Here is a 565,629-nt window from a genome sequence, read left to right as displayed (position 1 = left end):
AGCCAGTGAGCCACGGGTTTCAGAAAAGCCTGAGGCTAGATTATTTAATAAGGGCTGGGCTGAGGAATTTTTTTTTCTTGGAACCTACAAGGCATATCCTTTATGAATAAATCTGATTTCTAAAAAACTTGACTATCCAGAGGATCACAAGATCCCAACATGCTAGTAGTCGGCATCCCCAAGGTCAAAAGACCATGGTGACCAGCAAAGTAGCAAGAAAAGTATTTACTGTGTTATATAGTGCTTCACAGTTTTCTAAGCTCTTCCACCTATTACAAACCAAATGTGTAATATGGCCCTCAACATTTCAGAGGTGGCAACAAAAAGGAAGGAAGGAAATATCAGGAGTTAAACCACTTATATATCTTTAAGCAAAACTTATATATCTTAAAACAAACAACAGTTTAATGTAAGTTCTTTTTTTTTTTAATTAAATCTTTATTGTTCAGATTATTACATTTGTTCCTCTTTTTTTCCCCCCCATAACTCCCCTCCTCCCAGCTCCCGCCCCACCCTCCGCCCTCACTCCCCACCCACTGTCCTCTTCCATAGGTGCACGATTTTTGTCCAGTCTCTTCCCGCATCTCCCACACCCCTTTCCCCCCCAAGAATAGTCAGTCCATTCCCTTTCTATGTCCCTGATTCTATTATGATCACCAGATTATTTATTCACTTGATTCTTAGATTCACTTGTTGATAGATGCATATTTGTTGTTCATAATTTGTATCTTTACCTTTTTTTTTTCTTCTTCCTCTTCTTAAAGGATACCTTTCAGCATTTCATATAATACTGGTTTGGTGGTGATAAACTCCTTTAGCTTTTCCTTATCTGTGAAGCTCTTTATCTGACCTTCCGTTCTGAATGATAGCTTTGCTGGATAAAGTAATCTTGGTTGTAGGTTCTTGGTATTCATCACTTTGAATATTTCTTGCCATTCCCTTCTGGCCTGCAAAGTTTCTGTTGAGAAATCAGCTGACAGTCGTATGGGTATTCCCTTGTAGGTAACTGGGTTTCTTTCTCTTGCTGCTTTTAAGATTCTCTCTTTGTCTTTTGCTCTTGGCATTTTAATTATGATGTGTCTTGGTGTGGTCCTCTTTGGATTCCTTTTGTTTGGGGTTCTCTGCGCTTCCTGGACCTGTAGGTCTATTTCTTTCACCAGGTGGGGGAAGTTTTCTGCCATTATTTCTTTAAATAGGTTTTCAATATCTTGCTCTCTCTCATCCTCTGGCACCCCTATAATTCTGATGTTGGTGCGCTTGAAGCTGTCCCAGAGGCTCCTTACACTATCTTCATATTTTCGGATTCTTTTTTCATTTTGCTTTTCCGGTTGGGTGTTTTTTGCTTCTTCGCATTTCGAATCTTTGACTTGATTCTTGCGCTCCTCTGGTCTGCTGTTGGGTGTCTGTATAATATTCTTTATTTCAGTCAGTGTATGCTTAATTTCTAGTTGGTTCTTTATCACAACATCGAGGGTCTCATTAGATTTCTTGAGGATCTCACTACATTTATCGGCGGTCTCACCAGTCTTTTCGAGGGCCTTACTAAGTTTATCGGCAGCTTCTAGACAGTTCTTAAGAGACCTTAAAAGTGTGGTTCTGAACTCAATATCCTCCATTGACAGTTTTGTCCTGTTTCTTTGTCTCCGCATTTTTTATGCTTTCTTGGTGCACCCCCTAGTGGTCTTTGTCCGCAGTCTTGTTGCCTTTAAGCCTTGATTGATGTCGGCAATACCGGGGTGATTTGACCTCCAGGCTAACTGGCTATGAGAGTCGGCTGTGTCTGTAGTGGGAGGGCTTCTGTGCTGGATCTCTAGGGCGGTGCTAATCTAGCGTTTGCCTGAGGCTATCCGGCAAATGGTTCTGTGCAGGGCTTGGGCGGGGCGGGTCCCGGTGATCTGAGTATTTCACTTCAGCACTGCGCCTCCTCTGAGTCTGGGTATGATATTCTCTTTCCTCCTAGTTGTAGAATTTCCACTCAGCCAGCCTTCCCGTGGTTCTGGGTGATGTCTGTTCTGTCCTTTAGTTATATCTCTGAAGTGGTTGTTTGAGGCAGCGATCTCCGGCGTTAACCTATGCCGCCATCTTGGTTTCTCCCCCATGATCTAATGTAAGTTCTTAACTCATCTTCAAAGAATAATGCTTTGGCCCAGCCAGCATGACTCAGTGGTTGAGTGTTGACCTATGAACCAAGAGGGCGAAGTTGGATTCCTGGTCAGGGTGAGATCCTCAGTGGGGGGTGTACAGGTGGCAGCTGATCAATGATTCTCTCTCATCATTGATGTTTCTATCTCTCTCTCCCTCTCCCTTCCTCTCTGAAATAAATAAAAATAATGTAAAGTACACAGATGTATATCAAAATGAGCTATAACAATAATATCCATCATCACATAAAGCTATGCCATTTATACAATGAAATGGAGATTTGTGCCCATGCAGTATTCACCCCTCCCCCGATTTCTAGTTGTCTGTAGGAAAATATCACTCATTCTAGCATCCATGTACTTTGGGTGGTATTGACCTCATGCTTTGGTCTTGTGGTCAGCCCTATGTGTCTGGATAATCCTGACCTTTGTTGTTATTCCTAAGTGAATAAAACTTAGAACTTTTGTTTGGAGGTTATTAGAAGCATCTTTCTTCCTAGGATGGGAACTAGCCCAGCATCTTGCTGACGATCATCTTAAGACTAAGAATGAAGCCAATCTGATAATAAATGCATCCAATTGGAAGAGCAGAGTAGAGGTGTGTAGTGAAAAGAGGTGAAGCCTAATCCATCTCAGGGGTTTACAGTTAGGAAAGCCAAGACCTATAGTGCTTAAGCTACTTTGAAATTGATTTTCTTTTCTGGCCACACAATTCATTCTAAATGATATATTTACAACATAAAGTACTTTTGCATCATATGTTACATAATTGGACACACACAATAACTCAGTGGAGTGGGTGTTAAGTGTCATCTCCATTTTACAGAAGAGGAAAGAAGTCTCATAGGTTCATGACCTGCCTAAGGTCCATACCAGGTAAGAGTTGGAGCCAGAAATACAATCAGGTGTTCTAGTCTCAAACAATTGCTTCCTATCTATCATGTCATGCCAAATTTGACATGCCAAATTAAGTGCAGATTTTTAAACTTTCATAACCTAGGCAACATATAAGCTTTTGCAACTATTAATGTTAAGACATGATAGGCACATATTACAAAATTTAGAATCTCACTTTGTGGTTTTCAGCAGTGGTTGGATTCCTTAAATTTTTTCATCTTTCAGCCATATGGGCTCTAACCTGTGGTGTGGGTATGCTTTAACTTTCACTGAGTGTATTACAGTTCTTACTCTGTACTATACGACAAGGCAAAAATATGGATCTTGAGTTATATGAAAGTTGGGTTATACACATCTCATGGTTAGTGCTACTAGTACTAATGTTAAGAGTGCCCAGTGGAAATATTTGAATTGCTCTCAATTTCAAAGCATTATTTTTATTTTTTATTGATTTCAGAGAGGAAGGGAGAGGGAGAGAGAAATAGAAACATCAATGATGAGAGAGAATCATTGATCAGCTGCCTCCTGCACACCCCCCACTGAGGATCGAGCCCTGACCAGGAATTCAACTGCGCCCTCTTGTTTCATAGGTCAACACTCAACCACTGAGTCATGCTGGTTGGGCCAAAGCATTATTCTTTGAAGATGAGTTAAGATCCTACATTAAACTGTTGTTTGTTTTAACAATGTTTCCCTAAAAAGCCCATTCTTCAATGTCATTGGTATGGGGTCTTATTGTAATAGAAAGGTTCAATTGATATGCATTCATTTGTTTGGCAAAAATTTATTGAGGACAAACTATATCAGAAACTACTAGAACTCAGTTACATCTATGAATAAAACTATAGTTTATTCTACCCTTGGGTTACCTGTTCATTTATTTTAATTCAGTCAGCCAATTAGCAATTACTGAGTGAGCATTGGGACTCTGAGGGATTTAAGATGTGGCCTTTGTCTTTGATGAGCTCACAGTAGAGTTGGAGAAAAAAATGGAAATACTGAAACATTAAACTATTTAAGAACAATTAAATTATATGTCTGTAGCACTGAATCTGTTTACAATTGGTAGCCACACAATGAATATCACTGTGGGCCCAATTTTCAGGAAAGACTTCAGAAAGCTAGTGGAATATGAACCCAGTAAGAATAGGGGCAAAAATTCTTATTTTCCCTAAAAAAGGGTTCTATTAGACCTACCTCCAAGAACCTGACTCTAAAATATGCTTGATTTAAGCAAGGAGTCCAGCTCCTTTTAGTTGGTGTCAGAATCCACAAAATAGTAATAAAACTAAAACCTTGTTCATGGGTGGTTATGATTATTCAGTCATATGACATATGAGATGAAAAGTATTTTTATATCTGTTAGAATGCTTTCTGTTTTAAATAACAGAAAATCAATTTTAATTTTGTTTTAAATCAAGGGTGGTGAACCTTTTTTTCTGCCAACGGCCATTTGGATATTTATAAAATCATTCGAGAGCCATACAAAATTATTAACCTAAAAATTAGCCTGCTATATTTGGTCAAATATTTAATTAATTTACTCCTAATGCCTTGGCGGGGCCAGACCAACTGATTTTGCGGCCCTTAGAAGTCCCAGCCTAAGGGCCGGATGTTCCCCACCTTGGTTTAAGTAATACAAGGAATGTATTCTCTTTCTTAAATTCATAGCTTCAGGCACATCTTGATTAGGGCTCTACTTTGTTTCTCTCTGAATTTCTCTAATATCTCCTTCTGTGGATAATGGTTTTATCTTCAGACTGGCTTCCAGCATTTTTCAGAGGATGGCTCTGAGACCACCCTCATCAGAACAGTCTATTCCAGATTTTCCAGTCACAGCCTGTAATGATTACAGGGCTTTAGCTAACTACTTAGTAGAGCCCAAGTCTGTTTGTTCTTATTCCAAAGGCACCTGGAGGGAAATCGAAGTCTGAGACTCTGTGATGTTTATCTCAGGTCTCTTTTGCCTGTGTCCTTCCCTTCAGACATTTAACACATACACCATAGTCTTCACAGGGGAATCTATAGAGGGAGAAGCAGATGGAAAGTGAACTTGCAGACAGTATCATCAGGATTTTTATTGCAGCAACATAACTGGCTCTGGCTTTGTTAGAAAAAGAAAAGAAGTTCATAAGATAGATATGTGGTACTCACAGAATTGACAGGCGGCTGCAGGACCAGGTCAGGAGACAGTCAAGGAAGCATGGGAGACCTGGAGGGTTAAGCATCAGGAACCAACCCACAGGTCTGGCCACAGCAACAGTCTAGTCCAAAGTCTGTTCTGCAATGCAGATGACTTCCAACTCTCCTGAATGCTTGCACTATTTACTCAAGATTTAAAGCCCCTGGGAGATGTTGCCTGATCAAATGGAAGTCACATGTCTGTTCTGTTGTACATGGGATGGAGAGGGAAATCTGGTACTTTGGGCTTCTGGGATAAGAGTTAGTTACTACCGCCTAACAAGACTACACACAAAAGGGAAGTGTCCAGGAAAGAAATAAGAAGTAGAACTATAATTCAATAGCAATCAATCAATCAATCAATCAATCGGTAAATAGGCAAAGAGCTTGAATAGACAGACATTTCTCCAAAGAAGACATATGAATGGCCACCAGGTACATGAAAAGGTGCTCAACATCTCTAATCATAAGAAAATGCAATCAAATCCACAATGTGGTGTCAACTCACACCAGTTAGGATGGCTATTATTAAAAAAAACACACAAAAAATAGTAAGTGTTAGCAAGGATATGGAGAAATTGGAACCCTTATATCATATTGGTAGGAATGTAAAATGGTGCAGCTTCTATGGAAAACAATATGGAGGTTTCTCAAAAAAATTAAAAATAGAACTACTCTATGATCTAGCAAGTCCACTTCTGGGTATATTCAAAAAAATTGAAATTATGATCTGGAAGAGATATCTGTACTCCCATGTACAATGCAGTATTATTTACAATATCCAAGATATGGAAACAGTCCAAATGTCCACCAGCACACCCCCTACTGGGGATCGAGCTTGCAACCCAGGCCTGTGCCCTGACTGGGAATCTAACTGGTGATCTCTTGGTGCATGGTCCGATGCTCAACCAACTGAGCCACACCCACTGGACTTTATACTATTTTTGATCATTTGACCCTTTACTCTATCTCCAGCACTATGGTAGGTGCTGAGAATACAGCAGCGAACAAGACAAACATGCTCTGTGTCCTCGTGGGACTTACAGCCTGATGGACTTAGGGCCAAGGGCCATATGGTGATTACATTTTTTTTTAGTCCATTTTTACTGAATGTTCTTTCTGTGCCAGGCCTGTGCTAGGAATATGAGGATTGAAAAACAAAAACAACAACTCATCCTTGCTTGCAGAGCACTCACAGACACATAGACAAGCAGGTAGAATGATGCGTTAAAACTGCTAGCACCCAACATGCCCTTATAGAACTACAGGGCCCAGATAAAGCTGCTACTACTTCTCACCGGGAAGGGGGAAGTCAGAGAAAGCCACAAGGAGACACTGACATACACTGAGCTTGAAGGACAGAGTGGACTTCCCCAGATGGATCTGTGAATGCTGGGTTGAGACTTACTCCTTGTGCTTAACATTGGACCATTTATGGTATGTAGTTTTAGAAAATACTCAAATAGAAACAACTGCAGCAAAGTAGGTTTAGGCTTAATTTGGTTCATTTACAAGCATATCTATTTAAAAATTAGCTTTCCTCCTGATTTTGCTAAATGTCCCCAGTGAGACCCAGTCATCAGTTATGTACCACTCTACACAGAAGGTGTTTGTTGACAAGTTGGCATACAGAATATCCCACTTATTCCCTGATTTTAACTTTATCTCTCCTAAACACTGTTTACCAATACTGCTTACCAATAAGCAATGACAGAGTGAAAGAAAAAAAGAGAGAAAGTGGGGGCAGAAGGGGGGCAATGGGAGAGGAGAAAGAGAGAGAGAGAAAGAAGGAAAGTGGGAAGAAGAGAGGGAGGGAGGGAGAGAGGGAAAGAAGAAAGAAGGATTGAGATTGATTCCAGGGGCACAGTTAGAGCAACGGTTCTCAACCTGTGGGTCGCGACCCCTTTGGGGGTTGAACGACCCTTTCACAGGGGTCGCCTAAGACCATCAGAAAACACATATATAATTACATATTGTTTTGTGATTAATCACTATGCTTTAATTATGTTCAATTTGTAACAATGAAAATACATCCTGCATATCAGATATTTACATGACGATTCATAACAGTAGCAAAATTACAGTTATGAAGTAGCAACGAAAATAATTTTATGGTTGGGGGTCACCACAACATGAGGAACTGTATTAAAGGGTCGTGGCATTAGGAAGGTTGAGAACCACTGACTTAGAGACTAGAATCCAGTATAGAAGAGACACTAGTTAAAAACACACACACAAAAAACAAACAAACAAAAAAACAAACCAGCATGGCTCTGCATCCAATAAGGTGTGAGAGGAGCATTTTGAAAGTCAAAAGAATAACAACCAAATAAACTGAGAGGAATAAGTGAGAACAGAAAGGTGATGGAGCAGCACTCGGCAGAGAAGACCTAATTCCAAAACCAGGCAGAGACTAGGCTGTTACTCTACTTAACAGGAAAAAGGGTGAAAACCTTTATCCCTGTGCACACAATCACCTGAAAATAAAGATTGCTTCAGCTGAGGGAAATTAGTCAAAATGGGCAGTTTGCAGAGAAAGAAAATGCAATTTCATATCCTGTGTTGTGAGCAGGCTGAAGCTGTCTCCCCAGAGCCAGCTGAGACTGTGTGCTGAGGGTTGTCGGCTTTAAAGGCGACCATGGCAGGTGGTTTCCTGGCCCTCGATCAAGCCTTTGGCCAGAACTATTTCCCACTTTGTTAGTAATTCCTATTTGTCACTGGCTCTGGTTCCACTAAAACAACCTTTTCCAGCTCTTTGCAAGAGAGCAGTCGGAATAGACTCCTGGGAAAGATGACGAGGCCATCCTATTTCTTTCTTGCGTTTTAAAAATTTTTTATTTAATCCTCACTCAAGGATATTTTTTCCATCAATCTTTAGAGAGAGAGAGTGGAAGGAAGAGAAGAGGGGGAGAGAGAAAGAAACATTGATGTGACACTGCTGGTGGGATTGCAGACTGGTGCAGGCCCTGTGGAGAACAGTATGGAGTTTCCTCAAAAAACTAAAAATGGAACTCCCATTTGACCCAGTGATCCCACTTCTAGAAATATATCCCAAGAAATCGGAAACACCAATCAGAAAGGATATATGCACCCCTATGTTCATAGCAGCACAATTTACTAGAGCGAAGATTTGGAAACAGCCTAAGTGCCCATCAGCAGAAGAGTGGATTAAAAAACTGTGGTACATCTACACAATGGAATACTACGCTGCTGTAAAAAGGAAGGAACTCCTACCATTTGCAACAGCATGGATGGAGCTGGAGAGCATTATGCTAAGGGAAATAAGCCAGTCACATGATCTCACTCATTTGTGAATATAACGAACAACATAAACTGATGAACAAAAACAGATCCAGAGTCAGAGAAGCATCGATCAGACCATCAAACCTCGGAGGGAAGGCAGGGGAGGGTCGGGAGAAGGGAGAGAGATCAACCAAAGGACTTGTATGCATGCATATAAGCCTGACCAATGGACACAGACACTAGGGGGAGTGAGGGCACGAACGGGGGGGTGGGGTGGGAGTGCAATGGAGGGAATAAGGACACATGTAATACCTTAATCAATAAAGAAAAAAAATATTTTTTAAAAAGAAACATTGATGTGAGTGACACATCGACTGGTTGCCTCCCTTGAGCCCCGACAGGATTGAACCCGTAACTGAGGTATATGTGCCCTTGACTGGGAATCGAACCTGAGACACTTTGGTCCACAGACTTTCACTCTATTCACTGAGAAAAACTGGCCAGGGCAAGGCCATCCTACTTCTGCTTGCTATGGCTGACTCCTAGAAAGTTCCATTCCTTGAAATGTCCGGGTCTCAGGCAGCTGCACGGGACTTGATTTTCAAATAGAGTCCTGGGACCATCAGTTCCCCGGGGGTTTGCCTTTTAAGCTGCAGAGTGACAGGCATCAAATGATACCCACCCTGACACTGGGAGCCCTTGGAGAATTTTTACGTTTCACAGCTGAACCAAACTTCACAATGTGCCAGGGAAGAATTGGCAAAAGGTTAAGCTAGAGCGATGGTCTTGAAATTGGAATACTAATGATGACCTCTAATGAAGCCTGACAGTACAATCTGTTTCTCATTGTGGCTTAAGTGCCGGCTCCCAAGCACACCCCAGCTTTCAAGGAAGGGACAGACTGGGATAAATGGGCCCTGCTGGTGAGCAGGCCTGAGCACAGCTGATCTTTCAGCCTGGATTAAATTAATTAGAATGATTCTCTTGGCCAAAGAATTAGGCTTTTTATCTGTCGTTATTGTATTGTTTATTAATCTCCAATGAAGGCTAATTGGTATCTGGGCTTTTGGGGGGCGAGGGATCTTGGAGTGATAGGAATGAAACGGTCCTGATTTGGAATGGGAAGAACAGGAAGGGTTGTTTTAGTACTAGATGTGAAATGAGCTTGTTAATTTATTAAAAGGCGACAACAGCCCAAGGCAAGAACAGTAAGGCAAAATGAACCTAGATGGAGCAAGGTTTAGCTGGGCTGGCTTTGCCCCACATTAGTAATCGATGGAATAGTCGCTAAGCATGGCATTGTGCCAGGGCATTAGAGGGGCCCATTCATATGCCATGGTCCTCAAATAGGTACACTTTAATGAATGAAATGCTGAGTCCTGTTCCCCAGACGAATCTGGAAAAATCTTGGATACTCATCTAGTTTGAACTCTTATTTTAACACTTAACAAAGAAATCACAGTCAGTAGTGATGAGGTTTATCAAAGCTACGCTATTTCTAAGACTGAGAGAAAGGTGCCAGGCCAGGCTGGGAATGTTACAATGTCAGTTGGGTTCAAAGATAATTTGATCTTTTTGTTCTCTGCTTTCAGTTTTACTCTTAGGGCCAGGATGAACTCGGAAGGATGACCCTTGGGGCTGGGAATATATGAGAGGAATATCTATCTACAAACGGCATCTTGAGACAGCACAGCCAGCGAAAGAGAGAGCCAATGTTCTGTTTGTATTGGTAAAGGCTTTTCAGCTTGCAAGTGACAGAAACCCCATTGTCCTTTGCCTTCATGGCCACTCCAGAGAGATATATTTGAGGGGACATTCCTATTCTGAAAGCTATACTGCTTTAGCAGTTCTCTCCTACTGGTTTGAGTTCTGGCATCCACAGATTACAAAACAAGCTGATCAATTTCAAGACATTATTTTGCAAGCTCAGGATGTCTCTGGCTGTTACTCTGTTAGTATTCTGCCTGTGACTAAGTGGACTAAGGCCCAAAGTCAGAAATCTTGTCTGTGATCCTTGCATGTAGACACCACCTTTGTGGTGTCCGTCTCTTTGCAATAGTCTTGCCACTCTATTTCCCACTCTGATCATTAGGTGGCACCTTGGCCTCTGCTATGCAAAATAATAGCCTGAGGTGGGAAAGAGTTGATGCTCTTTTGCCTCCAGGCTGCATCCAGTGGATGGCTGTTCACAACAGAGCCAGAGAGGGGGTGCACAGGACTAGAGAGGTCAGGCTCCCCTGTTCCGTGGTTACACCCAGATCCCTATATTGTTTTCTATTCTGTATTCTGTCTCCTTCTTTCATTTGTACTATCTATAGGGTGGATAAAGGTTTCAGCTTTCTCCACTTTGGTCATGGCAGGAAGAGTATCTCAGTACTGCTCGTGGTCCCGGGTGCCTACAGCTGCGGCCTGGGCGAAGCCGCCCGCCCATGGTCCCCTGCAGCTGCGGCCAGCCCAGGCAAAGCTGGCCCGGGTCCTGGGTGCCTGCGGCCAGACAGAGGGAGGGTAGCCTGGGTCCCGGGTGCCTGTGACCAGCCGGAGGAGGGAATCCTGGGTCCTGGGTGTGAGGCAAGGCAGAGGCAGTTAGGGGCGATCAGGCCAGCAGGGGAGCAGTTAGAGGTGATCAGGCCAGTAGGAGAGCAGTTAGGGGTGATCAGGCAGGCAGGCAGAGGTGGTTAAGATAGATCAGGCAAGCCTTTGTTGCTGATACTCACCTGGTGGATGTCAGAAACTCACAAGGGCTCAGCCCTGGAGTGGCCACCTTCACCCTGCCAGTGTTGGAGGCAGGAGGCCCCTTCATTGCTGAAGCTCATCTGGCATCTGGTGGGGAGAATCCCAAGAATTTCATCCTATAGGGGCCACTTCCACCACTGCTGCCGCCCGTGATGGGGAGGGGAGGTCGGCTGTTACCTTGCTGGAATGGGTCAGGGGAAGTTAGAAGACCCCTGTCCCATAGGATTCCCCCCTTCAAATCCTCTAGATATAAAGCATGAGTTTTTCTCAAAGCCTTTTTCTTACTGTAACCAACTGTAGTTCTAGGTTTCAGGCTGCCCTAGAGCCTGACAAGGATATGGAGGAAGGAAAAGGAGAAGCAATCCAGGAGATTCACTGCTGGGGTGTCACTCAAGTCCTGGGCTTCCTACCCAGTCCTCCTGCTCCTGTCCCCCTCCTGGAGTCCCTGATGGTCACTTTACACATTCTATCTTGGTTTTTACTTGTAGCCAGAGGGCGTGACAGAGTATAGTATACTTAATTAAGTTGACCAAAACTAAAATTCTTCCAAGCCTTTAAAATTTTTTTTTCTCTTTTTTTTTTCTTTATTGATTAAGGTATTACATATGTGTCCTTATCCCCCCATTGCTTCCCAACCCCCCACTCATGCCCTCACCCCCCTGGTGTCTGTGTTCATTGGTTAGGCTTATGTGCATGCATATAAGTCCTTTGGTTGATCTCTCCCCTTTACCCACACCCTCCCCTACCTTCCCTCTGAGGTTTGAGTCTGATCAATGCTTCTCTGTCTCTGGATCTGTTTTTGTGCATCAGTTTATGTTGTTCATTATATTCCACAAATGAGTGAGATCATGTGATATTTATCTTTCTCTCACTGGCTTATTTCACTTAGCATAATGCTCTCTAGGTCCATCCATGCTGTTGCAAATGGTAAGAATTCCTTCTTTTTTACCTCAGTGTAGTATTCCATTGTGTAGATGTACCACAGATTTTTTTAATCCACTCTTCTGCTGATGGGCACTTAGGCTGTTTCCAAATCTTAGCTATGGTGAATTGTGCTGCTATGAACATAGGGGTGCATATATCCTTTCTGATTGGTGTTTATGGTTTCTTGGGATATATTCCTAGTCTTATTAACATGTTTCCAATTCGCTTTGAACATATTCTTACTTATTGTTTCAACAAAAATATTCCAGGCTCGCCCTAGCTGGTTTGGCTCAGTGGCTAGAGCGTCAGCCTGCGGACTGAAGGGTCCCAGGTTTGATTTTGGTCAAGGGCACATGCCTAGGTTGCGGGCTTGATCCTCAGTAGGTGATGTGCAGGAGGCAGCCAATCAATGATTCTCTCTCATCATTGATGTTTCTATCTCTCTTTCCCTCGCCCTTCCTCTCTGAAATCAATAAAGATTTATTTTTTAAAAATGTTCCAGGCTTATCTTCTATTTTCCTTGTCCCAACCCTTGAATCAGTCATTTCTCAAAAGAGTGCTAGTTCCTTTTTAGCAAAGAATGGTATTTAGGAACCAAGATCTGGGCTCTAGATGGCTATTTGCTATTGCTAAGCTTTGGGGGTTTCCAGGCCATTTCACTGCTGTCAGGTGCTTTCAGTGGTTAGACCTTAAAAGAAATAGCCATGATGCCACAGAGAATAGTGCTACCTGGTTATTTAAATTTAAAATGAATAAAATTTAAAATTCAGTACTTTAGTTGCACTAGCCACATTTCAAGCGCTCAACAGCCACGAGTGACTAGAGGCAGTCACATGGGACACTGAAAAAAATGTGTGAATATCTCTATTGCTTTGCTTGTGAAAATAAAGCATAAAGCCCAGATAAATTGTCTTTGCAATGTCTACTTACAAAATTAAATATACAATACCAATAAAAGGCATGTGCTTTAGAGGATGGTCAATGTCTTTAAACAATCAAATTGTTTTCCAGGCTATCTCTTTATCTGCATCAGTCAGTTTTAGCTGTCTCAGGGGACCAGACATTATAACTCAGAAACTGCTCAAGAATTCAGTCCAAGATATAGTACCATCTAAAATGAGATATTACTCTTTATTTTCATTCCCCAGGTGTGTATTTTTCCACTGAGCCACAGAGGGAAAGAAGGAGGCTAAGTAAACACATTGTTGATTATGAAAGGCATATCCTGGCAGTACAATTCATAAGGTTCTTCCTCTCTAGAGGGCCATTATGGAGCCTTGGGTGTTATAAGTCACAGTCTGCTGACAGTGATTGGCTATAGAAAGACAGAGGGGGGAAATGTTCTCAAAACTGTGTGATAGAATAAAAAATGAGAAAAATATACTAGGCATTATATATATTATTATAATATATGATATAATATTATTATCCTATATAATAAAGAGCTAATATGCAAATGGTCATCATGCCCTCATGCTGTCACATCATAATGGCTCAGACACTCAACACTGGGGAGAGAGGAATGGGGGCCAGCCAGGCACAAATGAGCTCATGAGAGAGGAATGGAGACCAGCCAGGCACAAATAAGCTAGCAAGAAAGGAATGGGACCAGTCAGGCACAAATGAGCTCACGAGAAAGGAATGGGGACCAGCCAGGCTGCTCCCTGGGAGAGGAACAAGCTGCCCACCCCATGGTCCTGGGTGCCTACAGTTGCGGCCTGGGCGAAGCCGCCACCCATGGTCCCCTGCAGCTGCGGCCAGCCCGGGCAAAGTTGGCCTGGGTCCTGGGTGCCTGCGGCCAGACAGAGGGAGGATAGCCTGGGTCCCGGGTGCCTGCAACCAGCTGGAGGAGGGAATCCTGGGTCCTGGGTGTGGGGCAAGGCAGAGGCAGTTAGGGGCGATCAGGCCAGCAGGGGAGCAGTTAGAGGTGATCAGGCCAGTAGGAGAGCAGTTAGGGGTGATCAGGCAGGCAGGCAGAGGTGGTTAAGATAGATCAGGCAAGCAGAGGGATTAGGGGCAATCAAGCAGGCAGGCAGGTGAGCGGTTAGGAGCCAGTGGTCCCAGATTATGAGAGGCAGTTGGACATCCCCCAAGGCGTCCCAGATTGGAGAGGGTGCAGGCCAGGCTGAGGGACACCCCCCCCCTCCATGCATGAATTTCATGCACTGGGCCTCTAGTAATGATATAATTGATAGGATGCACACACAGAGCTTAGTATAAGATTTAGCACAAATAATTACATTTTAGCAATCCTTTTGATTCTTTTTGTTTTTTTAAATAGAAGTTAAGTTTCTGAGTACAAGTATACTTCTCTTCCTCCCTCTTCTCCTATGCTGACTAATAGTAATTCCACATCACCCCCTGTTGGTAAGCACTCGGCATATATAAGCTCATTTAAGCCTCAAAACAAACCAGTGAGTTGGGTACCATTATTATTCCAAGTTCCAGAAAGACAAAGTAACTTGCCCAAGATAACATTTCTTGCAAGGAGTAGAAGAGAAATTTTGTGCATGACTCTTAATTCCTGAGTAAGAAATACCAAAACCAATCGCAAAATTCTTTTACACCAATTTATTCTGTGGAAAGGTTCAGAAAATATTGATCCAAAACTATGAAGCCCTTTACATCATAAGACACATATCTAGTATTCTAATACCTAGTGAAAAAAAGAGTTGAGGATATAAATTTAGGAACAATGACAATGATGAAGATGAGAGCAAACACATATAGCCCTTACTTTGTATCAGATACTGTTCCAAGCACTTTATATATGCTAACTCCTTCAATTTCCACAATAATTTTTTGCCAGATAGGTCCTATTATTATTCCCATTTTTCAGAAGAAGAAATGGGGCAGAGAGGTTTAGTGACTCATCCAACATTCTACACAACTTGTAAGTTTTGGGCATGAGATTGAAACTCAGGTAGTCTGACTCTGAGTCCAGTCCCCCTACCCACCATACTACATTGTCCTGAATGGTGCTAACACATAGCTGGTAATGTTGACTACTGAAAAATTCATCCAACTTCATAACCATTGCATGACAAACTAAAACTTCCCAAAAATTGAGGCTACACAGTCTTTAGCCTTATCTTAAGAGAAATATATATATATATTTAAGATGGTAAATCCAGTTGCTGTGCATATCCTATTCCCATTGGCTAATGAATTCTTATTCTCTACCACCCCACTCACATATTTTCTTCTTGTTTTTTTTATCATTCACATACACACCTTCTTTAGAAAAACTCAACCACTATGTTGGTCTTTCTGAATTATTCTAACTCTTCACACTTGAAACTTGTAGCTCTTTGAGCTGCAATGTGCCTGAAACAAAAGACAAGATCGGTTGAAAACCATGAGTGGATTTTCTTAGAAAATGGCATGCTTCCATCACAGGGCTGCTGTGAGGATCAAAGCAAGAACATGCATGATCTCAGTTTGAAAATTCTCAGGACCTTCAGAAACATAAGGGATCATTGCTGTCGCCATACTAAAAACAAAAGCCAAGCTCTTTCCCAAAACAATTGTCCCAAACACAGAATCAATGGGAAGGCAGGGCTTGTGGCTCACAGTCTTTATATAGTGTTGGACTTGGAGTTTTTATGTTGTTGTTAATATTTATTTCACTGGGTTGCACAAGACTTGCACAAGCTCGTGAAGACTGTGCAGTTAGATTCATTTATGGATTGGCCAACAGATGACACATTTTTTTCCAGGGGAATTTGCATTTGCCATTGCAATCATTGAATTCACTGCTCATCACATGAATCAATTCCTCAAAGAAGTCTCTGTGTTGTGATTCGGATTAAGAGTATTTCTTTCTGTCAAAGCCAGGCAAATTCTGTCTGAAATGGGTTTCTTTTTGTGGCACACTCACACACAAAATAGTTGGTAAAAAGATGCTAAGATAATCCTTTGGATATCATGACCACACTTGAAACCAATGTGCCCTTTGGCCTGAGTAAAGCCACCAAATTTTCTCTGGACATCAGTTTTCCTAGCTACAAAATGGGGAGGGTGGACTAGGATTGTGTGATCCGTTTAGACTCTAATAGTTTATGTTTCTGTAATTATTCCCTTCCAAGGTGCTCAAAAAATTAAATAGAAGTGCACGTAGGCCCTAACAGTGGGTAAACCTTAATGCTCCAAAAGGAGATGTGAAGCTTCATTGTAACCAAAAACATATACCTCTTGCCCAGTCAGTGTGGCCTGGATTGCGGACTTAATCTCCAGTGGGGGTCATGCAGGAGGCAGCCAATTGATGATTCTCTCTCATCATTGATGTTTCTATCTCTCCCTCACCCTTCCTCTCTCTGAAATCAATGAAAAACATATTTTAAAAAATATGAACCTCTCACTTCATAGTGAACAGTATTTTCAGATATTTTATTTCATTTGCTCCCTATCATAAGCCTTTGAAGTAGCCTTTTTCATTTTATTTCAGTTCCACGATGGAACTGAAACTCAGAGTGAGTAGGAAATGTTTCTTCCAAAATTCCACATTAATGAGTGGCAGTGAACTCAAATTGTAAGTTTGGAGTATTGTAATCTCCATTATGCCTGGCAATTTAATAGGGTATTTTTACTCTCTCCATATGGTTTGCAAATGTTGGCACTGAAAATTATGCCATTGACCCATATATTCTCTCATGAAAGAATAAGAAACGGATTGAATACAAAAGTTTGAAATCTTACTGGGCCTATTTCATAAGCATTGTGAAGACAAAAGTCCCATGACAAAACTGAATGCTGTATCTCAACTTTCACTCACTCATTCATTCATTCTTTCATGAATTCAACACATATTTGTCATTTTTAGGCATGGTGTTGGGAGATACAGCACTGAAGAAGGCCAAGTTCCCACTCTCATAAAATGTATAACAGATGAGAATTGCTGTGAGTGCTCTGAATGCTACAGGAGCACAGAGAACAAGCTCACGAGTGCCGGCTTCCCAGAGGACATAGGGTCTAAACTGAGAACTGGGGAAAGGGGAGGCGATCACTGGCTGTGTAAAATAATTTTACATAACCTTTCCACATGGGAGATGTTCCATGTAGAAAGAAGACCATGTGCAAAGGCAATCTTGCTTTGACTTTTGTAAAGATATTGCCTCTTTAAAATGTTTCCAAGATTTAACATTTTTTCTTTTTCTTTTTCAATTATAATTGACATACAATATTATATTAGTTTCAGGTGTGTGACATAGTGATTAGACATTTCTATAATTTACGGAGAGATCTCCTGAATAAGGTTAGTACCTTCCTGACACCATACATGGTTATTACCATATTATATATTGACTATATTTCTGATGCTATACTTTACATCCCCATGACTGTTTTTATCTCTAACAATTTGTACTTAAAATAATCTTTATGGTTGAAAGTATTACATATGTCCCTTCCCCCCCCCCAATTGACCCCTTTTAGCCCACAATTTGTACTTCTTAATCCTTCCTCCTTTCACCTATCCTCCCAACCCCCTCACCTGTGGCAACCATTAATTTGTTCTTTGTATCTATGAGTTTGTTTCTGTTTGTTTACTTATTTTGTTTTTTTTTTATATTCCATATGTAAGTGAAATTATATAGTATTTGTCTTTCTCTGTCTGACTTTATTTAACTTAGTTTAACACCTCTAGGTTCATCCATGTTGTCCCAAGTGGCAAGATTTCATTCTTTTTTATGGCTGAGTAATATTTCATTTTACCACATCTTTATCCATGCTAAGATTTTTAAAGTACAAAAATGAATGAGTTCTGTCATATTAAATAATTTAAAGGTCTACAAAAATAAGTTAATATTCTCTTTATCTCCATTCTCATTCCATTTCTATCCAAACAATATGAATTATTTTTGTATACAGTCTTCCTTCCTATCATATTGTTATGATGTAGCTAATTTGTTTTAATATGCTTGGATCCAGACAGTGTGCTATTATGTATGCATTAGTTGGTTTAAATTACAAACCAAGAATAGTCAGTGGCCCTAATCCAGATGTGGCTACTAAAACTGCTTCAGCAATCTTCATCTTTGATTGACACAAGGACACTTTGTTGATTTGTACAGTAAATGTCAGAAGTGGACTTTTCACAAGTGAAGTTAGTAGCTTGTTAGCCTGATATATGTTAGAAATGGGCTCTCACTGATGAAATTGGTGGTCTCCAATTTACATGGCTTATCTAAACTCTTTTAGAGATACTCCACTGCCCTGCATGGATGGAGTTTAAGACTCATTCAGTTTATAGCCTACTCCCTTTGGGATGGTATCTGAGACTTTATCCTAAAGCGTTCTGGTCCTATTTGTTTTGAGGGATTTCCAATGCCCTGATATAGATCATAAGGGAAATAGAACCCTGCCCCTATAGTAGTGTCACATCTGGCTCAAGGGAACCTGTCATGTGAGATAGTGATGAGTAAAGCAATGAAAAAACAGAGCTGGACTTAATTGTGCTTCCAGAATTGGTGATATGACCTGTTTGTGCTTGTTGCTAATACATGTTCATATATGCAGCAAAATAGAGACTTATTTTTATTGTAGCCCAGTAGTGAGATTGCTGGGAAATGGCTACCTAAAACTTTTAAGAGTTTAATATTATTTACCAACATGACCCTAAGAGGGGTCATGACTAAAATGGCCTAGAAAAGGTCACAGTACACACACACACACACACACACACACACACACACACACACACTTGTAAAGTTTAAGAAAGTAAAAATGTATCATATCAGATTCATTTCTCTATTTTTTAACAAATATGTCATGGTCTATCTGGGTTAAGAGACAAAGAAATAACTTTGTTTAGATGCTGAAAAATATTCTGTAGAGTAAATACACTAATTCATTTTATCACTTACTATATACCACTATTAGTGAATCATTTCAGTTTTGTTTTATTTTTGTTTTTATAAGCATTGCTATAATAAGTGCCCTTGGACTTAGAACCTTATTATTGATGTTTTCATTTCTATTGAATATATTTTCTAAAGTACTATTGCTAGGCTAAATGGAAGTTTAATACATTAAAACAAAATCTATTTCAATATATATTACCAGATGACTTTCCAAAAGTTTCTAGTAATTGACAAATTCCCACATCTTATTAGTTTATGGGAATGCCAGCTTTCTAGCATCCTCTTCAATTCACAACAGTATTGCTCATTTTATGTTTTGCCAATTTGATGGGTCAAAGTGGTACATAGTCGTTACTATATTTGGCATCTTCCTGACTCCTGAGATTAAGCCATTTTTTTTTCTTGTGTTTTAGGACTTTTAGGTATCTTCTTATGCTTTTTAATTTTCTCATGGTGTATGTTTCCATGTTAAAAAAAAACATGGCTTTTCCTTCATGGCTCTGGGTATCCAGATTAGGAAGGTCTCCTACATAACTGGTTTCTACAATATATTTTTCTACATTTTCTAAATTTCCAATTTTATTTTAAAACATTGAAATATTTAGTGCATCTTTAAACATCCTTTTTCCATAAGATGTGAGTTAAAGGGCCTTTTTCTTGCAAGAGGACAGCCAATACTATATATAAAGTGAACCATTTATTTTTACTGATATAGTATGCCACATCTTATATTTTAAGTTCTCAAATGCACCAGATCTTTTTAAAGATTTTCTATTTGGCTCCAATGCTTTGTTTTTCTTTTATTTTTCTATACTCTTGGCAATCCTATACTGTGAGAACAGCGGACTTACGGTGAGCCTCACCTTCCTTAGTTCTTTATTGTTTATTAATAAAAGTGAATTAATCAAGTGAAAAAAAACCAAATTATTTAAATTTTAGAAGCTTATTATTCAGGTGAAAAAAAAACACAAAACCCACAAGTAAAAACAGGCAATAAACCAGCTTTGCCTAACTGAGCAACTTTGAAAATCTCCTTTAATTCCCTCAACTTCAGTTTGTTCATCTGTAAAACGGACATTTATAATTGGCACCTACTTCATAGGTTAATTGGAAGGAGCTAAGGAAATTAGACATAGAAAATAGCTTATAGAGTCTAAAGGGTGTTACCAATGTCAGTTATTATTATTCACATAAGTTAATATGCGGGAGCCTATTTCTTAATGGCATATGTCTGAATATGTAAGCATGAGGACATAAAGTGTCATGAGCCTGTTCTTGTTTCTCCCACTCGGAACAGAGGAACAGTTGACAAGCATTAAAATCGCACGCATTTTCAAAGCCCTGGAAACTAATTGGGAGGAACTATAGAAAACAAATGGTGATGATGAACAATGCAGAGTGGCAAAGCTGCCTCCCCAAATCCCCATGTTAAATAGACTTAAGCATCCCACATTGTGGCCTCGCCTGCGGAGGATTCTAAGAGGATCATTCCCCCATGGCAGGCTGGGTAAAAGGTGAAGGGTTAACAGGCCAATCCCAAGACAAGGTGTTGGCCCAAATTAGGTGTTTAGAACATTTGCTGAAGGACTTAGTCTGCTGGGTTTTTATTTCCAACAGCAAAAGTATTTAGGGAACAAAAAAAGACTTTTGTGTGGAAGAATTCAAGAAATTTAGTTGGGTCCCCTCTTCTTTATAGGAACCAAAAAGGTAAAAAAATATCTCCCTATTTAAGGAGACAATTACAGATAAAACACACTAAAGCTCATTTTGTATCCTGAGAACCAACATCATATTGGTATGACTTCCTGTTCAATACTCTTCATTGAAATGACTCTTTCATTGAGACCAAGCAGAACCACCAAGAAGTGCATATAGTTGCCCGGTACTCTAGCATCTAAATACGTCCAATATATGTTTTCTTTTTAGGGCAATAATTCTCCAATGAAATCTAGGCTTGAAGCAAGGGCAGGTAAAGGAAGACAAATTTAGAGTTTGACGAAGGAAATATAATTGTACACCTGCCTCCGCCCCTAATCCCACATATTCCAAGGCCAGAAAAATGTCTTCAGCTATCCTGCAAAATACTTAAGCATTGGCTTTGGCTATGTTGTTATCCAAAGAGGGACTTCTATAGCAATGAGATCATACATCTGGAAAACAGCATTTTTGAAGGAAGAGAAAAACATTTCCTGAGACATTTGTTTAACATACTCTGAAAAGGCTCCTGGTCACTCTAATCTAGCACCAGACTGCTCACATCACTTTTCCGAATTCCGAAGATGTTGGCATTGATGGAATGTAATGGATTCACATTAGCAAATTCATATGAAACTGGCACCAATTAAATGTGTTTACCTTAATTTTGCAAGGATAGGCCCAGACACTTTTAAATGCCACTCGCATTTTAAAAACCAAACTACTGCACATGAAACTAACTTCAAATGCTATAAACTACAAAATTTAGAAAATTAAGTGTATGAATCCAGATAAAAAGTCATTGGAGGATGGGGGGGGGGGGAGTAATGGTGGCATTATTTAATCTACAGAAGGAACTGCCAATAGAATTCTTTTGGATAGCAAGATGACTAATGCATTTAAATAATAATGGCATACAGAAAACAAAAATGTGAGTCACACACCTTCTGCAGGAGATAAAATAAAATGCCACAAAAGCAACGACAAGCCTGAAACCCCAATCACATGAAATTCTTCTCATGTGAATCAACACAGTTTGTCTATCAGTTGCTCTGTCAAGTAAAAAGGGCATTTCATGAAAAAGCAGCTAGTTCAGCTCAGTGACTGTGACTTGAACCTTACCTTGAGGTAACCATCATGCTTTGGTAGGAAGAAGTGTTTTCTATGTACTTCCCAGGGTATCGCACAGAATATTAAAAAGTCATGTATTCAGGGTCAAGAGTCAATAAAATTAATAATTTTTACTGCTTCATCAAGGATATTTATGAGTGCCTGAAATTTTTTATTTCCTGCAAGTGTGCGGTGGCACAGAACACAGAGGTTGTGCTAGGGTGTCACACCTTGATTTGTGCTACGCTGCCAGATCACCAACGTTGCTTTTGCAGCATCGGTGCAAATGTCAGCATGGTGGGGAAAAGGAAGTAGCATTTTAGTATAAAGGGGAAATAGTTTTGACCATACAGACCCACTCTGAGAACCACGGAGCCTGACTGTAAGTTACATGAGGACAAGACCTGTGCAGTGGTACGCTGGAGTGGCTAGTATTGGCTTGCAAGAGCTAATTGTTAACTTTTAAGGTTGCATGGCAGCTAATGTTACATTGGCTGTTTGATACCAGCCTTGGCAGGAGTGTTTACTCTATGGCAATCAGCAGGCATTACAAATCAGGGTCTTCTCCCTTTCCTCCCCCCTCCCTCTGCCCCTGCTGCTAGTTAAACATCTACCAACGCACCACGGTCTGTGTCCCTGCTTCTGTGTGAATCGGCATCTCCCACGGTGCCTGCCACGTTTACCTATTCAATGAAAATTTGTTAAATAAATAACAGTAAAGAAGTAAGTCCACTAATGCTTGATTGCCTCTGGGCTAAGCGATTATTCAGTTCCTTAATTCCTTTTCTAAACCCTTGGGCCAGATATGTTTCCTGATTCAGATTTTTTTTTAAAAAAAATCTGAGAATGATAATATCAAACATATAGCCCACATTTACATAAAACCCGCAGCAGTGTCGACAACAGCATCTCAATGAGATGAAAAGGTTATATAAAGTCTCACATCAGTTCATGCCAGGTTTTTCTGCCAGATAAGTTAGGGAACACAAAACAAAACCCTTTGGTTTTCTGAGCTTGGAGGATTTCAAAATTGCAGAAAAAGAGTGTGGACCTCTCTCAGGCTTTGAGCTGACAATGCCGGGAATTCGGCCCTGTCTGGATGGAAACCGCCCAGTGGAAGCCCATTTCCACAGATAGGCTGTACAGGGTTCATGCTCTATAGGTGGGAAACCAGGTTATAGCTTGGGCCACATAAAAACAAAAAAAGATGGGCTTGGGGACATCTGTAATACTTTCAACAAAAATTTTAAAAAAAAATTAAAAAGGTGGGGGGAAAACACACACAAACGATGGGCTAGGTGGGACTCCCAGAGGGCGTTGGCCGGACGGAGTGTGGAAAGGCGGCAGTAGGTGGAGACTGACACTGACTGCAATTCCCCCTCCCCGTCCCACTGCATCTTCTCAGGCCCTCTCCCTGCGGGGGGGGGGGGGGGGGGGGGAAGCAAGCCCCTCTCGCGGTCCTGTGTCTGCCTAAACGGCCAACGGCCGGATTTATTAACTTCATATCTTAGCGAGGTCTTCACGCCAGACCCACCACAGGCCTGAGGGTGGCTCCCGCTGGGCCCCCAGGATGAGGACAAACGGTGGGGCTAAGAGTGCAGTGGTGGGGCATGAATAGGGCCTGAAACAGGCCGGGCCTAATAACGCGTTTACTAACACCTGTATGAGTCCTCCATCACTAGGGGTGAACTGCTGTCGGACAAGCCATAATCCCGTAAGCTTTTCATTTGCATCTCCCTCATTAGCTGATTAAAACTCGAGGCAGGCAGGTTTCTGCAGCTGCTGGGCCCATTCCTTCACACCGCCTGCCTGGGTGGTTTTGGTAATGAAGTCATGTGGGTGGATGTGAGGTTCATATGTATGGAAGGGATTAAGAGTCTTAGAATTTGTGTGAGCCGATGTTGCCATATTCTCTCTACTGGAGCCCAGTAATTGGATGGGAGGAGAAATGGCAGACCCATTAGTGTGTCTGTTTACTCAGGAGCGGGGTGCTAGAGATTCAATTTTGCTTTCTTTGGCTCCCTCGCCTTTGTGAGGCGGGCCTGCTTTGTCTCCTCGGGCCCTGAGCACCTCCAAACCCCAGCCCCGCTAAGGCGATTCTGTCACAAAGGAGGGACAGTGGTGACTAGGGGCCTGGAGAGAAGAAATGCAGGCCCGGCTCAAGTACTACTTGAAGGCAGCCCCATCCCGCGTAGTCCAATCCTGGGCTAGAGAGCAAGAGATAATTGAAATTTATCAACACTTCTGGGTCTTTTCTTATTATTATTTTATTAGTTCTCCACATTTGGGATTAACCATCCTCAGGATCAAAGGGTCCGCAGGCTCCTTATTTGGGAAGTGAGCGGTTAGACATTTCAGAGGCTTCACAAAGCAATTGTTGTACTTGCCCGGTTTGCATAATTTTAATAGAGGAAAAATAACACGAAGAAAAAATCCATTTCCTGTGCTGTTTGTTCAGCTGGAGACAGAGCTCCTTGTGCCTGATGATGTAAGAGATGCTCCATTGTCTCGCCCCTCACCCCGACAATGAGGGCCCACTAATGTCGTTAACAAAACCGGACCAGGCAATTCTGAACACTTTGAAGCTGAACATTGTCTCCAAAGTGTATGGGGCGCCGCAGACAGAACGATGTTTATTCATCAGCAGACCCGGGGTTTGCAAAGCCCAGAGACTAGGACTCGCACCAGCAAAGAGTGAAAAACAGAAATGTGGACTGATCACCAGGCCAGGAGCTTGAAGCTGGAGAATATAGGGGGGGAAGTGTGAATTTGGGAATTTTCGTTTTCTTTCTTAAAAATATTGGAGATGTAGAGGAAAATATTTCAACTCGAATTTTGTGAAAGTTTATCTTATATTTTTAACTTTTTTACATTAAAAGCCACAGCACCGTTCTATTCGGGTGGCTCTGATGGTTGGAGCATCGTTCCATACACCAAAAGGTTGTGGGTTTGATTCCTGGTCAGGGCACATAGGGGAGGCAACTGATTGATATTTATCTCTCACATTGGTGTTTCTCTCTCTCTCTCTCACCCCTCCTTCTTTCCCTCCCTCCCTCCTTCTCTCTCTACAAATCAATAAAAATACGTCCTCAGGTGAGGATTTAAAAAAAAGCCACAGCCACAACCCCATTCACAAATTCTAATGTGAAACTTACTGTGCCAGTCGTCGTACCACTTGTTGAAATATTCCATTTCAATTGCGTTTATGTTTTTAATGTCTTTACTGAAGGAACAAATTAAATGCAATCAAATGCAAGACTGAATGTCTGAGTTAGGTCATTTGCAGGGATTTTAGTGGAATCTTTTAGTGAGATTAAGGGATTCAAATTGAGACCCTGATAGGCAATAGCAGAGAAACACAATACTAGTCATTACCAAAGTTTCCCACGGTAAAATCAAATTTTTTTTAAAAAAATGAACAAAATACAGCAAGCCAGAAAACCAAATAAATAAATGAAACACTACAATAAACATCCTATGCGTATGCTTATGTTGGTAAAACAAAAGTTTTCCATTTCTATCCCCCTCTGTCTTTATTATTTTAATCATTTTTCCCACTCCTGGTAACAATGTCAGTAAAGTGACTGGATCCCCTGTGCTTGGTGCTGATTCAGCTAACATTTTGGAGCCCCTCCTCTCCGCTGTGTTTAATTTAGAGTTAGAAAGAGCTAACCCAATAAAATACACCAGATTTTAACTACAACCCAGCATTGACCGTCAGGATTAAAGGAAATCTGGTTAGAAAGATAGTGAGGAAGAGAAAATAGGGGAAAGTTTTATCCTGGCTCAAATAATGATCTTGAAGCCAGAGATTCATTGGATCTGAAGAGTAGAATGATCCTTAAAGATCCTCAAATCCAACGATGCAATCAACATTCTAAGTCAAGCAGGTCAAACTGCGGCCACAGGCCGCATTCGGCCCACAGTGAATATTTCTGTGGCCCAGCCAACATAATGGTATGTAAGATACGTTTTAATAAAAATTTCTTAACTTAATTTTTGCAATATCCTGTTATACATAATTATTAATAACGAACTACAATGTTCGCTAATGACTGATTAACTATAATCGTGTTGCATTCATTTCCCTTCCATGCTTTCTGCACAGGCGCACCATTTTTCTCCACTAATACTAGCAGTGAATATTTTAGCAGCCCATTGCCACATCATTAGTCTTGGACTGACTTGTTTGGTGTGCGCAACAGGAAATATTTCGCTTTTGGAGAACAAGAAAAATAGGTTTATTTGCGTTATGCTTATTAATTTGTGCAGTTATTCAGTGTCTGGTAAATTAATGTTCAAGAAAAAAATATTCATTTCTGTTAAAACGTTCTATTACTTTATGTTAATGATTACTCATTTATTTCAGCCCTTTGTATTCAGCATGTCTCTATCAAAATAAACCTATATTTCTATGAAAATTGAAGCTTTTGGTTTTTTGTGGCCCACATAAACTTAAACCTTGTTTATTTGGCCTGTGTTAGCCTTTGAGTTTGACATGTTGCTCTAAGTCCTCTCTTAGCAAAAATTCGATGTAACACTCTAACTTGTTCCAAACATTTATGACCCATCACATTCTGAAAGTTTGTAATCCTGATCTACAAGCTGATCTTCTGGCCACTTTGCATCCCTCTCAAACTTTACATAATCTTTACATAATATATTCCTCAGGGGAAGGAAATTAACCTTTTTGAGCACCTTCTTACTAGATAGCAAGTGCCATATAGCTTAGTATGCTAAGTGGGAATAATGATTCTCATTTATATAAGGAAATGGAGGCTCAGGGAGGTTGAACAGCTTACCCAAGGACACCCAGCCTCTAAGCAGATGAGCCACCCTGGTCTGACCTCTTGCTCCATAACAAACCACTCCAAACTATGAGGTTTAAAACAACCACCATTTCATTATTTCTCACGAGCCTGTGGTTTGGTTGGAGGTGTTGCTGGACTGGGCTGGTGTGGCTGGAGCTAGGTGGTCACGGATGGCCTCACCCAGGTTTGGCCTCAGCTGGGATGGCTGGGACAGCTGCCCTGCCTCTGCATCATCCTTAAAGAGGCTAATGCATATGGCGGCAGTCTTTCAAGAGAGGGGGAGCAGAAGCTGCAAGGCCTACTGAGATCTAGGCTCTGAACTCGGAGTGACTTCCCATCATTCTAGTGACCAAAAGAAGTCACAAGGCCAGCCAAGGCTCAATGGGTGGGGAAATAGATTCTGCCTCTTGATGGGAGGAGCTGTAGAGAATGTTTGGCCATTTGCAATTGAACACATGGCCTCTCGTCTATGCTTTCAACTCTGGAGTCAGTCCATGTTCAAACCTTGATTTTACCAGGCATTAGCTGTGATGCCTTCAGAAAGTGAACTTACCTCTTCCTGACTATTTCCCAACCTGTTAAACAAAGATAATGACAGGACCCTCTTCTAAGGGTAGTTATGAGGATTAAGTGATTATAAATTTTTCACTTAGAATACTGCTGGTATAAAGTCTGCACAATACTGTAAGTATTAGTGACCATTATTATTGTTATTATTCTGTTGTTGTTAACTGATATAGTGTACTATCTACCTCAATATTTATTAATGTTATGTGCTATGACCTGGGGACATGAAATAAAGGAGTTGGGTGGGAAATATTTGATATTTATTTACCACCTGTTTATGTAGGCTCTACGCTAGGTGCTTCACATGGAGTATTTAATTCTTACAAGAATCCAATACCATAGGTGTTATTCTCCCTGGTTACAGGTAAACTAAGGTGAATAAGATATGGTCTCTTATTTTTCAAAATGCTCATACATTAGTGTGGAAAACATTACTCAAAAAATGACATCTGTTTTGTTCTTTTACAACACACTCATGCATATTATTAACTCACTAGAATTCAACATTTTTGTTACCCCTAGTAAGTAACTGAAGATACTGATGTGCAGAGAAATTAAGCATCAGAGAGATCCAAAGCTAGTATGGAGAAGTGCCTGGATTAGGTCTGGTGTCTTCAGCCACTTTGCTGTGGGCTCCTCCATGATGCCCAATGTCTCACTTATTTAAATCAGAAAATGTCATATGAGGAGGAAAAATGTCTCCAGAAATTGTTAAGAAACACTTGACTACGTGAAGGCAGAACATTCAAAAGAAGCGCAAGATGGCTGTCCCTGATACATTCCGCACCCTGTCATAAGGCTTCCAGGTATTTACTGACATCAGTTTTGGATGTGGTATGCTTATTAAGCAGATATGGCAACACTAATGCACCATGTCCTTCTCAGGACTAGATTTATAGAGCCCAGTTCATAGCAGGAAACAGTTCCACAGCCGGCTTGGTTTGTAATCAGTTCACAGATGCAAAACATGAATCGAAGTCCAGGATGGCCAAAACTAGAATAGCTTTAGAAAACTGGGACCCTCCACTTAGTTGACAATTACCTCAGATCTCAGTCAAGGCTAGATTAGCACAGGTGGCTCCTTTGCATATTGGAGAGGACCAATATAAACCATCAGAAAGAGCAGGGGCTGGAGCCAGACAGACCTAGCTTTTGATCCACACCCCAGGCAAGTCCTTCACTCTATGAATCTTGGTTTTCTCATCAATAATAAAAACACTTTTAGAGAAGTGTAGTGTGGACTGTGTGAGGTCCTACACATAAAATTCTGACCACAGTGCCTGGTACATGGTAACCTCTTCTAACTGGTAAAAGATGAATTCATAGTACCCAAGTGAGGAACCCAAGACATGCTCAAATCCTGCCCTGTAATCACCCCTTCTTTGGAGGGGGTTACACACATGAGGAGCAGAAGTGGAATGGAAATCAAAGTTGAATTTTGGCATCAGCTGCTTGCACACCCTTGTCCCGAGTTCTGGGAAAGCTATACATGGTTTTAGTTTGAGGATGAGGCAGAGCCTTTGGACTCTCCTCCCAAATTTAAATTTCAGAATTGTCTACCCTCTGGTGGATTCATGGAGGAATAAGGTCAAAGAAAAGAGGAAGAAAACGTTGGTCAGGTTTGGAAAGAGAAAAAGTAAAAAAGGAGACAGAGGAAGAAGATGCAGAAGGAGGAGGGTGCAGAGAGAAGAAGAAGATGAATAGTTGAGCCCATCTAAATGTGCTGGGCCCTGTCTGGATCTGCTCTTCACACAGAGGTAGGAGGAAATGGTAGGGGTTTAGTAACACAGTGACCCTGTCTATTGGTAACCATGTCCTATTCAATGTTTTAGATTCTCATCATTCAGATTAGCAGCTCTTCATCCCTTGACAGTGGCCATGGAAGAAGGTGAGTGAAGGTAGACCCAGCATTGAGACACCCGGTATTGGAAGACTCACCTACTCTACAGCACATAATTGTAATGACTGTCATTGATGTTGTTGCTGTGGTTATATTCCTGTGATTCAGTGTCCCCACTATTAGAGAAGAGGAAACTGAATAGCGAGGACTATGGTTTCTTTCAGCTCTGAATTAATAACAGTAATATTTTAGAAAAACTATACAGAAATAAAAACCTATAAATCAAAATTTACTTTATTATGCTAATAATGCATTGAGAGATAGTGTGGCATAAAAAGAGCGCAAAGGGTCATACTTGGGCATATTATTTAACCCTTCTGAGTCTTAGTTTCCCCATCTGTAAATAAAATTAATGATATCTCACACCTGCCAGAATGGCTATCATCAACAAATCAACAAATGACAAGTGCTGGAGAGGATGCGGAGAAAAAGGAACCCTCTTGCACTACCAGTGGGACTGCAGACTGGTGCAGCCACTTTGGAAGACAGTATGGAGTTTCCTCAAAAAACTAAAAATGGAACTCCCATTTGACCCAGTGATCCCACTTCTAGGAACATATCCCCAGAAACCAGAAACACCAATCAGAAAGGATATATGCACCCCTATGTTCATAGCAGCACAATTCACCATAGCTAAGATTTGGAAACAGCCTAAGTGCCCATCAGCAGATGAGTGGATTAAAAAACTGTGGTACATCTGCACAATGGAATACTATGCTGCTGTAAAAAAGAAGGAACTCTTACCATTTGCAACAGCATGGATGGAACTGGAGAGCATTATGCTAAGGGAAATAAGCCAGTCAGAGAAAGATAAATATCACATGATCTCACTCGTTTATGGATAATAAAGACCATTATAAACTGATGAACAAAAATAGATACAGAGGCAGAGCAGCATGGAACAGACTGTCAAACTACAGCAGGAAGGCCGGGGAGGGTTGGGGGGGGGGGGAGGGCAGGGTAAGAGATCAACCGAAGGACTTGTATGCATGCATATAAGCATAACCAATGTGCACAAGACACTGCGGGGTAGGGGAGGCCAGGGGAAGGTCAAGGGGGGAAAAAAAAGGAGACATATGTAATACTCTTTGTAATACTTTAAGCAATAAAACAAAATTAAAAAAAAAAACACACACAAAAAAAACCTAATGATAACTACCTCCCAAATTAGGGAGTTTTAATGAGCTAATCTATACTAATAAAAGGGTAATATGCTAATGAGAGTGGAGAGACCGGACATCTTCCAGACATCCTTCCAGATGTCCTTTTGGACAAAGGCACAGTGGCTGTAAGGGCCGAGGAGGGCCAGCGGCTAGCAGTGGCAGCAGCAGCGGGGTGATGGGGGTAGCACCTTCCTCTGATTGCCCGCCTGGTCGCCTCCCACAGAGAGAGGCCATGGGTGGTGGCAGCAGTGGGGCAATTTGGGGTGGGGCTGGCCGCTCACTGTCCCCAGATCTGCCCATTGGGGTTGCCTCCTGCAGAGGGAGGCCACCGGCTGTGGTGGTGCAATGGGGGACAGGGCTGGCAACTCGCCACCCACGCTGTCCCCTGATTGGCCTGCCTGCCAGTCGTCTCCCACAGAGGGAGGCCAGACTGTGGCTTAGGCCCGCTCCCCATGGGAAGCGGGCCTAAGCCATCAGTAGGACATCCCCTGAGGGCTCCCAGACTATGAGAGGGGGCAGGCCGGGCTGAGGGACCCCCCCCCCCATGCATAAATTTTCATGCACCAGGCCTCTAGTATGAAATAAAGTCTTGCATGTGGTCAAAGTTCAAGAAATGTAGTTATTTTTATTACTGAAAATATGATATAAGATTATTTTATCAATTCTGATCTTTATTATGCTATTCAATGTACTGCCATTTTTTCAGCTTTAAATTTGTCATTCCTTATCCACCACCTCCCATCATCATTCTGTTCACCCACAGACCATGCCCAGTTGGAGCCCTGTAATAGAAGTAGCTTCAGATTCAGATTCAGGAAGAACTAGAATTTAATTGAGGCTCTATAATTTTAAAATTTTATGACTTGGGGCCTATAATTTACTTTCTCTGAACTGTCTTTTTACTTAGTTAATAATTCTGTGGCAAAATTTCTAGTTGCTGACCCCAGTATCCATTCTCTTCCTTTTTATCTAGGCATACTGCTGCCTAGGTATAAGACTACATTTCCCATCTTCCTTTGCAGCTAGTTGTGGTCACATGTCTAAATTTTGGCCAGTGAGATATAATTAGGAGTGTCATATAGCCCTCCTTTAATTGTTCTTATTTCTTGGAACAAAGGTATGATGGCTGGAACTCAACAAACTTCTTGGCCCCTGGGGATGACTTAACAGAGAGCTAAAGGAACCTAATTCCTGAGATAATAGGGTTCCCATTCCAGCCCAGTAATGTCTGCCTCTGAACATCTCATGAATGATTTAAAATAATTATCCTTGTTTAAACTAATCTTATTTTGAGTTTTCTGTCACCTGCAGTCAAACCTACATAAGATAACGAATGTTGAAGTTATTGGCATATTATAGGCACTCAATAATTTTAGTCTCTCTCATCTTTCCATCAAATCCATTCCTCTTATTATAGTGAGAGAGCCTTTCTTAAATTCAAATATCAAACAAGAAATTCCACAGAGGTGCTCACATTATCCCCATTTCAAAATCATAGTTGGGGTTATGAGGAAGATCAAATGAAATAATTCTGTAAAAATATGTGTAAAACTCTATCTAAATGGGAAGCATCAAGATCTTTCTTGCTAAGGCCACACCCTTCTGACTACCCTTATTCTTGCTCTCTTCTGCGGAATCCCAACCCCTCCTCGCACATACCTCATTTTCCAGTGACACAAAACTGAACACCTGCTACCCAAGTCCCAAACTTTTCTACTGATGGCAGAGAAGAATAAGCACAGGCGCCAGGGATATCTGAAAACAAAGCCTGAGCAGCCTTACGGAAACACCCCAAATTTCTTGGAAGCATTAGATCTTATCTCCAAAAATTAATTTGGCTTTTAAATATCCTCCTGTGTACATTGATAAGAATATCCTGTTTCAATCCCTCGACTTTGAGTAGCCTATGGCTTTGAGAACTCCCCAGATCCAGATCTGGACAGGAAGCCCAAATTTTCCATATCTTTGTGCTGTTTCTTCTGCCTGAAGTGCCTTTCCTTGAACTTGACCCTCATAACCTCCTCTGTAAAAGTGCTCATGATTCCTTTAGGCCAGTGGTTCTCAACCTTCCTAATGCCGCGACCCTTTAATACAGTTCCTCATGTTGTGGTGACCCCCAATTTCATTGTTACAAATTGAACATAATTAAAGCATAGTGATTAATCACAAAAACAATATGTAATTATATATGTGTTTTCCGATGGTCTTAGGTGATCCCTGTGAAAGGTTAGTTCGACCCCCAAAGGGGTCTCGACCCACAGGTTGAGAACCGCTGCTTTAGGCAGACCTAGTCACTCTAACATGTTGTACATCCCTCCACTGTAGTACTTAAGAGATTATTTCTAAACTGGTTTTGTGGGTGGGGACATTCAGAGTGAGATGGGCTTTCTTTTTCATTAATCTACAATATCCTCCAGGGAAAGGACTGCAATTTTGTACCATCATCACTACTACAATTACCATATCCCCCTCCCCATTAGAGCCTAGCACTATGCCTACTCCATAATAGATGCTCATTAAAGTTGAGATAGAATGGATAAATGAATGAATGTTCAACAAATAACTCAAAATTAAGAAGCAACTTTGTGGACCTTAACCTCAAATTTCACCCACATGCACTGTCTAGTTTGACTTGGGTCAATGCCAGCAGTGACCTCTTCCATGTATGTGGCTTACCACACTTCTAAATTGGGCCCTGAATCCTTCTACATGGACAATGCAAAGATAAAGGCAACTACCTCTAACTCAAGTCACCCCAGCCAGGAAAATCCACTGCCAATGTCCCAATGGTCTCCGAAATGTCAATACTACGAAGGTTGACGCTAAGCTCCGCACACCCCACATTATCAAATGCCCGTTTGCTTCATGTTTTGTCTGGACTGTCAGCACCATTTAATGCTGAGTGGGTCCCTTATCTTTATTGATCACTTAATTTATCTTTTCTTAACTTCCCTTGCACCGTCTGGTGCCGTGTGTCCGTCTGTTGAGGCTGTCATGACTGGTTTGCTCTTGAAATAATAGGGGCAGCAGGTGGTGTGACTAAGTCGACCCTTCGCAGAATGGGGGACCATTCCCAGTCCCTGTCTCAACCTGCCAGTGTGTCTACACCCTCCCAGCTGTTCCACATTAAAGCAGTCAACTGTGACTTTACAGTCCGAGTTTTACACAACTGTTTTACAAACCGGGAAGAAGGTCTTTTGTGGCAAATCCTTTGTCAGGAAGTACAAGGGAGGTGGGGGGAGAGAAAGCCAGTTCCAGACTGGGTGCATTTTAATAACTATGCAGATAGATGCAGACTTCTTTACTTTGGTGAGAAAGGGCTATGGATGGGAGTGGGAGGCTGACTGGCAGGAGAGAGAGAGCAGGCTGACTACTTGCTCTTGGGATGATTTAGTAAGAAGAGCAACTGCTCTTTGAACACTAGCTTCAGCTTCAAATGGACTGTATACTCCATGAAAGCCTTCATTCCTCTTGTAGAGTGAAAATAAGGGCAGTTCGTTAGAGCCCTGTGTCCTGGGGTCAGTACTCTGGGGACAGGTATTATGCAATTGAGAAAATAGCAAGAAAATGATGCCTTTGGGACTCAAAAGCCAAGTTTAAAATTTGGGGCTTGTAATCACATGTGAAAAGAAATGAGACCAAGTGAAAAGAGCACAGAGTTTTGATTCAGACAGATCCAGGCTCCAAAGTTAAGTAACTTTGACATGGTCAGTGTTAATATGGAATATTAAAATCTCTATTTCTTAAAACAGAACTCTTTCAGCCTTGCTGATCAAGGAAAAAAGAGGGAAGACACAAATTACCAAAATTAGGAATGAAAGAGAAAGCACTAATATATACCCTATAGAAAATAAAAGGATAATAAGATAATATTATAAACATCTTGTGCCAAAAATGTTGATAGCTTGAATGCAATGGACAAATTCCTTGAAAGACATAAACTACTCAAGAAGAAATAGATGATTTGAATTGTCCTGTATTAAAGTAATTACATTTATTATCAAAAACTTTTCCACAAATAATACATCAGGCCTAGATGGGTTCACTGGTGATTTCTACCAAATAGTTAAGAGAGAAATATGACAATTTTATACAAACTCGTACATAAGATAAAAGAGGAAAAAACATTTTCCAAGTCATTTTTTGAGGCCAGCATTACCCTGATAGTGAACCAAGAGGAAGACATTATAGGAAAAGAAAACAATAAGCTAATATCCCTCATGACACAAAAATTCTTAATAAAATTTTATCAGAATCCATCAATATATGAAAATTATATATCATGAGAAAACAGAATTTATCCCCAAAATTCAAGGTTGATTCAACATTTAAAAGTTAATCAATCTAACCAATCAGGTAAATGAACTACAAACAAAATGCCCTATGGCCATATTAATAGATACAAAAATAAATTGACAAGATCCAGTATCTATTCATGATGACATTTTCGGCAAGAGAGGAATAGAAGGGCACAACCTCAACTTTAAAAAGGCCATTTATAACCCTCTATTAAAAAACTATAGTTAACATTATATAAAAATTTTAAAAAATCAAAACTATAGGAACAAGGTCAGGGTTGTCAGGGGCTACCATGAGGTAGGATTTTGGGGATAATTGGAATATTTTATATCTTGGTTGGTTGTTGGTTACATGACTGCATATACAGTAAAACTCACTGAACTGTACATCTAAAAAGGGTGAATTTTCCTGGTTGGTGTGGCTCAATGGTTGAGTGTCAACCCATGAATCAGTCCACTGGTTCAATTCCCGGTTAGGGCACATGCCCAAGTTTTGGGCTCTATTCCCAGTAGGGGGCATGCAGGAGGGAGCCAATCCATGTCTCTCATGGATGTTTCTATCTCCACCTTCTCCTGTCTCTAAAAGCAATAAAAAACACATTTAAAAAATAAAAAAATAATGAATTTTATTCTATATAAGTTGTATCCCAACCAACCTGCTTTATTTTTTTAAAGTATGATGGCTGATGCCTCCTATAAAAAGCTTTGAAACAAAACTAATGTACAAGTGAGTTAAGGCCACCTTTTAAGGAATAAGTATGCTTATGCATTTATACTGTTACAGAGAACAGAAAAAACATGAAGAGTTTCCCAATGTTACATGAAAATAGCCCAAAACTGATAGGTCAACTTCACAAAGATAGCAGTTAAAAAAAACTCCAGTATTGTAATTATAGATGGAAATATATAAAATATTAGCAAACCTACTTGAGCAATATTTGAAAAAAATAATACATTAGAGCCAAATAGGATTTATTCCAAAATTGCAAAAAAATGTTTCAATATAAGGTAATCAGTGTATTTACATTGATTCCTAATTTTGGAAGAAAACCTCAATAAACAAAAGGTAATTATGCAACTAAAATAGAACATTATAAAGAATTATTTGAAATTATCTGAAATACCAGAAGAAATAAAATATAAAGTAATAAAAGTGGAGATAAAGTTACAATTAATACAGATTATATAACTGTCCAGCTGGAACCCTCCCCCCCCCCCAAAAAAAATGCAAAGAAATCCTATCATATGCTACCACAAGGATGAACCTTGAGAACATTATACTAAATTAAATAAGCCAATTACAAAGAGATAAGTACTGCCTCACTCTTATATGAGGTATCTGAAGTAGTCAAACTCACAGAAAGAGAAAGTAGAATGTACTTACCAGGGTCTGTGGGGAGGAGGGAATGGGAAGTTGCTCCATGGACACAGAGTTTCAGTTTTGCAAGATGAGAAAGTTCTAGAGATCTGGTGCACAACAATGTGCATTTAGTTAACACTGCTTCACCGTACACTTAAAATGGTTTAAGCTAGTAAATTTCATATTATGTGTTTTTACAATAAAAATACTATTGGAACTACTTAGAATTTTTTCTTTTAAAAATAATAATCTATGATTGGAATGCTATAGAAAATTAGCAACCAGTTAGAAAATATAATGGAAAGACAGTGCCAAAATGACAAAACCAACAATATAATACCTTGAATAAACCAAAGCTTGCAGAACCTAAATAAAATAATCATAGGCCCTAGCTGGTTTGGTTCAGTGGATAGAGCATCAGACTGTGAACTGAAGGGTCCCAGGTCCAATTCTGGTCAGGGACACATACCCGGGTTGTAGGCTCGATCCCCAGTTGGGGGCGTGCAGGAGGCAGCCAGTCAGTGGTTCTTTCTCATCATTGATGTTTCTCTCTCTCTCTCCCTTCCTTTATGAATTCAATAAAAATATAAAAAGAAAAAAAGAGAGTGTGTTGTTAATATTGAAAAAAAATCATAAAACTTTACTGAGGAACTAAAACAAAAAACTTGAATAAATGGTGAGACCTAGCATGTCCTTCAATGATAAGGCTGATTATTATAAAGCTGTAAATTCTTCTCAGAAGTAAATGATATTTCAATAAAAATTCCAAAGAAAAAATAAAAATTTCAATTAGATATTTTAAAAGTACATCCAGAATGTTAAGCTCTGAGAACAGTCTAGAGCACTTTAGAAAAGTATCATAATTAATCAGTGTGAAGGGCACAGGGTTAGTTATGCTAGATATTAGATATTAGAACATATTATAAAACTACCATAATTAAAACAGTATGTCATGGTGTACTTTCATTTTCAGAAAAGACAGGAAACTTTTCTGAATTAAAAGGTGAAAACCATACTTAAGCATATAATAAATTTAATACATGATAAAGGTGACTTCAAAATAGTAAGGAAAAGGTCTAAGGTCCATTATTCAATAAATGAAGCTGGGACAACAGGTTCATCACTTGGAGGAAAAAGTTACATATATGTTTATTCCTTATTATATATCCAAATACATTTCAAATGCTTTAACTATTTAAATGTGATGGGTACATATTCAAATAATCATAGAGTGGAAAAGGATAATTTTCCAGAAGAGCCCTACTGGCAATCTGTGACTAATTCTCAACTCTTTCTGAAATTGATGTAGAAAGAATATAATTGGCCACATCAAACCCCAATATGAAGATCCTTCAGGTTTTAAAAGTCTAAGATTCTGTCAGGAGTTCATTTAAAACAAACTAGCAATGCTCAGGTTGGTTGGTTGTCAGGGTCAATGCACAGAGAAGTCTCCTTACCCTAGTCCTTTTCCCCTTCAACTCATCAATTGCCGGGAGCCAGTCCATCCTTGCTGTTTCAAGGGACCTGGCATATATGGCATACTGTTCTTAATATGTTTGCTCACCTTCTTGGCACTATGTGTTTTAACCAAGGTCACCTCTCTGAGAAAGGTTGTTTCCCCAGGTAGGGATTTTCCCCTGAAGTTAGGGAGGGAATAAAACCCCTTAACTAAGTGCCAGGCGGGTAATTAATCACTTTAACTACGAACAATCATGCTTAAGCTACATAATCTTTACTCCCTGGAATGGAGATAAGAAACGCCCTAACCTTTGGAATAGAGATTGATAGGATTGGAATCAACTGGTATAAATACAGATGTAACAAGACAGAACCTAGACACAGAACCTAGAGACAGAACCTAGCGAGAGAACATGGCAAAAGATCTTGGACAGAACCTGGCTAGAGAACCTACAGAACCTGGCAATAGAACCAGGCAAGAGAACCCAACCATGCTGATCAACTGAACGCTGCCTCTGTGTCATTCCTTCTTCACCGACTCCATCCACACCTTTGGGGACCCCTGGACTTGCTGGGGTTGGACCCCAGCAATCAATGATTTCAGATACCTACTTTCTATATAGCCCCTCCTCAGCTCTATAATAGGGAAAATAAACAACATAGAGTCTGTGCCCTCAAAGGATTTATAGCTTGTCTTATAATAAGAATTGCTCTTCAAAATGATCATCCCAAAGATAGTGAGATCCAGAATTATCAGGAAAGGTTCAACTGTGTTTCCTTCCTTGGCAACAAAGTGGTGCCAAAGCTGAGAGACCATCTCCATAGAAATCTATGACCTTCTAGAGGGCAGAGCCCAGCCTTATCCATTGCTGTATCCCCCCACAGCGCCCAACTTGGTGGATCTCCCAACAGTCCCTCCACAAATGTTACATGGAATGACAGAGGAACTTGACATGTCATCTTAAATGCCAATAAGCCCTTTTGACTAGTTTCAAAGAAAGCCCAATTTGTATTAAAAAAGATTTTATACTTAAACAATAGTCAAAATTAGATACTGCAATAACCTTGATTTTGTTATACTAGTATCTCTGTTTTCACTTTTTGGTCTTAGCTCTTTTGCTTAAAAATTTTCTGCATTTATTTGCATACTTATTTATAGGTTTTTCAGTTGAGATAATAGATATAGCATTCAATTCCTCTGGTGTGTTGATATTTTAAAGTAGTGGGATGCAACGTTTATATAACATTCCTAATTTCCAGGTTTTTTTCTGTGCTCAAATGTGAAGGCCAGGCCCTTAAGAGATAATGATCTAAATAATTTTCACTTTGAGACTAAGTTTAAAACTCAACCATCTATAAAAAACTCCTTACAGATTTTTTTTTCCAGGAAAAAATCTGACTCTCCTGATAAACTTGCACACATCCATTTATTATAAAATGGGAGTTGTGCAATTTATCCTATTTCTTTTTGGTTTAAGCTAAATAACTTTGTCTCTGGTTCACAATTGCTTTCTCTATGTAATTTTTTTTAACCTCTCATTTTTGAATGTCTTACAATTTTATTTAAATTGCCTCAGAACTTCTCTGGAAATTAGCAGGTATAGAGTACTAAAAAGTAAACTGATTAAATTAATAATGGCAGTTTAAGGATAGAGTCTGTTAGGTCCTTCCTCCATTTTCTCTCCTATTTTGTTTAATTACTTAGATCTTGAAGTCTTTCAAGAGCTTTGATTGATTTCTTTTGAAACCCATGTAGTGATATAATCAGATTGGATGCTATTTATTCTTTCTCTCATAATGAAATCAGAAATGACTTCTTTGGTGCCCAAAAAAGAATTTTTATAACAAAAATAAAAAATTTAATAAGCAACCAAAGTCAAGTAGCAGGCAATAGTATTGTCCAAGAAAATACTAGTATGAAAATCTGAAATTCTCCTCGAAGAACAAACATTCAAAATGATATACAAGACAAAATATTGGCACAACCCAAATAATAAGCAACATGTTTTCTTACAGACAGTATCACAAGCTTTAACCAATAATCAAAATCTGGGGTTCAGGCGTACCCCTGAAGACGAATGTCATCAAGCATGATCACATTTCCAATACACCCCTGCATCAGAAATAAAACAATGTGAGAGAGCCGCTGAAATGCCTACCATCACATTGTGGAAGTTGGACTTTCTCTAAACATCTTCAGTTAAAAGTTCTCCAGTTGGCATTATTTACTGTGGGCCGGGCAACCACATAGCGGGACCCGTCACCTCAAGGACCCAGGGTGTAAATTAGAAAGAGTGCACTAGTGAACAGAGTTTGGTGGCTGTTTGAGACCCTGATGGACATTTGTCTACCTCACAAAAGCCTCCGTACAATTGGACACAATTCGTCACAACTGACAGTTTTTCCTCTGAGGAGGCCCAGATCTAGAATGGCACAGATGTCCTAGTTTTTCTCCTTTCTCATTTTGGATCACAGGGACAAAATTCACCCAGCAGATTCAATAATTCCAAAGCAGTTGCTCTTTTTCCCTATCTCTCTGATGTTCTGAACAGTTTCCTTAGCTTGAGAGAAGCAGCCCCTCGGCCATTGCCAGACCCAACCAGCAGGAGGAGACCTACAGGGACACAATCATTTTATGAACCATTATAAAGGCTCTAAAAACCACAAGCTGAGAGACCATCTCCATAGAAATCTATGACCTTCTAGAGGGCAGAGCCCAGCCTTATCCATTGCTGTATCCCCCCACAGCGCCCAACTTGATCTCCCAACAGTCCCTTCACAATGACAGAGGAGCTTGACATGTCATCTTAAATGCCAATAAGCCCTTTTGACTCAAGTCTCCCTTACACTAGTTTCAAAGAAAGCCCAATTTGTAGCCAGACTCTACAGCAGGGTCATAAGAAGGTACAACTGCAATAAATCCTTGTGGCAAGCATCATCAAACTCTTGTGCTTTTTTTTTTTATTATTCCCAGAAAAATGACAGAGGAAAACAAAAAAATTGTTGTGTAGGCACCTTGCAGGGAGTACAGTTTCTATATAATTGTCTTAAGAGTCATTGAAGCTGTCCTTTAACAACTCACAAATTATCTCCTGACAACTTGAAATAATAGATCTTTTTGTTAAAAGGAGAAAGGTTACGGAGACCAAAGGTTAAACAGGTCTTTTCATCATGATAAATCACTGGTTAATGAGGTCACTATTGTTGGGTATTATAACCATTCCCTTTAATGCCATTACCTCCTGGTTGTAAAGCTGACACTACTAATGGCCTGCATACTTTGAACTTTTCCACAATATTGACTGGCTTTTCTGAGCAGATGTTCCTTGGATGTGATTGCAAAAAGGTCTACAATTCTTAGTCATGGAAAGAACTTCAAGAAAGCGTATGGAATCCGGCAGTCTAGGCATTTGCAGAGAGGCAGTAAGAGGCAGCATAAAGACAAGAACAAGCTTTAATGCTGTGATAACCACATCCATTTGCTGTAAGTACCTGAGGAGACACAGTGTGGCAACTAGCACTGGAGAACTTAATGAATGGTCATTAGTTAGAAAGAAGGTGATGGGTGCAATTAATATTTGGGTTACTCCTTATGCATTGCAATAAAATACATCTCACTTGATCCTTAAAAAAACTCTCTAGCCCTACTCGGTTTGGCTCAGTGGCTAGAGCGTCGGCCTGCAGACTGAAGGGTCCTGGGTTCGATTCTGGTGAAGGGCACATGCCCGGGGTTTCAGGTCCATCCCCAGTAGAGGGCGTGCAGGAGGCAGCCAATCAATGATTCTCTCTCATCATTGATGTTTCTCTCTCCCTTTCTCTTCCTCTCTTAAATCAATTAAATATATATATATATATTTAAAAAGTGATCACTAGTCTATTAAAACAAAACAAAGCTCTAAGTTCCATATCTGATTATCCCTTTTAGATGGGGGGACTGAGAACCTGTGGAGAAATCGTTTTCCTAGGTCCTGCAGATATTAGATGATGAGGAAACGCTACCTCCAAACCTTGTGCTCTTTCACACAGTCATTACCACCAGGAGAAGTAAGTAACGAATTCTGCATCAGACTCTGTAGTAAGCATCAGTGGCCACAGATATTTCTTTTACAAATGACAATTCCATGACCGAGTAGTTCTCCATTGTACTTGATGACTGAACAGAAATAGAACTATATTAGTTCACAACAGAAAAATTTTAGAGATCAGTTACATAGGGAACAGAGGCCCCGAGGCAGGCAACTAAGAAACACTCCAAAGTAGAAAATGAATGAATTATAATCAATATCATATTTTTCATTCTTAGGGCAGAATGGCTTCCAGGGCCCATTTTCAATTTTTAAATCACAAAATCTCTCTTCCTTTGTTTTGTTGTTGTAGCATTGTTTTTGTTTTTATGTGGATCAAAAATGAAAAACTGGATTAGTAATCCAGATATATAGCTAATATGAAATCAAATATGCACAATGCCCCCCAGATATACACAATTAGTATTGTGCAGACAGGACATCCAGGTATTTTAGCATGAATCATACATCCCATTCAACATCTGATGTCCACTGCCCTTGTGAAAGAAGAAAACAGTGGAACAATGCAATTGCAGTCATGAGAGAGCTGATAAGCACTCAATAAATATGAGTGAATTAAACTGAAAAATGTGTATAGGTTTATACTGTGCTTGTTTCATAAAAAAATTGAAGCATTGAAATAATTGAAATGTTTTACTTTTTGAATTGTAGAACTTTCCTCATAGGGAAATGCAAGAGAATTGTTTATGTCAAGTATACTTGTCACTCATGAAGGGCAATGACTAGTTTTATGTACTTTTCTGCCTGTCAGATAGTAGGCATTCAATACATGTTTATTGAAGAAATACATAAAGATACAAATTATGAATGAAAACTTTACAATACACATTATAGGTAATGGCTGAGTACTTTCAAGTTCCCTTTTCAAAGCTGGTTCACTTCAAACACTTAAATTGTCATTACAACTCCCATGGGTCATTTAAGTAGGGAACGATTTTGTCTATTTTGTCAGATGGGAAAATAGATTCACAGAGCAGACTGCAAACTGCCTAAAAAGGAAATATTGATGTCAAAAGGAAATCATTTTTTTAAAAAATTGCAAAATTTTACTGTCCAAAGTAAAATTGATAAAGTTAATGCAAGAAAAGGCAGTCTTAGTTGTGTACATTCCTGCAAAAAAGGAAAGAGATTTCCATCCTTGGAAAAAGAGTCTTCCTTTTTGCACCACAAAGGGTAAAACATGGTGTTGAAACATTAAGTTAATCTCCCAAGTGCTTTGTTCTGAATCACCAAAGACTCTGAAATAGGAGGAACTCTGGATGTCTGCAATCTCATATCAAAGCCTTAATAATTAGCTGTTTTCCACCTTTTTTTTTTTTTTTTTAAGAACACAGCCCTGGATTCACAGGGGGGATTAGGCAAATGTTAATTAGTAGGGCTTAATTTCCAAACCAAAGCTCAAACCAGGCCTATTCAACATTGAGATGAAATGTGAAAAAAATCAGAAACACTTCAGGATGTTTTGAAATACAGTATATGGATATTAAGTCCTGTATTGGTGAAGCAAAAATTCTGCTTAATTTTATTTTCACCACATTCAGGTATCACAGAGAGTATGAATTGAAGATTAAACCTATTCTCTCACTTTCAGGGTTTATAGAGCCCCAATTATTAAATTAACTTGAATAGGTGATTTCAAGAACTTGGGCACAGGTCAACAGACAGACATAAACAGAGGATGGCAATTTCCATTTCACTTGAACTTGTTAGCGTTGGCTGGTATCATTATTTCCATTTTAGCCGAAAAAACAGGATCTGAGAAGTGAAATTAGAGGCTAGTATATAAACCTAATAGGTAAAGACTCCTGCCTCTCTGCTTCCATGATTCTGGAACTTTTCCTGCTGGCAGCTCAGGTTAGTGGTCAGCAGTATGGGATTATAATGTCTGCAGTGCTTTAAAATGCTTTAGTATAATTGTGTGATAGTATGGATGGGCCAGGTAACTTAACTGTTACTCCAGGGGTGGTCAGTTCACAGGTTGTCAAGAATACACTCTCCAGGAGCCGTCATTTTAATACTATCTCAGAAATGATGTACTCTAGTGAGGGGCAAGGCATTCTTGATCAATAGCTCACACTACTGCTAAATTGCATACATGGTGTCAAAGGGGGATATTATTAGTGAAACTAGTATCCTGTTAAATAGTGCAAATGCAGCTAGAAAATGGGCTCTCATGGGTGGAATGAGAGGCATTCAAGAATAAAGATGGCTAAAATAGTTTAGGGACCCTTCCCATGAATAAGGTATAAGAATCCACTGCTGCCGAAACTGGTTTGGCTCAGTGGGTAGAGCGTCGGCCTGCGGACTGAAGGGTCCCGGGTTCGATTCCGGTCAAGGGCATGTACCTTGGTTGCGGGCATATCCCCAGTGGGAGATGTGCAGGAGGCAGCTGATCGATGTTTCTCTCTCATCGATGTTTCTAACTCTCTATCTCTCTCCCTTCCTCTCTGTAAAAAATCAATAAAATATATATATATATATTTTTAAAAAAGAATCCACTGCTTCTATATTTTGAACTCTTTAGGAATGGCACCACAGGGGCAAAGGGGAAGAGATCCAAAGACCCTGAGAAGCTTGCTTTCAAGGAGGGGTAGAAGACAAGTACATAATCCATCAGACCCTCCTGACTCACCACTGTTATCATTTAGTACCTATGTTGGCCATAACTTTGTCCCAGTCGATAGGATAAATTCTTTTTTTTAAAAAAAAATATGTTTTTATTGACTTTAAAGCAAGAGGAAGGTAGAGGGATATATAGAGAGAAACATTGTTGTCAGAGAGAAAAATCAATTAGTTATCTACTGCGCACCACCTACGGAGGACTACGCACGTGCCTGGACTGGGAATGGAACCGGCAACCTTTTCGTGCATGGGACGACACGCAACCAACTGAGCCACACTGGCCAGGGCAAGAGAATACATTCTGACCTTCAATTTCTCAATCAAAGGAATCCAGGGCACCTTAGTCTAAAGTTTAGGGTTAGAGCATCATCTCCATCCTGCTTATCTAGTCCTGACCTTGGGCTGTCGAAGTTTGATAACTTGGCTTCTGCCTTCTTCCCTGGGACTTGGTAAGTTGGATGCCTGGATGAGTATCTTCTTCAACTGTCATACCAAACTCAGGGTTTGTGTCCTGCTCTTGAAACACAGCCCAGTGGGTGAGGTCCACTAGGATAGTACAATCTTCATCAGTTTGCTCAAGACAGTCTCAATTTACGCCTATTGATACAGTGTAATTCTTAATAGCATTCACTCTAAAAATGTCCTGGTATGCATCAGAAATTATCTGGGCACTCTACGTGTGAGAGAAGATAACCTCTTCTTCAGCAGTACATTCCCAGTAGTTAGCAAAAGGTCTGGCAGAGAGATGGGGTTCATTATGTGTTTGCTGAAAGAATGAATGAGTAAATGACAGAATATGTCACAGTGTGTCACCTGGGACCAATCTTCCTTGATATTATTTCTGCTGATTTAATTTGCAAACATCCCTTTCCTTGCCTTTCAAATACATTATTACATTTTCTGCAGCCTTTTAAATTAGGCAATGGGTTGAACACATTAAGTATGATTAAAACCATAATTCAAAGTGATAAAATATTCTAAAACAAAACTTCATTTGCAATCTTTGGAAGATCCTAGGGAAACAACTCATTAGTATAAAAACTGGTAAATAAAGAAAAAGAATTAAGCACTGATCCTGCCTTTCTTATAAGACTGACTGTATCTCACCTTAAGCCATCAGGCACAAGAACTCTAAGATAGTGCCACTGGGGTGAATGTTAAATTAATTAAACAAGGAGGCCATTAGACTGCAGTGGCTCTAAGGCCATGGCAGTCTATATCAGCAAACCAAATCTAAGCCTATACATGCCTCAAGATTATAAAATCAAAACCCAAGGACAACCAATCAGAAACAGCCATCTCAGCTTTAAGCTATAGCCAATCAAATAACTAACTCGCTGGTCATCTGCCTCTCCTTTACAAAGGCCTTTCCTCTAGTTCCTGTGGGCAGAGTACTCCTAGCCACTTCAGGTTCAAATGGATTTTTGCTCAAATAAACGCTTAAAGTTTTTAATATGCCTCAGTTTATCTTTTAACAGGAGGGAAAGACCACGTTCCTCCTGACATAAGAAGTCAGGACAGGCTGCATGGAGGAGGAGGGGGCATTTGAATCAGAACATGAAGAGAATGCAGAAGGTTGTGACAGATGGAAAGGCAGACGATAAAGTAGATGAACAGGCAACCAGTGATAGAAGCTACATGGGCAGGGGCAAAGGCGTGGAATCAGGTGAGCTCACAGCCTGGGAAGCTTGAAGGAGATCTAGGAGGTTGACTGAGGGCAAAGAGAGCTCACCACAGCTTGTGTAAGTGTTTTGTTTTTTTCAAAGAACATGCCGTATCCAGAACTTGCCTTATCAATTAATGTATCATTGGCTTGTATAGATCTGGCTAATGCAGGCTCTTTTCTACTCTTCCTTCCTCTTGACAGAGAGATAATACCTATCAGCTCCCAATATAGACCATCCTCGCCTCAAATCGGGGGGCGGGGGGGGGGGGCGGATATTAGTTTCCACGAAGACAGCCATTGTAATATTCCCCCAAATGTATAGGACCCCAAGTTTAAGGTCAGACTAAAGAGATTGCAAGGCCAGGTGCATTCTGCCAAGTTCCCCCAGCCTGCAGGCATTCCTGACCAAGGCCGCACCAGCTGCGAGCCTCTTCTGAGGAGTGAGGCTGCTCAGGCTCCCCTCATTTATCAGGTTTCCAAGTGAAAGAAGTAAAATTTGTAAAAAATGCTCGTTTCATGTACACTGATTAGCATAAAATTGCTCCTTTGTCTCAGCGGCTAGGGAAGACAATGGTGCTGAGAGTTCTGGCTGGGGAGACTGCCCCTCTCCCTCCACCCTGAGCTCAGCAAGCCACACCCAGGGAACCAGCATCAGCCACACTTCCAAGTGGAAAGGCTAAAGGCTGGGTGGGGGGCTGAGTGGAGGGTGGGGTGGGGTGGGGGGTGGGGGACTCTGGCCCAAACTCTTTCATCTTTGGGTAAAAATATAAAACAGGACCTGGAGAACTTGGATGGGACCAAAAATATTCCTCCCCAAAGTGTGGTTTCTGCATTCCTTTGGGAGTAGTTTAAAATATCAGACACTTCATTCACTCATTTATTCTTTTCTATTTATGCAGTGGCTGCTATGCCCCAGCGCAGAACCCTGGCATCTGAGAAGGAGATGAGAAACAGCAAACTGAGTGATTGCTTTTTCCAAGGAGAACTTGGGGAAATTCATTGGCCCTATGATGCTGAGATCGAAGTACATATATTTGATTCTAAAATGCACAATTTTCTACATTTTAATCTCTCTCAAATGGGGATAAGTTCTATAATGAATAGCACCCTAAAGTTAAAAATGGCAGGAATTTTCTTTCTTGGTGCCACATAAAATAATGATGTCTCTAATAATTGAGGGAATCTTGGATTGGATAAAAGTTTTACAGTGAAAGTCAATGAAAGAATGTTTGAAATCGATAAACAAAAAAGTCTTGTATTGACAAGCTCCGGTCTCTTAAAGGAATTTTCTTCCCCATCCCAACCTTCCACAGGAATATTTTCCAGGAGGCAGAATTGTATCTTATCAATCTGAGATAATATACATATTATCTTTGAGAAATGAGATTGTATATTTAAAATTCCCTAGGTGTTCCTGGTCCCTAACAAAACAGCCTAGAAACAGAATCAATCTTAGGCAAACAGACTTGGTTCTAAATTGCATTTCTAGTACTTATTATACCCCCTTCCCCTCCCTCCTTTTTTTTTTGAAGCTTCACTTAACCTGATCTGTAAAAGGCAGATACATGTTCCTAAGGTTATTGGGAATTAAGTGAGATAAAGCATGGCATGTAGAACATGCTCAATGAATGTTGCTTCCCTCTTTATACTGGAAATATAGCTCAAAAAAATCCCATTCAATCTACAAAACTTGCCCATCAGATCTGAGGAACTGATAGATAACTTGAGCAAGGTCACGCTGCTGGTGAAAGAGACAGAGCTGGGATTTCTGAACAATCTAGTGCCCTATTTTCTATATAACAGCCACCTCCATGAAAATCCTCCTCACAGGCCTCAAGCCCTGGTCTCTGGCTCCTGAAGAACCACGATCCATTCAAAAAACGAAGCTCAGAATAAACAAATCCAGCGACTGGCGTTAAAATGACTAGGCTATTTGTAAGACATTGATTGAATCTAGCGAACATCTGTGTGAGTTATTGTGTTAAAAACACAGGGGTCATAATTAGCTCTGATATGATCCAATGCCTGTGACCCTCTCCCCTTGACATCCTCTGGGGGCCACCAGTTCTGGCCTGACACAGCTGCTCTGCTACCCCAGTTTGCAGCTATATTGACACAGCCATTTTCATGGTAGGCCTGTTGTAAATTTGTTGTTACATGGTGCGTCTGCCCCAAATTGCACGGTGTACGTAAATTTTTGTGTGTGTGGTGGGGCTGGCACGGGGGTTGGGGGGGTACCGGGGCTGAATGGAGCGTGTGATGGGGCAACCCGCAGGAGACCTAACCCTGATAAATTGTTTACTTGTTAGTGATGGGGCTCAAGAGCGGGCCAGAGGCTGCAGGCGCAGCGGGACAGACGTAGAAGGTGGACCCACGCCAATTACCAGCCATTGTGGTGTCCCATCCCATGATTGACACCAATGTCTCCCCTCTCACCATGGGTCCTTTTACTATCCCAGACCCAACACAAGCCCCACTGTGCTAATACCACGGTGTCTTCAATTTCCTCGGCAGCCAGCAAAAATTAGCCTAGGCCTCCAGCCTGGAGAAGACCCAAGGCCTTTATTTTATTATGCATTTTCCCCCCGTTTTTCAAGGATGAGCTAAAAAATAGAGGTTGCTAAGGCCAGTTGGGCAACAAAGGAAGCAAAGGGACAAACATTATCTTTGGATGACTGACTTCAAAGTTAATGATCTTCCCCACTGAATCGTGCCCTCCGCTCCTCAATGAGGTCTTTTCCATCAGATAAAGAAGCGCCTCTTTAATCCACTAACACTTCTTTGTCCCTTTGTGGCGAAATGATCATTTCATCAGTTTCGGGGGACTCTCTGGCCGGAGAGTTTTTTTAGCCTGAGTGATTCAGAGGAGGAGAGACAGAGAAGGGTATTTCTCTACTTCATTTTTCCTCAAGTGACGGCTGAATAACTATGCAAAAAAATTAAGGCATAATGACCCAGCAACAGTGACAAAACCTAATTAGTCACGGAGGCCACTGGGTAATGAGCCGCAAAACCTGGCTCTTGAGTGTGTAATAACTGTATTTTTCTCCATTTCTTCCCCTTTAGTCACAGCCTTGTGTGGCATTTTTAACAAACTAAAATGGCACCAGATGCAACAGGGTTCAGACATTTTAACTTGAATTAAGAAACCATATGTTCCGATGAGTCATGGTCTCTTCTTTCCCACAGACCAGGTCTTCCATCTGTGAGGTAGCACTGCGGTGGTAAGGCAGTGGTGACCACGGGGACAGTCACCCCGCCAAGATGGCAAGGTGTTGGGGTTGGGAGTGGGGCCTCCAGAACCCTCCCTCAACGGAGGTTCAGTTCCCGCGGGTGTCCTGGAAATTCCAGATGTGAGGCTCAGATTCCTGCCCTAAGCATGGTGAGAATGAGAAGCTAAAGGAGGAAGAGCCAGCAGGAGGGGTCAGAGGTGGGAAGGACTCTGTGTCCAAATAGTAGAGTCTGGGATGCTGAAAACTGCCTTTAACCATTTCTGAGGAGGTATCACTCTCAAGAGGTTTAAGACACACATCAGCCAAGTGAGGCTTCCAAAAACCTTGGGGTGTAGGGCACGTTACCTCCATCTTTCTGAGACGAATACTCAAGGATCAGAGGTTAGGGAAATGCAGGAATCAAGATTGGAAGCCACACCTGTGATCATTATCCCAGTGTATTTCCTATGGTTTGCTGTCATGATTATTATTGTTAATAGTAATTTCTCACCCTTAAAATTAGAAAAATTTAAAGGGTGAGAAGTTAATATAGCCTAGTTTGGCATGATATCTCTCCTCAACCCTAAGGTCCAAAGTCAGTGAGGAAAAATGTCCTTAATACATCATTTTTATTTTGAGCAGGGCATTGTCCAAAAGTGTTAGCTTTTACAGTGTTTCTCTTCTACTTCCATGAATATCATTTTAATTCGAGCCATCACCAACTTTGGGTCTGGGATTGGGCTTATGAAACAACAGGCATTCCATACAGTCTTTGTTCTCTGAGAGATGAGAAGGCCGGCTTTTCTTTTGTCCCTCTCCAAACCCAGCAGACCAAGACAAAGTCTCCCCAAATGAATCCAGGTCCCCGTAGACCTCAACAAGGACCTCATTTCCTCCTGAGCCTCTGGCCACGGAATCCCATAAGGAATCTTGAATGAGGAATCCCGTGTGGAATATGGAGTACAGGATTAATCAGAGAACACAGACACAGGTTTGGACAAAGACTGTGTTACCTCCTTGTGGAAATGTTAAAGTAGCATGCAGCACTAGTCAGTTTGGCTCAGTGGATAGAGTGTTGGCCCACAGACTGAAGGGTCACAGGTTCAATTCTGGGCAAGGGCATGTGCCTCAGTTGCAGGCTCGATCCCTGGCCCCGGTCAGGGTGCATGCGGAAGGCAACCAATAGATGTGACTCTCTCACATCGATGTTTCTCTCTTTCTCTACTGCTCCCTTCCACTTTCTCTAAAAATCAATAAAGTGCATGCATTTAAAATAAAAAAATTCAACATGAATTCTGTCCCTATAACAGAAACAATATTTGAAATAAAAACACAAGCAAGAAAAAAAGCACAAATAAACAAACAAAAAAGACCAGGACTGGCTATATAATTTAGGAGTTTATATAACATAAATTATGTTTTTAACTCCCCATAGAATTGTGGCACAGCAAAGTCCTGGTGCCTGGGACTGCATAACGTGACAGCTCTTTGTCTCTCTAATCCAGGACCAGCTGCATAATTTGCTGGGCCCTGTGCAAAATGAGAATGAGGGATCCTTTGTTAAAAAAAAAAAATTAGCCCTAACCGGTTTGGCTCAGTGGATAGAGTGTCAGCCTGCGGACTCAAGGGTCCCTGGTTCGATCCCGGTCAAGGGCATGTACCTTGGTTGCGGGTACATACCCAGTAGGGAGTGTGCAGGAGGCAGCTGATCGATGTTTCTCTCTCATGGATGTTTCTAACTCTCTATCCCTCTCCCTTCCTCTCTGTAAAAACTCAATAAAATATATTTAAAAAAATTAAGAATTAAGAATAATTCTTAAGAATTTCAACATGGCTACCGCAAAGCATTAAAACAAGTGCAGAGCCCTTCTAAGCACGGGGTCCTTTGTGACTGCCCAGGTCACACATCATGAAGCCAACCCCACCAGGAAAGCCCATGCACCGGCGCCTGGGGGTAAAGGCAGGCACCCGACCCTGCGAACAGTCCAGCCGAGGAGGCCGCCTCGCAGCATTATCCCAACTTCTCACTCATAACTCTTCAAAGTTGCCTCTTTCTTCTCTAAACTTTGAACTTCAGAAAGTCTACTTCACTGTCTCAGAATACTGCATGTAAACTGGGGAGTTTCTCGAGGCAGACAATGCCATTTCTTCTTGACTCTTCTCCAAACTTTCATCTATTCTAGTGCAGGCAAGCTTGGCTGCTCTGCTCATTGGGCCTTTTCCTGTGCTCAAGTCAAGTCATTATCCTCTTTTTATATACTGCACTTCGTGCCCTTGTGAACCTGTTGAAAAATAGTGAAAGAGAGTTGAAAAGTACCACTGGCTCCTAAAAATAGTGCTGACTACGAGGCAGAAAGGGGGAACTCCGGTTTTATTCAGTGCTAAAGATAACACCACCAGAATGATAGACTCCTTCGAATTGTTTGTCCCCACTGGCCATTGTCCCTTGGGCACTGAATGAGCCTCTTAGCAGCTCTTGAGCGCCTGTCACAGGTAGGCACCCAACAGAGATAATTCCCAGCCTATGCTTGACTGCCCCTTTATAGACCCTCACTCATGGTTCTGAAAGGCCTCAGACACTGTTGAATAAACTCCTACTCGCTTCCATAAACTTTTTCTCCCACTGAATTTTCCGGCGATGTGAGCAGCTTCCCAGCCTCACCAGAGGATGCTTCTGAATGCACTCCTGTTCTGAATCAAAGCCTGACAGCCAAGCTTCTTTCCAAAGCAAGAGAGAAAAAGAAAAACGGGGCCATTGGTCCCCAGGAGAATCTCTGGGCTTTCTCCTGCAGGTGAAGGCCAACTCCCGGCAGCTCTGGCCTTCATCCTGCTCTTCTCCTGGGTTTATTTATTTGGGTTGCAGGTGACTTTTTTTTTTTTTTTTTTTAAATGAAAGAAAAAAAGTCTCTATCTGTTGCCCAAGCCCTGACTCTTTTGGTTTTGAAAAAGAAGGAATTCCCTTTAGGACATAGAGACTATGGGGCACGCTCGTCTTCAGAAGTCCTAGAAGAGCATGGCTTTAGAGCTGTGCCAAGCTGCACTGGAATCCAAACTCTGTTGCTTACTGATTGTGGGGCCTTGGGCAAGTCACTTGCCTTTCTGAGCCACGTTTTCTCAACTAAAAAATAGGGCTAATAACAACCTATCTCACAGGCTCTTTTCTTTCAAAGATTAAAACAGGTCATGTATGTCAGGTACTTAGCATGATGCTCAGGAGGAAACAGAGCTCAATAAAATGTAGAATTGATTCCCATCTGATGAATCTCTTTTTCTTACATTATTCCTCTCATTTACTGGATTCCAAATAGCCCTTTTAGGCCAGTCCTTTGCTTCTGAAGGACATTTTCCCACCTTCCATTCAGATCTTCCTCCTCAATACTTACAACCCAGCTCTTGAAGATGTCCCAGGTAAACACATTTGGTTATATTTCCTCATTCAAATAGTGGAATGGGAATGAATGTGACCTCAAGGACTGTTTGAAGGTCATTGAAGCAATGGGCATGAGAATGCTTGGGAGGAAAAAGAACTTTTAATTATTGTTCTTTTAATTCAGTACGCTTTGCTCACCATTTATTTCACTCTGTGAAATAAGCAAAGTGAACATTTTGTCCCCCTATTCCAGAAAGATTGAGAGATCCTTTTAGCCAGAAAGAGGAAAATGAGTCCCAGAGTAGGGCAGCCTTCTCCTCCTTCCCTGTCCCTCCAGCATTTCCACTGAAACATCATCGATAGAATAGTTTTGAAATATCAAGCACCAGCAACACTTCCTCCGTGAAACCACATGGGATTTGATCAGCATGCTGATGAAGTATGGATCTTCAAAAATCAGCAGGATTGGAGGTTAGAGAGGAGCACATTCTTTCTCTTAACAAGAATAAATGCATTTGTGCACAATTCTGGTTGTCTCCCCCCTTTTAGGATTAGCACAAAGCTCCCCAATGAGGCAAAGTACTAGGAAAAACTGTTCAAAAGAAATCCTGCCCCACTTCTAACCCACCACCAGAAAGAATCCATTACTCTGAAACATTTTTCCTTCAGTTTCTGAAAGCAGGACTGCTTTTCAGTAATCACTTACTCATTCCGCAACCATTTATTGAACATCTACTCTGTGTCTAGTCCCGTTCAACATGTGGGGCTATAGAAATGAGTCAGGAACAAATCCCCATGGCCAAGGACTCACTGTCAAGGTAGGACAATGCGACTATAGGCAAAGAACTCTAAGACATAATTTTTTAAAAACCACTATGGCCCAAAAGAGGCGCATGTAAAATAACATGGAAGGTCAGAAGAAAGGGAGATTAGTTCAATTTTGAAGAGTAGGGAGGAAAGAGGAGAGGATTGGGAAAATTACCTTGAATTGTGTCATAAAAGATATAAAGTTGGATTTGTCCTTGAGGAGATTGTCTGGGAAGGAGACAAGCTTTCAGTGAAGAAACAGTCAAAACTCGGAAGTGTGAGATCAAGGGGCAAGTTCAGGAACCAGAGACATGTCCATCCAATGTTCAAACAGGACTGAACTCTGATAGACAGGGACCTTCTGTACACATAGCTAGTGGGCTTGTTTGGAGCCACTTTCCTGCTTTTGGTTAGATTCTACAAATGCTCACCTCCTTTCAAATTACATAGAACTCCACCAGGAAGTGTGGGAAGCCAAATCAGGGTGAGACTTGGTCCCTGTCCCCCCCCCCCCCCCAGGGGTCAGAGCTCTACTTCTAGGTCTGCTCCTCCCCCCAAACCAGTGTTAAAATCCTCTTTACTGAATTGAAATTATCTATAGATATTATCATACATGAGATAGTCTACTTGCACATATAATTTCAAAAAAGCAATGTATGCTCTATCAGTGATATGAAGGAGAAATAAAAGGGAAATAATTTATAATAAAACAGCATGCGTTTCAATATGTAAATGCTTGAGGAGACTTAGACCAGTAATCTAAGTGGATCAGAAATGCTCATTCCCATATAGAAGTGGTGTACATGCAATAGGTATAAAAGCAGACTGGCACAGCTATGTTTTGTTAGACTCAAATGCTACACTCATTGTTGCCATCAGTGGATGGAATTTTCTGAAATGGTGACAAACTCTTGGCCAAAGGGTTTTCATTTTCTTAACAATGGTTGTTGCATTCCTGGTTAAAAATGTAAAAGATTATTTGGTGTCTATATGTAAAACATAATTAGGTTTGAGCTTTGGATAATTATAAACAAGTTTCTAACCTTGAATGTCTAGTGGAACATGACAAAATCTTGTGGGTGATAGGGTAATTACTCATTGTCTGGGACTACACGGTGCATTGCCCCATGCACAGGAAACAATAATGTTCCTCTCCAATCCATGTGATGACCAGTCCTCATATATGTAAACAGGAAATGACAGGGGTCCTCTCCAATCAATGTGATAACAGTCCCCACATATGTAAATTCCAAAAATGTCTCCTAGGGGCAGTGCCATCCCACTGAGGATCACTGGTGTAGAGTTTAGTTGAGGAGCGAAGGTTCACACTCCAAAAGACAGTCAATATGATAAGTAATTATCTATTAAATGTCAAATCAGTCATTCAGAACAGACATCAAATACTATTCAAAGGAGAGCAAGAAAACTGTGGGTTCAAGTCACCAAGACATTCTTCACAACTAACCATGTCAGAAAAATTCTAGACTTCGAAGTCAGACAGACCCTCTCCAGAATCTCAACTTTGACTCTTATTCCCTGCGTGAATTTGGGTAAGTAATTCAACTTCTCCAAGTCTGCTTTTGCCTACCTGTAGGATGGGAGTAATGATACCTACTTGAAAGGCCAGTAGAACCTGGCTGGTGTGGCTCAGTGGTTGAATGTTGACCCATGAGCCAAGAGGTCATCTATTCCTGGTCAGGGCACATGCCAGGTTGTTGGCTTGCTCCTCAGTAGGGGGTGTGCAGAAGGCAGCCAATCGATATTTCTCTCTCATCAATGTATCTATCTCTCCATCTACCTTCCTCTGGCTAAAATCAATAAAAACATATTTTTTAAAAAGACAAGTAGGATTAAATGAGATTGTATGTGTAAAGTAGTTAGAATACCTAAATCATGGGTGATGCTCAACTTTGAGTCTATTATTCTTTTATTTCATAAAATAAAGCAATCATCTTTTCCTGTGCTTAGACACATACATATCCCCCTTCTCTTTCTTTCTCACTCTAAATATGATTTTTCAGAAGATTGTCACTTTCATTGATTTTATCACAGAACTATTGCTTCACTGTAAGTCTGTCTCCTCTCTAATTTGGCAATTTCTGTTTTTATCTGCATTATTTCTGTCGGTATCACTTAGTATTCTACCAGGAAAGTAGAAACTACAACAGTTATGTGAACAAAGAACATTTAACTTAAGGATTTAAAGTATTCAAAGACTCAAAGGGCAAATTGGACTCTAAGACGGCACAAAACTAATAAACACAGGAAGTATATCCCCTCTTCCTCCTCGGGCTTCCCAGACCCCCTCTAATCCCTCCCAATGGGTTTATCCAAAGAGAAAAGTGGATTGCAGAATCTCCACCCCAGCGTCACAAAGCAGGTATCGAAGGATGGGCTGGGAGCTGGAGAGCTTAGTAGCCAGCACACCTTCCTGTGCTCTCCTGTTCGGTTTTCCTTTCCTTTTTTTTTTTTTTTTTTTTTTTGCATAATTTTTATTGAGATATAATTCACATGCCATAAAATTCATACTCCTAAAATATACAATTCAGTACTTTTCCATATATTCACAATGTTGTGCAACCATTACCACTGTCTAATCCCTGAACATTTTCATCACTCCAAAAGGGATCCCATGCTGTTAGCAGTCACTTCTCATTCCTCAATGCTCCAAGCCCCTGGCAATCACTAATCTACTATCTGTCTCTGCGGATTTGCCTTTCGTGTCTGGCTTCTTTCACTATGCATAATGTTTTCAAGGTTCATCCATGTTGTAGCCATGTATTAGTACTTCATTCTTTTCATGGCTAATTAATACTCCATTATATGAATATACCACATTTATTTATCCACTCATCAGTTGATGGTAGAGGTGGTGAGGAGAAAGCAAAAGACAGACAGACATAATCTAAAATTCCTCAGGAGGGTATCCCCTGCCTTTTCATTCATTACTAGCATTGTGTTCCCAAAGGCTGGTACAATGTCGTCTACATAGTAGGTGCTCAATAAATGTTTTAAAGAAATAAATGGAAATTCACCCAGTGTGTGTGGCTCAGTGGTTGAGCGTTGACCTATGAACCAGGAGGTCAGGTCATATGCGCAGGTTGCTGGCTTGATCCCCACTGTGGGACATGCAGGAGGCAGCTGATCAATGATTCCCTCTCATCACTGGTGTTTCTTTCTCTCTCTCCCTCCCTCCCTCTCCTTCCTCTCTGAAATCAATAAAAATTAAAAAAAAAAAAAAGAAATACCATGGTGTCCTAGTCAAAATATGTGCCTGTAAAGAACAGAGACTCTAGTAACCCATTTAAGTAAAAGTGAGTTTAATGTGAGGATAAAGGCAACTTTCCCATAACCTAATTGCGGAATGTGCAGCAGGGTCTCATGAGAACAGAAAAATTAACCTCTTTTCCCCTGGAGCCATGTGTATCTCTCACTTGGGCTCCTTTGTTCATGTGTAATCTATTCTTCCTCATTATAGATTAATTTCTCCTGCCACGTTTTAAATTTCTATTCTCCCAAAATTCCACTCTGGGTAGCTATGTTGGCTACCTACCTGCCCACAGCTCCAACTACCCACATTGCCAATTGACTCAGTCTCTGCCTAAATTTCAAACTCCTGGGAAAGAGGCTCTAATTGGCTAAACTTGGGCTAGGTGTCCACACTGGTTTAAGCAGCTGTGACTGGGCTGTACTTGTGCTGTATTTGTGCAGTTCTTTGCGCTCTCTCTTCTAGACTGTGAGTGAGACGGGTTTTCTAAGGTGAGGCACTGTTTGGGGGAGGAGATGGTGATGCTATGTATGTCATGGCTAAGTACAAAGTGAAGGAAATTGCTTTTCACCCTTTGAAACTTTAGGCTATCATCCAGGGTCCTAGGCAAATGCCTTTAGGGTATAAAACACCACTATAAGCACAGAAATATCAGCAGTAAGATGCTCTGGTGATGCACTGCTTTTCAAGCCAATATTTCATATGCATCTAGCCTCCAGGAAGGAGATTAGGCTATAAGGTTAACCACTTAGTTCTGGCATATACTGTACAGCATCCCCAGTGCTTCTAATAATTGGTATCTCCTCTCCACTACCCATGGGCACTCTCAGACTAACCATTTGGGCCCATGATCAGGCCCATGATCAAGCCAATGATCAAGATCAGAGTGCTTCCCTGACGGAGAAGTACAAATAGCCATCTCCTTTCTGAACTTCTCCAGGACTCCAACTTCTAGGCACATGCACAGAAGCACATAGGAACCAGTGTGTTAATTTGAATTAATTAGCTGTGCTGAGGCAGGAAAGGAAATGGTAGCTTTCTGTAGAATACCCACCTGAAGCTGATGGTCTGGAATGGTCTTCAGACTCTTCAAAGCTCCCCTAGTGGCCTGAAGGGGACAAAGCTACCTCCCATGCCTCATCTTATTTTCACAACAGAAGATAATCTGGTGTTTTTTGTTTTTTTTTACCATTTGGGCCACATGAAAAAGTTTAACACATGTCAAGTTACAAAATTAGACCTAGAAAAAAAATAACCTAAATATAGTACATTTTAATACTTGTTTGTATGTATCATTCTGATAACAGTGGATCAAAATTCAAGTTGACTAGTTTAAAAAACACACACTTGCATTTCCTTCATTGTGGCATTCTGTCCTTTTTGCTTAATATGATGATAGAACCCTCAAAAACCATAATGTGAATAAAGTTTTACAAAATGATATATTAGTGAAAGCCTCTAATGCCAAGTTTATATCATATTCATCCCCAAAATGTCTATAACCTGTTGTTTAGTTTCTAAAAACTTAGTCTGTCTGGAATGGAATTTAATCCTGAAAAAAACAACAATAAAAAGACAGATAAAGTCCAGTTCTTTCCTCAAAACACTTTTTAAAAATTCTTTTTTAAATCTTTAAAGGTTCAGCCTGTTGGTTAACTAAGAGAGTGCCCGGGTTGATTGACAGTATCTGTCAGAGGCAATGAACTCCACTTGGACGTTGCCTTTATGCTGGTGTGTCAAGTTGTTCAACTGTGACCCTTCCATCTGTTCCAGCTAATCTGAAAGTCATTTAGACCCAGTTCCCCATTCATTTGAAACACAGCACATTCTCCTGTTAACACACATATGCAAAGTTGTCTGCTGTCAGCAACCTATGGGTTTTCTTGAAAAGTCTCGCTTACAACATCTGTATAAACATTTACACAACAGAAAATCCATTTATTGACCATTACTGCCTCCCTAACTTAATTTTTTCAGACATTTCTAAGTATAGAGTCATTTTTGAACAGACATTAAAAAGTTTACCTCCCCAAATTAACTTTCAAGGAGGAACAGTCAACTGATTTTGACATTTCCAAAAAGAAATCATTGTGTTGTGTCTTAAGACTACTTGAGAATTCATTATCTTATTTTCAAGGATTTGGGTAAACATGAAAATGTTTGCATACCTTTTAAAAGCAACTTTGGGAGGAAATAGTCAAGTTCATCAGATCTACTGAGTCAGAATTTCTGGAAATAGGGCTGGGAATCTGTATACTCAGAAATCCCTCTATGTGATTCTGAGAATCAACCAGGTTCAGAAACAACTGGTCTAATTTACTTACACTTTATAGAGAAGCATTGCATTACTCTACTTTCGTATTTGTATGACTCATATGACTCTATTAAATAAATTACTTAGCTTAAAAAAAGAGTATATGAATGAAGAAAACAGGAAAGGTATTTGAGTGATTTACACAGATGTTTCTTTGCATTATGTGTAAACTGAAATTGCATTTGGATGTAACACAATAGGAACACTCATATTATGCTAAATGCATTAAGACTTCCTTTGGTCCGAAACTTTTTAAAAAATTGCTTTGCTTTATTTCAGTCTGGTTTCTTCTCTGAACTCTGTCCAGGTCTACCCTGTATATCTCAGGTCTGGCCTCAACCCTGACATTGAATCTCTGTGTGACCTTGAATGAGCCACTTCTCTTCTCTAAGACTTAGTTTGCATGAGGAAGTTAGAGGAGATAATCTCTAAAGACCCTTCTAGCTCTGACATTCTCTGCACATCTAAAACAAGTTCTATATGCATTTAAAACAAGTTCTATAGATCCTTTCCTCTCTGATAAAAATCACATCTAGCCTAGAATATTATCTCCAACCATACACAATTGGGGGCCCACAAAGGTACAAACTTCTCAAGGTATTTTAAGAAAGTATTTCTAAGCTTTAAGAGCTTAAGGAACACCCTTTGTGAAATGTCCCTAGAATTTAAATTTGCATCACTAGCTCCAAAAGTTTTTTCATTGATCTGTTTACAAAATATGCCACTCTCTTGTTTGAGGTTATACTTCTAATATTCAAAGGCTCTTTTTGTTACATTCATGAACAAATCATTTAATCTCCTCAAGCTTTAGTTTTTTAAAAAATCTGTAGTGTGGAAATGAATCTGCTTAAGCACAAAAGAAGAGAATTCTTAAGTACAAAAGGAGATAAGGAGGAGATAAACACTTTGTAAACTGTAAGTTCCACAGCTGCCATTATTATTTTTATTATAATTATTACTACTGCTGCTGCTGCTCATAAGTTGGTCCTCTTCTGTATCACTATTGTGAATAAAGTACCATCCGATAAATTACTGTTTTTGGACACCTATGGAGAAAAATGGAAGGGAATTGCAGACATGTGTCAAAAGTTTTTAAAACATTCATAACGTTGGGCACAATAATTTGACTTCTAAGGAGGTGTCAAATTATGTATCCTATCTTTGCATAAAGACGTTCGTCAAACTACCATTTTATAATGGCCCATATCAAAACCAATGTGATGTCCATGAGTAAATCATCATCCAGGCAACATTGAAATATGTAGCCATTCAAAATGGTGTTTTGGAAAAATATTTAATGACTTAGAAAAAGCTCATGTTACGTAGTAAGGAGTAAAATAAAGCAAGATGAAAACTTGTTTTAAATATTATTGCAATTTTGTGGCAAAATATATTGTCTAAATGTATCTTAACGAAAAAAGATATATGGAAGTATTTTTCAGTGACAAGAATTGGAGTATAGATAACATCTGTCTTTTATTTGTTTCTGTGTTTTCTAAATTTTCTTTTAAACATGTATTGTTTATCTTTCTACAAACTGCAGCACCTCCTTCTCTCCCAAATTTCGAATCACATATTCATTCACCCAACAAAAGCATATTGAGTATCTACTGGGTGTCTCCATCCGCTGCTAGGCAAGGTGGAAATGCAGAGGTATATAGGGCATGGTTATAGGCTTTAAAGAGCTTGCAGTCTAGAAGGAGAAAGTGTTCCTTAGAACAGTACAAATGAATTGCCAAAGAAGAGAGAAAGTTCCGGTTGTTATTTAATAAACAACCAATAAGTTCTGTATTCAATCCCACAAGAATTGCTATTGAAGTAATAAGGAGTTGATAGAGGTATTTTAATCTGATTAGCATCTGCATAAACTCATCAGAAAATGGAGAGTATTTTAATTTCATTTTTACTTACTGGAATGCTCTTTTCAAATAGGTTGGGGTTAGAATCTTCCATTTAGGTGTGCACTTCTAGAGCATGGGTCATGAACTGCAGTTGCTTATACTGGCCAGGCAGATTATGTAGATATATCTGTGGACATTTCTGATTGTCACAACTGGCATCTAGTGGGCAGAAGCTGGGGATGCTGCTAAACATCCCAAAATGTTCAGGACAGCCCCCACAACTAAGAACAACAATAGTGTGAAATATGAAGTGAGAGGGCTATTGAGATTGATTGCTGAGAAATAAATCTGAGAGATGACACTTGTCATTGATCCAGAGAAAATCTTCCCCAGGAAGATCTGGGGGCAGAATGGGCCAAGCAGGGGAAAGAGCAGAAGCAAAGGCTCTGGGTGGGAACAAACTTGGTATAGTTGAGACACAGAAATCAGGTTAGTCCTGCTGCCCCTTGCCTAGTTCATGATGGAACTTGCTGGATAATCTACATGAACTGAAACAAAGAAATTTTAAAATGCTAATAGGGTCTTAATCCTCTGGTCTAACCCTCATTTTACAAATGGGGAAACTGAGGCCGCAGGAGTTAAAGTAAGTGGCAGAGAACTTAGATCTGGCTCTCAGTTTTGTTCTCTTCTTGGGCATTCTGGTTTAACCATCACTGATTTTCTTTTCTATCCTAAAAGTCTGATCTAATTGTCCTTCTAAATAAAATTTACCATATACTAGTAAGTACTTCACGTATGCTATTTTATTTTTTAAATATATTTTTATTGATTTCAGAGAGGAAGGGAGAGGGAGAGAAAGATGCTCGGGTCAAGCCCCAGCAGGTCCAGGGGTTCCCCATAGGTGAGGACGGAGTCGGCGAAGAAGGAATGACACGGAGACAGCATTCAGTTGATCAGCAGCCTAGCCAGGATCTCTAGCCAAGTTCTGGTCAGGATCTCCAGCCAAGTTCTGGTTAGGATCTCCAGCCAGGTTCTGTGTCCATGTTCTCTTGCTAGGTTCTCCAGGTTCTCCAGCCAGGTTCTGTAGCCATGTTCCCTCGCTAGGTTCTCCAGCCAGGTTCTGTCCAGGTTCTCCAGCCAGGTTCAGTCACCAGGTTCTAGTCAGGTTCTCTTGCCAATTTCTGTAGTCAGGTTCAGTCCAGGATCTTTTGCCATGTTCTCTCGCTAGGTTCTGTCTCTAGGTTCTGAGGCCAGTTTCTGTCCAGGATCTTTTGCCATGTTCTCTCCAGCGAAGTTCTTCTGTCTCTAGAGAACGTTCTGTGTAGGTTCTGTATTTCCTGGTTCTGTCTTCTTCTGTTCTGTGTTCTAAGCTCTGTATTCTAAGTTCTGAGTCTTGCTGTCTTGTTGCATCTGTATTTATACCAGTTGATTCAATCCTATCAATCTCTATTACAAAGGTTAGGGCGTTTCTTATCTTCATTCCAGGGAGTAAAGATTATGTAGCTTAAGCAAGATTGTTCGTAGTTAAAGTGATTAATTACCCGCCTGGCACTTAGTTAAGAGGTTTTATTCCCTCCCTAACTTCAGGGGAAAATCCCTACCTGGGGAAACAACCTTTCTCAGAGACCTTGGTTAAAACACATAGTGCCAAGAAGGTGAGAAAACATATTAAGAACAGTATGCCATATATGCCGGGTCCCTTGAAACAGCAAGGATGGACCGGCTCCCGGCAGAAAGATAGAAACATCAATGATGAGAGAGAATCATTGATCAGCTGCCTCCTGCATCCCCCCTACTGGGGATCAAACCCGCAACCCAGACATGTGCCCTGACTGGAATCAAACTCAGGACCCTTCAGTCCGAAGGCCAACGGTTTACCCACTGAGCCAAAGCAGCTCGGGCATGCATGTTATTTTAAAAGTGTTCCCTATAAAAGTGTCCTGCATGATCTATTCATCACCATGATACTCTATAAGGAGTGTAAGATCCCTGCTTTACAGATGGTAACTTGGAGATTCAGAACACAAATCTAGCCTGTGTTCATGGATTGGAAGAATTAGTATTGTCCATACTACCCAAAGTGATCTACAGATTCAATGCAATTCCTATCAATATTCCAATGGCATTTTTTACAGAGATAGAAAAGATTCTCAAATTCTATTAGAACCACAAAGGACCCCAAATAGTCACAGTGATCTTGAGAAAGAAAAACAAAGATGGGGCCATTACACTTCCAGATTTCAAACTATATCACAAGGCTATAGTAATTAAGAGTATGGTACTGGCATAAAAACAGATACACAGACCAATAGAGAGGTCAGAAATAAACCCATGCATATGCAGTCAACTAATCTGTGACAAGGGCACCAAAAATACTCAATGGGGGAAAGATAGTCTCTTTAGTAAGTGATACTGTAGTGAAGAAAGTGGGGTATGTTCTTAAGAGCCAGGGAGGGACTCTGCCTCAAACTCACCATCTACTTACTCATGCTTTGCATTCCTTAGCCTGAGTCAGTCTCATATTTCAGAATGAAAGAGCAGGCTGCAAGTTTAAGTCTCTGAGATTGGCAAAACCGAGCTTTTTTTTTTAAATTTTGTTTTATTGCTTAAAATATTACAAAGAGTGGTACATAGTCTCTTTTTTTCCCCTTGACCTTGCCCGGTCTCCCCTACCCCCCAGTGTCTTGTGTCCATTGGTTATACTTATGTGCATGCATACAAGTCCTTTGGTTGATCTCTTACCACAACACCCCCGCCCCCTGCCCCGCAGGATGTGTACTCCTCTGCCAGCAAAAGGGGAGGAGGGAGGGAGTGCGGAGGGTGGGAGAAAGGGAGGGAGAGAGAGTGAGAGAGAGCATAGAGCTGCTAAAGCTGGAATAAATACCAGGACATCCCAAATTGACACCTTTTCCCCTTTTTATCCCAGAGTCAGCACAAAAAGGCTCTGTCAATACTGGTAGAGTTGAGTGAAATTGCATTTGGTTGTTTCACAGCAGGATAATTACATGTCCTAGAGTGTCTGGGACAATGCTAGTTTATGCCCATTGTCCCAACGTACGTATTCCACTCTCACAATTGTCCCAGGTTGGATAATGCATTCTTTGCTCAGGAGCTCTAGGGTCCATAGGCCATAAGAGCAGGGCATCGCCAGGTGCTATCTGGATGAATCTCAGCCTCTTTCTAGCTAGACTCTGTCTAGGGGGCAATGACCAGACAGAACAACACACCAGCAATTGGCCAAGTAAAGGAAAGATTCTACTCACTATTTGCCACCAGATCAATAATACAGCCATCGGGGACATTTATTGCTTTTACCCATCTATTATTCATACTACACCTTTTAGTCTCTCTTTCATTCTTCTACCTTCTGGGAAATCTCCCTGACTGTGCTTAGGAAATCTCACTCCCATTACTATTAGCCAGGGGGCTTCAGGGATGGGCATGTGACCCACACTGGTCAATCACAGCATTTTAAGTCTTTGGTCACAGGTTCAGGAATAGGCATGTGACCTAAGCCTGATGGATGAGAGTTCAACACTGGATTGCCCACATGTGAAAAGCTTCTCTGCTACAGGATGACTGATAATCTTGAAAATCAACTTAAGGATATTTTAGAACCTGGTTGGATTGCAGAGCAGTTAGGAGAGAGCCTGGTCTCACGGGTGTCTTTCCACTCTGAGAAGAAAGCCTGTCTGAGAATGGAATCAACACAGAAGAAAGGCAGAATAGAGAGCTGGAGAGGAAAAAAATGCATCCTAAGAACATTGTTTGATTTTCTCTACCCAAAGAGGCCCCAAACTAGGATTTCCCTTAACATTTAGTTGGGAGTGATAAACTATTAAAAAATTAGTAATTCCATTAAAAAACTAGTAATTCCATTGTGACTATTTGGGGTCTTTTGTATTGATTTTTAGAAAAAGAGGAAGGGAGAGGGAGAGAAAGAGAAACGTTGATGTGAGTGAAAATGGATATGAGCAAAATATCAATTGGTTGCTTCCCGCACACCTCCTACCAGGGATCGAGCCCTCAACCCTGTCATGTGCACTGACCTGTAATCGAACCAGTGACCTCTTGGTGCATGGAACAATGTCCAACCAACTGAGCCACACTGGCCAGGGCAATAATTTAATTTTTAAAATCCAGTTTAAGTTGAGTTACTATCTCTTAAAGACAACAATGAGAACAGTTCTATCTAATAGAGCACAAGTAAATTATATCTCTCAACCATAAGCCATCAGTAATATAAAAGATCTGGATCAAGCCCTCCACATATACAGTCTTGTAACTGCTAAAATGTAAACCAAACTAGGGACTGTCTATGTCATTGTCAGAGTAGGACACTGGTCTGACAACAGGAATTACCACAGGGGGCTTCCTGGTTCAGAAAGAAAGTTCTGAAATACTGGGTTGAAAATATTTGAAAAATTTTCTCTCCCACAGGACTTCTCAGAGCCTGTAATATGCTAATGACACTGTGAACCTCCAAGTAGGGATGTGGTCTTCAGTGTTTACCAAGCTTATTTGATTGTAATCAACCTCCGCTCCAGCCCCCTATCTCAAAACTTCTAAGTGTCACGGTTGTTAGCTAGTTACGTGCAGCATAAGGACAAGTGTTGCAAGATGTCTAACCCAACTACCTCATTGTCCTATCTAATAAAAGAGAAACATGGTAATTGGCGTACAACTGCTACCCTTCCCATTGGCTAATCAGGGCGATATGCAAATTAACTGCCAGCCAAGATGGCGGCCGGCAGCCAGGCAGCTTGAAACTAACATGAGGTTTGCTTGCTTCAGTGACGGAGGACTCCAACGTTCCCCGCCTGCCGCTGCAGGCCTCTGAGGTGGCAGTTTGAAACATAGTTATAAAAATAGAAGCTAAACAAAACCCCAGAAACCAGCTTTCAGCTAGCCGGGATCTCAGACCTGGAGTTGATACAGAGTTTCGATTGTAGAACCTAAACAAACCAGATACCTGCTTTCAGGAGCAGAGGCCTAAGAGCTGGAGCCTCAGAGCTAAAGCTGGCTCAGAATAAAAAATAAAAGAAAAAAAAAAAAAGAAAGAAAAAAAGGAGCAGTTGGGAGCTTCAGTCCCAGCCTGAAAACAGCCCTCAGCCCCTCACCCAGACTGGCCAGGCACCCCAGTGGGGACCCCCACCCTGAAGGGTGTGTGACCAGCTACAAACAGCCATCATCCCCTCATCCAGGCTGGCCAGGTACCCCAGTGGGGACCCCCACCCTGATCCGGGACACCCTTCAGGGCAAACCAGCCAGCCCCCACCCATGCACCAGGCCTCTATTCTATATAGTAAAAGGGTAATATGCCTCCCAGCACCGGGATCAGCGGAGCCGTGAGGTCAGCATGACAGGGGGCAGCGCCCAAACCTCCTGATCGCCCTGTGGCTCTGTGTGTGACAGGGGGCGGGGCCACAACCTCCCTATCGGCCCTGCTCTGTTCCTGATAGGGGAAGGCGCCCCAACCCCCTGATCGGCCCTACTCTGTGCCTGATAGGGGGGAGCTCCCCAACCTCCTGATCACCCTGCGGCTCTGTGTGTGACAGGGTGCGGCGCCCCAACCCCCCCACCCCATGGGCCCTGCTCTGTGTGTGACGGGGTAGAGCCATAACCGCCCCATCGGCCCTGCCCTGAGTGTGACAGTGGCGGCGCCCCAACCCCCTGATTGGCCCTGCTCTGTGGGTGATAGAGGGCGGCGCCCCAACCTCCTGATCCGCCCTGCTCTGTGTGTGACAAGGGGGAGCTCCCCAACCCCCTGATCGGCCCTGCTCTGTGCGTGACAGGGGGTGGTGCCGCAACCTCCCCATCGACCCTGCCTTGAGTGTGACAGGGGGCGGTGCCCCAACCCCCCAATCGGCCCTACCCTGAGCATGACTGAGGGTGGCATCGCAACCTCCCAATCTGCCCTGCTCTGTGCATGACAGGGGGAGGCGCCCCAATTCCCCAGTCGGCCCTGCTCTGAGCCCAACCAAGGGCTGCACCTAGGGATTGGGCCTGCCCTCTGCCACCCGGGAGCAGGCCTAAGCCAGCAGGTTGTTATCTCCTGAGGGGTCCCAGACTGCGAGAGGGCACAGGCTGGGCTGAGGGACCCCCTCTCCCCCCTGAGTGCACAAATTTTTGTGCACCGGGCCTCTAGTACTGATTATAATAGTGAAATCCAGAGAAGTTGTTTTGCCAAAATCCCATCACTAGTAGTGGCATAATGAGAGCCATAACCCAGGCCCCCTAACATTCTGTCCAGGGTCCCTTCTACTAAGGGATGTGTTAAACATCTAAAAAGAAAACACTAAATGTCATCTTTAAAATAAAGGGAGGAAGTTTCTCCGAAGATGACTTTATTGAAGAGAAACATTTGCAGCTTATAGAACACAGCAATGAGAGATGCGGGAAGGTAGACTTTTCTTGTCTTTTGTTATTGGCATTGACCTGGAGGCCCTCAGTTCTCCTCATAAGCTTAAGGGGCTTAGATCAAGGGCAGATTTTGAAATTGAATTTATTCAGATTAAACAAAACCTTCAGTGAGAGGATTTACTCCCCACAAGCTGTTGCCAAGTTGGGGCTGTCCAGGCCAGGCCCATTTTCCTGAGCTACAATCAATTTGTTCCCAAGTTCCTGGCAGTACCCGGGCAGCCAGTTTCCAGGGACATTCAACATTCAGAGCTTTCTCAGCCTCTTGGATCCTTTTCTATTTCTCCAACATTGTTAGACAGGCTCACAGTAGGCTGCAGATTTTCTATCATTGTACAAGGAGGTGATCTTAGAAAACACAGCCAGAGATGCAGAGTCTAGAAACAAGTTTCTTTCTCGGTTAGCATTTGACGAGTCACAATGAGATTGAGCCTGGCAAACAGGCCCTGTTGTCCTAATAAACAATCCAGATGACAGGGCAGATGAGAATCCCGGGTTACAAGTAGTTGTGTTTTGGGGATTTTCCTTTTAACACCATATCCCTCTGTTTGCTAAATGCTAATTTCATTCTCTAAGTCGGAAAAGTTGGCAGTGATGTTCAGAGGTCTGGATGTGGCAGAGATAACAGTCACAGGTATGTTTCTCAAAGCGGGTGCTCTGCCTTCAGGATACATTACCCACCCTCTATGTCAAACGTGCTCAGCCTTTAAGTCTGAGGTTCTCCAAGCATTGGGAGGGGCTCAAGCCTCAAGTTTCTACTTCATGTTTATATTTTTAAATGAGCTTTTATTGCTTGTTTTCTTATTATAAAAAGAAATACATAAGTCTTTTAGAAATACTGGAAATATAAGGCAGAAAGAAGGAAACAAAATGATCTGTAATCTCACCACAAAGAGATAAAAGGCATTAACATATTAGGCTCCAAGTCTTTTCATGTTTAAGTACCTTAACCGAATACTGGTGAGAACAAACTTTGAGTTTAGTTCGTAGCCTGTGTGGTTCAGCTTTGCATCAACCTCAAAGAAAATACCTATAATTTATTGAGCTACGATTTAAAAATTTTTTTTTTAGTTTTTCAAGCTGGATAGGGTCTGAGAAACCCATTGAACAGATGAGGAAACTGAGCACCAAAGTGTAACTGACTTCCTCATATCAACCCGGCAGCTCAGTGGTAGAGCAGGGATCAAGAAAATCTTCTGGTTCTCAATTTGGCATATTCTTTTCTTCACTGTACCAGCTGTTTCAATGTAGAAAAAATTGTGGTTATAAAATTCAGTTTGAGTAAGAACATTTAGCTATGTTGACCTCAAAGCATTGAGGAACGTGTATGCACTAATTATTTGGCATTATGGAGAAGGAAATAATCTCTACATACATACAAATTTCCAAACTATGAAAGGTCAGCTTTTTTAAGCACAAAGACTTTTATCTGAATAATAGCCAATTTCAGGGGAAATTATTCTAAATATGCCCTTTTAAAGATAGTCACATTTAACAACACTTAATCTCATCTTGATGACCCAAAGCTATAATTATGAGCACCCGTTTTTATTCTGTGCTATAATACAGTGAGACCTTCTGGGATTGGTAAATTGTAAAACCCTGAATGGCTCCAGACTGCTAAGCTTTTATAGTTTTATGTTTGCTTTATATGGATTTTCTGTCTCCCCCTTTACAATCAAGCTGTCAGCTATTATTCTTGTTGCTCCCCGTATGTCTGAGATCCTCTCCCCATTTGTTCCCCATCTGCTATGCTGCTTCAATCACTTATGTGCTGCGGAGGCTGATATTCATGTTTGTTAGAAGTGTCTGTAACGTATAAGAAAATAGGCTCTGGGTGAGTAGGGAGGGGATCCCTTAGCTATAAAGTTAGTGAGCAGACTTAGGGACATCTATTTTAATTGCTCAGAAGCTATTTTAAGTTTGTTTTCTCTTTAGATTGGCAAATAAATAATGTCCATATAAATGATACAGTATAGTATTTAAAAGCAGATATAAGCAGGCACGAAGAGTTCAGACATCCCTTGCTCATTTATGCGCATCAGTCTTTCCTTGGGAAGAGATCAAAATCTCTAGGCAACACCGTGGGTCTTGGGGATGTTTTCTCCATTTCTTTTAAATTTCTGAAACCACTTTCCAACATAACATTGGTCTTTTCTTAAACTGAAGTGGAGAGCAAATGGGAACACAGCAGAGGCATCCCTCTGGGCCTGACAGGTACAGAGCACAGGCCCCTGGCCCCAGGGCCTCCCTCCCCAGGCCTGGTACCTGGCACCAGGGCTGTCTTTCCCCAGGCAGGTCCCTCATCAGGGCTGTCCTTCCCCAGGCCTGGTCCCTGGCGCCAGGGCTGTCCTTCCCCAGGCAGGTCCCTGACCCCAGGGCTGTCTTTCCCCAGGCAGGTCCCTCATCAGGGCTGTCCTTCCCCAGGCAGGTCCCTCATCAGGGCTGTCCTTCCCCAGGCCTGGTCCCTGGCACCAGGGCTGTCTTTCCCCAGGCAGGTCCCTCATCAGGGCTGTCCTTCCCCAGGCAGGTCCCTCATCAGGGCTGTCCTTCCCCAGGCAGGTCCCTCATCAGGGCTGTCCTTCCCCAGGCCTGGTCCCTGGCATCAGGGCTGTCCTTGCCCAGGCAGGTCCCTCATCAGGGCTGTCCTTCCCCAGGCCTGGTCCCTGGCACCAGGGCTGTCTTTCCCCAGGCAGGTCCCTCATCAGGGCTGTCCTTCCCCAGGCAGGTCCCTGACCCCAGGGCTGTCCTTCCCCAGGCATGTCCCTGACCCCAGGGCTGTCTTTCCCCAGGCAGGTCCCTGGCACCAGGGCTGTCCTTCCCCAGGAGCTCCTATCCCTTCCCCTGAAATACAACCTCTGCCCATGTTCCACTTGTCCACTGGTTGCTCCTGTCTCTTTAAAAAGATTAACTTTTCACAGGTAACTCTGATCTTGCAAGTTAAAACAGATTTCCCTTCATCCAAATTCTAAAATTCTCTCAAATGATCCGTAAGACTGATTGTCCTACTCTATTACTACATTTTCTCCCAGATTCTAAATTCCTCAAAATACACTCAGCAAGAGTAGACGAGCAAAGGAGACAGACTAGTAACAGCTAACCTCCGAGCTCACGTGATGCTGAGATCATTTTAAAAGCCACCATTGGAGATGGTGCTGTGGGAGCAGCACGGGCTGTAAAAGCCAAGCGATTTGCAAAATTATGCCAAGACAAGGAGTTACTCAATGCAAACACCTGCTCCGGAGTGATTATCAAATTATCCGCCGCGTAACTATGACCCTGCCAGTTGACTTCCCTTCTCCCCCACTCACCCCCGCCCCCCACCTCCACGGTCATTTGTATTTACCAGTAAACACCCGCAAACCCACGGCACTCTGCGAAACCCAAAGGCCAAATTAAAGGACGAAGACTGGAGTTAATGAGGGGTTGTGATAACAACGGCCCGGCAACATCCGAAGGCGCATTAACAAGCGGCCAAGGACTTCCGCGCGCAGGATCTCACTTACAGTTTGAAATCCCTGCACGCTAAGGCTGTTCCCTGGGAAAGTCGCCACCGATGAGTTTCCCCAAACAATGTGTAAAGCTGGAAAAGAAAAACTGAGGTTAAAATATCACCCTAAGCTTTCCTTCTACTTCGCCTTCCCCTCCCCACCCAACCTCCTCCAGCCACCACCACTACCACCTTTCTTTCCAGCTGTCAGTTTTTAAAGTGTATGTTTTAATTTTTCACGGTTGAGCACATCCAAAGCTGTCTTAAGGGGCATGGGATTCTATTCTTCTCTAAAGTCTACATGCAACCCTGGATTACCACAGCTGGCTCTGCTAACGTTTGCAAAGTCTAACTTACTATCTGAGACTATTTCCAAGGCCATTGTGAGCTCTGTTTCGGGCACGAAATCCTCTCCTTGTAATGTAGACCATCTTAAATGGTCCTTTTGTGACCGTGGTCTCCACCCTTAAACAAATGCAGGGCATATTTTCCCTGATGGGTGTCCCAAGGAGAGCTTGGGAAGAAATCGTTTTTATCTAGGCGGTTCACCCAGACACACAGACTTGCTTGTTACCGTATTTAAAGAAAGTGGCCACAAAGAAATAGTCATTGGATTTACAATAGGGGAAACCTAGTATGCATTTCCAAGGGATCACATTTTGGGGAGAATTACAGAATAATTACACATATGCTTAGATCACGAGCATTCAATGAAGCGGACGGCATTTTGAGGATTTAAGATGTTGGGGCTGTGGTCCTCTCTAAGAAACCGGGATAATTCAGACATTCAAATGCAAAACCGCACCATTTGGAGAATGTAATGCGGTCTGTTCTGGTCACTGTTACAAATTCGGAAAGGATCCCCTGGCTGCAGACATTAGAGGCACTTAATACTTAAATCTGTTTCCAAATGTAAAGCATAGAACAAAAGTGCTGGGCATTAATGAAACGTATCCTAACACTGGTGTGCTGACACATTTCATTAAAGTGTCACTTGGGGAGAGTAAAAAATAATGACAAGAGCTTTGCTGTAACTTGATAAGGTCCTCAGATGAAATATCACTAACTATAACACATTAAACATCCATTTTAACACTATCAGGGTTTTCAGATGGGGCTGGAATTAATTTCATGCTTAGCGTGTTATCTATAAGCAATTACTATAAATGAATCTCTTTTAGAGGTCTGCATGCTGATTGGTTATTCATGTTAGTTTTATTTTAACCATCAGGAAATCAAATATTGCTGGAAGTTACTGCAATTATCTTAAGAAAAATACTGTAGATACCAAATCTCTTGTTTATTTATAAGGCCAGCCATTAGTTAATTCCTGAAAGAATGTATTGTCTGTATTTTTAAAAATATACACGTTTAACATTTTTGTTGGGTGACTGGACTGGAAAAATAGTTTTCTACTGAACTCCAAAAAATTAAAGTGTTCTTCCAAGCTCAAAATGCCTTTTATAATTAGAAAATGGATAACAATAAGAATTCGACAAATGTAGACCAAAAACTCAGCATTTTATGGCTTCAAAAAAGCCTTCCAATTTAATGTTCTAATTTAATTCTAAGTAGTTTTCTATTTTGGAAAAATGTCCCTGTGTAAATACATGTAATTTGTATTTTCAGTAAATTTTTAAAACTTCTCCTAAGATCTTGTGTCCAAAATCTCAAAATCAGAACTTTGCAACTTTGGCAGCCACCTTAATACTCTTAACAAATGGATTTATGTAAGGTGTTTTTCAACATTAATAGATTTGTTTGACTTTTGTAGACCAGTCCTCTACAATGTGGTGAGGCAAGGAATTCTCCCAAGCAGAAATCGAGTTGCAAAGTCACACAAAACAGCAGAGATAAAACAGAGAAATTAGTCTGAAGCAAAACAAGAGAACAGCACAAGAAACTCGGAGCTGGCAATCTCGCAATGTGAAAGGTTAATCACAAGATTTAAAATCTAATCTTGCTTTCAAAGGCAGCTCATGTAATTGCATACATTGTCAAGGGACATGAGAACAGTGGGAACAGGAAAAAAAAATTTTTTTTTAAACAAGCGGGCTTGATATAAGCCGTAAATTTAATATGGAGAAAGGCAAAAAATTAGCAAGAGCAGTCTCAGACTTCAGTAAAGGGTCAGCGCGGGAACCGAGACAGTAGAAATGGCCACAAAGAACCACTTCTACAGAAAAGGGAACCTTTAATTTTGGATAAATACGTATTCCAATGGGATAGTCCCCAAAGACCTTTGTGATTCCATTCCATTCATTCATGTTGCCTGACAAATATTTATAGGGGGGTCTATCGTGTGCTGATATGTGGGAATACAAAGATAAATCCGACACCAGAGGAAGGAAGTCCTAGCTCCATAAGGCACAAAGCAGAAAGAACCAAGCGAGAGTTAAGAGATGAGAGAAGCCAAAACCGGTTTGGCTCAGTGGATAGAGCGTCGGCTTGCGGACTGAAAGGTCCCAGGTTCGATTCCGGTCAAGGGCATGTACCTGGGTTGCGGGCACATCCCCAGTAGGAGATGTGCAGGAGGCAGCTGATCGATGTTTCTCTCTCATCGATGTTTCTAACTCTCTATCTCTCTCCCTTCCTCTCTGTAAAAAATCAATAAAATATATTAAAAAAAAAAGAGAGATGAGAGAAATAATTCCACAGAGGGGATGGCACTTAAACTATGCCTAGAAAAAATGGGCAGGAGTTGGCCATAAGCAGGCGAGAATGGCAAGGCACAAATGAGACGGGAAAGCACGGAGTACGTGCAGAAGGCATTGACGACGTCAGGCTGAGTGGAAGCTCATTCCAAACCCAGGAGCAGTGTGAGCTGGAAAGAGAGATGGCATTGATGTATGGGGCCTGGAGGAGTCTGACCTGATTCTATGGAAAGTGGGAACTCACTGGAGTTTTGGGATCCCAGGAACAGTATGATGCTGCGGGTGTTGGAGAAGGTGAATCTGTGTGGGGCAACTGAGAAGAGGAAGAAGAAAGCAATCTCAGCAGAATTTATTTCAGGACAGTAAAAATGTAGACCTTTGTGTTCTTGGGCTAGAAAGTACCGAAGACATATCTATGAGTTATGTGTTTCTAAATTTCAAGACTGCCACTTCTTGCTAATTGGAAAAGCAGTAAAAGGTGCCACTGAGAAACATGTAGTTTATCAAGGAAGGATGGAAGACCCCAGCCAGTGGGTGTTACTCAGACCAAATTCACCCGTTTCCCAGGAGAGAGGCGTGCGATCTTTGGGTGCGTATTAAATGCCAGGGACGGAAGAGATAATAACTACCCCTGAGGATGTATGGAATTCCCAATCACAGCAGGAATATGGGTACATCTCAGGCCTAACCACGACATACAACTGCCAGCCACCCCATGAGCAGCCCCTGTTGCCCGGAAGTGTGCTAACCAGGACAAAACAACCTCCTCATTAACACAGGGAAACAGGCCTCACCGTGTCAGCAAACACATTCAGGGGTTCTCGGTCATAACTGTATGGTGTTAGAGTTTGGGGGAGACATTACTAAAGGGGATAATGTACTAGTGAGTAAAAAAAAATTCTGGTTTGTTTTTGTAGTTTCTTTATCTGTCATATTTCTATCGTATTTTATACTTTTTAAGGTGATTTTAAATATGATATTTTTTCATTTCTCCCAATAACCCCATTATTTTGTTTTACAGAAAGAATTACAGACGCCCAGAGAGGATGGGTGGCTTTGGCTCAAACCTCACAGAGGAATGAGCACCCAGAATCCAGTTTCTAGATTCCCCCTCCACTTCATCATCTGGCCTCCTCCTACTTGTAATCAAGAAATGTTCATTCAGCATTTCTTCCACAGAAGGCATGTTTCTAAAGCCTCAGGTTTTTCTGGCAGTTTTAACAAAAAAAATCCCAGCAGGGTTTTAAAGGCGGAATGAAACCTAGCTCGTCTTTCCTACACAGAGCCCCCTGGTGGCAGGTAAAGTAACAGTTTTGAGTTAGGATGTCCTGAGGTTTTAGGATCTGACTTTATGGAAAGATGAGAATACTGAAACATAGAAAATAAATTGTAGAAGGGTTCATCTAATCCAGTGCTCTTACCTGGCATCGTATTAAGAAACTGATGTTCAGAGAGGTCAAGCAATAAGCTCATGGCAGCACAGCAACCTGAGCTAGTGCTTCTTTCCAGGAAGAAAGGCACCCCTTAGCATCTTCCTCATTCCCCTTTCTCTTGTGGGTTAACAGTCATGCCCCTAGGCAGTGTCTCCTTAGAGAGCATAAGCTCCTTAGATTTGCATAAATAATTGTACAGATGGACACCTCCTGGCTCCTGCTCTTACTAGTTATGGAACCCATGTGACTTCATCCCCCTTACCCCCTCTGAACCTCAGTTTCCTCATTTATAAACTAGGAATAGAAATCCTTTCCCCCTCAGTGGGGTGTTTTTTAAGGGTTAAATGAAATACTGCAATGACACACTTTGCACAAGCCTGGCACGTAGTAAAATCTTGATATGTGGCAGTTGTTTCTATGCTTAATCTGCCTTGGTGCATCCAGAGCCCTTAGCCCTAAAGTTTTCCTCCTTAGATCCGGAAAAATAATTTTCAGAGGACGTGAGTGCTTTTAAAGATGGTTCCTTCTTCAAGATGAAAATGGCTATCACATAACCTCTGAGACAGCATCTCAGTGTGCCCAGGGAGCCTGGTTCTTCTTCCAGGGTTACCGAGACTGGTGTTTCTCATGGCAGAGCCAAAGGAATTTACTTCCAGCCTCTTCTGAATTCACCTCAGCTCCATGGGGACCAGGGGAGAGGAACAGCGACATTTTCCATAGCCCTCTATCCCTCCCCAGCGGGGGCCCCGTCTAAGTTTCTCAGTTAAGAGGCATTGTCAGCCCCTGTTATCTTCAGTTGTCAATGGAAATGAATAAGGATACCTGCTCCCTCCTCCTCCACATAGTTGTTCTGAGGATCCACTTTCAGTATGTGAAAGTGCCCTGAAAACAATGATTATCAGCAACATTGCTGTTAAGTCACCATTTGCTATTTCAACTGATTTATTGGGTACTTAGTATGTGTGAATATGAGAAACAGGATGGGCGTGGTCCCTGCTCACTTGTAGTTTACAGTCTGTGTTTCTTTAGTTTACTATTATTTTTATTGTTGATTAAAGTAAGAATAACTATAACTTGTACATAAGAATAAAATAACAATTATCAGTAGAATGCCTATTGTGGATTAGATGTTTAATTTATAAACAATAATAGCTCCTTCATTTGAATACCCAGGTAGCATGCAAACATCATGTAATTAACTCACAAGAAACCAATAGGTAGGTATTTATAGAGAAACCCTTTGAAGCTGAAATAGTGTAATTTGCTAAAGGCCTTATTTCAAATAACTTTCAAAACACAGTTCCAGAAGCTAAATCGAGCATTATTTTCATTGTGCCACCAATAACTATGCCATTAAGATTTTTGTTTGCCTTTATATCATGTGGGGATGTTGTGTGGAGCAATCCTGAATGTTACACATGAAACATTTATCATAACATCACCTGATTGGCACTTCACTCAGTCAGTAATTTTGTATACCTTCAAAGACTCATGTTTTTTGAAATACACCAGAGATGACAAAATAACAAAAGTTTAGGATACTTTCAAGATTATTTAGAGAATTAAATCAAAGAAAGTGCTGGACATTTGTTTTTATAATAAATATGTTGGCCCAAACTTCTCTTCTGCACCCAGAAGTTAATGGAGCTCATCTGGACAGCATGCATTTAAAAGAATGTTTGTTATATCTGTGCTCAGAATCTCAGATGTCTGTGGTACCTACCACAGAATATGACCTCTTGTGTCCATGTAATTTTTTTTAAGGTACTATTTTTTAATTATTATTATTAGTTAAGGTATTACAAATGTGTCCTCATCCCCCCATTAACCCCAACCTCCCGCCCCTCCCCGCCCCGCCCCGCATACTCATGCTCCCATCCCCCTGTTGTCCATGTCCATTGGTTTGGCTTATATACATGTATACAAGTCCTTCGGTTGATCTCTTCCCCTTACCCCCGCCCTCCCCTACTTTCCTTCTGGGGATTGATAGCCTGATCGCTGTTTCTCAGTCTTTGGGTCTGTCCCTTTTCATCAGTCTATGTTGTTCTCTATAATCCACAAATGAGTGAGATCATGTGGTATTTATCTTTCTCTGACTGGCTTATTTCACTTAGCATAATGCTCTCCAGTTCCATCCATGCTGTTGCAAAAGGCAAGAGCTCCTTTTTTTTTTTTTTTACCGCAGCAGAGTATTCCATTGTGTATATGTACCACAGTTTTCTAATCCATTCATCTGCTGATGGGCACTTAGGCTGTTTCCAAATCTTAGCTATGGTGAATTGTGCTGCTATGAACATAGGGGTGCATATATCCTTTCTGATTGGCGTTTCTGGTTTCTTGGGATATATTCCTAGTAGTGGGATCACTGGGTCAAATGGGAGTTCCATTTTTAGTTTTTTGAAGTAGCTCCATACTATTCTCCACAGTGGCTGCACCAGTCTGCATTCCCACCAGCAGTGCAGAAGGGTTCCTTTTTCTCCACATCCTCTCCAACACTTGTTGTTTGTTGATTTGTTGATGATAGCCATTCTGACAGGTGTGAGATGATAACACATTGTCGTTTTGATTTGCATCTCTCGTATAATTAGTGACTTTGAGCATGTTTTCATATGTCTTTCGGACTTCTGTATTGTCCTCTTTCGAAAAGTGTCTATCTAGGTCCGTTGCCCATTTTTTTATTGGATTGTTTATCTTCCTTTTGTGAAGTTTCATGAGATCCCTGTAAATGTTGGAAATTAAACCCTTATCGGTGGTATCATTGGCAAATATGTTCTCCCATGTAGTGGGTCTTCTTGTTGTTTTGTTGATGGTTTCCTTTGCTGTGCAAAAGCTTTTTATTTTGATGTAGTCCCATTTGTTTATTTTCTCTTTAGTTTCCATTGCCCTAGGAGCATTATCAGAGAAGAAATTCCTTCGGCATTTGTTTGCGATTTCGCTGCCTGTGGATTCCTCTAGTATTTTTATGGTTTCCTGTCTTACGTTTAAGTCTTTTATCCATTTTGAGTTTATTTTTGTGTATGGTGTGAGTTGGTGGTCTAGTTTCATCTTTTTGCATGTATCTGTCCAACTTTCCCAATACCATTTATTGAAGAGACTGTCTTGACTCCATTGTATGCTCTTGCCTCCTTTGTCGAATATTAATTGGGCATAGTGGTTTGGGTCGATTTCCGGGGTCTCTATTCTATTCCATTGATCTATATGTCTGTTCTTGTGCCAGTACCAAGCTGTTTTAAGAACAGTGGCTTTGTAATACAGTTTGATATCTGGTATTGAGATCCCACCTACTTTGTTCTTTCTCAGGATTGCTGCAGCTATTTGGGGTCATTTTTTATTTCAGATGAATTTTTGGAATGTTCGTTCTAGATTTGTGAAATATGCCGTTGGTAATTTAATGGGGATTGCACTGAATCTATAAATTGCTTTGGGTAGTATGGGCATTTTGATGATGCTGATTCTACCGATCCATGAACACGGTATATTCTTCCATCTGTTTATGTCTTCCTCTATCTCTTTTTTCAGTGTCCTGTAGTTTTTGGCATATAAGTCTTTTACCTCCTTAGTTAAGTTTATTCCTAGGTATTTTAATTTTTTTGGTGCAATGGTAAATGGGATTGCTTCTGTAGTTTCACTTTCTGTAAGTTCACTATTGGTGTAAAGAAATGCCATGGATTTCTTAGCATTAATTTTGTATCCTGCTACATTGCCGAATTCATTTATTAAGTCTAATAATTTTTTGATGGAGTCTTTAGGGTTCTGTATGTACAGTATCATGTCATCTGCAAATAAGGACAGTTTTACTTCTTCTTTTCCAATCTGGATGCCTTTTATTTCTTCTTCTTGTCTGATCGCAACGGCTAGTACTTCCAGTACTACGTTGAACAGGAGTGGTGAGAGTGGGCATCCCTGTCTTGTTCCTGTTTTTAGGGGGAATGGTTTTAGTTTTTGCCCATTGAGTATGATGTTGGCTGAGGGTTTGTCATATATGGCTTTTATTATGTTGAGGTATGATCCCTCAATTCCTATCTTGCTGAGAGTTTTTATCAAGAAAGGGTGTTGGATTTTGTCAAATGCTTTTTCCGCATCAATTGATATGACTATGTGGTTTTTTTCTCTCAATTTGTTTATGTGATGTATCACATTTATTGATTTGCAGATATTGTACCATCCTTGCATCCCTGGGATAAATCCTACTTGGTCATGGTGTATGATCTTTTTGATGTACTGCTGGATCCAATTTGCTAGGATTTTGTTGAGGATTTTGGCATCTATGTTCATGAGGGATATTGGCCTATAATTCTCTTTCATTGTATTGTCTTTATCTGGTTTTGGGATTAGGGTGATGTTGGTTTCATAGAATGAGCTGGGAAGTGTTCCTTCCTCTTGGATCTTTTGACATAGTCTGAGGAGGATAGGTTTTAGGTCTTCCTTGAATGTTTGGTAAAACTCCCCTGTGAAGCCATCTGGCCCCGGGCTTTTGTTTGCTGGAAGCTTTTTGATTACTGCTTTGATTTCCTCCATAGTTATTGGCCTATTGAGATTTTTAGATTCTTCCTGGTTAAGTTTTGGAAGGTTGTATTTTTCTAGGAATATGTCCATTTCCTCCAGGTTGTCTAGTGTGTTGGAGTAGAGTTGTTCATAGTATTTTCTAACAATCCTTTGTATTTCTATGGGGTCTGTTGTTATTTCTCCTCTTTCATTTCTGATTTTGTTTATTTGGGTCCTCTCTCTTTGTTTCTTGGTGAGCCTGGCTAGAGGTGTATCAATCTTGTTTATCCTTTCAAAGAACCAGCTCTTGGTTTTGTTGATCTTTTGTATTGTTTTTTTGGTCTCTATGTCGTTTATCTCCACTCTGATCTTTGTTATTTCCTTCCTTCTGCTTACTGTGGGATTTTTATGTTGCTCTCTTTCCAACTCTTTGAGTTGTAGAGTTAGGTCATTTATTCTCATTGTTTCTTGTTTCTTGCAGTAGGCTTGTAGAGCTATGAACTTCCCTCTCAAGACTGCTTTTGCTGTGTCCCATAGGTTTTGGATTGTTGTGTTTTCATTGTCATTTGTTGCCATGATGTTTTTTATTTCTTCTTTGATCTTGCTGGTTACCCAGTCGTTGTTTAATAGCATGCTATTTAGTCTCCATGTGTTTGATTTTTCTGGATTGTTTTTGTTGTAGTTGATTTCCAGTTTTATGCCTTTGTGGTCTGAGAAGATGCTTGATATGATTTCAATTTTCTTGAATTTGAAGAGGCTTTGTCTGTGACCCAATATATGGTCTATCTTTGAAGATGACAAATGTGCACTTGAGGAGAATGTATATTCTGTGGCTTTGGGGTGAAATGTTCTGAAGATGTCAATTAATTCCATCTGATCTAGTGAGTCATTTAGGATTGATGTTTTTTTGCTGAGTTTCTGTTTAGAGGATTTGTCTACCACAGAATATGACCTCTTGTGTCCATGTAATTTTTAAGAGCACTCTCTTTTACTCTCAAAATAGTCCAGGTTGGGACAATAAATTATACAACCATCGTACCAATAAATCATGGCAGTAAAGAAAATGTCCCATCTTCTTTGAAATTAAAAAATAGAAGTAGAATATTGGACTAACCCTCTTATTATCATAAACTACCCTGAAAACTGGACAGAATATATGAAATAATTACTTTTATACACTGGACAGCAGTCAGCTCAGGAATGTGAGATAAGCGCTGTGACTGTCCCAGATTTCTTTCCATAGGCATTTTTGAAACCTCAGGGCAGATATGGAAAATCCAAGTAGAGTGAAGTAGTCTCACTGACCACAGGAGATAGAGGTCATATTTAAGAGAGGATGAGACAACTAGAATTTGTGGGAGGAAATACTGGAAAGAAGAAAGCTAGACAGTGAAAGAGCTCTAGAAATTTGCACAGGGCCCCATGAGTCTTTGGCTGAATATTGAGCTGCACATGCAGGGAGCAAGGCTCCACAGTCTAGGCAAAGCACTGCTGATGTGTTATAAGCTGAATAGCCATAGGAGCTAGGCAGGGGACAACAGGTTCTCTAGAGTGGTGAGACCTGACAGATTGCCAAGGACATTTAAGAGACTCCAGTAAGATAACGCCTTAAAAGTAATGCTCAATTATCCTAAGGGTAAAAGGTTTTTCTAGTCTCACACTAAAATAGCCTTAAAAAAAAAAAGCCTACATCATCACAAACAGGTGCATAACATATTGTGCAACAGGAATTTTTCAGCTCCATTATAATCTTATGGGACCACCATGGTGTTTGTGGTCCGCTGTTGACAGAAACGTCATTGTGTGGCACATGACTGTGATGTCTGCCACTGATAGCAACATAAAGGAAGGAGAAAGCAAAAAAGAAGTTCCACCCAGAGACCTGTGCAAGCCAACATGAGTGACACGATATATTTGATGAGCTCTTTGCACCTTTCTTGTCTTCAAGTGAAAACTGGAGCCATGAAATTCCCATTTGGTTAACATTTAGATATGGCCATGCCAAGCTTTCAGGACCATAAGCATGGAAATTGATGAAATTACAGTCTGTTCAGGGAAATAATATGGTGATGAGAGAAAAAGCCTGTGTCACGATCCTGGTGGCAGCTTGTTAAAACAGGTGAACCTTTTCTTCCTTCTCTACTGGAAAACATCCCTTAGTACAATATGCCAAGTAGATGCTCAGGGAGAGAGATCAAGGGGGGGGGAAAAAGGATGACCAAATAATTGAGATATTTTTAAGGGCATGTAAGTCAGTGAACATTTCATTAGTATCATTTCAGCAATTTTCTGCTCTCACAGAAGTAGCCAAATTGAAATCACATCCTTCTACTTAATAAGCAAAAGAATGTGATTATGTTGCCATAACATTTAAGATTTGAGATGGTCGTGTGACAGGCATGAAGGAAGTCAGATTTAAAGAATCTAAGTAAAATTAACATGGCCCTTTCCCATGAATGCTTTTCAGCAGAATACATTAAAAAAATAATCACTTCTTTATGAGCTACGAACAGCCACAACTTAATTTTCAGAGGAATGCATTTCTAGCATATGCTATATTGAAGTGATTGAAAAAGGCGTTGCTATAGCTCATCATGGAGCACTCAACTTTCATCTTAAGTACCACCTTCCAAGGTGAAGACTACAGAGTTGTATCAGTTAGTTATTGCTGTTTAACAAATAAGCCCCAAACCTTGTGGCTTAAACAACAACCCTTTATTCATTTTCATGAGTTACACTGATCTGGATGAGATTTAGCTGATCTTGACCAGGCTCAGTCCTGGGATGACCAGCCTCAGTCAGCTGGGATGTTGACTGTGGGCTGATTGGTCCAGCATGGCTTTGCCGGGAGTGACTTAGCTCTGCTCTCACATGGTAGCTCGCCCTCCAGCAGGATAGCCCAGTTTATTTTCTTGGCAATGGCAAATTCCAAGACAAAGAGTAGAAGCAATCAAGGCCTATTGAGGTCTAGGCTCAGAACTGGCATGTGGTCTCTTTACCACATTCTTTTGGCTCAATATAAGACATTCAAAGGGTGGGGAAACAGTCCATCTCTATCTAGATGGATGGACCTGCAAAGCAACATTGCCAAGGGGTAGAATAGATGCCTCTATAATTATCTAATTGAAAATGAATTGCTCCCAATTTACAAACAGATTGGTATCCAAAAGCATACTTATACCCCATTGTTTAACTCTAGGGACACATATTAGTAAGGTAACAAATGTTAGATTCCCAAGTTAATCAACCTATTATTCCATAAGATTAAAGAAACAACTATGCACTGGTGATATAATCTAAAAATAAATGATGTCATTGCTAGGAAAATACCAAATAAAGAGGAAATAAACAGCATTAAATCAGAAATTACTTTTTATTTCTTAGATAAAAGTGCCTTAAAGAAGCAAGTTTTGTTACAGGAGGATGATGATAGAAGTATTTGGACTCACCAAGACAGTAAGGGACCTGTGAGAAAATTAGGAGTGCCCGGTCCCCAAGCCCTTCTTTACTATCTACCACTCCCACCATCCCCTACCCACCAAGCACCTAGGGTGGGTTCTAAGCTCCCACCCTGCTAAATCTCATTCCAGTACTTACTACTGGGACAAACAGCTGGAGCAATGTTTAAACTGGAAGCTTTGATTCCAATGAAGATATTTTTGTGACAATGCTAAAAAGAACTTCAATTCACTTTCAAGTGCTTAGAACTTAATTCCATTTGTTCCTTTCCTTGAAATTTATTTATTTTTATTTTTTAAATATATTTTTATTGATTTCAGAGAGGAAGGGAGAGGTAGAGAGAGCTAGAAACATTGATGATGAGAGAGAATCATTGATTGGCTGCCTCCTGCATGCCCCACATTGGGGATGGAGCCCACAACCTGGGCATGTGCCCTGACCAAGAATTAAACTGTGTCCTTCTGGTTCATAGGGTGATGCTCAACCACTGAACCATGCCAGCTGGGCTGAAATTCATTTTTTATGATGTTTCAAACATACAAAAAAATACAGAGAATCACATAACAAACCCTTCTGTATCTACTGTTCAGCCCTCTCCCTTCCTCAGAGGACTCATGCGGACTCAGCTCCACACAGTCATTTCTAGAGAAGTTAGTAATAGTTTGAGATTATTCAGTCAGGTATAGCGCATGTCTCTTCCCCCTGTAATACTATATACTCCTGCAGTTAGGCAGTAGATTAAACATAAACAATGACAGCACAGTGACTGTAAAAATGACAACATCAAACTTCAATTATTTTAATCCTGTCGTTTTATGAGAACATTTGGAGTTTTTATGTCTTTAACACAGTGAAACTTCGTATTAAGTGTAACATATAATTCATACTTCAATATTTTACTAAATTTGAATACCTTTACAATTAAAAGTATTCTTTTTAATTGTTACTTTGAAGCTAAAGAATTAACCAAATTTAAAAAAATAGTTTCAATTATTATATGACTGTTATGAAAACTATTTTGTCATATAAAGAAAGAAGTATTAAAAAATGATCCATTCTGGGTGTCAAGCACAGTAAGTGCCACCACTTGAAATACTGAACTATGTACGTACTTCTGCATTTTTGTCTCTAGTCTAGATCTCGCTTAACAGCTCCAAATTGATATATTAGAGTGGCTGCTTGATAGCTCTACTTGGGTATCCTACAGACAACTCAAAATGAGTCATCTAAATGGACATATTGATTTTTCCCCAGCCTGTACCTCTTTCTAGCTTTTCAGTAAATGACACCACCATTATATATCCAGTTATTAAAGCTAAATCCCAGGAAACACTGGGATTGATACTTCCCCTTCCCTCACTTTCCATATTCAAATAATCCCCAAGGGATTTCCACTAGTATCACCTTAGCGCAAACAATCTAGAGCCAAAAGCTTCCAGCCTCCCAGCATTTGCACCCATCTCTTCAATCCATGCCTCCCATGAAGCCCCTGGACCAGGTGATGTTGGCTCCTCAGAATCTTTCAGTGACTTCCCATTGCTGAGCATCATTACCTGGGTCTGCAGGCCTGAGTTTCTTGCCCAACATCATTTCAGCACCCTTTCATCCCCAGTCACTCTCCGCTATCTACAGAGGGCTTGTTTCTGATTCTCAACCCCCACCCCAATCCTTTCCCCAATTCAGAACCTTTTCACTTGCCCTCTCCTTGTCTAGAGAAGCCTGGAAGACTTTTACCCCAGGTCTTGCAAGGGCTCATTCACTGTCATCCTTCAACTTATAGTTTAAATGTCACTTCTTCAGAGCAGCCTTCCTTGATCCCATTTATACCCATTATCAACTTCATAATTATAGTATTTATTTGGATCCTGGTTAATGGTTTACCTCCCTCATTATAATGTAAGCTCTAAGAGAACAGGTTTGCTTGCTCACCACTGTATCTTCAGTGTCCAATGCAGTGTGGACACACATTGGGTACATAGGAAGTAAATCCTTGCTGAGAGCTGAGAGTGAATCAATGAACTCTCCCTCCCTGCTCTGCATCTATAAGATTGCTGCAGAAGCTGCCATGCTCTTCTGAGACATGTCCCCACTGGTTCAGGACAGTACATCTGGCTCACACTGAAGCACCAAGCCTCTGCCTGTGGATTTTGGAACTGGGGTTGAGAGAGAAAGAGAGCTAGCTATCTGATCCCCTCAGGTAGATAAAGATCCACCATAAAAGCTCAGGGGCCACCAGTGACTATGTTTTCTACCATGTGAGTCAGAAAAACAAAGACAACAAACTGGCAGGGAGACAAATAAAGCAGAGGAGCATAGAGCAGACAGTCAAGAGACGAGAGCACCCTGACGGTGTCACTGTGCCTGGTCCCAGGTGTCCTGGGGCTCCACTGCTGCCTTGTCCTTGGTGTCCACTGGACATGGCAAAATTCACATGGGACATTTGAATGAAATTACCAAACAAATGGATTAAATTATTCTAAAATACAGTACATAGAATGTTGTAACTTGAAAGACCATATGAGACTTTGAGACCATCTGTGATTTTGAGACCGTCTGTGTTTGTTACACAAGTCTTTCCCCTAAAAATTTCCTCCAATCCTCAAATGTTTGAAGTTCTTCCTCAGAAACTCAAAATCACAGATAGAAAGTTGAGGGTACCTCCACAACACGTGGAGAGAGCAAAACCAATGGATTGTGCCAATTAACACTGACAAAGGAATCTGGTTTCTCCTACCAAATCCTTTCCTCACCAATGCCTTCCTGCCTTGGACAGGAACATTTTGCAGAAATGTCAGCACCCCCAGGCTCTACAAGGAAGGATTTAAATTATATAATAAGTCAGTAAAGCAACTTTTAGTTTTTTTTTTTTTAATATATTTTTTATTGATTAAGATATTACATATGTGTCCTTGTCCCCACGTTACCCTCTACCCCCCCCCCCCCCCGCTCATGCCCTCACCCCCCCGTTGTCCATGTCCATTGATTAGGCCTATATGCTTGCATATAAGTCCTTTGGTTGATCTTTCCCCCTTACCCCCACCCTCCCCTACCTTCCCTCCAAGTCCCGACAGTCATCAGCTTACGTTGTTCATTATATTCCACAAATGAGTGAGATCATGTGGTATTTATCCGCTCTCCAGTTCCATCCATGCTGTGGCAAATGGTCAGAGTTCCTTTTTCTTCTTCCTCTTCTTAAAGAATACCTTTCAGCATTTCATATAATGCTGGTTTGGTGGTGATGAACTCCTTTAGCTTTTTCTTATCCGTGAAGCTCTTTATCTGACCTTCTATTCTGAATGATAGCTTTGCTGGATAAAGTAATCTTGGTTGCAGGTTCTTGCTATTCATCACTTTGAATATTTCTTGCCACTCTCTTCTGGCCTGCATGGTTTCTGTTGAGAAATCAGCTGACAGTCGTATGGGTACGCCCTTGTAGGTAACTGACTGTCTTTCTCTTGCTGCTTTTAAGATTCTCTCTTTATCTTTTGCTCTTGGCATTTTAATTATGATGTGTCTTGGTGTGGTCCTCTTTGGATTCCTTTTGTTTGGGGTTCTCTGTGCTTCCTGGACTTGTAAGTTCATTTCTTTCACCAGGTGGGGGAAGTTTTCTGTCATTATTTCTTCAAAAAGGTTTTCAATATCTTGCCCTCTCTCTCCTTCTGGTACCCCTATAATTCTGACGTTGGTACGCTTGAAGTTGTCCCAGAGGTTCCTTACACTATCTTCATATTTTTGGAATCTCTTTTCTTTTTTCTTTTTCGGTTGGGTATTTTTTGTTTCTTTGTATTTCAAATCTTTGACTTGATTCTTGGGATCCTCTTGTCTGCTGCTGGATCTCTGTAAATTATTCTTTATTTCAGTCAGTGTATGCTTAATTTCTAGTTGGTCCTTTTTCATGTCCTCCATGGTCTCACTATACTTATTGAGGGATTCATTAAATTTATCGGCGGTTTCCATAAAATTCTTGAAAAACCTTATAAACGTGGCCTTGAACTCTATATCCAATCGTTTGCTTTCCTCCATTTCTGCCATTTGTGACCTGTTTTTTTGTCTCCGCATTTTGGCAGCTTCCCTGTGTTGATAGAGTGGCCCTGCGCGCCAGGTGTCCTGTAGGGCCCAGTAGCTCAGCCTCCCCAGTTACCTGGGGTGGACACTCTTGGTGCACTCTTGGTGCCTTGGTTGTTGTAGAATCACTGGGAGGAATTGACCTCCAGGCCAATTGGCTGTGAGAATCAGCTGTGTCTAAAGTGGGAGAACTTCTGTGCTGAAGACACCCTTCTGGGGCAAGACTTGCTTCAGTGGGGCTTTGGTGCTCACTGAGTCTGCTCCCTGAGTGTGTCCCTTATGGATCTGAGGAGTTGCAATCTGGATGGTCCCCCTCTGACCACTGGGTACAGTGGCTCCTGGATCTAAGGAGGTGCTAATTCAGCCTCTGCCTGAGGCCACACAGCAGGAGCCACGAAGAGGCTCAGCTGTGAAGTAATGCAAGCCGCTGCGGGGCCTTGGGCCTTCTCTTGGAAGTTCCGGGTCTGCCTGGCTGGGCTGCAGTTAGGTACATTCACATGCAAAAGCCTCTGCCGCAGCCTGGGTGGGGCGGGGTCTCAGGGAATCAAAGGGCGGATCAGGGAGCTATGGCTGATTCTCCGCCCGGAGTCGCGGGTCTCAGTGACCCGCTAATTGCTGCAAGCACCTCTGAGGGAAAGCCGCCTTCAAGTTCGCCTGCTGCCGGACAGACCAGCTTCTCCCCGTATGAGACCTGGGTCCCCAGAGACTTCCCGGAACCGGAGTTCAGAGCAGTCGGGAGTTTGTGATTCAAAAAGACAGCCGCATCCTCAGGTGCCACCCCCTTTCCTCGCGCGCACGAGCCGCCGTACCTCTGCACTTGTACTTCTGCACTTCACCTCCGCAGCGCCTCTGGCTCTCAGCGTGCTTCTCTTTCCTTCTAGTTGTAGAATTTACACTCAGCCAGCCTTTCTGTTGTTCTGGATGATGTTTGCTCAGTCCTTTGCGGTAATTTTCAATTGTTGTGGGAGGCGACAATTTCCCGGTGTTTACCTATGCCGCCATCTTAGTTTCTCAACTTTTAGTTTTTCATCTACTCATTTGAAGTCAAAACATTCCCAAACAGCCCTAGCCAGTTTTGCTCAGTGGATAGAGCATCAGCCTGTGGACTGAAGGGTCCCGGGTTCGATTCCAGTCAAGGGCACATGCCCGGGTTGCAGGCTCAATCCCTAGTAAGGGGCGTGCAGGAGGTAGCTGATCGATGATTCTCTCTCATCATTGATGTTTCTATCTCTCTCTCTCTCCCTTCCTCTCTGAAATCAATAAAAATGTATTTAAACAAAACATTCCCAAACATAAAGTAGAAATGTTAGCAGAGAGTGATTAAAAATCACTTTCCACATTTTGGATTTAAAATTAAATGAGAATGATAAGATAAGATACACTGAGAACTAGTTTCTCTCATGACCTCTACCACACACTCTGTGTCATACACTCTGTGGTTTCCTAAAATTTAGCATGCTTCCTTAACTAGTCCCCCCGGCCCCTCGCCTCTTGCCCCCGCCAACTCCCCCACCCCCAGCACCCCGGCTGCTGTGCACACACACACCACTGATACACTGATACTGGGACTGAACTTCAGCAAAGAAACAATTTGTCACAGCAACAGCTGAAACAAGAAGTGTCAGCAAGATAGATTAGACTTATTACAGGCTCCAGCACTCATTAGAAACATGATGACTGTGCCCTCATCTTACAGCATGGGCTGGGGAGCCAGAACCAGCCAGAACCTGATGGCCATGCAAGCCCACAGCACTCACTCTCGCCTGGGCCATTGGAGACAGCCCAGGCCCACCGATGGCACCTCTCTCGGGCATGACCACCCTGCCCATTTTGCCCTGTTACCAGCCTCATCAGACTCTCTTGATCCCTGTACAATCCAAACATCGCACAGCAGCACCATCATAATTAAGGAGACCTACCAAGGAACAGTTTTGCTCGAAGAATTGTTTTTTCAATTCCTTGTTGCACCCTCATCAAGGAGGACCTAGAGCCCTGAAGAGTGTGCCCACTTTTCTCATCTTTAATTGGCTGAGATTTAGAGAGAAAAGAAACCAGGGGAGGAGAATGGGAAAAGTAGAGTGGAAAGTACATAAGCTTGGGATCACTTATCACAGACGCTCTGCTACTGATGAGCTATAACCACAGGCAAGATGTTCAACATTCTGATTCCTGAGTCCCTGGTTTCTGAGCCAGAGTCTGCATGCAATCCTTCTTCTCCTCATTATTCAATCACGCCCATTTCCAACTACATCTTTAACATCTGCTTCAGTTGAAGCCTCTGTTTATGTCCCTCTCTGACTTAAAAATCACTCATTGACTTCGCAGTGATTATAGCATAAAGACCCACCTCCATAGTCAGCATACAGCCATTTAGGATTTTGTCCCTAGAACTGGAATAGGAAAATGATTGCAAAACCAGCTGGACTTAGCATTGATCCCTCTGGATTACCCCACATCTGGCTCCATGGCCTCAGGGTGCCATGGCCCACCTGCACAGCTGGATCACGCCCATCTCTCAGTACCAAAATGCCCGCACATACTGTTCCCCTGTTGGCCTCAGGATCCCTTTATAATCTTAAAATTATTGAGAACTTCAAAGAGATTTTGTTTATGTACATTATATCTGCCAGTTATTACTCTATTAGAAATTAAAACTAGGATATTTTTTAATTACTTGTTAATTCAATATTCTAAAAACTGTGACTTATTAACATAAATAACAGTTGGGTGAAAATAACTATATTTCCAAAATAAAAAAATAAAGGAGAAGAGTAACATTGCTTGGCATTTTTGCTAATCTCTCTTAATGCCTGGCTCAACAGAAGACAGCTGGATTTTCATAGCTACTTCTGCACTGAATCTCTGGCAATATCGCATGTCATGCAGCCTCTGGAAAACTCTACTATACACTCGTGAGAGAATAAGAGTGAACGAATCAAATAGTATTATTAAAAAAATAATTTTGAGCTTCTGAAAGACTCTTAGAAGCCCCCAAAAGTTTTGAGATCACATTTTGAGAACGCCTGATCTAGTCTGTGTGGGATGAGTTCAACTTGTCAAGATCAAGGACCATGGGAAACGGTGGAGCTGAGGACACAGCTATTGAGTCAGGCCGACTTGAATTTGAATCTCAGCTCTGCCACTTAGAAGTGTAACCCCAGGTTGCTCACTTCTAAGATGGGAATAATGCCATCTATTCCATGGGGTTGTTGTAAAAATAAAATAGGGTATATCTGTGCTTGCCACCATGCCTAGTACATGATAATTACTGGGGAGTGGGGAGACAGGGATAGGAAGAGGGATAGAGAGAGTCACTAAATAGCTTTACAAAGTTATGTGCTGTCCTGACACACTTTGGCTTTTAATATCTAGTTTGAAAGAAAGGTAAAAACATAGATAGCATAATATAGCATGGTATGGCATGGTATCCTATCATATTCTTTCCTATCCTATCCTATTGTGGAAGCTCCTGCAGCCAGGCTGGTAGTTGGTCAGCCACTTGTCCTTAAGTAAAGGAGATTACCCTTGATGATAAGGGTGGGTCTCATCCAGTCAGGTGAAGGTCCTAAGAGCAAAAACAGAATTTTCAAAGAACAAATTCTGTCTTAAGGCTGCAGCATCAGTTCCTGCCTGAGTGTCCACCCTACAGATTTCAGACTTGCCAGCCCCCACAAACACATGAACCAATTCTTTTTTGTTAATCCTCACCCAAGGATATGTTCTTCATTTCAAAACTGGCAACAGTCTAATTGAAGGCACACAAATACTGAACAAAATGATTCTTGATGGTTGCAATTCCATTGCTTCATGCCATGAGCAGAGCCTGGACCAGAACAGTCATCGGTTTGAAAACAGACATTGACAAAACAACTATTCATTTCTGTGGATTCTTTTGAAGTTTGAAAATGAACTGTATGTTAATAAACACTGACTTTATTCTCATGACCAGCTCTTCCTTCCCATCTCAGAAAGAAGCACGAAAAGTAAGTCAAGGCTTTGATTCAACTTCTGCAGGGCTTAAAATCGCTAATCATATCTTCAGGTTGGCTACTTTTCTGACCTTCTGTCCGTTTCCCACATTATCAGTCATAAAACTGTTCAAGGTCCAAGTGTCACAGCTAGTTTCCCAAGTAGCATAAAAAGGGCAGTGCAGCAGGGTGCACCCTACTCTCTAGCTGCACTTAGCAAGGGGAGAACCCCAAAGGGGAGAGTTGGGGACATGATCTAAAGTCCCAGAGCAGGCTGAGTCCCCAAATCCATGACAAGGGGAAACAAAGTACACAAGAAGGCAAATCCCAAGTGAGGTTCTAGGGCTCAACAGCAGAAAGGTCACTGATGTCTCCCATTTCCCAAGAGTCCTTGGTTTCCAGCATGGTTAGGGGGTGTATAGGATCATATGAATTCTGGACATCGCCTCTCTCTCCTGCACTGACTTATAGGATATACAGCATCCAGCAGCAAAAAGCTACAAACAAGGCTGACAGGTGTGCCCACGACAAATGTAAGCTTTCCCAGGCAGTCATCCTAAGAAAGCATTTATCAGTCAGAGCCAAAGGGACAACTCCAGCAGGTGATCCTTTCATTTCCCACTAATTCAATTTGTATAGAAATAAGCATAGCTCATTCCCTAAATCTGCCTTTCTCTGGAGGGTAACTTGATATGGCCTGAAATTGCTAACTTAATTCCCATCTCCGGTTACAATCAGGAAGCTATATTTTTACTTGATTAAAATGCAGAAATCTGAGATCTGGAAAGGACCTTAGAATATAGCAAGTTTAGCCTCTTCGTTTGATGGGGAGGAGCTGGAAGGCCACAGAGAAATACGCACATAAAACAGCTCAGCTAATGAATTAGTGGGGATCAGAAACGACACGGTGAGATCAATCCAGGATGCTCTAGCAGGCTGTCCACAATGTGTGGGGTCAGGCGAAGGTGAGGATGGATGTTAGAGGGTGACAGGGTGTTGCTCCCATAGAAATGGCACCGGTGATCTGATCCAACCACTTCCAGGAAGCCCTGGCAGCATTTCAACCTTTGCCTATATACTTGCACTGATTGGAGTCTCATCATTTCATTAAGGAGACCCCAAAGAAAAGTTATTTTTTTCTTCTTCTTCTCATAGAACTAAATCTGTTTTCTTAAAACTTCTACACATTACCCAATGGGCTCTCACCTTGGCTAATCATTTGGCTCACCTGTGGAACTTCTACAAGGTCCTGATCACCAGGCTATATACCAGGCCAAACAAAATAGAATTTCTGAGGGTAGAAACCAGGCCTTGGTAGTGTCTAAAGCCCCTCAGGTGGTCCCAATAAGGAGCCAAATTTGAAAACCCCTGCATTTGGCTCAGCTAGGAATGCCAGGACAAAGTAGTACAGACTGGGAGGCTTAAGCCACAGAAATTAATTTTCTCACTGTTCTAAAGGCTGGAAGTCCAAGATCAAGGTGTCAGCCGGTGTGGTTTGTCCTAGGCCTCTCTCCTGGGCTTGTAGATTATTGCCTTCTTGCTGTGTCCTCCTTACACGGCCTTTCCTCTGTGCATGCACAACCTGATCTCTCTCTCTCTCTCTCTCTCTCTCTCTCTCTCTCTCTCTCTCTCTCTCTCTCTCTTCTTACCAGTAATATCAGATTAGGGCCTCACCCTTATGCTCTCACCTTTATGTCCATAAAGGTCCTATCTTCAAACACAGTCACACTGGGGATTAGGGCTTCACAGATTAATTTGGAGGTGGGGTGGGGTATGGTGGGATCAGGAAGACACAATTCTGTTCATAATCGTCCTGCTCATTGACTAGAACTGGTTGAGTTAGAGCCCTTTACCTGAAGTGCCATAGCACCCACGTGTGCCATGAGATGTCAGATTGTTAGGGTGGACAGTTGGATTCCAGGGCCATTAGAGGCCCTGAGACAGCTGCCTCTGGCTCTAAGCATGCTTTGAAACCAGCACCACTGAGCAGGGCCAGATGCAAGCAATCTCATGAGCCCCAAAATCAGCCAACAAAATGAGCTATGTCTAGCCTTCATTGATCCATCTGATGAACTGAACCTGGCCAAGACTCTCTCCTATGGCAGACAGCTACCTCACAAAATTCAGTGCCTAAGGAGCACACAGCACAAACCAAAGAGACAGGGGCTGGAGGCCACAAGGTGCAGCTCCCGGGGTTGGCCTCTACCCTCCCTTTACATATATCAGACGGCCTGTTGTAACAGATGAGCTGTAAAGGAGACAGAGAAGCAGCAGTCAGTGGCCTAGTGGCCTAGAGAACAATCAGGAGATCTGGGGGCCTTGGAAGCTCTCTGAGACGCTTGTTAAAAACATACATTTTTGCCGAAACCGGTTTGGCTCGGTGGATAGAGCGTCGGCTTGCGGACTGAAAGGTCCCAGGTTCGATTCCAGTCAAGGGCATGTACCTGGGTTGCGGGCACATCCCCAGTAGATGTGCAGGAGGCAGCTGATCGATGTTCCTCTCTCATCGATGTTTCTAACTCTCTATCTCTCTCCCTTCCTCTCTGTAAAAAATCAATAAAATATATTTAAAAAAAAACATACATTTTCAAAACTATCTGCTGGAGTTTTCAGTATGAACATAGACACCCCAAAATTGTTTATTTTTTAAAACAAGCACTCCTAGTCTTGTTAATATCAGAGAAGCCAGGGAAACATTGCGCTAGAACTTGGCCCTTTTAAACATGCAAGCATACCTCAGAGATTCGGCAGTTCGGTTCCAGAAGACTGTAAAAAAGCGAGTATTGCCATAGAGCGAGTCGTAATTTTTCTGCTGGTGGAGGGACTTGCCTTTATTAAAAATAAAACAAAACACAACACCCATGGAGCGCAAGAAAACGCGTGATGCCTGTGTCCTTTCCAGGGCCCTCGCCGCCAAATACCCTGAATCTGAATCCCCAAGGGACTTAGCATTTGGAAGTTCATCATCCAAACTTCTTGTTTGTTCTTGGGACCTGTTCTAAAACAACCCACAGTTTCGGCTTTGGGCCAATGAACCAGCTCTCTCTTCATTCTCAAAGGCTGAGCATGTCTATCATCTCTTAAACTGGAGGTGCATCCACTAAAACCATGTGGAATTTATTTTAGCACATGTGTGCTACATCAGGGTCTTGGCAAAGAGTTTGAGCTGGAATGAAAACCAACTAACAACCCAGTGGGCATCCTCAAGGGCAGACATAACAGTAACACTACTAGCGAGAGCTCGCCACCCAACTTTCTTAGCTGATTTAGCTCCCAAAGCACATGGGTCATTTTCCCTGAGTCTCAGGAACCCAAAGGGTTCTGATGCTGGCGATGTCAAGATGGCACTTCCCCTGTGGCTGGGTGTCCTCGAGGCTGCCTCTCCCAACCCAACCTGCTCCATCTGACTTTTCAAACTCTGTGTTCAGAGGCTCTTCCTAGATTTCCTTACTAAATGTTAAAAACTTTCCCCATCCATTGGATCAAAACGGGAAACTTTTTGCCCTCTCTGACACAAATCATTTTAGGTTTTGACCACCTGATGGGTATTTGGGGTTAATTAGAAAATCCCCATCAAGAGTTCAGAGGCCAGTATCAGCTGTCAAAATCCCACATTCCCCCCTCACCCCTCTTTCAAGTGCAAAACAACCTGTGTCTGAAGATGTGCGGGAGATAAAAGGGCACACAGCAGCTCTGGGGGCTTTGACTCAGTCCCATTCAGGGCCCCACCGCCATGAATACGGCAAAACCTCAAATGAAAGTTTTAATCTCCCCACTGCATTCAGCCTAAGGAGAAAAGGGCTTCCTTTTAACAATTTCCCCCTTAAGCCTTTTGTGTTGCAATGCTCCTGAAAAGAAGCAGAGATCTCACTCCGACCGGCGAGGGCTTTACGCCAAAGAAAGCAATGCACCTCAAACCCTTTGTGCTGAAATTAGAAGAAGGGCTCGCCGGCCCCAAGCAACCGGCGCAAAAGCAGCAACCCGTGGGGACTCAGCGCGCGGGGGGCAGAGGGTGCCCGCGTCCCTGCAGGCGCCCGACTCTGGGCCTAATGGCAAGAGTGTGAACACACCGTGGGCCCCACTGCTCCTCAGAACTGAGGAGTCTGGGGTGGGAGTATGACAAGGATGGTTGATTTCCCAGCCGGGACACCGGTCTGAAACGCACCAACATCTGCTTGTGTTTACACTGCGCCCAAGAGAAGGAGAAAGAACAACTCCAATCCTCTCTAAGTCACCTTTTGGGGAGAACCTCGGACCGGGGTTCACAGGACCCTGGCTGATGGCTGGGAAGCAGATCCCGGCTGCCTCAACGTGCCTACTTTTTTTTTTTTTTTTTTAAAGCTTACTTATTAGAGAGAGGATTAGAGAAATAGAAACATCGATGAGAAACATTGATTGGCTGCCTCCTGCATGCCCCCTACTGGGGATCGAGCGGGCAACCAAGGGCCCTTCAGTCCGAGGGCCCGCGCTCTATCTACTGAGCCAAACCGCCTAGGGCTCGGCGTGCCTACCTTTGGGCGCAGACTTGGGGCCACTGCCAGAGCGGGGCGCCTCCCTCTGCAAACGTCTTTGCGCCAGCGCTCCTCCCCGGCACCCCGCCTTCCCGCGAGGACCCGAGCGAGCTTGCGTCTTTGCCTGCCTGGCTATTAACCCCTTCGCACGCAATTAACGCTACCCGGGTGCGGGTCACAAGAAACGGAACCCCTCAGCTCTTCTGTCATTAAGAAAACAAAAAGTTTAAAGAGTATAACGTTCCCTTCTTTATTCTTCCAATGGGCTACCCTAAATGTTTGAAATTGGCACCTGATACTAATTTAAAACGTGGGGATTAACACCGGAGACGCAGTTCTGAGCCCAGCACGGTTTTATTGGCGCCTTAATTTGGTGTCGCTGAATTCTGACAGCCCAGTGAATGCCACCTTTTCAAAAGAGTGGTTTGTTGTTGTTGTTTTTTTGTCCAAAGACGCGAGTTCAAAAGGTCCTAAGAGAGCAGAGCGCCCGGCTTTCCGCGCGAGTCGCGCACGGGGCGGACGGAGCCGGCCCTACGGCAGCCCCGGCCTGGCCCCCCCCTCCCGCCTCCAGAGCGGGGAACGCGCCCCTTCCCTCCGCCATTCTGTCTCCTCCCTTGGACAGTCTGCATCGCCAGCCTTTTCACCATTTCTGAACATCAATTTTATTGAGGGGCACAGCCGTGGAGCCGTTGCCACTGTCCATGGCCAAATTGTCTTTGATTTTATATTTTTCTTTTAAAAATCTGTTGTGAAACGCCTTCCTTCCCCCCCCCCCCACCGTTCTTTTAGGTGGGGTGACTTGGAGTGCAGTCTTCTGGACAGTGAGAGGAGGGGGGTGGGGGTGTTTCAAAAGATGTCTCCAACTCAGACGTTTGCAGAAACAGCGCTGAAAACGCGATAGGGGGTGAATCAGAGCCAAATAGTATTTCGTGATTACATATATCTGTGTTAAATGGCGTCTATCACTTTTTTTATATATAAAAAAGCACATAGGAACACTTTAAGATTCCTTCCTTTTCATTTGCCACTTGCCGAACCAAGGGCTGTAGAAAATGCTCTGTTGATCATTTTAAGTTGTGAAGTTTTAGCCAACTTCTCACTCCAGACACAAGCACACATACATACACACTTCCAAAATGAGAGCAGGGATAATGATGGTGATCAGCTCCTCTACATCTATGTTCTAGCTGCAAGCTCAATGTTTTAAAAAACAAACAAACAAAAACAAATCGACACGGCTTTATTAAAGCGTTTCTAAGTTCCCTTCCACTTCTAATGCTCTAGAAATAGCGTTCTCAATTTCTGGGTAGTTGAAGTGAAAGCATGTCTTTAAAAAAACACACACCATAATTAGCTGGATGATTAGATGAATGCAATACAATTTAAGTACTAATTTTAATACTAATAAGCACACACTATGGAAATATTTTTATACAAAATGATATTTCAAATGCACGAAGATTGCTGCTTTTAAAATAACCCTCATGCAAATTTTCTGTAGAGTGAAGACTTTCTAATAGGAATAAACACCCCCTTATTAATCTACTTGTGTGTCTGAGTTTTCTTAAGCCAGATTTCTTTAGAAACCAGGCATAGATTTCTCATGCACAAGGTATGGCTATATTAACAGTGCACTAAAATTTACAATTTTCTAGAACCAAATACAAACTGAATAGGTTGGATGGCATTTCTTTTGTAAATGAGAAAAAAAGGGAGCTCTAAATGTCATTTTTATAACTATGTCTTAGAATTTAAAATCATGTATGTTTTTTTAAAGACAAATTACACCTCTTCTCATTAGGGAAAATTGGAAGAGATGTAAAACCTAGAGATATCTCTTGAGCAGTGAAAAAAGTCACCCAGAGAAGATAAAACTATTTTTAACTCCACTAAATAAACGGGTGTCAAATTTACATTGTTATGAAGAAGAAATAATCACATTAAGATATTCTACATTTTAGCTGAATTATGAGTAATGTCTCTTTTGTGTGGGTCAATTTATGTGGCTCTTTGAGGGAAAGTTTTCATTTGATTTTGATGCTTTCCGTTAAGTTTGAAATTTCAGTTAAGCTAAGGTAGAAGAGGAACACAATTGTAGGATATGGTGATATTTGAGTTTTTGTTTTTCTAACATTAAAATCTCCTTCAGAAATCAGCGATTTGAAAATTAATTTGTGAGCCTTGTTACAAACTGTCATGCTATTTCTCACAAAAATATTTTCTTGCTTGTCTTAAAGCAAAGAGACAACCTGGTATAAACCACCTGTTGTGCTATCCACCTACTCCAATTAGACAAGTCTCTTGCCTCTGTGGGAATAATGACCACATGAATCACTACTTTCAGACTAACTGAATCTCAACACCACAGTCAGGGTAGTCTTTTCATGCTCACAAAGTCAGCAGGCATCTTGCCTCTCATAAAGCCTCAAATCTATCAAGCACATGCAGAATAATTCACATCACTGCCCCTGAAACCCTTTGAAGCAAATAACCAGAAAAGAAAAAAAGAAGATTTGATCTCAATTTAAACATGTTAACAGTAACCCTATATTATTCCAGATTTTATCCAGCTGTTTTGGATCTTTAATGAATTTAAACAAGAGAGCAACCCTGTTTTAAGGATTAGAGGATATAAAGGTTCAAAAGGAGTCAAACCCTCTTCTGAACTATGTATCTTCTACCCTGGCTTCTTGCTTGGCAGACTTTTAAGATTCAATGCCATTGATTTCTTTCTCACTTTTCTTTCGCTGCAATGATCTGACTTCCTTATAAATACTTTCCAAACCAGATCTCTCATATTCTTAACTATAAACATTATAGGTCACACAGGGTGGACTCAAAATCATTTGTCTCACAGGGCACTGGGATTTACTTCTGAAGCCATCCATAATCATCTATGTCAGGTTCAATGAAAGAGGGCTTATTTAGTTTTATTCTTTTTTAAGGAAGACATGAGAAAGAAAAAAAAATAACCTAAATATGACCACATTTAGGGTTAAGTTGCAACCACTTAATCAAATAATTACATCCCTAAAATGTGTGAATGTGCTTAGTTTTCCCAGAACTACAGAGAAAAAGACATTCTCATGGATAAGAAAGCTTAATGTCCAATAGGAGCTGATTCTGCAGATTAAGTTCAAATGAAGAGCCGGAGGGAGATATAGAGGTGCAACAGCCAAAAAAAAGAGGTTTGCAGGTGAATGTATAGAAGTGAGCTGTTGGTACATAGCAGTCCTCACTCTAACTCAGCGGTTCTCAACCTGTGGGTCGCGATCCCTTTGGGGGTCGAACGACCCTTTCATAGGGGTCACCTAAGACCATCGGAAAACACATATATGATTACATATTGTTTTGTGATTAATCACTATGCTTTAATTATGTTCAATTTGTAACAATGAAATTGGGGGTCATCACAACCTGAGGAACTGTATTAAAGGATCACGGCATTAGGAAGGTTGAGAGCCACTGCTCTAACTGCTGATTAGAAGGGAGTCTGTCATCATAGTGGGATGAACCAGACCCCCCAGAAGATACTGCTGGGGCTACAATGAAGGGTCATGGTAGAGTGTCCTTAATTTTGCAGTTAAAGTGTTTGGAAAGATACACTTCTTTTGTCATGGGGAGGGAGAAATGAGGGTTTGGGGGTAGCAGTGGAGGGAAATATTTATTGAACAGTGCATTATACAGGTAAGCATCACATGAACTCTCTCTGATTCCCATTTTTACAGATGAGTAAAAGAGTTTGGAGAATTGAAGTTTCTTTTACAAGGAGACAGCAACTGCTTGGTGGGGCTGACATTCTGATTCAAGCCACTGTTTCCAAAATATCATGCTGCCTCTCTACTCAAGAGTAGGAAGGCATGTTTTAAGTGTTCATAGAAAGTTTCCATATATATATATATATGAAAATAGGTGTTAAGGCCTCTGTCTTTTCCTATTATCTGTTCTTGCATCATTCAGTTCAACAAGTTAATACATTTTTCATTAAGCATCTTTTACTTTACATCACTCCAAACTATATTTAGTACAGGTTAAATGCTTTAGTTAAGGTCTCACAGAAATAGGCAATTAGACTGGAGTTCATGCTCTTAATTAAGCACCATTCTTGACTACTTCTGCTGTCATCTTGCAAAATAGGTGATCTGGCCAAAAGGAGGAGAGAATATTGCATAAAGATGATCTGACAAGAGGATGTGTATCTCCTAACTTAATAGGAAATATAGTATTTGGACAAGATTCTAGAGGAGCAAGAATAAATCACCAATGGGAAGAGAGCAACAAAGATGGAGACATCCAAGAAAATGGGATTGACTTTCTACAAAACAAAACAATGACATCCATACTTATCTGTTAGATACTTATATGTTAGATTAAGAATAAGTGGGACATTACAATACCGAAAAATAACATTCATTGTTAATATAGAAAATATGAAAAAATAGAAAATAAAATAATCCATACTAGTAGTCCCATCACCCAGAGATAGTCACTATTTTTGTAATATAAATTTATATCTACTATATAACATACATGTATAGGAACATTTTAAATAGAATTATTATCTTAATATAATTTTTTTAAAAAAATTATTCCTAATTAAAAAAAAAATACTTTATTGATTTTTTACAGAGAGGAAGGGAGAGGGATAGAGAGTTAGAAACATCGATGAGAGAGAAACATCGATTCAGCTGCCTCCTGCACACTCCCCATTGGGGATGTGCCTGCAACCAAGGTACATGCCCTTGACCGGAATCGAACCTGGGACCCTTTAGTCCCCAGGCCGACCCTCTATCCACTGAGCCAAACCGGTTAGGGCTCTTAATATAATTTTCAATCTTGTTTTTAAATCACTATTATTATGACAAGTACATTTTCCATGCCATTATAAAGTCTTTGAAAACACTCTTCTTAATATTACATATCATAATTTATTAAACCAATTCCCTATAGTTAGGCATCTAGTAATTTTATTTTTGCCACTATAAGTGCTTTAAAAAAGTCTCTGTGGACATTTCTGATGATTTTATCAAGATTAAACAACACTTTCAGGTTCTTGATACATACTGCCATTTTGTTTCCAAAATGGTGGTTGTCATTTACCCTCCATGAATAAGATGTAAAAACAATCTTTTCACTGCTGGGTAATAATATTAAAATTTTTTTTCTACCAATGAATGGAAAGGGAAAGAATGTTATTATTTTATGTTCCTTCATTATTAGGTTGAATATTTTGACATGTCTTTTGATATTTTTATCTTTTATAAATTATCTTTTATGTCCTTTGGGGTTTTTTGTTTGTTTGTTTGTTTGTTTGCTATTGATATGCTTGAGTGGTTGATTTTAAAGAGTTCTTTACATATTAACAATAGTAAATGATTGTGTGAAACTATATTTGGACCTTGTTTTTCAAAGTCCAGGCCAAATTATGCATCTTTCATTATGGCTTTCCTGACTCCTTTCACCCTAACTCAAGTCTCCTGATTCTAAAGTTCTAACATAATATTCCTTCCATACTAAATTATGCACTGTTTGCAGTCCTTTGGAGTTTTTCCTTTTGTCTTCTAGGTAACTTTCCTTAGGAGAGTTCATATCTTTTAACAACTACAAAGATGACCAAGTTGGCACTTGAGTTTTCAGTGTCTTTAGCTCTGACACAGTTGTATGTATCCCCATTTAACGGTGATAGAACTAGGGTTCAGCCCAGATTCCTCAGCTACTATGTGTTTATCCTAAGCACTCAACCAGCCTTTCCACTCCTCCTGTAGTGCTCCTTCTAGTGTTCACGTTAGCATGTTTACATTGAAATAAAACCTTTATCTTACTTTAACATTTTCTCTCAGTGTATTTTAAACATCTGAGACACAACTCAAAGAGCTCACGAAGGAGACTGATAAGAAATAGAAGCAAGTCTGATATTTTGGATTTTTTGTAAGAAAAATAAACTCTTTTTTCTTTCTAAACATATGACTGTAATGATCCTTCACCTTTACAGTAAAGAATATAAAATTTCACCTCAACTTGATTTTATGGGATATACAGATATACTAGTGTGTGTGTGTGTGTGTGTGTGTGTGTGTATGTATGTGTGTGTGTGTGTGTGTGTGTATGTGTGTATATATATATATATATATATATATATATATAATTTCCAGGAGTTATTCTAAAATCACAGCACAAGTCAACATCAACAGAAAGGAAATTAAACAGCCTATGGCTTTCAACATCGTGTTTCTCTCAAATTTTGCTCCAGAATTCAGGTCTTTACAAATCACATGGATGTTCTGAATAAATGGCTTTATTTTTCTTTTCAATAGAATGGGAACTTATTCAGCACTCACTCATAAAAAGCTTTTATTATAAAATAAAATCTCTGAAATGGAAAGGACCCAGGGATGGCCTAGAATCTGATGGAGAGAAGCCTGATCCACAGTGTATTACTTTCTGTGCTATCCACTATGAATGGCTGGGAAAGGGACAAACAAGGAGGAGGAAAAGGTCCTATGGAAAGGTGAAATTCATGCCTCCTCTCTGGAATTGGGCAGGTATGGAATCTAGAGAGGCCTTCAAACTTCTGAAGAAAAGACCTGATTTGGATGTCATTAACATGGCTGGACTTCCAGGCCTTCTAAAATGGTCTTTTATTTCCATGCGAATATTGGAAAATGCCCTTCCTAAGGAGGTGGGAGCATGCAGGGGGAACAGACCTCTTTGCCTACATCTCAGCTCATTTACATGCTCTCCAATGGAGGTCATATCGATAGGAGACCCCACCTCTGTCAGCTTTGCGGGTCCCTTAACCTGAGAACCTTGAGGCCCATTGAGAGCTATTCATACTTGGCAGATTGATTTCTTCAGTCATTTTGTCATAGTAACTGACAATTCACTGCCATCCAAGTGTATCTGGGAGCACAATGCCCACATAAATATTGTTGGCAATTCTCAGCATATCCCTTTGTGGAAATGGTAGGTTAATTTACTTCTGCCGCTTGACTTTCTATAGCTACGTGGCAGAAGATCATTTCCTCTGCAACCATAGAGGGAACAGACCCAGTTGGGCTTGATTCAAAGAAGCAGAGAGTTCAGAATCCGCCATCAACGCAGAATGAAGTGAATCAAAACTTCAAACACAGGTTATTCTCGGGGGGCGCTGAGGAGGGGGAGAGACATGAAAACCTTGATGGGAAACAGGTGCAGCCAAAGTCCTAAAATTATTCTAGAGAGTTTAGGGCATGGAAATACTAGGCTATATGATTGGGGAAATATCTTTTTTTAAATAATATATTTAAAAATATATATTTTTTATTGATTTTTTACAGAGAGGAAGGGGGAGGGATAGTTAGAAACATCAATAAGAGAGAAACATCGATCAGCTGCCTCTTGCACACCCCCACTGGGTATGTGCCTGCAACCAAGGTACATGCCCTTGCTGGAATCGAACCCAGGACCCTTCAGTCCGCAGGCCGACGCTCTATCCACTGGGCCAAACCAGTTAGGACATATCTTGTTTTTTTTGTGTGTGTGTGTGTGTGTGTGTGTTTTGTTGTTGTTTTTTTAATCACATGAGAGACAAAGGACATTGAATCCTTAATCACACCAGCTAATTTAAAAGGTACTTTCTGAACTCTGCTGATTCACAGAGCAGATAGAGGACTTCCTGAATGCAGTGTAGAAAGCTCTGGAGTGCTTCCTGAACAGAGAATTTTCTTGTTGCTTCCCCAGCTGTAATCCAACCATCACTGAATGGGGAGGCAGCCATATAGCTGTGGCAAGGCAAAAAGAATGAGGGCTTAGGCAGTAGACATTTCTGGATTTGATACCTGGCTCCACTGCTTAGTCATGGTGACCTAAGTCCCTTAACCTTTCTGAATTCAGTTTCACCATATATATAGTGGGATTACAAAGGTACCCACTTTACAGAATGGTTTCAAGGATTGAATGAGATCATTGGTTTATTCAGCAATCTCTTCTGAGTACCTGCTCTGCATTAGGCACAGTATCTAGGATTGGGAAATGAAAATATTTGAGGGAAGAGGTCTCTACCTTTGATTTTAGTGCATCCAATTAGAATGGAAAATAAAACTGCTTCAGTGCAAAATTTGACTCTGTGACTTGGCTTGGAAGAGTCAGGGAAGGCTGCTCAGAGAAGGCATCTCTCAAGATTTGAAGGAGAGGAAGTTTGGCAGGCATACTAGCAGAGAGGAGACATCCCAGGTGACAGGAAGGCCAGAGGGGTAGGTGATAGCACTCATATTGTTGCTGGAATATAAAATGTCCAAGGAGCATGTGGCAGAAGACATCGATGAGCAGAGAGAGAACCAAAGCACAAAGAGCTTTGTGCATGCCCAATGACGAGGAGTTCAGATTTTAACACAAGGGGCCTTTGAAATACACCTGTCCCAATGAAGCATTTACTATGTACCATATGCTGTGCTCAATGATTGTGATATTCTTTGTCTAGTCAGGGGTAATCAAAGACGATGTCACTGTGGAGTTGATTTTCCACTTAGTTCCTTGTGATAAATAGTGAACCAAGTGTATGTATGGTGAGGGGGGTGGAGGATAAACCTTTTGAAAAATTCTACCATGTCTGGAGTCAAAAGACATGGATCCTCTTCCACATGGTTTCTTTATCTGTCTAAACCTACCTCCTTCTCTCTGGTGCATGTGTGTAAATATCATCTGCCAAGTCTCAGTGTAGAACTTTATGACACAAGGGATGGTTAATACCTTAAAGAAATGAAGTGCTATCTAAAGCTGTAATCTGCTCCGTTTTTCTCCTTTCTGTCTTTGGAGTATGTGACCAGGAAACTTAAATATCTGAAGGAGCCCAAGCTCTAACAGAAGGGAGCCCCAAGCCTCCCAATCCAACACCCCCTATTTCTGAGGCCCATGTAAAGGAGAGTCAGGACTTTGGGGGAACTTTGAAGACAAATTCTAGAAATCCAGATACTTGGGCTTTACCTTGGGGGAAGTTACTTGATCCTTGTGAGCTTCAGTTCCCTCATCTCAAAAGTGAGGATAAATGGAGTCTGGTCAAGATGGTGGGGTAGGTAAACACAGCACTTGGAACCTCACATGATCACATTAAAATTACAACTAAGTAACATAGGCATCATTCAGAATACCTGAAATCTAGCTGAACGACGTCCTATCATAAGGATATGAAGAAGAAGCCACTTTGATACATGTAGGAAGGGTGTAGACACAAAATAGTCAGGCAGTTAAAAATCAGGAGGGCAAAAATAAAATAAAAAAATCAGTAGGGCTATCTTGGTTGCAGAAGTCCTCCCTGAGGAGCAAGGTGTCCTAGCCCCACACCAGAACCTGCAGCCCAGGGTTCCAATGCTGGGAAGAGAAATCCCCGTAACATCTGGCTGTGAAAACCTGCTGTACTGTGGCTGAGTGAGACAGAGGGCTGATGGAGTTCCAGGCAGTTTGCCTTAAAGGGACTGCATATGGACTCACTCTCTCTGAGTTCCAGCACTCTGCAGCATGGATATATGGGGAGGAACTGAATTGTCCGGATTCAAAATGAGGGCTGAAGGGGAAACTGTCTCCCAGGCAGAAGTGCTACAAAAGGCCATTGTTCCTTTGCTGAGCACTTGCCCTACAAACCAGAAGGCACCATATCTGAGTCTCCATCATCCTGGCTCATACTGTTCACCCAGCCCTGGTGATTCTCTGAGATCCCATCCCACTCAATTTACAGGCCCTCCCAAGCTTTTCTAGTGGCTTTTCTATACAAAGAACTTTCTTGGCTCATGCTTTGGACTTTCCTAAAATCTTCCAAACAAGCAGCATATGGCTTCTGCACACCCCATACCTCTTGCTAAGTGGTCCAAGGCCTGGTCTAGCAACAGCAGCTTTTGGTTCACAGTGTGGCCTCTCCCAGACACCTCTAAGCCCAGCCCAAGTAGCAACCATTTTCAGATTGCTCTGTAGCTCATGCTGGGTGGCCCATAGCAGGGCACAGATGGTGGCTGACCTTAGCCTGCACCTCCTGGGAGGCCCCAGAGCCAGTGAATCCAGTAGACAGCTTCAAACCCCAGAATATTACAACCCAACCATCTCCCCAAGTGACATACTCGAGGAGTGGAGTCAAGCTGACACCAAAGCCCCACTGAAGCAAGTCCTGCTTAGTAAGGGCAGTCCCTGCATAGCAGCTCCTCCTATATAGTCCCAACCTGTCCTCAAAACCAGTTGGCCTGGGGGTGAATCCTTCCCAGTGACGTGCCAATAGCAATCAAGGCTCAACTACAACAGGACAGTGTACCCTGCCCACATAGGGGAAGTACCTGGAGCACCCAGCTCTGGTGACTGGGGAGGCCAAAATGAGGAGACAAAGAAACATGCTACCAAACGAAAGAACAGGAAATATCTCCAGAAAAAGAACTAAATGAAAGAGAGGCAAGGAAACTATCAGATATAGAGTTCAAAACAATGGTTATAAGGGTGCTCAAGGAACTTAGCGAGGATTTCAACAGCATAGAAGAGGACATGAAACCATAAAAAAAACGTCAGGAATGAAGGATACACTCACAGAAATGAAGAATAAATTACAGGAAATCAACAGTAGAGTAGATGAAGCAGAGAATCAAATCAGCAATTTGGAATATAAGGAATCAGAAAACACACAATCAGAACAGCAAAAAGAAAAACAATCCAAAAAATGAGGATAGTCTAAGGAGCTCTGGGAGAACTTCGATTGTATAGTCAGAGGGATACCTTCCAACCATCTCAAACTGATCATAATATAGGTTAGAGTAAGCCACATGCCTCCCTACTCCAGTGACAGGCTCTTGAAGAGCTCTGTCTTCTTCCTCTATGATTTATCTCTGTATAATATCAAAGCATGGAGCATCAGCAGGTGCTGAATAAGTGCTGTTACTTAGCAAATGATTCTCAGTCTGACAGTGAATACTGCAAACTCCTTCATATCAGACCCCAAAAAGGCAGGCACCCAGGCACTGAGTTAAGAACAAGGAGGCTCCCTGGGATCTGGATGGCACTTCAGTGCGTGGAATGAGAAAGCTGGACCTTTTCAAAGTATGAATGTTCCCTTCTGTGAAATGGGGAAAATTCTACCCAATTACTTCCTGTCTAATTTGTTAAAAATTAATTGCACCAAATCTGAAGTAATCAGCTCCATTAAGCACCCTGTACAAGGACAATATTTGTTGTTGGTTTCGTAAAGGGACCAGTAAGGTGAGGAGGGTAGGATGGCAGGGCTCCAAGGAGAGAAAATCTCAGTGCTGAGATGTACAGTCAGAAAAGAGTGTTTGCAGATAGAAAACTGTTTGTTACAGAGTGCGCTTCCCAGCAGCCTTCTGGCTGGCTCGCTAGCCAGAGGCTAGAACTGTTTCCAAACGAGTTCTGCATAGGCTTTTGAAAGAAAACAACGTGGGCTCTCTGCTGGCAGCTGTTCAGGCTACTGGTATCTTGGAAGTACATTTTTTTTCTCTTTCTTTTTAGCGAAAGACACATTTCTGGGTCCCCAGACACTAGGAGAAGAATGTTTTTTGGTGTTTTTTTTTGTTTGTTTTTTTTGTTTTTGTTTTTTGCAGGTGGGCATTAAGTAAAAGTATCCAAATTCACACTATCATTCACAATTTTCAGGCCTGTTTCATTGTGGTGTCAACTAATAGAAAGATTAAACCATGATCCTCTACATAAATCTCTTCCCATGTGTTTATTCATAATAATTTTTAAAAACTCAAATGACAAGACTTGCTCACCAAAGCACAGGAAAGCATTACAGAGTTAAAAAGGAAGGACACCCACTTTCTCGACCCATTTCAGCAAATGGCTCACTTTCATAGTAATTCAGCCACTCTAGCAACAAGCGCTGTTTTCAACTGAACTATTATTGATGAGCTACACCTGGCATTTCCATTCACTCATAAGTATTATAATCACACCACAAATTTTTCATCTGACATAAAGCTTGGTGAAATGATTCTTAACCCAGAAACCATCAAAATAGCCACTGAGATGTGAGTAGGCTGGAAACAGGAAGGCAGTTGCAAAGAGAAACTCAGACTCGGGAATGTTTCCCTGAAAATGGAAAACTGTGCCATCAAGCCAGGACTCCCCATTTCTCAGAATCCTCACTGTGAGGTGATAGGCAGAACACAGAGAGATTTTAGGGCAGTGAAAATACTCTGCATGATATTATAATGATGAATATATGTCATTATACATTTGTCCAAACACACAGAATGTGCAACACCAAGAATGAACCCTAAGATAAACTATGGGCTTTGGATGATCATGATGGGTCAATATAGGTTCATCCTTCATTTTTTAAAAAAAGTACCATTATGATGATGGGGGAGGCTATGCATGTGGTGGGAGCAGGGAAATCTCTGTATCTTCCTGTTAATTTTGTTCTGAGCCTAAAATTGCTCAATAAAAATAAAATATTAAAAAAAAACAAAGCTATTGGAGGCTCCCCCTTGTTAATAGGAAATGGGAGAATATAGACTCCAAAGAAAGGGGGTCCTAGGCTGAGTGGAACCCCGAATGCAGCTGAATTGCATAGAACAGCCTTTTCCCTTTCTGCTGTATTTGGCTCTTGTTCCCTGATATTCCTAACTAACAGGCCATTTTCTAATTGTCATCTTGGTCATATTCAACTGAAGGGAAAGTGAACATAACATTTGTTGAGCACCTTCCATAGGTATTTCTCTTATAGCAGGATGTTTTCTGATAATATTTGGAATTAACCATGTAATCATATAGGAGTCCTCAAACTACAGCCCGCAGGCCACATGGGGCCCGCCGAAAACATTTATCTGCCCCCCCGGGTGTTTTTGCTGCCGCTGCCTGTCCTGTTTAGCAGCCGACTGGTCCCGGGCCCACAGTGCGCATGTGTGGAATGTCTGAGGGACAGTGACCTGGCCCCCTGTTTAAAAAGTTTGAGGACCTCTTAGAACATAGGATTTGTTCTGCTATTGTTTTTAATGTATCCCCACCTGTAACTTGTAGAAATAGAAGCATTTTGAGCCAACATGGCAGCTTCATTTGGATGGTACTGGTGCTTTCTTTATCACAACAATGGATGACGAGGGAATAAAGGTGATAAGAATAAGTAAGAAATACCAAAAATAGTATCTCTGACTCTATGAAAAGAAAGTGCTTTATTCTTGATCAAAAGCTGGATATAATCAAAGCTGGATTTGCTAAGTAATGTTTACTGCAATATTTAAAATTTCCTTTCTCTTAGTGAAATTTCCTTAGGAAAAATAGCTTTGAGATTGAATATCTGAGACTCATGGCCCCTGAGCCCCTTTCTTCCATCCTATTACTGTTTTTATCATGTGCTTTCTTAAAATAACCTGATCCCCCCAACATCACATACTGCACTGTGCTCGGCAGGTGCTTTTTAAATAAATAAGTACTCTGAGTCAAAATAGGTCACAGACGGCATGACGTTTAAAAACCAAGTTACTTTGTTTCTCTATGGAACGGCAAATAGACCTGAAATTCTTTTGAGAAACACCAGTGAACCAGAGTAAATCAGAACTGAGCCTATATACTTCCTGAAACGATGATGTCCTTTGACCAGAACCTGAACCGAGGGGGTGATTTCCCTCGAGGCAGACTGCCTGTGCCTCCTCTGAACCCGCTACAGCCATCTGGGCCGAGAGCTAAGCTCCCGAAAGCAAACACCAGGAAAGGGCCCCCGAAGAAGGTGGTCTTTCCTGGGAAGAGTTAAACGGGCCTTCGCTCAACTCCAACCCTTCTCACTCCAGAGAGCAGCTCTGGGAGTCCCCGAGGGGGCCTTTGCTGCTCTGACTTCTCACACACTCGTCTTTCAAATGAATTTAAATCTTTTCTTGTCCAAATCCCTACAGAAGAAGAAGAAGAAAAAAAGCAACCACTCTGCAGTTTTTCTACTATTATGCAAATAGATTAATCAGGCAATGCTCCTGTGAGAATTAATTTATACTGAACCCAACGAGGCCTGGACGCTTGCTGACTGAACCCCCAGGCCAAAGCCTTAGCTAGGTAGCACCTCATATTATTCCTTTGACGAAATGTGAACTGACATAAATACTAAGGCTCCCTTTCAATCCGATTACCCCGTTACCTCACATCAATGCTACCCCAGCCATCAGATTCTGGCGTCTTTCCTTTCACCGGCTCCAGGGACAACAGACAACTCCTGCTCGATAAACAAGCACCCACGCTGCCACCTCAGACCCCCACTCTTAACCCATCATCCTCGCTCAATGGGCCCTATTCGACAAGGTATTTTATTCTGTTTGTAGGAATCAAGGACTGAAACACAGTTCAAAATCAGGCCTGGCTGTGGCTGTTCATTCAAAGCTGCCCTTTCACACAGTCAGTTACTAAGAGCCCCTGGAAATAACACCCCTGAAGTATCCACCCTTTAATAGACGTCATCCCCTAGGGACGCTCCCCCATCCCCTCCGCTGGGCTCCCTCCCTTACAGCTCATGAACTCTTTTTAAAACACACACAAAACAAATAGCAGCACAGGTTCCCTGGGCTTGCGCGACCTGAGGCTCAGTCTAAATGAACCTACATTTTAAACCATACCTTTGTACTAAACTCATGTTGACAACCACTAAATTCTTTCCATTGCTCTGCATAGAAACTTTTAAAAAAGTTTATTTCTCCCCCATCTCTCCCCCCACCCCCAAACTCTGCCCATTTATAAAGCTTGGCTAAACAATCCACCAGGTGGGGGGAAAGCTTTTCTATGTGGGCAGCTCGGTTTCTGGAAGCCCTACCTTGGTAATTAGATTAACAGGCAATATGTGAATAGCAGGGACCACAACAGACCCCACTCCCTTCATGCTTTATGCCATTTATTGCACATAATTGGTAGCAAAATATCTTGACTGATGGCAGAAAAAACTATGGATTTGTGAGCAACTCGCTGTTGAAAATGGAAATGAGGGAGAAAGAAAACAAAGCAGGCTTTATTTGTCCAAAGCAACCTCAACGCATTGTAGTACTTGGTTTTTTGAGAGAGGGGCAGAAGTTACATGTGATCATAAACTGGGGCTGTTGGTATGTTTGTTAGTCTTGTAGTTAGTTAGTTTAAATATTTCTGTGCCTCCTTTGAGCACTATGTATATACAATAGAGGACAGTGACCTTAGCGGCAATGCATGTCTTTCTGAATCGAGGAAGGCAGAGGTACCTCTGTAACCGCTGTCCCTCTGAATTTGAGAAGCCCTTTGAAACATATCCTAACTATGCATATGAAGAAACTATTCATGCTGGAGAAATAAGAGAAAGCAAAGTAAGTAGTACGGTTGAAACACACACTCAGCTACCTATGGAGAAAGTTAAGGTTTTACCAAATACCATTCATATTTTTTGTGTGAGGCAATTTGCTTTCTGTCATGCCAGAGGGGGCCATCTCTGTTTTGATATAAAGTAAACTTACATTTAAAAGTAGAAGAGGCATTGAGCAAACATATTAGAATTTGTGAATTAATTTTCATTAAAAGTGACACCCTCTTCCTTTCACCCTAACGTTGGTGCCTTTGCCCAAATGTCTAAAATTGGCTGCTTAGCCCTAGCTGGTTTGGCTCAGTGGATAGAGTGCCAGCCTGCGGACTGAAGGGTCCCAGGTTCGATTCTAGTCAAGGGCACATTCCTGGGTTTTGGGCTCTGTCCCCAGTAGGGGGCATGCAAGATACTCTCTCATCATTGATGTTTCTTTTTAAAAAAATATATTTCTTTATTGATTTCAGAGAGGAAGGGAGAGGGGGAGAGAGAGAAACATCAATGATGAGAGGGACTCATTGTTGGGCTGCCTCCTGCACGCCCCCTACTAGGGATGGAGCCCGCAACCCAAGCATGTGCCCTTGGCCGGAATCGAACCTGGGACCCTTCAGTCCACAGGCTGACCCTCTATCCACTGAGCCAAGCCGGCTAGGGCCAACATTGATGTTTCTCTCTCTCTCTCCCTTCCTCTCTGAAATCAAAAATATATACAAAAAATAAAATTAAAATAAAATTGGCTGCTTAATGTCCTCCAAGTGCAGGTTTAGTGGCTATTCAGGAATATTTTTTTAAAAATTATTGATTGATTTTGAGAGAGAGAAACATCGATTTGTTTATGCATTCATTGGCCATGACCAGAGCTTGAACCCACGACCTTGGCATATTGGGAGGACTCTCTAACCTACTGAGCTACCCACCAGGGCTTTAGGAATGTTTTCATACCATATTTTCACTCAAAAATAAGGGCAACGGCTTTATTCCTTCCCCTTGGCCTGGTTGTTCACTGTTCATTCAACAAACATTCATTCAGTATCCACGGATTGCTAGGTGTCTGCAGTGGCAGCTCTCAGTGGCATTCGGGATGACCAGTGTGATTAAAATCCTCACTCCACGCCCTTCCTTTACCTACAGAAATCTTCTGCAAGCTCAGCTCTACTTGGAGTCCTGTCCCTCAACAGGGAACACCTAGGAAAACTAAATTCATGAGCCTAGGGGACGCAGCCTCTAGTCACTCTCATTGTTGCTGCCTTTTTTCTGGGTGACAAAGGTTCCCAGGCTACCCTGATTGACCCTTTCCCCCTAAGTTCCCGTTGTGACCCTTTGTTTCCTTGTCCTTTAGTCCCTTCACAGATCACCTGCCTGCCCAGAACCAGAATTACTCCAAACATGGGGTCTTCTTTACTCTAACCCAGCGATTTTTCAACCTTTTTCATCTCACGGTGCACATAAACTAATTTCTAAAATTCTGTGCACACACACAAAAAAAATAGTTATAATTTTGATTCATTCACACTGGATGGCTATTGTTGTGTTGGCTGTTATCATTTTTTTCCTTTGACAAGCTAAGGGAAAAGAGGTCAGTGCCCCTGACTAAATAGTCAGGTATTGCATGCTTTAAAAATTCTTGCAGCACACTGGTTGAAAATTGCTGCTCTAACCCAGTGGTTCTCAACCAGGGGCAATTTGGGCCCCCATGGGGGACATTTAGCATTATCTGTAGGGTGGAAATAGAATGTTTGATTTTTATAAACTAAGGAAAACTTTATCAGTTGCTAAATGCCCTCTGGATGTCAGTTTGGCCTTCATGTAGAATGATCTCTTGATCCCTGCAGTGCTTCACAGCAGAAGAGGGCCCCAGACCTGGAATTTAAAACACAGACTAGTCTTGTCAACCTTCAAAATCCCGACTTTCTTCAGAGGATGGTTCTGAGTCAGTACAGAATAGTGGCCATAGGTTCTAGGGTCAGACTGAGTTCCAGGCCTCAGCTCTGGCATTTATCTGTGTCAGGATTAAATCAGCAGAACAGATAGGTGACATTATATATGTGTATACATATGTCATATGTATACATTACATGCATACTCTACACAGTAAGTCCTCACTTAACATCATCAATAAGTTCTGCAACTTTAAGAGAAATGACATATAATGAAACCTATGTAACCATAGGCTAATTGATATAAACAATAGTGAAATTCCTAGGGCATCCCATCAATGCTATAATGAAATGTTTTTCGATAACCTGCTGTTTGTATGAAGAGAGGCTGGAACCCACAAACACAGTCTGGAAGCTCACAAGAACAGACTGAAATCCATGACAGTCCGCACAGCCTCTTACCTGTCGTTGTAGATGTCCTCCTGCGTCAGGGAGGTGAGCACACAAACCTGGTCCAGGAGTCAGAGGAGCTGGGACAGTGGACACCTGCTGCCCAGCGGCTGCCTCACACCAGGTAGGTGAGCCCGCTCATCAGCCACAAAGTGGCCACTGCTTCCCTCCCACGCTCTAAAGCCCTCAAGTCTATTTTGTACCCACCTTACCTGGAATCACGTTGGGGAGAAAATTCTGAAAAATGGACTTCAGCGTAGGCAGGCTGACACAATGCAAAGCCAACATAGTTACATTATTAAATTTCTCTAAGTTTCTCTGTCTTCTCTAGATAAGTGGAAATAGTAATAGTATCTACCCAAAGGGGCTGTTTTGAGGATTATTTTAAATAATACATGGAAAATATTTAACTCAGTACCAGGCATACAGTAAGTTCTCCATAAAGCTATCACTATCATTGCTGTTATCGGTTTACATGCTGACATCTAAGAGGAAATCAGGTGTAGGCTTACCTCAGAGATATTACGGGGTTGGTTCCACACCACCACAATAAAGCAAGTATGACAATAAAGCAAGTGGTCATCTTTTTGCCTGTGGAGGGTTTTGCGTTCGATTCGTAAAAAGTGCAACACCTATGGAGCACAATAAAGCAAAGAGCAATAAAGTGAGGTGTGCCTGTATAGGACTAAGATTTTAGCTTCTTGAAGGGAAAGGGCACTACATATCCTCTGTATCTAAATATATCTAGTCACTGGCCCTGGCTGGTATGGCTCAGTTAGTTGGGCATTGTCCTGTGCACTGAAAGGTAGTTGGTTGGATTCCCAGTCAGGGCACATGCCCATGTGGCAGGCTCAATCCCCAGTAGGAGTCGTGCAGGAGGCAGCTGATCTATGTTTTGCTCACATTGGTGTATCTCTCTCCTCCCATCCCCTCTCTCTAAAAATCAATAACAAACAAGCAAATAAATCCACTGTTCTAGATACACACACACACACACACACACACACACACACACACACACACGAAGCAAGCAGAGAGAAAAGTATATGCAGAGGTAAGAAAGAGCCTGCCATCTTAGAGGAGGAGAGAAGAGATCAGGGAGACAGTAACGCTGTAGAAAGGTGGGGGGCTGGCAGGGGCCTGTTCCTTTTTTATCTTAAATGCAATGGGAAGATCCAGGATGGCACAAACTGTCAATCTTGTTAATTCCAAATGTTCCCAGACCTGGAACAGTGCCTGCTAGCACATGGCAGAACCTCAGTAAGTATTTGTTGATTGAAGGAGAGAGTGGGGTGATAAGATCTGATCTATGTTTCTAAATCTCTCTAGCTGCTGTAAAGTATAGCCCCAGACTCTCTTTGATTCTTTTAGTAACATGAAACTTGCTATTTATTTTCTTTCTTTTGGCAGCCCTTCCAGTATTTGAATATGGCAGTCACATCACATCCCTCTAGGTTTCCATTTCCCCAGGCCAACAGCCTCAGCTTTTCGGCAAAAGAACTTCTGGGATGATAGAAGTGTTCTATGTCTGTGCTGTCCAATAGAGTAGCCACTAGTTTCATATGGCTTTTGAGCACTTGAATGTGGCTAATGTGACTGAGAAACTAGATTTTAAATTTTATTTTTTAATTTAAATTTTCTAACGAATATGAACTTGCCAGACAATATAGTCCCACATATATACATTTATACACATAGTCCCTGTCTAAGAACCTAAGTGAGGGTTGGGTAGGGATTGCCAGTGCATTAATCAAGTACATTGTAAAAACTAAACGTTCGCTTTATTTAATGCTGTGAGGCCAGGTGTTAATACATACATGGTAAGCTGAGCTTGGTTCCCAAGCTATGGAATTTGACTCTCTATTAAACATATTTAGTCTACTACCATATTTGCTAGTAATATCCACTAATGGCCAACAATAACAACAGAAATCACCACCTAATCATTCAAATCAGCAAAGAGGACTGGCTCAGGGAATATAAATGAAGATTAGACAGTCTTCTGACAAAATCTTGGAGCTTTCCCATCTGGTTACATTCTAGAGAATCAAACAGCATAAAATGAAGAGCTAATACTGATAAAACTTTAGTGTGACTGTGGAGGGTTTTGCTTTTAAAGAAGAGATTAGAAGGGAGACCTGGGAGTAAATACACTGAATTTTAGAGCAGGAAGGGTCCTTTTAGATGAGGCAGGAGAGTGCTCCCAGAACCTGAAGGGTTTACACTCCACACAGTCCCAGAATGCACGCCTTGTGCCAGGCATCAGGACACAGAGTCCACGGATACAGTGGTTCCCCTCAAGGAGTTCATGGTCTACAGGAAAAACAAACATGTCAACTATTTCAATAGGTACAGTTGCCAGAGTTAGCAAATAAAAATACAGACTATCCAGTTAAATTTAAATTTTCAATAAGCAATGAATACTTTTTTAGTGTAAGTATACCCCATGCAAGAATTGAGACACAGTTATACTATGAACAATATTTGTTGGTTTAAAATTCAAATGTAATCGTGAATCCAGTATTTTGTCTGGCAACTCTAAATATAGGGTAATAGATGCAATGAGTGTTAAGTACTTCAAGAAAATATCTAAGAGACAGACCTCAGAGCACATGTCAGAGAAGGATCACAGAGGAGGTGAGGCTGAAGCCAAATCTTTTCCAAATCTTTTCCATCTTTACAATAGATGTTAGCCAGGTAAAGAGAGGACTTAAGGATTTGGCATGCACAAAGACACTGGGATTTGGGAGGGAATACTTGGGGACATGCAAGTAGCTCAACAGGGATAGAATAAGTAATAGGTAGAATTTTTATAACTGTCTGGGAGAAGAGCCAAAGTCAGAACCCAGAATAGCATTATTATCTAAGTGATAAAGAGAGTAAAGAGAAATCGTGAAGAGAATAGAAAAGAGCAGTCTGAGAAGGAAAAAGAAAACCATGAAGCCAGGAAGGAGGGAGAAGTCCACAGTAACAAATGCTGCAGGCAGGCCAAGTAAGATAAGAGAAATTCATTGACTTCTGACTGGTGTGGCTCAGTGATTGAGCGTCAACCTGTGAGCCAGGAGGTCACAGTTCGATTCCTGGTCAGGGCACATACCTGGGTTGCAGGCTCAATCCCCAGTGGTGGTGGTGGGGGAGGGGTGGGGCGTGCAGGAGGTAGCCAATCAATGATTCTCTTTCATCAGTGACATTTTTATCTCTCTCTCTCTCTCTCTCTCTCTCTCTCTCTCTCTCTCTCTCTCTCTCTCTCCCTCCCTCCCTCCCTCTCTGAAATCAAGAAAAAATATGTGTTTTTTTTTAAAAAAAGAGAAGTTCATTGACTATGCCAACATGGACAGCATCAGTGATGTTGACAAAAGCCATTTCAGTGGAGTGTGATGGCAGCAGGTTTAGAAAAGTCATGGTGAGAATTGAAGGAAGCAAAGGTAGGAATTGCTTCCAAAAAGTTTGGTTGTGGAAGAAGTACCATGCTTAGACCTGGACAAATAGGGAACTAACCTGGGCCCTGAACTGTAGAGAGGCTGGCTCTTCTCTAGCTCCTCCCATGTCCAAGGGCCCACGGGGACAGGCTCACCTAGAGACCATACACTCCCTTTAAGATCCTGGAATTCTTTGTTCAAATGGAACCAAGCCTGTTTCCAAAGACTGTGTAAGCCTCTTCCTAGGTCTCTCTTTCTGAGGGTGGACCATGTCACTAGTGTGCCCATCTCTAAACCTGAGGCATGGACAAGGCATGGCTATTTGGAGGGGACTGGGGGGTGAATGGATCTTGAGCATGTAGACCAGGTGTCCACATCTTGGATATATAGCCCTTTATGATGTGGGATAGAGTCAAGGTGGGAAGTAAAGTAGGGTGCACCACAGGCTTCCATCTATAGTCTGACTCAAGTCTCACAAAAGTCAGAGGAAATCTGTTAAGAAGATGTAGTTAGAGATGGACATAAAGTCAAGAGAGGGTCCTTGGAAAATGAGCACACTTTTAAAGAATCTTGGTAAAGGGCATATCAAAACTATAGACAGAATAATGGAAAACAAGGCCCCTGTAATCAATCAGGAGTTCAGCAGCAAATATTTCCAATGGAGAGACCACTTGGAGAAGTGTGGGCAGGATTAAGGAAATAAACAAGGGATATAAATAAATGCACCCAAACACTAGCAACAGTGGAAGGCCGTTGTGTCCGCTTATATCCCTAGGCCTGAAAGGGCAGAAGGGTGGCAAGACATTGCCAGAGCCCAGTGAACTTGGGAGCTGAGGCTGCAGCTCATCACAGAAATGCAACAAAGCAACAAGAGAGTGGAAAGAATAAATACCTCAACCTTTCTCTTCTGCCCTTAAGCTGGTGCCACTGCCTCCCACTGACTGAAACCAACAAGAAGAAAGCAGACAGCCAGGCATCCTGGGGTCAATGCATTCCCTAGAGGCCAGCCTCTTAAGGCAAAAGCAAGGGAAGAAGGAGTAGGAAGTAGACTTGAGTGTGCACACAGAATAAATAACTAATATTGTCCCCAAGGAAGCAGGAGAGGACTTAGACTTAACTCAGTGGGGATGGGAACAGAATGGAGAGTAAGTTGTCAGGAAGGAAGTGGAGGGCATTTCTGTCTCATGGCCACCTCTTCTCTCTACAGTTTGAGGGGAAGGTTAATAGTGGATGAGGGTGAGCAGGCAAGGGATGTTTTGATTTTCCTTCTGCAGATGGGAGCTGGCAGTGGTCTTAAGGCCTTTGTGCAGTATATGTAGCACCCTAAGATAAGGCTATTTGCCCCATCCCTTCCCACTGGTAGAGAAATGTCACATTCTCTTAGGTCGCCATCTCCGTTCCCTACACCAACTAAGCAGAACTGCAGAGCAGGTGAAAATCTCCAGGGACATTTCCTCCTCTTTTTCCTGCAACAACTTCTAGGCCCACCTCAGCCTCAGGTCGGCAAACCTCCAGCAACTCAAAAGCCCACACACTTCAGACTACTTCCCTTTCAAACACTGGCTCATAGCTCATGGTTCAAAACAGCCTCTACCTGATAGATCTCTCTTCTGACCAAGTCAAGGATCCATGCCTGTTAGAAGAAAACAAATTTTCACTACTTTAATGAAAGAACCAGCAGCCTTACCTGTAATCCATCCATGACAGAGACAAAATGAGCTAAAGAATTTGGAATGTTATAGAGAGAAGTTCCCCCACCAAACCTTCTCCAAAGAACAGACCCTAGATCTACAAATGACTACTCTTCCTTCCTGTTTTAAAGAAGAGAGAGAGAGAGAGAGAGAGAGAGAGAGAGAGAGAGAGAGAGAGAGAGAGAGAAGGATTCTGGTTTAGAGAAGAAAGCCTCAGTCCATAGGCAAGCATCTTTTTCCCTTGTGGGCCCTTAATTGTTGGACAAGATTAAGTTTTATTATTAATACAAGCACCAGGAGACAGCTTGACAAATTGGTAGAAACCTTCCAGCACCACTCAACATAAACAGGCCCATTCTTTGTAAAGTCCACCATTGTTCCAGGTGTATGTGTGCAGGGTAGGCGCATTCATTTCTGCAGGACTACCACCCAGCTCACTAGATCACTATCTCCCTGCACCCAAGGGGCCGCCTCCACCTGACCATAAAACCAGCCTCACTAAGAGGCATCTGCTCCCATCCCTGAGTCCTTGGGGACCAGAAAGAAGGCAGGGTAAATTTCATATTCTCTCTCTTCTTCCTCCCACCGTCCACAAAACCAGCAGTTTCAGGCCCAGAGAAAGATCCCATACGCTTTCCCACTCAGCACCCATCAGCCAACTTCACCTTCATCCAAGCCTCTCTATCCAACAAGAACCTCGGACGCATAATCGATAGTTCCAGCTTGGGGTGAGGGAAGGGAAACAAAGCTGGGGAGTGGGGGGAGTGAGGAAGGGGGTTCATTGTGGGGCCTTGATTGGTAATTAAAGCAGCTGAATGGCATGGTGACAGCCAGGACTCTGGGAGCAAACCAGTGGTGCCATCATTCCTGTTGTACACCTGCCGTCGGGCCACACCTTGTGGCAGGGCCAGGACTGTAAAGGAGCCTCGATCAGAGAGGCATTAAGCAGGGAGGCATGTGGGGCAGGAAGTGAGGAACCAGGCCTCAGGGATCTGCTCTCCAAATCCAGTGGATCTCCAGCCGGGAGGACCAGAAGCTGCATCCTCCCTAAGCCAATGGATTTGCCTAGAAGCCTCCAGCTCACTCCACTCTCCTTCCCTCCACTCAGGGCACACTCCTCACTCCCAGAAATGCTGTCCATTGGGTGGTCCAGCCCAGGTCAGAGGCTGGGAGCAGCTGAGGCTAGCTGAGGGGTGCCGGAGACCTGAGAGTTTTTAAACCTTAGGAGGTCGGAACTGAAAGACTCTTAAGCACTCGTTAACACAATCACTCCTTTTACACACAGGGACACTGACTTGCCCGGAAGACAAGGACTTTTCCCAAAGTAAAGTGAAGTGGATCCAAATCTGAGTTAAAAATATATCTAACCCTGAAGTCTCAGAGAAGTAAGAAAGAGCAAAGGCAATTTATATATATATATATATAAATATATAAATATAAATATATATATACATATATACATATATATATAGTGTGTGTGTGTGTGTGAGAGAGAGAGAGAGAGAGAGAGAGAGAGAGAGAGAGAGAGAGAGAAACATCAGCATTTGAAAAGAAGTAAATTTGCCAAACAAAGGGGTGTGGAGGGGGGATGATGAAGAGGAAAAGCACTCAAGGATTGGCTCACCAAAATTTAATTTTTATTCTTTTGATGGGTTTTGGTTGCCTTTGCCCACAACTCACAGTGTGAAGAGCCCTGGGCCGAAGGGTCCAAGCAGCTAGCTAAACTACGACCAGGGCAGCACTTCGCTCCACCCTGCTCTACAGAGATCCTCTTTCTTCGGGTTAAAAAAAAGAAAAAGAAAGAAAGAAAAAAGAAAACACAAAACACCCACAAAAAAACACAACACACAGTTAACCACCTGTCAGGGCTGAGGATACAATGAGGCTCCTGGAAAAAGAGCTTTTCATGCATGCGTAATATATTTGTTCAGCTATTCACTTAATGAAGCTGATAAATGTGATGCAAGACAATAGTCAAGTTAATCTATTTAGTAAAATGTTTTGAGACTTTCAGGCTACGTTAAGGAGGGGAGCTGCCGGCGACATTTTCATTTAAATGCGCTCATCTCCCCTCGTAGGCTGCACAAGGGGGTTCAGGCAATCTATGTGAATATAATTTCTTATAAATGTGTCTTTAATGGGTTTAATTCACCCTTGCCAGCTGTTTTGGGGGCTATTTTGTAAGAGCAAAACAAACGTTTCAGGCTTGCAAAGCTAGTTAAAATTAGTTTCGGTCAGCGAGGCCAAGCTATATTTCCTGCAAACCATCTGCTTGATTGGCACAATAGAAGGATTTTCAAGGAAAAGGGGGGTGTGAGTGTGAAAGGAATGGGGGTGGGGGGAGATGCTAGAAAGGGCTGGGCGGCCGGTAGCTCCTTGTGGCCCATTCTAAAGGTGAGCCGTCAGCGGTGTCTTAATAGAGCGGCTTGCCTGGACACTGGGGCGGTAGGACAACTCTTTCAGCCCAAGCCTCGCTCTCCTCCTTTGCCTAGCGGGTCTGCTCTCTCTTTCCCCCTAAAACCACAGAAGCCAGGCGGCCGGTGCTCCCCCCTCCCAACCCCCCACCCCAACGCCGCTACCCGGTGTCCTGCCAAACTTGCAATATCCGCTCTGTTGGAAGCTCCAGCCCGCTATGCGAAGTAGAACCTCAGGGCCCAAACCTTCCCTAACTTAGTCACTGCGTCTTTTCGGAGGACCGGGAATCTCAAGCCGCTCTCTATTTTGCAGCGCCTTTCACCTCCCTCCTGGGCCAGCGCTCGCCAAGGGCGCTCCCGGCTCAGCCCACTCTGAGGAGGGTCTTGCGAGCAACGAAAGCGCAGCGCATTGGGTTGGGACGCTCCCACTCTCCCCTGTCCTGGGGGAAAGAATCCCTCAGAAGCGGTTCTGAGAGCCCTTCCTGTGGGTCCAGGGAGCCCCCCAGGAGTCCCGCCCGCTCTGCTGCGGCCTCCCGGGCCCAGCAAACGCGCTCACGGCACTGGCTAGGATCCGGATAGGGCCTGCGATTCTCTCTTTTCCTCCCCTGACTTCTTTTCCCTTGAAAAAGAAACAGTCAGCCCAGTGCTGGGATAGAGGGCGCGAGTGACTTCTCCGACATAAACTTGAAGATAACGACATTACAATGAATGGCAGGGCGCACAACCCATGGGCTCAGGTCAAACCGCATTAGTCACAGGTCTTAGCCGCAGCCGCCGCGCCGCGCCGCGCGGCCCCTAGGCTATCCAGGAGTTTCAAAAGACGCGTTCAAGGAGGTCACGGAAAGTAAGATCCTTTCGTCCGATTTCTGGCTTCCTTCGCATTTATTTTGCCTTTTCACGGGCGGCCAGCCCTCTCTCCCGTCCTCCCTGTTCGTCTTTGGCGCCTTAGGAATGCTTGCAGACCGCTGGAAGTGGGGTCCACGTGGATGGCAGTAAGGGGTTGACCCACATTCCAAAAAAAAAAAAAAAAAAAATGTCAGCGCCCCCTTTCCGGAGAAGAGAAGAGGGCAGCGGTTAGTCTGTAATGAGGTCGAGTGGCCGTGTGTGTTTGGGGTGGAGCGTGTCAGTGGGCAGGATAATAACTGTAATAGCTATTCCCAGGAGAAGGTCCCAGCGGGAGAGGAGGCCCAGGGAAGGGGGCGGGGGGGGGGGCGCTAGGAAGGCCGCAGGCTGGCTTTGAGTTCTCACTGCTCCCCAAAACAGAACCCTGCAAACACAGACTGTATTCTGATCTCCCGAAGTTGATCAAGCACTTCCTAATTGAGAAACCCAGCACCTGTAGTTGCTGCTCGCCTCCTTCCCACTGCTCCCCGGAGGGAAGAAGAGAAGAAAGGAGGGGAAGGGCAAAACGAAGGGGATGGGCAGCGGGGGGAGGGAGAGAATACAAAAATACAGAGTCCTTCATCTGCCTTCCGGAAAGCAGCTGGGGAGGATGGTGGTGATTGTGATGGAAAACTTGGTCTTGTGGCAAAGTTAAAGCTCAGGTGTTCACATGCTTTAGATTTTTCTCCCTTACTTTACTGGAAAACTTCAAAAAAAGGTAACTTTTAGAGTTCTTCATAGACCTCCCTGTTCCGGGTTCTCCAATGAACTGGAGCCATGTACTTTCCCTATTTAAATAGTCACTTATTTAAAAGTCATTCCTTGCCCTCGGCATTCCCGCAGCCCAGGACGCATCCACTCGAAGTCAGGGGCGCAGACACTCCACCCTTGCACCGCCTTCGAGTCCTGATTCATTCGGCTCCAGAGCCCGCCCCTCAATAACTTTTTAATTTGAATCAAGGGAGAACTTCAGCAGGCTCCGTTTCTGCCTTAATGTGATATAAATCGCAGATGCACTTTTATTGAATGGTTAAAGCAGCGACATGGAGATCATCAACAAAAAAAGAACGCCTCGAACAAAACCATCCGGAGAAATAAAGCTGGTTAATAAGATTTTTGAGAAAGCTTTGTGTTGTTAAAAAGCAAAAAGGAAAACCAGCTGAAGGTGACAGTTAGTTCATGGTTAATAGGATCAGGGAGGCCTGGCGAGGCTGCACACTTCTCTTGGGGGAGGGTCAGCCTCACTACAGAAATGAATGGGACGTTTAACGCATCTGTTATCTCGCAGAGCAGAGAAACCAGGGGATCCAGGCTCAGCGCCCCTTGAGAGGACAGGGAAGGTCTGTCTGCAGAAACAGTCTTGTCTGAGGCCCCAATCAAGGATGGGCTTTCCTGATGTGGACCGACATTCTTGGGAAGCGCGGCCTTCGCTCTGTTTTCGGGCTTTTGTACACGGCAGTTAGTTAAGAAGCTGCAAAACCTTGACCAAGTTAAGCGCCCCTACACGAGTAGGTAGGGCAACTCCCTATCTTCATTACTGTGGCTTTAAAGTTCAGGCTGTAAGTGAATTTCAACGGAAATTGTGCAAGGCTCCTTGCGGTTGTAGAACCGCCTGCGTAGCCCTGGCTGTACTCCGGCCGCCCTGGGTTAGGCAGCTTCTGGCCCAGGAAGCCCTTTGCAAGCGGACACCCTCCGCAGAGAGGTGCTCCCTTCTGCCCGAACCCCAGGCGAGCTGGTTGGTGACACCCCTAGAGAAAAGTGGCTGAAAATCGTTTTTCAAGTTGCTGGGAGTTTACCTAAGGAGACTTTTTTGCCTGCTCAGGTACCCACCAACGTGCTCAAACCCAACGAATTTCGCATAATGAAATAACTCAAATCAAGACCTCTCCTCTCCACTCCTAGAAGCCAGTAGCCCCTAAGCATCCATTTCAACCCCCCACCCCCACCCGGGTTGTTAGAGAGGCACCCACTCCACCCATTGACTCAACCCACCTCTCACATCTGTTTTGTGCCTCAGCTGCAGTAACGTTAAGGACTAGAGACAGAATAGGGAGTATATTTTCATGTTCATTGCCTTGAAATTTTCCGTTGCTCTCCCCCCCAAAGAGGGAGGATTATTTTACTGATTGCCTGGAGGTGAATTTCTATGAATATTTATTGATTTATTTTCTAGGCTCAGCAGGGGAGCTGCAAATAAATTTAGTGCGTCCTTTAAATAATTCCTTTTCTATGAGGCAAGATGTCATCTGAAACTCCTAAATAGGCATTTAATTAGCCCGGCGTTGCTTCGGAACAAAAACTCCCGGCCAGAGCTTTGGGGATGCGCTGTCTTGCAAAGAGGCGGTTGATGTGCAGAATTGATGCGCGCCGGCCTTTGTTGCCGGCCCATTGTGCGGGCGATGCTTATGAAGACTAATCCAATCATAAATTGCACCCCTGCGCCAATCAGAGCGCCCAGAGCCTCTGGCGAATGAAGCTCGAGTGGAGAACTTTGTTGAACTTCATTGTCAGAGCTGTCACTTTTCAAAGCGCTTTAACGGGCGGGCCCCTATAAAACCATCACCTCGACGGGAGGACCAAGGAGGACTCGCAGGCGCCCAAGTGGCAGCGTTCGTTATTTGGAGACTTTTGCTAAGCCCAAGAGAGAGGGTACCGCGGGGGCGGGAGGGGCGGGAAGCGAGGCATTTACCCTTCCGCCACTGGAAGAAGGGTTATTACGCCCGCCTCGCGCCTAACATGATGTTCCCTGGGCTCCTCGCGCCCCCCGCCGGGTACCCCAGCCTCCTGCGCCCCACACCCACCTTAACGCTGCCCCAGTCTCTGCAGTCGGCATTTTCCGGACACTCCAGCTTCCTGGTCGAGGATCTGATCCGCATCAGCCGACCCCCTGCCTACCTGCCCCGCAGCGTTCCTACGGCCAGCATGTCGCCCCCCAGGCAGGGGACCCCCGCGAATCTCACAGACACCGTGGCCTCGGACCTGGGCTGCCCTAGTCCGGGCAGCCGGCGGGGCGGATCGCCGCAGACTGCCGTCTCCCCTGCCAGTGAGCCTACGTTTCTGAAGTTTGGAGTGAACGCCATTCTCTCCTCGGCGCCCAGGAACGGTAAGTGAGCGCAAAAGCCGGCCAGGTGCGAAGTCCTTCTCGCCTCAGTTTCCTGTACGCGGTGGGTACCCACGCACACACCGGCACACCCGGGTGCGCGCGAACCCGGAGGCCTCACGGGAGACTTAGGTTTGGCGGATTCCCGGGAAGAAAAGTCTCCAGGCTCGCCCCACCCTCAGGATGAACTTGAGCTGTTCAGGCGCCAGGAGCGCACAGTTCTCTGGCGCAGCTCAACTGAGCTCGCGCTGCTGGGCGTCTGCCTTTTGGCCCTCCAGCCTCAGGGAGCCAATGTTTTAAAAAAAATTTTATTTTAACCCAAGACAATATATTTACTAGCTTAGTTGGTATATGGATCTGCAATTCTTATCTCACTCCTACCTATTTCATTAGTGCCTAGGATAAGATGGGGGGAGGAGGGAAGAGACAACTCTGAGGACTGTTTTGGGGATGAAAGGAAGAATTTCCACAAATAAGACATGTTAGGAAAATATTAGATTTTATTCTGTCAACACATTGAGGAAGATGCCTTTGAAACCAGCCTAGGGGTTAATCATATCCTGTATTCAATGAGCAGAGTAATCAAGTGCGTGATCAAATTCCCCTTTCTGTCTCCCTCTCTTGTCCTCCTCCCTCCTCTTCCAGAAGCATCCCCCGCCTTGCTCCAGAGTGGCCCTCCCAAGACCTTCGCCTTTCCCTACTTCGAAGGTTCCTTCCAGCCTTTCATCAGATCTTCGTATTTCCCAGGTAGGTCTCGCCCCCCCTCCCCTTCGCGAGGCTGAGCGGCGCCCCAGTTCCAGCCCGTCGCTCCCTGCCCCGAAGCCATATTTCTCTGTCCACCCCTCGGGGTTATGCTCTGGTTCAGAGGTTGCGAGGCGTACAACATTCACGAATCCGTCGCGCCAATTTGATGCCCTATTTAGCACAAGCGGTGACTGCTTGACACTTTGCACCAATTCCCTGCTCTACAAATTAGCAGGAATTGTCATGGTCCCAATTTGAGGCGGTTCCCTCCCCGGCGAGGAGCTGTTGGCATCCCTTCACGCCGCCGTTTTCCCACAGAGTCAGTGCACTTGGCCACGATTCCCCACAAAGGTTTCAGCACCATGACCAATTGGTCAGCTCCTCTGGGCAGCCACCCACAGACCGGCCCTAGTCCCTCCGAACTACCCAGAGACACCTACCAGCCGGGGCTAATTTCCTTTTAAGACTCATTCAGGGCTCTGGGCTTTCCACGAGACCACATGGGGTGCCCTCTTGTGTGGGATGCCTGGGGTCGCCCTGGGCGAGGGAGGCTAGACCCTCCCACAACCCCAAAACTTCTTTATCCAACCTGATTTCTCAACCTCTTCTCATAACACCCCCCCCCAGCCATATTTTTTAAAAGGACCCTTAGGCTGATAAAATAAGTCTGAGGGAAGCCCGGAATTGTTCCTCGTCTAAAAGAGAAGCACCTTCAACAGGTTCCACGAGGTTTTTTATCCTGGAGCCTCAGGGGTGGCTCAAAAACTCTGCACCTGGTCCAGACTCTGAAGGCCACCGAGGAGCCCCTATGCAGAGAGGAGACGGGCATGGTCAGTGGGGGATGGGAAAGCCAGGACCGCACTCCCAACTATCAGCCAGAGAAACAAGCAATTGCTTTTTAAAAGGGGGAGAGAGAATTCACCCACCACCACCACCACCACCACCATTCATGCTGCGGCTGATAATGGAATTTGCTCCCTTTCTCTCCCAACTCAATGCTCTAACAAAAACAACCCGAGCTTTATAAATAGCTTTTCATGTCCATTTAATGAAAATGATGCGGGAGAGAGAAGCCTCTGCCATCAGTATTCTCCCAATGGTCTTGGCCTGCAGTTGTGTTTAGTTTGAAAGTGTAAATCTCTTTTGTCCCGGTAATATATGGCTTTCGCTGCTTGTCCTCAGTCTTTTTCTGTTAGTTCATTACTACACAATTACCATTCACGCTTCATTAGAGTCTCTGTTTCTTTTGGGTCCCCCCCCCCTCCCTTAAAGCGAAACTCTCCCCCTTTTTATCATGCCAATACCCATTGGGAATCGGTCAATGTGCTAATTAGCTGCCACTTTTCATGTATTCCGGCCGAATTCTTTACGTTTTGTGGGGGAGGGGAGGAAAGATTAATATTTTTTTAAAAAGATGAATACTGATTGGGTTTTTAAAAAAAAATCCAAAGAGGATTTTCTCCTCGCTATCGAATCAGTAAAGCACCTCATTTTCATCGAAAGAAGGCAAAAGCCGCCGAGGTCATAAAAGCTTAAGAGGGAAACCCAGTGGCCTCAGCTGGGCAGTTTATTGTTGTGATTTATTTTTGCTGTTGCCGTGTTAGCTGATGTCCGCAGGTTTGTTTCCCTGAGACCGTTGAATGGAAAAAACCGCAAACAGGCTATTGTGGGAGCTGTTTTCTGTGTTTCCGTAGCTTTACCTAATCCGGGTTTGCACGGTTGAAAGGGGACGTTATTTGGGCGGAAAGCGCCTTTCGCTCTCGAAGGTTTGCGGGTTCATGGCCCGTTCTGCGGGGGGGGGGGGGGGGGGGGAGAAAAGGGAGAACTTTAAAGAGATGAAGGGATCCGAGAGAAAACCCGGGGTGGTGACGCTGGGGAGGCAGGTGCCCCGCCCACTCACTCCCCCCCCCCCCGCCCCCCGCCTTCCCCGCGCAGCGTCCTCCAGCGTCGTGCCCATCCCCGGGACCTTCTCCTGGCCGCTGGCCGCGCGCGGCAAGCCTCGCCGGGGCATGCTGCGCCGAGCCGTGTTCTCCGACGTGCAGCGCAAGGCGCTGGAGAAGATGTTCCAGAAGCAGAAGTACATCAGCAAGCCCGACCGCAAGAAGCTGGCGGCCAAGCTGGGCTTGAAAGACTCCCAGGTGAGAGCCCTCCCCCACAGCCCCGTCCTCACGAGCTCCCTCCTCCCCCAGGAATCTCACAATTTTCTGGAACCCCTTAGGTCCCCTTGTGCAGAAGGGGAAAGTAAGGCTTAGGGAGGGAACGCGTGCAGGACCCAGCTTTCTCGGGGCTGCTCGGGACAGCCCACTCCTCTCCCCACCCTACCTCCCGGGACTCAGCGTCCCCCCTTCAAACCCCCCCCCCCCCGCCCTACCACCGTCTGGGCCTGGGACCCGTGGGTGCGGCGCGAGGCGCGAGGAATGGAGGTGGCAGTGAGGGGATTTAATGCTGAGACCCACATCAGGGGATGGGGGACAGGAGGAGAAGGACACAGCCCCGCCCCACGCCCTCATCTCCGAGGAAGTGTCTGCGCTCACCTCGGCCTCTGCCCTGCTCTCCCGCCTCGCACACCAGGTGAAAATCTGGTTCCAGAACCGACGCATGAAGTGGCGGAACTCCAAGGAGCGCGAGCTGCTGTCCAGCGGGGGCTGCCGCGAGCAGACCCTTCCCACCAAACTCAATCCGCACCCGGACCTCAGCGACGTGGGCCAGAAGGGCCCGGGGGACGAGGAGGAGGAAGACGAGGGCCGGGCCAGCCCCCGCCACCGCCTGGCCTATCACGCGTCCCTCGACCCTCGGCACCTGCGCGACCCGCGACTCGCAGGGCCACTGCCCGCCTCCCCCGCGCACTCGAGCAGCCCGGGCAAACCTTCGGACTTCTCGGACTCCGAGGAGGATGAGGAGGGCGAGGAGGAGGAGGAGATCACGGTGTCTTAGAAGCCCCCCTCGCCCGGGGTACTGTTTCTAAGTGCTTTGAAATGGGAGAGGTGGGTGCAGTGGGGTGTTCACTTAGTTCCCGCGGTGGACCCGTCGCCTAGTCCAGGGCGCTCCAGCCCCTTCCATGGCCCATGGGAACATTTCCTTCCCAGGCACCACTCCTCAACAGCCCTCTCCCCGCAAGTTAAATGTAGGCCTTAGCCGCAGCCTTAACTTGTACACAAGGGCTCCCCTCCATCTTTCCTGCAAGCTATTTTAAACACGGTAGGGCGTTCCCTCGCAGCCTGGGTTTAGCTGGGAGCCAGGCCCTGCTGGTCCGTAGCAGCGACAACCCTATGAGGTGGGAGACCCTGTGAGGAGGAGGAAACCCAGGTAGGAGCCGCAACAAGCTTCTAAGTCCAAGATCCCTGACTTCCTAGATCCCTCCACCCCCCTATCTGGGGTAGCAAGGGCCTTCTACCCAACTCCAGATCCTGGTAACCAGTCTTCCCATGACATTGCCCTGAGAAAACTCAAGAATTTCCAAAAAGAAAGAAAGGTATAACATTAACCCTGAGTCTTTTCTGTCATATTCTAAACACTCTCTGGGCAAAGAATTGAGTTCCCTAAATGGGAGGAAGTCAGTCTCTATTTCTGTATGTGTGTGTTAAAGCTTTTTTTTTTTTTAAAGAATTTCTGCATCCATAGTCTATGCACCAAGCACTCTACCTTGTGCCCTTGCATTATTTCTGGGGAGATTTCGCTGACCTGCAAAGCTCCTGAGCACTGGGCATGATGAACAGAGAGAGACCCACAAGCCTCTTTGATATTTTCTTTACCGAACGTTGCTGTCTTTGCACAGCTTTTATGAACTGTACACTATTTTGTACACATGTATTGTATGGATATTTTATACCAAGGTTATTGTGAGTGACTCGAAAGGACTGACTAGATTTCCTTCTCTCTCTCTTTTTTTTTTTTGCAATGGTTTTTAAACTTTAAAAAGGTAGCTGTTTAATTGCATAACTTATAAAGAAATATTTTGTATTTTTAACATGTACAGATTTTTATATATGTATATATGTATCAAATGAACAAATGCCAAATAAAAAGTAGACTGCATCCAAGGCACAAGTGATATTGTTAATTCACAGAACGTTAGAGCTGAAACGGACGAAGTGTCTAGTCTGAGTGCTGCAGGGATTTACAGAAGGTAGGCTGATAGTCAAGAGGGAAGGCACATGTCTAAAGCCACCCAGCTGCTCAGTGGCCAAGCTGGAACTGGACCCATCTCAGACCCCCAGGCCAGCACCTTCTCTGCTTCCCTGTCCCACAAAATAAGCATATTTGCTATGGTTACAAGTAAAGAAGCTCCAGTAAAGTACCAACAAGTTGAGTGGGCAATATTCTTTCTCCTCTTCTCTAAGGACTGAAATGATGGACTAAGAGAAACCACTGAAAGTTTAAGTCGTTTAAGTTTGTAGTGGTTTTCCTTTCTCTCCTTGAAAGCATAGTTCCCAGTCCCCAGAGAAACTCATAGTTGGTCTCGACTTTTGTGTATGAACTGATTTTATTAGGAATACCACCCACAGGCATGACTGGGGTCCAGATCCAGACTCTGGGCCCCCTCCCCCCAAGGGAAACTGAAGTTCTTTAAGAGAGGAAACAACCTGGAGAGTTCAGATCATCAGGCTATAACCCTGCCTGGGGCTTTTGCATCCTTTGAGAGATTGTTTTCTGTCTCATCAGCCACACAGACCACTTTCCTTACTATCATAATCCACTCCCCAACAGTCAGAAAACATGTTAAGCTTAAATTTCAGTAGTCTGTATTATATATGAAGTGTGAATACATTCTTTTCACAATGAACTCTCTTTCCAAATAACACCTCCATGCTGAGGTTCTCATATCCTTCCCTGCTGGGCCTGTTTCTGTTTTCCTTATTCTTTATCATCATGGGAATTTGAAAAAAAAGACTTTGTTGTCATAATTTTTTAAATTCAAGAAACCTCCCACACTTTTCCTTCCATAGGAAAGTGCCGAGCATGGTGTCCTGCACAGGGTCGGCCTATGTATGCCCTTTCAGACAGGAAACTTTCTGCTCTGAGTCAACTCAGGGTATTTCTCCTTCACTCTGCTGTTGCTCTCAGACAACCAGAGATGGGATCCACGTCTCCTCCCTGCCAGCTCAAGCCTGCCATTTTAGTTAGAGTCAAAACCATCTTCAGACATGAGCTGGATTAATGTCTGCATCTGGAGGCAAGCTGTGTTCATTGCAGCATTATCCACAATAGCCAAGAGATACTCACATCCATGTCACTCACTATTTATAGTAGCTTCCTCAACCCAGATGTCCATCAAAAGATGAATGGATAAAGAAAATGTGGAATACACACACAATGGAATATTATTCAGCCTTAAAAAAGGAAAGAAATCCTATCACATGTTCAACAGGTGAGAACCTTGAGGACATTATGCTAAGTGAAACAAGCTACTAATAAAAAGACAAATACTATCTGATTCCACGTATATGAGGTATCTAACATAGTCAAACTCATAGAAACAAAAAGGACTGTGGTTGCCCAGGGGTGGGGTGAGTGGGAAATAGGAGAGTTGTTATTCAGTGGGTACAGAGTTTCAGTTTTTTAAGATGAAACAGGTCTAGAGATCTGTTACACAACAGTCTGAATCTAGTTAGCACTACTGAGCTGCAACTTAAAAATTATTAAGATGGTAAATTTTATGAATTTTTTAAATCTCAGTTTTAACAAGTAAAAAATTAAGTAAAGTGGAAAAATAACTTACATGTTAGAAGAGATAAAATCCAGCAGTGGTCAAAATTATGGCATGTAAGTGAAAAAAATTTGAGGTAGCAACATTATCATAAGACAATGTAGAATTCAAAGCAAGAAACATTATATAGCAGTGGTTCTCAATCTTCCTAATGCCGCGACCCTTTAATATGGTTTCTCATGTTGTGGTGACCCCAATTTCATTGTTACAAATTGAACATAATTAAAGCATAGTGATTAATCACAAAAACAATATGTAATTATATATGTGTTTTCCGATGGTCTTAGGCGACCCCTATGAAAGGGTCGTTCAACCCCCAAAGGGGTCGTGACCCACAGGTTGAGAACTATTGCTCTAGAGTCTAAACCATGGGTCTGTAAGTTATAATCCTTCAAATGAGTTGAAGGATGACTTAGGCCCATGATAGAAAGAAAGAGAGAAAGAGAAAGAGACACTCAAACACCTCTCTCCTCAGATCCAGACCCATATAGTCAACAGCCTTTGGATATCTTGGGTGTCCCAAGAACTTGTTAAATTCCACATGCCTAGGACCAAGTGCCATGTCTTCTAGTTGCAACATTCCATTCAAACAAAACAACAGAAATGAAACCCCCACAGAAACAAAAACCCCACTTTTGTCCCTAACTCCATGAATGCCTTCATTTCTCTTGCTCAAAAATTAGAGACCCAAGTGTCCTCCTGTCCCCTACCTCTCCTTCCCACTCCATACAAGGAATCAACCACTGAGCCCTGTCCCTGTATGTACTTTCTGGTTTTCTTTCCATTCTCATTGGCACTACCTGAAAGAAAAGCTATTCTTCTTTTTCTTTAATGTACCATGAGCTGGATATGATGATTAGCATTTCATATACATTATATCCTTTCATCCACATTATGACTATTTTCAATCCCATTTTCAGATTCAGAGATCTTCCAGTTATGTCCTCTCCCCAGCACTAGAGCATCTGAGAAGGCTTGGTGGAGACATTTGCTCAAAGCCTTGAAGGATGATATGATTTTTATGGGGTAAGAAGTGGGAAGCATATACCATATCATTTTAAGAAATATCCAGAAAGAGCAGAAGGAAGACTGTATCTGGGCCCAGCTGGTGTGGCTCAGTGGTTGAGCGTCAACCTATGAACCAGGAGGTCACGGTTTCGATTCCAGGTCAGAGCACATGCCCTGGTTGCAGGCTCAATCCCCAGTATGGGGCATGCAGGAGGCAGCCAATCAATGACTCTCTTTCATCATTGAGGTTTCTATCTCTTTCACCTTCTCCCTTCCTCTCTGAAATCAATAAAAATATATTTTAATATATATATCTGGAATGTGGTTGTAGACAGTGATGGTGTAAGAAAATGTTTTTACTTAGAGGCAATAAGTTAAAACAAACAGCTACTAAGCAAAACATTTCCAAAATGCTTCTTTTTCCCTTTTTTCAAATATATATATATATATATTATATATTTTATATATATATAATAACAAAATGGCTCCAGAGCCCTAGTGTGCTGGGCATAATGTTGCAGCTTTCATTTGCTCTGTACCTAATTTTACTGCAACCCTGCATGGAAGGCTCAATATCTGCCTCTGACACAATGGGAAACTGAGGCTGAGTAACTCCCCCCCAATTCCCAGAAGGCAGAGAGTCTAGCACATTCTCTTCCCACTAAGGGCAGGGGCACCATAGAACCCAAATCTCCACCCCTTCCCACACCCCACTACTAACTTCAGACTCCACAGGGAGTCCTCTTAGTAAATAGTTACTTCTTCTGGGAAAAGGTGTCTTTAGCTGAATTTGGAAAGGCAGTACTAATTAACTATAAAAATGGCTGTCCTGGCTTAAGACCTACCTAAGTCTAAAACTTTACACTCTCCAAAAAGACAAAATATTTCCTCAATTTTGAGTTGATGGTTTTACTTTAAAATAAATTAAAAAAGACTTTTTAATGCTGATGCGAAAACAAGCCCAATTAAGTGCAATATAGGATCCCAGATGAGATCCTGGAGCAGAAAAAGAACATTAGGTAAAAGCAACAGCAATCTGAATAAAGTGTTGACTTTAGTTAATAATTATGTATTATAATCATGTATTAAGATGGGTTTATTGATTGTGACAAATGTAACATGAAATAAGATGTTAATATTGAAGATGAGTGATTAGTACCCAAGATACTCCCTGTACTATCTTTGCAGCCTTTCTTTAAATCCAAAATTATCCCAAAATAAAACATTTATTTTAAAAAAAACCAAATGTGTTTGTATAGTTAGTTGTATGTGTTTCTATGTGTTACTAGGGAGAAAACACAACCACATTCTTTATAGTTTAAATGACAAAAATACTATAGAGTAAGGTGCTGATTAAAAGGAAAAGTAAAATTTAAATTCATTCTTTGGTAAACCGAACAATGACAATGTGCATGCCACCCCCTGCCCCAGCTCTGTGGGGCTGACGATTCTATTATTTACCCTGCTCATCCCTAACCCCCCACCTCCCACCATCAGGGGTAAAGCCTCCTGGAATTCTTCTTGGCACAAACATCTTGTTTTAGGCCCATGTTTAGACTGGGATTAAAATAGGATTATTTACACCACATAGGCACCCCAATGGGAAAGGAAGGCCACCCCTACACGTTACTAAACTTTTCTGTAAATACCACTCCCCAACAATCACTAATAAACTAAGCAAAGCAGATCAAGGGCGAGAGAGCTGTGTTTTGGTTGTTCTTAGCAAAAAGTTTCCTATCAGCAAGCAGCTGCCACTAAACTCCTCATTCTCAAGCAAAAAGGACTCATTTACTGGGACTGATGATGCAAGCAGTGCTAACCTAAGGTTTGTATTTTAAGAAAACTCACCTTTTAAAGCTGTAGTTATGGGGAAAATAACCAGGACTGGACAGTTACTAGTTATTGACAAGGCCTTGAATAGGCTAGTTTTCAGAGGCCTGGTTTATGTAGACATATTTGAGGAAATAGGTTCTCATACAATGTTCTCACATCAGTTTTCTTTGCCTTATATGCACCCCTGTGTTCATGCAGTTATTTACAATAGCTAAGATCTGGAAACAGCCCAAGTGCCCATCAGAAGATGAGTGGATAAAAAAAGCTATGGGCCGAAACCGGTTTGGCTCAGTGGATAGAGCGTCGGCCTGCGGACTGAAAGGTCCCAGGTTCGATTCTGGTCAAGGGCATGTACCTGGGTTGTGGGCACATCCCCAGTAGGAGATGTGCAGGAGGCAGCTGATCGATGTTTCTCTCTCATCGATATTTCTAACTCTCTATCTCTCTCCCTTCCTCTCTGTAAAAAATCAATAAAAAAATATATTTAAAAAAAGCTATGGTACATTAACACAATGGAATACTATGCAGCTATAAAAAGAAGGCTCTCTTACTCTTTGAGACAGCATGGAAGGACTTGGAGAATATTATGCTAAGTGAAATAAGCCAGTTAGAGAAAGAAATATCACATGATCTCACTTATATGTGGAATCTAATGAACAAAATAAACTGACCAACCAACTAGGTCCCGAGGCATGGATGCAGGGAACAGACTGACAGATCGCAGACGGCAGAGGGAGAGAGGATGGGAAGAGATGAACCAAGCAACTTGTATACATAGATGCATAGCTCATGGACACAGACAGTAGTGTGGCGAAGGCCTGGGGTGGGACGAGGGCTGGGTGTAGAGGGGCAAAGGCGGGGGTGACAATGGAGGACATCTGTAATACTGTCAACAATAACATACATATATATTTTTTAGAAGAAGGAGAAGCAGCTCCCATTGGTTTAGGGTTTGCTGCCCCCAGGCCCTGGCCTCAGGTGTACAGCTCTATCTCAGCAGGAGGTTCCTCCCTCAGGGAGGATCTGCCTGGCGCTGCTCCCAAAGGCTTGTCACAGCAACCTAGACTCAGGTCAATGCCCTTATTATCTCATTTAACTGCAAGTCCCAAGGGAGGATGAGCTCTCACAAGGATGAGTCAGTGGCTGAACAACATCGAGCAAATCTGGTTCCATCTCTGCCTTGCTCTCCTCAGTTGCTTCATCCTAAGGCTGATCTCCAGATGACAGCACCAAGTCCAGGTTACCTCCAGACATGACAATAGTCAGAGGAAGAGGCATCAGATCTGCTCTGAGAATCTCTCTTAAGAGCTAAGAAACGTTCCGATAAGTCCTCCCCTCTGCAAAGGCTCCTGCAAGTATGATATATTTAAGGACCAACCACCTAGGAAACAGACTGGGTTTAACTGTAGACCATATACTCCACCCTGGAGTGGGGAGGAGGGGATGGGGTCAGCCTCCTTGAATCACATCACCCAGTGGGGGAGGGGCAGATACCTGTGCGATATCAGGGTTCGGTTAGGAAGAAGCAGATGATAGATGCTGAGAGGGACAGAGCATTTACTACAGGTGGATACTGGCAGGTTCATTTTATAGATGAGCAGACCGAGGCTCAGGGAATAACAGCTTGCCTAGGAGCACGGCTTGCAAATAGTGGAGCTGGGATTTGAACCCAGTCTGTACAGCTCCAGAGCCTGTGGGCCTCTTCACTTCCGTAGTCACCCAGGAAAGGAAGCCAGGACACCCGGTTCTTGTTCTGGCAGCACCATTAGCTCAGTGTGTGTTCTGAGACCATTTCTCTCTCCTCCCTGAGCCCACTTCCCTCTTCTAAGTGTAACAATGCCTTCAGGACTTCACATGCAGAGCCCAGGCGGACCACCCATGAGATGAAGGATGTGAGCACCTAGGCAGCTGCAGGCCCAGGCTGGGGTGCGGTGAATCCGGCAGGCCCTGGGTTCAAGCCCTTACTCTGCCCCTGATTAGTGAGACCTCCGACAAGTCCCTTAACTAGTCATTCTGTAGAGTGGGGATGAGGATGCCAATGTCACATGCTTGTTACGTGGATCACAGAAATCCACGAAGGCAAATTACTTGGTTTAGGAAGATGCCTGGAACACATCAATTCCTTTTCCTATTTTCTTTATAGGGAATTTGGTTTCATTCTCCAAGCATGGAGCAGAGGGAAAAATACCACACTCAATTTTTAAAAAATATTTTACCTAAATTAGAGGGGGAAAGGGAGAGAGAGAGAGAGGGAGAGAGAAGGAGAGGAGAGGGAGAGGGAGAGAGAGAGAGAGAGAGAGAGAGAGAGAGAGAGAGAGAGGGAATTTTGAAAGGCGAAGCCCATGGATTGGCATTGAATGGCATTGCTTGGGCTTTGCTACCCCCTCGTGGCCACTGTGAGGAATAATGGGCCTGTAATTGCAGCCTGGATTGCAGGAGCTGGGAGAGGCCCTGAGAGCAGGTGGGACTTCTCTGAGGGAGGCAGCCAGGGCAGGAGCCCATAACCCAGGTCTCCAGACCCCAAGGCCCTGCCTGAAGCAATCCGACTTCTTGAGTGTGACAGAAGCTCCAGTGACCATCTGGACTCACCTGCCCAGCAGGGTGGGGGTCCCTCTGCAGCTCCTGTGTCAGGTGGTCCTCCAGCCTTAGCCTGGGGCTCAGATGCCTCTGCTCTGCATCCTCCCCTTGTGGACCCAGTTCCTTCCTCTGAGGGTCCCCAGCCCAGCCTCTGACACTGCAGGGCTACAGGAGTGAGATCAGGAGGACCAGGAAGACGGAGAAAGTGCTTCATTGACGTCGACACTCTGGGTGCATCACCTCTCTGAATCCTGCAAGACAGATGGGTTAGCCCGGGGTAGCGGGTGCTTTTCCAAAACCTCATTGTGAAGTACAACACTCACAGGTACAAAATTTAAGGCAGACTCACTCTAGGAGGGGTGCCCTAGGTGCCTCATCCTCGTGACAACTCCGAGGGAGCAAAGTGTGACCCTTAACTGCCACCGTGGGCACTTGGGGCTCCATCCCATTGGGGAATCTCTAGGAGCCGATAGCACGTGCCTCCCACTTGTCCCATAGGAGGCAGGGAAAGCAGGGCACTGTCCCTCACTCCTGTGCCTTATTAGCTGCAGGTTGTCCCTGGGGCACTAACTCCCCTGTGAACGTGGACTGAACAAGCGTCTGTGGCACTGGAGGGAGGACTCAGGCAGAGAGAGAGATGGAGGTTGTCAGCGCCAGCTGTCCACTGCAGGCGCAGGTGAAGTCAGGGCCTGGACTGAGGTGTCAGCAGTGATGCATTTGGCTCATTGAGCCCTGTCTGTTATTGATGCTCCAAGGTGGTTGCGGCTGGTCACAACCTCAAAAGAAAGACTTAGAATGGGAGGGTTAGTCTCCACTGTTACAGCTGGTCCTGGAGCCAGGATCACTCTTCAGCACCTCCTTTCTCAGTCCCCTTTCTGGGTTGCCCTCCCCCTCAGCCGGCACTTCGTAGGCCTGGATGACCCAGACCTTCACTTCTGAGGGTTCTCAGCAACTGGTTCCTTGGGCCTTGTGGAGCTGTGGTGGCTGCAGATACTCATTCACCGTTGTTGCCAGGCATGGAAAGGGCGAGAGGTATCTCCGAGCTCCAGGCGTGCTCCTTTCTGCTCACATGCTGCAGCCCTCACTCCTCAGCGTAATCAGGGTCAGTTACCTGTCACTCTGAGTGTACGGTCCCGGTGATCAGGGAGCAGGGGTAGTTTTAAACTCAGTGGTAGACGAGTAGAAGGGACCCTCTTCCCACCTCCACCTGTCTGCCCCTCCCACATCAGGAACAAGCACCTCTAATTTTAGAGCATGCAGTGGTAGGGATGGGAAGCAAGAAATCCCCCAGGTGGGTTGCTGGAGGGAACCACTCCTCATTCCACTTCCCAAACGCATGTACCCTAACTACGGGCACTTGCACACCAATGATGTCTAAGGGTGAAAATGTCTACATTTCCTGCAGAGCAGGGCCCCATCACACAATGTTTTACCCAAGCTGGCGTCTTAACCGAGCCTTTAACAGGGCAGTTCAACCTCCAGCTTTATAGCAGGAACCACTAGTGGGATTCCACTGTCACGTGTCCCGTTATTCATAATTCCATGTGGGAGAGCAAACATGTGTTAGGATTATTTGGAAATGTTTATTCTATTCTATTTTCTTGAACCATTTGTCAATTTTCTCAACAAGACCACACTGTCTTAATGGTCTTTATGGCAAGTCTCCCTTCTGGTGGAAAGATCTCTCTATTCTTGATGGGCTGAGCTTCACTCTTTGTATTTCTTTTTTTTTTTAAAAAAAAAATAATACATTTTATTGATTTTTTACAGAGAGAAAGGGAGAGGAATAGAGAGAAACATTGATGAGTCCTAACTGGTGGATAGAGCATTTTGCTCAGTGGATAGAGCATCAGCCTGCAGACTGAAGGGTCCCAGGTTCAATTCTAGTCAAGGGCACATGCCTGGGTTGCAGGCTTGATCCCCAGTAGGGGACATGCAGGAGGCAGCCAATCAATGATTCTCTCTCTCTCATCATTGATGTTTCTATCTCTCTTTCCCTCTCCCTTTCTCTCTGAAATCAATAAAGATATATATATATATATATATATATATATATATATATATATATATGTATATATATGTGTGTATATATAATATATATGTATATATAATTTTTTTTAAAGGAACATTAATGAGAGAGAAACATCGATCAGCTGCCTCCTGTATGCCCCCTACTGGGAATGTGCCCACAACCAAGGTACATGCCCTTGACCAGAATTGAACTGGGACCCTTCAATCAGCAGGCCGACGCTCTATCCACTGAGCCAAACCAGTTAGGGCAACTCTTTGTATTTCAATATACATATTAAATCATCTTGTCCATTCCATAAAAACTATGTTGGGCTTTTCAGTGGGACTGCATCAAAACTATAGTCCATTTGGAAGGAACTGACATCTTTCCATCAAGTCCTCTAATCCATAAACATACCCATTTCTTTGGGTTCTCTTTAATTTCTCCCAATAATGTCTCATAGATTTCTGTGAAGAGCTCTTGCACATCTTACATTGCACTTATTTCTAGGTGTTGGATATTTTTGATGCTCTTAAATTGGAACTTTTTAATTTTTTAAACTTTCGGCTGCATATAGATGTTCAACTGATTTTTGTGTACTGCTTTTATATCCAACACATTTATCCAACTTGTTATTTTTAATTCTTTTGGATTACCTAAGTACATGTGAAGAAAAACAGTCTAATTGCTTCCTTTCCGATCCTCATGATTTTTTTCTCTTGCTTCTTTGCACCGTCTAGGGCAGTGGTTCTCAACCTGTGGGTCGCGACCCCTTTGGCGGTCAAACGACCCTTTCATAGGGGTAGCCTAAGACCATCCTGCATATCAGATATTTACATTACGATTCATAACAGTAGCAACATTACAGTTATGAAGTAGCAACGAAAATAATTTTATGGTTGGGTTACTACATGAGGAACTGTATTTAAAGGGCCAGAAGGTGGAGAACCACTGGTCTAGGGTCTCTATGTGACAGTGAAGTTATGTGATGAGAGGAGGCATCCTTACCTGTTTCCTAATCAGAAAGAAAAAATATTCGACATTTTACCATTAAATATTGTTTAATATAGTTCTTGCTTTTAAATGTTCCTTGTAAATATTGAAGACATGTTGACTGCAGCCTGTGAGACCCAGGTAGGCCACGCTGGACTCCCAATCCACACAGACTGAGAAAATGTTTGTTGCTTTAGGCTGCTAAGTTTCTGGGGGAACAAGTTACACAACCAATGCGGAAGGGATGTGTAATCCTCCCCTCAATGGTGATGTTAGGAGCACCGTGTGGCAGAAAGGGCACAGGTTTCAGAATCAGGTAGACCGAGAAGTCCACTCCTACCCTATGAGTTATTTGAGAAGTCCACTCCTACCATATGACTCATTTAATATTCGTCATCCAGTTTTCTCCTGGAAAATGGAGATAACATCCCCTCTTAGAGGTGCTGTGATTCCGTGTGATAGGGTGAAATTCTCAGTACAGTGTGGCACACAGTAGGTCTCTATATGCACAGTTCCCTTCTTTTACAAAAGTCCTATCATGCCCTTTACATAAACTGATATTTCATAGATGCCATCAGAATATATTGTGTAGCAATGGGGTAGAACATGCTATGGAAAATCTTAGAAATTCAGGACATCTTGTTGCCGAAACATTGCACAAGCTCCCCTTCATTTTTTTTGACAGGCATTAAAACTGCCTGTGCTGACCATCTGGATTCTCTCTCTTCCCCTGGTTGGGCCACTGCTGTGCATGACGATGAGTTAGATATCACACGTCATTAGCAGTTGAGCCAGCTGTGTAGGATCCATTTCACTGGGAACCCACAGGCCTCACTTCGAACCAAGCCTTGACAATTCTTGTTGCTGCTGTTAGAAGTAAATGCTAAGATGTAAGGTAATCTCCCACTGCCTACACTCTCTCTTCAATGGATGTCAACAGCGACATGGAACTGGGCCCCCAGTTTAGAAGCTGCCCAGTGAGGCAGGATTTGGGTTGGAACTCCAAATCTTACCTCTTCCCTTATAGGATCCTGGATAAGTTGTTTTCCCTGAGCCTGTTTTCTTTTCTTCTGTAAAATAGGAATAAGAATATTTACCTACCCAGGGTCATTTTACCGATTGTATTGGGGGGGTTGGGAAGCATTTGGCAATTAATAGGTACTCAATACATTTTTTAAAAAAGTCTTTCTTGTGCCAAGGGGTCAAAGAGTGGGCTGGTGGGATACTGATGCTGCTCGTCAGTGTGGTCTAGGGCTCAGAGCACGGGCATCGCCTGGGAGCTTGAGTCTCGGGCCCACCCTGGGCATGCTCACTCAGGATCTGCATTTCTACAAGATCCCCATGAGTAGCAGTAACTGAGACGAGAAACTGAAAGGATGTAGGATGTTGATGACATCGTGGCAAGGGTGGGTCTGCAAATGTTGTGGGCTCTCCCTGTGTTTGTTGCATCTGAATAAGAATGACTTCCTCTTGGCATGAAACTGAACTCCCAGGAGGACTTGCTCCAGCACAGAAAAGCCAAACCACTAATCTGAATAAATAAGCATCAATTTTATTGAATCATGAATAATTTAAGACTGGTACAATCATCAGCTTTATTCTCCATGACGTGGGGCATTATCTCCAGCAGATCACTGGCAAATCCAAAAACCTCATGACAAATGAAAATTAAATAGGGAGAGAGGGAGGGGAGGAGGAAGGGAGGGAGGACGGAAACATACCGTACACAAAATACTCAATTCCTAGTTTTCTCTTTAAAAATGGCTAGAAAAAATTCATCAAAATGCAGCACTTTAATCGATTATTTACAATTTCTATGTTACAATGAAAAAATGTACATCTTATAGAACATATTTCATAAACTGCTCCACTGGAAAACAACTAGATCAATACAGCAAACCTCCCGTTGAATATCCACAACGTTGGATTATTTTTTCTTCTTTTTGAAGTAGATTCGCCACAATCAAATTTGAATATACAGAATTCTGAAGTTTAGAGCATCAGCAATTAAATAAAAAATGTTCCCAAGATACAACGAAGGTGTAGGCAAAACCCATTCCTGGTCCCCCCACCTACCCCACCCCCCACCTTAAAGGAAAAGGCATTCCCATCTCATTTATGGCCTGTATAAGTCTTGGCAGTTTGGGAAGAAACTTTTGGCTTCCATTGGTAACTCAACATAAATGTTGCATAGAATTTCATACATTTCAAAATTAGCCTAAACTGTAGAAAAAGGCAAAATGGAAGCATTTCGGACAGAGCCCTAAATGAGCACAAAGTCACTTTGTCAAAGGTGAGTGACACGAATAAAGTAAAATATGACCAAGAGGAGAAATGTGCACATCAGACAACCCTGCTTCCGAAGCTCTAGGAAGGTCACTGAGTTGTGAATCACACAAGGGCTACACTACTTGGAATCACTTTCACTAGTCAGGCAGCACCAGGGACGGAGGTCTCGGTTCTGAACCTGGACCCAGTGGGAGGGAAGTCTGTGGGAGAGGGGAGAAGAAAAGAGGTGAGAGAGAGAGAGAGAGAGAGAGAGAGAGAGAGAGAGAGAGAGAGAGAGAGAGAGAGAGAGAGAATATCTCAAACAATACTGGCAGGTGTCTACTCACAAGGTGACTGGGAAAACTGCCCATGAGGAACAGTCAATTTTACCTCTTCCCAAATTCACAGTATGAGCGTAAGGTCATCACTGGGAGATACAATGAGAAGGACCACTCTTCAGGTTGCCCAGAAGGCTCAGGGTTTGGCCTGTGGTCACAGGCTAACTATATGGTTTAAGGGTTTTATGAAAAACAGAACAGAACAAGACACACTCACACACCCAGATGATTGATGAAGGCTTAGCAGACGAGAGTCCGAGTTTACTGAGATTAAAACCGGGACAGTGTTGAGAGGTTTGTCCGTGCACCAGTTAGTGGGAAAAATTCCCCTTTTCCTTTCGAGGAGGGAGAAAATGGTTCTCCAATGCAGTGTGAGCAGTGTCAGGTCAAGCTCTTGTGGTAAAATGAAAACAGAGAGAGATGGACCTTCAGAAATAGAAATCGAAAGATGGAATAAAAACCCTGATCATTAACAGAGATGCCCCCACTGGGGTGGAATATTGATTCTCCTTATAAAACAGAAACAAACAACTGAAAGGTTTACCACACTCTGTAAGGAAGATACCAGTATGTTGAAGACACGTACTAGCACGGCATGTAACCAGCAACATCACGTAGACCTGGAGGAACTTCTGCCTACGTGTTAGCTGGAGACTGTTAAGAACCTAAAAAATGGATCTTTTTTTTTCTTTTTTCTTTTCTTTTTTCCCATAGTCACACACCCATACAAATGAGTCTTTTGGATGAGATAAAAGTCACAGCAACGTGAGTTCTCCTACTGAGTGGGATGACTTTTTAGCCCTGTTTGCTCTGATGGGGAAAATAAAAAAACGGACCCCAGGCAGGCACGACACTCATCCATGAACACGGTTAGTACAAAACCAGTAAGGCATCACTTTGGGAAGGTCAGCACCGAAGAGGTCAGGCAAGGCTCGTCCGACGAAGCCCGAGGCTGGGGCATCCAGGAGGGAGTGGCCGGGCTGCCACTCCCTAGTTGAGTTGCATCACGTTTGTTCTGAGAAAAGTGCAAGTCTTTCGAGAGGTGACCTCACCACCCACCTGAGGTTGGAGCTGGCACGCTGGAGGTGTCGACGTGCGTTCCGAAGCCTCGAGGACAGAAGGAAAGGCAAGGTCCCGGCTCCCCCACGTGCTGAGGATGGGGTCCCGGCCCACTCCACAGGACGTGGTGACCCAGGCCCCAGTGGGAGGCGAGTGTGTGGAACTGTGAGGATGGACAACTGAAAACCAAGACTCAACTCCAGCGGTTCTCACTTCCACCAAAGGATTGATTCTGACTGCGGGTGGACGGGGTGGGGGTGGGGTGCGAGGGTGGGGAAGGGAAGGAGACAAATCTTCAAAATCAAAGAGTCAGAAAGGGAGAAACTCAACCTCATTCTCAAAGGGGTCATCAGTTCTCCAAAGGAGACCAATTCTCACTGGACACAGTGTTTGCAGAAAAGAAACCTGATTCATTTCTAAGGAGACAGACGCATGCTGTCTGCCCTGGCAGGTCCGCTCGGGCACATTCTCACTCCTGCACGCACACTCGTAGGCTCACCGGAGGTGACGGGGGGAGGTGTGGCTGGACTGGAACAGGCAAAATACCTCTCGGGGAAGGAGAGCACCATTTAGGAAACAGAACAGAGCAGAGAGCACGAGGTGTTTTCTCCTAAGGTTTCCCTGTGCGTAGCGCTGACGTTTGTTGTGTGACAAAGCAAGTGCCTCGTTAGCACCAGTTCTCTGTGGCCGGTTGGGTGAGTTGGCATGGACGTGAGGGTGCTGGCGGCCAGACCCACTTGGCAGGGTCTGAGTGAGGGGAAGCCGTGCTGTCGGGGTTTCAAGGTTTGCTCCAGTCTGTCTGTCTCTGGGCAGCTCGTGGCAGGATGCTGTTTGGTTTCAGAACTTCAAGTGGGGTTCCCATGTTTAACCCTTTTCGTTTCAACGGTGATGGTCCTTTCCCGAGAAGTATCTTCAGTGACTTGGGGAGGTCACAGCAACAAGGCAAGAGCAATGATTTAAATGAAACCGAAGATAGTGCAGTTCTCACTGTGGAAGGAAGCAGTCCCAGGGGGCTGGCCCGGGATGGCTGCACCCAGGTCTGGGAGGGAGGACCGGGGGCTTGGTGTTCCTGCAGCGCTCATGCTGCGGCCGGGCTGGCTCAGGAGGGCATCTTCAGGATGGTGCAGAGGAAGGAGGTGAAGTGGGGCGAGGCGAGGAGGAGGTGGGCAGGCTCCATGGCTGGACCCTGTCACAGAGTTGACTCCAGGGATGAGTCCAGGATGTCGTCGTGATGGCTGTTGCTGTTGGAGTCGCTGTCGTAGCTCTGGGGGCTGGAGTAGTTGGCTGCCTCCTGCAGCCTCATCAGCATGTTCATCTGAAAAAGGCAGAGAGCATGAGCGGCTTTCTGGCCAGTCCGCCACCGCCCGCCCTGGCCTCCTGCGAGCTCACACCTGCTCCGCTAGACTCACCTTGGGACTGCAGCCCACATGGGCTCTGGACCAGGCTTCCAGGGTTCAAATCCCGGCTGCACCACTTATAGCTGCGTGACCTTGGACAAGTACCTTAACCTCTTTTGTGTCTTGGTTTCTTTATTGGTCAAATGTGAGTAATAATCACACCTGCCCTATAACGTTATGGTGTGGATTAACATATGTAGAGCACTGAGAACAAAATGGGAAGTCCCCCATCAATCTGACACTTATTTTTATTTGGGAGGGGCACATCTTACTCAAGTCTGGGTAAAGGTGCCAGTCAAGCATCCCTGCTTCTGGAACATGCTCATCAGTGCCGCTGACTTCCAAAGCACGGAATGCCCCCTTCGACGAGCCTCAAGCTCATCTGTGCCCCAGCGGCTGTCACGGCCTTCACGGGGAGCGGGAGGGCAGCGCCAGGAACAAGCAGAGCCACGGAAACAGAGAGGCCTGGATTCCAATTCCGGAATCTTTGGACAAATTACCTCATCTATCTGAGCCACCAGTGCCTGGTCTATAGATTGGAGAGAACAGCAGCTCCTATCCCCAAGGACTCAAATAGGGAACAGAATGACATAATGTGATTGGGCCCTGAGACTAGGGCCTCGCACATAGTAAGTGCTCAATGAACGTGATGTGCCATCACCACCACCATCACCACCACCACCACCATCATCTTAAAGATAACAGTTTCAAGGTAGTGTTCTTAAATCTTCCCTGACAGATCGTCTTTATTGTTTTTTGTTTGGGAGTGGAGGTGTAGAGTGAACAACTACTTTTATTTTCCTTATAACTATAAATTGTGTGTGTGTGTGTGTGTGTGTGTGTGTGTGTATTTTACATTTTGCTTAGAAAGTAAGGTAGGAAGGCAGGGTTTCTCTGAGCTGAGGCCAAGACTTGGTGCTGCTGGGCATGACATCCAGCTGCCTCCAGCCAGCGGCCCCAGGATGCCTAGCAGTTTCCCTGGGTGAGTCTGGCCACAGACAAACCATGGGCTGGTGTCCACAGTCATCCCTGGGAGCAGGGAGTGGGGGTGGAGGTCAAATGCAGTCAACCACCCTTTGCAGCTGAGATTACTTATTCACTCATCACTTCTACCCACAGCACGTGGTCCCGCATACACACAGGTGTGGCCTGTTCTCTCGGGGGTCTCAGTCCCCTGAGAAGAGAGACTAGTAAACAAGATGGATAGCCTGGGCAGAGGGCATGGGCTTGGGAGGAACACCCATATCTAACTTGTCACTCTGGGAGCCTGGGGTTGGAGGGAGCCCTCAGGTGTCACCTAGACACCCTCTGTGTTCAATCAGTGATACAGAGAGTTCTGGCTGAGCAAAGGATGTCTGGGAGCGAGCCGCCATTCTTCCCTCCAGCCACCGCGCATTCTATTTTTACGTAAGACCTCATGAGCTCGCACCCACAAAAATGTCCCCGTGACTCTGGATTTGAGCAACGGTTAACGTTAGAAATGGCTTCTTAAAGTTTGATCTTTTTCTCTGTAAAACAGTTACAGCCACTTAAAGTATAGTTCCTGTTAAAAAAAGCCTCAGCAGGACCAGAGCTCCACCCCTCCAGTCTGGAAGATGGCAGATGACCCAAAGCACCGTTCTTTTTTAAATCCAGCAAATCAATTAGTCAGCACTGGTTGTCTTTCCATCCTGCCGCATCACTTCTGAACATTTCCTTTCACTAGGTAATGCGAGCTATTTCTCTGATGTGCTTTTCCCTTTGCTTTAGCTGCCACGGGTGCTCCCGGCAAGGCATGAGAACGGTATTTCACCAGGGCAGGCTCTGGCACATTTGCTTTCACCACATTTCATGGGGCAGTTGCTTCTTTAGGTCTCATTCTGCAGGATGACTATGCAGGCGTCTCATATTGGCAGAGCGACTACAGCAAGTCCTCGAATAACATCCTTTCCTTATGCTATAGATGAGAGGACCCAGGACCCTGATTCTTACTTATATCAATTAGCCTATGGTAACTGATATACGTGGTTCTATTCCATGTGGTTTCACTTAAAGTCACAGGACCTACTGAGGAGGTTAAGTGAGGACTTAGCTGAACTGCAGCGTTACCACCACGGGCCCAGGTTCTGCTTAAAGGATCTCTATGGCTTCAGCAATGACAGCGTCAATAAGCAGCTCAGACAATGTTAAGACCTAACTCACCTCGCTGGCCACGGGGCCCATGTTCAGGCCTCCTGCCTGCGCGACTGCTGGCCTGGGCTTCTGCTCCTCACCCAGCTCTGCCCATGCTGTTACTGGGGGAGAGGTCGCTGGAGCAGGACAGCACATGATAAAGGTGGCACTGAACCCAGAGGGCAGAGTGGCACAAGGACAAGTAAATTCTCACCTTTGACCTTCTGCTACAGACCATTTCAGAGGGGTTCAAGACATTAGCGAAAAACTAAAACCATAGAAGAAAATCCTGGCAGACGTGTCCCTAATCTTGGGATGGGCCCAGTCACCCAAAGCAAGGCTGGGGCTCAGTCGCCTGTTTCCAGCGGGCCTTGCTCCCAGGAGACAGTAAGTGCTTGGTGATGGCTGAGCTGCTCCGGGAGCTGAGAACTCACCAGCGGGTCTCCTTCAGCGTCGCTGGGGGGCATCTGCTTGCTGGCCGAGCCCTCCCGAGGCATGGAGTAGCCGTCGAAGCCGACATCCTCGGGCCGGAGCTGCAGCAGGGGAGGCCACTCGTGCTGCTGCGGGCTGGCTGCCCAGGGGTAGGTGTCCATCACCCACTTGGCAGGGTCCTCCCAGGGGGCCCGCCTTCCGTAGAGCTAAGGGGAGGCCAGGAAGGAATGGTTAGGAAGGGCTCAAACCTCCTCTGCAGCCCTGTTTTGCAGCTCTCCGAAAAGTTCCCCGAACGCAGCGTTATGCCTCCCCTGACAGGGTAATTCTACTTCCAGAATGCTACTGTAAGGGAGTCATCCAAGGTGGAGAGTGGATGTGCTAAGACTGAAGGCAGCATGACTCAGGTGTCAGGAACACCGGCTCTGGAGTCAGGTTGACGGGCTCACGCCTCAGCTCTGCCACTGACTCACTGTTACCCTGAGTCTGGCTGATCTACCTGAATGGTGGCCAGCTTCCGTGGTAGAAACAGTCCCAGCACAGCCAATGCCAAACTACCAACACGACCTCACTGAATGTGGAGCTGGAAAGAGGGGCCGGCTATCAGCTCCAGCGCCCTCCTGCGTTACTGCCAGATCTAGCACCCTCCTGCATTACCACCAGCTCCAGCACCCTCCTGCATTACCACCAGCTCCAGCACCCCCCTGCATTACCACCAGCTCCAGCACCCCCCTGCATTACCACCAGCTCCAGCACCCCCTGCATTACCACCAGCTCCAGCACCCTCCTGCATTCCCACCAGCTCCAGCTCCCCCCTGCATTACCACCAGCTCCAGCACCCCCCTGCTTTACCACCAGCTCCAGCACCCTCCTGCATTACCACCAGCTCCAGCACGCTCCTGCATTACCACCAGCTCCAGCACTCCCCTGCATTACCACCAGCCCCAGCACCCTCCTGCATACAACCACCCGGAGAATTCCTTCCGCTGGCCACCAACACCACAGGCAGAGGTCACAAATGACCCTGTTCTGGTAAAACCTCATTTCTTGAGGAGGGTCTGACTCTCATAGTCCCTCTGTAAACTTTCAAAACAGCAGACTGTTAACAGAGGTTACATGTGGGTGGTGCTTCTCCCCGCCCATATATTTCTCAAATTTTTCCATATTAACTAATTTGCTCTTAAAAGGGAAAACGATATTATCACTTAATTTTGTAAAACTGCTACCATGCCTCCACACTCCTTTCTTTAAGCTTTAATGATAACACGATTTCAGCGGTGAGTCTCAGACAGGATTCTGTGAAGGGGGCCAGTGCGTGTGCATACGCATCTGTGTCAGAGAGAAAGGGAACACAAACATGTGGGGATATTTGGGATCGAAAAAGGCTGTTCCAGAGTAGGAACATTCCTGCAATTTTTAGAAACTTCCCCCTCCAAGGGCCTTCCCCGTGGAACTGGCCTGCTTTGCCCGGGCCAGACTTCACGTGGGTGAGGCTGCACCCAAGCCCCATTTCTGACAGCTCCTGCTTCTGTCTCCGCCCTCCCGCCTGGAGGAGATGCTCAGGGCGGCAGGACCACAGAGGCTGGAAGGGGGAGGTCAGCCAGTCCTCAGAGGGAGTCTGGCCTGGTGGTTTTCAAATATGTGCCCTTCTCCCCTGACCCCATCACTGAAGAATCTGAGGAACTTTTGGGCTCCACAGAAGACAGCCTGAAAAACACTCTTTGGGCCCAAACTTTTCAAGCACAGATGGGTACCCTAGAGAAGGGAGACTTGCCCCGGTCTCAGAGCAACCGGGTAATCTGATAAAGCGCCCGCGCCTCCCTTTATGGGGGCTGGGGGAGACGACGACGACACAAAGACCTTTCGAGTTACTCTGTAGACTAGACACTTTGGCAAGTGTTTACAGTGACAACTCCAGAGGGGAACAGGGCTGGGGCCTGACGCATCGGACAAATGTGCAGCTGGCAAATGCGAGCAGCATCGGCAAGAACAGGAAGTATTTTACAAGCCTCCCCACTTGCCTCTGGACATGTTCCAGTCCGGGTGGTGAATGGCTGGGTAAGGACCGTGGCAAGTACAGGAAACACTGTGAAGCGCCTTGGCCCCCGTGCAGAGCCTGTGGCAGCGCTAAGCAGCAGCAGAGACAGTGGATAGACAGGCAGACAGACAAATAGGACATTTGCTTTCACCACAGCACACATTCGGGAAGAGCCTCCAGGCAGTTACACACTCACACCCCACTGGGAAAAGACTCCGAGTCAAGACTTGCAAAGGTGTCTGGTATCCACTAGGGGGCGATGCCACAGTTCCTCTGGGAGAGGATGTGTCTGGTGGAGGAACTGTCTAGCGGTCAGTGGTGGGCCTGATCTCAGCAGGAGCTCTGGTCCCCCTCCCCCCACCACAGGCAGCCCTGCCAGAGTCCACCCTGGGGCCTCGACCTCTTCTTAGCTTATAACCTCGGCCAAGAGCTCACCTACTCTGAACCAATGTGCTGCCTTCATGGCCTCTCTACTCACCTAGCAGGGCCAGGTGAGGACTAAATGGCCCCGTCCGGTGCTCAGCACATAGTGAGCATGGAATCAAGGTGACACGGAGGAGAGTAAGGAATTTAAAACTTTTTAAAATAGAGGAATCCTTTTGTCAAGTGAAATCTGTCGTAGAACTCCACTACCTGAACCACAGTACTTGGCTCCCCGAACCAACTGAGGCTTCTGGGGAAGTTCGGACAGTGTGCAAGTCAGGGAGGTAACCGAGGAGTCAGCTAGACTGGGCTCCAACACTGGCTCATCACACCCCAGAGTCAACTTGGGGTAAAGCTCCCGGGGCCGTGGTCTCCTCACCTGTCAGGTGCTCTGAGCTGTTAAAGCTACACGAGAGGCATGTCAGGCCCCCAGCAGCGTGCCCGGCAAGTAGCAAACCCTCAAAAAACAGTCAGCAAACTTTCCTTCCCAACTAGAGGCATAAGAACACACCAGGTTTCCCGTGAATTAGCAGGTTCCCTGGGGCCTCCAAGGCTCAGCAGGGCGATGAGGTCGGAGGGCTGAGCCCAGGGGCTCATTTCTGAGCAGACTGGTAAAATGCTAACTCCAGCCGCCTCCCCTGGTGGCTCCCAGGCTCTGGAAAGATTGTTCTTCAAATGACCTCCCAGCACCAGGAAGGGATGACTTTTCCTGTCCGTATGTCTTATGAGATGGAGGCATGGCTCTGGTTTCCTGCCCTTTTCAAGTTCTTGTCTGAGTGCCTCTGAAGACCCTCAGTGCGGCTGCATGTTACCGACAAGCAGTCAGACACTCGCTAGGCTCAGCCAAATGCATGGAAATGACACACAGCCCTTGTACTGTCACACGCACCCTCCGTGACCTCCACAGGCCTACGGCAGCGTCTTGTGTCTCCCGATGCCCAGGACCGAGGAACAGAGAAGCCCTGGGAACCGGCTGCTACACTGGTTGCTGACTGTTCAGCTGTGCGTGACACATGCTCCTCACGGAACGCCGGGGGCCAAGCCCAGAGCTTCTCAGGCTGCCTCCAGGCTCCACAGTAAAACTTCCATCTATGGCTGAGCTCCTGGAGCTGACCCTGGGCTGAGTGAGATGGGACGTGCTGCCTCATGAGCCCACGGTCACCGGGGAGGGGTCCCAGGCAGGGAGGGAGTGCCATGGCCGCCCGAGGGCGGAGAACCTGGGATTCCAGCCAGAGGTGTGGACTCAAATCCCAGATTTTTCAAGGTTGACTCTTATGACCCCCGGCAAGTCACTTATTCTCCCTTGAGACTCAACTCTTCTCCTCTGAAAAATGGAGATAAAAATATCTCTATATTCCAGGACAAATGCAGGGCTTGAACCAAATAGCAGATATGAGAGGACTTCGTCAACTGTGAAGTGCTACACACGCTTGCTTCCGTTTCTTTGCACTCACTATGCTGAGGGCATCACAGCCAGGATGCATTTACCCTTTGCAACAAGTCTTTGTGGCACAGGACTGTCATTCTCCTTTTCTATCCACGAGGGCACTGTGGCACAGAGAGGCTGAACGACTTGCCTGGGGTCACACAGCTTACAAGAGGCAGAGCCAGGACTTACAGCCAAGTGTGTCCCTGCACTGTGCCAGACTGCTGGCCTCACAGGTGAGGGAGGGGCTGTCACCTCATGTCAGTCAGAATCCTGGAGGAGGAGATAAAGCCCCCTCATCCGGTCACTAGAACAGTCCCCCTTCCTCCCCCCTCATTTTGCTGTGTCTCACCTGGAGTCCTTCCCTGACGGCTTCCAGGAGATAGGGGATAATTGAGTAGTTCCACAAGTCGGTGAACCACACCCTGGAGCCATCCACGTCGATGGGGCATGACAGGAAGAGCCGGGGGCCTGGGGACCAAACAAAAGTCCATCAGAGCTGAGTGGGGGGGAAGCCAGGAGAAGCCACGATCTAAGCATCCCTCCCAATTTCTGAGTGACAGCAGAAATTCCACCTGCCGGTGGCGGGCACAGAGCAGGACACGTGGGCTCTCCAACACCCCTCCTCCCGACCCCCAGGATCTCTCTGCCCCAGGAAATCACCCAAAAGAGAGGAAAGGCTTTACGGAGAAAGATGTTCCTCGTGGTATTATTAGTCCTGACCTTTGAAAATGCAAACACACTAAATGTCCAAGAAAACAGAAATGGTGCCGCGAGTGATGGCGTACCCGCACGTGAGTCTTTTCCAGCCTTTAAAAATAATTATAAAACTGGAGCAGCAACTCAGGACGCTTACGAGACAATGTGAGGTGAAAAAGAAATGAACGTGCTGTAGGTATACTCTGATGGCAACTAAGCAAAATATCTATGTGTGGACAAGGGCAAAAATCAGCTCAAATTAAAATAATCCTGTCAGGAGGGTGGGATGATCAATGACTTTTTCCCTCTGTTCTAAATTCTTAAGCTCCAGGAATGTTGGTAACGTTTTACTTTATTTTTAAAGCAGAGCCTTCGGGGTTGGGCACTTCACTGAGCTGGCAGTTTCCACATCGGCCCAGGCTGGACCATCTCTTGCTGCTGATCAGCCCCAGGGCATTGGGCAAGGCAAGAGGGGCAGAGACACAGCAAGGGATGTGGGCGAGGCAGTCGGGGGTCTGCCTTGGGCTGGGACTGTCCCCTCTGCCTCCTTCTCTGTCTACATGAACAGAACAGAGTCCAGCTGACTTGGGCCTGCAGGGTGCTGCCCTGGCCAGGGCCCCCGGACAGTCTCCGAGGAGCCGAGCTCAGCGCCGCCCTGAGCCAGCCCACCCACCGTTCTCGCCTGGCTGCCCACCTACCTATGGTGACGTCTGAGGAGCTGTGAGCCTCCAGGAAGCGGTTGAGGTGATGCCAGACCTTGGGAATCCAGTCGATGATTTTCACCAGCTCCACATTCCGCACCCGCCCACTGATCTCCGTCTCCATGAGCTTCCGCCGCAGGAACCGGCCAAGGAAACCCTTCACGGGCTCCGTGTGGTTGGCACAAAGCACCCACCTGGGGGACAACAGGTTTTCAATGATTACGACAGTGAAGAAACGAGGGCTAACCTCAAGACTCAATGCGCACGAGAACTAGACAGATGGTGTGTATGCTGACACTGAAGTAGGACTCCCTGTGCAAACACTGAATGTATATTAATTCACCTTTCCTCACAGCCACCCCATGACACAGATATTATCGCCATCCTCATTTTACAGATGGAAATGTGAAGGCGCAGAGAGGTTATGTCCAAGATCAAAGAAGCAAGTTAATAGAAGAGCTAAGGATAGAACCAAGACAGTGCAGCTCCAAAGTCTGAGCTCTAACCACTGAGTCTGCTGCCTCTTGTGCTTGTGTCACTGTGCTGGGCCATAGAGCTGTAAGAATGACTGAGACACATTCGTCCCTGTTCCCAGGAGCTCACAGTCTTGTCGAGGAAGCAGATAAGCAAACAGAGGAATTGAGGCATGATGAGCCCCAGGGAATCAGGGAAGGCTCCTCGGAGGAGGGGCTGTCTGGGCTGGGACTGGAAGAATGGATGGAGCAGCCACATAAGCAAAGGCAGGAGCAGGGGGTAGGGTGGCAGGTGGGAGAGCTTGCTGAAGCATTTGCAGAGACATGGGAAAAGGGGTGGGTATTTGGGGAAACTGCCAGAGGCCATGTAACCAGACTTTAGACTTGACCTGCCAACCCACCGAACCTGGATGCATTCTGGAGGCTATGAGGAACCACTAAAGCACTTCAGGGGGGAGGGTTTATGGTCAGATTTGAATACTAGGACGGTCATGCCAGCTGCCACTGCCACTGGCACAGAGGATGAGGCCACTCTGCAGGCAGTAGTGCCCAGGGATGTGATGTGGCGTGGCAGTGGCGGGGGAAGGAGGAGGAGGAAGGACTTGAAGCATCTTTAGGAGAAAGCGTGGACAAGACCGGGATAGCCTGGATGCGGAGGGGAGCCACGATCTCAGGGGTCTGGAGGAGGTCACATTTCCCAGGGAATGACAATTGAGGCCCACTTCCCAGAGATCTCCCTCAAGGATGCCTGCAGAATGGCCAGTGAGAATGGGCGAGGGTGCCATCCCAGGACACAATTCTCATCCTCATCTAAGGGCCAGCCGGAGGCGAGGAGCGCTAGGGTCACCAAGGGGTCAAAGTGGGGCAAAGGGCGTTTAGCGATGGCACCACAAGGCAAGTGGCAACCCACGCAGGCACGACAGTGCAGCAGCTCTTCCCACACCCAGCAGGGAGCCCCGCGTGGTGCTGGGGCAGAGGGCACATGGCAGCTGGAGGCAAAGGCCCACAGACCCCCAGACAGCTCTTGGGGACAAAGCAAGGGCTTTCATTGCTCATGTTCACCTGGGCCCCCTAGAGACGTGCCCCTGATGTGCCGGGGAGGCGAGTGGCCTACTGTCCCTGCCCGAAGCTGCCTCCCTGTCTCTGCTACCCCAGGACTTCGTGACCTCACACGAGTCATCTAATTCTCCCAGCCTCAGTCTCCCCATTTGCAAGCTGCGAATGAGAAATGTAACTACATGGGGCTATCGTGAGAATGAAGAGTGAAGCTGGAAAAAATGCTCCACACGATGCCTGGCACAGATCTGGTACTCAGAGGGTGACACCTTACCTGAAGTTGTGATGGAGCTGCAGGTTGGGAGTAGAAGAGGTAGCCTGGTTCATTGTGCCGATTATGTAAGGGCTGTGGGGGACACAGGGGAAAGAAGAGGACTTTGTGAGGCAAGCCCAGCTCCGGACGGGCCTACAGGGTCCGTCCAGGCAGCTGGCTGGCTGCCTCCCGGCCCCCCACGCTGACCCCAGCCGTGTATGGGCACAGGTCTGTGCAGCACACCTCCCCTGTGGCCGTTCTCCCGGGGCCAGGGCCTGGAGCTGGCCTTTACCATCTGTGGTCCTTGCAGCTGAGCAGCCCATTGAAGATCTCGCCCAGGGAGCTGACATGGTGCAGGTTGTCCAGGATGATGACGAGAGGCATGTCCGCAGCGTTGTTCTCACTGGCGCACTGGTCGGCAAGGTTGGACAGGTACTGGCGCAATTCCTGCATGGGCCAGGGAAGGGCGGGATGCAGCCGATGAAGAGCACACGCTCAGAGCCTGCACGTCGCCCAGGCCAATGCAAGGGCCAGGCCCTCCATGGTCAGCATGCCTGCCTGCTGCAGGGGTCAGCTTGGGTGATGTGGGGAGGACAGAGTGGGGAAGGCCTGCGTCCTGCCTTCTGGCTTTCACTAGGGAACAGAACTCCTTCAGCCGAGGGCCAGAGCACAGCAGCATGGAGGTGCCCAGGCCAGGTTCTGTATCCCTGCTCTACCACTTCTCTGTATGTGTCGCCATTTTTCTTGGATAGTTCTGATTGTGCCAACCTCCCAGGAAGCTCCAAAGGGCTCCAGAGGTGCCTTATACACCTCTGTGTAGGCTGCATACGTTCCGTATAAGGTGCTCTTCCACGGCGCCTGCCTGAGGGCCTGTATGCAGAAGCCCTCCATGAATAATATCACACAGCATCCTCGTAAGTGCCGCTGAGAAGCGCTGTGGCAGACAGACATCCAACAGTGCAGGGGGAGGTGGGTCTGCATGCCCAGGGGCCTTGGGAGGTCTGGGTGAAAGGGTGAGATCTGAATTGAACTGTGAAGAATGGCTGGGGGATTGGCTGGAGCTGGGGCCAGAACACAGCTCAGTGTGCCCGGGGAAGGCCTGTGCTCTAAAAAGGAAGAGAAGAATAATGGTGCAGAAGGGGAAAGGGCTGAAATGGCAAGTTAAGGACCGGCCAGAGAACCCAGGATGACTGCCTGGTGATGTCACCATCATGCTGGTATGACCTAGAGCCGGGCACAGCTCTGAGGGCCTCACACAGCCGAACTTCTGTAGCCCACAACCCTCTGGGGTGGGTACTATGCGTAGCTCCCGTTTACAGAGAGGGAAACCGAGGCACACCCAAGTCAGGTGACTTCCCTGAGATTGCAGAGAGGGCAAGCAGCGGGCTGGATTCAGACTCGGTGCCTGTTCAGTGTGCTCCTCACAGCCAACACTCTGGCATGCCAGCCGCCGCCTCCTACGAACACACACATGCCCACGTCTCCCTCATAAGTCACAATGCGGCTTCAGCCCAACTTTTTGAGTTACTAGTAATTTTTCCTTCTTTGAGCTCCTTTCCATCTGGGTTCTTGGCCTCAGCCTTACAATGACAGGGCTCCTGGGCCTCCCACCCCTACTCAGGCCTTCGTGGTACAGAGGGTGAGACGCCTTCTGCACGAGGTGCCCAGCCAGGGCGTCCTTCATTCACTGGTCCTCAGCCCACACCGAAGCTTTTGACTCAGAAGCTCGGACCACTTCTCTCCAGTCCTGTCCCCACATCCAAGTCACCTGGAAACCTGTGAATGGCCCAGGTTCCTGGCCCACACAATCTATTGGAACAGGGCACCAGGGAATGAGGGTGAGGAAGCCCCATTGGCAGGGATGCCAGGTGATTCCTAAGATGGAAGAGTCCTTTCCAGTTCACCTTGGACTCTGGCCCCTTTGCAGAGAGCCAGCCAGAGGGAATTACCATTAACTCCACTGTGCGAATAGCAAACAAGTGTGAGAAACCCCTTCCCAACCCGCGGCTGGGATTCAGTCAGACCGTCCAGTGTCTCCGTTGCTCCCTGTGAGGCAGGGCCAAGCCTATTTGCTGGCTCTGGAGTCCAAGGCTTTGACTTGCGCTCCAGTCCACTTCTCAGTACCGCCTGAGTGACCTCAGACACATGACCATCTGCCTCAGGTCTCAGTTTCCTCCTCTGTGAAGTGGGGATAGCAGCAACTGGTCCCTTCATGGCTAATAGCTGTGAGCTATGAGGCGGCCAGCTTGCGGTCATGGGGCAGTCTGTCAATAAGAACTATCATTCTTGTTCCAAAAAGGGTTTCGTTTTGGAAAAACAATAGCATCACCAGGCACATGATAAATTCTTGGTAAATTGAAGTAGACTTAAGGAACTATTAGCACTGAACATGTGGCTCATAGTGGGGAAGCAAGAAATGAACTAGATTGACTTACAGGTGAAATTTAGTGGGAAGTTTTGGGTCAAAGCCTTACTTCCTGCTAGCCCCATCCTGACCTTCACTGGGCTCTCATAACCACCAAAGTGAGTGCACAGAAAATGCTGCTTTCCCATCAGGGTGGGGTGACATCAACAGTTCTGAAAGGGCCCAAAGGTGAGCCCTGGCTGGGCAGCAGCCTCGGAAAGATCTCCTCACCTTGCTGGACTTGTGGTCCACGTTGAAGGTGGCGATGACCCCGTCTGTCAGCTCTCGTCCCTCCCGAAGCACCAGGTACTCGGACAGCCGGTTGGCCAGGTAGGTCTTCCCGGTGCCGCTGGGGCCGGAGAGAATGATGCGCCGGTGCTCCACCAGCAGGGAGACGTAGCGCTGCAGGATGGGCTTGGGGATCAGGGACTCGAACGCCAGCGAGTCCAGGCTGTTCTCCGCGAGCCCTGTGTGGGAGAGGAAGTGTCTTAAGTCCTGCAGAAAGGGGAGCTCTGTGTCTGCCCAGCTGGCCCTGCCATGACCGGAGGCCACCCCTTTCCTGGGCAGTCCACTCACTGAGGCCCTGCAAACTGCCACTGCTTCCTGCTCAGGAGCAGCCTGGGCTCGGGCTCTGGCCCTGGCTGGCTGACTTTCGCTCACCTTTCAGACCTGGGCCCCTGGCCTTCGTCTGTTCTCTGCAGAATTCCTAAGACTCTGGGCTCGGCTTGTCTGTCTGGATTTGCCAATTGATGGTGTTTGCCCAAACCTTTGCCTCCCCTGTCTGCCAGCACCTTAGGGTTCCTTCCTGACCTTGCTCTCTCCTGAGTGCCAGGCGCCACTGCTTCCCACACTCAGGTGCACCATGAAGGTAACAACAGTTTTATTTTAAAAACAAGCAAATGCAAAGTAGGACCATCTGATTTGGGGATGTGAACCCTGGCTGTTCCGGTGTGTAATGGGGGCTGTTGTGTGTATGGGGGTGCTGTTCCGGTGTGTAGTGGGTGCTGTTGTGTGTATGGGGGGGCTGTTCCGGTGTGTAGTGGGTGCTGTTGTGTGTGTAGTGGGGGCTGTTCTGTGTGTAGGGGCGGCTGTTCCAGTGTGTAGTGGGAGGGGTTTTGGTGTGCCTGGTACCCTTTCTACCTTCTCTTATAGAACTCTTTCCTCTTATGGGGAGCTCAGTAAGACGGTTTAAGTATGGCTTGCCCAGCCCCTGCACCCACACAGGTGTGGGCTTATGATTAAGTTGAACCAAAGCCTCTCCCGGTCACAAGGATGGATTCACGGTGGGGCAGAACCACTGACTCACGGTGGGGCAGAACCACCCCGAAGAATTTTCTGTCTCACTATTCCAAAAAGACAACCGCTTTCTTCTAGGTTTCTAAGTTAAAAAATGAATCAGGGCCATGGGGGCCATGCCATGTGCAGAGAGCTCAAAAAATACAAGAAACGGAGGCAGCGTGGTCCTGGGCACTGTGGGAACACCGGAACCCAGCTGTGTGGGAAGTGTGTCCTGGGCTTTCCAGGTAAAGGGCCTCTACGTTTCCGTTTTTGCTAAAGCTGGTTTGAGTACGTCTCTGTCACTAGCAGCCCAAGCCCCGACTGTGGAATTCCACTCGCCAACAAGGTGAGGCTGCCTGTGAGGTTCAAGCAGTGCCTCACTGCTTGGCACCAGCAGGACCAGGTCTGCGTTCCCAGGTCTAGGATAAGGAATGCTGGGGTACCTTAGGAAAACCTACCCATCGGGAAACAAAACTTGCACCAAACACCCCCGAAACTGCACTGTTAAACTACAGGCAAGGTCAGTGCCCTCGAGGGAAGCAAGAAACAGGACAACCTGCAGGTTGCACTTAGTACCGTGTTGATTGGTCTATGCTTTTAGGTGGTTCATCAAATATAGGAAAAAGGGGTTTTGCAGTCAGATACATTTGTGTCAGCCTGGATTAAACAGCCTTGTGAATGCCCAGAGATAGGACATGAAAGGACAGAGCCGTGAGTGTATCAGGACGCTCCCGTCCCCTGCCCCCCAGATCCAGATGGAGATAATGATGCAGTTTCCCAGAGTTATTTGGACATGAAATTCCCTCTCCTCCCCCCAAATACTCGGTGGGCCTGGAGTTCCATGGAACACTCTTTGGCTTGGGGCTCAACATCTCTGGGTGATGAAGCCATCGGAAGCCCCGGCAACATCGTGCGTGGGCTCAGGGTGCCCAGAGCGAGTCCTCTCTAGCCCACAGCAATGCGTGGCTTCCCCATCTGTAGGATGGGACCCCATCCAAGGCTTGCTGGCAAGAGTAATTCCTTGGCGTTGGTGGAGCCCCATTTCCACAAGGTTATTAAGATTCCATCATCTCAGAGTCATCAGGCTAATGGGAACGTTTGTTCTATAATTTCAGCAGTCAACTAAAATTATTTGTTTCCGATGGTGGTTGAAAAAGCTAAGGACGGTTTAACTTGCTTAGGTAAGAATAACTGTGGTCAAAGGGAGAAAAAACACAACAACCCACATCCATATGCACAAACAACATTGTGGCCACAGTATGCCGAGCCAAGTCTCAAAATGAAGAGACACACACGCAATTCCTGAAAGCTCCGGCCCCTGCATCCGGGGAGTTACCTTTGACGGTCACGGAGATGGTGGTGTTCTCTCCCACCAGGTAGCCACAGGGCAGCAGCTCGGGCGTCTCGGAGGTGTTGCTGCGCTTGACTTCCCCGATGCTGTAGCCCAGCACACTGTCCGAATTCAGCCCGAGCTGACTCACTGGGTCGACGTGAATAATGTATTCCTGGAAAAAGTAAAACAAAGACTCCATCAAAGATGTGGCTAAAAATCTGCCCATGACTCATGTTTTCGTTGGGTGATTTACAATCATCTGCTCTTCTTTCTCAGCTGAAGCCTGAGTTGAAATGGGCTGTGGAGCGAGGGCAGAAGGGCTCACGTTCTACGGCGTCGGTGCCTCACTGTCACGGGCACTGTGAACGTTTAGTCTGGGTCAACCGAGCACGGAAAAGTCAGGCTGCTTTTCCTGAGCTCAAGTCTCAAAGGCATCGAGACCTGTGAATGGTGCTGGGAAATTTCTGACAAGAAATCTCTCCACCAGGCCCTCCTTTTGGCTCAGAGCAAAGGCCATACTGATGACAAAGGGAGCAGAACCAGGGGCTGCTAGAAAAAAAAGCAGCTCCTGGAGCTTTCAACAGGAAAATGTGTCCTTCATTGGGAGAATTCCCTCTTAGGTGAGTGACCCAAAGGTTTAATTTAGGTCCACGAACTTGGAACGAAGAGCCATGGGCTGCGGGCTCTGAGATGGCCAGACAATGGCCAAGGTGGAAGCCCAATAACAGACCTCCACCTTCAATGGTCTCTTTCCTCACATGTGACACCCCACACGTTCTTCTCAGCCCAATGTGTTGTATTTCTAACCAAGGATGTCCTCCTGCCCGTCATCAGAGATATGGTTTTGGCCCAGGTAACAGGATTGGGCTGCCCTTGGCCTTGAACGCCTGCCTACTCACATTTCTATGGACTGGCCTGTGAAGATGATATGCAATCTTTGGTCAAAGAACAGAGTTTCCTCTGTATGAAGTCACCTGACTAGATGCTAGAAAGAGGTCAGAGTGAACTAGTTAAGTCAGAAGCAAGACCAGCCGAAACCGGTTTGGCTCAGTGGATAGAGCGTCGGCCTGTGGACTGAAAGGTCCTAGGTTCGATTCTGGTCAAGGGCGTGTACCTGGGTTGCGGGCACATCCCCAGTAGGAGTGTGCAGGAGGCGGCTGATCGATGTTTCTCTCTCATCGATGTTTCTAACTCTCTATCTCTCTCCCTTCCTCTCTGTAAAAAATCAATAAAATATATTTTTTTAAAAAAAAGAAGCAGCAAGACCAACTCAACTGGACCAACAGAATCTGATTTTAGATCCATGACTTTGGGCAAGTGACCCAACCTGAGCCCAACCATCTTCGCCTTTAAATGGGAAAATAATAGAACCTTCTTTACAGGCCGGAAAATAAATCGGGGTGATGTAAGGAAAGTGCTTGGTAGGGTCTCAGGCACAGAAAACGTGGGTCATCAGTACTTCCCAGGGGACATGACTAATGAACACTTATGGCTGTTGACTTGCTTCAGGACAACAGAAAGAAGTGTGCTGAAAGCTTCCTTCAAACCACACTGAATTTCAAGGCTCACTCCAGTACTCTTTGCTCATTTCTCCCGTGGTAAAACCCACTCCAATGTGATTGGAATAAATACAAAAATAACTATGCCAACATCCTTGACACTGGCCATTGACCAGATGTTAATGTCCGTGTAGCACTAATCACAGAATGAAGTGTTGGCAAGGACGTGGGCAAGTCGATCAAATCGCCGGAAATAAAGAATGGAAATCTGATGTTTTAGCCACAGCCAATGAACACACACTCCAAAGCAGATGCAATCGGACGAGTCTAAGGTGAAGGTAGATTTGGACATGAGCAGCTCCCTGTCAGGGGTTCAAACAATTGCTCACTGCTGGAGAAATGACCCTCTGGCTCACCAGTGATGGCGAAGGGCCGTTGGAACAGTCTGGCACGTCAGCAGTCTATACTTACCATCTTCTTTCTGATCATTTGAGTGCCAGGGGACAAGTCCCAGCAACATAAGGATGTGGGAGAGGGGACAGGCCTGAGAAATGGCCGGGTTCAGGACATGAACCATCCTTCCCTCCCTAAGCCCAGGCCCCGCTTCAGGCAGACTGCCATAGCCGTCTGTCTCCCTGAAACACTTACTTTGAACAGCCGTCTAACCACCCCATCGAGCACATCCCACTTCGTCTTGCCACTCACTCCAATGCAGCCAATAAGAAAGATGTGTGGCCTGGAATCCTAAGGGTAAGAAAACGTATGCAGGTGAAAAACAGGTGGACCTTTTCTGACACAGGTTAGCAAGGACCCAGACTGTCCCAGAGCTCCACCAAAGGTCCGAGAGGGGAATACCAGTCCTATTTGTTTTAACATCAGGTATAATTTAGACTGAATTCAATAGTCTTAACACCTTCCCCTGCTCTATTGCTAAAAATGCAATCTGTGGGGCAGGAAGGGAGGCTCTCCTTTCTGGAATCTAGAACCTTCTACTGAATGCAAACCTTGTCCAGTACGCAGGTCACATCCCTTGCTTGGCATGCTCTCCCCTCTCCTGTCTGCCATTTTTCCTTTCCCAAACATTGATAATAAACTCACCTCTTCCAGGAAGCTTTCAATGATTGATTTGCCAGGCTCAGAGCTCACAATACTTTAATGATTCTGTATACAACTTATATAATGGCATAGTCTGTATTGTTTATTTTTAGGTATTTCTGTCTCATTTGTAAATTAAGTTTGTTGTCTTGCTAGCTCTTAAACTCCCTCAGGATAGACTATGTTTCTATTTTTTCTTTTTGTTTCTTAAATAATGTGCATTGCTTTTCTTTTAATTAAAAGTGAAAACATACTCAATTGAGAAAAATTTAATAAAACTCTGGGAAATTACAGAAAAATCATCTCTGCCCACAGGGCTCTGCATAGTGGAGGCTAAGTAATTATATTGATTACAAAGAAGCTAATAGAACATTCCATTCTGTTGGGTTTAAAAATATCTGACATGCTCATAAGGATGTAGAATTAGGTGAGTGGCAGGGGGCAGGGACGGGTGTATCTGGCAGTTAAGCACAATCAGCAGAGAACAGAGCACCAGTCTGCAGCGAGATGATCTGGCCCCATCGCTTGCTTTGTAACCTTCAGTAAGCGATGCTTGGGCCTCAGGATTCTCAGTTATTAAATGGAGCTAATTACATCTGGTCAACCAACCTCATCTGGCTTCTGTGCTGATCCAGAGCCATACAATTTTTTAAAGTGATTCACAAACTTTTATAAAACATAAAATCTATCTGTTCATGCCGGTAATCACTAGAATACAACACATTCGCAGCTATCACCTGCATGTGTTCTAAGAATGAACTCCCCCCGTTGGCAGTCCATCGCTCCACCAGCGAGGCTCTGAAACTGGAGTTCGCTATTGGAGCTTTCTGGGCTGAAACGATGTGAGAGCCGCTGGCAGCCCTCAAATTCCCTGAGACTAGAGAGCCAGCACCAAGTGGAACCCCTGGCGAAGGCAGGTCTGGCTGCAGACGCTTTGCTTGGGTGGGAACGACAGGTTCCCCGGCTCTCAGAGACTAAATGAGACACGTTGGCTGGAATGCTAAGAACTAACACAAAAGAACTGAAGGGGACTTAGTGACTCATGCAGCCTCGGCCCACTTATCTGTGAGATGGTCATTCACAGCATGACTTGGATTTAATCAATGGGTGCTTTCCGGTATCTTCCCTTCTTTTTCAGCCGAAGCCCAAGTTGAAATGGGCTGTGGAGCGAGGGGGAAAAGAGCTGACCTTCCTTGGGGTCTCTGCCTCACTGTCACAGGCCTGTGAACGATTAGCCTGGCTAAACACCAACCTTGATGTTCAACCCCACTTCTACCCCAGAATAGTCCCTGCTGGGGACATGGCCTCCTGAGACTCTGGAAGAGAACGAAAGTACTCAGAAAACTCAGATTCCACATCCCAGCCTTGGTGAGTCAGGATATCCCACCCTTCACTCTCAGCCACCTGTGTGCTCCCTGCACTCGCCCTGTGTCCCTGGATGTCTACTCCACTGCATAAACTGGTGCTCTCAGTCAGCTTACTTCTGTACCTTCTGTGCTAAGTGTGCTTAGCGGCCTTTCCCAGCTTTGAAGACATATTACATCCAGAAAAGCCATTGCTGAGTGATGTTAGTGTTTAGTGAGCTGCGTGAAAGTGAAGGTGGGACCACTCTTTATTAGACTTTCGAAACTAGAGAGGGCAGGGCTATTCTCTCACGTCAATTGTGTCAATATGCTGCTGGGATTCTGGTTAGTTAAGGAAGGCATTAGTGTTTCCAAATCCCCTTAGGTGCTGAGGTCATAGGGTTTGATGAAGAAATCGCTAAGCTAGGTAGTGCTACCTGGGGAAAGGCAGGCAGAGCGGGGAAAGGGATCCAACTAACCTCCTTCCACTTCATTTCCTCCTGAAAGCTGACAACTATCTTAACATGCCTGCCTCCTTCCTTCCGAGCCGAGCATTCACCAGTGTCATCCAGCAACATGTCTGCGAATGGAAAACATCAACAGCCTTAGGCACATGGGGCAGCAAAGCCGGCCTCCCGACACCCCCGCTGCCTGTCGGCACAGCAGCGGGACAAACCAGGTGTCGGGGTGTGGGGGATGTAGGGGTGGCGAGGAGGGGAGGGGGCGCAATGAGAATGCAACCACAGAAACCAACGGTGGACCAACCAAGGAATCAGCGGGCTGACGATGTGCCTTGCCAAATGGAAGTGCGAGGGAGACTCAACCAAAAGAGCAACAGCAGCGTCATGGATAAGAAATCAAAGCGTCAGCCTCCGTATGCTTACAGAGAAAACCCAGACCATGTCCAATAATTACTGCGCCAGCCTGGAATCCAGCCCGCAGGCCGGAAGATCACAGACCAAGCCATGCCCCAAGTGGGCGCTGCTGCCATGGGGTTTGTATGCAGCGTTCAACTCGCAGGTCAGCCTCTTAAAATGGATCAAACAGAAGTCAGCATGGTGGGCGGGGGGAGCCAAGCTCATGGCTTGGAGCACTTGAGGTGCCGGAGCAAAGCATGACAGCAGTCTAACGGCTGGGCTCATGTTGGTAGCAGACGCACGCCTAGACACACACACACCCCGAGTGCACGCACGCCTGCTGCCTCCCCATTTGATCTGTTGAGCTGCTTATCTTGGGGCTCTGGCTTAGAGACCGGGTGCCGGCTGCAGGCCTGTCCTGCCCCAGCCCTGTGACCCACTCACCCAGGCTGGTTGACTCAGTGAGGTTCAGGCTGTGCTGGGAGAGGCCCATGGACTGCCTCGGGGAGGCCGAGAGGGACACCTGGGAGGGCGCTCGGCTGCAGCCGCTGCCTTGAGACTCTGACTTTAGCCGGTCATTCTCAGCTTTCAGCTTCTCTATTTCACTCTGCAAAGCGTAAAAGAGAAGCTCATTGACTGGGTGGAGAGAATGAGAGCAAGCCTTTTCTGGAGGAAGAGGTTTGGAAGTCCCCTGCAGGGATTCAGTGGGTAGCCCGGCCGAGGCAGAGTCAGTTACACCATCAGAGGGATTCACAGTGTTTGCTGCCTTTGCTGCATACACAGGCCTGTGTGGCAGGGCAGGAACCATCCCTTCAGAGAGCTGGCCTTTGAAAGGCCTCAGAAATGTTTCCCAAAGTCTGAGTGGTAAGTGAAAAGGAGTCGTATCTAAGTTTGAGCAATTCTAGGTTTGACACATTTGCTCTCCGGGATGGCGGGGTGTGTGTGTGTGTGTGTGTGTGTGTGTCCCATTTAGAAGAACCCGCAGAGATCTTTCATTCTATGAATATTTATGAAGAACCTATTATGTGCTAAGCATTCCCAGAGAAAGGGATGCAAAAAAGAATAGCTCAGAAGACCCAAATACCTTCAACCTGCGGCAGAAGATGAGAAGGTTGTAAGAATAGACCTACAGGACCTGGAATGGCTTTGCAGAGGAAGAGGCCTCAGGCTGAGCCTTAAGGGAAGGGTCCATGTGATTGTGCAGAAAGATATCCCGGTGGAGGGACACCATAAGACAGAACTTCCTGGCATGCAAAGGGGGCAGAGACTGGCTCCCTCTGGCTGGTGAGAAGAGTCTGGAGAGTAGAGTTGGTGATGGTGAGTGGGGGTTTGAGAGTGACAAGATGCTGTAGAAGGCCTTGAAGGCCAGGTGAAGGAGACTGCGACTCACCCAGGAGGCAACAGTAGAGCCACTGGACGTCTCACACGAAGGAGGGATAGGGTTCTCTGATATTTTTTAGCAATATGTGGGAGGGACTGTCTGTAAAGAGAAAGGGACTAGGAGAGCAGAGGGCTGCCACCAGATGCTGATGTGGCCTTGGGGTGTGGCAGGAAGCAGGCACCTGCCAATCCTTCCCAGATAGCCTTGGGCTCCGTCAGTGCTCCTGGGTGCTCACCTGCATCCTGTTCATGGCCTCCCGGAGCTGGTCGAGCTGGTGTGCAGAGCTGAGGGCTTCAAGGCGGATGTCCGTCAGTTTCATCTCCTTGTCTCTCAGCTCATTCCGGAGCTGCATGACCGTCTCCGCCTCACTATCCATGCACTCCGAAATGCTAGGGAAAGAAGGATGTTACTGACAAAGGTGCCCTGAGTTCACCTCCTTCCTGGCCTCCACTGACCCCTGGCCTATGCCCGTAACCAGCGGCCCCATGCTTCCTGGAGATGACAATACCAAAAACCCCTGAAATTCACAGATTTTATGGCTTCTCTACTTTCTTATCTTTGTGGAGCTCTGGCAGTCAGAACGGTTTTGTGTGTTTCTTTTAGCAAAATTCCAATAATCTAAGGATAAACAGAGCCAGCAAAGGGGAGTAGTAACCTTGTGAGTTTGACTCCCCACCCCTGCCAATATGTACACAGCTGGGCCCCTATAATGACACCACATGGCCCTTGAGATCTAAACCCACTCAGAGAAACGAGGTCAACTGTCTGTTTTAAAGATTAGATACTCCAGGGTCAGGCAGCTGACGGGTGATTTTTATTTGCCATAAAAAGGAAGAAACCGAAAGATACCGGTGGATGGAGTTAGTTCTTTTAGCCACTAAAACCCACCCCCCTATGTGTCTAGAGAGCAACATTCTTCCATTCCCCTGCCCCCAATGCTGCTTAACAAGCTCCTGGCAAGGAAGAGCAGCATCTCAGGTGGTTAGAGAGCAGAGAGGACCATGTGACATGGAAGTCAAAGCTGTATCTGAAACGTATGCAGCAGTGTGGCTGTCTTTCCCAGATACACCCCCTTCAAGGGAGGTGGGACCCTGTGGAGTCCCTCTTTCTTAAAAGGTGGTCCTTCTAGGCTGGGCTCCTTATTTGATTTAGTTAAGTTTGCTCTTCAGATACCTGGCAAGTCATCCCAGAGTGGAAGATCATACAAGTCAAAAGGAATTGTAATGCTAGAAAAGATGGTTCTATTAAAAACAAGCTCTGTTGATTTCAAAGATCAGAGGGTTTGGAGTGAGGGGTGATCCAGAATAGAAAGCTTTGACTTTTTTGGACAGAAGAAGAAAACAAAACAAAACAAAAAACCCAACAAAACCAAACAACCCCAAGTTCATACAGTTACAAAGCTGAAGCTGATTATCTCTGAAAAGCATGGGGAACATGTGGTCTCTGCAGAAACAATCCCGCAGCCCGTCCATAAAACACAGGGAAGGGATCTGGGGCCAAGCAAAACCTGACCTGTAAGAGTGGTTGAGGGTGTGGAAATGCTAATTGCCAAAGAAAAACCATTTATAATCGTTAAAGAGATATAACTGTACTTCGGGGGCAGAAAGGCTAGAAGGAAAATTAACACCTGAACAGCCAAATCTTTTTGTTACTGGTTTCTTGGCCTGCCCCTGAACTATTTACAAAGAGAATAAAACCACCTCCCATTTTTAAGCGTTGTCAGCAGCCAAGGAAACTTCTCCGCTTCTAAATCTACTGAAACCTCCAAAGAACTCCTGAAAATGTTATAATTATTCCCTACGAGAGACTCAAGGCCAACAGATTTGGGACTAATGGGGCTAGAGAGACAAAAATATCTTTAGAATTCAGACCATCGCTTCCCACCTAAGCTCTGTGCTGTGAATAGCTGGGGTTTGTAAATAAGACTTAACTATAGTCATGCTTCTTTTTCTTCTTTTTTTTTGGTTTGGGAGTTTTGCAGGGGGAACTATAGTTTTCGATGCAAATGGAGAATAAAGTCTGAACTCGACTCCACTGCGACACTGGTCTCAGCCAGACCATGCACAGATCTCGAAGGCTCCCATTCACGGCAGAGAGCAGTCGGCCTTGGTTCACGCTGGGTCCGTCTGGTCCGCCTGTACCCGCAGCCAGGCACTCTGCCCCAGTCTCCTCCACATGGTCTGTACCCTTTCCCTAGAAAGCTGTCCCAGCAAGAGGCACAGTCATTCCTCAGCACCCACCCGACTCTGGAATATAGAGCATGGGTAACTGCGAAGCTCGGACACCGATTCTGCAAAGGGCAGCAAACCAAAGTGAAGGTCTGCACAAGGCCCTCCCATGCTCCTTCCACAAGGGGCTGGTTCTCAGAAACACACACTGCAAGGCCACAGGGAGCGATGGCCTGCAACACAGAGATGATGGTGAAAACAAGGTCTGCAGCAGCTCCGAGAGTGGCCCCTGTCCCTACTGCTCGAGGCGGAGCCCTGCCGCCTCGGTTCCTTCTCACACTAGCACTGTGGGGTCACTCCCGGCACTCAGCAGGCACTCAGTACAAGTTTGTTCACTTCAGGAACCACTTCCTGAAGCTACCAGATGTATATCGTTTCCACACGTTGTTCCAGCACATTCCCGCTGTTGTCCGGAAGGCAGGCTGTTGGCAGGCCTAATTTTAAATGCCTCGAGTGTGGGAAACTGCCTTCCCACAGCACCATTCCTGTCGCCCACGGGGTAGGGCCTTTGCTGAGTGCCGACTCCTCCGCGTTTGGTTTCTTCTTTGAACCCCCTCTCATGTCTAGATTTGCACATTCTTACAAACCCTTCAAGGTTGGAGAAAGCATTTGCTTTCTGCCCAGCCTTTGGAAAAGTAAACAAAACAAACAAACCTCTCCTTGTGCATGGATGCTGTGGGGTGTCCGAAAGCGCCGGAGAGCCGAGTCTGCCCCACCCAAGCCCCGTGGGAAAGTGGTTTGGAGCGAGAGTTCTCCAGATGGTCTGGGGGCCCTGGATGGCCAAGGGCATCATTGCCACTCACCTTCATCTTTTTTTTTAATTTTTTTAAAAATATATTTTATTGATTTTTTACAGAGAGGAAGGGAGAGAGAGATAGAGAGTTAGAAACATCAATGGGAGAGAAACATCGATCAGCCGCCTCCTGCACACCCCCCACTGGGGATGTGCCCGCAACCCAGGTACATGCCCTTGACCGGAATCGAACCCGGACCCTTCAGTCCGTAGGCCGACGCTCTATCCACTGAGCCAAACCGGTTTTGGCTCGCCTTCATCTTATTGGCCGCCCAGCAGCACTGGACCCAGTTAGTGCTCCTGCTTCCAAACAGCTTCTTCTCTCTGCTCCTGGGTTTCCTCCCACCTCACTGGCTGCTCTACTTTCTCTTCTTCAAATGTCAGTGACCCAGAGCTCAGTCCTGGTCCTGCTCTTCTCCATCTCCATTCAACCCCTTGGAGAATCCCTCCAGTTTCCCAGCTTTCAACACCAGCGATGAGCCTACATCTCCCGAGTCTATACCTCCACGAACTCTCGGCTGGTTGACATCTCCAAGTGACTGTCTCCTGGGCATCTCAAACATCTCCATGTGCTTCCAACTCCTCTTTCAGAACATATCCTAAATCCACCCAGGACTCCCACTAGCATCAGTCACTCATTCATTCCACATAATATTTGAATGTCTGCAAAACCAACCATGGACCTTAGCCTGTAGATTTTTGGGTGGTGGTGGAGGGATGGTGGGGGACAAAGCAAGATAACCAAGAAGAATGTACATAACAGGTTGGTGATATTTGCAATGGTAATAAATGAAATGGGAGCGGGGAGAGGGGATGGCGGCGGGGGTGTTGTTTTTTGCAAGGTGCATAGGCAAGGCCTTATGATAACACTGAGCAGACACCTGCAGGAAAGGAGTCTCTTGGGGAAAAGTGCACCAGCAGAGGGCACAGGAAGGGCACAGGCTAGCGGTGAGGAGGGTGACTGGAGAGTTCACAGGAGAGGAAGGGACGAGGGGGAGTGCACTCTCAGCCTCTTATGTGATCTCCCTTCCTCCACTCTTGCCCCCTATATATTCCTTATTCACAAAGCAGAGACTGATCTTTGCAAAACATTATTTCAGATCTCACGTTCTTGCTTAAAACTCTCCAACATCTACCCGTCATATGAAATCAGATGCAAACTTCAAAGCCTCACATGCAAGAGGCCCCACCTACCTCTGTGGCCTTGGTTCCCTGCCCATCATGCGGCAGCCACGCTCGCCATCCCCCTGTTTTTCAGACCCCCAGGCCTGTTTCCACCATAGGCTCCTTGTGCTACTTATTTCTCAGGTCAGGAAGGCTGCCCTGCCCGTTCCCTCTCCCTCCCGGCACACCAGTTTCTCATCCTCCTTTGCAGGTGGCTGACCCCGAGCCCTGTCCAGTGGACTGTGGGATGAGGTGACATGTGTCTCTTCCAGACATGGCCCATAAAACCCTCCTGCACGCTCTCCCCCCTCCCCCGCACAGCTGGCAGGACACAGCACCCAGCCGAGGACTCCGGCCCCATGGGACAGCCGGCCCCAAGTGGAAGAGACCCGGTGCCTGCATTGCCTCGGCAGGCCACCTGCTGACTACGAACATCTGCACTGAGCTTGGAGGGAACCAGAGACAAACATTCAGATGTCCCCTCTGAGCTTTGGGACTGAGTCTGTTACAGCAGCTCGTGTTCCTGACCAGATCGCACCAGCGGTTGCTCCTGCCATGCAGGTCTCAGCTGAAGTGCCATCTCTGCAGAGGCCCTCTCCTGACCACGCTGTAATGATGCTCTGTATCCCAACACACTGTTTTCATCCCAGCATTAACCCTCAGCACTGTCTGATTTTCCTAATTTGCTCAGAGTGATGTGTTGAATGTCTATCTCTCCCACTGGTACATGGATCCACCAGAGCAGGAATGTACCTGTCCTGTACATGGTTGTAACCGGAGCCAGGAAAAGTGCCAGGCACAGACAGAAGCTCGGAAGTGAAGTGTTCTGTGTCCTGTCCCTACTACCCCCTGATCCCCAGGGGTGGGAATCTGGTTAACATCCGCCTTGGTCTCTGTGGAACATCTGGAGTAGTGCCCTGCTCACATAGGTTGTTCTATACAAAGTTTAACAGAAAGAAAGCAGAGGTGAGGAGCTCCTTTCCTTTCTGCTCCGGAATGATGGCATATGTGGCAGCCACAGACAAATGGTCCTTTACCTCTTAGGCACTCAGCAGGTCAGAAAGGACTGGCATTCTCAACCACTGGTTTCATTCTTCGCACAGGAGCACAGAGCCCTGGATGGTGGGGGTGGGGGGTGCTAGAGTCCAGACCTCAGTGCTCCTCCCACTCCCCCTGCTCAGGTTTACCCTCGCTCATAACAGAAATGCATGTGTCTGCAGCCACCCTCGGACCAGGTGCTCCCCCAGGGACAGGGCTACTAATCTACTTAAGTAAGATGAAGGCCTCTGAAGGGCCCTGCTTCACTGGTGGGCGGGCCCATGCGGAGTTTCCTCCTCCACATGGTCTGTGCAGCTGGCGAGCTACAAAGCCTGGCCCATCCTTTTGCCCACATTTCCTGCACCCACCGGGGAAGCTGGCCTTGGGACCCTTGTGTAGTTGCTGTCTTCAGGGGGCTGGCTGGGTGAGGGGCCTCAGGGACGGCTCCACAAACCTGGCCTCCTCAGGTTGGAGGATGGAACAGGAAGAAGGAAGCCCTTCACGCACGGTGTCTGACTTGGCCCCCACAAGAATCCAGTGAGGTAGATGTAACGAATCTCGTTTTCGTCAATGAAGAATCTAAGGTGTCTCACTCCAGCTCAGTGGCCATTCGAACCCAGGTTCAGTGGCTCTCTTCTCGTAGGCACTGTCTCATTTGTGGACAACTGTCTTTGCAGACGACCTGGGCTTCATTCAATTCTCTCTCTCCTAACCGGGTCTCTAACAAAAGTCAGCCACCAGGGGCAAGGGCATCTTCCTCACTGCTGCAGGAAGCCAGCTGAGCCACCTTCTAAGGGGATACCTCGGTCTCCCACCTGGCTCTGTCCCATGCCATTCCTGACCTGTTCTTGCCCTTAGCATCTGGGCTTATGCTTTTAGATGGGGCACAGGATGTTTTTAGATGGACTATGACCAGTGGGTGCTCAGTGGAAATCATGGGAGACTGGCTGGGCGAGAGCAGCTGACTGGTCCCTTCTATGTAACCAGTCACCAAGTGGAGCAGTGCAAAACCAAGGCCGAGCGAGCAAACACGTGTCTCACTTCACAGAACCAGCTGTGTTCCCAAAGAGCTCTGAACAAATGCACTCATTTTAAACTCACGAGGGGAGTTCAGGGTGATGAGTCATTTTACAAAATACAGATCCTTTGGTAAAGAGAACTGCCACTGAACCTCTCCATTTTTTTAAACTTCCAATTTCTGAGTGCTGACCTCTGAGAGTCAACACCAAATTATGATCAAAGAAGAAAAGGGTAGCCCTAACTGGTTTGGCTCAGTGGATAGAGCGTCGGCCTGGGGACTGAAAGGTCCCAGGTTCGATTCCAGTCAAGGGCATGTATCTTGGTTGCGGGTACATCCCCAGTGGGGGGTGTGCAGGAAGCAGCTGGCTGATGTTTCTCTCTCATCGATGTTTCTAACTCTCTATCCCTCTCCCTTCCTCGCTGTAAAAATCAATAAAATATATTTTTTAAAAAAAAGAAGAAAAGGGTAATCACGCTAAGCCTTGTCACCCTAAAGAACCAGAATTTCAGCTAACACTGCCAATGCTTATAACACCATCTCCTCATCACAGCAAGATGGTTGTAGCTCTTTTATATCCACTTATCTTATTCAATCCTTAGGGTGAGTAGACAACTATTACCCCAATTTGATAAATAAATGGAAACAAAATGAGGTTAAGCAACTCGCCCAAGGCCAACCTACTAATTACCCACAGTGATGTGGCCACCAGAACAAAAACCTGTTTGTTTTCTCTTTCAGCCTCTCCAGTCTCAAATCACTGAAGGGACATGCCTAGTCCTATGAAGGCAAGACATCAAGGATCCCAAGGAGCAGATGTATCACAGCAAGTCTGCCAGTCACTCCTATTTGAGAAGGTTCCTAAGGGCCAAAGACATCGTCTGACTCCGACAGACTGACTTACAGGGAGTTGGAGTGGGAGGTCCTGAGCAGTGGCGTGGAACCCGAGGAGCCGTTGTGCGGTAACTTTGGTGAGGAAGGCAAAGAAGAGTCCGTCATCTCCTCGATGTCTGAATGAGAGGACGCCGACTTGGGGGACTTCTTCTTCCCGAACGCTTGCTTGAAGGAGCTGCGTAACTGAATAGACAAGACCGTCAGCCTGGCAGGGGCCGCGGCCAACACTCAGGCCTATGCAAAACGGGGACATGCAGACCAAAGAGCAATTAATTCTCCCACGTTTTCCTCCCACTATGAAAAAGGTTCCCAACAGCTCTCTCCAATCAGTGCATTAGGGGAAGAAGAGTTATCTGGTGTGGACAGCTCGAAGGACTGGCCCTGTGGGTAACATTCCATGCCTACTCTCAGGTCAAGACTAGATGCCAACAGCAAGACAGAGCCTGGCTCAGCAGGTGATGTCGGGAGGATGAGGTTACACAGCAACGAAGCAGGATGCTCAGACACGGTGACGGATGCGGATGAGGTTAGTCATATCAATGGATGGGTTAGCTTGGTATCTGATATTAACAGTCTTGCTTACCTCATTGACCTGCCAGAGAAAATGCAAGCAAAAAATGGGGAAGGGGAAGGAAAAAAGACAATTTTTAACAGAGAAAGCCAGTGACAGGGAAAGCTTTGGACTTTTCAGACACGACATGGCTAATTATAAACACCACACACAGAGGAGGTTTCCAGTAAGATCACAAATCTTTCAAAGCATAAGGGGCACCTTCCTCCATTATGCAAGGAAAAGGATAGCGAGTCTGGAAGTCCCTACAATCCGAGTTCTTCCAGCTTCTCTGTCTGGTTGAAATGACTGCCCCCACCTTCTTGTGCTGATCATCGTTTTGTCTCTCATCAGTCATCTCTCTAACGCCATAATTTTTCTGGGGGGGCATGTCTTTTCTTTTCCCTCAGCAACAAAGGGTAGTTGTACTACTGCACTGGTCCCAACATGGCTGTATATCTCTCTGATATATGTACTTAGGAGCTCCTGCTGTCCTTATATATACATGAGATAACATAATAGCAGGGAATTAGACATCCCACTGTGTTACTAAAAATGGATATTTTAACCATATTGGAAAAAAGAAGCTGGTATATCACAAATTCTCCAAACCATGAGGTGGATCTGAGAATTCTAATGGGAACATAAGGAATTAAAGTGCAATGTTTTCTCTGAGAGCCATGGTAAGCATGTTAATTTTCTAGGCCCCAAAATAAGATCTTTTAAAAAGTAATCTCCTTTTCAGAAAGTCCCCTTTCCTTCTGAAAACATAGTCTGGGGGCTTTCTTGGCCATTGAGAAATTCAGAAATGGGCCATTCTGAAACAATTAATGGAATTTTTCTTCCATTAATGTTTCATTTATAACAAACCATATGTCCAGCTTGGGGGTGAATCAACATCCCATTCCCCTCTTATTCTTACTTCTGGTCATATTTCCAGAGAGTAGTTATGGAAGCAGAAGGATTTGGCACATAAGCCATCAACCTAAGCCTTTGCCTCTACTTCTGGTGAAATGCCAGGTGGAAGAGGAGATTACAAAATTTACACAGAGGTAAGCTCGGGGATTATCTGAGGATGCAAATTATCCATCCTCCTCAATGGCAAGGATAACCAAGAGTAATAACTTTTAAAGCAAAATAAGTAAGTTTTATTTCTTAAACTGAAGAAAACAAGTAGTCACGATTTTTCATAGAAAAGAATCCTCCCTCACCACTTTGATAATCAAATCAGACCATATTTCTCAATAGCATATTGGAAACAGCAACATGAACTACTTCTATTTGTTTAACTCATAACAAATGAGTTGACCAAAAGCCATTAGTAACTTAAAAAAAAATTCCATCAGAATGATGAGAGGGTCACACTAAACCAGCCTTTTAGCTTGGAGCACAAGTCATCAGTAACCAAAGTGATTATTAACTCTTTAACTATTCTATTCCTAGACCTTGCCAACCATCCAAGATGACACAAAATGAGTGAGAAGTGTATGGAGTGAATGAGGACACCAAAGCTACTGTGAAAACACGATGATGCCAGCATGGACAGATGGGGCCCTCTGAGTACTGGCCAATGTCAGGTCAACTTGGGCTGAAGACAGGAACTCTGCTGCCTCAACAGCAGAACTAAAGACTGAGTTGGGAGAGCAGAGTGGGACTTCCCCAGGAGAATGGGAGAAACTGTTCAAGATGCCTCTATACAGACAGTCAAGGAGCTCATTGGGATCGTGGAAACACGGAGAATCACTGCATGGGGACCCTTCTATTATACTTGACATTTTGAGGTATAAACCCCAAGATCAGAACGGTTCACTTACTGCTAACATCACTGTTATGCAACTTTCACTTACAGGCCATGGTCAAAATTTCTCAAAGAGAAGGGTGGTTTAAGGCTACCATGGGCGATTGTGTAAATAAATAGATAAGGATTATGATTAACAATGGATAATTAGTGGTAACACTCCAAAAAATACATTGGAACTAAGAAACCACTTAAGAGTAAATTTGCTCTAGTACCTGCAGGTTTCTGGCCAACACGTGATGAGGAAGAAATGACACATATGAAATGAGAGGTGAGTACTTCACATAAAGTCTCATGAACACAGTAAGACTACAAGGTGGTGGTGATTTCGTAAATCCTAGTGTTTGGCTGAGCACAACATTGATTTTAGTAGAAACCTATCCACAAACCACTCCTTCGGATCTACTCCCAAAGGTCGACGTTCTGAAGTTAAGAGCAAGCCTGGGTTGAGACTGGCTCTGATAGTCAGTGCATGAGAGTCTTTGGATGTACACTCACCCAATTCTTTCTCTTCTTTTTCTTTGAATCGCTTTCTATGTTGCTGCCCACGCTGGAGTGGCTGGTGGCGCTATTGATGCTGGACACGCTGTCGGAGGAGTGCTGCCTGCGGATGCGGAGGTCTGCAGACTGGGAGGTACCATTTCCTGCAGACCCAAGGTGGGATATCAGCAGCTGCTGCCTCGAGCCCATTCCATTGTCCCAGGGAATAACCTCACACCAAAATCCACACACCTGAGGACCACTAGGTGATTCTGTTAGACATCACCTTCTTTTCTTCATGGATAGTATTAAGGCCCTTGAGCAGGTAGGTGCTATACCGTTTGGTCAATTGAATGGGGGCATACTCTCTCTCCACTTTACATAAATATGGGGAGGCTCAGAGAGAATCCCCCCAACACCAGCTTTATTAAGCTTTAGACAGGCATAGAAATGAGTTTGTGAATTGCAGTGGTAGTCACCTATGTTTTTAGCGCTCCTCTGCTCACTGCACTAGCCTCCTTTCCTCTCAGGGATGTTCCATACGCTATTCCCTCTTCCTGGAATGCTCTTTTCCCTCCACTCTGCCTGGCCAGCTCCTCCTAACCTTCCCATATCAACTCTATCATCAAGTTCTCAGGAAGCCTGATGTCTGAAACACCAGTGGTACCAGGAATACCATTGCCTGAAGTGTCAGTGATTCCAAAATTAAGTCCGCAGACAGTTTTCCTCATGAGCACAGAACCACACCTGCAGCCTGGTTTTTAAGAGCACCGTTTCAGTCAGACAGACGGGTCTAGTCCCACTTCTGCTTCTAACTACTCCAGGATCACCTCTCGCCTCTGAAACAGTGTTCCCATCAGCACCATATGGAGAGGACCAGGGTAGCACTCATATGGGTTGTGGAAAAAAAATGAGATCATTCATTACATAACTGAAGCACTGAGCGCAACGCTCAGAACACAGTGAGTGGTCCATAAATGTTCGCCTTCGCTATGACTTCTCCTATTACTGTTAATGCCATTACTGCAGGAGGGAACTCATCCTCACGTCCACATTGCCCTCCAACTAGGAGACACACAGACAAAGCAATTCACTCAGAAATATTTTCCTGGACAAACATGAGATGAACTCATGTCAGGTTGCCCCACATCAGTATGGAAACATCAAAGCATTAGTGAAGATAAGGGCTATGAAATATTGTGACACTTTGCCAAAAGAAATACATTTTCTCCCATTTTTGAGATACATCAGAGAAGAGGATGAGATGGAACCAGCTACCTCCCCAGAGGGCAAAAGTCACCTGATGAAGTATTTGCCTCCCAGGACCTGTCCACGGACAGGTCACCCAGCCCCGGGTAGAGAGCTGCATCACTCACTGTTAGGGGAGGGCTCCTAGGGGCAGGCAGGCAGTGTTTCTGTACCTACCTTTGCAGTTGAGCTCCGGAGTGTTAATTACTCCATTAATGGCAGCCTGGGCAGCTGCATTCTGTTTCTTTAGCAACTCAATGGTTTTTCTTAACTCATTCAGTTCAGAATCCTGAGGAGCAGAGAAAAAAATACTGGTTGTTCTAAGATCATTCTCTGTAGCCTTAGCTGGTTTGGCTCAGTGGATAGAACATCGGCCTGCAGACTGAAGGTTCCCAGGTTTGATTCTGGTCAAGGGCACATGCCTGGGTTGCGGGCTCGATCCCCAGTGTAGGTTATGAAAGAGGCAGCCAATTGATAATTCTCTCTCTTCATTGATGTTTCTCTCTCTTTCTTCCCTCCCTTCCGCTCTGAAATCAATAAAAAATATATTAAAAAATCATTCACTGTATAGAGTTCAACTGAAGTGCAAGTTTCAACAGAGGATGATAGGGAATACAGGAGTTCTAAAAAAACCTTTGTCTCAAACAGGAGGTTGGGCCAGTTTTCAGCATAGGTATCTGAGCCAAGAAACCAGCAGGAATAGGACCATGACAATCTGTCCCTGATACATGTACCACCTCTCCATCTAGGTCGTATTTTCACTCAACATGACTACTCTTTAACAACTAAAGAAGTACACTAAAATCTATACAATTATCCGGAATGAAAGAGAATACTATTTTTAGGTGTGCTGTTCACTCCAAGCAGGGAGGGGGGAAAGCATCCTTTCTGCTTTACCTTCTGCTCAGCCGTCATGGTCAAACTCTGGAGCCTGATTGTCATGTTTCCAAGACTCTGTTCAAAGGCTGCCACGAGGTGAGCCTGGAGGGAGAGACACAGCCCTGTTACATTACCTTTTAAGGTGAGCGTGCCTAAGCAGTGCCAGCCTTACAGACTGAAACCCTCAGAGGGCCACATGAGTTATCCCCTGCCCAATTCTTCAGCCTATTGAGCCCCACTGCCCAGTACCCTTTGGGATACAGTTATTCTAGCTTTTGTGTCTCAAACGCCTCATGGTTCTTCCCACCTCAGGGCCTTTATCCATGCTTTGCCCACTGCCTGGGATGCTCTAGCCCCACTGCCTCCTGTCTAACTAAGTTTTGCATATCCTTCTCAAGAGATCTCAGCTCACGCTGTCATGACACCCCCGATGGGGTTGGTTCCCTCAGACTCAATCTCAAAGGCACAATGGACTGTCAAAAATCACAGTCAAAAATACACATGCTCTTGTGACTGCTGCTTCACGTCTCTACACAGCAGGACAACCTTCTGTTCATCAAACACCAAGCTCACCGCAGAGGCTCACACTGAGCATGTTTGCAGAACGAATGGACAAAGTGGTTGGCATATTTTGCCCGTTATAATCTTCGTTAATTAAAAGCCACAGAAAGGCCCATCTGCTACCTCCTTAGTTAGAGAGCCCTTCCCCTGCTCCCCCAGGGAATTATGCCCTTCTCCTGAGCTCCCCTGCACTCTTATATACCTCAATTAGAGGAATATAATGGCATCAGTTGCATCATTATTTTCTATATTACTAAGACAGTCTTAAAAATACTACCAATTATAATTAAAATATGCATCCAATTTTCAAAGATGTTAAAATGTTTTAAAAAAAGTGTATGTTAGAATTGAGAAATGTGATGTTTTCCTATCTTCCCCCTTCTCCGCAACCCTCTTCAAGGGGAAGATGTGACTTTGTGTTCCAACACCAAACCTTCTTCCTTTTTCCACAGAGCAGCAGGTGATACATTGACTGGCTGACTGAGGATCCTGATAATATCGTTAAAACAAAGAATAAAGAATGGACAAGTCATGTAATTCTATTGGCCTCAGTTTATTCATCCATAAAATGGGAGCTATATCTTCTTCCCAGCCTTATTATGAGCATTAAATGAAACAATGTAAGTAAAAATGGTCTATAAACTATTAAGGAAGTGTGACACATAGAAATAAATGGACACTGGGGGTGGGGGGTGAGAAAGGAAGAGGCCTGGGAATGAGAAAATGCCAAAAATTGCTATCAGAACATAGGAATAGGGAGATCAAGAAAGGGTCCTCGGAGAGGGGTGGGTGGACACACAGAGGGTTACAGAAGGAATGAGAAGGATACTTGAGAGTCTTGGGAGAAGTTAAGACTTGATCAGTTGGAAAATTCTAGAAGAAAAGATGGGCGATGCACACAGTGAAGAATAAGAGCTGGATACAGCTTTGTGGGGGAGGAGTCATTGCCCTGGGCTGGGAAGAGGGCCTGTGGACACTGCAATTTAAGGAGGAGAGATTTGAGGAGTGAGTCAGAGGCCTCTATCACCAGACCTCATCAAGCGAAAACCATGGTGGGAGATAAGATCGTCTCTAAGATCACTGCTGAATCTTTTTTCCAACAGCCATAGGGTCTGGCAGGGAGCAGGGCTATTGGTAGTAGAAATGCTAAGTGGACTAGCCAGTTTCTTTCTGATTATATGCTCTCTTTCTTAAAAACCAAGAAAATGCCTTTGCATTTTAAAATAAAGAGATGTACTTTAGTTTGCCCTGGAGAATGTGGCAAAACCAAAGCCAATTTAATTCAAGACAGTCACACAGTAGATGAAGGAAGCTGTCCAGGACATGGACGTACTAGTAAAAAGAAAATGAGTGTTATCCATGCATTTCAAAAGAATGTCAAGATCACATTTAAATGACTGGATTTCCATTTATTTCAAAACTTTGTTTGATTGCCACCCATGATTCTATTCATGGGCATTTATATCTTCTATCCAATAAAAACCAAAACCTGACCCCATGAAGACTGCCAGAGAGAAAGTGTTTCTGCAAAGCTCAGGAAGAAACCGCATTTGCTCTGAGGAACCAGAGGACTGTTTTGCTGGGGAACGGAAGGACCGACTTTGTGTCATGAACGCAACTATGAAAATACGGGCTGAGGTTGTTGAGAGCCTGGTTCAGGCCTTCTCATCCAGCACCGTCTCACATTCCCAGGAAAACAAACACAAGTGATATAAAAATACCCGAGAAGGTGGCTCTGAGTAGTTTGTCCCAGAAAAACAAACACAGTTTGGCCTGTGGGAGAGATGGCAGACAATAAAACACCCTGGTGGTGTGTGGTAAGGCTAAATATTTACTTTAAAACAATACTGGATTCACTGGCCTTGCAAGGAGCAACACACACTTTTAGAATAATAGTAATGTCAGGGCTCTCACGCTGACTCCTCTGAAACAGAGAGCAGGGTCCCAGTGGCCCAAAGCAAGGTCCCGTGGAGCATGAGGTCATTGGAAGAGTGAACCCAAGTTCATTATAAGTAAACTAGAGGCCTGGTGCACGAATTTGTGCACAGGTGGGGTCCAGCCAGCCCCACCCCCGATTGAACTCCCAGTTGAGGGGACAATTTGCATATTACCCTTTTATTATATAGGATTACTATCTTTTGATGATTAAGGGTCAGTAATTGACAGCTGTAATTCTTACCTAAGGGAGCAGTTCTGAACTTAGGAGGGGAGCTGCTATTAAATCTCACATATTTGGATTATACCAGGAGATCCTGGCTTACTGGGTCAGAGGTCGGTTCTGGATTCAAATGGTGACCCACATAAAGAGTCCACCCTCAGAAAAAGACCTCTGCTGTTTTTCTGAATAGGATCTAAGCCTCAAAACCCAGATCTCACATCAATTTCTGAAGATCTTTTGAAAGCATTACTCATGGTGGATGATGTAAAAAAGATAAAGGATTACAAAGCACACAATGGCCTGGTATGTTAGGGTTTTGAAAGAAAATTGAAGATTTCTAGAAATGTAAGAGAGCTAAAAAAAAAAAAAAAAAGAGCATAAGTGACCACAATCACCAAATACTGAGCTTGTAATCAAGGCCCAGCACTGTGTGAGGCACCACGTGCAGACTTTAAAGAGAAATAGTCCTTGAGCAGCCTCAGGCTCGAGCCAGGAATTACCTGGGCTAAAACTCCAGCTAAATATTAATTCCGGGTACTGACTCAGCTTCTTGGTCCAAGGAAGACAACCTTTTGAAACTACTTTTTACTTAACGGCATGCCATGGGGTCGTGCAGGTTGCTTTCTGACCGGCGCGTACACATGTATTTGTGGTCTCAGGCTGGGCTGTGCATTCCTGGGTAGGAAGCCTGGCCCCAGCGGCATCACAGTACCTTCCAAACCTCAGGCTCTGCCTTCGGAGCTTCAGCCCTGGAGCAGGAGTCCTGTACAGACTGGTCTGATGGGGTAGGAGATCTCTGTGTCTACTCTAACTCCCATAATTCTATAACCCCAAACAGGGAAGTTTTCTAGGAGCAAACCTGACCACCTCACAGCTCTGCTTAGAACTCACTGAGAAGGCTCCACTAACAGCTGAGAGCCTTTGTGATGTGCCCTGACCATTGCCTTTCATTGATGCCTCCTTTCTTCCCTCCTTTTCCTCCCCTCCACCTGCCTCTTCCCTATCCAAGCCATAGATTCTAATTACACAAAACAACTTATATAATCTCCAAATGCACCAAGCTCTTTCACCTTGGGCTTTTGCACAAATTATTCTTTCAGCATAATGGTTAGTATGCTGTCCTCCCCATGCACCCTCCCCTATACAGTATCCATCAGATGTCACCTCCTCCAGGAAGCCTTCCTGGATCTCCTCCTACCTCACAGAGAATGCGTTATGTGCTTCTCCCACATATTCCCACAACCTTTTCTCTTTATCTCAATCATAACACTTATCATGTCATAGCAAAAGTGTTTTGTCTTTCTGCTGTACCAGACAAAGAACACTGAGATGACAGTGACTTGCTTGCTTTGCTGTTGAACCCACAGTGCCTGGGGCATAGTTGGCACTTAAACAATTGCTGAATTGAATGCCGGTTGGCAGTGCCCCCTGAACAGGTAACTGTGTATGTTATAATTACAGAGCAGTCAGCTATTTACTTGGGAGCCTTAGATCCCTCCACCTTTTTTTCCTTAGATGAGAATTTTCAGAAAGAGGAAGGGAAGAAAATGAACATTTCTGACCACTTAATACATCCCAGGTACTGGTCACATGACAACCTTGAGAGGTATTATCATCACCCATCATTCAGAACAGCAAATCCAAGCGCAGAGGGTAAAGAATTTTCCCAAAGCACAGAGCCTGCAAGTGTCAGCGCCGACATTCACACCCATGATGCTAAAGCCTGCGTCCTATTTATTACACCACCCTGGTTCCATGGTGCTCCGGGGCAGGAGGCCTTGAGGTAATGCTCAGAAGAGGGCAGGGGCCTCCCCTCCCGATGGCTGTTGCCCTGGGTCTATACTCACATTTGCTGTCAGCTGGGTGGTCAAAGCTGAAACCTTTTCCTGGGAGGCATCCAGCTCCCGCCGCAGTTTGCGAATCTAAAGGGGACAAGGGACAGGGTTACTTGCTTTGGGAGTCCATTTCCAGGTTGAGCTGGGTAAGAGAATTGATGGCAGTGAAAGTGGGAATCCAACCAGCAAACTGTTCCTTACCTCTGACTGGCATTTTTCTTCTGGCTGTAAAGAAAACACAGGGAGATTAGAGAATCAAATCTAATCGGAGGAACAAAGAGCTGCGCAGTCCAGCCTGCGGGGACCACATTTGGATGAGCCCAACAGTCTGGAAGATTTATTCGTTTCTTTCCTGGGGTATTTTTCTGGCTAGACTGGTTCGATCAATTTGACTATCTGAAAAGGCCAAAAACAAACGGCATATTATTTTAAGAAATTAGGATGAACTGGAACACCCCCATTGTTGTTGTGAGGAGCCCCTGTCCCCATGTGGAGACAGTGACAGGGTCGGGGGCTCAGGACAGGGTGTGGTGAGAAGGGGATGAGCCAGGGCAGGGTTTGCCAGATTTAACAAATAAAATATCGGACAACCAGTTAAATTCTATTACTATTATTATTGTTAATTATTATTATTTTTAGTTTAAGTATGCCTCATGTCATCTTGGGACATACTTATACTAAAAAATTATTTGTTGTTCACCTGCATTTCAAATTTAACTGGGTGCTCTGTATTTTACCTGGCAAACCCCACCTGGGAGTAGGAAGGCCTGCACATAAGTTAACTCTGCCCCATTTCATCCTCCCTCTCATCTCCCCAGGGCACTGCAGACAGGAAGACGCCTAGACTTAAGGGAGGCCAGGAGCCCCTGCCAGCCAGCCTGTGGACATCCCAGATTATAAGGATAAATGTGACCTTTACCTTCCTGCTGCCCCACCTCGAGTTCCCCAGTTACCTATGACCCTGAGGAGTAAAGGTGAAGCCTGCAGGTCCTCTTACTGGCAGAACCTTCCATGCTGGGCCCCGTGTCTGATGTGACACGGCTGTGCCAGTGGGAGAACAAAACAACCTCCCTCCTCCCGCCGGGGGACCCCGCTGCAGGTGGAACCTTTCTTTCCCTCTCCCTGGACTCCCAAGGGGCTCACAAAAGAAGCTCCCCTACCCCTTCCTGCCCTTCTCACCACCCCCACTCACACGTCTCCAGGGGGAAGCAGGGACTTGGAAGCCAGGCAGGCGAGTGAAAATCACTAAGGATCCTATTTTGTCCTTGAGTCCTCCCTGTATGTCCTAATCCAAATTTATTAGTGATAAACCCATTATTTTTTCAAAAACAGCATCTGACTCTGGTGCCTACTTCTCTATTCAGAATACAAATGGGGAGGATTCATTAGACCCCGAACACCCCACACCCATCAGCTGGGGCAGGTTCCTATCAGTCTCCCTTCACTCCCTGCACCCCACTGCCCTCGCCCCTGACCCTGCCCAAGAGCCCCCGCCCTCCTGGCTGGCTCCTACAACAGTAACTAATTTTTAGGCACCAAACTGTCTAATCCTTGCAGTAACTCCATAAAGTAGGTTAGTTTGTATTCCGTCTGGGGCTCAGATAGGTTTGGTATCCTGCCTACGTCACATAGCTGGACCAACTCCTCATCTTAGAAACACTTTCAGGAGAAGGTCTGGAGATGTCCCAGGGTCCACTTTTTCCTCCCAGATAATATTTCCTTATCCTTCTTTGTCTGTCTGCCCATCCATCCATTCCCCATTCTCCTGCCTAATGAATATTTATTGATTTCCTATATGTACCAGGCACTATTTAAGAACCTAGGTAACAGCTGTGAGTAAACATGACCAAGTCTCCTACCTCATGTTACTTACATTCTGGTACTAATAACTAGCATTTACTCATTAGTGCCACATGTCAGCAACTGTTCCAAGCACTTTATATTCAGTATTCATTTAACCCTCATAGCAACTCTTGGAGTAGGTAGTAATACTATCACCTCCTGTTTGGCAGATGAGGAGAATTAGGCACAAAGAGGTTAAATAATCTACCCATGGTCACAGCTGGTAAGTGGTAGAGCTGGGATTAGACCCAAGAGTTTCATAGTAGAACGAAGTGTTTGCACTGCCTGGCAGTTGGAAGGCCATCCCTAGGCTTTCCTAGTAGATGATGGCTTAGACAACCCTTCCCAACGTTACTATACAGAAAGCCTTTAAATTGAAAGCCGGGACTCTGTGGTGAAACTTCAGACAAGACGATCAGCTGAAGAAAGAGGTACTTTGGAGTTGGAGGGGTGAGGTGGGTAGGAGCAGAAGAGAGTATCTCTAGTTCCTTCGAATCAAACCATGTCAACAACCACAGAAGTCTTTGCTTGCCATAGGCCTAAGAAAGAACAGTCAGGCCGTGGTCTCTTTAATTTGATTCTGAGATGGCCTTTTACTTACAAGGGGCTATATATAGTTTGTCTTGCTCGGTAGCCCAGAAATCTAGCATTACCAAACATAGAATTATTAAGCAAACAAACAAAAACCAGCACACCTGTCCTCCACAGAATTAAGGGCTAAAGAACTGTCAATTCTCAATTAAAGAAAATATTTTTTCCCTATAGGAATTCCCAAATATTTATGTGCATGGCTATAAAAAGTAAGCACCACAGAACAGAACCAATCTAGCACCATATTTGATTACATTTGGCTTCGGTCACTAACACTCTCATTGATGGTGAACATGTAGGAGTGCTTACTCTGTGCTCTGTGCATTGTATTTATTGCTTTACATGCATTTTCTTATTTTATGGAAGCCTATTTTTTGAACACCTATTGGGCACCAGGAATAAAAACAGAAAAATTTCTTGTCCTCAAGGAATTTATATTGTAGCGAAATATAATCTTCAGAACATTTAATCCTCATTACAACCCCAGAAAGTAGGGACAGTTCTTCTTTCTATTTTACAGATAAAGAAACCGCGGCAGGTGGATTAATATACTGTTCAAGGCCTTTCTTTTCAAATTCTACCAGCAGGTGGCTAAGGCCTTTCACACATTCTAACTCGTCACCACGCACAGCACAATGCCACTAACAAAGCAGCCGATTCCTGATTTACTGATTGGTACGTTCTAGTCAATAGCTGTTTGTAAATTTCAAATCTTGTTCCCTAATTAATTGGTTCCCTTATAATGGAAATACTCTCTCCAGGAAAAATGCTGATATTTTATCCTTGACATATTTGATAAAGGAACCCCAGCTCGTATGATCATAGCTACACAGCATGGATTTATACTCACTGTTGAATAAATGGACGATGTGCTGGAAACCAAGGAGAGCGAGGATCCATGAACTATTTTAAAAAAAGGAAAGAAAAGATGAATTACAGAGCTGGCTGCTATGAAACCAAAAAAAGGGGGGAGGGAAGGAGAAACTGAGCATCATAGGGCACTACCAGGCTCAGAGCAACTTGACCTCACCTTGACCTGACCTTTCCTGGTTTGGCTATAGGTCAGCGTCAAATAAGGAATAGTTTGTTAGGAGACTCGGTCAATTTTCTGTTACCACATTTTTTCTACAACCTTCTAAATACTTTTGCCCCCTATCAAAATAATACATGATTACTTCATGAAAATTTTCAAGGACAGAGAAGTGCTAAAAAACAAATCCACTAGAGCAGGGGTTCTCAAACTACGGCCTGCGGGCCACATGCAAATACAAATATTATATTTGTTCCCGTTTTGTTTTTTTACTTCAAAATAAGGTATGTGCATTGTGCATAGGAATTTGTTCATAGTTTTTTTTTTAAACTATAGTCCGGCCCTCCAACGGTCTGAGGGACAGTGAACTGGCCCCCTGTTTAAAAAGTTTGAGGACCCCTGCACTAGAGTAACCAGCGTGGTTCATAATTCCATTAGCCAGGGGCAACCTGTTACGATTCCTTTCTTTTTCTCATGTATTCATTTAGGGTTGAGATTGTGGTGCTTGTGTAGTTTATACCCTGCTAGCACCTGCCACTTGTATTTGCAGAAGAGGAGCTGATTATGGCCATAGCGAACCATTCTAGAAGAATACTTGCTTACAAACATGTCTAGAAAACACAATCCAGTGAAATATAGATTCTGTGTTAGATTTCTATCATGTCCACCAAGGGACAAGCAAGTGGTGTCGTCTTTTCCGTTTCTGACTGACACTGTTTGACGTAGGACCATCTTCATACCCCCTTAGCACCCTGCCTGCCCTCGGCCCAGGGGAGACATCCTAGTAGCCGCTTTCATGACATTTTAAAGCCTGGTCTTTTCTAGGACAAGGCATTCTGGCTGACTTCTCTGGTGGGAAACCAGTCTTTAATGACATTTTCTTGGTTCTCTCTCCACAACTTGTTTGAAAGAGAGAACTAGGCATGTGGCGACATCTCGGACCTTTTCATTGGGCGAAGCTTTCCTGGCCAGGGTGGAATGCCTCTGACACAGCGCCATCGCCTTCGGCCAGAGAGTGGGAGGCTCGGGAGTAACTTTCCACGTGTGCTCAGCGGCTTTCACGTACCAGGATTGAACTCAACTTGAATCAGCAGGTGCAGAAGCTACTTGCCCACAAGATACCCGAGGAACAGCTCAGGGTGCACTCAGGTGCCTCCTCCAAGTGGTTCGGACACTCTGAGTCCTGCACGTGGCTCTCAGCATGCCCGGGAGAGTGCTTGGCCTCCTCAGAGGCTCTGCCCATACCTTCCCTTTGTTCAGGATGCACCTCATTTTTATCTGTCCAAACCTTCACGATCAGCGCAAACCCCTTCTCCATGAAGACTTTCCTTATTGCCCTGACTGCCACCTGGATGGGCCCTCTCCTTCTGAACCCACAATGCTCTGGGCTTGCCCTACCTGCCCCCTTCTCTCTTAGCAGGTGCCTTCACACTGAGGTTGCCCCTGCACCACCACTCACAGCCACCTTTCTTAGAGTCCTAGATCTTTGCCTCCGTTCTCCCTCCATCCAGGACTCATCTGACTCATACCCCATAAAAAATCAGTTAAGGTGTTAAAGGCCAATAACGGCTTTCAGTGTTAATACGTCCACACATTAACAGAAGTTTCTCATGTCCTAATTTAGGGACCTAATTGTTCCAGAGGGTAACCTACTTCAGCCCCACGGCACAAGCAGCAGCAGTAGCAGCAGCAGCAGCAGCGGGAGATTATACTGGAGGCCACGCTGGGGGCAGAGATGCAAGTAACATAACCCCTTAATCACACCTTTCAGTCACACTGCCCCACCAGACACCTGCTCCAGAAGCCTGCACAGGGCTGCTGAATGGCCTCTGGCTGCTGGAAAATGGAAGTTTTCCTCTTATATTTCTCCACCTCATGGATTCGCTGACAGCCTGCAGCCATATCTCCATGGAAGCTGGGGCTACAGGCAGAGAAGAGCGCATCTGGCAGGGTTCGGGCGGAGGTACTTACTTTCCTCTGTAATTAACCCCTCTCACTTGGTCAGAAGCAACAGCAAAGCTGTGGTCGAGAGAAAGACTTTTGCCTTCCAGAGTCAACCGCAAACTGAATGTGGCTGCCCTGGACCACTGCAGCTGGCCCTCCTCTAAGTGAGCTGAGCCCACAAGTCGGGGCCCACACTGTGCGGCCTGGATACTCTGGGACAAAAGGCCTGTGAAAGTCACAAAGCCGAAACGGCACAAGCAGGCCATGCATTTCCTCTCTAAACTTGTACCGCCAACATTTTAAAGCTACAAGGAACCTCAGGTCATCTCTGCCATTGTGCAATCTGAAACTGAGAGAGACTGTCAACTGCTCAAGGTCACACAGCATTCAGGGACAGGATCTGCTTGCATTGCCCTTAAGTGACCTGTTGTTTTTTTTCCACTCCAAAGACATCCATTTTCAAAATGTCTCCCGCCTCTCCCTAAATGTAGGCAATTATAGTTGACTTTATATGTGAACCATGCGTCTGATGGAAATGAATTTACCTGAAATAACTTTGAAAGGCTGTATGTGGGCCATACCTATATCTAACCCACAGGGTTATCATACCCACTTCCTTCAAAATGAATGATGGTTAGTAAATCCCACAAAATCATTGCACAAGTACTTATGCTAATTCTTCCTAAATTTCTTTCCTGCTTTCTGGCATGTGATATACCTACTGACACTCTTATAATGAGGTTCTAAAGTGAGATGTGAATTTTTTTCCAACTGTTTCTGCAACACTGTTAAAAACTCAAAAGAGAGGAAAAAAGTCTCTCCCCAGTGAAATTAAAAACGTAATTGCACTCAGGTGGAATCTAAAAGTAAAAATAAATGAATAAACAAAAGAAAAAACATAGATATAGAGAACAAACTGATGGTTGCCAGGGGAAAGGGAGGTTGGGGGGCAAAGAGGTTAAGATGTACTAGTACAAATTGGCAACGGAATGTGACCTACAACATGGGGATTATAGTCAATAATATTGACTTGGGGGGGACACTTTGTAAGTTATATAAATGTCTAACCACTATGCGGTACACCTGAAACTAATATTAAATGCCAACAAATTAAAAATAAATTCTAAAAAAAGAGATATAAAGAAAAAAACACCATCTACTTGTACAAGTCTTATTTTGTTGTTGTTTTTTAACAACTGTGGAAGGGATAAAATCAATCTGGTGCCAAACTTCCCCAAAGACGGAAGTGCTATGTGTTTAAAGCACATCAACAGCAGTTTCTTCCTCTTCCTCACAACTTTGACTTTCCCCTCTGCATTCAGTTCCACGTCACCATGAATCATGGGATTTACAAAAGTCTAGACATTGCTCGTGGGCAAGCACCCGTTGTCAATGCCACTTTGCCATGCAGATGTTCCACAGTTGTGCTGTCTGACTCCAGATGGAATAAATAAAAGCGATCTGATGAGGATGCCGTAATGGTCCTGGACCTTTATGAGGCGACGTGTGCTTGTTTGGACAAGTTTCGGTGCTGCACACACGTTCACTCAGGTACACACACAGCAGAGAAGATGAATACAGCACAGGACACACTCCACCTGCAAGTCGTCATCAGGAGGGCTGGGGATGCTCCGTGGCCATGTGTGGCCAGCACACCCAATATTATAGGAGTTCAAGACAAACTGCCTCCTCTACACCTTACGGTCAACATATCCTCCAGTATTGCTGCTCTGAGTGGTTACAGCACTCATCTCTAGCTCTTAAATCCAGCGAAACTCCCTCAGCCCCCCATCCTCTGTTCCAGTAGGTTCCCATGTATGATTTACAGACTTGCACCTGCTCAATGAATGTCCCTGGATGCAACCAATACATAAATGAGGGTGGATACATAAATGAGGGAGGAGAGAATTAAGTTGCTAAAGGGATTAATAGGCAAAGCAGAAGCCAACATCTTGCATTTCCCTCTTGACCTCTTAGGGATTTCTGAAACAATCACAGGTTTGTTTGAGCTTTCCTGCCAAGAGGATGCTGGGCACATATTCCTACTCTCATGGAACTGGGAGCAGAGGGAAGGGTCTATGGCTCTCCTCCCACATTCTGTTCTGTCACTGACAAGACAAAAAAGGGCACAACCAGAGACATAGCCCTCAGCTGGGGCTGGACTGCCAGCTGCCAGGACACTGGTGCGGAAGCCGAGTCTACAGGTTGTGACGTGCAATAACATCATTGGGTTAACATTTGTGTATATCATCTCATTAATCTCATAATTCTGTGGGCTGAGTACTATTAGTACTCCCACATTATCAGTGAAAAAACAGAGGCAAAGAGAGGTGAAGTAATTGCCCAAGATCATACACCTAATAAATAGTGAAACTGGAATTCAAACCCTGGTAGTCTTACTACACACTCTTAACCATTCATTAGTCAGTGAGTCCTGCCTCCAGTGTCTGACCAGTTCACCCTGGGGAAGCATTGGGGGGAGTGGGTGATGTCCCCCCCAAAGCATTTTGATAGCTGTTTCCCTAACTCACACCTTGAGTGAAGGAACAAAGGGAAAGAAATAGGAATCGCTGGCAAAGTTGCCCACAGTATTTTGATCTTAAAATTCTGATTTAAATGATTTTAAGATAAAAATCTAATCCAAAATATTCCCACTTAGCAAGCAAAGAATGAAAAAGGCATCACTGAATGCAATAAACTTGAACCACTGATGCCTGAATAACAAAGCAGAGAATTCTTGAGAGCAGCAGAGAGGCATGGCTGCCTGGAGCCCCCCAAAGTCATAAGGGTCGTTCGACCGCCAAAGGGGTCGCGACCTACAGGTTGAGAACCACTGTCATAAGGGGCCATCAGCACTGGGAAACAAACTCTCCAGGAATGAGCTCCTCCAAGATGGGGAGCCAGTGGCTGAACCTCAAGATGAGGGTGCATGCCAAGAAGCTATGGCCCATGTCCAAGAACGAGAAACCTAGAGCAAAACTCAGTCAGCTCTAAGGTTCACAGTGATTTTTTAGTAGCATCTTCCCTCAAGTCCTGAGAGTTCAATTAAGAGTCAGACCCTACTATTCAGTTCTCCAGCCCGAACCCCCCCCAGTAAGTGGGGGAGTTGGAAGCACTCACAGGTGGACTCTTAGGCTAACGAAATGAACTTGACATAGAGGAGAATTAACTATACACCCCCTAACCTGGGAGAGGGATGGCCAGTCTCCTTGCTTACCTTCTTCAAACCCATCCCGGAAGGAGCCTGAGCGGCTCATGGTTCTGCTCTTCTCATCCAGGGACATGGAGCTATTCCGGAAGCGGCTGTCGGTGTACGGGTCATACTGCCCATCGGCATTGGAGAGGCTGTGGGTCCTCAGCATGGTTGGGTTGGACAAGCTCATCTGGGTGACAGTGGTGGGACTCGCTGGAACAAAAGGAATGGAATCAAAAGGTTGGGAATTCATGTCTTTGTTTAAATCCTGGATGGGGATGACGAGGAGACTGCTCGTTATCAGCCATATCCGTCCCCGCCAACTTCTCTCTCTTGTCTATTTTCTAAAAGGTGGTCACATCAGCATTTGAGTTACACACCGAGAGCTAAAAATAAGGGAGGGGAGGTGGGTCAGTTCCAAAGCAGGGCTCTGGGCCTCAGCTTTCCAACTTGGCACGTTCAGACAGGCTCGTGTCACCTTCCAGGCATGAGCTAATTACTCCCTGGGCTCATCTGGAACAATTCTCTCCAAAGCCCAAAGCCCGAAATAGCCCCAGCGGGCTTTTGATCAGATGGGAAGCGTTTGTGCATGACAAGAAACTCCTGCCTCAAAGAGTTATGGCTGGGAAAGAACAGTATGAACACAGGTCTCGTCCCCTCGGATGGGGAACACTGAATAAGGGAGCCTCAAGAGCTTCGGTGCAGAGGCGGCACATTTACCTTAGCCGAAGCCAGCTTTCTTATTAAAATCCAGTCATTTTAGTAATGTCCAATATTTCAGAAGTATCCCTTTAGTTAACTGAGAATGCAGAGTTAAATCAGACTTAATTCCAAGCCACACCTGTCCTTAAAGACTGAGTTTATTGCTCACAATAGTACTCAGGAAAGGCAGGGCGGCCTCTCAAAGGAAGGCCCCTCCTCCCTCCCATCAGCCTTCCAAGGCTCAGCTCCCATCCTGCCACCTTCATGCGACCTTCCCTGTAATTCCCGCCAGGACTGACTTTTCCTTTTCCTAACTATAAGTGGTACTTGCTACCTGATCATATTCCGTTTCTACATGGTTTCCTATAAACAGAATCCCCTGACTTGTCAGCAGGGACCGTGTCACACATTCTTTTCCTTTCCCCACTGTGCCCGTCAAAGCATCATGTCAGGAGTGGGCACTTCCAAGAATACTTGTTCAATCAAAACATGGTTTTTATCTCTAGCTTAAGAAAGCATGAGGATGACCAAACATGGGACACGTTCTTTTGTTTTTTTAAAATATATATTTTTATTGATTTCAGAGAGGAAGGAAGGGAAATAGAAACATCAATGATGAGAGAATCATTGATTGGCTGCCTCCTGCACGCGCCACACTGGGGATCGAGCCCACAACCTGGGCATGTGCCCTTGACCAGAATCAAACATGGGACCCGTCAGTCCATAGGCCGACGCTCTATCCACCAAGCCAAACTGGCTAGGGCTACAACCTACTTCTTTAGGTCTTAGAAATAGGGTACATACTTCTCAAAAATGGGATCAACCACAGAAAGACTATTACTGATTAGAGGATCAGAAACTTTTCCATTTCCTCTAGTTCCTTTGCTGTCAATCTCCTGTAATCAAACTGCACTGCGGAGGGCTGGCCAGATCCTGAGCGGGAGGAGATCACACGTCTATGACCAACAGCTCTCTTCCAAGCACAAGCTGACCTCTGCCCCAGGGAGCCGATCAACACAGCTAACGACAAGCGGCTACTCACCAAGCTGAGAGAAGTTGAACCTCGTTCCGGAGGGAGAAGTGACGCTGGAGCCGGAGGAGAAAGGGGAATTGGCAGCCGTGTCCTGCAGGCCTCCTGCAGAGTGGGACCGTAACCATTCTTTTGCGTCTTCTTGTGTGCGGAGCTGGGAGGTGGGGGTGTACCTGGACAGATGGAAATCAGGCTGGATTAACTATGAACGATGCTTATAGATAATGAACTCCAGGGAGGTGACGAGGAACACATATCCAAAGTTGATGTTTAAAAAAGTCCGATCACTATATATTCCCGAAACCTACCAAGTTTTTTTGCTACTTGGCCGCCTTTAGGGAAAATTGCAATTCCTGTCAGTTTGAAGGGAACACATAAAAGGAGCAAGGCTGGTGAACGCTCAGAAGAGCCGTCACGGGGCGTATCTGTAACATGTTGATTCATGACAGTGTCATGTCCAAGCCCCCACCCTGACGGCACCGAAGCAACCAAACAAGCTGCGGTTCGAGCTTGGAGGATTTTAGTTAGAGAGCTCAGGGCATCAGCCTTCTAGAGCACACACAGGTGGCCATGAATCACGGCACGTCAGAAACCAGACACGAAAAAGTGTGAGGACAGTGATGCCACTGCAATCTAGCATCAACACGTCTTCACAAAAGGAACCCCAGTCGTTGGGTTTCACACAGGGGAGGGGCTGCAGAAGTCCCACAGTCCCCCTCCTCATTGACATTTTTGGTAATAGTTTATCAAATGTCTCCAATGGGCTGAGTGCCTTCACAAACGTGATCTAAAATCACAGAATTTCGCCCTAACCGGTTTGGCTCAGTGAATAGAGCGTCGGCCTGCGGACTGAAGGGTCCCAGGTTCGATTCTGGTCAAGGGCATGAACCTTGGTTGCGGGCACATCCCCAGTAGGGGGTGTGCAGGAGGCAGCTGATCAATGTTTCTCTCTCATCGATGTTTCTAACTCTATGCCTCTCCCTTCCTCTCTGTAAAAAATCAATAAAAATATATTTAAAAATAAATAAATAAAATCACAGAATTTCTAAATCACTCAAGTGGCCACAGAAACCTTAGATTTACAAACAGATTGCCATGAGGTAGCTACTGATTAAGTCAACCCCGGGGTTCTTTTGGCTTACGAGAGGAGTTGTAGGTGTGTTGGGGTTGGATGTGTGTGAATGGAGGGAGGGAGCTAGAAAGGGAAAGTCAGAGTGAGAGGGAATATAAAATGTGTCTTCCTTCATGTTTTCACTCTAGTTGATGGACATGTAACTTTCTAGGTCCCATCAGTTGCTTGTAGACAGCCTGCCACATATCCCTATTCTAATTTAAAAAAAAACAAACACAAATTTTAGAAATCCAGAGCTACATAATATTCATAGGATAGGTCTGCTCTAGAAAGAAATACATCCAGCATTTTGAAATGTCAATATTTAGAGAGGTTAGCATCCTCTGGGGGCAACAGTGGGGCATCAAATCCAACTCATATTAAAAGTGGCTGAAACGGAAGCATCTAGATCGGTTGCCAACAATCCGCCCCGCCCAGTATGATGCACCCTGTTAGGTACAAAAGGCCTTGCCAGCTCCCCTTTCTCAGGCCACACTGGTGAGCCCCCTCCCACAGGACGTCTGCTGGGGGATCTTCCAGTACTGTGATTTTTAGATTCCTAGAATTGGCTTTACTCGGAGCTCCTATAGAAAGGAAGCATTGATACCTACCTCACATTACTGTTCAAAATGCTCTCAGCCTTACGAGCTACGGGTTATCAACTACAGACAGACATGACAGTGTTGAAACATTTCATCTCACGTTCCATTTTTTGCAAAAGCACGTAATGCTCAGTGCAGGGTGAAGCTGATGCTACAAAGAAGGAGGCATTTAGAGAGCAGGAGAAATGACAGCTGCAACCACGAGATGTTTAGACCACGCGGCAGGCGTCAGAACTGAAGTTCCTCCGATTGGCAGAGTGAAGTAGATGGTGGAAGCCATGGTGACTTATAGCATCTTGTTTTATCAGGACTAGCATCCAACTGAGCCCAAGCCATGACTTACAATGAACGAGAGGACATTACTTCCTCATAGACTTTTCCTTCTCTCACCAAAAGCTGATCATACCAATGTCTTGTTGGGCACCGGAAACTGACGCAAATTTTGATTATTATTCAGATGAGTGCAAAGTATCCGTCCTTAGTAATTTTTTATGGGCCGAAAGCTAAATATTTTTAAGCTTCAGGGTGATATTTCCTTCCTCCTTGGCTCGCGTCCTGGCTAACAAATCAACATGCTACAAGTCAAGTCCTTTGTCTCAGAAGGCAGCCTGTGAACTGCATGGTCATGGTGACATGCTCAACGATTAGACCCCCTGGCCCCGGAAACAGCAGGAACTGCTCTCTGGGCTTCACAGGGATGTTGTTCATGACACGGTTTCACCACATTAAGCCCCCAAAAGCACAGCCTCTGCTCAAGCAAATAAACCAACGAATGGACAGATGAGAATGAGAGGGTGTGAGGGCAGCGTTCATCCAAGGTCTGACTGCGGTGGCCAAAGCGGGGACCCCAGTCCAGCCCGAACCCCCACCAGCCAAGCCCCAAAGCCACACCACATGGCATGGATGCAAGGAGGAAACACAGATACCTGAGTCCTTTCTTAGGCAAAGTGTTCCTATCAAGGTGCGGGTCACTGTAGGAAAGTTAAAACAAAAATGAGAACTTCAGAGAAGCACAGAAAAAGCAGGCGGTGTGAGGAGGGAAAGGCTGAGACGGGGCTGACGAGATCTGGGGAAAGAGACTCACTTCACCAGAGGCGCTCCCTTCTCCACTGGCCATGCAGCACCTCCACGGGAAACCAAAGAACCCCAGCCCTGGCCTGCGCTGACCCAGTGCAGACCTTACCCCCGGAGGCCTGAGGCACTCAACCCCACAGGTTCAAAGCCACACTCGGGGGCTGCTGCACCTTGAAGCAGAGCCCGTGCCTTCCGCGGCCCCGTCGCCCATCTCTGCACCATCACTACTGCTTCGAGGAGAGAGAGATGCCAGCTTCTCCGCGCCCCTAACTCGGGGCCACGCCCAGTGCCACCGGCAGTGACTTCAGTGAGAGAAGGGACTTGTAGGAGGGTTTCAAGAGGCCTGCCGTCTGCATATTTGGAATTCACTCATGAATTCCAGGTCCTTCTCTGTTCCTGCAGTCCTTATTGGACGTAGCTGGGAGCTGAGCCCTGGGCCCGAGTCGGGGCGTGTTACAACTTGCTGGCTGATAAAGTCAAGGCATTCAGATTTCCAAAGAACCAGGGTTTAAAGGCTTGGTCTGTGGGTCTGACAACAACAAAGTTTTTGCTGTTGATGGGGTGAAGGGGGTTTTCATTAATTTTTTTTTCCTAGCACGAAACAACATCTGTTTGTTATGTTTGGCTAAGCCATGCCCTCCCCCACAAATTTCAGGTCAATATCCATCTCTGAGGCCCACCCACAGGGCAGCTGGGGGCAAACAAGCCTCTTCATTTATAAAGTCTCAACGCGCCACAGATTCTTTTTCATTATCGTTACAGGAAATGGGCACAGGGAACACAGCAGCCTGCAAAACAGACGGAGCCAAACTGCAGCAAAGGACTTGGAAAGGGAGAAGAGCCAGCTGTGTGGGGAGCGAGGGGGTGGGAGACAAAGGTGAGGGCCAAGCTGCACGGTGGGTGGTAGATCATTTCTGGACTCGGAGGGGAGGGGAGGGGAGGGGAGGGGAGGGGAGGGGAGGGGAGGGGAGGGGGAGGGAAGGGCGGGAAGCAGGAGCATGCCACAGGAAGGCTGAGATGCAAGTGAGAGCTTCTGCCGCCCCAGTTCAAGTGCAGGTTTTCGGTTCCTTCCCAAGCTGGGAAGGGAGGGGCCCGCCCAGCCCGCCTCTGGGGGCTTCAGTGGACAGCTGAACAGACCCTCACTGGCATGTCCGGGGGTCACGTACTACACCGGAGCCACGAGCACAAGCAGAAGCCTCAGGCCAACAGCCTCACACAAAACGTTTGGCTTAACACAGAGGGGCAGAGGAACCTGGAGGCTCGGTGGGGTCCCGGGCCCACGATGTCATTACCTGTCCTGTTTCCTGGGCAAAGTACTTCTGCAGAACTTAGGGCTAGCGGCAGGGGAGGAGAGAGGGCTAGAAGTCCAGGCAGGTAGAAAACAAGAGAAGGAACATTAGACCGGAAGAAAGGGGAGGAGTCGTTATATACAGTGATTTTTCTCATACCCAGGGAGACAATGGACACACCACGTGGCAGCGGGACCCGGACCCGCAGCTCTGGGGCGCTTCTGGTTTCCTGATCTCCTCTCACTGGCCAGCAGCCCCTCAGTAGGAGGGTGTCTGCCATGAGGACCACGAAATCGAGCCCACTGCCTAAAGAACATCCTGCCACACCCCCCGTGGCTGCAGCTGGCCACCCACTCTGCCTACACAATTACAGAGGGAGGAAAAAGAACAAACAGAATAGGATGGAAGGATTTCAAAGGTGGAATGCCATTTCGGATGGATGCATTAAATCTGCCTCCACGAGACTTCCAGTGGCTCCAAACACTGAGAATAACCACAACGAGAAAGATAACAGGAAGCAGAGCCGAGTTTCATTCTACCCCAAACTGGCTTTCCTACAGGAAGACATCGGTGATAAGAAAGAGGGCCGTCTCCCAGGCAAAGGGGACTTGCCACTTGGGATTCCTGACATAATCCTTTGCCTCCTGAAAGGGTGTCTTTCTGAGAGATACAGGCAGCCAGACGCACGCCACCAACCTTTCGGACAGTGTGGTCTTCACACTGTTGGTTCGCACAAAGGGAGCCAGGGAGTCGTCCTTAGAGGAGGCGAGGAGGCCCGAGGAGGAGTTGTGGCTCGGCCCCCCTCCGCTGCTGAGGGAGATGTCGATGGACTCACAGCTGGTGTGCAGGCTGCTGACGGACTGGAAGCCCTTGCTAACTGCTGAGGAGCTGCTGGCGTTGGTGCCCCAGGTGAGGCTGTTGGAGGGGCCTGAGTGTGCTGAGCTGGGGCTGGAGGCTAGCGGAGACGGGTTGATGTCCACATTCTTACTGTAGAGCGGACTGCTGCTCCCGCTGCTCAGGGCGCCGCTGCCCGAGGGGGACTCTAAGTTACCTGGCTGGGTCAAGGTGGCATGAGGATTGGAGAGGACCACCGCGTTTTTCATGTTTTCAGCTGTGGCCATGGGCACTTGCTTGCTAGGCTTCCCACCAAAGAGTCTGTGAAGAGACAAAGGGTTGTTTGGGTTGAACACCCAGAGCCAAGGGGCTGCGAGCTACTGGAGTCGGGGGCACAGGGACAGGAGCCTGGGAGTCCCTGGGGGAGGGCACCGTCGTTTCTACTGAAATGGCTCCAGGCATCCAGGGGACAGGCCGCGGGGCTCGGTGCATCACACGAGTCTAGCCTCCAGTCCTACAGGACTATGCATGCTCATCCAAGATCTCACTTCCCTTTCTTTCCAAGGGTAGCTGGAAAACTGCCCTGGCCCGGGAAACATCTAGAAGGAAAAGAGCTGCCTTCATCATCTTTGCATCCACGACCCCAGGGCAGTTTAACTCCGGGGACTTGGCCGATTAGATCTCTAAGCACAGCATGCAGAGTCAAGAACCTGAGTCTAGATCTGGATGGGGCCCGGGGAAAGCATCTTCACAGGCGAGCCCCGTCTGAAAGATGTGCTCTGAGGGCCGGAGTGCTAGCACCACAGAAACCTTGCCGAGTTCACAGGGCGCTAGACCAGACTCTCAGTGTGAACTGTGTCTCTGTGACAGACACATAGAAATGCCGTTCCATGTCACCCCCCTGCTGGTGACCAAAACAGTGCTGTTAGAACACAGGCAATGGCACACACGTCTCCCTCTCCCATTGGCGGAGGGATACCTGGTAGAGGGGCAGAGTTGCTTTAAGTCAGGGGGACGGTACACGCTCCAGTAACGCAAGTAATTCCATCCACTCAAAGTCTGCCTTTCCCCAAGCTCCTCAGTGCGGTGAGTTTGATCTCTGTTTTCTCCAAACAGTTCTTACAATTCTCAATTATTGTGAAAACAAACAACCGACAGACCATATAACCAGTCCTCCCTACAATATCTGGTGACAGATGAGAAACACTTTGGCCTGGTGACCATCAGAGAATGAAATATCTGACTGCACAATCGTGGCTTTAGGATGCTTACACACTTCCAGCAATGGGGACCTCACTATGTCAAGGCGTGGCTCATCCCAGGGCCAAGCACTTCCAACAAGAAAACCAAAATAGGATCCATCTTCACGTTTGCTCATTGCTCCTGATCCCGCCCTGTGTAACTACACAGAAGAAGGCTGCGTTTTCCTTGAAGAGAGTTATCACACTCCACCTAAGGCCTACCTTCTCCAAACCAAGGCACAATGAGAGCCCTGAGAGCGCCTTCAGGAGTTAGTAAACAATGAAACTGCCAGGCATTGGCTAAAAGGTGTTCTGTGTTGAACCTAAGAAGCTGCTGCATTCTCAAGCATTCTATTACACTAGCCTAAGGGTCTAGTAAAATGCCTTTGTAGTCACTAAAGGAAATCTATAATACCAAAGAGCGAATATTACATAGAATACTTGAGGCAAGAAGCAGAGAAAAATTTCATTTACAAGGCAATCTGTTAAAAGAACAAAGAGCAGCCCAATAGGACCTTCCCCTGGAAAAAAAAAAGTAATCATTACTGAAATTCTAATAATCAAGTCTAGACAAAGAACTGAGCTGCCTCATTATACCTTTCATGTGGAATGCTGCTTCTGAAGTCTCTTCAAACATTCCGATCCATCCCCAAATATGTACATGTGCACATAATTTTTGTTTTTTTCACTGCTCGGTTTTCTGTCCTTGAGACTTACTCTTTCCTACGACAAGAAATTCCCTGGGAAGGTAGAATAAGCCCTGTCCTATGCATATGCAGTTTGAGGATGGTCCAGTGGACATGGATATTATAAGGAGATACTATGAACAGGCAACAACTGCACACTTTTAAAAGAAAGTTTAAGAAAAAACAGAAAATCATATTTTCATGCAAAAATTTCCATCCAGGGTGGAAATGTGAGAAAATGTCTTATTCCTATTACCTTAAAAGGCAATAGGAAACCAATTTCTCCTTTTTAGAAACACTTCTGCTTTAAGAGGCTTTTTAAATTTTTATTTCAAGGAAACTAAAATTTCAGAGACTAATGCGGAATTATACATGCAGTTATAAATAAGTATGCGGAGAATATTGGACTATTTGAGTGAAGGATCTGGCCAAGATCACTGTCTAGCATAATGATGAGGAATCTCAGCCACAGAATTAACAAGACAAGAACTTTCTGCTTCCCTGAGCTACCCATCCAGATATGGATGGTAGCTAACTTTTATTGAGTACTTACTAGGGGTCAGTATTGCTACACAAGATTAATCTCCACAAGAACTCTCAGGTGGGTATTGGTACCCCCATTTTACAGATGAGAAAACTGAGGCATAACTGCTAAGAAAGCTTATGTGGCGGCTAATTAAGGTGAACCCAAGATTTGAACCCAGGATGATTGATTGCAGGGGCTTATGATTTTCAACCTAACATAGAAAAATAATTGACTGCAAAGCTGCTGGAAGCATCTGACCAAACAAGTTTATCCTAGGACTGATAAAGTGGAGAAAACAGAGGTTGCTTTAACTGAGAAACAGGAAATTATGAATCCAGGACACCATTCCATATATTCCAGTTCTGCTCAGGGCCACTTCCCCACCTACCTGCGGAGTGTGGGAGAGGCCACGTCAGGGTACTTGGTGCCCGGCTGGAGAGTGGCCTGAGCCGCACTGGACACAGGCTGGGCTGCTGGGTTCACCTTCACTGAGTTACAGGAAGCCACGCTCTCACTGTCAGATGAGATGCCTTTCTCTTTGTCCGTCTGGTTGACCAGACCCGGCAGAGAGCTGCCCAGGGCCGTTTTGCAAGGCTCCCTCAGCTTGGGCACCGGCAGGCCTGCGGACTTGCTGCTGATGTTGGAATCGATGCTGCTGGTACTAGATCTGTTCCCAGCCCCGTTGCGGCTGGTGGACTTACTGGGCCGTGGCAAACTCCGGTACTGCAAGTTTGTCCGGGAGCTGAGGGACAGGTACCCGTCGTCCTGGTTCTGAGCCCCGTCCATGCTCGTCTTCCGGCCAGTGGACCGACCCACAAGCGCCGATGACTTTGGGATTTTGCCCAGGGTGGCTGACCTGCTGGTGACAGTGGCTCCACTGGCTGTGATCATGGCCAGACCGGCGGCCGAGCCACTCTGCTTCTTGAACCCAAAGCTGTTGGCATTGGCAGTGGGCGTCCTGGCGCTGCCGGGGAGGGGCTTTTTGGATTCGTCCCCACTGCTGCGGCCAGCGTCGGACGGGGAGCGCTTCACCTGGGAGGCTTTGGGAGAGAGCCTTCCTTTCTCGGACACCTTTGCATCGTCAGTTTTTCCTGAGAGAGAAATTGGCAAAGTTAACCTGCAAACCGAGAAGCCAGCTCATCAGCTCAGTCTGTTTAAAATCCTCCCCTTCTTCAAAGAACCGGCTCACTTTCCTCTTGGGGAGAGCAGCGCCTTGGGAGGCAGAAGACAGCTTTTTAGAAAGACAATCTAGTCTACCACTGTCACTGGGAGCCTTTTAGGAGATGTCAGAGATTCTACTCACTTGCAAAGCATCTGAATTTACCCAGAGCAAAGCCAAGCCAGCCAATCACCGCTGTGTCTGGAGAAGAGACCCTGACTTTTACTGAACTTTCTCCCTCTGTCCATTAAAACGATGTTCCTAACACTTCCAGGAGGCACTCCTGACTTCCTGCAAAAACACTTCCCCCGTTTACACACACCCTTCAGTCATGGACAATATCAACTCCACATACCAACAGTTTATAAACACTTGACCGTGTGCCCTTGGGGGTTAGCTCCTGCCCAGCACACGGTCACACTCGTTCACTGTGGCCTCAGCCAGGAAACCATCTGCAGAGTTAAGCCCTCACACTCACATATTTCCATCTGGAAAGAGGAAGAGCTGTGAACCTGTTTGAAAGAGGATTATTAGCAGAGTCTACACCAGTGATGGCGAACCTATGACACGCGTGCCAGAGGTGACACGCGTGCCAGAGGTGACACGTGAACTCATTCTTTTGGTTGATTTTTCTTTGTTAAATGGCATTTAAATATATAAAATAAATATCAAAAATATAAGTCTTTGTTTTACTATGGTGGCAAATATCAAAAAATTTCTATATGTGACACGGCACCAGAGTTAAGTTAGGGTTTTTCAAAATGCTGACACGCCGAGCTCAAAAGGTTCTCCATCACTGGCCTACACCCAGAGAACAAATACCTGAGCATGTACAGGGACTTAAAACCACACACACAATTCCTTGCTAGAGTGACTGCGGTTTTGGTTTTCAAACTGACACCTGTGGATGCCAGACAGCGTCTGCCTCTCACTCACCGGTTCCCGGCGTCTTGAGCGTGCCCGCCGGGGCAGCCGGCTTCGTCCTCGGCATGGTGATGCCCACCTGGGCGGTCATGCCTCGCCGCCACGAGCCTGTCTGGGAGATGACGGGGTTCTTCTTGCCCGACGTGCTTTTGTCAGACTCATCAGACACGTCCGAGGGATTCCGCCGCCACTTGGACCCCGGCTCCATCTTTATGCCGCTGTCTGACCCTCCGTCGGACTTCTTGACATCATCGCCCGACCAGAGGGAGTTCCTCTCCACCTGCGAGTGCTTCTCCGCGTCGGTCTGTGGGTGAGACTCCGAGTTAGTCCCTCCCAAGCCCCAGGTTAGAGAGACCCTCACCACAGAGCAGAGATGCCAGTACACAGGACTAATTAAGGGGAGAATAGTAACCCCTTGAAAATGATCGGGCCTTGGTACTCTGGCTATCTTATTAGAAAGCTGATTTTTGGGGTCCAAGGAAAGTAAAGAATGCAAATGTCCTACAGGGATGTGAGGAAGGAGAGTACAAGGAGCCAGAAGATCACGAGGGAAAGAGCCCCATAGAGAGCCGCGAGCAGACGGAGATGTGGCGAGAATTCAGCCACCAGCTCTGCCACTTGGCGACAGACCTCCTCTCAGTGGGGCAGCCTGATCTCTAGCCAGCATCCAGCCTCCTGGCTGTTTCCCTTTGTTCTGCCGGCTCCCTATCACTCCCCTGGCAGCGAGAGCTTTGAAGCTCGTGAAGCGCCTGCCTGCCTAACGCTCTGAGCCAGTGAGTGAGCAGGCAAGGGTGGCTGCTACTTCTACAGGGAGGGAGAGGGGCTGAGAGGAAACACATCCTCCAAAGCCATTCCCCCCAAGCTCACAGCCGGCGGAGCCTGCTCCTATCCCAGCTCCGTGTCTGTGCCCCATCGCTTTGCTCCTCCTGTGGGATTCTCAGACCGGGGATATGATTCGCCAGCTTTCTTTGGAAGAGCCCTGACCTGCTGGCATGGAACCCAGGAGGGGGCAGAAGTGTGATGTCAATGATTCACTGGGTGAAAAGGCAGGAGCTAACCAGATCGCCTTGGGGGCCTCCCTCAGGGTGGGGCCAGGCCAAGGAGATGCCGGTGGGAGAAGCCATGCAGAGAATGGGGACGGGAGGTCAGCCACACTTTGGGGGGGGGAGGGGGGCATATTAAGACAGAAGTCCCAGAGAGTGGGCACCATCAGCAAGGCAGGAAATCAAAATGATCACCTGGCCAGAATCTGGTCTAATGCCTGGGATCCAAGAGTACACCTTCCTCCACAAAATACACTGGCTGGGAGGGATAAAGTGTAAATACAGACGAGCAGCCCACACTCAGTCGTCTCTCCATCACCACCATGGACTCCTCTCTCTCAACCCCTTCACCCCCTATGAATTCCACTCATCCACGACAGCCACATGACGAGTGCGTTCGGTCATTCCTCAGCACATACTGAGTTCCTGCTGCTGGTACCAGGCACCAGAGACATGAAGAGGGTGAAAACCTCTCCACCTTTGGGAACCCCGCTGTGGCGAGGGACAGAGGGAGACTTCCGCCCTGAGCACAGAGCAGGAGCTCCCAGGAGGCTGGGTGAGGAAAGGTGCGAACAGGCGAACACAGGCCTTCCAAGCCACTGCGCGCTGTAACAAAAAGATGTCATCTGATCCCGGCGATCACCTGGTGCAATAGGGTAAGTAGGTAAGGAGTGCTGTCTTCATCTCAGTTTTACAGGTGCATGGAAACTAAAGCCACGCACGCCCTGTCCCCCCACGCTCCTTCCTCGGAACAATTCCAGGATACCCATTCAACCAGGATCTCAGTGCCCGCTGCTTGCAGGCACCCACCGCGCAGGGCCTGAGGATCTGTGGGTAAGACTGGTTCCACACTCCTGGAGCATACAATCCAGTGAAAGAGGCAGAGATTGCACAAATAACACAAGCAAATGACTAGTTGTGAATTATGAAGGCTGTTATAAGGATAAAGGTGTCTGAGAGAGAAATACAGGCATTGTCGTAATTTAGATTACGAGAGCAGGGACAATGTTCAGGTAAGGCCTGTCTGAAGAAGTGCCCTAAAGAATGAAAAGAAACTTGCTAAGAGAAGAGTTTAGGGAAGAGCATGAGCAAAGGCCCTGGGCATGAAAGTGTGGCTCAGGAAGCATTCACCTAAAATGTTTGCCCAGGGCCACTCCCTCCCAGGCAAGCTCTGGGGCACTGGGAATACTACAATGACCAAGGTCAAGTACAAATCATTGCTATCTTGTTCAGATACCTTGTAACACTTTCCAATATATTTTAAGAGGTACCGAAAGCTTAGCATGTACCCCATCCTGGGGTTCTGCATTCGTTCTTTTAATAGTCATTCCTATGCCCTATTTCCCCTAATAAAATTGTAGCAGTAACAGTAACAACACATTTTATTAAGCACGGACTGTGTGTTGGGCACTGGGCTAAGGTGCTTTACATGTGTCATTTAATTTAATCCTCACCAAAAATCTCTGAGGAAGTTACAGTTCGGTCTCAGCTTGACATAAGACAGTTGAGGCGCAGAGTGGAAACGTGTCCAGGATGACACAGTGAGGAAGTGGAGGTGCAAGGATTGATTCCACAGAGTCCACGTTCTATGCCTTTATGCCACTGCCTTCCTGGAGAACAAGCCCAAGGACACGAGGCATTTCTGCTTGCCCAGCGGCTCCTAACACCATCCCAGCACGCAGTGGATTCTCTTTCCATACTGGCTCGCTGGTTGTTCCCCAGCCCCGCCCCCTGAGAAGCTCCAGCCTAGCCTCTCGGGTGGGACCCCCCAGAACCCCGATTCTGCCAGTGGCACAGAGAGTGCTCGTAGCCCTGGCTCAGGGCTGTGGCTAGAGTCCCCCTCTGTAAAGAACGATCACCCCATCACCACACCCTCACAACTTGGGCCTGGCGGCAGCCTCCCCCACACTGCTCTGCACACTGGGCGTCTGCCTGGGACACTGCTGCCTTCAAGTTCCTATCTGCTTAGCAAGCCCTCCCTGAGCCATAGGCCAGACCGTCTGGTGGCTCCACTAGGGATCAAAAGATGAAACGGTCCCAGCCTTTCTGTTTCCAAGGCTTCCAACACAAGCCAGCTGTATCCCCACCCCTAACCCCCCCGCCCCCCCAGCCCCGGCCCCAACTTCTCGATGCCTTTGTCAGCTGTTCCCATCTCAAATGGCACCTAATGTTGGAAGGATTTTCCTATGGCCCCTACCTGGAAGTCCATTTAGTCACTCAACATCCAGGTGGGGAAACAGCCATACAGGAGAGGGGAGAGGCCTGAAGACTGGAGAGTTCGTGACCCAGGGCCCACAGCAGGGAGGCCGATCCTCAGACTGACAGAGGGGAACCAAGGTGGGGCTGAGCAGCGAAGGCGGGGCTGGGGGGGGGGGGCTGCGGGGAGGCCCAGGGCACAATGGGAGGGGAGCACATGGGCTGGAGTCGGGCAGACTTAAGGTTCAAGGACTGGATGCTGCCACTCCTTTGCTTACCTTCCCCAAGATCATTACCTTGCATATAAAACGGGGAAGTAATCCAGAGGAAATTAAGAAAGAAACAAGATAACTCTGAGCAGCTACCGAGAGCCAGGCACCGAGCGAGAGAGGTCAGATAAAGCGTTTCCAGGGCACCCCCACTCTCGCCCTGCAGGATGGATCTATTTACTGTCATTTCATGGGAGAGGAGCAGAGGCTTGGAGAGGTTGGTTAGCTTGTCCAAGGATGTCCACACTTTTTCCCTGACCCACAACCTGGTCTGGCTGCCCAGCTCTCCCGGAGGAAGTCAGTCAAGGGGCTGTGGCACCTCGGCGGGGAGTGTCTGCCCAGGCGCTGAGAAGCAGCACACGATGCCCGAGGCGGATACCTGGGCATGGGTGCCTCGGCAGCGCACACTCAGGGCTCAACATCCTGGAGGAAAAGTCACTTAGACAGGGCCTCCACCTGCCAGGATCACTCCTCCCCATGCGCCTCCTGCTCTTCCAGCAGCTAAATGAGGCTGATCTCAAGCTTTCCAGACCACACCGTCCTGTTCCTTAGATGTCCTTCCTCTTAGCTATTCCTCAGAGGCTTTTGAACCTGAAAACCTAGGGTAACCTGCTTTCCCTGGGACACGCTGAGCTGCTTCTCCCTGACTCTCCCCGCCTTGCCTGGGACACTGTGCTGCCCACCCACCCAGGGAACCAGTATGTGCAGAACCGGAGTGAGCCCTGGGGAAGGCCGGCCAGGCACATCTGCCCACTGCCTGCTGCTGAGGGGGAGGAGTAATGGCCCTTCGCATCCCCCCGAGTGGTGCAGAGAGGATGGGGAGGCTGTATCTACATGGATTCAAATATTTGGAAATGCTCCCTGGGCAGGAACAAAGGGGTGCCACTAAAAACCCACTTACAGAGACCATTGCAATAGGAATCTTAGTAACTATTGGTGCTTTATTGGTGCAAGTCGGTGCTTTATTTCAATTCCTATTTGCTGGGCTTTTATTTAAATACTAGAGGCCTGGTGCACAAAATTTGTGCACAGCAGGGGGGGGGGGGCGCGGGCGTGTCTCAGCCCGGCCTGCACCCTCTCTAATCCAGGACCCTTTGGACGACATCCTTCTCACAATCTGGGACCGCTGGCACCTAACCGCTCGCCTGCCGGCCTGCTCGATTGTCCCAAACCACCTCTGCCTGTCAGCCTGATGCCTCTAACTGCTCCCCTGCCAGCCTGATCACCCCTAACTGCCTCTGCCTCGGCCTCTGCCACTTTGGCTTTGTCCAGAAGGACATCCAGTCTAATTAGCATATTATCCTTTTATTAGTATAGATTTTAAACACAGGTCATTTTAAGCAAAAACAACCCAGTGGATATTAAACCCTTTATTTATTTATATTTTTAATTTTTTTATAAAAATATATTTTATTGATTTTTTACAGAGAGGAAGGGAGAGGGATAGAGAGTTAGAAACATCGATGAGAAAGAAACATCAATCAGCTGCCTCCTGCACACCCCCTACTGGGGATGTGCCTGCAACCAAGGTACATGCCCTTGGCCGGAATCGAACCCGGGACCCTTCAGTCTGCAGGTCAACACTCTATCCACTGAGCCAAACTGGTTAGGGCAAGGATATTAAACCCTTTAAGTCCCTTGTAATTAACTCTCTGATCATGATCAAGGGTCATGTATTTTTGAACCTGTTCTGATGTGACCTGAGCTCGATGAAAGCAAAAAGCCGGTCACAGAGGGGAGGGGCCTGGCATGAACTGGATTCAAGTGCACCTGACAGGAAAGCATTTGTGGGTCCCAGATGCTAACTCTGTGTTGCTGTGGAAAATAGATTCCACCCCGGCTTTGTGCAGAGGGAACACAGACCAGGAGCTTCCTCCAACAGTGTTTTGCTGCTTAGTGTGCGTCTTAGGAGCAAGCCTGTTCCCAGCTGGCGAGTAAATAAAAGAGAAACTACTGATTTCCTGATCCTCCCTGCCTCTCTCCCTCCTTCAGTCCCCTCCTCTCTGCCTCCCTCCCTCTCTCCTCTCAAGTATCTCCCACAGCCTGCCTGCCCCTGAATGCAGACACCCGGGGGTCAATTCCTTGGTTCTCCATTTTAGTATCTAAGGATGTGTGGAAGCGGTTTTTATTTATGTTACGTATGTTATGAAATTAGGATGAATATCAAAGAAAAAACTGGTGTCCACAAGGAAAGGAGAACCAGGGGACACTGTGACGTTTGGCAAGTGGAGGCGGGAGGGACACAGGTGGTCTGGGAGCTTGTAACATGTCTAATCACTGATTGAACAGTGATCACTCTGGGGCAGTGACTTAGGGTTTTTTTTTTTTTTGAGGTGTAAGAGTCATATAATGAAGTTTGAAATCGTAAGTATACAGCTTGAATAAATTTTATCAGTTTAACTTACATAACTACCGCTCAGAAATCAAGCTACAGAAAGAACATTATCAGCACCCCCAAATCTTTGTGCCTCTTTCATCTGGATAGTTCCCCCCACCCCTGCTAACAACCACTAAAACCCATCCTCACTCTCCAACAATAATTAGAAATTCTGGCTAAACTGAAAACTCAAGAAGTCACAGGCAAACTACTTAGAGCAGCGGTTCTCAACCTGTGGGTCACGACCCCTTTGGGGGTTGAACGACCCTTTCACAGGGATCGCCTAAATACATCCCACATATCAGATATTTACATTAAGAGTCATAACAGTATGCCGAAACCGGTTTGGCTCAGTGGATAGAGCGTCGGCCTGCGGACTGAAAGGTCCCAGGTTCGATTCCGGTCAAGGGCATGTACCTGGGTTGCGGGCATATCCCCAGTAGGAGATGTGCAGGAGGCAGCTGATCGATGTTTCTCTCTCATCGATGTTTCTAACTCTCTATCTCTCTCCCTTCCTCTCTGTAAAAAATCAATAAAATATATTTAAGAAAAAAAAAAAAGAGTCATAACAGTAGCAAAATTATAATTATGAAGTAGCAACGAAAATAATTTTATGGTTGGGGGTCACCACAACATGAGGAACTGTATTAAAGGGCATTAGGAAGGTTGAGAGCCACAGACTTAGAGCCTACACCTAATACATGGCATCAGGCAGTGAACACTCCTTTCTGTGGGGCCGAATTACTCCCACACTCTGACGCATCTGCAAAGAAAAGATGCCTTTGAGAGCAAAGAGATTCCAAAGCAGTCCCTATCTGTACAGAGTGAGAAATGCCGAGAAAGAAAGCAGATGAGGAAGGGAGTGAACAGACACGGAAGGGAGTGAGCGGAGAGGGCAGGTCAGCTCTGCCCTCCCAAGGTCCCTCTGGGAGACTCTGTCGGGATCAGACCTTCCACGGGTTCCCCAGAGGCAGCGGCTGCGGGTGAGGAGACCCATCATGGAAAAGATTACAGCCCCCATGTGCCAGGGCCATGACTGACCAGACCTTGTGCTGCTCAGGCCCACCTTGGGGACCAGGCGTGAGGATGGCACTTGGCTTTGCACTAGTGAAATGGGCCGACTAGGCCCAAACCCTCCCTCCGACCACTCAGGAATGCGATGAGGGTGAGTGAATGGACCCCTGGGAAACTGCTTGCAAAGCACATACAAGGTGGCACTGTATTCAAAACAGAACAGCTGAGCGTGTCAGGTAGGGGTTGAAAATGTAAGTTCTCAGAGTGAGGCAGCTGTGCACCCTGGGGCCTGGGTGCAGGGCCGGAGGGGGGGACACCTGGGCATCGCTGATGGTTGCCATTGGAGAACCTAGTTTCAAAGAGGTAATATCTTCTGATTTTTTTTCCAAGAGAAAAGTTGTGTTAAAATAACACAATTTATAAAATTTGACATGGAATTCAGTTTCAAAGAAAAATAATACCGTGGGCCCAATAAACCACATCGTCAGGAGGATGTGACCTACACCCGGACAGTGCCCAAGCTCTGGTCGGGGCGTCCTGGTCCTCCCATCCGGGGCTTTCAATCTTTGTTCCCACCTCATCGTTCTCAAGGGATCAGACACATGCCTGTGGACGGCTAAGAGGGGACACACACTCCAGGTTAAGCATGGCCACTGAGTCAGCGTCCTATCGTTTTAAAAACAGATTATGAAACTGAGGTCCAGGAAGGAAACATGATTTACCAAGGCCACCACAGTGAGAGTGGTGAGGTCTCCCCACTCCCATTTCCAGTGCCCTGAGCCTGACCCCCGCCCCTGCAGGCAGAGGCCACCGTTGGGGGACCAATACACAGGCAGTGAGCAGGAGATTGAGCCCTGTCTCATGAACCTGGGGATTCTGCTCACCCCTGATGGCCCCCTGGGCCCACAAGACCAAGGCTTTCTGCTGGCAGGGCCTTTGGGGGATCTTGGGGGTGGGGAACCTGGTCCTTACCTGCACATCCAGGTTTTTGCGAGAAGAGGCAGGTGTGTTGGCATAGGAGCTGATGGAGGAGCTGGTGTTGATGTCATCAGTGCTGAGGTTGTCTATGGTGTCGCTGATCCCGCTGCTGACGGAGCTGCTGTCATCCCAGCTGCCAAGACAAACACATACTGAGCATCAGAACCTCCCGCTGGGCCAGCTCAGGCTGCCGGTGCCAACATACGCACACCATCCCCAGGCTCCCTTCGCCAGCTCAGGCTGCCAGTGCCAACATACGCACACCATCCCCGAGGCTCCATGTGTCATGAAGCCCCAGACAAAGCTCTTTGCTTCTGACGTGACTCATCTTCATGGGAGCCACCATTCTTGCTGTTTTGGACAGGCAGCTGGGTCCAGTGGCTGACATAGACCTGCCCCGAAGGGCTGGGTGCTTCCCTGAGCAGAGGTGGCTAAAGACAGTACCCACTTCCTATCCTCAATTTCGTCTCGGGAACGTTGTAAAAGCCAATGGCCACTTCCCAGGCCTCTCGGCGGAACAGGAGCCGTGGCTTTGGAGACTAGAGCCGAGAGCGGTGCAGAGAAAGATGCAGTAGCAGCACTCTCCTTGGGCATCAGAGTAGGTACGAATACTCTGGACTCCACTCCTGCCTTTCACTTCAAGGCAACGAAAGGCAGCAGGAGCCTGAGAGCTCTACTTGTAGCTCTGCCTCTAATCATATCCCAGGATACATCTAAAATAGAATCCTTCACTGCCTACCTCTCAAGTCCATTGAGACCACCCGCACCCCTGCCCAAGGCAAGTGTCTGGGAAACGATTCTTCTATTTCGTCCTTGCCATCTCCCACACCATCATGACATCTAAATCCCCCGCCTGGTCCTGCCGTCTCGGCTGCAATGTGCACCTGCCACCCCACAGTTCAAGCTGCTACCGACTCTACCTAGGTTACGGCCAACAGGTCGCTGGGCTCTGTGCCCACTTCTAAACATGCCATTCTCCCCATGGCAGCCAACTGAAACGTAAGTCAGGTCCTGCTGCTCCACTTTCGCATCCTCCAGTGGCTTCTTGGGTACTGAAAACCCACACGCCTACTCTGGCCCTCAAGACCCTCTACCTGCCTCCCTCCTTAGTCCTGTCCCCACCAGCCTCTCCGTCACTCTCTGGCTCTGACCACATGGGCTCTACTCCTTCTAAGCCAACAGCGTTCTTGTATTCAGGGCTCTCCACTTGTCGTCCCTCTTCCTGGACACTTGCTGCTGCCTCCTTCTCATCTGAAGTGTCACCCTCAGAAAGGCCTCTTTCCTGTCTGTCTATGTACAGCCCCCCCCCACCCCCCCAATCCACCAAGCCTGCTGCATTTTCTCCTTTGGTTGCAGGTGCATCGCAGGTGATTTAAACTCATGGGGCTATAAAAAAGCCTCCAACACTGCTCTACTTGATCTAGAGAAAATAAAAGCAAGCACTATGGTTTCCTATCGTACAGGTAGAGAACCTGAGGCTCAGAAAGGCCGGACCGCTAGTCAGTGGCGGAGCAGGACCGGGATCTGGCCATTATGACTCTGAAGTCAACCTCTTTCCTGTGACGCCAGGCAGCATTCCTTTTTTTTTTTTTTTTTTTTTTTTGAGAATTGTTCCTTAATTTATTTTTTATCCTCACCCGAGGATATTTTTCCATTGCCTATTTTTTTTAGAGAAAGTGGAAGAGAGAGGGAAAGACAGAGAAAAACATCAATGTGAGAGAAACACATTGGTTGCCTCCTGCATAAGCCCTGACCAGGGCCTGGGCCAGGAAGGAGCCTGCAACCAAGGTACGTGCCCTTGACTGGAATTGAACCTGGGACCCTTTGGTCCGCAGGCCGACGCTCTATCCACTGAGCCAAACCTGCTAGGCCAGGCAGCATTCCTTATGGTAATCTTCAGGGCACACGGGCACATGGCACGGCTCACTTCCCGGGAGGAAGCCAAGGCTTACGGGGTGAGGCACCAGGTTCACCTTCATACAGCAGGCATGGTGAGCCAGCAACTACTCCTGTTCTGTCTGATAGCAAAGCACTGACTTAGCCACTGTACCCACCACTCAGGCCTCCACCCGTGTCTTGCCTCGGAAATGCCGGGTAGGTGAGGCCCACCCCCAATAACTCAGAAGTTCTAGTTCATTCCAGCAGCTTACTAGTACAAGGTGCCTCCCTGAGCTCTAAGGGGCAGGCAGGATGACAGAGGCTTAGTGAAAATCTCTTTTCATTGCCTTTCCCTCCAGCACGCCTATTTGGCTTCCAAAAGCCCACCCGGAGGGTCCCACAGAAATGAGGGGAAAATGTGTGCCTGGGCCCCAAGTAGAAGGATAAAGGCAGGAAGCCTGAGGGCTCAGAAGGCGCTGTATTGTGAAGTCACAGGGTCCAGGAGGTCCCAGGCTCCAGGGTCTTAGTAAATGTCACGCATGTGATTCCACTGCTTTGGTCTGGCCTCCATTTGGTTCCAAATCCTCCTTCGAGACCTTCTCCAAATCCCAAAGCCCACCCTCACTTCCCTGAACTCTGAATTCCCAATCTGACACATTTGGATTCATTCTATACACTCACACCATTTTCTAGGTTTTTCCCTACGGAAAGACCAGCCCTACCTTCCAAATCTGTGCAGAGGCTGCCCGGGGATGGCAGCTGAGTGCCTCTCAGGTGTCAGGCATAGCGCAGGGCACTTTGCATATATTATACATCTCTCTCCAGTCCCCATATCATTCCTGCAAAGCACCTATTATCCTCCCCACTTAACAGATGAAGAAATCAAGGCTGAAAGAATAAGTATCCTGACCAGTGCTTTTCAGCCAATGTTGCTTTGGGTTTAAAATGCAGAACTGTCTATCGATTTCAGAACATGTGCTCCTCTGGCCTGGGTCACGCCTTTCACAACAAGGCCAATCACGGAGCACCTGCCATGTGCCAACCAGCCAACATTTGCACGAATTCTCGCCAACTCTCCTGTATACTCAGAGGTGGCCTTGCCTCATAATGAGGAAACTGAGGCTGTGAGAATCATCGTCCAAGGTCACTCTGCAAAGGTAGGGCAGAACTGGGGGTGAAACGCTACCTGACCCCAGCCCACCTCTTCCCCTGCCAGCACCTGCAGGGTGACGCTGCAGCGAGGTCAACCTCGCCTTCTGAGTCACCTCTCCTCCATCTCCAGGCACACAGAAGTCCTTCTTAAATGCCTCCTTACTGAACTCATGTGCAGAGAAGAGATGGGGCACGTTCTGATGCAAACTCACCACCAGCACTGGATTCGGAGCCCAGGTCTCTCACCACTTCATTCTTTCACAAATCACAACTCTGTGCCTCAGTTTCCTTAGGGGTGACACGTGTATGATACCACCTAGGCTGGGGAAAGCATGACATAACAGAGGGAAAAGGCCTCAAATCTGCTCTCACGATTAAATGAAAACCCCGAGGCTTTCACTGCACCGGCTCTGCAATTAGGAATCTAATGCATGAAAAATTCCTGTACTCTGATGAAGGAGGACTGGTGGGAGAGGTGTGTGGCTGGTGAGGAGGCAGGACAGAAGTTGGTAACAGGTGCCCGTGAACCCATCCCCAGATTTTTTTGCTTTGAAATTGTACCTGCTCTTCCTCTGTGGCCTTTCAACACCAGGATATTATTCCAGTGGGGCCCCGGGCACTGATCACACACCTGACTCTTCCCGCTCAGGACCAGAGCATCATGAGGCTTATCCTTGTAACCGAGCTGGCCCTGAAAGGTAGATGTCAGTGATCTGCCCCACAGAAGAGTGGGAGAGGGGCGACTGGTGATGAGATGAAGGGGCAGTGACACCCAGGGAAGCCCATGCTGGGCAGAGCGGCTTCAGTGTCCCCCGAGCTGCCCGCATGTCAGAAACCAGAGCCGTCCCCGCCCTCGGAAAGCCAGCCATGTCTCTCACTTCTGGGTCTTTGGGACACTGCGAAGCCTGTCTAAATGTAAAACCACTTAGTTTCAACTTGTCTTTCCGCCCCACATTCAGGGTATAAATGGCCACGAGCCACCAAGGGTAGGTCAGTGAGTCCCGAGATGCATTTTAAGGAAAACTAGCTCCATGAGATGCTCTGTGGTGAGGATGCTGCCTTAACGAGGGGACATGGGCACGCTGGCTCTTTTGTGCTCCTCGTAGAGATCCACGTTGTACGTGTCCCTCTTACTGGCTATGAAGTCCTGGAATGATCTCTTTAAAGTCATCTAAAATAGTATTGCCCAAACTTAGATGACCACACAGGAGACGCTGAGAAGAATGAAAACACAACTCTGGAAAAAGTGCACTTATAGCCAAGAGCTGTCAGCCGTCAGCCACTCCATCCTCAGCAGCCCGGAAGGCAGGAGCAGAGGGAAGCAGCATCTAGAGGAATGGTGCCCGTGGGCTCCAGCGTCCAGCTGTACCTAAAGCAGGAGCACCCCTGGGAGACCAAGCTGTGAGAACTAGTCCTTTCTTTTGCTCAGAACTGGTTTGCTTAGTTTTTTTACCACTTGGTACACCCATGCCAACTAGTGGGGAATTGCAATTTGTTTGTAAAGTGGCTCCAGACGTGTGGCCAAGAGTCAGACAGGAAAAATGTGGAAGGCATGCAGAACCCATTCAGGCAGCAAAGACATTAGTGGAATCCAGTCAAGTGGCAAAGGAAATTAGGTGCAACCCAGGATGGGGAACGAAAGTCCATTGACCCAAGTCAGGCGATAAATGTCGAAAGAGGTACAAAAAACTGATTACAACTTCAACTTGAAAGAAACCCAGAGGGTGTGTGTTTACTGTGTGGTGAAATGAGACTCCAGCCCAGAGGCCGGAGGGACCCCAATGACACAGCAGAAAGAACGGCTGCGTTTCCAGGTATGGCTCTCAAGCGGTCATTCTGGAATACGAGTTGGCCATTCCTGCCTCATGGTCTTCAATCTGACGGAGCAAAACCATAGGCCGGTCCTGGGCCCACCTGAGATGATAAGCCTACTACTCTTAGTTAGGAGAAATGATGTTAAATCCTGGAAAGGTTTAAAAGGATGAAGAGAGATGATGAAGTAAACCACAACATTAATACTTAACTTTTGGATGAAAGTTTTCTGGTCATTGGGATAATCTCTGTATATTTATAATATTTAAAGGGGTATAAGGCATACTAGAGAATTTGAAAAACAGTCTTGTGATGGCAATTTTAAATGAGTACTGATTTCTGATGAGATTTTTAAGATAAAAGATTTGAAATATGCATTCAGACTGCAAAAAGAATGGGAGTGTTTGAGATAATGTATGACATTTGTGACTGTGATGGATTTGTTAGAGTTGGCTAAGTGCTTAGAAAGATTTTGCTTGTTAGGCTGGTAAGTCCACTCTGTCAGACATGACGAGCCTGCGCAAACCAGGTTAGCTAAATTTGTGAACACAGCCTGAATTATTGAAGAAAACGATCCAAGTTTGCACACAGTACTAATTGTTTAGATTCAATTTGTTCAATCTGAATGGATAATCAAGTAAGAAGTGGCCATCCTCTTAGTTTGTGCAAAACCACTGGATTTATAGGTGATATTTATAAGAGAGCATTGGTTTAAAAATTAAAACGTCAATAAACCATACAGTAAAACCTGATTAACTCTAAGAAGCTCTTTTTGAGCACCAAGCATTCCGCAAGACGTGTGGGAAGATGTTAAATGAGCTTTCACTTTCACAGTGGATGGCTTTTACATGAAGGACCACAGGAATCGATGAACCCAAGAAAGCATCTCCCCTCTTCACTTCCCCCAACTCTGGCTCACCTTCGCTCTGCACTTGAAGACTTCCGAGGCTACTCCAAAGACCTTAGTAGAAAAAGCCTTGTGCTCCACAGCCTTGAGAAACAAGCAGAAGACCCCAGGGCCTGTGCCAGATCAGGCTCCATCAGAGGAGACTGAAAGGGTTGTGGGACACACAGCTGCTCTCCCTGTCTTCTTGTTCTTCTTTTTTTAAATTTTAAGACAGCATGTCATGGATATGCCCTACAAATTCGTTGGCTGAGGTATTTGGAGAAACGGCAAGAAGATGCATCCACTGATTCCTCACAATCATCAACACAAGAGCACCATTTCCCAGGCAGATCACAGTCATGAACCTTTTTCTCTACTCAGTAAAGTGTCCTCCATCGGTCCAACAGACAACGGCACAAATGGAGTTATAAGCAATCAGATCTGAAAATGACGTCACCTCCCTTTAGCCAATGGTGGGAAGAAGAATTCCATCAAATGTTTGCTATTTTTCCTCAAGACTCGGAAACTCAGTATTTTGGATCCTGAGGCAGGGTCCTTGAATGGAGGGATTGAGCCAGCAACCAAGGTACATGCCCTTGACTGGAATCGAATCCGAAACCCTTCAGTCCAAGGACCAATGCTTTAACCACTGAGCAAACCGTCTAGGGTGGACAAGCCAATGTTTTTTATTTATTATTTTAATAGATTTGTATAGATTTCAGATAGGAAGGGAGATGGAGAGAGAGAGACTGAAACATCAATGATGAGAGAGAATCATTGATCTGCTGCCTCCTGCACGCCCCCTACTGGGGATTGAGCCCACAACCTGGGCGTGTGCCCTGACTGGAATCCAACCTGGGACCCTTCAGTCTGCAGGTCTTCGCTCTATCCACTAAACCAAACCAGCCAGGGCCCAAGACAACATTTTAACCAGAAGCAAGGCTCTCAATTTGTCTACTCTTCTTGGAAAAATACAGATGAGAAGAGAAAAAAAAAAAAGTGACCAGGAAATCCATCCAAAACGGGAAAGGCCCATAAAACCAGGAGAACCAGTTTCAGGGTCTTCCAAGGGATGCTGACATCACTGCGTCAGGAATTCAAATGCCACTCAGAGGGCTTAAAGCACAACAGGAACAGTCCAAACACAAGCTAGCTGCTACGGAAGCACAGGTGAAAGAGTCATAAATTATTCCGGCTTCTCCCACCACACTCCCTGTTTGCCTCACTGCTGCGGGAGCCAGCATTCCACAGAACTGAGCAGGGATTCCACAGGACTGAGCAGGGAAACGTGCTTTCGCCAGGCCCCCCTGAAGCACCACCTTTTTTAAATCTCAAACTCTTCTGGGAGTAGGTGGATGCAGCAGGAATCTGTAATGGTCTTGAGTGAGTGTGGTATTACATTGATAATTTCATCTCCCATGAAGCAAAAAGGCAAAACAGAACCCCAAGGTTAGAGGGATGATTAAACGGATTTTTCCACTAGGATTTACACGCCCAGCCACAAAGATTCTGGCTTTTCTGGGAACAGGAGTTAGTGAAGGTTCTGGAGGGTCATTACACTTCTCAGATGGACTCCCCGCGAGATAATGTTGTTTATGCAAAGGAAAAACATGCTAAACGATGTTGTAAAAAAGTCCGATGGCAGATATCGATTGGTTCTCTGCTCACTAATAAGCCGCAGCAGGTCAGTAGAGATGCAGTACTGTAACTATGGTTCTGAAAAGCAATCTTCACAAAGCAGAGCCCCCACCCCCCACCCCACCCCCCTCTCCTGCTCCAAAGACTCCATGTGCTTCCAGGAGGCCCTAGTGTCCTCAGAAACAGTCTGGGCCATCCCGTCCCCTTTCTGCCTCTTTTCTCTAACCAAACGCACTGCAGAGCCAAGGGCTGTGTCCAGGCCTTACCTGCTCACTTTTCCAGTTCTGCTCCAGAATCCCAGTAGAGCCCATTTACACCGCTGTCCTTGCCCCCTGCCAGACAGTTGTATTCAGTTGCAAAAGCCCAGACTGGTGGAACTTGTTTTCTGGCTATTGTTCAAGGCAACTGTTCCTTCCAAACCCCAGGGCCCAGGCTGGAATGAGATCCTTCAGTGTGGATGAGTGAGCAAGCCCAACCACAGGCTCAGCAGTAACCCAGAGGAAGGGAAAGGGTTTGGCTACCTACAGTTCCCACCAGACAGGTATGTTAACTATTTCCTCCCCAGGAGGTTCTCTCAAGAGCATCATCTCTAACCACTGCTGGGCCTATTAGGAAAACTCACTTTCAAAGAATGCAACAGGGCTCCTGCAGAGGCCCACCTTTCACTGTCTATCTGGGAATGATAATCATATCATAGCCAACTTTAACTGAAGTTCAAAGTTGCACCAGACTCTGCTAATTAGATGCCTTGCATTATTTCATTTAATCCTCACAACTCGATGATAAAAATAATGACGCTCAATGTGCCAGGCCCTGCCACTTTAGTTTCTCCCAGGTACTGTCAGGCTAATACTATATCCATTCTACAGATGAGATGGCTGAGGCTTGGAAAGACAGGCCCGAAGGCCACACAAGTAGGAAATGCTGAAGCTGGGACTCAAACATAAAACCAAGAGTATTCAACTGCTGGGGGCAGAAATAGAATGTTGGGACCAGCTATAATTATAAGAAATATTAACCGTGATTGTTTTGTTCTGATTAAAAAAAAAAAGCACATTCCAACCTGGCTGGGAGTTGCAAGCGGGACCTGGGAGCTAACCTGGAAATTTGGCAACGATTAACAACCTTGTTGCAGAAACCAGAGGCCTCAGGCCTTTGCAAATCCCCAGCCCTTTGCCTTGCATATAAAGTGCCCATTTTGCATACCTATTCTTATTCCTGCAGCTGGTTTATGGTGGGGCAGAGCAGATTTTTGTGGATGACCTGCTGCTCTCCCATACTGCCAGCATTATCCGAATAAATGCTCATATAGGATTCAATCCTGTCTCTGCTGAATTGGCTCAAGTAGTGACAGGTAGACAATTGATAGTCTGGTTATTTATTCATTTGACATATTTTAATGAACACCAAAAGAAAAAAAGATACAGTTACTCAAATAAAGCCACCACTCTCCAGGGTTCACCTCTGGGATCAGCCTACATGACTTGCAGTTCTGGTGCAAAATGACTCAGGACCTGAGCTCAAATTAAACCATGGGCAGAGGTAGACACTAATCCCAGTACTCGGAGTCTCCTCTAGCAGGGCCAGGGTACCTCAGAGCCCCAGAGGCTCTGGATCAGTGGTTCTCAACCTTCCTAATGCCACGACCCTTTAATACAATTCCTCATGTTGTGGTAATCCCCAATTTCATTGTTACAAATTGAACATAATTAAAGCATAGTGATTAATCACAAAACAATATGTAATTATATATGTGTTTTCCGATGGTCTTAGGCGACCCCTGTGAAAGGGTCATTCGACCCCCAAAGGGGTCGCGACCCACAGATTGAGAACCGCTGCTCTGGATGGAGGCGGCACAGGCTCTGGAGAGAAGAGTAAAGCAGATCTGTGTCTGAACTCTGGCTCTGTCACCTACTGTTATGACAACAGCCTCTCCTCCAGGCTCAGGGCTCCTTCTGGGTGATATGGTGCTAGTAACACCCAGCCCTCGTAGCCTTTTGTTGGGACCAAATCAGAATTCCAGGCACACAGGAGATAACCGGCTCCTGTCAGCTGCAGTCCAGGACCCAGGGGACCCGCAGGGACTGCAGGAAGGAGACGCAGGGCACACTGTGAAATAGATGATATCGTTCAAGTGCAAAAACTTGCTTCTTTCTGCCATAAATGGACAATGTCCCAGGGGAGAGGCAGCTTCTACAGACGGTGCCAGGTGCAAGGCTGATCGTTTGGGGAGGAGAGAGGGACCCCCGGCCCCATAAAGAGGGCTGGAAGGGGATTTAGCAGCACTCAGAACGCCTGGGTTGAGTTTCACCCCAAGGCACCTTTGTCCCATTTTGGTAACTCATTCCTTGAGCAAGTAGGTGGTCCCCTGAGTAAGCGTGAAATTCCTCCCTTTGGCTTGGTTGGGATGGAAACCCCAGCAGCTCTGGTCCAGATGCCTTAGACCCTCATTGTTACAATAGGCACCAGCCAGTCTGCTGACCTCAGTTACACAAAGCCCTCCTCCTCCCCGGCTCCTCTGGAGGGCTCTCCTCCGGAGAGGGCTGCTTACATTCGGTCCACTGCCTGACGCTTTTGCCAAAGATCTCCACAAACCCACTCTGGTGCTCTGTTTACCAGAAGATACACGGACCCTCAGCATCCACAGAATTCGGCGTACTTTATATAGCTAATGAAAATAACAGGCAACATTTACACAAGGTGAAAACTTTTAACAGGCACCTTGCTAAGTACATTACATACATAATCCCACACACTCCTCCTCTCCATGACCCCGTAAGGCATAAACTATGAATGTTCCCTTTTCATAGATGTGGAAACTGAGACTTACAGAGGCTAGGTGACCTGCCCAAGGTGTCAGAGCTAATACATGGAGCTGGATTTGAACCTGGATCTGCCAGATTCCGAAACCCAAGCTCTTCTTAACCTCATTCATTCAACCTAAGAGCAGAGGGAACGATGCTTTTAAATAGATCCTGGTCATAAAAGAACGCAGAACTCCCACTTGTTATCCAAAAAGCCCAGGGTACTTTTTAATGCAATCATTATTCTTAAAACATCCCCAATTAGTTAAAAGGCAAGGGGTAGGGGAGAAGAATTCCAGACAGGGCACTGGCTGGCTGGCTTAGTCTGGACAGATGGAGGGGGGTGTGGAGCCCCAGCATTCCCATTAACTCTCTGCACCTCCCCTGCCGCCCCTTACCCCCCAATACATTTTAGGGGTTCTGGTAACCTGAATGCACAAAACAAAATGCAACAGCCTCAGGGCAGCCGACAGAAGTGGCTGTACCCCAAAACCAATCTGGCCTCACTTTGCAGTTCAACAGGGGCCTGCCCCTTCTGGGGCAATGGGGTAGGGCAGTGGTCGGCAAACCACGGCTCGCGAGCCACATGTGGCTCTTTGGCCCTTTGAGTGTGGCTCTTTCACAAAATACCACGTGCAGACGCACATGTACAGTGCGATCGAAACTTCGTGGCCCATGTGCAGAAGTCGGTATTTTGTGGAAAAGCCACACTCAAGGGGCCAAAGAGCTGCATGTGGCTTGTGAGCTGCAGTTTGCTGACCACTGGGGTAGGGGAAGGAACTCAGGTCAAAAAAAAAAAAAAAAACCACTCAAAGTTAGTGACACAACCCAAGAGCAGCTCAGCCCTAGCTAATTAGCCACCCCCAGCACACATGAGCAGCCGGTGCCAAGCGTGGGTCAGCATGAACATGCTGGGTGTACAACCTCTCCCTCCAGGACGCCTTAAGTCCAGCTTTTCAGGAGGCAGCCCCAGAGTCCAGGGCACAATCCCAGCCACCCAAGGCCAGCCCCAAGGCTATGAACCTCCCCAGATTTGATTTCCGCTTTAGGCTTCCACCCCCTCTGAACTGGGTATAAGCACAAACCCAGCCACAGAGCTATCCATCTGCCCAGGAGCCTCAAAGAGCTCAGAGACACCCAGGTAGGTACTGTTGCCAGAGTAGAGTTGCTTCTTAATATACACCCGCCTCCCACCCAGAAACCAGCAGAGTCTGAGCAGCCGGGGCTGGTGAACTTTGGTGAGTTCTTCACAACAAATAGTGCCTTCACCCAGCTGACCCACATTTAAACTCGCAGATTAAACCATCCCAGCCATCTCCCATGCCCAACAAGGAAGGCAGAGTGGTGGAGGGGACCTGGGTTCAACCCCTGCGCCGCTTATTAGCTGTGTGACCTTGAGAAAGTTACTTAACCTCTCTTAGTTCCAACTGTCTCACCTCAAAATTAAGGATAATATTGCCGGTTGTGCAACAAAAATTAACTGAGACATTGTCTGTTGGATGCCTGGCAAGTAGTTAAGTGGTAATGAACATTGTTTTCTCCTCCCCTTGTCTGGGCTAAAAATAAAGTTCCTCTTTGGGCAGTTTTATAGCAGCCCTAACAAACAAGTACTCATATTTAAATCTCCCATGCCATCTCTCCCGGAGCCTAGTTTCCAGAAAATACCCACCCAGTCATTTGTAGTATTAGTAAAATCAACCACAAGTTCTTAGAGTCCAAACAAAACCTCCAACTGCAAGTCATTTTAATCAGGGCACTGGGAACCACTAGCAGTTCTTGTGTGGCAGAGGGAGGGGGAGTGTGGGGGCGGACAATGCCTCTATCCAGCTCCCCCTCCCCCGAAAACCTGAAATAAGGACCTAAAACAGCTGGGTGATCAACACTCACTTTTTCCGTATCAGTAGCCTAAGTTGATAAGATGGTCTGGGAAATACTGGCGTTACCCAAGTGACCAGGTGGACCAAGGGCATTTGGGTCATGGTCCAGCTCCCTCTAAAACTATAAAGGTAAGAATGAAAGGGGATGGGGGTGGGGGAGAAGGGTGCTGAATTTCCTGACTTCCCCAGCACTGAGCCCCCGGGGACTTCAGCAGCTGCAGCCACTGACTGCTCTGCCCGGCTTTCTAATGCCCTTCGGCTTTCTAATACCATTCAAGGAGCGACAAGACAGGACATGCACCATACCCACCCTCAAGCCTCAGAGTTTAGGAAATCGTCCTACCTTGTAAGGTTCCTAGGCCAGAGCATTTCACTACATTGTGGTCCTTGGAGAAAGTGGACAAAGACGCTGAATGAATCTCAGGATGGCAGCTCGTCAGCGAGCTGAGCCAGCCCACTTCACGCCAGGGAGTCCCAGGCACCCAGCTACTCTGCTACGGAAGGACCAGCTAGGAGGGGGATCACCATTCTGAAGCCCAGGAAAGAAACCCGACCCACCAACAAAATTAACCCATAAAATGCTGAGGGATCCAGAGGTCAGGCCCCCGTGGTAGTATCAAGTCAGCTGTGAAAAGTTTCAGCAAAGCAAAAGCTAACACCAAGCTCTGAAACTGTTACCGTAAAGCACTGAGTACAAGGGCCCTCCATATGGTCCCAGGGAGTCTGCAAGGGCAGATCAAGTTGAATAAAATCTAAATGTGAGAAAATATTTTAAATCCCCTTGGACTGTACCAAAAGGTTGGTTAAGTCTTTTCAGTCAAAAGTGCTACTTTTAATAATGAGACAAACATCACTAATGATAACATTTCTTAGCTCATGACATCAACAACTGAATGCAAAGCATTTGATTGAAATGATTAGCCTACAGAGATGCCTTCTGGATCCCAAGGAGAAAGACGCCTACTTGCACAGTTACGATGACATACGTTTCTTCCTGGTGATGTCAATTTTGATGCAGTGCCAACAAAAATGTGCATTAATTCCTCATGCTACTTATTCGTTTTTTCTTTCTTTTTTTTAAAAAGAAGCTCAGTCTAGGCATAGCTACTTTAAACACTATGGTACAGAGGCTGAGAGGGGAGTTGGGACAGGACATAGTCCCAGTGCTGGGATGGGAAGGGGTTGCACCAACTAATCCCCTATTAAAACCTGTAATCAAGGAATTCAAAAGGAACTATGTAAACAGATGCCATGAACAATGAACAACTGTTTTACTACTGAGAACTCAGAAGCAAAATTATGTTATAGCCACAAGCTTTTATTTCAAAATGAAGAAGGATTAAGATGCTCTCCAACAAACCTATCCCTCTCTCCCAAAATCCTACCAGTTGGCTCCTGGCAGCTTTCAAAGACTTTCCCTGAGAAAGGCTCTCCCCCTGGCCTGGACCACCTCTCTGGTAGGCTGGGGAGTAGGGTGTTGGGTGTGCATGAGTGTGTGTGTGAATGCCTGTGTGACCTGTTTGGGGAGGGAAGCAATAACTGGTTCCAAGCAGGGTCTCTGTGTGGTCAGCGTTTGCTCAGCAAACAGAAGCCTCTCAAGGGGAATGTAGAGCCATTCCTCCCTCACCCAAGGGGGAGGAAGTAAAAGGTCAGCGGTCAGCTCAGAGAGGAAACAGGGTTGAGTGGTGTGGTGCTTCCCAGGTGAATGCAAAAGCAAACGTGTCCAGGAGCAGAGATTGTAATCTTAAAGGAGTCCCAACGGAAGTTAATCATTCATATCTCCTCCCTGGGGCCCTCCCCTACTTGAAAAAAGTGCTGCAGCATCTGCAGTGGGGAGTGGGGGGCAGAGGCCAGGAGGTGAGGAGGGGTGAGTTCAGGGGAGGCAGGTACAGTCCAGATTTATTGAGATAAAAGAGTCAGGACAGACCCAAGTCTGGCTGACAAAGATGCTTTAAACCATTCCTCTTACCTTCTACATGTCTCTGGAACTGAATTTATTTTTGCAAAATGACTAGTTTGAGAATCTGACTGACCTCTGGGTTAATTTGGGTGGAACGGGATAGTAACTATGTATGTGAAGACATATATATAAACACACACATATACACAATATACATAGTAAAAAATTCCCACTGTTTGCTACAATTATTCCTTGGTTTAAGCAAATATCTATATATATGAAAGGCTAAGTGACCCTCTGTCCATCCATCTGTCTGACTGACCGACCGGGTACATATGACACGCACTGGCAATTTAAAGATAAATGTTGACTCACGCATGCACGATACATACAAATTTCTCGCTGGCACCAACCGCATGTGTGTTTTAATTTTATATACACACTACAATATACATACTATTTTGACATGTAATTTTTAGCAGTAATGTAATTATCGCATGAATCTTTCTTCTACTTAATTTCCTTTCGATGTGCACAAATCCGTGCACTGGGCCCCTAGTAGTATATAATCATCCAGATTAATTGTCAAGAGAATCTAAGAAATGTCTGTCCATTCATTTATTCATTCATTTAACTAACTTATGTTGACTGGGCACCTGCGATGTGCCAATCACTGTTCTCAGTGATGAGAATAGAGACATGAACAAAACAGACAAAAAATTCCCTACTCTAATCAAATTTACCATTTAGTGGTAGAATTATAAAATAAATGAGATGAAATGTCAATTATACAGTATGATAGTGATAAACGCTAAGGAGAAAAAGTAATATAGGTAAGATGATGTGATTTGTCAAGGGTGGGGAGGTGGTGTCTGAAATTTTCCATAGGGTGACTTGGGAGATGGTGTTTTGAATATGTGAGGTTCGAGCCTACCAAGAAAGGAACCAATCAGTGCAAAGGTCCTGAGACAGGATACAACTTGCACATTCAACCTGAGAACCCGGAGCCAAGTGTGGCTGGAGCAGAGTGAGCAGTGAAGCAAAGGGGAGCCTAGGAGGTCAGGTCAGAGAGGCTGGGGAGACAGGAAGATGCCTGAGGAAAGCCTGGCAAACCCCTGTAAGACTTTCAGAGAGGATGCACCTGGGTGAATACATGGAGTTTATTCTGGTATAAAAGTTCATGGAAACCTCCTACAACACTACATATACAATCTTTTTAATGCACATTTTTACAAGAGGGGGCTTGATTGCACAAGACAGTATACTTTGAAGGTCTCAGCCCTCTTGATGTGGTTAAAAGTAAGAGTCACATCTGCAATGGGAAATGCTCTAAATTCTTTGAGCTACAGGTTCATGGAGCTGGGGCTTTTCCATGCTATGAAAGGTAACACTCAGTGTGACTAAGAGATGATGCAATGGGAGGAAAGAAGAAGGAAGGAAGGTCACCAGCTCTATGAGAGGAGATGCCCTTTGGCCCTTTTCAAAGAGCCAATCTTCACCTGTCCTTTAGGACCCTGGCTTCTACACAGGCTGAAGACTTTCTAGAACTCATAGCATTTTTCTCCATAGAAGCAAAGTTATTGAGGATATTAAAAGTCCCAGGTTAACTCATAGAGCCATTTTTTAAAACCAAAAAGTAACTGATAGACTCTACCCAGGTATCAAAGAGTAGAAGAAAACTTTATAAACAGAAAACTACTGAGATTAGTCTAAGAAAATGTCCACTTATTTCTAATGAATACTTTTATCAGAACGACACTAATGAGGATACTTTGCTCCTTCTCCAACACTACCAGCTTCTCCCTTTTTTATCAGCCAAAAAACACATCAACCATTTCATAAAATAAAGTTGTATGTCCATGTTCTGCACGACCCTGCTGCTCTTTGCTCCATGTCACAGCAAAACACCGGAAAGTCCTGTGCCCCATTCTCACGTCAACCCACCAGACTTGGGGTCCTCACTATTCCACTAAAACCACCTTTAATTTCTCCCAAAAACATCAGTAGCTTACTTCTTGCCCAGGCCAATGGTCAGTTCTCTATTCTTACTCTGAGTTTTCATCAGATGCAGTGCCCAGGGCTTCTTGCTTCTTGAATGGGTCCCTCCTTGGGCTTCCATGCCTTCATCTGTACTTGGTGTCTTCCTCCCCCCTGTTGGGCCTCTCGCTTTCCTTTGCTCACCTCCCCTCACCTCTCCTCTCCAGACCTCTAGGGTTCTGTCCCTAATCCCTTCTCGCCTCTACCTAGTCTTTTCCTAGGGGATCTCATCCATGGCTTCAAATACTAGATATAGATGAACAACTCTCAAGCTTGTTTCTCTGGCCTGGCCCCCATCATGTACTCAACACATCTAAAACCTAATATACCTTATACTAAACTACTGCTTCTGTCTACTAGTCTCTTCACATTTCATGGGCCCTGTGCTGTGGTTCCTTCTGCCTGGATCCCCTTCCCCCATGTCCTCAAGGCTGCCTTCTTCTCATGCTTCAGGTCTGGTTGGAATGTCTCCTCCTCAGGAATTTCTCCCTAGACTCTGGTCCAGTTACTTTCCATCACAGGATACTAACTTCAAGGTACTTATCAGTCAACACATTATCTTTTTTTTAATTATTATTAGGGGGAGGAGGGTATTTATTGTATTTTCCAAAAACTAAGCAAGCTCCTTGAAGACAGGAGTGCTGTCTGCTTTTGTTCTGAGCAATCTCCTCCCAGTGCCCAGGGCCCCTCGACCAACTGGGCACAGCAGGACAGAACAGGGATGCGAACGTCCTGCGCAGTCTCCCGGCGTCTCTGGACTGAAGGACTTTAGCTCAATGGTCCTCAGGCTTTTTATTTGGGCACAGACCCATTTGAGAATCTAATACTTCCTGGCTTGGCCCAATTTAGATGGACATTCGGGTCTGTCTCCCTATAAAAACAACGTGTACAGACAACATTTTGCACACAGTTTCGGGGGATCCTTGGTCTCCCTGAAGCCTGGTGAAGGGCAGCTGCTTCTGTCTTATGGCACTGACTTCACACAAGGGCTAGTTTCACTTTGATACTGTGATCCTTCATTTCCTTAATTTGAGAGTCAGTCTTACACGCATCTGGACGGCTTTCTCCTGGCTGGCTAACAACAGGCCAACGAGAAAAGAAGTGTGTGCCTGCGTCTCCTGCCCTTTCTCCGTCTCCTCAGCTCCTCCCTGGGCTCAGGACTGACAGCGGAAGTGAGAAGCCCATGCTCCTGTGAGGTGATGTGCAGACTCTCTGCTCCCCCTGGTCCTGCCCAGCTCATTCTTCGCACTGACACAGATCCCGGGGCCTGCCCTGCGTTTCCAGGGAGGAGGTGGCACTGTCCTGGCCTGGATGGATGAAGAAGAAGGGGAAGAAGCTAAATGATGTGGGAGAATGAGAAGCATCGCACTGCGGGCTGTGGAGTTTTCCTGATCGTGGTCTGCAGGAGACAGTGGGAAGGGCAGAGATCCTCCCGGACCTTTGGCAAAGTCTTCAAGTACAGGCATGAACACCAGGGAGTTTGTGTTTCTAACAATTGTTAGAAACTTGGTAGCTTCAGGGTAGAAAATGAATGAGATTCAACACAACAGCCACTTGGAGCCTGACCTGTGCTGGACATTGGCAAAAAGGGGGCAATGGAAGACCAGGCCCAGCCCCGGTAGAGCTGGGTCCTCAGAGGAGATGGGCGAGTAAGTCATGCTGGATGCTATGGTAACAGTGACGAAGGAAATAAACGGCACTAGGAAAGGTCTCAGGGGGCACTTCCTTTAGGGAGACTGGTCACAAGAGCACCCGAGGGAGTGGCATTTACGCTAAGAAGACAGAAAGAGTCGCGTTTCAGCTCCGAGTGCTTTATCCTGGGAAGCTGCGGGTTCTGTTACCTTCAACGGGTCAATTCTTGGGATTGCCTGGAGCCCACACTTGTGGGTTCTCACGCGGGAAAGCACACACACTCCTCCACCTCTAAACAAAAGGCTTCATTCACCGCCAGGAGGAGTAGCCACACTGTTATCCATGTTGACTCCCCTCCCGTCCTGACCTGAAATCGGAGGCTTGTGAACAAAACCCTGGACAGAGGGGCTGGAGGCCATGGCCACGTCTTCTGCCTAAACTCAGCTCCTCTGCCCCCAGCCCAGCACCAGATGCCTTTCCTCACGGGGTGCCAGTCGACTCCAACGTTTCCAACCAAGGACACGAGGCCAAAGTTACTTTCAACGATAACAATAATCCAGACGTAGAGGCTTTAATGCCTATAACTCTTATTTAATTCTCAGGCTGTGCTAACATCATCATTGTTCTTAGGTTGTAGAAAACCAAATTGGAACCCAGAGAAGTGAGATGATATCCTCATGGTCACAGGACTGCTAAGGAACAGACCGAAGCCCATGCCTTCCGGGGCCCAGCCCCTGCTTTCCAGGAGCCCACAGGGCTTAGTAGCGAACAGCTCCAGGTCCCTGTGCCAGCAGATGACACGGAGACATTAAGGGGGCCTGGGGCCATGAAGAGGTTATCCCCACACCCTACAGCTACTTCTACTGCTTCTGGGCGTGGTCCAATTTAGATCTACCCTTTTACCAAATGCCAGGATATCATGGCCTCTCCTAGATTTCCAGTGACTGTTTTCTTTAAAACACTGGCTGGGTATTGACTTTTGTGTGCCAGGCATTGTGCTGGGGAAACAGTGATGGGCTAAAGAGACAAGGTCTCTCTGTCCCCTCAGGGTGTGTATGTGGGGGGAGATGAGTAAGGGGGAGGGGGAAGGGGGGAGAGTAACAGGCAGTCAAATGAAAACAAATGCATTTCATTCCAAACCATGATACACACCATGAGAGAAAAGGATGGTGAGCCGTGGAGCACACTGCAGGGGAGAAGAGAAGACGACGGTCCGTGCAGAGAGAACAATCGGCGCCCCGCGGCCTGTGCAGGAACGCTGTGCGGGCTGAGAGTTGGTAATCTGGTGAGAATGGACAACTTTGTGCCGAGATGTAGCTTTTTACACAGTGAGAGCTAGGTTATCTCATAAAACCCTATCTCAAACAGCTTTGGCTCACAACAGCAGCCGCAAAGATTCCTGTGTCATTGTCCCCATGGCCAGTTAGGAGTCACAGCAGATGAGAAAGTTAGTTCATCTGGTATTTAGGGAACAACTGAGAGCTGGGCCTTCCTGCATCTTTGATCATGGTAACAAACCTGGTGATTTAGAAGAAAATAGAAAAAAAAACACAGAAAAACAAAAGAGGCAAATCCACATGGTAATCTGCTCTTTAAAAAAGCAAAAAAGAAAAGAAAAAGCAAATTGAAACTAACAGCATGGCTATCAGGAGCTCTATTTTTGTAATGGTGTCATGTGTGCATAGGGAGAATCATAGAGTTCACATATTTATTTCCGAAGCTGGAGTATTATCTCTATTGAGATGGGTGGGTAATGAATAAACTATTTCTAAGACACTCTTTGGCTTCTTCTAAATGTGGCTCTAGCTGCAAGTGTCCTGGGCAGGGTGAGATAATGGAGGCGGGGGAGGCAGGGCCGGGGTGAGGAGGGGAAGCATGTACTAGTAGGTGCTACTCACGGGCAGCCTTGAGCAGATGTGACCTAACCCAGCAGTCTGGGGACTCTGGTCTCCCATGGGCCCCGGTCAGCAGCTCTCATGCCCTCTCACGCCGTTGAGCATGCCGCAGAGCACTGACAGGGCGTCGGTTTGACCAAGTCACTTCCAAAGTCTGGCTCTCAGATTGCCTGCCTGCGCAACGAGTGCCAGCCCAGAGGTTCTCTAAGACCCCTCCAAGCATACAGGTTTTAAACCCTTCCCACTGAAGTCCTTTTTCAAGAGGAAATTCATTTGCCCTATGAATGTGACTCCTGGTCCATGAGTCCCCTGCTGGGGGCTGCCCTTGAGTTTACTGTGGACTTTCTAGGTGTCAGGTGTTATGTCAGGTGCTATAATGCCTCCTCCCACAGAACTCTTCCTACAACCCTACGAGGCTCAAAATCTGTTCTGTATCGTAGCTTTGATATTTCAGTGTTTCCCTTCTGAGTCTAAAGGGACTATAAAATAGGTTCGTAAAACCTTCCACAATCTCTAAACCTCAATCTTGTCTAAGTCAAAAGAAAAGAACTGTTAGTTTGGCAAAGAGCCCACCAACTCTGTTTGCCTAGTGGGGAGGGTAGATGCAAAGTTATAGACTCGTTAAGAATTAAACTCCTTCCAAAAAACAGAATTCAAGTCCTTCCACTTGACCATTAGTCTCTAAGAGAAACCTGTTTTGAATGGAGAAAGAAATGTTGCTCTGGGTATTGAAAACCAATTGTGTGCCAGAATGTACAATCAAAACTCATAATACCCCAGTAAAATAGATTTTATTATCCCCAACTCACAGGTGACCTACAACTCTGAGAGGTTATGTAAATTGCTCAAGGTCACGTGGCTAATGAGTGCTAAAGAATAAGTCTGCCTGATTTACAAATCAGAATCCTTCTTGGGTTTTTTTAAGCTCTCATTTTTAAAATATATATATTTAAAATGTTTTTGTTGCTTTCAGGGAGAGAAAAGGAGAGGAAAAGAGAGAGAGAAACATCAATGATGAAAGAGAATCATTGATCAGCTGCCTTCTGCACGTCCCCTACTGTCATGGGCTCTGCTTCGTGAATCAAAACTCTGCAGGGATCAAACCTGCAACCCGGGCATGTGCCTTGACCAGGAATTGAACTGTGACCTCCTGGTTCATAGGTCGATACTCAATCAACCACTGAGCCACACTGGCCAGGGCAAGCTCTCATTTTTATTGAGTTTTTATCATGCCATTTTCTATGCTAAATTCTCCGATCTTATTTAATCCTCTGACAAGTCCTATGTAGTGGGTATTATTATCCCGATGCATATGAGAATATTAAGAAGCAGTGGGGTAAATAACTTGTCGAAGGCACACTGCTAGTGAGACCCCACGAAGCGGAATCCATGACTGAAACCAGCTGAAGCACCTCTGAATTTTTGCCTTGAGTCTGGTCCTTGGCACATGGAGGATGGTTTCCTTCACTTTGCCAATAGCCACCTGACCAGTCAAGTATTGAGAGTGCACTGGCAACCATCTTTACCTAGGGGCCCCTTTCTTCTTCCCTTCCCCTCTCCCTCTCTACAACAGTAGGTAATGCCATGGGTAGGTAACATCCTGGTAGTTCCTAGTTCTGTAAATTCATTTAAATGCAGAGAGAAAAACTCTCATTCAAGTCACAGCACAGTACAAACAAACACTATATGTGTAGGTTCAGTTGCAGGCAGCTAGCTGGACCCAGACAGAATCTCCATTCTTCAGCCAACCTTCTCCCAAACGTGGCACCAGGAACAGTGCAGTATGGATTCAAAAGTGTGTGTATGGCGCCAGGCAGTCCCATCACCAGTAGTGAAATCATACTCGAGGCTCTGTGCTTCTACAGGGACTCAGGGCATCATCTGCACACACACGTCAGAATTAGGAGGAAAATGCAGAATACGGGCTTTGTTTGCAGCCCACACTAGTGTGCATGCATTTAGCTCCAAGAACGGTCTTTGCATTGCTGTTTATAAGCACAAAAGGACTGGAACTCACGGAACATCCATCCGTAGGGAAAAAGTTCATCAAACTGTGGCTCTTCTATAGAATGGAGTACTGTGTAGCCATTAAAAACGATGTTGATAAATCCTGTTATAAAAACCATGCTCGTGCTGTCGTGTCAAATTACAACAGTAGATTAGAAAACACTTCTCATCTTTTAGAGGGTGTATAGCGTAGCAGCGAAAATTGGGGACTATCGGGTATACTCCCTGGCTCTGGTGCCTGGCTCTGGACATGTGGCTTAACCAGTGTGCATCTGTCTCATCTTCTGAATAGTGGGTTCTTACTCCTAGAGTTATTGTAAAAATTAAATGAATCAATACATGTAAACAGCTTAGAACAGTACCTGGTTCATAGTGAATGGTCAAGAATTTGGGTCTTTCATTTTATTTATTTTTTAAATATCCATCCAAGGATTTGTTTCTACTGATTTGAGAGAGAGAGAGAGAGAGAGAAACATTGATTGGCTGCTTCCCATATGCATCCTGACTGGGGTTCGAACCTGCAACATGTGGGTGCGTGAGACAACACTCTAACCAAGGGAGCCACCAGCAAGGGCCCAAGAACATTTGGTCTTTTAGAAAATAAATTGTGCTTACACGAATAGGAAAAAGTCTAGCAGTCACCAAATTGTTAAGGGTTGTATGGCATCATAGCTTTTTACTTTCCCCCCTACTGTTTGCTTATCAGCATTTTCTAGTTTTCCATAAGAAAACAAATGTTTGGCTTTGTCTTTAATGAGGAAGAAAATCACAATTAATTAAAAAAAAAAAACACCCTAAGTTTTAATGAGAAACAGAAACCTCACCAGCCCTTGTTTATTAGAAAAGCAGTGGGTCAGGCCAGGTAGTTACAAACCGTATAGCGTTTCCTGGTCTTTTCTAGTTCAGTGCCCTAATAGCAAGAAAGAATCTGCACCCCAGCCCCGTGGTCCTGAAGATTCAGAGGCAGGGCTGGGGAGAGGAAGAGAGCAGAGAGATGGGAAAGCCTGATTTTATTCACAGCAATCCACTTGGTTTAAAATGTCAGGAAGTTTAGAGGATTAAGGGTATTACAGCCGCTATTCATAAAGGTGTTTTGTTAGAGCGTCCAAATAGCAATCTGGTGAAATAAGCCTTGCACAGCCTTAAATGAAAGCCTGCTACAGTACTTAAAGTTTCCTAGAGAAGGAAAAAGACCCCCAGGTATTCATTTACCTCAAGAGCAGCTGCCTGGAAGATACTGTAATGTATCCTTGTGCAGCCAATGCTACAAAACAGCTTACCCGTCGCCCAGTGAGGAAGTTCGAGCCCAGATCACTGCGGGGAGAGCTGCAATTAGCAGTAATGAGAGGCATGTCTGCATTCTGATAAGAGCCACAGCTGTACACATGTTATAGGCTCGGGCCTCTTTCCACAGAATCCAAGGACACTTAAAACTGCTGGAGTCTAAGGGGCAGAAGGCATGTTCGATTTCAAAATTCACAAATTAAACAAGCAGGAGTACCTGCTACACTTATCTCACAACACACCTGGGATGGGAAGGTCATGGGAAACTCTGGGGACCAGAGGGGAGTCGCTGTTACAGAGCTGGAATGAGCACGCAGGCGCTGTGCCGTGTAAGTCCATGGACACGTGTTCCCATGTTCGCTCTCACACGCGGGGCAGACAGTCTTGTAAATGAGGCTCTAAATCAAATGTCTGAGGCACAGATTCCACTCCCCCCTCCCAGTTTCTCATGAGATCATGGAAAGTGTCTCAAGAGAGAAGACTTCTTCACCATTACGGGACGACGATGGGGTCAACGTGAGAAGTGTTAGGGTGGAGAACAGGTGGGGTTTGGAGATAGGCTGAGTGAATTCTGGTTCCTCGAATCAGCTGAGCTGTATGAACGGGGCTTGTCTACCTGTCTGAGCAGTTTTCTCATTTGGTGGTGGTGACTACACAGGTCCTTTGCCCTCAATATGTTTAGAGGGTAGAAACAGTGGCAGGTGAGTAGCAGATGTGTATAACGTGCGTGGTGCTCTGATAAAATTCAGGGTACTATGGGAGCAAACAGGAGGGTCAGCTGGCCTGGTCTTGGGGGTTGGGGCGGTTAGGGCAGGCCTCCTGGAGGAGGTGACACAATGAGAGCTCTGAAGGATCTGAACCAAACTGCAGGTGGGATGGAGTCGAGATGGAGGGAACATAGTAGACACAGGAACCAGTCTCCGCAAAGGCTGTAAAGCGAGAGAGAGGATAGTTTCGGAGAAACGGAAAGGAGTTCAGTGCGGTTGCAGTGAGGGGAAAAAGAGGTAGGAAATAATGAGGCCAGATTTCATAAGCCCAGTAACAGAGTTTGAACTTGACCATGGGGGGCATCAGGGAGCTCAGATGCATTCACTGCTGCTGTGAAAGCCATGGGAAGCCAGGGTGCAGATCTGCCAAAGAAAAATCACCCCGGCTCTGTTCATTCCCAGGTCAGAATCTCCCTCTCTTGCTTGCATTTATCTAATTTCTCTGACAAACAGCATTTTGAAAATTATTTGCACCGCAGGGAAAGCTCCAGGTCACAGCAGGGTCTACCTCATGCTCATCTGTGCAGGTTCTAGGGACTCTGTTCAGACACCACCGAGTTTCCCAGCACCCACCTCCATGCAGTTCACTTTCAATAACCAAATCCCAAATCTTACACACGACTGGCTGGCTGGTAAACTGAGGTGCCCTTGAAATTTGATCTGAAAAGGAACTGAGGGGCCACATGGCTCAATCCCCTCATTTTATGGGTGAGCTCAGATGAAAAGCAAGTCCTTTGCATGAGGTCACAGAGTTTGCTGACAGGTGAGACCTCAGACCTCCAACCCCCAACCCACGCTTTTGCTTCACCCCCCCCTCTCTCTCCGTTATGGGCCAGGACTTCCACATTCCCGCCCCGCTGTCAGGAAGATCTCACAGAGACCTGTCCAGCCACGAGGGGACATGGAGTCTCATTTGTCAGCAAACTCTGCAGGAAGGAAGGGAAGAGATGGTCCGAGAGGATGAATGTGATAAGAAGGGAAGTAGTGAGAGTGATCTTATCTATTAAAAAAATGCAGCCACATCACAGCAGGTCGAGGAAAAGAATCAACTCTATTTACGCGAGGCACTTCAAGGTAATGAAAAGTGCTCCCAGCGTTACCCTATTTGGAAACAGTTATCAGATGCCAGGGGAATGAAGCGTGTGCAGACACACACACACCATTCCGTGCAAATGGTCTAGCTAGCAAAATAACCAGAGGGGAACAAGATCTGAGCAACCTCAGTTTTCCACTGCCACGTGGGTCAAAGTCACGGCAGCAGCAGAAGAAACACACACGTCTACATTTAGGCATCGCCCACTCCGGGAAATCTCTTCCCAGGGGCTGCTGTGTGGACACAGCCCCAGTGTGAATGATTTTCCTCTGAGCCTCTCTGTCTGGGCCTGAGCAGGGCCTGAGGGTCAGGCGGGAGGTGCCGGCTGCCAGCCTGCTCTTGCTCATGTCCCTGAGGTCTCGCCTGGCTGTCAGGGGGCAGCGAAAGCTCTGGGAGTTTTTGGACCTCAAGAGGTAGCTGAGGAGAGGACAATGAAGATGAGAGGGGAAAAAAGACAGAAACACATGAAGACAGAAAGATACACACACACACATATTTTAGTGGAAATAAAAACTCACTGTGAGAGAAAACAGAGAATGTCAATGTAAATGTAAAGAAGGAGGCCTATACTTTGTAATAATCTATTAGTTTTGGTCGATTGGTTTCATGTGTATCGTCCCCACTGTGATGTGAGCACACTGACAGCAGAGACCACATCTGTCTTGCTCATCACTGTATCCTCAGCACCTTGTTAACTGCAAACCCACAGTAACTAATGAATAAATATGAGAAAAATAAATAAGGAGGCCTAGTAATGGAAAAGCAGACCGACCGACTTAAGCTTACAATACACAGGTCGCGAGTTCCGAAACTCCTGTGCTGTTCCCTTGTCTCCCCTGACCATCCCACAAGACCGGCAGAGCGGTAAAGCATAGTGATGTTCTCTCCCCATGCTGCAGACACGAAATATTTTGACAAAGTCTGAACAGCAGAGTAAAACAAAGGGTCCAAGGTGAGGGGCGGGTGTGGCAGACAGTTGCTCTGGCCCAGGCTGATCTTGGAAGACCATCACAGCAGTAGCCCCAGCACCCTGGTGGCCACCACTCCAGGCACCTGTTACAGCTGCTGATCAGCGGGCTCACACACCAAGCCCGATGTAGATAAGAACCAAATGTGACTTACCTTTCAAAGGAGAACTGATTTCCCCAAGGACTGGCTTTTGTCGTCCAGCCAACCTGTCACACCTATCTCCTCCTGGTGACCGTGAATACACTCTGCTGGCTAAATTTAGACGCGGAGGGCCTTTTCTGAGCTGTCATGTCACTGCAGAGAAGGGCAGATCAGTTTCCTTGGTGCAAACAATACCACTCACCCGGCCAATGCGGAGAGATGAGGCCGGGTGCCAAGGGGCTCACAGGCACTCTCATCGTGGCCCTACCCCTCCAGGAAAACTTCCACATCCTGGGCATATGGGCAGCGGGTCTCAGTTATTTATTTATTTATTTATTTATTTATTTATTTATTTATTTATTTATTTATTTAAATGTATTTTTCTATTGACTTTAGAGAGGAAAGGAGAGGAAGAGAGAGGGACAGAAACATCAATGATGAAAGAGAATCATTGATCAGTTGCCTCCTGCATGCCCCCTCCCGAGGATTGAGTCCACACCCCAGGCATGTGCCCTTGACAGGAATCGAATTTGGTACCTTTCAGTACACAGGTTGATGCTCTATCCACTGAGCCAAACCAGCTAGGGTGCGAGTCTGATTTTAAAGACTTCTAGGAAAGGATGTGCCAGCATGTCACTGAATAACCTAGTTCCTCTGTTTCAGAAAGCCTGCTCCTACAGAGACCTTACCAACGCTTCCTGTGAGACAAAAAGTAAATGCTCTTTGGAGACCAGGGTTCTAGTCTCAGAGGCACCTCCAAACACGTGCAAATTCTTTTAGGTTTTTGTAGCTCAAACCCCTCAGCTGTAAAATGAGGATGCCTGGCTGGGTTGTCATGAGGATTAAATGAGTACATTTTGATACAGTGCCTGGTCATAGTAAGTACTACATAGATCAGGGGTCCTCAAACTATGGCCCACGGGCCACATGCAAATACAAATATTGTATTTGCTCCTGTTTTGTTTTTTTACTTCAAAATAAGATATGTGCAGTGTGCATAGGAATTTGTTCATAGTTTTTTTTTTTAAACTATAGTCCGGCCCTCCAACGGTCTGAGGGACAGTGAACTGGCTCCCTGTTTAAAAAGTTTGAGGACCCCTGATAGATGTTAGTATTATTACATCAGCTCCTCCAGCTGTCTCACCTCCGGCAAGTGCACTTCTCCGAGCCTCACTTTAGGTCCCTGATGTGAAACATAAAGCTCACACTGACTCCATTTACAGGAGTTTGTCAGGATGGACTGAGGCGAAATCCTTGGAGCGCTGAGCCCACTGCTGGGCACACAGGATGTGCTTTCCGTGCTCCTCTCCCTATTGAAAACCTGCCGCTCCGGGTGGGAATCCTTCCCCCTCGTTCTGTTGTTACAGAGCGAGTAAAAAGAAGCAAGCCACTTGAGACGGAAATCATTCCCAAATATTTACTGGGCTTCCAGGATGACAGTTCCTCCCCAGGTCCTGGCTGTGAAAGTGTTAAGGCAGACAGAGGGTCTCTGTTGTCAGAGAGCTCAGGGTCTAGAGAGAATGAACCAGAAGCACATCGGTTCCTGCCCTGCCTGGGAGTGGATTCTTCCTTCCGAATAACAGCTATCATTTATGGGGATTACCACAGGTGGGCCTCACACCGACTCCACCGGGCAGGGCCTCTTATTATCTGCATTTCCTTACTCTGGGCCATTTATTTGGTTGGTAAGTGGCTGAGCTGTGATCTGGCTCTCCCGGATTATTTAGGTAAGAGGGTAATCCACAGCCTCGGCTCTTCACCACCGCATCACAGTGCCTCGGGTTTAAGGTCTTACAGCAAAAGGAGCATGAGAAAGCCCTGGCTGATTTGTCTCAGTGCTTAGAGCGTCAGTCAAAACACACCATTGGACACCTAGGCTCACCATGACCGGGGAGAATTCTAGAGGATAAAAAAAAAAGCATGAGAGAAAAGAAAGGCAGATGAGAAACCCCGACTGCCTAAAGCCCATCTGGTGGCATCCAGAACAGAAGCCATGGCCAGTGCAGGCCAGGATGGGGGCTAATGCCCATAATTTGAAAGGCAACCTAGTGGATTTAGATGCTATCTTGTTACGGCACCACCTTAAGTTACACGGAGGCAGTGGCAGGGAGAGGGGATTTATGAGAACAGCAAGAGGGAGCCACTCTTGGAAGGAGGTTCTGAAAGAATTAACTGTAACCTGATCAGAACATCAAAACACCCAGCGTTTGAGCCCATTGTTTTATGTTCCATTAGCGCGGGTGGTCATTTCCTCGATGGCAGCCGGAGAGCCCTGGCCACGGTGCTGCCAGGCTGGGGTGGGGTGGAGGGGCGGGGGAGGGTGTGCAGCAAGCTTCATGGGAGGAAAGGCCAGGGCTTTACGTGTGTGAGTCACAGGAGGGAAACTGAAGCACAGAGAATGCTTAGGTGACACTGAAACATGGATTCTGAAACTCAAGGTTCCTCCTAAGAACACATTAGCTGGGCAGGCTCATGCTTGGGCACCTAAAAAGAACAAATGCAGCCTAACCGGTTTGGCTCAGTGGATAGAGTGTCGGCCTGCGGACTCAACGGTTCCAGGTTCGATTCCGGTCAAGGGCATGTACCTTGGTTGTGGGCACATCCCCAGTAGAGGGTGTGCAGGAGGCAGCTGATCGATGTTTCTCTCTCATCGATGTTTCTAACTCTCTGTCCCTCTCCCTTCCTTTCTGTAAAAAATCAATAAAATATATTTTTAAAAAAAGAACAAATGCAGCCTTTCAGGTGCTTTGCAGGAGGATGTAGTGACAGCTGTTTCTGGGAGTTCCAGGGGAGCTTCTGGATGGGGCTCCCTCCCTGCAGCTCAAAGAGCCCTGGGGTTTGAGAACCACTTTTCAGGGTCCGGGGGGGCCTGCCAGCGAGGAGGGCTAGAGGCTTACCATGACCGGGGAGAATTGTAGATGTCTTCTCTGCAAGTTCTCCCGACTCCCCACGGGCCCTGCATGCCTTCTAGTAGCTATTAGATGTTATTAACAATAGGACAAAACCAGAAGCTAGAAAGCCCAAATCCAATGAATTGAACGGTTGTTTTTCTCACTGAAGAATGGAAGCAGTGGATCCTAATCATTCAAGATGGTTGGTGACAAGCGAGGGCTCTGATCGCCTCCCTGGCCCTCGGAGGCGAGTGCGGAGCCGCTTCCCACCACAGCCCTGGCGCATCCCTCCACTAGGAGGAGCGTGTGCGGGCAGGTGGGGGTGAGGCACAGGCAGAAACAGGTGTGATTCTTTTACCAGTTGGACTCACGTGGAGCTACCGCAGAGAGGGAGGGCAGCGGTTCAGGTAGAACAGGATAGGCCATGTCCCACACGTGGCCCCGTGTGTCACTAGGGAGGAATAGAGTCATTTAAGAATATGGAGAGGGCTTGAGCGGGGGCCAGAGGAGCTGGGTTCTAGTCCTGCTTGCTGTGTGACTCCGGACAAACGATCCAGCTGCTTTCTGGCAGCCGCATCATCCAACATGAGGGGGAGGTGCGAGTTTCCCCTCACAGGTGGGCATCATGTGATATGAAACATCAATACGGGTCTCGTTTGAATCTAGTCCCATCAATGACCAGCTGTTCCCCCAGCTGTGATACTAACCTCACCGGGTGATGGATGGTGTGGACGGATGCACAGCACACGAGAGCACGGGGCACAGGGAGGCCAGGGCTTGTCCTTGTCCACTCTGGGTGACCTCAGAACCCTTTCTCCCAGTGGCAGTCAACATCTGGGCCTGCTCTCTTGGCGTCTACTGGAGGGCTGGTTGCTTAGGGCAGAAGGCATTTCCCAGCTCACTTCCTCCCAGCTGCCCTCCAGTTTACAGCCCATCTATGGGGACACCCGGGCCCCTGGGTGTTTGTGTAGTGTTTAATCATTAGGAGGTGGCCTGTTCTAATACCATGAGCCCAGTGCATCGACAAATAAGTCAGCTATTTGCCTCAGTCTATCAGAGTCTGTTTTCAGAAGGTTTTTCTCCAAGGACAAAGGGGTGACCCCTGACGTGGCTGGGAGCCAGGAGCCGGTGACTTCCTAAGGGTGAGGTGTTAAGTATCAGAGTGAAACATCTGCCAGCCTGGAAAACACACCCTGGGCCTTCAGAGAACACCCCCATCTGGCCCCCGCTTTCCTCCTTCCCTCCCTGCCAAACCCGGGCTACACATTCTCCTCACCACTGAAATCCCACTTGTTTTCCAAGATCCATGGACAGTGCCCTCCTTCAGGAATCCTTCCCAGACTACCCTGCGCCAGACTCTCTGACCTCTGGACCCAGGGCACTGATATCCCGGCCTGCACTGCCCTTTCCCTCAGCTACTCGTGACCTGGTGAGGACACCAGTGTCTATGAAGAAGGCTCTACTCCAGGTCCCTAGGTCCCCCGAGCACAACCACAGTACCCACAAGTCCCCCATGGGTGCTATGCCGAACCACAGGTCACCTCAGGCAGGCCTGCCTCTTATCTTTATTGAAGAGCTACCCTGCTAAGGGTGGAACCAGTGCTGAGAGTGAGAAAAACCAGTGTTCACAGTGAGAAATCCAAGGCCTTGCCTGGGGAAACATAACTAAAACTGAAGTTTAGCTCAACAAGTCTTAACTGCTCATTGATAAATAAGATAATCCCTGCCTTCAACTTAACATAGAGAAAAGAGTCACGGTTTTGTTAGGAGTTAAAATAAAGGCTTGCACAAGGTCCTTCTGGGGCTCCAAGGAAGGAAACTTACTGAGATGCCTAGCAAGGTGGCATTGGAGCTGAATGCTGGGCGGTGTGTGTTGGCCTCGCAAAACAAGGCCAGGGGCGGGCATCCCACGGGTAAAGCAAGCAGACCCGGAACACGGCAGCACGTGCGGGAGACTGAGACGAGTTAGGTGCTGTGGCTTATGAAGAGGAAGGTGGGGCTGGTGTGGCAGCAGGGGCCAAGGCTGGGCAGGCGACGCCAGAGGTTTGCACTTTATCCTGCCTCTGACTGGGGTCACAGGATTTTAAGCAGGAAAGCGATGCCCAGGGTCGGAGCGATATTTGGGGAGGGTCACTGTGGCTGTGCTGGAGATGACATGTGGGGGGAGCAACAGGAGAGTGGCAGCGAGAGCAGGGGACCAGTGCCAGGATCATGGGCCGTGAAGCAGATGGATGGAGAGAGAAAGGAACAGCTCTGGGCTCCAGGGGAGCTCAAATCTGTAAGGGGGGACTGACCTCCTGGTCACCAGAGTGGCTGGGTCATTAGCATGACAAGTGCTGCCTGTGGACCCAGGGTTCCCCTGCAGACTTCCTGCAGGGACATTCAAGGCCAGGGCCCACATTAGCTCTACCAGCTTCGGCTTTGCTCTCTAGCCCTTTATTCCAGATCATTAAGAGCACAGCCCTTTGTTTAAAGTGCGAGGCAAGGCCATTTAATTGTCCTAGCTAGACACCCTGCTTTACTCCCCTCTGTGCACCCCTCCGCACCCCGGCACAACCCCTGCAAGGTCAGTACCCCAGGCCCTCCCACGGCAGCTTCTTCATCCCAAAGCATGAAACATAATCAGTGCACGCTCTGCGGCCCCCTCCAATTATGCCTCTGATCTTGACTTCCAAAAGCAGAGCTGAAATTATAGCCTGGCTCAGAGAGACATACGAATCCACAGGGTCATAAACCCTTTCAAGTCCCTTTTCAGGACCTCTGCGGGGGATTTTAACAGGTTTGCACCTCTGAGGCTGTTACAGGAGGTTAGCCGGCCAATTCCAAAGAGTGGGACCTCCTGCCAAGACGCGGACTGTGTTGACTATCCCAGCTTTTGCCAGTTACTCACTGGGGTCTCAGGACTTGAATGATATTTTCTACTTCTTCTCCCACCAGAGTTCCCCAGGAACTGGAGAAGGAGAGCTACAAGAGCTAATGAGACCCCCCCCCCCCCCCCAAAGCAGAATCACAAAGAGAAGGGTACCTTGAGGCATGGAAACGATGCAGGAAGTGGCCACAGCGCCTGACCTGGGCTGAAAGGACCCAGCCTTACATCCAGGCTCCCCAGGCCTCCCTTCCCATCTGCAACCAGCATTCTAACGCCTCACAAATAAAACTTGCTGCCACTAACAGGGTATTCAGGGGGCCCAGGCACTGAGCTAACAGGGTCCCTACACTGTCCTCATTCACTGTCACAGCAGCTCTATGAAGTGGGCTCATTTTTACGTTACAGATGAAGACATGGGGACAGTGTGGGGGTCAGAGATTTGAAATAATTTCCCCCCAAAAGGTAGTGGGCTGGGTCAAACCATTCAGTCTCCCACAGGAAAAGCTCCTGGATACCGACAATCCCATATCTGAAGGCAGGCTGGGGTCACAGTTAACTTACTTTGAGGACTTTATGAGGACTGAGTGCGATGGTTCACCATAAACCACGGCACCAGGGTTGGTCTGTGTCAGCCATAGGAGTTGTTTATTGCCACAGACGCCCCATTCTGATTGGTCAGTGTGCTGTTCTGATCGCTAAGTGCCCTTCTCTGGTTGGTTGGGGCCTGCATTGCAGAGCGGGACAGTCATTCCTCATTCATGGTGTATGTAGTGCGCACCCCTCAAAGCCAGGCACAGTCTAGAAAGGAGGTTCACCTGTTTTACTGATACTGATAGTCCAGTGGGGAGATATAACAAAAAAAAATAAAATAAAAAATAAACACAAATGCAAACAAGGATGTGAAATAAACAGACTAAATGCTCTAAAAGACACCACGGGGAGAACTTCGTTAGTCAGAGTGGTCAGGGAAGCCGGCTCTGAGCAGTGGCAGATGTTTGAATTGAGACCCGAAGGAGGAGGGGTGGGAAGAACATCCCTGGCAGGCGGAATAGCGAAGGAGTTTCCTGTGGGAGACTGAATGGTTTGACCCAGCCCACTACCTTTTTGGGGAAAATGGTTCCGAAGGGAGACAGGGTCTGGCAGGTTCAAAGGACTGAAGGGAAGCATGAGTCGGGGTGGATAGGGATTAGGACATGCCCGGCCTTGGAGGCCATGGCAAGGAGTCTGCATTTCAGTCTATGAATAGTGGGAATCCACTGGGGTGAAGGGTTAGGCAGGGGGCAGGGGATCAGATACACGAGGGGAGAAGATCACAGGGGCTGCCGGGCGGAGAATGTACACACAATGCCACGGAGGGGACCGTGGGCCCAGTCAGGAGGCCACAGTGGGATCTCAATGAGAGACAGCGCGGCCTGGGCCCCATGATGGCAGGTGAGAGAGCAAGAAGGGAAGAGACTGGAGAGAGCATTCGAAGGACTATGCCCGAGACTTCCTAATGGACTGGAAAAGGAGAAGAAACCTAAATATCCAGTATGTCTCATTAAACATTCTTAGGATAATAATAATAATAATAATAATAAATTATTATGCTATCAGCTATAGCTGGTCTGGCTCAGTGGACAGAGCGTGGGCCTTCGGACTGACCGACGGGTACTGGGTTTGATTCTGGTCAAGGGCACATACCTCAGTTGCAGGCTCAATCCTCAGCCTTGGTCGGGGCACATGTGGGAGACAACCAATCTATGTGTCTCTCTTACATTGATGTTTCTCTCTGTCTCTCCCCCTCCCTTCCACTCTCTAAAAATCAATGGAAAAATACCCTTGCGTAAGGATTAACAACAACAATAAAAATGCAACCAGAGAACAAAGCAGAAGTTAAAGGGAAACCCTGGAGGGATGAGAGGCCCCCCGCCCCCAGGACCCAGTCTGGGGTAGGGGCGGAGGGAGCAGGGCAGGGAGGCTTCCCAGAAAAGGCAGGGCAGGGGCCTGTCCTGGAGCGTGAGTGGGCGTCACTCAGATAAGGAGAGCCAGGAGGTTATTCCTGCTTGTTCCTAGAGAGAGCTAGATCCGTGGACTATTCACCAGGACTTACCTGCCCTTTAGGAGACAGGCAGCACGTGTCCTGGAGAGAATGCTGGCTCTGGAGTCAGACAGACCTGGTTGAAACTGGAGCTCTGCCACTCACTGCCTGTGCCCCCAGCAAGCAATGTGGACTCCCTGACCCAGGGCTCCTGCCTGGCAGAGTCCTCTGGGAGGTTAAAGCCAATATGCAGAGCATCCAGGAGAATCCCTGGGACACAGCAGGTGCTCACGAAGTCAGAACTGTTGTTGCTGACGATGAGTGAGTCTCAGACTGGGACCCCAGATGGCAAACTGCCCAGAGTCCGGGAGGACTGCCGGCAGCCTCCCAAGCAACCGCATCTCTGGTGCACCCAGGGCCCTCAGGAGTTGCTCCCACACGATAAGAAAACATGGATCCCCGGCAGCACAAGGCAGGGCAAAGCTGAAGATCCACCTTCATCTCCCCACAGAGTGCTCGGCCAGCAAAGCCAGCTCTGGCTGACCAGACAGCACCCAATGTGCTCCCACACTCCCCTTCTTGAGTCCACCCGTGCCCCCGTAAAAGGTGCCGTGACCGACTCCAACCCCAACCCAGATGCCCTGTGGTTCTGCAGCCCATCTCTCCAGGCCTTCCCCACATCCACCTCCCGACACCCCAAAGCAGCAGCCAGGGAGGATGCTGTTTAAGTCTCATTTTGCCACTGGGGAAACCGGAGGGCTGTGCGTCCCTCTCCCCCAAACTCAGGGCAAGCTAACGGGAGAGGCAGGGATAGAAGTCCTGGAGCCATGCAACCACCTCATTTCCCTCAGGCCCCGTTTAATCTCTCCCACACAGTCTTGCACCATCCTTCAGAACATCAGTCTCCCTTCAGATCTCACTTCAGGCAATTTCACAGGACTGAGCACCTTGGGGTAATGAGGAAGATAAATCAAAGCGCACAGCAGACAGACAAGGAGAAACAACGGGCAGCAGCCCAGCAGACAAAGCCGCCTCCTAAAGCCGCCTCCTCTGGGATGGTACAGAGACAGAGAAATGCCAGGGGCCACCAGGGAGGCCACGCCTCACTCCCCGGGGGAAGGGGGCTGGAGGGGGAGCCTGCAGGTCACCAGGTGTGATCAGTGTGACAAAGGCAACTCCTAGCCTTTCCTGAAGGCTGTGGCACTGAAGTAGTTAAATATTCTTAAGAGAAAAACATGACACTCCTTGCTTCAAGCTTCCCTACTCTTCTCCTAAGTCAGGGTTCCCTCAACAACGCAGGGCCTGGCTGCAGGGCCTGGCTGGAGCCGGAGCCTGGGGAGTCAGACCTGAGAAGAGGGGTCTTACGGGTCAGTGGTCCTGATGCCATCGCCTGTGTAAGAGAGGTTCCCATCTAGAAGGATGGCACCCACCGAGCCCTGAAGACAAGGAAGGCAAGAGCAATGGTGGAGGGCAAAGGCTGTGTCCAGAGAGAGGCAAATTCAAATCCTAACTTCACACGGAGGCTTTGGGGAAGGGATGTCACCTTTCAGAGTCTGTTTCTTTATACATATCACTCATGGTTTCCTTGTATAAACCCAAGTGCTGTTTTGTGGTGCAGAAGTCTGGTGTTGCCAACTGCATGAAAAATCGCAGGACAGGGAAGTCCCTCCAAGCCCCCCATCGCTGCCCAGTCCCCAGGCTGACCGCCCTGTCCCGGGACAGGCTGTACTGATTTAAGAAGCGATGTATATCCAAGTCCAATTAAATCCTGAGTCAAAACACCCACCCGAATAAATGCAATTCACTGCTTATCAGTCACTTGGAATTTTATCTTGATGCAAATGAGACCACAACTGCACGAGCTTCCACTCCTAGTATAGTTATGGTGACGCTCCAAGTTAGAGCAAGAGCCTCTGCAGTGAATGAAGGAAGACCTCCTACCAGGCATCGGAGGGTCCCGGCCCCGCACTCTCATCCCCGGCTCTGTCCGCCTGGGACTCCCCCTTTTGGAAGATTTCATCTGGTCCTACAGCTCTGGGCATTCTCAGCCCCTGCCCCAGCACCCTCCTCTCTCGCCCTCCTCTGGGGGCAGTGAGGCTGAGAGCAGGCTTAGCTCCGAGGTGCAACAAGGATGGACACCCACGTCTCAGAGAGGTCTGCCACGCGCAGTAGTGGGGGCCCTTGGTCTGGGTCTGCACACACCAGAGGTCTTGGGTGAGAACACCACTCCTGACAGAACCAGCACAGGGTGCCACCTGTCACTGCACATATCAGAGGCAAAAAGTTCCTGGGGTCCCTGCCCTGCATGGATGAGCTACACTTGTGAGCCACTCTGTTTACTCTGCCCTCCAGTGTCAGACAAGACCACTGACTCACCAGAACTCAGGGACCTTAGGATCAGCTGGTCTGACCCCACAGATGAAGAAACGAGGGGAGGGGGGACATCGAGACCAAGATGTTCGATGGGGCAGAGCCAGATCTAGGACAAGGTCTCTTGGGTCCCAGAGCACTGCCTCCCTTATTACATGGGCTGCATTCATAATAATCACCAAAGAGATCACGTGTGCTCTTATGCAAGCTACTGGGCTTCATGCTTTCCAAACACTGCGATGACCTTGCTCCCCGAAGCCTGGAGGACAGCGAGTGGTCCCTGGGCCACTAGCTATCTCCCTGGGCCTCGATGTCCTCATTGGCAAAGTGAGAGGGCTGCCCCTGATGATTCTGAAGGCCTCTCCCGCCGCCTTGCATCCTCAGCTTCCCACCGGACTGCCTTGGGAGAGGCTGCCTTGGGAAAACACTCTCCCAGGCGCCGTGACCTTGAACAGAAACTCCGGCTGGCATAGCTGTGCAGTAGGACAATCTTCTAAAGGTTACACTGTAACCAGGACACCTCTCCACAGGCCCGTGTGAGGGCCGCCTTACACACCGGGCTCATTTCAATCAGCTCTTACATTTCAGCAACAGAAATCCGGGCTAGGCTGCTCTTCAGAACTGACAAAGGATATTAAAGGAAACAAAAGAAAATCCCAAAGGGATGATGAGATAAGCGGGCCTATTTGGACACTTGGGTAATGTTTCCAAAGGATCTTTCAAATCATCACCGACAGGAAAGGAAACCGCCTGCGTTTTATTATGACAACAGGTTCCCAATGTAGGGCTGCAGTTAGCCCCCAGGGGTACTCCCCGTCCTTCCGGCTCTCAGGGCACCGGTGAAAGTCTCCGGAGAGCTGGCACCTCGAGTTGTGAGGGCTTATTTAGGGCTTCTCTCCCCTCTATTTGACTTCAAGTTTCTTGAGAGCAGGGAGCAGGGACTACTTCCTATTCATCTTTGGATCCCCAGAGCCTACGCATAGTAGGTGCTCAGTAAATATCGGCATTTTCTATTTCTGTCACATATCAAATCTCAGTCCAAATGTTGAAATAAAACTGACCCATAGGACTGTTTAAAAATTCCTTAACCTATTCAGTCACTATCTGCTCACTCTCCCCCCAGAGGAGCTACTAGAGCCCATCAGTCAGATTGGGTGGCACAGCTCCTGGCATCCGAGAGGTACATAGGAAATATGTAATAAATTACATGATACAGAGTTGGCTAAATAATGGGGGCTTGGCATTAAGTATGTCATAAAATGATAGTCAGTAATGCAATTCATATATTTTCTGCTGTCATACCATACGGGCATATGGTAGAATTGTACTTCTCTTCAGCTTTGAATTTAAGTGTAGCCATGGGACTTCCTTTGGCCAATGACAAGCAGGTGGAAGTTACAGGGGCTATTCCAGCAGGAGCTTTAGGAGAGAGTATGTGGCTGACCATTCTCCCTTTCTCTTTGCCATGGGGATTGTCAATGCTTTAAACAGAAGTCCCTCTGACACCTGGGTCTTAGAGTGAAAATGATGAACATACAACACAGCCTTCTACTGGTCTGCAGTGGCCATTCATGGTGGTGTTTTTTTGGAATGTTTGTTACACAGCACAACGTATTCTACCCTGACTGAAGCAAAGACTTGCCCAGGTACCTGGATTAAAAAACATGATGTTCTTTTCTGTTGCAGGGCACAGGTGCAGTCAGAGTCTGACTTGGGTTTGGGAACCTATGGTTCGGGTTGCTGGGAGATAAGCACCCCATTTTGGCTTTCTTCTTTGACCTCTCATTCTTGCTTTCATACTGCTAGACATCTTCTCACCCATACTTTGAACAGCCACCAAGTCTACAGATTACTTTGAAATAATTATTGAAAAGGCTACATTTTTTGGAAAATGTACTTTGGAGAGTTGGGGGAGTGGCTGTGCTCCCTGCCCCCCAACTAACCACCCCCCTCTCTCCTCTGCGTATCCCAGCAGGGGCTCTGCCAAAAAAAAAAAAATAACTGGGTTAGGGACCTGCTGCCTCAGCTGTGCCTCTAGAGCAGCGGTTCTCAACCTGTGGGTCGCGATCCCTTTGGGGGGTCGAACGACCCTTTTACAGGGGTCGCCTAAATACATCCTGCATATCAGATATTTACATTACAATTCATAACAGTAGCAAAACGGCAGTTATGAAGTAGCAACGAAAATAATCTTATGGTTGGGGGTCACCACAACATGAGGAACTGTATTAAAGGGTCGCGGCATTAGGAAGGTTGAGAACCACTGCTCTAGAGTGTAACCTGGAACAAAGTTATCAAGTTGGGCAACATTAGGAAGTGGACGCTCCTGATCCTCGTGGGGCCACTACACTGCTTTCTTTCTTTTCTTTTTTTTGGTGAAAACACTGAATGGACAAGAAAGGAGACTCCACCGACTGTTCTTTCTCTTCTCTTTACAAGCCCCTGGGAGAATTCCTTTGTGGCTGAAGGTGCAGCTGGTTTGCTTCCTGTCAGCACCGGCCCTCTGTTCAGCACAGGTGGCCCCTGCCCACCCAGTCCACAGGAAGCAGCTCTTACTTTAAAAGGAAGCCAGCAATTCCAGCAGAAAAGAGGCCCCTGGGAAAGGCCAATGCAGTAATTATTACCCTGTTACCTCGGAAATAGAGATTTGCCTCTAAGGTTCCTTTTATGAGCTTTAAATGAAAGGGACGTTCACTCCCGCCTGCTTTGCTCCATACAAGCAGGAGGGGAAAGAGAAAAGGTGGGGAAAGAAAACAGAATGGAGACCACTGGTGCTGGGTACCATGCTAGAGGCATCTCTCTGTCCCCAGAAAATGAGTATAACCCTTGAGGGCAGGACTAAGAAAATGCAAATGCAAGGAGAATGAGAGAGGAAGGACCCAAGCAAGGAAAGATGAAGACAAAATAGTGTGGGAGAGATCAGGACGGGGTGGGGGAAATAAGGCAAAGTTCATTTTCACTTAGGTCAGTAGGAAGCTCAATGCTCAAATATCCAACCATGTAGCACCTATGGCTAGTTTATCTGTATTCTCAATTTCCTCTCTTTTCTACATGTCATATTCTAACTCACACTTCCCCGGGTTCTTGTGCTTTCCTTTAATACACAATTATTCTTTCATTACATATGGTTACTCTAAGCTGTTATGGAAAGAAGAGGGCTTGTTAATTAATTGACTGTAAAGAAAAGAGAGGCCAGGGGATCGAGCCCAGGGAGCCCTGGATGACTTGCAGGTCTGAGGAATCATCAGAATGTTTTATTTTTATTCAGTACTTTACAGAACAGGCTCACCACCTTCACCTCGTGCATGTCTCACAGTGGTCCCGTGTCCCCCTGGCCAGGTAGCAGAGTGTATCCACGGGTTTTGGAGACCAAGCCATGGACATCCGGCGGGGGGTGGAGAGGTGGGTCATTATTCTGCCCACCACAGGCTTGGCAGGGAGGTGAGGGGAGAGGTCATTCCCACTGAGGTTCCGTCCCGCCTGTACATCCCAGCAGGGGCTCTGCCTAAGAAATGACCGGACTGGGGACTTACTACCTGGTAGGGGAGTGAGCTCCACCTGCAGCCCGGGAACTCTGGCCTGGATTCATCTCCTCTCTGTGGGTCGGGCCTGAATCTGTGGCTGCACTGCTTGGTGCCAGGAGGCCGCCTTGTTCCACACAAATCACAGTCCTGGCTAGGAAGGAGGGCTCAGCTTGGCAGGCTGGCCAAATACCAGGCTGCATAGTTACATCCTCACACCGTGGGACTCCCAATTCAAGCTGAAAGTGGGACAGCTCTAGGTGCCATTGCCAGGGCTCCACACGCCAACAGAAAGGCACTGCAGTGACTTCTACTGTGAGCACAGTCTCTACACCTAGAACGTTCAGGGTTTGGGGGCAAGGAAACCCAGTAACAAGAGGGAAAAACAGTTTCTCCATCCCGCATGGCATCATGGGTGTCTTGGCATCATGGAGGGCAATTTATATTTTTTAAATTTTTGGTTATTTTTTGTTAATCCTCACAGGAGGATTTTTTTTTTTTTTTTTTTGAAGAGAGAGAGAATGGAAGGGAGGGGGAGAGGCAGAGAAAGAGCAACATCCATTTGTTGCCTCCCGCATGTACCCGGACCAGGACCTGGGATGGAGCTGTAACTGAGGTACTTGCCCTTGGATCGGAATTGAACCTGGGACCTTCAGTTGTGGGTCGACGCTCTAGCCACTGAGTCAAACCAGCTAGGGCACAATTTACATTTTGTTCAGGTCTCAGGTTGAAGCTTCACCATGCAGCACTAGTTATTTTGCTATTTTTATCATTATCCAAAGTCAATAGAAGCCACTGGCGTTCAGTAAGAGTTCTCATGGTTCAGGAGGAAGGTACCAAGCAATTCCAAAGTGCCCCTGCTCCAGCGCATGCGACAGCCTGGTTTCTGGCTTTCTTGTGCTCTCAATGACAGTTCCATGACCCAGGGATGCCATTTAGGGGGAGCGTCTAGCTGCCTGTGCCCACTGCAGGTGGAAGCAGGAGGGGGATGACAGAAAGGGCGTGAGCACAGCCATGACTTGCAAGAACAAAGGAAGAGACCGGAAGTGGAAACTTCCCCAAGGCTGTGCTTGAAGCTGTGAAAGTACCAACTCGCTGGAGTTCAAGAACTTCTGAGGGTGCTGAGGGGACAGACAGCGGTGCATGTAGGAGCTGGCAGGAGTCCAACAACGCTTTTGCTTGTCTGGGATCCCAGCCCCTCGGTGTTCCTGGGGTGTATTTCTTCTTCTTGCCAGGCTGCCTGGCCAGAGACCTACACACCCAAGTTCTCTTTGCTTGTTATCTGGGGCCCCTGACGTGTAATAACCCACCTCTATGGGTCCCCTTTGATCCTCCCTTCTCAGCTGCTGGCTCTTGTTGGCTGGAAGTAGCCACTGATGACTGTCGGGTGAAAAGTGGAGCCCCGGGTGGCAGCCCTGAGGGAGTGACAGGAGATCAAGGGCAGACGGGCCTTCTGAGTTTACTCTCCTCCTTTGCTGTTTCTCAGAAGCCGCTGGTGACATCGAGACTCACAGCTGACCTGGTCTCTATCTCCCAGGCTCCGAAGGTACACACTGCTATCAGTTACTTTTAATAACCCTGAAGGTACCCCGGCCACATCCTACTGCAAACAGCTGAGGTCAGGGGGGTAGGTCAGCGCCCTTCAGGCTGTTCTGCAGAGCAGCACGGCTCAGGTTAATGGTTTTCCTGTTCCACAGGAGGTGACCTGCCCTTCGGATGCTTGTCTTCCCTTGGCTCAGGTCTAACTGGGCCTCACCTCCAGTACTTTTCCTACTTCCTCTGTAGAAGCAATCTGTTGCTTGTGTGCGAATCCTTAAGGACTGGGCTCTTTTTATAAAGAACTTCCTGGAAATCTCTCAGCTCTGGGACCTACTTGTTTCAGGTTAAAAGGGAAGGATTCTGGAAAGGTGCTGGGTTCTCTGCATTTTCCTACTTGTCTAATTTAAATTATTTAAATAATATATTTCCAATTGTGGGGACAAGAATAGGCTTGCCTAATCTGCAGCCGGCCATTTCCATACGACCTTTTAAAAGAATAATATATCTGCACACCATCTGTGATAGTCTACCTTGATATTTCACATGAAATAGCCCACACTATCCTTACCCTAAGCAATATTTGTAAAATCATGGTTTGATGTGATAGGTATAAGTTTGTTTTTTTTAATCCTCACCTGAGGATATGTTTTCATTGATTTTATTCTACTACTAGAGGCCGGAAGGATGTCCGGTCTAATTAGCATATTATGCTTTTATTATTATAGATTTTTTTTTGTTGATTTGAGAGGGAGGGAGGGAAGGAGGGAGAAAGGTAAAAAGGGAGAGAGAGCACAAGAGTGAGAGGGAGGGGGGGAGAGAGGAAGAGGGAGAGGGAGGGAGAGAGGGAGAGGGAGAGGGAGGGAGAGGGAGAGAGGGAGAGAGGGAGAGGGGGGGGGGGAGAGAACCATCGATTGGTTGCCTCCCAACAGGGATCAAACCTGCAACCTTTGAGCCACCCGACCAGGGCATAGTGATAAGTGTAATTGTTAAAAAGGAATACTTCCCTGTCTGCTATCTACAATTATTTCCTATCCTACCAATGTGAGCCTCCCATGTTGGGGGACACTCATCTAGAATACAGTTTGGGGAAGAGATTTACATGAAGAACTTTGCAGAAACAAATCTAACACCATTTCAACTGAGCCAAAGATGAAATAATAATTTATCATTATTCTGTTCACAATAATTTTGGAGAGTAAAGAAACTTAACTTATTCTAGAATAATGCAAAATATCTCACTGCCTAAAGGTCAGTACTTATATGAGACAGAAAACTTTTAAGCATTATTAAATTCCATTTTTTATTTTTTTTATTTTTTTTTTTTTAAATATATTTTATTGATTTTTTTTTTTTTTTACAGAGAGGAAGGTAGAGGGATAGAGAGTTAGAAACATCGATGATAGAGAAACATCGATCAGCTGCCTCCTGCACACTCCCCACTGGGGATGTGCCCGCAACCAAGGTACATGCCCTTGACCGGAATCGAACCTGGGACCCTTGAATCCGCAGGCTGATGCTCTATCCACTGAGCCAAACCGGTCAGGGCTAAATTCCATTTTTTAAAAGCCACCTGAGTTCTTTCTTTAAAAAAGTTGGTCAGTTAGCCACTTAGTCTCACATCTGGGGAGAACCAGAAGACACTGCTGTCCGCATGGTCCCAGCACATAGAGGTTGGACTAGAAAAACATAACAGGCACTATCATCTTTCCAGCCCCCACCCAAACCCTCCACTCCAAAAGCAGAACCAAGCTCAGCTGTGATCTGTGATAATTCCATTAGCCCTGCAATGAAGCATTAAATTAAACTGCCTAGTGCAGATTCTTCTTTTGCTACAAGGGGAGACGTACCTTGTAAGGCCTGCACTTCATGCTAATGGATTTACTAACCAATTGCATGTTTACAGCAGAACACAAACAAGCAAAATAATTTGGCAAGATTGTGAAATCTCCAGTGGGAGTGTCACAACAGCTGATTTCCCCGCCGATAATATTTACTCTAAAGATTTTATTTCTAGAGAGCTTTACCTTTAGAAAGAACCCTCCCATGGTTCATCTTTCTGTGGAATCTCCAAACCACTCCTTTAAAAAAAAGTAATTACAGGAACACAACTGACTCGAGCTGGCATTGGCGTGGAAAGCCTTTTGTCATCTCTGGTACAAATCACCACCCTGGACTCATGGGGGTGGAGTGGAGGGGGGGTGGGATTAGACTCTGAGAAGCACAGACTCCAGTCAGCGGCAGAGCCCAGGCCAGGTCTCCATTCCCCACACTAATGCAGCGCTCTCTCCATCAGCCGAAGCTTCCCAGCCTTCCCGAGAGAATGTGAGGACTTTCCTTCAGCAGATCCCCTTTCTGGGGGTACCTTCGGTGTCTGCCTCTTTAGTTCGCTGCCCTAGTCCTCTGAAGCCAGAGAACCACAAAGTCCCCTTGCAAACAGTATGCTCTGCTAAGAGAATGACAAGAAGCTGGGCTTGTGCTGCAAATACTTGGCTTTCCAACACCTGGGGGTTAGCACCCCTCACATCTAAATTCCACGGTATGTCTCACCAGCCCAGGTGTGGAAAGAGGTCAAGTACACCAGAAAAATCCTGGCACAGAGAGGTCACTGAAGGTGCTGACATCTAGAGGTACAGCACAGCAGCCCTCGAAGGGGTCTTGGGAATCACAACGGCCCAAACCTCTTCTTTAATAATTGCTCACGGTCACAGAATAGGTTTGCGTCAGAGTAAGGATTAGAAACTTGGATGCCAAATGTCCCTCTTTCTCTTTTCCAATGTTTTCTGAAGCTCTTTTCATCTCTGACGGTAGCAGCAATGAAGACCGGTGACGCCCTATAACCTCAACTGCTCAGGCTCTAACCTCAGGGCAGGTGTGTAAATCTGAACACTTAAGCCTTGCCTCCCATTACCAGGCAACGGGAGACTGCGGCGAGGCCAGCTCAGCCGAGGCCGAAGCTCCCGTCTGCACACACACCTGTGCATCCTGAGGGACTCTGTTCCAAGCTGCAATGCCTAGAAAGCTGCCAAACAGAGGAAGGAAAGCAGATCCTGGGGGCCTGCTGAGCTGACAAAGAGGCATAGCAACAGTCAAAACAACAACGAAGGACTCCAGCCTGAACTCCCTGCGCTCTTGCTCTCAGAAGCACCATCTGACACAGAGCAGAGCTGGAGCACCCTTCAGGCCTCTCCTTCCTGCTGTGCCCGCTGCTCACCCCAGGCACGGCTTCGGGCCTCCAACCTCCACGTGGGTGAAGCAGCACCCATTCGCTCTTGATGTCACCACCCTCATTTCTCAAGCCGCTGTGGAGGGACCCCTGCGCCTGGCCAACCCCAAGTGGAGCCGCTTACCTGTCAGCGTCTCCGAGGCCCAGGGAGGTGTTTCTTTGCAGGGTCTCCCGCACTACAGCCATCCCATCCGGGAGCCGGTTCAGGCGGCGGGTGTAGAGGCCAAGTCCGCCATCCGTCATGTACCTTTAAAAGAAGAGGAAGATGCAAACGTATGGTCAAAAGCAAGTCTCATACAGTCTCATCGCTCATATGCAGGGAAGGCACTGAGGCTTCATCGAGGCTCCGTCACTGATGGCAGCCCAGGGCTCACGCGGCCAACGAGTCAGCCCAAAGGATCACCAGCTCGCTCGCAAAAATAGAACTCAGCTTAATTAACCCAGACTCATAGGAATCCATAAAGCAGAAGGGAACTAGTGAATAAAATTAACTGCCAGATGTGTTCATGACATTCTTTTTAATGTCAGCTATTATACAAGCAGGTTTTATTTTTTTACCCAAGTACTGTGAATGAAACTGACAAGTCATAAGTACATCATAGGAAACAGTACAGAACAGGGCCCTGGAGAATGCAGGCAAGCTTTTGAGAGAGGCGGAAAGAAAGGATAGAGGATAAGAGAGGCACCTCTGCCATCACAGGCAAGCACTTCTCTGGGATTTTCCTTTAAAGGATGGGGATATCACAGCCTTCCCGCCTCACAAGGCAAAGGTGGGGATTAGTGAGATGAGGCCTATGAAAGTGCTCTGTAATGTGCAGTGGAACCTTCAAAGGAAAGACATCATCAGGGTTCTCATCATCTGGAAGTATCTACGATGGTGCATTCACCTTTGACGCTGATGTCTTCAGGTGATTGTCACAAAGCTCTCTGAATAACACGAATGCTAATGGACTGCTCTCCAGATCTCACGGTGATGACATAACACTATCTTCTGATGAAATCGGTGTTGTCCAGGGAAGGAGGGTGACCCCTGGGACTTTCTGTATAGATGGATGACTGTCCATAGACTAGACCAGTTCCTGAGTCATCAGTAGGAGGTGGTTCAGGTCCGAAGCAGCTTTACACCTCTACCTTGGCTCCCTCACAGAATCTAACACACACACACACACACACACACACACACACACACACACACACACACATTTTGTTGTTAATCCTCACCTGAGGATATCTTTCCATTGATTTTTAGGGAGAGGGGGAGAGAGAGGGAAAGACAGAGTAACATCAATGTGAGAGAAACACATCTATTGGTTGCCTCCTGCACATGCCAGACCAGGGCCTGGGCTGGGGAGGAGCCTGCAACCAAGGTATGTGCCCTTGACAGGAATCGAACCCAAAGGCCCACGCTCTATCCACTGAGCCAAACTGGTTAGGGCAGCCGTGGGCAAACTACGGCCCGCAGGCCGGATCCGGCCCGTTTGAAATGAATAAAACTATTGAAAAAAAGACCGTACCCTTTTATGTAATGATGTTTACTTTGAATTTATATTAGTTCACACAAACACTCCATCCATGCTTTTGTTCCGGCCCTCCGGTCCAGTTTAAGAACCCATTGTGGCCCTCGAGTCAAAAAGTTTGCCCACCCCTGGGTTAGGGCCACAACATCTAATATTTTAGCTTTAGAATATACAGGTTAGATCAGCCGTGGGCAAACTACAGCCCGCGGGCCGGATCCGGCCCGTTTGAAATGAATAAAACTAAGAAAAAAAAAGACCGTACCCTTTTATGTAATGATGTTTACTTTGAATTTATATTAGTTCACACAAACACTCCATCCATGCTTTTGTTCCGGCCCTCGGTCCAGTTTAAGAACCCATTGTGGCCCTCGAGTCAAAAAGTTTGCCCACCCCTGGGTTAGATCCTAACGGTTTTCAATTTGTGTTTGGGAAGTTCTTGTGACATATTCTTAGAAAACGGAATTATAAGGTGCTACAGGGGTTGCCCAGAACCAGGAAGTTCAAGTTAGGGGCAGAGAAGAGAGTGCTCAAGGGAGCCATCTGGGGCGAGAAGGAACTCCCAGGACGGGACAGAGAACTTCCCGTAGCGCAGCTTCCACAACACCCTGCCTGAATTGAACTCCGATGTCTCCCCTTGCCCCCAGTTATGACATTAAAGACCACAGACAATGCAACGCCAACGTAATGGAAACTGTAGGAGTCAGTCAAACCAATCGTTTGTGGTTGTGCCAACCACACAACAGGACAGACTGAGCTTTTCATTCAACTGTTCCATATTAACGACAAACAGCACTCTGTGAATAGACTAAAAACCACCAAAACTGCCCTCCCAGTCCACTCTCCTCCTAATTTTGTTCTTCTCAGGGAGGGTGAGAGGGCCATGAATCTTGACTAGTCTAAGCCAATCATAGGCCTTCTATACGCCTAGCCACTGACTAGTTTAGAAATGGGTTGTATGATATAAATTTGGCTAGTGAAGTCATGTCTGCTGGAGGCTTCTAGGAAAGTTTTTCCACTCTTAAAAATGCCATAAGAGCCCAGCTGGATGGCTCAGTTGGTTGAGCATCATCCTGTGCACCAAATGGTCACCGGTTCACTTCCCAGTCAGGGCACATACCTGGGTTGTGGGTTTGGTCCCTGGTCGGGTGTGTAAGGAAGGCAACTGATCAACTTTTCTCTCTCACATCGATGTTTCTCTCTCTCTCCCCCCTCTCTCCTTCTATCTCTCTCTCCCTCTCTCCCGAGGAAATAGCAAAAAGATGGCTGTCTGCAAGCCAGGAGGGCGCCCTCACCATGAATCGAATCTTCAGACACCTTGATTTTTAAACTTCCCAGATGCCAATAGTGTCTGAAATAAATGTTTGTTGTTTAAGCCTAAATAAACAAATACCACTTAATTTTGTACTTTAAATGGTGAATTTTATAGTATAAAATTATATGTTAATTTTAAAAAAGTGATGACAGCTAGAGTTAACTAATTCTTTGTGTAATTACTTTTTAATGCTTGCCTCTCCCATACAAGATAGTAACTTCCTTGAAGTCAGGGACTATTCTTATTTTGTTCAACTCTGTATCCCATGTGCCTAGCACATCCTCAGTGCCTATTAAATACTGTTTTTGTTGAATGAGTGAAGCCCCAAAACATAGTCATTGGGTGGGGTTTAGCAAGAACTTGTTGGAAGGACACCAGGTTTTCCTTCTTAAATGTCAGCAAACTTGATATCTAAGACACATGGCAAGGCAAAGTAAATGACCTGTCAGTCTGTCCACCTGTCTGTCCATCCTTCCACCCACCCATCCAACAGAGGTAGTGACTCGTGGTCCAGCGGTGGGCTACATGCACACATCCTACAACTCGCACATGCAGAGAAAACCACCTACACCCAGATGCAGTAACTTTGCCAGAGGCTAGACTTGCTAGAGCAAATGTCCTTTCAAGGACAATTCAGTGGAAGCTCTTCAAAACACAATCTTGCACCATTAAGCAAGGCAGTTAATTTGATGTCAGTAAAATCCTTTCAAGCATATAGATAAACAAAAAATTTTCAACTGGGGAGATCTTGTCAAAGGACAAGCTAACTTTAGCATTCACTTCCCTGCCGGATTTTTATTGCCGGCGAAACAACACACACAGTTGGGCAATTACACGTACCCGGGCATGTAGACGAGGCCCACACACAACACCCCTGGCTTTCTGTGAAGGGCAGAGCACAGAGCCTGGTCAGCATTCCCGAGATGGGACACGGAGATGTGCTGCAGCCCAGCCCAGCAACACCCAGTTGCAATATAGTTTGGTTGAAAAATGACCACCAATGACAGTGGGAGAGCCCTGGAGGGTGGGACTGATGTGATAACTTGGCTTGTCAACTGAGGCTGGGAATTCCAATTTTGTTTAGACAGAGATGAAGGGAAATGCAAGGCTAAATCCAGATCCTCTACCTTCTTAAATGCACCTGAAAGCTAGGGAGCTGAATGCAACTCATCTGATAATAATTCAGTTTTATTGCAAATCTATTTCATTCATTCATGAATGTGTGTGTGTGTGTGTGTGTGTGTGTGAGTGTGAGAGAGAGAGACAGAGAGAAAGAGAGGGAGGGAGGAGAGAGACAAAGAGAGAGAGAGAGAGGAGGAGAGAATTTACTTCTAGAGGTTTGTAGAAATATAGTCAATATATTAAATCCTATATTTTTTATAATACTATTCAAAATAAATTCTGTTGAATGTTCTCATTAGCAGACGGCATAGCACTGGGGATAGCTGTCACTAGAACCAGCCTCACGTTCAATAATCTAATTTGACATACTTATTTCTAAGTTATTATCCACCGATTACAACAGTCTGATTCACAAAAAAGCTCAGAACATATTTTTCAGTAACCCTCCAGCCTCAATACAAAGATACATTTTTTTGTTCAACCCAAGTTTGCATAGGAATTGTCTACAGAACAATGTAAACTGTGTTAATATAAACTGCCGTGATCAAGTTAATCATAATTTACAGGGGAAAGAAAGCATACTTTACAAGGGAAGCCATCACTGGCATGTTCCTCTGAAACACCAGCCCTTGCCCAGCAGTTAGAAAGGCTGGTGTTTCTGAAGGCTCCGGGGGAGAGGAGGGCGGGAGTGATGGCTGCACCCCATCTTGGGGAGCTTTTGGGAGGCGCACGTAGAGTGGAGATGAAATAACTTGCCTGAGGTCACAAGGAAAGGAACCAGCCGATCCAGGGACTGAATCCTGAGCCCTGTGCTGGCTTCCTTCTCTTTGGGGGAAATAAATAACTAGTGCTGGAGCCTAACGAGGTGCTGGTAACATCCTAGAATTTGCTCGACGGGGTCCTGCCTGAGCGGCCAAGCAACTGAAGGATTCCATATTCTTCTCCGGATTTCGGCAGCGATGGATGGAGGGGGCTCGCTGCCTTGCCTTCCACCGCTTCCACCAGGGCTGGGATGGAGAGTAGGAGCTTCTGCTAAAGACACAAGGTGTCTGTGGGGTGTTTCCCTTGCTGCTCGAGGCTGGGGTGCTCCGGGTTGGCCAATGAACATCAGAGCTAGAAACGGGGCTCTGTGGTCAGACAGACCTGGGTTCCACGTCTCCTCTGCTCCTTGCCAGCAACGTGACCTCACACACGTCACTACGACCATGAACTAATGGATACTGACGCTTGCTGGGCACTGAGCAAAGGGCTTCTCATAAATCATGGTATTTGAGCTTCAAAAGAATCCTCTCAAGTGTATTATTCTCTCTAGTTTTCTGGTGAGGAAAATGAAACTGGGGTCAAGAGCAAAGGGCAAGCAGGTGGGTTCAAATCTCAGCTCTGTCACTTTCTGGGTATACTTTCTTTGAATTCCAGTTTCCACGTCTGCAAGATGGGTGGAACTACAGACTGGCCTCACAGGGCTGTGGTGGGGGAAAGACACAGTGTGCAGACAGCCCAGTGCCGGGCACGTCGGGAACGCTTATCACAGGGCAGTGACTGCATTCCCGTCTCCCTCTTCAGTTCCATCAACACCAGGCTCTGCGCCAGGTACAGGGATGGAAAGACCCGGTTCTAGCCCTGCTCTGGCATAGCTCAAAGCCTACAAGGGGCTCAATCACAGAACAGGTAACCACTCCTAGGTGAAGAGCAGTATTAGAGATGATGTACACCAGGCCCTGAGCACATGGGGAAGGTGCCATAGAGGGGTTCGCCAGCCAGAGGAGAAGCATCCATCTAGGTACCTGGATAACATGGACAAAAGCAAAGAGAAAGGGAGGGGAGGGTAAGTTGGGAGAAGGGTAAGCAGTTCACCGTGGCTGGAACATCAGGAGCAAAGACACAGCTGGGCTGTGTGGGGACTGGGGCACAGTCAGGAAGGGCTTGCATGCCAGCTGGGGTGGAGACCTCTGCCTGCAAACCTGGGGCACGATGAAGGTACTAAGTCAATGAGTAGCAGGATCTGGCTTCTGTTTCAAAGGGAATCCTCACTCATGACTCCATTTTTGGTGAGCATCTTCTCACTGCTATTCCCTTCTACAGATTTTTCAGGATGTACCATCTGCCCGAGTCCTCCCTGAGTCACCCCAGGCCTCTGGGGAATGACCAGACTTGCAGGGTAGACCTCACCATCCTCCAGCCAAGAGAGGTCTGCGGGGGTGACATACCTATGACAAGACTGACACTAGCTACAAAGGAGCTCTCGCATCTCATAGGACCTGTTAGAACAAATGCACTAGATTCTGAGTCCAACATTCAGTTCATAGATCTCTCCTCTTCTTTAAATTTAATGGGGCAACAATGAGAAACCAGTGGGGCTGGCCTTGTGCCTCACCTTGGGAAGGAGGGACAGGTGGCTCCTTGTTTTCAGGGTTCACAGTTCAACACGGCCTGTGAAGGTGACAAACGGACCTTCACTGACCTCCAAAGAAACCACCTTCCTTCGGTCGGGAACTGGGAAGGTGAGAGGGGACGGGAGGGTGAGAAACACGTACTGCCCTGATCTAGTTCAGCGCATTGCTAACAGAGCATGACCTTAAAAAAATCAAAGAATCCCTCGGACGCGAGAAATGAAAGCAGTGCAAACAGGAGAAAGAAAAAAATCAAGCCTAGACGAATGCTTTTCTTTAAAGACACGTCAGCCTGTCTATGTTTTCTGGACACACTTTTGGTTCAACTGTGAACATTGTAAAGAAAATAGAATGAAAGAAATATGTAAAATTTCCCTTGCCAATATCAATATAAAAAGTGAACACTTATATCAACACATACTTTGTGACGCGAGGTTGAAAGAAACGATGTGGGCTGACGAAAGCCTTGAAGTTGAGCCTCTCACCAACATCCAAGTCCCCAAACAACACCAGCTCTCACAGTGCTGCCCTCTACTCCTCACAATGCGGCCTGACATTCATTCTCCAAGTTCATTAGGATGTAAATTGAGTTTCCGGACAAACCTGTAAAAGGATCCCTTTGGTTTAGGGCCTCTTGGAAGTCAGATGAGCAAACTTCACTCTGGGTCACAGAAGGACAAATGGACAAGCTAGTCTAACAAAGCCGCCTGAATCTTTGTGAAGAAAGCAGATCTTTATGACAAAAAAGAAGCTGCTATGTTTGACTCAAGGGTAGAAGAGAATGCATTTGAAATGCAAAAGATGATTGAGGCAAAACTGGGCTTGATTTGTCAGTGCTAATTATAGAACCGCCACACTCAAATTTAGGCGAACACTTAAAATTTTATCAAGGAAACACTTGGGAAAACCTCAACATTTTTAGGCACAAGAACTTGTGCAAATATGGCATATTTCATTTACCCCTGTCCACTGCCTCCACCCCAAATGACAAGGACAGAGACCCATTGCAGAGTGATTCTCATACCCTCCTCTCAGGATATACTTAATATTTTTAATCCAAATAAAGGTGAATTGTGATCAGAGAACATGGTGCTGCTTCTCTGCGATGGGTCATCCCAAACGTAAACACAATGAAACAAAACTAACAGCAGCCTTTGGAGAGAAAGCCCAAGTTGGCAGGTCTTTCCCTGTAACAACAGGACTTTAACATAAACAACCTGGGCTGGACAATACAGATACTCACGTCTCTGGGGACTCTGCCGGCAGAGGGGAGACGGGCCTAGCGAACCCGAGCAGTTTCCTACCTTTCTGCTGGATGCAGAGCTGGGGCGCCTGGCAGCCCTGCTGGCTCTTCAGTTCATCACCACGCTGGGATCTACTCCTTTTAGGAGGATGTGGGAGCTCAATTCTCATCTCTAGCAGGTGCTTCCCTTACTTGCTCAAGCCTGGAACTTCCCCCCGAGGCCATGCCAGGAGCCACCTTGGCCCAAAGCACAGACCAGGACCATGGCAAACACTGTCACTGCAGGGAAGCTCTTCCAATGGCCCTGAGCCACCAACCGGGAATATCCACAGCTCAGGGGACAGCGGCCCCTGCCCTGGCTGGTCTGCACCTCCTTTCCATCTCACGGAGTCCTGGCTGGGAAGCAACCAGGTGGCAGGGAAAACCCGGAGTGTTCTCTGATCCCGGTGTGGCAGGAAGTCAAGCTGCCACAGAAGGGACCGGGCTCAGGAGGTCTGGAGCCTACTCCAGCCAGCCAGTCACAGAGCACACAGAGCACGCCTCCCAGGGGAGCACTGCACCGATGTTGCTAAGCTAGTCAGACAAGAGCCCAGCTCCGGCAGGCCATGGGGACAGAGGCAGCTGCAGGAGAAGGCAAGCCCGAGTGAAGGAGGTGTCACAGTGTCTCAGGGCCTCCTTGATGCCTCACTGGGAGGTGGGGTGTGTGCCACAGACTTCATTTCCTAAAGGTAAGTGCTGCAAAGGTACACTGCTGGGGTCACGTGCCTGGCCCTCTACCTGCCACTCAAAATCTGGACCAGGGGCCAGCAGCTTCAGCATCGCTTGGCAACCTTGCAGAAGTGCAGTATCCCGACCTCCTGAATCAGATGCTGCAGTGCAACAAGCTCTGAGTACACGTAGAGAGTGGGAAGCACTGGGCTCTGTATGGGGAGCAGATGACCCACAGGGGAAACTGAAGTTCTTCTGTGTAGACTTACCGTGTCCCCTTTCATTCCTATGTTTTGTGTAGATGTCATAGTTTACACAATATTTCAGTAGCATGGCACATCTCGTATTTAAAAACAACACGTCCAATAGAGGAACAAGCTCCTTATACGACCCAAACTGCCCTGTGACCGTTATCTAAAGCAGAAATTCTAAATCTTACGGTATGGGGCCCTTTTGGGAAACCCCTGAAAGCGATGGAAACCATCTCACATACTGTCCGAAACATGCATCCGGTGTGAGTCAGGTTCACAGACCCCTCCCCAAACTCCATGCTCGGGGAACCCTCTCCTGAGCTAGGGCAGATGGTAGTCCTGGCTGAGATGGGCCTTTCAACACTTTCTGTGAGTTTCCACACCCCAAGGCTCTGGGCTGTGTTTGCTCTGAGCTGACTCAGCCATGCCCAGGGCATTGCTGTAACTCACACGTCACCCTGAATTTTTGCACACAGGCTCAACCTCACCACCCAACCTCACCACCTTTGGGTTTGGGCTTGCTCTCTCGCCAAACTGCTTGCGGAGGAGGGATTGAGCAAGTGGGGAAATTCCTGCCTGGTGATGAAACACGCTGCCAGGGTCTGTGTGACTTCCACAAAATACCAGGTGGAATTTCACACGTTTAACAAAACCCCACATGGCACTCATTTCCACAGCATTTCAGTTTATCCTCCTTAAGTGTCTATGCACCTATCAACTCCAAAAGTGTTTTAATGTAAAAAAATCCACCATTTTTACTAATAAAACACACAATCACACAGAGAGCCAGGGATTATAACAAGAGTGGATCGATCATTCCTATTTGGATCGATACACACGCACACTTTTCAGACGAGTCTGTCACTATGCCTGCTTGAAATGGGAGCGGGCAGAGGCTGCACACGCGGGGAATCTGACAGCCCCGCGTCTGGAATGTGGTCTGGCCCCGATTTTCTTTATTGTGGCTCTGCTGTCAGCATGGCGTTGCAGCCGCGCCTCTCGCACCAGCACAGGAAGCTTTTTGTCCACCCACTGAAAGATGAAACACATGCTAACACACAGGAGACAGTTCTCCAGACAAAGCCCCTTTAAGCTCCTTCCTGGAATGAAACAGATGGTGAAAGGAGGCTGACGGACGGCCAGGAATTCTCAAACCTCTGGAACACACCTGAGTCACCTGGGGAACCCGAGGAAGAAAGGGCACATTTCCAGGCCCCAGCTTCACAGGGGCCGAATGTTATTAGGGGGGCCCAGACCCTGCTCTATTTTTTTTTAGAGCTTTTGAGGTTTATAGAGAAATTGCACAGAAAGTAGAGCTCCCTTATACTCCCTCTCTCCTACCACCAGTCTCCCCTATTAACATCTTGCATTAGTGTGATGCATTTGCTAAAATTGATGAACTGATATTGATGCATTATTTGATATGAATGACTACATTAATTATTAGTAATGTCATTAATAATATTCATACCTTATTATTAACCAAAGTCCATGGTTTAGATTAGGGTTCACTGTGTGTTGTATGCGTTTTGGCAAATGCATATTATGTATCCACCATCACGGTATCATACAGATAGAATTTTATTACCCTAAAAATGCCATCCTCCCCCTATTCATCCCTTCCCCCAAACCTGCATTTTCCCTCCAGTGATTTTTAGAGCAAGTGGAAGAGAGGGAGGGAAGGAAAGAGCGAGAGACAGAGAGAGAGAGAAAGAGAAAGAGAGAGAGAGAGAGAGAGAGAGAGAGAGAAAGAGAGAAACATCACTGTGAGAGAGACACATTGATTGGTTGCCCCCCACACACACCCATGGGGTGCGGATTAAACCTGCAGCCCAGGTATGTGCCCTTGACCTGAAATCCAACCTGTGACCCTTCGGTTACTGACACTCTAACCACTGAGCACACCGGCCAAGGCCAAACCAGCATTTTAACAGACGTGCAAATAATTCCTTGCAGGTAGTGAGGATCAGAAATGCTGACTTAAATCTTGAGACCTGGATGGAGGAACTGTGAGCCAGACTGGCCTCAGTTTCCCTAACAGCCAAATAGTCACCATAATATAATTTTAAATTTCAAATCCTCACCATGACTAGTCTTGCCCTCTATATTAAGGGGACAATGTGCATGTTAACAGTACCTGATCTCTGAGGGCCCCTCCATCTCACATTAAGGCTTGATAAGCATTGTGAGGATTCCAAGGTTTTTCTAAAATATCAATGAACTCATGGTGTTGGACATACAAGCCTACAGGCCTTGGAACAGTGCAGCTGTGGACGCCCAGATGAGGAAGCATGAGTGAGCAGTGCCCGACATGCTGAATGCAGAGACTGGGCAATGTGTGGGCGGCGCAGCAGGTGTGTCATGAGATGCCAGTCCCCTGGAAAAGCCCCCCCACTTTGTCAAAATATCCTTCCTCCCAGGCACTTCTCGTCCACGGAGACGTGCTCACCGGCCGTCTGGACGCTGCTGCACCTTATCATTCCTGTGACTCCAGACGCGCCTTCCCAACCCCCAAGTGCTCTAGGACACAAGTCCACGTTCCCCATGAGGTCAGTGGAATTTATGATGGTTTTTAGGATTGTGTGTTACCTTTCATGGATGACAAGCACCCCAGGGGCGGGAGCCAGACACCCAGTGTCTCCTCGTCTGGTTTCATGGAGACACCCCCAGGTCACAACCATAGTCACGACCCGACTGGCAAGAAGCCAGCTGGCGCTCCGGTTTGGGCCCCTGCAAGTTCCGCCTTGTCCTCTCAGGGCTGCGGCTGAAGGAACCGTCAAGATGCACGGAGAACAGTGGGCAGGAAGGTGACTAACCCCTTCTGCAAACTGAGGTGCAGAGCGGCCTCTGGGGCATCTCCCAACCCCAGCCAGGGTTTCTGGAAGCAGCCGAGGGGCTGCACTAGCGCCACATGCAGGCTGTTGCCCTCGGGATGGTGCCTGTTTTGAGGTGGTGTCATTTGTTCAATAAACATTTATGCAGCCCCTACTGTGAGGCAGGCCCTGACTCGTGTGCTGGGAATGAGAATCAGACTAAGTCCTTGACCTCGAGGCGGGCTCAGTGTCTGGGTGTGGGAAACAGGCCTGCAGATGTTGCATGGGGTTCAGCAAGGGGCAGAGCAGGGAGAGGCCAGAAAGGGCTGCTTCGAGGAAGGAACCCTCAAGTGGCACCTGGAAGGGTGAACAGGTGCCCCTGGGGTCGGGGCAAGGAAATTAGAGAGGTCACACAGACAAACATGCCAATGCAGAGGACCTACAACGCACAGTGAGTTCACCGTGTGGCCTTAGATGCTAAATTTCTGCCAGGTAACATTTTCATTAAGAATATCATTATTCTGAAAAAAAAATAAAAATGAGTATCATTATGCAGGACACTCATTCTAAATGGGATTCAATGCACATACTACTAAAGAAATATATAGGCCTCTGCCTTCAAGCATGGGGGCTAAGCAAAATTGGGTGACCCCAGGATGCTCAAATTCCCTGCCACTAAATGCACAGACACAACAGCTGACGACACAGGAGGCCTGACCCTGCTCGCTTTCCCACGTGTTCACGTGCCCCGGGCTCAGAAACAGAACCCAGGGGCCTGGGGCCTTGGCTCTCAGTGGGAGTGGGCCCGTCTCCAGGGTGGAGCTGGAGTTTGAAAGAGCACATTTGATGTTATAAATTTACCTTTTAAACCAAAGGTAAAAACTGTTTCCTCCTAGAATCCCAACATGTATGGGCCTGGATGGTGCCACTGGCGTTTTTGAAACAGGGGCAGGCGCAGCGCCGACTGCGAGGACGAGCATGTCCCTCCTCACAGCAAGACGGCTGCTGGAGGTGACCTGGGCATGAGACACCCAGAAGCCACGTGGCCAAGCACCCAGGCAGCACAGGGTGGTGTCACCAGGAGCGACAGGGCCCCCCCCCGGCGGCAGCTGCCCCACTCTGGTGGGAAGGGCAGGTTAACGGGGACCTGAGCACAGGCCAGTGGCCTCGAGAGCAGGAAGGAAGAAACCAGTTGCCTTCAGGCTACTCAAATTACCTTCCACCAGTGCAGTAGGAACTGCAGTCATAACAGCTGTCTGGTGTTCACAGACAAAAAAAACAGGGTTCCTGACACGTTTCCTCACTGTTCAACTTATTCAAATGCTTGTACTTGCACAAGGATGGGATTCAGGGCAGCTGGCGTCGTCCTTCAAATAGGGCTGGGCACAGCTGGATTTCCCAGACCCTGCACAGCTGGAGTGAGCACATGCAATACTGTAACGCTTTTACTCTTTAAATAACTACCGTTTGCACTACACGACCTACAGAATGTGACTTCCACGAACAACCTGGGTGGTGTGCAGACGCTGAGCTCATAGCGATTCTCAATAGCCACAGTCCACTCTGCCTCCCACTCCTGTACCTTCCATGTCAGAACCTGCAGCAGGGAAAGGAGGCGTGCACAATTTCTGTGTTTATTTTTTAATTGATTCTAATTTTTATTTATTTTTGTATTAATCCTCACCCAAGGATATTTCCCCCCCCATTGGTTTTTTGAGAGAGTGGAAGGGAGGGAGAGAGACACACAGAGAGAAACATGGATGTGAGAGAGACACATTGATTGGTTGCCTCCTGCACGCGCCCCAACTGGGGCCGGGGATCGAGCCTGCAACGGAGGTACATGCCCTTGACCAGAATCAAACCTCAACCCTTCAGTCCACAGGCTGACGCTCCAACCATGGAGCCAAACTGACTAGGGCAGATTTTTGTGTTTTTAAAAAGGGGATGTGGGTGAGATAATTTTCAGAATGAACAGCTTTGGTGCCCTGCGACCACACCCAGCCTGGCGCGACCTGGGAAAGCCTGACTTGTCCAAGAGACCTCTTTCTCCTGAACACAATACCCAGCTCTGCTCCATCAGCGTCGGAGCCTCGGTGGTTCCTATGGGAACCTGGATACCCTGAATCTTAGACCAGGAAGAACTTTTAAAGGTCACGATTCAGCCTTGCACCTCACACAGAAATCGCTTCTGCAATATGTGGACACAGGTTCCCAGGTTCTACTTGATTACTCTCAGGAACAGGAGGTTCATGCCCTTGTAAGAACAGCCCAGCCTGCTTTGGACAGGTCTGCTTTTCAGCACGTTTTCCTTTCACTGGTTAACGGTCATCCCTGTGTTTAGGAAATGAAAAACTGAAGTCTAACCTCCACCTGCTGTTCAGGTTTGGCCTCTGGGATCTTCCCTCTTCTAAGAGTTTTCCACATCAAGCAGACTTGTTTCTACAAACATTTCTATTATGTTTTGGGTTTTGAACCCTTCACCTTCCTTGTTCCCTTTCCCCAAACAAACCTCTGCCTGACTCTGCTCCCCTTAAAACCTGGCACAGAGAACAAAACAGACTTTGTCTAACTTGCAGATACTCTGTTGCTTCCCACATTATTATTCCATTAATCCGGTTAAAGGTTAGGATTTCTAGAGCTCTCTAGGACCTAGCTACAGTACATCTTTGGGTCTCAGAACCTAAAACCCAGCAGGGGGAAGCACCCAAAGGAAAGGAGCTTGGACCTCAATGGCTGAGTCCTCAAGCTTCCCCAAACTGGCTGCACCCTGTAGCAGCTGTATGACCTTGGACAAGTGACTTCTCTCATCCTCAGTGTCTACGTCTGTACAGTGGGGGTGATAACATGTTATAGGCCTCCTAGGGTTTCTGTAAGGATTCCGTGAGATAATACTTGAAGGTACCTGCCATGTGAAAAGCCCTCGACAAATACTGGCTGCCATTATGGCTATGAAACACTACTCTCCCTCTCCCTTCATTCTACACCCTCTACGGAGCATACGCAGTACATCTGGCAGGAGTTAGAAATGCAGGGGTAAATTACACCATCCCCCTGCTCAAGGGTATCTTGGTCTCGGGGACTGTTATACAAACAGACAAAGCCAAAAAGAACTGGGAGGTATGAGCAAGTGTTTGGGGACCCAGTGGAGGGAGCCCCATGTCTGCTGGGGTGGCCCAGGAAGGCTTCCTAGCCTCAGCAGATCCTTAAAGGACTGTGACAGGTGGATGGCAACTGAGTGCAGAGTGGTTGATAGAGAACAGATGCGTGTACAGGCACAGAGTTAGAAGAACATGGTTCTGCATCAAGGAAGATGTCAGTGGTCTAGAGTGGCAGGACCAGGATGCCGGGGGGGGCGGGGGGGCTGGGCCGTGAGGGGAGGAGGAGATAAACAGAAATGAGCCTCGGCAAGTGGATCCATCACTCATTAGCCCCTCAAATAAAAGGGAGGGCCTACTTTGTGCTGGGCACAGGAGATAGTAGTCAGAAGACAGACAAGGTCTGTGCCTCCATGGAGCTTACACACCAACGTGGCCTTGTATGTCATGCTGAGCAACAGAGGGTTAGGACATAGCAGGCTGTATGTTCCAAAGATGACCACAGCAATATCTCCTGCTCCATCCACATGATCTTCAAGGTGACCTTGCCACCCTCCCATTGAGAAAGAGGATCTATGTCCCCTCCTCCTGAATCTGGAGAGCTGACTGCTTTGATGAACCCAGTCTGGTGATAGTGACACTCTGTGAGGTCTGAGGGTGGGTGATAAAAGGTGATGGAGCTTCACTTTGCTCACTGTAACACTCACCTTTGGGAGCTCTGAGGTCCCAGGTAAGAAATCTACCCTTCCTAGGGCCTCCATGCTGTGAAGAAGCCACGTGGAGAGGTCATGAGTGTCCTAGCTTTAATTTGTCTCAGGCCAAGTGTCAGTTATGTGAGTCGACAAGCTCTGGAATGACCTGGACCCCCAGGCATCAAGCCAGCACCAGCCCTGGTGGCTCCCAGCTGAGGCTCTAGATGAGGTAGAGCAGAGACCAGCCCTCTCACTGTACCTGTCCTAATTCCTGATGCAAAGACCCCATGAGCATACGAACATGGTGGATTCAAGCAGCCAGGTTTTGGAGTCATTTGTTAATCAGCAATAGAAACTAAAACAGAGTTTATACGGAGAAGGCAATGTGGAGCCAGGTGATAATGTGATCAGGTCTACACTCTAGAAAGAATTTTCTCACCGAAAGGTGGGACAGATCTGTTGGATGGGCATTGAGATCAGAGGCAAAGAAAGCAAGGAAGGCTTGACTTCAGTCCTCTGGGGAGAAATATGAGCAAGGAGACTAGAAAACACGGCAGGAAACGCCAAAGAGACAGGATCAGCCAACTTAGTGCCGGTCTTCCAGGGACAAGGGAATGAAAGGTCTGAGAGCCTTCCAGGTTCCGGCTGTGGAAGAAAAATGGATGTGGAAACACGGGAGGAGAAGCAAGTCTGGGGGGTAAGATGAGGAGCAGATTTTTAACATGTTTACACAGCTTTAGTGAGAACCCTGAAACACGGTGGCTACGCTCCTGTGTGGTGGTCAGCCTGGCTGCCTAACCCACCCGCTCCATGACCTCGGGCAGGTTACTGCCCTCTGGCGGTGTCCTTGTCTGGAGAACAGGCGGAAGACCACACAGGTTCGTTAGCGAGGCTGAACTGAGACGATGCATACAAAGTGCTGCAGACAGGATTTGGCATTCAGAAATGCCCAGAAACGGTAGCTGCTCCTATTCCTCTGATCACAATGATCGTGATTACTAACTAGCTTGCAGATGTGGTCAGAGGCTAGGCAGGTTCTTTGAATCCAGAGGGCCCGGCTGCAGGACATTAATGAAAGCTGTTCCCACGGAACCACACACGTATCCCTGGTGAATGGTTTATTCAACCGTAAAGTCTGTGTCAACTTCCACAATAGCTGCACCAGCCTGCAGAGGCGTGAGGGAAGCCAATCTGTGAGCGGTCCTCAATTTCGTTCTCCCTCCCTCTCTCCCATCGCCATGGCTGAGTGGTTTTAATTAACAACTCCCACAGAGTTAAAGCAAAAGTCACTCGATTAATAAAGCTCTCACTCGCCACGCATGGTTCTCAGGTCTCCAGGCGGCGCTGAGCTTGTAATTGTGTGTTTTGTTTGGGTTCGCAGTGGGTGGGGGCTCTTGAGAGTAGCATTTCCTCGGAGAAGTTCAGGTTCCCCATCTGCAGAGGCTGGAAGCGCAGGTGACGGACACACCCAGCTCCACGAGCTTTACCAGCAAAGGCCGTGCTGTGTTGTGTGTGTGTGGGGGGAGGCTCCTTGGTCAGTCACCGTGTGAAACGGGCTCCGGAGCAGAACCTTCCTGCCTCCGACCACATCACTGGTTCTCATTTCCGACATCCAAGGAACCGGTTTTGCCCCCATTTACTCTCTGCACAGGCACCCGGGGAATGTTGACACAAGTGTTTCTCAGGCTGCAGTAGAGACCTGGGGTGTTTAATTGAAATGAAACACATAATAATGCTTTCGAGGCAAAGAAAAGTATCCGCCTTGGCCGCGGCCCCGCCAGCCTGGCCATCCTGTGGTCCTTGTGCAAGCATTCCCCAAGCATTTTCAAGCTGCCATGCGACGCGGCCCTCTGAGCCTCACCCTTCGGAGCGCCTCCTTTTAGCTCTCGTTATGGCTCCTTAAGATGGCACGGGGTTTAGCCAGGGCCTCCGACGTCCAGAAGGCGCCCATTCTTCCTTTCTGGCCTTGCCTCCCACCCATCAGAGCATGGGGTCTAGCTACAGTGAAAAGCCGCACTGCAGAGTTCTTGGAGCAAGGGCTATGAATTCTGCCCGGTTGAACACATTCTAGCAGTTTGTGTGACCTTTGTGACCTGTTCAAGCAACATAACCTCTCTGATCTTGGTCTCCCAACTGCAGAAGGAGAACGAAAAACTGCCCCTCTCTCAAAGAGCTGGTCTGAAGAATGAGTGAGACATTATACGTAAAGAGTTCAGGCCGGGGCCTAGCATATAACAGGGACTGCAATGCAGTTTCGCTGCCAGGAATCACAGGACGGCTGCTGCGGGCCAGGCTGAAGGGAGGGCCTGAGTTAGCAGGCACTGCTGGGCCACTTCTTCCTTCAGAGCCAACACCACATTTATTCTCATCCCATGTCTCTGACAACTTCACCCTTTAAACTTCGCTGCTCAAGTATGCGAGATTTCTGGTTTCAAAACTGATGACCGGGCGATTACAAGCACAAGGCTCTGGGGCCTGGGACCCGGATTCCGACGACACAGCAGAAAGAAACACAGACCCCCGTCTCCCACGTGTCCCAAGATCAAGAAATGAATGGGGACTTGATTTACAGCTAGAAGACTCTGGGGACAGACGTGGGCCTCTCCTTAGACTGGGACTCTCATTTCACTTGGGGTCTCGAAAATCCTCAGCCCTCCAGAGCTGTCCATGCCGGGTGTCTGTCTCATTCCTTAGCTATTTCGGGATTAAGAGGAAAGCTGGAAACCTCCATTTCTCAGGGAGATTTCTTATCAGGACCCTGGGGATTCTGGAAGGGATGCCATGGTTCTTGCAAGGCTGCACAGAGTTTTGCTTTGTGGTCACAGCCCAGGCAGGATGCGGCAGCTGGAGCCCTCGCAGATGTTTCTAGGGGCTGATGTGCTGCTCTTCGTCTCTGGGCCGCAGGTCAGCTGCCTCCTGACCCAGATGACTCATTCCCACCGATCCTCCTGTAAGGCCTGCTTGCAGACGGTGATGGTTAATTTTATGTGTCAGTGTGCTAGGCCATGGTCCTGGATATTTGGGCAAACACTAGTCTAGATGTCTCTGTGAAGGTACTTTTTAGAGGAGATGAACCTTTAATTTAATAGACTTTAAGGAAAACAGATTATCCTCTAGCAAGTGGGTGGGCCACATCCAATCACTTGAAGGAAGGAAAGAATATCAGTGGATATTCCCCAGGGAAGAGGGAATTCTACCTCCAGGCTGCCTTTGGACTCAAGTTGTAAAATTTCCCTCTGGAGAACCCCAATACACAGACCAATTCGGGCCCAGTTGGCAGACTTGTGGTCACTGTACTCAGGACTAAGAAATAGCATGAGATCATCTCAGTGAATATTCTAAGTACAGTGAAGGATTGGGAAGGCAAGTGGATGCAATAACTCTGAGAAGCTGAAGGGACTACCATTCTGTGTGTCAAACTATCTCCTTTCTTCCTCACCACACACCTGAGGAGAAGGTTACCATTTAACAGATGGAAAACAGGCTCAGAAAAGGCAGCGACTTCCCCCAGGACACACAGATGGCAAGCAAGGACGGCAAGGCCAGGTCTTCTGACTCCACTTCTGTCTTCCATGACCCCACGACCCCTGAGCAGCATCATGGGAGGATCATGAGTGCTCAACAAAACTGCAGTTTCTTATCTTGATCTGAGCACAGGCACATATGGCCTATTTTTTTTTTTTTTTTGAGTCTTTCAACATGGGCTTACTGTCCCAGGGCCAAATCCTCCCAACCTCATCCAAATGTTTCTTCTCATATTCACCTCAACTCGAACTTGGTATCCTCCAACCTTGCCATCATAAATCTGTTGAGAGGCTCTGTAGCTGCTGCCCCTTGAAAAATAACTGGGAAGGGTATTTTTTCCCAGTGATTTATATGCTTATGATAAAAATTTATATATATGGACTGGGCTTTCTAGAGGGAACTACATGAAAACTTAACAAAACTGTGCAAAAGCTTCACAGGGCAAGGGGACCTCAGGGTCCCACCGCGACACCTCGGTTCTCCCCATTCCTGGCACATCTGCGAAGCACTGAGCAGAGAAAGAGGAGCCTGCAGACAAGAACACGTCTGCAAGGGGTTGGTCCTGAAGGAGGCGACAGACTAGCCAATTAATGTCCAGCAAAGTGACAGAGGCACCGAGTCACACTGAAATTCCAGGGCGCCAAGAGAAAGCAGCAACAGAATGCCAGACCACCTTTTTCATCTCTTCCATGGGCTTAAAACCATTAAGTAACAATTTTCCTTATTCGTAAAGTGTAAACGATGTCATGAAAAGCTAGGGTCTGGGGGTTACGATGCTCAGCGTACGGAAGGGGTGCCATACGCCCCCGCCACCCACCGAGAGCTACAGAGCTGGAGGATGTTTCTCCTGTCTGTGCAACTACTTCTCAAAAAATGCGAGCTCACAGGTCCCAAGTTTATCTTGAGGAGAACCTGTAAGGACCAAAAGTGAACCCCCAAAATAACGAGAACCAGATGGGGCAACCCTAAGAACAAGTTTCGTCTGTCCCACCCCAGAGCACAGCCTGGGGCCAAGGAGATACTTGTTAAATGTTTGTTGATTTGAAATAACTAAAATAGAGTTTCTCCATAGTGTTGATTAATGAACCCAAGGTGGAATCTCCCTGTTAAAAACCCAGGGCCAGCCTGAGTCATGCCCACATGTCCCCATGTTGACGTTGCTTACCAATGAAGAGCCCTGAGAAGGGCAGGAAGTCTACCTCGACAGGCAGCAGGCAGTCCAGAGGGTGGGAAGGAAAGGAAGGAGTGCCTTGCTCAGTCTGACTCAGCACAGCAGGGTTTGCAAACCCATCACAGCGACTGTCTGTCGTCTGTCTGTCGGCTGGAGTGTTTAGGGGTATTCATATTTGTCATGTGAGTGTCAGTTACAGTCTCATCTCAAACCCCATCCACTGTAAGGACAGGGTGTCCCGGGGCTGGCAATGAGAAAGGGTGGAAGAGAATGAAATACACTGAGTGCTCTCACCCTGCACCAGGCACTGAACTAGGTCGTCTGCGTACACCGTGTCACATTTAATCTTGGCGGCATCATCTTATCATGAGGATGAGTGGAAGGAGCTATAACACCCAGGCACGGTACCAGCACTTCGCATGTGTTGGTTATCTCATGACAGCAACTGGAGGCATGTTATTCTCATGTGCAGATGGGGGAAGCTGGCTTCCCAGAAGGAGGAAGTGAAGACATAAAAGGCCCCTGCTGACTTGTTCTATTCTCAGTCCTCCCTGGACCCCCCACATCATGCCTCTCAATGCTAACATTTATTGCCACCCTCTTTGTGTTAGAATTAAGTGCTGACGCACAGGGAGCCTCCCCCACTGGGCCCCATGCTCCTCCGGGGCAAGTCTAGGAAGGCTGTGGGATTGGGGTTTTCCCCAAACCCCCGGAATTATAGTACACAGGCTGCTCTGCTTAAACATTCAGCCAGCCCTGGTCTGGGGCTGGGCTGGGCGGTCCCTGAGGCCTGAGACAGTCAGAGGGACTGGGTGGGTGTCAACAGGCAAGAGGGAGCACTGGAAACGGACTGAGGGTGCTGAGGACAAAGGTCAACTACTTCCCAGCTGGTTTCAGCAGAGGCTGCAACCCGGGAACTGTCCTTGTCTCTCTGACACCTTCATGCTCCTTGTCAAATGACCCCATGTCAGGCTGAATCAATGTGAAAAGTCCCTCGAACCCTCTGTGCGTCTGTTCCCAGGGCCTCGGCCTCACATAGAGCCACGTCCCCGCTCTCTGGACCCTGATAGCTGCTGACCGAGCCCACCGGCTCCCGTCGTGACTCTCCAGTCCTTCCCAGGCACCATTCTCGGGAAAACATGCCCCATGTCCACATGTTCTCACGCCCTTGCTCTTGACCTTGGTCAGCCTGGCCACTTGTTCACCTTTCAGGATGCTGTTGCTGCTAGTGGACCTTATGGTAGTGACATCCACCAAGGGCTCCATCCAGGCACAATCTCACAGGAGCCCCACAACTGCCCTGTGAGAGGGGCCTGGGGTATTTAATAGCTTGCTCCCGCACACAGGCTAGGAGTGGTGTTGCCAGCCCCAGAATCCAGCTTGGGCTCCACAATCACACTCTTCCCACTGCCCCTACCACACAGTAGGCTCTTTATTTTCTGTCAGTTCTCCCTACAGAATTCACTGATTCCCCCACTGATTCCTGCAGCTCAGCACTCCTGTCGTGAAAGACACACTTCCTTTCCACGAGCTCCTGTCCAAGGTATTAGAACTTGGGGACTGGGTCTTGTTCATTCCCCTTGGGCTCAGTGCCTTTGGCATAGTCTCTAGTACACAACAAACTCAATAAATACTTTCAAATGGAATTTTACTGCCTTTTGCCTGGAGCCTCCTCGGAAGGCAGGCCAAAGGAATGGCTGCCAGGTCCCAGGAGAGCCCACGCTTTGGAAAGCTTTAGGACCAGGAGGGTGTTGGCAAGGATCAGAGGGTGAGCAGCCCCTTCAGGGCCCACTTCATTTCTCCATGGGGCTGTTGGCCAATAAGTCTTTTGCTCAGTCCCAGTCTCTGCCTGCTAACTCCACAGTCACCACCAGCGGTGAGGGTAAGTGAGAGAATGCTGGATACTCTCGATACTCTCTCCACTTTCGGGCATGTTGTTAGCTCCGTTGTTCTTTCTCCTCTGATAGAAGTGCCTCTCCAGCTGCCGATAAAGGCCAATAGATTTCTCACACTCTGCAAATCAAGGGGGCCCACTGTGGACGCAAGAAGAAGCAGACCACTGATGCCTCCCCAGCCGTCGGGGACGACCGAGACTGGTAGCCGGAGCCATTACTCTGCCACACTGCCCATGTCTCATGACATCACAACCTCGCAGGGAGAGCTGCCACTGGCTGGGCAACACTTGGAGAAATCAATCCTGCCCCATGCATGACTCCCTATTCTTGCTTACTCTCCCCACAGAGCTGTCTGTGAAAACAGGGCTCATTGTATTTGCCTGGGATATTTAACACCAAGGAAAATATCGGACAGGAAGTGGTGTTTATGGTTTCTGTGAATTCGCACATTGGTAAGACCTGTCAGTGAGAAACCACTGAGGAGAGAAGAGGGAAATAGAAAGACCCCTTGACTAGGGCCTGGCCCAACCCCATCTCCAACGTACTGGGCTACTCTGGGCCTAGAGGCTTCTTATTGGAGAGAGAGAGAGAGAGAGATAGAGAAAGAAAGAGAGAGAGGGATAGAGAGGAAGAAAGAGAGAGAAGGAGAGACTTTGAAGAGGATGGCAATACATTAGGGCCAAGTGACTTGCCCAAGGCCCTAAAGATGTGTCTTCAGAGCTGAGTCTTTACCCTCCCACGTCAGGTAAACCTTTCTAACCCCAGAGGCCCACCCGGCAGTTGGCTGACTGGCAACCTGGAGTTCATAAGCCTTCCCAGAGCTGCACAAGCCAAGACCACTTCAGAGGGAACCACCCAGAGAAACAAGAGCCCCTTCTGTCAAATCCCAGAGCTGCCCGCCACGCCCTGTGGAACCCGCCGTGACCTGACGCCTTCCAGGACGGCCTTGCCTAAAATCATTTGTCTTGGCTCCGGGGTGCATTTTTGGCTGTTAAGGAGTTTCTGGCTTCCTCTCCTTCCTATCAATTTGCCAGGAACAACAGCCTGTCAAGGTCGCTTCAGGTCTGGCCTGGGAAGGCCATGAGAAACAGCCACCAGATAAGAAAGCCTTTCTTGCTAGCGGTGCCGCATGTTTGATTCACAGGCTGCCTGCTGTGTGCTCTGCTGAGTTGGTGACAAACACCTCGCACATCTGTCCCATCGCAGTCAACGGATGAAGAACAGAGGCACTTCTGTCTCCATGACCCCATGGCACATGGTCCACTCTCCGAGCTGCCTCTTTTCTCCTGTACTGTCACTGTCGGGCTCACTGGGACTGAGGTGGTCCAAGGTCTGGAATAATGGGACAGTATAAGACAGGGCCAAGGAGAGGAAGAGCATGTGGCTGGGCCCCAAACTCAAGGGGCTTCCGCCTTAGGCACATATTCATCCAGAGGCAGGCGACTGGTCTTGGTCCACTGAAGGCCAGGTGTAGCGTTCATTCAGCAAATATCTGTTGACTACTAATTAAGGAACAGGCAGGCACTGGGCCAGCCAATGATGATACGCAAGCATCTAAGATAGATTTGACTTAACCTTTAAGGGCTTGTAATGGGTATGGGCTCCTTTCCTCATAATCAGTGCACTGAGACCGTCTGAAAATGCTGTATGGGTGCCTTGTTTGATTTTACACACACACACACATACACACACATACACACACATACACACACACACACACACACACACACACACACACACACACACACACACACACACACACACACAGATGTTTATAATAATGCTGAGGTAGTGCTACCGGTGCTAATGATGGGCATGTTAAGTGCCACAGGAGCCCAGAGGAAAAACTCGCTGCCTCGCTTGGACAGAATGAGGAAAGGCCTCCGCAAGGAGGCGACCTGGTAGGCAGTCACGAAAAGGCAACCCAAGCACAGAGTGCTGCACATGTAAGTGATGTCTGGAAGCATGAAACGCCTTGCTATGGATTAAACATCACGTGTTGAAGCCCCAACCTCCAATATGATGGTTTTAGGAGGTGGGGTTTCTGGGAGGTGATTGGGTTCGATGATGTCATGATGGGATAGGTGCCCTCATAAGAAGAGGAAGACACACCAGAGCCCCCTCTCTCCGCCACGTGAGGACAGAGTAGGCCGGGAAGGAGGCTCTCTGTGGAGCCCCACCGTGCTGCATGGCGATCCTGGACTTCCCGCCTCTAGAGCTGTGAGAAATGAGTCTGCTCTGAGCCTGCAGGCTATGGTACGCACTTCGCTAGGGCAGCCCAAGCTGATAAAGACATACCCTGACATGTTTATGAGCTACCAGAACTTCAGCAAGGATGGGTTCCTCGGCTGCTAAGGCACTGAGTCTCCCAGCAGGCACCAGTGTGCACACGGTCCCCGTTGACACAGGAATCCCTGCCACGCGGCAGGGACGACGTCAGCCATTACAATGTCAGCATTGAAGCCCAACTTGTTCAAAACCCCACTTTCTCTCCCACACCAGACTACTCAGCAGGCTACGTTCGGAAGACAAGCCAACTACTACAATGTCCATTTCCTCGGCCCGCAGTCGTAAACCGATGTAAGGACTCTTAGAGTTAAAAGCAATCAAAACCACAGCGTCACATCCTATATTGGCCACTAGGTGGAGCTATGTTTTGCACCAAAAGACACCAGAGGTGAAGCTGATTTTCTCAAGAGTTCTGCAAATAGAACCATTGGGTGTCACAGCTGGTGGTGGCAAGTGATGTAAGCCCAAGGTCCTGTGAGGGTAGGGCTGCAGAATAGACCATTCACAAAATAATTATTAGATACCCATTTGTACTAGTCTCTGAGTTTAGAAAAATAATGGGTACTGTTTGCCTTCTAGGAAACATACGTGCACCCACATGTGTGCACACACACTGCACATTTCTTGAGCATCTCAGACTCTGTCAGGTGCTTTTCAAGTCTTATCTCTAATTCCCAAAGATTAAGAACTTGTTCCAGTTCGGGTGGCAGAGCCAGGACTAAAACTCAAACCTGTTTGCCTCTAAGGCCACGCTCTTTCCTCAACACCGTCCAGCCCCTCTCAAACAGTTTCCCACACAAAGTGAAAGGCTCACCCACAGGGTTGGCTGTAAACCAAAGCCACCAGGAACGCACGAGGCAGAGCTAACTCTGACTGGAAAAGTCAGGAGGGCATCACAGAGGTGGTGTTTATTTTAGGGTTAATCCGATGGGCTTGATGGGAAAGGAATTCCAGGAAGGAAGTGGCATGTCCTGATGGCACAGAGCTTTGCAAATGCAGGGAAGAGCCTTCTGTGTTGAATAGCAGGTAGCCTAAAGCAGTGGGGCGTGTGGGGGTGTGAAGAGGGATATGACCAGGGCTAAGGCAGAGAGGGTGGCTGAGGGAAGGATCATAAAGAGCCTCCCACGTTCCGTCAAGACGTTGAGATGTGTTCTCACAGGCAATGGGAAGCCATCAAAGGGGCTTGGACAATTATCTGGTGCTAAATGTAAATGGTCATTTTTCTCCCAGGAGGGGATGTATATTCATACTTTAGAAGATTATACAGCTCAGTGCCTCCTTGGAAAAGAAAAACAATCATCTCTCCAAACATATGGGTGCTAAGTCTGTCCCCTTCATTTTATTCTGCACCATATGTCACCCTGAATGCTTAGAAGATGAGTAGATGGGTTGACTTCACAGATCAAAACTTAGTAAGAAATATCTTCATCTGTTATTTTAAACTTTTTCCCACTCACTACAGCCAAAGCCCAATTTACTGATCTAATAAAGGTGGCAACTTGTAAAGTACTTAGACACGACTGGCACACACCGGGAGTTAATTTACACACACGTGCACACATTCCGCACTAGGTTCTTATTAATGTCATTTCAGCCCCACCTTGGGTAGACCTGAATGATACAGACAGACATACGTGCGTACTGTACAGTGGAGACAATGCACTACAAAAAATAGCTGTTACCCCAAGTGGAAGTATGGTACTATTTTAAAAACAAAGGTCATAGGTTTTCAGAAACTAGAATTTACTTCCACACCAGGCTTTCTAAATAAACTTGCTGTAAACTTTTACAAGAACTCCTTTCAAAGACCCTCCTCAGGGGTTTATATATTACTCATACATCAAGGCTGTCTCCACTAAGCCAAACACATATCTGGATGAAGACTTGAATCATTTCATTGTTTCCAAGTGCCTGGCTGTTTGAGGTTGATAAGATACCTAGACCCTGTCTGAGACTCTGTGGCTTTATCAGATTCTATAGGCCTGGTGCACGAAATTCGAGCATGGGGGTGGGAAGGTGTATGTGTTGGGGGGTAGCGGGGTCCCTCAGCCTGGCCTGCACCCTCTCCAATACGGGACCCCTTGGGGGATGTCCGACTGCCGGTGTAGGCCCGATCCCTGTGGGATCTCTCTCGCAATCTGGGACTGCTGGCTCCTAACCACTCACAGGCCTGCCTGCCTGATCACCCCTAACCCCTCTGCCTGCCTGCCTGATCACCCCTAACTGCCTCTGCCTGCCTGCCTGATGCCCCTAACTGCTCCCCTGCCGGCCTGATCACGCCTAACTGCTCTGCCTGCCTGCCTGATTGCCCTTAACCACCTCTGCCTCGGCCCTGCCACCATGGCTTTGTCCAGAAGGATGTAAGGAAGGACATCTAGAAGACATCCAGTCTATCTGGTCTAATTAGCATATTACCCTTTTATTTGTATAGATTTGCCATTAATCAAACGCAACCTCACAGAGAAACCTAACTGTAGAAGGTTAAGGACCATGTTAATGACAGTGCTTCCAGGCACAGTGAAGCGAATGGTGTGCCCAGGGCCACAGAGCTCACAAGGGGCTGAGCAGGCTTTAAGCTCTCAGTGTCTGACATCTCAGGCTGTTTTCTTTCCACTACACTGATTGCCTAGGTCAGTGGTTCTCAACCTGTGGGTCGCGACCCCTTTGACGGTCGAACGACCCTTTCACAGGGGTCGCCTAAGACCATCCTGCATATCAGATATTTACATTACGATTCATAACAGTAGCAACATTACAGTTATGACGTGGCAATGAAAATAATTTTATGGTTGGGTCACAACATGAGGAACTGTATTTAAAGGTCCAGAAGGTTGAGAACCACTGGCCTACGTACTAGGACTTATTTCGCAGATTCTGAAGCAGAGTCTAAATGACCAGTCCCTCAATATCTACAACCCTGTCATAGTTATCAAAGGAAAAAGGAATGAGTACAAAGGACATTCAATGACTTGCCCTGGACTCAGCATGTGAAGCAAACTGATAACGTAGCCCCCAGCGCAAACACTAGCATGCATTCCCGCAGAGTGGGGTCATGCTTAGCTCACATTCTGGAAGGTTACAACCAGGAGGAGCTTTAAGTGCCATCTGGGCCATCTCTCCTCCTTTGGGCGGTAAATTTCCACATTAAGAGAATGCGAGAAGAAAAACCAGACCGGAGTTCTCTAGTTTCAGTAATCGGGTGGTTTGCTTACATGTCCGCACTGTTATCTACGCTTGCTCTGAGAGCTAGCTCACTTGGTAAAAAAATGTAAGCTTCCCAGAGCAGGAGCTGAAAGGTAAACATCCCTGCCTGTTAGCAGGAGTGAAGGCTCTGGTTTGAGTAGCCAAGGAAACTAGGACTTTCTCACCAAGGGTCAAGCTTTGCGTGCTTCAATGTCGCCACCTTGTGGAAACTGTCAATACTACATCAAAATCAACACTGACCATCTATTGGGGAGTCAGAGACAGATCCAACAGCAAAATAAACTCTATTATAGGATACGAAAATCGCAAAGTAACCTGAAAACTCCTTGGTCATATATGACAGTGAGATGTGATAATGATAACCTTGAGGCCATGCTGGATTCCAAAAGTCTTCTAATTAATAATGAAAAGATTAAATCACAGGCAGCTTAATTTTAGTAATAGGCATAGGTTATTGTTGGTTTACAAAAAACTAGAAACACAAAACGATGCTCTACAGTTAACGCGATCATTTCATAGCAGTCCATCAACCTTCCCAGCCATTCTAGATGGCAGAAACTTGTTAGGTTATAAGGGTTTGGTGGCTCCTGTCATCCAAATTTTCACTACAGGATGGTTCTAAAGTAACAAGCAGAAAGCCAAAGCACCTCTATGTCTAAGCTTTTAATTAACTCAAAGAACATTTCTAGTCAGACCAGTAGAGCTAAGCAAAAGTAAATTAATTTTGAAATAAATTCCAGTTGTGCTATTTCAATACAGCAATGAGATACTGGGCACGATGGTGCAGCACAGTGGCTAAGGAGCAGGGCCTGGGCTCTGCCTCTGAACTACTACAGGGCCTTGGGCAAGTTAATTAACTTTCCCGAGCCTCAGTTTACTCATCTACAAAATGGGGATTGTGATATCACCTACCTCAAAGGATTGCTATGAAGACAGAAGAAGGTAATATACATAAAGCACCTAGCACAGGGCTTGGTACATAGTGGGAGAATGAACTATTATTCAATTATGAAACTACTGACTCAACCATGGGTTCTTGATCACTGTTTATGGAAATCAGTGGCACAAGTGTTATGCCTAATTTTTATTGTCAATCATTTTGGCTGCTAGAATGCTAGAAGAGGGAAAGATCTTGAAAAACTTCCGTGCAAGTGAGGGGGACAGATTAAGTCTCAGGCAAGTGGAATACACAGATGCATCTTCGGTTCACCCAGCGATCGGGGAGTAGAGCCAAGAACAAGAGGAGGCCTAGGACTGCACATGGTCACAGTGCGGCTCAGGCAGCAAGCAGCTCATTACAGAGAGGTTGGGTTTGTTCTGTCGCCCATGAATCCATGTGCTCTTCAATTCAGCAATATCTATAAGCTCCCAGACGTATAATGCACTGTGCATTTGGCAGTGCACAAGCCAGACAATGTCCTTGCTTCCTGGAGCTTATTATTGCAAGCAGGAGGGGATGGGGAGACCATAAAATCTAAACAAATAATCAGGGTAATTTGAAACAGTGATAAGGTTTCAGAGGAACATAAGACGGGGTGATGGAGAGGACAGGGTAAGGGGCAAAGCTACATAAACTACTTCAAGTTGAATGGTCCAGGTGGGCTCCTGCAAAGAGATGCCCGTTGAGCAACAAGAAGGAACCGGCCATGCAAAGATGTGGGGAACCGAATCCAGGCAGAGAAACAGAGGGTGCAAAGGCACTGTGGCAGGAAAAAGCTTGATGAGACTGAGGACTGGGAGGAACAGCTACAGCAGGGGAAGCAGGGGGTGGGGAGGGTGGAGAACCGTGCGATCTAAGAGTCAGGTAAGAGCCAGATCCCGTAGGACCAGGTAGGCCATGCTGAGGAGGCTGGACTCCACCCTGAGTGCCAGGTTTTGATTAAAGAACTGACACCGTGTGGTTTGTTATCAAGTGTCACTCTGGCTGTAGGTGGAGCCTTGCTAGAGCCTCCCAGTGAGGACTGGCAAGCCTGGACCACGGCCCAAGTCACGTGATTCTTCCCAGAAGGTTCCCCTCTGCACCACACAGCCTTGGACGTGGACCGCAGAAAGCGAAGTAGGCAGTTTGATGGGCTCCAGAGAACTTAAAGTGCTGCCAACACAAATAAACAAACACACACTAGGTGCCAAGCCTTCTCCCGCTCTGTGAAGAGAGAAACCCCAAGGACTCACCCGCTGGTGATGTCATCCGTCCGGATGTTCTTGCTCAGGACGTCCCCATCGCTCATGTAGCCGGGGGCGTCCACGCTGAGGCCTTCCAGGTCCATCTCGTCTCCGGCCTTGTCGGAGATGTCCACATGGCACACGCTGCTGCCCCTGGACGCCAGCTGCCTCCTCAGAGGGGCAGGGTACACGTAGCGGCCCGACTCGGTGTTGATGAACCGGCTGGCGTTGGCTCGAGGCGGGTACCCGTTGCCCATGGAGGGGGCATCTCCTGCTTGGAGCCGAGGGCTGGACTGGCCGAGTCTCCAGGACAGAGGAGTGGGCCTGCCCGTCAAGCTGAGGATACTGCGCCCGCTGACCTCCGTGGTGACGTTGGTGTCAAATGTGGTTTCTAATGTGCTGAACACATAAAAGCCGCCTTGGGTTAGAGCCCGCTGCGCCTAGAATCCTTTGCAGTTTATATGCTCTTTAATGTTTTTAAAATCATGAACGATCCCCCGTACACAAGACAGGATCAAACACCAGGTGCCCATGGACCACACTCTGTTAGAACAGAACAGAGGAAGATGTGCACCCACACAACATTCGGGAAAGCCCAGTGTAGGCTGTTCCCACCAAAACACGGCACAAGGCACTCATGACCATGACCTTGATTCAGTTACCTTAGCTACTGGAATCGTCTTTCTAACCCAGGAAGGGACATGGAAAATGCTGCCCTGATAGCAATGGGCACAAAGGTCCCCCGCTGGGATGCTGCCTCACAGCTCCCCCTTCCAAGGGCAGGACGCACCTGCCCCCGTGCAGCTCCTAACACCAGACCTCCTTCCCTCAGCCCCTCCTGACCGAGCAGGCAGGGGCAGCCTTGACCTTCTAACTCTCTCAGGTTCATTTCCCCACACATTGGCTTCTATATTCTGCCCCAAATGACAACTAAACCTGGGGCAAAAGGCTGGAAAGAGTGGTACGTGCTTAGGCTTGAGATCACATCACTTGGGGAATATACCAAAGTGCAAGGGTCCCTGGCACCGGGAAGACTCTTTTGCAGTCCCCTGTGCTTCAGCCCCGACACGGTCAAGGCAGGCGGGGCACCTCCTCAGAGCTGCGTGGGGTCTCCCACTGCGCAGAGCAAGCGGGAGTCTTGCCGGAGTCTTGCCGGCAGGAGAAACCACCGAGCTGTCCCTTCTGTCATCATCATCCTAGTCCACGCCAAGGAACCCACAGTCAGTCCGTTTCAGTGATTATGGTGGAAACTTAGGGGCGTTTCGTATCTAATCACAGAGTCCCAGGGTCCAATGCGTGGCCCCATGCAATCAGAAAGCTAAAGGCTTAAGGGGCCCCCCACCAACGCCAAGTTCACTCTCCTCTGGAAGAATCAAGTTGTTTGGTGTCTCCGATGCTTTTGTTTCCCTCCAATCCTGCCCTGCAAGCAGCCTCACTATTTGTAGGCTGGGGTCCCCCTAAAGATTGGGCCCTGGTCTTACTTAATATGGAACCCACGGTGCTTCATCTCGAGCTGCCAAAACAGCGGGCAGCAGGGAAGCCCTGCTGTCTCCTTGCTAGTTCACTTATCAAAGCGATTGAAGCTGAGAAGCAAAGGAGAGCCTGGGAGATGAGGCGGCGGGGGGGGGGGGGGGGGGGGGGGTTTACCTAGGACATGGCCTTGATTACCAAAGCCAGACACAGGCCGTAAATCGCCATCCTGCCAAAAGCTTGAAGGGTGTCCTAGGGTTGCATCCTTTTCAGCTACTTGCTCAGCAATGAAAGCAACCTGATAAATGTTTTCAAGGTAATGCTAGATTTCATCCAACAAAATCACTGTTCAAACACGACCATGCATTTTTATAAAGGTGACCTTACATGTCTTATACGCGTGCATGACTAACAACATTACAGAGTAACGACTATCAGAAGACGGGGCAGGAATTCGAGTTATTCACTTTATCGCTCAGGTCAAATGCAGTTCACCTGCTCGTTTCGACAGCACAGCGTAGTTTTGGGAAATGCACGCAAAGTGGAATTTAAATGGAGCTGGCTGAATGGACTTAGCAGCCTCCTACTTTGGGGAGGAATCTGTCCATACTAATTCTTGCTACTTACACTTCCCTTCTGCCCGCTGCATGGCATTCTTTGTCAATTCCAGCACATTTGGCAATCAACGTTATTTATTCCATTATTAGCTAACTCAGTGGTACGAACAAACACAGGAGAAGCCGTGTGACCATCAAATTACCAGCTAGTTCAGTAAAGCAATTCACCCTTCAGATACCTGTGTGTAACCTGAGTTCCCCGTAAACTGGACATGGTCTCCTCCAAATTCTGCCGCAGATCGGCGATGTTCTTCACTGTCCGCAGTCGCCGTGCCTCGGGGTCTTCCCCTGGAAAGATGAGGGTTAGGACTGCTTTAATTCCCAGCTAGATGGTGAACGTCATGGGAGCAGGAATTGTGTCCATGATGTAACCGTGGCCCACGCTCAGGGCCTGGCTCACCACGGTGCTTCAGAAGGATTTGAGAAAGAATGAATGAATGAATGAATGCACGCATGCCCAAAGGAGAGTGTTAAATCCAAGGAGAGAAGTGCTGCTTCTCCCTCTAAATCCCTCCTAAAATAAGTGATGTCTAGCTCGTGGGAGAAGCATAGAAACTAGTCTGAGACGTAAATACACTGTCACACTGATTCCAATACAGACACGCGCACATGAGGTCCGATTCCCAGGAGCGTTTTCAGCCCAGGTGAAAGTGGGTGAGACATTTTGTTTTCTCATCCATCGGTGACACACACTGCTGTCTACCGGCCCTATGTGACAAAGGGACTTGGCGAGGCTAAAAGATCTGTGCTTATTCATCCCATGTCTACCGAGAGAGGTTTGCCTTTTCTTTATTATGTCGTCTTAAATTCTGGCTCTTCTACTCACCGGCTGTGGTATCATGGGGAAGGTGCCGACCCTCTGCATCCTCCTGATGCCGCCACCCTACAGTGAGGACAGTAACGGAACTGACTTTGAAGGACCACTGTGGGGACTAAATGGCACAGGGCTGGGGATCCCGGGGCACAGTGCCCACCACCAGCTTCAACGCATGCCCATGCCCGTTGGTGCTGCAGAGCAGGCAGCCACCAGGTAGACTCAGGGCCTCGCTTTGGGAGACAAGGGACTTCCGTTCTCTGGGCACGACTTTCCACAAAGTACGTGGCCCCGGAGGGGTCAAGCTGGCACGGATGTCCGAGGAGATGCAGGCCACACAAGGCAGAAGCCATGTGCTCTCTCACAGTAAGCAGCCTTGCTTCGGCGCTCTGGCTGTTATAATTTGTTTGGGAAAGAGGAACAGGGGAATGACCACATAACAACGAGAGGGACCAAACATCTTTCCCCCAGAGAAACCTCAGGGGCCGCTGAGAAGACGGAAGAGCCACGATCAAGGGTCTTTAAACACCTGTGACCATTTCAAGCGTGAAGCAACGTTTTTAAAGAAATCTCCATAGAGAACATGATCTACAGGGGCAGCAGCAAGTGGAATCTACATCAGATGCTAAGTAGGACTTCCAGCGTTGTCATTAGCAGAACAATAGGCAGCTAAGAAATGTCATAGGATTAACCTTCTTTCTGAGACAGATGACAAACTCATTCAGTTGTTCTTAGCACGGTGGTGCCCGGAGGCTGGGGAATGGATTAAATAACAGTTATGTGACTTTTTGGAGGAAATTTGCTTTAGCAAACTCTGTATACTTGGATATGCAAGTGTTTTCAATTTTCTCCCTCTTTTTAACCAAGAAAAATTTGGAAGGCATTTTTTTTCCCTACTCTTATCTGAAAAGTGGTCAGACGTATACTTCCCACCCAATTCTTTAAAATACATCTATGTAGGTATGTGTTTTTGAATGAAAGCAGTGATGGAATGGCCCTGGAGGAATGTAATTGCATCGATCTCCCGGGCCATAGTGAAACATCTGCTGCTGCCGGCATGGCCACATTTCATCTAAGTAAAGCTGCCAACAAAGGTAAGATCCTACGGACAGCGCTAGGCCCTGCAGCCAACATTTATTATGAAACTAATGACCTTCATTAATTAGCTTAATCACACACAATAAGTCTAATAATTATTGATCCATGTCCCTATTAATGACATGGTTATTTGTGCTAACTCTCCTTCAGAAATTCAAAGATCTTTGAGATGGGATGGCATCTCCCCTTTGCATTCAGTAGCCCCCACACATATCTACTGATGCCCAAGAAATATTTATTGTCCAAAAGACGTTTGGCCAGTGCAGGGCTGAAGAAAGAGCGTGGGCTTTGCATTCCAAGAGATAAAGGTCTGAATCGTGGCATGGCTGCAGATTAGCCACTTGACCTTGGACAAGTCACCTATTCTCTCCAAAGGACATCTGTGAAATGGGGATAAAATCCTTCCTTTCGAAGGGTAGGAGGGGGATCAGATGAGATGACACATAAGATATGCCTGGCACAAAATGAGGGCTTGTTGGATTCTACTGTCCTGTCAATTCTGCCTCCTTGTGTGTATAGGCAAATGAGACAGAAGACAAACTCCTTCGATTGTTCTCAGCATGGTGGTGCCCGGAGACTGGGGAATGGATTAAATAACAGTTATTTTATAACTGTTTATAACTGTTATTTTATAACACGCACATTTGCCTCCTGGGAAGATGCCTGAGTGTAAGATTCTCCCCAGCTCTCAGACCAAACAAAGTAATAATACACCTGGTAGCCATGCTCTAGTGTAGAGAGCAGGATCCTTTCAGCTCATGTAAAGAGATCATAAAAATTAAGCTATTCCACGTCTACCTGTGCCTTTCACGTCTGCTAAGGGCAGCCCTCCCTCAAGTCATTGGCCATGATGGAGAGAACACCGCACATTCTGACCCAATAGGGCTGTGGTTAGAGATGTCGGGTGAGGGTGTTGAACATGGAAGGAACCTGGGATTCTTACTTGGAAGAGGAAGGCTTAAGGGACAAGCTGCTACATGGCAAAGATCGACATTGTCTGTGGGCTTTAGGAAGCTGGATTCTATCCAGGGATTAGAAATGTAAGAATAAAGAACCCTGTTACCAATTAAAGCCACAAAATATGGAAAGGCTGCTTTAGGAAGGAATAATCTTCCCGTCACAGGAAATACCCAAGCAGAACCTGAAAGAGGAGTCATCAGTGAGTGACAGAAGGGATTCACAGGCTGGATAGTAAACAAACAGGAGTGTGTGGTTCCTCCAAACTCTGCAATCCAAGATGCGGTCTTAACTGTAAGGCTATGTACCTGACAAAGCACCTCGGGAAAATCCATCCATTTGCATAAGCACGGGGAAGAACTGATCAAACAGCCTCATAAAAGTCCATTCCTAAATAAACGCACCGTTCGTTTTCATTTCAAAGGATCAGTTATGGAAAAGTTAAGTTCAACCCTGTTGCCACCATGCAGCGTCTCCACAAAATAATTCACCCCATAGTCACACACGCGAGGAGTCCTACTGCTTGGATGTAAAGACCCATGAAGAACTGTTCATTAGCCACCAGCACCATTTCACTGAACGGGGGAGAGGCTTGCTCAGGCCCGACTGGCTGCACAGGGCTGTTCCCCGAAGCAGCCGACAGCACTCAGGATCTCTGAGCTCTCGGCTGGTTTCACAGGCCCGAGGCAGGGGAGCCCTGGGCAGAAGAAGAAAAGCCAGCGATCACAGGCTGCTATTGGATCACATGCTCCAGAATGTGTTATGCAGAATGTTCTCTGGTGGCTGCTTTTCCAAATGTGACTTTTGCTGAACCGCATGCCTGACACGCATCCACACTGCTCCTCGGGACACACATCTGATCCACGCGGGGCTCTGAAGCCTGGCCTCGCTCTCTTGATGTGTGCACATAAGAACACGAGCTGGGATGTGTGTGGAGACCTGAGCAGGCATCTGAGCTCCACACCTTCCCTTGGTCCTTTTCCTGGGCTATCTGTGCTCACCCATGCGTGCAAGGGAGCTACAAACCCCGGAGAAAAGCAAGCAGAATCCATCCCACATGTGGGGCCCCAAACGACTGGGAGATGGATCGCTCACAAACGGCTTGAGCACTCTCTGCCCCATTGCTGTGCCCAGCTGGCAAAACCAGAAGGAAATAGTTAAATCATTCAGATGATCGTTGGAAATTAATCCTCGGAGCTACTGGTGAAATGGGTAAGATTCGATCATATGGGCTGCAGACCAATGCTGCAGCTGAAGTGGCTATTTAAATGATGTGGTCATGGACAATGAGTCTAATAAATGGATTTCAAACACAGATTCAATAACACAGATTGAATAACACAGATTCAATTTTCAGTGCATCTCTGGAAGTGGTAAGATAGGAGAATAACAGTCCCTGCTAAAAGTGCTTACCACTCATTTCCCTGGTTAGAAGTTGCTGGAACCCAGGGCACAGTGGTCGGGAAGAGAGACAGAGGTGGACACCCAGAATGCACTGCAGCAGGCATTCTAACTCAGATGCTAACTTTTCTCCTTTAAATGAAGACTGAAGGTGTAGCGTTAATATTTGTGGAATTAATTCCATGACAACTGTGGATTCTATGTTTTTATAGAATGCCCCTTTAATCATCATGGCCCGTGGTCGGCAAACTGCGGCTCGCGAGCCACATGCGGCTCTTTGGCCCCTTGAGTGTGGCTCTTCCTAAGCCTTAGGAGTACCCTAATTAAGTTAATAACAATGTACCTACCTATATAGTTTAAGTTTAAAAAATTTGGCTCTCAAAAGAAATTTCAATCGTTGTACTGTTGATATTTGGCTCTGCTGACTAATGAGTTTGCCGACCACTGGTCTAGGCTATAGTTAAATAATTTTTTTTTTTGGTTTTGGTAAAAGCAGCATACTGTAATCTTTCCAGTTAATAGAGGATGCTGAGAACAATGTTCAATCGGTGTTTCCATACAGGAAAGAAAAAAAAAGGCAGTATTTTGAGTCCCAACTTTTGTTGGAAAAAGATTTTAAGAGTAAACAAGGTGCTTCAAAGTTCAGTGTCAGAGCAGCCCAGTGCCCCCACACGCATGAAATGGGACGTGTCTTAAAAGATGCTTTGCCAACAGGTAAGAGACTTATGTGCAGTTCTAAGGAGGAGGGAACAGACTGTGTGAGAGACAGAACTGGAAAGAAAGAGAAGAAAAATAATAATAAAAATTATAAATTTGTTTAGCTCCGTGGTCGGCAAACGGCGGCTCACGAGCCACATGCGGCTCTTTGGCCCCTTGACTGTGGCTCTTCCACAAAATATCATGTGCGGGCGCGCACGTACAGTGCGATTGAAACTTCGTGGCCCATGCGCAGAAATTGGTATTTTGTGGAAGAGCCGGTATTTTGTGGAAGAGCCACACTCAAGGGGCCAAAGGGCCGCATGTGGCTTGCGAGTCGCGGTTTGCCAAGCGGCAGTTTGCCGACCACTGGTTTAGCTCATCGATCAATGCCACAGCAAACCAACTTCGAATCATGCTGAGTTCATGCCCTCCCAGCAGGCGGTCCCACAGGAGGCCGCATCGCCAAGGGACACAGAGTTTCTGGGGCTCCACACTCACCGGTGAGTTCTTCCAGGGCAGGCTGTCCACTCTTGGAGTAGTGGCTGGGCTCCGTGCTCACCCCCGCGGAGCTGGACTCGGCGGTAACATTCCCTTCGGTGTCTGTCTGGGACCTTCACACACAAACCAAAGCAGAGATGCTTGTCACGAGCGGTAATTCCCACGTCTGGACCACTGTGTTCTTTCCACAGCCCCTCCCCTCCTCCCCAGCCCCTCCTGCAGCAAGAAGCTTTAGGATGGAGCAGACCAGCAGACTGACGCTAAATAATTCATTTGCGCATGTGGAGCAATGTCCTAGAAACAGAGAGAGCCACCAAACTGGAAATGATGAAATATTCATCGCCCAAATGGAGGGTCTGCTCTCCTGCACTGGGGAACGCTCCTCTGTGTCCCCATCAGGGCTCTGGGTCTGGCAGGAAAAATGCTGGAGAGTACTGGGTGGTTTGGACCATTTAGTCAATGCCAGACAGCGACTTCTACGTCACCAGCAACACCAGCAAGTCAAGCATAAGATGACTCCACCGGCAGCCCCCTTCCTCACCCCACCCCACCCCACCCCACTCCTCCTGGCATGGGCTCTCTGGAAAGGTGACGGTGACACACCAGTCAGGACTTCGTGCCAAGCAGGTGTGTTTGCCCTCCAGGTGTCTGATTCACAGCTCAGATCTGCTGACATGAAAGGTCTCATTGATCATTCTTTCAACATTGACTGAAATGTGTACTTCCCCAAACCTTCTCCAGGCCCTTATTTGTCAAGACAATTGAGGCAACGGCTTCATGCAATGTGTGCTTGCCCTGACTACCCCTGTTCATTTAGGGCATGCAAATGTATAGCGGCACTCAGATGCATAACCCCGGGTGTAACATTATTAATTCATTAGCATCCTGAGCTAATTCACAACCAGGTTTCACTGTCTATGAAGAAAGCGTTTGCCAAGAATGAGAACTGTCTTAAATGTGGGGGATGTGCTGATAACCCTCAAGTCATCTATCTAGTCCTCCTTCCTTTGGCCTGGAGCCATCGGTTCCCAGTTCTGGTCATCTCTACCTTTAAAGAGTTTTCATATTCCCAGTGTTCCTCTCCATCCGCTGGCCAGAGTCCCAGCTCTCTTCATCTCTGCCTCAGCCCCATGAGGGCTTTGTAAACAGGTACGCTGCCTCCAGCCCGGGGGGCTGTACATGGCAGCCAGGTGTAGAAACCAACCCACAGATTATGTTCTCATTGGTATGCACACTATTTGAAAGCTTTTGAATTAGTTTCAACATTAAAAAATTGGGAGATTTCACAAGAAATAGCTGGAATTCTGCCTTCTCCAGTAAAAATAAGAAACTCTGGATTGAACGAGCTCCACCTGCCGGTGACACATGGTGACTGCTCCATCCAGAGGCCTGGAGTTCCCTCCGCCAAAGCCCAGCTCATCCTGAGACTCCCGTCTTTTTATACTGCCTTTGGGGCCCAAGCAGGAGACTGGCTCTATCCTAGGCTGTCCCTAGGCCTGCTCCTCTCCCACACCATCTCCACTATTCTCTGTGATCCTGATGTGACCACATCACCCTCTGATCAAAGGCCACCAATGGTTTCCCATTTCCCACAGAATAAGGTCTACACTCCTTACTGCAGTAGAAGGTGCCCTACGTCATGGAAGTCTTCCTTCACTCCCAGCCCCATCTCCTGCCACTCCTGCCCTGTACACACAGGCCTGCCCTCTGCCCCACCCACCCGTGGCTCCTCTCCATCCCCAGATCGTGCCATGTCTTTGGCGGTGTTGTCTCTGTAGTTGTTGTGAGCTCTGCCTAAAGGCCCCGCTCTTCTTTCTTCTTTAGTTTGCTCCTAATCTGCCTTTAAGATGTAGTCCCGAGTCATCTTGAGCTGGAAGCCCTCCCTGGCTTAGCCATCAGCCAGATGATCACGCCACCCCGTGTGCGTGCCTACAGCACTCCTTATTCTCCTGAGGCCTGCTCGTTACACTCTGATGTAATTAATAAATCTTTCCTCAACTAGATGGACAGCTCTGCGGGCGAAGACTGGCTCTTTGACAGGTGCCCATAAGAACACCACTTGTTAAGTTCACACTCTGAACAGGCACTCAAGGCAGGACAAATGCATTGACTGAATGAATGAGAAACGTTTAAGTCTAGGACGGTGCTGGGCAGCGGGAAGAACATCACACTTGGGGCCTGACCCTGTAGCTGGCTTCAGGTCTGGAGTCCGTAACTTGACAGCCATGCACATGGGAGTAAGCCACTTCACCTCTGAATCCCTGGGCCTGCATCCGTATAGTGGGAACAACGGCGACCTCTCCCGGCTACTACAAAAACCACATGTGGAACGACATAGAAGTGATAGAGGCGTTCACTGTTGCTTCTACATTGATAAACCAAATTCATTCTGAGTGATTCCTAAAATGATATATCTTCCTTTCATCCCCTGGTAAAATCACTAACATGGAGAGGATATGGGGAGAGCCCTGTAGGTTACATACAGCGAGCCATCAACTGCAGAGAAGGATTTAACACATAAAGGAAGTCTGCACCATTTTGAAAACCTCCTTGATCGAGTCTCTCACTCTAGAGATGGAGACAATCCGTCGCAGAGATGCGTGATCTGCAGAGCGGAGACAGTGCAGTGGCCAGCAACGTTCTCTCTCACTGAGCCGAGGAGTTAAACACTAGCTCCCCTGGCTACTAGCTCTGTAGCTGAGGGCAAGTTATCTAATTCCTCTAAGCCTCCGCTTGTTCAGCTATAGAACGGGGATTTCGGAAAAAGGTAGGCCGCGCATAGAAACGTGGGGATGAAGAAATGAGCCGAGGCATGAAGAGCTCTTAGCTGGGTCTCTGCGCACACGCGGTGCTCGCTCAGCGGTGGTTCCTGCGCCAGTCCCAGGACCACACAGGGTGCGGCAGGAGGGACAGAGGCCAGGGGCCCCGGCTCCATCTCAGCGCTTTCCTTCCCAGCCTCTGCCTGGCTCACCTAAAGCGAAAAGGCACCTCGAGGGGCAGAGGGACATCAGACAGGGGAAGCTTAACGTGAGGCTTGACAGATACACAAGGAACACAAGGAATTTTCTCCTTCCTCCTACTTGCCAGACGCTTGCTCTTTACCATTAAGAGTGTTTCCTCTCATAAAAAAGCTTGAAATGTTTGCCCTGGACAGTGTTCTCAGTGGTTAGAGTGCCAGCCTGTGCACCGCAGGGTAAAGGGTTCGATTCCCGGTCAAGGGCACGTGCCTCGGTTACAGGTTCGATCCCTGGCCCCAGTCGGGGCGCATGCAAGGGACAATCAATTGATGTGACTCCCTCATGTCGGTATTTCTTTCCCTCTTTCTCTCTCTCCTGCCCTCCTCCCCGCCCCCCTATCCCTCCTTCCCTTCTACCCTCTCTAAAACCCAATGGGAAAAATATCCTCAGGTGAGGATTAACAAAAACAAAACAAAAAAGCTTTAAATTTTTAAAGAAAGGTTAGCTATTTTATAAACTTGTAAATGATTCCAGACCCAAAAACAGGGGGGATAGGGCTGATGGTGATCAAAGACTGCCATATATTTTAATTTTGAAAACTGTTCAGAGAACAACTGTATTAAAAGCTGTGCGTGCAGACGAGTGCTGAGTCGTTATCTAAGCCTTGGCCCTCTTCTCTGGACTGTTAGCTGAGCTGATGACGTGATTTAATAAAAAGATGACTAGCTCCCAGTTACAAGGTTCGGGCGTGACCCTCAGGCCTGACATTGCCTCACTGGCTGGACCCAGCTGGCTTTACTCTGAAACCACTCCAGGCAGTCTTGCCAGCAGCTATTGGCAGGAGTGCTAACAATCTCCTAGGACACCACTCAGGCAGGGAGACGGGAATGGGCACGAGTCTAAGCCTATGAACGGCTATGTATACATGTGTGCATATGTGCACTGGCATTTTATATACAAATATGTACCTGTGCTTACACTTACATGTGACTGTTGATGTACTTCCACATACCTATGGGCGTATGAGTGTGTGTGTACAGCTGTGTATGTGTATATACTTAGGGTGGAAACTATAAAATGAGAGCCTAGGATATGGCATTCAATCATTCAATCCTTAGTCCCCTTTTGCTATGTAGAGGTATCGGTTATCATCCAGCTGTGCAGTGTGGTCAAGGACATGACACGTCCGAAGCTCAAGATCGATCAACTGACTACTGTGAGCACAGCTCTGGGGCTTCCTTAGGATCAGGGCTAGGGGAGCTGCCATCTGCTGGAGAGGACTCCTCCACATGCACCAAGTAGCGCCTGGCCAGTGTCTGCATCCCGCAAAGGCGTGTGGTGGAGCTGGGCAGCCAGAGGCTCTCACGGGGCCAGAGCCACACAGAGCAGAGCGAGCAGCGCCTGGCTCCACGCATGTTCCTATGGGTGTGCTGCCATCAGAGTCAGAGACCGAGGGACAGATAGCAGACAGAAGGACGGTCAGATGCAAACACCCAGGCTTGTCTCCTCAGTACACCCTGGTTCTTTCCTTCTAGAATTGGCCCCGCTTGCTGCTCCCCGTCTCCCTCTTCCTGCTCTCTCCCCCGACACCCCAGCACACAGCAGGGACTGGAAACGTGCTTACTCTGTGTGCTGTGGTGAGAAACGGCATCCAGGACCACACCTCTGTGAGGAGAAGCCTCAACTACTCAGCAGGGTGGCTTCTGGGTTTTTCATTTTTAAAGTACATTCAGGATGGGCTGATGTTGGAGCCTGCCGAGTGACACCAAACCACCCCTCACGCATGTGCTCATGCTGCTCCTGCTTCTGAAATGCACCCCCCCACACACACCCCTATCCCCACTCTCCATCCCCACAGGCCTGGTGCACTCCTACTCATCCTGGGTCAGCTCAAATTTGACCTCCTCTTTTTAGCTTTCTCTGACCCTCCCCAAACCCTGCTGTATTCATTGTTCCCTCAAGCGCACTGCCTATACCTCTGTGAGAGCTTATCCCTGGTACCTCAGCTGTTGACCTAAATGTTCCCAGAGGGCAGTCCTGGTTCCTGCCCTCGGTCACCTAGAAGCCACCAGAAAGGCCCCCTTGTCCATGGCCCAGGGAGGGCGTGGCGGCTGCTCCTACCTGTACAGGAACGGCGCGACCGTGGCAGTGTTGGGGTGGCTGTACTGCTGCTGGGGCTGAGGTAGCTGAACACTGACGGTGTTGCTTCCTGTGGTCTGGGTGGTCCCGACGGAGCCGCTGACAGTCTGGCTGCTGATGCTGTGGTTCAGGGTGGTCCCGCTGGGGCCTTTGCCTTCCGAGGACGCCAGGCTGGAGGAGGAACTGGAGTGTCTGCCGTCCAGCTGGGGCTTCTGCTGGGGCAGCCCCGAGCTCGGCTTCCCACCCCGGCTCCGCTCCCCGTCCTTGGAAGGGGCAGGGGCACTTGGGGACTTCCCGGGCATGCTCTTCATCCCTGGTTTTGGTATTCCACTGAGGGAAGGGGCCGCGGCCTCCTTCTTGGCACTGCTGAGCTTGCCCCCTTTGGGGATGAAGCTGGCGATCTTGGAGGACTTTTTTGGCATCTCGGTCGCGGCTGCCCCGCTGGGGTCTTCTCTGGGCCCCTCTTTGAGGTCCAGCCTCTCCGTCACAGAGGCTCTCTTGGCAAGGTCCTTGCTTTTCTCCTTTTCCTTCTCCCGCTGCTGTTTCTCCTTCTCCTTCTCGTTGCCTTTTGGGGAACTCTTCTTGGTGGTCAGCGCCCGGCTGAACGTTCTCTGGGCAATGCCCTTGAGTGCAATCTTGGGGCTGCTGGAAGCGGGGCCCGTCGTGGAGGGCGTGCGGCCGGTGGCCTCCATCTCTTCGCTCTCTTCGACGCTGGACAGAATCTCCAGCCGCTCACAGCTCGTGTCCCGAGACCCCGGGCCCTCCCCTGCCTTGGAGCCCCCTTTGCTGTTGAAGAGCTTCAGCTTTTCCAGCATGGACTTCTGGGTGTTGGGCGCTGGCTTCAAGGCTTCGGGGCTGGGCCTGGGGGCCTCGGGCACGGGCTGCTTGGCCGAGAGCATGGACGACGTGGCGCTGTGCTTCACGCTGATGGACTTGCTGCGCCAGGGCTTGGTGGCCGCGCCGGGCTGGGGGATGGCCGAGGAGACACCGCAGTTAGCAAGGGTGGAGCTGCTGCCACTCTCGAAAGAAGCAGGTGCACTTTCGCTCATCCCGGGGTGGGAGGAGGCGGGGCTGGCCAAGGGCTCTGCGGAGATGGGAGAGAGAAGGGAGACTGAGTTACACTGGTGGGCCTGCCTCACTGACGGCGAGGAGGGTCGGCCGTGGTGCCACAGCCGCTCACTCCCAGGCCAAGTGCCTCAGAGCCCCACTCCCTGCTCTGTGCGTTACCTGCGGCTAATTTCAAATCCTTCCTCGGCTCCCTCCTGCTCTCCATCACTCACAGTTCACATTCCCGCACGTGCTGTGCAAAGGCACGCTGATCTTAACATCAAACGTGCATGCACAAAGCGCAATTAACACTTCTATTTATGGGCAAAGAAACAAACTCACACCTGCACCCCGCTGTGGTGCTGTAGGAAGGGTGCAGGAAATGTCCGCTGCTTTTGAGTTCCTCAGCCCGCAGCACCATTTCCGTTACGAGAGACAACTGAGCATTGCCCAGCCCAGCTTTAAGAAAGCAATACGGCAGATACATTAACGGAACAGGCAAAAGAAGAAGACAAAGAAAAGCCCCGGCCAGTGCGGCTAGTTGGTTAGGCACCCTCCTGTCCTATACATCAAAGGGCTGCCGGTCTGACTCCGGGTCAGGGCAAATGACCAATACACCGGGGGCATGCAGGAGGCAGCCGACTGATGTTTCACTCTCACACCAATGTTTCTCTCTCCCTCTCCCTTCCTCTCTCTGAAAATCAATAAAAATATTTTTTTGGAGGGAAAAAAGGAGTAGAAGAAAACCAAGCATCATCTTCACAGAAGGATGATTACCCACAGAAGTCGCTCAGTCCCATCAGAGCAGATCCGTTTTCCCTATGTTTGGCACTTTGAAAGAGTTACAAACACGATTCAGACTAGACTTAAAATAGGAAAGACTTTTCAGCTTAGCGTCTAAGCTGTGCACAGGGCTTCATTGTCGCGGGTTATCTGAAAGTCAAGGCTTCCCCCTTGGCGCTCAGGGGGGATGTCCCCAGCCAGAGTCTGCTCAGAAAAGCCTCAGCATATTTCCAAACTGGAACTGGAATTTATTCTGGGAAGGGCGGGTTCCCAACTGGAGTTCTGCTCACCACCAAGGGGGCCCATATCACGGACATGAGCACCGTAGCGCCCTCCTCAGGAACAGCCAGCACCACGCAGCCCTGGCTGTGAGCAAGGGGGGCGTCAGAGCCAAGGCAGCAGGAAGGCCCGTGGCGGCTGAGCCCCGTGCCCACCCGCACCCCCTGCGCCTGCCTGCCCGCCTACCCGGTGCACGGAGCAGATGGATGCGGCACTTCAGACCCCAGAGCGCACATCCCTGTTTGCAGTCAGAGTGACAGGACTTACCAAGCGGCAGCCACTTTCTCCCGAAACAACTCCCTGTGAAAAGCTCTCCTACCAGAGAAGCTGTCCTTCCAATTGTCACAAGTGTTTTTGGTTAAACTGCTCATGTTTCTAATTAGCTTTTGTCATCCGTAACTGCTCCGGTGCCCAGAAGCCGGCGGGATTAACGGCTGCTTCTTCTGCTCTTTCTTTCCTTCTTTTCTTTCTCTCTCTCTCTCTAATACCTATCTTCCGCTGCCTTCTAGCAACAGAGTAAACTGTGTACAGAGCGGCTTTTTATGATTTAAAAGTCAACGGCCGCCCAAGCGGACTGAAGGCAGCCCCTGTGTGGGACACGCGCAGTGCGGGGGGGTGGGTGTGTGTGTGTGGGGGGAGTGCCGGGGCAGGGGAACGGCTTCCCTCGCTCTCAGCTGCTCAGGGAAGCCACAGCCCAGGGTGATCCAAAGCAGACCTCCCAATGTTTTAAAACACATACATCTTCCTGACTTACTGGGGATTTGGGTTGGGATGGGGAGTGGGGGTGGGGTGCTGCACAATCCTCCCTAAGAAAACTCACGGGGCGGTGCTGGATCTTTTCCTGGGGAGGCCGGAGACTGGCTCAGAGACAGGCTCATGGCACCCACCCACACTGCCTGCCTTCCGAGCTCTCGCAGCCTGGCGCTGCTTCCAGAGGGCCTCGGGGTGTCGGGCACAGTGTTTGGCACACACGCGCGCGGTGAAGAGGGGATAACTGCCCAACTTTAGGGATGAGGAGACTGAGGCTCAGGGAGGGCTAACGACAGACCCTAACTCATGCAGCTGGAAGCGAACGTCCCTGGAATGGGAGCCCAGGGCTCCTGACACAGTGCTCCTGTGGGACCATATCACGGCGACCTCCTTTGAGGAAGAATACATTTCAACAACAGCACGTGAAGGACGAGAGTGCTTTCCAGGCACCGCCTTTTCTATTGCTTAGGTGTGTTTATGACATCTGAGGTGAGGCCTGAGCCAGCCCAGACACTGGAAAGGAGGCAGCCTGTACCCCAGAGGCTGGCTCTCTGGAGGAAATCCTAATGCCCTTCCAATGCCCAATTCTATTTCTCTTAGGACAGCTGTTCTCCCTTTATCAGGGGAGGCTGAGACCTGGGCAGAACATTCATCCATTCATTCATTCATTCATTCAATATATCCATTCATATCAATAGTCACTCATTCAATGAGCACCTTAGTATGTGCAGACATGGTTCTAGGCACTTGGGATACATCGATGACAAAGATCCCTGCCCTCCTGGAGCATACATCCTAGCGGGAGGAACAAATGACAGTCAATGCCATTCATGAATCCATTGTATCATCTGTTAGGAAATAAGTGCTCAGGAGAAGGGCACTTTGGGAGCGGGTTGCAACAGTCTTACAGGAATGACGACGTCACATCTAGAGGCACACCGCTCTTCCCCAAAGAAGTTTTAGGCATATTCCCCGCCGACCATGCACTGACCATACACACATGAGTCACTGGGCCGTCTCTGCTCCCACGCATTCCTTGGAACTCATAAGGCTTGTTGGAAATGGTTTCGATGAGAAATGCCCTGACCTAGCATCTCTGTGTATTTTTTTTTAAATGTTTTTATTGATTTTTAGAGAAGAGGAAAGGAGAGGGAGAGAGGGGAGGGGAGAGAAACATCGTTGAGAGAGAAACATTCATAGGCTGCCTCCTGCACGCCATCTACTGGGGATTGAGCCCAAAACTTGAGCATGTGCCCTGACGGGGAATCGAAACAACGACCTCTCAGTGCATGAGGCGATGCTCAACCAAATGAGCCACACCAGCGGGGCAACATATCCATCTGGAAATTAGCCAACATCTAACTAGCTAAGGACTGACCCAGAGTTAAACAGACCCCGGGTTTGTCTAAGTGAAATGTGCAGACTAACTGAAGATGCTCGTCTCCCTCAGGAAAGATGTGTGATGGAGGGAAAGGGCTCACACAATGTAGGCAGGACAGGCACTCACAGAGTCACTTCTCAGGCCCTGGTGAGACAGCTCCCAGAAACTCCTACTTGTCTTTCAGACCCCAGCTCAGTGCCTTCTCCTCGGAGGCCACTGTCTGAGACCCTCCAGCTGAAGGAACTGTCTGGCTTGCATCACATGGAACTGCTCCCTACTCTGTGTTTTCCTAGGAGACTGCCCATACCTCCCCATAAAAGGATTCTGGAGGGCCACCTACTTACACCAGGCACTGGAAATACAGAGTTGCATAAAGGGCAGCTGCTGCCCTCTACTAATTCACTGTCCAAAGGGGCAACAGACCTCAAAACAAAGCACAGCAATCACATAAAGGGCTGTGAGGGCTGTACAAGACCCAAGGACCGGGATCCACCAATTCTTCCTGGAGGGTTTGGGAACCCCTCACAGAGGAGGTGACTCGAGTTTGTCATGCTATGGGCTGGTTTCTTATTCCACTGGTCTGTGAGTTCCTCCAGGACAGACACCGCCGCCCCCTTCCCGATTCATCTTTGTGTCCCAACACCTGCCAGAGCCCCGGAAATGGTTATACAGTTAACCCTAGAAAAACAGCTGAATTTCATGTATAATTTCGACTCCCCCAAAACGTAACTACTAACAACCTACTACTGAGTGGAAGCCTTACCAACAAGGTAAAGTCCATGAACACATATTTTGTATGTTTTATGTATTATATACTGTGTTTTTACAATAAAATAAGCTAGAGAAAAGAAAATGTTATTAAGAAAATCACAAGGAAGAGAAAATACATTTATAGTATTTATTGTGGGAAATCTATGTATCAGTGGGCCTGCATAGTTCAAATCTGGATTGTTCAAGGGTCAACTATACATGGTTTCTGAATTATTGGTTGGTAGTTTTGACATTTGCAAGTTATAGTTAACACACAGGGAGACACAAGATTTGTGATTAGTCATTAGGGTTTTATTAAAACTTCTCAGTCTAAACTCAGAAAAAAAAACAAAACCCCACACCCCAGGATCAGGGCTTGGAGCTTTAGAACCCTCCCTCCCTCTCCCCCCTCCCCCCTCATTGGCCTTTAGCCTGGGCTCCCCTGGTTGTGAGATCCTGGGGGCATCTGAAGGACACTCATTACTGCTATAAAGGGAAGCACCTGGAGATGCCTGTGCACTTGCTTTCCAGAAGTTCCCTAAGCAGGACGACAAGGCAGCTGAGGTTCAGATCAATACTGTCGCTTGTGTCATGGCCAAAATCGCCTTAATCGTGAAGGGGGCTCGGGGTCCTGTGTGGTCTGCCCAGGTTCACTTGACACGACTCTGTCACTCACTTTAGATGCTGGTGAAGTGGCTGGTGGGGCCTGCTCCTCTATCTTTGGAAAGCAGCCATCTTTAATACCAGGTGCTGAGATTCTGAGCACAGTTTTCTTACCAAGCCTCAGCAAAGGGTGTGACTCTAGATATGCTGTTTTGCCTCTCTGCGCCCCAATCGCCCCACTTGTAAGAAAGAGGATGAGCTGTTTCCCTAGAGTCTTTTCAGCTCTATTTCTATCCCATCTCAGTGGGTCTCCACGCGGCTCTGTGCGGCTGGGCCACAGCCAGGCCTGTCCCTCTGGCCCATGAACGCAGCCCACTCACCAAGTTCTACCATCACTCTGAGCTGTGACACACAAGGCTTCTCCACCTCCAAACAGTCCCCTCCACAGTCCTCTCAGGATGTTTACTATAAATGGAGAAACCTGGTCCAGGTATAGTCAACCTTGGAGGAACTGCTAGTGAATTCAGAAATGCTAGTATTGTATGAAAGCAAGCATGGAAAAGAGAGGGTGAGATGAGTCCTTTAAAATTAAGAGCACTTCTCTCCCTAATAATGGAAAGCTCGTTTCTTTTCTCATGTCTGGGAACCTTTGTTAGAGCAAAGGCATTGAAGAGGGAGAAAGGAGAAAAGCCTGAAAGAACATCAGTATTTCCCCAACACTGCCATGTGGGCCTCTGAGGGAGGTGACCTTGTTTTACAGGGCACATGGGTGAGCACTTTTAGATTTTAAAAGTTACATATTTATCTTATTGCATGTTAGGAAAGATAAATAGCCATCTATAAAGTTGCAGTTTCATGAATATTAAATGTAGATTAAATTTGAGTTGATTTAAGGAAAATAGGAAACAAACAAATACAAATGGTTCGCAGATTTGGCAAAAATCACACGGAAGGTTTGTGAAAGACTAAAGTTGGGGAAGCACTTTTCCATTAAACAAGAAATATTTACGTTATATTAAATCTTTTTAAATGTAATCAACCGAATAGAAATCAAATCAGAAGGCCCAAATAAAGGAGAGGTTCAAAACTAATCTAAGATGGCTACTTTTAGAACTTTATACATATTTAAGCATGACATTTTGCTGAGAATGGCCAGATAGGGCAACATGACCGGGCTTTGTTTAGCCACAGATAATTTTTAAAATAATCCCTTTCACAAGTTTTTGATTACTAAACATAGTAAGAATGACAGTTTACATCACACCCAACAAGTCTCAAAATACCGTAAGTCAAACTGATAAATACCAAGCCACCCTCTTAGGATGTACAATGAACTCTGATAGGTGCTGATCACAGGGCCCCGGACAGACTTTATGCCCCACTAACGGACCTGCAGGCTGCACATCTCGGCCTGAAAAGACCAGCTTACAAGGTCCACCCACCACCAACTGACAAACCACAGCAAGAAGAAAAAGTCTCATTTGAAATATTGCAGACAGGATGCCTTTGAAGAAAGGCTTTTATTTTGCTAATTTTTTAAGGGTTTAGGGAGAGCATGAATCCTCCTTCAGGAAGGGGAACAGCTTGGTTTTTCTGGCAACCAGCCTTCACCTTCCCAGACAGTAACCGAAATACTTTGTAAATGAAAATACTGTCCACCACAGATAAACAAGCGTGTCTTCCTCTCTCCCTCCACGAGGGCCAACACTGGCCCCGGGTCCCTCTGTCCCCAGCATCTTAGTTCAGATCTGAGTTAGGGAGACGTTGGTGGCCTGGTCCCAATGCCAACAGGTACTCAGGGAGGGTACTCTGAGCCTGCAGCCCCCACCTCCCATCACCCTACTGTGATTGCAAACCTGCCTGGGGAGGTTTCCCTGCCTAAGTCTTCCCTGTAATCTTCAGGAAAAGGCCTGATAATTGGGCCTGGGAAAATGTTTGCAATTTCCTATAATTTGTTAAGGTGTCAATCTTGAGCATTCAAATGTGTTAGGGTAATTGAAACCAGTTGTGTGTGTGTGCGCACCAGTTGTGTGTGTATAAGTACATAGACTCCAGGCACATAGACTAGAGACTGTTTTCAGAGCTGCTTAAGTCAATTTCTTTCCAACCCTGTTAGCCACCAGACCACAGAGCCTCCCTCGATCCACTCAGTTGTGCTGCAGGATGCCCTGAGCCTGGTTGGAGAAGCTTTCTCAGAGCTGTTGTGACCAATGTCTACTATTAAGGGCACAGGCTTCAACACAGTCTTCTCTCCAATCCCTTCTTGGAGAGAACCCTTGGAGGTAGGGAGGGGGAGAAGGAAGGCATGAGAGTCACAAGGGCAGTGAGAGGGCATGGAGTGAGAAGAAGCTGGGCTCTGGGTCCATAGGCTCCGAATCTTCTTGTGTCTACAATTCCACAAGCTCCTGGAACAACCGCGTTAGAATAAAGATAGTGATTTATACAACCAAATCTTTTCTTTGTAAGTTGTTAATTCAACCCCTGTCAAAATCCCAATGATTGTTGGTTGTTTTGTGTGTGTGTTTTTGCAGAAATAGAAAAATCCACCCTAAAATTCATACAGAATTTCAAGTGACTCCAAATAACCAAAACAATCTTGAAAAAGAACAAAATTGGAGATCGCATAAGTCCAGATTTCAAACGTACTACAAAACTACAATAATCAAGTTTGTGTGATACTGGCATAAAGACAGACATATAGACCAATGGAGTAGACTAGAGAGCCCAGAAATAAACCTTTGCATATATGGTCAAATGATTTTCAAGACTATTCAATGGGGTAAGGAGAGTATATTCAGGAAGTGGTGCTGGGAAAAATGGATATTCACAGGCAAAAAAATGAAGTTGGATTAATACCTTACACCATATAAAAAAATAACTCAAAATGGATCACAGACTTAAACGTAAGAGCTAAAAGTATAACACTTTTAGAAGAAAACAGAGGACAAAAGCTTCATGACACTGGACTTGGCAGTGATTTCTTGGACATGACTCCAAAAGCAGAGGCAACAAAAGAAAAATAGATAAGTTAAACTTCCAAAAATTAAAAACATTTGTGCATCAAAGGGCACTATGAACAGAGTGAAAAGGCAACCTATGAAATGGGAGAAAATACTTGCAAATCACATATATAATAAGGAATTGATATCCAGAATACAAAAAGAGCCCCTGTAACTCAACAACACAACAAACTGATTAAAAATGAGCAAAGGACTTGAATAGACTTTTCTCCAAAGACGATATCCAAACAGCCAATACGCACATGGCAAGATATTCACATCGTCAATCATTAGGGAACGCAAAACAAAACCACTATGATATACCACTTCATACCCATTAAGATGGCTATTAAAAAAACAAAAACAGAAAATAAGTGTTACTGTGGGAATGTAAGGTGGCACAGCCATTGTGGAAAACACAATGGCAGTTCCTGAAAAAAATTAAACATAGAATATGATTCAGCAATTTCAATCCTGGGTAAATACCCTAAACAAAGTAAAAGCAGGGACTTGAACAGATATTTGTACACCTACGTTCACAGCAGCATTACGTACCACAGCCAAAAGGTAAAAGCAACCCAAGTGTCCATCAATGGATAAACAATAAATATTGTTTGGATAAATGAATGGATAAACTAAATGTGGTATGTACATACAATGCAATGTTAATTCAGCCTTCAAAAGGAGGGAAGTTCTGACATGTGCTATATCATGGATGAACTTCAAAGACATGCAAACTGAAATGGACCAATCATGAAAGGACAAATACTACGTAATTCCACTGGTAAGAGGTACCTAACGTAGTCAAATTCATAGAGACAGAAAGTAGAATGGTGGTTGCCAGGGACTGGGGGAGGATGGAATGGCGAGTTATTGTTCAATGGGTACAGAGTTTCAGTTGGAGAAGAACAACAAGTTTGGGAGATAGATGGTGTAATGTTGTACTACAGTGTGAATGTACTTAATGTTTCTAATGATTCTGAGAGAGGGAAACATTGATGTGAGAGAGGAACATCGATTAGTCGCCTCTCATATGTGCCCCAATCGGAATCAAACCCGCACACAACCTTTTGGTGTACAGGACGATGCTCCAACCAACTGAGCCACCTGGCCGGGGCCAGGACATTGTATTTTTAAATGGCCAACATGGACAATATTCTATGAGATATATTTTATTACAATAAAAAATAAGAGTTGTATTTGGCTGCAGGTAACAGAATTCTGACCACCATGGCCTACACAGGTGAAGGGTTCACTACTTTATGTCCAGTGTTTAGCATGGGTGTTGCCTATACAAAGGGCTCAATAAATGCTGGTTAATTCTTTTTAAAGTATCTCTGTTAGTTTGATGGTTAATGAATCACATGAAATTGTAAAGTTTTCAGTGCTCTTTCATTCTAGCTTGAAAAACAACTGCATTAACGGACTAGTAGTCCTCTAATAAATCCTGGCAGGCACATAAATTACACCACTTGGTTTTTTCTCCATAACTTGGCTGTCATTAACTCTTTGGTCGAGCTCTTTCCTCGATTGAGATGCCTCACTGCCCTCCCCATCGCTTCACACCCATATCCAACCTTTGCCCCCAGTCCCCCTTCCCTGCTATTTCCTCTGGGAAACCAGAAGCCACGCCTTTTCATCTAAAGAGCCACAAGGCCCTGTGGGGCTTCTCTGGGGTCCCTGACCCTTGCTGCCCCACACAGTGGTTAGCAGTTGCACTCAGCTTACTTACAAGAATGGCTAATGCACTAATAGGTGCCCAGAAATGGCTGTTGAAAAAAAAATCAAACAACTAAAATCTATTACTCACACTGGACTCCTCCATATGGTTCAAAATTAAAATCAGGTGTGCCTGGCTTTCCCCTCTTGGCTAACCGTGCCAGCTGTTCTCTTTAAAGCTAAATGAACTCAGAAGACTAGAAACCTTGGTGATGTTTGTGATGCTTTCAATGATCTTTTTTTTTTCTATGTATGGTGGAAATCTTGCTACACCGGCCACTGCAAATGTCATGTACGAGTACTCCAGTGTCTGTGCAGGTGTGACCCATACCAATGTGCAGGTTGTAGAAGCGTGTTATCGTAACAATGAAGCTGCCTCTTTCTGCATGACCGCAAAGTTCCCTGCTCTCCTGGCGACTTTCTCACCCAGGAGGCAGTGGGAAAGAGGCCCTCGACAGCTGGGGCAATGGTGGTGGTATTTCTTTTTAATACATGACAAGGTAATTCTTTTCCTTCAGTGGCTTATTTTGGAGAAAACCAAGGGAAACGAGGGGTAATGAGGTCACTCGCTTCCCTGTTGGTAACCAAAGAGCCGTAAAAGAACATAAGGAAGTATCATTTTCCTACACAATTTCCACTGCCTTTCCTCCAGTTTCACGGGGCACGTTTTCAAACCCCTCTAACTGGCATAAAGAACCGGTAAAGCTGAGCACAGGCTAGACTTGCTGGAAGCATTTGTATACAGCCGGGCTTATGTTTCACCTTGTAATAGCAGCTTAGAAAGAGAATACATTCTTAAAACCTCCCCCTCCCTCCCCCACACCCTGTACCTCAAAAGGTGCCCTACACATATTTTTGAAATCTTCCCACTCAGCTGGATAAGGAGACATTGTTCAACTGCTGACATTTCAAGGAAGATAACTTAAAAAAAGTGTTCCTGTTCTTTATCTTTCATTTCTTGAAGCCGGATCACCCATGAAACACCTCCTTCCTCTCTTTTGAACTTATTTGCTCAAAATCCCAAGCAATGTTTCAGGAGAAAGCTTTTGTTCTAATTGGTCGAGCCATTTCTCTATCTTGTACCATATATGGCTGTGAAAAAGTACAAAACTGGCTGCAGAAAACCTTCTCCCTTTTTTCAAGGGTGTATGAAATTTCAGAGATTATAAACACTTTTCAGGGGGCCGGGCTCATTCTTGCAGGAGGTCACTGTCCACGCTAACAGCTCTTTGGCAAGGCGCAGTGGTTGTACACTATTGCCAATCCATCCCTCTAAGACACAGTGAGCTAAGGAGTTCTGCAGGCCCCTCCTCTCAGATCCCAGCCCAACCTTCCTGCTTTCTCCTGGGGCAAAGGCCTGACGCTCCGAGATAGGAGCCTCCAAACCAATGTTAAACCAAAATGCTTTCCACTGAACAACACAAGTAATAGAGAGAAGGGATTCTAGGGTCAGACATGTTTGGAAAACAGAGGGCTAAATAGAGGCGTACCTTGTTTTATTGTGCTTCACAGATTTTGCTTTTTTATTTTTTTCCAAGTTGAAGGTAATACCCTCTCCTCCCCATCAAAAGAATTATGATTGCCTTATTGCAGTACTCTCTCTATTGCAGTGGTCTGGAAGGGAACCCACAGTATCTCCACGATAGGTCTGTAGTAGTCAAACAGTGTCCTTGCCTGCAGGACTTCTCAGAGTCTTTAATGTGCTTGCTTACACTGGAAATATCCAAGATGAGAATGGGATGGTGTGATTCCTTAAGTGTATTTTTGCTGCCATAGAACTGATGTTATGGAAGAGCTTAAGGAAATAGCCTATTATGGGACACAATTTGGTAAACACGGTCCTAGTGGAGAAAATGGGCACAAAACTCAAATAAGAGAAGACAGCTGTTCAACAGGCTACAGCCACTAACCAGGAGAGCTATGCACGGGAGAAGGAAGAGGATCATCCCGTTACTTCCTGAGAAGTTACAATCTAATAGACTGTGGAAGGATTTCACGATATGCACTCTGGGCATTAAACATCCTTAATGTGTACCTGTTCCCTTTTATTTCAAAAGGATTAGTGGGAGGCTCTTCACTGAAGCCCATGACTGCATGAAAACAGGAAGCAGGCGTCTAGCTGCACCAAAGAAGAGATTTCTATCAACAGTTAGGCTCACTGCGACTCAGCCCTGGGACATGGCAGCCGCAAACACTGATGTGTTCTTGGCCTGTATTAATAGAAGAATCACATTCGGAACAAGGGAGGTGAGCTCTTACCTAGCTGTGCACAGCTCGGATATGGGCTGGAATGGTGAAATCTTCAGAATTTTGGACCTGGGAAGGCTTCTTAGAGATCTGCTATAAACTCACTCATTTCCCAAAACAGGGACAGAGCCTTAGGCAGGTAATGCCTTCTCTGGGGTCTTGCAGTTTGTAAATGGCATAGCTGTTGTTGAACTTGGGACTCTGCAGCTGGTTAAAGAAAGTAGCTTTGCTGGTCCTACTCCCCAACTCACCAATTCAGAGTGTCTGGGAGGGACCCAAGTGGCTGGAGTGCTAGCTGATCCCCAAGGGACTGTCGTCCCTGTTGAAGTGCAAAAACCAGGTATTTGAGAATTTCAGTCTTCCTACAACACTGAGAAATGGTAGCTTGCCCAGGACCAGAACTAGAATCTGAGCATGACCCTAATCACTCTCAATAAGGAGCAGCCAAAATAATTGAGACATTCAGTGTGGAGAAGAGAACTTAGGATAAGGCAAGTGTTCTAGGAACTCGTATCACCAAGGTGGCTTTCCTATCTCTTTGATTTTTCTGCCCGCTGACCCTGAACAGAAGTAAAAAAAAATGGGCCCATGGTTCATGTCGGCTCTGAACAAGAGTATGTGGACAGTGAGAGGCCAGGGATCCATGACAGCACTGGGGGTGGGGGTCGCGGGTTCTACGGAGAGACGTAGGGACAGCCAAGGAGGAGCCAGAGCTGGGGAAGGCAGTGTTCATAGCAACTGTGGAAAAGGGGAGCAGGGCCAATCTGTTTTTATATGTTCTCTGCTTCACTTCTACCAGAGCAGCTCTCTTTACATGCAAGATTTTATTTGACATAAGGTTTCCATAGGAAAAAACCTATAACAATATTAATAATTATATGTTAATAAGAATAATAGCCAACATATATGGAGGCTGCACTTTGTGCCAGACACTGTGCTAGAAAGCATTTTCAAAAATATGTTTTTATTGATTTTTAGAGAGAGCAAAAGGGAGAGGGAGGGAGGGAAAGAGGGAGAGAGAGAGAAACATTGATGGGTTGCTTCCCGCACGCACCCTGACCAGGGATGGAACTTGCAACCTGGGCATGTGCCCTGACTGGGAATCAAACCGATGACCTTTAGGTGCACAGATGGCACTCAACCAACTGAGCCACAGCAGCCAGGGCTAGAAAGCATTTTTATTGTATTGACTTTTCATCAGCAAGATAAATCCAGTGAGGGAGGTAATGATGGTTCCATTTCACCAATGAGGAAACTGAGTCATGGGGCTTTAGCAGGTTACCCAAGATCAAACAGATTAGGGCCAGCCAACTTTAATTCAAGTCCACACTCTAGCAGCTCTCCTAGTCTGCTCTGCCTTCAGAGGAGACAATGAACTGGACTCTCAATGCATGTGCTCCTCTCTTGGTACAAGATACAGCATTTTCATCAAGTCTTCTGTCAATGATTTTCAGAGACTCGACAGCAAAGTTCTCTGACCTTTAACTCCATCCCTGAGGAAAAAGAGAATTTTTCCCTCCAGGAGGTTCTTTTAAAAAATGGGGCTGTCAAACACTAAGCAATAATTTAAGTATGGTTTTTGTTCTTCAAAATGTAGAATGCTGGCAAAATGTAATCTTTCTGCTATTATTTTTTCTGCCAATCAAAATCAGAAGCCAACCAAAGACCTAACTTACTAGATTTCTCGGGGGGAATCAATGCAGAAACTGAGAGTTGAATTGGACTATTATTCACTATCTGTGATTGTATTATGCCAAATGTGCAGAAACAGAAAGAAAAAGAACAGTCATTTATCTGGATTCTGCCAAGAGTGCAGACACTCAGTATCAGATAGATCAAATGATTTCGGGCCTTCGTGGATGTCACTGATCCACACAGCGCTCTCCCAGACTTCTGAGCCTTTTCACCTGACAGTTGTCTTCTTAATGAAAAAACAGAATTTTTCTTCTGAAGAAACAAAATACAGCGAGGTAGAAAGTGCCCCTGAAGACTGCTCACAGGCTTGACTCACCCAAATCGGGAAGCAATTTCCTCCAGGTGTCTGCTTTGTTTTATGCAACAGGCCTGGCTGTGACAAACTGAGGGTAGACTGCGATTCCGTAAATGGCGCACTCATCCTAGTAACTCTTCTATGAGGCTAAGACATCTTTTAAAAACAAGACAATTGTGATGAGGCGGGAAGCACGCCAAGGTCATTGCCATATTTTGCATGGTGCTCCTCGCACTGCCTGGAGAAGTATGCAACAGCAGCACTTTGTGGATGGGTTCAAGTCCAACTGAATAGCTTGGTACCCTGGAGTGGGTTACCTGGGCTAGCTGAGCTCAGTTTATTCATAAGTGAAAATAAAACTAACACCAGTGACTATCACTTACTGAGTGCTGATCAGGTGGCAGGTACTACTGTACTGTGCTAAGTGCTTTAAATTATTTCATTTAACGAATTCATTTAATTAGTGATTTCATTCATTCAAACATAAGCAAGCTATGAAATGGGTTTATTGCAGCTCAGACATGTTAGCAGCTTGCCCGACGCCATGACTAGCGATTGGTAGAGCGAGGCTTTAAACACGAAGGCCTGTGCTCCTCATCCATGGACTGCACTGCGGGGCGATGGTGACCAGAGCGTTCTGCCTTCCCCACGAGGAGCAGAGCACCCTGCAGAAAGCCTGCACACAGATCTTCAATCCCCTACAAACATTGAGCTTTCTCAGAGTGAGGTACAGCTGTGGCAAATGTTGGTGGAATTGTCTCCCATAAGCAGAAGGGGACCAGGGGACCCCCTAAAAGCCCTCTCTAACCCAACTCTATAGAGGAAGAGACAAGTGCCCTTTCCGTGGCCCCGTGCAGTCTAAACTCCCCAAATTTTGCAAGGAGCTCCCCACAGCACTGCCCAGGCAAACTGCAATCACTGGCAAGCTCCCTGCTCCTCTCCCCACCAGGGCCCCGTGTGCCTCGTCCACCTCACCAGGCTCGCTGGAGGCAGCCCAGTTCACACACAGCTCCGCTGTCTGCCGTGATGACTCAGACACTCCTGGCAACATCTGTTCTGTTTCCGTAAGACTCAAAGGGCTCTTCACATGAGTGTGGGTGAAAGGGATTCAAGGGGCTTCTCACCCATGCGCAGGGCTCTGAGACGTAATGTGGAAACCAGGCTTGCTCGAGAACCAGCTTGGAGGATTTAATGCGCACTTACTCATGCCAAAGCTCATTACACGCTGTACCAGGGGATCTCTGTCATCTTGAATAAAAAATTCTGGAGGTACAGTAACCAAGGGTATGATTCGGGCTCAAAGTGATTTGGAAATGTTTCTCCTTGGAATCTTAAAAGAACCACAACATGCAGTGTTTGTTCCTCCATCCATCCTACCCCATCCCAGCCCTCCAACATTTTGGACACGTCTGTTCCAGGAACTTTCCCAGGTGCTGGAGATACAGCAATGGATGCATGGTCTACGCCTTTAAGGGGTTCTAAGTCTTGGAGGTGTGAGAGACCATCAAGCAGAAGTAACAGCGAAGTGTGAAACTGTTGTGATGGGGGATGTTCATGGAGCTGTGGATCACAAAGTGGTCCTGGGAGTCAAGAAAGCCATTTGAGCCAGGGTTTCCCACCTCTGCATAGAACACTTAGAACGTAATTCTTCACAAAGCATTAAAAGGAAATGAAGTGTCTAGAGACCCAAACCTAGTGATTCCAATCAAACTCTGAAGGACAAAATCCCCAGATTCTCCACTTGATCAGGGTAAAATCTGGTCAGCCAAATGCATCCCTGGTACTAATCACAATCAGTAACTTCAAGGGCATATCCACGGCACCCAGGCATAATGAAAAACGGGACACACGTGCAGTCAGAATGTTATTCTTCCTGCTCACCCAGCATACACATACTCTCTTCATTCAGCACCCTAACTGAATTTATCTCCACATTGAAGGATCAATACTTACAGTCTCAGTCCAGGCTGAAGAAAACGGGCCTACCGACTTGACTCTCTCATTCTTTCCCAACTCTAGCTGACAAGCCAAAAGCAATGTTGATGATTTCAAATAATATCACTGACTACTGATCTAGTCTCTCCCTGCTATCACCACAAGTTCAGGGCAAAGGGCTAAACTTCCTCTATCAAGAGACACATATTGCCGTGACAAAGATGAGAATGAGTGACAGAGACCCCAATGCAATTTTATACTCTCAATTTGGGACTTAAAGGAGGAAATGAAGGCAGGAAAAAACAACTAATATGAGCTCCACACTGGCCAGGACTGAGCTTGGTATCTGGTTTCTGTCCTTAATCTTCACAACCGCCTCCTGAGGAGGGCAGTATCAAACCTGTTTCACAGAACAGTGAACTCTGGCTCAGGGAGGTTGAGTCACTGGCCTGACAGCACACAGCTGGTGAGGGCCAAGGTGAGATTCAAGCTGAGTTCTGTGCAACATGGAGGCTAACAGTTCGTTGCCTCAGCTTAATTCTCTTTTGTAAAAATTAATGGAACTGTGGGACCAAAGCTATGGAGTGAGGGATGAGGGATGGGAAGTGGGTAGCAGAATATTTCTTGGAAGCCACTGTTGTTAGGGCAATGAGAGCACCAGGATTTCTGTTAGGATGGGAGAGCTGTCTCTGGTTGAATTCCCAAGCTGAAGTCCTGGAGGAACCTGAATATGGGGCAACTGTCTTGCAGAAGGAAAAGAACTGCTTGCTTAGATCAAAAGGAGGGAAAAGAAATGGGCAGGACAAGCAATCTAGGGGACAAGTGAAATGTACCATTTTCCTTCCTGTGGCACCACAATAAACTCCCAGAAAAGTTACTAAAAAATAGGAACTGCCCTAACCAGTTTGGCTCAGTGGATAGAGCGTCGGCCTGCGGACTGAAAGGTCCCAGGTTCGATTCCAGTCAAGGGCATGTACCTTGGTTGTGGGCACATCCCCAGTAGGGGGTGTGCAGGAGGCAGCTGATCAATGTTTCTCTCTCATCGATGTTTCTAACTCTTTATCCCTCTCCCTTCCTCTCTGTAAAAAATCAATAAAATATATATATTAAAAAAATAGGAACTGAGTGCTATAAATGGCCATTCCTTGGAAACTAACAAGAAAGTAGGCTTCTGTGTTTGGGGTATTGGGGTGGAATGGAGAAAACCTTCACAGAGAGCAGCTGGGGAAACAGTTCATGGGATCATCCAGAAATCCTGAGCGAGGTTACAGGCAGACATCAATCAGATCTCCCAAGAGCAGGAAGGTCTTTGCAAGTATCTGGGCTGGTTGGTTCGGACCACTTACCTCTCAGTTACCCAGGCATTGCCTCTGTCTGCATCAAGGGCAGCCCTGCATCTGCTCCTCCCTGCCGTAGTCTGCTCTCCTTTACCTCACAGAACCCTCACTTCCCTCCCCAACTTCTCCCTGTGAGGGTCGCAGCCCAGCTCATCCTCCTCTCATCTCCTCATCCTCTGCCCTTACAGGTATTAGCCCTCTGTGCCCACCACAAGCCTGAGACAGACTCAGCTTACTGTAAATGAATATCTTCTCTAGGACAGAGGTCAGCAAACCAGGGCCCAAAGGCCAAATCTGGCCCACCATTAATTTTTGTAAATACAGTTTTATTGGAACACAGCCATGCTCATTCATTTACATATTGTTTATAGTTGCTTTCTCACTATAATGGTAGAACTGAGCAATTGCAACAGAGGCCCTATGACCCGCAAAGCCCAAAATATTTATCATCTGGTTATTTAAGAGAATGTTTGCTAAGCCTGGCTCAAGAATATGAATTCCTTCAGGCCAGGGGCCCTGTTTCATTCATCCTTTTATCTCCAGCACCTGATAAGAATAAATGTTACTTAAGTGGGTGAATGCATGCATGAGGGTTAGAGGAGCGTCATTAGGTCAGGAACCTAATACAGTGATTATTGCAAAAAGGATAATCAGAAATGCTCTCAACAACCAAGAAGAGAGAAGCTAGCTAACTGTGTTTTCTAGTTAAGCCAGTTAACAGCAATAACAAAAGCCTTTTATGTTTTAATGTTCATTGATTTGTTTTGTTTATTTTCCCTCAAAAGCATGTTATTCCATTTGCCTTCCTCAGTAAACTTGGATCTAATTGAAAATTCCATGTGATGCTTCAGGCTGCATTTCTGAACATCAGTGTCCATTACTGAAAATCAAAGATGTAGCTTTTAGATGTATGGTGATCCATCTTCCAGTTAAATGCAGAGTTATTGTTTTTTTTTATATATTCCAAAAATATAAACTTATTTCTCCATCATTTTAATTAGTAATAACAGCTCAATAACTTATTGAGCATATATTGTGTAAAACTCACTGTGCTAAGTACTTTACTTGGATTGCCTAATTTGCTCCTCACAATATCAAAGAAGTAGATACTGCTACATCCCCAATTTATAGATGGGAAAATGGAGGCCTGGAAAGATTAAGTAGCTTGTCCAGTGTCAAAGGTCAGGTACACATCTTCTGGCTTTAGTGTCTGAGCTTAAATAATCACTCTATAGCTCATTCACTCATTCATTCACTCTACCAACAAATGTTTATTTGAAGTCTCTACATACCAAGTACTGTGATGGCAATAGAGAGAGGAGAACAAGGCCCAGTCCTCGCTCTCAAGGAGCTCACCTGCTTATGGAGGACAGACAAGATAACGATAAGGCATGGGGAGGATGACTGGGGATTAAGGTCAGGGTGCCATGGGAACTCAGAGAAGGAGTTTCACACCCAGTCCCAGGGGTCAGGAAAAGCTTTCTAGAGGAAACAGTCTAACCTGGAACACAGGAGAGGAATTAGAAACTTGGTGGGAAGAATGAGGAATGAGGAGAGGAGAGTACATTTCCAACAGAGAGCAGATATGTGAGATATGTGAGAGCATACGTGCCCTGCACGAAACTGCTCACTGCTCCACGTGGCGGAAACTTCACATGAGAAGGCAGGCCAGCTCACAGGGGCTTTGTAGGCCAAGGTGGCAAGTCTCCACCCTCCAAATGGTCAAACAGAGAGGAGAATGGTAATAGAGTGTTCCAAGGTCCCTTCTAGAGCAGGGTAGGGAGCATCCGGCCCGTGGGCTGTATCATTTGGTCTGACCCTGCCAAGGCAGCTACAGGCGTGTCTCAAAATTCAATAAATCTAGCAGCTTTTTTCATAGAAACATAATTTTTAAGTTGACAATTTTGTATGGCCAGCGAATAATGTTATAAATATCCAAAAGGCCCTTGGCAGAAAAAAGGTTCCCCACCCCTGCTCTAGAGGTTCTCTCGACTACAATTTTTCCCCTCTCAAGAAAAATCATTTTCTTCTTTATGAAAATAAGACAATTTCTTATTTGGGATTTCCCCCTACCTGTACCCTGCCAAAAACTAACCCTTGATGGACTCCATGAAACCATTAGACTAGCTGTGCCCCAAATTTAAAGCACTGAATTGGTGCAGCAAATCTGTGTCCCATCTTTGAGTTAAATTAAATTATTCACTGGAGGGACTCAGCTACCAAGCTTTGGAGAGGGAGGAATGTGAAAAAACAATATGATTTTAACAGCTGGTACCAGAGCTCCTCTTAGAAGCTTTGTTTGGGAAATACCTTGGATCTAGGCCACTCCAACTGTAGAAGATGAGGCGGTCGGGGTGGGGTTTGGAAGGAGACAAGAAGACAGAGATAAATTGCTCTGTATAAGGAAGGGGAGGGAGAGATGGACACTGAACAATGCAGTAGGTCCAATATTCCATTATAATCTGCTTGTATTGCAGCACTGTAACCCCTCCATGGCCCTAAACCTCCAGGAAAAACCGACTATGCGCCCAAAGCCTTATGTCACTCTTTTGAGGATCGAGTGAGTTGGGTCGGTTCCAATGGGCAAGAGAGGGATATTGCACATGGAATGGTAAGATACATGATCTACAAGCTCAAGTATTTCAGCAAAATAGGAACTAGGAACAGATACTGACCAATAGCGTGCTTACTGCTCAAGATCATTCTTCAAATTAGGAGCAGACCTGGGTCCAGAGCTGGGGCTGCGTGCCTCCCTCCCTTGTGCCTCCAAGTCCTTCTCTCAGGGAAGGACAGGCACAGACTCGGCTGGCACTGGGCAGGGGCTCCCACAGGCAGCTCTGGCTAAACTTTCACATCTGACCAGCTTACCATTTGGAGAGATTCTGACTCTCCCTGCAAGAAAGGGAAGAGCTCCGCCAGGATGTGTGTGAGAGTGAGAAAGCCAGCCACAGACCCAGCCAACAAGAGAAGACTCACCTGGGGTGGTCAGCAGCAAAGCAACGAGAGGAGGAACAGAATTCTCCAAGAATTGCCAAGGACATGGATGGAAACAGCGTGCTGATGGCATATTCCTGACTGAAAGGAGCCCCCACACCCACGTTGATGGGCAGGGAATAAGAAGAGCAGAGAAAGGAGGCGCTTTTAGGTTCTTAATACATCTCCAAACACAAAAATACAAAGTGTACAAAAGTGATGCTTCCTTTCATTGCAATAAAGATCAAATTAGGCATCCTCAACGTTTTTCAAAGGATTTCTGGCCTGGTTATGTTACAGAAACCAGGGCAGGGTGATTCAAACCTGCTGTCCATAACAGAGGGAAGGAGAGAAATGCCAGTGATTTTGCAGCTGCCCGGCTGGAGTCCTGGAGAAGCCACTGTCACGGCAATGCTGATGCCCAGAAACAAGCCAACTTCCAGAGCAGGACTTAAACCAAATAAACCCGAAGGCTATCGATTTAGGAGGTGAGACTTAAAATAGCAGCCAGGAATGCGAGGGTTCCCTGGGACAACTCAGATGACATGCCCCATCCCCGCCTTTAGTAAAACTGTGCACTGAAAGTGTCTGTTTAGTTGAGTTTCTGAGTTGCCAATATGTTTTCAGGTCAAGGAAGTCCATCTGGATGCAAACATACTTGGTGAGCAAATGCACAAAGGGATGCACTTGGAGGGGCAGGTAGGGTACCCAGAGAAGTCAGACAAAATTTGGGTCCCCAGAAAAACCATTCCAGAGTTAGGAAGAGGAGTACCCACAGTATCATGCCCCCAAGGTGAGGATTTCCAGTGAAACTAATGGGATGGTCTTCATGAAGATGGGTATTTGAAATGGACTCTGAAGGGTGCATTTTCTTTTAAAAATATATATTTTTTTATTGATTTCAGGGAGAGGGAGAGAGGATAGAAACATCAATGATGAGAGAATCATTGATTGGCTGCCTCCTGCATGCCCCCTACTGGGGATCGAGCCAACAACCATGGCATGCACTCTCCTTACTGGGAATCAAAGGAACCGTGATCTCCTGGTTCAAAGGTTGACACTCAACCACTGAGCCATGCCAGCTGGGCCTTTATTTTAAGGAGTGTCTATTCGGTGATGGGTTATGGGACACAGCCATCAGCAGTGACCAGTCTCATGGGGGGATAAGGAGAGTCAGGCATTCTGAAATATTACAGTTAAACGCTGTTTTGTTGTTTTGTTTTCTGTTTCATTTAATTAACATTTTAGTAACCAGCAGCACAGACGGTAAAGTCCAAATGTGATTGATTAGGTGGAATGTAAATATTTGCTCAAAGCTGCGGGTGTTTGAAAGCAGAGCAGCCCTTCTCAAGAGATACAGAAATGCATGAAAATCACTTTTTTTTTTCCTTTTTGCAGTTTTTCCCTCTACACGTTAAGAGGGGGAAACATCCTAGGGTCCAGATCTCAATTTCATTTCTATTCTTTTTTTTTTAATTACAAAACCAATTGGCCCTAGCCCAACTTGCCCTTGAGAGTTCACTAATCAACACACACACACACACACACACACACACACACACACACACACAGTTCACTAATCTTTATTTAATGAGATAAAATTAAGAATCATTGCCAAATGGACATTTTGTTTAAAAATTAGAATGTAAGCACCAAAACAAGTTCCTCAGTGGAGCTCTACCTTGGCAGAGGCTCAGTGATGAAATCTCTGCAGCCCACCATCTCACCAAGGAGACCCGGCTGCCACAGTGGCTGCAGGAGTCATCACGTGCTCACGAAGGCAGAGCTGCCTTTTGCTAAGAGCCATTGAAACTCCCTGGGATGCAGCTGGCCCAGGTCTACATCACCAGAGCTCCATCAGGGCCCTCGTGTCCACAAGTACACTTGTCACTGGATCCTGGTGGGCCTTCCCTTCTACTGTGAGCCCACCACCATGTCAGCAAAGCTCCTTGGGCAGAACTGTGTGTATCTCTCCTATCCCAGGCTGGGATTTCTCACTCCACAGTGCTGGGAAAATGTATTTCTACCCTGACTGGCCTGTGTGGGCCCACTGGATCATTAAAAGGATTCTAGTACCAATTCCCATGTGTGACTGTACGTGTGGGGGAGGTGTTCTCCACCTATCCAAGCAATTTTCCATCATCAACTGGGTATCCTACAATTCAACTCAATTCTGACACTATCTGCCTGGAGATGGAATCAGATCCCACAGGTGAAGGGCTCCCACAAGACTGCCCCCTCCCTCAACCTCAGACACCAGCTGCAAACCCAGATTGCCACCTGTGCTTCTGACTGACTGGCAATAGATTGCAAGTTCCCATGATCCTCTTTCTTGGATTTAATTAATTTGCTAGAGCAGCTCACGGAACTCAGAGAAACATTTTACTCACTAGGTTACCAATCTACATATATAAAAGCCTAACATGCAAAGTGTCCCCTCGGGAGTTCAACCAACTGGGAGTTTGATTGCTTGCTCTGATGTGTGCTGACCACCAGGGAGTGATGCAGAACGAAGGAAGGCCCAGGCTGGCAGCTGGCAGCTGCTAGGGACCATACCCTTGCACGAATTTCATTCACTAGTTTATTATAACAGGAACAGCCAGATGGAACAGATGTGTATGGCAAGCTCTCTAAACCAAAGGCTCCATTACATAGGCATGACTGATTAAGTCATTGGCCACTGGTGATGAAACACAACGTCTAGCCCCCCACCTGCCCTTGAAGCCAGGGGGTAGGACTTAAAGTTATAACCCTCTAATCACAAGGTTGGCTCCACTGGCAACCAGCCCCATCCTTAAGGGCTTTCTCAAAGTTATTAACCCAATAAGACTCCTCTATGCCACTCATCACTTAGGAAATTCCAAGGGTTTTAGAACCACTATGCCAGAAAAGAGAATAAAGACCAAATATATACCCATTATAGATCACAAACATCCACTGTCCAAGACAGATTTGGAATTGTCCAGGAGTTTGCACAGTGAGATGACAGTGCAGAGCACTAAATAGACTGAGGAAACCTGGGTCCTAATCCCATTCCAGCCACCATCTATTTTTTCAATAAGGATTTATTGAACATGGCAAAATGTTACCTGCCCTCAGAGACCTCAGAGTCTAGCACTGATTTGCTGGGTGGAATTGAGAAAGTCATTTTGGCTGCTTCAGACACATGCCCATACTCATCTTTCATTTCCTTGACCACACCATGCTCTCTCTCACACCCTAGTCATGGGCCTGTTCTCTCAGTCTAGATACTCTCCCTCTATGCAGTTAAGTCGCCATACATCTAATGTCTGCTGGTTCTGGCCAGAGCTGCCTTTCCAGCAATTAGTACAACCCCTCACCCACAAGAGGGGCTCAGTGAGGGGTGAACTTACTCAAAAGTAGCTTCTACAAAAAAAACCAAAAAAAAAAAAAACGTAGCTTCTATACCAGTATGCCGGTTAAAACCAAAATACCAACTTTGGAATCAGATATCCTAGTTGAAATCGGAAATCTGGCCCTTGCCAGCTCTATGATGTAGGCAACTTGTTTAATCACACTGAGCCTGTTTTTGCATCTGTAAAATGGGGAAGATACCTCTGACACCTCCTGGTAATGGTAGGAAGGATTCAGTGAAGCTATGTATGCAAAGTACCTAACACATAAGAATTCCTCAAAACCAGCAGCTCCCGTCACCATGATCTTCATTATTATTGTAGCAATGACTTCCTGGTCACAGTCTGTGGCCTCACCTACACTAAAAGCAGGTCCTCAATCATTCACAAGGCAGACATTTATAACATCTGCTTGTTGACACACATAGGGCTTTATGACCGTGATAAAGAGGGGGAAGAAGAAGGTGATGGTAGCAATTACTTCCTCTGATGCCATGATTTGTGACCCTTTGATGGACCTTTGTTTTCCCAAAACCCATAGAGGAGCCGGAAAGGGGGATACCCGCTCAAGCCTGCTCCTGAAGGAATGCACTTCCCAGAGGCCCCACTGGATCCCCTGACCACAAACCACCAAGACCTGCAAGACATTTTACAGCCAAGAACCTCCGCCCTGCCCCCCGGGAACCCGCTGGCTGAGGGGATGGAGAGACGCTCCTGTGCATTAGATCCACTGGCAACTCAGAGTCACAGTTGGTTTTTATCTGGATCAAAGGCAAAAAGATACACATCTCAGCTGTCATTTGAAATTCCCAAACCTGCACCAAAGGCTCTCTACACTGCGGTTCCTGCCTCAAAGCTGCTGGCTGCCTGGGGCTCTCCTGGAACTGGGGCAGCTTCTGATTTTGGGTTCCCAGAAAGAGGGGGCTCATTCTCCATCCCAGGGACCATCCCATCGGAACTGGATGGAAGTAAAGGGAGAGGAGGACCAGAAATACTCTTCTCTGCTGCCTTTGACGCAAAGGCAACACCTTCATTTTAATCGAGGGGAAACTGAGGCCCAGGGAGAGGGAGGCACGTAACCAGGAGCACTGGGCAGGGGCGGGGCTGAGGTCAGCACACTGGCTTGACAATGGCATGAAAGCGGCGGTTTGTTTCAACCACTTTAAGATATAATCCACATGCCCTAACCCTCACCCACTCACAGTGTATGATTCCATGGTTTTGGTGCAAACCAGCACCACCATCTAATTCTTAAAAATTACAGAAGAAAAAAACACACACAAAACCTCCATACTCATTAGCAGTCACCTCTTCCGCACACATACCCAGCCCAACTGCTACCCCTGGCAACCACTCATCATCTACTTTCTGTTGACATAGATTTGCCTATTCTGGACATTTCATATAAATGGACTCAAAATAATTGGTCTTTTGTGACTAGGAAGCCACTCTTAATATATTCATTCTTATTGATTTCAGAGAGGGAGGGAGAGGAACATCAATGATGAGAAAGAATCATTGATCGACTGCCTCCTGCACACCCCACAGTGGGGATTGAGCCCACAACCCTGGCATGTGCCCCGACAGAAATTGAACTGTGCCCTCCTGGTTCATAGCTCGATGCACAATCACTGAGCCACATCAACTGGGCTAGGAAGCCACTTTTTAATGGCAGACTCAACAGCAGACTCTCTGGTTGCTCACTAAACTACTACCCAGAGCTGTGCTGTCAGATACTGTAGCCACTACCTGTGTGTGACCATTTACATGAATTAACATTGCATATATTAAACGTCTGTTATCAGTTCCTCCTGTCACCAGCCACATGTCAAGTGCTTAACAGCCACCCAGAGCTAGTGGTGGTCACATTAGACAGCACAGATATGGGATACTGCCTTCCCTGCAGACAGTACCTAAGTCCAGATGTGCTCCCTGCTCCTCCTGGCGTTGGGAAGTTACCCTCATAGCAGAGAGTGAGAGCCAGGAACAGCTCTTGGGAGGGGGAGGGAGAGAAGAAGGGAGGGAGTTAGAGCTAACCCCTCCTCCTGCCCTGGCCACCCCCACCTCAGTGCTGCTCTCAGTGCCAGGGAGCTCCCCCCAACTCTCCCCTCCAGGCCTGAAAAGCGCTCTGTTTAGTTAAGCTCATCCAAAAGGCAGATATGCCAAAGCCTTTGGACGCACTTCAAGGAATCCAGCCTCTACCTCAGCCCTTTGATGATTTCTGGAGCGTTTCATGCCAGAAGGTGATCTGAGGGGCTCCTTAATGAGGCTGAACAGTCCTAACCAGTTTCCGGCCAGCAGTGGCTACTTCATGTGCCAAGACATGACCACTAAGGCTGACGACACCCCAAGGCCAGAGCCGTGGCACCCTGGCATGCTCAGGCAGAAGGGGACGCAGAAACCGCCACCCCCGCATCGCTCTAGGCCTTTCCTGGGGTTGTTGGTCGGTTCAGCCGCTGTGCCTTTCCTCTACTGACCAAAGATGCTTCAGTCACCAGCTCCCACAAACCAGGCAGCAGGTTGTTTCAAATTGTGGGTTTGGGTGGATTAAGATGATCAGAGAGCCCAGACTAAAAGATGACTGACGGACAAACAACAAAAAAAGGAATTACATTCAGAAAAAAAACCCCTTCACTAATCAAAGGGCCTTTTGTTCCAAAAACACTGTGCAAAAGTCATCAATCATGACCTTTTAAAGTTGTTTTAAAGGAATATAATTAAGTTGGCTAATATCCTTTGGTTTAAAACTCCGCTGAATGGTATATCTGCTTTCTTCTACTTTAGTAGCCAATTTATTTAAAAAGAAAGACAACCTAACAAATGCTTCTTCCGATATGTTTGCTTGTCTAAATCAATGCTTTTGTCTTGAATTCCCCCTTCTCAATGAGTGGCAGTGGGGGGATTTAAAGAATCAATAGGCTACATTTCTAAGATATAGGAACAAAAGATAACCAGGTGGACGGATATTTACTAAACTCTGATAAATGTTCACTTGCTAACAAGCTGTTCTTTTAGTGAGGGTCACTGTGTTTTTCGGTCCCTTGGTTTTCAAAACCATCCTTCAACGAACATTGCCCAGAAGAGATGCAGCAAAGCAAGATGTGGTTAGGTGGTTGCTTTAGACATTTGACCTGAGGCAACACACCAGGCTCTTTGGGGTTCCCAGTTCAGCTGTTCATATGCTCTATCTCATGTCACCCTCACGATAGCTTTATGAGGTTGGTGCTATCCTCATGTCTATTTTGGAGCGGAGGAACTGGAAGTTGAGAGATGTCAAATAATCCATCAAATTTACATGGCCATCAAGCGGAATTGCTGGGACTAGACCCCTGGGGTCCTGACCATTTTCATCACATGACAACTTGTGCCAGTTGGTATGAAAACAAAGTAAAAGAGCCTGGGTATCTGAGGGTCAAGGATCCCACAGGCCTGAGAACAGGCTTAAGCAGAGCCGGGCCTGTTTTGCAAGATGTTACTTTCATAGGTAGTTCCTACCTTGACCAAAGGGACCTCACCTCATAAAGCAAGCAGAGGTTGTGTCCCCTCGATGAATGGATTATATTTGCTAGTCAGAGAGACCTTCTGTGAGACTAGAGTAGCCAAGGATGTTTCAGCTACTCTCCTACTGAGAGCTCTCAGAGCCACACACCCTCATATTTGTAGGGAACTATAAGTGTGTCTTAGCTTATCTTTTACGAGCTCAGAGTATTCCCATTTTCATGCGACCGCAGTGACTACAGACTATTAGTTTGACAAGTGAAATCAATCCCATAATACATATTTATTGGCCCCAACTTATATACGGTATAGTGGTAGATTGACTGCAAAACCAGCCCAAGTCTCTGTCCCTCTCTGCCTCACATATGCTTTGTAATGCGACTTTGCAGCACCTCCCTCAATAGGCAAAATTTTTGCCACCCCTATGCATCTGGGCAGGCCATGCGATGTGCCTTGGCCAGCAGAATAAAGCAACAAGAACTGAAGCCCCTTTTCAGAGCTTAGACCTCAGGGCCTTGCACACTTTAACCCTCTACCTTGGAACTTATCCACCACCAAGAGAAGAGCCTCGACTAGAGTACTGGAGGATGAAAGATCAGGTAGAAAAAACTGGGTTATCTCAGTACAGACCAGCCAGCATCCAGTCAACCACCCAGACAACCTCTGACGCGTGAGCAAGGCCAACCAAGATCACCGGAGCCTGGCACACCTCGGCAGAGCTGTCCCGTCAACCTATAGCCTTTCGAGAACTAACAAATGGCTACTATTTTTTAAACTATATTTTAATTGATTTCAGAGAGGAAAGGAGAAAGAGAGATAGAAACATCAATGATGAGAGAGAATCATTGATCAGTGCCTTCTGCACACCCCACACTGGGGATCAAGCCCATAATGCAGGCATGTGTCCTGCCCGGGAATCGAACCATGACCTCCTGGTTCATAGGTCGATGTTCAACTATTGAGCCATGCTGGCTGGGCCAAATGAATACCTGAAACTATAATGTTTAGGGCCTGGGGAGATAGGTGTCAACAAGCCAACTGTATCAAGGCTGGATGGTCCAGAAAAGGATTAGCTACCACAAGCTTCACTATTACTTACCGTTTCCTAGGCAGTAACAGGTTCCACGATGCACTGGGGGAAATAATTGCTATTTCTGAAGAAAGGGCTTGAGACAGAAATGGCTCAGAATCGGCTAACAGAGCAACAGCTTGGAGGCAGGAGGTCCTGGTTACAACCCTGGTCCCAGCATGTATGTCTACATGGAAAAGTCACTCTCCTTCACAGGTACCCACTGGTATTGACTCAGAACCAGATGCATTTAATATAAGGCCCCTGGTTCCCTAAGCAGGTTTATTACAAAAGTGCCAGAGCCTGGTTTCTTCCCTGTAAGGTGGGCTCTCTCCCTGGTTTTCCCTAATGAAGGAATGCTGCCCCCTTCAGCATGTATGTGAAATAGGTTTTTGGGGAAAAAAATCCTGCATGGAAAACTGCCTATAGTTATTTATAGCTGGCTCTTCTTAGGAGAGGGCAAGGAAATGAATCCAAGTGTTAAATGGCTGCAACCAGCCATGAATAACTCCTCCCTCAGTAGTCATGGCTTCTTCCACATGGCGGGGATCCTAGCCGGTGGCCTTTCTGATGGCCTCGGAGCATAAGCTTGGCAAATTCAAGACAACTTATCTGAAATTAAGGGAGAAGTCTTCCCTAAGTGCGTACATGGAGTCAAAGAAGTCACCACAAACTGTACACAGCCCACTATCTGCATGAACTGCAGCACAATCAAGAATCAAGGGCATTTGGAATGAATGAAGACCTTCAAAGGAGGCAATCCAAAGGCAGAGCGTTGGGAACTTTAATAAACTGTGGGGGATACAGGCCATTATCAGGCCTTCCAAGGACCTACGAAGACCACACAAACTCTATCCTGTGCTTGAGACCATCAATCCTCTATGTGCAAGGGATCTTAGAGTCTATTTACTCTGACATACCTACTAATATAAAACCTTACCTCTAGTAACCTCAGCAAGTGATGAGCTAGCCTCTGCTCGGTTCCTCTGGGCTCAGGGAACTCCCTACTCCCACAACAGCCTGTTTAGCTGTGAGGAAGGTGAAATGGTTACTATTATCATCATCATTATTATTATTGATGGAGCCAATGTTTGTCTCCTTGTAATTTTTTTTAGTTCTACCCTCTGAGGCCAGAGACCAAAAAACACTGGCCCAGGATACAGACCTTCATTTGAAAAGGAAATTGTTTTTTCTCCATAAAACTGTTCCAAAAACATCCTTTGTTTCTAACCACTGGGTGGGAGAGTGGTGTTCTGAGCACTGAGGACCCCTGCAAACTTCGTCCCTGGGTCTCACTTGATGAGGTTCTACCTAATCCAGACAATCAAGTTCATCCCTCCTTTACTCTCCCTCAGAGCACCTAACCTTCCTGCTAAGCAGTTACCACAAAGTGTAATGAGACTATCTGCGTTCTGTTTAATATCTGTCTCTTCCACCAGACTGTAAGTCCCACGAGGACAGAGACCATTATCTCGTTTTCATTTTTGAATATTTAGTGACTAGTATGATGCCTGAGACATAGAAGGCCCCCGAAGTGTGCTGAATAGATGACAGATTGAGTCTGGAGGACACGATGCATAATCAAGAGGGGAGACTCATTGACTGCATGCCATACAGTCTGGTTGAAATGAGGTGCCTCTTGAAAATGAAGCCAAGTGTAGTGTAGCTTTTCTCGCAGCAAAACTCTCCCAGTACCTCCAAGGACCCTCCTCCTCCGAGCCAGACTCGATTCTTGAATCCCCCAGCTGGCAGCGCTGAGGGGAGGGTGGGAGCGTTGTGAAGACCACACTTAGCTCTGGCTTCCTCACCACCCGAAAGTTTTCCACCATGCCACAAGAACCTGACCACGCCCACAGTGTGGGCTTCTTCAGGCCACAGGCATTATGACAAACTGGGGAAACAAATGTGGGGAAGGCCCTGTCTGGAAGAAAAATATTTAGAGTGTGAAGTCTTTTATTTTCTGAAACAGAGTGCACTGAGAAAGCCGGGTTGGACACCAAGGCTCTGGTCAGAGGTGTGATACAAAACCTGGGCAGTAGAGGGCAGCAGAGACTCACAACGTGGACACGCTGTGACCACTCTCTTGGTGATGAATATTCTGTTATCCCTCCTCTGACATCCTCATCAGAAGATGGGTCCCCGGTACATGAGTTAGAATTCCTAGTATTGGATTCCTAATGAATGGCACATATTGACAGAATCATGGAGGCACGCAGCAGCTGAAAACCTGGCATTTTATCATTTAAAGGTTCATTTAAGCCCGAGGAGCCATCTCCTCAGCACAGAGGCGGCCATGTATGTGCTCATAGGAAACTCCTCGCTGAGTTGTTGTAGCTACAGACTTGTTCGGTTATGTGGTTCTGGAGTCTCTCTAGTTCTGACTAGCATCCTGTTCTTGTACTTTGCATTGTGAAAAGGTAATTCCTAAAACATGTTTACCTTCTCATGCTGATGAACACTGTCACATACCTCACTTGGAAAAGAAAATTACTTTTTAAAAAGAACATTTAAATCAATGACTAAACTCAGCCCAGACTGCAGATGACACCTGGATAAAAATGACTAGGAGAGCATGCAGAGATGTAAATACTTCCCCTACCAATGGGCCTTGAAATTAAACTGAATCTGTGTATCTGTGACGCTTTCCACAGCAGACGGAAGCAAATGAAATGCTCTATCAGATTTATCACCTGGAGATCAGAGGAGCATCAACTAGTCATCTTCCTGACACAAGACAAATCAAAATAGATTTCATCTTCCTAAATGATGTATTTTCTCTCTTTCCTCTACTCATTCTCCCTAACATAAAAAGCCAGAGAAAGAATATATGGCAGAACCACAGCTCGCACATTGGCTGGGAAACACACCCGTAGTTACAGAAAGGCAACCATGGTTATATCCTTCTCATCCGGAGCTAAGGATGGCATTGCTATACAGGTTATTAATTTCATACATTAAAGGGATTGATGAGTCTCCTCTCATGGCTCTTCTGAATTACACAGGAGATCAAGAAAATGGTTTTCAAAGGTGTCCAGAGAGACTGTCCCAGATACAACTGCTTTTGCCTTCATGGACTTTAGTGTAATGGTAGAGATTAAGGACAAGGTCTAGGATGGAGTATCGGAAGAAGGGTGCACCCCTCGGGCTCCTCTCTAGGTACTTCCCTAGGGCTCACCCTTCCTCTGAATGAGACAGTCTTCTCATACCGAGTTAACACCAAGCTGAGTAGGGCAAGAGCCAGAAGACGACTGTCCAATCAGGGGAAAGTGAGCTGACCCTCTCCCTGGGAGCACCCCCTTGCATTGTATTCCTTCTGCTACCGTCTCTAAACCCCACAAGGATACTCTCTTTTCTGTATTTTCGGCATGGAACCAAAATCCTTTTCCTTATTTACTATCACCTCAACAAAAACAAGGCAGCCTTGACATTTTAAAAAACTAAAATCAGAACTTCACTAAAGATTCGTGAGGCAAGAGGACAAAACCACATGAAGACATGAAGACCTATGGAAGTCAAGTTCAGTTTACAGTAGAAGTTGCTAGTTCTGAGGATGAATTTAAATACACGTACAGCAAAATTTATATGCAAATATAAATGGTTTCCTATTTACTCAGCTCCTGCTCTATACATGGTAGTAGTCTGGGTGTCTTCCATTCCCCAACACAACACACTGCATGGGAGAGCTGAGAACCGAAGGGCAGTTAGAAGGCGGCCAAGCAGCCCTTCCCAGGAGAGGGGTTCTCAACCTTCAGTGCTTTGAGAATGACAGGGGTGTGAGAGCAACCTGCGGGCTCTCACTCAGAAATCTGAATTAGGACAATGTTTGCAAAGCCTCAGGATTTGGGATTTTAGCAATCACCTCAAGAGAAGATGGTGTCGATGGTCCATCAATCATACTTTGAGAAACAACAGTCTAGAATCCCAAATTGACTGTCTCCCCAGGTCATAGGACTGGAGCTTCAGACTTAACAGAGACCTACCACTCTGGACCTGTTCCCTCTGAGGTCACATGTGGGCAGACTGCATATACTGTGTGGGAGTGGGAAAACGCGACTGTTGAGGCATTATTTTGGAGAGCAGGGCCATGTGTTTTGGGCCTTTTCATCTATTCAATCAGACAAAGTGAATAATTTATTACAAAAGGAAAATGGTATGACATGCAAACTAGAACAATGAAACCTGCCTTTACTCAGGAGGCATTGAGCTCCACCCACTCAGTGAAAGGGCGCCATCCACAGAAAGCAAACGAAGTGAGGATACAACATCTCAAAAGATCAGAACTTGGCAACTTTTTCATGCCATGCCAAGGAAACCCACAATGTCATCAACTCCAGCTATCAGCAAAAAGTCACCCCCTTCATGGAAATGTCTATGAGCAACAGAGGTGACAGGTACAGAAAACTTGAATTGGGCTATAAAAAAAATTAGAAAGAAAGCATCACATCTGATTTTCTCCCATCACATGGACTACATCAGCCTGTTGCCACTTCACAGGCAAATGCACTGAATCTGAGAAGTGAGCTGACTCGTGTTGGAAAAGGATGAACAGAAAGAAGCTTTCCCCCTTCTGCATGAGAATTTGACCTTGGGCTAACCTGGCAACACTGTTTCTCTGGAAACTTGATAAAGACAGAATGTCAGCTGCTACTAAGCAACATTGCTCCTGGAGAGTGAAACCCATCTGGACTTGGGAGAGCTATAACTGAAGTCTAAATCCTTCTTGGGGAACACATCATCATTTGTGACTCTACTAATCGGGCTAGTCCTTTGGGAAACCCTGGAAGTTATGCATATGGAGCTGTTATAAGAGGTCCTGGCTCCTGTGAGCATGTGGGTTTTAAGCTACAGTGACTCCTGCACCTGCCCTATGAGAGTCTGGTACCCTCATACCTGAGGTGGGAGGGGGCAGCAATATCACCTGGACGGTGGTGCGGGCTGCTGCAAGGACCACTCCACTGGAACAGAAACACCTGCCCTGCCCTGCCAGCTACATATGATTCCTACCTATGTCCTTCTGGTGGAACAGAGCTGTGTGTAGCCTGGAATGCTCTTCCCAGGGTGACTGAGCAGATGCCCTGGTGAGCATTACATTTGCCCGAAACCACACCCCTGGGAAATGGCAGGGCCAGAACTCACTCAGTTAGTTGTCTGCCTGTAAGCTAAATACTTTTTTTTAACTAAAGGACCATAAACCTTTTCTCCCTGGATAACTATTCTGGCTCAAGAGATGGGTGCAACTTCTCACACATACTATGCTTTTTCCCCCTCCTATGTCATGTGAGGTCCCTAAGTTTGGTAGCTTCTAATTCATCCTGCCTGCCTGGCCTCAACAGCTTGCCTAGTGGTTCACTGAGTTCCATTTCCAGACAATCCCCCAGAGACTTCTTCAGGTTCAACGCTACCCCCTAGCTCAAACGTCTAGGCTGGCTTTTTAAGTCCTCAGGCTCCAACGGCCTCTGGTTGGAGGGTATGGTGACTCCACAGCTGATACCTACAGAGATGATCACCTGCTGAGCTCTGACCGGCACCGTGCTCTCCCTGGCCTGGTGCACAGCTCTGGAATGGCAGAGGTCTCCTGATGACCAAGGGAGGCCCTACCCAACAATGAAATGATCTTGCAGAAGTTCTCCCTTGACAGGCCCTGCATAGGACAAGAGTTTATTAATAGAGTGACCTCAGCAGATGTCCTCTCAGATTAGCTCCTGGACCAGAGCAGCAGGATGAGTCATTCCTCCCAGCCTTCCCTTCCTTTTCTATCATCAAAACTCTGGAGAGAGAAATCATTGCAAATGACATCACTTCTCTGAAGCCCTCCCCAAGCCTTCCTGTCTATGTTCATCTCTTTCCTCGCAACTTTGAGCGTGTCCCTATTACAGAGCACCACCACCCCCTCCTCCCTCCCACCCCCTGAGGCTATGAGACCCTGAAAAGCAGTCTCAGTTCTCTCTGTCACTACAACAAGCAAAATGCTGGACATAAAGAGTGACAAAATGAACAGATGAAACAACAAGAAACAGAGGCACCCCAACCCACAGTCTTTTCTGTATGATTCGGACCACTGAATTCATTCCATCTCGTCTAAATTTATGTCAGGATCCTGGCTAATGGCAGGGCAAGGCAGCTTAGTCATGGTTACATCTCCCGATCACTAACTCAGATAAATCACTTGGTTCACCAACCACAAAGTGACAAGTTTATAGAGATTCTAGATCAATGGGCCTAATGTGGCTCGGACATGACATCGTGCTGAAGGCTGTAAAACTCTGTCTCCAGCCATGTCTGACTCTCCCCTTCCCAGTGACAGGCCAGAGTGAGCAAAGAGGAAGGAAGGGCACAGAATGAAGACCGGAGGAAGAAACCTACCAGGAAGCACCAACGGGGCGCACATCTGACAGGGCTTTGTGGCCAGTGAAACCTGAAGATGTCATTCACACTTCACAGTGACATGGTGACGGATAACCCCAGGCTCACTTTACAGAAGGAGAAACCAAGGCCGGAGAAGGAGAAGGTGAGTGCCTTGAGTGAGGCCATGGTAGCCAGCAGAGAGAGAGCTTGATCTCAAGTTCAAGAGCTTTCGTGCCCTGCCAAGGTCACTGGTTGTAACTCATAGCACAGGTCAGTAAAAATGGCCAGTGATCTTGTCTTATTTCAAATAGCTTCTTAAAATAATTTACTTCATTTCAAGGAGTATTTTCTGCCCAAGGGAATGAAAATAAAAGTGGTGTCAAGTGTGTACAGAAACAAGTCCCCTCATACACTGTTGATGGGAATTAAAAATAGATATAACCTTTTGGGAGGGAAATTTGGCAATGTTAAAACAACTGTAAAATGTGCATATCCTTTAATGCAGCAATTCCACTAAAACTGTTGTATACATGCAAAAGAAATCTATAAGGATGTTAATTTTAGTACTATTTACAATATCAAAAAATAGAAGCGACCTAAACCAAGTATTACAAATATTAAGGTAAATTCATATGGTTGAGCACCATGCAACTATTATGAAGAAAGAATGACCTGTGAAAAGCTTATCCTTGATTTGTTGATTTTACTTATAAGATTTTAAAAGTCATATGCACATGTGTGTGAGAGTATGTATGTATGCAAGTGTATATTACTCCTGTAATAATTAAACAAACTGTTACTTATAATGCACTTAGAATAGTACCTGGCAAATAGTTAACATTAGGAAAAATTTATCTACCAAAAGATGATAATATAGACATGAAGAAATACAGAAGCTACAGTGGCTATTTCTGAAAGGTGGGATTATGTAGGTTTCTTTTTCTTTTAATAAATTTGCGTTGTTTGAATATTGTTAAATAATTTTTATAACGAAAATATAATATATAATAAAGATACACTTTCTAGAAAATGAAGAAAACCATATTCTTCAGAAGAAAACATCTTCCACATGCACAGAATTCAGTCTAGGAATACGATACATTTCAAACCCACCTGGCAGACCACCTAGTTCCGCAACGTATTTGCTATCTGGCAGCGTTAAACCATTCAGAGGATGTGAGGAAAGAAGAGGAAGAGAAAACAGATAACATCACAAATACTGAAAAAGACAGGTAATTCCTCTCCCCTGAAAATCTGCGATTCTGGTCTGAAGCCCAGAGCCACTCGGAGCCAACAGAGGAAGAGAACAGCCACCGGGCGTCCGGCATTCCTAGACCTGCTCTGCAGTGCAACCCGCTGACACCTCCCCAGGCCAGGCAAGGCTGAGCCTGCTCGTGCCTGCGGGAGCGAGGGGTGGAAACCACCGGGGGGCCTCACCAGGAGACCCAAAATGACAACCAGGGAAATTACCGGGCTGTCGTGCTATACAGGAACATTTCTGGTTTTTATGTCTCGGCTGTGTGCTTGGTCACCTCATGGAACGAGCTAAGGAATTTTGGGTGAAGTATGGCTTTTCTTCCATCTCCCATTTCAGGTGACGGTTTGCTGTAATCAGAACTAAATTTATAGATGATGACAAGAGGGGACTTACATGTCTGGACAAGAAATCTTGGGGAATCCTTTAACATTTCCCCACAAAGTATAAAGCACTCCAGGGCTTTAAAAAATTGCCTGTTACAATGTCCTTTTATTCCTCTCAGTTCCTTTTAAAAAATGTGACTGTGTGTTGAAATATTTTTGTCATTTATTAACAGAATATTTGAAATTCTCACTTGACTTACTTATGTGATTAGATCAACTGGTAGGCGTGGAATTCCCGGGTCAATGGGTTACATATAAAATCTGTGAGTTGGTTCACCTAGGAGTGGAATGCCAGAACAATGCACCCAGGGCCTGACTGACTCACATGAGGGACAGGTGAAGAGATTATACCACAAACCTCATCTGAAAGTGGTCCGGACCTCAACTGCAGCACCAGCCACAATGAAATGCAATTTATCTGCTCACAAGTGTGTGTCTCTCTCCAAGTGAAGGATGCTCTCTTATGGCCAGGTGGCTGAGTTATTTCTGTTCCCTCGTCATGCACTATATTTTGTGTGTGTGCTGGCTACCTCATAAGCTGTGATCAAGATCAGATTCAAGGGAGAACAGGGGACCATGAAGAAAGGAGGAGGAAATACAACTGACTTTTCACCCCAGGATGGTGAAAAAGTTTCAGTATAAAAATATCCAGATCTTCCCTAAGCCTGCTTTATCCCAGATCCCTCACACCTGGAACCATGGTCAATTGTTTTTATCCTTCAGAATCCTTAAAAGGACTTTGTGAGCGTCATAGCTCACCAAACATTCTCACATGAATTACCCCACTGCATCCTCATTACAGAGATCCAAGGGCTTGGGCCAGAGCCAGAGGTCAAATCAGAGTTGAACCTGGATATGAATTCTAGGGCTCAATGACCAGGAAAGACAAGTTACTAAATTAGTCTTTTATCTGTAAAATTGGATGAGTGATATTTACGTCACAGCATGTTTATGATGACCAAGTAAGAAAGTGAACATCCAAGTCCCTGGGAAATAGTATGTGCTCAATAATTAAGTATGACTTCTGACACAAGTCCACCCCTCGGGCAATGCCTAGTCACAGCCACAGTCCTTTAAGAGGCCTCCCAGCTCTCTGGCTTGGTGCATACATGGCAACCCCTGCCCAGGACAGAGGTAGGTTGGTGGCTGTCTCATCACTGATGGACAGGAACTGGCCGGGCTGCCTCAGTGGCCCTGGGTATGTGGTAGGGACTGGGACACGGTTCCAGCCACCAACTCTGCATCCTCCCACACCTGTTCCATCCACAGGACTTTCTCTTTATTTCCTCCATTTCTTGGACTATGGTTTCACAACCATCCTTCATATTTTTACATGACAGTTTCTCCTTAAATGATCATGAGACAAGGGTAGGCTGGCCCAACAGAGGGTACAGGTTTCCCTAACATCTGCCCAACTCTCCCTCTAGCTCAACCTGAACTTCTCAAACTAAACTTTACTGGGTCAGGCCTCCAGCCTTTCCTTTCCGCTTCCATGAAAAGCACAGTATTAATCATGATTCTGGAATCAAAGTGCCTGGGCTCACTTCCCACTACACCTCTCACTATCTCTGGGTGACCTCAGCAAGTACTTAACTTCTCTCTGCCTTGGTTTCATCCTTTGTAAAATAGAAATCAACATAGCTAGTTTGGGGGAATTCAGTGAGGCACATAGTAGGTACTCATAAAATGTAGCTATTTATTTATATATAAAAACCAAAACCTTTCCATATATTTTATATGTGTGTACACACACCGAGACATAATATATGGTGAGTGTTCTGAAGGGTACGCATAGGGCGGTTTATATTAGAATCCCTCAGGGAGCGTATAAAGGAGAACTTTTATTTGATACATACTTGTACCAGTTTAAAAGCATATATTATTTTTGTAATTTAAACACACTTTTAAAAAGAACACACTTTTAAAAAGAACACTCTTGGGCATTATGAAGAAAGGAGGGAGAGGAGGGGAGGAGAGGTTGCGGGGAAGAGAGAAAAGAAGAAAAATGGCTTGCTTGCGGCAGAAGCCAAGGGCTGGATCACAGTCTTGACTGGGTGAGACAAGACTGGTTATAGCTTCACTGCTAGTTGCAGAGTTCCCAATGCCGTGTCTGGGAAACTCCTGCCGTGTGTCCCTGTCAGCCTTAGAGAAATTCCCTGTGCATTCTCTCGGGTGTTCTGGGAGGAGGGACACCCAGCTCCACTAACCAAGTCATCCTGACTGGAGGGGGGCGGGGGTGAGGATGTTCTGATTTCATCCACAGTCGGAGGGCTGCCCAGGCTCCAGGGGCACTTCAGGCCGTGGGAGGAAGCTCTCCTGGGTCTCAGGAGAAGAGGGGCACATCCTGGACAAACCGTAGGAAGCAACCATGAGGTAGGAAATGCTTGTAAGAGCCCTGAGCATGTCCTCCCAGCGAGTCTAGACCATGCTTCCTGGGAGAAATGAAGGAGAGCCCTGCCTAGTGAGAAAAATCTTCTTAGCTGCCTCAGTTTCTCTGTTTCTCCCGTGCCTAACGAGACACACACTGAAGCAAGCAAAAGTTTGTTTCCCTGGCTCTGTGCAAGAGCCCCCACAGGGCCACTCACGTTTTATCTCCATTCTACAAGCTCAGTGCTATGTATAGTAAAAATCATACCCTTTTTTGGTAAACGTTCCATCATCAGAACACTAAGAGCAATGTTGCCTACTCCTTATATGTAGTCAAGATCTTCATTAAGCCAATACACATTTCTGACTTTTCTCAAAGGGTGAAAACTCCTTGTAACTCCCCTCACATCACTCCTGACCGGTAAAAAGCTTTACTAGCTCACAAAATGCACAGCCCAAGAAGCTTGCCCTTCTGGACAACCACCAACTCTACAGAGCATGCTCTAGGAAACTTTATTTTTAAGTTGCAAATCTACATTGCTTTTATCTGTAGCCAGGTTTCTTAAGGGCCCCACCCAGACCAATACAGCTATTCTCGCTGGCAGTGATGTCTCTTAATGTCTTTGCTAACAAAGTTCCTGCCAGGCAAATATGTCCTATGACCTGTCCCCACCACCCTATCAGCAACCCTGCCCCAACTCAACTCCCCCAAAGGAACTGGATCTGCTCTAAGAAAGATGACAAAAAGGACCCCAAAGAAGGTGACTCACCTTTCTCATGGCTGCTTGGCGGTGGGGGTGGGGAGGTGACTGGCTTGGACTTGTCATAGTTGTTAAAGCTCTGACTGCGTCGGTTGTTAGCAGCGGCCGCCCCTCCACGTGTTTTGGCGTCGCTGCCTGCAGCGGATACCCTTGTGGTAGGACCTGGAAGTCTAAAATGCAAAAGCAACAGAGTCACAGGTTCAGTCTCAGAAGAACAGAAGTGTCCCAGGAGAAGGAACCGCAACCATGCGGGAGGCAGAAGAAACTATTCAAGATGCGGGGGTCTGTGGAAGTTTGCCGATCAAAGGATTTAGCGGAACCACTACAAATAAACAACTAGGCCAATAGGGACCCCAGGAAACTCCAACAGCAAAATGTGAGCAGTTTTCCTTTTTCCTTGAAGCAAAGGGAGACAATTTGAAGGGGAAAAAATAACTACACGAATATACTTGCTGATTAAAAGTACAAAGCTCATCTTCCTTTTTTTCTTGAATGCATATTTTTACTTTATAATGGGGCCAATCCATGTCCTCTCTAATTCTATCAAGCGTGAAACACAAAGGCCCATTAAGACTCCAAACTGTTGGCCTTGCGTGTGTATCGCTTCTGGTAGGTGCTGAAAAGGGTGTTTGCCATAATCCAGACATATATTAAGAAAAATATAATTTATAATAATTAGAAAGGAAACTGCTACCACTCAGAACCCAACACGTCTGCAATGAAAATGTACAGCCTGGCTGGGAACACTGTTCAGACACACATTTTCCTTCAACACCTGACAACCTGTCTCCATTGGCATTACTCTGGGGCTGAGGCCCAGCTTCTCTGTGCAGTGGATGGAGCAAATCATATGTTCTTTCTGTGAAACCAGGAGGAATCTGTTAGTCTAAAGACGCACACACACACTTTCCCTTTAAATAAAACACCTCATTTTGGGAGGTTCGGGGAATAAACTCAGCAGGCCTTTCTGCAGTGTGTTTAAAGATATTGTGGCCCATTCCCCAAAGAGTTAAGGGTAAGACCCCACGTCAGAATTTTGGTTGAGGGACCACTAAACAGGCTGTTTCCAATCATCAAAGCTGAAAGATGAATAAATGGTGAAATATTTAGTTCTATCTTTCTGGTAAAGCCCACTTAGCTGTGTCTAAAAGCCACTGGAACCCCAGCCGACTAGCATTAGATCTAGTAATAAGTCTGAATTTTCAACTCATAAAACTTTCAGCTTTCTCTTTCCATGCAAATCTGCAAGCACCAAAGAAGTCTGTAGTCTGGAAGCATTTTAGATATAAGCAGGCAATCACTTGAAACTTTTCCTTGTTGGCCAAGCAAGAAAGATGGTTGGGGGTAAACAGAGAACATGAGCTGGTGTGAGAGGACCATAAATTTGTACAGTTAAGAAGCTGGCCCAGTGCCCTGCCTGGGAGCTGGGAGAGAAGGAAGGGGCTGAGCTCTTCCCCCAGACGTATCACTTCCCACTGCACTGGGGGGGCTTGCCCCTCTGTTCATTTTCCCTCTCTTGTTTGGAGAAGATATTCACCCATAAAAGACAGGCCCAGAGTGGGGTGCAAGACCAGCAGTGCCAGTGCCTGTGCTTGGGAACCAGATGTGGCCAGCACAACTGATCGAGGGGGTCCAGCAATGAGACCTTGGTAGCTCTTGGTTCTGCTTCCAATGCAAACAGCATCCTGCAAGTACTCCACGTCAGTGCAGAGTAGACACAGCCAAAGGCAGAGCTTCTGTAGGTACAGACGTGGGCTCCTTTGGGCTGGACTCTGGAGGAGTCTTTATGCCCAGGTAGGCCATCACTTGTTCCAAGATGATGACACAGCAACAGTATTAAGTGGCGCTGGGTACCACAGGTCACAGCATTCTACTCCAGTGTGGAATTTGCAAAGAGCAGGGAAGCAAAAAGCAGCGAAGAGGGAAAAGGTGCTGTCCTTTCAGATTGTTGGGGAGCCCCCACTGCCCTAACCTGGGGCTGAACTGCAGGTTTTTCATGGCAGCACAGGGCCTTTGGAGAGGTAGGAAATCAAAGTATTGGATGGGATGGGTACAACCTGGAGTTAGGTAGGCAGTCTGGTCCTCTGTGAGGCAGCATGGAGAATAGATAGAACATGGGCTTATGACATCGGACCAGTCTTTTAACCTCTCTGAGATTTGTGTTTCATGTCTGTAACTTTGCAATAATAATAATAAACTACCCGATGGGAATAGTTGTAAACTTGAAATGGGATTTACTGTCCAGCCTGTTGTCAGGACTCAATGCATGTTGGTTCCCCGAGACCCATCTTTCCAGCCGAGCATCCAGATTCATAAAGGAATTGGGCATTGCCATAAAGGACACATGCTATGGTACAAAAAAAGGTTCAGACAAATTAAGGCAATAGAGGAGTCTGGGTTAAAGTATCAGAAGAGAGCTAGACAAAAATCATCGTAAAGAGTCCGAGATCAACATTTCCAACGAGCAGGATAGGCTTGGGCAGGCAGGACTTGCCACCTCCCTAGGGGACATTCCAGAAGAGAATCTGCTTCATCAAGTGTCTGTGACTGACTGAGACCTTATACTTGGGGTACCTCTGACCCATCTGTGGGCCCCACTCCCCAGAGCGAAGCATTCCTGGCTTTGGATAACAAATACAGCTTTGGTTTCTCCATGGGACAGGGGTGGGTGGTGGTCATCGCCAGGTGCTCTTCACTGAGTCAGGGCCGACAGGCACCCCTTTGATGGGAGCGGCATACCCTTCGAATGGCTGCAGAGTTGTGCTAAGGGTACTGAGACATGGAGAAGGAGGTTTTGAAGGCCTCGAGGGCAGTTGATATAGCAAATCAAGGATGGTTGGCACATATTTAGCCATAGAAAGCCACAAAGCTCAGGCCAATGTGTCACCGTCTGCCCCCATCACCACTGCACCCTAGTCAGGACAGCTCCCTGAGCTTCACCAACTGGAAAACTGGGATGAAGACCTAGTAATTTCTTCCACGTTTCAGAGGAAATCGATGTCAACAATGAGCTTTACAACTTGGGTTCGGCTGTGAATGGGTTTGGACAGTTGCTGCTCCAAAATAAGCCTCCTCCACCTCTGAAATGTTTAGCAACGTCCACCTCACACACACAAGCCACGAATGAAGGTGTGGTGAATGGAAAGTACAGAAAAGGGCTTAGATGGATTACTCCCGAGGGAACCTAAACATTCTTTGGGTTTGAGTCCATTTACAAACCAAATTAACTCAGACCGAATTATCAGTCCACGACTTCAAGTACAGGCTTTTAAAGCCAAAGGTGACCGTGAGAACCTAAGATACCTGAGCAATCACAGGGAGGGTACTAGGCTTTCTACAAATTGAAGAATGGGTTTGCTATGGTCTGATTGTTTGTGTTCCCCAAAATTCATCTGTTGAAATCTACTGACCAATGTGATGTTATTAGGACCTGGGGCCTTTGGGAGGAGGTGATTAGGTCATTAGGTGGAGCCCTCATGAATGACATCATGCCTTTATCAAAGAGGATCCAGAGAACTAACTTGCCCCTTTCACTACATGAGGACACAGGGAGAAGTCAGCAGTCTGCAACCCGGGAGAGGGCTTTCACCAGAATCCACCTTGCTGGTGTCCTGCTCTTGGATGTCCAGATGCCAGTACTGTGAGCAATACATTTCTGTTGTCTATAAGCTACTCAGTCTATGGCATTTTGTTATAGTAGCCCGACAGACTAAGACAGGGTTCTAGCTCCATCTTGTCCAGACCTTAAGGAGTTAATTGGCCACAGCTGAAATCTAAATTACACGCATATTGATAAAAGAATATACAAAGTTCAGAAGCAACTTCAAAGGAAAATGATAACCTTGGAGGTTGGTGGATGGCTAGGAAAGGTTCCAAACAAAAGCAACCCGAGAGAAGATGTGGCACCTGGACTGGGAATGTGAGTAGAGGGCAAGAATGTAGGGAGTCATGGTGAGACGCAGAGGTGTTATGCAGAGGGATGCCTGTAAAAGGGAGAGGAAAGAAAGGTCGGGTCCTAGCCAGTTTTGCTCAGTGGATAGAGCGTTGGCCTGTGGACTGAAGGGTCCCAGGTTCGATTCTGGTCAAGGGCACATGCCCAGGTTATGGGCTCGATCCCTAGTAGGGGGTGTGCAAGAGGGAGCCAATCAATGATTCTCTCTCATCATTGATGTTTCTATCTCTCTCTTCCTCTCCCTTCCTCTCTGAAATCAATAAAAATATGTTAAAAAAAAAAGAAAGGTCTGCTGTGTGTTGGGGCTTGGGGAACAGAGTGGGAGGAAGTGAGGCTGGAGAAGCAGGCGGGGCCAGAGTATGTCAGTAGGAATCCTGGACTTTGTCCTGCCCCCCAGCAATGAGGCATTAATTATGGAGTCTGAGAGCGGAGTGGAATCACCATCTTCTAGTTCACAGTGCCGGGAGCCTGAGCCTCTGGCTAGCATTTTGAAATTCATTACTGTGAGCATCCTTATGCGCCAGGAGAACTCCTACCAAGCCCCAGCCCGGAAGCAGACGCTGTCTGCACGTTAGATTCCCTCTGTGCTGAAGAGCTGGGTCTCGCTCCTGTGGAACAGCTGCAGGTATCCCAGCAGATGCTGCCAGGGTGCCCGCCTCGCTGACGCGAAGCAGAGAGAGAGGAGCATGGCCAGCCAACCCTGTGTCATTCACTCCCCGCAGCGGTGATAGTGCCAGAAGGTTCCAGCGGCTCCTCAGGAAGAGCAACTCCAAATCTCATGATCATTCCATGTCCGAACACAGGTCCAAAGGGACAGAGGATACAGATGGGTTCTTTCAAACATACACATGTGGCTTTTTTAGAAAAAAAAAAAATTAAGTGTAAGGGAAGTGGTGGAACAAAGAGGCGGAAGAAAGACCCTGCTGCTATCGGAGCCATGGTCAATTTCTGCAACATGTGCAGAGCCCAGCAGGCAGGGCGGTAAAGCCAGGGTTCCTGGCACGTAACCTGCGAGTGCATCCTGGCTCCTCGCGCCGTACGTGCTGATGAGAAGAAAGCTGTTCTTCCCCCCAAAACCACTTCAAAGGCCGGGAGCAGAAGATGGCCCTCCCAGGAAGGATGGCAGCTTGTGTGCACATGCTCGGGGCCGTGGAGGAACCGGGGGTCATAATCAGAGATGCTTTGTGCTAGACAAGATGATTAAATGCTAAATCTCTCATCTCCATGGCATCTGCTTTTCAGCAGCCGGGCCGAACTTCTAGCAGCCCAGATTCCTCTCTGTAAGACGGTCGTGTAGAGATCAGCTCCGTGGGACTTGCTGGAAGTGGCCTGGTTGCCTTACCTACCCCAGGTCGACCCCAAACACCAGCATCAACATATCTGCTAGCTACGGCGCACTGACTGCATCCAAGTGTTAGAGGTTAGAAATGACTCTGTAAACCACAGTGCAGCGTGAGGCAGGATTATCCCACGTCACCAATAAGGAAACACGGGTCATGGAGAGTCAGTGATCGGCCTGGGCACCACAGGCAGTGGTGAGCATGAGCTTTCTCTCAGTTGAAATGAAAAGGTGCACTCAAGCCACTATGCTTCTCTGCCTCCCGCAGGTAGAATGAGCCCAAATACCTGGTGCTCACCAGGGGTGCCGAGAGACAGTAACAGTGGTCAAAGGCAGGACTACATGGAAACCCTTCCCTCCTGTACCAGTTCCCTCCATAGGCCCTTCCCTGCATCCAGATTTGAGGATGCAATGATAGGATAGCAAGCACTGAGTCCAGAGAACTAGCTAATGAGCAAGCCCACTTGTTATTTCAGAAGAACGAGGTGCTATCTCCATGGTACACAGGGCATCTAGAATCAAAAATGAGATACAGCTGCCTTATTGCTTTGTCTCCTCTGACCAGTTGGAGTCATGCTTCAGGTCTTTGTAACTCAAGAGAAAACCAATTGCACATTAGTAGTTTTAACAACAACAAAAAGCACAACACACATAAATGAGATGCAGGTCAGGTGGGATCAGGGTCAGGACAGAGCAGGGAGCCAAACTCATCATAAAACCACTGCAAAAACCACCTAGACACTTGCCTCTCCCTAAGTCAGAATGGATTTTGATGATCAAGCAATCAGCCCAAACCAATGAAATGCAGAAACATTACACACTCAACCTCATTTACACTCTGTCCCTCCCCACCCCACCCCTTCACACACATACACACATACACACACACCCCCCAATGACCCCACACCCACTCTCAGAACTCTCCCAACATTAGCCAAAGCATGTTTGGTTTTCTTGAACTGCAAACATGAAGTGGGGAGAGGGGCCAACAGGAAACATAGCAGGAACAAAGGAAACAATGGGTTGGGTTGAAACCATGCTTTGCAGGACACAGAGGAAGTCTAACCTAGAGATCTTTTTCTGACCCAGAGTGAAGCGGATGATTTTGCTTTGAGATGAATCCTTGGATGATGCACTGCATGATGGGAAAAGAAAAAAAGTGGAAGAGCTGAGTGAGGGGAGAGAAGATACATTAGACACACAAATAAAGGACGGCAGTCTTAGAATAATGCAATGCTCTGGGTTTTTCCACTGCCCGCCTTTCCCACAATATGCAACTTTCTTTCTAGGTCTAACTTTCCTGATTCCATGAATTTCCAATGTGAAGAAACTGCTACCAAAATTACCAAAAAACTTTTGAGGTTTTCTTTCTTCTTCTTTTCTCTTTTAAACACCAAATACCTTTTTCTGCTACCAGTCATGATAAGGCACTTTTCTCACAATGAGATGCTAAAGCAAGGGGTCTCTGACAGGTGAAAAACAAACAAAACAAACAAAACAAAACAAACTTTTCACTTTTCTAAAGTGGTTAGATGCTTCTATTTCACAGGCTTTTCTGGGGGCTTTTCTGATGAATGTCCTGAATGTCCCATAAAGTTGACTGCCCCCCCCCCCAAAAAAAAGGGTATAGATGTTTGCAAGTTTTGCTAATCTTGAAAACTTTTGCTCTCATTGGCATAAAAATGATCATTTAAAGTATTATGAGTGTACGAAGTTTTGGGCTATGGGCCATATATTTGCACATCTGAAGAATCTTGGTTGGGATTAGTAAAAGGAAAAGTTAAACTTATGTACTGCCTTATGAAAGATGGAAATACTTACCTTTTTTGAATCCATGTTCCTAAAAGGATCTGAGGTGAGAAATACAATGTTGGTGCCATTAGAAATACAATGTTGGCTCTATCAATTAAGGAGAGTTCTGTGGCCAAGTTTGAAGAATACTTTCTAGACTCCCTTCTGAAGTGAAGGGAGAGACAGAAGAGAATAGACAAAAATGAAGGAAGGAAGGGAGGGAGGGAGGGATTTTCTGGATTTTCCCTAAACAGTTGAATACTGATACTAAGCAAGGTAGACACAGATGGAGAGAGAAGCAAGTCCTGGGTACTAGGCTCCTCTCCTGGCCTCTAGACTACAGAGGAGCTTTGACAGGTAGAATGTGGATCAAGTCCTCAGCCACCACATAGAGTAATGAGAAGAGCTGTGGTAGACAGGCAAAAGTGTCTCCATGCGGCCATCATTGGAAACCTTGCTCTGATTCCTTCCTGCTAACGTTGCATATGTCCTTGGCCAGCTTCAACAACTCCTCTTCGCAAACATCATAGACAAGTTGCCTAGTTTTAGTATTTCTTATCCAAAGAGGTACAGTATGTAGGCATGTTCATATGTGGCAAAATTCAAACACGGGACCAACAGAAACCTAGCATTGGGGGTTAGCATCTAACATTGATGATCAGGGACCCAAGCCATTACCCCTGGGATTTTGGTTACTACAGGCACAATTTGGGGAGAGTAAGACAATGGAACTGAGCCAATGAAGCAATTTTACTATTTTTTTTACACTTATAGCCAGAGGCTTGCATGGGCTGCCATGTCCCTAGGACTGGAAAAGAAGATTAGAGGAAGTATCAGTATATAACGATGAAACCAGTCATATGCAGAAGTAACTCAATTGGGACAGGACAAAGGATGAGCGAGGAAGGACAGCAACTCTAAAAACAGCCCCTGTCACCACCACGATGGCAGGAACCCTCTGCAATAAATGGATATGAAAACCTGGCTTCAGTGAGTTTGGCTCGTCATTAGGTAAAGCATTTATTAATAGTAGGATGTTTTTTCTTCCTGGGAGGTGGGTGACCTAACTGGAACATCTGGTTCTTTTAAGAAAACAAACGCCTACCATGGAAATGGCTGCCTCAGGCTGGCCAGGTGACACAAGCCCAGTGTTTCTCCAGCCGTGTGCCTTGTAACCCTAGGCCGTGAGATGCATTATGAAATAAGAGTTCTGTGGCCATGTTTGAGGAATGCTTCCTATGCCCTCTTCTGAAGATTCACAGAGCACACATGTCCCTCTCTCCAGCTTCCTCATCTCAATCAGTGCCACCATTTCCCTCGATGCTCAAGCCAGAAATCTAGGCTTTATCTGTGAATCTTCCCTCACTCGCTTCAGATAGTCACTCTATCTGTGGTCCCAAAATATGAACTCAGCCTCCAAAATATGACGAGTTGGTCCATCTCTTTATGTGTCCCACCACCTTGAACTCAGCCACTATCATCCAGAGACCACATAAACCACTTCCTCCTATTCTTACTCCCCATGATGGGTGGCCTCCCCCACTTCTTCCCCCTGCAACCTCACTCTCCAAAGAAAAGCAAAGGTGGCTTTTTTAAACACTTCGAATCAAGTCAAGTCTCTCTCCTGCTCAAGACTCTCCCATGGCTTCCTGCCCCCTTTAGAATGAAGTACAGACTTCTTGCCCAGCTTAGCCAGCACTGTGTGACCCGTCCTCAGGGCCATAGCACTGCTCAACTCCAGGGGCCACCACTCACACGTCCTCCACATGAACAGTGGCAGGCCTCTGCCACGTTTAACTTCCCACCTCCCAGCACCCACTGCACTCCAGCCACACCAGCCTCCTTTCTGCTCCTCCACCTGCCAAGCTTCTCCTATCGCAGGGCCTTTGTGCCAGCTGCTCCCTCTGCCTGATCTATTCTACACCCATGCTCTGCGTGGCTCACTCCTTGCCAGTCATATTTCAACTTCGGTGTCATGTCCTCAGAGAGACCCTCCTATCAACCTAATCAAAGTTACCGACCCAGTCCGTCTGAATCCAATCATCTCATTGTAACACCACCATCTGATATTTTTCTTCCCCCATTTATGTGCCTGCTTCCTCCCATAGAATGTAGAGAGCAGGCACCCTGGCTATCTCACTCACCCTTGACCTCCCAAGTGCCTGGAACAGTGGCTGGCACACAGAAGTCATTCAAATACTAACTAAATAAAGGTATGTTCCACATTCAAGGATCTGAGAACCTCAATAACAGTTACAACAACTTAACCCAAATTATTTCCCAATTTCTTCTCCCATAGGACCCTTCCCCCAGCAAGTCATCACCCAGGTAATAAGCACCCTGCAGAATCAGTCCTGCTTACGCGGTCATCCAGCTCAGCTGGGAATCTCTGATCTGAGAATGGTCCCCAGGGCAGGGTGCAGAGGCTGGCTGCCTGGCTGGCTAGTCTTCCTTGGGAGTCTAGGCATCTCTGCCAGCTCACAAATCCCCAAAACATGAATTGGACACAATTAGATAATTCACGAGGGGGTCTGATGTCCATCACATCCGGCACTGCTGGTTTTAACAGCACAATCGGGAACCAGCACTTCTCATGGGAACATGAAACCGTCTGTGAGGTACCTGCTGTGTGCGAACCGCTCTGTGCTCTGCCTAACCTCAATGGGCAGCTGAGGGTGTGAAGGTGCGGGAAGCCCTGTGCTTATGAATGCTAGTACTGGGGCCTGGAAGCAAAGGCCTATGCTCTTTAGCACAAATTAAATGAGATCAAGTAATCAATTTTATTGGTGACACTGAGGTTTGATAAAGGTTTACGACTTAAAAACAATCATTAGAGGACTTTTCTCTAACTTTACTATGAGTTAAAAAAAACTTTCTAACTCCTAATCTCCTCTTTTTTTTTTTTTTTTTTTTGCCATTAAAACAAATGCTCCACAAGGTGATTTGCAGAACTGTTTAGGAATACGCTTTCCCACTGTAACACCCTATACGGAAACTCCCCTGACCCTCAGCTTGTACGTCACTCTATGGTGAGTTTCACTGGCAAGCATCAGTCCCTAAAATCCGGGACCTAGTCCTACAGAGCAAAGGGCCACAGCCGACATGAGTACTACCACTCTAGGGTCAACAAAACCCAGCACATTCTATGGGAACTGCTCCCAGCAGGGATGCTGGTCCCCAGGAAAGGGCTGTTGCTGAGGACCACTTGCCATCTTTCTTCTTCGTTCCTGACATGTATCTCCTGGCAAAGCAGAGCTATCTGCTGGAGAACTATGGCCTCCAACAGGGGAAATTACTTATACATATAACACCAAACACCCAGCATGTAGGCCAGCCGTGGGCAAACTACGGCCCGCGGGCCGGATCCGGCCCGTTTGAAATGAATAAAACTAAAAAAAAAAAAAGACCGTACCCTTTTATGTAATGATGTTTACTTTGAATTTATATTAGTTCACACAAACACTCCATCCATGCTTTTGTTCTGGCCCTCCGGTCCAGTTTAAGAACCCATTGTGGCCCTCGAGTCAAAAAGTTTGCCCACCCCTGGCGTAGGCAAACACGCAAGAGAAGTTTGAAGTCTATTTTAGGGGCTGTTTACTGCAGACAAGCGAGTGTGTCATAGGCCAGAGTTAAGGCAGGAGCAGCTACTTAGCTTTGGCTGCTGGCGATTCTGACTTTAAAACAGTACACGTCACCGCCAGGCCCAGGAGGCCGCCTCCGTCTCAAGGTCGTGCTAACTCCTCACTAACTATCAGTAGTTCTCAGCAGGAAGAAGCTCACATAAATACTATGTGCAGCACACAGGCTAGAATTTGGTCGGTGGGAAGGAGGAGCCCTGGAAAAACAGAATTATCAGTTGGCAAGGAGCCCCCACCTGGACTGCATTTCGGCTTGTGCTTTTGACTGCTGATGTGGTGCTGGCTGGTGAGGCTGGCACAGGGCTTGGGGAGTGGCTGGCACCTGTTGCTGAGGAGTGCCAGCCTGGCACTGGAAGGGGGCCCCGGCCGCCTGGGACACAGCTGGCGGCAGTGGAGAGGAGAGGTGCTGCTTCTGGGGCTGCTGCTGCTGCTGCTTGTACCGGGAGAGGCTGAAGAAGAGGCCTAGGATGGCCTTGAGGTTTCCATTCCTGATTTCTGCAGGACAACAGAGAGAGCGGTTAGAGAAGGAGTCCTTTCTTACTCTGACCCAGTGGGCTGCCTCAGCCCTCACCTGAGTGGCATTCCTCTAGGTCTAGGATATGACAGATTTCCTGAACACTTGTGTCATTGGTATCACAGTCAATTAAAACCAGGCCTAAACCACAAAGAAATTAGCTTATTTTCCCGCTGGCATTAGAGTGGATACATGAGGCAAGTTGCAACTGGATGCCTGCAAGTGCCAGGCGGAAACTCTCAGTAAGGGCGGAGCCAAAAAGGTAAGCGTCCCCAGCAAGCCCATGCTTGTTCCAGGGGCTGGGCGATGATCTGGGACACAGAAGCCCTCCGGCACTGGGGAAAACTCACTGGTCTTTGCAGGGCACTGCCAAGTCCGTGTTCTGCACTTTGAGCCACCTGAGCTGCCAAGTGGCTGCTCCCTCACTCCCAAGTCCTCACACTGCTCTACCTGGTCACCCTGCCCTCCAACACATGGCTCTGGGTCTCTCTTGTCCACCGAATAAACAACTTCAATTTGGGATGAATGGCGGGGATAGGCTACAGGACATACTTCTATGAAGAACTTGTGCAAAAACACTCCTCTATTAAAAGAAATTAGAACGCAGTGTGGAGATAAGACAATTTTTATTCCAGGTGGAGTTTTTCAGATGTTAAAATGCATTTGACTCAAGACATGAATAAAGAGCTGCAGAGAAGGAATGACATACTTATTCACAGGCAGAGGCTGTGGGTGTGAGGGTGTTTCTCCCAGGGCAATCTCTTCTTGTATGCAGGGCCTTTAACACCAGATGCAACAGCCAGGGTCTAAAAGGACACTGAGGGAGAAGGAAGAACTTTGGGGGCTCCCTCTGCTTTGCTTTGACCCTAAGCTGAGGGAGTGGGGCTGGAGGGAGGGAAGCCTCACCGCATAGGGAACACCTTCCCCCCAGGTTAGCGGCAGGCTGGGGAAGTGGCTGCTGATAAAGAAATAGAGTTTCCTCCAAGGACCAGTTGAAGAGCAGTTGAAGCGGCCTCCCATCCCACTGAGCCAAACGGGCTAGGGCCAAAACTTATTTATGACAAGAACTACTACTAATTAGCATGTCTTGGGTTAAGCTTTCTGGGAGCAATCTCATTCAACCCCTACAACCTGGGAAGTATTACCACTCCTCTCTTACTTAAGGGACGCAGCTCAGGGAGGTTTTATGATCTCCCGAGGTAATAACTGCTGGAGCTGGGATTTGAATCTAGGTTTTTCTGCCTTGAAGCGTGGACTCCTAACATTGCAGAACTTGGCTTGCTTGTATACTCATCATGTGTGGTGAATTGAAAGGCACGCCAGACAATGTTTTAGTAAGCTAGCTGGTGGTCATGTAAGTACTCTTTATTCTTCTTCTGTAAGTATTCTTTTGTTATGGAATGTGTCAAACATTCCATAATACATTTTTTAAACCCTACAAGCAAAACAAAGAAGGGAGGAACTTGCAAATCAGCATATCCAGGGCTCAGAGGTTGTTCGCTGCAAAAGGTTGGCGTGTCCACGTCAGCATCCTCATAACCTACCAGCCCAGCCCATGGTGGACCAGGGGCCAGCTTTGTCACATTCTCTGCCTGCTGTGGTCCTTAAGGCATTTATTCTGCATAATGGTTTGTTGCATTATTCCCTAAAACATCTTTTTACTTGTCAAAGAGCACAATGGCCCATAAACACACTGTTTTGGGGAGTCAGAAAGACCTGGGTTTAAATCCCCACAGTCTCGCATTTATAGACTGACTGACTATTCACAAGATTCAACTCTGAGACCCAGTTTCATCTTTAAAATGGGCGGATGGGTGCTGCACCTCTCGCACCAGGTTGTTAGGAGAAATAAATGAAGAATAAATAAGGAAATGAGGGCACAGCACCCAGGACACTGCCTGGCTCATCCTTCCCTCTTTGGCTCAGAAAACAGAGTCACTCTACCTACGGCCTCCTCAGAACTCAGCACAGGAGCCACTGAAGGAAGCCGGGACCGCTGCCCATCCCCCTGTGCCACGCACAGGGGTCAAGAAGGAAGCCAGCCATGAATAATCTCATGTTAGAGAAAACTCAATGGGGAGCTTCTATCTGCTTTTTTTTTTTTAAACAGTCTTTTCATTGAGGTATAATTCACATCCAAAAAATTAAATAGACAATGATTTTTAGTAACATTCTAGTTTTAAACTATATCCATTACCCTGAAAAGAGTCCTCATGCACATACACATCTCACTCCTGCACTGTCCCCAGGCAACCACTCATCTGCTTTCTGTTTCCACAGATTTGTCTTCTCTGGACATTTAAATAAATGGAATCATGAATGATGTAGTCCTTTACAACTTCACTTAGCATAATGTATTTAAGGCTCATCCATGTTAGAGCACGTATCATTGGTTTCTTTATATTGCCGACAACTATCCCATCATATGGATGTACCACAGTGTTTATCCATTCTCCAGTTGATGGGCATTTGGACTGTTTAATTTTCTTTTCAGAACACGAAACTCAAAGAGTGGTGAAGGATCTGCTTGGGGTTGAAAGCCACCCAGTTTATGCTATGGGTGGTCATGAACAGACAGTATCCAAAATAGCTAGAATTGTGTTCCTTCCAGAGTTCTAAATGTCATCTGTCTGTTTCCTGGGGCCTGGGACACTGGCTCCACTGGAAGCCTAAAAACAAAATGTCGTTCTGCCAGCCCACAAAAATGTTTCCCTCGTGACATTTCCCAAGGCTTTGGAAAGAGTATTGCTTTGCATCTGATCAACTATCCTCACACTCGCAGAAATAATATAGACCTAGAGAGAGTTGACTTATCCAAGGAGACAGTGGCTAGCTTGTGTCTAAACCAACACAGGAATCCTGCTCTCTTTTCTCCTCTGGTGGCCGCCCCATGTAAACTGAAGAACAAAGTACCCAGCTGTATTCCAGTTTCCATCAGAAACCGGATTGCCTTGACTCTCTGGGTTCCGACTGATCTCTTTGTTCCCATTAGCTGGGACTAATCTGCATAGATGCTATAGGGAATGTGGCACAAAGGGTAGAATAAATAGGAGAGTTATTTTCTTTCAACATTATTTAAGAGAAACCACAGGCCTGATTTACAAAGGCACAAGCACTGGAATAATCTAACACAAAGAAACCTGCTTTGTAGGGAGGAAGGGACTTGGAGCCAAAGGGAGGGTTGCCTCTGACCGCAGAGTTGCAGGATCCCTATTCAATCGCCTTAAGCCACGGTGGGTGGTGTAAGGCTGGCCCAACTGATTGGGGACTGTGGGTTGTGTGGCATTATTCCTCCAGCTGGGCTCTCTCCGCAACCTACATTCACCATGTAACTTTCCACCTGACTCTTGCAGCCCTGCTGTGTACTGCCCGCCATGCTGTCAATGACTCTCTCCACAGGGGAGTGGCAGAAGCAGGTGGGAGCAGAGCCCACAGGCCCCTTCTGGTGGCCTGCCACTCAGGTGATGTGGGTAGGAAGAAACAGAAAAGATCCACTTGTTGCTTTTATGCGAAAGGTCTAGAAAGACCTCCTGCTTTCTGGCTCAGGATGAAAGAAGCTCAGCATCTACATCTGCGGACATCAGAGCAGGAAACCCAGGTCTGAGCTCATCAAGTCAGCAACCGATTTCACTTTAAAAGCACACACTCCTTCTTAGAGGCATCTGGAAGGGTTTTCCTGCCTCTGTTTCTCCAATCTGCAAGATATGTCTCCCCATTATATTACCTATGCCCCATCTCATGTCTAGATTTCTCTGCACCTTCCTTTGGTCTGCTGAACGCCTCTGCATTCTGTAAAACCCAGGGGAAACATCACTGCCTCTCTGAAGCCCCCTTGACTGCCCCAGGCAGAGCTGATCACTGCCTTTCTTTGGGCGCCATTGGACTCTGTACATACCATTAGCACAGCTCTCTTATTAATAGGAATAAAGGCTAGTTTTGCATGACTGGCTGGACTCTCTGTGCACTCCAGTGCCTAGTGCTGTGTCTGGCATATAGCATGTGCCCAGCAAACATTTGGTGAATGAGATAGGATAAGCCATAGTTCCGGACTTCCGCTTCTCCAGTACAGGAAGATGGGCTCAGGGCCAGGTGTTCTCAAACTCCAGGGATAAAGGCCTTACTTCCTCACAGGGACAGGTTTACAGATGGCCTTGACAGGTGGTGTGTGGGTTGGGGAGGGGTTGAAGGGATCTTGAAAAGCACCCAGGGCAGGGTAAGGCCCAAGCTCACAGGACTCTGGCAAGTCTCCAGGAGCAAACGGATGGGTCCAACTTTTGGGAGCACCGAGGGGGCAAGGAGGCCTCGTCCAGGGGCTGTGCCTCACACCAGCAGCATCTCCACCTGGCTCACTCGGGCCTGTAGTCTCCACCCGCAGGCATCTGCTGTCTGTGCCCTGGAACAAAGGCTCTCTGTGGCTCCCTAAGAGGCAGGTCAGGGCAGGACCTGAGCTGCTGAAATGCTTTGAGGACAGGTGCATACACCCTCCTGGGTCCAAAACCAGCTTTAGTCACTGGGAAGGGGTGGAGATGCACCTACGGGGCTTTCCAACTGCTGATGTTATTTTTCATCGGGAAGAGCCTTAAGGCACTCAATCGTCTTCAAAAGGAAAAGAAAAAGCATTAAAACGACATTATTTCTTTAAACACTATAATGCTTTCTAGTTCTTAAGCAGGTGGTTAGAAGTGTGGGCAACAGTGAGCAGTAGGAAAGCAGGAGGCCTTCAAATCAGCAGACTGAGAGGCTTGTCCACGGCTGACCTTGGGGCCTCCCTTTCCCCTCTGGAACTTAACCTCTTTGGGCCGCGCTTCCGCATCTGTGCGAATGGGATAATGTGAATACTGGCCTCATAAGGTTGCTGGGGACACTACATAAGATAAAATGTTGTGGCACTTATCTCAGTGACTGACACAGGGTGAGTTCTCAATCAATGGGGTCTATTCCTATGATTTAACAGTATGTCACGTGAGATTCCTGTAACCCTAAAATTGTGAATAAAAGGCTCTAAGTACCCTTGCTTATAAGTTCAAGGACTTGACAAAGGTTGGGCCCAGTCATTATCCCTTCATACTGTACAAGTTCAGAATCAGTCTTACCACCAAATACCATCATCATGATCCTTTACTTCCCCCCCAAAATCAATATAAGTAGATCTAGATGGGAGAATGTCATGAAGGGTACGGGAGGCTGGCAATGGGAGACAGTCACAGAGACAGGGTATTTCCTCCTTCACCAAAGAGCAAGAAGGTGAGGTCCCTGTACTCCATGCAAAGGTAAGGAGGCTCTAAAAGAATCACTGCAAGTGGGAGTTCTGCCTTTCTAGTCCCCAGTTGGACACCTGCTTAGTAGACACTTGGAAGATCTGCCCCTTGGCCACCTGAGTGAGGGGAAGCTGAAAAGAGAGATCATATAGTGGGGGATTTCCTGATGACAGGAGACCTGTGCTACCTAGTACAAGTGGGAGACTGAGCCCACACATTCCTGCTGGTTCTATGGTGGAGCATGGAAGGATCATGAGCCCAAGGTCTAGAGCAGGGGTCCTCAAACTTTTTAAACAGGGGGCCAGTTCACTGTCCCTCAGACCGTTGGAGGGCCAGACTATAGTTTAAAAAAAAAAAACTATGAACAAATTCCTATGCACACTGCACAAATCTTATTTTGAAGTAAAAACACAAAACGGGAACAAATACAATATTTGTATTTGCATGTGGCCCGCGGGCCGTAGTTTGAGGACCCCTGGGTCTAGAGCCTTACCAGGACCAGTGTGGTGTGGAGACAAAGGTAGCCTGAATCAGGAGGGTGGTACCTGAATGCTACCAGCTGGAAATGAGCTGCAAGAGCTGGTCAAATCTCACAAACACCACCAGGCCCTGGGAGCAGCATGGGAGGGAGTGTCTGGTCAGCAGGGAGTGCAGAGACTCCCAGCAGGGACAGTAGCAATTACCCAGGAGGGGACAGCACCTTCACCACCAGCCCAATTCTGCTTCTCTGTGCTCTCCCAGTCCTGGAGGCCTGGCCTGGGAACCAGGGAAGGGAAAGAAAGTCACATTATTATGCCCCACCCCCTTCAACCTCCAAAGCCACCTGCACTGGTGGGGGAAAAGAGCTTTGAGGTTGAAGTTTAAAACTGAACAGGACTGAGTCATAAGTATTGACATAGAACTGGTCTAATAATGAGCGTGACTGAAGGGTTATAAATTCAGCCAAAATATCATTACATGAGTCTCGACTTGGCAGGAAATATGGGGAACAACACAGAACAGTTGGGGCAATTACCGAAATACCATAAACCCAATAACTGATACCTCAACACACTGGTTATAACTATGCCTCTCTATGCCCAGACTCACAGGGCTACATTCCAACATCGATGAGGGGCGGGGGGCAGAGTGCCTCTGCATGACATGCCTCCATGGTCCAGCAGAGTTCTCAAGCTTTTCTGCTTTCTTGCACCTGTGCATGGCATAGATTTTATCCATCTGCTGTCCCAACAGACACCATGAACATGAGCTCTGAAATCACACAGAACCTGGGTTCTGATTTTGACACTAACTAGCTACAGGGCTGAGGGATGCCACTCATAATGCCTTTAGCCAAAGTATCCTCATCCGTACACTCAGCTTATTATAAATTCCAACTTCAGTTGTGAGAGCTGGAGCCAATGCACATACGAGTCCTAAAGGCGCAGTTGGTATTATTCATTCAACAAATACTTATTGAGTAGATTCTCTATGCTTTAGGATATAGAGAGGATGAGGCAGGTGGCAGGCAGGTACGTAGGTAGGTGTAGGGGTGTGTGTGTGTGTGTGTGTGTGTGTGTGTGTGTGTGTGTGTAGATGAATGAGGCAGAAGGCAGGGCAATGGATAGATATATGGCAGAATGGCCAGGGGTTCACATTCTGAAGAGCCCTTTCTGCTGATGCTCTGCTAGATGGGCTCAGGCCTGTGGTCCAAACACTCCCAGAAACTGGGAGGAGCATGTGCCTGCCATCTACTGGCCAGGACAAGGACTCTCTACCAGGAGGGAACAGGTTCCTCAGAATGGGAATTTGCATCTCCCGACCTATCCATGGAAACACCACCAATCAATCACCGCATACCCCAGCCATGTGCACACCACATGTCATTCCACCTGCATCTCAACCCGGGGGAAGAGGGCTCACATCCCAGGGGCAGGGGAACCCACCAAGAACCCTCCTCTCAGAGCTGGGAATAGTCCTCACACTCTACAGCTGCTTCAGAGGCCTCTGGCAGCAGTGTGACCATGCCTGACCCGGGACAGGCGAGGCACACTTGAGTTCCCACGGGGGTATTCCAACAGCCCCACTCAGAGACACGAAACACCCACGAGGCACCAGTGGTAGCCAACCCCTCCCCAACACTGGAGGAGTCTGCAGCTCAGAAACACAGCCAGGAAAAGCAAGCTTTCACTGCAGAGCAGAGCAGAGGCAAGAAACAGGTCCCAAACGGAATCCATCAGCAAACTTACCTGCTCCATTGGACTGCTTCCTTCCTCATGCTCCCCCCTCCCCGCCCTGACCACTGGAGCGGATGCCAACCTTGCTAAAGAAAAGTGGTGTCATCCGAAGCCCAAACTGCTTTACCTGTTCTGGGAAAAGTGGAGGCAGGTGCAGCCTAATGAGTTTGGGAGGCTGCCGGGGCCTATGGCAGCTTTGGAGCTGGCAGCTGCTTGTGTTTACAAATAGGAGAGCGAGCGAACGTTTCCAGAGCAAGATGTTGCCCGAGGAGGCTGAGAATTCAGACCAGCCACCTCCAGACCAATAGCAAACCACCAGCAAACACGAATGTGCTAATTAGCCACCAAATTTGAGTTAATTAAAAACTAATCAGGATGTCAAAATGTAGCGTCCCATTAATACATCAAACGCTTTTATTTATTTTTTTAACCTGGGAAAAGTACTACTTCTTCTCATACAACTAAGAGATAAGGATTCGGCCTTTCTCCCTGGGAACTGTGCAGTTTAAATATGTTCTGTGGTTAAGTGTTCTCTCTCCCACAGATAAGGCCCGGCTTGATAATTAACTGACCTGCTCGTCAGGTGACTAAAATCAGCACTGGTTGAGCCCTTCCCCGAGAAGCCGCTGTCTTCACTACTCCCCGCCGTGCCTTGCAGACATGGCCAGTGTGGTAGAATTTGCATTCTTGGAGGGATTCTTTAGGATTTCAGAAAGTTGGCACCCTCAGGCCTAGACATGCACTGAGATGCCTCCAAACCAGAAGGAAAACAAAACCAGAAGAGCCCACCAGCGTCTCTTGTCTTTAGTGCATTCATGTTGTCAATAAGAAACAGGTGGGTATTTCTAATGGGGAAAAGACAGCCTCGTGACAAGCGCTGACTCACCTTCTGCAGACAGCCCCTGAATGTTTATTCCCTTAGCTGCCAGGAAATTCAAGCAGGCATCTATGTTTTCAATCTAGGAGGAAAAAAACACAGCAGACACTCAATCATTGCTCAGCCTTCTCCAGAGCCATCTCTTAACTAGAAATGAAGTGCTATGTCAGAGCGAGGGTTCAACAGGCATCGCTGAAGTTCTCGACAAGGAAACACAGGAGGACATGAATGGATGCAGGTCAGGACTCTACTTTGTCTGTACTTGCACAGGAAAAGGTTACCTAATATCCCAACCGCCCAGAGCCAAAAGTCGAGGTCTTGGATTGCTCACGGCTGCCAAAAATAACCAGGGTGGAATTGGAGCTCTTCTGTTGATCACTGTCACCAGTGCAATCCTGAAAACTTGAGCAGCTGCCCGAAAAACGGAGGTGGGGACGAGGTTAGCAGACCCACCCGTCTGCCAGCAGCTGGGATAAATTTCTCGCCACCAAGGCGGCCAGCAGTCCAATGCGCAGTGAATGGGAGTTTCAGCTGGAATCTGGGTAGTGTTTACTCACAAAATTCTCAGGATGGCAGGCATTGCAGATGACCAGGGAGGGCAGCGACCTTGCTAAACCCCTCTGACCTTTGTGTTTTCTGTGGCATAAAGGGGCACACCCCACAGCCACCTTTGCCAGGGCTGATGCCACGGCCAAAGGCAAGCCAATGTCCAGCTCTCACAAAAGACCCATTAGGTCATCTCCAAAGGTCTGATTTGACTTCAGTTGTCAGGTCTAATTATATTTTGGTCTACAGGAAAATGTTCGGACTTGATTAATGTCAATGGTGACCATAAGTAAAGGCAATTACTTTTGACTTGGCACAGGGATCTTTGAATTTCACGAAATTTTTATGTCACAATGGAGATCCCCCTCACCTCCACAACTACCCACAGCCTACCTGACCTCCTCAAAACTCTACACATTCTTATGAACTCAAACAAGTATTTAACCCATGGAATTAATTTTTCATTAATAAATGGCTGTCTTTCACAGTGTACATGTAACCATCTGCCTTCCCTCTCCCCAAGCAATATCCTGATGATTCCTTCATAGCCACTGAGGGTGAAGCGTCTGCATGTTAAGGGCTCTAATTGAAGTAGAATCTGTTCCAGGCTTCCAGCAGTCTTCCTGAAAGTCATGTCCACCCTCCCCCTGATGTCAGCATCCTCCTTCTCTACCCTCCGTCTTCACATCTTCCAATGCTTTAAATTAAGCCTTGAGACACCTGAATAAAACTGCACCCATTTCAGAAGAATCCATCAACCATGAGTCTGAGGAGTGACACCAAATTAAAAGAGACCCACCAACATATTTAAGAGAAGCACTGCTTTGCTACCACACTGTAATTCCATAGAAATTTTCTTCCAGTGAGCATAAGAGCATTTACTTGTCCCATTCACAGAGTATTCAATGCATACACTATCATTTAAAGTAAGTAGTAACTTCTTGCAAGGCTAGCTGTGGTATGCTTCAATTCAGCCACCTACTGGGCTTTCTTTTAATGTTAAAATCTATTAAAGGAATGAATAATTATAAATAGGTTACCTAGAATATTTTTTCTTCCTGTCAATTTTTTAAAGCCCTGTTACTCTTTTAATGCATTCCATAATTTAGATGGGTAGTTCTCCACTGGGTGGGGGAGAAAGGGAGAGAAGGAGCAAGGATTTGGTTCCTCAGGGCACATGTGACAATGTCTAAGAATTTTGTCCCTCAGGGGACATGTGACAATGTCTGAGAATTTTGTCCCTCAGGGGACACGTGACAATGTCTGGCAGCATTTGGGTTGTCACAATGGGGGTAGGGGGCATCCTGGTATCTAGTCCTGAACACACTACACTGCACAGGACAGCCCCACAACAAAGGATTATCCAATGCAAATGTCAATAGAGCCACGATGAATAAACCTGAGTGACATGATCCTTTCAGTCACTCATCCAGCCAACATATTGTTGGGATGTCTGCTCTGGGCCAGGCACTACGCTTGACTCTCCTGACAGAGGCGGCCAGAGTCCTCCTCTGTGTCCAGCAGCCCACATTTCTATAATGTTTCTCTTTAAGGTCCACAGAGACATTCCACACACCCCTACATCCCTCCATTCCAGGGAGAGTCAGAGCATATCCACAAGGGAAGCATTAGGAGCTTCCCTCATTAGGTGAAGAGAGGAGGCTAAGGGCACCGAGGGTGTTTTCTCCTAAGAGGTGAAGCAGGGAGCAATATGCGATGGCCAGATTGCACTCCCTGAAAATGTTAAAACCAAAAATAAGAACTTGGGTCATCATTTAAAAGATGATTGATAAGCCCATCTAATGCCCTGAAAATCTCCCCCCTCCATTATGAATTCTCTGCTCACAGAGGAGCTCAAAAAACATTCCTGAGCCTCAAATCCACACTTTAATAATGTTTCATTGAGGTTAGAAATCACTCCTGACAAGGCAGCCGAGACCCACACGCTTTTCATCTGCACCCCGGGAAGAGAGCGGAGCCGGGCAGCAGAGCAGGGTCAGCCCTGGATTCCAACCTCCTGGCTGCGCTTGGAATGAGATCAGAAGGGGAGAAAGCTTCTTTGATCCAGGCTCTTGTGATTAAATTTCACCTTAACGTTTTCTTCCAAATACTGCCCAGGTAAACAACCCATCTTCATATGCCATGAGACTGCAAACTGCCACCAAACCCCGAGAGGGGACCGGCCTGGTGGCAGGAGCCCAGCTCTCATACAGTATGAGGGCAGCCGCGGACTCGTCTTTAACGAGGCTCATGTGTGATCCAGACACGCAGTGCGAGATGAGGACCCGGTTCAAGTTGGGAGGCAGAGCAAAGGAAAAGGCTCTTAACCAGCAAGTATGTAAATACAGCCAAGGCTGTTCATTAACACATAGCGGCCAATATAAACTACTTTCCAAAATTAGCTGAAGAAATGTGTGCTAAGTTTGACATTCCAGTGATGTTGAGGGGGCAGGCTGAGGAGGCTGTTGTTCTTGTTGCCATAGCTCTGGGATGGAAATCCTGGCGTTTACAGCATTAGCTGGGGCGGAGGCTGGAAGCCTGAAGGTGGAACCACGATGTGGCTCAGAGACCCTGGGAGCAGAAAGATGCTGGATGAATGAGGAGGTTTAGACCAAGATGCACTTCCAAAGGCTTCCCTTTGTTTGGTGCCATATGTGGCCTCCACCCCAGAGAAAAGGGCTGCAATGAAGCCTTTCTCCCTGTCTCAGCCAGAATCTCCATCCCGAAGTTGAATAGTTTCTCAACAGTCTCTGAACTTTAGACTTGGCAGGGCAACTTCCATGAACTATGTATGTTGCAGCCTTTGTCTCTCACATCCAGATGTAGATCTCCACCCAAGATAGCCAGAGAGCAAGGAAAACCAAAACAAATGCCAAATAACTGGAAAGAGAAGGAAGGATAAGAGGCAAATGGAAAACTCAACATTTCAATCATGATTAAGGCTGGACTGGGTCTCACGATAGCATAAAATATGCAAGTCTCAGAAGCGCGGCTGTATAGCTCCTTGGTAACTTAGAGACTGATCAAATACCATCTGTTGTGGCAGTTGTCATGACAGCATTTTTCTCTGAATACCAGCGTAGCTGAGTGCAAAGCACATGAAAATGATGGATGCAAATGAAGACCATGGGCACCACCACAGCCCAGGGGAAGATAGGGCTGCGGGCACACTGAGTAAATGGGGTGCTAGTTTGTATGAGTTAAGAGTGTCTCCTGTCACCAGGGAGTCCCTTGGAGATCTCCATCCAGGGAGGGTGAAACTGGGAGGGTAGGCAAACAGCTGCTGGCTGAAGTCAGGCATGGTCACAGCCGTTTTTAAAAATCATGAAATGCCTAAAGCTTAGGCAATGGGAGATCCAGACCCGACAAGGATAAGTGAGAAACTTGTAAATTCTGGGACTGAAAGCACAGTGCAGTTTCTTCATGAGCCTCATAGATCAACAGAAACTTCCTTTCAGATGTATGTGATCCTCACACCTGATTTTGCTACTTGCCAACAATATATATCTTCATCACTCATCCATTTGTTTACCCATTTCTTCGCCCATATATACCGAGCACCTACTGGGAGTCAGACAATGTGCTGGTACTGGGTATATAGTGGTGAATAATAGATGTAATCCCCACTTTGTAGAACTTACAGTCTAATGTAGGGGCACTGGCATTTAATAAATAGTGCACAAGTAACATCTGTCATATATTAGAAGACTTGCCTGGGGGATGGGGGGCAGGGAGAACTTCTCAAGGAAGAGATAGCAAGTGGGTCCACAGAAACAGGGCTTTTTGTCTGTTCTGTTCAATGATATGGCCCCAAGCACCTCAAATGGCATGGGACAGGTTGTAGGTGCTCAAGAATATTTGTTGACAGAGGGGAATTTGAGCTAAGACATTGGAGTTCGCTGGGTATCCAGAAAAGGTTGTACCCACCATAGGAAACCTAATGTTTGAAAGCTTCCAGGCAGCAGGCAATGTACCACTTTTGGGAACCAAAAAAATGTCGAAATGGCTGAAGGCCAGTGGGCAAAGGAGAGCAATAGAGAGGACGCTGAGTGCGAGCACAGGGCCAGCCACATGGGGCTGCACCCAGAAGCTGTCTTGGTGAAGGAGAGAAAGCAGGGGTCCTTCCAGTTTTTAGGGAAGCCTTGTCACTGCCCCCATCACCATGGCAACAGCAGGGATGCCAGGGATGGCTCAAGCAGTGTCCAGAGACATCTGGGCTGGTAACAGAGACAAGGAGGAACGGGAAAGGAATGTCAGCATCTGTGGTCACATGTACTAACCAGGAAGGTGTGTTTCATATCTAACCTTTCTGACACTCCTTCCTCTGCGCTCTCCAAAAATAAATATAGAAAATAAATCCAATCATGAAACCAAACCAAAAAGCAAAATGCACTCTGGGGAAACACCTTCCTAAATGCCTGTCTTACCTGTTGTCTGTCTCTTTCCTCTGCATTCCTGGGGGCCACCACCTGATGCATAATTTGCTCAGCTTCATTTGTGTGTGTGTGTGTGTGTCCACTTATGTCAGGGTTGGGGCCCAGCATCATCATAGGATCACACGGCTCATGAACCACAATGTGGTCCTGGAGCTGCACGACCCCACAGGATAGAGCTGGTGGAGTCTGACACTATAGTTGTGATCTTAAAAGGGGGCCCCAGAATAAAGGCAATGTATGGTGGCATTTCAAATTCTCTAGGTGGGAGAATATTCAATAGTATCTCCTCTTGTAAGCCCCACAGGCTGCCACTTGCTTGGCTGATGCTTAAAGCCAACATTGTCCAGCAGTATGAGGGGGGTTCCATACTTTCTGTCCCAGCTTGGGCCACTGAAGCATCAAAGCTTCAGCAAATCAGCTCTAGCACTCTTGGTGGCTTTGAAGCAGAAAGCTTAAGAACATGGGACTTGGGCTGGATGGGGCTTGAGTCCTGCTGTCGGGTCTGCTTAAATTTGGCAATATTATCCACCTTACCTTTTATAGTACTTATAACTTCAGCTTTCCAACAATGTTGTCAAGAATGCCTTTAAAAAAGCATTGTAGGAGTCTCTCTGCTGTTACAGCAAATGGGTAAGTCCATATGGATAAAAAAAAATTCTCTCTAGAGGAGAAAAAATATTGATAACAAGAATCTCAAATTCTTCCAGTGACTATCTTTCCAACTGCCTAGGATAGTTCATGTTCTTACTGTTTTCTGGCTTCTCAACATCAGTCCTTATTCTGGGGGCTCCCATAATACGCCCTCATGGTTGAGCTCTGCAGAGTATCCCCTTGAAGAGATGGCAGTCATTAAGAGGAGGAAACTCCACTGGGGATCATCGCTGTCAGAGAGGCTGAATGAATGCCTTTGTGTGCGAACATAACACAGGCTTTGGGGTCAGACAAACCTGGATTCAAATCCTGATCCTGCCATTTACTAAATTATGATCTTCAGCAAGTGGGCTAATTGTAAAATGGGCATTATAACAACCAATGCGTAGAGTAGTGGTTGTCACTAACTGTGAGGATATAAGTGTGATGCTAAGAAAGATTCAATCACCGGCAGTTTTTGTACTGTGTTGACATTTTTTATGAGAATGTCTCTGAGGAATAGTTCTAAGGCCATGACATGCCCAAAGCTGTGTCTGGGGCTGAACCCTGGGAAAACAGAGAATTAGACCAGCTCCTCTGGGCTGCCTTCCTTTCCTGCTCCTGGCTTTCCTCTCAAGCCCTGCTGTTCAGGACTCCGGGGCCTCTCCATCACCTGATGTCATACCTGCCCCTCACCAACCCCTCTCTTGAAAAAATACCGATTCATTCACATCAAGGCAGCTCTAGGAGGAGGGGAAACAGCGGTGAGAAAACAGTGTGGTCCTTCTCTCATGGAGCAGCCAGCCTCCCGGGCAGGGAGCACTGTAAACAAGTATCGCTCCACCAAACATAGCTCACAAACGTGATAAGTGCCAACTTACACCTATCGAGTTGTAGGTGTAAGCCTGACAAGCCTGACACTGACTCACTATGCTCTTTTTAGAAGGCCCAGGCTCTTTTTGAGTCATTGCCATATGTACATGCTGAAACCCATAAGCCACCACAAAGAGACAGCAGAATATAAATGCAAAATAAAACGAAACAGCAGATCCTGGATATTCCCCAGAGTGCAGTGAATCCTCAGTTTTGGAAATATCACTAGAACATATCATTTCACCCACAAAACAAATACACAGAAAGGAACAGGGGAATGGGGTAATTTGTAGACGAAGGCCAAGAGTTAGACGTGCTCACCAGCTTGGTGACTAGTTTCCACACACAAGCTGTGCAATTCAGTTTTGTGACTCAGCCAGTTTGCTGTCCGTAGCTCATGGGTCTTCTGGGTTGCTCATGGATTTCTACTCTGCAGTTCCAGGGATAGCAGGTACGGAAGTGCAAGGCACGTCCCAGAAGCATGGATTACCAGGAAAGCAAAGCCAAGCAGGTAAATTTGAATGTTCAATACTCAATTCAGAATCCTGCAAGACTTTGCTCCCCCCTCCCCCCCAATGTGGTGACAGCCGGAATGAAGGCGACAGCTCCAATGAAGAAGATGACAGCTCCATCATCCTCTGCCTGTGTTTGTCACGCCACAGTGTTCATTTCCACAGGAGATGTAACTCCATATTGCCCTTCCCTTCTCTCTCCAATTCCTGATGTCCTAGCAATGAGTAGGTGATTATTATATGCCAGGCACCTCTAGGACTTTTCACACACATTATCTGTATCTGTTTTTGTGTGTTGTTCTTTTTTTGTTTTTGTATCTCAAAAGCTGTTTGTGGGTATGGCTAAAGAGCTGAACCCCAATTCTAGACCACTGTTGACCATTAATATATAATTTGGGAGATTTTTGCAATTAGTAAACAAAATACTTTACACCAAGAAACTAGATTTGGCAAATAGTTTCATATTCTAAAATCTCTGACGAAGGCAAAGAGCTACATTCTAACTAATCCAGAATTATACAAGATTAAAGATAATTAAGAATGTGATTAATATTAAAATCATTCTTATCTCTGTTTACTGCCATAGCTGGAATGTCAGAGGCATGGCAAAATCCACCGGAAGAGAAGAAGCTAGACAAGGAAGGTTTCTATTACAGTATATACTGAGCTTCCCAAGCTACAAGATATCTGATGCACCTGTGAGGAAATGGTGACAATTTCTCACTTGTCACATAATGCTAAGCTCTGTTATTATTTCCATCTTTGTCAAATATTCAGTTGAATCAGATAAAATGGCAATTGTTATGAGTAAAGCATGCTAAATGTTGGCTATTTCATACGGTTCTACCTATATATCGATGTGTTAGGAAGACTCCCTCTTCTTAAAGGCTACAAATAAACTGCTGGGTGATTATAAAAATGGAGTCATTTATAGACAAAGCATCAGTAAATTCTTCAGAAGAAAATCTCTGCAAGGCTCTCTCAAAGGAGTCTCGCAAGCCTGATGATGACATACAGAAGAAAGGATCAAGTTAGAAGAAACACCCCATTGCCCTGGCCGAGTGGCTCCACTGGTTGGAGCATTGTCCTGTACACCAAAAGGTTGTGGGTTTGATCCCTGGTCAAGGTGCATGCAGGAGACAATCCCAGTCAGGAGGGGCATGCAGGAGACAACCAGTTGATGTTTCTCTCTCACAATACAATACGTTTCTCTCTCTCTCTCTTTTTCTCTTAAAAAATCCATAAAAGCATATCTTCGAGGGAGGATTACAAAAAAAAAAATTTTTTTTTAAAGAAACCCTCATTGGCAGGCTAACTACAAGCCTTTTGCTTTAGCTTCAGTTAGGGGACCAGGGAAGGTTTAATTCCAAGTTGACTCATCTCAAAACCTCCATGAAAGGTAGGTTATCCTTACAATATTGAAGGAAACCCAGGTTGCATGCCTTTCTCCACAGGCCTTCCTGTTCCTACAGGGGAAAGTGGGAGAACGATGAGATTTGGTTCTGGTTTGGCCACCCCATCCAACCCTACATGACTGCTACCATGCTCACGCCAGTGTGGGAATCCCTGTCACCCATGAAATCTACTCCATAGGAAAAACCAACTCATGTCAAAGTGCTATCATTTGCATTGTGAATGGAGGAGAAGAGATTCCTGGCTATCTTTGGGCAAGGTACTTTATTCCCTGGAGTCTCAGTTTTCCTTTCAGTAAAGTGGGTATACTGATTTCCTTCTTGAAGGCCTATAAAGGCCTCGAAAGACACTAGTATTTGCACTCTTAAAAAAACACAAAGCACTGGGCTAGATTATTTTCCATACATTATTATTTCAGTTCATTTTCACCGCTAGAGATGGGGAAATGGAGGCACAGAGTGTCTTCCTGAAATCGCAGTTGTAAAGTGGCAGAATTAGACCTTGAACACTTAATGGAAAACGTTTTAAAGTTATAAACATGGAGATTGAACAACCAAAAAGCAAGAGCTTCACTAATGCTGGAGAAAAATAACCACTGTTTGGTCACTGTCCTTGCCCTTGTCCTCAGCAGTGTGACAAGGCGAGTAACCAATACATCCAAACCAAATCCAGTCTTTACATCAAAAGGACAAAGGACACTTCACAGAGGAAGAAGTCGCTCCTCGAACATCCTTTTGGACATGTTTTGTGGAAGATATTTATGTTCTTTACAGTGTTTTAAATCGTCCGGTGCAGGAGGAGATATTTAAGGCAATATAAACACAGGCATTATTTCAAACTCAAAATGTTCCCAAAACAGGTATCTTTCAAGCCAACATGACAGTGCTTATGATTTCTGAGGAAATTCATGACACTTATAAAAACAGAATAGCTTGGGGCTGAAAAACCTCAAATGTGTGCAGGGGGCAGGGAAGTAACAAATGACTGAAATGGTCTGGGTATAAGGCAATAGGGAATGGTGGGGAGCATGACAAACACACCCCATACCTACCTAAAGGGGCAGCTGCTACCTATTTTTCACCAACTTTTGCCTGGGGAGTGACAACCCAGGGTTGCCAAGTTATCAGATCTTTTCTTTAAAAAGCTGGAAGAACAATTTTTATGAGGTATATGGATCTTCATCTAACTATTGGCATCTGTTTTGTTGTTGTTGTTTTTTTAAACTAAGGGACCCGAACTAAGCTTGTTGGCCACCACTCTCTAACTTTTGCTTAAGTGGAAACCTTGGCTCACACATTCACCTACTGATCAGCTTCCAACATGCAGACGCCATAGTCTAACCATACCTTAACAAAGTGCAAACAGGAATTCACTGCTAATTCTGTTTCATGAAAAATAAATTAAAATAAACACACATACAGAAGACACCCCTTTGATGCTAGGCTGAACCCTCAGAATTCCATCAAGACATATGCAGGGAGGTGGATCCCAGCATGAGGCCCAGATGGCTTAGATATTAAACCATAATCTACATGGTTCTAAATCACCATCCAATTTTCTCTTTTAGCTCAAGATTTGTAGATATTCTCCCCCTGCCCATCCTCACATTTGCTAAGCTCTTTAACCTTATTGACACCATGTTGCCACTCACAACAACACCTCAGTCCCAAGGTAAGTGTGATGGGAATATCTTGGAGCATCTACCAGGTGCCAGGTGGTGTGGGCAGATGGACAGATGCGACCCCACCCTCAAAGAAGTTCATGTCTAGTGGGATGCAGACAGTTAAGTACATACAATGTGCTAAGCTAAAGGATTATCACTGCAGTTTTTCAATGGAGGACCCAGGGTCACAGAGGTTAAGTGAGCTGGAAAGGGTAGAGGGGCCCATGCAAACTCTCAGACAAAAGCACGTGCACAGTTCAGACCTATCAACTTAGATCTTCCTACAGTTCCAGACAAGAGGATGTCCAAAGCATCCGAACCTTTCCAAAAAGCAACTGATGGGCTCATTCAAAATATTTAGTTAAATTTAAACAATCCCTCTAGCAACCTTGTTAAATTAAAAACATTTTAAACAACTTTGCAAACTAACATAAGTTTAAATGCATGTTTTTGCAGGCATGTCTCAGAAGAGGCTTTTTGTACTTGGCTCTAAGACATCGTTGGCAAAATGTGGTCACCAGACCAACAGCATCAGCCTCACTCAAGAGCCTGTTAAAAAACACATTTGTAATACCTTAACCAATAAAGAAATTTTTAAAAAATGCAAATTCTCCGGCTCTTCCCCAGAGTTACCGAATCAGGGGGGACGCAGCAACCTCTTAGCGAGCTCTCCACACTAAAGCTGAAGAAGCATAGCTGGAGGCTTTGCCAAACCAAACACTTGTTAATGAAAATAATGTCATTTTGGTATCTTTTCCAGACACCTTGGTGACTAAGTTAAAATATAAAATTGTGAGAGAAGAGACTAGTTTGAGAGAATTTCTTGGCTTAGGATGACTCAAGTTTCTCTAAAGTATTTAAAAAGTAAATAGTGTATTTGACATTAAAATTTGATACGTAACATCACCCGCACTCTCAAAGAAGCTCTTGGGTAGCTGGACCCTTAACTGTTTAGCTCATTCATCAAAGAAGCATTAGCTTAGCACTTCCCATGTATTTAGCACCAGGGGCTGGGAAGATGGAAATTTTTATTGAACTAAGAGATGAAAAAACCACTTATATGTATTACAAAAATTTGATATTTTTAAACAGTATAGATGATAAATCTTTCACAAAATTTATTCATATGTCATATTAATTACAAGACAAACACATTCTCAGGAAACATAGTACCCACATGTGAGTTTACATTTGCATCAAAGAGGTCAGGAATACCTGTTATTTACTTCTAATTACCAGATGAAATGGCACTTGCCACTCACATGACAGCTCAGTGCCACTCACAATACAGGCAAAGCTGGGCCTCTGTCCTCCCTGCTTCTCTACAATGACTCTTCTCTGAAGAGTTCTAACAATGGAGACAACCTGCAGTCAGCTTAGAAACCCAAAGGCCTCACAGTAGTAAGATGAACCTCTGCTATAAACCCAGATAGCTTACCATCTAATATAGTAAAAGTTACTTTGCTTGAATCCTAGAGCGTATGAGTTTCCTACTACTGCTGTAACAAAATGCACTTCGTGGCTTAAAACAACATACATTTATTATCTTACAGTTCTGGAGATCAGAGGTCCAAAATCAGTTCACTGGGCTGACATCAAGGAGTTGGCAGGCTGCATACATTCTGAAGGCTCCAGAGGAATCTTTCTAGAGGCCACCTGCATCCTGCATCCTTGGCTTGTGGTCCCTTTCTCTATCTTTAAAGCCAGCCAGCCGAATAGCATGCATTCATATTCTCTCTCTCTCTCTCTCTCTCTCTCTCTCTCTCTCTCTCTCTCTCTCTCTCCTCTCTCTCCCTCTCTCTCTCTCTCTCTCTCTCCTCTCTCTCCCTCTCTCTTTCTCTCCCTCTCTCTCTCTCTCCATAATCACATCTTCTTTCTCACTCTCCTATCTCCCTCTTACAATATCTTTGTGATCACATTGAACCCACCCAGAGAATCCAGGATGGTCATCCCATCTCAAAATCCTTAATTATAACCAAAAAGTCTCTGTTATCATATACAGTAACATACACAGGTTCCTGTAGGGATTAGGAGGTGAACATTCCGGGAGTGGGACTGCAGCACATTGTTTAGCCTACCCCACTGAATGCATACTTTCTGGGCATGAAAAAAAACCTTCTAATGCACAAGTCAATAGAGTGTATGTGACTTGTAAGCAGGGAAGGGAACAACCACGGAGAGGACACTCATCATGAGCAAGGTTTATGCCAGGTGCCTTTTGTGCCATCTCTCATTCATCCCTCCAACAACCCCAGGAGGCATCTGCCATTATTATCCCCCTCTTACAGCTGAGGAAAAGGACTCCTCGATTCAGTCACTTGCCAGCACACATGCCCAGTATGTGAGGTCCAGATCTGCCTGATTCCAGAGTCTATGCTTATTCTTCACCCCAAATCTGCTTCCCATGATGTAATGAATTATCTGAAGGCTCAGCCCACACCTATATGAGGGGCTCGTATAACAAATGTAATTTTTGTACCTCCACATCACAGTCAGCATTTTTTCCTTCTTCAGCTGATTTCCTTATATGTAGAATAGCCTAACCGTTAAGGGAATGGACCCTAGAGCCAGGCTTCCAGGGTTCAAACCTTGCTTGTCACTTAGTAGCTGTGTGACCTCAGACAAGTTACTCAACCTTTTTCTGCCTCAATTTCCTCATTTGTGAAATGGAATGATAATGGTTTTATGAAGATAAAATCAGTTAATGCAGGTCAAATGTCTAAAACAGAAACAGTGCCCAGCTATAAGTGTATATGATAACTGTTTGCCATTATTATTATCATTATCTATAATAATAAAAGCATAATATGCTAATTAGACTGGACATCCTTCCGGGCGACCTTCCAGATGACCTTCTGGACAAAGCTGGGGCTGAGTGGGAAGCCCGGGTCCCAGGTGCCAGAGGGAAGGCAGTGCCGGCAGCCGGGGGAAGGAAGGCCTACTCTTGCAAGAAATTTGTGCATCAGGCCTCTAGTTATTATATAAAAACATGGACAGAACTGGGGCCAATGACAATAACCCTAGGCTCTCCAGCAGAAGGGGAAAAGATACGATGTTGTTTAGCATGACTCACAGCCCCTGGCAGAGTACAGAGCACAGAGCACAGCAGAGACATCAGGGTCTAAGTTCTCCAGACCCTTTAATGGAATGAACAGAATATATTTCTCATTCCACAGGGTTGTTATGAGAATAAAATGAGTTAAACACACATAAAGCACTTAGAAGAGTGCTTTGCCATTTTTATTATTAATATTAATTTCTGGAAACTATAAAAATGTCTAAAAATACTTACCTCAAGCAACAGAAAAAAGTCAATAAACTGAAAATTAACTGAAATGTCCTATTTGGGTCCTCTGGATAAACCAAGGAAGAAAGGAATTAAAAGAACGGAAGATACTTTCAGAATAGTGCTCAATACCCACTGCTTAAAGGCCATACAGAACTACCAAGCTAATACCCACTGCTCAAATCACTGCTCAGCTATAGATAATGATGTGAGAACAATGGTATGTTTCAGTCCTCTAGCCACATGGCCAAGTCCAGGCAGCTCCCTCCGTGGTCTTTCTAGCCACCCATCTACCCATCCAACATTTGTTAAATACCTACCATACGCCAGTCATGCAAGCCATGGGTGCTTACTCAGGACATCCAGGTGAAAGACATGGTGTCTCCTTCAAGAATGTAAGTACGCAGACAACCACAAGAGAATGTGTTATGAGAAATGCAGGCACAGGACACCAGGGGACACAAAAGACAAGTGGCACCTAAGTATCTCAAGTACTTCAAGTAACAATTGACCTGAATATTAAAGGTTACGATATCTAGGTGGGACAATTGTAAGGTCTTCCTGGCAGACTGGACAGCATGCCACAAAGTACAAAGGCATGAATGCACACAGCCTTCTTGGGGCACCCCAAGTTCTAGTATGTCTGCGGTATAGAATCCAAATGGCCAAGTGGCAAGAGATTATAGTAACTGGATCATGAAGGCCCTTCCCTCTCTTGTGTGGCCAAGTATTTGGTGAAGGAAATGGGGAATCAGTGATGGGGTTAAATAGAGGTGTGACCAGGGAGGCAGAGAGACAGATGTGGAGGTTGTCACCATCTTTGAAAGGCAGTGATGGTGGATATATCACCTTGAGTAGGAAATAGTGAGTGCTTCCTGCTGATCTCGGCCCTGGACACTTTCCACTTTGCTTTAAATTCAAAGTGGCCTGTGGGCTTTACCTCATGCCTTCCTGGAGCTGTAACATATGTGCACCCTTAGGGTCATGTAAAAATAGGCCTAGGGGCCCAGGGCAGAAGCACCTCAGCTGCCCAAGGATCTCATGCACTGCCCAGGCATGTGGCTGGCTTTCTGGCAGCTGTTGGGAGGGCTCAAGGTCACTGGGCCCAGAAACCTGATCCTGTTGCAGACGGCCTTCCCTTGGCCCAGGAGGCTCCGTGGAGATACTTAGGTGCCACTTGTCTTTTGTGTCCCCTGGTGTCCTAGCGCTAGGCTCTTCACGGCCATCTCAATAAGCTGCCTTTCACTAAGGGCCACCTGCCCTTTTTCTTGAGTTCCTATCAACAGGCCAACTTGGGTCCTTTCCATAAATAATCAATTTCCCCCCTTCTTGCTAACTCCTGGCTAAACCCAGCTGATTCTGCTGTATCCACAAATGAAAAGTAAAGAGAACAGGGATTTGTGAGGTGAAGATTATTCTTATTTCACCCTCTCTCTGTCACTCAGTGAACACCACATACTCTTAAGCTAGACAGACTTGGGTTCCAGCTCCAACTCTGCTTCCTAAGTGAGTAATCTGGGGCAAAAAGTAACCTTTTAAAGCCTCCATCTCCATGTGCAAAATATAGACAATAATTGCATCTACTTCAGAGGACTGCTTTGGGGAATAACTAATAATTAGGTAAAGCTCTTAACATGTTCCGTGCATTGTGAGTGCTCAGAAATATAAGTTTTCTCACTGAGACCTCACAACAGCCCTGTGAGGCAGGTACTATTACTATTCCCATTATAGAAACTGGTACCCTGAGAGCCTAAGCACCTGGGAAGGCCAGCACCTGGGAAGTTGCTCCAGACCATAGGCAGTCAGTCGTCAGAGCCCATGCTCTAGCCATCATGCCCTGCAGCACCCAGAGGTCAGAGGTGAAAGGAAGACCTAGTCCAGTGGTCGGCAAACTCATTAGTCAACAGAGCCAAATATCAACAGAACAACGACTGAAATTTCTTTTGAGAGCCAAATTTTTTAAACTTAAACTATATAGGTAGGTACATTGTTATTAACTTATTTAGGGTACTCCTAAGGCTTAGGAAGAGACACACTCAAGTGGCCAAAGAGCCGCATGTGGCTCACGAGCCACAGTTTGCCGACCACGGACCTAGTCTGTCTTTTCACAGAGGAGACTCTGGACCGGAGAAACGTGGGCTGGATCCAGGAGCAGCGCTGGGACCTGAGGGCTGGAGCGCCCATGCTCCTTCCCAGCTTCATTGCACTGTGTCTTCCCAGGTGCTGGCCTTCTGATAGGGGACTTCAGGGACACCTGTGACAGTGAGGAGGGGTAGGTAGGACAAAGGGAGAGGCTAAGATGGCTCTGCCCTGAGCCACTTACTCCTGTTCATAGTAGCAATTCCTCTTTTCTCACGTTCACATATGGGCTCCACATATGCTTTTATTTGTTGGGGGGGGGGGGGTGGCGGGTGGCAGGAAGAGACTCTGCTCATGGAATAGAAGTTTGCAAACCACAGACATGTCCTTCTCTGTGTTGAAGTGCAAACTCCTATTGTCTTGAGAACTTGGGTGCTGGCATTTTCCACAGGAGCCCCTGAAAAGACAGGGTGGTGAGCAGAGCCATGCCTTCAGCAGAGGGAGCCCTGAACTTAGGGGTCTATGGAGCCCTGGGGGACACACGGGCTGGCCTCTGGAATCCGTGATCTGCCCAGGCTGTGTGCAAAATTCTGGGATATGTGCCACATGGGGAGGAGAGGGCTGGTGACTCTTAAATTTTCAAGAGGTTCCATGTCCCCAAACAAATGAATGACTACTAAGACCATCATTACCATGGAAACTACCATGGGCTGAGTGCTGACCCTATGCTAGGAAAATGGGGATAATAAGGACACTTACCTCAAAGGGCTGTTGGGAGGATGAACCAAGAGGGTATATGTAAAGCACTTAGAATGGCACCTGCCACAGAACCAACACTCTACAGGCTTTAGTTATATTGTAGCGTTGTAATCATTACTAACCATTATTATCATTTTCATTGCCTCATTAGTCCTCACAAAACCTTTATGAGCTACATATTATTATCAATCCCACATATAGGGCAGGAAATAGAGGCTTCAAAAGGTTAAATAATTAGCTCAAGGCACAGACTAGCAGAGAAGGGACTCCCACTTGGCCTGCCTGGCTCTCAAGCCCAGGCTGGCCCCCAATCTGGATGCACCGAGGGAAGGCGGCAGGAGGATTCCCTGAGAGCCCAGGAGGAAGCAGGTGGGCAGGAGGCCCCAGATGACCCCAGGCCTGAGGTCAGCCAGCCAGAGGGGAAAACAGGCCTGGGGCTTTCCACAGAAAGGGCCAGCAGGCCTTGCTAACGTTGCACCTCTCCCAATCAACAGCAGAAAGCCAAGCCACTCAGAATAATAGTGACTTAAAAAGAAAACCACCCCCTGCAGTGGCCATCCCTGCCCCAAAGTGAGCCCATGTCCCGGAGCTCCACGGGTTCCAGGAGCAAGGCAGGCCGCCCCAGCACCGGCTGGCCGAGTGCCAAGCAATGTTTCTCCTTCCAAACGAACACATAACTCTGCTGAACACACCACCCGAAAGCCAAAAGGATGCCCCTAGGTTGCCACGGCAACGCTAAACAGACAAAACAGTTAACCAGCTCTGACGCACACACAAACTTATTAAAGGCCAAAAGGACTGATTTGGAGCAGGGAAGGGGCAGGAGAGGGGAGTGTTGTTTCTGCAGTTCCATCTCCAAGAATTTGGCGCCCAAAGAATCTAGGTCAGATTGAAACAGGGCAAAGGACTCAAACATAAGCTGAGACCAAGCTTGTTGGGGAAAGGGAAGTCACTGCACGCCTCTGCCCTTCGGTCAGGGTCACAGTCCTATTTCACAAGGGCTGGGAGGTGGGTGCTCGAGAGTTACAGATGCCAATGATCCCAGCTCTGCCTCTGCCCGGGGTAGCGGAGGGGACAGCGCTCCGCTACCCGGCATTCCGATCTTCTCACCCCAAAGTGGGGAGTGCCATGCCGGCCACAGCAGAGTTGGGAGGATCCAGTGGGTAAACCTGAAAGCACTGTGTGGAGGCACATTTGAGCTGATGTTAAAAATATTAACCACCATTTCCCACCAGGTAGGGGTTTCCTTTTCCAGATCCCCTGGTTCAACTCCTACCCACAGGAGTCGATGATGGTTCTTTTCCTTTTGGAGACTTTGCTCCCGGGTCCAACGGGGATTGCTCTGCGAGCTGTGGCAATTTGGGGAGCAGGGATGAACGCAGGCTTGTGCTGGGTCTGAAAAGACCACCATGCCTGTGGGGTCTGTTGTACTCTGGGCTCGTCCATGCCTCAGCCCTCACCTTGGATGCAACATGACAAAGGGTTGATGTTGCTGGGAGGCAGGGAGAATGTCACCAGACACAGCTCACAGCACTCGGGGAGGATCGTTAAAAAGATATTGCAAAACCTTCTTCAGCAGGGTCTGTGACACCCTCAGGGAAATTGATTCTCCAGAAATGGGAATGCTTGTCCACCCATCACCCCGCTGTGGCAAACCCTCTTGCCTTTGAGACTCGCCCCTTAGAAGTTATGCTAAAACCTCCCCAGAGCCTGCAGTAGAATGGGCCCCAGTGCCCCGCATAGGAGCCTGTGGGAACAGCTGCACTGTCCCGTTGTTCTCATTGTCCTCTGGTCTCCTGCCTACTCATCACTGAGTTCCCTGAGGGCAGGAATCACATGTTGTTCACCAAGGGTATTCCCTTGGCCTAGCCCAGTGCCTGGCATTCGTTGGCACTCTGTAAATGTTTGTCAATTGACTGGCTAAAAGCATGCAATGTCATGCCCAGGGTTGTGCACTGAGACCCCTGGAATCTAGTCCACATGCCACAACTATCTGCTTTTACGTCCCCATGGTCTGGATACAGAGCAGGACTCGAAGCAGAGCCTGGAGTGCAGGAGTCAGACCAGGGAACAGAGCCTGGGCTCTGGTGCGTCAGGAGGAGGAGGGTAAGTGAGAGGGTTGGAGCCAGAGGCGAAGGCTTGTGCCTCCCACCACAAAATCAAAGCCCCCATTCCTCCCCACCGGTAAGCTGATGAAGTGAATTTCCCCTTTTGTAACTGGAATAACACCCATTTTTCCTGCTCTGGGATGAAATTGCTTTTCTTTGGCTCCATTATTAAAGGGCCCTGAAGATGCTCTGTTTTCTTAGAGAGTGAGCACATTAACTCCATGCTGGTTATTTTTAAGGGACTGACAGTTACCCTCCCAACAGGTACACTCCCCACCTTCTTAACTCATTGTGCGTCATCTTCCCTTTATCGGCACGATGCTCTCCACATACCTTTTCCTCTGGACTCCTCCAACCAAGCAACATTCAGCAAACAACACGTCTCTATCATTAGCCACCCTAAACAAGGCCTAAGTTAACCTAGGAATCTAGAAACGGTGGCCCATCCACTATGCTATATTCTCAAATTGTGCTTCCCAAGAATAGAAATGCTCCACTCCATATGCGCTCTCTCTCTCTCTCTCTCTCTCTCTCTCTCTCTCTCTCTCTCTCACACACACACACACACACACACATACACACACGTGTCCTATTAGCCAGAACAACACCAGGCTTGTCTATAAGAACTTCCCGTGTGCCCCAGGCCAGTTCTGCCTTATGAATTTGTCACTGTTTTGTAATATAGGGGAAAGGACAATGGCCCTGTTGTCCTTATCATCATCCTTCTCATTTCCTACAGAGTGGAATGACTGTGGTGGGGGTTCTTACATCTTCCTGGACTTGCATCCTGTAGCTGAACTGTGTTCTCTGCTACATTTGCCACCAGATCACGTCTGCCTCCCTGCCCCTAAGCTGGAACTCATCACCACAGGCAATTATATAATTTTTATATCCTTGCATTCTAAAAAAAAAAGTCCATAAAACAAAACAGTACTTCCACAGCTGAAAGAGTTATGGAGAAACCACAAAATTGCACTGGTACTAGGATAGTTTATAAATAAGATATTAACATATACAACTGAATTTTCACAAAAGAACTTGAGGTGAGAATCTTATTTTATAAGTTTGAAAGTGGACTTTAACAACAGACAACACCTCCAGTAGAAGGTGTGGAAAATACAAATGTTCCCAATAGAATAAAAGGTTCACTACCTTCAAATGTCAGTTCTACATACGCATTAGCCTGAGCTGGGATGCAGGCATTGACATCTATCCCAGGGGGACATACTGCATCTCTTCCATGTGAAGATATAACTGCATGTGTAAAATGCCTGCACTAAAATTAAGTCTTCTATCCTCCAAATTTTCTCAATTATTAATACACTAGACAGCTGCAGTAGCTCTAGCAAAAATAGCAGCCACGCTTTTCCAAAAGTCAAAGCAGCCACACTTTCCTATGTAAGGACTGGTTGCTCTCTGGATCAAACAAAAAGAAACAATCTCCAATGGGACAATAAAACAAAGAAACATGTTTCAGAATGTACACTGAAAAGCGACTTCCCCTCACCACACACACACACACACACACACACACACTCTCTCTCACCTTCTCTATTATGAAAAGTTGTGTACATGAAAAGAAGTTGATTGAACAGGCTATCTGTCCAACTCATTGGGATAACAACAATTCAGAAAATTAGATAGTGCACCCAAGTCATTTTAGTGCATTCTGGAATGAGACTATCAAATTGTGCCTACTCAACTGGAGTGAGGTGAGGTTAGAAAAAAAATTATCCTTTTTTTTTTAGATTTCTAGAAGCAAATTAATGTCGGGGGGTTGGGGGGGGGGGAGGAGTTGTCCTTAAGTTGCTACCTTCATATTAAACAGGCATTAACATTATTAACAGACTCTGATAATATACATCCTTTGTGTAAATATCCATGTTTGAGGGAAAAGCTAAGCACTCAGAGCATCACAATTTAATGTTTTCTCAACTTAACAGTGATCATGGATTTTAATTCAATGGTTACATGCAGAACATGCAACAAGCAAAAAATAGATTTTAAAAGATTCTTTTAATAAAAGCTTTAATATCAGAGCTTAAGCAAGCACATCACAGCAGAGGGAATATCACTTGTCAAGGTTACGTTGAGAATGATCTGCATATAATTCATTTCCCATCACAGTTCTGATTTCACATTGTTCTAACCTTTAAAGAGAATCAGACCACATGCCTTCATTTCTGAGTAGGGAGATACCACCACCTCATCCAGGCCTCAGCTTCATACACAAATAGAAATTGCTGTGGGTCTTTAAGGAAGCAGAACAAGTCAGAACAGTCCAAGTTCTAAACAAGCATATGTTTGCACCAGTTCTGCACAATTTGTTCCTAAGAGCAAGCACCATATTTCGTTGCTGCTGTCTCACCATCTACATAAAAATCACAGCCATTTTGCAGTAAATGCCAACAAATGTCAGAAGAGCAGACCGTGGCTACTTGGAAATGGCTGTTAGTTTATTAATATAATCCCCCAGAGTAAAGCTTATGGCGTGAATGTTTTCAAGATGGTCAATATCATTCAGAGGCAGGGCTAACACGACACCAGCACTCTCTACCCCTGTACCACTTACCATTTGCGATCTGTTCTTCGGACAGCCATTGATGTCTTCAATCTTCTCATTTGCTGAAAAAGGAAACACAAGTCAGAAAAATAAATCACCACCACAGACACTTGAAAACGTGATGTTCAGGACCCTTGAGGCCAACCAAGTCCTAAGGCCTACACTGGGTTTGTCCAATCAGCACAGGCATGTGAAATACTGAGAGGCATCTAGCAAGCTTTAGGACTTACTCATCGAGCCGCCGTCCTCCAGGGACAGCTGGGCCAAGGTCATCATCTAAAGCAGAGACAACTGCATTGACGACAGTTTTGGAGCAACGGGGCGTCGTGGAAATTAAGACTGGGACCATGCTTTAGGCTTTCAGACAGGCAAGAGCAACTTCCCCACAAAAGACGGGCTGGTTCAGAGTGGATCAGTCTAGCTACGACTCAGCTCCAGGGCACAAAAGCTATAGATGATATCATGTCACCCCATCTTTAGGCAGAAATACGAACATTGCTTTATACTAACAGGATTACTAATAATCCTATTCCCAACTGGTGGCAATCAGGGAAAATGAGAGAGTGAGACTTAAAAACAGCTCATCCAAGGTGCCATGGTAAGTCCAAACTAGATCTGGGATACTCTTGAAGTCATAGTAGCTTTTACCTAGTAAGAGAAGTGAAAGCAAGTGGGTGCACTGAATTAACTGGAAATCAAATACCAATAACAGGGAAGAATGGGCCAGTCTCCCATGGTGAAGTGTGGAGGACGCCCTGCAGAATGAGCCCAGGATATCTCTGAGGGTGGAGTTTGTGATTGTAGCTGCCCCAAAACAACAGTACATGTGGAGGTCAGGACACTGGCTCTTGGGGAAGATACTCCAGTCTGAATTCCACCTCTACAGATCCTCAGCTGTGTGACCTTGGCCATGTCACTCTACCTCTCTGGGCTAAAGTTTCCACATCTATGAGATAGAGCTCATGCTACCTATGTCACAGGAGGAGCTATGAGAAATAGATTACATAATGCCAGTGAAATGCTTAGCACAGTGCCTAGCACACAGTGTGTTCTATAAAGGTGGGCTTATGACCCACCTGGGGAGATCTTCAAGGACCCAATGAGTTTTCTCAAGAGAACACTGGATTAGACATTTTAGAAAGTCTCTTCCACCACTGCTTCTCCTACTCTCAAAAGAGGTGTCACAGAGCATTTAAAGGCACATAAGCCCTGGTCAGTGTGGTTCAATTGATTGAAGCATCATCCTGTCCACTAAAAGGTTGTGGGTTCGATCCCTGGTGGGAGCATGTGCATTCTCTCTCTCTCTCTCTCTCTCTCTCTCTCTCTCTCTCTCTCTCTCTCTCTCTCCCTCCCTCCCTCCCTCCCTCTCTCCCTCCCTCCCTCTTTTTCTTCCTCTGTCTAAAATCAGTTAAAAATAAAAAGCATGTAAAAGATGCACAATGAATAGGATTTAAATGAATGGATATTGGTTCTTAAGTTCACCAGGAAACACAGCCAGAATATAACATTCCTACGTAAACTCCACAAGAACAAGGACTTCCATCTCCTTTGTTTCCTACTGTAACCCCAGAGCTCTGGGCAGTGAGACACACAGTGACCACTCAGTAAATATTTGTTGAGTGGCACTAAGGAATGAATACTCTGACCATTTCAAACAATCAAAAGTGATACTGCCTGTTTTGTCCTCTCACTTGTAAATATAGATGTGCATATTGAAAATTAAAAAAAAAAAATGATCCTTGACGAATGTCACTCCTGCATCCATGAGAAACAATGGCAGCCCTGCACTGTGACTGTAGATTTTGATATACCACACTCGAGAATAAATTGTAGCTTTGGGGCATCAATGACACTCAAGATATCTTCCAACTGGATACTCATGACGGCCAAAGTCATTGGATTCTGCCCAGATCAGCATTAGGTCATTAGTGTCCATTAAAGCGAAGGATGGATAACTGAGATCTAAGAAATCATTTTAAAGATTATTTATGTATCTTCCAGATAAATGAAACCAAAAGCTTGATCTAATTACTTCTCTGATTCCTTTTCATGGTCTGTCCCCTAAACCATAGTCAAGTACTCCTTGAATTCAAATGATCACGTCTTATGAGCCTAATTCTGCTATTTACAACATTAAAATAAAACCGTGGGATGAAGCCTATTCCTGACCACGTTAAGGGGTGCATGGGAAGAGATCAAACGACTAAGCCCAAACTCAAAATAAACACTGAATAAAAATGCAAAGCGAGTCTTGGACATCCTGGCTTCCAATTTCATGTAATTTAAAGACTTCTCCTTTAAATTCTCAAGTGTGTCCAAGGTTGTCATAAATACTTAGAGTGATAATAGCAGTTCTGATTCTGCTAGTAAAAAGGAAGAAGAACTTGGTCTTCAGAGCCAAATTTATTAAATCTTGTAGGGGGTCTTTGGCTATAGCCCCAAAGCAGATAACCAGATGCAAAGGCATTGGTCCCCAAAGTCCTCAACTGTGATTACAACCAGCATTCAATGGTAATTTTTTCATCCCAGCATGCTCAATACATTCTTAGCCCATTAATGTAGTAACTTATCAACACTTTAGTAACTGGAAAGCATTAGTGTACTTTTTAAATAAGAAAAGTGGCATCAAACTCATTACTTTTCCAAAGATCTCCTCTGATAAGTTCAGAGCAATTCACCAGCCCATGCATCCATTCATGGTCCTATGTATGTGGGAAAAGAGAGAAACTGGCTGCCCAGAAAGGCAGGTGACTTACCCAAGATCACTCAATGCTAGTAGGTCATCAAGAGAAAGAAGGTACACTCCTGCGTGTTCGAATTTCCTGGTTGTGCTCAGAGGCAGCCCAGATGGTGATAGAAAATAAGCTATCAGCTCTCTTCACCTCTAACAGGAAAGCTGTTCCTCTAGGTCTGGGCTTCCTCCTTCTCTCCAAGCCTCTCGGTTCATCCTGTTTCCCTCCTTCTCTCTCACCTCTTTCTTGTTGTTCTCCTGCCTCCGCCCCTTTCCTGAATCCAGCCCCTTCTGGTATCCTCCCTGAGTGACAGAAATGTAAGCAGGAAAGGGGAGCTGTCTCTCCCTCTTGATTCGTGCTAGTTATCCTGGCCTCGTAAACCTTTCTACTAACTCATGGAGATGGCACCGCGATGGCAACTGCTGGCTTTGGGCAGCTCATGACTCAAGAGGGTAATCACACTAATAAGAGGTTGAACTCAGAGAGACCCAGCCCTCGGTCACTAAAGGAAGGATGCAAAGAGGCAGCAAAGGTCCATTTCTGCCCCAGGGGCGGATGGCAATGATGGAAAAATGGAGACCCAAATAAGCCCCCTATCTAGGAAGCCCACCTCCAGGTGGAATAGATGAAGACTTAGATAGGAGCAGTGTCCGTGAAAAGCATTTAGCTTTTCCTTCAAGTCATTCCCCAACCTGAAAATCAGCTCTTTCAACCATTGGCTCTTGTACTGAAGCTAAAGCTCAGAACTCACTGCCTGGTACTGGGTAGCCCTGCCTGACTTTGCCTTGTTGACCCTCTGACTCTATGCTCCAGCTGTTTTACACATAGTTTCCTCCACCAGGAATGCCCTTCCTGACTGCTTCACCTAGTAGCTCCACCCTAACTGACTCCAAGTTTAGCTTATAGGAAATTCTTTATAGGTAAATTCCCTGGTTCCCCGCCCCCCTCTCCCCACACACACACTCAAAATCATGGGTCAGGCCTCATAGCACCACAAGTCCTTAATCATTATGCACAATACTCCTCCAGGGTCTAGCGAGAGGCTGTCCCTTAAAGGGACAATCTCCCTTCCTGCAAGTATTGATGGGCCTTTATTGAGATACTTTCTTTTTAACTTTTTATTTTGAAATAACTTCAAACTTGCAGAAAAGTGACAGGAATAGTACAGAGAACTCCTTCATCCCTTCTCATTTTCTCTCCACCACCCCCGCCTCCCAAATTCCTTTTTCTGTATAGGGCACACTCTTTTGCTGAATTATTTTTCTGTAGGCTACATATATCGTGTCCTTTGCCCCTTATACCTAGCATGTATTTTCAAAGGACAAGAATATTATCTAACAGCGGAGTTAGAAAATTCAGAAAATTTAGCATTGATATAATTCCAATGTTCCAATTCTGTCAATTGACATTAAAAAAAAAATGTCCTTTATAGCATTTTATTCCAGGCCAGGACCACAAAGTACATTCAGCTGTCATGTCTCATTAGTCTTGAACGATCTCTCAGCTTCCTTTGTCTTTCACAGCACTGACGTTCTGGAACAATACAGGCCAGCTTTGTTTTTAATAGAATGTTCCACAATTTGGGTTTGCCTGAGATTCCTCAGGATTAGTTTCAGGTTTTCCACCCCTGACTGGATTCAGCATCAGTGCTATGTTCTCTTGGTTATGACACAAGGAGCACATTGACATCCATCTGTCCCTTACCAGTAATGTCATCTTGACCCCTGGTCATGATGTCTGGATTCTCCCCTGTGTGGTTACTATATTTCCCTGGGAACTAATAAGCAATTAGTGAGAGACACTGAGACCATGCAAATAGTCTGCTCCTCATCAAACTTCCTTCTCTCGATTTCTGTAACCATTGGTAATTCTCGCCTTAACTAATCTTTACCGAAAGGTTGTGCTTCCCTCCACATTTATCGGTCAGCATTCTCCTGGACAGTGGGGCCCTCTCTGCTCCATTGATGTATCTATCTATCTGTCATATAGACTTACAGAGTTCCATTTTGTTCCACAGTTATAATCCATGACCATCCTCAACTATTTTGATGCTCTCATTGTCCCTGATTAGATTGTTTTTTTGTCGCCCTGGAGGAAAGAACTAGTTACTTGTATAGAGATACCACCAAGGGGGTAGATTTCCACCTAATGAAAGAGCTTTTGAAGGATTCCAATTCTCCATGTTAGATCTAGTTTCCTGAGCAGGTAGTAAACTGCCCATCATATTATTTAACAGAGTCTATTAACTGCATACATGCATCAGGTTGGGGCTTTTAAAGGTCCCTTCCTAAACTTAGAGCTAAGAGTTGCAGCAGAGTCCTAGAAAGGAAGAGGGTATGACATACAGTTTAGAAGAATGTTCAGAAGAATACCGAATGTTGAGAAGGGGAAACCTCCTGGCCACCTGTTGGAAAAAATTCGACCCAGACTTGCAGAAGCAGGGGCTGCAGTGCATAAAATTCTCATCCTTAATCCTTGCTAAATTCTGTGAACCCAGAAAAGAAGATGACGCAGACCCAGGGCCAGGACAGCAGCCGGTGGAATGATAGAGGTCCCTCCAGCCTCTCCTGCAGGGCTGCTGGCCTGAGGGGCAGCCTGGTCACGGGCACTCACTTGAGCCTCTGACGCCTACTTCAGTAGCTCCAGGCCCAGAGGAGTAACAGTCTAGCAATGCTGATGTCGTCTGAGTAGATTCAGGGAAACAACCTCCTGAGTAACAGGAAGAACCATGCTGGCTTACATTTCTGTAGCACTATGTTTACTGAATTCACAACATACATACTACCATTCACCACTTCTGGGCCCCCGACAGACATCACTAATCTATCATGACACACTGACACTGCTACCAAAGCCTCATCATCCTTCTCCACAAACCTTTCTAGGCAGCACCTACCAGGTGCTATCCAGGAACACTTCTCAGTTTTTAAACATATTTCATATTTGATACCTACCTTGCATTTCATAAAACTGCCACAAAAGCAGACAAAGCAGGCATGGCTGTGCCCATTGTGAAGAAGGGGAAACAGAGATAGCAGAAGTTAAGCGACTCTTCGGAGGTCCCACAGTGGGGAGGGATGGAGCCAGGATGAGGGCAAGGCCTCTGGGCACGGTCCTCTCCCACTTTCTGTCTTTCTGTCTGGGCTGAAAGCAGAGAGGACTCCTGGTAGAAACACTCTGCATGGCCCAAGACTCAGTCAGAGTTGGTCCATTACATGATGTGACCCTGCTGAGATGGGGAACCAAACCCAGTTCAGGTGCAAGTCATCTCTTACAGGCAGGCCTTTCCAAGGAGATACTACTCCTTGCAAGGTTACAAGCCTTGCACACATGCCTCCAGTCCCAGGAAGGAGCAGAATGCTGGCCACAGTCAGTGCTCCATGACTACCTACTGAACTGAAGGGAAGAGAGGAAGAACCTTGTACTGGGTTCAGTGTCTCTGAATTAACAGGGGGGTATAATGCCGCCAAGCACAGAACAGAAGTTTTTGAAGCAGACTCATCCAGCTTAGATTTCCCTTGCCCACTAGTGATGTGATATTGGGCTACTGGTTCATGGACCTCAGTTTCTGCATTTGTAAAATGGGAAGAATACTGCCTACTTCATAGAGATGTAGAGGAAATTAAATGAGAGAAACATTCAAAAGAGCTTGGTAGGAGTGATGATAAAGAGGAGGAGGAAGAGGATGAAAAGAAGAAAGGAGTGTGGCAGATCCAAGAATCCTCTCACCTAAGTTTAAACCCTTGTACAATATTCTCCTGTTGAGTGTGGTGGGACCAAGGGTTTATTTATTTTTTTATTATTTTTTTAAATATACTTTATTGATTTTCCACAGAGAGGAAGGGAGAGGGATAGAGAGCTAGAAACATCGATGAGAGAGAAACATCAATCAGCCACCTCCTGCGCACCCCCCACTGGGGACATGCCCGCAACCAAGGCACATGCCCCTGACCGGAATCGAACCCGGGACCCTTCAGTTTGCAGGCCGACGCTCTATCCACTGAGCCAAACCGGTTACGGCTCAAGGGTTTATTTTTAACCAACAGGATATGGCAAAGGTGATAGGATGGTACATTATATAAGGTTCTTTCTCCCAACAAAAACCTTTTTTCTCTTGCTGATACTGAAGACGTTGACCAAAGTGGCCATGTTGGAAGACCCATATGGCCAGAAGCTGAGAGGGGCTTCTAGGACCTGAGAGGGGCCTCTAGTGAACAACCAGCAAGAAGTCAGACTCACCTCCTATACCTGCAAGGAGATAAATTCCACCAACTCTCTGAGTGACCTGGACCCCTCCCTGTTCAAGCCTCCAGATGAGAACGCAACCCTGGCCGACACCTGGTCTACAACCTTGCACAGGCGCCCCACTAAGTCACGCCTGCACCCCCAGTACACAGACACTGCGAGATCATAGATATTTATTGTGTCAAGCTGCTAAATTTGTGGCAATTTGTTTACAGTAACAGAAACTAATCCAGGGAGGAGAGGAGAAAGGAGAGATGGAAAAGGAGGACCAAAGGAAGCTAGTCTGAAGAACCCCATCTCAGGACAGCAGGGAAGCTTCTTTCACCTTGAGTGGCAGCCACAGTCCACAAGTTTTAGCTAAGGGCTGACATGCCTGTGTTTTCAGGCACAGCCCCCACAGATGTGAGCAGAGTTACAACTAAACAAGGCTACTTCTCACACTTGAAGGGTAAGCAACTTTCCCAATAATACAACATCCAAGGGGTTGTCCTTTCTCTGTGCCTTCTCTCTTGGCATGAGTTGGCCGTTGCCAGCAACAACACTCAGCCTAATGCCATATATCTGACCCCCTGCCTCCTCGGTCTGCTGAGCTCCTGGGCAGGACCCCTGGGCACATCCCTTAAAGCCCAAGGCAAAGCTGCCCTCCTGGACCAACCCTCTCCTCCCAGCACATGGCCATGGCATTAACAACCCCACCACCCAGTTCCCTTCCCCTAGTGCTAAAACCAGAACCAGCCCTCTCCAGAGTCTGATCCTTTGACTTCTCAAGCCCAATTAGAGTTGGCAGGATGAAACCAACCTCATGTTGCTTTTTAAAATCTTTTTATTTTTTGGAAATATTTCCAGAGGAATCCCACACAAAAGGTACCAACAGAGAAGGGGCAAGAATGAGAGAATGTGAGAGCCAGAAAGACAGTAGGAGGTCCGAAGCGGGGCAAAGAGCCCCTCCCAAACCACCAGCATCTTCTAGCCTTGGCCAGAGTAAGTCTTTCTTTTCAGAGGATCAAGATGAGATTGCTATGTGGGTGATCTTATCAGGAAAAGGGAGCTGGTACCCACACTCCCTGAGCACCAGCCAAATAAATTCTCAACATATGGGACAGAAATATCGTATTTCTCTTAGAGATTACAGTGTTCCATTCCCCTTGTTCTACTCGACCCTGCTCCACAGTGACTCATCCATCCCCAGCGTAAAATCTGCTCTTACCCACAACCTGGATGATCTGAGCCAGGAGGACACCGTCCGTCACATCTTGCTGGAGATCCTTGATGAGACGTTTGTGGCCTGATTTGGCTAGATAGTGATTGGCCCAGTCCGTGTAGATCTGCAAAAGAGCAAAGAAGCAACTTTAGGAAGCCAGTCGGACCCCATCTGGTCTGAGGCAGCTGTTTGGGCCTGTGTAGCAGCCCCCGTCCCGCGGGCGAGCTGTCTAGGGCCAGCCAGTGCCATTAACATTCAGGGCATTGTGCCGAGGGGGCATTCAGCAGCCATAGCTGGGCTTTCGCCTATTGAGAGATCTGCCGTCAAGGCTCAGGGAAAAGCTAAAGAAAGCTTCAAAACACGCAGAGGCCTGAATGGGCCAGGGGACACGGAACTAAACAGTCTGCGCCAGATGCTTTGAGAGGCTGAGGCTCTAAATGCAAGAGAGGCCTCCCCCACCCCACCGCCGCCACCCCGCCCCGTCCAATCTTTTTCTCTTTATTGAGAAAACGTATGGGGAGGTTACCACCCAATAGGCATCTTTTAATGGGCCATTTCTGGGTATGAAGGGCTATTGAGTTAACCGAGTTCTCAGGAGCCTGGGTCCCTTGTAAAAAAAAAAAAAAAAAAAAAAAAAAGCCAAGTACGAAAACACAGAGCCCCTCAATTACTCTTGTGTGAGTGGAGTTATTGATGGCTTCGCAGTAATCTCAAATTTAATCGGTGTAATTGAAAAGCCAGGCATCATGTTCACTGTTGGGATTCTGTGAACAAAACCCAGCAAATTCCAGCATATCTGAATGCAGCATTGGTGTACACCGCACTCCGAAAGGCAGAGGCTGGGTCGCCCATGAGATCAGGAGCGCAGACCCCTTTGCAGCCATACACAGACCTGCTCCTCTCGGTCACACAATCAGCACAAAACTATGTTTTCTTCCAAACAGGCCAACAAGCATGGAAAAGCTCTCATTGAAAACTTTCCTAACTGACATAAGCCAAATGAAAACACAATTTAAAACCTCCTCACCAATTTTGAGTGCTAAGCTCGATGCATGGATTTCTGAGCTAATGGAGGGACATGTAGACCCCATTTGTCAGCACTTTTTCTCCCCCAGAGTGGTACAAGCAAATGACTACTCAAAAAAGATAACTATCCTACCTCAACTGGGCATTTATTAGCACCAACAGTTCACAGACTAATCCATATGGTGTCTGCATCCAAATGATAAAGGTTATCATGGTATCTTCAGCAGTCGGCCTGTAGACCTCCTGTGACTAAAGAGCAGCGGGAGCCCTGCCCTCACCGGGACTCTCGCCCTCCATCCTATTCTTCAGAACATCCTGCCCAGAGTACTCTCACACAATGGGGCCCTCCTTGCCTCTCAGGGCCCTGGGATAGGGTCTGTCGGTCAGGGCCTGATCTTGCAAAGCAGAGAGGGGGCACCTCTGACTACTCCACCTGGGACTGTGAGGGTATCATCCCCAAAAGGGAAAGGCAGGACTGCATTTGCTATCTCCTCAAGACCTGAGAACTGATTAGCCCTGCCCACCCCACCCCTACCGGGAAGCCCAGTCTTCCAGTGCAGAGACCCACAAGTGCACTGCGCACTGCAGCGTGGTGCTATTTCACACCTGGGACCGCCCTTAAATCCTCCTCACTTTCCTTCCCTGTGACTTCCAAGTTGTCAGAGATTAAAAATCTAATAGAGCTAAAGATCATTTTCAACTTTGTAAGCATTGAGAAAACTAAGGAAATGGTGTGCCATCTTGATCATCACAGTGGCCAATCTGAAAAGTCAAGGATCATTAAATGAAATTGTTAACAGGGTGGGAGGGAGGGAGATAAACATTGAAAGGCAAAGGGCCAGATCTGTGTCCAAGTCATGTAAGTAGCTGGTACACCAGGGAGAACTTTTAATGTTACACAGCAGTCAGAAATGGCTCTGCCAAAGAAATGAATCTCTCTACATCAGGCTGTTTAAAACAAGAGCTCTTCTTCTCTGAGCTTTAATCCACCAACACACCGCTGCCAACTTAATCTCCCAGAGCACAGCTCTCATCTGATCGCCTGCTCAAAAGATCATCAATGACTCCCCACTTCCCATTGAATTAAAGTTCTCAGCGATCACACTGAGATTCAAGGACGTCCTATTATCCCCTGCTCTTCCCCAGACCATGTCTGATCCTTTTGCAGAGGAGGCAGTGCGTGTGGAAGTTAAGCGCATGGGTTTTAGAATCGACCAAGTCAAGTAGGCCCCTGGCTCTGGGCAAATGAATTTCTATTAGCTTTGCTCAGACCTCAGTTTTATCCTCCATACAATGGAGATTATGCCAAATATGTTAGAAACAGGGAGTGGCACATTGGGAGCCGGCCAAACCCACCTGACATGTGTTTATAAACAAAGTTCTACTGGTACGGTCACACCGTTGCTGTCCATGGCTGCTTTCACTCTACAATGCAGAGTTGAGTAGTGGTGACAGAGACCTTTCGGCCCACAAAGCCTCAAATATTTACTACCCAGCTTTTTACAGAAAAAAATAAAATTGCCACTCACTCTGTGTTACAGCGACTGAAGGAGATATGTCTACACATACCAAGTGCTCAGTGGTAATGATTATGCTGACCCTTAGGAAAATGACAAACCTCACACTTCCCAGTCTCCAAACGCATGCCGGCCCTCCCACCTGAGTGCCTCCACCTAGGGCCACCCTTCGAGGCCCAACCCAATGCCAGTCCCCAGCCTCCCTCCCATGAAGCCCCTTGTGAGTCCCTGATTGCATTCCGAGCTGCATATGATGCAGAGTGTAGAGAACTTGAACACTGGAACCACTTTCGCACCCTCACCATCATATTTCGGCAGAGACTGTGTCTTGCCCATCGTTGCTGCCTCACAGGGAGGGGGCACACAGCAGCAGGTCGGTGAGTGATTGCCCCGTTGAGCTGAACAGAAAGAAAAAAGGGCGAATCCTTGGGAAACTGATTACATTTGAGACTTAAATAATGTTTTCTCGCAGTGAATCCTCCTCAAACCATGATCTCAAGTTTCTTTATCGATTGAAAAGAGCAAGGAAGAGAGAAAATAAATCACTCTATAGCTCAGGTTCATCAATCAGGATCCATCCAACAAGAATCATTAATTATCTGGAGTTTCCCCTCCCCTCCCTCGTCTCCAGCTCTCAACTTTTTGCATAAGTGAGTCACAAGAAAACACCCAGGTTTATTTTAAAAACCAGTTTCACAGGCCATGCTAAGAAGCCCTGACATGAGTCAGCCCCATCTACGTCACTTGCTGTCTCAGTAGTTCATGCAGTGAATACCATTCTCCCAAGGGGCACCCTTGGAAAATAAACCCACAATATCCCCAGGCATCAAAACAGACTCCCTCAGGGGATTGCACAACTCAGCAAAACTGGAGCTGGGTACGCGTGAAAGATTTTAGGCAGCGACTAAGCTAAAGCATGCAGGCTTCCTGTCTAAGCCTCAGACACTCAGAATCCGCTTCTCCAGAGCTGTCTCTTTCCCAAAGTTCTGGAGCCTTGAGGGCTGCTATTACTTTAACCCTGAGTCCACTGATCCATGATCTATGAACGTTCAGAAGAAATGAACAGCAAAAAGAACCACACAAGAAGAAAGAACAAAACCACCGTCCCCACCCCCAGCTCCAAAGAAACGAGTCTAGAGAAAAGCTCTAGAATCATTTCACCCTAGCATCTGAGGTGTCTTTCCCATTGCTTCCCCACTCTGATCCCTCCACCTCCCTGAGCTTAGCTCTCTCTCCACCCCCAGGCTGCTGTCAAAGGCTCAAAGAAATAAAAGGGGGAAGGTGATGGCAGCTGAAGAGTGACTTTGTTTTGATTCACTTATTACCCCTGACAGAATTTCAAGGAGCATGCCAGTCATTTGTTTGCTTATAATGCCACATCCTTCCATATCACGCAGGCTGAAATCAAAGAGGGAACATTTTGACAGATCGACTGAAGTAAAGAACCTGATTATTAGCTGTAATAAGAAAACATAATAATCACACTGTGTTAAACCAATGAGGATAATAAGTTTATACTGCAATTAGCCTTCAAGTGAAGTGTGTGTGTGGGGGGGTGGGCGAGGGAAGGGGTGACATTCTAAGTAAGGAACCCAAGAAAAATGCCACAAAACAAATGCACCTATGGACTCAACTATAAATCCAGACCCATATGCCGGACAGCCTGATGGGGCTGGAAGGCAGTGGTAGCATTAGGATAGTGGCTCCGGGAGAAGGGTGAAATGTATCTCTTGGAAGGAAATGCCAGTGTGAAGAGAAAGTGAGCCAGTCATTTAGCATCAGAGGTGCTTTCCGGTCGAGCAGTTGTAAAGGGAACACTACTGTTTGGCCTCCATTCAAGAGGTCTCGCTCTAACTATGGCCATCATCAACATACTATTTCCATGACTGAGCAGTATGTGATTAAATGGTTTAGATCTGCTTGTTCTGAAGTACAAAAATAATACTGCAACAATAGCATAGACTGTTTACCCAGAACCTGAATACCACTAAGAGTGATTATCTAATTATTCACAATTTTATGAAAATCAAAATGAGCCATTTGTTATCAAGGGTAAAGCTGGTAACACGTTCACGTCTGCATCCCCAGCATCTAGCAAGGAGTATGCTACCTACCCCACAGGTGCAGCCACATAACCTTTAAACTGCATGGGGTGGTGGGTGGGGCCTGAAATCAGCTGGTGGCTTTTCCCTTGCTCCCTGGTCTCTCAGAAGAGTCCCATTCTGCCCGATGTCCTTGGTGCCACCACATGCCCACCCGGAGGGCAATGACTCTCCCTCCATCCCACCTTTGCCATCTTCCGATGCATGACTTCAGTCATTTGTGCTTTTTCATAAATTCCAGTAATCATAAGGGCAGAATGCCCTTGGGAGCTGGTGTGGACAAGGACTGAGATCTGGCTCTGCCTCTTACCAGCTGGGGGTTGGGGTTGCTCACTTGTGTGACAGTGATGAACAGAGTTGTTTTATGGATTAAATGAGAGCATATGTGTCTGGCACACAGGGTTAAATAAATGGTGCTTATTCATATGCCAATTAATAAACTCTAGGCTATCTAAATTCTGGGGAATAAGTTATTCTAGACTGTGGAGAGTTTCTGAGAGCCACACATTTTTATTCCATTGGAAATCTTTCCCAAATGGGTTATCATGATCCCTGCTTTTTAAATGAACCCAGTTTCACTTTTTCCCTGATGGCCCACAGACATCGCTATGAGTAATAGTGTTTGATGCCCTTAGGGCCTGCTGAGTTGCTGGGCCTTCTGTAAAAGAGCCAGTTCCTTTCAAACTGGGTGTAAAGTAAGAGAAAGTACTGTTCAAGTAAGAGGCTTGATGGGACTTTGTGGCACCCCTCTGAGCTGCCTACAGGTTCAGGAGAGAAGGCTTTTGGCTCTCAGCTGGTCTCCAGGCAGGTAAGGCTGCTGGGAAGCTGGGCTCCAGGAGCCCCAAGGTGTGACTGGGTTGTGTGTTCCTACCTGAGCACATGTGGAATGGTACCACCAGCCCTCCCTCTCGGCATACGTTTTGTAGTACGGTTAAGGTTTGCAATACGGCCAATGTGAACTTATTTATACCAAGGAGTATACATCTCTGCCTGGACCCAGAAGACAGTACATAGCAGCGGGAAGGGAGGAACCCACTGCTGCTTCCTCCCTTGTTATCTCCAGTAGTCTACTTATCCACAACTACCAGAGATACACCCTGATACCTGCCCACTTGTGTGTGTACATAGCAAGTGGCTAGAAAGAAGGGCAGGGCTTATCGCTAACCTGGATTTCCATCTTGCTCCACATCCTGGCACTATCCTTACTCCTGCTTTACCCATGAATATCAAGCCAAGATCCACTGCTTAGAGCCGCATGCTCACTCGGTGCTTTACGCAAGCACTGCCTGAGCAGCTGCCTGCACTGGGTTCTGCTCTCGCTGCAGTCTTTTGTAGTGACTTCAAATGTCTGTAGTGACTTCAGAGAACACCTGCTAGTCAGACCACTTAGGTTTCAATCATGCCACAAGCACTTCCTGGCAGAGTTATCCTAGACAAATGACCTAAACTGCCTGAGCCTCAGCGTCCTCGTCCATAAGATGGATCAACTGCCTATTCAGGTTATTGTGAGACAGTAATCTAACAGTGCAGGGCACAGAATAAGGGCTCAGTATGTGAGCTATGATGATTCCCAGGAAGAAGAAGACATTCAATGCAAGCACTTTGCAAACAATGGATTCCTTTAGTTCTTGCTACTCTATTGGGAAAAAGATATTATTTCCTCCTTTTAACAAATGAGGAAATTGAGGCTCTGAGGGGTGACATGACTCTCCCAATGTCACATGACAAGTATGCCAGGTTGGGAAGAAGTAACTAGCTCCTAATGATGCCACACTGCTGCTGAGAAGCCGGCACGGGAACACCAGCCATCGAAGGTCAAGTGCCACAGCAGTGTGGGAAAAGCAGCAGGAGAGGGCAAGGCTTATTGCACAATAGCCAATACAGTGTCACCCTGTCCTGTCCCTGGGAACAGAGCGGCCGCTTGTCACTCAGGGCTAACAGATCCAAGAGGGGAGCTGACACTTTCCCATGTCACCAAAGCACAAAGCAAACATAACTTCACAACAGTGTCACAAAACTAAAAATGCCAATAGGACATGGGTGCAGGACTGTATCCAAACAGGGAAACACTCAGGAGTAAAGTCCCCCAGTTCCAGTCTGAAGTGGGGCAAGGCCAGCCTGAGACCCTTGCATTGAATGCCGGGCTGGGCCTGGGAACGGCCCACAGCCACACAATGGCGGCATTGTCTGTCAGGGACAGGAACAAGCAGCAGGTGGGCGTGCACAACAACTCCAGAGGTTTTGAAACTGTGCCTTTAGGAAAATAAACCAGGCTGGTGAACGTGTTGGGGAGGGACTGGTGAGATCTTAAGGATGAGCATGTAGGCGCTTGCTTACTCCACACGTTGGGTTAACCCACTTTCAGTGCCTATGATCCCCCCTTTTATGCACTCGGTTCTCTTGGGACAGGCATCGCTCTGCACCACATTCATAGTAAACACAACACTTTCCCATTCACTTCCTCACTTGGTCACCATCACCTATGCATGAGGGGTAGGTGCTTCTGTAGAGAGCCTACTGTGTACCAGGAGTTTACACCTGTGACCTCATCTATAATCTCTCCCTGCTGGAGTGACAGCTCCAGGAAGACAGGAATTTTTATGTTTTATTCACTGAAGTTTTCCAAATATCTAATACAGTGCCTGGCACGTAGTAGGTGCTGACTAAATATCGGTTAAATAAATGAATGATCATCCCCATTTTATATACTGGAAAACAGAGGCTCTGAAAGGTGCACAGGGTCCCAGAGCTAAGAACAGAGGCCACTCCCTTGGCCCCAGGCAGCCTGCCAGGAGCTCTCACAATGGCAGAGTTGCAGCCAGTTCTCCTGGGGCCTCCCTGGAAAATCAAAAAAGGGCAGGCGAGGATGAAGATGAAATTGCTCCTGCTTGCTTCCGAATAAAATGGGGCCCCTCAGCAGTGCTTCCTCTCACCCCCTCCAACCTGAGAAGTGAGATCGTAACAACTTTCAACCACAGGTCTAACAGCTCAAGAAAACCCAAGTGTCAGAGCCCACTTGGAATTTTTCAAGTATTTTCTGGCCCTTCCCGTGTTCATTGGTCACTAATCCGGCATGCTCTCCTTCCAAGTGCTTCCTCTACGGCTGTGGTGGGGGTCGGGCCCTTCCTTGCAGGTCTGGGGGCAACTGCTGAGCACTTTCACAGTAATCATCCCAAAACCCACAGGAGCTTCTCAGTGCTGCCTGGCAGGGTGGCCACACCTGAGGGGATGGTGACAACCTGGGCAATAATACAGGCCTCTTTCCAGTCTGCTTCTTAACTGACCTTTTACGTATAGGCCTCTATTTGGTCTTGCAAATCTCCACAGCTCCCCTCATCTGCACACTGACTCTGGGTAAAGAGATGCCAGCCACCATGCCTCTCGGTCACTCCCATCCAGCCCAACTGCATCGGCTTAGCTTTCCAGGCACAGGCTCTTCCCCAGCCAGGACCCTGGAGTCCTGGGTGACCTCGGGCAGGTTGCTTAACCTCTCTGAGTCTCAGCTTCCTCTCCAGGGGATTTTGGACAGACAGAGGGAAATACTAGAGCTAAAGAACCCCACATATATTTGGGCACAGAGTATGCCAAGGTTTGTAACCTTGGGAAAACCATCCTTCTGAGTCTCAGCTTCCACATCTTTAAAATGGGATGATGATCTATTATTCCATTGTCTATTGAGGGCTATTGTGTCTAATGTTTGCAAAGCTGCTTAACACAGTGCCCAGCACATGTTTAATGTTAAATGTTAGTTCCCTTTCCTGCCTTTCCTCCATGTCCCCAACCCATGAATCTCTCAGGCCTACTTCTCATACCATGGGCTCCAGGCTGCATTAAGCTTCAGCCCTGCTGGTGGGTTTTCTGGCCTGGCATGTCCTCCCTCATCTCGTCCACTTAGCAGGACATTGCCTTCTCCTAGAAACCAACCCAGACTGCCAGGCTTCTTTTCCTTCTCTGAAACCCTACTGTACTTACAATTAAGCAACCCTGTGTGTCTGGCTCCCCAGCTGCTGTGCCTTTGCCCACGCTGTCTTCTCTGCAACCAGTACCCTCTACCTCACCACCTGGGAAACGCCTACTCAGTGTCTTAAAACCTAGTCAAGTGTCAATCCCTGCAAAGCTATTCCCAACCCACCTTCTCATTCCCAACACAGAATTATTTGTTCCTTCTTCTTCGCTCCAAAAGCACTTTGCACATGCCTTTATCATGGCTATTATACCTACCTACTCACATCTCTCTCAATGAGGGCTTCTTAAGAGTAGAGAACAAGTTTTATACATCTCTGAAACAGTAAGATGGAGAACATTAGAAGCATTAGAAAGGTGAAGAAAGGTGCACAGGGTCACAGAGCAATGTCTGACTCATGGCAGGGGCTCAATAAACAAACACTTGCACCCCTATGCTCATAGCAGCGGAATTTACAAACAGCTAATATCTGGAAACAGCCCAAGTGCCCTTCAGTAGATGAGTGGATAAAAAAGCTGTGGCACATTTACACCATGGAATACTATGCAGCAGTAAAAAAAGAAAGATGTCTTACCCTTTGAGACAGCATGGAGGGACCTGGAGACTATTATGCTAAGTGAAATAAGCCACTCAGAGAAAGACAAGTATCACATTATCTTGTGGAATCTAATGAACACAATAAACTGATGAACAAAATAGATGCAGAGACATAGACACATGGAACAGACTGTTAAATCTCAGAGGGAAGGTGAGGGAGGGTGGGTGGGAGAGAAGAGATTAACCAAAGAACTTGTATGCATATATGCATAACCCATGGACACTGATAATACTCTGGTGAAGGCCTAGGGGATTGTGGGTGTGTGTGAGTGGGGCCTAGAAGGGGTCAATGGGGGGAAAAAGGAACATATGTAATACTTTCAACAATAAAGATTCAAAAATAATGAAAAAGAAAAAAACAAGCACTTATTGACTTATTGGAGGTTGAATGGATGGACAGAAAATGAAGGAACAGATGGATGGAGGGGAAATAGACTAATCAATGTTCAGATAGATGGACATATGGATGGGTGGGTGGAAGAAAAAATAGATGAATAATTAAATGGGGAGATGGCTGGCCAAATGGATGAATGAATGGATGGGATGGATGAATGAATCTGTTCCTTTCATTGTCTCGATGCCAAAGTCCTTGAAATCACAAAAGTTGATGTACCTTTTAGATTAGTCTTAGCACAAGGCACAGAACAGGAACTGATAGGCAACACTCCGCTATGAGAATTCCCAGCAGCAGCATAGCAGGGTCCGCCTGATAGTGAATGCTCAAGTTCTTTTTTAAAAGACAGGCACACATTACTAGAGCAGGCAGGTACTAGCTCAGGAGTCAATTGTTAAACTTAGAGGAAATTTCCAAGTGGGTTGTTAAACACAGCCATTATTTACAAAGAAATATCAGAAAGAGAAATTAAGAAAATCTAATTTACAACGGCATCAAAAAGAATAAAATACCAAAGGCCGGGTTTTCTTCTCTGGGCAGCTGTTTCCTAGTTGTCCAATTCTGCATTACCAGATTGGTCTAAAATTATTCCAAATATTCTCTGAAAGGATTAATACAATCTGTATGATTAGATATTTCTGATTCTCTACAATAATCTCTTAGGTGTTTCTGAATCCCAAAGGACCAATTCATTCCCAACTACAATTACAGCGTTTTAGTGACAGAACCTCTGGTGATCTGGTACAGCCCTAACTTTACAGCTGAAGAAAGAGAGGTCCATTGAAAAATGTAATATTAAATTACTTTTATGTTATTACGAAGCCAAAATATATTTAATATAACACAGGCACTCTATGGACCTAAAATAAATATATAGGCCACAATAAACCCTAACTAAAAACGAAGCAAATAATAATGTAGCTTCTTTTGTATGCTAAAGCTGAACTTAGCAAACTGAATATCTAAAAAATAGAATATTTGCTTTCAAATTGTTTAAAATTTTCCAAATTCATTAAAATGTAATTGACATATAATGACCTGCATATATTTAAAATGTATTTGATGAATTCTAACCTAGATATGCCCTTGCAGTCATCACTACAATCAAAATAAACATTTCTACCAGCCCCAAGCACTTCCCCGCAACCTTTATATTATAACCCATCCCTCACACTGCTGCTGTTGCAAGGCTAACACTGATTTGCTCATTATACCCCCTGGCCAGAAAGCCAGTTGCTAAAGCACTAGGCAAACACAGGTGAAACAGGAAATATTATGTTATTACTTCCCGCATGGGGACATGTATGAATATGCAAATTTAGGGGAGCAGGCTGAGCTAAAATGCTTTAGATGAGAAAAAGAGAATCCTGGGAGTGAAGGAGATGAGGTTTAGAGCTGGGAAGCAGGGAGTCTGTGGGGTGAGGTGGGAGGAGGGAGAAGCCCTAGAGACAAAAATCTAGGGGCATTTCATGAAGTGGCCCATGATCTGAACTGGCCCCTTTCCATAAAATTGATATTCTTACGGGTGCTTCCTAGGGCAAATGAAATCCTCAGGCAAACCAAGAGGTGCCAAGTCCTGCTTCCCAGTGGGTGAAGGGACAGGAGAGAGTAAGCCGGAGCCTCACGTGGTTAGGTTGCTCCCAGTTAAGAGTGATGAGGTTTACCCACAGGGACAAGTGGGGGGACGGTGAGCTCGCAGTATCCCTGGGCAGCACGTAGCACCTATGGTCACAGGGCACTTCTTCAAGGAATGCTGGCTGGAAGGCCCTCTTCCCTGCCTCCTCCCTCCAGCACAGGCTCCTGGGTTTTGGCATCAGTCTCCCAAACATTTCTGGTCTTAGGCTGCCCAGCCTCCCCCTGCCCCCAGTCACTCCAGTACCCACAGAGGTGTCCCAGCTGGCCCTGCTCAGAGTGCTCCCTCGCTCCCAGCCACTGCCTCAGCCTGACCAGGTAATTAAAACTCACCTGAACCTCCTTCCCTTCCATGGGGGCTTGCTGGGTCTCAGGTAGGTAGCTGTTAGGGATGGCCAGGCGAGTCACTGTTCCCAATTAACATTTCCAATGGAGTCATCAATACTTTAAAGTCAGGAGATTGATGTGAGGAAATGGAATCACTCAGGCAAGCTTGGGGGATGTGTTTTTTTTTTGTTGTTGTTTTTTTATGGTAAATGGTTTTTTATTTTGGTTTAGATCTTTTAGGACCATTCAGATCACAGCAAGTGAGTGGCTGTAAGCTGTGCATTGCTTCTTAAAATTCATATCACCCAACACAAACTGTGATTATTTGAGGATGCTCTCTTACCCAAGAAACCAGAGTAGTGGATGGTAGTTTAAGGATTCCCCTGGGTCAAGTTGCTTGAGAAGGTTACATAGCCGCCTGGTTTACCAGGGAGAAGCGGATTTAGTGAGGACCTCAAGCGTGGGGTGTGTATGGGCAGCCAGGCTTTCCCGCCTTCCTGTGTGAGAAAAGCAAGGTGGTGGGGTCCGTCTTGGTTTCACTTAGAGAAAGAGGGAGGTGGAACCGGCTGGGGGCCCTGGAAAGTAAATGGGGCAGCATGTCTCCTTAATCTCCCCACTTCCAAGCAGGTGTAAGGAATAATTCCATGCATTTCCCTGAACTTCATGTTAGTGATGAGAAAATGTGTAGTGGTTCCGAGTGTGCACCTCTTAATGCACAAATCCAGGCAAGTTACTTACACTCCAACTCAGTTTCTTCCTCTGTAAAGTGGAGACAGTAGTGTTGCTAAGATAATAGTAGTACTACTAAGACATGTGTAGAGCAAGGAGGATGGGCCAGGCACAGAAAGTCACCAGGGCAGAAAGCCCCGGATGCCTAGCAAGGGGCAAAACTGGGAAAACAAGAACCTCCCCACCAGGGTAACCTATCCTCCCCTAGCATATCACTGGTCATGTGGTTTGGACCCCTGATCTTTCATATTGCTGGTCAGGCAGTTTAGACCCCCTGAACTTTTCCTCCCTAAAGATAATATCTAGGCTTCAGTTGTATTTCAGCTCCAGGCCTAGAAAAGCAGCAAAACCAGAAAAATAAGTGATACTTGGCTATCTCAGGATGTCTAGCTACATTGACTAATGACCCCCTGCCCTGGCACTGACCAATCAGTGGAGACCAGGACCCTGAAAGAGCACACCTGGAAAGCTGATGAATATTTTATTAAGACCCTTCCCTGAGACCTCCCCTAAGATTTCCACCTGCAAGAAAGAGATAAACACGCTCAGGACAAAGGACCCAGTGCAAGTTCTCTCTCCAAGGAGCACACCCATGCCATTGCCTTCCCCGTCTTCCTCCCCACAGGCCTGTATCCCTTGCCTCTAAGGTACCCCACAGGACTTGCAACCCTTGCAACCTGGGGAGCAATGGGTATCAGCAGCTTGTCTTGGGCTAGCCCCCTAAACCCGTCTCCAAGGCCCCCTTTTCTCCGGCTTCTCGGGGAGCCAAAAACTTTCCCGTTGCTTCTCCTATGCCCTTCCTTGTTTCCCTGTCCTAAGGATATTTTTGCTGCCATCATGGACCCAACACCCTTTGGCTCAGTGCTATGTAGCCTTTCCCTTTTGGATATCCCCATCCCCCAACCCCTTTTCCTTAAATAAATTCAATTTCTCTTTAATCACTGTCTGAGATGGCTATTTAGCGTGCCTGTGCACCATGGACTTTAACCTTCCGAGTATCTAGCATAAACTTATACTAAGGATTAAGTGAGAAAAAGCAAGCACCTGTGAGCACACACACATAGGTATTTCATGAAGGGAATGATTATTCAGGAAGGCCCAGGTGCTCCAAGTCATTGGGCCAGGGGGACCTTAGAAAGCTTGACATCCTCATAAATGGTCAGAGAGCGCCATCCCATCGGGCAGAGAGGCACAGGGCCTGGTCAAGGCAGCGCTGGGCCACTTGTGGGAAAGTTGTGTGGCAAAGCCTTAAAAATCTCTGGAGGGCAGGCAGTTCCCAGCAGTGGCTGGCACTGCCCTGCCTGTTCCCCAGTTGGGAGCCTCCTTCCTTTCTCAGCAACAACTCGGCCAAGGGACTTGGCCTCGGTGGAGGTGGCCGTTGTGCCCTGGGCCCCTCTCCAGGCCAGATGTCAGAACTCAGGCCTCGGCATGTAGGGCTTTTTTGCGTTTTGTATTTTTGGAATAGGCTTTTCCTAGGAAGACTAAACGATACCAAGCTGGCACCCAGGAAAGAAGAAGCGGCTCCCCTACCCCGGGGACAACCTGGCCCAGAGCACAAAAGAACGGTTTGCACAAAGATACTATTTATTTTACAAAGTCCTGGAAGCAAGCCCCAATTGAGTCATCTCCAAAGAAGAATAAAGTCCTAACTGCAGCTCAGCCTCCCATCTGCAGTGGCCACAATTTATAAAGCTATGTGGTAGACACAATCGAATATGAGCCTCGCCGTGATCTGGGGAAAAAGGGAGGTGGCACTTGCTCCCCATTTCATAGATGAGGAGGAGAGAGCTGAGCTGGACAGATCAGCATCAGCATGGCAGCCCCATATTCTAGCTCAGTCTGGCCACCCAGGTGTCGCAGGGCAGTTACAAAAATCAGGCCCAGCCATTAGATGGCCACGATGGGGAGAGATTTCTAGGACAAAACTGAAGGGAGTCTTGTCTTGTGAGAAAACGGGAGTTGGGATTCTGTGTCTACTCAGCCAGGGTCAGCAGGAGGTGGAAATCCCCGTGCAGTAAGAGAATGCTCATCGAAGCTCAGAGCCACATGCTATGGCCTCATTCTACTGAAATATCTATTTTTAACAACCTTCCTCAGAAAGAAATCTCTTCCACAGGGCAGTGAGCCTAGATCCCGGAGCTGAAAAGTAATAATAACCCAAAGACACCCCCGTTCCTCGCGCTTCGCCTGGGGTGGGGTTAGACATCTAAAGCAAAGGACACAGCAGTGCCCAGAACCCCAGCAGCCTTCCCCCTCTAATGAGCCAACACGCCCGGAGGACGGAGGCAAGGAGGAGATGGAAAATACTCAGAGGGCTCCATAGAGCTGCTCACATGGAAAACAGCCTCAAACTGCATCAAAAGGTACCTGTGGGGGGAGTTTCTTCCTACAGCATTTCATACCAGCACCAGTCATGTCCTTGCCGATACAGAATACCTCCTCACCCGAGCAAATGTTTTGGGGGCTTAAACGCTTTACAATCCATCATTCCAAGGTCAGTTATGCACAGTCATCACTAAGCAAATAAGAGCAGCACACTCTTCTGGGGAAAATAAGCCCTTCCTAAAGCTTACAAGGTTCCTGTCACCTAGGGAGGGAGGTTTGGGGGAGGGGCAGGGAGACATATGGGGAGGAGGAGGATACACTGCATCATTTTTTTTCTAAGTTAAACAGACCACATTCAAGTGACCATTCTGATTGTCAAACCAGAACGCTACTCTGCCAGGAGCCTCAGGACCGCCTTCAACCTCAGGGTTGCATTAACAAGCAGGCGGAAGGTTAAGGAGGCATAAAGAAAAGAAACGCATCTTGCCTTTTTGCTCGGTGTTGCGAGCTTCCACATGGTCTCCCCACAGGAAGCAGAAAGCCACGGAGGTAGCTGCTGCGTGGCTGGAAAGATCCCATCCATGTTGTCTGGCCAGGGGTGGGAGAGGTCGGGATGGGAAATCACTTCAAGTTGCCCCCAGACAAACCCCCTCTGCTGGGAGGCCCTCTGAGTACTGCCTTATGGCTGTCAAACCCTCAGCAGAGGTCTTCCTCCCCGGATGGAGACCCGCCACACCTGTTGGCATCCTCCACCTTCCTGATCGTGGCCTTTGGTGTTTGCAATTGTATTTTTTTCAGGCCATTTACAACTTCCAGACACATCCTCTCTACCTGCTCTAAAAATACACCCCTGGGCCCGCATGCAGCTTTGAGGACACACGAAACAAAAAGCAACAAGGAGGTGGCAGTTAATACCGAGAAGCGTTCTGCAGATGAAAGATTGGCTTGGAGCCCTCGAGTTCCCACCTAGCAGAGAAGACAGACAGCAGCCATCTCTAAACACAGTCCCAATCCAAGCAGACTTCATCCTCTCTCCCCACAGGCCCTGCCGGAGTCCCTCGAGGCTGCTTACCACTTTATAATGGTCGCAGGAATCCCAGCTTTGGCCCCGGGCGGGAACCCACAAGTTGATGCTTATGGGCATGGCTTGACCCACAGCACGGTCCCGGCAGTCCACGGCCTGCACCCTCTCGGGGTGTCCAGTTCAAAGCACTGTGGAGGCGTGTGAAGCCTCGAAGGTTAATTTTAGCTGAAGTCACGCTCCCGCCGCGGTCAGATTTTCTTACACAGGCCACCTCCTGAATAGCGGCAGCTTATGTTACCCCAGCCCGCTGGGCGGCCCTCTGGCCCTGGGCCCTGACTGCAGACAGCTACAATTCTTCCCTCTCCATATCGCCACCAAACTCCCTTTGCCCTCCAAAATAACCTGACTCCCCGGGCTTACATTAAAGAAAATAAATCACAATTCCTTTGCTGCCCCAGGCAAACAAGCTTGGGGATGGCATCCTACCCACCTCCTCTCCCTCGCCCACACATCGGAGAGGCTGAGAGGCTGGGCAAGGAAGCTCCAGGCCAAGGGGCTGCACAGACTTCACTTGAACTAGGCAGCGGCTGCTGAGGCCACACAAGCGCAGAAGCCCGATGTGCTTTAACTTTCTGCAGTGAGGTTTTGACCGCCTTTGTCTGTGCTGCTGGTGGTGTGGTGCCCACACGTGTCTCATCTCTTTCCTGTCACTCACTCTGTCAAAAGGAATGATCGCACTGCCGCCCTTCCATTTCTCTAAAAGGCTGACGAAGGAAAGGAGTCTGCGTGTTTCCACCCAAAGATCTCACTCCGGCAAAGGAAGAGAGTGCGGGCCCTCATTCAGCTCAGCAGAGGTTTGAAAAAGCTATCTGGGCCTTTGCGTGGCGGCCGGACCCCAGATCTCAGCACTCACTGGGCGAGTGTAGACTCAGGAGGAAGGTCACCAGGAACAGCCCATTTCAGGCCCCACTTCTTGCCAAATTCAGTGATTAGGACCCAGGAGCTGACGGAACCAGTTTGTGCAGGAGTTGCTGGCCAGATGGAAGTCTGTTATGCTCTTGAGATGGCCTCCTCTCAATGTGGACAGGGCCATGGAAAGGCTATGGAAAAATTAAACAAATCCAGAGTGGCCTACTGAACCTCCAAACAAACCCTATAGCCTTGCAGGCAAAACCCTGCTGTGCAGCATTTGAATAGGCGTGAAGACCACACCCAAAACTGCTCCCTGTGGGATGCAATGCCTTGCCTTTGCCCCACTGAGGTCTACCTGCTACACTCCCCTGCGGCCTAGGCTTCTCCTTCATAAGACTCATCATGCCAGTAATTATTTCCTGCACTCAGGTATTTATGGAGCATGTGCTCCATGGCACATACTCTTCTAGGCTCAGAGGAGTCAACAGTGAATAAGAAAAGGGCTCTCCTGGGGTTTTAATCTATTGAGGATGAGCGGTAGCAGAGATAAAATGGTGATAAACTAATGAGCAAGCTGGTATCAGAGAATGATAAATTCAATGATAAAAATGTAACAGAGAATGAATGGTGAGGAGTGGAGGGCTAATACTATGGGATGGAAGTCAAGAATGGCCGCTCTTGTCTGGCCTATGTGGCCCAGTGGTTGAGCGTCAAACTAGGAACCAGGAGGTCACCAGTTGATTCCCAGTCAGGGCACATGCCCAGGTTGTGGGCTTGATCCCCGATGGAGGCGTGTAGGAGGCAGAACGATGATGTTCCTCTGTCATTGATGTTTTATCCCTCTCCCTTTCTCTCTCTCTAAAAATCAATAAAAACAAACAAACAAAAAGAATGGCCTCTCTAAGGAGGTGATGGTTAGAGACCTAACTAATAAGAAAGAGACAACCAAAGTCTCAGGGGAGTGGTTCTCCCAGACCAGCAGTAACAGCATCACCTGGGAAGGTATTAGAAATGCAGATTCTCGGGGCCCGCTCCAGACCTCCTGGATCAGAAACACTGGGGAGAACCCAAGCAACCTGGCTTGAACAAGCTCTCCAGGTGACTCTCAGGCACACTACAGTTTGGGACCCACTGATCTTGGGGAAGAACATTCCAGAGGGAGGAGTCTTTAAATAATAGGAACCCCCCAGCCATCAGCCCTGTGCCTCACTGGCAGCCGTGGGCAAACTATGGCCCGCGGGCCGGATCCGGCCCGTTTGAAATGAATAAACTATTGAAAAAAAAGACCGTACCCTTTTATGTAATGATGTTTACTTTGAATTTATATTAATTCACACAAACACTCCATCCATGCTTTTGTTCCGGCCCTCCAGTCCAGTTTAAGAACCCATTGTGGCCCTCGAGTCAGAAAGTTTGCCCACCCCTGGTAGCACATAGTAGGAATCCAATAAATATTTTTTTCACTGCTTGCCCAACTTAAAGTCCCAGTTCCCTGGAACCCAGGTAAAAATCACAGAAAGATATAAATCACAAGTGTTATGTCCTAAAACTCCAGCAAAAGCACCCACAAAGGAAGAGAAGGAGGTCATTTAGAATTCCAGGTGGCCAGTGTGAAGCTTTATTTAGTGCCTGAAACAGCCAGCCGCTAAGATCGACTCTTCCCAATCTAATAAAACTTGGCATCACCAAGTTGGCAATTAGATTTCCTGTAAAAGGCTAAATGCGGTGGCCGTCTGCTTCCTGGTTCTGAAACTCAGTAAGAAAGGCATTAGTGTGTGGCAGCTGGGATAATCATTTAATTGATCTTCTCCAAACATAGAAGCCTCCTTTCCCCGATACAACCCACTGAATTGTAAATCAGTGTCGCCTTCAATGAAGGCAGGAAAAAGCACCCTCCTCCCAAAACCAAATTGGAGTCAATTTCCTAATGAGGCCTCAGTGAGACTATAAATGGGTGCTGCCACTTCCCCCCTCTGACCCCCTCCCGGGCCACCCACACAGCCCCATCCAGGCCAGTGGGAGCTCCAGTGACATGCAAAGCAGGAAACAAGGGGCTTCCCACGGTAGGGGCACCACAACAGAAAGGACATGGTTTCCCATGTCAACCAGACCCGACTGAAAGCCCCAAATTGGATGCTATTTCAAAAGCATCTGGAAAGGCATCTGGCATAAAGGAAGGGTTCAATAAATCATATTTGTTTTTCTCCTCCTCATTAATGCTATATGTAATTTCACTCTTTATGCAACAAGTATTTATTGAGTACCTACTATGAATCCTTAGTAGGGAGAGAAAGATGGAGCTTGCTGTCTTAAGAGAGTGACAACATTAATCAAACAAGTATGTCCAATAAAAATACTATAAAAAGGTGTCAGAAGGAAAAAGTGGTAAATGCTATAAAGATGAATACGTACTTATTCACCTAAGCCTATACAGAGAAAATTCCAATTTAGAGCTTATTAAAATACAGATTTCCAGGCCTCGGGTAGGCATCTAACTCAGCTCAGGGCATGGACCCTGGCACAGAGGTATGTTTAATACGCTTTGGGGGCTGGGGTGGGGGTTCCTTCCTTGTAGGAGTGGAATGTCACAGACAAGCTAGGGGGGAAGGTTAGAATAATGCATATGATAGTTGATTAGAGTAAATGATTACAAATTAAGTTCATAAACTAAGTGATACTACAGTTTATCAGTATAAATTATATACTGATCTACATAGTAGATCAGTATCTATAAACTAATGTTTAGCTTATTCTAGATACAATATTTGTAGGTATGTGTATATACATGGGTTAGTATACACAATTTTCTTATTCTGTGAACTAAAAATGTCTACAAACAATAACACCCTGGCAACAACATAGTCACTGCCGGTATCTGGGTTTCTAATACGATTTCCCAGTACAAGGAACCAGGGATCCTTGGAGAAATTGCTGATTCTTGGACTGAGATGGAAAATATTCAAGACAGGCCTGGAGCATGTTACAGTGCAGAAGGTAAGGCTGTGTCCCCACACCAAAGCACACTGATGGGGGTATGTCAAAGGGACACAGGAGCTGATGGACAGAGCACCCGGCAGTCAAAGTTGAAACAATTTGAGCAGCAAAATTAATAAAGTAGTATTGGATTAAAACCCAATCTGAAACAAATATTCATTATTCCATACTTCTATAAATAACTGAATAACTAACTAACTGGGGAGAACAGAAAAACCTCCCATGTAGAAAGAATTTTAGGTAATTCACATAGTTACTCTGCTCTCAAAGAGGCGGAGATGCACGGCCCCTTCTGAAGCGTGGGCTGCACAGAGAACTGTATGGAAAGGAGGAAAGAGTAACTCTACAGCAGGAACCTGACCAGCACCACCTCAGCCAGGTGACCAAGATTAACTTCAACATCATCAAGTCACGTTGACGGCATGTACCCTTAATAACATGTGGTGAAAATGGCACTTTACCTCTGGGGTCTTTCTCTCCAAAACCACGTCACAGTCCAATCATGACAAAAAGCATCAGACAAGTCTCAACAGGGCCAGAGACATTATGCAAAATACCTGACCAGTACTCCTCAGAATTATCAAGGTCATCAAAAACAAGGCACATTCAAGAAACTGTCACGGCCAAGTGGAGCCTAAGGAGACATGACATCTTAATGTAACAGGGTGGGATCCTGGAACAGGTAAAGGGCAGTAGATCAATAAGTAAGGAAATCTGAATAAGGTATAGACTTTAGTTGATGATACTGTTTTCTTTTTTATTGATCGATCGATTGATTGCTTTGAGAGAGGGGGGAAGGGGGGCAGGGAGGGAAAGAGTGAAGGAGAGAGAGACACATTGATTTGCTGTTCTACTTATTCATGCATTCATTGGTTGCTTCTTGTATGCGCCCTGATGTGGAATAGAACCCACAACCTTAGGGTATCAGGAGGATGCTCTAACTCAGGGGTTGCCAACCGGTGGTCCATGGACCACTGATGGTCCGTGAGTTCCGAAAGGTTGGTGACCGCTGCTCTAACCAATTGAGCTACCCGGCCAGGACATCAGTGATACTGTTTTAATACTAGTTCATTAACTTCATATGAGTTAACAATAGGGAAAATGGAGTGTTTGATACATGGGAACTCACTGTACAATCTTCACCACTTTTCTGTAAATTTAAATCCAGTCTAAAGTAAAAAGTTTATTTTAAAAAAATACAAAGCTCCATAGCCATGTTCAAAAAGCCAATTCTTAAACTCCAGTGGATAGCACATGGATCTAGCCATTTCAAGGGCAGAATGCTTTGCCTGATGTTAGATTTGGGACAAAATTTCAGAAACATCATTTACTTGGACACACACACACCATACATAGGTATACATATAAAGTTTATAGCCTAGTTACTATATACAATAAACTCTTCCTGCAGGGTTGAATTTCCTAGGATGCTCATTAGTAACCTTAAGGATAAAAGAACTTAACAAAAAAAGAAGGCATTCAAAACTCCAGGTTTTGCTTTGATCCTTTCAAAAGGACCATGAAAGAACTATTTGTGCCCAAAGAATAAGGCTGGGACTCTCCCAGTTAACAACCCTGAGCCCTCACTCAAAAGATCCCAATTGTCCTTAAAGATTCCACAATTGATTCTTCCTTACCTTTCAAAGAAGGAAATAGAAATGCCTGAGGTTCCCCCAAGTGAACCAGATCAAAACGTGTTGTGAGGCATTGTAATTAATAATGTACGTCAGGGAACACCAGGTCCTAAGGACTTTAGTAGAGCAAAAACGTCTCCAAGATGAATTTAATACTCAATGGCCCATGTTCTGAAAATGTTTAAAAGGAATAAAATAACCACCATATGGTAGCATAAGCCAGCTTTTTACCAGCAATAGGTGGCAGCATTTCTGTTCTCTGGGCCACATTCTAAACAGTTGTACAAGCTATTAATAGACAATTAGAAGACACGGGTTTTTCAAGGTCCTGCCACATCCCTGTTTTCCATTAAAGGATAAACTCTTTCTACAAATCACTTTTGCCAGAGATAACAAAATCACATCTCTCTTATTCACAACAACAAAAGAAAAAAATAATAAAGTGACAAATTAATTTCCCCAAACATAATAAAACTAATTTAATCACTGCATCCTGGCCATCTGCTTCATAGATGTAAATCTAACTGCATTTTCTGCTGCCTGATAACTTGCTTAATTTAGTTAGCTCGTGTGACCCTGCTTCTGTGAGCAGTTCTCAATGAGACCGCCTCTTGTTGGCTTCTGGACACAGAACTGGCTGAGCCAGAATGTTTCTCCGTGGAGCAGTGATGGGGCAGGGCAGCCCCTCTCCAGCTGGCTGCCCATCCACAAATAAAATTTTAAAGAAGACAGCTAAGATGGCTAGAATTTCAGCTGACCTGAGCTGGATAGTGGGTACCACTGGGCACTTCCTAGGTGTCAGGCATTAAGTAAGCCCTTTATATACACTTGTCACATTTAATCCCACAATCTTCGAGTTAGTTTCTATGACTAGTCCTATTTTCTTCACGAGGAATCTGAGGTCTGGAGAGGTTAAAACGCTCGCTTAAGGTCTTAAAACCAAGCCAGTCTGACCTGTCAGCTCAAGCCATTGGCCCCCATGCATGTGAGCCACTTAGGGCTGCTTCTACAAAGCCTGGGCTTAAACAGAGGCCCCGCAGAGGAAGAATGGGGCAAACATGCAAATTGCAAGATTCAAAGGAAAATCAGAGTGCCAGTTTCTAGATTTTTCCTCTCCATTGGATGGGGGATGTAAAAAGAGATGAAAGTGTGGAGAGAGGGGACTCTTTGATAGGAGCGTATCCTTGGAGAACCATGTGCTATGAGCACATCTTCTATCCACTCACTCAAACCTGGGGGTGGGGTGGGTATGAGCTTCAGTGGGGTTGCTGGGGAGTCCGGCATGAATGTTCCGCAGTGAGTGATGCTGTGGTCTGAGATCTAACCCCTGCCCTGAGAATCTGGAGGGAGAGAGAGGGTGCAGAGTCAGGAGACCAGTACAGGCTGGGATTGTATCCTTGGAGAACCATTAGGGCAAAGGGATTGAGTGTCACTTTGGAGAGAGTGCACACCAGCATCCATCTTAGGTCTTATGAAGGAGCCCTTGAATGCCCCACAAAAGAAAGACACGGGATTTCAACAGAGTAGGACACCAACCTAGGCAGGCACCATCCAAGGAAGTGTCTTTCCTCTGCACAGTCCCCTGGGTATGGAGGAGGGCCGACTGCTTCCCTCTGCAGGGTCCTGACCCGAGTTCAAGTGTGCGGCTTGGATTAGTCTTGTAAGGGGACATTCTAATATCTCATCTGAGACTATCTTTGCAAATTATTGTGACCACAGGACTGTCTATGAGAGAGAGAGAGGAAAGACCATGGCCAGCCAGAGCTGTCATCCATGGTAGGGAAAACACTCAATCTACAGTGTCCACAGTCTACATATTCCACTGGCCCAATATGCTGGTGACGTGAAGTCTCCATTCCAGCTTCATGTTTGAGTTCCCTGGGGAGCTTTTAAAAAACACAGATGTCCAGGCCCACCCTCAAAGGGTATGACTCAGCAGGTTTGCATGACCCACACAGTTGCCTTTCTTTTCAAAGGTCTAGGGCAGTGGTCGGCAAACTGCGGCTCGAGAGCCACATGCGGCTCTTTGGCCCCTTGAGTGTGGCTCTTCAACAAAATACCACGTGCGGGCGTGCACGTACAGTGTGATTGAAACTTCGTGGCCCATGTGCAGAAGTCGGTTTTCGGAAAGGAGATAGACGAAACAAGTATACAAGATGAGTGTGGATGGGAGAGTTGGAAGGGGTCGACCTCAGCGAAAGTACCTGAATAGATTGAGGACGTTTTTAGCAAAGACCAGCTTAGGAGTACCCGAATTAAGTTAATAACAATGTACCTACCTATATAGTCAAGTTTAAAAAATTTGGCTCTCAAAAGAAATTTCAATCGTTGTACTGTTGATATTTGGCTCTGTTGACTAATGAGTTTGCCGACCACTGGTCTAGGGGATCCCAATGCCCAGTCAGGGTTCAGAACTCTCAGCTCACAATCTACATATAGACACATGGATAATGATCTTTGGAAGGGGAAAGGAGGAGCATTTCATCAGCACCCAAGGTACTTCTTAATATTTAGAAAATCTGTACTATACAGTGGGAAGGGCATCACAGTCATGGAATATGTCCCACGAGGGCAAATATGTCCCACTCGGGCGGGGCTCCAGCATTACCTTTTCTAATCTATCAAAGTATTGGCGTATGGTTGCAGACAAGAAGTACGAGAATGTTAAAATCAATTCTCCACTCACTCCAGAAGGAATCTCAGCTTAAAGATAAGAGAACTGAGGTTCAGACATGTTATATTTGCCTCATGTCCAGCAGTTAAGAAGGAAGGTTGACATTTGACCTGGACCTTCTGCTTTGAAAAACCAGGTTCTTAAGACTCCTGCCCTTCTTCCTAAGACTCCACATGGACACAGAGATCAAGACGTACTTTCCCCGGCCCCAGGCCCGCTCGAGTGCCAAAGTTTAAGTTGAAGAAGTGCAGGTACTTGAGATGAAAGGGATCTGATGACAGCAGAGGTGACGAATGCAAGATCATTTCCTACCCAGAACATCAATGTCAAGGTCACTGAAAAATAGTTGTCACATACCAACCACGTGGTATCCCTTTGATGGAGAAACAGAACTCAGGAAAGGAGTATTTTCCAGTAAGAAGTTCACGGAGAATTCAGCCATGTATAAAATACATTAGCTTAGAAAGCCAGAAGGAATTTTGCGTGACATTTTAGGGCCTTGTTTATTTTCATCTAAGAGTGTGGGAAAGAAATTCTATCAAGACGGAACACTGTGGCTACTAAGGCAAACTCAGCATGAATGAACTTTTAAAAAGTGCATGTTCGATCAGCCCCAAGTGAATGAACTATCAGGTGACGAAATAAATAAACAAAACCCTCCGTAGTGACATTCCAGGTTCAGAAATCAGACACGCATGGCTTCATGGAAATTGTCCAGGCTTTGATTCCAGGAAGAAGTTGGTTTGCATTCTGGCTCTGTCACTAACCCACTGACCTGGGAACTCTGGGCAAGCCATTAAGCCTTTTGGCACCCAGTGTTCTCTTCTGTGAGATGGAGATGTGAACCCCTGGTTTAGAGGGATGCTGGGGAGGGGGCGGTTGAGGGGGCCAGGGACAATTCCAGCAGCCAGACACAGGAGACCCTTCAGATTTCACAGCTCATCTTTTTGAAGAAGCTAGACCAACACCGTGAGATATTTCAAATAAATAGAAAGAGACAGCCTGATAAAAGGTGGCTTCATGGCACATGAAATTTTAATGTCAGTGACAGTTCAGGTTTGGCCCTGGTCAATAGGAACCATAAATAGCTGTCACCTAATGGCCGTGTCCTCTTGAAAATGGGTTATTCGTCTGAGTCCATCTCCCAGAGGACAGCTGCAAATACCATCAATACTGGCACTAAGCAACAGCCTTATTTATAGCCAAGGGACAGATTCCAAAGATAGAAGAGGTCATGGAGGCTGAGCCCTCCAGTTCTCCAAACTCCCAAATTCCTAGAGGGCTGCGAGGTGAGGCAGGAGAGCAGGTCTTACAGGACAGTCTCCAGGCAGTGGGAAAACTATAGATAAAAGTGAGAAAAACTAAAATGTAAGGATAGATTTGAAAAGAAAGAAGCCGTGAAAGGAGGGAATGTGGGTGATGCCACATATGCCCGGTGCAGCTGAGTTAACCACCAACATCAATGAGACTGCCCCATCTTTCAGCTAATCCCTCACCTTTAACAAGTGGAGAACTCTAGAAATCGACCAGCACGCCTCTACATTCAAGCAAGGGCCGGAAAGTCCTCGCTGGCCACACTTGCTGTGAAAGAATTCTCTAGGACCTACAGAATCAAGTCCCAAAACCTCAACTTGCCTTTCAAGAACTGCTACCTAAGCTGGCGCCCGATCTCCCACTCCTCCCCTCCACTTCAGCCCAATGCAACTACCGGCAATCCCTCACAGACAACCACCGCTTGCCACCCTCTGGGCATTTACTCCTGAGGTGGGAGTGCCAAGTTTTCACAACTTGGGATCCTGTGTATTTCTCACAGAGCAGTTGGTGCAAATGCCACCCTTTTTCTCAAAATATTTCCTTGGGCTGTTCATGCAGGTACTCCAGTGTCTTCTTGGCCCTATTTCACATTTTGTGGTCTCCGAGGGCAGGATCCAGGATCATTTTCTCCCTATTCCCTTGCAAGTTCAGGGCCAACTCAAGTGTCAATAAATGTGTATAGGATGAATGGTGAATGGATGCATGGAAAGATGGAAGGAAGGAAGAAAGGCAGGACAGAAGGAAGAATAGATGGATGTGATAGATTATAAAGAAACCAGCAAGGAACACATTATCCACTGTGTCATTTGTCATCCAGTACAGCCAGGAAATGGAATGTTCTGGTTATCACAATATTCTGATTAATAGAGTGCTCCTCCCCAATACCATTCACAGATTTGACCACTGACCACCTCAAGATTGGAATAAAATCCACCTTGCCTTTCACATGAAATAAACAAGACTGTCTTTTGTTGAGGATTCACAACACACTTAGATGTCTTGCAAGACTCAAGCTTAGGAATTGCAGGATCGCCACTGTACTGTGCTGTGTGAGAAGGATGGTTTGCAAAACACCGACTAAAAGAGTCCTAGGTAACTAGATGTATGTTTGGTAAAAACCATAATTGAAAATAAGTAATTTTTCTAGATTTCTTCTTCAGTGGAGGCCTACAAAATAAAAAAAAAGACTACAAAGTCCCATAAAGTTCGTATGAACAGTATATACTTTCACCAGACGACCCTACAAATCAGTAGAGACACAAAGAAAACACACGGAACCCCATGAGGTCTGGCTCTTTCCACTCTGACTCAATGAGCAAACCTGAATTTAGAAAGTCAGTAGAAGAAGTCACTAAGTACAGTGGCCACAGATAACATTATAACCTCTCGCTCGTGTCTTGACCTTAATCCCAGCCCTCCCCTGCCTCCAAGCCCTCCTTACCCTCGCCAAATGTCCCTCGACAAGGCCCACACTTGACCACTCCCCAATCCCACCAGCCTCCGATTGGGTGAGGCAGAGGAAACAGGGGTCCAAGGAGCCAGGTGCTATAATTTTTAACCTGACACCTTCCAGGCTCGCAGGTAGCAGAACCGGTTCTGTGTACACAGTTTCCTCATCACAGAGCAGAGAGAAGAGTGAGGGCTTCCTGGCCTGTGCATTTTCCTGCACCTCTGGGGAGTCCCAAGTATTTATCTCATAGGTCTCTTTCGCCAGCTCTTCCTGGTGCCAGGCTCTCTGCTCTCTATCAATGAATTATATGCAGTATCTCAGTTCATCCTCACAACATCTTCTGAGGCAGAAATGACTGCCCCATTGTACAGATGAGGAAACGGACACTCCAGATGGGCAAGTGACTCTCCCAAACTGCACAGGATTTGAACCCACATCTGTCCCACAAATGCTCTCTTGTCCTCTGCCCTTGTCCCCCTGTGCCAAACTGAGTAGCTATGGCAGCTTCTGAAGCTAGAGAGGGCCAGCAGAGGGTGGGCTGAAATGTTTCCCCTGCCTGGGTCCCGAGGCAAAGCCGACACCGTGCGCTCAGAGGCTCCATCTGAGTTGAACAGATGCACTGGCGATTCCATTGTATAGTTTTGATATATGGCACCAGCACCGTGTGCCCACCTGGGAGTGTTTTGGTGCCAAGAATGAACAGAAGGGAACGTATTGCAGAAATATTAACCTTGGCAGTCTCTTGCCACGGGAAACCGCTGGCTGAGCTTTAATGAAATCTTGTACATGAGCAGAAACATCTGTATCTCTGGTAAAAATGAACCCCAGCCTGAACACACAACCATCTTTGCAAAAAAACACGACACACCTAGAGAGGGATGGAAAGGAAGCCTTTCTCTGTGATCAACATGACTGTTTATAACAGTCAGGGAGGGGCTCACCTCTGTCTGTGTTCTCTAGTCAGGCTTCTTAGCTTCTTGAGAACGAAGACATCTTCTAAATCTGTGTAACTTTCCTAGTGGGCAAGCAAAAGTCCTGCAAACTGCTTGTCCCCACTGACTCCTTCTTGTCCCCACGAAACCGTTCCCTGGGATGAATAAATACTGACATACTGCTTTGAGCCTCGCCAGAATAATGAGGCCTAATTGCTTTAAGTGTCCTGAATTAATCATTCATTCAAGCCAAAACTAAGAGCATGGCCATTGTCTTATTTAAAAGTGGCATGGCTTGGTGGTGAGCGTCCTCCTATGAACCAGGAAGTCATGGTTCAATTCTTGGTCAGGGCACCTATTCAGGTTGTGGACTCAATCCCTAGTAGGGGGCGTGCAGGAGGCAGTTGATCAATGATTCTCTCTCTCTCTCTTTCTCTCTCTCTCTTTCTCTCTCTCTTTCTCTCTCTCCCTTTCTCTCTGAAATCAATAAAAAAATATATATTTTTAAAAAGGTGTAGCAATAAGCCAGTCCACAAACCACAGGCCTCAGAGGCCACTGTATAACTAGGGAGCATGGCATCTCCTGCTAGGGGGCCTTTCCTGAAAAAACAAGCAGCAGGAGACCTCCTGAACCCCAGAACCAGACAGTCCTCTCCCCATCTCCCTCCTCCCGGTGCACAAATCCCCTGTACCAGCCCCAGCTAAGTGTCTACAGGGATGAGGACCTCTCTGACCCTAAAGAAGCCATTCGACAATGCCTCAGAAAGCTCTTCCTGCACTAAATTAAATTTTGGTTTTAGTTTGGTAGAGAGATCCCCAGAGATTAATTTTTCCAGCCCTTCAGAGATAGAAGGTGGCATAATGTGTCTCCCATGAGTCTTTATATAGTAAAAGAGTCTCCCATAGACACTCTTCATAGAGCAGGGCTTTGGTTCTCCCACACCCTGGCTGCTATCCAGAGAGTGGGTAGCGATGGATAATGATGACAGTGATGATTATAAAAATATAAGCCATGATCTCAACTCTTATTAATTAAGCACACAGTATGTGGCACACACTATTCTCTGCACTTTAGAGGCACTTTTGGGTCCCCAGGTAACCACCCTGGGGGTTCAGGCCTATTACTCTGTTCATTTTATATTTTGAAGAACAGAAGCTCACAGGTGACATAACCTGTCCAGGGTCACAGAGCTAGTAAGTGAGGGTGTCAGGATTCGAACTCAGGCAGACTCCCTCCAGAGGCAGCCCTTGTTGTCACCATGTCAGAAGAGCCACATTCCAGCTCAGCCACATCCTCAATGTGGTCGGCCTGGCTCATGGTATTCAGAGCCACTGATGTCCGTGTGCCTGACATCAAACTTCCCCCGATGGAGACCTGGACCCCAAAACCACCTTCCACTGCTGGGAAGTCAAAGATCCCAAACAGGGCGGCACCTTTGCCTGCGGAGAAGTAACCATTAAAGAGGGCGGAGGGACAGGAAGGGGGGAGGCAGTGGAGACAACCTGCTTATCGTTAACAATCTGGAGGCATGTGCTGCCTGGGAAGACATGGCAAAGGGTGAGGTGCCAGAGGGTGACAGCGTGGGCCTCATCCCACAGCAGCACGGGGCTGCAAGGAAGATGCTTTCCAGGAGCAGGAGAAGGGGCTGCTGGTCCTAGTCAGAGGTAAGCTGCCTTCTCACAGGCTGACTGTGTGTCCACCACTTTCCACTCCCCACGCCAGGATGGGACTCCGCTTGCCAAACGGGTTGGACTAAGTCACAGACAGTAAAAATGACCTGTCTGGCTGCCATGGCCCTGATCAAAGCTGACTCGTTTCAAAGGCCAACTGTCAGCAGCTTTGGAGATTGCAATCAGACAAGGCAAAATAAACTATAAAGTTACTTCAGGGGTTAAAAAAAAAAACAACAAACCCTGAAAAAATAAAGTTTTCTTTTGTGCTTCTGAAATTCTGAGCTCCTAATAACTGCACGAGGGGACTTAGACACTAATTAAGGAATATGTTTGGGTCCCGGGGTAAGACCCTAATGTTCATGTGACCTCATGCTTGTCTAAGATGGGGAATTTTCTGAAGCTGTGAGCTTAAATAAATTACCCAAAGCAAGAGATCAGGCTTGGATCCCAGGTGTTTGGAGACTTCAACTTCGCTTCCACACACACTCACGTTTTAATCACAGTGCAATGAAAGCACAGAGGGGTTCCAATAGACACACACACAAATGCACCTGTACATATATGCACACACGTGTGAGCACAAACACAAGCACGTGCGTGTGCACACACCTGTATACACACACGTGTGTATACACACAAATGTGCACACACAGACACACACAGACCTCCATAAGCCTTCCTTTTCACTCTTTCTTGAAAAAGACAAGAAACCTCCACACTACTGAGCTAGAATCACACTAAGCTTAGCCCCCAGAGTAATATGATTTAAAACAAGATCAGGGCCTGCATCTTTAGAGTACAGTTTGGTCAAAAGAGACATTCACTGAGCAGGTCTTGGTTGTCTACGTAGAAATTGAATGAATTAACTTACATGGGATATGCTGGGGAAATTGGAGAATTTCCTTGCTTCCCAATCCTGTGAACTATGAATCCTACAGATATGCCTAGGAGGGGGCAGCCTTGCCTGGAGACTAACCGAGGTCCTCTCTTCCCCTTTGTGAGGCTGTGAGCCACCCCCGAGAACTGGAATGTCCAGAGGACCCACAACACCTGGGCTGGTCAGAGGTGGGCCAGTCCACTCTCTGTCTAGAACTGCCAGTGAGGACAGCATGCTTGATCAATTCTGCCCCGGGGGTGAGGGGGGAGGACAGAGGTGCCGCAGGGGCAATGGGTGGGGTGTTGGAGGGAAGCATGGTGAAACCATCCCTAATGTCACACCTGCATAAACAAACAAATGTGTCAATTTGGTAAAAGATGAGGGGCTCCCTTGGCTCCGGGATGCTGCCAAGATATGTTCTTCTATCCAAGTCTGAGGCCCTGGGCTGACGCCCAGGGACAGGCAGTTAAAACCATTTCTCCATTAAATTACTCTCCTGAAAAGGAGTGTGTTCCAGCCTCCTCTAGATTGCTGAAAGTCACACCAGGTGGGTCCACACCAGGTAGAGTCGCTCGGGGCTCTGGTGCCCTGGCCAATACATGTGGAATAAGGCAAGGGGGAGACAAAGGAAGGGGTCGGACAGCACCCACACACCTGTTGTCTTCTTGCTACTGCTGCTGCTTCTGGGACTCTGTACTCCTAAGAGATTGCAAATGCTCTGCAGGCAAAAGAAGCAAATGCTGGACTATCCTGGCAAAGGCAGGTGACAGACTTCCGGAAGCTCAAGGTGACAGCAGATGCCCTGGCCAGCACCCAAGTTGTCCAGTTTCAGTTTAGGAGATACCAGATTCATTGTACATAGTGGGCCACTGATTCCCAACCGCATACTGCCTGTCTACCCTGAGACTCACTGGGTGGGTCCCTGTAATTTGCTGCTGCTTAGCAGTTTAGGTGACAGGGACACAACAATGAGAATTTACAGAATTGACTCAGTGAGGATCTGCAACCTACAACACCCTCTCTTCTGCACTTTTCTAAATCCTATATACGTTTTCTCTCCTGGGAGTCCCCCACCAGGGAGCCCAGGATCTCTGGGGTCCTCACCAGTGTACTGGGGTCTCTGAAGTTCACAGTGGCATAAGAATGCTTCCAATTAACCAACAGGAAAAGGACGGCTGTACATGGCCACAGAGTGGGCCTTCAATAGCTGGTGATGCATGGATTTGGCCACTCCCTGTTGAAACTTTCAATATCACTCCCTATCTTCAGGGTGAAGTCCCAACTCCTTTGACCCTAGAAAAGCCTTTTAGGGCCCAGCCTGGGCTCACCTCTCCTACCTCACCTCCTTACTCCACTCCCTGAGCAGAGTGAAGGAGGTGGGTGCTGGAGGGGTTAAAAGAATGCCAGCTAGGGTAGTCTCAGTGTTTCAGATGTATAGGGATTTTGCTTTCAAGGACCCAGAGATTAATGAGGCAGTCAGACACACTGGAAAAGCTACAGATTCTGAAGTCAGTTAAACCTAGACTTAACACCTCCAACCCCGATCTTCCACTTGGCAACCTCAGGGAAGTTACTTAATATATCTGAACCTCAGATTTTCTGTGTATGAACGAGTATCAATGTGAAGGGACCTACGAGATATTGTATGTAAAGTACTTGGAACAGTGAGGATTCTGAACCCCAAAGCCCTAACTCAGGCTTCCAAAGTCAAATTCCACTAGAGCAGTGCTTGGTCCACAACAGGAAATAAGCGCCAACCCCCATCCTCAGCCTCCTTTCCAACAACACCCCCTGTACTTTCTAGTCATCCCCACACATGCACGAACCACCCTCTCCCCACATCTTTTAAAAGCCATTTTCCCACAACCAATGAGATTGGCAGTGAAGATTTCAATCCAGATTTATGAAAACCCATAACTGGAAGATTAAAATTCCAAATGTCATCTGGATAAGACGGGCCAGATGCTTGAAGAATTGCAAAAGCCTCAAACTCTTTGCACTGGCAGAGAAGTGGGAGTTGTCAAGAAGCTCACGTCAGAGGGTTTACTCTGTTGAGAAGGGAGCGTACTTCCTCTATGAGAGAAAAGATCACTTGCAGTGGGCTGAGTGGGCATGCTGCATCTCTAGGGGGACTTAAACATCAACCACTGGCATTTGACATGGGCTTGTATTCACTGGGAGGCACCAGGACACAGGGTTGGCTCATGGGCCCTTCTCCTGGGTGGGTCTGGAACGTGTCTGTCTATCTGAGGGACCAGGGACTAGAGGGAAGGGAACCGCCAGAAGAGGAAAGCCTCAGAGGCCAAATCATCAGGACCAGATTCACACCAACCGACTTTGGCTGGCAGAACCGCCTCCCACAGATCCCAAAATACTAAAAAGGGAAGGTGACAAACATTTCCAGAACCCCTACCATACATGCATCCCCACCATGAGGAACACTCCACACAAAACTTCATTGCGTCCTGACAACAACCCGTTGAGGGTCATTGGTGCCATCCCTGCTCTGAACAGGAGGAGACTGGTACTCAAGGAGGCCAAGTGATTTCCCCAAGTCCTCTGAGCCCCAAAGACAAAGTAGCAGAGGAGGGATTCGAACCAGGTATTTCTGATTTGAAAATTCATACCCTATCCCAGAACTGGCTCCTTTTAACCAGAAATGCCACAACTCACTATCTGTTTCCGCAGAGATTGGCCCACTCCCACTGACTACCATGATGAGAACAGCTCAGGGAGGAAGATAAATCAACAACGTCATGGTCAAAGCATGAAAAAATAGGACAAAGAAAAGAGAAAATGATTTGTGTTAGAAAGTTGACCTTGACCACAGTCTAAGATCAAAACTACCAGTAGGTTAAGGAAAAAATTTTTTTCGGAAGGAATCTGCTTCACTGACCAAACTGAGAGCCTAGAATCACCTGGGATTCAGGAATGGTTAGGAAGGAGCTCATCCTCTTGGGAAAAACCAATGAAGAAAAATGAGGGGGGTGGGGGGGGGGAGGGAGAGGAAAACCTGAAGGAACAAAGTACTATCAGCTTCTCTTATCTTTAACTAGTGGCCTGGTGCACAAAATACATGCACATTAAAGGGGGATTCATTAGAGGAAATATTTTAATATTGCTATTTGCCCTTTCTCTATAATAGAAGTGACAGAGAAGAAAGAAAATTAGTAAAATGTATATGAAAATCTTCCTCCTGTCAGAGTCTGGGGCGCACCACAGGACCCAGAGTCAAGTCCCCGCCCACCCATGTGCGCCTTAAAATCACATGAGACCCAGACCCGGCTGCCCCCCCCATTGGGTTAGATCCAGATCCAGCCAGTCCCACCCTTGTCAAGCCCTGCCAGGCAGGGGGTGCAGCCTCAGGTCCCCTGGCCTGGTTCTGGGGCCAGGGGTGTGACCTGAGGTCCCCCAGCCTGGGCTGGGGTGGGGGGTGTGCCTTAAGGTCCCCTGTCAAGCCCTGCCGGGAGGGGGGGTACAGCCTCAGGTCCCCCTTCAAGCCCCGCTGGGCAGGGGGCACAGCCTGAGGTCCCCTGGCCCAGGGCAGGAAGAGCATCCTGAGGTCCCCTAGCCCATCACTGGGGCAGGGGGGTGCACCTTGAGGTCCCCCATCAAGCCCTACCAGGAAGGGAGCACAGCCTGAGGTCCCCTGGCCCAGGGCAGGAAGAGCATCCTGAGGTCCCCTAGCCCATCACTGGGGCAGGGGGGTGCACCTTGAGGTCCCCCATCAAGCCCTACCAGGAAGGGAGCACAGCCTGAGGTCCCCTGGCCTCACGCCAGGGCAGGGGGAGCAGCCTGAGGTCCCCCGGCTCAGCACTGGGGCAGGGGATGCACTCTGAGGTCCCCCATCAAGCCCTGCTGGGCAGGGAGCACGTCCTGAGGTCCCCTGGCCTGGTGCCAAGGTGGGGGGCATGGCCTGAAATTTCCCGGCCTAGCATCGGGGCAGGGGGTGTGGCCTGAGGTCCCCTGTCAAGCCCCACGGGGCGGAGGGTGGGCGCAGCCTCAGTACCCTGCTGATTGCTCATTAAGGCTCATTATGGGAACTTGGCCTTCGCTGTGGGTGCAGCCATCTTGTGTTGCGGAAACCCCGCCTCTGCTGTGGGCACCGCCATCTTTGTGGCTGACAGTCAATTTGCATATTCTGTCTTTATTATATAGGATGCTCTCTGGCCCGGGACTTTTCTCATGTCAATCAAGCCACATTCTCCTACTAGATCCACCTGCATGCCTCCATCTAGTGTCACTCTTCTGCTCTCAAATCTCCAATGACCCCTTTTATCATTTGAGATCAAATCCAGAATCCTTAGCCCAGCATTTATGGCTAATTAAAGCCTGCCAGAGTCTCACCTCCACCCTACCTTCCCTCCACCGAGAGGCAATGCAGCTTAGTAACTGGCCTAAGTATCAGGCTAACCTGGGTTTAGCATCACAGTTCAGCTGTCCAATAACTGTGTGACCTTGGGTGGGTAACTTGGGCTCTCTGTGGCTAAAATGAGGAGAACTAACATTCAGAGGAAGAATGGTGCACTGCATGTAAAACATTTTCAGTATAATGTAATAGAACCTAGTAAGTGATCAAGAAAAGAGATTGGAGATTTGTAAGCCTTCATACTAAAAGATAGGTTGGTAACAATGCATTACTCCACCTCTTTCTCTGATCAAAATCCTCCTACACACTCTGACCAAAATTCTGCAAGGATCAGATCAAGCCAATACTGTTTTCTTCTTATTGTGACCTCACTGGTACTCACTGCTTGTTACCATGTAGATGAGATTTGAACACTTACCCTGCACTTACTCTGCCTTATCTCTTCATGGTTATGTTGTCTATTGGGACTCAGTATCCATTTCTATCCCCTCCTATATTCTCCTCCACCTGTATATTGCAATCAGGAAGCATATCCTCGACTCCCTTGCAGCTAGGGTTCTGGGTATGATTTAGGTTCTGCCAATTAGTTGCATCTGCATGAGTTCTGGAAGACAGAAATGAGTAGAGGGGCCTGGCAAGCAAATTCCAACATATGAGAGTGACTGTGGAAACTAGACTCCAGGTTTTAACGCCTGGTCATCAGCTTCCTGGGAGTCAGAGGTAGGTGAGTGGAGGCAACAGGATAGTATAAGAATTTCCGCCCAACAGGCCTTCTAGATCTCAGCTATGGTGAGTTGACCTTAAAGCCAAGAGTCCAACTGTACCCTCCTAACTCTGTCCTTCCTACAATTTTGCATGTTACCCATTTCTTGTATTAAATCCCTTCTTGTTTGAGTTCCCTAGAATGATCCCCAGGTTCTAGACTGACACTAACTGGTCAAATCCCTAATTTGCTCTTCAACTTCTCAAGCTTAGTAACTATGTACCATATTATTTATATGCAGTTTAACAAATAGTCTTGGTCACAGGAGCTGCTCACTATATCAGTCCATCAGGAATCCACATTTATTTCCACCCTTGCAGCCATCTCAACTTAAATAGGCACCTTCCCACAGCACCTCCCAAAGCCATTACAGTCTGTACAATTGACAGATAAAGAGTGTATATTACCCAATAGTGCCCATGGCCAAGGAGACCTCGAAGTCTGTACAAAATCTTATGCTGGGAAAAGAAGGAACGACCTACATTTGTCACAGAGCAAAACCTGGATGACAAAATCAGATCTGTCCTTGGGACAAATGTTCCCTATACTTTTCATTCAATCTGAAGTCGCAAACTCAGAACTAAGAGTTAGACCAAGACTTTCTGACCATTCTGTGACATTCAGTAGCTTCTCCTTTCCAGGGTCTGCCTTCCTTTCTCTCTGGTCAGTAAAAGTTAGACTTCCTTTGTGAATCCGCTTTTCACAGAGTGGAGGAGACCAGCCACTGGTGGCATGTTTGACAAGATTATAGATTGCACACAGCCGAATATCTCATTTTAATACTATGGATTTATTTTTATGATTAGTTTCCATTATACTCAACGATGCTGCTTTTGCATTTATAGTAGAAATATAGTTTCCTCTTTAAATAAATTTCTCCAAATTAAGTAGTCCATTTCAAGAAAACTAATAAATAAGCAACACAAGTGGTGGACAAATATGGCAAAAGTTATGAATACGGTATAAGAGTGAGTAAGCTTGGGTAACACTGACAAGTCAAATTTTACAACTGTTTTGTGAGGAATTTCAAATATCTAATCTACTTGGCTTATCAGGATAGTATCAGATGACTGAGAATGTTCATAATTCATTTTAAATAACTTTCTGACCCACTTCTCTTCTCAGACTCTTGGGAATAATTTGGCCTTACAGGGAGGCTGTTGGATGGAGTCCGGAATTCTAGCCTTTTGCAGACTGGGGCACAGGGCAGGTGACTCAACCTCCCTGGCTTCGCTCTGTGCCTGGGAAAGGAAGCTAGGGAACCTGCCTGCTACTACACAGGTGCTGAGCAAGGTAGAAAGATGCAGTGACATCTTCTAGATGAAATTATTAATTTCAATGATTGTCTTTAGTTTAATATATTTATCTAAATGCAGTTTTCAATACATATGATCCTAGTGGTGGGGGAGAAGACGTTTGCCAGAAATCATTCAAATAAATGAATGTCAACTGGGAAAAATTTTAGTATCTGAACATATTCTTTAAAAAATACTTGCTTATTTTGGGTCCTTGTGAATATTTATGAAGATAAACGATACTGAAACTGGAATGAGCAATCCATCTCCCCTCCTTCCTGCCAGTGTAGAGTTTTTGGGCAATTCTGAGTCATGGGCTCCTCCTCTTCCAACCAGACATGACAGGGCAGAGGGCAGACTCCCCGCTGAAGCTGGAGCAGGGAGCGGCCGCACAGGGCCAAGTGCCTACACTCCAGGTGCCCGCTGGGATGCACAGGCACTTGCTCCCTGCTGAGGAACTGGCTAAGGAAGTCAGGAACCAACAGCTGTGGTGGCATACAGTTGGCACCAAATGAAAGTAGCTGACTCCCTCAGCCACAGAGCCAAGCCAACTCCAGGACACAGATTCACAATTACCTGAGGGAGAGGAGGTAGGTGATTTTCTCTCCAGCTATCCTATAAAAATGCTACTGGCACCCAGGGTACCCCCCACCAAAAAAAAAAAAAAAACCCAGCATAAGAGAAAAGGCTGGGAACAATGCCAAGAAAGTATCTCACTACTAACAGTACAGGAGGAGGCCAAAGTCCCAGTGGACCTACCACAGTCATTTTCAGCTCAGATGTCACAAAGCACATCCTAGAATAGGTCTGATAAGGGAAAATGTCTCCGGGGAAATGAATGTTTTAGTCACAGTAAATAACACATTGGCTCACAGTGTTTTGTGAAGGGTGGGGCCATATCTACTGCATAAGGCAGCTTGAGTTGGGTTCTCAGCTGCTCCAGGGCCTGTCCACAATTCTAGGATTTCAGAGAGGATGTGATAAACACAATGTAAGACACCGCAGTGCAACATAACAACTGCTGAGGGCAAGAGAAACGCCTGCTGGCTTAGGTGAGTTGCAAGGAAGTCTCCTTACAACTCCAAGTTCTTATTCAGAGGACCCGGCTCAAGTATACTGCCTGTTTGTTGGGTCGTTCATTCATTTGACAAATATTTATTGCCCCCTACCTTTGAACCAGACATTGTGCTAGGTACCAGTGTTCAGGAAACATCAGACAGACATGTTCCTGAAGTTACGGAACTTACATACAAACCTGGTGAAATGGGTGGTAAACAAGTTAATACATTTATAAGGAAGACAATTCCAGCGCCTGTGGTGTGATATCAGGGAAGTGCAGAGAGTGACTGAATGGTTGGGGGTCAGGGAGCAGCCTACTCTGATGATAAAATGAGAAGGAAGCTGCATGTGAAGAGCCACGTAAGAATGTTCTGGGCAACATAACAAACAAGACAAAGACCCAGAGGTGGGGAAAAGCTCAAAATTATAAGAACAGAAAAGCAACCCCAATGCCTGCCACCAAAGGGAAAATGGTGGTGTGAGATGCTGGCAGGAGGCAGGCAGGGCCAGTGATGCAGGACCTCCCACGGCATGGCAGGGGTGTCTGGGTTTTCTCCATGCAGGGGGAAGCGTGGAAGGTTGTAAACAGGGAGCAACATGGTCTATGTTTTCAAAACTTAGTGAGAAGAACGGATGGAGGGGTAAGGTCAGGAATGGTAACAGGGAGGCAGTTACTTGGCAACTGGAACAGTCCAGGTACAAGAGGCGTGGGCCAGGTGATCACAGTGGAGACTGAAGGCCATGAGGAAAAGCAGTTGAAAAGGACGGGCCCACTTTGGCGCTGAATCAAAGCTTCCTCAATAAGTAGGTTATAACTTGGCTGGAATTTTACTTGAATTGACTGGCTTTTCTAAACTCAATCATCATAAAAGTGAGACTGATGATATGAACAAAATAAACTGAGGAACAAAATAGAAACACAGGCATGGATACATGGAACAGACACAGCTGTCAGAGGGGAGAGGTGCTGGGGAAGTGGATAAAAGAAGGTGAAGGGATGAACCAGAAACATGTATACACAGACACACAGACACAGACAACAGTGTGGTGACAACCAGAAGAAAAGGGGGTGGGGGCAGGTGCAGGTGGGCAAAGGGTGGTTTGCGGTGCCGATACAGTGTGCTGATGTTGTTTTGTTTGTGAGTGGTACACTTGAAACCTGTATAGTTTTGCAAACCCATGTAACCCCAAAGCAGTCAATTAAAACAAAAAGAGATGCAGTAAACACGAAATGTAAAAATAAAAGTGAGATTGATTATATACACAGCCATTAGTTCTAAAACAGAGATGGGCAACAAATTTAACAGCAGTAATGTTGTGTGAGGTGTGCACTGAGACAGGCTCAGCGCAGTACCTCCATTCTTATTGAAGACAATTGGCTCCCTCAAAACTGGGCTGTCAGGGGCTCCCCATCTTCCTCTGCCTCCCCTACCCCACCCCCAGAGCCCGTTCTTACTTTGTAGTTTCAAAGTTAAGGGCCCGGAACCTCCCCAGAAGGCACTGTAACTTCAAGGAAGAATGTGCTCTGGCATACCTTTCGGTAAACCCAGAAGGCATGCAGAGATAAGAGTATTAAGGGTACCTTTTAATGAAGCGGGAAGTCTCAAATAGAGAAGAGATGTCCCAGAGGGAGACATAAACCAGAGTCGAATCTCAGCAGAGGCTGTTTCATAATGGCTGGTTTGCAGAGAACACCTTGGCGCACAATACCCTCCTGCTGCAGACCATGGTTGGGCCTGGAACCAAGAGGGGGCCACGCTCTCCACGGCCTAGATCGGAATCCCCCTGGCAGTGAGGATTCTGACTTCCGGAAGAACTCATGGGGGCGCAGCCGGAGGCTAAGGGACCCGTGAGAGGCAGGAATGTCACTGGCATGGAAATTCCTAAAGACCTGGACCTAGGTATGTATTTATTATGGAGACAGGCAGGGGGGAGGGTCATCCTTCAGTTGCTGAATTTAATCACCTCCCACTACCACTTTGGTATGTAAGTTAGCTATGCATGTGAAGAGCAGGCACCCCCACCACCCATGCCCAAGGCAGACCCTTCCGGATGCAGGGGATGTGCAGGGATGGCAGAAGAAGGTGGACATTTGGAAAGCATCTGCTAGAGGCCGGCACCATGTTAACACCTCTGCTCACAGAGATCCACACTGTAACCCACTAGAAATCCTCTTAGGTGGGAGGGAATGACGAGACGGGTAAATGAGGCCCAGAGCCTATAACTGGTGCACAGCAGAGCTGAAATCTGACAGAGCCCATCCCAAGTCCCATGTGCTTTCCACACTTACCGACCACCTCTCCTCTAGGAGGGCTGCCTGCCCACTCTCTGGATGGGCACAGCCAGTATTCCAACCGCTCTGCTTGCCCAAGCTCTTACCTAGCTTAAGACAGGTGATCAGTCACGGATGTTCTCGCCTGGGAGCTCTTTCTAAGGGAAGAACGCTGCAGCACCCCAACTCTGCTACAGTGTGCCACAGCAATGGGACTGCGGCTCTCTCCTCTGTCCATTAAGATGCTCCTCTGATCAGCTCTCGGCCCAGCTTCTTCCTGCCCCGCGCCAGGCCTGGAGACCGGCCACGCATGCCAGTGTCTGCTCCCCATGGGCTCTGTACCTGCCCAGGAAGGGAACTTGGCGGGCTTGGCATGCTCAAAGGCTGGAGCAGATTGGTGTATGCAGCGTGTGGGGCGGGGTGGGAGTACGAGGGGAGGGTTTCCAGGATGCAGTTCTCCTGCCTTGGCCTCCAGTCACCTGACAGCTGTGAGTTGGTAATGGTTAACCCGGGAGAGTGTCCATCCTCCTCTGGAGTCCTCGGTGTGAGCAATGCCAACCCCCATGGGTCTCACCTGCAACCAGCACCTGGCACAGTTCCTAGCAAGTGAGTGGTTAAGAGTATAGATTTTCAAGCCAGATTGATTTGGATTCAACAGTGTGGCTAATCCTCTCATTGGCTCAGGGTAGGTTATTATCTTCTGAAACTTAGTTTCCTTATCAATAAAATGGGGGTGTTAATAGCACTTATGTCATAGGACTATTATGCAGATTAAATGAACTAATGCATGTGAAGGCACAGAACAGAGCTTGTCACGTCAGTAAATGCTAACTAATAAAAAATACAAGCAATATTCTAAGTGAATGTCATTAAAGCTGGCAGCAGATACAGCCCTGACAGTCCTCCTTTTTACAAACAGAAAGAGAAAGGAACAACTTAGCACCAACTTGGCGGCAGAAGCTGTGCCACCTGCCTCACAACATTCTCACACCTTTGGAGGCAATAAAAGATCCGGCCATTTACTCAGCACCTACTACACAGGCAGGGGCTTCATATGTACAATCTCTAATCTATTCAACAATTCTGCTGGGCCAGAATTATTCCCACAGAGGAGGAACCCAAGGTTCAGAGAAGTCAAGTAACTTACCCAGGGTCACACAGCCAGTGCAAAGCAATAATAATGAGAGCAACATCTATGTAGTCCGTACACTGTGCGAGGTACTGTTCTGAGAACTGTACACATATTAATCCACTTAATTTGCAGCACACCCCAGATGGGGAGGTATTGTGACTATCCCTACTTCACAGATGAGAATAACTGAGGCCCAAACTAGTTAAGCAAGGTCACATGGGGCTGGAATGGGAACCAAGGCAGGCTGGCTCCAGAGCCTTGCTTTAACCATTGCCCTAACTACCTTTCCAAAAATAAAAAGCAAAAAAGCCCCTGCACTGCTCACTGATCTGTCCTGCCTCTAAGAAATGAATCCTGTGGGTGCTGAAGACACATTTCTAATGAGTGACAACTGTGTTGGAAACAAAAAGGCACGGGGCTCAAAGTAGACTTTGGGCTGTGATCTTAAGCAAATCATCTTCCCTCTCTGGATGTCAGTTGGCCCAAGTACAAAAGGGTTGGCTTGGTCTAGAACTTTGCACTGAAATCTAACAGTGTATGGTTCTCTGAAACTTGCCCCTTCCCGAAGAGACCATGGAGTCCCTGCAAATGTGGGCTGAAGCTGCTGACAGGCCCTTCACAGAGCAGCCAACGCACGTCTAATGGAAGGAGACGGCCTGTGGCCGGGCACTTGAGAGCCGCCCGGGAGTGAGCCTCCAAGGCCGGGAGATCCTGGGCAATGGACCAGGCCCTTGGTTTTTCCCTTTTGGCAACGAGAGGGAAATAACTTGCCTTAGTGGGTTGCTTTGAGGTCATAAAAATGGTCATAAAGCATTTTCCCAGATTCAAAGTCCGAGTTTGCAAAATGCTCTTGAACTCAGCCATGAGAAGAGTAATCAGAGAAGAAGTCGGGAGTTTGCAGGATTCCCAGAAAGCAGTCTGAGAATGCAAAGAATCTTCATTACTTCTCCATGCTTCTAACAGCAGAGAGTCTGGTCCAGAGAGAGGGAAAAATCCCCAAGACTAATTCAAAGCAACTCAGAACATATTCAAAACAGTACCATGTTGTTCAGTATAATTATATGCTATTCTATTCCTCAAAGTCTTCATCTCTCCCACTGGAGAATAAATTCTCAGAGGCTATAAATTTGTCTGTCTCTAAATTTGTCTGTCTGCTGACTCACTGATTCATTTCCAAGATGAGACCTGAGCATCCTTCCCTGTATACCAAACTGCCTAATTCTCATCTCCTTTTCTTAAGTGTCTTGATTCATGTCAATGCACATGTATTGGACACTTACTACATGGCAGGCAGCATGACATCTACATTTTCTGGTTACTTCTAAAAGCTACATATCAAAAATGGCTGAAAATAACATCAGTGTTTTACACTTGAGCTAGGGATAGTGGATCAAATCCTCCCCCTAAAGGTTTCAGAAGGTCAAAGAATGATCTTTGGATTTCAGCTACTTGCTTAAAACCTATTTAATTTAATCAGTATGCATTCATATTCCATCTATTACATGAATTCTTACTACATAAAAATGACCCATTCATCCATTCAGCAATTATTTCATGGGCTGCGAAGCTTCATTAGCAAGTGTGCTAATAGTCCTGAGGGGTTCAAAGAAGAAAACTGGCATATTACTTATTTTATTGGAAGTTTAATTCCAGAGTTCTGCTGTTACCAATTTAAACTAAAGTAATGGCATCTCTCTTCCTTAAGAAGGATGATAAGCTTATTTCATTTATTTATTTAGTCAATATAGTTACTGAGCATCTATCTTGTACCTGGTAGTGAAGATATGTTTAAAAGCAGTCAAATTGTGGTACATTTACACAATAGAATACTATGCAGCTGTAAAAAAAGAAGGATCCCTTAACCTTTGAGACAGCATGGAGGGACCTGGAGAATATTATGCTAAGTGAAATAAGCCAGTCAGAGAAAGACAAGCATCACATTATCTCACTCATATGTAGAATCTAATCAACAAAATAAACTGACCAAGAAAAAAGATCCAGAGACACTGAAGCATGCAATAGGCTGACCTATTTCAGAGGGAAAGGGGGAGGGGGCAGGAAGAGATTAACCAATGAATTTATATGCATAGCCCAATGGACAGACAATAGTGGGGGGAAGACCTTGGGAGGGAGTGGGAGTGGGATGGAGGGGGTCAATGGGGGGGGGAGAGTAAAGGGACATCTGTACTACTTTCAACAATAAAGATAAATTTTTTAAAAATAAATTTTTAAAAAGCAGTCAAAGCATGATTCTTGCCTTCACGGAGGCCAGCAATCTGTCTTAAGGAGATAGCCCCTAATGGAGACAGGTGTTATAAAAGAAAAAAACAAGGGACTAAGATTTTGAAGGAAAGACCTACATGAGATAAATGGAATAGGGAAGGTCTCGATAAAAGCTCCATTTCGGTGAGTCCTAAAGGATGAGAAAGAGCTGGTCATGTAAAAAGTGGGGAGCAGAGCATTCAGGTCAAGGGAGACCATAGGCCAACTCCCCTTGGTGAGCTCAAGACAGATGGTACAACTGTTGCCTAGTGAGCAACCAAAGGAGATGCATATGAAACAGGGGAATTGGCAGAGCAAACGGTGAGGGGTCTTTTAAGCCATGGCAAGGAGTTGGGATTTTATTCCTCATGCAAGAAGCCACTGAAATGTACTTGAAACAGGAGAGTGAAGTGATACCATTTCTATTTTGACACCAACTGGTGCCGTATGGAAGTGGACAAGAGTGAAATGATGGAGACCAGTTAGCGGATGACTGCAGCTCTGAGTGCAAGGTGATGGTGCCTTGACCATGAATAAATGAGAAGTGGTCAGAGTTCGGATCTATTGGGAGGTTCAGGCAGAAGCTCTTCCGATTGGAATGAAGAAATGTAGAAGAAGGAGGGATCTAGGATGGTGCCTCAAGCTCTGGGTAGAGCAACTGGTAAATGGCAAAACAGTTTACTGCAGTGAAACTCAACAGCAGTGATTTTGCCTGCTAGGGGACATCTAGAAATTTATGGAGACATTTTTGATTATCACAGCTGCTACTAAACACTCTACGTGGGTAGAAGCCAGGGATGCAGCTAAACATCCTGCAAGGCACGGGACAGTCCCCGCAACAAATCATGATGGGCCCCCACCAAATGTCAACAGTGCCGAGGTTAAGAGAGCCTGGCTTCCAGAAGTGGGCAGAGTGTGGAAGGGAGACAGTTTGAGGGGTTACTTAGCACCACATCTGGGACATATTACTTTTGAAGCATTCATGTTAAATTGTCCTTGGAACCACACTACTCAGAATGGAGAAAGAAAAAGCGGGCCGGCATCCAGGCTCCTGGGAAGAGTCAGTCCTCTCTGAGCTAGAACCCAGTGGTCCTACCCAAAATCTCCCATGGCAGCTAAATTATGAGAGAAATTTCAGCAAATCAAGAATGTGAGTTTTTACCATCCACCTGATTTGCAACCCTTCCTTTCTCCTGCCCCAAATTCTGCCTATTCGGAAGCCCAGCCCCAAGCCCTAGATTTGTGAGGCTTCCATAAGGAAGCTGTGTCTGCATTAAGGAGAGTGTGCCGCTGTGGGCGGCAGCCGCTCTAGGTGTGCCACCACCCCGTCACATGCCTATCTCTGTAAGGTTTCTGACATCCCCGGCAGGAAAAGCGTCCACCAGTCTTCCAGATATAGAAACCGAAGCTCAGAGAAGTTAAGTAACTTGCCCAAGGTCACAATGACTTGGACCAAATTCTTTCTGTTTCCAAAATCAATGCGCTGTGCAGGCTGCCCTCCTCGGATCTCCCGCTGCCCTTCACCTACTGTCTGTGCAGGGTTCCTAGGTCCTGCTTCAGACCGCAGCTCCCAGCACACGGTTCTCCTGTGTACACAAGTGACTGCCACAGAGCTCTTGCTCGATAATTTGTAGAAGCGTGTCCCCATGTTCCCTCAGATTAGTCTGGCCTCCCCAGTGGGTCTGTTAAGAGCTGGGTGACAGCGAAGCATGTGAAGGAGGAACAAAAACTGCCCCCCTCCCTTACCATCTTTCCCAAGATCCCACTTGGATTCCCCGAAGAAGGAAGTACCATGAGTATTTCTGGCTTCCCTCTCGGTACCCACGGGAGATGCTGTGCCTAATCTGACCTGGCAGAGATCAGCACTCTGAGGCCCTCGCTCCCCACCTCCCCCTTTACTGGCGGGTGGCATGACTGTGTTTAAGGGCAGGAATTGGGCTCCATGAAGTCTCTTTTGCTGCTGGGGTGCAAACACATCTGACTCTTTTTTTAAATTTAGCATCTCCACCTGGGAGTCCAGGGGGTCAGTTATGTTAGGTCGGCTCTGTGGCCAGTTCATGAGAGAGAAGGCAAGCAGCCTTCCTTTGCACTCAGGCCTTACTCATGTTCTTCCCACTTTATCAGAAGTCTGAGATTTGGGGAACTGATAGGTATTTACCAGCAAGGTGCTTACACAGGTGAACAAAGGCCACCTGTCTTTGTCCCTAGGAAGGGAGGATGAGTGAGGGCACAGTGCTGATTTATGTTACATTCACAGAACCCTTGCATAGTTTGGGCCACAGTTTAGATAAGTATTCAATAAAACTTGAAAAAATGATATAAATAACCTTCAACGTGACACTACCAAACCAATCCATCATGTCTTGTTCCCCTCTCTCTCCAGCCTGCTAGTCCTGCTGACGTTCTGATTTTGCTCAGGGGCAGTGCTATAGCCCAGGTTTCCCAGGTCAAAAGCCTCAGGAATCTTTAAACTCCCTTTCTTTGTTGCTGGCCACTGACAGGCGGCTGGTCAGCCCTGTCAACTCCCCTCCAAAGCAGCACAGCTCCCCACAGGATGCCTTTCCCATGCCGCGACCTTAGTTTCACTTACTCTACCGAGAGAAGCCCCCCAAAGCGTAAGCCCTGGGAGGAAAGCTGACATCTCCATCATCCTTGCATTACCCAGAACCCACCAGAATACCTGAGACACACACCATGTTCGGAACCTGGGGTAACTGTGAAACCACCCTTCCAGCTGACAGTCTTGGGCCAGGGGAAGTCAAAAGGACTGCTAGTAGGGGCTGCAGTGTGCCTTCTCCCACATGTGACACTATATATCTGAACTAAAAGGTCTTCATCAGACCCCCACTGCTCCCAAAGCACAGCCGCACCTCACCTATAGTACAAGGTAAATAAACTCTGCCTTCAAGAAGCTGAGCCCCAGAACCCACCCACCAACTCCCAGCCTGGAACACGCAGCACAACCCTGAGTTAGCTGATTTCATTGAATTCCAACATCAAGGGCCTGGTGATTTGCTCCCAACCTCAGTATAGACCTCCATTCTCCAATAAGGGTAGGAAGAGTTCTTAACTTGTGTGTGTGTGTGTGTGTGTGTGTGTGTGTGCGCGCGCGCAGGAGGGTAGAGCGGGAGGAAGGAGAGATGAGGAAATGACCGTCCCCTTAGGAGGTACAGGGTGGCGCTCCACATGCCTTGCATTCCCCTAGCCCAGGGTGCCTGACTTCACTACCTTGGCTATCCCAAGCAGCTACAAAATCTCGAAACACTCCAGCAATATTAAACCTGTAGTGGACCTCTACTGCAGCCGGAACCAAGACTGATTTGGAGCTCACAGAGAACCCAGGACCCCCTGCCAGCTACTGCTCAGATTCACTCCAGTTATTTTATTCACTTACAATAAACAACCTACATTCTATGTGATGTAACTGTGCATTAGGTTGAAAAATCAGAATGATTGAACACATAGCATGTTCCAGGTACTGGGTTGGTTCTGGGGAACGCAAAGATGATGGAGACTCGACTGCAACCCTCCCAGGGCTTATGCTGTAGCAGGCACTGCTCCATCAAAGCAAGCCAAAAGCACGGTGGTGGCATGGGAAAGGGGGCTGTTTATCCACAATGTCCACTGTGGAGACATAATCAATAGTACTTAGCAGCTGAAACATCTTGGAAATGCACCATATGTAGCCTTGAAACTCCACCTGTCTCCCTGAAAAAGTCTTATTTTATTTCTTTTAATATAGAACACTTTCAGGAACCAGGTGAAAAGAACAATGCACCAAATTCCACATTAGCGTTATCTGATTGTCATCTTTTTCATCTCATGGCACACCAACTAATTGCTAAAGTTCTGTGGCACAAAACTTTTTTTCTTACCAAAACAAACAAATAAACAAACCCACGCATAGGTATAATTTTGATTCATTCACACCTGACGGCTATTGTCATTTTTTATTTGACAACTTCAGGGAAAAGAGGTCAGTGCCCCTGACTAGAGTCAAGTATTGCATGTTTTAAAAATTCTTGCAGCACACCGGTTGAAAACTGTCAGATTATATATATGCTCTTTTTCTTTTGTGAGCAACTTGCTATCCAAGAAGGTCCATGAATAGCACTTTTCTCCTCCCTACCTGGTGTGAGCGAGGTGTGCAACCAGCCTTTACCGAGTGATAAGCATCTTGGGAAGGAGAGAGGCAGAGAGCGTGTACCAGGTGCTCAGGAAATAAAATGTAAGATAAACCTAGTTGTCCTCAAATTGCTCTGGGTCAGAAATCTATTTACTCAAGAAGGGGCCCCCTTAACCCAAAATATAGCTCAATCTGGAACAGTACCTAACAAAAGAGGCAGTGAGACAACTCCCGAGGACTGAAAACTACCTTGTCTATAGCAACCTGCTCCTCCCCGTACAGCAGCCCGACATTACTTTTTAGAGAGAACATTTACTACTGCCGTTAGCCCTTAAAAAAAACACAATGCAATAAACTCACTTCATTTCATTTCAAAACATGAACTCACAGCTATCTCAGGAAATATCACCTTACTCTCTAGATTAAATGTTAGCTGGAGTCTAGGAAGCATTCAACAATGAGAAAGCAATATACTTTAGTTGGCTTCTCTAGGCTCAAGTTTCACCAAAACAAGTTTTGTACAAAGATTAGCCAAGTACCGGGTAATGGGATAGGGCAGGGTTACGTCATCCGAGGCCCATTTCCAAAGAAACATGGCTTTTCCAGGTGGAATGCTAAGTGCTCTCTCCTTGCTCTTTATAATCTTTGTTACACCAACTTGCAGGATGAGTCATGGCAGATGCATTACAGCTGGAGAAAGGCCACAAGGCCTTGGGCAGGTCATTTTATCTCTCTGGGTCTCTGCTTCCTCCACTGTGGATTGTTGGGGCCACTAGTCCAGAAGCCCCTTCCTCAACTAACATTCCAAAATTGTTAGTCCCAATTCTACTGTCCAGCTCTTGCTGTGGCTGCACCAACATGAAGTCCCCCTTCCAACCTTTGAGTCCAGCATTCAAACACAGGGTGACTCTTAACGTCCTATGCTTATGGATGGATGCAACTACTTGGCAGAGCCAGACAACTCATTTCCCAAGTCCACTGCTCAGCTAAATGTCCAACCCTAAACATTTATGAATGCACCTTAAACCCCTCTCTTGACCCCTTCCCAGGGAGAGGCATGAAAAAGAACAATTTTGGCCTTTGATCTGATGATGAAGGCAATGCATTTTTATTGACTGCAAATGAGGTGTCAGGTCCTGTGCTGAAAGCTTTACTTGCAGTATCTCATTTAAGTCCCACAAAATCCCTATTAGGTGTGCATGACAGACACTGGAACTGAGGAGCAAAGAGGTTAAATGATTCGCCCAAGATCTCATAGATAGAAGGTGGCAAAACCCAGGATTTGAATTCAGGTCACTATGCTATGTTTTAGCCAATCTCTATCCTTGAAATATTCAAGTGTAAATATAAAGGCATCTGGCTTTGCCCAGGACAGAACTGGTTTATACCTCCAGCAGTTCTCAACCTGTGGGTTGCAACCACCGGAAAACACATATAGCATATCAGATATTCACATTATGATTCATAACAGTAGCAAAATTACAGTTATGAAGTAGCAACGAAAATAATTTTATGGTTGGGGGTCACCACAACATGAGGAACTGTATTAAAGGGTCGCGGCATTAGGAAGGTTGAGAACCACTGGAACCCAATGTGATTATTAACAGCACCTTTTTCACTACAGAAGTGTCCTGGGTTGAATAATGAATTATACAGTCACTTACCTACAATGCCTCCCTGAGGGGTGATGATGATTATTATTATACAACGATGTCACATTTGCAGCGAAGCCTTCCTTAACCTCCCTATATGAAAGCTTCCTCTCCCAGCCTCCCTAGCCTTCAAACCCTGCTATATTTTCCAACATAGCATTCATCTTCATTAAAAAGGAACATACATCTTGCTTATCATCTGTCCCCTTCACTAAAATATAAATTGCATGCAGGCAAAATTTTTTTTGTTTACTAGAGACTCCCCTGTAAATAGTAAATGTTTCATAAATATTTGTTGAATGAATGCACCATCATCTTTGTAACAATAGCTGATATTTATTAAGCATTTACTATGTGCTGGATGTTGCTCAGAATACATCTATTTTATCAAACAAATGATAAAAAAAAGTTTGGAACAGTTACCATCACCATCATTTTACAAACGAAGAAACAGAGCCTCAGCGAGATGATACGCTCCCCAGGACACACAGCTGGAGGCAGAGTCCAGAGGGTTAGAGGGTGACCTCTAACCATGACTCTGGGTCTGGCAAAAGAAACACCGCATACACACCAGCAGTGCAGGATTAGGGGGCAATGGAATTCAAGCTGCTGCCTGTGAAGAGATCCCAGGAGGTGGTGCCATCAGGTGGCTTCTTAGAAGGAAGGGGGCTTGAACTGTGCTTTGGGAGATGGAATGAATACAGACAGAGTGAAGACGCATTCAGTCCCAGGGAGCAGTGGACAGGAGGAATCACAGTGCTGACCATGCTGACTGACACAAGCAGCTTCTTTGTGGCAGCCTGCAGAGGGAGATTTAAAACACTGCTGTCGCCTGGCCAGTATGGCTCTGTGGAGGTCATGGTTTGATTCCCCATCAGGGCACATGCCCGGGTTTTGGGATCGATCCCCAGTGTGGGGTGTGCAGGAGGCAGCCAATCAATGATTCTTTCGGATCATTAATGTTTCTATCTCTCTCTCCCTCTCCCTTCCTCTCTGAAACCAATAAAAATATTTTTAAATAAACTGGAGATATCTATAAATAAATAAATGGATGGATAGATAGATAAATAGATAAATAAATGATAAATACATACATACATACATACATACATAAAACACTGCTGTCACCTAGTGAGCAGGATTCCACAAAAGGTTTCTGACTAGGAATGACGCAGTCTGCTTCTTGAAACTTCACACCAGTTACCTGCCAGAGAAGTTGGCCAGAGTGTAGGCTGTGGACCGAGGCTCACTCCCCAGGCCTCTGCAGGCCTACATCCTCCTGAGCCCCAGGCACATATTGTGCTTGTAAATCCCTGTTTAAAGTACCTCCCTTCCCACAGATATGTTTGTGTTTCAGGTCCTATCATATTCCCTGTGAGCACACAGCCCTTCTCTGACCAGGACAAAGATAATGTATAATGCAGGTACGTACCCTTGTCCGACAGCACAGTGTTAAGACCAGAAGTAGTTAATATCTTTGGTAGCTAGGAAAATCCTTTCCTACCTCCCAGCCCTCCGAAATATCTCCATCACACCTTCTTATTACTCTGTTTAGACAATATCTTTCAACTCATTCTAACCTCTCACCCTATTACTCATTCTCAGTGGTAGGGCAGGTTCTTTTCACAGCATCTCCACCTCCGCCTGCTACTCCTACAACATCAGCACCAACACATTTGTGACATCTGAGTCAAACAGCCCTCGGGAACAGCCCCTGTGTCCCCCAGCCAGGAGCCCTACGCTTGAAGCTGGCAGTCTAGCCCACACATATCAGAGAGGCGAGAGACCCTGAAGAAAAGCCTAGCAACATGCCTTCTGGGTGGTTGGCAGAAGCCAGAAACAAAACAAAACAAGAAAAAAAATTTTTTTCTGGCTTCATACAGAAACAATTGCATAAGTAATGTGAGCACTGCTAAGCCACCAGAGGGACCAATTACCAAATCTCTACGTCTATTAACACGAAAATGAAGGAATATAAATGCCTTGAGTCATCCAAAGGAAGTCACTTACTAATTTCTGGGGTTTTCCTTCCTCCCCTCCCAATATTCTAGTCTTTATTTTCCCACTAATTAACCAGAGTCAAAACCTTCCTTACATGCTTTGGTTTCAATTCTGAAAAGCATATCAAGACTATGATGGCTCATTACCCACAAGATAAATGCATATGGAAACATTCCTATATATTTCATCCTGGTTTCTCCAAAAAAGAATGGAATTCTTGCCCTGAGATTTTTAGATTGGACAGAAAATAAACATGATCATTTCAGTACCTGGGAAATGGTAACATCTATGCCAATTACAATGAGTAGAAAACAGGAGAGCCCTGGCCTGTGTAGCTCAGTTGGTTGGAGTGTCATCCCATACACCAAAAGGCTGATTTGATTCCTGGTCTGGGCATATATCCAGGTTGCGAGTTTGACTGCAAGATCGATTCTCAGTTGGGGTGCTTATGCAAGACAACCGACTAATGTTTCTCTCCCACATTGATCTTTTTCTCTTCTCTTCTCTTCTCTTCTCTTCTCTTCTCTTCTCTTCTCTTCTCTTCTCTTCTCTTCTCTTCTCTTCTCTTCTCTTCTCTTCTCTTCTCTTCTCTTCTCTTCTCTTCTCTTCTCTTCTCTCTCTCTCTCTCTCTCTCTCTCTCTCTCTCTCTCTCTCCCTTTCCCTCTCCCTCCCTCTCTTCTCTCTCTCTCTCTCCTCTATCTCCCTCTCTATCTCTAAAATCAATAAAAACATATCCTCAGGTGAGGAGTAAAAAAAAAAGAGAGAGAGAAAATTCTAGAAGTCCTTGAGACTGGAAATGACTGATATTTTCCAACAGAAGAGGGGAGTACCTTTAGTGAATGATCAATGAGCTTTATTCAGAAAAAAAAGTAGAAACTTAAGAATCAGTGTATGTACAGAAAGATGAGTAAGAGGTGAAGGACCATTGTATTTTAAACCCAGGACCTGAGTCCTCAGGAGCTGTGCAGTGCCCACAGCTTCTTTGCCTTGGGAGGGCACAATATAACCGCAGGAAGGCAGACAGGGCCCTTTAACCCACCAACCTCTTTTAATCTGCTTGTTAGCCTGGCTGAAGACAGGCCCAGGGGGTCTTTGACCAATGCTTCTCTGGGGAAAGGTCAAGGGTCAGAGGCACATTCCCTCATCATCATTATTCTCAATTATTCTTCATTCAGAGCCACTCTCCCCTTCACTTTGAGAAAGAGCCTCATTTGTGTTTTCCAGGACACTGAAGGGTGATGACCCAACCCAGCCCTGATCCCTGTGTTCCCTTTCCTCTCCACCTCACTCAGCATCTCCCTGACCAAAGGGGATGACAGGGGGTAGCAACTCACAGAGGCCCCTCACAGAAGGAACATGAGCAGTGAGCACAAACCTGTGCATCGCACACTCACACATACAAGGCACCCAGGGCTTAAAATACAATAGTTCAAAGCACAGTGTTTCCCATCAGATAAAACAGAGGTTCTATGAGTTACTAGCCCTGGAATCTCAGGCACATCACAACTCTCTGAGCTTTAATGTCCACATCTGAATAATTGGGATAATAATAGTTTCTACTTCATAGGGTTATGGCAGTGAGGATGAAATGGAATAAAGCTCAAAGTACATAGGCTTAATACATGTTAGATATAATACGATTAATATTATATTACTTTAGGAGTAATATTTTTTATCTTTTCTTGATGATAAATATAATATATGGTCATTGTAGAAAATTTGGAATATAAGGAAAAGTATAGACAAAAAGGAAAAAAAGTCCCTGCTTCTCCGCCAGAGCTCAGCACGGCTAACAGTGGCAGTGTTTCTGTTGTCCTCTCTCCTAGCACAGACATGCACACACTACTGCTCCGTATTACAATCACAAGAGCTACCATTCGCTGAGCTCAAAGCCTGATGCACAGTTTTGAAAAAAGTTTCACTTATTGATTTTAGAGAGAGAAAGGAAGTGGAGGGGAGAGAGAGAGAGAGAGAGAGAGAGAGAGAGAGAGAGAGAGAGAGAAACATTGATTCATTGTTCCACCTATCTCCTGACTCAGGATTGAACCCAGAACCTTGGTGTATTAGGAAGATGCTCTAACCAACTTAGCTACCCGGCCAAGGCCTTATGCACGCTTCTTTTCTAATTCTCTATGTCACCCTGTGAGGTGTGGCGGTACTCATTTACAGGCGAGGAAACCAACACAGAAGAGACTATGCAGCTGGCCCCGTGTCAAGGAACTACCAGTTCCTACAGAGCTGTGACTGCGGGTCTCTGACTGGACGGCCTAACTCTGCACCCAAGGATGGGCTGCAAGGGTGGCCTCTCTGGGTGCCTTTTCTCCCCCTATTGTGTGTCTCTGCCAGTTCTCAGAGGATACGAGCTGCTCCAGAAGTGGCTTCATTGCCCCTCCTTGTCCTCTCTAAGCTGAAAGAATCTAAAAGAAGGAAACTGGGCATGATAAGGATGTCAGAACCACCCACGTCAGGCGCTGGAGCTGTGCCCCAGGCTTACCCCCTCCCAGTGGGCACTTAGGTCTGAGCAGTCACCTCTTCTCACTTTCCTCAAAGGCCCCGTGACCCTCTCGGAGGGATTTGGACAGAAATAGGATCTACCAGCTACTGCCTTCCAACCTAGGTGGGCAGGTGCGTTTCTCACATTCCCCTGCAGAGATAAGGCATAAGGTTTTGCTTCTAATTACTTTTGGCCTTATTTTGATCCAATTAGCCTTAAAATAGAACATGAAACAAAGCCTTTCGTTCCACTATTCAATCAGAGCAGGGAATTTTCAAGCCGTGGGTTAAATGACTTCATGTTTCGTGAACTGCATCAGTGATAAAAGTTCAGACACCCACCTCTGGGTCAGTTATCCACACACAATTGACTTCCAAGATGTGCCCAGCAAGCTCTTTCCTACTGAGGGCCACTAATGATTCAAAGGTTAGAAAGGTTGGTTTCCCCCGAGCTCATTAGGAGAAGAAACCATTCACCACCCAACAGCACAATGGAGAGCGGGACAGAGACCAAGTCTCATTTACCTTTAAAGAAAATAATATCGACAACTGTCGTTCCCATAAATAGACACCAATATTTCAGAATCCGAACTGGATCCTGTTTCTATATTCTCATCTCATCTGTTCACAACCTGGGAAAGAGGACTGTAAAGACCTCTTTTACAGAAAAGGGAACCTGACTCAGAGGTTAGCAACTGGCAAGGCTGGGATTCAAACCAAGAGTCACCTTAGAGCAAAGCCTTTCACAGCCAGCATAGCCTCCCACCAGGACTGGGCTCCTCACGGAGTAAGTACACACAAATAACTGGTAAATCATCCAATGGGTAAATGAAGAAACAAAAAGCAAACTAATGATGCCCCAGCTAATCTGTGGTTTCTAGGAGCCTGTAGAACAGTTAAGGCCCATCCTTGAGCATAGCTGAGGCTATCGGAATGTCAAGACACAGCCATCACCTCTTCCTGCCTGAGGCCTGGGGCAGAGGGGTGCAGGAGCCCATAAGTGCTGCTCCCCCGTGCTTCCAGGTTGTTTGAGCTCCTCCAGCCCCTCCCTCACCCGGGAGAGGGGTACTTTGGTGGACCACCACTACCTTGGGTGGTCCTCACAGTTAAGTTGAAAAGTTAGACTCGGGTCTAAAGACCCAGACAGATCCTACAAAGGCTGACCTTTGACCCACATTGGGGGAGCTCCCTTCATAAGCTAAAAGGGCACCAATATTGGAGCAGTGAGGACATCCCAGCCCTTACCATGGCCACTTGACACCAAGCTCCAGAAACTGTCCCCAGGGATGCCCCACCTTTTCTCTCCACGGGCTATAATTCTTTCTTTCCTTTTTTTCCTCCTTTTTCCCCTGATGCTTTCCAGTCCAGACCAGGACCCAACTTCCCGGTGCTGCTTCTCAGAGTGGCGACTCAGGTGTAGCTTGAAGAGAAAAAGTGTGAAACTCTGGGCTCTCCCACACAGTCTGGTTGGCGAAAGATTCCAGGAAAGGATTAGGGAGCTGGAGTCCTGACATAGTGCAGCAAAGGTGCATGCCGGCTGCTCACGTTACAGCACATTAAACGGAGTTGTAAAATAGTAGCTTAAAGTTAGACAGGCCAAACATAACACAAGAAGTATGAAAAGCAAGGTGCCATTTTTCCAACAAATAAGCTCATTATATGAAGAGGCAGCTTAGGCTGATTTAGCATCTTAGACTACGATGCGACTGCTATGACTTTGTTTTCTGCATCTTTAAAGAGCTCACCCCAATAACTATTAACTCCAGTTTATTAATAAAAGCCATTTTAAAAAAATGTATTTTTATTGATTTCAGAGAGGAAGGAAGAGGGAGCAAGAGATAGAAACAACAATGATGAGAGAGAGTCATTGATTGGTTGCCTCCTGCATGCCCCACACTGGGGATGGAGCCTGCAACCCGGGCATATGCCCTGACCAGGAATTGAACCATGACCTCCTGGTTCACAGGTTGATGTTCCACTACTGAGCCATGCCAGGCAGGCACTATAACAGCCATTCTTTATTGTATCCTTATGTGCCAAGAAAACTACAAATATTGTTTCTTATCCTCGCACCAGCAACAGGGTGAGACCTTGCCCCATTTTACTAGGAAGGAAACTGACAGCCAAAGGGGTAAAGGACTTGGCCACAGCTCAGGCTGACTTCGATGTGGAGTTAGGGTCCTCTCAGTTGACACCACCAAGTAAAACACAAATAACAAAAGAAAAACCCAGAAAAGAGCTTTCCATCGCATTTTCCCCCTGGGATGGGGAAACAGCCGAGCTTCCTGGGCAGAGGAAAAGGCTCCTCTCCTCAGCCCTCCCAGGAGCGGTTATTTTTGAAAACAGAGGAGGGAAAAAGTACCTGCAGCCTAAATGGTTCTCCCAAGCTTGAAAGAAAGCTAAGCCGTTGTGAGAGGCGGGAGAAGAGGACCCCCTTGCTCATTCAGCTGCGCTCACGTCCTCCCCCCCCCCCACCCCTCCACAACCCCAACAAGCCAAACCGCAATAGAGATCAACACCCTCATGCATCCCCAAAGTATCAAAACACAAAGGGGGCGGGTAGGAAGGTAAGACCACGATGATCAGGGACGCCCCGAGAAGGCAGATCTGCTCGCAGGAGACTAACCCCAGCGTGTGCAGCCCAAGCTCCAGGGATTCCTAGGTGGAAGGGGCAGGGAGATAATGGAGCCTTTTCCCACCCCCCCTGCAGCCGCTCACACACACACACACACACACACACACACACACACACACATATACACACATCGACTTTCCTGGTTTAAAAAACAAAACACCAAACCTGAAATCCACCTTCAAAACAATAAGGGAAATACCGAGTACGGAATGCATTTCAGGGGCTTTCCAGCCTTGGAGACAATCCCTAATGGGGATGGGGGTGGGGGTGGGGGTAAAAGTAGAGCGGTACCCCAGGGTCTGAGCCACCTTACCAGCTTCATGGTGGTGTTATTCTGTTCCCAGCGCCACAGCATCACGCTCATCTTACTTCAGGGCGAGGAGGGAAGGAGAAGAGGGCAAAGGGGACAAGGGGGCGAAGGGGGGCCGAAGCACCTGCCCGCGCGCCCGGCAGGTCCCGCCTTCTCGTCCGGAGTTGTCCTCTGGGCCCAGCCCCTCCAGGCATCCCGGGCGACCGCAGCCGGCCGGCTCGCCCCCGCCCCGGGCGCTGTGCGCGTGGGGACCCTACCGGGGCCGGCGCCCGCGCTGCCCGCTCCCAGCCGCCTCCCGCCGCGGCCAAACCAAACAACTCCCTCCGTGTCCGAGCGCCCGCGCCTCGCAGCGCGGAGGCCGCTGGGGCCGGCGGAGGGAAGGTCGGGTGGCCGGCTCCCCGCCCCCTCGTCCCGCAGGCCGCCCCGCGTGGTCCCCAGCGCTTCAATGGGCAGGCGAATCCCTGCGGAGGGCAGGGGATTGGGGAGAAAAGGTTGGAGGGGAGAGGTTCTTAACTCTTTCGGGGGAGGGTGCGGGTAGGCGGGGCAGCCGGGGGCATAAATGGGGGAGGGGGAGTGTATTAAGGGCGGGGGCTGGGTCACCCGGGTCCTGAGCCCAGGCACAATTCGCGCCTCTCCGCACGCGTGCTCAGCATCCTCTGCATTTTCTTTCTGCACCAAACTCACCCAAGTTGCCCAGAGCAGCTGGGATTTTGACTTCAGGATCTATGCACCATCACCACCATCTCTACACCGGCCCGCCACCCACACCCCGCTCCCCCAGCAACATTCACTAATATTACTGCTAAGGGAAGGACACAGCTCCAGTGTTGTCAAACACACCCCCACAGAAAACAAAACAAAACAAAACAAAACAAAACAAAACAAAACAAAACAAAACATGGTGACCCTCCAGGAAGGGGAACAGGTGGCAACAGCGGAGGAGGACAGGGGAAGAGGCTGTGTGGCCTTTGTGTCCTCTTCTGCCACCCCCACCTGCCACAGGCTCTTTCTAGGGACCTGCAGCCCCCACCTACGCTTTTCTTTGAGACTTTGGGAGGCTGGGCATCTCCTGCCCAAACCGGGGTCTAGGTCCAGCATCCCCTAATGGAGCAGTGACCCTGCAGGGGTCCCCAGCTACTTTCAGTGCCCTGTAAAGGCTCAGGAACCCTTCAGCCCCCCAGGCAAGATGGCACTGGCCACCCAGACCTGACTGATTTGCGCTGCTGCGATACCTCGGGATGGAAGCCCTGGCCCTCCCCTGCTGACAGACACCTGTGGCACCTCATGGAAATGCCTTATTGCATATTAATTTCAGGGGTCCAAACTGTTCAAAATGAGAGGTGATAAAGTGGGCCCTAAACCTTTTAAAAGTGTTCTTTAAAAATGCCAATTGGATCAAAATGTTATCCCACCTAAACCTTTCAGGGTTTGGCTCTCCTTCACAGTTGAAAAATCCCAGGTCTCTGGCCTACAGCTTCCTCTCCCACCCTCTCCCCCTAATCTGGAAGCGACCTTCCAGAGATCCCCAACAACAGTAGCTTTCTTTCTTTTCTTCAATCACATCTCAGTCCTTCCCACCTCAGGAACTTGGCACCTGACAGTCCCTCTCCCTGGACCACTGTTCCCCCTACTACCTGCCTACAGGCATATTTCTAATGTCACCTATTCAGAGAGACTGGTGATTTTTAATGCAGCGACTTTCTCTTTCCCACATTCTCCTAACCCATTACTGCTGTCTTTCCTTCCTTTTTCAGTGTGTGAACTTAGCTAACTTGCATTCTTGTTTATTTTCTGCCGCGTCCCAATAGGCTAGAAACTCCACAGAAACAGAGACCTTGCCTGTTCTGTTTCCCCACGGTGCCCCCAAGTGCCCGGGACAGTGTGTGGTGCCTGGTGGGAGCTCAGTAAATGTTTCCCAAACCAAAGCCCGTTGACAATGTCCTCCTCTAAGTTCCTGCAGCTCCCTCTGCAGTGAGGACTGAGCCAGATCCAGCAGCACATCCCACATCCTGCCTGGGGTCCTGACCTGCCCTGCATGACTGCAGGAGGCCCTGTTATGTACATCAATACACACATTTCTGGAGAATGAAACACAAGCAGTAATATTTGCTGCCTCACGGAGAGGGGCACATCCTAGGGGAACAGAGAAAGAGAACATCTGAAAACTTATGTCATTTGAAAAAGCATATTCCACATTAAAATATCTTATGTATTTGAAAAACAGATTCTAAAACTTTTTTTTTTCCCTGAAAATAAAGTTTGGCAAAATCTTATTGGCCAAGAGAGTAAAACACAATCTCTCTATTGCAGCTGTTTTAAGCAGGGGTCTTTGAAGCTGGGTGGGAAGACGTAGAGTCTAGAAACCTGTGAAAATGCTGTGAGACTGGGTATTGGTGCATTTTCTGGGGAAGATCTACAGGCTTATTACATTTTCTAGGATATCCAAAACATTAAAAACTACACATCTCCAGGAAGTCACTGAATGAACAGTTACTGGTAGTTCCCCATCAAAATCTTTCCTGGTCAGAGATGGAAACCACTATTCCTGGTGCATGGAGGAAGGGTGGGGTTGGGTAGAGAGGGCATCTACCTCAACTTTAATTAAAGGCAATAGATCCTGTGGCCTTGCCTTTCAGACATCAAACCTTCAGACCATATGTGTGCTAGCTCATTTAACAAACACTCCTGGAGTGTCTGCCATGATGCACTCAGCTGGCTCTGCTGAATCCTGAAAATCAGAAAGAAGCCTCTCTCATGTGTGTGTGTGTGTGTGTGTGTGTGTGTGTGTGTGTACGTATGTGTGTGGGGTGTGTGTGTGCCCCTACCATGCACACACACATACAGTCTGTTAAAAGATGGACACACACCAACAGGTTCAATTTAATGGACAGGTGTTACAAAAGAGGGGCCATAAAGAGAAAAGATATGACCATGACAGGGAAGCATGGAAGAGCTTCACAGAAGTAACACTGAGCTGCATCTGGAAGGATGAAGGCAGGTTCCACGGGAGGAGGGATGCATCCCAGAAAAGTGGCATAGCAGGTGCAAGGGTGTGCCGGAGTGAGAAAGCATGGCAGGTTCTGTGTGGTCAGAATGTGAAGATCACGTGGCAGGAAATGGGGCTATTTGTTAGGCTAGAGCAGGCCAAATCCCTGAAAAGGGGGGTCCACCCTTAATTCTTATAAACCAAGGGAGTGCTTTGATTAGAAGGATCTCTCTAGCAACAGCAAGAGGATAGCTTTGAAAGGTGGAGGTTGGAGGGAGAGAGATGAGTTAGAAGGCTGTTGAAATCCTGAAGAAGACAGAGAATGAGGAGAGGTATATGGAAAGGGGGGCTGCTATCACCAGCAATCCACTGGTGCAGTGGGTGTCCCCTAGGGGTAATGGCTGGGAGTTCACCCCGGCAGGCATTTGGACCCTGCAGATTTTCAGAAGTCACTCTGAAAGTCTCCTACACCTTGGAAAGCTATTCATCAATCACCAAGCTGCCTCTCCCAGGGCCTTTCTTCTCCTTCCTCCCTTTTCTGTAATCTTCCATCAAGGCTTTTGATGTGAATCAAGGAAAAGAGATCAGCCTGTGTTAACCACATGAGACTAAGCAGTGGAAACAATGCTCATGAAGGTCTGCCCTGAAGGGTGGTCTGGTTCCTCCCAGCTGTCGGCCTCTTTTTCCCCTCATGGCTTTTGGGCCCATCCCCTGGGCCTGACAATGCAGCACTGACCCCTACAGGCAATGACCCCCCCACCCCACCACCAGCTTAGCCCAGATCCCTGAGTGTGACCTCCCCTATACTCCCACGGTAGCCACAAGGTAGGGCCCTAGATCCTGGTATTGTGCAACCCCTGTTGGCACTGACACCCCAGAGACTGGCTCTGCCCTTTGCTGAAGTATCTTATGTTTCAGACCTTTCCACCCCCAGCATGAAGAGTTCTGTTCCACATCGGTCAGCATTTGCTTATTCCCTTGCCTGTCAGACTTCTCTGAATTTTCGACACTTGCCCAGCTCTGGGAGGCACATGATCAATATCTCCTGAATGAACATTGGAGTGCCTATCTTGCTCTGCAAAGCAGAACAAAGCGGGGAGGAGATTCGGACCAGAAAGCAGGGTTTGAGGCCTGGCATCACAAATATCTGCTCGTCCAAGGACCCTCTTCCCCTGGCCTGCAAACCCATGCTCTGCAAAGTCCCCTCTCACCCCTCACTTCTGCAAGGCCAGCCCCCGTCTGATAAACTAATTTGAATCCAACTGGTATTGCCTTAATGTGTTTCCCAGATAACACACTTCAGTTTAACAGGGGTCCTCCAATCTTTCAGCCAAAGCGGTGACTAATGGGGAGAGCTCAGATGCGGTGGGGAACGCCTGACATAATGGGGCTCTCTAGACTGCCCCAATGTGGGATGATGTCTTTCCACCCACACGAGGCTGATCATGGGGAAAGTCAGCCTTTCCGTGATCCGAGCATGACCAAGGGAAGAGCAGAAGCTGTGTGCCACCCCAGTAGGTACAAATGAGCAAGATAGCTTAACATAGGGAGTCTGTTACCTTTTTCCCCCCCCCCAGGTGACCGGGCTTGACCAGTAAAACCACAGAAGAGTTTAGCATCACTTGTCAAATGAAAACGCCAGCCATATTAGCCGCTACTTATTAAGCATAGTACAGGGCATCTTTCACTCATGCATCACAGCAATGCTAAGAAAATTTTCCCCATTTTGCAGTTACGGACTCAGAGAGGGACAGTGCTTGGCTATATTCAGCCAGCTCAGAAACCACCAAACAGAAGTGTCTTTCAGGCCACCTGCCTAACCCCCTCTCTCTGCAGTGGCCGTCTTACTGTTATACTACATGTAGGAAATGAAACCCTAGAAATGCCATCCCTGGGAGCAGTTTTGCAAATGACTTTAAGACTTACTTTAAATCTCCTTCAACTCTGGGAGGGCCCAGAGGTCTTGGAGATGGAGGAAGAAGATGTATAAAAATTAAAATAAAAGTCTCGTAGAAGTACACAGCTGACAGGCTTCTCAGAACGTGAGAGTCAAACTTTTAAAAACACTAATCCTTCCTGGAGAAGAAACGACTCTTGTCGGCACACCAGTGGCCAGGAAGGCCTGAGCACAGGAGGTGCCATCTCCCCTCCACCAGCCTCGGAGGGGAGTGAGCCCCCCGCCAAAAGGTCAGCCTGCGAACACTGGGGTCTCCAGGGGACCAAGGCCATTGGAGGGTTTGAAAGTAAGATGTATGGCTTTCGGCAGGGCAGACACAATGTCACATTGACAAGCCCACAAATGAGTGAATGCGCCTCTGAAAAGGGCTGGGCTGGGCCAGCAAAGGATTTCTGTCTCTCCCCTGCCCCTTGTCTTTATTTCTGAGATAAACAATTATGTAAAGGCATCTCCTAGTGCACATACTAAAGGCCACTGCTTTTAGCATGTTCCCTGAACAGGGTTTAATTTGTTATTTCTTGGTTCCCACACCATTTACCTTCTTCCTTCCAATGACAGGGGTCAGGGGGTGGTACAGAGTTTCTGGGTAGAGCAGTGCATCCCGTGGGCCCCCCCAACGTCCCTGTGGGCTGCTCTCTCTCTCCTGGACTGGGCCACCACAGTCACACTCCACACCTTCGCCTAGGCTGTTCCCTCAGCATGGAGTGCCTTTCCTTCCATTCTCTGCCAGACGATAACCTGTTGATCTTTGGACCCAGAGTAAAATTAACGGTGCTGATGAACTTCTCTTAGATTCTCCCTTCCCCTATCCACCCCGATCCAAACTTTTTATACCCTCCTCTGTGGTCCCCAGTACTTTGTTTCCATCTTCTCAATGGCCCAGTCCACCTCCTCTCCCAGTTGCGGGTAAACACATCTCATTTGCTGTTATGGGTGTTAGTATTGATGATAATATTACTAGCACTGGCTTATAAGTTGCTTAGGAACAGGTGCTCTACATTGCTCCTCTTTGCACACCCAGAATAATGCTTGGCTAACGCTGGCATCATTAAACAGAATTAACACAGTCCGAATGCTGGGACCATAGGGGGTTTCAAGATCATGCAGCCCCTCGCTCATTTTCCAGACAAATCCTGGTCCCCTGTACAGAGCTCCTTCTTCCACTGCACTGTGCAAAATGCACTGAAAATAAACCCAACTTGCTAGACTAAAGATTCACTTGTCTCCTGGGAATTGGGATACTTGACATTTCCTTTTAAATATGACCAGAAGGAGAGCTTTTGGGAGAGTGAGGATTATGTCTTACGTCTCTTCCCCCCACCCCCCTCCACCAAACACTGCCAAACACGGAAGGGGCTTAGGGTAAAAAATGAGTTTCAGGATGAATGAATGAAGAATGTAAGACTGACTTTAAAACTCCTGGGCAAGAGATTTTAGACTTATAGGAGGCCGTCAAACTGGTCCCAAGCAATCCAGGACACATCTCCAAAGAGCAGGTTTGCTTTTCCCTCAACTGGGAGGGTTGCCAGGTGCCCCTGGTATTTATTTGTTCCCTTCAACATCCCAGGCTTGGGGGCTCCTCCTCCAGACCCTTCTCCTCCCACCACCTCAATGAGGCAGATAAGGGTTGGAATTGTGCAATCATTGGGTGACCTCTGACCCCCTTTGAAGAGCCTCCATGCTTCCAGTCCCCCCTCTGCACTCCTCCCCCCAACCTCTAAGGGCCTGCTCCTCCAGCTCTGACCCCATGAGGTGTCAGGGGGTGGGGACCTGCAGACTTTTTTTGGAAGTGGCTTAAAAGACTTATTTTAGGCTTATCTAGCCCCATTCAGTTGGGCCAGGGGTTCATGTAAGGTGAAATACAACTGTTTAGGGCAAAACCAAAACGTTTTTAAAAATTCTACCACAGGACTGTGGGCACAGAAATATAGACAGCTATTGTTGGAACACTTACAAAAGTTAAATGGTTCCTAATTTGTGTCCTCTGTTCTGGTTTTGCGTCTGAATGATTCAGAGAAACAGTTTGGAATGGAGTTGCCCTCAGACTCTCACTGGGTCGTGCTGGTTTGTTGAGCTTCGCTTTGTTTTGTTTTCAGTGGTTGTGGCTTGATGGAAGGGAGCATGGTGTAGTTCTGTTTATTTGATTTTCCCTGTGGGACCAGCCCTTTCATTGTGGGCCAGTTCTGGTCACCAGGGATTAAGGTTAGCAATTTAAGAGGCAGCGACTTTCCCAAGGGGCTGTGGGCTACACCGCCTGGGAACCATTCAGAAACTGCACACCTCCCTAACAAGCTTGCTATGAGGAATGCAGTTGCTTTTCTCATCGCAATGTTACGTGATTGAGCAATTAAAAGAACACAAATACCCTCGAAGTGGGTAAAAAGATTATTCCCCAATGGGATCTTTAGAGACTTTTCCTTTGGAACAAAAGCAGTTGGTAAACTGATTCCACTTTTGTTAGGCATCCTGGCCCTCACAGGAGATTGCCTTACACACACACACACACACACACACACACAGTAGTGTATGCAATGTACTCTGAGGGCCTCCTTCTCCCAGTCCAGGAGGTGTCCGTGCTCAGTACTATTGGGATGAGGATGGGGCTGGCACTCTGGGTTCAGTGAACAGGGAGTGGGATGAGGGGAAACAGGAGGAAACAGATGTCTGAGATGCACCAGCCGAGACAGTGTGTGTACACAATCACCCTCTATTCCAAAGTCAACAGATGACAAGCCGGGGAATCCCAGAATGAGGGTGCCATTGTTTAGTAAAGGAAAACTCCCAGCACTGCTAATGACTCCCTTTTGGCTTCTGTGCAGGCCCATGGGATGACACTGGTCGTCCTGACCGCTCCTGCGGATGAAATAGCCTCGGCAGTTCTGGGCGTTTCTCAGAGCCTGGAGCCCAAGTCCCGGGGAGGCTCTCCAGCACCAGCCCCACCCACAGTCTCCTCCCACATGATGTCCATGTGTGACTGTCATGCTGCAGTCACACATGGACATCAGGAACTCATAATGACCTTGCATTATGTTTGTCAAAACACTCTACATCACTTACCCAGGTAGTTATCCTTCAAACTAGTCTATGAGCTATAAGCTGGATGGCTGGCACGCTCCCATTTTTCTAAGGAGGACCCTGAGGCTCAGAGAAGTTAAGTGAGCTATTCAAAGCACAGCTGCTTCATGAGAGGGCCAAAGCTAGATATTATCCAAATACTCTCTCCTTGGCTTCTCAAGACAAGTGGACTTTATATGTTATTATTAGTAGTAACAAATATAATAGCACAAACAATAATACTTTCATAAATAAATCTACAATGCTCTACAGGCACCATTCTGAGACTTCTGCATGGAATATCTCATTGAATCGTCATATTAACCTTATGATATAGATTTGAGGATTATATGTTATAAAGGGAGGTGGGGGGAAACAGGCATAGAAAAATCAAATAACTTGCTCAAGGTCATTGAGCTAGTAAGTGGTATCACTAGGATTTAAACTCTGCTTAGCTACAGAATCTACATTTTTAAAAAATGTTTTTATTGATTTTTATAGAGAGAGGAAAGGAGAGGGATAGAAACATGGGTGAGAGAGAAACTTCATTCGTCGGCTGCTTCCTGCATGCCCACTGCTAAGGATCAAGCAACCTGGATCAAGTCAGCCCCAGCATGTGCCCTGACCAGTAATCAAACCAGTGACCTCTTGGTTCTTGGGTCGATGCTCAACCACTGAGCCTCACTGGTCTGGCCAGAATAAACATTTTTAACCTGTGCTGTTCTCTCTCTCTCTCTCTCTCTCTCTCTCTCTCTCTCTCTCTCTCTCTCTCTCTATTCTCTCTCTCTCTGTGGGTGTGTATGATAACATCATAATCATAATGTGAGCCTAAGATCAATAAATTACATAAATGCACTACACTAAAAGGGTTTTGACAAATAATAGGTACCATTCCCACTTAGTGGGTGTTTTTTTTGCTTATTTTTGTTTTTGCTTGTTTTTAATAATTGCTGCTACTACAAATAAAATTCCATCAAATGCACCAAATTCTTTCTCAGATCATGAAATCATAGATAAAGTTTTTTTTATTGATTTCAGAGAAGAGAGAGGGAGAGAGAAGTAGAAATATCAATGATAAGAGCAAATTATTGATCAGCTGACTCCTGCAAGACCCACACTGGGGATCAAGCCTGCAGCCTGCACATGTGCCCTTGACCAGAATCGAACCTGGGACCCTTAAGTTCACAGGCCGATGCTCTATCCACTGAGCAAAACCAGCTAGGGCCATAGATAATGTTTTAAATAACTCTGTGATCTGGGGCAAATCATAAACCTTTCTGTATCTCAGACTTCTTTTCTGTAAAATGGGTATGATCATATCTCTGAGGATATTTTGAAAATGGGTATGATCCATTGAGATACTATATATGAAGGCAACTGGACAATTATAAATTCCTAGAACTAGTTTCCCAAAATTAATTGATGGGAAACAAATTTTAGTATGTTCAACATTACACATGTGTTTGAACTATAGGACTCCTGGGAAAATCTTGGAGAAGTACTTGGAAACAGAGTACTGCTTCCCAAATTTATCTGGCTACAGAGCCCTTTGGGTGGAGCATTTCATAAGCTACTACTCTACGGAGCCCCTTGAGGATATGTCTCCCATAAGGTAGAATCTGGCATGGATTTTCCCAGAGGATTCCCCCTTTTCTTTCTTTCTTTCTTTCGTTGTTGTTGTTGTTGTTGTTGTTTTTGTTGTTAAACCTCACCTGAGAATATTTTTCCATTGATTTTTAGAGAGAGTGGAAGGGAGGGGGGAGAGACAGAGAGAGAGGAACATTGATGTAAGAGAGACACATTGATTGGTTGCCTTCCACATGCACCCTGACCAGGGCCACGGATGGAGCCTGTAACCGAGGTACGTGCTCTTAACCGGAATCAAACCCAGGACCCTTCAGTCTGCAGGCCAACACTCTATCCACTGAGCCAAACCAGCTAGGAACAGAGTATCCCCCTTTTCAGCAATGTTTAGAGTAGCCCAAGGTCATCTGAAATCACCCCTAGATTTTCTCACTTAACTTTGAGACTCTTCTACAGGAGACCTAAGCCTGTACTTCCATCATTATAACTGTCAGTCGAGGCACCACAGGACATAAAAAGACTGAGGGGCTCTGGGGCTCCAACAGTAATGTGACAAGAGCCTTAATATTACCTCACTCTGTGTGTCCTACACACAAGCTGGCTCCTATGAGGGAGGCTCCTATAGAGTCACACCAAAAGCCAGTCACTCAGAATGTGTGGCTGGCCCCAGAGAGAAGACTAAGATTGTAAGGATGGCCCTATTGCTGATGGATCCCCATCCTTCCAGCATGGAGCCGCTGGGTAAGGAGTGACAATGGGATTGCCCCTGCACGTGGAGCACAACTGGAGGAGAATGCGTACCCTTCTCTGCCCGGGCACCACTAGCCTATGGAGGGGGACAAGGGGTGTCTGAAATGCCCATCCTTTACTATGATAATGAAAATTGCTAATATTTGAATATTTGCATCCTTAACTTGTCCCAGACACTGTCTAAGCTCTTTCTATAAATCATCACATCATCAATTTCAATTCTCACAATACCCTTTTAAAATAGTACCATTACCATTTTACAGAACAGGTAACGAAAGCGCAGAGGTGTTAGGTACACTGCCAGTCATCACACAGCTCACAAGTGGGGCAGCTGGGATTCTAATATGGATTTGTCTGAATCTATAGCCTTGGACTTAGGTCTTCTAGAGCAGTGGTTCTCAAAGTGTGGTCCTTGGACCAACATCATCACTAATACCTGAGAACTTGTTAGATGTGCAAAATCTCAGACACCACCCCAGACCTACTGAATGAGAAACTCCAGCGAGTCCCACTAGTCTGCGTTTTTACAAGCCCTGCAGCTCATGCTGAGAACCACATGCCAACTAAAGACTGAGAACTACTGCTCTGGGGGCAAAAGCTTTGTACACAGATGTTACCTGAGAAAGGTAACACAGTCAGCCCCAGCATAAGTCATCTGGCCCATTGTCTACTAGTGTCACCCAGCAACCAGCAGGCACAAAGGGTAGTTATTCTGGGAAGAAGGAATAACAGTGAGGTCTGATGGTCCCAGGACATTAGGACCACGACATAACAGGGGGTGCAACCTGAGGTCCAGCGTGGAGGTGAGGAGAGGCCAGCATGGCCCAGGCCTGCATTGAATCCGCCACGCCATTTCCACCCCCTTCCATCCCATTCTCCACCCTCCCTCTTCACACAACCACAGACTCTCAGGGCTGGGCAGGCCATAGTGAGCCCCAAGTTCTCTTCCTTCCAGAAACAGGTCCCCACCTGAGCAAGGCCCCAGTCAAGAGGGTCACCCGATATGTTTGATGGCCAGCTTACTGTCCCCAAGGCAGTCTTTCCCCTTCTAAAAGCTTCAGGCTGTTACACTGCATTTCTGTGAGTTCCCTGTTTCCTTACACCGTCCCCTGCCATTCCTCCCCCCACCTCCTGGAGGCCTCAGTGAGCCAGTCCTTCAGATACTTGCCAGTGCCCAGGCTTCTCTTGTTTAGGGCAAAAGCCACAGTTCTTTCAATAATTCCTCTTCTACCTGTTTTCATATCTTTTTGCCAACAGGGACCATCTGAAAAGGCTCCTGAGATATCCTCAGAGAGGGGCACCCCGGAGCCCTTTCAAACTCACCAAACTCCACTTAAGGGGGTAATATTACGCAGGCCATGCCGAGCAAACAGGCCTGGGCTGCAGGCCCAAGTGCTGCCCTGAAGAAGGGCCGGGCGGTCAGGAGGGAGCGCCCGCTGCTGTTCCTCTTCTTCCGGATGCAAAGATGGAAAACGACAGCCTGCCCTTCCGAGACTGCCTCCCTGCCCCTGCTTCCTCAAGGAAATGTTTTTCCAAGACCCACTCAACTGCTGCGAGGGCGGGCCGTCCTGGAGAGAAATGTTCCACCTCACGTGCCTGCTCTCCACAGTGTGCAGGAGCTCTTACTCCTGGCCTCTCTGCTTCCCCAGTTGGTGGGGGGTCATCGTCCCCATGGGAACCGCTGGCTCTTGGACTTGGTGAAGAGCAGGCAGAGTCAAGGCCCCACAGCCTCTCTGCAGTCGGCGGGGACTGAACCTGTCTGCAGGGGAGAGAGAGTGCCGAGTCTGTTTGCCGAGTGTGTGTGACCTGGGTCAAGTTATTTCACTTCTTTGGGCCCTACAACATCGTCTGCTCATGGGGATTATGAGAGTGCCTCTCTCGCTAGGTTGCTCCGAGGCCCACGTGAGACCCACATACAAGCACTGGTCATGGCGTCTGGCACATGGGCAGTGCTCACGCATGCTTATTGTTCCTGTCTGTATTACTGTTTTATACGCGTTGATTAGGGATCAAGTTACACATGACTAGAGGCTTTTTAACTCTGCAAAGACTTCCTTTATTCTGTCATTTGGTCCTAATAACTCAATGAGAGGAAAAAGTCAAGATTTCCCACTAGCACTGTACAAGTAAAAACACTAAAGCAGGAAAGGTCAGGTGACTGGTCCAAAGTCACACAGCTGACCCACTGTCCGATCCCAAATCATCTGAGCACCTGCTTGGGCTCCTGGAGCGAGGCTCCAAGGACCGTTTGATTGATACTATCACTGTATTTTTCCCTCATGTTACACAGCTGTCTTATTTTCTAAACTCAAGAGCTAGACTCATGACCTTGGACATAATATTCCCCAATCTGAAGTGTACAGGCTCCCCTGTTGTGTGCCTACCAGTTTCTATCCTAAGTCGCATTCAATGAAGAGATTCCTTTAGCCTTCCACTCCCTGACCTGGCTCCTGAGTCTGGGATGTCCCTGCTGGTGTATGAGTCAGTTTACAACTAGGCTCACTGCCCAATGCAAGGCTCACTGTCTGACCCGGAGCCAGAACTCGTGGGTATATGGTGCTAAGTCCCCCTGGAGTCCTCCACAGGACTCCCCCCTTTCAGCCCACCCCCAAGTAGCCTCCTACAATGGCCCCAAGAAAGGGCTCAGCCTGTTTTGCAAGGACCCAGATCCAAGTCCATTTTTCCCGAGGCTTCTGGAGCAAGACAGAGTGGGAGGAGGATATATCTGACTGCTCTGGATGCACCCCTCTAGCTTGCCATTCCCAAGAGGCCTGAAGACTCAGATTCTGGGGGATTTGTCCCTGGGGCTGGGAGTCACAGTGGCTCCAGAAATACCAGATTTTTCCATCCTATCCCCTCTAGGCCTGATAAGCATTCTCCCTTCAACGTCTGCACTAACTGGTTTGCAGGCTGGCTTGGCTTGCGTTCCTGGGAAGGACACTTTATCTCAGTGTTCTTCCTCTGGCTCTGAGAGATGCTTCTCTCTCCCCAAGAGACATCAGACATTGGCTCTGCTGAGCACTTATCATCCAGGGATGCTCTAGTGACATCAGCTTCCTGAGAGCTGGACAGTTCCCTTCACTTCAAAGCCTGGCTTTGGCCCTCCTCCCACCACTCCTCTCCACCCCCATTTTCTCCCCCGGATTCATCCTTCAGACCCGACAGCACATGGAAGTGGATTCTCACAGTCATCACTGTCACCCAGAACACAGCTTGGCGCCTTCATCCAATCCCTCTTTATGAGACAGAACCAATAGGGCTGAGCATTTAAAAATAGGGCCACCTTGTTGCAAGTGAGTGATACTGCAGGGGTTGAAAGCTATCTAGCTACAGGGTAGAACAGTTCTTACATTCATTAATTCATTCAACAAATATTTTTTGAATAACCGCTAAGTATCAGATTCTTTTCTGAATGCTGGGGAGAGAGAGAGAGAGAGAGCTGAACAAACAGACAAAGCCTGCCGCCAAGGAGCTTACATTCTAGGGCAGCAGAACTGACAAACAAAGATATAATCAAAACCACAAAAAGAAGTACAGCCAGGTGAGGGCAGAGTGTGCCTTGGAGGGAGGGGACAAGCTCTCTAGAGGGACTGATGGGAGAGGCTCCTCCAAGGAGGCAGCAGCAAGCAGAGACTCAAACAAAGAAGGAAGAGAGCCAGGAAACAGACCGGAGGGAACAGTGTTAGGACAGAGGGACAGGAGTGCACAGGCCCTGAGCAGAAGGTGGCCATTATGCTCAAGGACAGCAAGAAGGCCCCTGAGGCTAGAGCAGAGTGGGCAAGATGGGTGGGGGTGGGGGTGAGAGATGGGCTGGAGAGAGAGGTCAAGGCCAGCTCTTGTAGAGTGAGGATGGGCAAACTCCAGCCCTGCCTGTCTTTGTAAGCCCATGAGCAAGAATAGTTATTACAGTCTTAAAGGGTTAGAAGGAGGAGGAAACAGGGATAGAGATAGAAACAGAGACAAAGATAAGAGCAAAGAAGGAGAAGAAGGTGACGGACTCCTATGTGGCCCACCAAGCCTAAAACTGTTACAGAAGAAGCTTGCTTATCCCCTAGTAGAGAGATCTGAACGAAGGCCAGTAAGTCATTTGGGTTTATTCTCAGTATTACAGGAAGCCGAGGAGGGTGAGGTAAGTTCTGAGCAAGGAAGTGGCCTGACTTGGGGCACACTTGTCCTCTATTACTCTGGCTCCACGGGGAAATGGATGTAGGGTCCAGGGTGGCGCCAGGAGGTGAGCTGGCGCTATTACATTCACATGGGAGTGAGGATGGTGGATGGATCTGGGATGGTGGACATGCTGTGGTGAAAAGAGACTGATTGTGAGACACATCAGCTGATTTGTCAAGTGGAATGTGGGATGTGAAGCAAAGAGAGGAAGGAGGGACCCTAAGGCTTTCTGCTTAAACAAGTGGGTGAATATGGATGCCACTTATGAAAATGCAGGAGACTATAGGGGCAGCAGATGGCGAGATGGTTTAAGAAATCAAAAGTTCTGGTTTGGCTATGATCAGTTTGCTTAATTAAACATCAAATCAAAGACATTTCTATACACATACATGCAAAATGCACATATGTGTAATGTAAAGGATGGTGATGTCACCAATGCTATATGAAAAGAAAAAGAAAAGAGAACACATTGAAGACTCACTTTTACAAGTGAAGTATTTGATATTCATTCCCACAACAATCTATAAGAAAATATTTCTCCATTGGTCTCTTCCATTTTACTGATGAGAAAACTGAGGCTTAAAGAGTTTACCCAAAGTTACCTATGAGGCTGGATAGTGGTAGAGCTTGGACACAAAGCCGGCAGTTCAAGTTCTCAACCCTACATCTACTAAACTGAACAACACATCCGTGTCTACTCAGGAAAGCACCCCTGCTTTCTTAGTGCTTGTGTTCAGGCATTTTTATTTGGAAAACATAGTGGACAAATTAAGTTCTCGAGCTGATTCTACAGACCAGAGACAATAAAATATTCTTGTTTTCCACCTCTAAATTTTGTAAAATTGAATAAACACATTTTAATGATAACATTCTTTCTTATACAGCACTTTTTACATTTGAAAGTACTATTTGCTTATTAATTAAAATTAAAATATGGAAAAACAGAAAGGGGGAAGATTAGTAGTATTTCCAACCCTTAAACACAGCCACGATTGATATTCTGCGACTTTGAAAAGGCTACACTTTACCTGCTGTATCAAGAGCAACAACTAGTTTCTGAGGTTCAGAACTATGGGATCCGAAAGTGAAGAGGACCCCAAAGGAACCAATAAACCTTCGGCAGAGAAGCCAGGTGATTATAAAAATGACTGACACTTATTAAAACCACACGCAGCTGTGTGTCAAGTGTGCTAAGTGCTTTAAGTGCGTGACCTTATTTAATTCTCACACCCATTTTACAGTTTTCATCACTCCCGGCCAGCAGAACCGAGACTCCACCCAGGGGCCATGAGCCCCAGAGCATCTGCAGTCTCACATCACCCTATGCCTAGAGAACAATTAGGACCCACCAGGGCTGGGGGATATGCAAATAAATATTTCTTGAACAAATAAATGAAAACTAAGTCATCTGATAAATTCAGAACAAAGTAAAGGAGAGGAAGACAGAATGAACTGGGGCAACTTAGGAATGACTCATTCATTCAGTCAACAAGTACTTATTGAGCATGTACTAAGTGCCAACTAGGAGTAGACACTGGGGACCAGTGGTGAACATGACAGAGTACAACCCTGGCCTTCTAATGCTCACCTTTTAGTGGATGGATCACCATGGAAGGCTAAACCCCAGGAGATGCTCAGAGTGACTTCTCCTTAGGCCCCAGAGGTCTGCCTTATTTCACTCTGGTGCACATGATCACCCTGTGCCAACGAACCTGTTCTAAAAAGTGAAGAACTTCAGGAATAAAATAAAAAAACACCCTAAAAAATAAAAAAACTAATTACAAAGCACTTCTATTTTACTAGAGGCCCAGTGCACGAAATTTGTGCCTGGGTAGGATCCTTAGCAGCTGCTGACCAGGACCCCCCTTCCCTGGCTGCTGGCTGCCGGCCAGGGCCTTCCTTCATTCCGCACTGCCCTCTGGTGGTCAGCGCACATCATAGCGAACATTCAAACTCCTGGTCAGTCAAACTCCCGAGGGGACACTTTGCATATTAGAATTTTATATATATAGATTCTTTAGACTGAACATTATCTAACTTGTGCTTCCTTGTCATCTCTTATAGCTTATTTCAGTTCAGTTTCCAATCAGACCCACTAACTGGAATTTTTAACTGGAGGCTATGCCCCTTCAGGGATCCCCATGGGTGGGAAAATGTTATATGAATATACATTTTGCAGATGGAGAAGGGGCACAGAGCGGGGAAAGGGTCCATTGCTTATGTCAGATTTTCAAAAGGGTATGTAACCTCAGAAAAGCAAAAATCCATGGCTGTAATCTTTTTCCACTCCAGGGATATTTCCCATAGTCTGTGAATGTTGACTCTTTTTTCCCCTGTAACAGTCGCTCGTAGAGCTGAGACTGAGTGGCATTTGGGGTTTGCTTTCAGAAACGATGCGAGTACGGCATTGGTATTTTTCCAGGCACGGCATAAAACGGAGCTTAATTCATTCACTTCCACATTGACACAAGGGGAAATGTTCCAGTTCCTCGGCTGCTGAGAAAGGCAATGTCCCCCTCCAGGCTTCACACAACCCTCTTTCACTTGATTATTATTTGAGTCTCACCCCTGGCCCCGACTCCACACCGTGGGTCTATACCATTTCCCTGAGTACACACAGTCTTCGACTCCTTAGAGCCAAAGAAAATAACACTGTTCTGATAGTCCGAGGCAAGAACAGACTTCCTAAGCAGGTTGTTCATCTGCCAGAATTCCTGCTCACTCTGCTTACTCTTGAACTCAGATATCAATCACCGTCTCTATAGGGTAGAGAAATGGAACAGAAAATACAGACCGTCTCCTGTGTTTCCTTTTTGTTGAAAGCAAGTAGCACATTCAAGTGGAACATTTAAGATTCAAGGTCGTTGTGAGCACTCATTGCTTCCACGCTTACATATCAAGTGTCTACTGTGCTCCAGACACTTTCCGAGGGCTGAGGACACAGTAATAAGCAAGACAGCCGTGGTTCCTGCCTCTGGAGCTCATGGACTAGTGCAGCAAGGACACGTCATGGTGGCTTCCCCTCAGGCCCCAGAGGTCTGCCTTATTTCACCAACCTGTTCTAAAAAGTGGAGAACTCCAGGAATGAAAAAACTCATTACAAAGCACTTCTATTTTATTCTTTAATCCTCACCCCAGGATATTTTTTCCCATTGATTTTCAGACAGAGTAGAAGGGAGGGAAGAGGGGGGAGAGAAAGAGAAACATCGATATTGGAGAGACATGCCGATTGGTTGCCTCCTGCACAAGCCCTACCCCAGGCTGGGGATCGAACCTGCAACAGAGGTATGTGCCTTTGAACAAACACAAGACCCTTCAGTCCACAGGCTGACGCTCCAACCACTGAGCAAAACCAGCCAGGGCTCCATTTTATTCTTTAGACCGAACATAGTCTAACGGGTGCTTCCTTGCCATCTCTTATTAGCATATTTCTGCTCAATTGTTCTGAGAGGTATGAAAAAAAATATGAAGCAGTATTGGGAAATAAAAATCCCTTTATAGTACTATAATGTTGAAGAATGAGAAAGATATCCCTGGTAAAGTAACAGCTGTGTTGAGACCTGAGTAGAAGTTTCCAAGGCCAAGGTACATGGAAAGAGAACAGATTGGGAGCCACTGAGGATGTGCAAAGGCCCTGGGGCCAGAACTAGTTCAGAACATTGGAGGAACTGGAGGGAAAAAAAGCCTGGGTAGCCAGAGCATAGAAAGTGAAAACACAAATGGCTAGGAACAAGGTGAGAAAAGAAATAGGGGGTCTGTCTAGATACACCTTTATATGTCATTGTAGGGATTTGGGTCCTTATCCTGAGAGCAGTGGGGAATCATGGAAAAGCACTGAGAGGCTCTGTGAGACATGATCAGATTTGAAGCTTTAAAGATTATTCTGAGCACAGTGTGAGGAATGGACCAGAGATGGGCAGGTCATGTGGGAGAAATCTGGTTCAGAGCTTCATCAGTAGACCTGGGGAGAGATGCTGGTAGCTTTGACCAGGGTGAAGGTAAGGGACATGAAGAGAAGTAGACTCCCCTAGAGAAAATAGGAAGATAACAGAGCTTGACAAGGAGATAACAAAGAGTTTGATGTGGAGGCGAGAAGGAGGGTAGCATTAGTCCTCTAATCAGTTATTTCTGCTTGTCTCCAAAGCAGTTCTAGACACGCCTTCCTACCCTACGTCCAGGAGATGACCATCTGGTCCAGCTGGGGTTAGAGAACGTCAGGTATGAAGCTGAAAGGAGTCACTAATTCAGAGGCTCCAGTGACAACAGCTATTGCTGTTCATTGAATGAGCCAAGGCTGTCCCCACCCGGAGTCTTTGAGTTGGCAATACCGCTGCCCGGCTCAGGCACCCACCCCTGCTCTTCATGTGGTTGGTGCTGCCTCCTCAGAGCAATCTTCATTAAGCTCTTCATCTATCGCCGCCCCCAGCCATTCTCAAACACATCACCCCCTTTGCTTTCTTCATAGCACCTGCCAGTCTCTGAAATAAATGTATGAATGCATTTGTTTACTGGTGTTTTATCTGCAGTATCTTCCCATAAGAAGGTAAATTCCATGACAACAGACACCTTGCTATTCTTATTTCACAAGAAAACAGTGCCTGGTGTATAATAGACACTCAATAAAAAGATAAATGAATAAATGACTCCCCAAAGACCAAATGCCCCCTGGACTTCCCTCCCCTTGGGAAATCTGAATAGAGACACCAGCATTGGCTCTGGGCTTTGACACAGATGGAGCAGCTCCCCCGGCTCAGTTTCTCCACAAGCCCTTTCAGACTCAGCCTCCATCTGAACACAGGGCTCAGGTGAGCAACAGGTTTCCAAGAAATAGTACTCCCAAGAGGGTTTCCTTTTCTTAACTCCCCAAAGCGGAAGAACCACAAGCACTGGCATGTTTCCAAACTCCACACCTTGGGGCACGAAGCAAACATGATAGGGTCCTGGGACGGAATTACTTATTTTCATACATGACTGGAAGAGGTCACGAGCAGACATTGCTTGTACTGCTGATTTGTTACTAGTCTCCCCTTCCCCTAGTTTTCCCTGTAGATCGCAGGGCCAAAGTCAACTGCACTGTAGTTCATAACTGGTTCTTTTTAACCCGGGATATTGGGCAGGATTTGGTTCCTTCTTGGAAAGGTCTCTCAATTCTTCTCCCTGAATCCTCCAATTTTATTTTGAAAAGATGCCGTTTTCATAACATGAACATGAGGACTGCATTCTGAGAGGGCAAAGAAACAGGATGTGGCCAGGCCCTTGCAGAACCCACCAAATAGACGAGTCAAAGCTTAGTCACCAGTGGACGGTCAGTTCTCAGAGCTTGTGAGTCAATAACTTCTGTGCATGGGTCTTTGATCTCTTCCAGGATCCTGCATGTCCCCAGGCCAGGAGGGAAGAGACTCATAGCAGCACCGTCCAATGATGATTTCAGCTGAAGCCACCTGTGGTGCTGGTGGGATAAGATGAGCTGTCATAGCACAAATCTACTGCATTGCCCTGGGATGGGACAAAGGGTGGGCCCTCGCACAGCTGGCTTAGGCTGGGTACCTCTCTCCAGCCTGTCTCCCCGCGGAGCCGTGCCTGGGCTCACACACTGGTAGATGTGCTGGGGCTGCTTGTGAAATGAAATACAGGCAAAACTCTGTTCTAAAACTCTAATTCGTATACTGGAACTCTCACTTTATAGGGCAGTGATGGCAAATCTATGACACGCGTGTCAGAGGTGACATGCAAATTCATTTTTTTGGTTGATTTTTCTTTGTTAAATGGCATTTAAATATATAAAGTAAATATCAAAAATATAAATCTTTGTTCTACTGTGGTTGCAAATATTAAAAAAATTTCTATATGTGACACGGCACCAGAGTTAAGTTAGGGTTTTTCAAAATGCTGACACGCCACGCTCAAAAGGTTCACCATTGCTGTTATAGGGAATGTTTTCCTCCTAGATATTACCTTTCAGGCCATGGAGACAAGTGAGAAGATCACAGACTTTTTATCCGCTGCCCCCACCCCTTGGGAGGGTGGAAGAGGATGAATAAAAGCAACTCTGGGGAATGTTATGTTTTGGAGACCTGAGCTCAGGGCAACACTGGTAGACCATCTTGCCACCACTGCATTCTGTCACACTCTACATCACTGCTCATCTGTAACCTCTGCATCTGTACCCCCCGAATGGTAGCAGCAGGCACCCTTTATTCAATACTCACTGTGTGGTGAGCACTTTATAGATACGATTTTATTCTGTCTGCTCCCATGAGGTAGGTAACCATTATTATCTACATTTTACAAAGCAGGAAACAGGAATCAGACACGTTTATTGACTTGCCCCAAAACACAGCCAGTCGGTACCCAAGATGGGAACCAGCCCCTTCCCCGACTCCGGAAGCTCCTCTCTGCTCTGGGGCCAGACTCTGCAATCAGAGTCCATTTACTCTGCTTACCAAGTCAGGAAAAGTGTGGGTTTTTGTTTTTGTTTTTGTTTTCTTTTTCCCCAGGAAGATCTTCACCAACAATTGTTGAAACACTAAGTTAAAATAATACCCAAGTGTAGCCCCCTCTTATCCGTGAGAGTGCTGGACAGGTTTGTCTCTAAGGCGTCTTCCAGGTTCAGGGTTCTATGGTTTCTTTCTGACCAACTGCACAAGAGCCCCTTCTTCCTCTCAAGAGGGGAAAAGCTTATTAGGTTCATTCACCAGCAATGCTCTGTAGATGGTGGGGTCCTAACAAAACCCCCATGTGGGTAATAAATTAAGGCCAGTCTCCTGGGCACAAGGGAGAGCGGGCAGATGAGGCCGCTCTGCCTCCCTGGGGAGGCCTTGGCTCCCACCTTGGCAGCCTCGGGCGTGGTCACGGGGCGATTACCATGCCAATCCCTGGTGTACCAGACGGCGACAACCAGTCCCTGTGGGTGTGGAGGGCACCTCGAAGCCCCCAGGTCTGCTGCCTGCTTTCCCTGCAGCAAAATGGGACAGGCCTTCACAGGCTCCAAGCCTGAGCCCACCCGTCAAGGAGGCCACCCACCAGCCCGCCCTGCCCTGCCCTGCCCTGCCTGAGCCTTTCCTCCACCTTCATCCCCCACTAGACACCAATGTCACAGCCAATGACACAGCAGCACAGTCACCCAGGAATCGGCCTCGGCCAGAATGGTCCCTGTCCCACACTGTCACTTACAACAGTCACCCCCTTTTCACCACGGCTACTGTCTCCTGCCCCCCTGCCCCTGTACCACCTTTCCTCGCAGCACTGCCTGAGCTCCCCTCGTTCCAGCTCCTCCCGCCCCTCTCTATTCCTCAGAGACCTCTGCTGTTCCCCACCTGAGAAAGCGCCTCCTCAGGCATTTCACACAACTGCCTCCTTTTTACCACTCAAATCACAGCTCCCAGGGCCCCTCCTCTGAGAGGCCTTCCCTAACCACCTGTCACTCTGTCACTTCACCCGGTTTATTTCCTCCATCGCCCTCACCATGATTTGAAATTATTGTGTTTATGTATTTCAACACCTGTCTCTCTGGCACTAAAATATAAATTATATGAAAGCAGGAAACACCTTTCCCCCATCTTGTTCACTGTTATGTCCCCACAGCCTTGAACAGAATAGTAGATGCTCAATAAATAGTAGGTACTCAATAAATAGAATAATAGGTGCTCAAATAATCTAAACTTCATTTTTCATAAAGTTGAGGCGGTAATGTTACGAAAAAAAAAGGCTGCTATGAGGATTACAGACAATATATATATTGAGGCTTTGTCAAAGACTGAAGTTTTAAATTATTATTATTGCATTGAGAGAGGTAGTTTAGACTGGGGAATAAGTCTGCAAGCTCTAAAGTCTGAATATAGCCTTCACAACCAATGTGCTGTTAGAGCTTTAGCAAAATATTTAAATTCTTCTTTTTTTAAATATGTTTTTATTTATTGACTTTGAGAGAAAGAGAGGAAGGGAGAGGAATATAGAGATAGAAACATTGATAAGAAACATTGATTTGGCTGCCTTCTGCATGCCCATGAGGTAGGTATCCACAACCTAGGCGTGTGCCCTGACCAGGAATCCAACCAGTGACCTCTTGGTTCATGGATTGACACTCAACCACTGAGCCATACCGGCCAGGCAAATTACTTAAAATCTGTAAGCCACAGTTTCCTCATCTATGAAATAGAGATAACAACAGTGTCAACTCCTAGGGCTACTGTGCAGGTTAAATAAGACAACCCATGAAAAGCATTCAGAACAATGACTAACACATACCACACCTCCAATAAACGTAAACTATTACTGTGTTTACACATTTTTTTCATGATACCTTCCCATTACACACCACAGCCTACAAAGCACTTTTTCACAAATCCTCTCAGTTCATGCTTAACCCTCTAAGGGCCAGGAATTACCCACTTTATTTTATAGCTGAAAAAAAACGAAGGTTCAGGGAGGTCAAGCAGCTTACCTGAGATCACACAGCCAACAAGAAGCAGAGGAGGTAAACCCTCTGATTCAGGAATTCAAGCTCTCTCCTTGTCACCCAACCTACAGCCCCAGAATCTGAAGACATCACGCTGGGCCCAGTATGGAGACATCCTGCTGGGCTGCTTGACTATCCCTGTTCCAAATAAATAGAAGCCCTGGGCCTCCACGCACTCACTGAAGCCAAGTGTGTCTCTCCAAAAACCGCTCCCAAGGGTTTGGCAAAACCACAAAGGCCGATGGAGCCTGTGGCTTCCGCCCCCTGAGCAGGCCCAGAGTTCCAGTGCTCTCCCAGCTTCAAAGCAACATCAAAATAGCCCAGTGTTTGCTGGAGGTGGGTCAGAGGAGGGCGCTGAGGTGGTCACCCAGGACTTTTTCACTGCTTCCAGCTGGTGCAGAGTGTTCGCTGGGCATCAGGGTCTTGCCCGTGGAGCAGCCTGGCCCAGAGGCCCCTCCCAGTCTGACCCTCTATCCTCCCTCAGCCCCTGGCCCCTGTCCTCGCCAGGACTTGGCAGCTCTTCCTACACCAGGGACAATTCAGGAAAGGGACTCTGGGCATGAGTCCGAGGCAGGGGCCAAGTGTAAATGACGTGAGGGGAGAGCAAACTGCGCTCACCAAAGAGAAACTGGTGCCCTGTCTGTCTTCTAGACTCCCAGCGGGAGCAGATTTGTTGTGACTAATGCATCAGGCTTTACATGCGGCATACTGATCAGCCCAAGGCGCAATGGAGGCAAGTGCAGTTTCCAAAGTTTCCGAAAGGAAGAAAAGGCTGCTACCCTCAGAAAACACTGATGGAAGCCCATGCTGTTCCATTCCCTAATGGAGAAATGAGGACAGGGAGCTGTGGCCAGAGAGAAAGCACAGGGAACCAGTCAGAATTGAGGAGGCATTTCAGTTGGATCCTACTATCCTACTCCTAAAAGCCCTACATGTGGTTCCTTGACCAAAATTCAAATTCCTTGGCACTACCTTCATGAGCTGATCCAGTCCTGGGTTGAATGGTGTCTCCTCAAAAATTCATGTCCTCCTGGGGCCTCGGAATGTGACTTTATTTGGAAATGGGGTCTTTGCAGATGTGTTTAGTTAAGATGAGTTTGTAATGGATGAGGGTGCATCCTAAATCCAATGACTGGTGTTCTTGTAACTAGGCCACGTGAAGACTCATAGACACACAGCGAAGAACACTGCATGAAAACGACGATGAAGATTAAAGAAATGGGTCTACAGCCAAGCAATGTCAGGAACTGCCAGCAACCACCAGAAGGGAGGAGAGAGGCAAGAGGCATGAGATAGATTCTCCCTCAAACCCTCCGGAAGGAACCAACCCTGCTGGCACCTGGACCCTTATCCTCCAGAACTATGAGAGAATAAATTCCTATTGTTTTACACCACCCACTTAGAGTGTTTTTGTTTTTGTTTCTAATGGCAGCCCTAGAAAACTAATATACATCCCAATCTACATGTCTAGATCAAAATTACCCTCCTCACACTCCATGTATGGGAGGCGGCTCTTTACACATTTTTAAAACAGTGACAGAGTTCAGGTCTTATCTCTGCCATCCTAGCTGCTGTGTGACTTGGACAAACCTCTCTTATTTTCAGTTGTCTAATCTATACAATGAAGATAATAGAAGAGCTGTTGTGAGGGTCTGAATGAGAAAATATACATGTAACAAGAAAGAGAGGCTGTATCAGCCACTAGAATTGCTCTTGGGGAGGTATTGCATTTGTTTGGAAATATAGCGAAATAAACCACTTGCAGGAGGGTACATCCCAAGGGCTAGGATCAAGAAAATGCTGGGGGCTGGAGAGCTGGTGATTAAGATTATGGATTTGTATTATGTAAGATGAATGGTAAGAGTTGGCTGATTAAGGGTGAGGAATATAAAGTCCACAGGACCCAGCCGGCCTGGCTCGGTGGTTGAGCATCTATCTATGAAAAAAGGAGGTCACAGTTCAATTCCCAGTGGGGGCACATGCCTGAGTTGTAGGCTCCATCCCCAGTATGCGGTGTGTAGGAGGCAGCTGATCAATGATTCTCTTTGCTGATGTTTCTAATTCTCTATTCCTCTCCCTTCCTCTTTGAAATCAATAAAAATATTAAAAAAAATAAAGTCCACAGGGATGAATCCAAGAGATAAAAAAAGGGCCAGCAAGAGAGTGAGGAAAGGAGGAAGCAATACCTCTTCATACCATAGTGTGGCTAAGGAAGACTTTGGGGGGAAATGTCTAATGGATATTTTCAGTTGTTTGTGATGAAGTATACAAGATAGGTAAGTTCATTATCCCATCTCCCCTACAAAATATCCAGTGAAGTCTAACTTGGGTACCAACATCTTTACGATTATGGATTCTTTTTCTTTGCTCTTGGAGAGGTATTGAGTTTGAAGACTGGGTTGTCTTAGGGGTAAAAGTAAGAAGAGACCACATAGACATATGAGCTAGAAAACCAGAGACCTGGGGGACAATTGGTTTACCCTCATTACAAGTGGCCGCATATTGCAGGTACTTTATAAATTTTATACATAAATGTTTGCTTCAGCCTCAGTCCTCACCTTCCTGACCATGTCTTACTTCTTCTTAAGCTTGTAATGACTTCCCTTCCTATATCTCTTCTTCAATATCTCAATCCTACCCATCCTTCAAGAATCAGCTGCCTCCCACGTGAAGGCCCTAGCCAAAAAGGGACTATCTTCCTTTTCCCAAGTTTGTGCAGTATGTGTTCCCATGTGACAAGGACTGTATTCTTTCTGGAGTTAGAGTTAGTAAAAAACAAGGCCAAAAAGTCATGCAGAGGCAGATAAGGGAAGATGAACTCAGAACAAAGACAAAGGCCCAGAAGGGAGTGGAGGAGGGGGGAGAAATTAGGAGGTGGGGGCACTGCAAAGCTCAAAGGGCCAACTTCGTTCATGATCACTGTGTCTGGCTGGGTGAGAGGGACAGAGGGAAAAGGTGACCTCTCTAGCAGGCCCTTTTGTGGAGCTGAAATTCAAGCATTTCCCCTGACTCTTGAGTGTCACTCTGAAGCACAGTGAAAACAATTCATATGCTGGTAATGTGGTTTCCTGGAAGCTCTCTACAACCACGTGGGCACAAATTACCCAAACCTCCTCCTGCCAAGCTTTCTCCCAGCCCTCCCTCAAAGCAAATAAATACATCTACCAGGGCCTGGAATTGGCATTAACCTCAAAGGTAGGGCAGGTGAAAGGCTCAACCCACTTACAGGGGCTCTGTAAAGGAGACCAACATGGGCCTGGAATGAAAAATAACTCCATTTACCTGTTCAATGAGAACAGGCAACAACCAGGGACAGCTCCCCACCTATCACCTGCCCTCGGCACCTGTCCTGGAGCCCAGGCTACTGAGCTGCTGAGAGCTGGAGATGCAGGAAAAAAAGTACATTCTTGCTATTCTCAAGGAGGTCCTTGTGCAGCAGGAGACAAATAAGCAGGTAGGTTCAGTGCAGCGTACATGGTGCAACAGAGGGCGGACCCAGGCTGTGACAACCGAGAGGAGGGAACCCAAACCCAGAAGTCTGTGCTGAGCCTTGATGGATGAAGAGGAGTCATGGTATTGCTTCAAGCCTGTGACTCACTATCACCACAAAAACACACACTGGTTGTAAGATTCATCCTCATTTCAGAAATATTAAAGTGCACAGAAATGTATGACTTGGGTTGGGGGAATCAATAGTAAAGAGGTGAAAAAGTGTAGAAAGGGCTATCCAGACAGAGGGAACAGAATATACAAAGGCCCAGAGGTCAGATCATGGCTGCCATATAGGTCCCATTCTAGTAGGTATATGTGGGGACTCAGTCAGTGAAGTGGTTGCTATAACAGAATACCACAGACTGGGTGGCTTAAACAATATTTCTCTCAGTTCTGAAGGCTGAGTGCCAGCATGGCGGGGCTCTTGGTGATGGTCTTCCTTCTGGTTCATAGATGGTTGTCTTCTGATTGTATCCTCACATGGGGGGTGGCGGGGAGGGAGATCCAGTCCCGCATCTCCTTATAAGGACACTAATGCCACCATGGGGGCTCCACCCTCATGACCTCATCTAAACCTAACCATCTTCCAAAGGCCCACCTCCCATGGAGGGAGGGGCACAAACATTCACTCCATAGCATTAAGTTATAATCATTCAAGTTAATGACATGGAATAATCACTGTTTGCCTAAGAAGTACCAACAAAAAGTCCATCACAAGGTTCTGAGAAGTACAGATTGGTAGTTACAAAACAGTCACGAGGATATAAAGCACAGCATAGGAAATATAGTTAATAATATTGTAACAACTGAATGGTGCCAGGTGGGTACTGGAAATATCAGGGTGGAACACTATAAAGTATATGATTGTCTAACCACTATGCTGTACACCTGAAATAAATACAAAATAATATTTAACGTAATCTGTAATTGAAAAAACATTTTTTTAATTAAAAAAGAAAAGTAAACTTTTCAAGAAAACTTTCATCACAGTGCTGTCTCTGATCATCTACAGTGGGAAACAACATGACTCTCCAACAGTCAGGGATGGGTTAAATAAATTACGGTACCTGCAGACAACTTAATACTCTCCAGCTAGTAAAAGTGACTGTGTATAAACATATTTTATCACATGGGAGGTTGTTCATGATGTATTAAGTTTATTTATTTAATGTAGGTCAGAAAATACAAAGAAGTTAATTAGTAGGGAAAAAAAAGACTAAAAGAAAACTAACCAAAATATTCACAATTGTTACCTCAGAGGTGAGATTATAATTTTCAACTATCCTTGTACCCTATCCATATATTTTAAATTTTCTGCAATATACATGTAAGATTTTTTAAATAAGAAATGAGAAAGGAAGGTAAGTATGTGTGTGAGAGGAAGGGGGAAGAGGAGGAGGAGGGAGAGGGAGAGAGAAAGAGAGAGAGAGAGAGATTACATGACCCAGGAAATGCGGGACACAGCATCAGGGTAACCCTGGGTCAGAATGATGGACAGGCACCCAGCCGAGATTCCCGTAGCCACCCACCTTGTGGCTGTTACCTAAATCCCCTCCTATTTGCTTCTCTAAAAGTCACACTCAATCAGCTGAAACAGTCAGTTTAAATGACACAGCCACATTCACCTTCCAAGATGGGACTGCAATTCTTCTTGGAGCCAAAGTTTCCTTTTAAAAACATTTGATTAATTATTTTAATTCTCAGTAAATCAGCATTGGCAGATGTTGAGTGTTGTCCTGTTTTGGGGGGGGGAAGTGGGAACAAGAAAGCAGAAGCTCCAGGGTAGAGAGAAGATGGTTGTAGACTTTGAAGATCCCATGAGATCAGAGAGCAAGGAGAAAACCCTTTGCCTTCACAAGTAAATATCTGAGCGAACTGTCAAACCCGTAAGGCAAGTATAAGAAATGTGGCGTTCGGATTAGAAAACAACTGAGGTCATTAACTTATCCATCAAATTCCGAAGCTATAATAACACATAAGCACAGGCTCAGCCTTCAAGGAGCTTACATTCTTCTAAAGCAGTGGTTCTCAACCTTCCTAATGCCACAACCCTTTAATACAGTTCCTCATGTTGTGGTGACCCCCAACCATAAAATTATTTTTGTTGCTACTTCATAACTGTAATTTTGCAACTGTTATGAATCATAATGTAAATATCTGCTATGCAGGATGTATTTTCATTGTTACAAATTGAACATAATTAAAGCATAATGATTAATCACAAAAACAATATATAATTACATATGTGTTTTCCGATGGTCTTAGGCGACCCCTGTGAAAGGGTTGTTCAACCCCCAAAGGGGTCAGGACCCACAGGTTGAGAACTACTGTTCTAAAGAGAAAGACTAAAATGCAAATGCATGCATGCTATGAAGGCCGGAGTGATAAGTACTATGAAAATAAACTGAAGGAAGTATGGAGACTCTGGAGCTGCTATTTAGATAGGTTAGTCAAGGAAGAGCAGACAAGAAAGAAGTGAAAGAGCAAGCTCTGTGCTTATCTGTGGGAAAGCATTTCAGACTATAGGAACAGCAACAACAAAGGCCCTGAGTTGGGGATGTGATTGGAAAATGCAGAAACAGCAAGGAAGCCTACGGGGTTGGAGCAGAGTAAGGTCTGGGAAATGCTCTAGGGACATCCCTCTCCAGCAAACCAGGTGTGGCCCCGCACACCCTGCCACCATCCAATGAATCAGACCCAAGGAAGCTGCTTTCTCCTACCACCATCTCCAGCTAAGAAGGAATGAGTCATTGAAAACTTGACTTTAGTGACTAGCAGTATAGGGTGATGATTAGAAGCTCAGGCTTTATTGACTATATTGCCTATGCTATACTCTATACCTGAAACTAATATAATAATGTATATTAGTTATGTCGTATTTTTAATTATATGACAACTGTAATTTTAAAACTTTAAAAATGATTTAAAAGAAAGCTCCGGCTTTGAAGGCATATACTTCTCGGTAAAAGTCCCAGCTCTGTTACATGCCCCCTGTGTGCCCTTGGTCAAACTACCTAGGTTCCATGAAGAAGGAATCACGGAACATGGAATTAGGAGGAGACACATATGTCTGGCTCTCCAGAACCAGTACCAGTGAGCTCTAGCAAACCATTGCCTCAGTTTTTTGTTTGTTTTTTTCATCTATAAAATGAATTTCACCTCAAAAAGTACTTGGTAAGAATGAGATGAGGCACCTATAAAAAGCACACAGCATAATGCATGATGCATAATTGATACTCCATAATTGAGCACTGCAATTCTTATTCAGTAAGGATGTTGAATTTTGGCACTTGAATGTAGAAATTAATTTTCAGAGGACAGATGGCAAAGGGCCATCAGGAAGGCTGTGGCCTTATGTGACTGTCTCTGCCTCTTGTGTGATTTTGGGCCAGTTGGTTTCCCTCTCTGGGCTTCAGTTACTCTGCCTGAAGTGAGGAATATTTACAAAGTCCCTTCCAGATTGGACAGTCTGAAACTTCCTACTTTGGGGACTGTTCTAGAATACCATTAGAAAGAATGAGCTGTTGTGAGCTACCAAGGCAGCGGGAATGGTGGGATGGAAGTCACTAGATTCTCACCAATATTAAAAGCTACACAGAGGTGACAAATGTGTACAGAGTCTGGGACAGCAAGCCTGAGTGAGTTCTTCCCTGGCAAAGGTCTAAGAATTGTTTGAAAGGTTGAGGGAAGTGAGGAAACACACCTAAAAAAAAATGCCACATAAAACACCAAGATATATGGCAGGAGTGAGAGAGAAAGAGCTGTATGAGTGAATAGGTTCACGATTGATAGGTTTTCAGAGAATGTCTTTAGTAAACATTATAGAAAGGAAGGCTATTTAGAATTCAGAAAGGAGTCACTGGCGAAACTTTGGGTGAGATGAGCACACCAGAGGCAGGCAGGCAGGGAAATGAAGGCAAGAATAATGAGGCCTCTGACATGATCTTCACTAGGCACAGGCAAGGAAGAGGAGAGAGAGACATTAGTCAGAGACCAAGTAATGCCAAACTCGGTGGAACTGAACACTGAATCTGCCAAGCTGAGTTCCTTGTGCCTCCAATGTCCTCATTAGAATCCCTTTGAAGTACAGCAGACTATAATTGCGGAGAGCCAAGAGCAAAGCTCCATCCAGTCTCTGACTCACATGGCCCATCAGTAGGGACCAAGTATCTGCCATGGCTCCTCTAAGCCACAGGCAAGAGGCAGGCAGCCATCCCCCCCCACCCCCCCACCTCCCGCAGACCACAGCCTGCACGGAAAGGTTTTGTGGACTTTGCACTTTCTTCCTAAAAGTCTCTGGACTGGCCTGCGTTTCTCTCTGGGGACAAACCTATCACGTCTGAATGCTGTGATCCCAGAAATTGCTTCCCTGGCTATTCCGGTTTGGAACTCTGATTTCTTCACAAATGAGTCGTCTTCTCAAGCAGCCTGAGAACCCACGGCTCTTCTAAGTCGTGACAAGTAGGTGACTTGGCTGAATTTCTACCTCGATAATCCCTGTTCTAACACTTTGGGGTCAGATATTGTTCCCATAAGGAGCTTAACTTGGAGGCCTTGACATCCAGGGAAATGAAAGGGGAAGCGAGAGAATGTATTTCATTCCGACTGGAGCTCAAATCTGACAGGTGAGCTTAATTACTGGCGTCCTCCAGCTCCCAATCAACCAGCTTATGACCAAGAGAAGGAAGCTGTAATAAAATGTAATGACACTCTAGTCAAGCTTGGGGACTGAGCCGCAGCAGTGACTGGAGTGGTGAAGCAGATGCTGAAAGAGGTGAGGACAGACCTGTGACAGAGACGCCCCACTGACTCTCACATCTCGGTCTCATCATGAGTTCAGGCCCATGGAGTCAAAGCTATTAATGCCGTATTAAATGTGTCTCCAAATGATTGTCAACTATAGCCTTTAAGCTTCTTTAAAATAAACCAAGAAACGAATCAGTCATTGTCAAATGCTCAGTGTTAAGTTGCCTCCAAAAATAAGGGTCCATCTGAAATTCTAAGAGCATCTTATGGTGATGCTTGCACAATCTGTTCATAAAATTTAAAAGACGACTTACTATAAGACCTCTGAACACCCCAGAAATGATGCTAGCTGAGAGTCACAATCTCTGGGTTTCAATACTGTCTTTGGCCAGTTACCAGTCTTGCGGTTTGGCCAAAGTCTTCCCCATCTCTGCCTGTCAGTATCCTTGAGGATGCCCACTCACCTCTTTGTCTTTCAGCATCATGATCCACCTTGGAAGCCTGGCTGAGAGTTGCCGTCATTCTCCCTCCAAGCCTGCTACCTCCTGGTCTGCACCTCGCTATAGAAGTAGTACTCTACTCCCTAGGGAGTGTTAAAACCACCATCACATTGCTGCCATGAACCCCTGAATGAAGCATTTTACCAACATCATTGCATTTAATATTCACAATAGTGTTCATTCACTTAGCAAGTATTTATTCAGCACTTACTCTGGGCCAGGCACCATGCTAGGTGCCCGGAATAAGGTGGACAATGAGGCAGACATAGCCCTCCTCCCAAGGAGCGCATGGTGTATAATTTTCATTATATCCAATGCACAGGTGAGGAAATGAGACTCAGAAAAGGCAAAATAGTGGAAGCAGCAGAGGTGGGATTCAAACTCCAGATACATTTATTTTTCCCTCTCCCAGACTCCCAGAAGGAGGTGGATCCACGTCTCTGTGTCTTACCATCCTTCTCACAGATGCTGAGTAACTAAGGCTGGCTTCGCTGAACTCTACAATCCTTGGTCACCTGAAGATGTGGGTCAGGAGGTCTGCCTCACTGTCTCCTGGGACTGATGGGAAGGGCACATGCAGGCATCCGTAGGGCCTCTGACCAAGTTGAGGGAACCATATTCAATCGGGAGGCATTTTGCTCCTCAGGAAATAGTCTTGATGGCTCTGCCTTAGGCATCAGAGCCTTCACCACAAAACCTCCAGAGGGCCCAGCATATCCTTCAAATGCTGGGCTAAATGGCCATGTGCTTAGGTCTCCTGGGCTGTCCATAATCCCTCTACCACTTGCGAGTGGGGCCCTGGGGGCAAGGGCCCTGGCACCCTGACCCAGTCTTCTAGGCCCTTCCAGGTCTCTACATGGGCACAGAGTTCACGGTTTCCAGATGGGATCACTGTGAGGAGGGGAGGCGACACTGGCTCTTTCCCAGAAGGGAAATACTAACTGCTGAGGAAAAGTATTAAGTGAGTAATAGTCTACCCCAACTCAGCCTGATTTTTATTTTTTAAAAACCAAAGCTTGAAAACAGTCAATACCACTGCCTAGACACAGTCAGGGAGCAGCAAAGGGGAGCAGGAATGGGACAATAGTTGATTTGCCTCTCCACAAGAGCACAGTGTAGACACTGGGTGGTCTGAGCATGTAGGTTCAGCCCCAGGCCCATGTCCCACATTCCCCGCCCCCCCCACACCCCTGGTATCCAGTGAGCCTGCTGTATTCAGCCCTCTTTGATTGTCCTCTTGTGTAAGAATGACACAGGCAGTGTGATGGAAGGTGATAATTTGGATCTTGTCTGTGCCGTGTGACCTCTAACTACCGACTCAACCTCTCTGAGCCTCAAGTCTTACAGCTATAAATTGGATATAATTATTCCTACTCCAAAGTATTATCGGGAGGTAAAAACAATATGAGTGGTGACAAAATAAAAGGTAGACAATAATCATGATCGCTTTTTTTCAAGCAGGGGTTTCATTTTATTTATTTACTAGAGGCCCAGTGGACAAAATTTGTGCACTGGGGGGGGGGGGGGGGTCCCCTCAGCTTGACCTGCACCCTCTCCCAGTCTGGGAGCCCCCAGGTGATGTTCATCCTTAGTGCTGCCACAAAGGCGGGAGAGACTCCTGCCACCGCTGCTGCACTCGCCAGCCATGAGCCCAGTTCAGGGCTTCTGGTTGAGCCATGCTCCCCCTGTGGGAGTGCACTGGCCACCAGGGGGAAGCTCCTGCATTGTGCGTCTGCCCCCTGGTGGTCAGTGCACATCATAGCGACCGGTTGTTCTGCCGTTCTTTCAATTTGCATATTAGCCTTTTATTATATAGGATTTTTAATCCTCACCTGAGGATATTTTTCCATTGATTTTTAGAGAGAGTGGAAAGGAGGGGGAGAGAAACAGAGAGAGAAACACATCAATTGTTGCCTCCTGCACACACCAGGGCCAGGGAGAGTTATGTGTTCTTGACCAGAATTGAACCCAAGACCCTTCAGTCCGCAGGCCCATGCTTTATCCACTGAGCCAAACTGGCTAGGGCCATGGATGGCTTTTTAAGAAGGGAGGGACACAATAAGAGCCGAGCTTCATAAACTTAATTTTGTGGACCTTCATCAGGAGTACAGATGGTGGGGCCCATCTAGAACGGGGACATGACTAACTGACACTTTGGAGAGGACAACAGGAAGGAATGGAAGCGGGTTCCTAAAAGAGACATGGGGTGGGGTAAGGGGGGGCGGGATGAGGTGAAGAGGTTAGATGTAACAGAAGAATGTAGAAATCAGATAAAATTTAAGTAAAAAAGAAAGAAATCCGTTTCTAATTTTGCTATCCACAAAGACTTATTAAATCCACCTTCTTTTGATTAATCCTCCTTCCATGCCCTTCCAGCACTCTCCGAGTTAATGACAGTAAACATGCTCCATAAATAAAAAGTATAATAGAGAGGTAATTGATGCTGAGCCATCTAATTCTGAATTTCTAATCATGCTCTGCTGACATTAAAATCAGATTTCAGGCATGTGTGACAATCAATTTTACTCTAGTTTAAAATAACATTCGCACACACTGAAGTCAGTGAGGGAGAGACTCACTACGCACGGCTGCCATCGGCTTCCATATGTCACCCCAATATGTGGAGCTCCACTTATGTGCCTGCCAGGCTGTGGCACTGTCATTGCCTTGTCTTCTGTAAAGTCACACAATCAAAGATGTTCAAAGAACAAAGATGGACCATAAGGTCTGGGTTGAGCCAGGCCAGCAGCACTGGCCATGCGGGAGGGCATGAAGGGGACCACGGCTATAGTTGAGCCTACATTTCTGTTTCTTACTAGCTGTATGTCTTGGACAAGTCACTTCTCTTTTCTCTTTCAGCCTCTCCATTTCCTAATCTGTAAAATGGGCATAATATTTTCAGATCACTATGTTGGTGAAAACTGTAGGTTTCCGATGCTGCTGGTGATTGTCAGCCCTGAGTGGGTCCAAATGTTGCCCAGCGCTTCTGGTGATGGCTGACTAAACCAACATGGCCTGAATTTCACACCCTTCCAGTGTCAAAAGCCAGGTTGAGGGAAGGTAACAACAGGTAGGAAAGCAGGTATGTGGAAAGCTAACCTGGGGACCAAGTCCAGGGCCAACTAATACATTAAGGCAGAGGGCTTAGGGTCCACGATACTTGCAGGGTCCTACAGAAAGGTTTTAAATATATATATATTTAAATCAGAAGAAAAACTGAATACAATCCAGCCTGGATAATATTTGTTGTATACCAATGGAGTCATAAAATATATTTTTAAATGTCCTTTTCTTTTTTAGTGGAAGAAGTGGCTCCCAAAGGCAAAAATGCTGGGGGCCCATGAAAGTCATGATGCAGCCCTGACCAAGACCATGGTCCACTGCTAATGAATGCAAATGGGCCTCCCTTGTTACCTTCCCAAAGCCCAGGTTCATTCCTCTGGGACAGATATCTCTTCCTAGACATTAGGCTCTTCTAGAGACAATGACCAGGTAAAGGTGAGACTTCCAGTCACCATGGCAGGCTGAAGGGCAGACTCCTGAGGTAGGTGGCGTGGTAAGCAATTCCATGTTGCCTTTAGAATCATGGCTTCTGATTGGTGGGAATATAATCTGGTGCAAACTTTCTGGAGAGCCATTTGGCAGTATTTAGCAAAATCTAAAAAATATGTACTTTTACCAAACAATTTTGCTTTCAAGAATCTATCTTAGCACGGCCAGTGTGGCTCACTGGTTGAGCATCGACCTATGAACCAGGAGGTCACAGTTCAATTCCTGGTCAGGGCACATGCCCAGGTTGCAAGCTTGATTCCCAGTAGGGGGTGTGCAGGAGGCAATTGACCCATGATTCTCTCTTATCATTGTTACTCCTATCTCTCCCTCCACCTCCCTTCCTCTCTCTGAAATCAATAAAAACATAATTTTTTTTTTTTAAAAAGAATCCCTCTTAAAGTCCTTTGTGTACAGCTGTGCAAAGATAAAGGTATAACGAACACGCCATTTATAATGGCAAAAAAACAGAACAGAACAGCCAAATGTCCATGAGGAGGGCAACAGCCAGTAACTGTGCAGAGCCACCAGCCATAGCAATAATGCAGGTAAAGAGAAGATATTTGGCCTCCGTGCCAGGAGATGTGAGGAGTGAAAGAAGACCTCTGAAAGATGGTGAGTATGGGAGGTCCCACCTGGGAGAGGAAAAGATAGATCTATTTGAGTATGTTTGTTTTTGTACAGATACTTCTGGAATGATGCACAAGAAACTTTTCAGAGAGGAGATTGCTATGAGAGTGAGACGGAACTTGGTTGAGAGAAAAATGAATGTTTTCTGCTCATTGTATACCCATGTAGCTAAATCTTTTTTTTAAAAAAAAACTATCTGCATATTTTCTTTTTAAATGAAAGGTACTAATTGAAACCATAAAAATGAAAACTGTGACTTCTGAAGAAGCCCGGTGCTCCTCCACCCCCACGGCTCTGTTCTAACTCACTACCTTCAAATGGGCCCCAATGTGAGTGGTGTCAGAAGTAAACATTCTGGAAGCATTTGGTACAGAGGGACGAAGTGAGAGCCAACACCTGGGACAGGGAGAGAAGGGCAGGAGAGCATTTTCCTGGGTCTCTGGCAAAGTGTGTCACTGGGTCCTCCCTTCTGCTCAGTGAAGTGTGGGACTCTCCCCGGGATGGGCCTTCATTCCAGGTCTCTTTCTGGAAGGTCTCCACCTTAGACTGCACAAGGACAAGGAGGCAGAAAGCTTGGGCTTAGCATGAACCTTCCATTTCACTGAGTGATAACCTCTGTAAGCCTCGATTTTTCCATCTGTAATATGGGAACAATAGCCCCACCCTCAAAGGGCTGCTTTGAGGAAGAAACAAGACAATCTCTATGAAAACATCCAACCCATGTCTAGGTGCTCAACTGCAGGTGAAGCCAGTGGAAGGGAAGGGATGCTTTGAGTCGGAGAGCACATCATAACCTGAAGAGACCCCTTAGGGCCTGAAGATGGCCCCAATCTATGAAGGGGGTGGAGTGTGTGTGGAGGGGGGAAGCAGACACTCCAGGCCCTTTGGCTGGACCTGTCCAAAGAGCTACCCCAGAAGGATGGCGAGTAGCCCGTTGTCCATCAGCGGGAAGGGATGAGCTAATGCTTCCTGTGCAGGTTCAGATACCATCGCATTCCTGGGGCCAGAGAAGCAGGTCGGGGCTGAGTCCAGCCCATCTATGTGGCCTCATCTTAGAGTACTGTGTCTTTTCCCTCCTTCAGACCCTGAATTTATCCTTGCAGAAAACCCAGACATAAGTGCCCTGCCCATAACTGAGAACTGCAGACACCAGGCATTCTCCACCTGACACTACCTTTGGGTGAGGAGGTCATAGGCAAGACTCAGGAGAGAGAAAGGGCCTGGGATGCACAGCCTGGGTTGTAGACCCCAATGCTTCACGCCCTGAATATATCCTGTGCCACTGAAGAGGGAGGACCCACGTCCATTCTTGCTCCTGTCTCTGCATTGGGTTTGGGTGGTCCAACAAGGCCAGGCCAAACCCCTGACTCACAAGACCAGAAGCACTGACCTCACTTTGCTGCTGCAACCTCCCAACCACCACCTCTCCCACTGGTAGAATCCTCTGCAGTTTATTAAGCCCTCATGGGAGCCTCATGATGGCCAAGTTGATGTGGTCAATTTTCATTACATTTTAAATAAGAAACAGGCTCATCGGAGTTCAGTTGTTTGTCCCAAATCCCAGTTAGGGGGGTACAATTTGAACCTAGACCTCGCTGTTTCTCCTCCCTTGATCTCAGTTTTGCCCTCTGTACCATGCACAGGTTGATTCAGACCTTCAATTCTCAGGACGCTGTGAGCTCAGTCCCTTTAATGATATTGCACATCTCCATGCATGTGTTGCTGCAAAACGCCACCAGATGGCAATAGCAACCATGGCAGCGGCCAAGGTAGACAGGAAGGTGAGCCTGTCTGGCACTAGGTTCAGACCTCCAGAGCTGCAGCTTCTAATCCATGTAGATATTCATCTGGACAAGGACAGGGACTGCTTCTTGATTCCCTGCCTGTCTGGGGTACCAGGGCCAAAGGATGCCTGCTCCCACTATCTAGAGATAGGCAGGTTGACAGCAGGCCAGGCCCCAGTGGAAGGCAACCAACTCCAATAACCTACCTGGCAGCAATGCCCCATCTACCCCATACCAGGCATGCAGGAGAGCAAGGTTGCAACCACACCAGGTCTGACCTGGAGCATCTCATGCAGAGGGTGGCAGGTGGTCCATGGGTCTTCATTGCAAACCACACCCACGTCTTTGCCCATCCCAGACCTATGTGATGATCACATGGGAAATAAATTCTATACTCAAAGCGGCTGCTTATCAGGCCCTGACTATTAGCCAAACCCATGGTAAGGGTCTTGCACTTACTTCCTTCAGTTCTCACAACAAGCCTATATGGCAGGTACTATTAGCACTCCTGTTTTACAGATGAGGAAACTGAGGCAAAAAGAGGCTCAGTAACTTGCCAATGACACCAGAGGTAGAAAGTGGCAAACCAGAATCTGACCCTAAATCCAAATGATTTCCAAGCTCATGCTCTTCCAAAAAGAGTTTGTCTTGGCTGGAATATAAGGGGCTTGAGAGGGGTAAGTGGGAGGAGACACACTGTAAGTGGAGCCTGAGGCCATTCAGGAAAGGGCTTTAATTCCAGTCTTTGAAAATGGTGTCATTAGAGGGTCTAAACTTCTCTCTTGATCTCTTTCCACAGTCTCACATCCCGCCTACCGGGGCTGCTGGCTGCTGCTGAAAACAGCACAGGGCAAAGGTTTGGAGCATGTGCTCTGGGGCCAGACTTGTTGGGTTACTCACTAGCTGGGTGACCTTGAATGCAACCCTGAACTCTTTGCACCAGTTTCCTAATTTGTAACTGTGATGATAAAAAAATATATATATTTTCTACTTCATGGGCTTTCTATGATGATCAAAGATGATGGTATTTGTAGTGTGCTTTTAACATTCCCTGGACATAGTAAATGCTCAATAAATGCTTGCTACTATTACCAACTGGGCTAATACCGAAGCCAGTATTGTCTATAGTTTGGTTCTCCCTTCATGTTCCTTCCCTCTGCGTCTTGCAAAACATCAATAAATCTCTTTCCCTGACTATGTCTCCATGTTTTCCAACCTCCACGCCTTTGCCCATGATGTTTCCTCTACATGGAATGTCACTTACCCTACTTCTGTTGAACAAACCCCTCCAAACGTCAAGGCCCACCCAGCACTTCACACAGTCCTATGTGCAGGCAGTCATCCATCCCAGCACTTCACACACCTCTGTTCATAGCAGGTGCCTGCAGAGGTGCACGGGCAAATGACTCCTCACCAGGACTGGAATGGCGGCCCTGCAGGTGTGCCAGCTTGGAGTACATAACTACAGGAGAACTTTCTTTATCTTCTCCAAGAATAGGATAATGCCTTTCAATCTCCACTGTCCTCTTTAAATTCATGAAGCTGAATTTCAAGCACAAAAGCAAAGCCAGGGCTTCAGAAGTCCCTCAGCCCAGCTTGGCCAAGTCTGAAGATGCCAGCTCTTCCTCCCTCATAAGTAGAAAGATGAGGGCATTTCCCCCACCTCAGGCCACTGTCAATACATCTGACTCAGTCGCTGACTCAGGCAAAGGAAATGTTTGGCCAAGAATCATAAACTCATATTCCTAAAGTGGCCATGCAGCTGGCCAGGTGTAAGACCACTGGGAGGGGTGGGGACTGTGGTCAACAGGGAACACTACCTAAAGGCATTAAACATTTTTTAAAAACACTGTGCAAACAAATGTATCCACAGATCTAATTCAGCCTGAAGGCCCCCAGTTTGCAACCCATACTCTTACCTTAAAAATTTGCTACTGACCCTCAAAAGAGGGGAATGCAGGGTGTGAATGCAATATGACCTCTGAAGTAATAATTAAGGGGACAGACCTGAGTTTGTATCCCAACTCTATCATTTCCTCTCTGACCTTGGACACCTTACTCTCCCTTTACCCATTTTCTCATCATTATAATGGCACTGAAATGAGAATCTGCCTCCTAGGGTTGCTATGATGAATAAATGAGAAAAGGTACATGAAGAGACTAACAAAGAATCTGATATATGTTAACAACTCAATAAATGATTTTAAGGGGAGGAGTATAAGGGAAGAGGCTATGATTTGGATGTGCCTCTAATAGCACTAACTTTTGCCATTTGCTGTCTTCTCCCGGCTACTGCCTCTTCTCCCAACAGGAACCACTGTGTGGCCCAGGGGACAACACCTAACTTGCCGAGCTCCACGGTGGCCCTGAGCCCCAGCACACAGCTCTGCACTGCTGGCGGCAGTTTGGGAGAGGCAGCCAAACATCCCATCTGCAGTTACTAAAACACCTTCAAAGAGCTGTCACAAAGCCCAGGCACTGACAGCGATATGACTTCCTCTACAGGGGAGCGCCTCAGAGCCCTCCTCACAGGGGCCAGGCACTGCCCTCCCTCCTCTCCCTAACCAACAAGTGTCACCGGCAACCTCACCCACCATGCCAGTGGGCAGGAGCCCAGGCTTAGGTGTCTACGTTGTCTAGAAACATGGCCTCCCCCCTTGAAAACTCACCCATAAATTTCTTTACTAGGAAAAGCCACCATCCACTCACTGGGCTCCCCATTCTTTCTCCGGAACCACACAGATGGAGTTGTCTTTTCATCTCCTGGATGTGCTTCCCCACATCTGTCACCCACATTTAAGATCTGCATCTAGAATACTGGAACTCCAGCCCCGGCAAGCAGATGGGCTCTGAGTGGATCCTCAGCAGATATCTGTCTCGGGGCCTTGCTCTGCCTGGGCTCGGGCCACACAGAGTGGAGAGCTGAACCCCTACCCAACATGTCAGCCCTTTTATCCCCATGAATTCTCTTACACGGTCTCATCTTCTCAAAAATAAGAATCCAACAAACAGAAAGCCACCTTTTCTTCATGGCCCAGGAAGCATCATAATCAGCATTACTTGCTGTGGGGCTGACAAGAGTGGATTTTTTGGTCCCTCTGTTTGCTGTCAGGCTGTCAGTAGTTTCAAAAATTCATTGAGCTATCAGAGTGCCAACCTACCGCAGCCCCTAATCAGCTGCTTTGGATCTGCTTAGGTCTGAGAAATCAGATACTAACCAGCAATAGCTGCCATTCATTGGATACTGTATGGGCACTGGATTTCCTGTTAAGTGCGTTCTTTCCACATGTGATTTCATGGAATCCTCTCAAGCACCCTGGGAAGTACAAACTCTTATCCCCATATTTCAGATGAGGAAACTGAGCTGGAAGCATACGTGCCTTGCATAGAAGCATAGAGCTAGGAAGAAGCAAGGATGGTTCTTAAATCCAGTCTCTTTGACCCAAAATCTGTGATGCTCATATACTACCTTCCACTATGTTACCCTGGCTTGGGATTATCTATTCAACAGACAAGCCCCTTTCCTCACTCCTCTTTCTGTCCCTCCTCCTTGTAATGACTCCCTCCTGTGGAGTAAAGTAGCACTTAAGACACAGGAGCTTTGTGATAGTTTTCTCAAGGTACCCAAGTCTTTCCAAGTTACTTGCATTTTGTGGTCCCACTCCAGGTGGGTGGGAAAGAGAGGCTGGCAAGGAGATTAGGAGAATGGACACCTGGTCCAAACCCAGCCCTGCCACTAATTACTTTTTAGCAAATCAATTATATAGAGTAATCCTCAGTTATCCCTTCTGTAAAATGGACACAATTATAATTTCCTTATAAACTTATTATGAGCAAGACATGGAAAAATACAAAAAACATCTTAGCCCACAGTAGGCATTCAACAAATGATGGTCATTCAATTTGAAACTGACCTCCAAATCAATCAGTCTATTTGTTTAGCAAAGATGCTAGATGCCTAGCAGAGATCCTAGATGCCCCAGGAGACCTAAGCCTAAAGAACAGACGCTCCCTGAGAAGAACCAGAATTTTCCGCAGGGTTTTTAATGCTGACAAGAGTTCTCACTGAAGTTTAGCAGATCAAGTTCTGTTCCATTAAACATGCCTATGAAGACACTCTTGTCTTTTCCCTTCTGCTTCAGCAAAGCTGCAGAGCCTGGGACAGCCAAGGACACCCTCATAACTGTGCCTGGTGCCCAGCCCACCATCCCTGGACCCCAACCAGAAGTGGCTTAGAAGGCAGACTGTTAGTGAGTAGCTCCAGTTTGCCTAAAAGGAAGCTATTTTTAATCCTAGCAGCAGTGGAAATTGCATACATTAACATAATCTCAAACTCACCAACTACTTCCAGTTTTTCATTTTTTAAAAAGACATTTCATGATCAAAAGTCATGCCCGGTCTGTGTCTGGAGCTGGGTGATAGGAGAGGGGGAGATACATGGTCACTGCTGCATCCTATGAATGAGCCATATGTTTGGAACTGCCACCACCCCCCATGGACCTCTCTCTGCAACTTGAGCTGCCTTGAGCCAAAGGCTCTTTGGAAAGCTCTTCTGTTTCTGAAGGCTGATGCTGGTGGCCAGACAGGCCCTGGCAGGCCAGGCTGAGGTTGCCCCCAAATTGGGCAGATGGTAGCAGATGGCACCCAGGTGGGCAGCCGCCAGCACTGCAGCTCCTTCCTCACCACCATGTCAGCCTTCCAACCTCCGTTTGCTCTTCCCATCCCTGCAGGTTATTTTTATCACGAGGGGAAAAAAGTGATGCTATTTCTCTGCATTTTATCCTGAAACAAGTCACACCAGCTCCCTCAAAAAAAGCACCCAACAGATGGCTCTGGTCCCTTGTGCTCAGAAAAACAGCAAAGCTCCGGGCTGTCAGCAGGTTGTTAAAATTTCATGCAATGTGCAGAAGGCATGGCTTCAAACTCCTTTGTTCAGAATGGCATAGAGGTTAGGAGTTCAAGTCCCACCTCTGATTTGGCTGTATCATTTCAAGCACAAGCAAATGACCTAGCCTTCCTATGCCTGTTTCCTCCTGGGAGTGATAACAGTGTTTACTTGATGGAATGAATGGATGTGAAGATTAAATTAATCAATACAGTACCTGGCAGTTCTATACGTACTGATTAAAACTGTTACTGCCTCTGATGTAAATTAAACCTTTGTGGGTCCAGCAAGGAATGCGACAGGGCTCTGTCTAGGATGCCAAGGGAGAGGGCTGTTCCAAGGGTAACACTAACACCCAGTATCACCCATGTATCTGGCTGAGAGAGCCAGGGAGAGTGGACAGGGGCCCAGGTTGAGTTCACTGCCACCCTGAAACCAGTGGCACTGAGCTGCATGGCACTAGGTTTAGTCACAACACCCACGGAGGAAGTTTGAGGTCTCCTAGGGGAGTTCAGAGTGGAGGTGGGGCAACCACTGCAGCTTCTATTTAGTGAGCACTTCCTATGCGCCAAGTCCTGGGCTAAGCTCGTTCGAGGCCTTCTCTGATTGACTCCGCTCACACTGTCAGGATGGTACTATCATTATCCCCATTTTACAAATGATCTAAGGTTGTAGGCAAGTAGGCCAATACCTCCCTCTGGCCTGGCTGACTAGAGAGCGGTGCTTGTCATGACTATGTACCACTGAGGTGGGGGCTGAGGGCTGCTTTCCACCCTCCCAGATTGAGAGGGGCTCCCTGGCCTGACCCAGCCCTCCATGGCAGACCAGCCAAGAGAGTGTGCGGTTCATGACCCTTGTGGGATGCGGGTCCAAGGCCTCTGGGTTTCAGGCACTGCTGGGGCGAAGCACAGGCAGGACCCCAGCCCTCTCACTGTACATTTTTTGGGGGTAGGATGCGTGAACTTCTCCTGTCCCTACCCAGTCCACAGGGAATACTCACATTCCCCACCTCCATCAGCCAGTTATTGAGTCTGTTAACAGGCCAGCGGGGGACCTGGAAGGGGAACACCTCACCCAGCGCTGGCCATGAATGCTGAGTGTGAATTGCTCTGTGTCAGAATGAGTGTGAGTTGGAAGGAAGGGCCAGGGGTTCGAGAGAAAGGGACCCTGGGCACGTTTTTGAGGCAGCGCACCCTCATGCAAGGGACTGGCCGGCAGGAGCCTTCTCAGAACTGAGCCATCCAGGGTCCCCTTCTCTCAAGCCATCCTCCCTTCACTGAAGCCAATGATCTCACGCACATTGAGGTGTCTGTGTCTGACACGGGCTTATTATGTTCTTCCTTTCAAACAGCACATTTACATTTTCACACAGGCATTTAGGAAATTGCTACCTTGCCTTTGCTGGCCGAGTGGTGGCTTCGCCAATAACTACCGCTGGGACGCGGGCTCCTATAAAGGAGCACTGGCTCGCCTGGGAGGATTGCAGAGCCTCCACCCCCCCATTCCTTCCTGACTTGGGCACCTCGCCCCACACTCACTCTTCCTTCAGTGGCTCTTAGCTCGACATGTTTCTCTCCAGCCTCAATGTCCACCCCCATGCCAGGCTCTTATGGCCCCTCTGTGCCACAGTTTCCTCATCTGTAAAACAGGCCTAATAATAGCACCTTCTTTATAAGACTGCCACAATCGTTAAACAAGTCAGTGCATGTAAAATTCTCAGAATAGTACCAGTACATAGTAAGCCCTCAGTAAACATTAGTCATCATCACCATCACCAACAGTAACAGCAGCACCGAGATTTCCAAAGATCCCTGGTCATGCCTCAGTCTCTGTCCTTTCCAGCATCCTGAGATAAATCCTTTACCCATTATTTTCAGCTTGCCCTCCCTTACTCAGAATCCCATCATAGCTCCCACTTTCTGGGATTGAGACCAAAACACCTCTGACTGGTCAGCCTCCAAGGCCCTCATTCTCCAGCCTCGGGCCTGCCTTGCAACATCAGCTTCAGTATGTAGTTGGTCCAAGCGGGGCTCCTCACTGTCATCTCTCACTGCTCAATCGCCATGTTCGTTCCTGCCTCTTGGCTTTGCACAGGCTCGGCCTGTCCTTGGAAAACCCTCTTTCATCCCTCCATGTAACCAAAATCCTTTATCCTCTTTAAGGAAAGAGGTGAGGTCAGACACCGGCTCTGGTCCTGTCTCTCCTAGGAGCCTCAGTCCTCTGGTCTGAAGTCAGGCACTAATGGTGCTCAGTGGCTTAATGCCTACCACTGTGGTAGGCAGAGCATCTTGTGTCTTCAGCTGGAACCTTGAAGGCAGGCACATGCCTTCTGCTGTTTGGGTCTCCCCTGAAGCATGCAGACCTAGGTGCTTGGGTGATAGCAAGGCATGGGCTCCAGAGCCAAACACTTTTGAGCTCAAAACCCCAGCCCCAGCCAGGTTGCTCACTTGGCTAGAATATCATCCCGATACGCCAAGGTTGCAGGTTTGATCTCCGGTCAGGGCACATACAAGAAGCAACCAATAAGTGCATAACTAAGTGGAACAACAAACTGATCTCTCTCTCTCTTCTTCCCTCCCTCCTACCTTTCCCTCCTCCCTCTCTCTTCTTCTTTGCCCTGGTGCTACTATTTACTGGTCACGTGACCTAGGACAAATCAGCCAGCCTCTCCAGCTCATTTTGCTCATCTGTAAAATGGGTTGAAGACCTAACCCCCAGAGAGTGGTCAGGAACTAACCTGATGCTATGCAAGAAGCCCCACACAGTGCTGCACACACAGCAAGTGCGCCGTAAAGGTTAGCTCGCTGCCCTTTCCCTTCAACAAACAATCATGGTTATTGGTTATTATTCTGCTAGAAACCAGAGTGCTGCCTAAAAGAGCAATTTAATCCACCTGCTTCCACAGGATTGGTCAGCTGAAGTCTGCCTTTTCCTATGAGAGGCCATCCCAGCCTTTCCACAGAAATGCCCCCTCTTTTCAAAGCTGCTTTTGTGTTCAAGACAATGCAACTAGCATCCATGCCAACAGCATAATTGTGCGGGCATAGGTTAACAAAAAGGTTTAAGAGGATCATAAAATCGCCCACATTTCAGACTCCAAGCCCAGCAAAGGAAGAATGGGTTTTGTGAGGCGTATAAATCCTCAGATTCCTAAAGGATGCTCTTTCTCCCCGCCTCCTGCTGGCTGAGGGGGCTGGGATTGGCATAAACAGGCATACCGAGATCTCCGGGAGACACCCAGGTATCTGGACAGACCACAACCGGTCAAGGAGAGCCCAGCACCAACTAATCCCCAGAAATCCAGAGGGATGTTGGCTCAAAGCAGAGCCCTCTGAAGGCTGGTGACCAAAGGCCTCCCGGGAAGCAGAATGTATGTACATTCACCACAGCCCCCCCTCTGGCTATGCCTCTTTGGGCTGGTTACCGACCACTCTGCAGTTCATTCTCCACCTGATACCCACTACTTCACAAGGTAGTTATGAAACTCAAACAAGTCCCTCTTAATAGCTGCTCACACTCGCTATGTGCCAGGCTTCATGCTGTATATGACTTGGTCTCGTCTCATTCTCTCAACCATGCCTATGAGGTTCCATTTTACAAAGGAGGAAACTAAGGCACAGAGTAGAGATAGAACTTGAGCCCAGGCCTGTTGAAATCCACAGCCCATGTTCTTATTATGCTTTGCAAACAGTAAAACACTATCCAAACATCTGGTGTCACTGTTACTCACTTGAAAATACTACAAAAAGACCGACAATCATGCCCAGAGATGTAACTAGAGGCAGTGTGCTGAGGGGGGTAGTATGGAGAGGCCTGGATCCCAAACGTTCCTGCCCCCTATACTTCCCCTCTCCTTCAAACCCATACCCCCTACACACTTACCATCTAGAACCATATATTGGTAGTACATGTTCACATTCATTTTACTTAGAATCTTCCGCTGGTGCCTCTAGGCAAGGAATATTGTTCCCAGTGTATAGATGAGAAAAACTGAGGCCCAGAGAGGGTAAATGACTGGCCCAGGTTCACATAGCTAGTCAGCTCAGTGATACCACCCATGATTTCAACTTGGATGCCCTGACCTCAAGACCCCTTTTCTTTGTATTTATCTGTCCCCGTAGCTGTGGGATACCCTCTTGAGATTCAGCAAGCCCCTCTGTGATTCCCCACCCACCCACAGTGCTTATGGTTTGCTGGATCCTGGTTGCTCCTTTGTTGATTGCGTATCTGGCCTATGGGCTCCTCTGAGGGCAGGTATCACATCTGGCTCATTCACCATTAAATCACCAGGGCTCAGCCCAACGTGATCTGCAGTAAGTGCATAGTCACCAACTGGAACTGCACCTCAAAGCTTCCCTTCCCATGTGGGGGTTTGGGGAGAAAGATGCAGGTCCTGAAAGGGGTGGGGTCAATATCAACAATGGGACTATGGCTGCCTATTAGTAAGTGACTATTAATTCGATACGCAGAATCCTATGTATGGGAGGTAGAGGAGGTGGAGAGTGGGCCCAGCAGAGGCCTCCCACTTCCCATGCCCCACCTTGGCGGCATCAAGAAAAACCTAGCATATCCTGTGACCCCACATGTGTGCTCATCATGGCTCATCATAGCTAGGGTTTTCAGATTGAGCAACTGAAAACAGAGGGTTCCCAGTTAAATTTGAATTTCAGATAAGCAACCAATAACTTTTAAATTTCAGTGTGCCCCATGACACACCCAATGGGCCCATATCTTGGCTCAGTCCTTATCATTTATTAGTGTCTGTTCAATACTTAAATATAATTTTTAAATTATTTGTTATTTATGTAAAATTCAAATTTAACTGGGCACTCTTCTTTTTATCTGGCAAAACCACTGTAGGTGCCCTAAATTGTTGGGGGTGGGGGAGTTATTTCTCCAAATGGGTTGAAAAGAATGTCCCTGAGGACCAAGGGGACACTGGAAAGGGCCTTTCTGCTCATAGTGCCGGTGAGCAGAAAGTCCTCCAAGGAGCCAGACGGAGCCTCAGGCTGGAAGAGCCGCCTGTGGCCTGGGGAACAGGTTCATGCTGCTTCCTGGCATGGGGAGGAATGTGGAGCTGGCCCAGCTGCTCCCATGAAGTAGAGCTGGCATAGCAAAGCACGTCAGAGGCACTGGCTCCCAGCCCTGGAAGTCGGCGTCTGGCCTCCCAGCCAGCACTGCCTGCCCAGCCCTGGGCCTCTCTCCTCGGTGGACCAGACCCAGGACCCCAACAGGCCCATTGTCATCCTGCCCAGGGCCTCAATGGGGCCATTCAGGGGCTTTGGGACAGACCCCTCTAGAGGGCACTTCCTCCTCCCCCTCCAGGGTGCCCTTGGCCACAGCCTTTGCCTGTGTGGGTGGGGGGTCTGGCTGTGGTGAAAGCAGCCAGCAGCCAGGCCAAGATTACTGAAGGCTGGATTGTTGACAGAGGGCACGGAAATGCCCCACACGTCACGGGACTCCAGAACATGCGGCCCACACTGTGCCCCTCCCTGCCCCACCTGGGACAGCTGGGCTTCCAAGGGGCCTGCACTTGAGGGTGGAGCAGCAAGGCCTCCCCTGCATTCACTGAGGAACTGAGGGTGATTGTCAGAGCCAGAGTGAGTTCAAATGCAGGCTTTGCCAAGTCCTCGCTGTGTGGATTATACAAGTTGCTTTACCTCTCTGGGCCTCTCTTTCTCCATCTGTAAAATGAGACTAATGATGTCTACTTCCTCAGGTGGAGGCTAAATGAGATAAATCAGGTAAGCATGGAGTGTGGAACTTAGGTGCTGAATGAATGTTCCCTTATCCTTTACCCCTTCTTATCTATAGCTCTTTCCAGTGCACTGAGGACCCCAGAAAATGGTCTCTCCAGGACCAATGATCCCAAGGCCATTGCTTGGGAATATCTTGGTTCGGGTTTTATCCTGGGGACACTGGGCCCTTTGCAGACCTGGGACTCTGGCTGAGGCCCCTTTCAGCTCGCACAGCCCATAATAAGTAACATTCAAATACACACCTCCTCATTTTATCTCTGGCCCTCTTTCTGCCGCTCCACTCTGGGGTCCTGAGTGCCTCAGATCTACTTCACACTCCCAGATCTCCTGCCCCAGGTTGCTCCTAAGCCCTGATTTCTGAATGATGCTGAACTCTAGGGCCACTGTCAGGAAGCTAAAGGCAGCCAGCTCAGACCCTAAACCGAGAACAAAGGGGCACATACTCAGGGTTCATTACCCCTCACCAAGAATCCTGGGTAACCCTTTTTTGTGGCTGACATCCTGGTGTGATGCCCACCAGACATGGCAACCTTCACCCTTGGCAGCAGGGAGAGAGCCAGGGCTTCCTGTCCACCAGACCCCTCTACCATCTGCTCATCATACCGAATCCAAAATACACTGCCCTATGTTCTCTCATGCATTTAAACCTCAGCCCATCTTACTTTACCTAGGATCTCATTCTTGCCTGCCCAACTCACCTAGCTCCCTCCTCCTCTTAATTCCCCAATTTGATTTCTCACTGTGGGCCAGATTATTCACTTGGTCATACTTGTCAAAAATATGCATGCTTGGCCTCACCCAGATCTGCAAAATCAGAGACTCTGAGGCTGGAGCCCAGGGTTCTGCATATTTACCAAGCCGCCCAGGTAATGCTGATGCACAATGAAGCTTAAACACCACTGCTGTGGAGAAAGAGATGCATGCTTGGAATCTCTCTCTGGCCCCATAGGACCTTTCTCTGCACACTCCCTTTCCTGTTATTAACTGTCTAAAAGAATGAATTAATTGGTTTCCCTATTGCCAAATTACACTAATATAATTGAGCACTGCCATCTCATTTCTTGCCTTGGCTTTTCTTAGGAGGTTTCTACCCAGCTATTAGGGCACAGCAGAAAATACACACATGCACACATGCACACGTGTGCACACCTGAGACCTAACATTTATGGAGGATGCGTCACAATGCCAGGCACTCTGCTTCATGCACAGTACCGTGTTTGGTGCTCAGAGCAGCCCCATGAGGACACTCTCATGCCTCTAGAGCAGGTGAAGATGCATGGGCAAGTTTGGCAACTTGCTCAAGGCCTCACCTCCAGTGGGCAGAGCTAAATCCAAACCCTGGTCTGCGTCGCTGTGACCACTTGCACTATCCTGACTTCTCTGAGGGGGGCTGGTCTCAAGTCCCCCAGGAGATCTCCACCAAGTTTGCATCAGAATCCCCTCAGAGCCCTAAGAAATACAGATGCTGAAGCCTCCCCCCTGGCCTGTATCTGTCAGGGAGACAGCTGGGCATGTGTACTGTTTTGACAACTCCACAGGCTCCTGGCAAAGGACCACTGGACATGTGCCCGGGTCATGCCACTGGTGAAAGCAGTGTCTGGAAAGAGAACTCACATTTCTTGACTCCAGGAACAGTGCTCTTTCAACCTCCCCACACTGCCTCACATGTTGCAGTGCTCCCAGTGGTCAGAATGGGTTTGCTACAGGCTCTTGAGGTGCATCTGGGCACGCGCGCGTGCACACACACACGCGCTCACACAGAGGTCCACATGTATGCATACACACACAAACGACTTCTTGGTATCAGGCTAATCATCTTTCAGTCACAGGGCAGCTTTCCTGTCCCCACTTAGGGCCGAGGCTGAACTTGAGTGTGGCTGAGGAGGTCCCTCCTCCAGGTGGCTTGGATGGGGTTAAATGAGGCAAGTCTAGGGGAGCTGGGGGAGGTGGCAGAAAGCCCCTTTCCACTCCCTCTGCCACCTTTCTTCCTCCTCCAACAGACTCCTCAGTGAGGCCACCAAGGCCCCTCCCTCCACCTGTGATGGCCCATACCTGACTGAGACACGGGTGTGCACAGGACAGGAGCTTTCCATGGCACCAGTGATCATGGGAGCAGCTTTTAAATAGCCCTGGTTTACATAGAATAAGGTGAAAAGGCTCTGGCATCAGCCTGAGACAATAATTTCACCAAAAGCCTGATTCAGGGGCTTAGTCTGCCGCAGTTTTATCAATGGGCTTTCCCCAAATCAACACACGACTGCAGCATGATTGAAAGGAATGCCTCCGCAGACAGACTGATTAGACTTGCACAGCACCTGCCTCCCGAGGGGGCTTCCCTAGGCAGGATGGAGAGCCCAGCACCGCCACTTAATGAATCCCTCCTCTTGGTGCTCCAGGATGCATCCTGCCTCCTTCACAATGACGAGCTGGAATCAGGCGATGCAGTTTCCAATTGCAATTCAAGGAGAAATGGAAGGAGACTTCCAAAAAGCAAAGGATCATGGGAGTTGGGCTCTGTTCAGACTGTGGGAAGCACGGTCCTGCCTCTGCTATAGGGGGTAGAAAGGATTTCACAGCCATCTGTGAGAAAGGCTAGGGTGAAACTGCCCCTAGCTCCCGAAAGATGCCATCTCCACCAGCCAAGAGCACACCCAGCAGAGCAGAGAGTTGAGGTCCGATAATCCTAAGCTCCCAGGTTAAAGACTAGATTTCTCTTCCTTTTGCAGTTACCAGAGTGCGGCCTCCCATCAGGCTGACCAAACATTAGCTACAAAGCCAAGTGCGCAGGTGAATGAGACAGAACAGTGTAAGAAATGGAGTGGCCATGTATTCTAGATGTTTCTTTTATGATACCCTCTTCTAGAGGTGCTCTTCCATCCCTCCCATGCAATAAGGTCCATGCCAGGGACCTTTTAAAAGGGGGGCCAGTTCACTGTCCCTCAGACCGTTGGAGGGCCGGACTATAGTTTTAAAAAAAACTATGAACAAATTCCTATGCACACTGCACATATCTTATTTTGAAGTAAAAAAACAAAACGGGAACAAATATAATATTTGTATTTGCATGTGGCCCGCAGGCCGTAGTTTGAGGACCCCTGCCTCCAGACAGAGGTAGCCACTGAGTACTTTGCAGGAAGGGGGTTTCTCTTAAATACTTCTTTTGAAGGGGTGAGGGCATAAAAGCTCCTTCATTTCTTAAATTTTAATTTGCCTATGAATTGTCTGTGGGGTCTTTTTAAAATGCAAATTTTAACCTTACCTGTAGCCGGGGTGGGTCAAAGGGTCACAGGTTCAATTTCTGGTCAGGGCACATACCAGGTTGTGGGTTCCATTCCCAGTCAGGGAGCGTACTGGAAGCAATGGATCAATATTTCTCTCTCACCTCTCTCTCTCTCTCTTTCTCTCTCTCAAATCAATAAAAGCATATCCTCAGGTGAAGATAAAAAAATATGCAAATTCTGATTCAGAAGGTTGGGGCTAGGCCTATGGTTCTGCATTCCTAACAAACTTCCATGTGATGCCATTAATGCTGGGCCACAGACCATACTCTTATTCACAAGGGTTTAAAGCACAAAAAGTGACCAGGAGAAAGAACAAAGAAGAAGGAAAGGGAAAAAGAGAAGGAAGGAAGGAAGGAAGGAAGGAAGGAAGGAAGGAAGGAAGGAAGGAAGGGAGGGAGGGAGGGAGGGAGGGAGGGAGAGAGAGGGAGGGAGAGAGGGAGAGAGAGAGAGAGAGAGAAGAGAGAGAGAGAGAGAGAGAGAGAGAAAGAAAGAAAGAAAGAAAGAAAGAAAGAAAGAAAGAAAGAAAGAAAGAAAGAAAGAAAGGAAGAAAGAAAGAAAAATGGAACCAGTGCATGTCGGCAAATCCAATTCTCAACTCCACATCCTACTGTGGGCATCTCAGAGCCAGCCCTAAACTCAGACAAAATAAGAGTCTGCTCAGAGGGTAAGTCTCCACCCTGAGGGAAAAAAAAGAAAAAAGATACATTACCTTTTCCCAGCCAACCTGACTCATTCACTTTGCACTAAGACACTCACCCGCCCTTTGCACTAGAAGCTTCCATGAAAGAAACAAAACTAAGGGTATGACATTTTGACCCATTAGCATCTTAAGGGGCATATGGTAGATTCCTTAATAGGGTCTGGAGAAATAGTGTAAGTAGGAGCCCTGACTTGAACTCAGACCTGGATGCTAGTCCCAGCTCTGCCTGGAATATTGCACAAGTCCGTGTCATTTACTCACTTCCTATTTAGTAAACATTGACTATGTGCTGGGCCCCGAGGCTGCCAGTCAAGAGTCTGAGAAGCTTTGGAGGCTGGGAGAAATGACCTGGTTTGTGTGACTGGGCCAGGGTGATGAAACAAAAGGCCACCTTTACAGCCCTCTCCTTTTCCCAGTCTAATGCATCTCTCTTTCCAACTGTTTCGAGGAGCAAAGTACCAGTTATTTTTAAGAAACAAAAATAATCTGTCCTATTAAGGGAGAGATATTTTAAAACCACTGAATGGATTTTTCCTTCCCTGCTTTTATTGATACATCTCCTCTCCTTCCAGTTCTAAAATAAGCGCCCTGTCTGCCCATACACTAATCCAAAGGCAACACACTGCAGATGGCGGGGGCCTGGGTGAGCCAGGCAGAGGTCGCTTGGAAGGCACCAGACCTGGAGCACACAACAGGCAGCCTGGCCAGCTTGGCCTCGCCCGTGGCTGGCTTCCTCCGAATCCAGGTGACGAGCCGGTCTTCAAAACAGCCGTGGAATGTGGTGAGAGTTGGCTTTTGCAAAAGACACATTTCTGACCAAATTCCAGTTCTTTGGAATGGAAAACCAGCAGCTTCCTGTTACAAAATGTCCTAACAGTTCATGCGGAATACACAAGTGTGGGCAATTCATATACTTTGAATCTAAATGTGGCTAAAAATATAATGAAGCTGGCATATTTTTAGCCAGGTAAACATTTTTAGGGACTAGGTCAAATTTATATTGGTCTTTGCTCTGGGACGCAGAGAAGAAATGATTCCAAATGAGTGAGAAGCAGGAACCAAAGGGGAAGGCACACAGTCCACCAGGCAGTTGGGAGTCCCTGATTCCTGGTGACCATCTCCAGCATGGGGGTCCTCTCTCAGTATAGAGGCAGCACCTCACACAGGACAGAGCCCTGGCTGCTGTGGGAGGCAAGTCTCAGCTGGGTTTTAGTACCTCTCAGGCGGAAGAACCTTAAACAAGATTTCCTCTGTGCCCTCAGTTGTCTCTCTCTCTCCTCCCCACCCCCCACTAGATCGGGGTTCAATTAGAAGCAGCACAGAGGGCGGACCACACAGTGGGCAAGGAGGCAGGCTCTGCAGGCTCTGCCCGAGTGTCAGGCCTGGCTCCTACACTTACAGGTGGGTGACCTTAGACAAACTGTTATGCTCGTCATGCCTTGCTTTACCTGTAAAATGGAGACCGTAACAAACATGCCTACCTCAAAGGTGACTGCTTTTGTGATCACGAGATGGGAAAATCCATACAAAGTGCTTAAAAGAGTACTCAGCACATAATAAGTGCTCAGTAAGTAATGGTGATTGTATCTATCCCACGCCAGGCACACTTATACACACTGAGTGCTTTAATCCACATGACCCAATGAAATGCTATACTCTCCCTGGGGAAACTGAGGCTTGGCAGGGCTGACTTATCCAAGCTGCAGCCCAACAACTCTTTATTGAGTGCCTACCGTGTTCCAGGCCCTACACTAGCACTGGGGAAGTTAGCAAATGAATGAGGAGGTAGGAGTTTAATCTGGGTCTCTCTGACTTCCTGAGTGCAGGGTGTCTAAGAGGCTGGGCAGAAAAAGCATGAATATGAAATCAAAGAGTTCCAGTACTGACCATGCGGTCTTGGTCACGTTTCTGACCTTCTTGGGGCCTCATATCTAAAATGGATGGAATGCCACCAGTCTCATCACCTTGTTGTGAGGCTTAAATGAGACACATGTGCCAAGTGTCTGGCCCATGGGAGGTATTCCATGGTGATCTGTTGTCACAATTACACCAGCCACAAAGAGGTTCTGGCTTTCTGACTCATTGAGCCAAATGTAAAAGCTGTCCAATAAGAAGGAATCAAGAATACTTAACTACTTGGTAGAAGGAAGAGAAAAAGAACATAGCTCAAGGCTGCTTCCAATTCTTCAAACCATCAGGGCCGTCAGAGCAGAACATCTGATCCCCATGAGTGAGCTGGAAAGAACACTGGGCCAGGAGTCTGGAGGCCTGGGTTCCAGTTTTTGCTCTGCCTTCCGAGCTGAGTGACAGTGGGCAAGTCGTGCCCCTCCCTGGGCCATGTTTTCCCCATCCGTACAAAGAACTTGTGGGAATAGATGGCCTCCGAGGTCTACTCTGGCTCAGATGCCCCAAGTCTTTGAGGCATAGATCATATAAATGTCCCAAGTAAGCCTGGTTATTCTAAATCTAGTTTTGTCACCTAAATGACACTTTTCTCTCCAGGGCTTGCCTTTCTCCGTCAGGAGACAATTAACAAGCAAAGTTAGCACACTGGAAGGTCTGACAGCTCTGGGACACTTGCAGCCCACACAGTTTGACATAAACATGCGTCACTCGCAGGTCTGAAAAGAATCAAAGCAAACCAGCGTGAAACGGGGCCTGTCTGCAGAGCTGTAGCCCAGCAGCCTGTGGCAAGACAGGAAAGAGGTCCTGCCAGCTGTTCCGCACATGGGTCCCGCCAGGCCCAGCAGCACAGGGGTGACCTGGGGGACAGCAGCCACAGCAGTGAGAGAAGGAGATCGTGCCAGATTGCAGCAGACTGGGGCTCCTCATTCTATCAACGCACAGCCTCTGAACACAGGCTGGGGCAGGCACAGGAGGCCCCGACTAGAAGGAACAGGGAGAGGGCAAGCCCAGGAAACGGGGAGCAGGCTCCCAGGAGAAGAGCATTGGGAGGCTTGATAATCTTCAGCAACATCTCTGTATAGGACTTAGGCCTCTTCCAATAACTGGCAGAAGAAGGCGGCGGTTAGGAGCATAGATTTTAGAATCAGGAACACCCAGGTTCAAATCCTGCCACTGTCCATACAAGCTGTGTGACCTGAACAAGTTCCATGACCTCTTTCAGGCTAGCCCTCACTGATTCTTCATTTTCTCCTTACTGGTAAAACAGGGTCAATATTGGCTCAGAAAGTTCCTGTAAGGATTACATGAGATTAAGTATGGAAATGGCACAGAAGTGGTTGCTGTGTTCATTATTCCTAGAAGGCTTGCCCCATCTGAGGACTCTCTAATGACCCACACACACACACTTTCTGTAACGAACTAAAATCTTTCAGAACCCTTCTCAGGTGCCCCTTCCAAAGTTCTGGGGGCACCAAAGTCCATGGTGTTCTCTCCCCTTCTCAGTCTGCAGTACCGCCATTATCACACCCTGACAGATCTTCTTCCACTGAGCAGCCAGTTTGGACGTTGTAAACATCCTTGTGTAAAGGAACCTGCCCATTGCCTCCACCGAGCCAGAGCAGGCGAGTTTCCCTAACACCCACCATTGGGGAGTTTTGACGCTGACCTCAGCCAGCGTTCAGGTTGCCCATTCTGTGTCTCCTATGCTTGGCCACCCACCCTCACTTCTCAGTTCACCCCCAAGTGGGAGTTCTTCAGGTTCCATATGGCTGAGCCACAGCTTTATGAACACAGCTGGTGCTCACTATCCACATATTCCTGTTTCTCAATTCTTCATTTTATTTTCCCACGCCCATTCTTCTTTTTTCCTGCAAATATTAACTAAGAATCCACTTGGACCAGGAGGGATCAGAACACTTAGTGAAACTTGAGGCCGCAGAGAACTTGGAGTTTCACACATCCCAGATTGGGTTAACTGATATTATTAAGCAGCTAGCATTTTTTTTAATACTCAAAGAATATTTTCAATATTTCCAAGTTCTGGGGCGCAGAGGAGGAGCCAAGTGGCATATGGATCCAGCCAATGGAAATTTTACAGCAATTTACTTTGATTCAGTATTAATAGTATCTTTTCAAATATTTTCATCAAAGTGCTATCACATTTGCTATTTAAGAACCTTGACTTTGGGGTCAAACAGATATGAATTCAATGCCTGGGTTGGCCACTTTGCTAGCTCTGCTAGATGGAAAAGTAGCCAAAGCTCTCTCAGCCTTGGTTTCCTTAGGGTGTGAGATGCTTAAACCAGTGCCTCGTTCATAATAACTGCCTCTATTAAGCTTCACAATAACTCTTCAAAAGAGGCAGAGTAGGTATTATCCTGTCTCTTTTATAGATGAGGTAACTGAAGCTCAAAAGACAATGTGACTTCTTGAAGGTTACACAGCAAAGTGTCAAAAGAGACAACTAGAGCCCTAGCCAGTTTGGCACAGTGGATAGAGCGTCGGCCCAGAGACTGAAGGGTCCTAGGTTTGATTGCAGTCAAGGGCACATACTTTAGTTGCAAAACGAGAGAGAGAGAGAGAGAGAGAGAGAGAGAGAGAGAGAGAGAGAGAGAGAGAGAGAAAGAGAGACACTAGAATCAAAGTCACTGACTTCCAGAGCTGTCACTTCTATTTCTTTTCAGGAAGTAGCATCTACCTCTTGGGATGTTGTGAGGATTAAATGAAATTATATATTTCTGTTGTTATGCCTTATGCTTATGCTGAGACTGAGGTTATGTTCAGTGTCAGTGACCATTATGATCATTATTTTTATTGTGTCATATTGCCATGAATAACTGATTTTGTTCAAAGGCCCCCAAAGATCTCTGGTAGGTAGGCTCATAATTATTTTGACCAAACCCCCATTTCTATCTTCTGTCTCACCAAGATGAAGGGGTTGGAACAACCTAAAATTCCCTAAAGGTATTAAGGTTTCACTTGGAAGGGGAGACAGTATATTCGGAGGCTGTGGGGCCATTGTTTGCAAAAAACAAGAGAGGGTCTGTTTTCCTTGGGAAAGGAAGCACTAAACCATGAGTCATTCTTTAGGTTCTGAGTGGGAGACATAGGGTTCCTGCGAAAACGTATGTGTCACTGCGATTGTCTTATGTGGATTGAAGCACAAAGCCTGACCCAGTTTTGTTCTCAAAATCACATGGCCCATTCTGCCCAAGACATTCTAGAAACACACTGTCCATCTCCTTAAACAATGTGGCCGAGTCACTATTGAAAAAGAAAAGACAGAGTTGCCATTGAAATTGACCCTATGGCTATTGGTAAAACCACTGGGCAGCTGGCCATGTCTTCGGGCACCTTAATAACCAAACTGACCACAAGGTCTAGCTCCCACCACAATCAGGCCAGGCATGAAAAAAGAGGGCTTCCCTTCTGCCCTCAGAAAAATAAGGAACCATTCAACAGTCCAGTCAGTGGGACTGTTCCACTCTTGGTCTTGGGCAGGGTCATTGGTGTGATCACCTCCACTGTGCCAGCTCAGACTGGGTGTACACAAGGAGCCTTCCCATACATTTGGTTTGCAGCAGATACCTCAATGTGGTTAGTACTGTAGAGATGGCATTTCTGGGACCAAAATATAGAGGTTGCAGTTCACAACTCTGGATATGACTCCATTGGAGGAGATTGCCCTTAATTTACTCTCACTCCCCACTCATCTAACCAAAGCCCTGCTATGCTCTTTGCTTTCACAGTGCAAGCCATCTGTCCTTTTATGTAACCAACCGTGCACTTGGGAGGCAGAGAAGTAGGGTGGAAAGAACATGAACCTGGAATGAGGAATAGTTTCCAAACTTGGCAGTGACCTTGGGTAACAGAAATAGGCAATACCTATTCCATGCTTAGTACATGGCAGGCATGGTGCTCAGCAGCCTACTTGTATTGTCTCACAGAACCCTCATAGCCAATCGATGAGCATCAATATTTCCACTTTATAGGTGAAAACACTGACATTTAGGTGTTAAATATCTTGCCCGAAGCTTGGCTTCCTCATCTAAAATCCATAGACTGCTTTACATTTTACCTAGTTTCTGTGTCTCAAATTGAATTACATAAACGCCACAGATTACCAAGCACACAGCAGATGCTCCACAAAGGCTCCCTTCCCTGCTGCTGAGGCTGATTCTAAGAAATAAGAAATCTCTGACCTTAAGCCAAAATCTCACTGGGTGGTTTGACTTTTTTAAGACTGGCTTCGGGAGCATCACCAAAGCCTAATTAAAACACTCCTCTCAAGGCTATGTCTCTTATGTCTTATAAGTAAATGAAATGGGACACCATATTCGGTGCTTCCATCTTGGTCACTGAGAAAAAGAGTGTGAGAAGTGGGAAGCAAATCTAACTCTTCTGAGAGTTGGAAATCGGGCTATAATTCCTCCAGCCTGGTCTTTGATGTGTGTGTGCTTACATGTGCTTATTACTTTAAGCTGTTCCATGTGTATATATTTGTATATGTGTGTGTGTGTGTGTGTGTATATGTGTGTATACACACATATCCAGAAGTAGATATAAAATGGTACACTAAATATATATAAAATGGTACACTAAATAAGCCACCAGTTCCACCCTTAAAGTGTCTTCAGAAAATTAACCCAGGGAATAAGCAATAATATGTGAACTATAAACATTCTTGCATGTTGGCAGATAACCATGCTACACATTCCCCTCCAAGAACTGAGAAAGAGAAGAAAGGGAATAACACAATAGCAAAAAAATGCACTAATCAAATCCATAATCAACTTTGATGATGGAGCACGGATTCTAATCAAAACACAATGGGGTAAAGTTGCAACAGGTTGTAAGCTTGGAGCTGAGTGCTCTTCCCAGGGGCCTTGCCTGTACTTTCTTTTTAAACATCTAAGACACCCACAGAGGATTTCAATCACTTCTAATTACTTTTTTAAAGAAATGAGATGCAAGTTGAGCACCAGGCTCCTAAAAACGGGAAATATCAAAGTATTATACATATAATATATTTCCCCCCTGCAACTGCTTCTTAAAAATAGGCTAACCTCTTCTCAAATACCTCATGAGCATTCCCTATCTGAAGGTTGGTCGGACAGGGTTTCTGAACCCACACAGCCAATCTCTAAAACAATTCTTTGTAAATGATCATAATTTATACACCATGTTAAAGAGCAAATGCTATAAAATGTTCATTCTTGGGGGAAGGCCCAGGTATCCCAGCACCAGGAAGGGAACTTGGGAGGATTGCTGCTGCAGAACACAGTTACCTCCCTGCACTGAGGGTCAAGACCCAGCTGCAGGTTGTGGGAGAGATTCAAGGTGCGGGGCTTGGGGAGTTGACAGTGGGGCTGCACCTTGGAGCTATTTTCTGGTTTGCTGGGAGAAATGGGCTGTCACTGGCTGAGGTGAGCTGCTGAATAATAAAAGAAGCCGTGAGAATGGCCTCCTTTCCCCTATAACTACCATGTTGAATATTCTGAACCCCAAGCTAATAATAGTAATCACTATCATTTCCCAAGGGTCTGTTATGAACTGGGTATTTTATGGACACCATCACCGCAGTTTCTCATAACCATCTTGCATGCTCAGAATTACTATCCACCAGGAAGCCAGCATGCAAATCTAATTCTTCAGCTGTGAGAAGACTTTATTCTTTTCTCATCACCTTTTAAAAAGAAGATAGTAGGCCCGGTCAGTGTGGTTCAGTGGTTGAGCGTGGACCTATGAACCAAGCGGTTGGGGTTCGATTCCAGGTCAGGGTACATGCCTGATTATGGGCTCGATCCCCCGTGTGGGTTATGCAGGAGGCAGACAATTAATGATTCTCTCTCATCATTGATGTTTCTATCTCTCTTTCCCTCTCCCTTCATCTCTGAAATCAATAAAAAAATATATATATATTATTTTTTTTTAAAAAAAGAAGATACTAGATACAGAGCAATTACCTACTGCGTGAAGGTGCAGCTTCCCTGTGGTGACATCAACTCCTGCTCTGCACCACTGGGTGGCCCTGCTCCTCATCCTTCCCTGTCATGCCCTCCTCACCTCACCTCTTCCCCACCCAGCCATCCCATTCCTGCCTATCACTGAAGCCCAGCCACCTTCTGCCTCCTCCAAGAGGCCCTCTGGACTTCTCTAGCCATCAGGGTCCTTCTCTTCCTTTGAAGCCCAAACATACCTCTCAGCCCTGTCTGTGATTTTTCCTGTTGCCCTTGGTACATCAGTTATGTCTCCCAATTAGACTATAACAGGGGTCCTCAAACTTTTTAAACAGGGGGCCAGTTCACTGTCCCTCAGACCGTTGGAGGGCCGGACTATAGTTTAAAAAAAAACTATGAACAAATTCCTATGCACACTGCACATATTTTATTTTGAAGTAAAAAAACAAATGTTTTCGGCGGGCCGCATGTGGCCCACGGGCCGTAGTTTGAGGACCCCTGGACTATAAAATCCCCAAGGCACAGCCATGTTTTATTTACCCTGTTCCTCTGCTGAACAGCTGAAGGAGGCAGCTATAGAGAGTGGAAAGACCACTGGCCTTGAAGCCAGAACAACCTGAGCTGGAATCCCTGCTGTACCACCTGGGGCAGAATGACCCTAAGCAAGTGACTCCACCTCGCTGAGTCTCACTTACTCTTGTTTCCCAATGGTTAGAGCAGTGGTCTTATAAATCAGGTCCTGAAAGAAATCAGGAAGTCTCTGTGGTTATCTCTATGTAGCATCATGGTTAAGGGCATGGAGTTCACAGACAGTCAAAGTCTCCTAATTCAACGTCTGCTACTCACAAGGTCATTAACCCAGACTTTGCCTCAGTTTTCTCATGAGTAAAATAAAAGTAATAACACTTATCTCATTGGATTTTTGTAAGAATCAAATGAGATATTTTATGTAATACCTTTAGAACAATTCCTGACACATAGGCAATGCTATGTAATGATTTGCCATTATTATATTCCTAGAGGCCCGGTGCACAACAATTTGTGCACTCAGGGGGTTCCCTCAGCCTGGCCTGTGCCCTCTCGCAGTCTGGGACCCCTTGAGGGATGACTACCTGCTGGCTTAGGCCTGCTCCCCGGGGCATTGGGCCTAAGCTGGCAGTCAGACATCCCTCTGGCAGCCCGGGAGCTCTCGAGGGATGTCCACTTGCCAGCGGAGAGCAGGCCCAAGCTGCCGTCGGACATCCTTAGCGCTGCTGAGGAGACGGGAGAGGCTCCCACCACCACCGCTGCACTGGCAGCCACCAGCCTTTTATTATTATAGATTATTGTTATAGGAAATTATTGTTATAGAAAAGGCCATATCTGCTGTAAATGTTACTGTAAGGATGAAATGAGATCATATTAAAGAGCCTGGCACATCAGGCCCTCAATAAGGGGTTCTGCCCTTCCTTCATCTTCTTATTGTGTTTGTTGTACTAGGCAGGTGATTGATGCTCTGAAAGATCCTTGTGAACCAATTGATACCTTCTCACGGGCTTAAGAGAATAAGCTATGCCCACATGCCCTATCTCTTAAATAACTAATTTTATTGTGTTCCTTATTTGCCAGACACTGGGCTAAACACTTCACGTATGTTATTTTTCTTAATTATCACCATTTGTGTGGTTGTTTATGCCCATTGTTATGGATGGGAACACTGAGGGAGGCCCAGAGAGGTTAATCAACTAGGTCACCAGCTATTATTACATGGTAGAGATAGGAAACCATGGATAGCTACCTGTCTTTAACACCTGTGCTATTGATCACTGCACAAACCAGCCTCTGCCCCAAATCCCCTAAATAAAATGGGACTCAGAGGCCCCAAGATATCATTTAACTTATCATTTTATGAGTACCTTTCAGTGATAACTATTGCACTGGGGACTACCAGATGTCAAGCCAGACGCAGGCCTTTAGCCATAATGGAGAGGCTTTCCCACATGGTGAACAGGCACCGTATCAGGCAGACTGGGCAGTAGCTGGGTCCAAAGAAGAGAAAATCCCTTCTGCCAAGGTCATTGTTGCCAGGGTGGTGCAGTGAGAACCAGGATCTTCCACTTGCCACAGAGAAGAGCCCCCAGGAATCCCAGTCATGCAAGGAAAGGGCAGGCTGGTAAAAGCAGGATAGCCTACTGGGAAGTGGCCAATGTCCTCAGCAGTCCATCTAAACCTTCCTCATGGTCAGTGAACAAGATCCCACCGAGGGAAGGCAAGGGGGAATGGGGCATTCTGGAAATTGTGCACCAAAGAGGAGGGAGGGAAGCAAAACCTTGAGGGATGAGACCGTGCCAGCTGCAGAACCTTTTTTCAGGAAAGAGGGTGATGAATCACCTTTCCAGAGCCTCCCAGTGCAAGTCCTCCAACAGTGTTCAACAAAGGGTCAAATGGGTGAAGCAGAACAGCTGCCTGGGCGTGAACAATCAACCCCAGCATCTACTTTCCCTCTCATTCCTCAGGTCCCATCATCAGGCTGGATGTGTCACATCCCAGAGTTACTGCTCTGGCCTCCCACGTACAGCCCACTACACATCACAAGCCCCACCTCCAAGGATGAAGGGGTGGGGGGGTGGAGGGGGGGGACTCTGACAGAATGTGCCCATGAGTCCATTCCCATTTCAGAGCTCGCTGGACAAATCTCGTGGCCAACAACAGAAAAACAGAGCAGAACACAAAACCTGAGCAGAGACAGGCTGCAGGAGCACTGGGGGAAATCTTGCCTTCCTCCCACACGCCATCACTCAAACCTGTCAGCTTCCAAAAACGTTTAGCAAGTGCAGCAGCAAGGGTCATGCTTATCAGCCTGGTGTGGGAGCTTAATCTGCTTTGAGGGCCTTCTCCAGCCCAGAGCTCCAAAAGTCTGCTTACAATTAGCTTCCAGCTCCAGTTCCATCAGAAAAGCTAGGAATGTGTTGAGTTCTAGCCTCTGATCAGAGAAAGCTCAGGAGAAGGTGGAGACAGTGTCAGCAGAGACTTGAGTGCCAATAAGGTCAGCTGGTCTGTTGCCACTTCCCTGACACCAGCCCCACACTGCCTCCCCCTCTGGCTTCCTGTCTCTCCTGACCAGGACAGTCATATCCGTCAAGTAGGCCTGTCCCCAAAAGTCCCTGATGACTGACTGCCAAGAAAATACAGCGTGCCCCTGCTCCCTCCTACCAGAAGAGGGAAGAAAAAACAGCAGGGAGGGCTGAAGGCCAAGAGAACCGGATTGGCCCCTGCTGATTTCCTTAAAAGAGATTGAATGGCCAGGGCCTGTCACCCAGCCGAATTGGGTGATGTGAGCTCAGTCTGGAAAGGTAGAAGTCATCACTTCTCCTCAAGCCACCCCTCACCCCTACCCCCAGTTACCCGGGCTACCAGCACTAGGATCAAGTACCCAGGAAGGAGGGGCTTAGCTTTGGGCCGCCATTCTGAGCAGCCACCCCCACCTCCACTGCCACAGCCAGCCAAGATGCTACGAGTCTCCAGCTGGCTGCCTCAGCCCCGGCACCAGCCACTCCTACTGCAATCCCAGCACCAAGCTCGGACTCCTGTCAGTCCAAAAGATGCAGCAGGGCGGGTCATCTTCAAGACCAGGGAACAGGTTCACTGCCACACTCAGGCTTTGCAACTACGGGGCCATGGAGCCCAGCGAGGCCTCTGGTCATTCCTTGTCAGTGATAGAAATCTCTACAAAACTGACAGAGACGATGCTGCTTTTGAGGGCCAAGCCCTCAACATGCAGGACCTGACATTTCCAGGGCTGCATAGGTTTTTTAAAGAACACCTGGCCGGGCCTCCCCGCCCCTACCCCACCCCTGGCAAAGGAAACCTCAGGAGGGCCCGCCTGGTCTGGTATAAATCCTTAAGGCAAACCCGGGCCACACCCACCAGCCAGCCCACTCTTCTCCCGCATCCCCCAACCTGCCGGCCTTAATGGAATGGTTCCCTTCTCCGCCCACAGAGTAGCCCTTTCCCCCATCCAGCCATGCCAACCCCCCAAAAAAGTATCCACCCACCCACCCCCGAACATTGCCCCGGCACACAGCCTCTCACCTGGGTATCAAACCCGTTCTCCACCGAGCCGCTCTTCCGCAGCGGCAGCCCCTCCCCCGCCAGCTCCTGCAGCCCGTGCGCTTTCAGCGGGATCTGGCTGGGAAAGACGGTCTTGCTCACCTCCACCTTGCTTCCCAACTTGAGGTAGCAGGGCTGGGGGCCGGCCCGGGCCGGGGGCACGTGCAGAATGGGCGCGGCGCTGTGCACGGGTTTGGGCAGTCCCGACTTCATTTTGGAGGCGACCAGAATGGCCGGCATCTTCTCCCGGGGCTTCGGTTTTCCCAGCACGTCCCTGGCAGCGGCAGCGGAGGCAACCGCTAAAGGCAGCGCGGGCAGCAGAGCAGGCGCCGGGCTCGGCCCGCGAGGCGCCCACCACCAGTGGAAAAGGAAAAAAAAAAAAAAAAAGCCGAGGTCGGGGAGCTCGGAGCAACCCGGCGAGCGCACCTTCGGGGTGCGGGAATGCTGCAGAGGATGGGTCGAGGCGCTCAACTGGTCCGGCTGGATGGATGCTGGATGGATGCTGCAGTCGGGTCCTAACGCCCCTTCGGGGTGGCCTATTCAAGAGCTCTGGGAGGTCAGGGACTGTTGCCTCTTGCGATTCTTCTCCTGGGAACCCGAGGCTTGGAATCCCATATTAATTTGTCACTGCATCTCCGAAGTGAGGAGGCCCCTTTGGAAGAGAAGCAGCGGGCACGCACGCCTCCGCTCCGGGAGGCTGCGGGTGTGAGCGGCGAGGGAAGGCGCGAATCGCGGAGGAAGGAGAGGGAGGGTGCACGGAGCTCAAGGAGTCTCAAGACCACCGAGAGGAAGCTGCCTCCCTGATGGCGAGCACCGCAGTGTCCCCCGCGACGCAGAGGCGCGGCGAGAGCCCCCGAAAGGTCTCTGTAGGCGTGACAGTCACCACTGCCCCGAAGCCCCCCGGACAGATAGCACCTGAACGCCTGCGGGTCTGCACATGCTCCGTGAGCTATAGTGCAGCAAGACTATGGCCGTGGGGCGCGGGCACCGGGACGCGCGGCTGGGCAGGGCTGCGTTTGCGAGCGGCTGCCGCAGTTCCCGGGAACGCTGCGCTGGCTGCGGGGCTCCGCGCGGGGGAAGACAGGCTGCTTCCCCGCGGCTGCGGCGCGGGCTGACAGCCGGGGCCGCCCCGACGCGCCCATTGGTCCGAGGCGAGCCAATCAGCGGCCGCGGCTCTCACTGCAAAGGGGGCGTGGCCTCAACTCCGGGGCCGCGGCCGAAACTCTGGGGCGCGCTTGGCCGCAAGTACAAAGCGGGCCGCGGCCGCTCTGCGGCACTGCGCTGGCGGCGCGCCTCCCGCGGGCCCACACCCCGCGCCCTGAAACCTATTTTTGAAAAATGCCCTTTCGAACGCAAACGCCCGCCTCCGTCCCCTCCGGCGGGCACGGCTCGGGGGAAGTTTTGTTTCCTTTTTCAAATTATTCTGGCCACCTTAACGGTTTAAGTCTTCCGGAGTCGCGCCCGAGGCCCCGCGGCCCCCCAGCTGGCTGCTCCCCGTCTCCCGCGTTAACGACGAGCCAACCATTTCTCTTCTTTTCTGCCAGGCGGCCAGGGGGTGCCTCCCTATAGCTTCCTCTTCAGTTTTCAAAGGCTGCACATTTCACTTAACTATTTGAAGTATTTATGGGCAAATACAATACCCAGGGAAGCTTCCCGCCCCGAAAGAGCTCCTCCTTGCAAGCTGCCGGGACTCTGTAATTAGTGTCCGGAGGAAGCCAGCGAGGCTCCATGGCCCTGGCTGGCTCAGGCTGATCCCTGCTGCACTTCATGCAGGAGCCCCTCCCTGTCCGTGCCTTGGACACACTGGCCCCACAGGTTCCTCGACTTTCATTCCCCCAGGATTTCTTCCCTCCTCTCAGTTGCAGTTTGGGTTCTTCGCTGACTCAAAGGATGTGAGCATTGAAAGGGATGATCCAGGCAGCCAGAACCCTCGCGGTTCATGGCTGAGGAGCGCTGCCTGGATTTAAATTGGACACATTCCTCAATCTTACATGCATCCTTAGAAAGCTGCGGTTTTCACTTGGAGTGAGGGGGAGGTTTGACTGCATTTATATAATGCGCTGCTGTTTGGATTAAATGAGATAGTGCATGACAGTCCTTGAGCACAAGTACCTGGCGATGTCAAGGGCTAATAGAAGTTGAGTATTCTTATTCTTATTAATGATTGCTACTCACCCCTCCCCCAGTCACCTATGCATATAAGCTGCTTGTCTTTCTTCTCTGTCTCCGAGATACATTTTCTCTGTATGCCCACCCTGTAGGCTGATTTACAATACTGATGGCATTGATTTATCATTTTCCAGACCAGAGGAAACAAGTTTAAACAAAAGAAAAATAAAACTCAAAATAGCACCAAGAAATGAGAAGGTGCTTTCTTATCCTGGTCTGTTCCCTCTCTCACCTTATGTTCCACCTATTCTGTATTATAAATAGCAACTTCTGGTCTAGCTAGGCCCGTGGTCGGCAAACTGCGGCTCGCGAGCCACATGCGGCTCTTTGGCCCCTTGACTGTGGCTCTTCCTAAGCCTTAGGAGTACCCTAATTAAGTTAATAACAATGTACCTACCTATGTAGTTTAAGTTTAAAAAATTTGGCTCTCAAAAGAAATTTCAATCGTTGTACTGTTGATATTTGGCTCTGTTGACTAATGAGTTTGCCAACCACTGATAGGCTGAAATGCACACAGTCTCATATATAATGTCAGGTATCCTCCCTCCCTCTGAAATTAAATCACACATGGTCTGTGCCATTTACTGAGCACTCTGCCTTTTGCCATCTGATGCCACCTTGTTATCGATCATTTCATGTGTTTATTTTCTTCTTAAAGAGAGACTGGAAGTTAGGAACTGCATTTAAACTATTATTAGGTTTTCTTGGCATCAAGTATCATGCTGTAGACAGAAGTCAATGAAATGATCAAATGAATGAATGCTAGCAGCAATTCTCCAGGAGGAGAGCCTTTTAGATTCCTACCCATAATTCTGGTTTTGACCGTGTACCAAGAGTTATGGAAAGATACCACAGTTTTCGACTTTAAAGATCCTGGAGATATTCCAAAGTATTTCCATGGCCCTAATGCTGTGGTTCTCAAAGTATGGTCCCCAGACCAGCAGCAGCCCCTGGACACTGGTTGGAAAACCCCCATCCCACTATGCTGGACACCTGAAACTACTATAAAATTATATAGAATGTCCAGTGTAATTGACAAAGTAAAAATAATGGTTTAAAAAAAAAAAAAAAAACCACCCCAGACCTACTGAACCAAAAAGCTCAGGAAGTGGACCCAGCAATCTGTTTAACAAGTGTTTAACCCAGTGATTTTGATGCATTCTAATGCCTGAGGACTTCCTCCAGCCTCAATGAATACATCGTGCATTCAGTGCTCTTCCTGGGCTTCTTAAGCCTTAATATACATAAGAATTACAGGAAATCTTGCTAAAATGCAGATTCTGATTCAGTAGGTCTGGAAGGGGTCTGAGGTTCTGCTTCGGGGTAAGTTTCCCTGTGATGCCCATGCTGGTGGGCTGGAGCTTTTGAGTAACAACAAGGCTAAACCAGAGGTAGCAAAGGGTTTCATCTCAAGAGTCATCTACAGCTAAGCGACTTTCTGCCACACTGTGCTAAAAAGAATTCTGAGGGTGCATCTCTGTAGTTTAGTTGTAAACAGCAGTCTGATCAATTAATAATGTCTGTTGTGGGTACAGAAATAGAAATAATGGCATACATTCTACGTGTTTGCCATCTTTTATCTCCCGTTTAACTCCTATTTGCTGTCAAGGTCATTTGTTAATGTGTACCCGCAAATGTGTACTAATAGGAAAAACATTGCATTCTTTTTTCTTTCTTTCTTTTTTTGGTATTAAAAGTACCTGTTACGAATTAATACTGTAGAATTTGATCAACATATGAGCATTCACTTTAACCCTGTGGGATTTATATAACTAAAGTCTGATCATTTCTCATCTTTCTTGCCAGAAAACGTGAATTTTTTTCAAGTGTATTTCCAAATTTCTTTCTCTGCCTCCTCATCCCTTCAATAATTTTATTTGCTCTTTCCTGGAACATTTTTATTTCCCTTTATAGCTTTCCTATAAGTCATCGTTTCTTTACTTAAAGCAAAATGTTTTATCAAAATAAGCAGATAAGAGCGTGTGGGGGGGGGGGGGGGGGGGGGGGGGGAGAAGCTACATTTCCCCTGCAGCAAAAAAGATAATTGCAAGATTCCTCCTTAAATAAGATCATCTCAAATTATTAAATAAACTATAAAGTTACTCTTTTCACACAGATTCTATGTTCACATGAAAAGTCATTTTAAATCAATATCTTTGGTGAGCATTGTTAGCTAAAGAAGTCATTAGTTCAGAGAATGGCAGACTACTTTGAAAACAACACACAATCCAGACTTTTTTAAGGTTACATTTTAAAATATATGCACTATGGACAGCCCACCATTTTAAATCTCAACTTTGACAACCCTTCTCTCCTTTTGTTCTGTCTGACTCTAAGCTTTCAAAATAGCCCACATGTCAGTGATGGGGAAATTTGAAACTTACTTTCAAAGCTCTCTGGACTACTGAATCATCCTGAGTTCGGACAGTTCCTTGGTTGTACGAAGAGCCAACCTCAGATCAGGATGGGCCAGCTGCATCCCTTTCTGATCCTGACATCAGTCTCTGGTGATTAGTTGAGTGTGAATGGGGCTTCAGAGCTGACCTGCAAGTGACCAGTCCCATCAACCCATCCTTCATTAGGGTTAAAGGCCCCTGGCTGCACCTGACCTCCCAAGAAGACAGTCCTGTGAAGATCCTGAAACATCCAAGTCCCAGCCTATCACAAAAATGCAGGGATGGGGGCGGGGTAGTCAACAGCCTCTTGGAGACTCCTGACTATAACAGATGAAGGGACATGTTGCAAATCTCTGGAATAATAAAAAAAGTGAGACATTCAGTTTATTTGGGAGTAAGATCACATTAGCTTATTTTCCAAAGCTCACTTTTCCTTAATTTTCTGTGATATGGTTGACAACTATAACACATAGCTCAGAGATGGCAATTTAGAAAGTCTGCTCACCTTGCCCCCAACGACTCCTAATCTGCCTTCTTCCAGCTGGGTCTCTGGGTCTGCATGCAGATCAATATGCACAATGGTGATTTCTGGAAGACTGTGGTTCTGCCACCTGAAGATTTTGGAGTGTAAGGAGTCTATGTGAAGGGGTGTGTGTGTGTGTGTGTGTGTGTGTGTGTGTGTGTGTTTATGAGCATTGAGGCAATGACCCTGACTAAATGCTATATAATAAACTATTGATTAATCAGTTATGGGGTGGCTCAATCATTAACTCAATGAATAAATTGTTGAGTGCCATCTATGTGCCAGGCAGTGGGCAATATGATAGGGAGAAAATACTAAGCTCTTGTCCTCTTCTCTCAAGGTTTCAAGAATCATGCAACTGCTGTTTCCAAGCCCGAGGCTTGCCCTTTTTCACAACTGAAAAATGGAGAACTCGCCATGTAGTCAGGGAAGCAAATAGAGAGATGAATGGCAAACAGTATAACTAATACTCTAACAGAAGCAGCACATAATATACAGTGATAAACAAGGCACAAAGGAGTGTCAGCTATTCATGGGATTAGCAGCTAATTGATTAAATTAACGTTTTGATTAATAAAAAACTGAAAAGGAATGGAGAGAAATCTTTCCTTTCCACCCTTAGTGTTGTAACTCTTTGAGGATGACCTAGCCTCAATAAACCATTGGCTAAATACTAATAAGAACAAATGTAATAGAAAAAAATTTAAAACTTAGACTGTGACTATTTTGCCTTCTGCAGGTGAGGGAAGATGTGTAAATAAATCACCATCAGTGGGAATATAAATCACATATCACTTCCTCCCACATTCAGGCACTTGGTAAATAGGCCCAGGGCATAGAGGTCAGGCACTTGGTAAATAGGCCAGTCGAAATTTCAAAGTCAGCCAGCTCTGGGCTGGTTTAGAGAGAGTCTCTGAGACCTTAGGTTATCTTAGAGATAACATTAAGGAGTATTTGGATATCAGAAGGCCAGCCCAGGGCATAGAGGTCAAGCTATATCGTTGTCCATAATAAGTGAAAAAAATTCAGTTTCCCGGGAGAGGTTTAATGTGAAGGGCCTCCAAAATGGAGTAGCCAGAGTGATGTGAAGGAACTCCTGAGGAGGGACAGAAGCAGAGCAAGATGGCAAAGTAAAACAGTTTCCTTTCCCCAGAATTGCAATAAAGCCTGCTATGCCACCACATGCTTTGAGAGACTCCATTCTGCTTTTGATGGGGGGAATTTGTTGTTGTTAATCCTCACCCAATGATATTTTTTTCCATTGATTTTTTTGGAGAGAATAGGAGGGAGGGGGAGAGACAGAGAAACATCGATGTGAGAGAGACACATCCATTGGTTACCTCCTGCATGCACCGCAACCAAGGCTGGGGATCGAGCCTGCAACTGAGATATGTGCCCTTGACCAGAATTGAACCCAAGATTTTTCAGTCCATGGGCTGACATTCTAACCATTGAGCCAAATCGGTGAGTGTGAATATTATTTTTTAAATGACCTGGGTTTTGAATCTGGACTCATTTTGGAGAAGGAAGAGAACAGAGAATAGAGTGAGATCCTGGGTTTTATGGGAGCAGAAATTCAGAGTCGGGGATGGCCATGAGAAGGAAAATTGCCTCCTCTCCACCACCTTAATTCCTCCAATTCCTCCCAGCCCAACTCAGAGATTTGCAGAACCCCTGGAGAGAATTAGTTCCCCATTTGATGTGGGATAGGAGTGTACGCAAATTTAAATAAGAATGTCTCCTGACAAAAGGGATGGGAGCAGGGAAAATGTATATAGAAGATGAATACCAAGATTGTCTACAGGCAAAGAGGTGAAATAGAAGAGGAAAGTAACCTTGGATTCTCTAGTCCATGCAGGTGGCTATAGCTAGATCAGCCCTGGTGACGTGGTGAAGCTCCCCCAGTATTTTGTGCTGAGCACCATCTAGGCCTGTACCTGCGGGGAGTAAAGGTGAAGGGGACTGAGCTGACTATGTCCAGATTCTTGGCTGAATCTTACCTGCAAGCTTTTTTCTTTCTTCGTTTTTTTCACTTGTTATTTTTAATGCCCTACCCACTTTTTTACTATTGCAGATGAAGAAGAAATTGTATCAATCGAGAAGTCTAGCTAATTGAATTTCAAACTGATCTTTTTAAAAATTAGATCCCTTGTTTTGTATCATCCATTCTTCTTTCCACACATTGGACCTGACAATCCCAGTAATCATGATGATGCTGGTAAGAACCATAATTTACGAAGCTATTCTTACTGTGTGCCAGGAGCTACAGTGAACATCATACATACCTCATCTTTAATTCTCACAACAATCCCACGACGTGTATGAATACTGTTATTTTCATTTTACAGAAGAGAAAACTGAGGCCCAGAGAAGTTTTAGTATTTTACCTAAGCCACACAGCTAAGTAAATAGAAAAGCAGGATTTGAACCCAAGCACTCCAACTCCAGAGCCTGAACTCTGAACTCTGGGCACTAGTGTTCACTATATACTATTAAAGGTATAACATAACAATAACAGGAGAAACGATGATGATGGCTTCCTGTTGAGATGTGCCTTTGTACACGTCATTGCCGTGACCCCCAGAGCACTCCTGTGTGGTGGCACAATTGCTCCGTTTTCACAATTGAGGAAATAGGCAGAAAGGCTCCGTAAGCACCCCGGTTGTGAATGATAGTGGTCTTAATAGTGAGGCAAGGAATGGGTGCAGGCCAGTTATGGGAGTCTGTTTGCCTAATGCTCAGGCTCTGAGACAGAGCTACCTGCTTGCTGGTGTCCACTGGGAGGCAAAGGTGGGCCAGTGGTCCTTATATAAGAAGTTTAAGAATCACTGGGGTGCTTGTTACTGGGGGTGCTTGTTGAAAGAACAGTTCCTTAAAACCCCCTCAACCCCCAAGAGACCTAGAATTCTGAACCTGGGAGTTTGCATTTTAAACCAGCACTTGGTGACTCTGAATCAGTTGGTCCTCATGCTTTGCTTGCAGCCTTGGCTGTCCATCGGAGTCACCCGTGGAATTAATAAACTAAGGCTGCCCAGGCCCCATCCTGGACCAATCAAATCAGACTCCCTGGGAGTGGGGCCCAGGCATTGGTACATTAGTAGAGCTCTCTGGGTGCAGGCAGATTGAAAAGCACTTCTTTAAGAAATGCTACAAAGGCTTTGCTCTCTCAACCCTTTAGAATGGAGGACTATAATGGCAATAACCTGGGTAATTTTAATCAATTGACAGCCAATCTGAAAAAACTCAGGCCTTCTTTTACTTTCTGAGCAAGATTTTCTCATTGAGAGATACCCTCAGCCAGTCTAGCTGCCCCTGCAGCCCAAACACAGCCACATAATTGCCCGAATGGTGCCTCTAAGTCAGCACTGCCAACGGCATTAAACAGCCTGACCATGACTTCGCGTGGGCCTCTAGGCACTAAGCGACATGTTCCCTGCCGCCCTCTGCTGCACTTCCTCTTTTGGTTGCTGCCCTCATCCTGAGAGCCTCATGCCTATGCTCTGTCTCTGCCCCCAGCGTGGAGCCTGCGAGCATCCACTGGGAGAGGCAAGGAGAGGGGCTGCTGGCCTATGTCTGCCCGTGGGAGAGAAGCCAATGGTGCCCAGAGCTCGGGCTCTCAGAGGAGGGCTTGGAACAGTTAACTCTTAGAGGTCTGTGCTCATAAAAGGGTGTCCTGGCACCCCTTTAAGTTATCAACAGCGGATAACTTAAAAAAAGAAATCGTTTAGCCCTGACCAGGTAGTTCAGTTGTTTAGAGCAGTGGTCGGCAAACTCATTAGCCAAATATCAACAGTACAACGATTGAAATTTCTTTTGAGAGCCAAATTTTTTAAACTTAAGCTATATAGGTAGGTACATTGTTTTTAACTTAATTAGGGTACTCCTAAGCTGGCCTTTGCTAAAAAACGTTCTCAATCTGATTGAGGTATGTTCGCTGAGGTCAACCCCTTCCAACTCCCCCATCCACACTCGTCTTGTACACTTGTTTTGTCTATCTCTTTTCGTTCATCTTCTCTATATGTCCACCCCCACTTCTTCTAACGCCACTTCTTCAAAATAGACTCGCCCAGGCGGAAAAGTGACTTCTGCGCATGGGCCACGAAGTTTCAATCGCACTGTATGTGCGCGCCCGCACGTGGTATTTTGTGGAAGAACCACACTCAAGGGGCCAAAGAGCCGCATGTAGCTCATGAGCCGCGGTTTGCCGACCACTGGGTTAGAGCGTTGTCCTGATACTCCAAGGTTGCGGGTTTGATATCTGGTTAGGCCCATACAAGAATCAACCAATGAAATCATATATTTATGTTTTTACATATGTATAAATAAATCCATCAGGAAAGACAAGGAATAGGAAGGAGGGAATCACACCAAACTGTTAACAGCAGTTACTTCTGAGGGGCAAGATAGTAGATGAGTAATTTCTTCTTATTTTATATCATTGTTTTAAAGGGTTGGAAGTATGGGTGGTTTTAAATTAATTTCCCATAGGATTTTCTGTATTTTTCCACCTTTATTAAAAGGGAGCACTTATTAAGCCCTATAGTGAACCAAGCTCTGTGACAAGTATCAGGGACCTGGAAGTTGGCCTGCTTATATCCATCTCTGCCCTCCGCCTTTACAGGCAGGAGAGGTGAGCCCTCTCCCAAACAAACAGATAAACACTGTGTTAGCTAACAAAGATGAAAATCCAGTTTTACCTGCATATATACAACAAAGTCACCGACCACAGGGTTCTCTCCTAAGAGGAGCAGGAACTGTCACTCCCGAGATCCCGCCTGTCTTCCCTACCTTCCCCGGAAGCAGCTCCTCCCAGAATCATTCTCTGCACAAGTGCCAAGACCACCCCTGAGCAGCGGGAATAGGAAATCAATTCTCTTCTGACTGATCTCTGAAGCTGTCTCTATAGCCAGTGACGCTGGCCTGAAGACAGAGTCCCCCTCCTGCAGAAAGAGAGGAGATAGACGAGAGAGGGCCCCAGTATGCCTGAAATGAACCCAGCCGGGTATGTGTGAAAGGCAATTCTAGTTCACACTACCCCTTGGCTGAGCTCAGAGCTGGTCTAAAAACTGTCAACAAAGCAGAGACACCCATGAGGATCTTTTGTGCCCTGAGATCATTCGAAGCCACTAAGCATAAACAGCTGTGTTGCTTTCCGCCCATTCTCCAAACCCAGGGCAAATAAAACCTCAGAGCTTGAAAAGAACAACATATACAGGGATTTTCTTTTCTTTTTTGGCTTAGAAAGATATTGTTTTACAAACAGTGGAGCAAGACACCATTAATTTTTTTTAATTGCCTGGCAAGTTTCTTGAAGCTCCACATTGTACAAGAATGTTAGACATTCGCTGATAAATGTATCAGGGTTTTCTCCGCAGGGCAGTCTGAGCATGTGTCAATGTGAATCTGACAAAGCCAGTCTCCCTAAGGCTGCACCAAAGACTGTCAAGCATCGTCATCCTGGCTTTTTCGATTCCACACAGATAACCTTTTCGAACTTTGGGATGTGGAATGAACTCCCATTTGGAATCGGTTGCTTGTTAGGGTTTTATCTTTCCCAAGGGGGGACCATGAAGGGTTGGGTTCGGAGATGGAGAACCCAGTCTTCAAAGGCGTCTGGCCTGCAAGGCTGACTTCCTGCTGAGTTATCAAAGACAGCTTTCTAAAATACTCTCATGGCCATTTTAGCTCCTTCCTTGCCTTTGATCCTTTATTCTTAACATTCAATCCTGTCCGGTCTCCACAACCCCATTTTTTTTCTGTTTTTCCCAAAAAGGAACAAGTTGGCAGAGCCCTTTGTCACTATTCCTTGTGTCTAGGTTCCTTTCTGACAAAGTAGAGTGAAGGAGAGAGAAGACTGGGGCTGGAGTCAGGCAGCTCAGGGTGAAACTCCTGAATTCACCTCTGATTGACTGAGGAAGTGAGGGCCACTTCACTTCTCTGACCCTCAGTTTATTCATCAGTAAAATGGAAATGACGATAACTATTTCACAGGGTTGTTGCGAGGATTTCAGATAATGGAAACTGAGGGCCTACACTCACTGGTGTGAGTCTAGAACCTTATAGGTGTTATACTCATTCATTTAAATAATATGTTAGTGCTACCGAATGCCAGACAATGTGCTAATCACTGGTGATATAATGTTTGCAAAACAAAGTCCTTTTCTCATGGAGCTTACAATGTAATCAGGGGAATGGACAATAATTACATAATCACATCAGCGAACCTGTAACTAACTACTAACTGAGGTACCCGTTATGATAGCAGATAAAGCACCTAGATCCCCTTTAGACTGTTGGGCAGCCAGAGCTTCCAGAGAAGTGATGTTTGTGATGATGTTGGGGTGAAATCTGGATGGCAAAGAGGGTAACCAGGCAAGGATGGAGCCAGGGTGCTGGGGGTGGAGGTTTAGGCAGTGAGCAAGAGCTGAGTCCCCCCACATTCTCCTCCCTCTTACCCATGGGGCGTCAGAGACAACGTCAAGGTTCACTGAAGTGCAAAGAGTCCCACAGACACGCATAGACACAGATCCCTTCCCCAGGATGCTGGATGCTGCCCTGGAGTGTCAAATGCAGGTATCTCCCCACCACCACCACCACCACAGCCTTATCCCAAACCGCCTGCAGTGCCTGAGGCCGTCATCTGCAAGGGAGATACCTCTTCCTGAGAGAGGCTTTGTTTTCAGAAACTAAAACAAATTCATACTGGAATCTTCCTGACTTTTCCAAATCCACAATTAAAGTCCACACTTTGTGGTCCAGGTACCCGTTACCATGCAGGTGCAGAAAGCCCCTGGGATGGTGATAGGGTTGGGGGTGGGAATGAAGCAGTTATGTGCCAGAATCTTCATTTCATTTAATGTCTCCAAATAATGCTAGGAAGTAATATTTTCTCCCTTTCACAGGTGAAGAAACTGAGGCACAGATAGGTAGAGTAGTAATTTCCCCAAAGTCACACAACTAGAAATCAGTAGAACCAGGATTTAAATCCTAAATTGTCTGCTCCCAAATTCCACGCTTTTTCCATGACACCCTATTTTACATCAGTCACCTGGCCTGAGCCCCGGATCCTGCTGCTTGTGTTCTGAAGGTTTGGCAAATCACTGCCCCTCAGCAACATGGCACTGATTCCCTGTGGGCCACAGTGTGAGGCCCTGGGCCAGCTGCCCGTGCCCACACCTTCCTACAGCAGCTGGCTGACAGCAGGACGCAGAGACCTGGGCAGGAAGACAGTGCTTCTGTCTGCGTCTAGGGCAGGGGGCTAAGCCACAGTGCATTAGAGTTCAGGTATGGAAATAGTCTCTGGGAAATTTGAATCTTCTATGTGCTCCTCTCTTTCCTCTTCCCTTTCCATGACACACACACACACACACACACACACACACACACACACACACGCACTCCTCATGCAGCTTGCATCTGGAGGGAAGGCATGCCAGCCGAGGTGTTGAAATCCATGGAGAGTCATGATTTGGCACCTGCGGAGTACTTTTCAGCACTTTGGAATGACAGCTTATTCGTCCACACAACCCTTCCAGAAAGGTTGTATGTGTGCCATCGTGGAGAGAGGGAATCAGAGCAGAGACTGGGAGTCGTCAGGCCAAGCTGGAGTTGAACTTCTCACCCCTGCTCCACGCTGGGGGCCACGGGGCTCTTACAGGTGCCTCCTGCTCCTGGTTCTGCTGTTCAGTTCCCAGACGACCTTGGGAAAGCCACCAGTCCCCTTGGCCTCTTTCTCATCTGGAGGTTGTTCAGTGGCTGTCAGCCCGGGCTCTCTAGACCCATAGGATCTTAGGACACAGTAACGGCAGATCATGAGGCATAATAACAGCTGCCATTTACCGAGAGCCTGAGGCACACTTCCTAGGTGTCTTATGAATAACATCTCCAATTCTTAAGACAAACCTACCAAGTAGGAATGCTCACCCTATTTTATAGATGAGAAAACAGATCTTCCTACAGGTCAAGGGACTCACTCAATACCCTGTAGTAAGTGGTAGAGCTGGGATCGGAACCCAGGCTCATGTGTGTAACTGTTCCAGCCCACTGCTTCAGAGAGGTAGCCTCTCCCCTGGCTTAGCTAATGGATAATGTGTTTCCAGCCCCTCCATGGGCGCCCTGTCACAGCCCAGCCTGCGCCCTGTGATGAGCCAGCACTGGGCAGTAGCCTGGGAAGGTTCTGGTGGCTTGATGAACAGTGGGCACAGGCGCTGGGTAGGCAATGCAGCTTCCAGGGAAGGGAGGCATCGAGCCAGCTGCTCTGGGGCTGACCCCACAAGGCCCGATAAGATGTCGAAGCAAGAGTTCAGTGGGGAAAAGGAGTAGAAGGCCCTTCTCACATTCCTCCCCACTCAGCACGGAGCTGCTGTCAGAGCTGATTGCCATCACAGAACCTCTGCACCTCAGCGCTCTCTCCCAAAGACGCTGACCTACTTTCTGTTGTGTAGGCATGTATCGGGAGCCCCCAGCTAATACCTTCGTACCCTAGTTGGTCTAGGTGAGAGCTATTCCAATCATCTACTGAATAAGATCCAGTCTTCTGGTTCGGGCTCCCAGGGGCCTCCCTGCCCTGCCCTTGTCCACCTCTCCAGCTTCCTCTCCCTAGTTTTGTTTGTTTGTCACATTCTCTAGTCATTTCCAGACACACCACCCATCCCACACGTCCACACTCAAAGAGGCAGGACAGTTCAAAGGTCAGCGCAGCTCTCTGCAGGCAGACCGCCTGTGGTGCTATTCTTTTCCTGCAATGCTGGATAACCAAGTGAGTCAACCAACCTGTGCCTCAGTTTCCCCATCTTCAAAATGAGTACATTAGTGGTATCTATTTTATAGGATTATTGTGAAGGTTAAAGAAGAAAATACATGTAAAGAATACTTTTTAATAAGCTCCTGGCCCAGCTAGTGTTGCTCAGTGGTTGAACATTGACCTATGAACCAGGAGGTCATGGTTTGATTCCAGGTCGGGGCACATGCCTGGGTTTCGGGCTCAATCTCCAGTGGGGCACATGCAGGAGGCAGCTGATCGATGGTTGTCTCTCATCATTGATGTTTCTATCTCTCTCCCTTTCTTTTTCCTCTCTGAAATAAATAAAAATGTATTTTTTAAAAATGCTCCTCAATTATTCTACTGTGCAGCCAGGGTTAACGGGTTCCTGGTGTCTCTGTGATCCCAAGAGAGTGAGGAGGCACCTTACTGTGCGTGCTTCAAGGCCTCAGGGCTCAGGTGGCACAGTGACTGGCACAAGCCGCCATGCTGGAAATAGATTTTGAGTGAATATATGATTCTTTTGATTTGGAAGATTAAAAGGTAAACAACCCTTTCCCCAAAGCCAGACATTTAATCTTTCCCAAACCCAATGTAAGCTCCAAACCAGCAAACCATGATGCTGGTCACTGATAGGTCCTGCAGGTTGAGGACTCCACTGTGAGATGCTGAGTGGACAGGGCCTGTCTGAGTAGATAACGTCCATATTGAAACTGACCCCTGGACAAGCTAGGAAGAACAGAGTAAATGAGTCCACATCACTCACAAAAGGGAAGGAGACTTTCAACATGAGACAGATTTTCCAGTAAGTCAGTGTTTGGATGTTGACCTGAGGTTTCTTGCTTGTTTGTTTGTTTTTGGTCAGGCTTCCAAGTTTCAGGGCCTGTGCCAGTTTCAGACTTGAAATGGACAAATGCACTTTCTGAGTCCTCACACCTAATTCCAGATGGAAACACTGGGCCCTGCTTCTGACCAGCTCCACTGCTGGAACAGAAGTTATTCTTAGCACAATGGTGTGGGTGGCAAGCCAGGCTTTTCTCTTCTGTGATTGATGTTCAATTAGGCTGCTGAAAACTAGGACAGCATTTCTATGGATGGGGGATAAGGTTGGAGCAGGGCGTGACCCAGCATCTCTGGGTCATGTAGCATTTTGCTTTTTCTCTGGTGGTGTGCTGCCAGAGAGGGACTCATCTGAGGAACTATTAGCATATGAAGCATAATGGAATTCAATGCAGAGGACCAGGTGCTGCCTTTGTATTAGCCAAAATCCATTGGGGTGGGGGGTGGGGGTGGAGGGGGGAGAAGACCAGCCAGTGTTCTTTGACAGAATTTATGTGGTAACTCAGAAAGGACAAAACCTTTAAAAAACATGTGACAATAAAGGACACATTTCTAGCTTGCACCTGTACCGAATCGAGGCAGCTCGGCTGAATTGAAATGTACACAGCGACCCAAAGTTAAGACAGGTAATGTGACAGAAAGTCATGCCAGCAAAGCCTAGAATAAAGGGCTGAGACCAACCATTTCTCAGATGCCCGTTCTGTGCTAGGCACTTACAGGTAACATCTCATTTCATCTTTGCAGGGTAGAGTATTGTCATTTCCTTTTTATAGACTACAGCACCGAGGTACAAAGAAGGTAAATAACCACTTCAGGTAGTGAGTGGCAGAACTGGGTTGTGAATTTCCATCCCAGCCTCCTACGTCTGTGGTGCGTCCTGAGCTCTGACTCAGCCCGCTCAGGAAGACTTGGGCTGCCCACTAAGGGCAAGTGACTGCACCTGCCTGGAGGAGTGAGTGAGGAGGCAGCAGCTGGAGGTGATTCCCTCACCAAGTGCTCTGGTGCCAATGTGTCCCTTGGCCTGACTCGGCTAGAGTGAGCTCTTACTTTTTTTTAATCCACACCCAAGGATATCTTCTTATTGATTTTAGAGAGAGGAAGGGAGAAAGAAAGAGAGAGAGAGAGAGAGAGAGAGAGAGAGAAAGAGAGAGAGAGAGAGAGAGAGAGAGAGAGAGAGAGAGAGAGAGAGAGAGAGAGATGAGATTGCCTCTCGTACGGGCCCTGACGAGGGATTGAACCCACCACCTAGGTATGTACCTTGACCAGGAACTGAACCTGCCAGTTGGGGTGTATGGGACAATGCTCCAACCAACTGAGCCACCAAGCCAGGGCTGGAGAGCTCTTGATCAAAGCAGCAATAGCCACCTCAGGCAGTGGCATAGATAGTGCTTTGCTGTTGGCCATGGCCAAGGGGAGCAGCAGGGGACTCTTGAATGGGAGGACAGGCTCCAGAGACCATGGAGGAACATGTGAGCAGATCACACCAAGCTGGGAGAAGAAAGGGCCCCCTTTTCAACCTAGAGAAGTACAAGGAAGACCTAACATGACAAAGAGTCCAGCTCTCTGCTACATGGACTTAGACAAGCTATGGCTAATGGTCACTGAGTGTGCCCCCAAATCTGTCTGCATGAGCCAAGTAATCTCTACTATCCCATTCAAAGGAAAGGGGGAGCCAGGCACCCCCAGGTTGACCCCAGAGACCAAGGATATTGGAAGTGACATCAAGAGGATGGCTTAGTGGCCAATTCAGGAGGACCGAGTTCTGGCCCTACCTCTCTGTGACCAGAGCTGAGTTACTCTTACCCTTCTGAATCTCAGCTGCTTCATGTGGAAAATAGCAATAAAACTACCCTCTACCTCCAGTGGACTTTGGAGATGCTCTGCCTGCTCTCAACTCCCTCATACCATTTCCATGGCCTTCTCCTCCCCCAGCTTCTAATGGCCAGCACCCGTGACCTTGCCCAGGGGCCTGCCTTTGGGCTACTGGAGCTTCTTTACCCAAGTACAGAGACTTGCAAGTATCTAAGCCTTTACAGTCCATCCCCACAGAGGGAGCCTGTGGCCAATGATGGGCTGTGGGTATGAAAGCCCAGCTCACTTGTCTTCAGATGGGACAAACTCTGAGGTGTAACTGAACCTTCAGAACTCCCCACAGAATGATTTTGCCTCAAATCACATGTCCTCATTGTCCCTGTCCTCCTGCTTCCCCCTCCCAGACTGGTTTGTCCCATTTCCTGTCTTTAATAAATCACGAATCCTTAAATTCTACTCCTCGAGAACCCAACCTAAGACACCACTCTGTTGGGTTATTATGAAGATTAAATGACATGATTCATTGATTCATGAAGAGTGCTTAGTTCAATGCCTGGCACACAGGCAATAATCAATATATGGTAGCTGTTTATTTCTAGATGGAACCAGATGATATTGTCAATAATGAATATTTTTTATTAAAAAATGGTAATTTCATATGGCTCAACCTAATGTTATTTTATAGTCCCATCTCCCAACATTCCCCTGCCTTGTTCTAATGAAGACCACAGCCTGTCCTGGTGGGTCCTCAACTCAGTGTCTCTTCCCCTGGTCCGTCCTCCTAGAAAAATGCTGGCTTCAAATGAGCCCCCGGTTGCTGGCGTTTGGGTTTTGCTGGCTGGGGCTGGGCACAGAGCACTTGTTATTTAACCAGAAAGCCCTGTGAACTAGGGCCCCACCTAAAATGGGAGAAAGGGCAGGGGTGAGGGCGGGGGAGATCAATCACTACTTGTCAGGTGGAAAGAACCAGATCATAAATAGGAAAAATGTTTTCAACTTCGCCCAAGAGCAGTGTTTTGTAAATACATTTTTGTTTTACTTTCCTGAAAAGATGACTTTGGTGGCCTCTTCAAGCAGGCTGCTGTGAACCAGCTCTTTGAAGGGCCATGTGTTTTTATGGCACATTTCAGCATCAAACACTGAGTGAATGAATACTGTGTTTGTGTCGGCATGGCACTTCTGGCTGACAGTCATAAAAACTGCATGGAAAATTGCTGTTTATATTTCCTCCAGCTATCACTGCTCCAACCTCATGACACTGGGGAAAGTTTACGGTACAAACAACCCGTCTGCTATCTCACTGAAAACACAGCATCCCCTCCCCTCCCATCAGGAGTGGACCCTGTGGAGGGTGAGAGTCACCCGCAGTCATCGCTTCAAACACAGAGGAAACCGAGGGGCCAGGCAGAGACAGTGGTGGCAGAAAAGTGAGAGACAGTGAATGTGAAAATATGGGGGCAGGAGGCACCCAATGACCTGCTGCAGTGGCAAGTCCCAGCCATAGGTAGCCAGGGAGCTACTGAGCTTGGAGAGCAGGTTTTGGTCAGGTCGTCATGTAGCAAGGAATCTGGACAAGTAGCAAAATCTGTTCTGGGATTAGGTGTGGAGGCAGCCTACTGCCTGGGAACCTTGGCTGCTCTGTGACCTCAGCTTGGAGCCCATCAGGTGTGCAACAGCACAAAGAACACTTATTGCCTGGTATAATTATTATCTTATTTGCTTATTTATTGTCTCCCCCCACTGCTCCCCTCATTTCAACACACATGCACACATTTAAATACAAGCGCCATCAAATCAGGGATTTTTTTTTTTCCTGATGCATTCCTAGAGCCTAGAACAATACCTGGGACATGACAGCTACTCAATAGATATTTGTTGATTGATTGAATGAAATACGATTGCCTATATGGTCAATATGCAAAAATGCGTACAAGGATCAATAATGATATTGAAGCATTAAGTAAAATTTGATTTTGCTCATTCTATTCTACTTACAAAGGCAGGAGAAAATCCAGTAAAACTTAGAAGGATTTGCAACAAGAAGGAGCAAAACAAGAAAGAGTTTTTGTTTTATCAGAAAACACCATTAATCAGAACATCCCTAATGATGATGTTTTGTCTGTAGAGCACAGAGTATTTAGATGTTTCCAGATAGTCATATGTTTAGCATTAGGTAGCACCAAGCCATGAGCTTTCTCAGACAAAAGCAAGCTAAAGCAAACATTTGGTTGAGGAGCCAAGTGACCCAATTTCTCAAACATTGGTTTCTAGGGGGGTACCTGTGAACAGAAATGCCTGGTGAGTCACCTGCAAGTCACAGATGGGGGAAGAAGTGGTAGCGTTCGTTCCGGTTCAGACAAGACTCAAAACTCTTATAGGGAGACCTTGAACTCCTGTGGGATTTCTCCCAGTGAGTCTGTGAGCACGGCTGGAGCTGTCAGATGATCCCATTGATGTCTCTTTGGCAGGAGAAGAGCCGCACCCAAAGTCACAGAGGGCCCACAGATGTCATGCTGGCGCTCTGCCATGGAATCACAGCCTGTGTCTCTCACTGTCATGGTCGGCCCCACACAGAACCCTTCAAACCACCAGGCCAGACAGTGGCAGGATCTGAGCCGTGTGGAAAGTATTCTCAGCCCCACTTTAATTGAGAGCAGAGTGCACACGCTTTCAAGTATTTCACTGTCTATTCTGACACCAGAGTGCCAGTCAGAGAGATGGAAGTCTTTAGAACTAGATAAACCCAGTGTTAGTGAGAAATGGAGGAAGAAGGTGAGTTTTGGCCTTCTCAGCCTTGTCTCTAGCTAGGCTACTGTATTCACAGGGTGCTGGGTTGAGTGGGAGTAAGGGCTGCTGTCCCTCCTCATAGTTAGGGCTGGAGCAGACCTCTCCCATGACAAGGGTGCAAGAGTAGGCCTGGAAAGATGGGAAAGTCAGAGGAAGACCCCAAAAGATGGTCTCATTCAACTGGTGGGCAGGGTGGGATGGTGGAGCTGGGATCCACTGAGTGATCGCTTAGGACTGCCTCGTAGCCTCTAGCCGCATGAGGCAACTTCGTCCTTGATGTGGCAAGTCCGAACTGAGATGTACTCTAAGTGTAAAACACACACTGAATTTTCAAGATTTTTGTATGAAAAAAAGAATGTAACTATCTCATTCATTTTTATAGCAATTATATGTTGAAATGAGAATATTTTGGATATAATGGATGAAAGGAAATATATTAAAATGAATGTCATCTGTTTCTTTTTAATGTTGCTACTAGAAAAACAGAAGGCAGCAGGAAAACAGGAAGACCAAATATAAGATGGATTGACTCCATAAAAGAAGCCAGAGGCATGAGTCCCCAGGAGCTGAGCAGGCTGTGGAGGGCAAGACACTGTGGACATCGCTCATTCACAGGGTCAGAGCTGACTCAATGGCACATAACACACACACACTAGAAAATCTAACATCACAGATTCGGCTTAGAACATATGATATTCCTACTAGACCAGTGGTTCTCAACCTTCCTAATGCCGCGACCCTTTAATACAGTTCCTCATGTTGTGGTGACCCCCAATTTCATTGTTACAAATTGAACATAATTAAAGCATAGTGATTAATCACAAAAACAATATGTAATTATATATGTGTTTTCCGATGGTCTTAGGCGACCCCTGTGAAAGGGTCGTTAGACCCCCAAAGGGGTCGCGACCCACAGGTTGAGGACCGCTGTACTAGACAGTGATTGTCAAGAGCCTCGTTCTTCTAAGTGTGATTCCCAGAGCAGTGGTGGCCTCACCAGGAGCTTATGAAAATTCAGATTCTCAGGCCCTGCATTTTTAATAAGATCCCCAGGTAATTCATTTGCATATTAAAGTTTGAGAAGCACCAGCCTTGGTCATTCCTTAGGACTCTGTTTTACTGTGGGTGGCCAGGCCAGCTTTGAGGTCTAAGGCAGAACAGACCCCAGGGGAGAGAAACCTCTGTGCAGTGTCATGCCACTAGTTTGGAACTCACAGGATCTCAGTTCTATTCCTGACTCTGCCTTGAAATTTCTATGTGACCTTGGTTGAGTCACTGCACCTCTCTGGGGCCAGTTCCTCATTCTGCAGATGAAGAAACTGGACTGAAGACCTTCGAAGCTCCTGCAAGAGCTTTCCCTGTACCAACTGGTATGACTGGAAGCTGCTCCTTTTGCAAAGGTTCCTAGGCAAATCCTAGGGAGGGTTTTATTTTCAGGTTGCTCTTATATCAGAATGCTCATGACCTTCAGAATGGTGACATGCAGTGGGGAACTTGCTACATGTGCTGGTATGTCCTCCTTTGGGTCCTGAAAAGTTTACAGGCATACGTGGGAGATACTGTGGGTTTGGTTCTAGCCCACTGTAATAAAGTGAGTATGGCAATAAAGAGAGTCATAATCTTTTTGTTTGGTGGAGGATCTTGCCTTCAGTCTGTAAAAATTGCAACCTCTGTGGAACACAGTAAAGTGATGCGCAATGAAAGGAGGTATGCCTGTAGCTTCATTAACTAATACTTGTGTTACAATATGTTGAGCACTTGCTATGTGCTGGGACTCTGTCTAAATGCTTTACACATGTTATCTCTTTTAACACATGCAATGACCCTAAGAGATAAGGTTCACTATAACTTTAAAAAAATATGAAGCAATTAAAGAACAGAGAGGTTAATTAAGTTGCTCAAGATTAGATAACTGGTGAGTGGTCGAGTTTGGATTTTTTTCCCAAGTAAGCCCAACTCTTCATTCTTAACCAAAACAATAAATTCCCTTGGGGCTGTTCCGAAACTCCTTTCACATGTGCCCCCAATCTGCCAGCGATGCCTATTCTCCACTTACCTATTCTCCACTTGCCTATTCTCCACTTGCCTATTCTCCACTTGCCTATTCTCCACTTGCCTATTCTCCACTTGCCTATTCTCCACTTGCCTATTCTCCACTTGCTTTTGCTTTCTGGACCCCCAAATATTTCCTTGACTGCTGACATCACAACCCCAGAGGACATCACCCTTACTCATTGTCCCTTCAGCCTCCCAGCCTATATTTGTGGACACAGCAGCCAGGGGGCCACGTTCTCACTTGGTCCAGGGAGCAAACACACAATACAGGTATGTCGACTGCTGACCCAGGCCCTCCAGACTGTGGCAAAGTCATGACTACTAGCAAGGAGAGGAGTGGCCTAGAAGAGTAGCTGAGACTGTGAGATGGCAAAAAATAGGATTAAAAATAGTATCAAAAAAATAAATAAGTAAAAATAGTATCAAAATAGATATAAATGGCACAAGACTACAGTCTTGTTTTTATTTTTTTCTGCAACATTTGTTTGAGTCACACAGGTGGTTAATATCATGCATCTGGCAATCATGACAGTCTCTGTCAGCTCAGCACCCACATGCTGGAAGTCTCACAGGTGGGATACTCAGTCCAATTGCTACACTGATGTCAATGCCCAGTGCACACATATCTGGCAAGGCTGGTTTCCATGATCGGTGCTGGCTGATAAATTTATCCCCAAGGAAATACTCTGAAAAGCATTAATACTAAAATAAATCTTTTTCTTTTTAAAGATTCCTCTCTTCTCTCATGATTATATTTTTATGTAAAAATAACAACTCCTAAAGTAATGCAATCAGAGCCAGGAAATCAAAAGGCAGTTCAGTCGGCTGACAGTGAACGCAGTCTGGGGAGGGCTTGTCCTGCCTGGCCGATGCCTCCTGCCCAGGCAGGCTGCCCCATTCTTGTGTCAGCCCTCCGTCACGAGTGTCACCACAGCCTCTGCCCCAGCCGTTTCCAGTGACCCCCTGCCCTACCACCTTGCACCCCGCTTCCCAAACCTTTCCTCCCATTCCTGGGTCCAGGCTTTTTGCCACATCTGCTGCTGATGTCTCTTGTACTTATCTCTTGAAACTGACACATTACTTTCACTTTGGCAGCCAACCTCCCTGAGTGTCATTTGTATTGTTCCCATAGACTATCCCTCTCTGGCTGCTCCAGGGACCGACTGAGGCTGGCTCAGCCTGGCCTCCTCAACTCTGTCCTGGATTGTCACATGACCTTGGTCCAGAGCAAGTTTGCTTTGACGGAGAGGGCCAAGACTGGGCCACCTAGAGTGGCCACAGCAGGGTTCTCCCTCCTCTTAGATTCCCAAAGCCTCCAAGAGCTCCTCCCGGGCCACACAAGGCTCTCCCTCAGAATTACTACTAGCAAGGGAATGCGCTCCAAGGCCTCCTTTAATCTTGCTGGGTTTTCAGAGCTAGAGCTAACGTATGATTTTTCATCTAAATTGGGCTCTTCTGGTATTGGAAGGAGATGCTATTAATAATGATGCTTGGGTAGCAAGCACACATTGGGACTGTCCCCGGCTAAATGGAGTATTTGGTACTCTTACTCATAGCCCAACTTCCTTCTCAGCGATAAAGTTTGATAATAGGTGACTATATCCCTATGTTGTGTAATAGACACCGATTACTTGTCTGCTCGGCATCACTCAGACTTGTCCACAGAAGTACCCACCTATATAGCAGAGGGGAACAGGTGTATCTACTCCTGGGGACAGGTGCAGAGTGTGAAGGGACCACCTAGAACCTCTTGACAGCAGAACTTTTCTTTGAAATCTCAAAAGGGCACATGAATTTTGCCATTCTACTTAATAATATACGCTTGTTTTTTAAAAAAATACCTGCATATTTTTTTCTGAAAATTTAAAGTAAAATAGATGCCCAGGAAGATACTTGCTGCAGGGTCACCCTGGTTTTGTGTCCTCCTGGTTCTCTAATGTCACCTGAGAAATCTGACATTACAACAGCCTCTCACCAATGAGGGGTTGGGGAGGGTGAACAGAAAACAACTCATGCTCACTGTGTCCAAGTTGTTTGTTAAAATGAATAATAATGCCACAGATCCAGGGCTAGCTGGGGGCCTGGGATTGCTTCAGCATTTGGCTTTCCCTCTACCCAATCTTTTGTTCCTCTGTGTGTGGCAAATGGAGGCCCATAAACCCCCATGCAAGTGTCACAGGGAGTAGAGGCTTCACCGTTATGCAACTCAAGGCTGTCAACTCAATCCTCCTCACTAGGATTCTTAGCCCCTTATGTAGAGATTCTTGTGCTTGGCAAGAGGCCACCTCTACAAGAGACCCTCCCCAAATGACAGGCGTTCCTGTGAGCCCCCAGGCCCTCTTTCATCCCACTCCATGGTTTCTGAGGAAGTCAGAAGGCAGTTCCCCAGCAGGCATGCATGGAGTGCTGGAGTCTGCAGCAGTTTCCTCTGGGTGGAGGATGGGAGGCAGGTTGGGCATTAAGACTCTAGGTTGAATCTCCGAGACCCAGCTAAGTGTGAGCTCCTCAGTGAGGCCTGACCTAACCATGCAGTTGGGGCCAAGCACTCATTCCACAGTGTCCCTGTGCCTTCATCCGACTCAGCAATGCCCTACACCACTCAAACACACACACACACACACACACACACACACACACACACACACACACACGTCCCACAACACCAAGACACACTTCAGCCATTTGCTATATTGAGGGCTTAATACATCTTGCATTGGATTTCTCCCCTCCTCCACCTCCTTCCTGCAGATGTAGAATTTCCCTGGAGATGAAAGGATAATTTGAAAATTAACTTCTTATTTCAGCTTTTCTTCATAGCTCCAGATCAAAATGCACAGGGCCTGGAAAGTAATGATTAGGAGAGGGGCTGCCGGGGACTCGGGGTTGCTGGTAATACTCTGTGTGTTGACCTGGGTGCTGGTTACCCAGTGTCCTCACTTGGATGAGTCATTTGGCTGCATGTGTACAGTGTGTGATCTTCTCTGAATGCAGGTAATGAACATTTAGATTTGAAACGAGCACAGAAGCTGGTTGTAGCTGAGAGGGAAGGAAGGCTGTAACCCGCTCTCTGGATAAGACATTTCTCAAGCTCTTTTCTGATTCTCACGTGTTCACGCAGCTGAGAGCTACTGTAGGGCTATGGGGCTGCCAAAGATTCAAGATGACAGGCTGAAGGTCTGTGCCATCTCCCTGCCTCAGGGAGAAGGCTGCATTGAGAACATGCTAGTTTTATGTCTCATGCTGCCCTGCTAGGCTCTGGGCAGACTCACTCCTAGAAGAACAAGGCAGAAGTGGTTAAGAGCCGAGTGTCTCAGACCGACAAACCTGCGTACAAACCCTGACTCTGCCACTTTCCAACGCTTGACCTTGGGAAAGATATACTGGTATAAACTTTCTAATCTTCAGTTTCCCATCTGTAAAATGGGCTAATAACAGTGCCTGCCCCATGTAAGTGCTGTGGGGAATACCCTGTACTGAAAATAAAGGGGTTATCCCAGTGCCTGGCAAAAATGTAAGTGCCCATTAAAGACTAAATGTTTTAATTGAGTGCAACCCCTCACTTTATATGAGGAAACCAAGACCCAGAGAAAGGAGTATCTCTTTGAAGGTCACGGAGCCCGGATGTGACCATGACAAGGACCAGCAAGCTGCTTTTCCCACAGTGGAGGCCCTGGGCAGGACCATGCTGCCATGCTACACTCAGGCAGGCTGAGTGGATTGCAATGGGTGACATACAACTTGCAGAGAGGGGACTGTGGTGAGGCCAACTCCCAGGTGGAGGAGAGCTGGAGGGCACACCATGACCAGGAGTGCTTCCCAGTGAGCCACTGCCTGACACAAAGCAGCACGGAAGCCGAGGGGCAAGAAAGACTCTCATCCAATAAACACCAAGTGCCAGCCTCGTTGGCCAGACCAGGTGCTAGGGCCAACATGGGGAGCAAGAAGGGCCCTGCCTTCCTGGAGCTCACAATCTGGGAGGCGGTGGGTGGAGAGATTTCTAATCATGCTGATGACAAGAGATGGGTTATTCAAAGGTTAAGCAAGGGGCACATATCACAGGGAATCTAAGGGGAATGAAGAGGGCAGAGAATGTGCAGGGAGGTGCTGGGGTGAGGCATGGGCACAGGAAATTGTAGAATGAGGGGGCCGTTGTTGCTGGAATGCAGAGAGCCAAGGGGGCCATGCAAGACCTCCTGAGCCACGCTGGGAATGCTGGACTTTATCCTGAGGGATGTGTGAAGCCTCTGCAGAATTCTAAGTTGGGAAGTGACATGATTGAGATCTGCTGTCACTTTCCACAAAATCCTGAGTCCTTGAGAGTCAGCCCAGATCCAAAGGCACCGACTGGTACAGTGAGTGGGAGGCTCCTGCAGCCTTGCCCAATTCCCAGCGCCACAGTAGGTGCCCTAGGGATGGATGCATCTGCATTTGACAGATATGGAAACTGAGGACCAAAGAGAGAGAGTGACATACCCAAGGTCACGGGGCACTTAGAGGCAGAGCCAGGTCTGCTCCCTCAGTCTCCAGGCAGTCTCTGTGGCTGCTCTTGCAGCCATCTCCTTGCTCTGCAAGGCTGCCTCACTAGTTTGTGTGAAATCTTTCAACTCCAAAGGGACTGATATGCTCTTAATGGACAGGAACAGGACTTATGTCCAGAGGCACTAAATGCATGTTTGCAGAATGAAAGGATGTAAGTGCACAGCCCAGATGAGGACCCTGGCTCTGCTCCCCTCCCCTGTGTTCTTCCTTCGCAGTACCTTAGCGCCTGTAGAACTTACCCTCATCCCGGCCACACCTGCAGGTCTGCTCCAGTGGAGACTAGGAGGGAGTGTGGCCACAGGGCCCATCCACAGGGCTGCTGGGAGCCTGTTTCTTCCACCTACTGCGGGGTCTGGAAACTCCCAAGGCCTCTTCCTCAACTGGTTCCCACCAGACGGATGATATCATGGGCCTTTGAAATAAGAGGAAAGCTCCCGCTGGGCTGGAAATTAAGGTGATTTAAAGCCAGATGGCAGAGCTTCTGAGCAGAGAGGGCACAGCAAGTCATCCAAACACACCACTCTGGAGGTCGGCTGGGGCTCTGGCATGAAGGTGCTGGCTGTTGTGGAGTCAGGGCCCTGGGGGCTCCACGGCTGGGGCCTCCACTGAGGGCAGGACAGGGGTTCAGATTTGGGTCTTGCTCCCGTCCTGGCCCAACCCCACATTAACCACAGGTAGAGTCTTTGGCTTTTCCTGAGAGAAGGGTTCCAGGTCTGAGCTCTATCTGAAGGAACCTGTGCTCCTGTGGAGAAGGACTGAGGCTGGACAATGAGACTCACCAACACCTGCGATGAGTCAGGCACTGTGCTGGGGGCAGGGGATTGTAATGACCTAACCAGTGGCAATGTCCCAACCAGTAGCTCTTTAGGCACAGGAACAGGACCAGCCCTGCAACACGGAGGGAGGGATGCTCTGCCCTCAAAGGGAATGGGGGGCTTCCCTATTCGATCATCAGGGTGCAGGAAATGAGGTGAGCATCGGGACTAGAGGAAGGAGACATGCCCTCCTGACTATTATGCCCATAGGGCCCGCCGTATGGAGAGGCCATGGACAGATCAGGATCAGTGAGCTGCCCCTGGCCACTGTTTACCATGGCGGAAGCAGCAGCAGCTCAAAGAGTAGCAGGTTTGGGTGTGTCTGAGAGGTGAGAGCATCCAGGGCTGACCAAGCCTCTGGGGTCTCAGAGATAGCCACTGGTGGTGACACCTGGGCAAGCTAAGCAGTGACTTCACCTGGGGCATTAAAAACCCTGACTGTGGTGTGGGGACGAGAGGGACCCATGGAACAGAAGCACCCTCGCCACTCTCTCTGCAGCACAGGTGAGCAAAGCCCTGGCAAAAGCCCCTTAGAAATGATGGGCAGACATGGGGACAAGGCTAAGGTCCAGTAAGTAGATTAGGCTGTGACAGTTGGCATGAAAAGGAAGTATAAATCTATTTTCAACTGAGTTCAGGGAATACAGACTAGCTATTATCTTAATTTCCACCATAATTACCCTTCAAGGGAAATAGGACTAATTATGATCCCCACTTTACAGATGAAGAAACGCTATGTCAGTGAATTGCAGTTTTTAAAGCTCACAAATGAGCAGATTAAAAAAAAAAGTGGGGGAGTATACATGGGTTACTAACTTTTATTGAATTTTCCTAAGTAAGGAAGTTAAACAAATATTTTTTGCTATATCTATATATTCACTATCACTTCTTGGTAAAAGAAAGAATACGTTAATGTTGAAAATGTAGGAAATAAGCTAATTGGCATAAAGGCTGGTCTTTTAAACTCAACCAAGTTATATTGTTGAAGGCCTAGTTGAATATCCTTATTTTTCTCACCTCCCTGGGTACCTGTGAGATGTGGCACTGGTTTGTGGAGCTGGGACCCAGGAGCTGAGTGACTCTCCCAGCTTGAAAGGGGCAGAGCCAGCTCACCCCAGACCTGACTCAAAGCCAGGCCTTTCCAGATGCCCCACACAGCTGTGTCCGCTGTGGCCAGGGCAGAGGACACCCGCAGAGCCATCCACATGCTCTCTAGGGAGCATCAGTGCCTGCTCTGACTGCCCTGCCCACAGGCCTCTTGGATGGGTTGAGTCCCTTGGCTGAGAAATTGACCAGTGACACCAGCACAAAGGACTTGGCAGGGCACAGCACTGTATGTTTTTCTCTGCACCAAATTATGGCCCCCAAAAATTCAGCCCTTGTGGGGACACAAGCAGTTAAACCGAAGGGCCACCCAACTCACCCTTTTCTCTTTTAGAAAAACACATCCAGTCCCAAGCTGCTGCCCTGAGGAACCACAAAATGGTTCTCTCTCCCCGGCTGCCCCCATTCATCAGGCTTAGAAGGGTCCCAGAACGAGGCCACTGATGGCTTCCCAAACTCCAGGGCACTCTTGCTTCCTCTGAGAATCACAACATATTAGAGATACAAGGAGCCTTAAAGGGTCATAGAATCCAACTTCCCATTTTAAATATGAGGCAAAGCAGCCACCAACACCTAGGTCTTCCAACTTCTAGCCAGAGCCAGATAAATTCAGGTTGGTCCTCCCTCATCCTGGCTGCCTGACCTTGCCTGATCTTGGCACACCTTCACTTCTCCGAACCTCAGCGCTTTTCTCTGAAAAACGTGCAAAATATATCCCAGGCTCCCAGGCAGGGATCAGTTAGGCCATGTGCACAGAACACCCCACACAGTGCTGGGCGCCTCGCCCATAAAGTGCTCAGGACATAGTTCCTTCTGGGCCGTTTACTAACTTCTCTTAATGGAAATGGTGGGAATGATAACAGGCTCTCAGAGATAACACATGGATGTAAAAGGCTTAGCCCCGTGCTCGGTTCATAGCAAGCACATGGAATCAACTAGTATTCACATATGATCACTATCAGCCCTTTTTCTCTATCTTCCTTTCTTCCCTCCCAAGTCTTCCACCCCTGGATGTAGGTAAGAGAAAAGTGCAAAGTACAAGGTGTCCCAGGGGGACTGTGTTGTAAGCGGGGTTAAGGTGGGTTGAGGCTCTGGTGGTGGTCAGCAGCCCTGGAGCCAGCCCTGCGGGTAAAGTCTACTCCATGGCATGCCCCTCCCTGAGGTGCTCCATCAGGGTCATGTGGCCAACTCAAGCTTTCTCAACCATCTGGACACCTTTCCAATTCCCTTCTCGGCCTATTCCATCAGGCATGGTGTCCTAAGTCCTATGCGAAACCACCATGCAGCCTCCTGAGGCTGCCAGCCACCTGACACATGCCATCCCCCAGGAATCCCACTCGGATGTGCGGATCCAAAGTAGCTTCCTGACCATCTGGCTGCAGGAAACGCTCCCGGGGCTTTAATGAGAAGCTCCAGACACTAGACAGGTGCTGGGCACATGGACTTCCTGGGCCTCACCCCTCACTGGCCAGGGGCTGGCCAGGTCCTCCCACAGCCACAGACCACTGGCCTGAAGGACCCAGGAACTCTCCCCAAGGGAGGAAGCTGTTGCTACACCTCATTAAACTGGTCTCCTATTCAGGAGGATGTAGGCGGACCAGAGGGCCACTACTGACAAATAACCGGGTCAATAAGCTTCAAAAAGACAAAGCTGACCTGCTCTCCGCTCAGCCCACCATTCCACAAGGAGTGCCAAAATGACACCAGGCTTTGGGAAGGAGGCCCTGGCTTCCAAGGCTGAGTCAGCCGCTAACTGTCTTCGAGCGTTTCCTCATCACTCGAACCCTCAGTTTCTTCATCTGTAAAACAAGGCAATCCTTTTTGGGGCTGTAAAGCTTGCGAGATCCAGCTGGGCTGAGGGCGTGAGATCTCATTGTTCTCCCAGTTTCAACCCTTCCCAGAAGGCCCTCAATAAAATAGATTGTTCCTACAAAAACAAACAAACAACAACAACAACAACAGAAAACGAGGGCAAAGCACCCTATCTGTTATAAATGCTGGGAAATGAAACTGAACGTTGATGATGCTTAGTTCAGCACCTGGCATGTCATTACTTAATGATGGCCCAGTTAGGGCAAAGCCTAAGAGAAAGGATACTCACTGGGTTGCCTGACATCATCTCCTGAAACTAGATCGTTTGTACTCAAGCCCTGGCTCTGCCTCTCTCTAGCAAGTTAATTAACCTTTCTGTGCCTCAGTTTCGCTATCTGTAAGTGGGGATAATGATAAGACCTACCCCAAGTGGGCTCATGATGATTAAATTAATTTTGAAAAATGCTTAGAACAGTACATGGCACATAGTACGTGCTCAGTAAAGGTTGGATGTTAAGAACAGAACTAAATGATTCACCAGCAGCCTGAAATAAACTCCTCAACTATGAGTTTCAGGAAGCCCGTTATCGTTCAGCCTCGCTGAAATGACAGGTGGGCAGAAGGCATGAGACCCACACCTTTCTCCAGCACGAGCTCATTCCTAAGCAGAGGAGCCGTGTTTGATGATAACAATGATCATTTCTAGGATGCCTGCCATGTGCCAGATGCTTTATGGATTTTACCTTCAATCCTCACAGTAACCTCTGAAAGTGGCATTATTATGCCCTTTTTACAGATAAGGAAACTGAGGTTCAGAGAGGTGAAGTGACTTGCTCAAGGGAGCACAGCGGGCAGGGATAGAGGCAGGATTCAAATACAAGTCTATCTGGCCTGATAACCACACTGCCTTGCTTCCCTAAACAGAAGGGAACCCTGTCCCTTTCGTGTGTGGGTGTGTGTCTACCAGTCCCTTAGCACTCATTCAGCTCCACTGGCCCAGCTGAGGTGGTTGATATTCAAAAACTGAAGGGTGTGGGGGGCGGGCAGGGATCTAAAAACAATAAGCAGTGATTCAGGCTGAGTCCTTACTCAGGCAGTTACGGGAAACGGGTGGGAAGCAACAGCCTTAGTCACTGGGGAATGGCCGAGCCCCTGACTCATGGGCAGCAGGTCACGCTGCTCAGGACAGAAGCCAGCACTGCTTTCAGTGCCAAACAGCAGGGAAAGCCCTGGTGAAGGGGAGCAGGAGATGAAAGTAACGATGAACCCAGGCGAGAGCTGCTTCTGTGAGTGGGAGGCCAGGCTTGCCCTGGTCCCAGGAACAGTATCCAAGCTCCGGTGTCTGGCATCCCAGTCTCTATCTGTGGTCGCCCCCAGCCTTTTCAACCTGATTCCTCTCTGTTCTCATTGAAACACCTTGCACTCCAGCCAAATGGGATGAGTCACCACGCCCTGGTTCTCTTTACTGCCTGGAATGTCCCTGTCCCCAGTTCCAGGTGCCCCAGCCGCCCCCTTCCCCTGGCCCTTGGACCCACATGTGCGGCTCTCCTCAGTGGGACCCGCCCTCTTGCCTTCAGCTCTAAATTCAGTCCTTCATTCCTCAACTATTTATGGAGCACATATGATGTGCTAAGTTCCATGGTAGTTGCTGGAAATTCACAGATGGACCAGACAGGGTCCCCACCCTCAGGAAACTCCTATCTAGTGTTCATGGAGTGAGGGACCCAGGTGTACACAGCTAACTGGATAACAACCTCCCCCAGGGAAGGGCTCTCATGTGGGAAGCACAGGGCAGTTCTGGGGGGCCCTATCCCACTCAATGAAGAAGAGGAGGCTTCGTAGAGCAGGTGATGTTTGAGTTGAATCTCAAAGAATAGAAATTAGTCAGGAGATGGCCGATTGGGGAAGAATATAAAATAATCACTCTTCTAAACGCTTAAAAACAAAAACTTAGGCAAATATTGTAAGTTTATCATACAAAAAAGGGAAAACATGAAGAAAAAAACAGATAAGCAAAATAACAGCCAAATTTTGGAGTAATTCCTTCCAGCTCTTTCTCTGAATATTCCTATATGTATAGATATATACATTAAAAACACACACACACACACACACACACAACACCAAACATGTTTATCTGTTTTGTGCCTGCTTTAAAAAGTATATGTTTTTATTGCTTTTAGAGGGAGAGGGAGAGAAGGAGAAACTTCGATTGGCTGCCTCCTGCACGCACCCCTACTGGGGGTTCAGCCCACAACCTGGGCATGTGCCCTGACCAGGAATCGAACCAGTGACCTTTTGGTACATGGGATGATGCTCACCCAAGTGAGCCACACCATCTGTCACCCTGGGCTGGGCCCATGTTCCACTACACACTGTGATGGAGCCAGGCTGCTCTTGCCCAAATGGCTTGCCTGGACATCACTCCACAGCCAGACTGCCACAATTCACGTTTGGTGACACCAGGCACAACTCCTCAGCAGAGTGTGAGGAGGCAGGGCAGACTGGGTGTGGTGTCAGCATGGCCTGGATCAGACTGCTGCATGCCAGGGAGGCCAGTAGAGACGTTGAATTCCCCGCTCCACAAAGCTGACCTTCGAGCCTCTTCGTGGCTGGCAGCCTTTACTAGTATTCTGCCCTTCAGAGGCACTGCCTTCCCTCCTGGCACATTTAGTATGCACTAACACACGCACCCATGATCACAGGGTGCTCCTGTGGCCTTTGTGTCCTAGAAATGTCTTAAAGATCTGAGGGGAGTCAGGAAGCTCTCCAGACCCAACCAAATGCTTCTTTTATCCCCATAAAAAAAGGCGGCCAGCTGCTGTGGCCTGATCCTCAACGAGCCAGGCCTTAGAAGCCGAATCGAGTCACCATTGGGAAACCACAGCATCCTTGTGGCCTGACCACTGAGGGACAGGACTGGGACAGCCTCAGCACACTGGGAGCTGAGGTGCCACTGACCACGACACTACCATCAGCCTGGGCAGTTCTACCTGGCAGATGCCTCCACCTCACAGACCACATGACTTCCACATCTCCCCTGGGACATGGGGATAACAAAGGCTGTCCTAGCACTATTGTACAGCTGAGAAGGCCAGAAACCAAGCTACAGAAAACTGGTTGCTATGGTTTCCTTGAGTGCAATGCCATAGAAATCGCTTTCTAAAAAAAAAAAATTGAAAGATTTATGTTGTTTTTATCAGAGAGTGGTAAGGAGGGAAACATTTATTTTAATATTTACTATAAGCCAGGCATTGATCTAGGTTCTGAATTCTCCTAGCAAACCACTATGTTTGGTAATTTATCTCCATTTTGCAAATGAAAATATGGAAGCACAGAGAGGCTAAGATACCTGCCCACAGACACACAGCTGGAAGGTGGCAGAGCCAGTTTTGAACTCAAGATTGTCATGCTCCAGTGCCTGCTTCCTTTAAAATATATACGCTGGGATTCAGGAGATTTCGCAACCCAGATTATTCTTAGCATAAGGCCTGGCTCTAGAGCAGGGAGTGGGACAGGGGAGCCAGGGAAGAGGGAAGGAGCTAAATCAGAAATTAGAGAATTATGGAATGAGTATCCTGGTAGCTTCTGATGCACTAGCACCAAGCTCTCAAGGTGGGTGTAAGTATCATGGGATTTGGCATCCAAGGGCCTGAGGATAAGGTCCACTTTCCCCACTCTCAGTCTGAGCCTCAGTTCCCACATCTCTAAAATGGGTGTAGCAATCATACCTGCCTCATAGGGCTGTTCTGAGAATTAAGTGAAATACTGAATGTGAAAAACATGACACAGTAAGCATTCTGGAAATGTTAGCACTCTGGCCCTTGTTACCATTATTAATTATACTATTTGTGAAAATCAACATGTACATTATGAGTTGCTGTGCAAACATCAATTAATGTAAGGAGGATTTGGGCAACTTTGGGGCTAAATCGGTGGAGGGACCCTGGGAATGGCCATGTAGGTGGTGCACTCCACACCCTGAAGGACTGTACCTAGAGGCCCCGATTTACTAAGGGATGAAAAAAATGTCCTATCACCCACCCCCTAGTGAGAACTGTGCAGGCTTTAGTCCCACCAGTACTTACTGAACAACCAGTACGTGCCCTGCCCTGTGCCAAGAGGAATACAGGAATACAGCATGGCCCCTGCTCTGCAGGAGCTCACAGGCTGAACGAGACAGGAAAGGCACGCACACTGACCATCCCCTTACAGAGTGGTGCCTGATACGGGGGCATGTGCAGCGGGTGTCCAGAGAGAGGGAGCTGGTCCCTCCAGGGTGGGTAGATGTGTGTATGTCTGTGCATTGCGTGCAACGGTGGACAGGTAAGACTTCTCCAAGCAGGGGACATTTAAATTAAGCCTTAAACGATAAGTAGGAGTTTATCAAGTGAGAAGTGGGAGAGGACAGGCTGGGAGGAAGGAACAACACCTACAAAGATACAGGGGCATTCTGGGACCATGTGGTTAGAGATTCCAGGGTTTCGCATGGTGTGGAGTTGGGGAAGTCAAGAGGTGCAGGCAAGATGGGAGATGAAATAAAAAGAAGGCCGGGGCCAAGCCGTGTAGGGCCTTTAATACTTTGCTATAAGGATCCGGAGGCTTCCCACTGTCAAGGCAAGAGAAGGAAGCTGCTGTATGTGGAGGACGTGACCAGGAGGCCCTGGGGGAGAGGCGGGAGGGGCAGAGCCTGAGGCTGGAGGAGGAGCTACCCTTGATCTCAGGCTCTTACTGTCAGGCGGACACTCTTTGCATGGATTTTCTCCTTTAATCCTCACCCACAGTCCACAAGGTGCTCCAACTATTCCCCATTTTGCAGATGAGGAAACTGAAGCCTGGCAAGGTCCTACATCAGATTGTAGCCTGGGTGGGCCTGTTCTTTCCCCTCACAGGGACTGCTCCATCTTCCCATGGGCAGGGAGGACATTTCGGGGAGGCCAGAAGAGAGGTGTGATTCAGAAGTGGGCCTGTGGGTGGCCGGGGTTTAAAGCCTGATGTCTCAGGCAGAGACCTGAAGAAATGCCCAGGAAGCCCGAAGCTCCGGAAAACCTGCTCTCTGGGTGACCTCACTCACAGCAACTCCCAGCTGTCACCACGTGTCCACTGAGATTCCTTTCTGGGCTGCCCCCACCTTTTCCTGGCCCAGGACAAACTCCCCACTCCAAAGCTTGGAGAAAGGAGAGGGGAATTCATTTGTTTTCCCCAGGGGAATTCGACCTTCAGGGTTGGTGGCTTGTAACTTTCCATTGAGAAAAATTGCTGGCTGGGAGCTGATGCCATTCCTGTCTGTCACGGGCACACTCGGGGCCCCAAGGCTGGCACCCAGAGCGGCTGTCTCCCGGGAAGGAAGATGCATGTATGTGCTTTGTCTGAGAGCTCAGCCTTATGTCCCTCCTGTGCAAAAATCACCCCAGGGTGCAAATAGAAATGACATCTGGGCCTGGTGATCATCAGGCCAGGGTCAGGAGGTTTCTGGTAGCTCAGGGAAGAGGTCGCTTCAAGGGCTCCTGATCAGAGGGAGCAGAGAAGTGAGTGGGGACCAGGAGAGAGGGCCAAGGATGAGCCTGATGCTCAGCCAACAGCTCATTCCACATCCTGGGCTGCAGGCACTTGGCTGTGAGGCCCAGGCCTGACGGGGACCAGAGCTGCTCTCCAAGTGCCCCTGAGTTGCTGCTACTTAATTAGCTCCATGGCCATAAAAGGCTGGCTCAGCTGGGAGGAGGCGCCTGGCTGAAGCAGCAGCAAGCTGAAGTGTCATGAAAGCACAGCCCCTAGAAGGAGAAAGGGAAGGGCAGGGTGGTAAATTCAAATCATCCTGGGTCTGTTGTTTCTAGCGATGCTGGGGTTCTGCCTCTGAGCACTGGCGTGCCCAGGCTCAGCCCGTCACGGAGGGAGGGAACACCTCTGAGGAGGAGAAGGATGCAAACCAAGGGCTTCGGTGCATGTGTTGTTTAATCAAAACCAAAAGCAATGCACAGAAACTTTCAACCCTCCCAACCTCATTTCTGACTATTGCGTCACTCCGTGTCCCCATCTCCTCCAGTTAAGACTCTGTGAGAAATTCGTTACAGAATCTAGTGCCAAGCAACCTGTTCTCAAAGAAGTTGGGTTATCAGGGTGGTGAGAAGAGAGGTTTGGATTCAAACTCGTCTGGGTTTGCAGGTTGGTTTGGGCACTTGCTAGCTGTGTGACCTTGAGGAAGTTCTGATCTTTGTTGTTAAACGAGGAAGATGAGATCTTCTGAGAGTTGTTAGAAGAATTAAGATTCTGTGTGTAAGGCATCCAGCACAGTGCCTACCACAGACTAAATACTCAATAAACATGGGCATATACGAATATATTTATAGAATGCAAGGTAGCCTCTCTGCCTGGTCCTGTGAGTGGAGATGCTATTTATCAGCTTGGGCTGCTGTGTGGAAATGATAATGGTGCTCACCACCGGCTCAGTGTTAGTCCCTCTCCCTTTCTCTCCCTTGCCTCTGCTTATGCTTATCTAGGCTGCTCGAAGGCTCAGAGCCAGATTTAGTGTTAAACCCAGCTTCTGGGCCCTGGCTGTTACTGATTTTCTCTTTCTATCAACCCTCTTGTATGCATGTAGTTTGTGGCAACCTGTTTCACATTCCTTTTGGAGAAAGGCCAGGAGCAAATAAACAAACATATAAACATTCACAAATCTACATTCTGTGTCCCAGAAACCCTTTCCTCATCCTCTGTCTGATTCTCTCAGATCTAAACCATCTCGTTCAGAAAGGCCCCTGGCTCCGGACCCTCACTGACCCTCAGAAGAGGCACGTGGCTTGCCCAGGACCCATCCCCAGCCTGAGCTGATCAGTGTAGGACATGCCAGCTCTCAGCTTCTCTTAGGTTCCTTCCCTACAGTCTCCCTCTGCCATTAGGTATGTGCCAATTACCCTCAGGGCATCCCTCTTGCCCTCTGTCCCCTGGGTCCAGCAGGTGGGAACAAATTCTTACTGGCCACCATTTGTCAGGGACATTTTCCAGGGACACCTTGACTCCTGAAGACACCTCCAAGAGGCAGGTCCCATCAGTATGCCCACCTACGGGTAGGTTAACACTTGGAGAGGTGAAATCGTGTGCTCCATTGAGGTCAGTTAGTGGCAGAGCCAGGAAGAGAGCCCAGGTCAAGGAAGAACGTGCCAAGGGTGCCACCTTGGCTAGTCCTGGTATCCAAGAGGACCTGCCTCGCTGCTGGGGGTCAGGGGTAGATTCAGGTTCTGGGCCTTTTTGAGAATAAAAAAATACTGAGAAGAAGTTAAACAACCACACAAACCCCAAATGCTTCTTGACTCAGGACCTGGCATGGGGCTGGGGCCTGTGGTGGGGGCTGCTCAATGCTCTGTACTTTTATTGAACACTCACTATGTGCCAGCTATGAGCTAAGTGCCCTCCATTTGGAGTCCCCAGACATGCAACACTGGTCCACCCCTCCATGCTCTTGCCCTGCTGTTCCCTCTGACTTGTTCCCTCTCCCCTTTCCTCCCTCATTCCTAGATGTTCAGGCTCAGCTCAAAAAATCCCCAGGAAGTGTCCATTCCCACTGTGCTCTTGAGGCGGCCATTACTCCATTGCAATGGCTCGTTTGTAAATGTCTCTCCCTCGAGACAGGGCATTCTGTGGACATGGATTGTGCTTTGCACATCGTTCATTTCCCACGTAGAGAAGCATGCTAAGTGCACAGCAGGGCACTCAGAGGTTTGTTTATCTAAGTCAGGAGTGGGCAAACCATGACCCATGGGCCAAATTCAGCCTTTGGCCTGTTTTTCTATGGCCCCTGAGCTAAGAATGATTTTTGCATTTTTAAAGGGTTGTAAAGAGACAAAATAAAAATGAAAATATGAGACAGAGACCGTATGTATCCCTGCAAAGCCTGAATATTTACTATCTGTCCCTTTACAGAAAAAGTCTGCCAACCCCTGGTCTAAGCTGTTGAAATGAAGTCCCGAGGGGCAGGTGGGGCAGTGGAACTACTGGGGTGAGTGGGGTTTGGTCTGAGCCCAAGGAACTTATTTGGCTGCAGGAGAAGACGGGGCCATCAGGAGCAGAGGAGAGGGTGAATGATGCCTGTGTGCACTTGGCCCAGGGGATGCAAGAGAGAGGAGGGTTCATGGAGGGAGCTGAGTTCACGGGTGAGTAGGATTTCCAGTCTCCATAAATAAATAAGAGACAGTCCCAGATGATGGGCAGGACACAAAAGCTAACTGAAAGAAGAGGCCCTGTATAAAGGAGATGGGGCCTGAGAAATCACACCATCAATGATGCAGGGTACGTGCACAAATGCCTGCATGTGTGCTAGAGATGGTCCATTATTTGTAATTTTTTAAGCATGTACATGTTGTTGGTGAGACAAGAGCAAGAGTCTAAAAAAGGCAAATGGCAAGAATAAAATCAGAGATACAAAGCAAACAGCACTAATTGATCTCCACCTTCTTTTATGGTAGACTTAGGTATAGCTTCAAAACTCCTCTCAATAAACCTCCATCCCCTTCTGCCACTTGGAGCTGAAGCAGGAGATGTAACATATGTGCCACCTTTAGACTAGATGGAGTCCCAGACTCTTGGGCTTGGAGGACAGGGGCCACGAGGCCTGGCCTAGCCAGGTGGGCTGCCCTGGAGTGTGGGTAGGGGCTGGAAGGACACATAGGGCCCTCCACTGGCAGTCCAAGGGGGCTGGATGAACCAGATTGTGGCTGGAAAGTTCTTAGGCCAGACTGTCAGGGAAGACAGGGTGTCATTATTTATCCACACAAAGTGCTTGGCGGTTGTTATTTTATTAATAATTTCCTGTGGGCTCAGAGGTGCCCACAGCCACAGCATCACTGCACTGCCCACTCCCACTGCTCTATAGCCCAGCTCAGCTTCAAAGGCTGGGCATTCCTTTAGGTGCGGAGGGACCAGGCAATTAGCACCCGCCTCCTCCCTCCTCTGCCCAGTGAGTCAGAGAGATGCTTGGTCAGCAGCCCCTTTCTGCTGGCCTGGCCCCTGAGGACTGCAGACACCCTCAGTGCGAGGCGGCAGGTGGATTGAATGAGACAGAAGAGGCTGTCTCCTTTCCACAGCACTCCCTGTGGAAGGTGCCTCACTCCACAGGCACTTAATGAGCTCCTGTTGTATGGAGACCCAGTGGAGACCCTGGGGACACAGCAATGGAGGGGAGAGGTCTGTGCCTTCCTCCTGGAGCCTTCATGGAGACCAGCAAGGCCAAGACTTTGCCCAGCAAGTTCGGACTGAGGCCTAAGCAGAGATACAATGGGTCAAGGGGTGTTACTGGAGGTGAGGGCAGAGAACATTCCAGGCAGAGGCCAGACAGAGTGTGTGTGTGCATATTTGAGAAACAGAGGCTCAGAAAGTGCAAGATGGGCTTGGTGAGGAGGGGCCTGCAGTGCCTGGTCTATGTGGGCAGACGCCAGATCATCGGGGACTTTGTGGCCAGCTGCACATTTAGACCTTCTCCTGAATGCATCGGTGGTCACATGCAACAAGTGGTGTGATTAAATTAGGATTTTAGAGACACTTGAAATCTGGAGGCAAGTAGGATACAAGTTCTGACCCATTGGGCCTCACCCAGGAAAAGGAGGAAGGAGCCCCATCCACTGTGGGCCATCATGGCAAGCTGGGTCCACAGTGGACACCAGCATAAAAAGGGTGTTGGAAGACCTGGAATTTTCTAAGAGAAAAGGAAACAGGATAAGGTAGGGCCCATCAATCAAGCTCAAACCACTCAGTCAAATGCTTTTGGCTCAAAGCACCTGCTCACAAGAACTGAGCTCCATCAGAGCCAGGACATCACCAGTGGAGGAAGAAGAGGAAGGATGTGAGCTGCATGGCACCCAATGCCTGGCACTTGGTAGGTGGCTTATATAGCTAGCACTTACATAGAGCACACTGTGAACCAGGCATTGCATTTTACATATATGTACTCCATTCTGGTATCCCAAGACTCCATGAGACAGGTGCCACTGTTATCCACATTTCATAGATACTAACTTTGAGGCCCAGAGTGGGAAAGTAACTTGCCCAAGGCTGTACAGCAAGTAAGTGGTGGAGCCGTGGAGCCATTGTAAGTGAATGAGTGAAGAAAGGAAGAAAGGAATGAGGAAGGTCACCTGAGGAATAGGAAAGGGAGATGAAATGGAGCTGATGAGACCCAAGGGATGGCAGTAATGCAGGGCTCTGACACACCTGGAGCCCATGGGAGATGGGCAGTGGCGCTCACTTTGCACATGTCTAGTGCAATTAAATGACTTTGTACACAGAAAAGCCCAGTTCAGCTTTTGACACCAACAAATAGCTCCATAAATTGTGGCTGGTGCAGCTTCTGGAGCTCTCCACCTCTCTAATTGCTGAGTGTGGTGGTCAATTGTCCATCCCTCGGTTTATCCATTTGCTCATACTCCAGTTTACTGGTACCCCAAGAGAATGGACAATAGATAAATTCCCCAGGGTTCCTAATTGTGTCCCATAGGCCTGCAGTGTGGAGGGAAGTTGCTTGATTAGAATGAAGCGAGACATCCTTCTCAGTTACACAGGTTCTTCCTCCACAGAAACTTATTTAATGCCCCAGGGGAGAGAGAGCCAGAGAGCCGGCAGTCTCACCTCTCATTCTCCACGCGGATGATGAGTCAATGGGAAAGAGCCAATGAATCAATTCTGGGCAGCTATTGACTGGACACCAGAGCAAGGTGGCTCTAGTCCCCTCCTCAAGCCAGCTTAGAAATAGGGTGAGTCAGGGCCCTGGATGAGGAGGGACAGAGAGAGAGCCATCCCCCGTGGACTGTGATGGTTCATCATCACTGAGCTATAAACACACTTCACATCACTGGACTGTAGAACCCAAGACTACTTCTTAAGGCAATTGATGGACAGAGCATTTCATATGGGAAGTGCAGATCTTATTTATCGGTGGTAAAAAGTGTTCTCTTTCATGCATTCCGGAACATTTCCCTTCCTGCGCTGCCTGCTCGGATTCCCTCCTTTCTTCGTCCTCTCTCCTCCCCAGAGGTGTCCTCCTGGACCTTGGAGGGCAGGGAGAGGAGATGTTCAGTGGGTCTGGGGGCCCAGGCTGGGGGATTTAGGACACTTTGGCTAAACCAGGCTCCAAAGAAATGGAGAGGGGTAAGGGCAGTGGATGAGAGTGTGGAGTAAACAAGCAAACAACTGGAGACGCTGGACTGGATCTGAGTCCCTTTCCCAGGGTTTGAGAAATACAAATAAAGGACTTCCTTTTGTTGAACTTCCTTTTGGCTTCGGATCTGTGTTCTTTTAAGCATGACACTGCTCCACGCCTGAAGTCGTAGGTCACTGCTTTCCAGACTGTGTGCTTTCAGCCAATCTCATGACAAAAACATATACATAGAACACACACATTGATACTTGTCCAGTGAGTTCTCCAGTGCCTCAGATTAGGCATTGATTTGCCTCATTCAATCATTTATTCATCAATTCACTCAACAAGCTCGTACGCACCAAGCATGTTCTAGTACGTGTGGTGGGCACAGGGGGTCCAGGATGGTTCCGCCCCTAATTCCTCAGGCCCAGTCCTAGGCCCTGCGACCCATCAATTGAATTGCCTCCTTATTGTCACTCTCTCCCCCTGCCTCCGGTGCCCCCAGAGCACAACCATGGGTATTGGCTATCCCCACTGGTGTCCTCCAGCCTGAAGAAGTTGCCAAACTTCCACCCATGCCCCTAGTCAGACACCACATTGCAATTTCTTTCTCATGTTTGACTTCCCTGCCTGACAATGACTAACTCAAGGTCAAAGGCCATGTCTTACTGTATAAGCTCCAGAACCCAGCACTTTCCCAGATACTAATGAAAGGAATCTGGCTTCCCTGGTATGTGCTGCCTCCCTCCCTGCCCCACACCAGACCAACGGAATCGTAATCCTGACAGGTGGAGCCAGTGGCAACACCATGTGACGTATTGGAATTTGGCAGATACAGTGGGCCTGGGGTTAGCTCTCCCCCGCTAGCCGACCCTCCCCTCGCCCGCCCTGGGAAACAGCACAGGTGACATGCTCCTTGGCTTTCAAGCTTCACAACACCTAGGCCTGGATTCCAGTTCTGTTATTCACTAGCTATGCGACCTCAGCAAGTTACTTAATTTCTCTTGAGTTCTGGGTTTTTCTTCTGTGAGGTGGAGATCATCTATCCCTCATACAACTAACTGCTCTGAGACTAAACATGAGAATGGATATAAATATGTCTCGCACATTGCAAGCACATATAGGTGCTCAATGGATGCTTATCCATTCCCTCTCTTCCCTTGAGCAAGAGGGGCTCAGCACTCTCCCCATGGCAAGCGCTGCCTGGCCTCTTGAAACCCTCGGAATGTAGCTACCGTTTCAACTGAAGCAGGCTGAGGCTCAAGGTTTGGGTGACGTCAGCTCTCAGTGTCTACTGAGATTCCGAGTTCCGTAACCCGCCCCTTTGCAAAGCTTGCCAGAAGCTCCACGGATGGCAACCTCATTTCTCCTGCTCTGGGAGGAAGACTCATTTCTCTGGTCAACCTTGTAACTGTCACATTGGCTTCAGGGAGGAAGTGCTTCACTAACTGGCTCTCAATGAAGCTTGGACTCATGACCTCTCCATTAATATCCTGCAGATCAGTCATGACTGGGCCGAGACACGCAACGTGACTACTGAAGGCTGGGGGACAGCAACAGGGAAACACAGGCAGTGCCAAGAGACTGGCAAATCTGGTTTGTTTTCAGTTTGGAGTCCCCAATAGCTGTCTCCATGCCCAGCTGTGGGACCCATATCCATGTGACAAAGCATCAACTTTCTCCTCTCACTCGAAAGAGCTTTCTTTCTTTTCTTTTTTTTAAATCCTCACCCAAGGATATTTTTCCATTAATTTTCCAAGAGATTGGAAGAGAGAGGGAAAGACAGAGAGAAATACCGATGTGAGAGAAATACATTAATTGGTTGCCTCCTGCATGTACCCCAACCAGGGCCTGGGCCAGGGAGGAGCCTGCAACCTAGGGACGTGCCCTTGATTGGAATCAACCTCGGGACCCTTCGGTCTGCAGGCCGATGCTCTATCCACTGAGCCAAACCAGCCAGGGCTCAAAAGAATTTTCAACCAAAAGAGTCCAGGCTGAAAGAATGAGGCCTGCAGAAGGAGCCAAGGGCCAGTCTCGTCTCTCCAGTCATTGAGTTCGGGGTTAACCTTCCTCCTTGAAGGGTGGTCTGGTCCTGTTCCTGCACAGTCATAGCCTTACTCTGTGGGAGGGAAGGAAGGTTTCATTTCATGCAACAGACCAGATCAGTTGGCACCAGATCTGGAGCTCTGTGCTGTGGAAAGTGAAGCTGCATCTGGGCTCTGTCATTAATACCATGGGCATGAGTGTGGGGGTGGCAGCCACATGCCACACACCTGTCATCCCTGCCCTCCAGTAGAAAGCACGATATTATAAGTTGAGTCCAAACGCCTCACATCAAAGGTGCGTGGATGTTATTATATCTCGAGGCCTTTTGTTCTGCTGAGAACTTGGATGGAATCTGAGATACAAGAGGAGGTTGGGAGCAAAGAGTTGAGGACATTTGAGTTGTTCTGAATAACAGAGAGAGAAAATGCTGGATTTTCCACACTCATCTGGAAGGAGAGATATAAGAATAAGAAACGACAGTGGGGAGAAAGAGAAAATGTTAATAGGATGGTGTGGGGCTGGGGCACGATTTGGTGAATTCAATCGAACATGGAAACCAATTGAGAGTAGGAGGCGGGGGACACTGGCATGGTTTGGGTGACAGGCTCTGTAGTCGCATGTCTGAGTGCAGTTCCTTAGCTCTGCTGCTTCCCTGCTGTGTAACCCTGACATGTTTCTTACCCTCTCAAAGCCTCACTCTTATTTGTAAATTGGACTTATCAACAGTGTCTAATTCATAGGGTTGTGGGGACAATCAAATCAAATAATATATATAAAATGCTTAGCACAATTCCTCTCATATAATGAGCACCCCATAAACATCAGCTTTTGCTATTTTTATTTATCACAGAATCTAATATTCAATATGAAAATACATGTATTTCTGAAATACATATCCCCTCTTTGTCTTGCCAGCAAGCTTTATTATACTCCACACACATACACATTGTCTTGTGTGAAAGAGATTGGGTTTCCAACGCAGAGAATGTGACACAGGGTCAACATGAGCAGAGTGGAAAGTGAATAATATGTGATTTGCTCTTTGATCCCCCTCACCTGATAGCCAGGAGACGTGGGTTCCGATCTGACTGTTGCCATTAATTCATTGAGTGCCTTAGTCTTCTTATCCATTTATAGGAAACGAATGTCATGAGTTCTATCTCACCACAGATTCTCATTTGAATCAGATGGATGTAATAAAGTAACACAAAATTAACAATAAAATCCACTGCGTAGTAAGTGTCAGATTCTGCTCAATATTTTCACACTTGTTCTCTTTTTTAGTATCATAATCACTGTTCATACTGGGCAACATGTCCTCACTTCTCACCTATGGACAATGAGACACAGTACATTTAAGGGACTTATCCCAAATCATACAACTCGTGAGGGAACAAAGCCAAGATTACAATCCAGGCCTATCTGGCCTTCAAACTCCTGTCCTTACCTTCACACCTTAGTTTCAAAAGTCCTCCGACAAGTTAAATACATCTTACAAACAGAAGGTACCCATGCCTCTTATTATTATGCTGATTTTGACTTTGAATCATTTCATCAAACCTAGTCCCAAGAGCAACACTGCAGCAAAAAGAGTGGAAGCAATCCAAGTGTTCACAAATGGATGGATCAACAAAATCTGCTCTAGCCATATATTGGGACATCATTCAGCCTTAAAAAGAAATGCAATTCTGAGACATTCTACCACATGAATAAACCTTAAAGACATTGTGCTAAGTGAAATAAGCCAGACACAAAAGGACAAATACTGTCTGATTGCACTTATATGAGGTGTCTAGTATATTTGAATCAATAGAGACAGAAAATAGAAGGGTGGTTGCCAAGGGCTGGGCTGGGGTGGGGTGGGGTGGGGTAGAAAGTTCATTGTTTAATGGACACAGGGTGTCAGTTTGGGAAGACAAAAAAATTCTGAAGATGGATGGTGCTGAAGGTTGCATAAAAAAGTGAAGATGATACTTAATGCCTCAGAAGTGTACACTTAAAAATGGTTAAAACGGTAAAGTTCATGTTATGCATATTGTACCACAATTTAAAAAAGAGTGACAAAGCACAAAAACTCCATTTCCCCTCAATTGTTAGAATGTTTATACAGAAAGAGGCTATTATTATTATTACTACTCCTATAATTAGAAGGGCAGTTCTCCATCCTGTACTGGGGCCACACCACCCTCATGCTCATGTCAGAGTCTTAGAGTGGCAGACGTATGTGGTTTAGAAATTAGATTCAGTACTGTAGTTTTAGATTTAGAAATAAAGCAGTTACCTATTACTTTTATAATATACCTTGTCCAAATCCTCCAGGCTGGTGGGACATGGGGTCAGAAGGGCTGAGACACCCTGAGTCCAGCAGTCTAAACTTCGTGGTGGTTGGGCATCTCTGGCTTCTGTTAGGATCTGCTTGCCTTCCCCTCCAACGCGCCCGCCCCCTCCCCCCGCCCCCCTGCCAGTGCCCTGCAGGCCTCCAATTACTCTGGACAAAGCTAGGATTAGTCTCTCACTGCCCACCTGCCTCCTTCCGGACCCCACCTCTTGTTGCCGCCTGGATGTCAAGTTCACAAGCCTGTGAATCATAACATCCAGACCAGGAAGTGATGAGTGATAGTGGTGACTCATCCCAAGCCACACCAGCAAAGGGCCCAGACTGCACAGGTGATGGGCTTCCAGATGGAGGCCCCACCCGGGGGGAGGGAGCGAGGTCCAGCCCTGCCCAGGCAGCCCATGCGACGCAGTGGCCTGGTGAGGTCGGCAGAAAACAAGCCTGTTTCCTTCTGTCCAGCAGTGGTGTTTGTCTAGCCTGTGCTATGCTGCTTAACCTCACATTTTCTGGGGCCGTGAACCTGTGTTTACTCTGAACAGCTCCGCTTGCCAAGCTCCTGCTGGGGAAGGGAACACAAACAGAGAAAATGGGACGCCTGCGGTACTTCTCTCCGGAACATTTTCTTTCCAAACAAAAGTTGTTTGCCTTGAAAGGCTCAATTTCTCAATGGCAGGCAGAGAAATAATCAACAGACTAATAATAATAATAATAATAATTAATAATTCTTTTTAATGTAGGGCTCGCCATACTCAGGTATTACACTTTAAGCACGTTATGCAGAATAACTCACTGAAGCCTCACAAGAAAGAACCCTGTGGAGTAAGAACTCCATTTACTGATGGGGAAACTGAGGCCCTCAGGGACCAAGCCTCTGGCTCAGGGCTCCCACTGCTAGGAAGTGGTAGTAGGATCACGATTTGAACTCGGGAAGTCTGGCTTGAGCATCTGTCTTCAACGTCTCAAAAGCACTGAGCTCTACACTAGGGAGCCATCCTCGACTCCACCCTCTCTCTTGCCCTTCAGCTCAGATCAACCCATCAGCCTTGTCTTGAGGATTCTACTTCCTTAATACAACTCAAATGTGTCTCCGTAGAGTCCAGGCCACCGTCATCTCTTGCTTGAATTCCTGCAATTTCCACTTCAGAGATCTCCCTGCTTCTGTTCTGACCTCTTTCCTCCCAAGTGCACTTTGCACACACAAGCTGAAGGCATCTTTCATTATGAGAAATTGGAGCATGTCACATCCCCTCTGCCAAGTCCCACTTAAAACCCTTCCCCAGTAGCTTCCCACTGCACCAGCCCCTTCCCACAGCCCACAAGGCCTGACACTGTCTGGCCATACTATACTTCCTTGCTCACCGTTCAGTCCACCTGAACTGGCCTCCAACATTTGCCAAGCCCCTCCCAGCACTTGGCATTCACACACAAGTTCATCCACCTGGGTCTTGCAGGCTCCTTTTCGCCAAGAGGTCTCTGGTTTGAATGCCAACTCTTTCTAGTCACCGTCCTTGACTCTTTATACATTTAGGTTCTCTTGTTACCTTCACAACATCACCACTTGAAATCATACCCTTACATTTCTTTATTTTTCTTTTTGCTGGCCATCTTCCCCACTGAACTACAAGCGTCACAAGATCAGGGACATGTCTATTGAAGTCACTGATGTGGCCTAATGTTAGGACAACAGAGCACACTTGAGCAGCTAAGTATGCATTTGTAGGATGTTTTTGCTGATTTCCATCTCCCCCAGGAGTAGGGGAGAAATAAATGCGCCAGGTTTCCTGACTCCACAACTCTCCTCTGGCCCCAGCGAAGCACACTTGGTTCTGAACATCAACTCAAGTCTAACCAGTGGAGTATTTGCACAGCAGCTCTCTGGAAAAAAAAACAATCCCTGACGTGCAGCACTTGCTGATTTCCATGGTGTGAACACTCCCACTGTAGCTGATTTCAAGCAACTGGTGTGGTGTCAGTGAATGCAGAGTTGGGAAGACTCTGCATGCAGTTAGCTCTTGTCAGCCAGCAAGGGCACTGCTGGGCTCATCCAGGTCTAGAGCCCATATAACCCTCAGTAAGGGGATCTGAGGGAAGTCACACTCAAAGGGCTCGGCACAAAGCACCCTCTTTGCCACCTCCACCTTTGACCAGGTGGCATGGATCTGGTGCTATGGCTGGTGGTTCCAAGTTTGGACTTTGGTGTCTGTAACGCAGCTGTCCCTGCCATCCAGCTATGTGATCTTGACTAAATCATACAGCCTTCTAAGACTCACCTTCCTCATCTGCAAAATAGAGACAATAATGGAGATAATATGGTTGTTAAGATGATTAAATGAGTTTCTATGTGTAAAGTACTCACTATAGAATAATAGCCTAAACTCTGGAGTAAGACAGCCTGGGTTCAAATACTGGTTCTGCCACTTATTAGCTGTGTGACCTCAGGCAAGTTACTTAACCTCTCTGTGCTTCGGTTGCTTACGTTGTACAATGGAATAATAATAGCACCTGTCTCATAGAGTTGTTGTGAAAATTAAGTGACTTCCTAAATGCAGAAAGCCTAGCTCAGAAGAAAAGTTATTATTTTGGGGGAGTAAATGTCAGTAGTACACATAAAAGCACTTAGTGCAGGGTCTGCTACACAGAGAGGAGTGGATAAATAGTAGCTTTCATTATTAATACCTGACCTTGCACTGTGGTTCCCAGCCAAGTCTCCACCTGTGTCCCAGATCTAACACTGCATCTCTATCACCCGGCCTCTGTCCCTAGTCTGATGATATGTCCAGAAACTGTCTTCCCTCCATCCCACCAGGCTCCTCTTCCTGGTGAGGTCTTACTGCTTGGGCCTATTGCTGGTCTCATTCTCTCGGGACACCCAGATCTTCTTCTAGCCACCCCTCCCCCCGACCTGCTTACTGCCTGCACAGGGCTCTGGAGCCCCAGGACATCAGACGAGCTTTGCTTTGTGGGTGAGGGGCATTGGCACCATCTTTCACTCAAGGCCCTCCCATCTGACCCTCCCTGCTTTCACTAGCCCATGAGTTCCTGGCCTTCTCAGGATACAGGGCTGGAGTGCTTTCAGAGAGTCTAGGAAGTGGGCAGCACAAGGATGGTGAGAAGTGGACAATAACTCAGATATACGCACATTTCCCTAATATACAGAACCCACGTGACAATGAGCCCCAGGATGTGCCATAAGCAAAAGCACATAGACACTGAAAGTTGTCTTGATTCAAATCATCAGCTGTGTATACCTACCCTTTATGAACCACAGACTTTTAAAAAATGTATTAAATACACAAATTAAATCCTACCTGCTCAGTGGTGCTGAGAAGTACAAACAAAACAACTTACGTGTGTACCTGCCATAAATTAGATGCTCAAAAAAGAGTGGCCATCATGGTGGCCTTCCTAATCTACCCTAGACTCTCCTGCTTTCTCCAACTCTACACACTGGAGAAACTTTGGCCTTATTTTCCCTATTCATACTCGCTAGAAATTCCCATGGATTTTTATACTCAGATTCATATCCCAGCCCAGTCCTCTCCCCTCAACTCTGATCTGTAGAGCTAACGTCCCCTCAACAGCACCACTTCGATGTCTAGAAGGCGTCTCCCCTACCCCCAACAGGCTTTCCCGCCCTGGTGTTCTCCATCTGAGCAAATGCCATCTCCATTCACCTAGCTCTCAGGGAGAGCCCCGATTCTTCTGTCTCTCACACCCCACATGCAAACCTGGGCAGCCCTACCCTTACAATATGTCCTGGACCTGATCACTCCTCAGCTCCTCCACCACCACCACCTCAGTCAAGCGACCATCACTGCTCTCGATCCTGGATGCAGATTCTGAGTCCGTGGTGTGGAATGAAGCTGGAGGATCTGCATCTCTAGCGTGTCCCAGGTGACGTGGGTGTCACTGGGTCCCCAGGCCACATTGAGGAGCCTCTAACAAGTGTCCACACTTGCCCACTCATTCTTCAGCGGCAGGAGGGATATAAACTATAAATCAGATCAAATCACTCCCTACTCAAAACCCTCCCAGCATCTTCCCTTCAAACATGGAGTGAAGCCAGAGTTTGGCCTGGCCTGCACCTCTCCATGTGACCTGGCTCTGGGGCCCCTCCTCGGCCTCACGCCTGTGTGCCTCTCTTGCTCATGGTACTTCGCCACAGTGACCTTTCTGTCCCTCAGACGCACCCGGCTGTCTCCAGTCTCAGGGTTTTGCATGTGCTGGTCCCGCTGCCAGATGAACGCTGAGCTGCAGAGTCCAGTGCAGCCAGAAGCTCCATGAAGACAAGTGGGATGGATTCCCTCTGGGCCGGGGATGGGCCTGCACCTCTGAGAAGTGACCCTGGAGCCTCTCATACAGCCATTCTCCCTGGAAATGGAGGTCGCCATGCACTGTCAGCATGCTGTGTTTTGTCATTTCTCTTTGCTATTTAAAGAGAAACTTAGCTTGAAGCTGTGGTGTGAGATCATCTTAGTGCAGCAAAGCCAAGTGAAGCTGCCATGTCCCTGCACGAACAGGTCCCAAGACGAATGCCCAGCATCTGGCACCCCTGCCCCCAATAGGATCCCGGCTCCTTGGCAAACAAGGAAGCAGCTGGCAATCTTCCTTCTCCAACCAGGGCCCAGAGGCATGCCAGGCTGCTGTTTCGTCTTTGCCGTCAACCCTAATGGTCCATCCTGTCAGGTCATCCAGGCGAGAGGTGGAAAACAGAGTGGCTCTGCCAAGCGAGAGGCTCTGAAGTCTGTGCTCGGGTCCACGCCCCAGCTCCTCCAGCGAGGACTGCTACCCCTTATGCTCTCTAAGCTGTGTGCTCCTCGCCAGTGAGTTGGGCATAACAGTGGTTTGCTACCTCACAGGATTATAAATATGAATATGCATCATGAGCTGAGCACGGTGCCTGGCACATGGTAAGCACCCAGGAAGTGTTAGCTACTTGTTATGGCCATGCCTCTTTATCTCCTGTCTTCCCAAAACCCAGCAACCAGGGCACAGAGTTGCATGGAAAGAACATGAGTTATGATGCCAGGCACGTCTGGGTTGGAATCCCAGCCCTGCCTGTCTGCATGCCTTTGGGCAAGTGGCTTCACCTCATTTTACTCATCTGCAAAATAAGGGTATTAATAGCCACACCCCGGGAGCGTGAGGACCACTCAGGAGTGCACGAATGAAAAATGCCTGGCACTTAGCAGTGGGCTAGTAAATGTTGGTCTCTCTCCCTCCTATCCTCCTCTACCTCCCTCTGAAGCTTGCCCTTGCATCCACGGTGCCTCTTTCTCCCTGTACAGCCACACTGAATAAATGAATACATTAAGTTAGTGCGAGCAGATACTTTCAGAATCCTGGCTGGTACTTCACCGCCATCCATCATGAAACATTAACAAGAGCACTTAAAGGAACACGGTGCATCAGAGACAGAGTGCAGCTCCTCCATGGCTCCGTGGTTCCTGTGCCAAGTGTCACATGTTATTAAAGCCAAGGGCAAGAGATGCTAAGATGAGGGGGAGCCCTAAGGGGAGCAGGGAAGATGGGTGGTGACTGAGAACCTGCCTGTGCAGAGCTAGGGTTCAAGGCTGGGCAGCCTCCTGCCTTCCCCAGAGCTTTGCAAATAAAAACCAATGCCTTGGCCCAGCCGGTGTGGCTGAGGATCAACCTATGAACCAGGAGGTCACAGTTCGATTCCCAGTCAGGGCACATGTCAGGATTGCAGGCTTGATCCCCAGTGTGGGGCATGCAGGAGGCAGCCAGTCAATGATTCTCTCTCATCATTGATGTTTCTATCTCTCTACCCCTCTCCCTTTCTCTCTGAAATCAATAAAAAAATATATAAAAATAAAATAAAATAAAACCAATGCCTTGTAGTCTCAAAAAAGGTGGAATCAACCTAAATATCCATCAACAGAGACCTAATTATGGAAACTACTAGTGGGCTGGTGCACAGATTCGTGCACATTGAAAGGAAATTAATTAGAAAAAAATATTTTAATATTACTATTCACCCTTTCTCTATAATAGAAGTGTCAACCAAATTTATGATCAACAATGACAGATGGAAACACATGCATGCGATTGGCACCAGCGAGAACTTTATATGTATCGTGCATGTGCGAGTCAACTTAGCCTTTTATATATAAAGAATAAACTTGCTTAATTAGACCTGCTTTCTGATTTAGCTAAACTTTTTCCAGCCCAGTGAAGCACCCTAACTTCTCTTTCATGCAATTGTCAGCAACACAGCAGTAAATATGAACATGAAATAGATTATTATTGTAAATCATGTAGGAAGAACAAAGGGTAAAATATTTAACTGCAGCAGTGTTTGACTATGCTCTGCGCAGTGAGAAAACCTGAAGTCATTTTTAAGGTCCACCATTTCTTACTTCTTTTCAGTCGGGTCAAGTTTCTAAGCTTCCTAAATCTCCGTTTTCTGGCTAATGGAAAGAAAATAGGACTCCACTGAGTCTCCTATCTACCTACTCCAGGACTTCTGTGAGGATCAAATGAGATGAGGCACGGGAAAATGCTTCACAGACTATTTGGTTAAAGTGCAAATGTTTCCACCTGGCTATAAAGCAAGTCATGTTCCTGGGCCGATAAAAACTGCAAGAAGGCTAGTCACTTGGGAGAGGAAGCCAGGAGTTGCTAAGTGAACGTTTCTGGGCTGGGCTGTGGGCTGCATTTTGCACCATGGGGTCTTGGCAGCATCGGCTGTAATTTGGTGGGCTGTTGTTCCAGGGTGGTTGTGGGACCCGTGTACCACTTGGGGGAAGCCGTGTATTGCTTTGTGGGTGCCAGGTCCGAGGTGCCGTTTTTCTGTAAATGGCCAGTGAGCATCATGGCAGCTCCTGCATTGAGCATTTGCCCCCTGTTGGTGAGAGCGCATCATAGCGACCGGTTGGATGGGCAGAGGGACACTTAGCATATTAGCCTTTTTAATATATAGATAGGCCCTGTGAAGTATTCCATACTCTGCATGCATTAGAAGGAAAGGAGTGAATTTATATGTGCTGCCTTGGAAAGCTGCCAAGTGGGAAAGCAAGGTGGAGAATGCTATGTATGGGATGCTTCCATTTACACTAAGAAAGCTCTGTAGTCGTATAGGGACATAACATGTAAATGCAGGAGCTGTGGGCCACTGTTACCTCCAGGCAGGGGAGGGGCATTTGGGGCAGGCATGGAGGCTGACCCACACTTTTGCTTCATACCAAATCTATTTCTATGCTATTGATTGTTTTCACACATATTACTTGGGACGTTAAGAGAGAAAAATAAAGGATGGGAAAATCAATATTTTCCCACAAACCCAAGCCCATCCACCCAAAGACGCTCCAGGTCTGGGGGAAGCCTTGCTTTCTCTCTGCATATCACACTTGATTCTGAGAAACGTCCAGACACACTCTCCCATTGCCAGTCCTTGACCTGCTTTGTCAGCACCTCTGCAGCCATTTCACTGGGTAATATCCTAGATTCATCCTTGTTAGCTCACTCCTTGCTCCAGGATATACTGTGGTCTGCTGTTACAAGACAATGCATAGAATACAACGCAAACTCCTCACCCTGACACTCGAGGTCCTCAAGGATCTGGCTAACTAGAGACTCACCCTTCCAGGTCAGAAAGAAGCATATCCTGTTACACTTTCTGATTCAGCTTGCCAGAAATGGTCTTTAGAAACAGATGCCATCTGTCAAGGCTGCCATCTGCCCTGGCTTGGCTATGAAGGCCAAAGGGGATGACCAGCTGCTCCACCCGCCTCCATTTTTCACTTGGATTATCTGCAGGCTCTTCAGTGAAGCAGGATTGGTGGTAATAATTCAAATGATAAAACCAATTCCCATGCATTGAGCGTTTGCCTCTTGCCCCACAGTGCTGAGTGCTTCCCATATAGTGTGTTACTGATTTCTCGCAACGCACTTTCAAAGTGAGCATTGTGTGCTCACTCCCTTTACAGATGAGGAAACTGAGGCCCAGCAAGTGTAGGTGAAAGGGGGTTCCTGACCTCCAGGCAGTACTGCCTCCCCCAGGCACTCTCTGTAGCAGGAGCTCACGGATGTGTGGGCACCTCTGTAGTCACAGTGGCCTGTTGGGGTGTGCGGGGAAGGACATGCCTTGAGTGTGTCCTGTGCACGTGCCACATTATGGGTCCCCTTGTGCATCGCAGGTCCCAGAGTGCCCGGTCCCTCTCTCCCACGGGGAGTTGCACCTGGGCTTTCTCTTCTTCCCATGGGGCCTGGCAGGCTGAAAATGCTTGAGTCAAGCTCTTACTTAATCTGTGTGCTCTTATGGGACCCTTGAGAAAAGACGTTCTCCATAGAGATGAGCTGTGAAGAATGCCTCCAGAGGAAGGCTCTTTAAGTGTGTCAAGAGCATCTGTACAGCACACCTAATGGCTTTGAACAGCAAACCTGGTGGCCTGGCTTTTCTTCTCCCAAGAGCCTCCTTGAACTAAGACTCAAACAATGGGATTCAGGTCTGCCTTGGCCATCAGAACTGGGTGATCCTGAGCAAATACTGCTCCCTCTTTAGGCCAACTTTATTGAGGAATAATTTATGTGGGATAAAATGCACTCTTTTTAATTGCTCAGTTCTATAAATTTTATAAACGTGACCCTTCTGTAACCACTTCCAGAGTCAAGATATAGACGTTTGCATCAATTCAAAAGCTCCACGTGCTGCTTCTGGTAACTAAAGATTTAATGTGTCCTTTTCAGCATTTTATACAGATGGAATCATTCTGGATGTAGCCATTTGTTTGTCTCTTATCACTCAACGTGATGCTTCTTGAGCCTCATTCATACATGTATCAGTAGTTCATTCCTCTTCATTGCTGGGTAGTATTCTATTGTCTGACAATACCACAATTTGCATCTGCATTTACTTGCCGTGGGGCACTGGATTGTTTCTAGTTGGGGGTATCACAAAACTAGCTGCTAGGATCACATAGGAACAAGTCTTTTGTGGAAACTCCATGTTTTCATTTCTCTTGGTTAAATACCTAGGCATGGACGTTCGGTTCATGTGGGTGCTGCACAAAGGGTACCTTAAAACAACAGGTATTTGCTGTCACACAGCTTTGTAGGTTGAAGTCTGAAATCAAGGTGTTGGCAGGGCCATGCTCCCCTCAGCAGATCCTTCAGGGATTCTGGAGGCTGGGTGTGGAGAGTCTGTGGCACCTGAAGAGACGTGGGCTGTAGAGTAAGTAAGACCTGAGTTCAAGTCCTGGCTCTGCCACACTCAGGTCTGGGGGGAAGATTTTGTGCAAGTTATTTAACCTCTTTGGGCCTCGTCATTTATATCTGTAAATTGGGGAAATCAATAATTTCTACCTCACAGAGTTGTTAAGATGAAGAATTTTCTATTTAAACCATTTCTGGCATCACAGAAAAGTGTTGTATGATTCCCTCTAATATGTGTCCATTAGCAGCTGTCTCTGGCCTGCACCCTCACCCTAAAATACATCATAACCCCACACTCTGGGAAGCTCTCCAGGCTCCGCACCCTAACTCCTCTGAGCGCATCCTCCCTTCTGACCTCTGACCTCCAGCAGTTTGGGGCACGTGGCACATACCACTGCAGAGCCTCAGCTCAGACGCAGCTGTAAATCCACATCACTGCCTGCCATGCATGGCTGCCCAATGCTTGTCTGCACAAAAGACAAAAAGCAGGGGGAAGCCAGCCTGCCAGGCCTGTCCTGCCCCCTTTCAAACAGCCCTGATGTGCTGATTAGAATATCTGTATTAAAAGAAACAGAGCTCCCACCCTCACCTCTAGTTTTCTTTAGCCAGCTTCACTCTGCAGCCCAGCAATGTCGATAATGCAAGACGATTGGAACGCCAACCACGTTTGCATAAAGTCACACTCAGAGATGCTGGGCATGCATTTTCTGACATTTGCCAGGGAGGCCATTAGCATTTCTGCTGATGGGGCTGAAGCCCCCAGCCCTGGCCTCTCACCCAACCCCACTTGCAAAGCCAGGGGATAATCCGCAGGGCGGGCACGGCTCCAGAGAAAAGCTCTGTGTCAGGCGCTGTCATCGATCCAGTGCGGCTCTGCTGCCCTGGCAGCCAACTCGACGCTAAAGGACATTGAGGACGTGTCAGAGGCGTCCCCTGTTCTCTGCCTCAGCCATGGTGTCATTTTGGATTGGACTTGGTTTTGAATTCCTACCTGTCTTTTAGCATCTGGGTGACTTGGGAGGAATCCCATACATAACATATCTGGGCTGCAGTTTTCTTCAACATAAAATACCAGTAACTTTTTCACCCAAAGAGCTGTGGGGATGATGAAGTGAGCTATGTCTTTAGGTCATACAGCAAGTGCCTTGCTCATAATAAAGGCTCAATAAATGTTAGTTTCCTTTCTTCTCATCTGTCCCCAGCCTGTGCATGTCCCTTATCTAACTCTTCCTGTCGTTAGCTGCCAGACTAGGGATGGTGAACATCTGGCGCTCTTAGCACCCCAAACTCTCACCAGGGCCATGGCGGGCATTGCTAATCTACCCTAATCTGTTCCTACTGTGGTATGGTAGGCAGAATGATGGCCCCCTAAAGTTGTCCACACCCTATACTTCGAAATTGTACATATGTTATGCGCCATGGTAAAAGGACTTTGCAGATGTGATTAACTTAAGATTAACTTAAGGGCCTTGCAATAGGGACATGATGCTGGGTTATCTGGGGGAGGAGTGCCCGGTATAACTGCAGAGGTCCTTAAGTTGCGAGAGGAAAGCAGGGGAGCCGGTGTCGGAGAGATGCAGGGAGAGGAGGCCTGGCCTGGCCACCGCTGGCTTTGGAGATGGAGGAAGGGGCCACCCACAAGGAATATGATCGGCTTCTAGAATCGGAAAAGGGCAAGGAAATGGGTTCTCCCCAGAGCCTCCAGAAGGATTGCAGCCTCCCTGACATCTCTGTTGTAGCCCAGTGAGACCTGTGTTAGACTTTTGACCCCCAGAGTGGGAAGAGAATAAATTTATGGTGTTTTGAGCCATCAAACTTCTGTAATTTATTAAAGCAGCAATAGGACACTAATACACCCATCATATTTCCCCATCATAATATACTTGGCCTGAGAATTCTTTTCAATATAGTGCTCTAGGCAGTCACCAGGGGGGAATACCAGATGTGACCTTTAGTCAAGGCCCCACCTGGGCCATACAGTGGCTCATCTCGAGGTGCTCTGGGCAGAGCCTGCCCTTGCCCGATGGCCATCTGTCCTGATTTGGGGTATTTCAGGTCCTGCCTCTGCTGCCTACTTTCACCTTAGCTTGAAACCCAACAAGCTGAGGTCCACAGCCCAGCCAGCTCTAGACCTCTTCCTGCATGCTCAGACCCCTTGTTGGCCCTAGAAACCAGACCACTCTTTTCCAGGGCTTCATTCTCAGAGTTCCAGCAAGGGACTGGCTTCTGCAGTTGCCCCAGGACCCACAGCTGGAGGATCCCCTGAGCCAAAGAGCCCACATGAATGGCTGGATCAGAAGGAATGGAAGACCACAGCCTGCCTCCCAGCTCCCACTTCCCTCAGCTTCAGTACAAAGGCCTTCACCACAAGGGGTGATATGAGATGCATAAATTCATATCCACTGGCCTGTGGCCACTGTGAGAACAAAGGCTTCTTACAGCAACACCCATCACCGAGGAATGCTTCCTATGGAGGAACAAAGAGAAAATAGAGACGTTTTCCTTCTGCTTGGGAATGTGGAAGAGCTACAGACAAGGACAAGGCTCCCAGGGGATGGGCACCAAAGGGGAGAAAATAATGACTTATAATTCAAAATGCCATGTGGTCAAACATCTTTACCCCAGCATCCATTTCCGGAGTTCACCCCCGCTTCCACACACATCCTTCTGCTGTGTGCAAACACCACCCCGTCTAGGACAATCCAACCCACAGAGAGACAGCCATGTGTACGTGTGTGTGTGTGCACCACCCAACACACCAATCCATGGGTATATGTGCACGCCTGCAACCCCAGGCATCAACATGCTCATCCCATATACGGAGGCATCACAGTGCATACACACATGGTACCAATCTACCAACACTTAGACACGTAAGTATTTAACTCCATGGAGGTGGCTAAATACCAACTTCATGGAAAGCCTGTGACTAAATATAACCAGTTGCCTAAATATAACATGCATAGTTAGAAGCACTGACACAGGCATCCTGTGGCATACATATAAGTGCATGTAGAGTCAACATCTCAAAACCACGGTGACCCCCACCTCATGCACACACCCAAGGCCCACACCGATTGGGCAGCCAAGCAGAATGCAACCTGGCACACAGTCTCCAAATGTCTTCACGAAAAGAAGCAAAAGCCAAGAAAACAGAAGCAGAGGCCTTTGGTGGTTTTGTTTCTGCTACAGGACTGCCACCTGACTCGAGGGGCTGAGTGCTGTAAGCTGCCCCCTCTCGCAGCAGGCAGCCCTGCGAGTGAACATAGGGTGCGTGCACGCTGACAGCGTTGTAATCATTTCCCAGGGCCTTAGGTGCCCACATTAGCGCGTGTATGCACGCGCACACACACGCACCCCTGACTGTTTGCAGCTGCCTTTTCTTTTAAAATCTCTCAAATGATACACTTTGCAATCCAGCCCCCCTCCTGTTTGGCTGGGCTAAACTATTTTGGGAATTGGCACAGATGCTGAGAGCAAAGATATTATTCGGAGATGCTCAACAGAGATCAAAGCTGCTTAATCAAAGCTGTGGATTCAGTGCACAGCGCCTTGGCGCAACCGCAGCCCAGGTGGAGAGGAAGAAAGCGAAATAGATGATGTAGGAGACAGGCAGAACCCAGTAGTGCAACCCCACATCCAGCGAGAATGGAGCCATCAGACTCAGGGAGGAACTCCTGAGGTCATCTAAGTCCCAAGCTTCCCTCACGCTCCATGGAAGTCTGTTCAAAACAGCCCAGAAAGAGAACCTCTCTGCTGAAAACGCCCCTCAGGGAGGAAGATTTCCTAACATTGTGTTGAGCAATTCTTACACTTAGGAAAGGATTTTGCCTCCTGGTGCAGGTCTGATGAAACACTCTAGGACTCACATGGACCATGGCTCCCTCCCTGGAGTGTTATTGGGTGGGGCTGGCTGACACATGAAGGGTAGGTGCAGATGGGGAAGTCATTGTGGGCCCAACCCAGTGTGAACGTGGGGACAGGGGGAGCTCAGAGGAATTCCTTGTGGCTAACATTCCTCACCAAAGGTATTCCACCGAAAGAACCCCATTTCCTGACCACCCCGCATAATCAGAAAGCGGCCATTCATTAAGTCATGAATTCAACAATGTTTGTTAGTACCTACTATTTGCCAAGCTCTGCTCTAGCTGGGTAAACAGCATGAGCAAGACAACGTCTGTGCCCCTAGGGAGCTTACAATTCTAGATGGAAATGGGAGGGATGAATAGGGGATGCAGGTCAGGTTATAGGTAATTAAAAACTATATTTCAAGTTGTTCTAAGTGCTGGGAAGAAAATAGACAACGTGCTATAAAAGACAGAGAGAGTAAGGAGAGGCCGTGGGGACTGGGGACGGAAGGCTTGTGTTCATCTAGATAGGGTGACCAGAAGCCTCTTGAGGAGTGACATTTGGGGCGAAACCTGAAGGATGAGAATGAATCAGCCATGTGAACAGTGTTCCAGACAGAGGGGACAGAAAGTGCAGACAATGGAAGGTGGTGAGAACTCGCTGTGGGTGAGGCAGGCCAATGTGGCTGCACATCTCAAGCAAAAGGGGGATGGAAGGAAGTGAGACCGGCCAGTGGGCTCAGGCCAGCTCAGGATAGACCTTGTAGGTCATATACCCTTCTTCCAAGAGTCTTAACTCATGGACCACTGTTAAAAAAAAAAAAAAAAAAAGGACAAGAGAAGCAGAGAGAGCTAAGAGTACAGCAGGTGCTGGGTTGGAAATAATGGTCACTTGGACTAGGGTAGTGGCAGTGGAGGTGAAGAGAAGTGAGTGGATTTGAGATTCATTTGTAAGTAGAAGGATGGATTTGCCGATGGATTGAATGTGGAGGGTGAGGGGACTGGAAAATGCCATCATCAGCCAACACAAAAGCAAACTGCCTAGAATCAAAAGTCCCAGCCTGAGAGGGACCTTTGAAGTCACTTCTCATCCAGAGTTGAAATTTACCTTTGTCTCTACCAGGAGGTCATCAGCCCCTGTGTCCATGGACAGCTTTAGGACCAGCCTGCTCATGGCCTGATAGATACCAATGATCCCTGGAGAGCCTTCCTATTGTGGTGCTGGATTCTGCCTCTCCAAAACATCCATCTCTTGGTCCTTGTGATGGGCCTTTCTTGGGACCATGAGGAAATCGTGAGCTTCCTTCCATAGAGGGGACTTTGGATGACTGTGGACAGTGCTAACGGTATCCTGGTCATCTTTTCTCCAGGCCAAATATCCCTGTTGTCTCCCCAATTGCTCAGGGCCACTCCTGGCTTGACATCAGTGCCACAACGTCCCTTCACAATGTGATGCTCAGGTGTGGCTCTTGGACTTCAACATACGAGGTTCAGAGAATCCCCAAAGGACCAGAAGCCAAGACATCATCTTTGCCGAGCCCTACATTTGCATCCCTTAGCTCATGACCCAGCCATTTTGCCCAGAAAACTGGGCTGGCTTACCCCTGTCCCTCTAGCATTACCTTTCTGCTCGCAGAACTACCTTTTTGTCCTAAAATGTTCTCTTAGGCCCAGGAGTGGGGTAACACAATCCAGAGCTGTGTTTCTCCAAGTAGGCCCTGACACGATAGTCCCATAAGATACTGCATGAGAAAAGGGATCTTCAGGTGCATAAGTCCTGGCAATGCTGTGTATTATAACATATACTATTATATGCATTTATTTAGGTATACATTACAGATACATATATAATGCATATGTATATGTGTGTATATTCTATATTATCTATGACCTTCTCTTGGAGTTTCACAATGGACATGAGCAAGCTCTGACGGTCCTGCAGGAAAGACACCATTCAGCCTGGCTGACTAATACATTACCAAAACTTATGGACCGAAGCAACCTTTCTTCCTGGAACGCCTACAGTAGCTCTGCTTTGGGAAATGCCATTCCAGTTGACCGATTTACGAGAAGGGTAACTGAAGCCCCAAGTCCCATTTTGCTTGAACCATTTAGAAGTTTTAAAGCCCAAATGGTGTTTTTGAATTCAATTACCTGGTTAATGGGTTCTTTCTTTCCTTATTGGCACTTACAGCCTGGCTTCATTTACCTGCACACACAGATTATGTCCAGTGAGCCGGAGACCATTCGTTGTCTCTCCTCCTTCCCCGCAAGCAGCCCGGCTGAATTCAAATAAGTCATCCCATGGCTGTCAACCAGGTCTTAGGTGGGACTGAATGTTTGCTTCCTGTTGCCTAGTCATAGGAGGGAATTCCAACAGTTGGGGACTTTTCCCACAATTTCCCCACTTCTGGCTCCATCTCCCTGATCACACACAAGGCTGGTCAGTGGGGGGTCACCTGGCACCCCTGGGACAGGTGGAGGAGGGTGGCAGTGGGAGAACGCTCTGCCATGGGCCCGTGATACACCCAGGAAGTCGCTGTCCTCTGAGCCTCCGTTTCCCCACTGGAGACACTGAGACCCCTGTCCTGCGATGGGTTTGCTTTTGCCGCCTTCACGTCAACAGGCCTGAGGTGGTCAGTTTCCCAGAGAATCAACCTAAAAATACAGCAACGGAAAATGTCCTCCCCACACATATCCTTATTCAAAACTGGAAGACTTCTTGAAATAAGTACTTCCTTTGTTGATAAAATATCTAGGAATATTTTGCCATTCTACGTAGGATGCCAGTCCTAATGTGCACTGTGGAAGGGCTGGTTACAAATAGCAATGGTGGTGACGGAAGGACTTCAGGGGCCTCACGTGGCACTGAGCATGTG

The 565,629-nt window shown here is 46.6% G+C and overlaps 2 protein-coding genes across 7 annotated transcripts; one reads left to right on the top strand and one right to left on the bottom strand.

Moving 5' to 3' along the window:
• Window positions 1-123,745: 123,745 nt before the first annotated feature.
• On the top strand, window positions 123,746-127,787 carry DBX1 (developing brain homeobox 1). The gene is made up of 4 exons (XM_036323954.1): window positions 123,746-124,112; window positions 124,755-124,856; window positions 126,789-126,991; window positions 127,425-127,787. Exons 1-4 carry the CDS (start codon window positions 123,746-123,748, stop codon window positions 127,785-127,787), a joined length of 1,035 nt encoding a protein of 344 aa, XP_036179847.1.
• A 12,731-nt stretch (window positions 127,788-140,518) lies between these two features.
• Window positions 140,519-505,687, bottom strand: NAV2 (neuron navigator 2). 6 transcript variants are annotated; one of them, XM_036325651.1, is made up of 40 exons: window positions 504,592-505,687; window positions 383,913-384,030; window positions 375,738-375,790; window positions 354,870-354,942; window positions 346,232-346,490; window positions 341,633-341,701; window positions 335,285-335,445; window positions 295,410-296,511; window positions 290,332-290,444; window positions 285,044-285,152; window positions 282,787-283,176; window positions 253,512-253,634; window positions 209,177-209,315; window positions 201,318-201,609; window positions 199,611-200,313; window positions 196,632-197,090; window positions 195,939-196,004; window positions 194,499-194,543; window positions 191,872-192,032; window positions 190,152-190,340; window positions 184,811-184,863; window positions 181,729-181,752; window positions 181,540-181,614; window positions 176,992-177,075; window positions 176,272-176,383; window positions 174,865-175,010; window positions 172,602-172,610; window positions 172,029-172,201; window positions 165,119-165,272; window positions 163,947-164,109; window positions 163,125-163,225; window positions 160,856-160,951; window positions 158,712-158,880; window positions 156,329-156,564; window positions 153,986-154,140; window positions 153,715-153,786; window positions 151,909-152,105; window positions 150,864-150,982; window positions 146,630-146,833; window positions 140,519-143,962 (listed from the first exon to the last, which is right to left on the bottom strand). In XM_036325651.1, the coding sequence occupies exons 1-40, from the start codon at window positions 504,847-504,849 to the stop codon at window positions 143,837-143,839; spliced, it is 7,350 nt and encodes a 2,449-aa protein (XP_036181544.1). In that variant the 5' UTR covers window positions 504,850-505,687; the 3' UTR covers window positions 140,519-143,836. The 6 variants fall into 6 exon arrangements, with proteins under 6 accessions (XP_036181544.1, XP_036181545.1, XP_036181546.1 ...); XM_036325652.1 differs by lacking the exon at window positions 341,633-341,701; XM_036325653.1 differs by lacking the exons at window positions 172,602-172,610; window positions 341,633-341,701.
• Between the last annotated feature and the right edge of the window lie 59,942 nt (window positions 505,688-565,629).

Source organism: Myotis myotis, unplaced genomic scaffold, assembly GCF_014108235.1.
Source record: "Myotis myotis isolate mMyoMyo1 unplaced genomic scaffold, mMyoMyo1.p scaffold_m19_p_10, whole genome shotgun sequence".
Lineage (NCBI taxonomy): Eukaryota > Metazoa > Chordata > Mammalia > Chiroptera > Vespertilionidae > Myotis > Myotis myotis.
Note: the sequence above shows the minus strand (reverse complement) of the source record. Positions and strands in the feature narration are given on the sequence as shown.

What these genes read in the sequence shown, in the direction of transcription:
- DBX1 (XM_036323954.1), top strand. Translation starts at nt 123,746, where the DNA reads ATGATGTTCCCTGGGCTCCTCGCGCCCCCCGCCGGGTACCCCAGCCTC. An exon ending in CAGATCTTCGTATTTCCCAG is followed by an intron (nt 124,857 to 126,788) that starts GTAGGTCTCGCC and finishes TTCCCCGCGCAG; the next exon opens with CGTCCTCCAGCGTCGTGCCC. An exon ending in TGGGCTTGAAAGACTCCCAG is followed by an intron (nt 126,992 to 127,424) that starts GTGAGAGCCCTC and finishes CTCGCACACCAG; the next exon opens with GTGAAAATCTGGTTCCAGAA.
- NAV2 (XM_036325651.1), bottom strand. Translation starts at nt 504,849, where the DNA reads ATGCCGGCCATTCTGGTCGCCTCCAAAATGAAGTCGGGACTGCCCAAA. An exon ending in GTTCAACTTCTCTCAGCTTG is followed by an intron (nt 190,341 to 191,871) that starts GTGAGTAGCCGC and finishes CTTTTGTTCCAG; the next exon opens with CGAGTCCCACCACTGTCACC. An exon ending in AGCTGCAAGGACCACAGATG is followed by an intron (nt 153,787 to 153,985) that starts GTAAAGGCCAGC and finishes TGTCCCCCACAG; the next exon opens with CCCTTACATAATCGGCACAA.